Below are 563,671 nucleotides of genomic sequence, written 5' to 3'. Positions count from 1 at the left end.
GGTTTCTGTATGACTTCCACCACCGCAAAATATTCCACCTTATCTTCTACTGTACAGGACAAATCTCTTGCATTGTCAATTTCATATCTTTTTTCCTGCACTTTATATTATGAAAGATTCCAAATTATTCGTAGTTTAAAAAGATGACATATTCTGGATTATACGGATCAAAATTAAAAAATATATTATAAATTATATAATCTAAAAATATATTTTAAATAAATAATTTAATATATATTTCTAGATCCAAAATCATATAATTTGAAAATATATAATTATTACACAATTCATAAAAAAAATTGTATTTCTAAATTGTGTTATGTAAGAATATAATTATATATATTTTTAATCTTTTGAACATTTATATTTATAAAGACAAAAGCTTTCACTTACAATTTTTTTATTTAGCATTTCATTTTTTTATAATAAATAATAAAAATAAAAAACTGTAAATAAATTAGAAATTTAGAAAATATATGAGTTTTTTAGACAGAACAAAAATCAATTCACAGCCAAACTTGAAGAACAAGTTTTCTTTGTTTTGTTATCGGTTTTGAATAAAAAGTCATTTATGCCTTTATCGATATTTAGGACAATTTCATAAACTCGATGTAGTTATTTTTATTTATTTTTTTTAAAAATTCAATACGTAAAATTGGAATTTGATTTTATTCTTAATTTTGATACAATTTACTTATTAAATTTTAAAAATAAATAAATATAGTATTCCTATCGCAATTGCGTTAATTTTTTTTGCCCGTGTGAAATGATGTTTTAAGTTGGTGTTTGAATTGATTATACTTTTTGACACGTTAAGATTCAAATGTAATCTTAGAACACAAATTAATATTATTGTATTAAGATGACTATATTTATTTAACTTTTAAATTTGAGGACTAAATTTTTTTAAAGGATATGATATAAATGAATTCCAATTTCGAGTTTAAGGTTACATGGTCCAAACATATTTAACTTTGTATTTTAAGTTATGTAATCTAAAAATTTTGAATATATTTCTTATCTAAAAATTTATTTTAAATTTTGTAATTTAAAATATAATTATCTAAACATATAAGTTAAAATATATTTAAAAAAATATAATTTAGATCGTATAATTTGAAATAGTTTTAAATTTCACATTAAAAAAAAAGGAAATGTGGATATTTCATTATTTTAGTGAGTTAAGTTTTTTTTTAACCATTCATGTACAAAAGCCAATTAATTAATTCCATGAACTAAAAGAATCATAGACAGAAATAAATGCATTAGGGCTTCTACTATAGAAGTTACTCAATTAACGAATTTAGCAAATAACTAACACAGGACAATTTTAGTCACTTTCTGAAAATTTAGGAGTGAAATTAAAAAAATGAAAACTTTATGCATTATATATGTAAATTCTATAAATGATATTCCGTGTTTGGGTTTCTTAATCCTTCCTTAGTATTTTTTATTAAAAAAAATATCAACGGTTTTAGAATTTAATATGTCATTATTTATTTTGCTTGAACTATGAACAGGTTTCTCTTAAACATTCATTCCTGAAAAAAAAAAAAAAAGGACACCTTCTCTGCGAGCTAACCAGGATTCTTTCTCAGGTCAAAGTTTCAAAATATGGAGCTGGTGTATCTGTCACCCTACAGAATGTTGACTTTCTTCATTTGTTTTCTGGGTGGTTTACTTATTCAAGCTCAGCACCAAGCAGGTTTGATAAAGGATAACATGACATTATATCATTTTTCTTTTGTCTAATATTAAGAACTTCATTATATCATAATGTAGCAAAATTTTAGCTGAAGTCTCAAGTCTCACTATTCAAAAGCATATTTTTGTGTTATAGAATTCATCAGCATAGATTGCGGAGCTCCTGCAGATGTATGTACTTATTATCTGTGAAGAATCAACACATATTCTTCCGCAATAGATGAGACAAGATTTAAACATACTTAAAAAAGGCTAAATTGTTTGTTTTGTAGTGACTTATCGAATAATAGCTTAAACGACGAGGTTCCTGATTTTTTGTCCCAGTTACAACACTTGAAGATCTTGTAAGTTTTACTTGGTCAATTAATTGAAATAACCGTACATCAGAAAAGAGAAAATGATTATTTATTCATATTTTCCTGTTTTGGCAGAAACTTGGAGAAGAATAACCTCTCCGGTTCAATTCCCTCAGCACTGGTTGAAAAATCTAAGGAAGGTTCTCTCACCCTAAGGTATATGAATCTTACTAAAAATACTCAAATTCATAATGTAGTTGCTTATAGTAATGACGATTATTAATTGATTATATTTTAGGGAGCATTACGGACATGTTTGAAAGAGAGTCTATTCCCAGTTATTAAATTTGTATTTAACTTATGGAAGATGATAGTTTAACAAAAAAAAATTGACAAACTTTTGACAAGTTACCTTTTTAAGTAAAAAAAGCATTACTATCATTACTTTATTTCTAACCTTTGTATTTTTGCATAGTGTACTATTTATATTTGTCTACATAGTCTACATTTTGTAAGTTTTGATTGTTTACTATTTATATTTTGTTTGCAGTCTAACATTTGTATCTTTAAAGAATCTACTATTTATATTTAGGTTTAATTAGTCGGATAATCACTAGTGCAGAAATTGATTTTTACCTCGCCTTATATGTCTCGGTTGTCCAGGAACCGAAGCATATAATGACGCGGTGGCATTTTTGCAATTTCAGACAACTTTTATGCCTCGGTTCAACCTAATCCGAAGCAAAAGAGAGATATATGCTTCGGTTCGCCAAAAACCGGTGCCAAAGGAGGCTCATATGCTTCGGTTACACAGACCCGAAGCCAAAACCCCACTAGCTATTACCTCTTTGGCCTCGGGTGAGTATGAATCGGTGCCAAATAGGGCTATATGCCTCGGTTCAATTAATAACCGAGGCCATATGGTTTAATTAGGGCACCAAATTCGCGAGCCCCCTATCCGCAACAGTACCTTTTCTCTTCTCCCTCTGGCATGGCTGTTCCATGGCTCGTTGACGCTCTTGTTGCATGTTGCTCTCGCTGCTGCAATGGAGGTGTTGGTCGCAGTTGCAGATCTGTGCAACGTTGAGGATCGTTCGAATCTGGCTCGCGTGCAGGCAGTGGATCTGTGTTTGCTCTCGCTGCTGCAATGGAGGTGTTGGTCGCAGTTGCAGATCTGCACAGCGTTGAGGATCGTTCGAATCTGGCTCGTGTGCGGTTGCAGGTCCAGACAGTGTTGTTACTGTTGCGGAACACAGGCTGCTGTTGCGGTGCCGAAACTCGTGGTCGCGGTGGTGCTGCTGAGCGTGACGCGGTGGCTTCCATGGAGGTTGGCCGTGGTTATGGTTCGTTGCAGGTGGCGCGGTGGCTGACAACGAACATATGCAGATCTAGTTCGCTCATGGCGAGGAAGATGGTGGTGGTCGCTGCGTTTCGTCGGCGATGCGTTACGGAACACTATGGCTTCGGTTCATTTAGAACCGAAGCATAAAAGGAACTTTATGGCTTCGGGTAACGACCGAGGCCAAAAGGGGTGTCTTTAGGTCTCGTCCCAATATGCCTCGGTTCCAGACCCGAGGCAAAATGAGGAAAATAACCGGGGCAAAAAGCCCTTACTGCACTAGTGAATACTCACTTTTGTTTGGATATGTCAGTTTCATACCCACTTTTACAAAGGTGTCAATTGGGTCCTAACTTTGGAAAATATGTCTCAATCAGGTCCCTTTAAGAAAAAAATATTAACGCCATTAATGGTATCGATATTTAAAATGACTTACAAGAGTGAAAGGAACCTAATTGAGACATTTTTTCAAAAGTTGGGATTCGATCGACACATTTTTAAAAGTGAGTACCAAACTGACACATCTGAAGAGAGTGAGTACTATCTGACTAATTAAACATTACATTTATATGCACGATATATCATTTGTAGCTTTATATCGCTTACTCTTCACATTTTTTGTATCGTCTAATGTTTGTATCTTTATTAAGTCTACTCAATAATTTCTATATCGTCCATCATTTTTATTATTAGAGAAACAACTATTATATTTTTCTACATTTTTTACTCAATATTTCATTCAAAATTAAATTTGATTTCTTAATTTTAATTATCTAAATCTTAATATATTATTTAAAATAATTATATATAATACATTTTATTAAAAATATATATAAATAACTTAAATACATTTTTAATATAAAATCAATTAAAATATTATTATTGAATTTTATAAAATAAAATTTATATTAAATTTACTTATATTTTTATAATTTCAAATTAATTTAATAAATATACTGTAATTTTTAATTTTAAAATTCGATATCCCGTGCGTTGCACGGGTAAAAATACTAGTTAGTATACAAATAAACAATGAGAATTGAATAATGGAATTGAAAAGCAGTGTTATTATCGATTTTTGTTAGATTAAATTCATAAAACAATCTATCTTTATTTTACCCTCTTATATACAAAGTGAACCACAATAACGAAGAACTGAACCCAAAGATGTTAGTATTCTGAGTTTGTGAAATGAATAGTTGATGGGACAGAGAAAAATATGTAGATAATAGAGCGTGAAAGTAGTAGTTAGAAAAATGTGTTCTGTAATTGAGATTGAATTAACACTGTTGAAAAATATTATTATGAATCTGTGAACTAAAGGGTCGTAAAAATAATCACTCTAGCCATTTTTATTATTTTATTGCTTTGATAAATTTTCTATTGAAGTTCATCTTTAGAAATTCTGACTCACAATACTTTTTGTTTAAACTCAAGAAAAGTAATGAGAAAACATTAAGACACAGAGGATCGTAATAGCTTTTGATATATGAGTTAATATGCTATATATAAGATACTAATAATAAGTTAAAATTAATTAGTTATTATAATTTCCATTAAATTTTATTATTTATTTATTATTTCCTCACTGATTAGATAATAGATAAAGATGCATTTTTTCCTAAAAGGTAAAAGTACATTGTATTTATGATTTTTTAAAAATTTATAATCTCTTTGAAATTATTATAAATATACAAAATCATTTCAAATCTTATAATTTCCTATTTTATAAAAATTTTAAAATCAAATTCACAAAATCTTATTCATAAAAGTTTTTTTAATTTATTTTTAAAGAACTAGAAAGGTAAGAATGTTTAACTTTTTTTATCTACTACTAGTAATTCAATATGTATTTTCTTTTATAAGCAATAACACATATATTAAGATAAGACAATTGAGTTATCTTAATCCATTTAAAACAAAGAAAAAGTAGTGCTACAACTTTTCTAGTAGAATAGATCACAATCATCACAAACTAAATATAGACAAAGACAAAGATTATAACGATATATACACCCAAAACAAAAAGATCCTTTAGGGCTATGATTTGAATTTATATTTGAAAAATATTCCCTTAGTATCATTTGTCCCACAAAAGAAAAAATTAGAAAAAATACACAAAGATAATGCAAAGAGCTAATTCCACTAGACTTTTGATGTAAATCAAACCAAGGGCTACAAACAATAGTGAGTGTGGAGTCTAAAAACCATGAATACCAAAGTGTATACACGATATAGTGATAAGTTTCCTTTGAATCTCCTTATTATTTTCTCCACACAAATAGGAAATTTAAACAGTGATAAATAATATAACGGGATGATGGATAAAACACATGTTATTAAGGTTACCCTACCTACAAAAGATAAATACTTTCTTTTCCATAATGCAAGCCTTTAGCATTTTTTTATCATATCTTGTCAAAATTCTATTCTTTTATGATTTTCCCCACCAGCATACCTAAAAGGATGCAGATGGGTCTATAAGGTAAATTATAACGCAAGTGGTGAAGTGGAACGCTACAAAACAAGGCTTGTAGTCCAGGGCTACACTCAACTAGAGGGCATTGATTGTTTGGATACTTTTTCCCATGTAGCAAAGTTAACCACCATCAGATTCCTCCTTGCCATTCCCTTTGCATAAAATTGGCAATTGAAGTAGTTGGACGTGAACAACGCTTTCCTCCATGGAGAGTTAGATGGAGAAGTTTATATGCTTCCTCCACTAGGATGTGCTGATATAAAGAATGAGCAAGTCTGCAAATTGAAGAAGTCCCTATATGGCTTGAAGCAAGCCAACAAGCAATGGTTTGCCAAAATCTCACCACAACCTAAATTTTCTAGTTTTTCTCAATCTGCATATGATCATTCCTTGTTTACAAAGATATTTGAGACTAGCATCACTGTCCTACTAATCTACATTGATGATATTATACTTGTAGGAAATCATCTCCCTGACATTGAGCAAATATGCAGTTTTTAGATGTCATCTTCAAGGTAATTTGGGAAATCTGAAGTATTTTCTCGATCTGGAGATTGCTAGATCAAGAGAGGGAATACATGTTTCACAAAGAAAATATGCCTTAAACGTCTTGTTTGAGAGTGACCTTCTTGCCTCAAAAGCTTATGCTATCCTATTACCAAAGACACTTAAAAGTACGTTTGAATATGGAACTCATCTTATCACTCCATATCAAAGACCGATAGGATGTCTTCTCTACCTTACGAACCCCGTATCAAGCTCCTATAGAAGAACACCTCACACACTACAAGACTAATAATTGGTAGGTAAATAATTAATTATTTTTATATCTGTATGTAAAATTGGTAGATAAATATTTTTGACTTATTTACGAGAAAATCCGTATATAAATCAATATTTTATAACTGTATGTAAAATTCGTAGATAATGACAAATTTATCCACGGATTCAAATCCGTATATAATTATTGGTAGATAAATTACAGTTTTCTTGTAATGAAAGTTGTCAACCGTGTGCTTCATTACATTAAGGATGCACCATGGACATGGTCTCTTCTTTCCCAGCAACTCAAGTCTACAAATAAAGGGTTTCTTTTTCCGAAGTCAAACATCTCTCCTTAAACGGAAAGTATTTTTCAGAAATTTTAATGATGTGTGAGAAGAAATTTAATGAGGTAGAGAAAGAATTGTCTAAGCTAGAATTAAAGTAAAATAATTTATTCCCAACAAAAAGGATCTATATCATATTATTTAAAAAGGTGTAAATTCATAAAAATTGAAGGAAACATTGTATCAAAGCAATAGTATTACGACAATAATATTTAGGACGTCGAATAATATCCTCTAAACCAATAGATACCGTTGATACAACGGTATCCTTTTTAAAATTTTCCTTTTATAAACTATTTATTTTAAATTACAAATAATTCCTTTTTAATAAAACTACTATGTTCAAAAATTCAAAATTATTAACCAGCCGTGTAATTAGGTGCCAACTTTTTTACAAGTATTAATTTAAAAAAAAAATACAGAAAAGTGAAATATTTTTTTGAAAAAAAAAACTAAAATTAGTTTATATTCAAATTAAAAATAAATTTTGAGAAGTAATATAATTTTTAACAAATTATAGTTTATCAATTAATAAATTTTAGTTTAAAAAAATGTAATTTTTCTTTATCATTTACAATATTTATGAAACTAATTTGTATAAACTAGTAACAAATTTCACCTCAGCTTCTGAACGTACAATCACTAGATGAATATTGACATTACTTGTAAAATCGGATATAACATTTTCAATGTAGTTCTCCTTTCGTTGACTGGCACAAAATATCGATGGAATCCCTGTGTTAAATGGTTATCATTTTATAAAATTAAATAATTAGTGGATTTTATACAATAATTTTCAAATTAAAATAATATTTCTAAATTAAATTTTATATATATATATATATATATATATATATATATATATATAAGGTTATTAAAATTTATTCTGTTCTTATTACATGTGTGCTATACATGACCATCACTTATGTGTAAATAAAGGATATACAAACATTATGTCAGACCAATAATACTAATATCTCTTCTCATTATCCGAAAAAAATAAAAAATAAAAAAACTGTAGATTCAGAACCATTGAGAAACCGATATTATCCAAAAAAAATATATTTTAATTTATCTTTTTTGACCTATTTTTAACTCAGTATTATAATCACCATTAGATCATCTATTTAGATTATTTTTAGTGATGTGATATGATGATTTAATAGCGATCGAAATAATGAATTAAAAATGAATCAAAAAAGTGGATTAAAGTATCATTGTCCATTATCCAATCCATTAATTGACGTGAGTGGTACAACAGAAGCTAAAGCACAATTTCGCGGAGTCAACGGTCATTGTGTTTTGTCTCTTTGCAATTATTATTTCTTCTGACTTAGTCAGTCCATAATAGTCAACCTCTGCTTCTTAGTATAAGGAACCAATTGTTAAGTAATATTATTAATTATGCTAAATATATAGGTTAGTTTTGATGGATGGTAAGTAAGTGCAGTATCCTTAGAACACCAGAAATTCAGATCACATCACTGTACTGCATAGGTATTATCATATTTCCTCTTTCTCTCTTCCTTCTTCTTCATTTCCTCTTTGTTGTTGGCCAAATCTTCATCTCTACATTTTTTTCATGCTGATCTTCATTCTTTAACTGTAATAAAAACACATAAAGATTTAACAGCTATAGGCTTTCCACCCACATATTTTCTCAAGCACTGTTTTGGATAGGGGTGATTTACTGTTTAAGATGATTTATGGGTATGGTGTATGTTCTATTTACTTAATATGAAATTATTGTCAAAAAAGTTTGCAAAGAACCCTTTAACAGTAACATAAAAAAACTATTTGTAGAAGTACAGGATACCTATTTGTAAAAGTAGCAGTACCTAATTAATTACCTATGATCTCAGTCTCCTATTTCACTTTCTGCTTCTTTGTTTAAACAGTGGGTTTATGACTCTAAACCTGCATGCATGTATATTATTCATCCCTCTTTCTTTCATTAATTTTCTTTTACAATATCTTATTTTCATGGTCTAGGAATAATATTCAGATTAATAGGTGCTTTAAACTGGAGAACTTAAATTAAAAATCTCTTTTATATGATTAGTGCATGACAATTAACTTTAGTATAAAATGTAATTATAAAAATAACTTTATGTTGAGTTTGATAATTATTTTAACTAAACATAAACTTTAAAATATGTTATATATATATATATATATATATATATATATTATTACGAATGAATCTATTTTACTAAAATAGGTAAGTATAATTTGTTTTGATTTAGTGCAAAAGAAGTACAAAAAAAAAATATTAACAATTAATGTAAATGATTTAACTCAAATGTGTTAGAAAAAGTCTTTTATAAAAAAAATGATTTTTTTTAATATTAATTAGGATAGTATTAAAATTTTAGGTGTTTATTCAAATGACAATAAAATTTAAGATCAATTACAGCAAAATTAAAATTCAAAGTGTTTATTATTGGTCTCTTTTAGGAAGTTGATTCTGTTGGTGCTGCTATTATTTGTCTGCATATACCAGACTATGTATGCTCAATCATGGCGCAGTTTTTGTGCTACTATTCAGCCTTTTATTCTAATTGTTTTTTTTTTTATAAATAATTTACGTTTTTGTCATTAAAAAATTTAATCCATTTTATTTCAATTTACACCTTGAATTCAGTAGTACTACTATTATTTTTTATGCAGATTTAAACACGGAAAGAGAAATTCAAGCTAAAAAGTGTTTGTAATTATCTCCACGTTGAACGTTGACTACATAAAGTCAACATATTAAATGTGGATGAGTTTCTACGTTGCTTCTTTAGCTGTCCTACTTGTTCAAGCTCATGCTCAACCAGGTTCGTTAAACAAACCATTTGTTTTGTCAAACAACTTCACTATATCATTATTTACTTTAATATAAGACTCGAATCTAATCATGTATTTTATTTTTTTATTTTTAACAAATGTAAAACTTAAACTTATACCGATTCCTAACAATATCATAACACATTCTTAAATACTACAACGAATTACACTTAAATCATTATTCAAAATTATATAAATCATCAATGTATCTCGATGACTTTAAATAATTGTCATTTTCGAAACATTAGTATTAAATCTGTTTGACAAAAAATTAATAGTTGAAACATCGTAAACATATCGGAAGTCATGTTTTTCTCTTTCTCTTTTCTATTGATTGATTAAAATAACCAATTTTTCTTTCGTTTTCATCTTTTTCTTTCATCTCATGCTTATGTTGAAACTGGAGTCTAAAAAATTATTAAATGGAACACTATCGCGGTCCTGTGGATATTGGTTATGATTATCTTCTACATGATACATAATTGTTATATTTTAGAAAGATAAATGGGTGATTGATGTGAATAAATTAATTGAAGAATAAAATAAAAATTTAATTAATTGTGTTTTTAATTGATGAGAGGTTTCTTGTTTAATTATTAAAAACTGATTTAGTTTCTAAATATATAAAAAACACTCAATTCTATCATGTTGTTAAGTCTCATAAAACTGTTTTATCATTAAAATATAATTTTAATAACTAATTTGATACTAATTCAAAAACTATTTTACCATGAAACTAGAATATAATTTGTGTTTTTTTTTTTGTCATAAGTCTCAATAAATTGTTTTTAATATCTCTCATATTCTTGAACTAGAACTACTCGTTTACCAAAAGATTATAAATAAGGGTAGGATATATTGCATTGCAGGCAGCAATATGACAGAGAAAGAGAGCACAACTGCATTGAACTGTCAAGCAGTAATATTTAATTGTCTATAAAATTTGTAGCAACTTTAACAGTAATAAATGCAATTTTATGTTTTAGGATTCATCAGTATAGATTGCGGAGCTAAAGCAGGTGTGAACTATAATGATTCATTATTTGGCATAAATTACGTTTCGGATGCAGAGTTCATAAATACTGGTATGAGAGGGATAATAGCAACCGAAGTGATCAGAAGATACAGTAATCAACGACAACTGCGGAGGCTCCGAAGCTTCCCGGAAGGAAAAAGGAACTGCTACAAAATAAGCGTCACAAGAGACTACAAGTATCTCATCCGCACTACTTTTGTGTATGGAAATTATGATGGCCTAAATAGGTCACCACAGTTTGATCTTCTTCTGGGACATAACTTGTGGGTTACAGTGACTATATACAACGCATCCATTGAGCAATCCAATGAGATCATACATGTACCTTCACTGGATTATGTACAAATCTGTCTGGTTGACACAGGCAATGGCACACCATTTATAACAGCCATAGGATTGAGGCCTTTGAATAATCATACGTATGTCACTCAATATGGATCACTGGAACTTTACCAGCGCTGCGATTTGGGTTCAAACACAGTCAACAGGTGAAATCATAGTTAAGGATTAAATGTGTTGCCTTATAAGATTGATTGATTGATTATTGGATTTATTCTGATTTTCTCACAGGTACCCGGTTGATGTTTTTGATCGTTACTGGCTCACCACCTGTAACTGGGGCGAAAATTGGAAACAACTAAGTGCCTCCATTCCTGATAATGGTTCTTTAGCGCAGAACTATTATCAACCGGGAGCTACTATCATGAGCACCGCAGTTACACCAGAAAATGATAGTGCTCCCTTGGTAATAAGGTGGGAGCCAGAACATGGAACTGACCAATTCTATGTCTACATGTACTTCATGGAACTGTTCCCCACGAATCCGACAAGACAATTCAACATCATGAGCAACGCTGAACCATGGTTTTCAGATTTATCTCCAAAGTACAATGAAATGATTACTGTATATTCGATGTCAGCCATCAGCGGGAAAGTAATTAATTTTTCACTGGAGAGGACAAAAAATTCTACCCTGCCTCCCATCATCAGTGTCATTGAAATTTACAGAGTAATAGACTTACAGAAACCAGAGACATTCCAAGGAGATGGTAAGCCATGAAAATATCGTATCTTAAATCCATTTCTTTGTATACGTTGTTGTACGTGATCTTAACCACCTTTTACAATTTTTTTGTTATCATTTCAAACGTAGTTGATGCGATTACAAGTATTAAGTCATTTTATGGAGTGAAAAGAGATTGGGAAGGTGATCCATGCGCCCCTGCAGCCTACTTATGGGATGGTCTCAACTGTACTTACGACAATGAATCCCCAAGAATCACGACCCTGTAAGTTATGCTTGCCAAATTATTATTATAGCTCTATAAAACTAAGATGATTTCGTATATAACTGTTCATCGAGCAAAACAGGAATTTATCTTCAAGTGGATTGTCAGGAAAGATACACCCTTCTATCTCAAACCTCACCATGTTGGAGAACCTGTGAGTTTTTTCTTCTTCTTTATTTCACCCGACACAAAAATCTCGTTTTAAATCTTTCCGTTGTTTCCGTATGTCCTTATTATTTGTGAAGAATTGACACATCTTTTGCCACAAAAATGAATCAAGATTTAAACATACTTGAAAAGGCTAAATTATTTTTGTTTTGTAGGGATTTATCTAACAATAACTTAAATGGTGAAGTTCCTGATTTTCTGTCTGAGTTACAATACTTGAAGATCTTGTAAGTTACTTATTTAAGCACGAAATTCTTAATAATTTAAAATGAGTTGGAATTCTTAAAAATAGAAGTAAATAAAATAAATAATATAAATATAAATATAAAGACTCAAAAATTTATGATACACTAATATTTAATATAGATTGATGTTAAATTTCTTCCATGTAATCCTCAAAGAACCTAAACAAAAACTACTAGTCATTAAGTGTGTTGGGAAAAAGAAAAGGATTATTTATTTATTTTCCCGTGATTTGGCAGAAACTTGGAGAAGAATAACCTCTTTGGTTCAATTCCATTGGCACTTGTTGAAAAATCTAAGGAAGGTTCTCTCACCCTTAGGTACATGAATCTTTCTAAAAATACTCAAATTCATATTGTGGTTGCTTATAGTAATGACGATTATTAATTGATTATATTTTAGACAGCATTAAATGACGTGTTTGAAAGAGTGACTATGCCGAGTTATTTGTATTTAACTTATCTAATGATACAGGTCTTTGTTTAAGTAGTCAAGAGAACATATAGAAAAAAATAATCTATAATTTGTTTTTAACTTGTTTTTAAGAATATATAGATGATAACTCTGAAATATTCCACAGCTTGTTTAAAATGTGTTTAACGGTCATTCTTCTATCATAGAAAAACTTTTATGTTTTTATTTAAATTTGACATTAGAAACTTAATTAATTCTAATTATATTACATTCATCGGCGAATCTTAATGAAAATTGAGAAATGCCTTGATATATATAATTTATTTGAGACTTCTAATTATATAATTTATCTATTTTTAAATTTTAGTACATTTTATATATTTGGTAAAAAACAAAATTTGTATCAATGCAAAAATTGAGACTTCCAAAATATTTGTGCAAAATCCTTCATTGATTACATAATTTAAGAAAATTGAACTACTAAAGATAAATAATACAATGAACTCAATAATCTGTTGAAAGTCTTAAATAAAATAAACTTTTTAAACTCGCTCATTGATGAAACCAAAAACTTATATATGGATCAAATCCAACCTTTAAAAAAACACCTGGATTAAACAACCTTTTATCAGAGGCAGACTTGACATGAGTAATTTTCACTCAACTTGCAAGGTTGCTTAAACATTGAACATAAATCTTCTGTGATTTCCATGCAGTTTGGGTCAAAATCCATATGTCTGTGAACATGGTCAATGCATCGAGAAGAGAAAGAACATTGTTATGCCTTTAGTAGCATCAATATGCGGGGTTTTGATCCTTCTGGTGGCTGTGGCAGCTATATTGTGGATCCTTAAGAAGAGAAAATCGAAAGGTGGGCTACAATGATAAAAGTTTGGTATTTTTTTTTTTGTTTTTGAAAATTTGCCAAACAAATTCAATCTTAAATGCTAGTTTCCAAACTATTTTACAATAATATCTAACAGCTTGGATGGTAGAAAAGGATCAAAATGAGATCTCTCCACTGTACACAGAACAAGATGATTCTTTACAGCAGTTTAAAAAACAAATATTTTCATACTCTGACGTCAGTAAATTTACCAACAATTTCGGGACAATTGTTGGTAAAGGAGGCTTTGGAACAGTTTTTCTGGGCTATATTTTTGACACTCCAATTGCTGTCAAAATGCTTTCCCCTTCATCATGTCGTGGTTATGAACAATTTCAAGCAGAGGTATGTTATTAATCGCTTTGTACTTTGCACTTGGTTTTTGAGCTAAGTAGTAAGTATATGGCTAAACATGGTTGTGGTTTTGACTTTCAGGTTAAACTTCTAATGAGAGTTCATCATAAAAATCTGACTTCCCTTATTGGTTATTGTAATGAAGGAACCAATAAGAGTCTCATATATGAGTACATGGCTAATGGGAACTTAGAGGAACATCTCTCTGGTTAGTTCCAAATAAAATGAGATTCTTGTTAAAAATCTTGCAAATCAATTTTCTTGTTAGTTTTGTATTCCAAAATTCTGGATATGGAAATTTTCATATTGCCCAACTGTACGAGTCGTATGACTGAGTTCTAGTAAACAAAAATTAACACGTATAGCAAGCTACTGAACTTGTTCTTGCAGGTAAGCACAGTAAATCAAAATTCTTGAGCTGGGAAGACAGACTTCGTATAGCAGTGGACGCAGCCTTAGGTAAGGAAGTAAACTTCAAATTCTGCTTTTGACAGTTTTGTTAACTTCCCTTTTACTCTCGTAGTGTGTTTTCCATAAATCTATCATAGGATTAGAGTATCTGCAAAATGGTTGCAAGCCCCCTATCATACACAGGGATGTAAAATCATCAAACATCTTGTTGAATGAACATTTCCAAGCGAAATTATCTGATTTTGGTCTATCCAAAATTCTCCCAGCTGATGGGATATCACATGTGTCAACTGTTATCGCTGGTACTCCTGGTTATCTGGACCCTGAGTAAGTACTCGAGTTACTGTGTCCATCCATTAATTTCTAGGAAAATATGAGATTTTGAGATATCCCCACATACACCGGCAGAAAATAAATTGGGTTAATTTCATGATTTGTGTTGCATTGCAGCTATTGCACATCCAATAGATTAACAGAGAAAAGTGATGTTTATAGCTTCGGAGTGGTTCTTTTGGAAATAATCACAGGTCAGAAAGTAATAGCAAGGAATGAAGAAAGGGGTCACATAAAGGAGTGGGTTAGATCCCTGGTTGCATTAGGGGATATCATGGCCATTGTTGACTCAAGGTTTGAAGGAGATTTTGACATTAACTCAGCCTGGAAAGCCGTGGAAATAGCAATGGCTTGTGTCTCTCTGAGTCCCAAAGAAAGGCCAATAATCAGTGTGATAGTGTTTGAACTTAAGGAGATTTTAGCAACCGAATTAGCTCGAATAAAACATAACAGTTGTGCAAATTCCATGTAAATCTGAACACCAACTCATTCCTCATGCCAGGTAAAATACCTTGTTGAGGTGTGTTCGATGATGGAAAAGAGTTAGTGATATGAATGAGCCAACGCTCACAAGAACTTTTACTCTCTTCCTACCTTGTCGCAGAGATATTTGTATAAATGCTTCTTCATTCACTCCCTTGTTTTGAATCTATGTTTTTTAGTACCTAATAATGGATTTGAAAAAAACCAGTGTCATTATTATTTTCCTTTTTTCTTAGATAGTTTGATAAAATAAGTTATCTTTCATACTTCAAAAACTGCTGTATTTGTTTATTTTTCTTTATATTAGATTTTGATCTTTTTACCAAGCAAAAATTTCAAATTTACAAACCTACCTCGTGACTGCTTTGGTAAGATAATGCTGTGTAAAGAATTCAGGCAACTCTAAACAAGAATGTCTAAGCCTAATTATGAAGTCGAACTCGTGGTAGTTTTGTTACCGAAAATTATACTATGATTCTCATTCTTTATTCTCTTACATGACTTAATGTAGGTCATTGATTCTTTCAAAAAAAATAATGATACATTAATCAATTATTCATATTAATCCATATCAAAAAATAAAAGATAAAAGTAAAAAACAAAAGTCATAATATGATCGCCTTTTGTCACCCTCTCATGAATTCAACATGCCATAAAAAGGGATTGGTAACTTCTTTGTAAATGTAGTCGCCACGACTCTCCACTTAGTTTGCATTGAATCATGTTGTTTAATTGCAAAAGTATGTCATAATTTAATATCAAACACAAAAGTGAGTATGTATAATTTGCCCACAGATTCATTTTAAGAAGATAATATTTTATTTATTATAATTAATTATTATACTATCAATAGCAAAGCAAATCCTAAAATTAGATCTTTAATCTATATAAGGGTGGCAGTCAAAGCATAATTTAACTTCAAATTTATTAATTTAAATAAAAATTTATATAAATGAGTGAGCAATATATTTAATTTCGATCACAGATAAAAGAATAGTGCTTCTACATACAATTTTACCTTTTTTTATCTTTTGATGAAGTCTTGCAGTTGTATAACCAACGTAACGTGGCACGAGAAATTATATATAAAATGATTAGTGAAGTTCTGTTTATAATTACGATTTAGTAAATTCATAACTTTACTTGATAAGAAAAGAAATTAAATTAAGTCGTAACTACTTCTTTATCAAAATTTAAAAAAAAAATAAAATCATGATTGATATTATGAATTTTTGAAGCAGTGTTTTTAAATATGACTTATTTCAATTTACGTAATTTAAAAAAAATTAAAGTTTTAAAATAATTTTCATTGTAAATTTTAATTTAAATAAACGAGTTGACAATTGATCCATCGGTTTCTACTAGGTCTCCGCGTTCTGGACATCTATCACTCTCTCCCACCGAAGAAAAAATCATGGGAAAGTGTGAAAACAAATATGCTGTTGTTTCAAATCTAGTACTTCCCTTTCTTTCGTATTTCAAACACGCGCTAAGAATAATATATAAGAACCAGAATTTGAATTCGCGCAATGGAAAAGGACGCAGTGGTTTACATGAACCGGCGTGAACCGTGGAACCCAAACTATAAACTATAACATGCAACCGCAACCGCAACCACAACCATGGAGTCAATAGTCATCGTCGTTTTCTGTTGTTTCAATGTTTCTGACCTTGTCACTTCATAATAGTCAACCCTGTGTTACACTGTATTATGCTAAATATATAGCTTTAATGGATTCTAAGTGTAGTAGCCTTGGAACACAAGAAATTCAAATCACATCACTGCACTGCATAGGTACCGTATTTCTTCTTTCTCTCTTCCTTTTTCTTCATACATGCAAGTTTATTGTTGGCCAAATCTTCGTCTCTACATTTTTTTTTCATGCTCTAGTCATAATCCCTCACTCTTTTAACTGTAAAATAAAAACATATATATAAAACTTTAATAATAGTTCTAGACTTTCCACTCACATTTGAGATACGGAAGGACAGACTTCGTGTAGCAGTGGATGCAGCCTTAGGTTAGAAAGTAAAATTCAGATTGTGATTTTTTGTTAATTCCCTTTTACCTTCTTAACACGTTTGCCGCCGAAATTATAAATGTAATATCAGGATTGGAATATCTGCAAAATGGTTGCAAGCCTCCTATAATCCACAGAGATGTAAAATCTACGAATATCTTGTTGGATGAACATTTCCAAGCAAAGTTATCTGATTTCGGTCTATCCAACGTTGTCCCGGATGATGGGAGATCTCATGTGTCAACTGTTATTGCTGGTACTCTTGGTTATCTGGACCCTCAGTAAGTACTTAATTATTGCCCTTTCCATCATTTTCTAGGAAAATATAGTGAAATTGTGTACCTGAATATTTGAGTTATCATCACAAAATCCGCAGAGTAAATAATTTGTGTTTCATGACTTGTCTTGCAGCTACCACTCTTCCAATAGATTAACGCAGAAAAGTGATGTTTATAGCTTTGGAGTTGTTCTTTTGGAAATAATCACGAATCAAGCAGTAATGGCAGGGAATGAAGAAACGGGTCACATAAGTGAACGAGTTAACTCCATGATATCAAGAGGGGATATCAGGGCCATAGTTGATCCAAGCTTAGAAGGAAATTTTGACATAAACTCAGCATGGAAAGCCGTAGAAATAGCAATGGCTTGTGTTTCTCCAAATCCTAATGAAAGGCCAACGATGAGTGTGGTAGTGATTGAACTACAGGAGGCTTTAGCGACGGAATTAGGTAGAACAAACCATGCTAGTGGTGCTGATTCCATGTATTCAGTTGCATCGCTCAGTGTGGAGGTAGACACAGAATTCATGCCCTTGGCCAGGTGAAAGTTTACTAAAATAACAATAGAAAACGTTGTAAGAAGGGAAAGTGATGTTGTACAAGAAGTTGGTTATTTATGTGCTTTACTTTGATCACTTTTCTCAATCTGTGTTGTTTCGGAATGGTGATATTAGTAATGCAGAATGCGTCAGTATACAAATAAAAAATGAGAATTAAAAAGCATTATTATTACCAATTTTTGTTGGATTAAATTTATTGAACAATCTATCTTTGTTTTACCCTCTTATATGCAAAGTGAACCCACAAGAACGAAGAAATGAACCCAATGTAAATGAAGAAATGGTCACAAAAATAAATTGGTCAGTTTGTCAGATGTTAAGGGAACTTTGAGAAAACATCAATTCTAGCCTTTTTATTATTTTATTGCTTTGATAAATTTTATATTGAAGTTTATCTTTAAAAAAGAAAAATAGTTTTTGTTTGTTTAAATTCATGAAAAGTAATGAGAAAATATTAAGACACAGAGTTATATAGCTTTTGATATCTGCGGAAATATGTTGTGTAAGATAGTAATAACAAATTAAAATTAAGTAGTTATTATAATTTACATTAAATCTTATTATTTTTTATTTATTTTTCTCATTGATTAGATTGCTGATTTGGAATTTCTTATTAATGTAATTTTACTTAGAGATAACGGATGATTGAATGTGTATCCTCTTCATTCGATGTTTAATATTTTATTTGCTAGAGACATGTATAAAAAATAATAAAATTAATTATTATTTTTAATAACGTAGTTTCAGGTATCCATTATAGATTACACATAATTTACCTTAATATTAGTACTGACTGTCACTAAAATATACTTTGATTCACATATTTATTACCAAATAAGATAGAGATAAAGATGCAATTCTTTACCTTGTATTTATGATATTTTTAAATGTATAATTTCTTTGAAATTATTATAAATCTACAAAATCATTTCGAATCTTATAATTTCATATTTCATTAATATTTTAAAATCCACTTCACAAAATCTTAATCATAAAAAATGTTTAAATTTCGTTTTTATCTGCAGTATACTAATTCAATATGTATGTTTGACCGTGTAATGCAAGTTGAGGTTCTTTCACGATTAGAGAACCATTCTTCTTCACTCTGTTCTAAGGTTTTTGTTCGTCTCTTTTGACTTTCAAAAAAATATCTCTGAAATTCTATTTTTTATTTTTCTTTGGGATGTAACTATCTTACGAACATCCTAATATTTTTTTTTCTCTCTTTCCTTGCAAAATATGTTTTTGATGATGAAAATATTATAGATGCATGATAATTATAATAATAAAAAAAAGGTTAAAATACTCCGATGGTCCTCGTTTTGGTTCAAAAATCTCAAATTGGTCCTCGAATTTTAATTGATCTTAATTTCGTCCTCATTTTTGTAAATGTGTTTTAAATCAACCCAGTCGTTAACGGTGTCAAAATTATTAACGTTAACTTCATTTTAATTATCTGACGTGGCTTTATTCATTATATTGAGGACTGAAAAATTGGTACGTGGACCCTGATAATTAAAATAAGCACCGTCCTTGAAATCCTAAATTACTGAATTAGGGATTGAAATCGGGTGCTGAAGGATCGCGACTGCGAGGGCGACTCCCACTGCGTCAATGCCGTGAACGTCGACAAAAGTGAGATTCAGCGTCGTCGAAGGTGAGGTTGAACATTTCAGAGGTCGATTTTCGAGCTTTAGTGTCGTTGATCGTAGTCGTTCTTGAGTGTCACACCGTGAAGGTGAGTATGACTTCATCCTTTTCACCGCAATAGCAAACAGGTATTAAATCGAACCTCCTCACCGCACCTCCATGAGAAGAAACACTGGAATTTTTCATCTCCCAACCATTGCAAGTGCAGGACGAGCAAGAATGAGAGGGAGACATTACCAATCTTATCAAATCAGAATGCACGAGACAACTTCACCTCACCCTTTTCAAACCCTAAGTTTCAAATGTTATGAACATAAACTCTTTTTAAAAGAGAAACCAAGAATACATGTGCCAAAACAACTGAATGACACGTCAGAATACACAAAACAGTCACATCATCAGGAATAAACGCCGTTTGTCAACTGATAACGGAGAGGGTTGATTTAAAACACATTTACAAAAATGAGGACGAAATTGAGATCAATTAAAATTCGAAGACCAATTTGAGATTTTTGAATCAAAATGAAGACTATCGAAGTATTTTAACCTAAAAAAAATAATAACAATTTTGAGGATTCTTTCTATTTAGAATATCACCAAATATGAATTTTAACTTAAATATACTAAATTAATTTTAAATATCAAAGACAAATACATTTATGACACAAACCGACTCAAACAACAACATTTTAAAGATGATATTTATATATAATATTTGATTTTTTGAAGCACATGAAAACATATACGGTAGGTATTATAGTAAGAAAATCCCAACAATCATTAAGAAGAACTAAAATAATAAATTACAAACATGAAGATGGCGAAACCAACAATTAAAATTTAAAATGTTCTCCAATAAAGTTCAATAGTACTTTAAATTGTAAACTGTAAAATTGGAAATTAAAACGTGAATCATAAATAAGAAGCTTAATTTATAAAATATTAAACAAACCGAGAATGGTCCTATAATACATTGTTACACATCTCCTTCGTCAATATTTAGTTTTCCTTAGGTACCTTATAGCATTAACTTCTGCCATTAATTTCTGCTTCACATAGCAACTGTTAGAGATTATTGACGGAGTCGCCATAATAAATGAGGAAAAGATAAGGTCCCTGAGTGGTTGTGGATCACAAACATTAAACACCATATCTTTCTTTTTCAGGTTCATATGGAGAAAGAACCATAACATCAGCATCTGGAGTTGGAAAAGAAGCCACCAAGAAGAAGCTGAACCCGAATCCATCATGCTTCTCGACACAAGGAGGACCACACATCGGTAACTTAATTTTATACCTGTTATTGCTTAACTTTGTTCATTATATTTCTTAATTTAACTTTAATCCTATACTGCTGATGATGTTAAGATTTTAACTAATGTTTTTAGAATTATATGTTAAATAAAGTTGAATTATTTCAGTTCGTTAAAGATAAACATTTTTCCTATATTTATGTTCAAATTTGCCTTCTGGATCATTTGAAGTATTTATTTATTTATTCCGTAACTTAATTTTTTGTGTTAATTTGGTCTTTTATGTATTTTTACTACAAAATTTGGTCTCTTTCTCACTTCTTAAGCCCCTATAAGATAATAAATTGATGACTACAGGAAAATATATGTTTGATATTGACTTAAAGTCGACATTAACAAAAGTAAAAACCAGTACTAGTTACCTAAATAATGTCAGTTTAGGTCGGAAATGTGTATAACTATAAATAGAAAAAAATAATTGCGGCATATGAAGTGGATGCGTGTGGTCGGAGAAGATGATGAAAATAGTGTCGAAGAAAGAGATCTCTATGAGAAGATTTAAGAGTATGAATAAGAGAAATATTTTGAGAAGATTTATACAGAAAATGTAAGAAAAATTGTGAATAAGAATATTTCTCATCTTCAATTTTGCATAAATAAATTAAAAAAAAATTAATTTCTCTTTATTTTACTAAAATGCTTAGATTCATAATATATAAAGTAAGTTGATTTATTTAATATTAATTTAAATAAATATAAATACTAAAATTAAATAACATTAATATCAATTTGACCGATATTAACCTTATTTATTTTAATTAGTATTGGAATAACATAAATACTTTTATATTTTAAAAATAGTTAGCATTGGCTAAACAATGTTAATTCAACATTAATACAAATATTAATTTATTAAAAAAAATTATATATTTTAATTATTTTTAAATTAATTTTTTTGTTGCTTTAGAGTCTGATTATGCAAATTGTCTTCACGTCAAACGTTATTGACTCTATTAGGTTAAAATTAAACGGATTATAATGTTAAGATGACTCTGTCAGCTACGACTTAATTAATCGTATATTAATACCAATATTTATTTATTATAAAAAGTAAAAAATAATCTTATGTATTTTTTTAAATTTAAAAAAAAAAAGTCTTTTACATCACGATGAGGTTTAAGTTGTCTCACAATAATATTTAGAAGCTAATTTGATATTTTATTGTATTCTTATTTTATCAACTTTGTATCAACACGACAGAGATGGTATATTAGTCAAAAGGAAAATTGAAATCTTTTAGTACTAAAAAACGAAACAGAGGATCACTTTGGTGTCATAGAGATACCACAAAATAGTGAAGCTTTTAAAAGTCAAGAAACAAAACTGAAGTAAAAAGAAAATAATTGACAATAACATTATATTTTAGGCATGAAATTACTTTAATTGGTATGAATTTAGTAATATTTGTATTATGCAGGTGCATGCATCGGTAATGTCAGTTGAGGAGCAGTGACAAGAATTTCAAACTTGTAAGTAAGCAAATGGATGTGCTGGCAATTCTGCAAGGAAGAATGAACTCTAACACGATATTATACATTAAACATATAGAATGAGATCAAAAGAATTAAGGAGCTAAACAGTGTTTGCAATTACCTACGTTGCCAAAGCACATTTCATTTTCTAGTCAAAGTGGCAACATGGCATTCAAACATTTGGCGCCCTACGCAATGTCGATGAGTTTCTTCGTTATTTTTCTAGGTTGTCTACTTGTTCAAGCCCAGGATCAATCAGGTTTGATGAAGCAAAAACATGATCTGCATCAGTTAAATCATTTTTTGAGGTCTATGATCTTCATTACATAGTTAATTATCTGATTTTGCATGCATGTTTTTTTCATGTTTTAGGATTTATCAGCATAGATTGCGGAGCTCCAGCAGACACGGACTACACTGAGCCAAAAACAGGCATAAATTACACATCAGATGCCAATTTCATAGACACGGGTGAAAGTGGGACAATAATACCTGAAACCATCAACACTGTCTACCAACGACAGATGATGAATGTGAGAAGCTTCCCCAAAGGAAAAAGGAACTGCTACAAAATAAGCATCACAAGAGGTTCCACTTATCTCATCCGCACCAATTTTTTGTATGGAAATTATGATAAGCTGAATAAGGCACCAAAGTTTGATATTCATCTCGGGGTTAACCGCTGGTATACAGTGACTATAGACAATGCATCCACTCCTCAAGTCAATGAGATCATACATGTACCTTCACTGGATTATCTGCATATCTGTCTGGTTAACACTGGCCATGGCACACCCTTTATATCAGCTATAGAAATAAGGACTTTGAAAAATGCTACTTACGCCCCTGAATTTGGATCATTGGAATATTACAACCGGTGGGATTTAGGTTCAAAGGACAGCTACAGGTAAAGTCATACTTTGTTTGGATGAAATCTATAACACACTGAGTGATTCTATTGGATTTATTTGATTTCCTCGCAGGTACAATGTTGATGTTTATGACCGTTTCTGGTATAACTATGGCGACAACAAGGATTGGAAACAAATAAATGCTTCTATTGCTGCTGATTCTTTTGATCAGAATGATTACAGACCGCCAGGAATTGTCATGAGTACCGCAGTTACACCAGTAAATGCGAGTGCCCCATTGGTAATAAGCTGGGAGCCACAAAATCCAACTGAACAATACTATGTTTACATGCACTTCTTCGAGATCGAAGTGCTAGGGAAGAATCAGACAAGAGAATTCAACATCACCCAGAATGGAAGGCCATGGTATCAAAATTTGTCTCCGTTGCCCCAGAGTATCAACACTATATATAGCAGAGCAGGCATCAGTGGGGAAAAAATTGAATATTCACTTGAGAAAGCCAAGAGTTCAAGCCTTCCTCCCATCTTAAATGCCATTGAAATTTACAGAGTGATAAACTTCCAGCAGACAGATACACACCAAGGAGATGGTATGCTAAGAAAAAAATTTGATTTTTATATGACATCCATTTAGTAATCTAAACTATTTCTTACAATTTTTCAATTTGCATCTGAAAATCAAAAAAGTTGATGCGATTGCAAGCATCAAGTCAGTTTATGGAGTGAAAAGAGATTGGCAAGGTGATCCATGCGCCCCTGTAGCCTACTTGTGGGATGGTCTCAATTGTAGTTATCTAGGCAATAAGAACCCAAGAATCACAACTTTGTAAGTGGTGCTTCTCATATCAATATTACAGCTTCGTATATATAGATAACTCTTAAAATAACGTGTGGCTCTATTGGTTTTAAAAAACAGGAATTTATCTTCAAGTGAATTGTCCGGAACAATAGATCCTACGATTTCAAATCTCATCATGTTGGAGCAGTTGTGAGTTTCTCCATTTTACAGAGTTCAATAGATCTTGGTTCTTTCTGTTATGTTGCATGTTATGTTATGTTTTCTGATTTAACCATACTTAAGTAACAGATGATTATTTGTTTTCCAGGGATTTATCCAACAATAACTTATACGGCCAAGTTCCTGATTTTCTATCTAGATTACAACACTTGAAGATGATGTAAGTTACTTCTTTCTTTATTTACTAGAACAAGAGTGTGATCTCCTGATCGGAGAAAAAGAAAAGGATGATATAGCTCTCCTATTTTGGCAGAAACTTTGAGAACAACAACCTCACTGGTTCAATTCCCGAGGCACTAGTTAAAAAATCTAAGGAAGGTTTCCTGTCACTAAGGTGTGGATAAATTCTCATATTCAGAATCTGGTTATCAATCACTTTTATTCTTGTCCAATATACTTGTTATTTTGTTTTTACACCATTGGTTCAAGGGTCACAACGATTTTTGCCCCTCCCTACTCCTCTGTGTAGACCTTAATAACGACCATGACCAGTAACAAGAATTGAATTGGAGTTCTTCAAGTTAATTGTTTCACTTGTTTAGTATTGGTGTTGTTCGTGCTATTTCCTAGACAGTGGATGTACTCATCGAATAACAAACAAACTGAATTGAAGTATCACTAAAAGTATTGATGGTTTGTAAGATTTAGTGAGAATTAAAACATAAACCTTTCATGACTGAACATCCATTTTAGGGTGGGCCAAAATCCATATCTATGTGAATCCGGTCAATGCAACAAGAAGAGGAAGGAAAAGAAGAATATTGTTATTCCCTTATTATCAACCGTTTGTGGGGTTTTGATCCTTCTGATGACTGTGGCAGCTGTATTGTGGACTCTTGAAAGGAGAAAACCCAAAGGTGAGACTACTATAATTACACTCAAAATTTTAATTGAAAAATTGCCAAAGATATTCAATCTTGACCTATTAAAGTTTTCAAAAACTGTTGAACAGCTTCGACCGTAGATCAACGTGAGATCACAGAACAAGATGATTCATTACATCAACTCAAAAAACAGATATATTCATACTCTGATGTAGTTAGAATCACCAACGAATTCAGTACAATTGTTGGTAAAGGTGGGTTTGGAACAGTTTATCTGGGTTATATTGGTGACACTCCCGTGGCAGTGAAAATGCTGTCTCCATCTTCAGTTCATGGTTATCGACAGTTTCAAGCAGAAGTAGGTTATTTATAATTTTTCAACAGGTTTATGAGGTGAAGAATAACAATATACTGGTAAATTTGTCTGTGGCTTTGATTTCCAGGTTAAAATTCTAATGAGGGTTCATCATACAAATCTAACCTCCCTTGTTGGATACTGTAATGACGGAGATTATAAGGGTCTCATATATGAGTACATGGCTAACGGAGACTTAAAACAACATCTTTCTGGTTAGTTCCCCAATTAAACTAATTTCTTGTTAAAATTGTGCGCAGATCAATTTACAAAGTAGTTTTGGGTTCTGAAACGCTGGATATGAAAATTAGTCAATTAAAATGAACAAGTGTAGAAAGTTACAGAACTTGTTTTCTCCAGGTAAACACGGCAAATCAAAATTCTTGAGCTGGGAAGACAGGCTTCGTATAGCAGTGGATGCAGCTCTAGGTGAGGAAGTAAACTTGAAATCATGTGTTTTGTCAAATTGTGAACTCCCTTTTTCCCCTCTCAAAATGTTTACAATGAATCTAATATCAGGATTGGAGTATCTTCAAACTGGTTGCAAGCCTCCTATAATCCACAGAGACATAAAATCTACAAACATCTTGTTGGATGAAAAGTTCCAAGCAAAATTATCAGATTTTGGTCTATCCAAAATTATCCCAATTGATGGGGGAACTCATGTGTCAACTGTTGTTGCTGGTACTCCCGGTTATCTAGACCCTGAGTAAGTACTTCAATTATAGTGATTGTTTATATTTGAACTATGACCACAAACTCTGGCAGTGGCAGAAAATGAATTGGGTTACATGATTTGTGTTGCAGGTACTACATATCCAATAGATTAACTCAGAAAAGTGATGTTTATAGCTTTGGAGTTGTACTTTTGGAAATCATCACTTATCAGCCAGTAATAGCAATGAATGAAGAAAGGAGTCACATCACTGAACGGGTGAGATCACTGATCGAAAAAGGGGATATCAAGGCGATTGTTGACTCAAGGTTAGAAGGAGATTTTGACATTAATTCAGCTTGGAAAGTCGTAGAAATAGCAATGGCATGTGTTTCTTTTAATCCTAGTGAAAGGCCAATGGTGAGGATGATAGTGAGTGAACTAAGGGAGACTTTAGCAACAGAATTAGCTCGAACACAACTCATTGATGCCCATCTTACAACAGATTCTATTGAACCGATGGCCATGAATCTGGACACTGAATTCACTCCTCTGGCGAGGTAAATATAAGGGAAATCAAATAATGTGATACGAGGAAGTGATCTTAAGAACTTGGTCAAGAGGGTCTTTCATTTGCTGCTTCACCTGTTTTCATTTCCATGGATGATGATTTCTGTTTCTACCCTATAACGTAATTCCATCATTCTTCTTAAGGACAATGATACTATGACTCCCATTTTTTTACTTTCATCTTTTATTCTTTAACGTGGCTTAGTGTGAGTCATTGGTTAATGTACCATTATCTTCTCCTTCAAAAGAATCAATAGTTCACACTAAGCCACGTCATGGAATAAAAGATGGGAGTCAAAAAAATGAGAGTGAAAGTATAATTTTCCTTTTCTTATTCTTCAATGTCTATTCAACTCGAGGATAAATGAATTTTAGTTGAGATTTTTAATGTAATTTTTTTTTTCTTTTATATTTCTCCAATTGTACTTTAATTACATACAATTTCTAAAACTGAATCACATTTTTTTAAACAATTTTGTATTCTTTTTTTACAGCAGAAATCACTGATAAGAATTTCTAAGCAGCCTAACGTTGTATGTATATATTCCGAATTTGTTGTAAATGTGATAGCTCTAGTTCAATTATTATATATTTCATTCTTAGACAAAGAATACGATCTTAATGTTTTTTTTTTCTCTTTCAGATAACAACGTTGTGAAACCATTCTTAACGTTATTTCTTTTTGTTTTTCTTTCATATATGACAACGTCAGAAAATTGTAATGAGTTGTGAAACCAGAAAAATAATAACGAGCAAATTTTAGAAAAATAAAAAAGAAATAAACTTCAATTTTATAAGTGAATAGTTGATTGTGGTACAAAATGATTCTCTGGGATTAATATACAAAAGAGTAAATGTAAATCTACATCAAATAAATATTATCATTCATTTTCCCTAATTGAGTAATTCTAAAACCAATTTTCCCGAAAAATAAGGCTTATTATAAATCCAATCTAACTAGAGAGGACAAACATAAAATAAGATTTTAAAGTATCTAAAAAAAGTCTTAATTTTTGACAAAATAAAAGCTAATTATTATAATCCCATGACCTTTTCCACTGCACCGTAGTCTTAAGACTAGGAAATTAATTTTTTTCCACTTGTTAATTTTGTGTATTTATAGACATCATCCATTATTATTATATGAGATTGCTTCCAACCAAGAGTACCTTTATACAATATCAAGTTTATCAGTAAGAGCTTTCAAAATCCGATATCTAGATTTTCGGATTTCTTAGATAATTCCCTTGTACACATCACAGATATTAATTAGTATTATGAGATTGTTAATTATGTAGTTCTTTAACCTATCCGTAAAGCTGATGAAAAACCGTACGTACTTTAACAAGTCAACTATGTTACTGACATATACACTAATATTATTCCATTACAATATCAGTGAAGTCTAGTTAATAATTGTTTTCATTAAATATTGAACTCTAAGAATGATTCAACTATTCACAGTTAGCACTTTTGTATATATGCACCATATCTACTTCAAACCCAGAAAGCATAAGGTAGTGAAAAATGGGAATGTCATCGAGTTTCCTAGTTACTTTTGTAGGACTTCTCATTCTCATTCCAGCTAAGGGCCAACCAGGTTTGTTAACAAATTAAAACATGCATTTTCATCATCATCATTATTATTTTATAAAAGTTTTGCTGAAGTCTCAAGTGCCATGCATATTTTGCATGTTTATGCTTTAGGATTCATCAGCATAGATTGTGGAGCTCAAGCAGGTGTGAACTACACTGAGCCATCACTAGCCATAAATTACGTTTCGGATGCAGATTTCATAAATACCGGTGTGAGTGGAACAATAACATCTGAAGAGATCAGCAGACACAGTCAACGACAACTGTGGAGGCTACGAAGTTTCCCAGAAGGAAAAAGGAACTGCTACAAAATAAGCGTCACAAGAGGCTCTAAGTATCTCATACGCACTGTTTTTCTGTATGGAAATTATGATGGCCGAAATATATCACCACAGTTTGATCTTCTTCTGGGACCTAACCACTGGGATACAGTCACTATATACAATGCTTCCATTGGCCAATCCAAAGAGATCATACATGTACCTTCACTGGATTATGTACAAATCTGTCTGGTTAACACAGGAAATGGTACACCATTTATAACAGCCATAGAATTCAGGACTTTGAAAAATGATACATACGTCACTCAATTTGGATCACTGGAACTTTACAATCACCTGCGTTGCGATTTGGGTTCAGACAGAGGCCACAGGTGAAATCATACTTATGGATTAAATCTTTTTCAACATTAAAAGATTGATTGATTGTATTGTACTTTTCTGATTCTCTCACAGGTACTGGTCTGATGCTTATGATCGTTTCTGGTTTACCTGTAACTTCAACGAAGATTGGACACGGATAAATGCTTCGATTCCTGGTGATTCTTTTAGTGGGAAAGATGTTTACGAACCGGGAGCTACTATCATGAGCACCGCTGTTGCACCGGCAAATGATAGTGCTCCGTTGGTAATAAGCTGGCAGCCAAAAGATGAAACTGAGCTATTCTATGTGTACATGCACTTCACGGAGATTCAAGTGCTAACCACCAATCAGACAAGACAATTCAACATCAGGAGGAACGGTGATTTCTATTTTTCTCCACGCTACCATGTTGTCGATACCATATATACGACGTCAGCCATCAGTGGAAAAGTAATTAAGTATTCACTGGAGAGAACCGAAAATTCAACCCTGCCTCCCATCATTAGTGCCATTGAAATTTACAGAGTAATCGACTTACAGAAACCACAAACATTACAAGGAGATGGTAAGCCACCGAAACTACAATATTTTAAATCCATTCTTTTGTTTACGTTATTGTGCATGATCTTAACTACCTTTTACAACTTTTTACAATTTTTTTGTTATCATGTCAAACATAGTTGATGCGATTACTACCATCAAGTCAGTTTATGGAGTTAATAGAGATTGGCAAGGTGATCCATGCGCCCCTTTAGCCTATTTGTGGGATGCCCTCAATTGTTCTTATCACGAAAATGATTCTCCAAGAATCACAGCTTTGTAAGTCTTGATTATCAAATGTCATATAGTTATTATCTTTATTCATGGCAAAAATAATAAGACAGAGTGATGGAACGCTACTGTTCATAACTCTTGCTTACGCAAAACAGGAATTTATCTTCAAGTGGATTGTATGGAAAGATTGATCCTTCAATTTCAAATCTCACCATGCTGGAGAAATTGTGAGTTTATCTGTTTCACCTGATCAAATGAATCATGAGACCAGAAAATGAAAATCATATTTTATATCCTTTTATTCTTTCATACGTGCACTTATATGCTAAGAAATCTTACACTACATGTCTCAAGACATACTTAATAGAGAAAGTTATTTGGTTTCCAGGGATTTATCAAACAATAGCTTAAACGGTGAAATTCCTGATTTTCTGTCACAACTACGACACTTGAAGATCTTGTAAGTTCCTTCATCGGCTGTTCCTGTGGTCCTCTGTATCAAAATATAGAAATTTTACTGTATTTCCAATTTTTTTGGCAGAAACTTAGAGAAGAATAACCTCTCCGGAATAATTCCCTCGGCACTTCTTAGAGGTTCCCTCTCACTAAGGTATTCATCTTATTGGGAATTCCTAAGTTTGAAATATGTCTTTTAAATAAATCATCTTTACCCCACCATTTGTAGTCATTCATCACAACACAACTGCTATTTATTTCATCGGATCATGGATTACACCAAATTACACGAATTGAAGTATCTAAAGAAAATTCTCATGACTTGTACGACTTACTTGGAGTTGAAATATAAACCTACTGTGAATTTATCGCAGTGTGGACCAAAATCCATATCTATGTGAACCTGATCAATGCAATAAGAAGAAAAACAAGAAAAACAATAGCATTGTTACACCCTTGGTAGCATCTGTTGGCGGGGTTTTCATTCTTCTGGCCGTAGTGGCAGCTATATTTTGGACCGCTAAAAGAAGAAAAGCGAAAGGTGATTCTACAATCGTTAATATTCGTTATTTTTATCGATAATTTTCCAGACAAATTCAACCGTGTCCTGTTAGTTTTTTAAAAAACTGGTGTATGACATTCAACAGCTTTGACGGTAGAAAACGATCAGAGTGAGAAATCACTGCAATACACTGAACAAAATGATTCATCACTGCAATTCCAGAAACAAATATATTCGTACTCCGATATCATTAAAATCACCAACAATTTCACTACAATAGTTGGTAAAGGAGGATTTGGAACAGTTTATCTTGGCTATATCGCAGACACTCCAGTTGCAGTGAAAATGCTTTCCCCATCCTCTGTTCGTGGTTATCAACAATTTCAAGCAGAGGTAAAGCTTTGTAATCACATTACACTAAGTTCCTGAGCGCAGCAATTAGTATACTAAGTTAAAACATTGCTGACATTTTGATTTGCAGGTTAAACTTCTTATGAGAGTTCATCACAAAAATTTGACCTCCCTTGTTGGTTACTGTAACGAAGGAACCAATAAGGGTCTCGTATACGAGTACATGGCTAATGGAAATTTACAAGAACATCTCTCTGGTTTGCTCCTTAAAAAAGCTTATTTTCTTGTCTAAAGTCTGTGCAATAAATTTCCAAACTTTTTTGGTTTTCTGAAACCGTGGATATGGATATTTCCTTATTGGACAATTGTACTAGTCATATCACTAACCTTAGTGAACCAAAAATATGTAGAGAAAGTTATAGAACTTGATTATGCAGGTAAACGAAGCAAAAGAAATTTCTTCAGCTGGGAAAAGAGACTTCGTATAGCAGTGGATGCAGCTTCAGGTAAGAAAGCAGAATAATATTCTTTTCTTAATTCTTCATTCCTCTCTAAATATATAATTTTGGCCTCAGGATTGGAGTATCTGCAAAATGGTTGTAAACCACCAATATTCCACAGAGACGTAAAATCTACAAACATATTGTTGAATGAACAGCTCCAAGCAAAATTATCTGATTTTGGTCTATCCAAAATTATCCTAGCAGATGGGGGAACTCATGTATCAACTGTTATTGCTGGTACTCCTGGTTACCTAGATCCTGAGTGAGTCCTGTTCCTGTCCATTATTTTAAAATATAGTAATTCTATCTGAATGTTTATGTTCAAAAACTTCTGACGAGTTACATTCTGTCTTACAGATACTACCTAACCAATAGATTAACAGAAAAGAGCGACGTTTATAGCTTTGGTGTTGTGCTTTTAGAGATAATCACAAGTCAACCAGTGATAGCGAAGAATCAAGAAAGAACCCACATAAGTGAATGGGTTAGGTCCTTGATTGCGAAAGGTGATATCAATGCCATTGTTGACTCAAGGTTAGAAGGAGACTTGGACAGTAACTCAGTTTGGAAGGCTGTAGAAATAGCAATGGCATGTGTATCTCCAAATCCCAACAGAAGGCCAATCATAAGTGTGGTAGTGAATGAACTGAAGGAGTCTTTATCAATGGAAATAGCTCGAATTGAAGATAGAAGTACTCATACAAGTGATTCAATTACACATGTCACCATGAATCTGAATACAGAATCTCTTCCCCAGGCCAGGTAATCGGTTGCTCAAAGTGAGATGACTATAGTCATATTGTAACGTATCACTTGAGATTGTTTGAAGATGAACATTGGTAAGATTGGTTGGGGAGTGAAACGGAATTGCAAATAGAGAAAAATAAATAAAAAATTAGGAATGAATTTCAATGTATACCTATTTGACACTGGTGTTACTTTTGCTTATGTTCTAATTTCCATTAATGTAGTTTTAAAAGTTAGTTTTTTCAAGATTAAACATAGCCTTCAATCAAAAAATCTTAAGTTACCATCAAAGTAATGTACTAATGTAAAGGTAATCAATAAAGTATAGTCATAATAAGGTTTTCAAATGGTTTTCTAGTTTAATCAAATACGCAAGAGTTCATAGAACTATTCAAACATCTTTCTTTCATGCTGTAAATAAAAGTTTATCACAAATTAAAACCAACTTTGAACTAAATTGCAGAGTCCTCTAAGAAGGACTCTTCCAAAAATAGGCGTATGCCACTTAGCGAGACAAACACACGGTATTCTTTAGTAAAAGGCGAAAGAATAGTTCGCTATGTGTTTAACTCATGGCTCCGTGAGACTACATTGAGGAGCATTTCAATATTATATCATGATCCTAGATCTGTTCATACATTAATACAGTCGATGTGGACTTCAGTCACACAAGTTAACTTGGTCATGATATAACTTAATTTTATTTGATTTTTTATTGTGTTTTAATCTGCATTTAACATAAAATTGTAATTAGATCTCTACTCTGTTATTGAGTTTGGATTTATTTTTTCTATTTCTATTATTTTAAAATAATTAAAAATCCATTTAAAAGAGTTATAAAACTTTTTCTATAAAAATACTACTGAATATTTTATTAAGAAAATTTATCAAACAGATAAACATGTTGTAATTTTATTTTATTTTATTTTTTGCATAATTTTGATATTTAGAAATTTTAAATTTTCTCATAAATAATTATTATATGTTTCTCGGTTTCTATTGTGATAAAATAATTAAATACCATTTTGAATTATATAGAAAAATTATCTTAACTATTATATATCTTCAATTTCTATTGTTATAAAATTAGACATCCTTTTATGTGAAAACTACTTCATTCACATTTAACTCTATATTAAAGTGCACACAATTAAAAATGGTCTACAGAAAACTTAATTGATAACTTTAACCATTATCTAGACATATCTTAACTTTGCTTGATTATTGTAAATTACAAATGTATAAAAATTCAAACTAAAATTTATAGAGCTTTACCCCGAAGGGAGCCCTTCCAGAAATTCTCGAAGGCCCAGGGTAAACCCAGGCCCAAGAGGGGGTTTGGAAATAGTTTTCAACCAGCAATAGACGCGCCTCGGTTAGAACCTCACTAGCTGCGTCATTGCCCCAAGCGCAAAGATACTTTACACAGCTGTCTGACTAGTTATTTATTAGCATTTCTCAGTCTCAACAAATATTCATTTCCCATGTGGGACTTAGCAAATCAGCCAGTGGGTTGCAAGACCATTTTCAACTGAAATGACAAAGCATATCCTCTTACCATTACTTGTCATAATAGGATTTGAAGTTGATAATACCAAGTTATAGAAAAACATGAACTTCAAATGAATTAGTCTATTCATGTTACAATTAAATAACAGAAATTTGATACCCTGAGTCACTAAAGTAAAATTCAAACATAAAACTCTCACAAAGTGATCTTAGTTTTGAAATGCAGGTTATTTCTTTTGTACAAATTTCAGTTTTGTTATAATACTTTTACTGTTGCACTCTGCTGCTATATTGGAAGGTTCCTTTCAGGTTTTGGATTTCCAACCTGAACATGTTTCTGCATTACAAATTTTGAAAACATGTTCCGAAATAATGAAGGATAAAATAAACCATAATGGGAAGAAAGATCATTTAAAAAAGCTATAGAGACACGGATTAATAATTATTATGGAAATAAAGGAAGCAAAAGCCTTGGAGTTAACAGATATTCAGGTTTGAAGAGTGTTTGCCGAAGGAGATGAGTAGGGAAGGAACACTTCCTCTTGCAATGTAAGAATGAGATCAAGCAACATAAAGTGATTAAACACATTATTATAAATTTAAATGAGTTTATAATTTTGTATTTAATAGAAATGAGAATAGTGAACTTTTAAGATTTTAAATCATTAGTAATATTAGGTTTTTTGCATCAACAATTCATTTGAATTCTCTTGTTATTTTTAGGAAATCATAAATTTCAACAAGTATACTGACAACAATTTGAATCCTCTGTTATTTTACAACGAATAAACTTTTAAATTGGTCATTCCAAATCATGTCATAACCTTAGTTTTCCAAATTTGTGCCTACTGATATTGTTCCACAGATAACTAAAGATCATTAATCGTTTTCTTCAAATATATAAAGTAAATCCATGATTATCTTTAATTATACAGGAGCTATAATATGACATAAAACACGTAAAATATTGTTACGATAGTTGAGTATTACTTTGATAATGATTTAATTTTTTTAAAGGCTTAATTTGTTGACTAAAATCTTAAAAGATTAATATGATGAGGCATATAATTTTAGAGAGCAGGGTTTACTTTTCTTGTTCTTGACATATTTTTAAAACTAACATCCTTAAGACTGGGTAAGAACGAGGAAGACAAGTATATATAATTGGATTTTTTTTTCCTTTATATGTGACAATTTATTCATATTAAAGGAAGATAGTTGTCTTATTCCCAAGACTTTTTCTGCACTGTGTCGTACGAACAAGGAAATTCTATAGAAGTGTCTGTTTCAGTGAGCCATGTATAAATTGCATCAGATCCTGGCATTATTCAAAGTAGTGTTCTCTCAGCAAATAGGATTATTATAACTCAAACAAAAACCAAGTTTCAAAAGCCTTCCATCATTCTGATACAGACATAGACATCTTGTAGTTAATTTAATACTGGTTAAGATCCATCGATTGGTCATAAGTTTTTAACTAGTTTATTTCCATTGACTAAATATATTGATTAATTGAACCGTGAATATCGTACAATTTCATTGATGCACACGCAAGTGTATGAGAGACAAGTGATGTGAACATGACAGGAATTTCAAAGTAATCGAGGGGATGATCCTACTGCACTAGCTGCAAGTACAGATGGAAAGGGACAAAATTTTTAAGAAATTCAAAACCTTCGTGTTGACATTGACCACGTCGCCAAAACACAAATCTTTATGTGGTATAAGTCGGAAAAGGGTGATCACTATTCTACTTCAGAGACAGAGGGTGATAAGAAATGGGAACGTTGAGGTGTTTCCTTGTTGGTTTTGTTGGAGGTCTACTTCTTGCTGTTCTGATTCAAGCTCAGGATCAATCAGGTTTGATAAAAAAAATTAAAACTTTGAACATTTTTCAGTGCACCATTATTTGATAGAAAGAAAATTAGCTTATAAGACTAAATGTCCTCGCATTCAGGATTCATCAGCATAGATTGTGGAGCTCCTGAAGATGTGAGCTATACTGAGTCCAAAACTGGCATAAACTATACTTCAGACGCAAATTTGATCAATACTGGTGTGAGTAAGTCAATAGAATCTGATCTCAGAGGAAAGTATCAACGACAGATGTGGACTGTGAGAAGCTTCCCCGAAGGAAAAAGGAACTGCTACAAAATAAACATCACAAGAGGCTCTAAGTATCTGATCAGGGTTAGTTTTTTGTACGGAAATTATGATGATTTAAATAAGACTCCAGAGTTTGATATTCATCTGGGGGCTAACCGGTGGGGTACAGTGAACATAAACAATGGATCAAATGAAGTGGACATGGAGATCATACATATACCTTCACAAGATTATGTACAAATCTGTCTGGTTGACACAGGCCATGGAACACCATTTATATCAGCCATAGAATTCAGAACTTTGCCTAATAATATTTACGTCACTGAATCCGGATCATTGGAAACTTACATCCGGTGGGATATAGGTTCAAACATAGGCTACAGGTGAACTCTACTTTTTGGATTAAACTTTTTCATTACAAGACTCACTGATTTTACTGGACTAGTTTCCATTTTCTCGCAGGTACGACTACGATGTTTATGATCGTTACTGGAGATACGGCAACATAAATAATTGGACGCAATTAAATGTTTCGATTTCTGCTGATGCTTTAGACCAGAACGTGTACAAACCGCCAGCTATTGTTATGAGCACTGCAGTTACACCAGCAAATGTTAGTGCTCCATTGGTGATAAGCTGGAGGCCAGCTGATCCAACTGAACAGTTCTATGTTTACTTGTACTTCATGGAGATTCAAGAGTTGGCGACGAATCAGACAAGAGAATTCAACATCGTGGAAAATGGTAAACAGAGGTTTTCAAAGTTTTCACCAAGGAATCTTCTTGTCACCACTTTATATAGCTCCTCAGCCTCCAGTGGCAAAGAAATTATATATTCTCTTCAAAAAACCCAAAACTCAACCCTGCCTCCCATCATCAATGCCCTTGAAATTTACAGAGTAATAGATTTCCCGCAATCAGATACGTTCGAAGGAGACGGTATGACCAAAAAATATTATCTTCATATTGTTCTTAACTACCCTTTACCATTTATTTGGATTACCCTGCTCTGTGCATGATCTTAATCACCCTTTACTCTTTTATGCATTAATAAAAAACAAAGATGATGCTATTACAACCATCAAATCAGTTTATGGGGTGACAAGAAATTGGCAAGGTGATCCATGTGCCCCTGTAGATTACTTGTGGGATGGTTTGAATTGTAGTTATAGCAAAAACGAGTCTCCAAGAATCACTACTTTGTAAGTTATGCTTCTCAAATTAATACTATATATAGTAGTTTTATGGATCTGAGATGGTATCGTATATAACTGTTTGATCTGCAAAACAGGAATTTATCTTCAAGTGGGTTGTCAGGAAAGATAGATCCTTCAATCTCAAACTTCACCATGTTGGAAAAGTTGTGAGTCTTTTTTTTCCCTCCTGATTCAATAAATGATGAGACTAGAAAAAACCTCTGTATTTTACGAGTAAATACTATATACATGATCAGAGTAAAAATTGTTTAAACCAAGAAAATCATAAACAGTGAGTTAAGTTAACTTGATTAATTTTTTCAGTAACTATTTTAAAAGCTATATCTCAGTATTGATTTTTGACTGGTTTATAGTATGATTTATTTTAACATATATAAATTAAACTCTTTAAATCTTTTCATTATTTCTGCTGTGTACGTACATGTCCAGATGTCTTCTTACGTGTGTCAAATTTTAGACTTTTTAAAAGAAGGCATGTTTTTGTTTTCAGGGATCTATCAAACAATAGCTTAAACGGTGAAATTCCTGATTTTCTGTCTAACTTACAACATTTAAAGATATTGTAAGTTGCTTCATCACTTACTGGAACAACTTTTGATTACTCTATATTAGAAAATAGAAAAGGATATTATAGTTTCCCTGTTTTGGCAGAAACTTGAAGAAGAATAACCTCTCTGGTTTAATTCCCTCAGCACTTGTTGAGAAATCTAAGGGAGGTTCTTTGTCACTAAGGTAAGGATGTTATTTGAAAATTCTCAAATTCATAATATCATTGTTTATGGTGATGATTATCAATTGGTTTCATTATTTGAAAATTCTCAAATTCATAATATCATTCTTTACCCATGTCCAATATTTTGTTTTTATCTTTTAGTCAAACTTATTATAACTTGAAAATCAAGTATGAGTTCTATTTTAAAAGTAAAAGTAAGAAAGTGGAACAATATATAGGTAAGAAGACTCAAACTCATCACGGGTTTTGGGTTGCAGGTGATGTGAATCCTTAATTTGGTTGACGTTCTCATTGTCCATAGAGCCAATGATTACTCTTGAGACGGAGATTGTTAGGAATCTAAGCCCTAGTCTAAGTTAACATTTCATTGTCACTCTGTATATCTCATTTTTCCTTCATCAGATCATATATTTCTCCAAATTATACCCCATTATGACCTATCAAAACAAGAAGAATTGAATCCAAATCAGTTTTAAGTTAGTTCTTACCTCTCATGTTGACGGTATCACCTGTGCTTTTCCTTAGTTTTACTGAGAGTTAAAACATAAACCTTCTGTGTTTTCCATGCTAGTGTGGATCAAAATCTCTGTGAATCTGGTCAATGCAACGAGCAGGACAAAGAGAGTGGAAAGAAAAAGAACATTGTTGCACCCTTAGTAGCATCAGTTAGTGGGGTTGTGCTCCTTCTCTTTGTCGTGGCAGCTATATTATGGACGCTTAAAAGGAGAAAAATGAAAGGTGATGCTACAAAGATATTTTTATTGATAATTTGTCAAACAGATTCAGTCGTAACCTGTTAGTTTACGAAACTGTTGCATGATATTTAACAGCGTTGATAGTAGAAAAGGATCAAAGTCAGATCTCACCACAAAACACAGAACAAGATGATTTATTAATACCATTCAAAAAACAAATTTATTCGTACTCCGACATCGTTAAAATAACCAACAATTTCAATACAACTCTCGGTAGAGGAGGATTTGGAACTGTTTATCATGGTCATATCGAAGACACTCCAGTTGCAGTGAAAATGCTTTCCTCATCATCTGTCCAGGGTTTTCAACAATTTCAGGCAGAGGCAAGTTTCTCTATCACTTTGCACTTGTATTTTTCTCTCAAAAGTAAAAATATATGGTTAAACATGGTTGAGATTTTGATGTACAGGTTAAACTTCTAATGAGAGTTCATCACAAAAATTTAACCTCCCTTGTTGGTTATTGTAATGAAGAAACCAATAAGGGTCTCATATATGAGTACATGGCTAATGGAAACTTACAAGAACATCTCTCTGGTTAGTTCCTACACAAAATTGTGCAAATAAATTTATAACCTAGTTTTGTATTCTGAAACCATGAATATGAATATTTCCTTAAGAGACAAGTGTATCGAGTCAACAGAAAACAACCCAGAGAAAAAGGTATTTAACTTGTTTTTGCAGGTAACCACAGCAAAGCAAAATTCTTCACCTGGGAAGAAAGACTCCGTGTAGCAGTTGATGCAGCCTTAGGTCAGAAAGTAAATTTCAATCTGTTTTGTAAACTGCCCCTTTTCCCCTCACAATCTGTTTGCCTTAAATCTAATCTCAGGTTTGGAGTATCTGCACAATGGTTGCAGGCCGTCCATAATCCACAGAGACATAAAATCTACAAACATATTGTTGAATGAACACTTCCAAGCAAAGTTAGCTGATTTTGGTCTGTCCAAAATTATTCCAACTGAAGGGGGAACTCACGTGTCAACTGTTGTTGCTGGTACTCCTGGTTATCTGGACCCTGAGTGAGTTCTTCAATTACATTTTCCTCTTCCTCTTCATCATTTTCTGGGAAAAAAATATTACTCATGTGGATGTTTGTGTCAAGAAAATCTGACAGAAAATAAATTGAGTTGCATTTTATTCTTGTCATGCAGGTACTTCATAACAAACAGATTGACAGAAAAGAGTGATGTTTATAGTTTTGGTGTTGTTCTTTTGGAGATAATCACAAATCAAGCAGTGATAATGAGGGGTGAAGACAGTATTCACATAAGTGACTGGGTGAGATCGTTGGTCGTGAAAGGTGATATGAAGGCCATTGTTGACTCAAGGCTAGAAGGAGATTATGATACCAATTCAGTTTGGAAAGCAGTAGAAATAGCAACAGCATGTGTGTCTTCAAATATGAACAGAAGGCCCGTCACAAGCGAGATAGTGATTGAACTGAAGGAGTCTTTATCAATGGAAGTAGCTAGAACAAAATATAGAGGTAACCATTCAACAGATTTAGGGGTGACCTTGAATATGAATACAGAATTTATTCCTCAAGCTAGGTAAACGCTTCACCAAAATAAGATGTCTACAATCATATAGACAGGTCTATATGACTAAGGTAAGTGGTTTTCCTCTTTCAATGTCGAACCCACAATTGAGATTCACCTCACAGAAGTTCTCAAAATGTGTTTTGAATTTAATGTATAATCTATAAATTATCGCAAATTCAAAGTAATGTTGCACAATTTCTGAATACTCCTATAATTTGAGTGATGTACTTGTTTAAATGTATTAATTGTCTTCCTTGTGACTGTATTTGGGATTGGTGACTGATATATTGATTGTGCAAATAGAACAAAATAAATAATAAGGAACTTATATAAGGTGATATGTCTACTGTATGTAAGTAAAAATTAAAATAAGATTTGAATTCATTTATATATTATAAATTTATTTATTTTTAGTCCTAAATTATAAATATTTCATTTACCTTAGTAATCATTTTCCATATAACCATATTCATTTTAACCCGATTTGAAGTGGAAATAATGCAAGTCATCCTAGTCAGTCTGAAAATTTATAAAATATGTTGAATAAAAAAATTATCTAAGTTGTTCAATCCACACTTAAATTGCTCTAAACTATAGATTTCTGAATCATCTTATGTTTACAAGTCCTTAATTAAGTTTTAAGCATTTAATTGTATTTTCTACTCGATCTTTCAAGTACTGTCATTTTATTTCATTCTAAATACTATTGCGGTTGTTTCTTTTTTTTGTCTTCAACTACTTGATTAATTCGGTCTTTCAGTTCCCATAAACGAGTTAATCAATAAATCAGAAGAAAGAAATAAGTGAGTTGACCAACAAGTTAAAAATAGAAATAAATAGCATATCAACTCCTTTACACCATCCAATTAAAGAAAAATCAATCAAACGGTAAAAAAAACACAATTCATAAAATATTTAATATAATTTTAATTAAAAATACTTAAAGTTATCATTATTTACAATATCTAAATTTATCAAGTACTTAAACTTTAATTAATTATAAAATGAAAATTATTAAAACATATATATTTTAATTTATATGTAATTTTATTTTAAAATATTATATATTTTTTTTAAACAGTTCATGTCAATCTATCTAGCAAGAGATCTAAATATCATGACTCATTTTATAAAGAGTTCAAATTTTTTATTGGTCTTTTTAATATAGTTTGAAATGTTAAAATTAGTGGTAATTAATGTATTATAAAAATACAGTAAAAAAATAACTAAAAAAACGAGTCGAAAATTCGAATTCTTTTATTGTAAGACGGTGTTGGTTAGGACCTAAATTTTTTAAGTTGTGGAAACTACTTGGCAAAGCTAATTAAATAGCTAAACTTTTCGAAGTGATCCTTCTGGTCAAGCTCAACAACTTTGCCACGTCTACCAGTCAACATCAAAACCCATTTTTCAATTTTTTTTTTTTTTTTAAAATACTATACCATGATTCAACTGAGAAATCACTAGCAAAACCTTTTCATCGTAAAGATGCCTGCAATAAAAGATGGTAAAGACAAGTGCCTATTCCCATTCTTGGTGTAACAATCAAAATTTGTCTGCAAAAAATATCAATTCAAGTTCTTTCTTTCATTACAATAATAATTAAGCAAAGAAATGCGTACATACTACTTGGAGTATTCAACTCGGTGGCTTCTAATATTAAATCAGCAGATAGACTTGACTTCAACATAACTCTTAGAGACATTCAAATGAAAATCCTCACTGAATGATCAAGCTTAATCACTGTTAATGACTTCTTATCACAACATTACTCAATCTCGTGTAGGCGCTTTCTGTTTACTTTACACAGTGTAAAGTCCTGGTCGTCAGGAACCCGATCTGATAGTCGAAAATAGATAGAACATTCAAACATCGATCTAATTGTTAGGTCTATAACGAGGGTTTTATGGGGGAGATACAACACCAATTAAGGCAATGGGACCACGAGTACTAGACACGCTTACGGTTTTAACCACTATTTTTCTTAACGGGACATGCTTACTGTTTTAACCATCGGATCTGATACCACTTCTTAGGTGTAAAGAGGGGATTTCATTGGGGAGAACAAACACCAGTAAGACTTTAGCTCAACCACATAAGGCATTGACAACACTCTAAATCCAAAATCTTAAGACAATGAGTTTATGGATCTTTATCCTTATATAGTGCTCTACTTTCTCATTTCTAGCTAATGTAGAACTTAGACTCACACTTGAATTCGTAACACTAATCTTATAATCAGTTTTGATTTCATTAACAGATGTTATGGTATAGAAGACCGAATATTTAGTTATTATCTTTATAATATTAGTGTTGGTTGTTGTTCTTTATAACAAATACTGTTAATTATTCGATAGGTGGTTATCTTTGTTTTCTCCGGGATGAGACGAGACTCATAATTGAATTATTTCCGACACTTAACATCCTTAAGAGTTAGTAAGCACCGGCCTTAGTAAGCACCGGGAAGACAAGTAGATATAATTGGATTTTATTTTACCTTACAAGTGACAATTTATTTCATATTAAAGAAAGATAGTTGTCACATTCCCACAACTTTTTCTGCACTGTTTCGTTGTACTTAATGGTCAAATGTAAATCTTAGCAAAGTGAGACATGTATAAATTGCATCAGATCCTGGCATTATTCGGAGTAGTGTTCTCTCAGCAAATAGGATTATTATAACTCAAACACAAACCAGGATTCAAAAGCCTTCCATCATTCTAATAAATGTAAGTTTTTATACCACAAACATAGACATCTTCTAGATAATTTGATACTGGTTGAGATCCATGGATTGGTTATAAGTTTTTAATTAGTGTATTTCCACTGACTAAATATATTGACTGATACTGATTGAACCGTGAATATAGTACAATTTCATTGATGCAAACGCAAGTGCATGAGAGACAAGTGATGATGAACATGACAGGAATTTCAAAGTAATCAAGGGGATCATGCTACTGCACTAGCTGCAATTACTAGGAAAGGGACAAAAGTTTTAAGAAATTGAAAACCGGAAGACTACCTTCATGTTGACATTGACCACGTCGCCAAAACACACATATTTTTGTGGTATAAGTTGGGAAAGGACGATCGCTATTCTACTTCACATTGCTGAGGGTGATAAGAGATGGGAACGTTGAGGTGTTTGCTTGTTGGAGGTCTAGTTCTTGCCATTCTGATTCAAGCTCAGGACCAATCAGGTTTGATATATAACAAACTAAAACTTCAACTTTCAGTGCACCTTTATTTGGTAAAAAAAAAAAAAATAGCTTAACCCTAAATGTCCCACGCAGGATTCATCAGCATAGATTGTGGAGCTCGTGAAGATGTGACTTATACTGAGTCGAGTACTGGCATAAATTATACTTCAGATGCAAATTTCATAAATACTGGTGTGAGTAAGTCAATAGCATCTGAGTTCAAAGAAAAGTATCAACGACAGATGTGGACTGTGAGAAGCTTCCCGGAAGGAAAAAGGAACTGCTACAAAATAAACATCATGAGAAACTCTAAGTACCTTATCCGGACTAGTTATTTGTACGGAAATTATGATGGGCTGAATAAGACACCACAGTTTGATACTCATCTTGGGACTAACTGGTGGCATACAGTGACTCTATCTGATGCATCCATTGAGCAATCCAATGAGATCATACATGTGCCTTCACTGGATTATGTACAGATCTGTCTGGTTGACACGGGCCATGGAACACCATTTATATCTGCCATAGAATTCAGAACTTTGCCAAATGATATTTATGTCACTCAATTTGGCTCATTGGGAACTTATGATCGGTGGGATTTAGGTTCAAACGAAGGCTACAGGTAAACTCTACTTTTTGGATTAAACTTTTTCATTGATTATATTGGACTAATTTCGTTTTCACGCAGGTACAAGGACGATGTTTATGATCGTTACTGGCGTTATGGCAACAACAATAATTTGACACAATTAAATGTTTCGATTTCTGCTGATGCTTTAGTCCAGAGCGTATATGAACCGCCAGCTATTGTGATGAGCACTGCAGTTACACCACCAAACGTTAGTGCTCCATTGTTAATACAGTGGGAGCCCGATGATCCAACTGACCAATTCTATGTTTACTTGTACTTCATGGAGATTCAAGAGTTAGCCACCAATCAGACAAGAGAATTCAACATCGTGGCAAATGGTGAACTGTGGTATTCAAACTGTTCACCAAAGAATCTTTCTGTCACCACTATATATGGCTCGTTAGCCTCCAGTGGGAAAGAGATTACATATTCTCTTGAAAAAACCCAAAACTCAACCCTGCCTCCCATCATCAACGCCATTGAAATTTACAAAGTAATAGATTTCCCGCAATCAGATACATTCCAAGGAGATGGTTAGTCACGAAACTATCGTATTTTGAATCCATTTCTTTTGTATACGTTCTTGTACTTGATCTGAACCACCTTTTACAATTTTTTTGTTATCATTTCAAACGTAGTTGATGCGATTACTACCATCAAGTCAATTTATGGAGTGAAAAGAGATTGGCAAGGTGATCCATGCGCCCCTTTAGCCTATTTGTGGGATGCTCTCAATTGTTCTTATCACGGAAATGATTCTCCAAGAATCACAACTTTGTAAGTCCTGATTATCAAATCATATATAATTATTATTTAATTACAGCAAATGGATAATATATATAATAGGAATTATTTGACCATTTTATTATTATGGTAAATATGAAATAAATAATTATAACAATATAAAATGATAATCAAACAATTTGATGGATAAATATTTGTATAGAATTAATTTAGTTTTAGATATCTTGTAAATTTGGATTTTTTTTTTTAATTGAATCTCTAATGATAATTTCTGTTTTATTGAATGATCAATTTCTTTTAATATTTTCTATTTACTGTGCCTTTCTATTTATACCAACCAATAAAACTGTATAATTGTTACTTCTATCTTCTTAACTCGAACTCACACAATTAATATATTTCTTGTCTTATCTCTTCAAACTTATCGGTCAATTCATTTTTATAGAGAGTTTACATATGAGTTGAAAAAAAGTAAAAATAAAAAATAAATAAATAAATAAATCTGAGTTGATTGCATCAAATGATTTTAGTAAAATCTAACTTTTGTGTCTCAAAACAAAATAATAATAATAATAATAATAATAATAATAATAAGAGATTGTATCAAGTATATGTATAAAAAATAATACTAAAAAATAAAAAATATGAGTTCATTACGTCAAATGATTTTAGTAAAATCTAATTTTTGTGTCTCAATATATATATATATAATAATAATAAGATATAGTGTCAAGTGTATGTAAAAAAAATCTGAATTGATTGCGTTAAATGATTTTAGTAAAATCTATTTTTTTTTGTTTCTAAACAAAAAATTATATAATAATAATAATAATAATAATAATAATAATAAGAAGAAGAAGAAGAAGAGATAGGGTCAAGTATATGTATATAGATTTTAGTGTCAAAATAACAGTGTTTTAAGACAAAACTAAATGTTAACTTATCTTATTAATGGAAAAAAATAAAAGAAAAAGACACAGTAGTCAGACATAATTTAAAAAAGTATTTTAAGCATTCAATAAAACAAAAGAAAAATGTATGATAAACTTAATTAAAAATATCTTAACTTATATATTATTTCAAACTTGAGTGATGGAATGCTACTGTTCATATGCAAAACAGGAATTTATCTTCAAGTGGATTGTATGGAAAGATTGACCGTTCAATTTCAAATCTCACCATGCTGGAGAAATTGTGAGTTTATCTGTTTCACCTGGTCAAATGAATCATGAGACCAGAAAATGAAAATCATATTTTATATCCTTTTATTCTTTCATACGTGCACTTATATACTAAGAAATCTTACACTACATACTTAAAAGAGGAAGTTATTTGGTTTCCAGGGATTTATCAAACAATAGCTTAAACGGTGAAATTCCTGATTTTCTGTCACAACTACGACACTTGAAGATCTTGTAAGTTCCTTCATCGGCTGTTCCTGTGGTCCTCTGTATCAAAATATAGAAATTTTACTGTATTTCCAATTTTTTTTGGCAGAAACTTAGAGAAGAATAACCTCTCCGGTATAATTCCCTCGGCACTTCGTAGAGGTTCCCTCTCACTAAGGTATGTGATCTAAGTTTCGAATCGAATACAATTGACAAATAGGGCGTGGCATAATTTACTAAACTATACTAAACTATAATTAATTGTACTATATTAAACTAAAATATACTAAACTATTCATAATAATTAATTGAACTGTATTATAAAATAGTTCATTTTAAGAAACTAAACTTATGTTAAGTTAAGTTTTGAACTATAGTAGACTGAAAGAGCAAAATATCTTAAATAAAATATTGATATTAGGATAAGAATTGGACTTATGTGTTTTATATCTTACGTTCTATTCTTTCTCTTTCATATTAAAATATTTATTTTATTTTGTCTTAATTTTTTTCTTTACTCTTTCTTTGAGAAAAATATAAAATATTTATAATTAATTTATTAAAAAAAATTATAAATTAATTCAAAATCTTATTTTATTTTGAATGAATTTTACTATGTAATGTTATTTTTATGTTATGATTTTACAGAAGTTATTTTTAAAAATTAAATTTTGTGACAGCTAACATTTTTATAATTTTTTATTTATATTCTTAAATATTAAAATTAGTATAATAAATATAAATATTGGTACTAACGTATTTTTTATTTTAAAATCTTAAGTAATATTATTTTTTAGTTTTAAAATATTTATTATGTGGCGTCAACTTTTTTAAAGAGAATTTACTTTAAAAAATTCTTCAAAAATATAAAAAGTTATTGATTCGTTGCTTCACAAAATATATTTTAGAACTTCATAAAATTTCTAGAACATTTTTCACACAAATATTAATGAATACAAATGTTAAAAAAATATTAATTTTGAGAATTTTCTAAAATATATCCTTTTAAAAAATTTGACGCAACATAATAAACATTGTAAAACTAAAAAGTAATATTACATAAGATTTTAAAATATAAAAATGTTAATACCGATATTTATATTTATTATATTAATTTTAATATTTTAATTACATTTTAAGTTACAGAATACTTTAATATAAATAAAAAAATTATAAAAATGTTAATTGGTGTATTGAAATATGATGCATATTTCAAGTATTATTTCCTAAGCACTTTCAAATTATAAACTTTAAATTATTATTGTGTAGTACAATCATATGTAATTAGTGCAATTCGATTCAAAATAGTGTAATTCAGTTCAAAAATAGTGCAATTCAGTTCAAAATCAATACAATCCGGTTCAAAAATAGTACAATTCATTTCAAAAATAGTGAAATTTATTCAAAATCAGTGTAATTCGGTTCAAAAATAGTGTAGTTAAGTTAAAAATTAGTGCAGTTTAGTTCAAAAATAGTGCAATTCAGTTCTGACGTAGTAGAGTTCATAAAATAGTTCAGTTTATAACAGTTATAGTGCAGTGCAGTTTAGTTTATTTTTAAGAATAACAGTTCAGTTCATCTGAACTGTTTTTCAGTTCAGGGCAGTTCATGCGAACAGTTTTTCAGTTCAGGGCAGTTCATGCGAACAACTTTTTAGTTTAGTACAATTTTTGGTAGTGCAGTGCAGTTTGGTTTATTTTGCCTAACCCTAATGACAAAGCTGTATACCGTATAAGATAAAGACTCATGTAATTATCTTAATTTATATATATATATATATATATATATATATATATATATATATATATATATAACCTCTTCTTAACAAACCCTCTCAGAAATAAACCCATCAGAGACTATGACATAGAATTGAATCTTGAACCCTTTTTAGTTACATGTTAAATTAGGGTGTTTTACCACCTATGACTTTAGATAGCCAGTTGTTGATTCCACTGAATATCTCGGCACAAGTTACAATATATAGAAAATTCTTCTGACTTGTACGACTTACTGTGAGTTGCAATATAGACTTACTGTTGATTTATCGCAGTGTGGACCAAAACCCATATCTATGTGAACCTGATCAATGCAACAAGAAAAACAGTAGCATTGTTACACCCTTGGTAGCATCTATTGGCGGGGTTTTCATTCTTCTGGTAGTAGTGGTAGCTATATTGTGGACCGTTAAAAGGAGAAAAGCGAAAGGTGATTCTACAATCGTTAATATTCGTTATTTTTATCCCTAATTTTCCAGACAAATTCAACCATGTCCTGTTAGCTTTTTAAAAAACTGGTGCATGACGTTCAACAGCTTTGATGGTAGAAAAGGATCAGAGTGAGGAACCACTGCAATACACTGAACAAAATGATTCATCACTGCAATTCCAAAAACAAATATATTCGTATTCTGATATCATTAAAATCACCAACAATTTCACTACAATAATTGGTAAAGGAGGATTTGGAACCGTTTATCTTGGCTATATCGAAGACACTCCAGTTGCAGTGAAAATGCTTTCCTCATCTTCTGTTCGTGGTTATCAACAATTTCAAACAGAGGTAACGCTCTTTAATCACATTCCACTAAGTTCCTGAGTGCAGCAATAAATATACAAAGTTAAAGCATAGTTGACATTTTGATTTACAGGTTAAACTTCTTATGAGAGTTCATCACAAAAATTTGACCTCCCTTGTTGGTTATTGTAACGAAGGAACCAATAAGGGTCTCGTATACGAGTACATGGCTAATGGAAATTTACAAGAACATCTCTCTGGTTTGTACCCCAAAAATACTTAATTTCTTGTTTAAAATCTGTGCAATAAATTTCCAAACTTGTTTTGTTTTCTGAAACGGTGGATATGGATGTTTCCTTGTTGGACAATTGTACAGTCATATGACTAACCTTTAGTGAACCAAAAGTATGTACAGAAAGTTATAGAACTTGATTGTGCAGGTACCCGAAGCAAAAGAAATTTCTTCAGCTGGGAAAAGAGACTTCGTACAGCAGTGGATGCAGCCTCAGGTAAGAAAGTACACCAAGAATATTTTTTTCTTAATTCTTCATTCCTCTCTGAATATACTTTTACCCACAGGATTGGAGTATCTGCAAAATGGTTGTAAGCCACCAATATTCCACAGAGACATCAAATCTACAAACATATTGTTGAATGAACAGCTCCAAGCAAAGTTATCTGATTTTGGTCTATCCAAAAGTATTCTAACAGATGGGGGAACTCATGTGTCAACTGTTATTGCTGGTACTCCTGGTTATCTAGACCCTGAGTGAGTCCATCAATTATACTGTCCTGTTTCTATCCATTATTTTCCTGGAAAATATAGTAATTCTATGCGAATGTTTATGTTCACAAATTTCTGACAGAAAATAAATTGAGTTGGATTCTGTCTTACAGATACTACCAAACCAATAGATTAACAGAGAAGAGCGACGTTTATAGCTTTGGTGTTGTGCTTTTAGAGATAATCACAAGTCAACCAGCGATAATGAAGGAAAAAACCCACATAAGTGAATGGGTTAGGTCCTTGATTGCAAAAGGTGATATCAATGCCATTGTCGACTCAGGGTTGGAAGGGGACTTTGACAGTAACTCAGTTTGGAAAGCGGTCGAAATAGCAATGGCATGTTTATCTCCAAATCCCAACAGAAGGCCAATCATAAGTGTGGTAGTGAATGAACTGAAGGAGTCTTTATCAATGGAATTTGATCGAACTGATAATAAAAGTACTCATACAAGTGATTCAGTTGAACATGTCACCATGAATCTGAATACAGAATCTCTTCCCCAGGCCAGGTAAACGGTTCCCCAAAGTAAGATGACTATGGTCATAGTGTACCGCACCACTTGAAATTGTTTCAAGACGAACATTGCTAGGGTTGCTTGGTGAGTGAAATGGAATTGCAAATAGAAGAAAAAAATAAATAATCAGCAATGCATTTCTATGTATACCTATTTCATCATTGGTGTTATATTTGCTTGTGTTTTTATTCAGATGAATTTAGCTTCTTATGTTAGTGTTTTTAACTGTGATGTACAAATATTTCAATTTGGATCACGTATTCGTGTTTAATATATATGTGTACTTTATCAATATTTATCAATAAAGTATTTAATATATGGAGTCCTCATAAACTACAAAAATATCTTTGAATAATTATCAATTTTAGTGACAAAAAAAACAATTTGTCATTGTAGTTACCAATTTAGGTACAAATTTATAAACTAAACATTATTAGTAACTAAAATAGTTCAAAAAAGTTATAATTAGTCTCTAAATTAATAACTAAAATATTTTCTATTATAAATTGGTTTTTAAATTAACCACTAACTTTAACTACCAATTAACTATCAAGGTTTTAATTTGGATTCACATAATAACAATCATATAAATGTCTTTAAAAATTGTTATATATTTTTCAATATTCATATATCACGTACCAAGAATCATATACTTATTATGTTTTTAACAATTATTGTATTGTACACTCTTCAATATTGTATCTCGTACGCATTGCATTGGCCTATATCACGTACCAACAATCATATATTTATTATATTTTTTAAATTTGTTATACACTCTTCAATATTCATATATCACATATCGTATCATAATTATATCGTATCATAATTCATTGGCCTAACACATCGATACACATGTGCATATATATATATATATATATATATATATATATATATATATATATATATATATATATATATATATTGCAATCAAAGTAATACACTCAGGAAACATGTAGAGGTAGAAGAAGCTCTGAGTATACATTTTTTATAATTGAATCAGGGATAGTCATTATAAGATTTTCAAATAGTTTTGTAGTTTAATCAAATAAACAAGATTCCATAGAACTCTTCAAACATCTTTCATTAATGGTGTAAACATACCTGACTACTGTTTGATAATTGAATTGTCAAAATGCAGAGTCCCCCAAAAGGTTTCAAAATAAGAATTCTGAAACACCCTTTTGGATTTTCAACCAAAACTTGTTTCGGCATTACATGACATTTCTGTATAATTCCCTTTATCAATAATTTTTTACATCCTTTCATCCATTTCTGTTTTGAAAAAAAAAAATTGTCAAAATCGTGTGCTTTTCCTTTATCGTCGATATTCATATTTTATAAATAACAAACTGTCAATGAGGGTTTTGATATCCACGTCATTAAACTGGGAAATCACTAGCAAATACGGTCATCATAAAAGGACGTGAGTGAAAAAATAAATAAATAAATACACAACAGATAAATCATTATTGCTATGAGAAAGTCCTCGAAAAAACTAAGAAAATTTATCCAAATTAGTTTAGAAGCAAACTACCTATAAGGAAGTAGAATGTAGTTAATAATTAATATTAATCTCCATTATGTGGTTATATTTAATTATACAAGGGCTAAAATATTGTTGGGTTATATATTCTTTCATATGATGTGGTTATATATGGGATATGATTATGACATTGAGAGATTGTAGGTTCATATGGTTATATAACATTAGTTTTATCCATTTGACACCATTTTTACATCAAAACATTAAGGCAACGGTGTTATGAATCTTTATTTTTATATAGTGTTTAATTTTGTTTATTCTATCAAATGTGAGACTTTGACTCACATTTAGATTATTTTCAACAAATATGACATAAAAGAATAAAATGTACTTACGATTTTTGAGTAATACTTTGGCTTTTAAAGGTTTAATTTGTTGATAAACTCTCAATGAACCAATGTAGTGAAAGTGATGAATTAGATTTTCAATAAATTAATTTATTGACTAAAATCTTGAAGTGATGAATTAGATTTTCAATAAATTAATTTGTTGACTAAAATCTTGAAAGATTAATATGATGAAAAATATATTTTTTTATAGCAGGGTTTACTTTTCTTATTTTTTACATTATCAATAGGATTAGCATCCTTAAGACTCAGTAAACACGAGGAAGACACGTATATATTCCTCTGTACTGAATGTGAATGTGATTGGCTGATTAGTTAAGATGTGTGAAAATTTATTAATAATACCGATGAAAACACATAAAAATATGTGTGATCATGATAAAAATTATTATTATTATTATTATTATTATTTTTAGTCAGTCGGTTGGCATATTATTATTAGATTATATACGAGAAAAAAATATTGCTCGACATGTTTTAAAGCGATTTCCAGTTTATTACAATGTCATTTAAGATGTTTTCACATTTTGAAAAGGAGGTATTCCTCCTGTCTATATTTGAGATGATCATTCTTATGAATAAGAACCTAATTTGGCCTATTTAATAATTTTAATTTGAAATACTAAACTTTTAAAGTATTATGTTATTGATAACTGTCACAATGACTTGTTTTAATTGAATTTTTTTAATTTGTATTTATATTATGAAGATATTTGATGTTGGAATTTTGAAAAAAAAAATTAAGGGACCTATTTTACAATTTTGTGATCACCCCGAAATAAAAGAAAAAAAAAACGCAAATCGTTTGAGGAATTATAAGTTTCCAATCTTATCACTTCTACGATTTGGTTCAGTTGCGAATGAATTAACAGTCATAAAAGTAAATAATGACTTGGTCTCACCCTAAGAGAATAGTGACTTGCCCTAAAAAATAAATCAATATTGACTTGGTATATGTCTTCATTTTTTAAATCAAAGATACCTTCCAATTGACACTTAAAATTTCATTAGCATTTTTTTATCAGTTCATTCAGCATTATGGAAGGAAGTGTCCATGCTTAGAAATGTCAGTTACGAAATATCTCAGCATGAGGATCATAAAACACTGTATTGGCATTATTCTAAGCATTGTTCTCTCAGCATATAGGATTTTTATAAGGCAATTGGCTGAAAGCAATATTAATTGGGTTTCAAAAGCCTTCCAACATTCTAACAAATGTAAATCTTTATACCACAAACATAGACATTTTCTTCTTAATTCAACACTCGTTGGGATCCATCAATTGCTATGTTTTTAATTAGTTTACTTCCATTTATATATACATTGATTCATTTTCCAGTGAATGTAATACGATTTTATTTATGCACACCAAGTGCATGACAAATGATGAATATGACAGGAATTTCAAATTAATCAAGTGGGTGATCCTACAGCACTGGATGCAAGTAAGAATGGAAAGGGACAAAAGTTTAAAGAAATTCAAAACTGTTAAGATTACCTTCAAGTTGACATTGACCACCTCGCCAAAACATGGTATAAGTCGGAAAAGGATGATCACTATTCTACTTCAGAGACAGAGGGTGATAAGAAATGGGAACGTTGAGGTGTTTCCTTGTTGGTTTTGTTGGAGTTCTACTTCTTGCCGTTCTAATTCAAGCTCAGGACCAATCAGGTTTGATAGCAAATTAAAACTTGAACTTCATTGCACCATTATTTGACAAAAAAGAAAATCTGAAGCTTCATTGCACCATTTTTATGTTTCAGGATTCATCAGCATAGACTGTGGAGCTCCTGCATATGAGAACTATATTGAGTCCCAAACGGGCATAAATTATACTTCAGATGCAAGTTTAATAAACACTGGTGTGAGTATGTCAGTAGAATCTGATCTCCAAGGAGAGTATCAAAAACAGATGCTGACTCTCAGAAGCTTCCCGGAAGGAAAAAGGAACTGCTACAAAATAGACATCACAAGAGGCTCTAAGTATCTGATCAGGGCTGGTTTTTTGTACGGGAATTATGATGGGCTGAATAAGATACCAAAGTTTGATATTCATGTCGGGGCTAACCGATGGGGTACAGTCAACATAAACAATGGATCATATGAAGTGGACATGGAGATCATACATATACCTTCACAAGATTATTTACAAATCTGTCTGGTTGACACGGGCCATGGAACACCATTTATATCAACCCTAGAATTCAGAACTTTGACAAATGATATTTATGTCACTAAATCTGGATCATTGGAAAATTACGAACGGTGGGATTTAGGTTCAAACGAAGGCTACAGGTAAACTCTACTTTTTGGATTAAACTTTTTCATTGATTATGTTGGATTAATTTCGTTTTCACGCAGGTACAAGGACGATGTTTATGATCGTTACTGGGATTATGGCAACATCAATAATTGGACACAATTAAGTGTTTCGATTTCTGCTGATGCTTTAGTCCAGAACGACTACAAACCGCCAGCTATTGTGATGAGCACTGCAGTTACACCACCAAACGTTAGTGCTCCATTGGTAATACAGTGGGAGCCCGATGATCCAACTGACCAATTCTATGTTTACTTGTACTTCATGGAGATTCAAGAGTTAGCCACCAATCAGACAAGGGAATTCAACATCGTGGCAAATGGTGAACTGTGGTATTCAAACTGTTCACCAAAGAATCTTCTTGTCACCACTTTATATAGCATGTCAGCCTCCAGTGGGAAAGAAATTATATTTTCTCTGGAAAAAACCAAAGACTCAACCCTGCCTCCCATCATCAACGCCATTGAAATTTACAAAGTAATAGATTTCCCGCAATCAGATACGTTCAAAGGAGACGGTATGCCACGAAAATATAATCTTCATATTATTCTTAACTACTGGGTGCATGATCTTAACTACCCTTTACTTCTTTATGCATTAAAAAAACAAAGATGATGCCATTACAACCATCAAATCAATTTATGGGGTGAAAAGAGATTGGCAAGGTGATCCATGTGCCCCAGTAGATTACTTGTGGGATGGTTTGAATTGTAGTTATATCAAAAACGAGTCTCCAAGAATCACTACTTTGTAAGTTATTCTGCTCAAATTAATACTGTGGATAGTAGTTGTATGTATCTGAGATGATGATATCATATACAACTGATGGATCTGCAAAACAGGAATCTATCTTCGAGTGGATTGTCAGGAAAGATAGACCCTTCAATCTCAAACCTCACCATGTTGGAGATTTTGTGAGTGTTTTTTTTTTTCACCTGATCCAATAAATGATGACACTAGAACAAACCTCTGTATTTTACGAGTAAATACTATATACGTGATCGAGTAAAAAAAAATCATAAATAGTGAGTAAATTAAATTTATAAGTATTTTAAACGCTATATCTCAGTATTCATATTTGACTGGTTTATAGTATAATTTATTTTAACAGATATAAATTAAACTCTTTAGATCTTTTCATTATTTCTGCTGTGTACGTACATGTCAAGATGTCTTTGGTTACGTTTGTCAAAAATTTGACTTTCTAAAAGGAGAGATGTTTTTTTTGTTTTCAGGGATTTATCAAACAATAGCTTAAACGGTGAAATTCCTGATTTTCTGTCTCACTTACAACATTTAAAGATATTGTAAGTTGCTTCGTCAGTTACAGGAACAACTTTTGGTTCCTCTATTCCAGAAAATAGAAAAGGATATTATAGTTTCCCTGTTTTGGCAGAAACCTGGAGAAGAATAACCTCTCTGGTTCAATTCCCTCAGCACTTGTTGACAAATCTAAGGGAGGTTCTTTGTCACTAAGGTAAGGATGTTAGTGAAAATTCTCAAACTCATAATATCATCTATCACAACGAGAAGAATTGAATCCGAATCAGTTTTAAGTTAGTTCTTACCTCTCATGTTAACGAAAGGTGTCACCTTTACTTTTCCTTAGTTTTACTGAGAGTTAAAACATAAACCTTCTGTGTTTTCCATGCTAGTGTGGATCCAAATCTCTGTGAATCTGGTCAATGCAACGAGCAGGACAAAGAGAGTGGAAAGAAAAAGAACATTGTTACACCCTTGGTAGCATCTGTTAGTGGGGTTGTGCTCCTTCTCGTTGTCGTGGCAGCTATATTATGGACTCTTAAAAGAAGAAAATTGAAAGGTGATGCCTACAAAGATATTTTTATTGATGATTTATCAAAGCGATTTAATCGTAACCTGTTAGTTTTCGAAACTGTTGCATCATGATATTTAACAGCTTTGATAGTAGAAAAGGATCAAAGTCAGATCGCACCACAACACACAGAACAAGATGATTTATTACTACCATTCAGGAAACAAATTTATTCGTACTCCGACATCCTTAAAATCACCAACAATTTCAATACAACTCTCGGTAGAGGAGGATTTGGAACTGTTTATCTTGGCCATATTGATGACACTCCTGTTGCAGTGAAAATGCTTTCCTCATCGTCTGTCAAGGGCTTTCAACAATTTCAGGCAGAAGCAAGTTTCTCTATCACTTTACACCTGGACTTTTATCACAGAAATAAAAATATATGGTTAAACATGGTTTAGATTTTGATATACAGGTTAAACTTCTAATGAGAGTTCATCACAAAAATTTAACCTCCCTTGTTGGTTATTGTAATGAAGAAACCAATAAGGGTCTCATATACGAGTACATGGCCAATGGAAACTTACAAGAACATCTCTCTGGTTAGTTCCCATATGAATCTCTAAACTAGTTTTGTATTCTGAAACCATGAATATGAGTATTTCCTCAGGAGACAAGTGTATTGATCGAGTCATAAGTTAACAGAAAGCAACAACTTGTTTTTGCAGGTAACCGCAGCAAAGCAAAATTCTTCACCTGGGAAGAAAGACTTCGTATAGCAGTGGATGCAGCCTTAGGTCAGAAATTAAACTTCAATTTATGTGTTTTGATAGTTTTGTTATAACTTTCCTTTTCCCCTCGCAATATTATGCCTTAAATTTAATCTCAGGTTTGGAGTATCTGCACAATGGTTGCAAGCCATCCATAATCCACAGAGACATAAAATCTACAAACATATTGCTGAATGAACACTTCCAAGCAAAGTTAGCAGATTTTGGTCTGTCCAAAATTATTCCAACTGAAGGGGGAACTCACGTGTCAACTGTTGTTGCCGGTACTCCTGGTTATCTGGACCCTGAGTGAGTTCTTCAATTACATTGTCCTGTTCCTCTTTATCATTTTCTGGGAAAAAAATATTACTCATGTGGATGTTTGTGTCGAGAAAATCTGACAGAAAATAAATTGAGTTGCATTTTATTCTTGTCATGCAGGTACTTCACAACAAACAGATTGACAGAAAAGAGTGATGTTTATAGTTTTGGTGTTGTTCTTTTGGAGATAATCACAAATCAAGCAGTGATAACGAGGGGTGCAGAAAGTATTCACATAAGTGAGTGGGTGAGATCGTTGGTTGTGAAAGGGGATATGAAGGCCATTGTTGACTCAAGGCTAGAAGGAGATTATGATACCAATTCAGTTTGGAAAGCAGTAGAAATAGCAACAGCATGTGTGTCTCCAAATATGAACAGAAGGCCTGTCACAAGTGAGATGGTGATTGAACTGAAGGAGTCTTTATCAATGGAAGTAGCTAGAACAAAATATAGAGGTAACCATTCATCAGATTCAGGGGTGACCTTGAATCTGAACACAGAATTTATTCCTCAAGCCAGGTAAAACGCTTCACCAGAATAAGATGGCTACAATCTTGTAGCAAGGTCTATATGACTATGCTAAGTGGTTTTTCTCTTTCAATTCCAAACCCACTATTGAAACCTCACGTCGCACAAGTTCTGAATATTTGCTTTGATTTTAAATGTATAATAATGTACAAAATATCGCAAACTTATTGTTGCACAATTTCTGAATACTCCTTTAATTTGAGTGATGTACTTCTTGTCTTCCTTTGTAAATGTATTTAGTATTGGTGATTGATATTGATTGTGCAAATAGAACAAGATAAATAATAAAGAACACATGCTTCTTTATCCATAATATTTGGTATAATTTCTTTTTATCAATAATTAGTGGAAACGCCCGTGCGCAATGTGTGTTCTTTGATTAATCAGTTATTTGAATTCACTTTATGTACTATAAAATCATTTTATTTTTAGTCCTAAACTATAAATATTTCTTTTACCTTAGTATAATCCTTTTCCATATAACCATATTCATTTTCAACGATTTTGAACTAGAAATGCAAGTTAGTCAGTTCGAAAATTTATAAAATATGTTAAATAAAAAAGTTATCTAACTTGTTCAATCCACATTTAAATGAAATTAAATTGGTCTAATCTATAGATTTGTAAATCATCTTACTTATAAGTCCTTAATTAAGTTTTAAGCATTTCACTGTATTTTCTATTCAATCTTTCGAGTACTCTGTCATTTGATTTCATTCTCAATACTGTTGTGGTTTTTACTCTTTTTTTTTTTTTTGTCTTCAACTACTTGATTCATTCGTCTTTTATTTTCCAAAAACGAGTTAATCAATAAACCAGAAAAAAAAAATCAAAGAAGAAATAAATTAGTTGACCACGAGTTAAAAATACGTAGAAGTAACAAGAATGTCAACTCCTTTACGTCATCCAATTAAAGAAAAATCAACCAAACGGTAAGATTTAAAAAAAAATAACACTCAATAGATAAAATATTTAATATAAATTAAATTAAAAATACCTTAAGTTATCATTATTTAAAATATCTAAATTTGTCAAGTACTTAAAATTTAATTAATTAGAAAATGAAAATATTTAATTAAAATTCATATTTTAAAAATTTATATTTAATTTCTTTTTTTTAAAACAATTCAGGTCAATGGATATACCAGGGAGATCTAAAAAGCATGACTCATTTATAACGGGAGTTGAGTTAGGACACGTATATATATATATATATATATATATATATATATATATATATATATATATATATATATATATATATATATATATATATATATATATATATGTATATATATATATATATATTTTAAGTTGTGGAAACTACTTGGCAAAGCTAAATAGCTAAACTTTTTTAGGTGATTCGTCTGGTCAAGCTTGACAACTTTGCCACATCTATCAATCAACATAAAAAACCCATTTTTCCATTTTTTTTTTTTCAAATACATGTTCGACATGATTCAACTGGGAAACCACAACAAAACATGTTCATCGTAAGGATACCTAGAATAACAGATGCTAAAGTCAAACGCCTATCCTTAAAAAATATCAATTCAAGTTCCTTTCCTCCATTATAATAATAATTAAGCACAGAAATTTGTACATGCTACGTGAACTATTCAACTCGGTGGCTTCTAATATTCAACCGGCAGGGAAACTTGACTTCAACACAACCCTTGCACACATTCAAATGAAAATCATCATCGAATGATCAAGCTTCATCACTGTTCACGACTTCTTCTCACAACATTCTTCAATCTCGTGAAGGTGTTTTCAGCTTTAAACAGTTTAGAAATGAAACGGTACTTTCTACTTCTGATTTTTCAACTCTCTTTAATTCTTCCTATCATTGTTCGTGCTCAGAGTCAATCAGGTTCGATAGTTTCATCTCATTATCCTGAATCCTACAACTACTCAATGTTCTTGGAACTTAAAAACTTCCACCTTTCACAGGATTCATCAGCATTGACTGCGGACTTGTGGATGAACCAAGCTACACAGATGAAACTACAGAAATCTATTACTCTTCTGATATCAACTTCACAGACGGTGGTGTAAGCCACAGCATATCATCTACATATAAGGCTTCCCTTGAAAAACAGTTCTGGAATGTTAGAAGCTTCCCCGTTGGAACCAGGCACTGCTATACCCTGGTTTCTCAAGGAAGTGGCAAGAAATATTTAGTGAGGGCAAGGTTTGCATATGGAAGTTACGATGGAAAAGACTCTCTTCCCGAATTTGACATCTATCTGGGAGACAATTGGTGGGGATCAGTGGTGTTTGAGGATGCATCCAGTGTAGTCACCAAGGAAATCATTTATGCTGCTTCCTCAGATTATGTTCATGTCTGTTTATTCAACACTGGAAAGGGTACACCTTTTATTTCAGTTTTAGAGGTTAGAATTCTTAACAGTGATGCCTACCTAGTCAACTATGTGGAGCTCTTGGCAAGGTTTGATGTAGGCTTACAAGATGGTGAAATAGTCAGGTGAGCAATGTGGGAACATGACATGATTTTCGTTTTTATTTTCTTTTAATGTTGTAATGTTCTGATGTTTTGTCCCTCTTTTTCTGTTTCCAAAGATTTCCGGATGATGTCTATGATAGAATATGGACACCTTATAACTCAAATGACTGGAAACAGATACATACCCTCCTTACCCTAGACCATGGTGCTACTTCATATAACTTTTTACCATTGCCACCCTCCATTGTCATGGGAACTGCAGCAATTCCAGCAAATGACACGGACAATATAGAGTTCCACTTCCTTCCCAAGCATAATTCTTCCACACTTTATGCGTACATGTTTTTTGCAGAAATCCAGAAGCTTGAGGCAAACCAAATAAGAGAGTTCAACATTTTTGTAAATGGGAGCATTTTAAATATTGATCCAATCAATCCTGTGTACCTGCAGAGTGGGTATAATATAGCTATAAGTGAAAATTCGTTGGAACTTTCGATTAATAAAACTAGTAGATCAACTCTTCCACCTCTTCTCAACGCCATTGAGATATATATGGCAAGAAACTTCTCACAATCAGAAACAAATCAGAAAGATGGTATGTTCTTAGACACGTTGATTTTGTTTTCTGATATCACCTTATTGTATTCATATGAACTACTCTTATTATTACTCATTACTATATTTTCTACCTGACCTACTTATATTCATGATAATAGTTGATGGTATCATAAATGTCAAGTCAATGTATAGAATCAAGAGAAACTGGCAAGGAGATCCTTGTACGCCTCTGGCTTACTTGTGGGAAGGTCTTAACTGCAGCTATGCTGAATCTGGTTCGGCAAAGATTGTATCCTTGTAAGCTTGGCGTGAAGAAGTATACATTGACTGATGCAGTACTTTTAGCTTCAAATTCACGCTTATATCTTCAATTATATTAACAAAATCTTACAACATGATTTTAGGAACTTATCTTCCAGTGGTTTAATTGGTAATATAGCTTTTGGCATATCCAATCTGCAGTACATAGAGTATTTGTGAGTCACTGAATCTACCTCATACAAATAGCAAGTTATGTAGTTGATGACAGCTTTGAGTGTAAGAATTTTTTTTCTATTTTAGGGATTTGTCAAACAACAACTTGACCGGGGCCGTGCCTGAATTCCTTCATCAACTACGCTTCTTAAGAGTTCTGTAAGTTAACTATATTGATCAAGCTTTCCTTGCTGAATTTGATTTTTTAATTAAATTTGTTGCTATAACTGTTCAGAAACCTAGAAAACAATCAGCTATCAGGAACAATTCCAACGCAACTCATTGCACTTTCCCAGAACGGTTCACTTGAATCCTAGTATGTTCTGTTTCAGAAATCAGTTTTGGATAATGCTCTGCCTCTCTGTTTTCACTTCGTTCGCCATGAGTTACTCATTATTAATCTCAATTTTTTTTACAACAGTATGTGGAATTTCTTATTACGTTGGTTTACCATTGGTGAGACAATTCCCCTAACATGTTCATTTTTTAAATTGTAAGTGCAGTTTTGGTGGAAATCCAAATCTTTGTACAACAGGCTCATGCAATAAGAATGGGAACAGGGTTGTAGTTCCACTGGTTGCATCGCTGGGAGGAGCTTTTCTGATACTAATAATAGCAGTGATTTCTTTCTGCATACACAAAAAGAGACAACTAGGTACAATGTTGTCTTTATATTCTAATTGGAGTGTTGGTACCAAAGAATCCAATAGTTTGGGTCGTTCTTCAAAATAAAAGTGGGAAGGTTTTTCACATTGTCGTTCTTAAGTTGATTTCTAATTGTTTAATAGTATAAAAAGGACAATGAATGAAAATGAAAGTTGATTCCTACATTGTAAATTTTCGATTGCACTTTTTTATTTTGTAGACTAGTGTACAACAATTAGCAGATATTTGCATGGACTTTGACAGTGTTTCTTTTTTCCCACGGTTTCAGCTCAGCTGAGAAAACAGATGGCCTATTCAAGAATAAAAGAGGAACTAGAGTCTAATAAACAAGAATTCACCTATGCTGAAGTCCTGACAATGACCAAAAATTTTGAAAGAGTTGTAGGGAAAGGAGGATTTGCAACAGTCTACCATGGCCGGATAGATGATACTGAGGTAGCTGTCAAAATGCTCTCTCCTTCATCCCAAGGGTATCTGCAATTTAAGGCAGAGGTAGTATGGCTGACTTCAAATATGATCATAATTATATATATACACACACTCGTTAATGATATTTTGTTTATGGTAATTGAATAGATTATTGCTTTTTGATTTACAGGCCAAATTTGTTGCTGTAGTTCATCATAAATTTTTAACTTCTCTAATAGGATATTGTGATGATAGCGAGCATATGGCTCTCATCTATGAGTATATGGCTAATGGAGACTTGTCAAAACATTTATCAGGTATTTTTTAAGGTCAATTTACTCCATTTAATTTTATATCTCCCTGTATAACAATTTAGGACGGTTGCATAATGTGTTCAAGTTTGCATCCACATTTGCTAGATCAAAAAGGTACTGGTAGAAAGTAAAGGCTTCTGATTCTGTAGGTGTCTTAGTTATCTGCATAAAAACTCTAAACAGTGAATGAATGCTAATAAAATATAACAAACCATTCAAGTCAAATCAGATACATTTAAACGAAGCATAAAAGTGAGTCAAAGATCTGGTGTATGTACTGGAAAATAATTCTTTTATATCATTCTGTGTCAAAACCCGATGCCTTTTCTTTTCTTTTTTTTCCCTGATTTGAAACTCATGCATTCCTTTGTGGATTCAAAAAAATGTAGGCAAAAGCAAAAATATATTGAGTTGGAACCAACGACTTCAAATTGCAGTAGATACTGCAGAAGGTAAGTATGGAAAGAATCCTTTTGCCCCTCCCCTCTTTCTTTAGAGTGAGAGTTTTATGCAACAAAAATGTAAGTTGAAACTTTAACTGTAGGATTGGAGTATTTGCATCATGGCTGCAATGCGCCAATTGTTCACAGAGATGTTAAGACTAAAAACATCTTGCTGAATGAAAAATTGAGGGGTAAACTAGGTGATTTTGGGTTGTCAAAGATCTATCCTGATGAAAGTGACACCCATATGATCACAGGGGTAGCCGGAACCCTTGGATATCTTGATCCAGAGTAAGTTATTGTTTTGACTCAAACCCTTAAAAGTCAAGAGTCTTAAGACAACATTTCATTTAAATTGGGTCGTAAATTTCTATTCATCAGGTACAATAGATCAAACAGGTTGAAGGCAAAAAGTGATGTTTTCAGTTTTGGAGTAGTTCTGCTTGAGATAATTACAGGTCAACCTGCTATAAGCAAATCTGAAGAGAAAATTCACATAATTCAATGGGTTGATTCTGTGCTACTTGAAAAGGAGATCAAAGATATTGTAGATTCAAGATTGCAGGGAGAATTTGACATTGATTCTGTGAAGAAGGTCTTAGACACTGCAATGGCTTGTGTAGCACCCATTTCTATTAATAGGCCAACCATGAGTCATGTAGTTCAGGAACTGAAACAATGTTTGTCAAACAAGATGATTCTTCCCTTTGACTCTGGAAATCTTAAGAGTTCATCCAACAACTCAATCACTGTCTCCTTTGATGGAATTAGTGGTGAGAGCTCTCTAGTGAGATAGTGAATTTGGAAAAGTTTTGGTGTAAATGTACAAGTTTATTATTATCAGTGTGACAAAAATTACACTAAACCAATTAGAAATAATCATTATTATGATTCTTAACTTGATTATTCTAAAAGTAAAAATGTTTAAATGACTGATTTTGAACATCCAACATTATCTCAGACCTAGGTAATCAATATTTGGTACTTGAAATCATTTGTAATTTATTTTTTAAAGTTATCTATGGATAAAAATTTGTCAATGATTGTTATGTCCAACTTTTTAAAGGTTTCTTTTGCATCTTTTTCAAGTACAAATGAACTTAATTAATTAAGGAAAGAGACAAAACAGTAAGGAAATTTTCTTATGGACAACATTTTTTCTACTTAATTTTATCTACAAAATTTTATTTGGATTATTTTACTAGTTATTTTGTCGTAATTCTGTAGCATGCTAAATATGTATTATTTTGCTAATAATTTTCTTACATTGCAGAAATTCTAACTTAAGTAAATTTTTTAACATTTGTATCACGTTATGGAGCAAATAAACCATTTTTCAGAAAGAGGCAAGAACTTAGAAATTTTCTGCTTTACTTAATCTTTAAATATGTTATTTGAAATAATTTATAATTTATCTACTCTTAATTTTGTAACTCGCGTAATCTTTATAGTTATTTTGTTAATAATCTTTTATTTTGAATCACGTTTATGTAATTTTTTAGGTCCCTTTTGTATCATATTCTGCAACTCATAGATTTTGTATTTTCCAATAATTTTTTTACTTCGAACTCCTTTTGAAATTATCTAGCATTATGACCATTATTGAAAGATCCACTCTCTTTTACTTTCTGAATAATTTGTTATCATACTGGTCAGGATGACGTGTTTGTTGGTTAGAGGTATGAATGACAATGGAATGATGTTGGAACGGTTTCTCGCCCCCATCTCAATCGGCTAAACTAGTATTCCCGTGTTCTATCTATCAATTAATTAATTTTTTACAAAATAAAAATAAAAGTTATGATAAAGAAAACATACATTATCAGATATTTAATATAAAAGTAATATATCTTTATTTTTTCATCAAATATTTTAAAAAAATATAATTATATAAATTTTAAAGTAAAGAACCAAATAATAATTAAGAAAAAGTAAAAAATTATATAAAATATTAAACGTTACACATAAATGAAATTTCATGACAACCAAAATATTTATTAACTTTATCAATGAAACAAAATACTTTCAAAATATTATAAGAAAAACAAATATGCAAGTTTAAAAATATTTCAGATGTATTTGTACTTTCTTTTCCAAATTGTAATGAAATTTTTTTTGTATACACTAATAAAAATTATACTACACCATTTAAACAAAATGGCATAGAAGGAAAAAAATTAAACATATATTATTTTGAATTTAGACATGGATATTTTATTTTTTGAACTTCAATAATAAACAAAATTTATGACAATGACATCAAATAATTATATTATAGAAAAAAGAAAGTTTTTATATAATTATAGTTGGTAAAATTATATTTATGAGAATGAATTAGAAAATAAAATTATATTAAAAAACTTAAAAACATAATTCTATATTATGAAAATGAACAACAAAAAAATAAAAAAGAAGTGAAAATAATCAAATATGTGTTATATAAACTATTTAACACAATATTGAACTAAATTGTACAATGAACAAAATTATATAATTAAGGATGTGATAAATTAGAAAATAATTTAGAGATTTGAGAAAATTCTTTAGATATCAAATTAGTTGAACTATTGACAAATAATGAAAATCATTTTAGTAAAACAAAATTTGTTCAAATGAAATATAAAGCAATGCTCAACTAAGAAATAATTTATATATATATTTATTGAATTGATAAAATAATATGTCTTAAAAAGTTTTGTGTTGCTTAGGATAAACTAGGGAACTTGTTTCTCTTTGAAGAAGAAAGAGATAATGTGACAGCTTTTGGTTAATCAAATTTGAGAGCGGAGGATTATCATGCGTGACAACTCCTGATTGAACAATTTTTTTAGTGTTAGGATGAGTTTGTTCTAGTTGAGATTTATGCACAAATACAGACAATAATTAATATTGATGGAAGGTGTATAAAAATTATACATAGACACTCTCGTCTTTGTGTATCTTTGTTTTTAACTTAGTGTTAGGAGGGTGATTCTTGAGGGTAAAAGAGAATAATATGTTTTATTGATGATGATTTTTCCCGACAATAACTTAACTTAGAATTTGTAGTATTTTATTGATACTTTTTTTCTAATATTTAAAAAAATTAACTAATATTTTATTGATATTTTTCCTACTACTTTAAAAAAAAAATTATTCTACCTTGTTTAGCTTTGCTTTGTATCATATAAGTAAATGAACTAAATAGCGAGAAAAAAAAGCTAGGACTCTCGTGACATCAAGCCATGTTTATATTTTTTTCATGTCGCTATTTTTTTTATGTTTCCAATTTTACATAAACAAGATGAATTCTATAATGTTTCTTATTATATAATGGACTATATAGGTTTGTGTTTCACACCTTGATCTTAAATATAGTTTTTGAAGTTATTAACTTTAGAGTTTCGAGCACTGATCTCTAAAGAAGAGATAGGAGTTTGCTAGAAATATATAACATCTATTTGTGTCTATATATAAAGGTAGAAACATTAGATTTTAGAGAATAGAAAAAATGAATGGAAGTTTTATATGTTAAACTTGAGAGTGAAAGAAGTAGTGGTAGATGATGTAGAGTTTTATACTTGGTGATGATGAATGGTGAACAAAAAGTGGGAATAATTCTAAAGCATGACAGACGAAAGGCCGAAAGGGTTTCATTGCCACATGCAGATACAGTAGCATTGCAAACAGGCATGTGCTTCGCCAAGATATTCGAGCCAAATTAAAATAATCCTTTTTCACAAAACCCACATCATGTTTCGTTGTAGCCGTCGTTATCATATTCATCATCATTAACAATATCATTAGTTACACTAATATTTAAGACCTTCTTCGGAACTTTTGAATAAGACACACGGGTTTCCTTTTATCTGTTGTTCATGACAAACACCCCTGCCAAAAAAGAAGAATATACACGTGCTCACCAATGAGTTTAGAGTGATTTTCAAGAGCACGCTTTGGGTTGAATCAAGGAGACAGGACCACTGACTCACTTCACTACTCTTGAGAGAATGTCTCTAACATTTGTTTATTCATAACCTTGAAGATCTCCAACAAAAGAAAACTACTTTTAAGTACATGGATTGCATTAAACTATTTTAAAACCAATCACTTTCTAGCCCTTCATCTTAATCATGGCTGTTATAATTGCTACACTTTTCTGTAAGCTAAAAGGTTGTGTAATTCGCTTCTTTTACTTTCACTACTTTTACTATAACCATCTTTCCTTCGTAAAAGTAAAATTTAATGCCGTGGAAGCATTCAAAGCATACCTTAATTCACTCACTCTAGCATGCCCATAATTTATACAAATTGCAGTGATTGATGAAGAAAAACCAGGACATGATTGACTACTTATGAACAAAATTGAAGTTTTGGCTATGCTAATCAAAGTCATGAATGAAATACAATTAGAGGTTATATATGGGTTCTCAGACCCCTTTTTTTCTACATATTTTGTCTTCTCTTCCACGATAATAATCATTTCCGATGACCCTTGGAATGTTGGATGTGGGTGTTGGTGCTAGGGTTTTGGACGGGGAAATGTGTTTGTAATGGAAAAGAAGGGTTGAAAGAGAAGGCTATGTTAGGAGGAGAATTCATGGTGTCAAGCTTGTTACCTAAATTTTCTAGTGCTTTGACTTGTGCTCTGAGAAACTTGAGGTAGTTTGCAGCTTCATCAAGCATTGATGCAGTGTCCATCTTGCTTCCACCAGGCACAATCTTCTGCAAAACCCTAATCCTCTCACTTATTCTCTCCCTTCTTTCTCTGGCAGCCACAGTCTGTGGATCAGTTGATATCCTAACATTCTTCCTTTTTGGCTTTTCCACCACTTCCAATCCCAAGTTCACCGGTCGAAAAGCTGCAGCCCTATATATCATCTCCTTCATTTGTGCTATGGCCTCTGGATCAGGTTCTTCAAAGGAAGGTGACACAGATGAATTTGGCTGCTGGAAGTTGATATTTGATGAACCAGGATGATGCCTGTCCCATCTGGGTCTCTTGGACTTTGGTGAAGTCTCTGAGATAAGCCTGAAACCACCTTCGCTGGCAAAAGAACTCTGAGCAACGCTGAAGCATGAATTGCTCCCTTTTCTGCAAATAACTTCAGAATCTATAACTCTTCCTTGACTGATATATTGATCAGAGAAGCTTTGAGACGCTGTTTCATCCAGCTCATTCACCGATGGATACCTCATGTCACTGTTTCTGGCATTGGAAGCATTGCTCTCAGATTCACCAGAGGAGACTGCACTGCCATAACTGAAGTTACACAAGTTTCTGCAGTCAGATAAAATCATCATGGAAATCCCATCGTCTTCGAGAGACGTGTCTGTGTTGCCATTCTTAGTCGCTGAAAGCAAGCAATCAAGTGACTCGAGAGAGCAGGTACCCTTGACGTTTTGCGTGCCGCTGATAAGGTGGTGTTGCTGGTGGGCCATGTTGAAATCTGCTACATAATTGGTAGTTTGGTTCATGGAAAGGGACGGGCATGATTGGGATGTTAAAGCTTCTCCCCAACTGGCTCCAGCTGCTCCTGATTTCACTGCCATGGTTGCTGTTCTTTGTGACAGATTCATATTCGGCAAAATACTCATTATCTCGGAAGTGGATGGGTGAACCATCTCCCTCGCTTTTTCAGAACTGGGATATGGATAACCTGTTTGATTGAGAACACTTGAACAAAGGTGTGGCATGGAATGGTGATACTCTCCTTCAAGATCTTGAGATTGACTGCTCCATAACATCGGTATGTTACCAACAAGTTGTGATGAGGAATCCCAACTTAGACCGTCCATAGATGATTGATTACTTGACAACAATCACTGATGAACTGAATCTAAAAGAGATCCAATTGACAGTTGAAAGACAAAGTGACCCTTCTTAATTACCTATATATCATGTTGAAGACATATATCAGAAATAACATAGGCCCAAATTAACGTATACCATGTCTCAAACAGGACTGTCTACATGTGTGAAAAACTAAAAAATATATGTTAAGGTACAAATGTAATTGTAGTGTTAAAGGGCTTACCAATGCCAGATCTAGCTGTTTCCACAACAAGAAAACGAAAGCAAGAGCCAAAGGGATGAGAAGAATCCTTGCTTGGGTCAGGAACTGAACTGAACAGAAGAGGATGTATCAGTTTGCGTGCAATCTGGTAGTAGTAGCATTAGCTGCCTTGTTCAACTGAGTAGGATGAAGATTGTGATAAAGGGAAAGAAAACAACCAAAGGTTATATGTCAGATGGGGCAACTGAATTTTATGTACTGTTTCATTATGAACAGTAACACAGTGACTTTAAGTTTAGTTCAGTTTTGTGCTTCAAAACATTGACCAGATACGTTTAAAAGAACAAAAAGCGAGAGAATAAACATTGTACCTTCAGATGCCATGGAATACAAGTACTGATGATGCAGTGTGTTTGTTGAATGGAAGCTTATATAGATAGATTGGAAGAACAAAAGGTATAAGCTTTTAGAATAAAAGTGTTGGAACTTGAGCAATTATGTCAGGAAATTCTACAATAAATAGGCATGGATCATGTATTATGAGAAAAAAGGAGAGGGTATATAATATGCTTTGACAGTTTTTGAGCAGTACAATGGTTTTTGGAAAAGATAAGGCTAATGGGTGTGTAAGACTCTATTTTTGCAGAGACGGGAACATGAAAATTTTGAATCTCAGCTGATTGAATATTTTAATATCTTTTTGTATTCTTTTTAAGTGGGGAAAGCTCTGACCTCTTTTTGGTTGCTTATGGATATTCCATGCGCACTGTAAAGTTGCAGTGAAAGTGAGAGCACCTATTCCAGCATCACTCTCTTTTTCCAAAGATTGTTGTTAATCATAGTTTTAATCATAGCCTTGTGATGTTTCTAACTTTCTACTATCGTAATTGTTTAAGTGGGAGTGGTAAATTGTTTGAGGAATCTACTGATTATATCAGAACCACAGTACTGATGTGTAAGATTCAACTTTCTGCAGTTTGAAATGCTCCACCTTGAAAACTTAGTGACCTGTATTAATCAAATGAGTGAGTTTTACTTGCATATTAATATTATATATAAAATGCCTCTCTGCTTTTTATGCATGTTATAGCTGTATTAAGTACAGGGAACTCAGTTTCATCTTCTTTAATCTCTTGACTACATAAACAACAGTTGAAAGTGTAATACAGGAGCAACCCAATTTAAAATACTGTAAATTTTTTTGGTATATAACCGCTTATTAAAAGTGGGGATGAGAAAATGGTTTGGGAATAGTATTATTCTCTTAAGGGAATAGTGGAAGAGGAAAAGTGGTGGCAGAGTAGCAGAGGGTGAAATTAGGAGAAAGAGAAAGTTGGTTGGTATGGCAAAATGTGTGTCTGGTCAGGTTTTGTGGTTATGTCTGAACTTTAAAAGAGTTGAGTTGGTTTGATTTCATTGCATTGCTCCCATGGAGACAACGAAGGAGGGCTCTCACTTCTCATGAGCTCCTCACATGCACCCCATCATTACACCTCATTCAATGGCTTCTCAACTCTCTTCTTTCACCGTCCACTACAGTACAAATACTATGCTCACTCAAATTTCATCCCAAATTAAATTATCATGCAATTTGTTGGTAATCTTAGGTCAACTAAAAATAATAAAATTCACACTATATAAAAGTAAAAAATAAAGAACCATAAATATATGATCTTAAGATTTTAGATTAAAAATAATATCAATCTCTTATAATATCAATCTCTTATATGTAAGTTAGACTTATATTTCATCGATGTTATATTTCTCTAATAAATTTCTCTCTTAAAAAATCCAACATGCATCTCTTGTTAATTTCTAAACTTTAAAATAGTAATATTTTGTCTGGATTATGGTTTCAAGCATCAATATTTTGTGACGAATTGTACTGGGGCTTTAATATGTTACTGAAATTGTACTTCTTTATTATCTTGTTTCCATTCATGAACCTAAAAATGAAAACTTTTTAAAAGAAAATTAAAGTCGGTTACTTAAGAGCAATAAAGGCTTTTTACTTTTACATTAATAAGTCATCAAAATGTGTAAAGAAATAAAAAAAGTTTAAGGGCCAAAGAGGAATTATAGTGTAATATTTTTTCTAAAATTTACGTAAATAAGTTATGTTTGGAACAACATCTTCATAAAAAACGTTATTTTAAAACATGCCTTTTTTTAATGTTAAAATCTTATCTAAGCCGTACTTACCAGTTTAAATGTATTTTATTTAGAAGTCATTGTTTAAAAACCTAACTTCTTCAGATTATTATATTTTAATTTTTGGATGAAGACGAGTTTATAAATAGAACTTTAGTGATTCTTTTTAGTGTATACGGAATCGTGTTTATAAAAATTCAATTTTAAGCTTCTTTTTAGAATTAAGATAAATCCGTATTTGTAAGTATGATTTTAATACAAATTAAAAAATATTAAGTATGACTTCAACATGTTATTCTAAATTGCTTTTGAATGACGTGAAATGATGTGAATTGTTTAAATTATTACTGTTAAATATCTTGTTTATTTATTTATTAATATATTGTTTAATCTCATAACTCAGATTAGTTTCATAAATAGTTTTATTTGAGAATAATTTAGTTTTTAAAATTTAAATTAGCATAAGTTGGTTCAATTTTTTAAATAATTCAATCTTTTATACAATTCAGTATAATTTAGTTTAATTCAAATATATTTAATTAGAAGCAGTGATGTCTTCTTTCAAATGTGACTTACTTACTTTTAAAGCCCATGTGAAATTAAGGTGCTTATATATATTTAAAATTTGTTAAAATTATTGACGATATTGAATAGTAAATTAAATAGGTGTTAAAACTTAACCTTGTAGAGGAATTGTAGGTGGATACGAAGTGTGAAGGTATCTACCATTCATCCCACTTCACTCAAATGTCATTTTCACCTTCTTATCTATTTCATCTACTCTTGTTTTTTCTCTCCCATTTATAATAAAGTTTCACTTCAATATTTTGGCTTTATCTTCCATTTAATACCACCTCTTTTATTTTTATATATAACATTTTTAAACATCAACATCATAATGTACATCTTATTATAAGAAAAAAGAATTACAATTTCACATAAGAGATCCTAAAATTAAGGTCTTGAAAAAAAAAAAAACAAGATTCCAGGTAAAACACTAGATAATAAGAATAAAAAAAAATTCTGACTTGTTAATGTATATTTTTGCCAACAGTCATATAAAAAAGTAATAAAAGTGTAAGTCTTATAGAATTTTTACTTTTGAAATAAAAATTGTAAAACAAATTCTCAAAAGTAGCGTAGCATAGTTATATCTCTTGTATCTTGACTAAACTTCATACTAGTTGTTATGTTCATAAAACTTATATTAAGATTAGAGTCTTTTTTGCAGAAAAAACAATCTTAATAAAAATAGATCGTGACACCTAATAGCTTGAAACCTATTATATAACACCACTGAAATTTTATTTTATTTTTTTCATTCCATGCTTATACATTGATGGTAATTTCTTCCATAAGTAAAAACGGAAAACAGAGTTTCAACTATGAAGTGTGACTGGAGAAAGGCCCGTTCATTTTCAATTTAGTGGGCCCCACTGTGGGCCTGCACTGAGCATATGCCTGCCCAGCCCAAGAATATAGGATGGTAGCTGTTAGTTTATCGGCTCGGCTCAATAACTAGCTGCTTACCGTCTTCATTTTAGAATTTTATTTTGAAAAATTATATTATGATTTTCAATTTTTTATTTTTTATTTAACGTTATGTAATGTGAATAATTAATATTTAAAAATATATATAATAATAATATATTAATTAATAATTTATATTAAACCACGTTATATAATAAATAATAAAAATTAAAAATTAGAAAAATGATAATCATAATCTAATTCACCAACGATTTTATTAGCATGACCACTTTTCATTGGTTCACAGCTCAGCCACAACAAATCATTAAATATTTTTTTATTACCATTTATTCACGTACTGGCACAATATTTATACATTTAAATTTTATAGTTTGCCAATATATATATATATATATATATATATATATATATATATATATATATATATATATATATATATATATATATATATATATATATATATATATATATCTATAGAAAGGATAAAGGTCTTATTGTCACTTACAATAATTGGTAGATTAAAAGGATAATTTTGGTATTAGAAGTAGTACCAAAATTTATTAAAGAAACTAAACTTAGCTATATATTTTACAACTCAATTATTATTATTTACATACTTTATTATTTATGTTATTTATTTCTCTTATTTTATAAAAAAAAAATATTTCCATACATCTTTTTCTAAATTACTAATGAGGCAATGACGTTTTAAAGAGGAAAAAAAAATATTATTTTGTTATTGATTTTTAAGAAAACTAATTTTGATCTTATATTTAATATTTTTCATCACACTACGTCATTTTTATCTGACATTTAAAACTTCCATAAGGTATATAAAAATTATAAAGTTGATGATAAAACGTGAGAAAAGTTAAAAAATAAAATTTACAAAAATAAAAGCTACTGATTGATAAAATTTTAATTACATATTCCAATGAAATTAGTCTATTTAGTTCTTTAATCAATATTTTTAAAACATTAATTGTCATTTGTCAAATTATAACATTTTAAAATCACTTAGTAATGTGTAGTGAAACGAAAAAAAAAACAAGAAGGGAGTTGTATCATCATATTATGACATGGGTGGTACCAAGCCATTTGATCCAACGACCATCCATACTTAGCATTATTATCATATTTTATACAATTTTCAATATACATATTTATTCATTTATTTATTTATTTTATTATTATTATTATTATTATTATTATTATTATTATTATTATGTTTTCATCAATAAATGAAAATAGAAGGATTAACCGTGCGCATGAAACACACATTTAAGCTTTTTTAATCTGTGTATTTAATAAATTATAAAATTTAAGTTCTAATTCTACAACAAATGTTTAGTTTTATTTCATCTTTATTATTAGATTATTTTGTTAATTGATGTTTGACGTATTCTTACATTTTTTTATTAATTTCTCAACTTGTTTTTTCATTTTATTATATATCAATACATATTAAAAAAAATAAAGATATATCACTCTTCAATAATTTACATTATATAACAGGCGTTTCAATTTAATAAAAGAACCGGTAAATATTTTATTATATGCCAATACTTACAATACATACAAAAAGAGAATAAAGATATATCATTCTTCAATAATTTAGATTATATAACAGATATTCCATTTAATAAAAAATCAGTAAATAGTAAAATCGAAGAAGATAACATTATAATATTACATATTTAGATCAAAAAACTATTTATTAAACATTAAATTGAAAAAAAAAATTAGATCCTCCAAACAAAAATTAATCTTAATAATAAGAAAACTTGAATTTATTTATGTCAATCATTTAGGTAAAGTTTAACCTACTTATTATATATTGACAAGTTATTTGCTCCCTCAAGTTTCAATGAAATTTAGAATTAGTCTCTCTCAAAACTTTTGATCAATTTAGTTCTTTATCTTTAAAAATACGTGAATTTAGTCATTTTAACCAAACTTTGTTAAGTTTATCTGACGTTTTAAACGCATTTCATGATAGTATTTGAATTGTTTACATTGTTTGACACATTTTTGCTTTAATGTTAATTCAAATATTATCATAAAATGCGTTTAAAATATCAAATAAAGTTAACAAAATTTGGTAAGAATGACTAAATCCACGTATTTCTAAAAATGAAAGACTAAATTGGTATAAAATTTCAAAAAAGACTAAAAACATATTTAACCCTTTATTTTATCTTCCATCTCTTTTCCACTTTTTTTTTTCTTGTCTTTCTCTTCGTATAAGAAACATTAATTTGTCACTTTCTCTCCTTTCCCATTAGTTTCAAAACAAGTTATTGCATAAGGATGGAAAGTTTAGAGAAAAAGTGAGATAAGCATGGAGCAATGATTTAAAGGAAAGAGTTTTATGTAAAGTGCAGGTTCTATATATGGTTGAGTCAAATTCAAATTAATTAAAGCATTGAATAAAGATGGGATAGATGAATGATACAATACAATGCACTATGCACACTTTTAATATACTATTCCATAATAAACTTTTTCAAACCTTCAGTTCTAGAAAGTACACAAATGATATTATAATTTAAGAGACCTAACCCAGAAGAATGGTCATTTAATATACAAAAGTCTCCTCAATCAGTTTATTTTCTTTTAACAAAATATTAGAATTTTAACACTTGTGTTGTACTTGACACACTTATTATATAAAGAAAATGTCTTTTTTTTATATAACTTCTCTTTTAATACAGAAACTTAAATCTAATTTAATTTATAAAAATAATTTGTAAAATAGAGTTTGTATCTACTTATTTAATATCAATAACTACCATTTTATAATAGTAAAATAATTGTAAACAAAAAATAATTTTTTTATGGAAGTAAAAACTTAGGAAATATTGTAAAGTGACACAACTTCATCTAATAATTAACCTTTGCAAACAAACACGGAAAGAAATAGAAAAAATAAGGGATATATATATATATATATATATATATATATATATATATATATATATATATATATATATATATATATATATATATATATATATATATATATATATATATATGGAAAAATATATTTCAACAATTAAATTTTAATAATTTTTTCTTACTATTTATATTAATATTTATTAATTAATTTAAAATTTTAAAAATAAAAAAATGAAAAATTACTTAAAAAATATCAATAATTAATAAAAAATAATTGTCAAAATTTAGTGTACATTTTTTGATATATATGAAGACAAACAAGAGACACATGTAGCAGTCTTCACCGAGCTCTGAATAATGTTAACTGAGGTGTCCCATTGCCAGCTCCATCGTACATATATCCTTCCTTCTCTGCAACATCACTCACCATGTGTTCTATAACAACACTTTTTCAGTACTTTTTAACCGCCATTTGTTTCTATATGTATTTATCACCGATTCATTTTTACGTAACTCCTATATTTCATCATGTTAAAGTTAATAAAAGAAAACATCATAATATTACAATCTCTAGTATACTTATGCTAGATTTACCCAGAAGATTCAACATTAATTATAGTAGACCTAAAGACATTATCTTGAATCCAGAATTTGAAGAGAACGAGTGTAGAATTATTTGTATATATATTGATAAGGTAGAGAAATGAAAGAAAGATGTCGGCGAAAGATGAGATGGGAAAAGGGAAAGGATTAAGATCAATGGTGAGTTGTCGTGGTCGTAAAAAAGCTTCTCAACCTCTCTTTTATGGCAGCGAGTGAGTGTTTTTTAATCCATGCATGCACATAGAAGGGGTTTGTCACATTCAATGGCTTTAGCTCAACAACCAAATAAAATGAAAGACCCTACAATGAGGAAGATGATGATGTTGACCCCCACGTGCACACCACACCAGGCCCCACACAATCATCCCTGTCCTTTTCCCTTCTTCCTTCTTTAACTTCAAATGTTACCATCCTTCTTCTAACTTTTACTGCACCTATTTTTATCTCCACCTTCATAAATGTTACTTCAACTCTATTTTTTTTTTTTTTTTACATTGTTTCCATTTTTTCTTCTTCTTAAAAATAAAAGAATGGTAGAATCATTTTAAGAAACTCGATTTGAAAATTGAAGTTCGTCCAAATTTATAGTACCACAGAATAGAAAGTATGCTTGATTGGAGGAAATGATTACATTGCTTCAACTTCTGTGTATCTCGCTGTCGTCTACAAGAGTAGACGTAAGAAACTCTTAGTTTCAACAAATTTGAACTTCAATATTAACATTAATTACAATCTAAAACTGCAAAAGTGAATCAAAATTCAAATAATACGAGGGAAAATTTTCTTAATTATATTAGAAAGATTAATTAATCCAGTTAGACAAACTCCTGTAATATTCCATCCACCCAAAAATATTCTATCCACGGTTTTAGTAACATTTTTTCTTTTCATTCCATGGACCTGTTACTCCCACGTATCATTATCCAATAAAAAACCCGATCCCTGTTAATTAACAATTACAACTCTTATTTATTTGTTGAAGTACATCTCCACTATTTTATTTAATTTTATAATAAAGACAATTTTACAGCAGCTTTAGAGGAGTCAAACAACACTTAGAATACAATCAAACCACACATATTAGAATCCCCCTTGTCTCATCGCTCATCATTTATTTGCAAAGTATTCGGACCCATTCTAACTGATCCAACACAATTTGAATATAATATTTTTAAATTCATATCTGACTATTTACACTTTTGAATTTATCAGATTTGGATTATCCAGATTTCAGATTGTTTGGATATACGGTGGATAAGGTATATTGAACAAAAGATACAATGCAACTACGCAAAACGGCGACTAACAATTAAGATTCACAAACTTTTCTTTTTATATCTATAATAATGTAAACACTAAACTAATTTCGGGTCGGGTCAAATACTCCGAGAACTGTAATCCACTTTCTGTATCCGACTATCCCTTTCCATTTATTCAATTTTATTCCTTCAATACTACACACTAATCCAACCCAAACCACCTTTAAGTGTCATATTGTTTTTAGATTCCTCGGATTCGATCAGTTGAATTTTTTTGCTCAAGCCTAACCCCATTAATGCCAATATCTGTAGTGAGATAGCATCTGTAACGTAACTTTTAAACCAAGCTGGTCAATTGTCCGTACTTTAAAATTATTGACATGAGTGTGTCACGGGGAGAAAACAATATCGTGTTTCGCACCGTTTAAAGCCCTAGCTTTGTTTATGAATGTTACAGAGTAGAGTTTGAATAAATTACCATAGTCCCTGTTTCTGTGCCCATGTCTTTTAATGAAAATACCAGTCAGTGGGGCTTTCAGTTTCACCATGTTGTACCGAAGTTTCATCTGAAATACAGGCCAGACAAATCAAGTAAATGTCAAGATAGATTGCAATTTATTGCCATTAAGAACAATCAATTACAGACAAGTACAACAACTAGTCTATCAAAGGGGTGCGTGCTTCCTTTGTTTGCTGTGGCAACATTTTGGCCATCAGCAGTCCAGAACACAAATGATGACCATAGGCCACAGGTCATCAAATCTTTGCCTCAGTTCTAAATCAGGAACTCAACGTCAAGGATCAATACAAAAATGGAAACATTTGAACAATATCTATAACCATTTTCTCTGATAAACTTCTATAATAAGGGGAGTATTGTGAAAGATGCAAGTCTTGTTTAAAGTACAAAATTATGTTTGTACCAGCAAGATTTATTGCCTGCTTTCAGTTTAAACAGTACCCTTTGATCCTACAGAAAAACAGACCTAGAGTAACAGTACAAATACAAAAGTTTTATTCCACCGGGTAAGGTAAGCTACATGAATTACACAATGCCATTGATTTTGGTTTAAGGCTAAATCCTCAAAGACATTATTCACCAAGATCTCTCTCTTAATAGCTTCTTCCAATACCATTCTCCCCACCCCCGATTTCATTAAGACTGGTAAAGTACAAATACAGCATCCAAAATTACTTGAAAACAAATGCCAATCAATACCACCTTTTTTCCTTATACAGCCACAACAATAGCACTTAGTCTTCTTCCTAATATAAATTAAAAAAAAATGATATATTTATACACCAAGTGAACACTGTTCACACATCCAGCGAAACATCTAATATTTCAAGATGGACTTGCACTTCCACCTCAAGTATGCAAGGATCTGACAATTGTAGCATATGATCAATCTCATGATGGACTTGTCGGATCACGTGAAGTGGGATCAACACTCAACGGTAATCCACATTTGGATGCTGCTAAGCATGAATCCAATCTTTTGGAACCTCTGCATAAATACTAATGTATGAGAAACTTTTGTAGGGTTGCAACAGTGTAGTCCTTGCTTGTTTTCCAATGCTATAACCATTCAAAATTAATTTTTGGTCGGCAAAGCATTAATGTAATAGTGTCACACCTTGCAGCATAAATGTACGAGTTTTCCTATCTATCGCCTTGAAGATCAAACCTTGATTTGTATATTGTATTAAGCTGGTAATTTCCTGAAAGTCACGCAAGAAACAGATAAATAAAGGAGCAAACAAGTAAACAAACAACAGTACAACTGTAAAGAAAAAGAATTTGAATTGGTACGCATTGCCCATAACTCAAAACTTAAGTCATACCATCTGTGGCCAATTATGCATTGCGAAAATTCATTAACAGGCAATGTTACAGAGATAACCTATAACTTGACCGCATTGATAGTTAGATGCAGCCATTTAATAAACTCTCGAGAACAGGGTAACCATACTGTACGCTAAATAGAAGAGAATATGAGATTGATAATTTTTCCAGCAGTTTCTTATAGCCATGAGCCCATGGATGCAATTCAGTTAATCCAGCAGAGCGGCATAAATCCAGAGTCCAGTCATCCATTGAATTCTAAATTTTACAGTCATTTTCTTTAAGAAATAGTAATTACAAATGGCATCTATAGTAATTACAAATAGAATCTATAGGCTTATTTGTTAGCCTTTTGCAAAATCTAGACCATAAGAATTAATGATTTAGATATTCCAAAAAAAATCCAAGATGTAAACTCCCAAATAGTCCCAAATGTAGCAGAGAAAATAAAATAGTGCTCAACCTTGATATGGAAGTTTTAATTGATCATAGATTACTGAAGCTCCAGAAGGCAAACACACTCAATATGAGGTGTGTGTGGGAACATGTCAACTGGCTGTAGGCTTATCAGCTTGTAACATCCTTCTATATTCTGTTCGGCCTACACAAAAACTTCAACAGCTCAAATAATTGAATCTCAAAGCACAAGAACATAAAATAAAATAACACATACCACGCCATGACAAAGAAAATCAAGATCACGTGCACATGTGGCAGGATTACATGACACATACACTATGCGAGGTGCCTTAAGATTAAGCAGGAATTTAATCAACTTCATGTGCATTCCTGGACGATTGGGATCTGCATTTTGTTTACACATGTGAGAATGCATTGGTATACAGAAAAACACAGTCAATCTTGTCAATTATAATTTTCAGTCTATCGGAAGAAAATTTCCTGACTGTATATTGATGTCTTGATCAGGCATTTAAAAATACCAATATAAATTAGCACATCTCCGTCCATACAAAATGTCAATAGAAGCAAGTTCACCTCAATTGTATACAAATCGGTACAAAGATTTAATGAAATGAAAGTAATGAGAAAAACACGGTGAGTAACTGGCAAATCAAATAAGTAGAAGGATATCGACATACATATTTCTGGTTAAGACTGTATTCAAGTAAACAGCTTTCAGCAGAACAGGCAAAAGAAAGAGTAGGAATAAAGAAACTTAGAAATAGCATTGAAACCTGAAATGACGATATCAGGTTTAGGAAAATTCTTCCCAAAATTTTCATCAATTTTATTGAGATCTCCCTGGATAAATGTTGCATTTTGTATGCCATTTATCTTGGCATTAAGACAAGCATCTGCGATGGCTTGAGGAACTACTTCATAGCCATAAACATGCCTTACCCTGATATAGATTGGAAGACAAAAAATTAATCTCATTGTTTCACATTTTATCCTAAAATACTGAACACAAGATCAAGACAAAAGTTTACCTTCTTGCAAGCGTCAGACCTATGGTGCCTGTTCCACAAAACAGGTCAAGGACTATTTCTGAGCCATCACCCTTGACACCAGCACAATCTTCTATAAGCTTATATAAAACCTCTGCCTAGAAAGGAAAACAAAAAAGATTATTTTCTTGCCAGATGACCAGATAAAGAGAATGCCAATTTTTTGGGATTACTGCCAACCTGATAAGTGTTTGTTTGAAAGAAAGAGTTTGCTGATATTTGGAATGTAAGGCCTCTTAAGGTCTCTCTGATGCTAGATTTCCCATACAAAGTATATTCTTCCTCTCCAACCGATGTGTTACCGACAGAAGTATTTACATTATTCATGACACTAACCTAGCATTCATGTAAAGAAGTTTTAATGGTATTAAAAGCAATAAATACATGCAATTTGGAATCAAGTTAGCAAGGCCATCTCCATGTGACAATTTTCCAAAAAGTTCTATACGACTGTTGGCTTTAAAATATTGACTAAAAATTGCATTGCAAACTGCTAGAGATGTAATTTAAAAACCATTCATATGTCTTCAACGAAACAGCTTAACCTTTTGGGATATTTGGTTCATGACACTAACAAAACCTTTATGACCGTCAACCAAGTGGTCTAGAGTTCAATCCTTTGTCATCACTATTCTTCTAACAAAAATTGAATTTCTGCACAATCAGTTAGTGCATCAGGTCTGTCTACTATCCATGCTTCAAGCTCAACAGACTCTTGAATGAAAGAGATGTTAGAAAATTAAGCTTGTCAAAAAAATTCCAGAAGTTTGCCCATACAACTTAAATGGTAATGCATATATTTCATTCCGGAGAAAAACATTGAGTGAGGTGCCCCATTGATGCAATATATATGTGTTTGAGACTAAGGAAAGGTACAAATCAGTAAAAAGGAGTACAGCCTATGACCCTTCTAAATACAGCAAAAAACAACTTTATAGTTGTATACAACTGTTTTAACAATTAAGTTAAAGAGATTTCTAACCCGTCCCCCTTTTGTTGCTTCTTTCAAAGCAAGTTTAAGTGTCACCCCCTCACCTTTATAATAGGATAATTACAGGGTCTACTCCCTGGATATACCACTAAAAATTAATGTAGCAAGTAGGGACATATCAACTTAACAATAATTGCTAAGGAAGGACCACAAACTTCCCCAAAAGCTTAAGTTGTTAGGTTGAACCACTAGGTAGCTTTATGTAATTTACACACCCCCTCATGTTATACATGCTAGAAGCATGGAGAATGCACAAATCCCATTTTCCCTTGTTTATAAAATCCATAATAAAAAATTCAAGCTGTAGCACAGACCAAACTCTAGACCTTTCGATCAAATAGGCTTACCATGTGAAAACCAACTATTGCAAAAAGCTTAAGTTGATAGGTGGAAGTACTATCTTCAACAGAAAGAAAAAAAAAAATTCCATTACGTATTTCAAGAGATTGGACAGTTAAGGAAGAGAAGCACATTCATAAGAAAAAAAATATATATAAAGTGACTACGAACCACTTCAGGAAATGCAGAAGCTTTATCAACAAGGAACTTCAACAGGTCTGGCTTGTAGGAAGAGCTCACAAAGTTGACCATAACTTCAGGCTGACCAGTTGTGATATCCCTGGAACAAAGATCATATAATAATAATAAAAAAAAAAGGTATCCTTCAAATTCAAGATATAAGAATGTATTGAAGGTACAAGAACAAGTGTAATTCACGTGAAAAAATGACTATGAACACTCTTTAACTCTTAAGTATACACCTGGCTATGCACAGCATCAAATTTTGCAACCAAGTTGTTCAGTGTGCTGCAAAAAGAAATAAATTGCTATTCCATCCCTTCAAATTGCTATTTCCAACAAATCCATTCATACATACCCATGGACTAGTTTTTAGGAAAATTGTTATAGTTAACCTGTCACACTAGAGTATAGTCACAACAACTACAGTATCCATGAGTACCTAAAACAATTAAGTCAGGAATCACAACATTTAACTTATATACCTTCCCGTTCTCAGCATCAAATGCTTAAGAAATCCCTTGTGTGAATGAACATTATATGGAGAAAAACCAAGTTGTGGATCTCTCCAACATTCTTGGATGGCTGCAAGTACCTGTTCAGACAACAATTATATCTAGCAAAACCACTGCACTGGATAAAGCAGCAAAAGTAAGGACAAGAAAGGAAGCACAAGGCAGTGAAACAAGACAATGGAACTCATCATAATATCAGTGCTCCTCATTATCAATTTTCACGCAAGTTCCTTTCAGTTAGGTGCACATCTCATCAAAGATAATCAAAAGCTTCAAATGGCTGAAAACTATCAAGCACACCCTCCAACACACAGATACACATCTAACTTTCTCATGGGGTATAATTATCATAATGATCAAAAATAGTTTTATCTTAGTGGCTCAGGGTTTTGTAAGCAAACCAAATTTCTATTTCTACTATAAATGGGATTCCCTGAACTCGGATTTTTTTACCTCGTTTGCTTATGAGATTTTAACGTTTAAAGACGTCAAATCTAGATAAAAGAACAGCATTAGATTGGCTCCTTAGGCAATCTATACGGTTCAAAATATATTAAAAAAAAAAAGAACTACATACACACTATACAAGCTTACAATTGTAAATAAAGCATAACACTGAATACCTTATTAGCAGGATGAGATTGCAATAAGCACTTGTCAACATTTAGAATTTTATCAAAAAAACCCGGAGCATGCAATCCCAGCGCAAAATTCTCATTTTCATTATCAGCATCATCAACACGTCGTTCATGCAGTGATTCTCTAGGCAGCCATCTTTGGGGACCAAAGGAGAATTCCATCTGCACACGCAAGCATGTAAAACACACAACACAAGTCATTTACTCACCAGAGGCCGATATCTGGTTAAAAAAGAACTAGCACCAACCTTATTCCTATAATGAAACTGGATATCACAAGCTACAATAGGCTTCATAACGCCGTGCAACTGAACCAGTTCGCGCGAAAACCTTCCCACGTGAATCAACAAGTCACGGACCTGCTCCTCCTTGGCTCTGAGCTGAGCCTCGTAGGACAAGTTCTGCGTCTTGCAGCCTCCACAATACGGAGCGTAAACACAAGGAGCATCCACAATATCGCGTGGAGGAGTTATGGTCTTCACCTTAGTTACCTGTGTTGTGTTAATTAAATCGAAAAAGGAAAAGGAATAGAAACCAAAGAGAAGAGAAGAGGTAGCTACCTCGGCGTAATTTCCCTTTTTGCGAGTGACGCGGCCAATGAAGTGTTCTCCGGGAAGGGCGCGGTCACACATGACAACGAAGCCGGTTTCGGTGACCTTGCAGAGGCCCTTGCCTTTGAAGGCGAGGGACTCGCACACGAGTTCAAGGGTTTGGCCACGCTTCGGGAAGAACGAATTAGGTTTGGGAATGGGTGGTTTGGGGTCGACGTCCTCAGCGAGAGAACAAGAGAGAGTAGACAGAGAAGAAGCATAGCCACAAGGTCGAAACCTTCGAATATGCAGTGGCAGAGCGTTGGTTAAGTTTGAAATGCTCGCCATTTCGCCGCTGGTTCCACCCTTCACGCTGCACCGACCAAGCACTGTGCGACGGAATGTTGAGTTTCGCGGCGGACACGTTATAACTATTTCATCAACAAGGTTGGAGTTGTAGATAAACCTGCACCTGTTTCTTAACAGTGTTCTTTTTTCCCATAAAAAAAAAAAAAATCACTTTTTTAAAAAAAAAAAAGTAAACCCTTAAAATATCTGTATATTTGTTTTAGTTTTTGAAATAATAAAAAAAAAAACTAAAGTTTTCAACCGCTTCTTGTAAAGTTTGATGTTTTTTGTAATTATAAACCAACATAAATTAGTTTCTTCTTCGATTAAAATATCTACACACTAATTATAACTTTTATGTTAGAATCACTTTCATATCATGGCCACTCGTCTCACCAAGGGGTAATCATTCTCATATTTTTACCAATTTTACTTCTTGTCCTTTACACAATACCTACAAGGTCTTGGAACCAATGCACTCTCTCATTGGATACAAAAATTTACTTGAACACAAGGTAGTTACAAATATTGTTCCCGCCATACATTAATTGAAATGTTAATTCAACTGAAGTAAAAATCTAGTTTTAAATTTGCTATTATTATTTAATATATGTGTTGAGCAATTCCATTTAATATCAACTAGTTTTAAGAAAATTTAACGTGATGCTGGAGTTTATAATTTATTTTGATTAATCAACTTTTCATGCAGGAAAGTAAGAAGTTTGGATTCTCTGCTGATTTTTTTCTGTTGTTCTTATATTGTGTTTTCAAAATATATTGATGACCATTAATTTTAAAATTTTTAAATATATTAAAATTATCTTTAAAATACCAAAACAGTGTGTTTTTAATATTTAGTAAAGAACAACATAAAAAACTCAGCAGAGAAATCGAACTCGAGTGGTGGAAAAGTCACACATTTTCTATCTCAATTCTTAGGACTTTTATATGTAATTCAAAGCTCTAGACTCTAGGAATTGACAACTCACCTTTTTTCAAAAACCAGTTGTCTCCATATCCAGGACATTGAATCTAAACCACATCTCATACCAGTAGCAGATGCTTGAATGAGTTTGAAATTGCAGAAAATATCAAATTAAAGTTGCCTCTTCTATCCAATTTGATTTACCCCTTTGATCAGCAGGGTCAATGATTACAATGTAGAAGCTCTATGGAATTATTCAATTTGAATAGGATACATTTACAGCAAAGGATGTGTAAAACCAATGCCCCAGTACCTCGAGATTGCACCAATAAATAACCCAACATCATGGCTTGCAATGAACTGTGCTATAATTCATCGTGATGTTTTCCCTCCACTACTGGTACTTCTTGATTCAATTTAAGAAGGTAGGTAGTAGCTAATGATGCATGAAGTGCAGCTCCATAAGGAAGTGCATCTTCATTGATTTTGTAATATGGTGAGTGTGGTAACTCAAGACGCTCAACAGAGGCATCCTCCATTCCAAGGAGGAAGAAGTAACCTGGAAAAACCTCTTGGTAGAATGCAAAGTCCTCAGATCCCATCAATGGTTGCAAGTCCTTAACTTTATTGGCACCAATTAAACTCCCAGCAACACTTTGAAAGAACTCATGCAAGTCACCATTGTTCACTGTTGGGGGGAAGAAGGGTTTCTCTTCATCAAGAAAGTTCACCGTTGCATTGCATCTCTGCACAGCAGCTTGCCCGGTGATAACCTAAATGAATGACTCAGGTTTAGCAACTAATAGAATTTCAGTGGAAACTACAAGGGTAAAAAAATCCTTTCTTGGTTGCAACAAAGGCCAAGTCATTAGTTTCACTTCAAATGTACAAATGAATTTATTCTTCACAACAAACCTGCTCAATCCGATGTCTCAGTTGCATGAAGCTTTCTCTTGAAAAGGCTCGGAAGGTGCCACCAATTGTGACAGAGTCTGGAATAACATTGAAAGCACCACCTCCTTGAAATTTTCCTACAGTCAGAACCTGTGGAGATATTCTTTATGTTAAGAAGACACAGAAGACTGGTCCATAAACAATGAATTCTTTCTGGAAACAAGGCCTTCATTATATTCAATAAACAGTCACACAAATGATACTGTAGTATGTTTCTCATTATATATAAGTTGTCAGAATTGCTGTTTTCTGATAGCATATCGTTGCCAAAGACCCTCAAAAACACAAAAGCTTTCAATGCTTCATATAATGATGAAAGGCATAAGGTCTCAATTCTCAAATTAAGAAACAAAAAGGTGGGACTAATACTTCCAAATAATGTGTAGATAACAAAAGAGAATGAATGAAAGAAAACAAGGGAAGCTAGCAATTTTACTTTCCCTTAGTTCTTTCCCATGCCCACACAGTGTGTATGTGAGAAAATACAAGACAGAATGGCCATTCTTGTAGTCATGGCTTCAAAATATGGCACAAAATGAAAACTCTTGAACAACAATAAATGGAATCAGATTGAAATGAAATAAGGGTACCTGGGAGTCCAGAGGATTGGCCTCACGAGATACAATATGTTGTAAGCTAACAATCACATTGGAAGCTGCTAATATTGGGTCTATAGAGTGCTGAGGGATAGCTGCATGACCTCCCCTGCCATTTATTGTTGCTTCAAAGAAACCACTTCCTGCAAAGATAGGACCTGCCCTGGCAGCCACTTCACCAATAGGAAAGGTAGGTGTAATATGTAATCCAAATATGGCAGATATATTTTCCAATACTCCAGCATCTAAAATTTTCCTAGCCCCTGCACCTCCTTCTTCTGCTGGTTGAAAAACAAGAACAACAGTTCCCTGTGGAGACAAAGTAAGGAATGCTATCAATTATTCATAAAAGAACTAAAACAATAAAACAGAACTGAGAACAGAAAGTGGTAAGTTCAAGTATCTGTCTTGGAATAGTCTTTTCCTTTTCCATTTCTTTTGCAGCATTCTTCTAGGCATGTTATGTCTTTAATACAAAAGTTGCATGCCAGGAGATAATAAGAGTATTGAAAGTTCGTTACATAGAAAGTTTGCATAATGAGAAATCATAATTGCCAACAATTTGCCAATGTCAGAAACAGATGTCATGTTTGACTTTGACACGATTACAACAACAAAAAAAGGCAGAAAAGTTTTAAACAGCAAAAGCACATAGCAATCAGAAGAGTCACAATCTTTAGTGAAAAGGTAAGGAATCTAAAACAACTGTTGGTATTTCAAATAGGTAGTTACTTGGAATACGTGCATAACAAAGCATAACTATTCAATCAAAAAGAGATGGGAGTTAGTACTGCATTTTTGTGTTATTATCCAACCAATCCTATATTTAATTATTTACTTCTTCATCTTTTGAAAATTTATTCTATCAATTTTCATTAAAGCTTTGAAATGTTTTGCTTTTCTCTTGAAGAATAACTAATCATTTAGAGGAGTCACATCTCATATTCTTGACAAGCTGGTAAAACTGGAAGCAGTGCAAGTGTCTCCCCACTGAAAAACTATTTGAAGAGCAATACTTCTACAAAACATATAAACTATCAGTGGATCAACGCCTCAAGAAAAAGTCAAAAACCATACTCGAATCTCATTTTCATGCTTTTTTAGGATCTTTGCCGCACCGAGAAGCATGGCGACATGAGCATCATGACCACAAGCATGCATCTTTCCAGGTACTTTACTCTTGTGCTCCCACTCCACCAATTCCTAAGGTTGAGGAAAGTAAAAAAAAAAAAAAAATCAACGAAATATACACCAAACAGTGTAGCAACTGGAAATACAACCCATAAATTGGAAAAGGGTATAAGTATTAACAATGAAAAAATTGATTAATAAATCAAACTCAGATGGATAGATTCCATAACAAGTATATTAATAATTGAAAAGCTCGAAACCTGATACAATTAGAAGAACATGGTAAGAACAAATGAAAAAAAATATATATATATATATATAGAAATCATGTATACCTGCATAGGAAGAGCATCCATATCAGCTCTTAATGCTACAAAAGGAGGAAGGCCAGTCCCTATGAAGCCAATAACACCAGTGACTGCAACTGGGTATTTATATGAGATGCCCAATTTATCCAATTCCACTCTTATCAGTTCACTGGTCTCAAATTCCTCATAACCCAGTTCTGGGTTCTCGTGAATCTTCCTTCTAATACCCACCATCCAATCAAAAAGCTGAGGATCCTTCGCTAAATCTAGGAACTTGGTGGTGGAGATTGCATTTGAGCTGAAGGAGGATTCTGCGAAGATGGGTGTTACTAAAAGGAGATGAAAAGCGATGAACAAGTTGACCCTGCTCAAGAAAAAAACCATGGCTACTTTGAACTCAGAGGTGGGTCTGGGAAGGAACAGTGAACAAGATCAACCAACAAAAAAATACTCCAGTCACCAAACTATGCAGTTCTTGTTCTTACTTATTGTGTTACACATGATTGATATAACATTTATTTTTGCCATTTTTCTAGAATTTTGGTTTGGACTTTTTTTCTAAAATTACTTTATTTTATTTGCACCGTTGAATTTTTTTTACCTGTACAAATTGTCAATAATAATAATAATAATTATTATTATTATTATTATTATTGATCAGAATATTTTTCTATTTATAGCATCTTATTTGAAACATGGATAAGAAATCACATAGTTGTGGCGTTGACATTGAAAACTTGCCTAATAATGAGATTAAATACTCTAAGAAACAATAATTTTTTTCATCGCCCGACAACATTTTTCGATACTTTAAAGCAAAACAATGTTGATTTGGACTATTTCTTGAATATTTGATTTTATTTGAAAGTTTAGTTAAAATAAATCCTTTTTATAGGAAATAAAATAAATATTTTTATAGGGGTTAAAAAAATTAACAGAAAATTAAATTAATTTGTTTCATAGATATTTTTTCTTTCTCAACCATTGTTGTTTGAGAAAATTTATAATTTATAATTTTAACCTTCAATTGTTTTCTATATTTATTTTGAGAATCTCAATTATCTATGTTTGATAAATGTCATGTTTATAATTTATCTTCTCAGTCACATCTTGGATAAAGTAATTAATAAAATATATAAACTAGTTGTAATAGAAAAAAGGTGTTCTCTAAAATTAAAATTATTAATGTTTGAGATAAATTTTGTTGGCCTCTACAATTATTGTTAATTACAAAATATGACTTAAAAAAACATTAAATTTAAAATTTCATGTCTAACACCAATATCATTAACTTTTTTAAATTATTTAAACAAAAATATTTCGAAAATAGTATAATGTTTTACCTTGTGATAAAAAAAATATATTAAAATGTATGGTGTGGACGGTGACAAGGAATATATAGAAAATAAAAAACGTGTGGATTTGAACATGCGGCTTGTAACGTCCAATCAAAGCTGGTGCGTAGGTCACATCACAGCACGTGACAATTTTCATTTATGTCTCACATCACACTTTCCCCGTTTTTTATGATATATATTAATTTTATATACTCCTAATACAAACAAATGTTAATTTATTTGGAAGCAAAATAGAATATGAAATTAAGTAATGTCACAATACAAAACTCTGAAAGTAAGAAACAATTCGAAAGTTACCTTGGCTGTCATTTTTAGATGTAGAAAAAGACGTGAGTTTATTATTATCAATTAGGTTAAGCACTTTATTTTGGTGAACTAAATAGTCTTATAGTAAAGAAAACAGAGAACCATATGATTACTTTCAGTTTAATTTCTGTAAACTATTTCACTAGTTTGTATCTTTCTAATGTTTTCTAAAAATCTCTATAATTAACTAGTTTTTGTGTTAATATAATTAATAAAGTAAATATATTCATTTAAATAAAAAATAACTCGAGTAACTAACTAAATCATGAAAAGATAAAAATTTGAAATATTTTTGTATCCGTCCTTCTTTAGAAATTTCATGTGTGCGTTTCTTTTTTTAGCATACTTAAGGTAGTAAAATATTATTTTGAATTGTACATTTCATTTTTTTTTCTCATCAACCTATCCAGAATTATTTAAATACTTCTTTTGTAATTTATAATATTATTTTACTAGTATTTCGAAACTATCATTTCATGTAATCATATTTCAAAATATATTCCAAAATATGTGTAATTTAATAGTTTATAAGTTTTTTAAAATAAAATTCTTTTAAATGTATCAAAGATTTTGAAAGGTATTTTTTTTTTCATCGAACATATTTATGGAATGCAGAATAAAAGTAGGGGTGTAGGAAGAAATTCTCCACACTTCATTCCTTCAATTCTCTTTCTGTTTGGATATCTTCGACCCATTTTCGTATGGGGCCCATGAAAGGCCCAATAGATAAGCAGACACAACTTCGTCTTTGTTTGCTGTTGTTTTGTTCTCTGTTCATTGGGTTTTCTTGCTGCACCCCCAAATTTTTCATTGATTTTCATTTTGCCCGCTCCTAATACATTATATATCAAACAAATGAATAAAACTTTCGTCTTCTTCCTCCCCTGAAATTGAAACCCTGTTTGCTTTGAAATTGAAGAACCAAGCATCCGTTGTCGTCATATATGCTTTGGTGGTGAACTAATTCAACAAACATGGTGGTGGATAGAGGAACCGGATTACATAATCCAGAGTAAGGTTTTTGTTCTTCGGAATGGACACTCCGGTTTGAGTCACTAGATCAAGGAGAACAAACCGGATTACCTAATCTGGAAGAAATTGTACTATGAAATTCATTCAGATTGTCACTCTTTCTTCTTTTATTGTTGAATCAAAAGGGTACAGTGGATGACTAGGAAATTAATTAACATATCTCAAAGTTTATCATTTGAAACGAACGATTAGATATGTGCTTATCATTTGTTTAGTATAATTCATTAGATATGCCTTGTTGGTTCTGGATCATTTCTCTACTTGCCAGTGCATGCATGCTTCTATAGCTATCAATCCTTTCTTTGAAGAACTAGCTTCCACTCCACAATCAAGATTGTGCATGCAGATGAGGTTAACATAAGTTATGTGTATAACCTATGCCCATGGGTTCTGCTACGCTGTTGCTGTTAATGTAAAACGGTCTAGTCTACATACGACACCAAATCTCTAGAATATACAAAAATCTATTTCAATGTGTGCCTATGATTTGAAGAACGTGACATGCTATCTAATATCCATAATCATGCAAAGGTGGGTCATGTAAATAAAATTATTTCCTGTTTATAATTTTTGGATTCCAAACCAAAATTTTAGGTGATCTGGCTACATTTTATATCAACAAGCATAGTGTCACTAGATGTTATTTGTACTCTTTGAATGTTCAAATCTTATGCATGATTGCAGAGTATCACTTATGTTCATAGTTCTCTTGACCATCCTTAGTTATATTCTACTGCTATATGCACAGTTTTTATTCTGTCTAAGTTGCCTCCAAATTGGGATATAAAGCCATGCAAGCCTTTGTTTTTTTATGAGCAAGGAGGATCCGGTCTATAAAACTGTTTTGAGGAAAAAAACAAAAAGGTTGTAGAGTCTCAACGGGAAGAAGAGCAAGAAAACTACTTAAGTCACAACTTGGCAAGGTCTAATCAGTAAAAAAAATTGAAAATAAAATCCTTTATAGTGTTCAACAAACATAGCTTAGAAATGTTCTGGTTGTAACCCACCTCTAATGCCAAGCCTAACCTCATGCCGAGATTAAGCATGAGAAAATGTATTTGTTTCAAGCAGATAACGGGCGAGTTAGGTTTAACACATTTTCAGCACAAGCATACAGAACCACCTCCATCACACGCCGTATGCAGACCAAACCCAAGTCGTTATTCCAGAAGGCAGTGAAAAGACAAATACAAGCATTGTATAAACGTATTAAGTATTCACACGATGAGACTAACAAAAGAGAAGTCATAATACCCCCTCAAAAGTAAATACCACATAACAACCGAATTCGGATTAATATACAGAAAACATATAGCATTGCATATTCGGCGATGGAAAAGGATAGTGATAGTGATGATGATGGTGATGATACGACAGTATTAATTGATTAATTAATTACGTTAACCTCTAGCCTTGAGTTCGGCGAGGCGGCGAGACAAGTCGTCCTCGTCGACCTTGTCGGCTTCCTTGGTCGGAACGGCGTGAGCAGCGGGCTGAGGGAGGCCGACAGAGACCTCGAGACCGTAGTCGTCGGCGACCTGCTGCATGAGGCTGTTGACCTCTCCTTCGGGAGTGGAGAGAGAGGTTGATCCGGCCATGGCGCTCTCCATGAACTCCGCCTGGACCTCCATGTTCACGAACTGCTTCTCGAACTGGTCCATCGTCTCCGACATCTTCTGCAGGTTCCCCGTAGCCAGCGATGACTCCAGCGATTTCACGATGTTTCCCATCGACTTGCTGATCGTCGCCATCTTCGCCTGCGTGTCAAGCCGCGCCACCACGGCGTCGAGGCGTGAGGCCAGGCGGAGGTAATTCATCTGCTCCGTGCGCTTCCGGATGGCGTTTTCCGCGTAGATCCGCGCGCCGTCCATGTTGCCTTTCTCGATCGCCTTCTTCACCTTGAGCTTCTCTGCCTTCTCCTCCTTCTCGCACTTGCGCGATTGACGCTGTAGCGACTTCGACGTGAATTTCAACTCCATGATCTGGTTCATCAGCTTCTCCGTGTTCCCCATCGTCACCGCTTTGCTTAGCTTAGGGTTTTTCGATTCCCAAAATTCAGAAAGAGAAATAGGAGAGGAATGGAATTTCGAATTTTGAGTTGAATTTAGAAGAGACCTTTCTTTCTCACGTTACTCTTTATGGCTTTTTCTTTTATTTGTGAAGTAATTGATTGGGTTGGGCTCCTTCCACGAAAGTACTCTCTCCGCGTTACCCTTCTCACACGGCCCAAACTCTGTAGCTATTATTAATATTCAAAACTTGTAAGCATCAAAATTATTTATGTAACCAATTTGTTTGTATTATTGATCATACGAAAAAAATAAATGAACAAAATTATATTATTAATAATTATAATTAATTTGATATCTGCACCCATCTTCATTACATTGTAAACTAGACTAATTGACGTTGGTTGTTACTTGGACCAATGATAAATTATTCATTTTTATAATTATTATTATCTTGCAGGAGTTTCTGGTATAGCTTAAAGTCAGTTTTAATTAATATTATTCTATATAAAGTCAGTTTTGTATGTATGATACTAATTGTTATGTCTGGAAACATGCTATTTGTATGAAATTTGAAGATAGTGCTCATGGCAACAAAGCTCATCACGATGCAACTTATAATTACTTCTGTACCATATCTAGTCGGTTCCGCTAGCATACCAACACATATCATTTTTGACCGACAACTTCTATCGGACAAGGCTGGGAGACTGGTGTACCACACCTAGCCTGACTCAACCAAATAAGTAAACAATGCATGTACCAGAGGCAGCCAAGCACTCAACCTAGGCCAAGCCAGCCTAACTTATATCGGTTCTAACCTATACATATCGTCAAGGAAGGTAGCCGGCCTAGGCCGGCTACTCCAGCAAACCCGGTAAGATTAAAGCCCGGGCCGGCAACTCCAATAAACTTAGTGAAATAGAAGCCCCCGCGTCCAATAGGTCTTAAGGGCCTAGATTAGGGCCCAGGCCCACTCATAGCCCAAGCTAGAGCCCAAGTCAAGGTCCGACCCATGAGGTGATCAGACATCATTAATGCTCTATAAATACGCGTGGACCCCATTAATTAAAGGTACGCATTCGTTAATCACTGATTTGACTCTCTGAGAGCTTTGACTTGCTTGAGTTTCGGAGACTCTTCTGCAGGTAACCCCTCCTGGGTTCAAGCTGACATGTATCAACCGGGAAGAGGCCAACTGAAGAGATAGCAGACTATAGAGTAAAGTGACACTTGTGTCTAACTTATCTCATTTGTTCTCTTCAGGAACAACCTCTATGTTCATTTTTTTTTAACAAATTATTTTTAATTAATATAATATTAATTGACAACAACTAACCATGTTCTTTCTCATTAAACTTTATAAACTCTCGTGCATTATGCACCTGAGCTATGAACTAACTTAACACGTTTACAAATATGATAGTGCAACTGAAAATTTGCCGATTTTAAATAATAAATAATGAAAATAAATTTCAACTTAATTAAACAAATAAACTTGACCAAATTTTTAAGTTGAAATAAATAAAGTTACTGACAACGTGATTGATATGGACAAAATAGCAGAAAAAGAAACACATGATTAGAAAAATATGAAAAAATGTGAATTTGGCCTATTTGGCTTAAGAATGGCAACGGATCGGGTGAGACACGGATAGTGCCTACCTGTAATCTGACTCGTCAAAGAAAAATCTGTTCGTTACCAGTCCATTTACTTACTAGGTATCCGTTCAAAAATATTCGTGATTATCTTTAAAATCCGCGGGTACTTGTGGATACCTGATACCCACAAATATTTAAAAAAAAACATTTTATAAATTGTTTAATATAGAATTACAAAAATAAAATATTAAATTAAATTAAATTTGACTTAATAAAATATACTACTCATTTTAATTTTAATTAAATTTAACTTAATAAAATGTAAATTAAATTTTATTTTTATTTTTTTTGCAGGTAACGGATACCTGCGAGTACGGATAGTATGATATTCGTACTTGACCCGTTTATAAGCGGGTATTAAAATACCCGCTACTCGGTACCCGCGAATAATAAATACCTACAGAGAAAATTCTAAAATAATAAACTTTGAACAATAATAAATGTTTGAGGTAAAATGAATAATCCATCATCTATAGTACTATATTTTAATTTCCTGACAAAATACTTGATAAATTAATTTAGTATGTTCATTCATGAAACTAGCATACACATTTATTAAATACGCGTGATATTATATATGTATTTTTAAATACGCATGATATTATATATGTAGGTGATGATAATATAATATTTTTTAATTAATATATAAAAATAAATTACATTTATTAAAAATAAGATGAAATATATCAAAAAAAATGAGAAAATAATACCGATAAATACAAAGAAAAAAGAGAAGAAATAGACAATTTTTTTAAAAAAACTTACAAAAGTAACAATTAGTTTTAAAAATTTTATAAATAATTATATTTTAAAAGATCAAATTAGTATTTTAAAATGTGGATAAAGAAAAAAAATTTATATTTTAAATATCAAATTTGTATATTTTTTTTTTGTTATAGATAAAACAATACATTTTAAAATATTTTTTTTCCTATTTTCAAGCTTACTAGTTATGTTGAAACATAATATTTTTTTAACAATAACATTAACATTTATAGTTATTAATCACACAATTATTATTCTGGAATCATAGGAAGTAATTGATGAACAGTTGCCATAATCAATTGCCTCCCACCTCAATGTTGTCACGAACGACCATATAATTAAACATTATATAGATAATAGCTACTTAAAAAATATTATAAATACCTTTCATTTAATTGTTTTCTAACTTCATCCTTTTATACGTACTCGTTATTCAGCTGTTCTTGGACAACTATGGAAGAAATGGCTTGTTTGACCAGTTCTCTATGTTCATCATTGTTCAATATTTAAAAGTGTCGCAACCCGATATCTAGTTGACAGTTTTATGTTTAAAGAACAATGTCTTCTTGCAGTTATACATAGTTCCGCTTTCCTGTACAAATGATATAACATGAACATCAATCCTTCAAAATTAAATTTCAACAAAATTTCAACCCATGTAGAAAAGCTATAGCATAGAATTTCCGGATGTATGTTGAAAAACACAATAACGGGCTCTCCAGACAAAACACAAAAATCTAGAACTGAGTTCTAAAACACAAACTACAAAAGGATGGTAGAAATGTAAAATGTAAATTTAACACTTCGAAATTCACTTCCTGCCAACGACCCTCACAGCCTGTCGGTTTCTCTTCTTCACTCCAGACTTTGCAACTTTCAGGCTCCTATTGACAGCGCTCAACCTTGCCAAAGCTGCCTTTTTCAGATCAGGTCTGTAGTAATTATCCCCTACCTACAACGCAAACCATAGAGTAGATAAAATTAGCTGAGTTGTTCCAATGAAATAACGAGAAATGATTCCAAAAGAAAGACTCTATTATCAATGGCATTACTTTTTCCATGAAATAACTTCTAAATGATAATAAAGCTCAGAAGCCAAGCGTAACAAGTAAATTTCATTGAAGGAACCCAACTACGGATTACTTCTTACATGTTAGAGGCTCATCACCGCTGCGTAAAAATCACTCATGGCAGATATTTAAAAGATGTCCATTATAAAACTTGACGCACCAAAAACATTTTTTCAACAGACATATTTCTCAAACCAACGCAGTAATTTCATATAAGGATAAAGGAGGACATATTTCAAACAAACAGACATATTATGTCACACAAATTCAACTTGTGTTACATTGAAATGCCTTAAAAATGTAATGTTAGTACCACAGACAGCCCCTAAACATGATAGAAAAGCTGCCTTTAACAACTGACAAAAGACCAAACATCAATACAACTATTGGTGAATCAAACAATTAAAGTGTCTAAGAACACCTGAACGATAAAAGCTCAGAAGCCAAGCGTAACAAGTAAATTTCATTGAAGAACCACAAATAGGGATTTCTTCTTATATGTTAAAGGCTCATCACTGCTGCCAAAAAAAACTAGTTTACGTTTGCCGTTCAAATGGCTTACACTTAAAACTTGATGAACAAAACAACATTGCATTCAGTTGTGTTTCTAATCGAATAATTTCATTCAATACACAAATGTGAGAAAAATGTACAAAAATCCCATTTACGTGTGTCAACATGCCTTTTAAGTCTAACAAGCAATCAACAACAACCATTAATAATCATGGTAAACAATATATATTTCACTAACATTAAATCAAACATGGTAATGTCCGATACACTAAACTATTTTGCAATTCAACTGAAGCAAAGTAATTACTTTAACATAAAGACAATCCAATCACAATGCCCACCTGGTGGCGAGTCATACATAGGTAAGAAAAAAAAACAGCTAAACAAGTACACAACGTTGTCATATGTAGAGAAAGGCAATAAAAAATATCAACATTTTCTCTCCATCGATATCAAATATAAATGCAGCTACCACATAAAACAAAAATTTTCAAATAGGAATGATATCTCCTGTCTAGAACTATACACCATTTACACCATGCCATCGAAAAGAAATAGGGAAAACACCCCAAAAAACACAGATGGACAGATTTAGTTCGCTCCCATATTACCTGATTTTGCACTGCCTTCGCCATTCTTCGGAACTCCTTTTTCATGACGGACTTGTGAAGCAAAGAAGCAGGCTTATTTTGTTTCTTTGTTTTAGTTGTGGCCAGTAGCACAGATTGGTCTTTACCAGCAGGCTGAATAGTGACAGTTTTCTTGTTCGCCAAACCTAAGATAAATTCACAAACAAAAATTGATTACCCACATTCATCTGGCCTCCAAAAAAAACGTGTAAGAACGTAATCAAAGCTTAAAAACTCGACAACAACTAAAACCTATAAATCAACAACACATTTTAAATAAAATTCACTTCACTAACAGGATGATTACCAGAGTATTTGAAAGTGTTAAGGTTGTAGAGATTGTTGGGCTCTCTGCTGAACTGCAAGCTCTGAGTGCCCCTTCCGAACTCTTTCACCAAGAAAGAGTTGTTCTTCTTCACGATCTCCCAAATCAATTGTCCTGGAACTGTCGTCATTTTTCTTGTTCTACTCCTACTTTCTCACCTGATACGCACCACACAAGATCGAAATTCAAATCACGAGAACCTTCGCTCGTGGTGCAGGAGAACTGAAGAAGAAAAGAAATGTTTTCTTAGTTTCGCAATTTATAGCGAGTAAAATAGAAAACCCTAATTCAACGCCTTCGAATGGACCCAATCTGATTGCTTATTGTTAATGGGCTTCAACCCAAATGTATAGACACCCACCTATAAAAGCCCAAATGTATAGACAAACAAATCGGCCAAAGCCCAAATTTATAGACACCCACCCGCAAAAGATTCCATCGCTGAGAATAAAAAACACACGCATTTTTAAGGGGAAATTAATTGAATTAATTAACAAATCTGATGAAAATAAATAACGTATATTATTTTAGTACTTCTATATTTTGAGTTAAAGTCTACTTAGGCATGAATTAATTTGAAAAAAGGTGATTCAGGATACTTAAAACTAAAGTTTTATTTTATATACAAGTTAATATTAGTTTTATAAAAGAATTATTTATTTTTTTCTTAAGAAGAAATTATGCACATGATTTAGAAAATTCTTTAATTTATATTTCAATAAAACTATATCGTAACTAAAACACATCTTCTCTTCTTCGATCCTAGAAACTTGAGAATTGTGCATGTTTCAAAAAACATAAGACACTAATCCAACCCTACAAACTATTAACAACTAGCATGAATTATTATGATAATTCTCCAAATTTTCTACCAGTACGCAACCTTTAACCTAAAAATTGAGACCAAAAACCAACGCTAGAAAGAGGTAAATATATATCCACAGGAACAAGTACACATCTCACTCACAATCAACAAAAAAAAAAAATAGCCATATCTTAAATACTTTTTGTCTAAGTCGCTTTCCGCAAAAAATCTCATTTCAAGTTTAACATGGGAGAGATGAGCATAAAAATATATAAAATCTATACGCAGTTTTGTAAGTACTTTCAATAATATTCTCTTACTAGAATTGGGATTTCAGTTACATTAAAGTCAGCTTAAAACACAAATCTACTTTAAAATAAAAGATCAACACTGATAACACTCTACGAGTTTCACTGCATCCATGTTTGGACTTGGTCAAACTGAACAAGAGTGGGTCCACAATAGTTCCCTTTGAAGTCAATTTAAGACGACCACACAACAATTAGAAGCTACACTGTGATGCTTTCTTTCATGCCACAATACATATCTAGAACCAACACTAACATATCTAACATTTTTGTGGTAGAGATCCATTTTCAGAAGCTAAATTTGCAAGAATGTGGATGCAAAGTGGAAACCCAATGGCCAAGTTGAAAACTCAAATAAATAAAAAAATGTGCATTAATGGTTTTTTCCTTTCAGCCTCGTCAACCCTCCATTGAAAAGTTATATAATTATATATTATTGTGCAGTTCTGGGTCTTCAACCAGATTCAACGAAATCAACCTCCATTACCAAACAGCCATAGGTTTTCCAAGAAGCTATTATTAAAAACAGCATACAATAAATTGCGCATGTAAAATACACAGATACAGTAAATAAATTAGAATCTCCAAGCCATGGCATTGGCAACACTTCTACGTGATGAGACTAAAAACAATCTCACTACAACAACATTCATATCTCCCTCCATGCTCAGCCCTAAGAAAATACCTGTTTTCTTTCTCTCTTCCATCATTGGTAAAAGTGAAGAACACCACCATCCACAAACATAAAAATCCAACACAAAAGAAACTAAAAAAGCGATCCTGTTGCAGTGGCTTACTCGTTTGTGATCCTCCATTGCACGATATATATATGATATACCAACATCCTAAAGGCTTAAACTTAAGCTACTGATATATATAAATCTTTTCACAACATGTCTGAATATACACATACATATATATATCATATATCAGAATATTCATAAATTTTCATAGGTAGACCCAGGAGTGAAAATTGCGAGATTAGACCACCCATTAGGACCATTCCAACAGCTTGAATCACCATTTTGCATACTCAGAAAACTTGCTGCATTCCCATTCCTTTCAATCTGCAGCACAGGGTTCCGACCAGAACCCGGATCCGCAAGGTGACCCGAACTAACATTCTCCCCAAATTCTTCCATTTGCACAGCTTTTAGATTCGCCCCACTTGATTTCAGACCCTCCAAGAGATTCCCCAGATGAGCACCTGATGCCAAAAACGAACCGAAATTCCCACCACCACCACCAACAACCGGGTTAGGGCAAACACGAGTCGGGTCGGGTTCTGGAGCAGGTGACGGGGAAGCGCGTTTGGTGTTGGTGGATGAGGATGATCGTTTAGCGTTCTTTCTGCTTCCACCCCCGACGGGGATGTTTCTCAAAGCACCTCCTTTGGTCCAATACCTTCTGCAATTCTTGCAAAAATGGCGAGGCTGCGAGAGGTTGTAGTTGTTGTAGTAACAAAACTTGGTGTTGACGGAATCACAACGCGGACACTTAAGCTGCTCTTGTTCGGGAAAGTGGGGTTTCAAGGGCTGGAACAACGCCGGATCCTGCATTCTCCTGTTCCAAAAAGGACTTCACTTTCGAAGAAGCACCTATTGTTTAAGATCGCAAAAGAAGTAGAAAGAAGACAAAAAGGTGGGATTTTTGGTTTCCGTGGAACAAGAGAACCGACCAAAATCCGAATAAATGAAGGTGAAGGAAGAAACAACCTTTTGTATGCAGAAGCGAACGAAATGAAATCCAGAAAAGTTGTTGTGTGTTTGAAGATAAAGAAAAGAAAAGAAAAGCTCAAAGGGACAGAAAGTTACAGGGGTGTGATGGATGAGTGGAAAAGGCAGAGAGATTGATTGGTGATTGAGCTTGGAAGTTGGCTTGTGGAGGGAGGAAAGTGGCTGAAAAAATAGCAGAAAGCTAACAAGATTCGAGAAATTAGGGAAAGTAAGGATATTTATTTTACTTCATTAAGTGGTGAGTTTTGAAATGGTTGATGAAGATGATATAAGTTATGAGATATGAGATGACCAAACGTGAATGTGACGCGTGAATGATAACTACCTCTCACTCCGCAGCCTTCAGATAGAAAGGGAAAGTGCATCGTCTCTTCTCTTCTGCACACTGCTCCAAAGATTGCCTTCAGCTTCTGATATATTCCCGAATCCACTTAACCAAACTTAACTAACAAGTTAAATAACAACTTTTTCTTTTTACACTCTCATGTTTTCTTCTTCTTTTTCACACAAGGGAAAAGAAAATCCTATCAGTAAAAACCGTGTGCTTTAGGTGTAAGATCCCTGTCATCAATGACAAATCATACTTAGAAAAATACACAAATGACTTATTGTGAATAACTACCCTTGTGTCGTTGGTCAATAAGTTCAAAACCAACGGACAACAAACAATAAATTTTAGTTGATTTGATTCAACATCTGGTACCAAAACTGTACATATAATCAAAAAAAAAGGTACAACGATGATGTAATAATAAAAAAAAAAAACTGGTAAAGAGACAAACAAGAATATTGAGAGAGGGAATTAACCGTAACAACATATATTCCCTGTGGTTATAAACTAATAAACATGTGACTATCGAATCAACACGGTCTTCTTTTTTCCTTCTGAATGTTTGCGATGTTGGAAACTCCTCTGTTAACTTAATTATCAGATTAATAGAATATCATACAAAATGACCTCATCACTGTTTTGTTTTACTTTGTTTTATTAGAAATAATAATAAAACATATATATATTTTAAGAAAGGGACACGACCGACATAGGTCGAAGCTTGATGAGTTGGGTTCGGTGAGCCAAGCCAGGCGAGTGGGTTAGAGCCGCCGGCAACTGTGGCCCAGTGAGTCCACGACAGGCTTGCGCGTGAACAAAGCAAGAGCCCACACATCATGATGTGGTTTTCATCAGCGGATCTGGACCGTTGGATCACACAGATGGGAGTGGGAACGGGTTTTTGCGTTGAGTTATCGGCACCCCAACATAGCCACGACCAATGTCACCCGCGACACGTGTAAGATCACCATAAGTGGCACACGCACTAGAGGTAAGTGGAGGTGCTGTAGTGGTAAGGATATAGTGGTAAATTTGGTGTTGGGAAATGCTAAAGTAACACGCGGGTGAGACGTGGAAGAAGGTGGGTCCCAGGGTTTTGTAGTCCCATTGGATGTTTTGACTGGGGTGGTGACTGTGACGTGGAGGGTGAGGCTAAGGAGGCATGTGGGTCCTACAGGTGTAACGAATTATTTGGACGGCCATGATTTGATATGGTTGATGGATTAGAATTGAAGAGAGGCACCGTCCTCGTGCGCACACCGCATAGTTGAATGATTAAGCGGGTCCCATTTACAACTAAATCGGTGAATGGATTTAAAACTTATTAGAAGACCTCATTTTACTTTGCCAAGTATTAGTTTAATGATTGCGAGAGTAAAGAAATTTTGGAAAATAAACCAAACTTAAAAGATTCTATTACTCTCTATAATACAAGTTAAGAGAGAAATCATGTTGTGGGTGTAAATTCACAAGTTTTCAACATCGTGATAGATAAACAATAGAAGCACACAGAGTCAAAATAATAGAAATAAAAAAAAATGTATTGTCTAGGTTGACCAAAGCTAAGAAAGAAATAATAATAATAATTAATATACTTTTGATTTCATAAAATAAATAGATTTTAAATTCAATTTCTTTTAAGATATTTTTGATCATTGAGTAATAAGTTGTCGTTAAATAGAAATTAACAAATTAAGTAATTTTAATAACACTTTTATAATGATTAAAATCTCTAGTGAATTCTTGAGAAAGTATAGTAATGTACAGTAATATATATAGGGTTAAGTATGTTTTTAGTCCTAAAACCTAAATTTAAATTTGGAATTCGTTCTTGTTCGAAACTTTAATATATTTTGGTTCCTAAACTTTAAAAATGAATGAATATAATCATTTTTACTCAATTACGTTAACTTTTTTTGAAGTGTCAAACATATTTCTCAGTAGATATTGAACCAAAAATGGGTCAAACAGTGTAAAAAACTCCAATATTAATATAAAAAGTGTTTGACACGTCAAAAAACAGTTAACATAATTGGGTTAAAAAGACTATATTCATTCATTTTTAAAGTTTAGGGACCAAAGTGTAACGAAGTTTCAGACAGAGACGAATTCCAATTTTAAGTCAAAGTTCAGAGACTTAAAACATACTTAACTCTCATATATATATATAAAACTTAATCTCTGAATTTTATATTATATTTCGGTGAAAATCTGTGTTAGATTTCTTAAATAAGAAAAATTACAATTATATAGTACTTTTTATTTAATATTTTAATATATTTGAGTATTTTAATTAAATGTTTATTAAAAGATTGTCTCTCATATATTTAAAAAAAAAAAAATCAATTAAACTTATTGGATTAATGAAAATAATATATCTTAAAAAATCTCATATCACTAAAATAAGTAAGTATTTATATATTGGACTTAAAGTTATTATGTTTATAGGCCTCATTCAAAAAACTTTAAATTTATATTTTTGTATACTAATACTTTTGTAGTAGAGTGTTGTAAGATTTTGTTTAAATTTTTATTTTGAAAAGTATGAATATAACTGGGATAAAATGACATGAAGAGTAATCTATGTGTTATAAAAATTTTCACATAAGTTATTTCATGGTTATAATGAGACGATGGTTATATATATTTTTTCTTTGATTTTGGAGTTTTAAGGATATATTTGTGCGTTAATTATTTTTATTTTATATTTTTTATGTTGATGAGTGAATTTTAAGTTTAATTCATCATCGCACAATCGATTTATAACACATCCCCTCACGTCTTGGTGTATACATATCAAATTTAGAATTAGACATTTATGAATGGTTCGATAATAACCCAATAGGGTGGAACAACATGTTTAACAAACTTTTTCACAAGAGATAATGCAATAGGCCGAACAAATATCAAATATGGTTAAGATATGCCCCTTTGATATCATGATAAAAAGTAAAATTCAAGTTTAACTCATCATCACAAAACCGATTTATAAAGAAATTCTCTTAATCAACACAACCGGTCGACGTCTAATGTGATTCGAGACATTTTTCAATTTTAACTAATTGACATCGATCTATTCTATACAAACTTCAAAACTCAATCATTGGCTAATAATTTATAATTTACATTTTTTTTATCATTTTATAACTTTATATACTAAATTTATGGATTACTATAATTTTTGTGAACTATGTTGGTTGTTGACTTTAGATATAACGTTATTATACTTGTTTTTAAATTTATTATATTATAAAATGATGTCAATTTTAAAAATAACATTTTAACAAAGATAGTAGGATACAACTTAGTAAGATCGAGTAATATCGGTTCCTTCAATTTTATCGTCAAATCTATCGTTTTCAATGTTTTTTCTGTACGAACAAAATCAATGATCAATATCTTTTTTTGTGAGTAAAAATATTTTGTTGTTTTAAATATTATTTGCTTACGTAAGAAACTCACGCAGGTTATATTATAATTTGTAAAAGATAGACTCTAATAATTTTGCATTAGAAATAAATATTAAAATCATGTTTAACTTGCATATTGTTTTAGTTTTTAAAATTATTAATCAATTTTAGTGTAACTTTTATAAAATAATTATATATATATATATATATATATATATATATATATATATATATATATATAAAGATAACGTTTTTACTATAATGTTAAAATTAGACAAATATTCTCTTCTCTCTAATATTTATCTAAAGTTTTTCTTACGAGTAAACTTAAATAATTTTAAAGATTTTAAATGAATTAACGTGTTTATAGATCATTATAAGATTGATTTAATAATAAGTTGAAAGGAGGGTAAAAGTGGTTATTAACACAACTTTTTTCATATATAGAAAATATAAAAATAATTTGATCAATTTAGATGAAAAGATAAAAAAATTGTGATAAACTTCTTTACTAACAAAATATTATATAAAAACAGTATTTATATAAATAAAATATTAAAATAATAGGAGGAATTAGTAAATATTTCATAATTTGAATTGGATTTTCAAAAATTGTCCTTGCACATACACATAGGATATGGTCAAGGAGAGTGGGTGCTAGTGTTGGAGTACCATGGTCCTGTCATGTCGGTGTCTCTTTCCCGTGCAACACGCCACCAAAACATCATCGTCCAAACCAAACCAAACACCCATTTTCCAGTCCTATTTACCTACACCTACACCTACACACTCATTTCCTATTCCAATTATAAAACTCTACCAATATCACAACCCCACTCACATTTTCATGTCATGAATGCATCCAAATAAATCACATCATCATGTATCAAGTCAACGCAAGTTGACTGGTCGCCATCTACTCCTGACTCCCATGACATTTCTTTCCATCATCTACACGTTTCTTCTTAGTAAAAATCTTCTTTTTTTCCACAGACAAGGAAGAAGAGATGATTGCAAAATTGAAAGTGATGTGATTCCGAAAAAATGAAAACAAGTTAGATATTTAAGTTAGAGAAAACTATGACTGCAAGTGAGTATACTATTAAGTACGATGAAGTTTTGTCTCAAATTGTTTCTTCCATTTGAAGTTACTACGTATAAAAGCACATCTACTCGGAAATAAAACCTATAAGAAATGAAAACACCACCTTCCATTCAAAATACATTACTGAGAGAATTATGAATATTGTTGTTCCTGAGATTCTCCGTTATATATTACAGCAAACACATTTCTTAATCCATTCAGCCAACACGCAACACCTCAGTATGCTCAATTCCAATTGAATTTTAAATGTGTATTTGCCTTGAAGCTTCTTCAAATATTGTGCACACACAAATAGCAACAAGTAAAAGAGAGTTGTTCATAATTTAAAATAAGCAACCTAAATCTCCACCACGGATTTCACAAATTATTATGCTTGCCATGTTGACATGACTTTGTTAATTTCATACATCAAATTATCAAGAATAAAAACATAACGTGTAAAACTGGATCGAAGCCTTATGCTATGCTGTTTTCAAGAATGAAGCTAATGGTTGTCTTGTATGGTACTCTAATAGTGCAGTTCTATTTAAACATGGTACCCGGTGAATGTAAATCCTCGGCCAACAATCTCACCTCCCCAAAACCATGCAAAACATTCTAGTCCAAACAAAGCAGCAAAACCAACACTCTCCCTGCTTAGGTCCTTCCAGTTCTTCACCGTGTTCTTTGCATGATCCAATTCCTTCCAGAATGAATTGTAACGAAGAGGAATGCTGCAGAAATAAGCAAAAAGTTCAATATCTGAAAGAACCAAAGTACATACCATCTGTGATCGTAGTTCAATCCAACATCCTGAAAGGTAGGTCCTGTTGTGTTGGCTTTACATTTTTGGAAAACTTCTGTTTTTCAAAATCACGCTGCTAATGGATTAACATGCTTAATATTAGTAAGGGAAATGAAATTGTGAAATAGAAGGTTATTATTTCCAACTTCTTATTTTATTTTGACAGTTTTGAAGATTGAGGACAGTTGAAATTAGAAGAAACATTTTAACAAAATGAGCAAACAGAACATAAAATTAGTTTATCACACAATGACAAAATTGCAACGTTCACAACAAAATGAAGCATAATTGTTGTGTGAGTACAGAGCAGTTAACAGGACCGAGAAAGTGAAAAAGCAAGAACCTGGCAAGGCGAGTATAAAACAACTGTTTCGCCAATGATTGGCATTTTTCAACGGTGGGTGGATCCTGGATGTAGTGTTTGTTCTGTTCCATCAATAACTTGTAGTAGGAAGCTCCATTTCTTGCCACTATTTGTGAGGCCTCGTTCACCTTTGATTGTAACTGAGGAATCTTTGATGCCATGGATTTCCTGTACAATGTATCAATATCAATGTTGTTGACAAAGGTGGAACATATATTGAAATCTCATAATTAGATTCTTCTAAAACATCCATTTATGAAGAACATAAAAGAAATTAATTTCAATACGTTCTTGAAGTGATTACAAGGATATTTGAAATTTTATCAAGATTTTAAATTAGATCTTGATAGTGAAGCGAACGATTTCTTGAGTTCTAAAAAGACAATATTAAACAAGAATGTCTACAGGTACATTATGCAAACACCTTTCAAACATCATAGGAAAAAGCAGCCATATTGCACCTACCTACGTTGTATGGTTAAAAGTGTAGATTTGTGTTAGAGAAGTTCTAGGTTGTGAAATTGGAAATCATGGAGGACTCATAATATCAGTGGTTAAAGACGGAATGACCTCTGTTTGGTGATAACGTAGAATTACGAAGACATATAGGGATCTTCATCAAAAGACAAAAGTAAAGAACTACGAATAAAAAATGCGATAGCAGAACATAAAGAGGAGAAGAACATTATCATTGGAACATTGGTTTTGGTTAGTACCAGAAAAGGGTAGTTTGTTGAGAATTGATACGAGGAAAATGGAGAATGCAGCCTCCACTCAGCGATTACCGTTTCCACCCACTATGTCGCCTTCTACTCCTCTGTACTTTAACTGCTCTCGCTCATTATATATTACAGTAAAAATACATCCCAAGCGTGAATTTACATTTTTATTATATATATATATATATATATATATATAATATTTCATAATTTTATTATATTTTAATAATTAATTAAAAAAAAGAAAAATAATACAACTTCATATATATGATGATTTTGTAAAAATAATATTATTTATTCAATCATTTATTTTATTATTGAAAATATAAATAAATTATTTTTTATCTATTAAAGATAATATTTTTTAATAAATTTTTTTTCTAATAAATAACAATACGCAGATACATAACTTAAAAAATAAACAATAAAGTAATATGTAGAGGGACATAAGATTGCACTAATCACTTAAGTATTGTATTAAAATTATTAAAAGAAAAAAATTATTTTAATATTTTTTTTAAAATGTGAACTTCTTCATCTTGTTCTTAAATTTTAACAGAACCGAAATTATCTTTAGTATTTATGTCAAAATGTTCCTTGAAAGAAATTGTCAGAAAAGGATTGGAACTGAAGCCATCATTAATTACATTTAGTCGCAGAAAAAGTATATTCAAGAGTGTTCAATTCAACAGGTTGAAGCTATGAAAATGTCGTTAAAACATGCACTCTCAGAATCACTTCCGCTTTCTATATCAATTACTCTGCAAAGTTAAGCTCATGATGTACTTTAGATCAACTTTAAAGTATATATGCTTTCACCTTTTTCATTTTTACGCCTCACATTTCTTGCATTCACGGAACTATATCCACCTTAGATACGCAGCATTTCTTATACGCTTGAGAAAAAACAATATTACATACTTGTAGTTGTAGATTCGATGCACGTGAACTTGAAGTTTTGAAAATGAAATTCATACAAAATTTGGGGCTTATCCTACATTGCAGCCTAAAGTTATTATTACCTCTCAACAGAAGAAAAAGGGATTAACAGATACTGCTACTACTACTGCTACTACAGAAAAATTAGACTTTGAAGCATGTCAAATGAAATTCCAACACAATTAATCAATAAAAAAATGATGCACTGCAGGTTTCAACTGCTCCATCCCAGAGATATATATCTGGGCAAAAAGGAAAAGAAAAACTACATTTTTAATCTGAATCCTAGTGGCAGATATTGAACATCCTTTAGTATCTGTTGTAGGAGAGCTACAATCACATTTTCTTCTTCACTTGCAAGCCAAACACAATTTGAAACATTGGTTGCACCTTCTCTTTCAGAAGAAGATACAGAAATAGAGGGAAAGAATAGTAGGGTTGTTGAAAGGAGGAAGAGAGAAGAGGAAAAAAAAAAAGAAGAGAAAGAGAGAGAGAGAGATAGATGCTGGCCATCCATTAACAAAATAAGGTCTCCTGCATGACGAGGAATTTGGAAACAGCCACTTCTGGATCTTTTTCTGAAAGCTCTCTGAAGGGCACTTGTAGTGTGAGTTAATAATGTATATGTAGCCTCCAAACCAGTGTGGTTGGTTGGTTGGTAAGATGGGAAAAGAAGCAGCCTTCTCCACAGCAATGTGACCATGCAGATACATGTTCTTGTCTTCAATCATCTCTCTTTACGCATAGTACATGTACAAGCTATTTGCAGCAGCACAAGCAATTGAATTCTCAGTGGGATGCCATGCTAAGTGCAGCAACTTTGTTGTGAAGTCAAAAGAACTCCCATTAGCATCCACACCAGGAGCTTCTGCACCTGTTCAACAGTATCAGATGTTGGAACTTGTGATGTGCTATGTTTATTTAGTATAAACCAACCAATACTTATGGAATCTTTGCTCAAGAATCTGTGTAGGGCAAATGACATAGAAAACTGACCTCGCCTTACAACACGTGTTAAACTATTTCCCAGTGATCTAGAAGGCCTTGAAGGGGTTGGAACTTGTCGTCTGAAGGAACGTGAAAGTTAATATAATGCTACAGCAATCCCTAACTAATATTATAGTTGATGTGTCATAAAATTACCTCATTGGGTTTTTACTGGCTTCTAGGGTTGTCGCCTCAGCACTTCCAGCGGCACAACCAAACACACGGAAGAGATTGCTGCCATCAAGTGAAAAAAATTGTAAGAAGCACGATAAACAATTCCAGTGGCGATTGAAGTATGGATTAGGTTTGTATAAGAGACCTGTAAGAACCAGTGGCTACACGCAATCCATCACCACTCAGACAACACTCGAACTTGTCAAAAATTGAATCATTTTCATATAAATCACAAAGCTGGCATGTTCACACAAAAGTATAGCTAGTTATAACTCAATAACGCAGCAGAATTGCAGAAAGAAATTCCGGGTTTATCATTACTCAAAACAGAGTAATCTAACCTTGGGTCTTAAATACTCGTGCACTTGGAAAGTTGCAACGGGCCCCGAATCCATATTAATGTCCCATAACTGACAAAACAACAAGCATAAATCCTCCATAGTAAGAAATGAAAATATTGGTCTCTTAATCTACACAATTGAATTCGAAAGGAACAGAGATCAAAATGAATAATCTATATTCTGCATTTACTAGAAGTGAAGGTTTATCTCCATCTCAATTTCCCATCCATTTGAATGAGCTTTTTCTGCCCTTTACATGGATACTTCTGTCCGTTTTATGCTTTTTTGTGCTTCCATTTGGTCAAATTTCCGTTTTGGTGATGATTATGTATGCATATGCGTAGATAGTTGAATTCGGATTGCATGCGGTATAAGTAAAAAGGTTATTTATGAAGAATTTGTGTGAATATGTTTATTTATTTTTCTTTAGTTTATTTTATTTGTATGATTTAATAACTTTTGTACATGGATTTGGTGTATATTTAACATAAATATGAGGTCAAACTCCAGTCAAAATCGTTTAAATAAAAGATGCTAGCTTAACTCAAATAGATGTTGAATCTTTGGCAAATAAGTTCATCAATTATCAATTTGGCAATTTTCGCCTTCAGATTTTGAAAAGCATTTCAACAGCAATATATTTTTTATATTTGTCTCCACTTATCATTAGCTAGAAATTAAGTTTCCAAAATATTCATATTTTTTAGCATAAATTAGATATTGACATGTTTTAAAGTTAAAGGAGTTTGACTACCAAAATTAAAGTCAAAAGGTATAGTTCCAAGAGTTTACGAAAGGTTTAACAGAATATTTTGAAACTAGAAAGTTTCAAACCTTTAAAGTCATGTAATCACGACTAAGTATGTATCTTCCATCCTTCCCAAATTTTATGTCTGATATAGAAGCAATAATCTCTGTGAAAAATGATCTTGACCCAGGGGCTTCCTGTTCCTCAAATCTGCACCGAATGGCCAAGGGTATTGGTATTGTTTATTAGAGAATTTACCAGGTAAAAATACATAAATTCATGCATATAGCTTCAGAAATATCCTGGATCAATGTCCAGATCAAGAAGGAGAAATAGATGACATTGCCAGAAATTTTACCTATTGTATTGATATTTGTTAAAAACTGAGCCTAATATTGTCGGCAACCAGCAACAAAAAGAATTTAAACAAGATGTACTTACAGTTTGGAATGAGAATCACATAATGCTGATTGTCTCAAGTCAACAAGTCGGATTGAACCCTTTGAACTGCTATATGCCAACATATTACAATGTGTAGGGTGAAATTCTGCTGATGTTATAACCTCTGCAATATTAACATCTAGGGTCAAGGCTCCACCAAACCAATACTTGAGTCGGATAAAAAATAGAAGCATGCTATACTTCTTTCATGTTTGCCCTAAAACCCATGAATGACCAATCACTACTTTCACAGAATTCAAACAGACACCAAAAAAACCTTAAAACCTCATCAATCACTTGCGAATCTCCTCTCACTATGAAGCACCCAGCCAACCTTCAACAACTTCCTTTTACACTTGACTCACTACAGAACCAGGATTCTGATATGTTAAATTCTAATCCTTGCCGTGCACTACATCAAACAAAGTGAGACTAGAAAGATTTACACAAGCAAAAGGTTCTCAAGGGATGTATAATTTTGAGTTTGACCTGGCAATTTTTGACTATTTTTCCCAACTTTAGATTGAGTCTAGATGGGGATGTGCAAGCCACACCAGCCCTAAGTTTAGACAATACCTAATCCGAACTGCAAATTTTTAAGAATAAGTCATCAGACTAGATTGGATTAATATACAGGGTAGGCCATGACCCATGAACACCTACCATCAGTCAACTACAACTTATACATTGTAGTTATTTCTTTAAGTATATAAATTGATTAATTTTAATGTATTACCAAGTTAAAATAATGTTTACACTAAAGGATAATTTTTTTGTCAATCTTACCTGTCAGATCTTCCATATTTGCAGGCTTTACATCAACAATATTAAAACTTTGAGAGCTAATTTCCAGGTTCCAAAGGTTTATTCGCAAATCATCAGCAGATATGAAAGTTTCGCCATCACTAGAAGATATGAGCAACATAAGACCATCCAAATTTGATCAGTATCTAGAAAACTACATAAACTAAAAGTACAAAAGGAGCACAAAATCATGCACACATAAAGCAATATCCAGAAAGAATATGTGTGATCCTTTCTAGAAACATCGCAACAGTAATAGAAACAAAAACTAATGAAAGCATGATTGACACTGAATAGCTTCTAATTATAATTTGGATCCTGAGGTTTCAATTTCAACCAAAATTTGCTAGACCACAGCAAAAAACAGTACAAGTTAAGAAAACTAAAATTACCTGTTATTTGAAATAGAATTGATATGATAATCATGAGCATGTGCATACACTCTACGACATCGAGCAACTAGGCTGCTTTCATGGCTACTTACCTACATATTTTACAACACGAGTTAGTACTACAAATTATCATATGAGCAACTGTCGAAGTTTGAAAAAGAATGAAATTGAATCACTTCCAAATTTTTCTTCTCTTTCAAAGTATCAAGGTCACTGTACATAATAAAAAAATGAAACAAAATGGGAAATAATAAAAAAAAAATCTCTCTATTTCTCTTTTCACTTCTTCCACTGCTTTCTTTTCTTTGTGAAGGGTACTGTGCAGGACAGCTAAAACTTCCTAAAGCAGTCGGAGTCAATATGCTATAAGTAGCTTTCTAAAAAGAGTTAGGTGAAGGAGCTTTTAGAGAAAAAAAGAAAGAAAGAAAACTAGCTTCTCATCTCATTCTCCCTGTCCCTGCTCTTCCTCTCACTACCGACTCTCTTATTTCTCTCACAGGCTGCCTCCTTTAAGCGAAAAAAGGAGAAAACAACCCAAAATGCTTCTACTTTACTTCATAGCTCTAATTTCGAGTTTAACTTTGAAGTATTTTTAAGCAATAAAAAGAAAGAAACAAATTTGAATCAAATATATGCACCAATATGGTTTCAATTATTTAAATAGAAATTTTTCAATGTTATATTATATCCTAAAATGGGTTAAGCAAACCTTAATCCGCGTCATGATTAATATATGTTTCAAGTACCAAGTCTTGCATGTTCAACCTATTTTTTCTAGGCTGTTTTAACTTCAAAACAATAATGGCATTCATATTTGAAGAAGGAAAAGCAAGAAACGCAGAGTTTTGACCCTTTCATGTTTATCTAATAATCTTTTTGGTTGTTTATAGTAAAAGTCATATCATAGAAAACTTTACCCTGACGAACAAAAACAGAAAAAGAATTGCAAGTGAAAGGGTTGGATACAACTACCATGGGTAATCTCAGTGAAGGTATGCCTCCTGGTGGAAATGAAAAGTCATTGCTTATATAATTGTAAGATCTATCCGGAGATCCTCCATTTGCAAGATATGGCCTAGAGCTACTTGAATTGCTTGAACTAGCAATACATCCATTCCCCATTGATTTTGAAAGGTCAATATTCATCTCAGAAATTTTTTTGACCTTCTTTTCTTGAACCTGTTTGACTCTCAGATGAGGAAAAGTACAAATGAGTGAGTACAGGATGATGGATAGATCAAAATATTTATAGGAAAAATGTGCAAATATGAATGCAACAACATTCATTTTGTATACATGCATGCTCCCTTGAAAGTCATTCCTCTACATGCAAAGTTATAATGTTAATTTAATCAAATACAAAAAGTTATTGGTCTCATAGAAATACTGTTCAGCCCTAAAACCACGATAGTAGGGTTATGTTAGGCCTCTTATAAGTAAATATTATAAGACGAGTCAGGATTTAGGCTTTTCAGTAGGACTGAATGTTTCTATACTAAAGAAGGCGCTCTCCAACAAATCCTCAACTCTACCACCTATGTTATCAGAAGAGATGGAATTGAAGGTAACACCAGCTGCTGTGAAAGCAGTGCATAACATTGCTCACGATACTGCTGAAGTGCTTCTTCAGTGGCTGACCTGCCAGAATTCAAAGCCACTTGGTAACCAGTGAAAGCCATCATGAAGCAATTTCCTTCTTTTCACCTTGAGGACAAGGTGACTCTTTTGGGTAGGAGTATTGTAAGGCCCCTTATAAGTAAATATTATACAAGAGACAGGATTTAAGCTTTTTAGTAGGACTGAATTTTTTTAGCAGTTATTAATAAGCTTAAATGCCTCTAAGCATTTATTGGCAGAATAAAAAATAGGAGAGAAGAGGAGGACGAGGGACATTTTTTTCTTCGGAAGGAAACCTCTGTACTCAAACAATATCACTCAGTTCCAGTGTAATTTGTAATTCCATATCCGTACAATTGAATAAAATTCAGTCCTTATTCTCATACTAGTTAGTGTCTATAAGGTTACCACCATACTGAAGATTGTTTGCATATAAGTCATATAATTCATAATACACATTAGCAAAGGTTAGAAATTTCAGGGAAAAATTGAAGACATATTCCAATTTCAAAGTTCTTAATTAATTTTCATGACTCATCATAGTAACAAGCTAAACGCACAAGGCAATAACAATATAACTCAAGAAATCATATAAGTTGAAGCATAAGGCTTAAAGTCAACTCAATACAAAAAAAAGGTGAACAACACTGACACAGGACAGAGGCATACCAAAGCCAAGACCTGTGAGAGATGAAAGGACTTGTGTGACAACAGAGTTGAGCCATAGATCACATACAGGAAAGAACAACGAGACAAGACAAGGCTAGGCTGGAATTATGCGGTATGCAGTAGGGCGAAGGGATGTGACAAAACAGAGAAATCTAGAGGGTATTTGCACGAAATAGCAAAGGATTTTCAAACCCTCTGCTCCTATAACAAGGAGAGAGAAATCATGAAATAACCCTTGAAACAAGGTTAATGGAAGGTTTTAAGCCCTTATTCACAGCTGCAGCCATAAATCACCAAGATTTCTGTTACATTAGTGGGTGAGAGAGCTGCAGAGAAAAATACAACACAACAAATTTGTGCACTGACCATGACAGACTGATTGTGATACTACAGCATGCTATTAATAAGTACACCTTAAAATGTAATTGGTAACTTCAGAAGGCTAAGCCTTGCCAATTGAATCCAATTAGAAAGATACATGAGCTCAAGCATTAATATATCTCCGGAAACAAAGAAACGGTCAACATTTGAAGCAAGTGACCAAAAGTTAGTACCTCCAACATAAAACCTTGTGCACATTTTGTCAATGAATTGATAAATGACAGCACTAAGCATACCTTCCAAAATTTGATCGTTTTATCATTTGTAGAGAGAAGGAAGAGGGCCCCATTAGCTGTTAGGCACCATCTGATTTTGTTGATCTTTTCTTCAATTTCCAAACTCTTAAGATAGTCAAACTGCAACGAACATCATACAAAATAATAATTATTGACACTTCTAAGCCATAGAATGTTAGAGCAACATTAGCAGGATAATGATGATTACCTCAGGTTCGTGGCTCTGAAACTCTGTTTTGTAACGGAACTCAGGATGCCTACCAATAGAATAGTCCATCCTCTCCAAATCCCTTCTTGATGCACCATGCTGCATGTTTCAGCATGCATACATATTACAAATTACAAATACTAAATGCGTAACATGGAATCTGTCAAAACAAAGTTTAGCTTTTTTTCTCCTTAAGTAAAAGGGAAAAACACTTGCAGAAGATAAAGTCAGTCTTACATCTTTTGTATCTGTTCTCTCAAAGAGAACCACCCGACCACCCCGATCACCAGTAGCAAGGTGATCACCAGACTTGTCAAATTCAATAGCAGAAATTATGTCCACTGTAGAAAGAAAAAAAGGCCAATAGTCATGAAACCTTCACATTACCCTGCAACAGAAGTTAATTCCTATACAAAAACATCAACCAAATTCCTCTTTTGCAACCATTAGGACACACAGTCAATCCCACTCTCTCCTCCCCTTGAAAGCACCAAATTCCTTATCCAAAATAATTCCTTCATATAACACTACATATCTGACTAACACCTCGCCAATATCTTCATTTACTTATCACTTTTTGTTTGAATAGAAAATAAGGTTTCCTCATATTGCCACAAACACATAATTTTGTACTGTGAGCTAAGCATTCAACTCAAGAGACCCGAACTCAGCAAACCCAGCCAAAACAAAATTTTCTTTAACATTGTCAAAGGCCGGTATTAAGACCAGCCCAGCAGTCAATCTTCAACACCACTAGCCAAACTACGCAACACCAAGATCTAACCCATCATACTTGAACAGACTCACACATTGATTGATAAACTGAAGCAACCAATCCTCCACAACAGAAGTGGCTACAGCACATACAACACCCAAACCAAACAAAACCCACAATCAGACCAAGATTAAAACACTGTCCCAAAAGCTAAAACAAGCATTACTCGACAAAACAAACAAAGGAGTAATGAACCACGATCCGAAACGGATCGAATCAAACCCTAATCCCAAACCAAGAATTGGATCCGACAGAGAGACAAAAAGCATGGCCTTCTTTTCATGCAGAAATAGGAGGTACGACAATTACCTTCCTGAACCTCTTCCCCTGCCGTGCGTTCGCCGAAGACCTGCGAGAATTTCCAGTCCAGAGGATGCGGTGGACCCGCCGGAGCTGGCACGACCTCATCGCCTCCGTTCATTTGTCCCGAAATCAACGGTCACCGAACACGCGACTGAATCGGCCAATCCTATGAGTGCATCAAAGATCGCTTCCTGGGTTTTCACAAGATCATATGTTCACAAAGACCCGTCTAAAAAAGAAATAAAATTTCTTTTCTCTTCTCTTTGGGTTCCCAGTTGAACCATTGGAACACAAAAAAGACCAAAATTTTTCTCTCTCCTGCACCCCTTCTCTACCTAAGTTATTCTCTCTCTACAAGGACAAATTTGGAATTTTCTGTATTAAAATATTATTCAGCAAACTGTTCTTTGGCTTTGGAGATGAGAAAAAGAAAAACAAAACAACATAAACATAGTCACACGTACACACTAACTCACTTGTGTTTAGTTCTCTCTCGATGATAAGGTTGTGCTTGTTTTTTTACATACTGTTAAAAAAATATTTATCATATTAAATTTTCCCTTGTCTCACTGTGATATGATATCCTCATTTCTTGTGACACATCCCAAGTGGAAAACCTACTCCCATTGGACTGTGATAGTCGACGAGTGTACACATGTGTGGTCGGACTGTGTGGTACAGTCAGGTGAGATTAAGATTATTGTTTAAGATGATTCAATTCAACTTGGTTAATTAATTCAGGATTTGTTTGGGTTGTTGGATTAAACAAATGTCAATGACTTCAATGTCCTTGCATTTTTATTTCTTAATTGTTTTTATCACTAGAGCACTACCCTATTATAAAGGAACAAGAGTTTTGAAAAATATTTTAAATAGTACAAAAATATAAATAAAAAAAAACTTGGGTCCTGGATAATACCATTGTGTTGCATGTTGTGACAATGGTGAACAGAAAATACACACATGCAATGAAAACAATAGTGTGTGATGATACCTTGTGCTTCCACAACTTTGTTTCCATTCTAAACTTGGGTGTGCACAATAACTTGATTTTGACACGGAAATGGAAGTTTACTCATACAGACACGACATTTTTACTCAACTGTTTGGAGTTTTGTTCTCAAATGATGTTAGTGTTTTGTATAAAAGGTACTAGGTATGCATATTTCACCGCTCATTCTCTTGTTTTCTTTTTGGTATAAAATTCAAGTGTTTTGTCAATCTTTGAAACTTTATCTACCAAACAAAGACCTTTCAAACTTAATAATTAAGTAAAATTGGACTAGCAAGTTCTTAAAAAAGGAAAACAATAAATATTTTTACTCTAACTAATTTAATCTTATGAGTTGATGTAGTAATTAATATTTCTTAAACAATTTGAAAAGTGAGAAATTGGTAAAAGGAATGGTATTTTCTGAGTGAGGTGGTGTTCATGATTATTGAAGTTGAGGCTTGAAATTGACATGTCACCATGATGCAGGGGAAGAAGACATTTTCTTTTGTGTTGTGTTTCACAACAAAAGATTATTGGTGTTGATCCAGAAAAATTGAAAAAATGAGGTTTGGAACAAATAGTGAGGTTAGGTACAACCATGTGCAGAGAAAGTCCATGAATAAACAATTATTATATTAAATTGCAAAATATCTCATCCTTTATCTAAATCTTTCAAACAAAAACTGTTAACAACATAATTTATAATATTGTCTCTTAAACATATTTTATTATTATTGACTAAATTTTATTAAGGGTTAAATATGTTTTTGTCCCTCAAGTTTAAGCGAAATTTGGGTTTAGTCCCTCATCAAAACTTTTGACCAATTTAGTCCTTCATCTTCCAAAATGCGTGAATTTAGTCCTTTTAACCAAATTTTGTTAAGTTTATATTACATTTCAAGCGCATTTCATGATAGTATTTAAATTATTTATATTGTTTGACACATTTTTACTTCAATGTTAACTTAAATACTATCATGAAATGCGCTCGAAACGTCAGATAAACTTAACAAAATTTGGTTAAAAGGACTAAATTCACGCATTTTGAAAGATGAAAGACTAAATTGGTCAAAAGTTTTGATGGGGGACTAATTCCAAATTTCGCTGAAACTTGAGGGACCAAAAACATATTTAACCTTTTATTAAAAGGGTTTTTTTTTTTAATCTTATTTCTTATGCAACGATTTTATTTTATTTTATTTCAAATGAACAATTAGAAAATTATGTTGGAAAAATGTTAGAAATGCATATGAATAATGAGTCGCTAATTGAAATAAACCATGCTTTTGACGTTTTAAATTAAAATTAGAAACCTAAAAGCAATAGTATAAAATAATGACTCTCATGTTATATAACTCATATTTTCTGTATTTGTTAGAAGATGCTGATATAATATAAAAACAAATCTTGAATTGAAGAATATGACTTTTAAGAAAAAAAAATGTATTTTAATGTCAATGCACTGATTAATTAATTTTTAAAATTTTAAAAGATTGAATAACAAATAAAAATGTAAACATTGTAAAACCTTTAGATTAAATATATGAAATTAAAACTTATAATAATGTCTTTAAATCATCTAAATGCTTGAAATTCAAGTAAAATGAAAACAAATTTTATCTAAGGACATATTATTATTGTTGGTGGTATAACTTTCACATTAAAACAACTGTTAATTACTGAGATTATAGGAGATGAGAACTAAGCTTAATAATGCATCAGTGAGTGACCTAGTTTTTATTGTGGAGATAAAGTGATGTAAGATTTTGTTTCTGAAGTATTTTAGATTCCAAGCTTTTGATTCCAAAGCTTTAGAATTTATTGCAATGTTCATCTGGGTTAGGAAGGAATAAAGGAAGTATGAATATGTGAATAGATAAGGGATAAATGATAGGGTTCATTTGAGATTGGGTTAAATCTAAGAGTATCAGAATAAAAAGATGTTTCATTGGATTAGGTTAGATTTATGTAGGTTTTTATTAGATTTAATTAGACTTAACATATACATTGGTTTTAATCAATTTAGTTATTTGATTCATAATATTTTTAAAATTTTTTTTTAAATATTTTAATTCCATAAAATAAATAATAACTATATTGTTATTTTTATTAATATTATTATTATTTAATAATTTAGTTCAATTATATTTTAGATTTGATGTACAAATTCATACCACTTATTTTTATTAGACAATTCAAATATTATCCTTTCATTATAAAACACACGTTTGAAATATAAATAAATCTAATACAATCTCATTAAAATAATTAAATACATATATTTCTAAAATTAAGGATAAAATTAAATAAAAAAATTTAATAATAAATTAATTTCAATTTTCGTTAAAAATTATAAAAAACAAATTTCGACACTTGATATTTTGTTTTGTTGCATGTAAAATGTTTATGGAAAAATTTGGTACATTAATATATTTGTATTGTTTAACTTCAATGATTTACTGTGTATAGATAAAAAGAGAAGAAAAATTACTCTCTATATTTGGATTTAGTGAAAGTAGTAAGTGAGATGGAAGGTGTAAAATGCCTAGGGGTTAGGGAAAGTTTCCCTTTTGCAAAAATGGTAAGAAAAAGTTAATTTTACGCAATTATTTCTGTACTTCGTAGAATTTCATGATATTCTTTTACAACTTTTATATGTGAATGAATTCATAAAATTTAAAATATTGCAGAAATAATGTAAAACCTATATAGTTCATAACAATATAATGGATTAGAGCATAAAGTAATATATTAGAACCCATAGTACAAAACAATTAGAACTAATTTTTCAATTTATGTTTGTAAATTGTGTTATATTAATGAAAGTGTGCACATACTAATTAATTTTAGACCAATTCAATTAATCAATTAAATATTAATAAATTGTTAATTTTCTTCTAATCTTTTTGTCATATCTGATTCTACTTTACCTGTACTTTCCTGTCCTGCTAATTGTGTTATGGGTAAAGTTCTTAGTTTGTTAAGCAATAAATTGTCTTTTTCTTATTCAATTTATATTCTTTAATTTGTTATTTCGTTAAAATCAGATAACTATATTTTCCTTATATATCTCTTTTTTATTTTGTCCTTATCATAGTAATGGTAACCAAATATCTGAACTTTAATTGCTTCATTACTCACACTGTATATCTTCATATCCACTCAGATATATTTGATGCCTGAAAATTCGGAAGGTCCTCATTAATTCAATCATGAAATTCTTTTAGAATCATCAAAAATTCTACAAAATACCAATCATTTGCTTTTAATTACTTTCCTTCAATAACTACAAAACAATCTCCTTCTCTTGTCTCCAACAACTCTAGCAACATTTTCAATACCAACAATTAATCAAACTTCACTAATATATATATATATATATATATATATATATATATATATATATATATATATATATATATATTCTGCACTATAAAAAAGTTATCATTTCAAGTACTTTATATGACAAATAAAATTTGATGCTGAAATTATAATATAACTTCTGTATACAAATAAAAAATATATTTTACATGGTTTTCATAAAATATAAAAAATAAAGTAAATATATAGTTTAAAAGCAAAATAAATTTAAAAATAAAAAATAAAAAATATATTTGTTAAATAATGTAATGCTTAGTGAAGTTACAGTAAGTTATTTGTTTCCCTCAGCTCTATTTTTATATTTTAATATATAATACATATGTCCCACACCGACACACATGAATCTCATAAATAATCTTAAAATTGATAAAGAACACCACGCCTTGAAAAATAAATAAAAAATTGAATGTTGACCCATGTTATTACATACAGGGATGATGTGAAAAATCAAATTTTTTGTATTACTTTTTATTTCCAGAAAAAACAATTTTAAATTTTAAATTTTTCTGCTTATCTATCTGGTAGTTTTACTGTTAAATTTGAGTTGAGAGTTAAAAAGAGAGTTGTTAGAAGGAGAATCTAAATTTAATTCAAATTGAATTAATCTCTGATGAATTAAAATTTTCAATTGAGTTTTTCTGTGCATGGAGCATGCAAGTTGAGTGTAGATGTGTGAGAATACACTATACAAAAATATATACTTCTAAATTAGGTATGTAAAGTTTCATTTTTACCATGTTTTAACAGAATTTAAGTAACAATAAAGCATATATAATAAATTAGAAATGTATTATGTTTAGAAAAGATAAAGAAATAAAATGAATGAGTATAAGAGATAATATAAAGAAGATGGTTGGAGTTGATTGATGGTTTTTATGTGATGAGCATGTGAAGGGAAAATGGTGATATTCGTGTTGTCCAATATTTAATGTTATCTGATAGAAAGAATATATTACGTGTGTGTATGTAGAGACTTGTAGCAAAGAACAAAGAGTGATGAGACTCAGAATTTTTTACTAAACACACGTCATTCACCCAAACACTAAACGCCAAAACATTCAGCCCAAGAATGAGGCATCATGTGTGTACTGTCCATTATTCTTATCAAAAGTGCTGTTTCACCTACAACATCATGCTCTATTATATCTTCTTTTTAATATATATATATATATATATATATATATATATATATTAATAGATTGTAGTTATTATGTCTAGGCGTTGATTTTATGTGTAAACTGGTGGCATATAATCCAAATCCACATATGTTTCATAAAAAGTGTAAAATTTTTATAATTTTTTTGAGAAAGCACATAATTCATAATCCAATTAAATAGATATTTGTTCGTATTAATCATCAAAGAAGAAAAAACAAAAAAAATTACACAGAGTATTTGTGTAGACCGAATTAAGAATAAAATATAATTTTATTTTGTCAAAATAAAGAATCATAGCAAATTTAGAAATGTTACAATTCCAAAAATTAATACAATCTCTCTTATTCAGTATTCAAGAAGTATTTTCAATAACAATACCGTATACATTCTTAATATCATGCTAAATTGACGACAATTTAAATAATACGTATTTGTGATGTATAGACTTAAAAAATTGAACACGTACAAGTTAAGTTCAAGTCATTGTGACGATTCTAAAATAAACATAACAGATAAACTTTATTTTTCATCTAAATAACAGTCCACAAACTATCATTAATCTTAGAACCGCACAAAATAGACTATTTAATGGTAAACAATTCAAGTTTATGTATATCTCGAATTCAAACCAAATTTTGAGTATTCATTATTCTACCTCAGAAACAAACTTAAAAGGTCTTTTATAAAACTCAAAATCATAAGACCACAAGTCACCAATTATCGAATTTGTTAATTGAATTCTTCCTATATTATACAAAAGATCTCTCTTTAAAATAACAAACTTACAAATCTTATTAATCAAAATGAAAAAAATTGCGTTTTAGAAGTCTTCACGTAAATAGACACATCAAATTACAAGATATTCAATCTTATATATAAAAAAACTAGAAATAATTTAATAAATTTTATTTTTAATATTTAAAATAAAACTCGTGTGGTGAATTAAACTCTCACTTTATATACTTAATCCTAAGATTATATTAATTTTTTATATAACTCGTAAGTCCTCACTTTAATTCAACATGAAACTTAATTATCTTAAAAATTATTTAAAATTAAGTAAGAACATTATTGTGAAATAGTATTGCTAGATGCGATGATAGCAACACAGAACCTAAAGAAACAACTTTTTTTACAAAATACTAATCTTATTAATTCAGCCTTAATACTAAAAAGCCAAAGAAATTTAAACAAATAGAACTAATATTTTATTATGAAGGCAAGAAACTGAAAAACTGATTACAATAATTTAAAAAGATTGACTCACTATGATATGATATAAATATATATATATATATATATATATATATATATATATATATATATATATATATATATATATATATATATATATATATATATATATATATATGGCCACATACATAGTCCAAAGACAAGATTGAAAAACATGTAGTGTATAATATAAAGATAATTAGAGAATAAAGAAAAGTACCTATATATGTTCTGTAGCTTAATAGGTTAGTGTCTAATTTGCAAAACAACAAAGAAACAGTGGAATACAATACAAAAGAACAATATCTAAATGTTGATGATGTTTTCTAATGTGATGAGATCCAAGTGTAGATGCACATGATGATTTCACAATTCAGCAACTACACAAAACAATGAACCACAAAAAAATAAATTAAAATAGCAAAAGAAAGCCACACCAGAAATATTCTTTTAGCCAACACAGTGGATTTCATATCTGGCCAACTTCAGCATTTAATTCCCCACAAATATTCCCTTTCATTTCATCATGTGATCACATATGTCACATGACTTTAACCTATATACCACACCATCTTTTCTTAGCCCTTCGATTGTTTGACCAATCAAATCTTCATCCCATCCAATGCCTGTAATTGAACTTCGGGAATAACAGCAAATGTTCCATGAAAATGTGTACCTTTTTGGGTTCCTTAGGCTTTACGTTCACTATAAATACCCTTTAATTTTCAAGATTGGATCGAAGCAAGACACGATTTTGAGAGAAGTTTTAGACACCCAATAGGAATCTGATTCTATTTGTTCTTCTGGGATTTTTCCATTTTGTCTTGCACACTAATTTTGTTACTACAATGGCTGAAATTGTTGTGGTTTTTGACTTTGACAAAACCATTGTCGACTGTGACAGTGATAACTGGGTTGTTGATGAGTTGGGTTTCAGTGTTCTGTTCAATCGTCTCCTTCCTACCATGCCTTGGAACACTCTCATGGTAAGCTTTTCATTTCATTTTTATTAAAAATGGATTCAATTATTCGATAGTTTCGTATTCTATTTATTCTTTTTTCTTTTCAAGAAAAAACATCCTCAGACACATTGTCACACTCTTGTAGACACATTTTTCTCTTATTAGTAGAGATGTTTTAAACCTATAAAATTACACACACCTCGTTTTGGCTTTAACAGGATAAGATGATGATGGAGCTTCATTCCAATGGAAAAACCATTGATGACATTGTGCAAGTTCTTCAGAGGATTCCTATACACCCCAGAATAATCCCTGCCATTAAAGCAGCTCATGCTCTAGGGTGTGTTATGTATCACTTTTCTTAAATTTTTTTCTTTGGTTTTCCTATAATGTAGTAATAATATTATGGTGTTTACTTTTGAAAGTAATTTGTATTGTGTGGTAACATACGTGATTTTCAGGTGTGATTTGAGGATTGTGAGTGATGCAAACACGTTCTTCATCGAGACAATTTTAGAACACTTAAAAATAAGGGAATGCTTCTCAGATATAAGCTCTAATCCAAGTTATATTAACGAAGATGGAAGACTGCAAATTTTGCCTTACCATGACTTCAACAAGCTTCCCCATGGATGCACTTTGTGCCCTCCCAACATGTGTAAGGTCTATATTCTTCAAACCCTTTGCTTATAATAATGATAACAGTACATAAAAAACTAGGGTTAAATATGTTTTTTGGAAACTAGGGTTAAATATGTTTTTAGTCTCTCAAATTTTAGTAAATTTTGAAATTAGCTCATCTTTGAAACTTTGTACCAATTTAGAAATGCGTGGATTTAGTCCTTCTTACCAAATTTTGTTAAGTTTATTTGACATTTTAAACACATTTTATGATAATATTTGAGTTAACATTAAAGCGAAAATGTGTCAAATGGTGTAAACAATTCAAATACTATCATAAGATGCACTTGAAACGTCAAACAAACTTAACAAAATTTGGTTAAAAAGACAAAATTCATGTATTTTTAAAGATGAATGACTAAATTGGTCAAAAGTTTTTAAGAGAGACTAATTTCAAATCTCACTAAAACTTAAGGGACCAAAAATATATTTAATCCAAAAAACTATCACTTAATAGATTGTAGTTATCGAGAGATGACGGTTCTATATAAATATACATGAGATATTGGTCTTACACATGTAACACATTTGACATCACTTTTAACCTAAAACCTTAAGATAATGAGATTATGTATCTTTCATCTTATATAGTGTTTAATTTTGTCTTCTCTGTTAAATGTAAAATTTTGACTTACATTTGGACTATTCGATAATTATAAAATTTTCTCTCTTGCAGGGCAAAATCATAGAGAAAATCCAAGAATCATTAGGAGAAAAGAAGAGATTGATCTATCTTGGGGATGGTAGTGGAGACTATTGCCCAAGCTTGAGGCTGAAAGAACAAGATTTTGTGATGCCAAGAAAGAATTTTCCTGTGTGGGAATTGATATGCAAAGACCCTTTACTCATTAAAGCTGAAATTCATGAATGGAGCAATGGAGAAGAGCTTGAGCGAATTTCTTTGAGGCTAATCAACAAAATTTGTTCTGGAGAGAGTGCTGAGTTCATTTCGTCCAATTGCAAACTGCATTTTATGTGCGTGCTTGGTTCCGATTAAAATTCACGTTATTGATAATTTTTTGTGTCAATTTCGTTGTTCGTCTTCATTTGACGTGCATCAAACACAGTTATCTGTGTTTTTGCTCAACTTCTGTCAGTTAACAAATAATAACAGTTTAATGTCTGTGGAAATCTGACATATTTAAACTCCATTAGAAATATTTAAGATATTATATTAGATTAATAATACAATAGTACGGTTTAAAAATAAAATAATGATTTTGAATAAAACAGTAATATTTTAAAATTAATTAAAAACTAAATTGTAAATATTTCAAAATGTATTTTTATCAATAAAATTAAATTTGATATAAACTTATATTTAGACATGTACATTTTCTCAACATTTAACAAATAATTTTATCAAGCATTTATGGTTGAATAAATTACGTGCACAATTTTCACATACCAACTATAGTTTTTTAACTAACTTCGAAATATGTTTTACAAAACACAAGCTTTAGAATTAAAATAAGTTTACGAAGACATTTCGTAGAAAAAAAAAAGTTTATCACGAATGTGAAAATAAGAAAATATACAGCTTAATTGAGTTTCACCTTATTTGATTTTATGAATATTTTGAGAGTATATTAGTGCATAATTAATTATTTCGACCCGCATTGAAGATAAAAACTAAATAATAATCCACTTAATTATGTCAAATTGAATATGGGGTGAAGTGTACTATAGTGAATTGTGACTATAATTTTTCCTTTGCAGGGTCTAATATCCCCTGAAGAAAAAGCAAGAAATTCATATCTATTTTGGAGATAGGAGTGGAATTACTGTTAAAGTTTTTGAGGCTGAAAAAGAAAGACTTTGTGAGCCCAAAAAAGAAATTGACATGTAAACGGCCCTTAACAATTACTTCCTGCACCGTACCGTGTCTGCACCCATATTTTTTAAATTTATTTTCTGAAACACAATAAATAATTCCGAATTTTTTCTTCCAGAAAGCAAACATATATTCTTCTTCTATGTAAAATATTTTTCGGAAGCGATAGGGTGAGAGAAGGGTGAGAGAAGAAATTTGATGGGTGGAGGAAGTAATTGATAAGGCCTGGGCTTGTTAAAGCCCAAAGAAGAATCTTAATAAGACTAATTAGACGGTGTTTAAATGCTTTAAGCTTCTTTTGAAGTTCTAAGATTGGATTCAAGTTCGCGTTAGGAATCCAAGTGTGAGTCTATGTTTAAATTGGTTAAAAATAAGAGAGTAGAGCATTATATAAGAATAAAGATCCATAAACTCCATTATCTTAAGGTTTTGGGTTGAAAGTGGTGTGAATACCTTATGTGGTTAAACTTAAGTCTCATTAATGTTTATTCTCTCCAGTGAAATGTGTTTCCTTAAGAAGGACTCCATTGTCTTAAGGTTTTGGGTTGAAAGTAATATCAATACCTTATGTGGTTAAACTTAAGTCTCATTAATGTTTATTCTCCCCAGTGAAATGTGTTTCTTTAAGAAGGACGGCAATACAAAAGGAATCTAAGTGTGAGTCTAAATCCCACATTGACTAAAAATAAGAAATACTTGCACATTTTTTCTGATATTAATGTTTGTGTTGAGGATTTTACATCAAATAATAAATAAAAAAATGTACAAAATAATAACAATTTTAATCCAATGTAAATTCGTAAGATTCCTCGGAATAAGAAAGATTCCATCTATCATGCATGCTTACGTGCGAGCTAGCATTTTCTTTGCCTATAAAAAACACTAAATTTGTTAGTCTACACAACACATTCACAGAAAGTATTAACCTACAAAAAGATAAGCTTTTGCACATTTAATGGCTGGGATTGTGGTGGTTTTCGACTTCGACTCAACAATCATCGAGTGTGATAGTGATAATTGGGTTCTTGATGAGTTTGGTCTAACTGAAAAGTTCTATGAGCTTCTTCCTAACACGCTTTGGAACCCTCTCATGGTTTTCTCTAACTTTCTCCCTTTTCTTGCTTAATTCTGTCGTAATTTCTTTCCTGATAGCAAAATAAATAACTTTTGTTTAATTGTCCTAAAATTTCACAGGATAAAATGATGTATGAACTTCATTCACAAGGAAAAACCATTGAAGACATTGTACAAGTTTTAAACAGGACTCCAATTCATCCCCGCATTGTCCTAGCCATAGAAGCAGCACATTCCTTTGGGTACATATACATAATATAACATGCTTTTGAATATTAATTTCAACAAAAAACTCAACATAGTAAAACATCATGGTCATGAAATTTCTCTATCATAAAATGGTTAACCTAACCAACATGTGGATTTTCTTTTCCTCGATAAATAATGATGCTAACACCTAAGATGGCATTACTGTTATGTTCAGGTGTGAGTTGAAGATTGTGAGCGATGCAAATACTTTCTTTATTGAAACAATTCTGAAGCATCATGGGGTTTGGAATTGCTTCTCTGAGATCACTGCAAACCCTAGCTATGTTAATGAAGAAGGGAGACTCATAATTTGCCCCTACCATGATTATGTCAAATCTTCTCATGGATGTAATCTCTGTCCACCAAACATGTGCAAGGCAAACTCCAACTCTTTCTTTATTTATGAGACTCATTATTATTCTAAGTGACATCGATTGTCCCGTGACAGAAGTTAAGCGGACGGATCACAATCAAATAAATCGTAGTAATAAAAAATTATTTATAAAATAACACATAAAATTATAAAAGAAAGTTCTCAAAATTTAATAATAAAAAAAATATTATACTAATACTATTAAACACACGTCAGGTTACATCTTTCTGGTGTATGTCATAATGCCAAAATCCAAGGGATCCCAACAACATAAAGCCAAAACTATGCCATGTAATAAGACACTATCTAGAGCAGTGTCTTTAAAAACAATCTTTGACCAAAAACTACTGACTAAACTTTTCTAATATTACTTGCACAGGTTCAACTTTTCGAACCATTATTGATTAACACTTTCCCAAATGTTACACAGGGATTGGTGATGGAAAGGATCCAAAAATCTGTCGATGCTGCATCAGAGAAGAAGTACATTTATGTTGGAGATGGAAATGGAGACTTCTGCCCTAGTTTGAAGCTGAAAGATAAGGACTTTTTGATGCCCAGAAGGAATTTTCCATTGTTTGATTTAGTGTCCAAAAACTCTAATCACATAAAACCAGAGGTGCATGCATGGAGAAATGGGGAAGAACTTTATGATGTTATGCTTCATATTATGAACAAAGCAATTGGTGAAGGAAAGAACAGTGTTAGTAGTTGTACTTCAACAAGATCAATTGATTGCAAGTTAGGGTCAATTTCAATTGATGTTCATAATAACCCTTTACCTTCAGCACTTCCAGTTCCTCCATAACTAGCAATTAGGATCGATCAATCTCAAAATTATTATATTTCTTGTGTCGTGTCTTCTGTGTTTCTACTTTATTTTGCTGTCAGTTCTCTGCTTTTGCAGAAAGTGTATGAGGCTTCAGCCTCCTCCTATTATTATTGATAAAAAGATCATGAATAAAGTATACTTTATTAACTAACCATTGTGTAAGCACTGATTAAATGATTGTGTTTAGTGTTGTAGAAAAAAATTTGTTTTGTAAATTTATTTAACAAATTTGTTATCATGATCAATCTTTCCTATACATATATAGTATTAGATTTACAAAAATTTAATTAATAAATATCGTTCTGAATTTCTTAATCTGTATCGGAAGACAAATAAATGATATTTAGATATCATCTTTCTGTTTGTTTTCATTCTTAGTAATTAATATCAAAATTACACTTTGGAAAAAAGAACAAGAGTAACAACGTATTATATATCACTTTTATGACAAATTGTCCACTTTATCTTTCTATTTATTTGTTTAATTTAATATGGTCTATTCTTCAATTAAAAATTCAATTTGATTCTGTTATTTTTATAATCCCACTGTTATTATTACTCTTTTCACTAATTGATATGACCGCACTATTTAATTCGAATATGTATCGGTTTTATACTTCGGAAATATTAATGTGCTACGACCAATTAAATGAAAATGACAATATTAACATAATCTTTAAAGTTAAATAAGTTCTTATTATTGAAGTAGAGAAATATTAATTAATATCTTTTTTATTTAAATTAATTTTTTAAAAATATTTTAATTTTAGATATATATTTTAATTTTAGAAATTAGTTATTATTTTAGATTAAGAGTAAAATATTTTAAATGTTTTATATTTGATATTTTGTTATATTTTGTTCCATAGGATATATCAATAAAATAAAAAATATGAGATAAAGGTTGGGAGTAAAAGACTCTTTTATTTCAAATATAATTTTTTCGTTCATAATGTTTGAATATAAAATTTTATTTACGTTACAACTTATATAATGGTGAGAAATAGTGAAAGCAATTTTTTTGTTTTAAACATCTGAAGAATAAAGTTCAAATTAAAAATATTTAGTTTTATAAAGTAGATGATAAATAATAAAACAAATCTTTTTTTAAGCTTATATATCATTGTCCCACTAAACTACCAAAACTATTTTCCACTTTTTCTTTCTCAACCAAACATACCATAAAAGAAAAAGAATGTCCATATTTCTTAGACCAATGATATTAGTTTTTTTTTTCTTCAATATTTCAATAGTTTAACTTAGAGAAATAAATGAGAATAGTGAATGCTCACCAAACATATATAGAATCCATACTTTTTCAAAATTTCTGTTGATTGAGACAAGTAAACAAGATTTTCTATGAGCAGTGAAGTCAAGGAAGACTGTGGTCAAATTTCAATTAAAATATTCAATATCTTATTTTCCTTCACCATCACCATGCCTTTCCATCATCATTCATTTGTCATCTTCTATGCTTTCCAAGAAAAAAATAATGAATTTGGTAGAGTTGTTTAAAGTAGATCTACAATTGAATCAAGAAAAGCTATATATATGTGTTTCAAATATGTGTATCACATAATTTTCTTACTGTGCCATGCACTAAAACTCCTTTTTCTTTTCAATGCTGTCATTGTTGGATCTCACCACACACCACCTACATAACAAATCACTAATCAACAAAAGTGCAACCTGATAGATTTATAAAGGAGTTTCACTGCGAAAATACAATATTAATGAGATTTGAGTCCAATCATATAAGGTATTGACACCACCCTCAACCCAAAACATGTTTGTGGATCTTTATTCTGATATAGTGTTCTACTTTCTCATTTTTAACCAATGTGAGACTTAGACTTATACTTTGATATCTAACATAACTTATGTTCCTTGTATTTTTTTTTTCAAATTCTTAATTTTCTCTCTCTCAATTTTCTATACTTTTCCTTATTATTAAAAAAAAAAAACAAATCATGCATCTCGGTAGTTGTTTTATACATTAATTTTCTTAATAAAAAAATGTGTATTGTTGATATCTTCCATCTGTTTTAAAATGCTTCCAAAAAGAGGATACATGTTTCTCCTTTTATGGTCCAAATCTTTGAAATGTACCTTGTTTATGAGTGAGTTCGTCTAAGAGGTTTGTGATATTATATTTGTTTCGAAAGCTTATTCTAAAATGTATTTTATGTGTTCCAAAAACTTGTTTCAGAAATCTTGTTCTAAAAATCTCCCTTTAGAAATCCTATTATACAAATCATGTACCAGAAGATTTTCAGAAGAAGTAATCCCAAAGTCACCTCTACAAAGGGTAAAATGAACATTTTAGAAATTACAAAGGTATAGTTAGAAATCATGAGGGTGCATGAAGGACAGTTTTAGAGGCCTAACAAAGCCCAAAAGGGTATAGAAGTTTCAAGTGGAGTTGGGTTGGTCTCATTTAATTGCATTAAAATTGGGCCTCTGATTGATGTACCGAACTTGAAGCCCAGTAGTTTTGTAATTTCAGAAATCTCATGGAGGCGATGCTACGTATTATGTTTTTAAATAGCGGGAGAAGTGCATTTAGATATTAGAATGCACTTTAGTTCTTTGCTCAATGGCCAGTTTAAGATGGATCCTTAAAAGAAGCATTTAAAAACACGCTTTTCACTCTCCTTTTTTTTTTCTCTGAGCCTGTCCTTTAATGCTTTAACCAAAATCGAGAAAGTAAGAAAACAGATTTATGTTAAGGCTGAATCAAGTAATTTACTACTAAAACTCCAAAAACATGAATAGCTTTTATTGGAGAGTCAAAACAATCATATAACACGAATCACTGCAACCAAAATTTGGTGGAAAAGAAAGGGGAACAATCTACCTGTTTAAAGGGACATTAATCGATGTATTCCGTTGCATAGGTTTCGATATAAAACATGAAGTTGAGTATTCTGTAAGTATAAAGATTCACAAATTTATTCTTTTAAGCTTTTAGATTAGAATCTCTGTTTTAATTTCTTATTTAGGTAGACTCGGGTTTCACCGGTATTATTTCTTTCTTTGTTGTTAGAAGTCTTATATCGACTAGAGAAAAAGACAATTTTATAATATATAAATGAGGTGCAAACCTCACCTTATAAATCGATTTTGTGAGTTGAGTTGGACTTAAAGCCCATCTCTAACATGGTATTAGAGTCTATCTTAACAAACTTTCCTGAACATTATGTTCCATTGCTATCGGAACATCCACTTACTTGTATCCCACATGTTGAAATTAGGTTTAAAGTCCATTTCTAACATTCGTGGTTAATTCTTCCCTGGACAAAGACCCATAAGTTCAGAACAATATTTTTGTCCTAGTACCATAGTGCAAGGCAAATTCATGCAGTACAACACATAATAATAGGGGAATGAGGTGGAAAACATGAAGTTGATATGATGAAAACCAGAGAGAAGGACAGGGAAAAAAGTTGAAGCCAAAAAATAGAAACCGAGGAAATGGAATCAGAATATTTTGTTAATAATCATAAACAGACAAGTTGGGTTGTCTATACTCGTTTTGCAGTGTGGTAAAAGGCAGCCAAAATGTTGAATGTTGATGTTCATGGCCACAATTATGACATGGTTGTTCTGAGTTCCAATTTTACGTGGAATCATTAACTACAGAACGGTGACAGACACAAAGCAATATATGCAATGGTGGTAGCAATAAAGAGCCTCCAGTGGGGGCTAACCTAGCCTTCTCATCTTTTCATAGAACAAGAAAAAACATGGGGATGTACCTTATGCACCTTGCATGCTATCAATTCCATGTGGGCACAAATTCCAACTGGCCCACCCATCATGCCTTGCATTATTCACCCTGTCAACTATTTTACCACAAACTGTTAAGTCCTTTAACCGTTTAATTTACCGTATATAAGTGGATATAAATCTTATCTTACAAGTCGATTCAGTTAAGTTTAAAGTCTACTTTTTCGATCCAAAATAATTCCTGAAGTGCCTATTACAGTTGTAGGGTCAATGTATTTGCATGTGAGTGTTTAGGCAGTTCTGCTTCACTGTTCTGTGCCCCTACCTTTTCCTTCCTCTGACCTCTTCAAAGCATTGACTAATTCAGAAAAAAGCATAATACTATAATATGCACCAGTGTGGAATGTTTTAACCAAATAGTAATCACTTATTAGGCATCAAATGAACCATGAATCATTTTGTAAACTTGTCAATTTAACTGAAAATTCATTCTCCACCGATAAAAACTGTAATAAACTTCTTAGAAGTGGACTTTAAACCTAACTCAACCTCACAGTACCAGTTTGTAAGTTAAGGTTTTCACCTCATTTATATAAATGTTGAACAGAACTAAAAATTAGTTCATTTGAAGGAAACCGAACTATGAACACATTTCCTATTCACTTCAAAATTTCTAAGAGGAGTTTTATGATTGCTCTTTATGAAGAATCAAAGTGGTAATTACTTCCTGATTAGACTGAAAAACTACTTTATGAAACAGGTGATGGAGTGATGCAGATATAGAATGCAAACTATGAAAATGAGTTTACACAGATGGAGCCATTCGTGCAGTGGTGTCTCCCCAGCACACAAGTGCCAGAATCTAGCATGAGATAAGAAAAAGAAAAGATGCATAGTACATGTAGGGCACATTACAGAGGACATGAAAATGATCTTAATTATGAAGATTTGCTTATCCCACTGCCCTACCAGTTCACCTAACATGTTCCCTCATCCCTCATAAAAGCTCCTAATTTGTCATGTAATCAGTGTTCTTACTTGTGTGCTAAAAACTATGCTCGTAATCAAGCCACAATAAGTGTTCAATCAATCATTATAAAAAGTGTCTACAGTGGAAATTTTGCAGTATGAACTTCGTTTCTGCATACTTCCCTAAACTAACCACTCAATGGTGAAGGCCCACATGTGCATCAAATTGAAATTAATAGAAATAATTAGAGGAGGGGAGAAGATTCATCTTAATTGAACAATCCATGTTCATATCATTACCTTTTCTTATTTGTCTATCATTCATAGCTATGTTAAATGACAGACCAATAAAATAAGGTATAAATATTGTTGAATAAATATATATATATATATAATTTATTTTGTATTTATTTTTTTACTCAAATAAATCTTAATATATTTTAAATAAAATTTAGTCCATTAACATAGTTTAAAAGGTCTTTGTATAAAAATTTGGGTTATTTTTTGTCTTAGAACCCTTCCAGTGGTACTATTCAGATTTTGACATTTGCTACCTTCTAACAATTTGAAATGTGATATTTTTCAAATTCTAATTTAAAAAAGAAAATAATAATCTGACTCTATTTAAAAGATATTAGAACTTAATTGAATCATAAAAAAAATATAAAAACATCTTAAAAATATATTTATAATGTTTGTAAACAAATGTTAATCTTTATACACTGTTTTAATAGGACAAATTTTGTTTGATATTTAAAAAATTAAATACAGTTTTGATTTTCCTATTTTGTTGAATCTATAGATTTGGTTGATGAGAAACATTTGGTCCCATTTTAAGAAAAATGTAATTTTTTCCATTCTTTTTTTGAATTGGTTATTTATGAGAAAGAGATTGAAACAGAAAACGATTGTGTTTGGTTTGAAGGTGAGAAATTAAAAGTAGGAACAGAATAGCTGCGAAAACATAAATGCAAGAACAGTAAAAGAAGATGGAGTTCCCAGGTTGTGCCCATCCATCAATTACATGTCTGCACAAAACAGAAAACAGAAAACAGTGAGTGGTAAGCAATGCAATGCCAAACAACACTAAGCATTCAATGACCCTTTCAACCTTCTAAATCCCCACTTGCCTCACACATTTTAAAAAATTTGTATTCTTTGCTTGATTTTTTGGTACTGCTATGATTCATAATAAATTAATTATCATTAATTTTGGCATTTAAAAATATATTAAAAAATTTAATGCTCGGCAGAAAATAATATAAAAAAAATCAATTAATAATTTGGACTTCATTTTAAACCATTCACCATTTATGGATCTTACCATTCACGACAATGATATTTTGATTCACTTTTTTTAATTTAATTTTAGCCCATCATTTTTATCACCTTTTAATTATTTATTTTAATTTTTTTAAGTAATGTGATGATATAAAAAAAAATAGAAGTGATGAGTTAAAAACGAATGGGTTAAATATATTTTTGGTCTCTCAAGTTTCAGTGAATTTTGGAATTAGTCCCTCTTCAAAATACCAATTTAGTCCTTCATCTTTATAAATGTGTGAATTTAATCCTTCTTATCAAATTTTGTTAAGTTTATTTGACATTTTAATTGCATTTTATGATAATACTTAAGTTAACATTAAAGCGAAAATGTGTCAAACGGTGTAAACAATTCAAATACTAGCATGAAATGCGTTTGAAACGTCAGATAAACTTAACAAAATTTGGTAAGAATGACTAAATTGATACAAGATGAAGGACTAAATTGGTATCAAGTTTCGAAGAGAGACTAATTCCAAAATTCACTGAGACTTGAGGAACCAAAAACATATTTAACCCAAAACGAATAAAACAAAATGAGTTAAAATATCATTATCCTTTTATTTAACATTTATCATGACTTTCATCCGGATATTAATTTCATTCATGTTATTCTAACCACTACTTTTCTCTCCCAAAACATTCATTCTGTGTCAATTGTTATTATAAAGGATAAGCATTTTATATGGTCTAATTTAATTATAATTTTAAGGTGTATATAACAATATTTTTTTTTTTAGATGGGATCAAAGTTAAGGACAAAATAATTTAACTAAAGAAATAAATAATTTTAAACTTTTAACTATAAAAAATATAATAACTAAGGGATGGTTGTTTAGTACTTGAGTCAATCAAATCATGTATCAAACTGATAATTAAATGATAGATAAAAGAAATTAAAATTTGATTATATATGGCATTGATAATAAAGATCAATCTAGGATAACTTATTAGTTATGAATTTGCATCTTAATGTGAGATGTAAAATTATAGGATGTCTCTGTTTTTATCTATTGTATTTATGAATATTTTAGGCAATAATTTAGATCGTGTTTTAGTATTTTCAATAATATTACATCGTTTGAGTCGATTTTAATATATTTTTTCTTTAACTTTATATGAAACATATGTCTTTTAAGGGTTAAAATCATAACAAAAATTTCATTTTCTAAATTATCTCATATAAAATATTGATTTTAACAATGTTAACGAATTTGAGGTGAAAATAAGTTGATGTATTTTTATGACAACTTGTACGATAAACCATAAAAAAATATATAAAGAAGTTTTTAAAATTTATCTATAATATTATTTTATATAATTAGACAATTATACAAAAGTTAGGTGGATCAAATTGAACTTATACCATCTTAAGATTTATGTAAAGTATAATAAAAAAATTACATTAATCAGTTTGATTTTTAGTTTTTTAGTCTACATCTTATAAAAGTTTCCAACAAAGAAATCATTTTAAGTATACTGCGTGAAAATACTAACTTTTATATCTAGTACGGTGTTTCATTACCTAAAAAAACTCATATTTCTTGTCAATGTTGTTTTGAAAATCTTTTTATAGAAAATACTTGCAAATTTTGTTGTAAAATTTTTTTTGAAAGAAATTGTTACCAATTTTCTTGCGAAATATTTTGTATAAAATACTTTTTGCAACAAATTTTGTAGGAAATACTTTCAAATTTTATAATTTTGTAAGAAATGATTACATGCGAAGGAATTACCTGTCAATTAAAATTATTAAAAAAAATGACAGAAATTTTTTTTCTTGCAAATTCTTTTAACAAATTTGCAAGAAAAATCTCATATAATATAAGAATTTTTAGTAGTGTTTGTTTTTTAGAGGAGATATGTAGTGTTCGAGTAAAATTCAATTATATTTATTTTCATTAACTGTTATTTAACAATGGAATATATTTACAAATATATTTATATATTTTTACTGCTAAGATTTAGTTTTGATACGATCACACAACTTTCCTTCTCTACTTAGTCTTATAATACAGTATTAAAAATTTATTTTATGTTTTCTTTAAAATAGATAAATAGAGTAAAAGTAAAAAAGAAATAAGTCAAGGAAAAGTAAAAGATGAGAAAATAAACTTTAATAAATAATTTATCAAGTAAAAATGAATGAAAAATATAGAAATAGATTATAAATATTTTGTGAAGTTGTATAATTTCATTGATTTCTTAGGAAATTTATTATTTATAAATAGTATTTTTTTTATAAAAATAACTTAATGAAGTGTATGTTTTTTTTTAGGTTCTTTTAACCTTTGAAGAATACCGAGTTTTCTTTTTGAGTCTTTTGTTAAACGAGTTCAATTTGTTACTTTTTTGTTTTTTTTAATATATATAGTATAAAAGTCTATGGGCTAGAAATTTGAACAGTTGATAACTAATAAAATAAACGACTTCATTTAATGCTACTGGTCATGTGTATTAGGCTATCTGGATTATTCATTTATATATATATATATATATATATATATATATATATAACATAATTTTTTCAATTGGTATATTTTATAATATTTAATATTTTTTTATCTGTGTATAGTGTATTGTACCTGAGTACAAATAAATAATATCTTATAAGTCAACAAACACCATTTGTAAAATATTTTCGCAAGATCTCTAATATAACTTCATCATATAAATTTTGGATGTCCATTGTTCAGCTGTATCCAGCCTTTGTTCCTCATTTATTTAACAGAAAATTTGACAAATATTTTTAATGTAAATTTTTCATGTGTCAACACATTGTCCATTTGAGTTTATTCACTTTGATATTTGAAATTTTGGTTTTAGTACATTTTTAGATCAAAATAGTTTTCTTGTTTTAAATATTATACGCTTGTGGTTCAAAGAAATTTCCACGATTTTCAAATCTTTTGTTCAGTTTTTCCATCGTCAGAAAAATCAATTTGAAAAAGCATAAAAAGAATTTGTTTGATAACGATATTGAAAATGTAAATGATGAATTATGTAAACACTTGTTTCACAATGGTATGATGTATATGAATTAAGATGTGTAAACACTCCACAACAAAATATAGAACTGTAGAAAAGGAAGATTTTTCATCTTTTAGAGTAGTAAATCATACTTCTTCCCTATGTCTATTTTTATATCCTATGCCACATACTTCATCAACATGTTACCCTTTATTTTTCTTTTTTTCTATAAGTCTTTCTTGTTGAGTCTTTGAATTTTTATATGTAATTCTAGAAAATAAAATTAGATATTAGAGTTCTTAAAAAAAAAATATATATATATATATATATATATTATCTTACAATAAAAAAGTATAAATGTTTGGATGTTTAAAAAAAAACTAATTCTTGACAAATAATATCAAAGAATGAAACAACCCATTTTGACAATAGAGCAAAATAAGTTATTTGACTCGGAAGTTGAGATTCCTAAAAGATAAAGATAATGACGAAGAGATAAATATCATTGGGAATTTAACTATTGCATTAAGAAAAGATGTTAAATATATATATATATATATATATATATATATATTTTATAAATTTCTTCGATACACATCAAAGTTTCATGATTACAATTAATACTCTGAAAAACAAACATAAGACTCAAGTCTTGAAAGAAACTTATTGTGAAAATTTGTTAACAAATTGAACGATGATAAGATTTAGGGTACAAACATGATATTTACAATAAAATGTGAAAAAATAAAATAAAAATGGGACAATAAGAAAATACAAAGTCAAAGAGATACACACCCAAATTTATAGAATCTATAAGGAGACATTTGATCATAAATATCTCTTAAGTTGTTTTTGCTTTGACAACTCATTTTGGAAGTTGTTTTTGCTTTGACAACTCATTTTGGTCAAGACTTATACCATTTAGATGTAAATAATGTCTTTCTTCATGGGATTTTAGAAGAATAAATGTAGACGAAGATTCTTCAAGAATTTGAAATTCTATTGGAAAGTTATGTCTTTCAAAGAAAGTTTTATCTGGTTCCAAGATAGTTTTGGTTTAGACTCTCATTCTCTTACTTGGATCTAGTTGTAATAAAAAGATGAAATATTTCAAAGTTAATATTTCTACAAATTTGTGGTATGAAATCAAATCAACCACAAATTTATTAAAATATGTACATGAATTTCCTCTAGGATTTGAAACTTTAAGGTATGTTTTTCAAATAAAGTTGATTATGGTCTTGAGCAATCTCCAAGATGGTTTTAGGTTAGAGTGTCATTCTCTTTCTTGAATTTGGTAGTAATCAAATGATGAAAATATTCAAAATTGATATGTTTCTACAAAATTGTGATAGGAAAGCAATCAACATAAATTTATTCATAATCGAGTATGATATGATACAATCAAATATAATATAATATTGATGGGTCTTTTTGAGAGATGATCAATAGAGAGAATGAATAATACCAATGAAACTTGAGGCAAAATCATATAAGGAATTGATATTATCTCTAATTCAACCAACAATCTTAAGGTAAAAAATTTATAAGTTTTCTATCTTATATGCAGGTCAACTTTATCATATTTAATCAATACGAAATTTAGACTCACACTTGAATTTTCGACAAACATTAATAGAGGTATTGTATATACAATATTTGCTCTATATCACATAATAGGCACTTCACTAAGGGGCCTTCGACACGATACAAGTTGATTTTCAATTGAATATTCACCAAAGTCTCACATCGATTAATATGAATAAGAGAATAGAAAAAATATTATAAAAATAAATGATTGATTTTAAAGAAATTTCCACAACTCAATATGTTTTTTTTTTTGGGTATAGGGAGTTTAGGTGCCATTGATGCATATTTGTTTAGAAAGATGTATAATGTAAATTTAGGATTATATATATTTTTGGTCTCTTTAACTTTTAGTGAAAATTGAAATTCGTCCATTTTTGAAACTTTAAACCAATTTAGTCTTTCATTTTTTTAAAATGTATGGATCTAGTCATTTTAAACAATTTTTGTTAAGTTTATTTGATGTTTCAAATACATTTTTCAGCCAACATTGAAACGAAAATGTGTCAAACAGTATAATCAACTCAAACACTGTCTTCAAATGCGTTTGAAAAGTTGAATAAACTTAGCAAAATTCGATTAAAATGATTAAATTTACGTATTAATAAGATTGATGACTAAATTGGATCAAAATTTAAAGACTAATTCTAATTTTCAGTGTAAAAGTTAAGATATGAAAGTTCAGGAACAAGAAACATATTTATATCTTAATTTTTTTTAATATACACATAAATTTGTTTTTTACTTAAAGTTTAATTTCTTAATCCATGATTTGTAATGAAATGTTTGTGCAATAGTTTTATATTCAATAATGCCAAAAATACAGTTCATATCTTCGTAACGTTTTGTTTTGTGCAATAGTTTTACCCGTTACTTACTTTTTCCTACGCAACACAGAAAGGTCTTGGTTTTCAATCCCATTCTCGAAGTGGTGTATAAAACAGAAGAAGCAACAGTGCCACTTTCAATTGCTTCCTGCAGTGTTTCTTAATATTTGATCATCTCACCAAATAATGCAAGAAAATAGAGTTAGAAACTTTGCTGGTTTGAAAAGTACGTAACGATGAGGAAGTCAGAACACAGCGTGAAATTAAAGCAGAAGTGAGAAGAAGACGATGAGGTTGGAATGGACGGAAAACGTTACTCATCGGGAAGTGATTCGAGGGTGACAGCGGTGCTGAATAGACGGGGATTGGTAACGGCTAGTGGGTCCCTCGGTGAGCGTTTGTTTTGTGGTACCAAAAAAACCACAACCACTGATGACCGAACAACTGTTCTGGTTCCTACGATATGTGTGTTGGTTGTTCTGTTTTTGGGTTTTAAAAATGGGAAGAAGGAGAAGAAAGAGTGACTCACATTTATTGATTTTATGACAACCTTCCAAAAGTTGAATTGGGATTAGAGATAGTAGATTACTACAAGGGACAATTTTTTATTGTTTCTTGTTATGCACCACACTGTCTTTTCTTCATGCATCTTCATGCAGTGCAGTCAATGCTTTCACAATTTAATGCCACCACCATCTTTCTTTTCCCTCAACATTTTCAACTTTTTCTGTTTTGTATTTTTTGTTCACAAGATTCTGTTCTTCATGAACCAACAAATACATCAACAATAACACTACACTATACAACAATTTTGTTTAGCAGTACATTATTGTTATTTTATTACAAATAATTAAATAAAGACACCAAAATCACAGATAGAAGTTCTGTGATTCTGAAAAAAATGATGATGAGGCTAATGAGTGTTGTCCCCTATCTTGTAACTGTTGAAATGAATAGAAGCAGCAGAAGAAAGCATAATATGTGCAGTATTGTTATTAGAAGCACAACTAATAGAGTATAATAATAGGTCATATCAATTAGGTTTGCATTATTATTTTGCTAGAATTAGTACAAGCATTTATGTAAACAAACTCCTATTTTGATTTTAGTTTTTTTTTTTATAAATTTAACTTTTGCATTTCATAATTTTATACTTTTGTTTTTTCTATTTTAGAATTTAATATATAATCTTTTATCATTTAGGAAACTTGTTTTTAACCTTTGACAGGTATTTTTATAGAGACAAGTGTAAATTTCTTTATTATATATTTTTTTTCTATTTTAAAGCACTTATGTTTTCTTCATCTTGTATTCATCATTTTCACCGTGATAACAATTACATGGTTAAATAAATCAAATCATGCAATTTGTTTGTCATTTTTTTATTTTTAAAATCATTTTTAAATGATTATCTTATTAAGAAAGAGGAAATAAGGACAACAAAACTCAAATTTTACAAATAAACTTTTTCATTCTTTCTTTATAATTTAGAGAAAAATAATTTGTAACATTTATTATTATGTATAATCTAAAATATTTTAGTAGAAGAACAATTAAGACCGAATTAATAGAGTGTTGTATAAATGAACATTTTATTTCAAATAAAATTTTCCATTAGAGAAAAATAAATAAAATTAATTTCAATATTTTTAAAAACATAAAAGTATTGAATTTAACTTCTGTGTATTATTAATATATATATTTTTTATAATATAACTTATAAAATAATTTTTCATAGAAAACTTACAAAATGGTTATTGTAAAAAAAAATGATAAATATGTATATAATCATAATGTATAATTAAACCATAATATCTTTTGTATACAATGAGTAAGTGTATTATTTGATATTTTCCTTAATTTACATAAATTGCAATATAATTTAGACTTGTTAGATGTGCTTTCATTTGAATTTTTCACTTGTCTATATTTCATGTTCAATTATTATATAACATAAATATGATTTATTTATTTTAAACTAAATGTTAAAAAGATTAAGAGATGAAATTTTTTTTAAATGTTTTATGAAGACTAAGTCTAACACTTTTTATGACTTTTAAGAAAAGTATTTCAATTTTTATTTAAATGAAATAATATTATATGGACTAAAGCTAATATTTATTAATTTTACAATTGACTAAAACTATATTTTTGCTTCCACCAACAAAGCAGTATTTGCTATCACTTTTTACAAAGAAAAACAAAAAAAGGTTATGTCAAGAAAAAGGACAAAGTACATTGTTCTTTAAGTATAAAACAGGATACCAATATATTATTTGCATATTTTAGAGTACAAAATTCTCTTTAAATTATGAAGGCAAAAATGAATCCAAGAAATTTAAAAAAACTTAATAGATACGTATTTAAATTTAAACAATATACAAATATTACATATAAATAAACTTTTCTGCAATAAATCAACATAACTTATTTATTTATGTTTTTAAATATTAAATATATGTTAAGCAGTTGATTAAGCTAAACATCTATAGCAATCCCAGAGTGAATGAGTAAAAAAAAAAAAAAGAAATTAAATATTAGTACTAACTTTATTACAGATAAGATTTTTAAATCTTTGTATCAAGCAATCCCCCTAAAGTTGTTTCTAATTAAGTCACAAGATTCATCAATTTTATTCCTAAATATCTATTTTGTGCCTATTACATTGATTCTTCCTGCACAGAAATAATTTCAAAAATATCTTTATCTATTATTATCTTTATTTTTTTTACTTTCTTTTATTATCTTTTACCTTTTCTTTTCTTAATATTTTTACATTTTAGTTATCACTCTTATAATATGTAATCTTATTTTAATACAATGTTGTGTTCACGTATTATTAGATATATAATATTTTCATTTTATAATTAATTTATCCTACCTTCATAGAAACATATTATTTATGATAATATAATTCAGGTTTATATATAAATAAATAAATTAATTAAAAAAAAAAACCATTTCAGAAATGATCACAGTTGACAAGTCGGACACACACACATGTAGACGGCGATTTACAGCTTAGCTTTCTCTGCTCTGCACAAAATCTGAATTTCTCTCTCTGCATTCAAAGTATGTCATGTCCCATATGTGTGTGCATTTCATCTTCTACACCAAATTGCAACAACGGTTGCACTTCATAGTAATAAATTACCCTCACAATTTTTTGAAACCATACTTAATACTACATTTCTGTCTCAGTTTTCGCCATCTCTCTTCATTCCTCAAACCAACAAATTCCATCTCTTCTCTTCTTCTTTTTGCCAAAGCCATTTTTCCACTCTTTTCATTCTCGGAGACTTGAAAACCTTTTATCTTTTGGGTTTTCCAACTGTGGCTAGTTTCATGTTTTCTTTTCATTCTTGTGGATTCTTTTACCACCCAAATGTAAGAGAAGATTGTGGCAAAGTAAGCAAGAAACCTTAATGACAAAGCTTTGGGTTTTTTTCTAACTTTTTTGAACAGTAGTAAAAGGGGTCAAAATTTCGTCATTCTTTATCTTTTTTAGTTTCTGCGAACAATAGTTTGAGCGAGCTCGATCATCCCGACACCTCTTTCTTTTGGTTAATGCTTGGTTGTGAGGATATTGTTTTATTTGGTTAGGTTTTGATTTTGATTTTTTATCCTGTTATTTTTATATTCATGACTTCTTATTGCTAAGGAACCATTCTGAGGTTTAACTGTATCAATTTTCTTTGAAAATTTTCAGGTTCTGATGATAACGATCTTATGACAAGCATAAACAGCAAAGTGTATGTTATTATTTGTTTTGGTTGCTGTTGTTTTATTTTGTTATTTTATGCAGGATGTTCATTGTCCTGAGGATTGACATGGTATATACTAACATGATACAATAGTGGAGAAAAAGAAAGTTTTGGATCTTCTTGAGAGATCTCTCTTATTGTTTTCTACTTGGATCGTCAGTGATATTTTTTATATTCCTAAGCTATCAAAAGGTTGCTAGTGATTACTTATCTGTATGTCTCACACTGGCATGCCTTTTTTTTTTTTTTCTTCTTTAGACTCTGCATTATTGATGCTATTATTATCACTATTTCCAACTTCTAAAGTTGATTCCTATGTCACTGTGCAGGGTAAAAATTGATACTGAGCTTTCAGTGACCCGGAGAACTAGAAGACGTCTCGACCTTTAGTCATATCAAATAGTGATTCAAACTCTTGATATATGAAGGACATGCCACTATTTATGTAGTGGAATCTTTTCGCAGGGTTCCTCTGGAGGATCATCAAAAGCAAAGCCAACTAGTTGAAGCCAAATGTTTTGACTTGTGAAGAATAATTTGAAAACTCCACACACAGCTAGTGTATGCAACTGTTCTCGTGTAATGGATTGTCTCTTAGCCTTCCCGTGCAGTGCTTTTAACCCTGTAGAATTTCTGAAACTTGAGATTCACAGTACGGTAAATTTGGGGATGCAACGTCTTGCTTTCTGAGCCAAAAAGGTATCTGATCCGATTCTTGGCAGATTTGATTCTATTTTGGTAACATGGATTTGATAAAAAAAGTTTACTTGCCAATCTGTAACACTAAAGATTTGAGTTCTGGTTAAAAGAGTCTTGTCAGTGATTGTTCTGTCACTGCTTGGAAGCATGTTGCATTGTGGTTATATATGATAATCCTGGTAGAGCTTGAGCACGACAGAAAAAGCTAGTGATATTGAACATGCTCATGTGTTTCATCCCTTTGTTGTTTAAAATGTAGGAACATCTGGGTTTGAAGGTTATTGAGTGACATCTGTTGAGCAAGACAGTTTTTGTGGGATTGCTGGCCCTGATGAGTCGAGAACAGCAGAAGCGAGGGAAGCAAGAAATATGTTCTGATGGAGCTGAAAAGGTCATTGTTGCCGTTAAGGCATCAAAGGAAATTCCAAAGACTGCTCTTGTTTGGTCCCTGACTCATGTTGTGCAACCTGGCGATTGCATTACATTGCTAGTGGTTGTACCTTCACAGAGTTCGGGTAATGAAATTTTTGCCATGATTTCTTTATCTATTTGCTCTTTGTCAGACATTATTTATTGCGGTGTGATCGTTATGGTTGCCTTATGGTTGCCTATTTTGGCAAGCGAATAACATATTAGTTGGGTTCCAAGGATATGTCATCCCCTTTTTTATATGGATTGTTTTGTTTTGAATAAGAATTATGAACAAATGGATAGCAGTTTGACATGTAATATAAACCCTTGTATGATAATTTTGTTCACTTTCTTGCTTGTGGTGGATGACTATAGTTATGTACTATTGCTGTATCTGGTGTGTGTCTCTTATTTCAGCTTAAATTCTTGATGCATGCAAGAACCTTTACTCTCTTATTTTTTTTTTTTGTTGGTCATTTGAACCTGCACTCTTCCTTTACTCTGCGTACCTAACTATTTTTCTGCTCATATGTAGGCAGAAGATTATGGGGTTTTCCAAGATTTGCTGGTGATTGTGCCAGTGGTCATAAGAAATCTTCTTCAGGATCATCAAGTTCGGAACAGAAGTGTGATATCACTGACTCTTGCTCTCAAATGATCCTTCAGCTACATGATGTCTATGATCCTAACAAGGTTAGGGGCCTTGATGTAAGAATTTTCATATTGAATGTTGCGTCTATACGCCAACCTAACAGTTATTCAACAGATAAATGTGAAGATTAAAATTGTTTCTGGATCACCATGTGGAGCAGTGGCTGCGGAAGCCAAGAAAGCCCAAGCCAATTGGGTCGTTTTAGACAAGTAATTTTCTATTTCCCCCACCTAAAGGCCCAGACTTGATGAGCTCTTAATTTCTGGTTTCACTATTTTATTGATGTGATTATAATTCAGCATGAATTGGTGGTATTTTCAATTTTGCTTTGTGCAGACAGCTCAGGCATGAAGAAAAACAATGTATGGAAGAGCTGCAATGCAACATTGTGGTTATGAAGCGTTCACAGCCTAAGGTACTCCGCTTGAATTTGGTTGGAACAAAAAAGAAGGATCTTGAAGAATTATGTTCACTACCTTCTGAACAAGATCCGATGCTTGGAAAACAAACTAAGAACAAGAATGATTCTTTAAATTCCTTAAAAGGTCCAGTTGTCACTCCATCTAGCAGCCCTGAGCTAGGGACACCGTTCACTGCAACTGAAGCTGGTACTTCATCGGTTTCAAGCTCTGATCAAGGAACTTCACCATTTTTCATCTCTGAGATAAACATTGAGTCAAAAAAAGAGGAAACTATAAAAGAAAATCCAGAACTTGATGATTCTATATCAGACACAGACAGTGAAAGCTTATCCACTTCTTCAGCAAGCTTGAGATTCCAGCCATGGATCACCGATTTACTTCTGCATCAACGATCTTCTCAACCTAAGGAAGAAAGAACAGAGAGATCTTATAATAGGAATCAATTGTCTACTACTAGAGCTTTGCTAGAAAAGTTCTCCAGACTTGATAGAGAAGCTGAAATTGAAATCTCAACCTATAAGACTGACTTGGATTTCAGTGGGAATGTACGAGAAGCAATAGCGCTATCTAGAAATACTCCGCCTGGTCCACCTCCCTTGTGTTCAATTTGTCAACATAAGGCTCCTGTTTTTGGAAAACCTCCAAGATGGTTCACCTATGCTGAATTGGAGCTTGCCACTGGTGGATTTTCACAAGCCAATTTCTTGGCAGAAGGAGGATTTGGATCTGTTCACAGAGGTGTTCTACCAGATGGACAAGTTGTTGCTGTGAAGCAACATAAATTGGCCAGTTCTCAGGGTGATCTTGAATTCTGCTCGGAGGTAGAAGTCCTGAGCTGTGCTCAGCACCGAAACGTTGTTATGTTGATTGGTTTCTGTATAGAGGATAAGAGAAGGCTATTGGTTTATGAGTACATATGCAATGGATCATTGGATTCTCATTTATATGGTAATTTCTTTTGCTTTCAGACCAAGTTATGCTATGGCAAGGCCATGTTTTTGAACTTCATTAACATGCATATTCACGTTTTCTGTGAAAGGTCTTGGTTCTACGCTACTTGAAAAGTTATGCATCATCTAATATGGGAATTTGGTTTGATGTGGTAGATTCATTTTTGTAAAGCTAATGAGATTCAAGGCTTTGTACTCCTATATGAAACTTGGTTTCATACATATTTTAGCTAGCATGCATTTATGCTTTTGGTTGGAGTTGGACTTGTCTTGTTCTTGAAGACTAGTAATGCAGAATATGTAAATATTTTATCATTTTCACATTCAATACAGTGATTGCAATCATGTAGTATAGGTTGCATTTTACTGATACCGGCTTGATTTGTTATCTGGATAACTGGACATTACTTGGAACTCTAGCAGGGAGACAACGAAAACCATTAGAATGGTCTGCCCGGCAAAAAGTTGCTGTTGGAGCTGCCCGAGGGTTGCGATATCTTCATGAAGAGTGCAGAGTGGGTTGCATTATCCACCGTGACATGCGGCCCAACAACATTCTTATCACTCATGATTTTGAACCTCTGGTATGGGTTGGGTGTCACCTGCCTTGTTCTCTGCAGTCAGCAGTTTTATAGTTTACATGTGAAAAGCACCACTTCATATCTTTCTTTCAAAAAGTTTTTCAGTTAATTAATTTGTGTTAAATTATTCCAGGTTGGTGATTTTGGACTAGCGAGGTGGCAACCCGATGGTGACACAGGAGTGGAAACTAGAGTAATTGGAACATTTGGGTATGCACTGTATTAATCCTTGTTTAGTTTCATTGTCTTGTTATTCTGCACAATATCAACAATTCAACTAAGTTTTGTTGGTGCAATGCAGGTATTTGGCTCCTGAATATGCTCAAAGCGGCCAAATTACTGAAAAGGCTGATGTTTATTCATTTGGTGTGGTGTTAGTGGAACTTGTTACAGGGCGAAAGGCTGTGGATCTCAATAGGCCAAAGGGACAGCAGTGTCTTACTGAGTGGGTAAGTCAAATGATATTAATATCTAATTTATTATGATTTTAATTGTGGCAATGGTATCATTTATGTGAGCATTCGATATTTAAACAGGCACGACCACTATTAGAAGAATATGCCATTGAGGAACTGATTGATCCAAGGTTGGGAAGTCACTATTCGGAACATGAGGTCTATTGCATGCTGCATGCTGCCTCATTGTGCATAAGGAGAGATCCTTATTCTAGACCTCGCATGTCACAGGTAAGAAAAATTGAACAAATTTTTGTTTTTTGTCATGTTTTCTAATGAGGGGACTACATTACATACACATTTCCCAACCTAAAACTTTATTTAAGAAGTTATGGGCTTAAAGGTTATAATCCAACTGTCAATTGGGGACTTGAAGGGAATTCCTCGTGTGCTGCTGAACTGAGCGTTAACTTTTATGAATTCACTCCTGATGGTTCTTTTATTGTGAGAACCAAGAATAGCACTGACTTCCAATGTGCTAAACACTAACTTTATGCATTGATTTTACGCCACTTTTGGTTTCCCCCACTGATCTTGATGGCATTCTTGTCTTGTTTGTTTAAGGTTCTGCGAATACTGGATGGTGACACGGTTATGGACCCAAATTATGTTTCAACTCCCAGTTATGATGTGGGAAACCGGAGTGGTTGATTTTGCTTTTTTTGACCAGAAAGGTAAAGCTAAGACAGCGCCACTACAAATGGGGTCCCCCTTTTGTAAGAGTCACTGAAAGCTTTCTGTGGGAAGCTGAGCACAAGCCTTTGCCTATTGGGAAAGCAACAAGTCTGTCTAAGTGGACAGACATGTGAAGAAACTACAGTTAAAACAGTTCACGATGAAGAATGCTGTCTTGTTATGCTAAGCCGTAGTATTTGCAATTTGTAGGTAGTTATGTTTAAATTTCTCTGCAATTTAACCTAATGTTGCATATGTGTATAGTAGTAGTTCTAAAGTAGGTTAAGGTATTATAGAAGCTTTTGAAATTCTCCTATGAAACTTTTAAATGGATGGAAAAGTTTTTGATATTGTTGGTTCAAATCTCTCCCCAATGCATGTGTTTTCATAAGCTTTGTGTTTTAAGAAACAAACAAACTTGGGCTAGGGCTGAGGCTGGTTGTTTCAAGTGGCAACAGAAAAAGGTAGTGTGGTGGCTTTATTTGAAGTATGAAAAGCTGAGGTGTCATTATATGGAACATGTGAAACAAAGAAAACCTGGTTGGCTGATGATGACAGAAGGGTGAGACTGAGAGGTTGAACGTGATCAAGTGGCATGTCAAATGTTTGTTTCTGGTTTGTGTTTTGGCTTCTTGTTACAAAGGATTGCATGTTGTATTAAATCAACACTGGTACAAGTTTACAGAATCCAGAGGTATCTGTTCATCAAGTACGTGCAAACTAATGATGGTATCATTATTGCTTTGTCTTTTCTCTCTTTTTTGGTAAATCTATTAGGATTAGTTCTCGTCTATCTTTCTGCGAAGAACTTGTCACAGAGAGCCATGGATTTGAGAGCAGATTCAATCAATCATAATTATCCATACAAATATAATTCCTTCAATCTCAGAAGAATTTGAAGTAATTCTAATGCATCAACTATTGTATGCAAATTTAATAAGAATTAAAATTTGTTTCGAATTCTTAACTATAATATTAGGAAAAGTCAGAAGTGATTTTAATCACGGGTGAAAATATATGGGTTATGTCAATCTCTATCTATTTTTTTAATAGCAATAGATAATGGAATTATTATCATTATAATTATAAAAATAAAAATAAATAATTTTTATATTTTTACTGTACATAATTACTTTGATTTAATAAAATGGTTAAATTTAGAAAAATAGTTAAATAAAAAATAATCATTAAAAGGTAAAATTGATAAATAATTATTTTAATTTAAAAAGTTAAGTTTTAAAGGATAAAAATGAAAAAAATGAATTTAGACATAAAAAAGAAAAAGTTATATAATAGTATAAATAAAAAATATACAGTATATCTAACCTTTTTTTTTTGTAAAAAGTGTTTAATTTTGTAGTAATAAAATTGGATTGAGACTGAAATATTAGTTTAATTGAATGTTAAATTAAAAGTATACCAAATCAGGATTTGATTTGTGATATTTGGTTTGGGGTGACTGCTCCACTTGCTGCCTACCCAGTAGCACGGTGCGTCTTGACTCAAAGCAGTGGTTGCAGCTTCTTCTTTGGTGGTGTTAGGGTTTTGGAGTAGCCGTTTACACCATCGAAATTTTCGTGTACCTATGTACGACAAAATGTTGTGATTCTTCTATCGACTCCTCTCGCTAACAGGCAAAATACAAGTCGTTTCATCGTATCTGCGTCACACCAAACCTAGCTGTGCATGCGTTTTGATTTACCATTTGATATGGACGCCGAAGCGGACTCAAGTCAAAACCCTACTCCAAGGTCAAACTGCTGCGCTTCACTTTTAATCTTTCTTTTGTTTTTGTTTGTTCCATCATGGTTGATTACCGTATTGCGTTGATCAGAAAGTCGAACCTTGTAATGAAAGAATTTAGAAGGATTTTAAAATCAAATCCAAATTTATTGTGTTTTTAAATTAGTTATTACTGCATTTTGTTCTCTGTTGTTTTTTAGAAGATTCTCTTGTGTGAACGAATATTCTGGTTAGTTTTTAATCGGTTTGTGGGGACTCTAATGTGTATCTGATATATATAATTGCCTGAGTTTTCTATTTACAGTGACTAATTAGTATCTGCAATATAGTGATTGAGGAAATGTTCCGTGCTTCTGAGTAGAATAATATATATTGAACCAGTGCACTAAGTTTTTTTTATTCCTCTGGTATAACTGTTCTTTTGCTAGTTTGTTTGAAGAATAGCTGGTTTCTTCCTACAGACACAAATGTTCGGCATGCTATAAACAATTCAAGAAGAAAGAGCATCTAATTGAGCACATGAAAACCTCGAACCATTCCGTCCATCAGCCTGCGTGTGGAGTCTGTCAAAAACACTGCAAATCTTTTGAGTCTCTGAGGGAACATCTTACTGGTAAGTCATTTGTGCATTCAATCTGTGCTGTCGACACTGTTTATTGCTTCCATGTTTTATGCTCATTGTTTATATTTTCTTGTTCCTTTTTTAACTATGATTTAGGTCCTTTGCCAAAAGGAGTTTGTTCAAAGACTTTCTCTCAACGGGGCTGTCAACTTTGCTTGGTACTATTTGATAGTCCCGGGTCTCTCATTGCTCACAGACAAACATGTCGCTTGTCTGCTCCTACTCGTCTTGTAAGTTGATAATTGACAACCTTGAGCATTTATAAAATGAATAGGTTTCTTGTATAATTTGTTATCTATTGGGATTGAGATTAGGAAGTTTATGTTATGTCTGGAACTGTTGCAGGGAACTAAAGATCTGACCTACATAGATTCCCAATTTGACTGTCAAGATTCTTCTGATGAAAACCATGCTGGCAGGGGCACTGGAGGAACAGTTGCAATGGACTGTGAAATGGTTGGTGGTGGAAGTGATGGTTCTCTGGAACTTTGTGCAAGAGTATGTTTGGTTGATGAAGATGAGAACTTAATCTTTCATACATATGTAAGACCTTTAATGACTGTTACTAATTACAGGTACTTTTAATTTGCTTCTTTGTTTTCTTTTCTTTTACAAATTACGTTTTTTAGGTTTGATAGGGAGAAGGAAATGTAAAGGAGGGAGATAGGATAGAAATATCAATGTTTCACTATTTTTTTGGGAGCAGAAATAGGGACGAGGAAGTCTTTCGTATGGGACCCTTCTCTCAAATTGGCATGAAATAGGGGGGAGAGATCATGTCTATTTTTCATTTTTTTTTTCGGACTTTCTTGAAAAGTTAACTAACGTTTTTATGACAAAAAAATATAAATAATAAATAATAAATAATTTAATGTTGAGAATAATAGAGATAAATATATATTTTTTGGATTAAATTAGTACAAGGATATTTCATATAATTTATTTACTTTTCATTCTCTGTTTCAATCATCTAAACAAATGAGGCAAATTTCTCCACTTCTCTTATTTTTATCAACCCAAACAAACAACATATTTTTCAACTACATTTATCTTTATTTCTATCCTTCATATTTCTTTATTCATTTCTATTCCCAAAATCGCATTATTCTCAATGAAAATTGAGAAAGGGAAAAGAGTGTAGGGGTTGATTTTATTTCCATATTTTCAGATATGATATAACTGGGTTGACAGAAGAACATCTCAGAAATGCGATGCCCCTTTATGAAGTTCGAGAAAAGGTATTGAAAATACTATACAATGGAGAATCCATTGGCAAAGTTCGACTAAATGGTGGAAGGGCCAAGCTTCTTGTGGGGCATGACTTAGCACACGATTTAGATTGCTTGAACATGAATTATCCTGATCATATGCTAAGGTAGATTCTTCTTGAGTAACTTAAATTGTGCTAAATCTTGCTCGGCAGAATTATTCTTGACCACACTCTTGCACTAATTTTTCCACTTTAAGGATTTATCATGATGATGAACTAAACAATTGTTAGAAATCCCTGAATTTCTTCTGTTTTTCTCCTTTTTATTATCATCTTATATAAGGTATTATGCTAAACATGTTTCCAGACTTAAAAGATCTATCTATTCAGAACCTTTTTTCATTATTATATTGGATCATGCCCAGATTGATGGAAATATCTCCTTGAATGTACTGTTTGTTGTTCGAGAGCAGATCTTTGTAATTATTGCACTCATCTTTTGCCTATGCTTTTATGTTGCATTGAAGAGACACTGCAAAGTACCGTCCGTTGATGAAGACAAACTTGGTCAGCCATTCGCTCAAGTATCTCACCCGAACATATCTTGGGCAAGTTAATTCTTAACTCAAATCTTTTTCTGTTTGAAACTTCTTCTTCCAGCTTATAGTTTTCCTTGTATTTTAAAAGTCAAATTACAATTGTTCAATGGCTATCATTTCAATTTGCCCAGGATCATTGTAGATTCTATGAATGATACTTCTTTCTATACTAAAACAAAATGAAATTGGTGATCAACATTTTTTTATGTTGAGTACGACTAAACTAATTTTGAAGGACGTATTCATGTTGATTGTCAAATATAAAATGTTATAAACTAAAACAAGTTTAGTTATAAGGTTTTATTTTTTTGTGGTTTTTACTCTTCACATTTCGGTACCAAATTTTAAATCCAAACATCCTATCCTGAATCAATGAGACAACAGTGGTGGTGGTGGTGGTCTGACGGTGCTAACGAGGGAAATTGTGACGACAGTGGTAAACTGGTGGCAATTAGGAGGTGGTGGGTGATAGTTCTAGTGATGACAGTTTACATGGATGGTTGAGGAGGGATGCGAGATACTGAATAGCTTGTTCTTCATTTCTTTATACTAAAAGCCATCATAAAGCAAAACCTTATTTTTAAAGGCAGATAAAAGTATTTCAAAACCAACTAAAAATCAATTCAGCTCCATTTTAGTCAAATGAATTTTGTTTTGAATTTTTATTTGAAAGTCCAAATTTAAATACTTACCTGTTTAATCTTAAAATTACGATAGTTAACTGATGACAATAATTTTCTATTGTTTTTGCTTTACAGTTATGATATCCAATCCGGCACTCATGACCCGTATGAAGATTGTATTTCTGTGATGAGACTATACAAAAGAATTCGAGCTCAAATTCATCCAGAGGAAGAAGAAGACCATGGAACATCGACTCCGAGTAACAGGATTGTTGGCATGCCTGATTGCTGGAGATCCAAGGAACTTGACAACCTCACTCCAGATCAACTCTATGCCATGTCAAGATCGGATTACAAGTGTTGGTGCTTGGATTTGAGGTCAAAATTGCCAACCTGAATTTATTTCATCATTAAATTTGTCCGCAGCATCATATCATAATGCTTATTTCTTCAGAAACTATGGGAATGGGCTGCTAAAATATTTTGCAGTGATATTTTCAGTGCATATCTTTCTAACGCATCGTGTGATGCTCGGGACAAGAAAACTGTTGAGAAAAAGATAGGTGGTTATGATGCTTTTGTGAATATCTAACTTTTGGTTCAAACCAAATAAAGGCGACCTTTTTTAGAATCAAGACTTTCCTACCTTTCTCATCATAATAAAGGCTACCGACACAAACGTAAACTGATTTAAGGCTTGTTCTAGATCCAATTTCAACGGAGCCACTTAGATCTAAGTTGCTGATTGGTACAAAGAGTTTTCATTTTCAAATATAAACATGTTAAGTTACTATTTAGTTTCCTTTCAAGAAATATATTTTCTTTCTTTACGACGGGAAAATTATTTACTTGGTATTAATGGGAAAGCTTCATTCCTGAGTATGAAGGTGAACAATGTTTTATCCTTGTCTATTCCTTTGGTAGAAGAACCTTCAGCTTGAAAAACAAGGGTCTCCATTTATTTAGGTATTTTCAACTTGTGATTATTAAAATCTGAAATTATATCAAGCGGATTGATAGGTTATATTTTTTCATATATGGTTTATAGTCATGGTCATGGCATAGTTATGGTCATTGAGAGATTGTGGTTCTATATGGTTATATAACATTAGTCTTACACATATAAGACCTTAGACACCACTTTTACACCAAAACCTTAAGGCAATGTTGTTATGGGCCTTTATTCTTATATAGTGTTTAACTTTGTCTTTTCTATCCAATGTGGGACTTTGACTCACACTTGGACTATTCCCAACATCTCCCCTCAAGGGTGAGTCCCTTATTTTTTTTTCTTTTTCATATGGTATATTTCCCTTCAGGTATGAGTGACCCCTTTGGTTATGGTTATGCGGTCAGTCACATCGATGACCCCTTTTTGACCCCTTTGGTTATGGTTATGCGGTCAGTCACATCGGTGACCCCTTTTTGTTTATGGTGGTGGTTATGCGGTCAGTCACTCCGAACCATCGGCTCTGATACCACTGATAGGTTATATTTTTTCATATATGGTTTATAGTCATGGTCATGGCATAGTTATGGTCATTGAGAGATTGTGGTTCTATATGGTTATATAACATTAGTCTTACACATATAAGACCTTAGACACCACTTTTACACCAAAACCTTAAGGCAATGTTGTTATGGGCCTTTATTCTTATATAGTGTTTAACTTTGTCTTTTCTATCCAATGTGGTATTTTCAACTTGTGATTATTAAAATCTGAAATTATATCAAGCGGATATCTTTGTCAATTGCAACATAAAATCTCTCGACCGTCTATTTGATTTAATATGAGAGCAATTTTTACTGTATATTTAAAATATACTATAAATTATAAATTTTAGTTACATGTTTGTTATGTAATGTACATAGGTCAAAATATACATATCTTACGATAAATTGTAGATTAAGTAAGCTGCTTTTAATTTTGAACAAAGTTCTAATTTTCTTTTGTAAACGATATAAATAATATTTAATACGATAAAATTTAATGATATAAAAAAAAGGGAAAATAATGGTTTTTGTAATAATAATAATAATAATAATATCATAAAATATAAGTAATAAATGATAACGATTATTATAATAGAAATTACCATCATTGTCAATGATGTATGCATAATTGGTAAACCAAAATAGTGACAGCTGTAACAATAACAATAGTGACACCTATAATAAAAGTGGCGATAACTATGTAAGAAAACGGTGATAACAAAAATAACGATAATGCTTTTAATGGAATGGAGGTATAAGAGTAAGAGAAAAGTAAATTATTCTCTCCCATTACTTTTATAAAAAAAATCTTTCAGTGAAAAATATTATACACTATAAATTAAGTTATACAACAGAATAAGGAAAATCATATTCTATTCGCGTACCAAAAATAATGTAGGTATCATTATTATTATATAAAATAAATTTTTAACAACTAAATTTTAATAATTTTATTTAATAATCAAAATGTCATCTTTAAAATAATCTTCAATTTATAATTTTAAATTAATTAAAAAGATAACAACTCAAATTATAAGAAAATATTATTAATCGTCAACGTATCATTTTTCATATTATTATATATCATGATCATGATTTAAATGACATAGAATGCCGGCATTGGTTAAGTTCGTTCCTCACATGGCACACGTGCTAACTCAAAAGGTTTCGATCTATTTCGTTGAATATATAAAATGTTCAGTAAAAGATCAATTACTATATTAAGACTGATGAAAGTACTAAAATCATACTCACCAGCTGAATCGCGCATTTAAAATAAAGAAAATTCTAAAGACAAATGTAATCACTGATTATGCCCCAAAACTTTAGTTAATAAATTGTAATCACAGAAAGTCTGAAATTATTGCCATTGATTACTGATTCCAACTTGTCAACTGGGTAACCCAAATGCACAAAAAAAAATAAAAATGGGAACTTTGTGATTGTTCCTCTTGCCGACATGTCAATTAGTTATATGTCTCAATTTCAAGTAACGAACTAACCCTCTTCTCACAGAAGCAAGAATGAGATATCACAGAAAAAAAAAGGATAAAATTTATAATTCAACTAAATTAAACGTAAGCAATGAATTTCATTCAGTTCAGTTCATCCATAGCACCCAACATCTTTAGCTTCACAAATTCCAAACCTCCCATTCAAAAAGGGCAACAAAAAAAAAAAAGCATAAAACTGAAAGAGAAGGAAGAAGCTGAACAGAACCTAAAATTATTTACTGAATTGACCAAATAAAAAAATTCAGAGAAGAGAAAAACACGAAGCGGAAGGAGAAGATTGGGGATCAAGAAAGAGGAGCACCGGGATGAGGAGGAGGAACGAAGCGGGCAGTGGCCTCTTCTTCGTCGTAGAACAGATCATCGGTTCTTCTGAAGGCGGCGTGCGCCACCACCAAGACGGCTCCGATGAGGAGCGCCAACAGGATGTTAGGGACAGCGCCGGTGAGGAGGAGGAGGGCGATGGTCAGCACCGCCATGACGATGAGCACGACGCGGTCGCTGATCATCCGGCCGAAGACGACGAGCGGCTCGTCGCGGAGGAAGTAAAGGAAGAGCCACGCCGCCACGAGCACCACGAACACGATCAGCGATATTGGATGCCAGAGGAGACTGAGGAAGAGCACGATGAGCACCACGATGGCGTAGTTCATCTGGAAGTAGCCGACGTTCTCCCGCACGCGCCTCACGGCGTCGGAGAAACCTGCCGGAAGGGCGAAGGAGTGGAAGTCGAACATGACCTTCCATGGTCGGCGCGTGGCAAGCCCTTCCTTGACCCGCTGCTTGGCGCGTGAGATGAACTCGAGGTTGGTGGAAGGTGAAGAGGAAGTTGGGATTGTGCCGTAGTTGGTCATCGTTGCTGAAATGAAACACTTCTTTCTTTCTTTCCTTCCTTCCTTGGGTTTTCACGAACAAAGCAAAGATAAACACTCTTACATTATTAATAAAGACGCCAATAAAATAAAATTTTTATTTTTTATTATTACTATTATTCTTATAAATTAATGCATTATTTTAATTGTAACGTGCCTCAGGGTTTGTCTTCATTTCTGGGGCACCTTCTCATTACAAATGCATTTCAAAATTAACCAAATTTGTTTCTTAGTTTCACTTTTCAATCGGTAACAATCTAAAACACAATTTTTTAAATCATTTTTTTACAAATTTGTCGTGTTGTGGATTGAATAGTGTTTGCTTTTTCGTCTTTATGGTCTCTATTTTGAACTCATAGGTATATATAATCTGGATAAACCTAGATTGAACTCAACAAAAGGAACTATTATATTTTTTTTTTATTAGTAATTTCCACATTCGCAAAATTTTTTCTATAATAATGGAAGCAAAGATAATTAACTAGGTCATCTATATAACTAATGAATGCATATTCTTTTTCAACTGAAAGTGTTGAATTGAGGTTATTTTCAGTAAGATATTGGTTCATACAGAGTTAATTCTATGATTATGTTTAAGAGAAGTGATATTATGGGTTATATTTATTTTTCCATACATGAATTATAATTATAGTCATTGAAAAATTGTAATTTTATATAATTATATGACATTAATTTTATGGATATAAGACATTTGATATTATTTTTACATTAAAAATCTCAAAATAATAATATTATAAACTTTTTAACTTTATTTATTATATCTAATACGAGACTTTTCCCTTATAATTTCACTGTTTCCAACACATATTTAGTACAAAATTGTTTAAGTTCAAAAAACACCAATTCATTAGTGGTAATTTGTTAGTTGGTAAACAAGTTAAATAATGATAATAATAAATAAACGAAGTAACATAAATAAAGCCTGATCATTTGTGCATTAGATTTTATGTGCATTAGATTTTATGCAAAAATTTTGTAAGAAACTCAAATTCTATTTAACTATTTATCACGGGAAGCAATAGAAAGAAAAAAACTATATTTTTTTGTTACTTTTGGTGTAAAACTATTACACTCACAATTAATTAAATGTTAAGTCTGACTTTAAGATAGTGATTATAAAACAACTATATTCTCATTATAAGTAAAAATTATTCGCACACAATAAATATTTTGTGAGTTTTAATGGGATCTAGTTTTAAAAAAATATTGAGTGTATATATTTAAAAGTATACAGTTTAAATCAACGATTAAATAATTAATAATTAAATTTAACGACCCATTTTAAAATCACATAGTTTTAGTTTGGGATGAAGTACTAAAACTTTTTTTTTTAAATATAAATATTAAAAGTAAGGACTACACATATAAATTAATATAATTAATATATTTTTTAAAAAAATTAATATACTTTTTATATATTTGACACCTTAAAAAATTTATATTCATTTTGAATCCCAAATATATATTTTTCTGAAGATTCATCATTAAAAAAAACAAATAAGATTGGGTCATTCAAATGACATTTTCAAGTGTTAATTTTATTATTTAACTTGGTTATTTATGAAATTAAGTGATATTATGGATTGATTGATGTCAGATAAACTGATCTTCATTTAAAATAAATGCTTATAAATGATGAATATATGATATATATTAACAAATATATCTTACCTTCTTTGAGTTTTTAAAATATATAGATTATAATTTTGGATGGTGAGAAATTAAAAAAAATTATTCATATAAAACATACAAAAGTATATAGGACGAATGTTTTAAACTTATCTTGACCTATCAAAACTTAGATGGGTAATGGAAAGACTTGATATAAGTTAAATGTTAGTCTTTCACAAAACATACTTCATACACAACTTTCAAAATATATCAATACAATTTTTTAGTATAGTTTTTTTTTTTTTTACGTAGATCCTTGATTTTTTTTTAAGTTTAAATCTATTTATTGAAATATGTCATGACTTGATTTATGAACTGAAATTATTGTGTAGATTCTCGATTGCTTGTCTTTTTATTTTTTATTTATGTAAAACATGTTGCAATTATACTTTATATATAAATATATGAGTTAGGACCTGAAAGTAAAAGAGAATAGTATAAAAGTTTATTTTTAATATTTTTGGATGAATAATTATATGTTCGTTATATTATTCTTATTGAATAACTTTTAGTTTTACAAACTTGTATTCATTACTAGTTTTGTGTATGAATTTTATTTAAGTAATGGTATTACAATTGTTTTTGGTAACAACTTTCTAATTAAAACCTTATTGAAAGTGATATATATTGTGGGTTGTGATAGAATTGTAATATATAGATGTTAACAAATAAAATTACGACATGAAATAGTTGGATAAGCATTATATATTCATATTTATATTGCTATTGCTATCTAATGAAACGTGTCTATGCATCTAGTTATTTGACTTTTATCATAAAAGAATAACTTTTTTTTCACTCGACCTAATCCTATTCCGTGAATATGTAACTTATAATATATTTATGTTATTTTTTATGAAGTAGAAAGGGAACGATGCTACCCATAGATTAAATATATATTCCGATAGAGAGATATTAGGTACAGGAATGATTGGTTATTACACACTTTATTTATTTATAATATTAAATACAGGTTCTATTTTAAGTTTAACAATTCACTCTAATTAAACAAATTCTTTTTTTAAACACTGGACAAGACCACTAACATTCAAACATTTACTCATCTATTTCTATCATCTTTATTCATTTTCCGATTTTCCTTTTTATTGCACTATTAATTCAAATAATGTATTAAAATTTCTGACTTTATGAATAAAATTGTTAATTTGGTCCAGCTCGATTTAGTGTTCTTTCACGTAGATTTGAGTTTAAAAAGTTCACAAGAAAAAAAAAATCTTCCATTAAAGAAGTTAAGAAAGGTCAAAAACTTCACAAAAATTCGCCGGATCGAATTGAATAGATTTTTCTAGTCGCATTTTTTTTTCGCGGTATTTGTTCTTTATCGGTCTCACACCAGTATTTAGTTTTTGATGGAATTTACCGTCCGATTGAAATTGTATTCCCAAACAACCCGACTCGCCGACAATGTTTCGTGATGCGTCAGGATCCGGACACAACGGTGCTCTTATCTTCTTTGGCGCCCCCTCTTAAGAGACTTGGACTCGGTCCGCTACTGAAGACGCTTTTCCAAAATACTAAAAATGATCGATTCTCATTATGATCGAATTGAAATGTCTGAATCGTCAGAAATGTCTGGATCGTAAAAAATGTCTGGATCATCAGTCCCGATCGTCAATCCGGATCAGAACTTTTTTTTACCCTTAATTTAAGAATCTCCTATGAAGACTGACCATGAGACATTGCCCAGATTAACCGCTCTATTTACGAATGAAGTCAGTATACTATTGTAAACTGGGAATGAGGTTTATGTATATAATTTAATGTGCAACTAACTTAAAGCATTGGACACTAAAAGAAGGGACATATGGGTTGTGTGGATGAGAGACCAGACCACATTACATTGAACTAACCAACGTTGGAGGGACGGCAAAGTAACCAATTACCAAAGGCCACGTGTCCAAATGGTCCCTCGAGAAGAACGTTCTCAAACATATCTTTCCTTTTTCTTCCAGAAAAGGAAGAGAGTTCGTCAAACACAACTTTTTTTTTTCTTTTGCTTCAATGATCAATTCTTCATCATTCATCCATCATCTAACCTTTTTCCTCCTTTGCTTCGCTGTCCAGATACTAACTCATAAACCTTTTACCAGTTTGATCGGTCCAAATTATCTAAATTAGTCAAAGCTTGAAAAACCTAAAATACGTTACAATTTTAAAACATAAAATAGTTGTATTAAAGTCTTTTTCATTAAAGATAAAACTGATATATATTGTTAGGAATAATCTAAGTACGAGTCAAAAGTCTCACATCAAATAAAATAATAAAATAGACAAAGTTAAATATTATGTAAGAAAAAAAACTCATAACATCATTACCTTCGAGTTAAAATGATGTCAAATGTTTTATATATATATATATATATATATATATATATATAATACCAATGTCATATAACCATATAAAATCACAATCTCCCAATGTCTATAACCATAATCTTATAAGGTTAACCCATTATACTAATTAGATATTCGATACTATCAGTTTGACACGAGTATTTAATGATATAATCAATATATTTACTTCCTCAAAATCACTTCATGCCGGCCATTTAGATAAAAACTAAAATAGAAAAAGGATGACGAATATTATATTTTTTCATATCCGATGAACGTGTAAATGGAGTGAATATATTATCTAATAAAATATTGACATCGTGGTTTAGGGGTATGAATATATAGTATAATTTCGCAATTGGATCTTTGCATGATCGGTAACAACTAAAGACAGATGTCAGAATAGGTTTAAAATTTTGGAAATGAAAATAGGTTCTTCATCTTTTATATAAGTTTGGTTTTTTCTAATAACTTATTAATTATTTTGAAGAAAATCATAACCTAAAGTCATATTCACCTATGTTTCTTGCACTCCTCTTCCATTAACAGATTCAAACTAACAATCATTCATGGCACAAGTTCTTATGCTTCTGTGGCCATGGAAGCTTGCTTTATTTCTGAAACTAATTCCCTAATAATGAAGCACATGACGAATATGGTAGCACAATGATGAACAACCCTAACATAACTTTTCAGACTTGCCTGTTCAATGCTTAAAGAAACAGACATCATGTTATTCAAACTTTAAGGATTTGTGCTTCGTGTTTTTCCTTTTTTTTCCTTTTTTTTTTCTGTATATTCATATAGTTATATGTGTCTCTATCTGTCAGGTTTTTAAAGAGGGTATTAACGGGAAGAACAAACACCAATAAAACTTGAATCAAATCACATAAGACATTGACACTACTCTCAATTCAAAACCTTAAGACAATGATTTTTTGGGTCTTTATCTTTATATAATATTTTACTTTCTTCTTTTTCTTATTTTTAGTTATTGTGAAACTTAAACTCACATTTGAATTCATAATATTATATTATTATATGTGGCTGGCTAACATTTTTAGGAGTTAAATAATAATTTTTTATAATTATTCATATGAGAAAAAATTACAAAGAACTATAGGACAAAAATTTTGTATATCTTTTATAATTAAAATAGTGAAACATGTGATTAACAATTCAATGGCAAAGAAACAACCATAATGATTAATAGATAGATACTTCAACTTTAATGAGAATCAAACAATAAATACTTTTAATAAATTGACTACGTAATATTTAAAATAAAATTAATAGGACGCAATCTTTATAACAAACTAAGATTGTAGTTATGCATGGCTACATAATAACACGGCTACAAAACAACAACAAAATTACCAGTCTTGCAAAATCAAACTATTTTTTGTTTGATGAGATTTGAATCCCATTCCCTTAATTTCCTAAAGAAATAAATCTTAATTACCATTATATTATGATTCTTAATAATAAATTTTTAAAATTACTAATGTTAGTCTTCCTGGGACTATTTTGTTCCTTTATATTAATTGCAAGAGTTAGTTACTGATTATAAAGTTTTATATAATAAATAATTTTTTTTTCACAACAATAATAAAAGTTTGAGCAATTGATCCCGTTATGTTCATGTTAATTTAAACTCTTTTTATGAATTATATAGATATTTTAGTATAAGAAAGATTAGAAAACATAATTTTAATATTTGAAAAAAAAATTTGATAAAAAGGTCTTAAGGTAAGACTTTTTTTAAGTTTTTTGTTTTTTTCAAATCTCTTTCTAAAGTATATAGAGAGAGACACAGAGATAGGACCACTTGAAAAATCTAAAAAACACATGTGCATTAAAAAACTGAATCACATGATCTTAGTGCAAAGCATATTGCATGTGACTTGGTTCATTAGAAGAGATAACCAAAATGGAAATCCATTATTATTTGAAATAATTGTTCCATTAAATTTTGATGAGTAATGGTACTTTATTACCTATTTTTATCATTATATATTACTTATATGCTAGAATATATATATATATATATATATATATATATATATATATATATATATATAATTAATAATTAGGAAAATTTACAAGAAAGCATCATTATTTAGAATTACAGTTTGATGGAGTTAAATTTCGTAATTTTATTTGAAAGTTCTTAACTGTAGCATATATCTTAATCCGCATGTACAATACAAAATGGTCTATTTAGTTGATTGGATAACATTAACTTGTAATGTTACTCGCTTTTTATGATTGTATCTGATAGAAAAAGAATGTTTAATGTTTAACATGCGAACTTTGATGAGAATCTTTGAAGCATTCCTCGTATATGTGTAACGAGAATATACGAAATACTCGACCAGTGTTTGAAGTTGGTCTCAGTCTGGCCGAAAATTTGTGATTTTGGTTTAAGAAACTTGAGCTTCAAGCAAAAATTTGTGTTTTGGATAGAACAGACGTGACGGTTGGCTGTGACTATACGTTTAATTATGCATAATTCCACAAGTTTTCCCTAACTTGCATCCCTTCAACAGTTCAATTACATTTTAAGGTTCCCTTTGCTTCTTCCTCTGCAACACCAACCTCTCTATATATATGCATATATGAAATATGTCTTTGGTAACAGTTGCAACTTTATCTTCATTCCCTCAAAAGTCAAAAAAACCCAGTTACTAATTTTCTATCTCTAGTTAACATTGACGGTTAAATCAATGGAGGAAATGTCTAAGTTCCTCATCCATGGAACAATTGAAGCTACCATCTTCAATGCCACACCTTACTCACCTTTGTTTCCCTTCAATGTAAGCTCCACATAACTTCAATATTATGCAGCAACATAGTTGCACATGTTAATGTTAGCTTAATTTTCTATTTTTTTTTGTTTCTTCAGTGTGTACATACAAAAGGAAAGCCTGCATATGTGTCCATTAGGATAGGAAAACAGAAGGTGGCGAGAACGACACAAGAACGTGAACGTGTGTGGAACCAAACCTTTCAGATTCAGTGTGCTCATCCAGAAGATTCAACTATCACCATTACGCTGAAGACATCATGCTTCATTTTGGGGAAATTCCACATGCAGGCCAAGCGGTTGAAGGAAGAGAGTTTGATCAATGGAGTATTCCCTCTCCTCATGGAAAATGGAAAACCAAATCCACAACTAAAGTTAAGATTTATGTTGTGGTTCAAGCCAGCAGAAATGGAACCAAGTTGGAGAAAGATACTAAGCAATGGGGAGTTTCAAGGGCTTAGGGATGCTACTTTCCCTCAAAGGTCCAACTGCGAGGTTAAACTCTATCATGATGCTCACCATTCATCTACCTTCAACCCTCCTTTTGACCTTTGTGGCGCTCCAATGAAGCTGTGGGAAGATGTCTATAAAGCCATTGAAGGTGCAAAATACTTGATTTATATTGCAGGCTGGTCTTTAAATCCCAAGATGGTTCTGGTAAATATGATCTCATTTCACTTTCTTATTGTTCTAGTAAAATGTATCTAGCTAATGGAATATAGATTTAGTTTTGAAGAATTTATCCACACTTGGATTCCTAACACTAAGTTGATATGCATTTTTGAGTAGCTAATGGTGTGGTTCTTGAGCAGGTTAGAGATCCTCAAACAGAAATCCCTCATGCTAGGGAGATAAATCTGGGTGAGTTATTGAAGAAGAAAGCAGAAGAAGGAGTGGCTGTGAGGGTTATGATTTGGGATGACGAAACATCTTTGCCTTTGATTAAGAACAAAGGTGTGATGAACACTCATGATGAGGAAGCTTTTGCATACTTCAAACACACTAAGGTAATATGCAGAAAGTGTCCCAGGTTACACCACAAGTTCCCCACACTCTTTGCTCACCATCAGAAGACCATAACTGTGGACACCAGAACACCCTGCTCTGTTCATGCCAGAGAAATTATGAGCTTTTTGGGTGGTTTAGATTTGTGTGGTGGCCGCTATGACACAGAAAAACACTCACTGTTTCAGACACTTGCTGAGGAATCCGATTACCATGACTTCTACCAAACAAACATTGCAAAAGCTAGCCTCAAGAAAGGAGGACCAAGAGAGCCTTGGCATGATGCTCATGCTTGTGTTATTGGTGAGGCTGCATGGGATGTGTTAAGCAATTTTGAGCAAAGATGGACAAAGCAGTGCGATCCTTCTCTTCTAGTTCCTGCCACCACTTTAGAAAATCTCATTCCCACATACTCAAACACTCCAACAGAAAGGAATTGGAAAGTCCAAGTATATAGGTCAATTGACCATGTATCTGCTAGCCAGTTGTTTAGAAGGTTAACTGTGGAGAGAAGCATCCAAGAAGCTTATGTTGAAGCTATTAGGCGTGCTGATAGGTTTGTATACATTGAAAACCAGTATTTTGTTGGAGGGTGTCACTTGTGGCAAGAAGATAGGCACAGTGGATGCAGCAATCTGATTCCGGTTGAGATTGCACTCAAGGTGGTTAGTAAGATCAAAGCAAGAGAGAGGTTTGCAGTGTACATAGTCATACCAATGTGGCCAGAAGGAGTGCCTGAAAGTGAACCAGTTCAAGATATACTTCACTGGACCAGAGAAACAATGACAATGATGTATCGGTTGATTGGAGAAGCAATAACAGAAAGTGGAGAACCAGGGCATCCAAGAGATTACTTGAATTTCTTCTGCCTTGCAAATAGGGAAAAGAAGGAAAAGGAGGAGTTTCTTCCACCACTTTCTCCTCATCCTGCAACACAATACTGGAATGCACAAAAGAATAGGAGGTTCCCCATTTATGTTCACTCAAAGGTGATGATAGGTATGATTGTATTGCAACTGTGATAATCATTTTATTTCAGAACTGTGCAAGTGAATTTGTTAAAATAACTTATTCTTCAATCAAAAAAATTGAATTGGACTATCTTAGAATTGTGGTGTAGGTTATCTAACATTTTCTGTTGTTGCTTCTGGCACCAGTGGACGACATATACATACTAATAGGATCAGCCAATGTGAACCAACGATCCATGGATGGAGAAAGGGACACTGAGATTGCCATAGGGGCATACCAGTTTGAAGATGGAGTTGATCACCTCATAAACCGTGGTGATATTCATGCCTACAGAATGTCACTGTGGTATGAGCACACAGGAAGTGCTGAGGAACTGTTCTTAGAGCCAGAAAGTTTGGCATGTGTGCAGAGAATGAGGTCAATAGGGGATGACATGTGGGAAATGTACAGCAGTGAAGAAATTGTGGACATGGAAGGTGTGCACCTTGTAAGGTACCCTGTGAAAATAACTCAAGAAGGGTATGTGGAGGACCCAGATGATGGTGGTGATCATTTTCCTGATACAAAATCTCCTGTGAGGGGGAAGAGATCAAAATTCTTAAACCCTGTCTTTACCACTTAAGTTAACCATACAACTCTCACACGGACACAGACTAGACTGACCATTCTTTTGCTTATCTTTTTCACACTGAAATAAGTGTTCTTATTTATACATAAGAAGCTGAAAGCTGTTGACAATAAAAGTTGTAAGGAATGTTTAACTTCGCCATGTATCTAAAAATTTTATGCACAGTTAACACTACAATGTGTCGCACGAGACTGCGAATATAATAACCTTGTTCCAATAGTTGTCAGCATAAATGTATGCAAGTCATCTTGAGACTTTTCTGCTGTAAGTATTAATAGAAGTAAGCAACAAATAATTACATATAAACTCTAGAGTTTGGTAAAACTAATTCATGTAAATAAGTGATTAGAGAAGAAGAAAGTTGAGGCCTTATACATGTCAAAAGTTTGAACAGATAAGCTAACTGTATCACCATAGTTCAAGTTTTCTATGAAAATGCTCACCCTTTAGCCACTTTACTAATCAATAATTAGGATATCCTGCTTTACTTTGTAAAGTGTAATCATTTTGGAGAAGTAAAATTTTTATTTCCACATTACTACCTTTCTAATGAAAATTTATCTACTTGCTGAATGAAGAGAGTTTGAAGAAATCCCGCACAATAACAAAAGGAAAAGGGATGACTTCATACTAAATCACGCGACCAGTTCATGTTAAACTGAACCTCCTCTGAGGTGGTAATACGGTTCAATGTTTTCTTCAAATCTTTGCCTCTGATTGTCTCTGGCTTTTCAGTTTCAGACTGGCTTTGAATCTGAACATCAACACTCTTTAAGTAATGTCTCCAGCATCTGAACTTAGGTTCATCTTTACAGCAGGATGGATTTTCTTCTCTGTTAAGTAATTCATGACACAAGAACTGCAAGTTCATAATAATAAAAAACTCAGTAACATCAAAAGCTAACTACAACTGTATTCTGCATAACTCTGTGTATAGGTGACCACAATTTCTTCTAACTAAAAGGGATGTCAGGATATTCTAAACACATTTTAGTTGGTGACTATTTTTTCTCAATATTTTACTCCTTCTGTTTATTTCAAAATATGAAATTGATTCTTATATTACCTCCATGAATTCCCAATTTGAGGGAAGTGCTTTTACACGTAGAACACTAGGATGACAGTTGCAAAGTGAACCATCTAAAAGGAGTTGGAAAGCAAATGATGGTGTTGAGAATTTGATAAACCATGTAAGACATTTTACTTTAGGTGGTGGAGAAGTAACCTCCATTTGTTATACTTGTCCTGGCCACAGAATCTCCTGTGCTTTGAAGAACTGGTAGAAGAGAAAATTTAGTACCAGCAATTTGGAACAAAGAATATAAACACTCAAACAGATTTAACATCATGAACTAAACTAACAGCCTTGTTAATCATGAAAATTTAATGTCATGAATAGGATTTGAGAATTCTGTATAAGTAAAATCATACCCCTCTATAAATATAAATTAAATGCAGTGTTGGTTGGTTGAACATCTCAATGCAACTCCTGGCTGCAACATCCAAACCAGGGCAACCTCCAAGAATTAGCTTCAGTGTGACTATTGGCTTCAGAAGAGATGTCACACCATGGAAAGATGGAATAACATAACCATCATAATCAAGCTGCTCAAGTTTTGGAGCATCAACCTCAACATCCAGTGGAATTTCAGAACCCTCGTTTGACAAGGACATAGTTCTAAGATTAGAACAAGCAACCTTTACCCTAGCACATGAGGTGAAACACAGTTTCAAAGTCTTCAACATGGCATGTTCAAAAGCAATTTTTTTTGATCCGAAGTTGACACCCCCTGTGAAACTTTCAGAAAAAAACCCTTCAATTGATCCATACAACTTTAAGATGAGAGTACTAAGATTTGGTGCTCTAATCTCAATCTTGTGCTCAAGTGCTTGCTCAACTTCAACATGACTAAGCCTGGGAAGGTTGCAAATCACAAGGTAGTCCATTTTACTAAGATTTCTGAGAACAACTTTCTCAAGCAAGGGGGAGTAAGATAGAATCTTATGAACCGTATAAGTACAAGTTTGAACACTCACTAAAACCAACTCTGTGAGGCAATTAAAGGATGAATTACCAGTGCAAAATATAGGATCTCCTATGATATGACAACCCTCCACATGCACTGTGAGAAACAATGTTCCCCAAAAGATATCTGGCGGCACATAGTATATCATGTTTGAAAATCTGATTTTTACATGCTTGACATCATTTTGCAGCAGTAAACTGATCCAATCATCTAGACAAGTGGATATTTTGGAGATGTAAAGCATATTATGCGTGTGATGAAATTGTCGTCTTTGTTTGGAAAAATGCATGTTCAATACAAAGCTGTGAATGACTGGATTCTCTTCAGGTGATCCCAGAAAGTTCAGAGAATCTTTAACACAAGGCAAAAAGGTTGGCAAAAGGCTTTGAAGTCCCTGAGTGGTTTCATTGAAGGAAAAATGCACTGTGATGAATGAATTCCATAAGTTAAGCCAATACTTGGAGACAGTGGCCATGACAGCAGCATCAGCAGTTGGTAAGAAGAAAAGTAGGTTATCCAAAATGTGGTCTGGCAACTGTGCTATCATATCAGCATCACTGTCACTGGTATTTGCTTCCTTTTCTTCTCTCATATTTTCTATATCAGAAGAAAGGGTTTGATTTGTAGCACTTTTTGGTAGCAATAAAGCAAATTAATTATCTCAAACTCAGAATATAAAATGTGAACAAAGAGGAAGATGAAACAAAAGAATAAGGTAACATGGATTGGTTCCTCCATTTATGATAATTATTTACCGTTTATAATAACTTGCTATGCTATTTCAACACAGCAGTTGAGGATCTGCGTTGATTCAGGATTCTTTGTAAAAATGAAATCGGGTTCCTGCATTCAAGGGATAATTATGTTGAATGAAGAAGGTGAAGTCAAACTGTTCAGTTATAACCAGATAAAATTGGTGTAGTTTTGTACTGTTTATCTAATATCTATTATAATTTAGTAGTTTCTATTATGTGATAAATTTTCATATTTTTCATACCATTAACCCTAATGTTTATTTAAATAAGTCTATTTTTACTCCAAAAAGGTGTTGGTTCGTAATTATAATAATACGAACAAAATTAGTTTATAACAGAATGAATATGAAAAATTCATGAAAGAATAAAGAAAAAGCTAATTTTGTCTATTTAATCTTTTAACGAGATTTTGTAGTTTGATCTGTTATTCTTTATTATAAATATAAATATATTGAAAATATAATTTTATTAAACGGTAAACCAATCATATGAAATTGTATATGTTTGTTACATAGTAATTAATTTAAAATATATAATATTCCATTTAAAAAAGAAGAAGTTATTTTTCAGTTCTCCATATCAAACCAAAACAATTAGATAAAAAAAAATAAAGTAGTCATTGTTTATCAAGGTATTTTGTTTTATTGAGGTAGTTTGTATACATTGTTGTGAAACTGATTTCTTTTTAACAGTTAGAATTAAAATAAATAAATAAATCTCTTTATAATTAACTTATTTATTTAGCATCTGACTACAATCTTTTTCTCAGAAGTGACTGTAAATCACTTTATGAAAACATTAGTTCATTAAGTGATACAATTTTAATTGAATAATTATTAAATACATATTTTAAGTATCGTACAACATATAATATAACAAACTGATATAAAATTAGAAAATGAAGTAAACTTATAAACAACCTAAAATATCACCTTATTTGTTTTTCGTAAGATAAAAATTATAATAGACGGTTAATTTATACTTGAATAGTATATATAAGCACTTTAAAAATATTTTAGAATTACAAAATAATAATTTGGACTAGTTTTGATTCATGGGCAGACACTAAATCTTATACGCTTTTGGCTGATTTTTTAATTCTTTTTTCTCATACCATGACTACTAATTCTTGGTTCTATCAAGAAAACTAACTAATTTGATGTAGTTTTTGAAAATATCTTAGGTATCAGCTACCTAAGTTTATCTAAGATCTATTATTACATCTCATATTATTCTCAGAAATAATCAGAAATGTTATTCTCAACTACTTTCAAAAGCATTATCATTTAAAATCAATGTTTCAAAACATTTTAAAAAACATTAAATATTACGAGAAACAGGTGATAAAACATAACAAAGACAACCTAAAATAATATAAACAATTACAGAGAAGTCTATTCCAAGTATGATGGCATCTCAATTCCCCAATTTCATTTTATCATAAATAACTTAATTGATAAATGACATGTTGATCCTTCAAAATATAAAAACCATATGATCTGGTTTAAAAAAAATGTTATTACAACCCTGTTCGTTAAGTTCTCCATTTAAATATGTAGTAGAGTATGAGTGAAATATGGTTTATGCAAAGTAAAACTAATCCAATTAAGATTCGCCATTGAACGAGAATGCTAAATATTCTGCAGCTGAAAAGGGATGAAAAAACAATATATGAAACTGATGAATTAGTAGCACAAATACACAATAATAGAGAGAAAAAAAAAACAATTTACAAAGAGTAAATTAGGCACCAAATGGAACATTCAGGCAATATTTTGCAAGACCAAATGGATAATTTAGCCACCACATTTATAAACCTTAAAATAATAAAACCCTAACAAGTAACGGGTACCTAGTTCAATGACAACTAAACCACAATCACACGATCACAAGCAAGTGCATTACAATCAACCATAAATAGCCTCTCATCCCCTGTTGACTAGCTTTGATCATAAGATGAGAACCTAAGACTTTGATCAATGAAAAATGATCCAAGTCGTCCGCAATGTGTAGTAGGTTGGCATTGAAACTATTCTACACATTGCAACATGAATGTCTTTTAATGCAAAAAATCATGAGAACATAAAAGAAAAAGTGTAAAAGAGGCATCCCTGAGAGAGATACCTGAGACATCCCTAAAACATGGTAAGCATCGTCTTAAGCATGGACTCATGATCCATCTAGCAAACTAACATTTGTAAATTTGAGCGAAACCATCCATGCTTACCACGAAAGCTTTCATGCTTTCATTTCCAATCTAATAATACGATGATCCAACCCAACAAAGGCGTGTTAATACCATTATCTCAATCCATCACGACCAGGAAAAATACACCCATCCACCAGTGATAGATGGTTCTTTGTTCCAGATAAGAACTTAAACCGATTTTGCATTTTGAAATAATAAAGAACCTAATGGTGTTTCTTGAAAACAAATATGCATGGGGCTGTCTCAACTTCTCCGTCCCAAACAAGCTTCCCAGCTTTTCATCTGCAACCACAAATAAAAGATTAGGATGAAATAAATGACAAGAAACTCAAATATGTATACAAAGTTCAGTAGCAATAGGGGAAAATATACGAGAGAAGTATAACAAAAGACAAGTGAAAGAACCCAGCTATGTTATATAGAAATAGCAGTATCAGAACAACACAATGTAATCATTATGTATGACAATCGAACAAATCTCAAAAGACTGCTAGCATCCTTTGCTCTGAGAAAGTGTAACCGAAACCTCCAAGGATTCACGAGGCCAATTACTTAAGAACTACCTATAATGAAATGAATGCAGCTATTTATTTATCTAGGTGGAAGCTGATTAATCATATCTACTTATCTCACTAAGGAAGCTGACAGTTCATCTTGTCTCCTTAATACTCTCAGTCAAGCTTATTCCAGAAACTGCAAATTCCAAATCATAATATCGTGTGTTCAAGTCGGCAATTATAACTAAAATATAACCTAAAATAAACTAGTTGAAGCTTATTGCCCTTTAACTAAGTAGTCTTGAAAATTCCAAATTCTGCTAAATACATATGCGAATCTCTAACAGAGAAAAGTAGCAACAGCAACTAGTATGCCCAACCAGCCACTGGAAACAAATGCAATCTATAAGCTGCAAACTCTGAACTTTAGCAATAATGCGCCCCAACTTAACTGGGTGGTCTGGCAATCCAAAAGGAGTTAACAATATTGAATGTTCCTTACGGCTTGTATTAGAAGACTAACAAAAATCAAGATCTATAGGAGCATTGCATATAGAAAATTTTCCACCCTGCAACTTCAGACTGCTCCAGGCATGCAACTAAGTTCTTAACACTTTAAATAGGATACATTGGCAGCTAGCATTGCATTAAATCATTACACTATTATAGAATTAAGTATTAAATTCTTGATCATTACATTTAAACTTCTGGCTAGATGGCATCACTAGAAACAAAATCTGAAGATGATCTGACCCTACTATGCTCTAATTCAGGTGTGCAACAATTAAGTTTCATATTAAGCAGCATACTAAAGCTTACATGATTGTAAGCAGCAGGGTAACAAATAGCATGTTCTAGATTTGTTACATCATTGAGACCGATAAAGAGAAGCAGAATACTTGCCTATGAGCTTTCTGATCAACAGCTGGCCTTCACACATACTGCAGGCTCGAAGCCTTTTCTTCTGATATTCCATGGTGAATACGAGAAGCTTTCATATTGTGGGGGGACCTTGACCAAAGAGATTTCAGCACCTCAACTTGGTATAAATAACAAGAAACTTTGTGATGGTATGTGATAGCAGTTTCTTTCTCTTTCAAAATTTCAATATTTAAGATCGGATAAATTGGATAGCATCCCTCTTAAATCCTAAACCTAGGCAAATTTGTAAACTAACTATTAGCATCTTCTCTTACCTTCATCAACCAATTTCTGGTCCACTTCAAATAAATACTTTGCAAGAACAATACAAACACTATAGCACTACTCTCTTGCTCAGCAAATGTAACAGCTCCATGAACCCAGATTCTCATGTACAATAATACTTTGTAATTGATATCAAATTCCATATAGTATTTGCAACTTAAAGCACCCATGGTCTAACTGAACAATCGACAACAAAAGTCATATCCTATCTTAAGTTTCAGACATTCCCAATTGTGGATAAAGGAGAAAGGTTGTGGTAAACCCTCAGCAGTCCAGGTAAAACTTGTCAAATTCCAAAAGGTCTAAGTGAACAATTCAGGTTTTCTAGAGAAAGACTAAACAGAGTTACAACATATGTCTATATATGTATCTCCATCCACATCTGTTGTATTAGTAGTTTTCCTCAAATCAACAAACTTAAGAGAATGCAAGATTATCTGAAGAGGAAAACACATGTCCCTGCAACACTGTTACAGCCTTACAATGAAAATGTCTCATCATTCATCATTAATACCATCTATGACAAAAGCAACACATTTCACCAGTTACCCTCCATGCCAGCAAAAAGCAGTAGTTATGACCAGAAACTTCGCAAAGAAAGAAAATAAGGAATTAAAAATGCTGCAACACTCCCAAATAAAAATATTATGTGCAGGTACATAAATCGCCTCCAAATGTGAGCACAACCCCCTTCAAAACAAGCAACTTTTCCAGGGAAAGAAACAAAATAAAGTTCACCAGCTTGCAACTTCAACTCCAAGAAAAAGGCATCTTATATACACCTCAAAGTTATTTGCAACACAATCAATTCCAGATGTATATCCCAATAATTTGAGCAGGATGCCAAATTACCAGTTGCAGTGGTACACTGGTTATAGCCAAATGCAATCCACCTTGCACCACCATCTCCAGCACCTAAGGAAGGTTCATCCAATCTTACAAATAGTTACAAACTTAGATCTACCACTTAATCCTAACAAAGGCTTACTATAATCACAAAATAAGAGCAACTTCTCATCTTTTGAACTTGAGTAAACCAAAAAGTATAGCCTAACATAATTTATGCTCCAAATTCCTCTGCATTCAATCAGTCCTCTGACAAAGTAAAATGACTAATTCCAAAATCACAAATCCATAATCCTTGACATGAAATGCACACAGCGATCCCATTCATTCAACACATTGCCCGGATTTCACCAAGGAGCACAAGGGACAACAATTGAAAGTAGAAATAAAATAACCAAATAGTCTTCTAATAATTCTAGCTTGACAAACCCCTCATTTTTTAACTTCAGCCCGCATTATCCATCACAAGAGAGATAGAAAATCTCAACCTTACACTGCTTCATTCCAGCTCATGGTCAACACAAAAAATATTTTTACCCAAAATAAGAAGTACTATTAACAATACCAACCAAAAACATAATTGAAACAAGAAATATGTATCAATCGAAAATAGATAAAGGGAGAAATCCGTCATATTGAATTTTAAACATAGAGATACTGCAGTAATGTTTTTTCTAAGAAAAAGTAAACCAACACTAAAACCTACACATGCCAGTTTAGGATTAAATATATCCAGCGTTCTTGATAAAATGACCATTGGTGTTGCATGCATACACAGTAGGACATCAAACTCAATCTCCGCCATCCAGCTAACAGAAAAGGCAAAGCGATGGCAAGCCTTTCTTCATCTTCAACAGTAATTACTTGAATTTCAACGTCGATTCATGCGAGGCTTCTCATGTCCCTTTCTTGTAGCAGCACTCGCACCATACAGAGGACCTTTCTCTGCAGAACCCTAAATAGCATAACATGAAAAGTTAACACATTACCCATCTGGAAATTAAAGAGTGCTTAATCTAAAATCATTAAGGAAAGCACATACCAAGTGAACACCATATCCATCTGTATACGGAGCTGGAAAACCGTCTGGACTACCAAATTTTGTTCCATATTGACCACCTTCATAAATGAAACAAACATAAAAAATAATATGGATAAAAGAACGATGATAAAATCTGTGAAAATTAGAACTATGTGGTTCGAGCTGGCTTTTCAACGATCAATGAAATCAGCTTTGAGCCATGATGCATAGACACTTCAAGATTGGTGGTCTATCATATTTATCAATCCTAGATAGAAACATGCAGTGGTCAACCCCAATATTGTTATAGTAGGCAATAGGCTGGCTGGATGGACACTACTCTGATGTGTCTGTTGTACATTTGACAATACATACATGTAAATGATTAAAAAAATTATAAACTTTTTGAAACGTCATACCTGACATACCAGCACCCCAATGTCTTCCATCAGAACTAGCAAGCTCAGCTCGCAATTTCTCAACTTCCCGGGCCATGGAAACCAAATTTTTTTCCATGGACTGCCTCTGTTCCATGAACTCTATGTTTGCCTTCTTTTCATAATCCACCATGGTTCTGTGAAACAAAAATGAAACAGTTATTAGTTTAAGCAACATATGTGGAGATACCTATCACAGGAGCTTGACAATAGAGAATGAAAACTCTGGCAGCAGTTGAGGCACACACCTGGCTCGCACTAGCTCTTGGTGCAGGCCATCCATCTCAGCTCTCATCATAGGAATCTGTTGATTATCTGCTTGTAACCTTGCAACATCTTGTGTGAGTGTCTGAACCTTCCCTGTCAGCTCTTGTTTGAGATTATTAAGTTTCTGAACTTCAGCCCGCAGTTGCATTACTTCATTCTTCAGGGGCTCATTTGCCCTAAGGTCAGCCTCCATTTTCATGCCTTTCTCAACAAGATCCCTCGAATGCGCCTCGTGCTCAGCGCGAATGTCACCAATTGCGAGATTCATGCGATGAAGCTCCTCCTTCGCCGCCGCAAGGTCTCGCTGCAACGCCATGCGGTCATCAATCAACCTCCTGTTGTCTGCCACCAACCTCCGCATCTCAGCATGCTGAAACTCAAGTTCCTCTTCCAGCACAGCCGGATGAGGCGGAATAGGCGGGGGCCGCGGCATCGGAGGCCCGCGAGCATAAGGCCCATCCGGCGGATACCCCCTTCTGCCATTCATGGGTTCTCTGTGAACACGGTGTCTTGATGCCATGTTAAAAGACCTAAAACGATAGAAGCAGAAAAAATTGCAATTACAGTTACAAATTAAACTGCAAACATTTTTATATTCTGAGAATCGCAACGAATATTATAATTACAAGATGAAAAGGCTAAAGAAAAGAACAGTTAAAGAAATTTTAACAAGAAGAGCGAAAAATAAGAATTCAATGGATGCATAGAGTGAATATATGGTTGAGAAAGAAGAAAAACCTTGTGAAAAGAAAAGAGGGGAAAGGGTCTTCTCCGATGGAACAAAGAACGCCAATCGCAAAACCCAACAAAGCAACCACAGTCCAACAAATATAGAGGATCGATCAATTTGGCCTCTTACGGCGTCGTTACATCACCAACATTTAAATTCCTTTTTCTATATAAATAAATAAATAAGTAAATAGCATTTGTTATGTTTTATCTACTTTTATTTCTCCTTCAATAGTTTGTATCATTGTTTTAAACTCTATGTGTAAGATAATCCTCTTCTTTTTTTTTAACAACTTTTTTTATATTTATTTATTTATAAATTATTTGTTAATTTTTTTTCTTTGAATTCTTTTAATATAAGGTAAGTTATTGTTATTATTACATATATTTGCGTTTTTACTCGTAAGATACATCTTATTATTTGTATGAGTTGTATTATTATTTTATCTTTTTGGTAATGATAGATAATAATTATTTTTTATATTGTATTTCTTATTTGTACCATTGTATTATTTATAATATTATTATTTACTTTTTATTTTAACACTATATTTAAATACAATGGAAGGGATAGACAATACTTTTATAATATTTATTTTAAATTTGATTGAAAAATATTTAAAGACGTATTCTAAGATAAATAGTAGAATACATAACACAAAAAGTATAATAAGTAAAAGTAAAAATGTATAATTAGAAGAATTTCTTCAGCAACAAAAAGAAAATTAACATCTGTGTTAGTATCTCATTATAAATATACCGGTTACTATTTGCATATGGTCTTATAAAAAAAAATTGAACGGATTTGAGCTATAAAAAGTCAATTTCTAGCTTTTATCTACTTTTTCATAATTCAGTAAATTTTATCAAACATATAGTTAGTTCAACTTATAAAAAAAACATGAATTTTAGATCACTAAATCGTAATTCTTTTTTTTTTTCTACTAGAAACTGATTTTGAATAAAAACTTATTTTTACTGTCCATTTTACTTATGGACAAAAAAAACAAGGGGTTTGAACAGCGAAGGGAGTGCCAATAGCAAAAGGGGGTGTCAATAGCAAACCCCTATGTAGAAATATCAACAACAGCATCAGTTGAAGGTGAATGTGAGTTGCCACAATGGAGACTCTGTTATCTTTGTCATCTTTATCTTCTCCTCTGAAATTCGCAGTGAGAGCTTCATGGGACACCAAACAGAGACTCCCTTACAACCCCAACGCACCCAGAAAGCTTAAGAAGAACACTGTTCCCATTCCCACTCCTATTTCCCCTGCACCAATAATTCGGAAGAGGGACCAATACATTTCTGATCTTCTCAAGCGCGCCACTCCTCTCCCCACTATAGGTATTTGCGTCCTTAATTCTTCCTCCTCTGTACTGCCAATTGTCTTTAATTTCTATGCTCCAAAGTAATCGTATACATATTTGCAATATTTGCAGCGCATGTGGAAGAAGAGCAAGACGAAAGTTATCTGGGATATGAGAAATGGCTGCCAAGTCCACCGAAAGTGGTGAAGCCTCGATCCGTGTTTAACGCCGCTACTCTGGCTTACATCGGTGATTGCATATACGAGGTCTGTTTTGGTGGTCTGTTTTGGTGCTTATCTTTAGTAGCTTACACGCTCCAAATTTCGTGCGCTGTTTTTTGGATAACTAGTTTATGACTGTCTGAAAGAGTAAAGAATAAATTCTGTTAAGGATTTACTATTACAGCACATATGAGCTTTGCTTAACCACTTGAAGTTTGAGCTCGGTATTCTTTTAGCCCTCTGTTTTTGAATTTCCCTATTGATCAAATGAGCAATTATCCTCAAGGAAATTGGTCTTTGAGTACTAGCCATGAGGTCGTGCCAAAGTTATGCAAGCACTGTTTAACATTGATGATATGCAATCGTCAGAGCATGGTTTTAAATTGTGGTCCACAACTGCAAATTCAGCTGCATCAACTGCATTTTCCTGCAGCTTCCCACAATATCAATAATTTAAAACCATGGTATAAGTAATTTTGCTTGTGTGTTGTTAAGCGGCAACGACAAAGTCTGAATGTGCTTTCTGGACTAAAAGGGAAACCTGACAATTTTGAATTTGACTACTTTGATGAAATGCAGAGTTGATTACAATATGGATAAACTATGCATTAAAAATACAGTATCTGGTCAAGTATTAAATTTGTTACCCAGAAAATTTTGGTTACCAAGCACAAGAGAATAAGTCTAAAAATCTATTATAATTTTTTAATTTTTTGATGAAAAAGTATAAAGTGTCATCCACTATGCAATCGCACACAGTCAATAAACTTGCCTAGTTCATATTATCAATTGTATTTATTAAAATTCTTACCATTCTTGTGTTTTTAGAACTTCCAGATATCTTATTCAGTGAAATTCTTACAATTCTTATACTTGAAACATGCAGCTATACGCTCGTAGGCACTTTTTATTTCCTCCCCTAAGTATTGAAGAATACAATGTTCGGGTTATGGCAGTTGTGCGTTGTGAGGCTCAGGTATATTTTCTTTCCTTACTGTTTATTTTATCTTCATGTACCATGTATTCAATGGAATTAGATAAGTAACATGCTAAATCTTGAAGAATAGTATTTTGGATGAGCATATAATTTTTCCATTATTCTTCTTCTTCTTTGTAATCTATAAATCTTTCAGACTTTATTGTCACCTAATTGAGGGTTAGGAATTTATTTATGTACTTTTCTAGTTGATCTACTGTTATAGACTTGTAGATCTTTCTGTTTTGAATAAGGTTATACTTTATTTCTTTCTCAATTTTCGTTCACGGTTTCTCTGCAAATAGTTACATAGCTTTACATGCATCTGGGATTTGCTCCATACAGTGTTAAGCTGTACAAAGTAAATCATGGACCATGATAATGAGATATAATTTAAATAGCAGACATAATAGAGTGCAATTCAAGGAGGGAACATAAGAAGTTCACTAAGGTGGCGTTTGGCCCAACTTTTTCGTAGGTTAAAAGTACTTTAAAGTTAAGCATAAGACTTAAAATAAGAGCTTTATTTTTAAAGTTAAAGTTTTTGGGTAATTCTATGATTTTTAAGCTTATAAGTTACTTTTTAGTTAAAATTCTTCTGTAATATGTTCTTGGATATTAGTATTTGAAACAAAGAAGGAAAAGGAGAAATAGCAACCATGCTGCTAAAACTAGTTTTTGTCTTAAAAAATCTGTGTTTTTCAAGGTTTCCTTAAATAATATGGGTCAGCACTACTGAATTTTTGTTATAAAATCATGAGCTTAACACTTTTTCCTCCTACTCTTGTTTGAAAACTTCAGAAACTTTTCTCCCAGGGCTGAATTTGTTGAATGAGTTTTTTTCATTGTTAGAATTACATGTCTTAGTTGCCATTGCAAGTGTTTTATTTGTTGCTACAGATGGGCGGTGATGTCCTTGGATTTGATTGATTGTTACTAATGAATTAAAATGTGTTTCTAATCTAATTACAGCATATATATTAAACTGTTTATGGATTCTGCATTCCAGGATGCATTGCTGCAGAAACTTCTCGAAAGTAGCTTCTTATCAGATCAGGAGAGGTTAGAATATGTTACTTTTAGGTCTCAATGGCGACTCTTTTACAATAGTGGTTAATAAAGACCTCCGTTACAAAATAAAATGCCCTGAAAATTAATTGATATGAAAATATTATTCTGTTATCTCAATTACTAATGGAATCTCTTTAATTTATAGAAGAAAACGCTAATTAATTGAAATAAGATAATACTACATAACATGTCATTATCTAAGAAATTGATATGAATATCGGAAATGTAGTATTACTTATGATGCATTTGTGCATAAAACTATTGCATCAAATATTGTATAAACCACATTACACGTGTTGGTGCATTTTGTAGCCATTTTAGCACATTGCTTTATAAATGTTTTGGCATGCTTCAAACTTTGAAGTCATTTAGACATTTCACTACTGTTTTTGGTATAGAACCGAAAATTTCCACCAAAGGATTGCATCCTTGTTTAGTACAAAGCTATATTCTGGTTTTCACCGGACAGATCTACATCCATGATCCTTAGTTTAAATGTCAGGAGTCCAAATAATACTGCTTTGAATCATAAAAACTCATTTCACAGATTCTACTATTTCCTATGGGGTCTATCTTGAGGTTCTGGAACTCGGATCTTTGTTAAAAAATAAGAAAAAGAAAAATCTGGTTTGGGTAGCTTTAGATCAAATTTATGTTCTAAATTTGAGACTATATTTAGATTTAACATTTCAGTCTGTCTCGTGGTTTGTACATGGTGATGATTGGATGGAACCATTGTGGTGATGGAGCCAATAGACAGTAAACATTTCAAAAAAGGAAAGAAGAAAAAGGAACTGACTTGCAATTATTCTAATGTAGTGCTGGTTTAATACAGGATTGATTATACATTCCCAGCATGATAGGAATGGACAGATCTTGGTAAATCTGTTAATTTTTGTTTTGGCTATGGTTTTTAATGATCTTTATTGCAGGGATGTTCTTCGATGGGGGAAAAACATAGTTTCCAGCAAAACTAAGACCAAAAAACGTGCTGGTACAGCTGTGTATAGCAGAGCATCTTCACTAGAAACATTAGTCAGTGCCTTCAAACTATGGATTTTCTCTTCTGTTGATATAAATCTTGCACAAAATGGCTATCTGATTCTTGAGAACCTCCTTTATATATTTCTTTAACTCTAAAATGGTGATGCAATTGTAACATGCTAATTTGCTGAGATTACTATTCATTTGTAATTAAAAATCAGAGTATTTTATAAGAATAATCTGAAACAAGTTATTTCCTATAATTTGAAACTTGTTTTCAGCCTGTTCTCTGACACGGACATTGAACTAGGTTGGTTATCTGTATTTGACAAATGTGAATCGCTTGGAAAAGCTAATGCTAGAGTTGGGATTCTCAGTTGACTCTTCAGAGACTTTGAATATTGAAGAAATAATAGTAAGTTTCATGCATCCACTCCCGCTTGCTATTATTTTTCTCATTTAATTTCTGCTTTTCCCAGTTGAAATTTGATAGAAACCGACTCTAATATCGCATTAAACTGGAATTAACCAAGAAACCACAGAAACTGACATTTGAAAGAAACATAAAAAAAGCGATTGGTATTTTTGGATGTTTGACCTCTTGTTGACTAAGCCAAATCTTTATGCACACAGTTCATGAACTGGTTTTCCTGCTACTTGCTACCAGATTGTTCTACGTGATAGGACATGGGAAGGAATTAATATTACTATGTTGTAGCAATATATTGTATAATGCATCACTAAAATACATATTTAGCATACATGGAATACATGGGCAATCAAGAGATTTATGAGATTTTTTAGAGAGCATCAAAAGGGTGGCAAAGGGGACACTTCGGCCTTTTTTATGGTGGGTCAACAACAGGACTAGCTAAGACCTCTGGTCTACCCCACAAGAGAACCCAAGCCCACCAGTTTTTATTTTATTTTATTTTTGAATATATATATATATATATATATATATATATATATATATAAACTTAATCATGTAAATATTTTTTAAGTCTTTAATCGATTCATTAATATTTCTAATTATAAAAGGAAAAGATTACTACATTTGCTTTTAACTCAATTCATAAGTGGTAATGATTTTAAATTACAATACTATTATATCTTTAAAAAAAACACATAACACAAAAAATTAATTCTTTAAATTATTTTTCATTTTCATTTTAATTATAAAATCGGGTGGTGGGTCGGGCCCACTTGCCCTTGCTAGGCATCAATAGGATATTTCAAACAAGGGTATTATTTTTTTTGCATTTGTTGAACAACATATCCAACTAATACAGGCAACTCTTTCTTGTTGCTCTTATGTAGTAGGCTTGAACATTGATCATTCATGATGTTGCCTCTCTCTGTCAAGTGTTGGCAAACACGTGGTATTCTGTTCTTGTTTAGGTTGCTGATAATTGCCTTTTCTTTCCTCTTCTAGGCAGATGAATTGAACAATAGATGAATATGATCTTCAGACAATCTTCCTTAGGAGCTAGCAAAACAACTTCTGAAGATTTTGTTGAATCACTGTACTCATCTTCAAAACATATATGACTTCCTCTTTTTACTTTGGCGGGAGATGCTGTATCACAACCACATTCCAACAGCATATCTTTCTGTGCTATATAGATCAGATCAGAAGCCTCTAAGCTCCTTTATAACAGTATTTATGTTGAACAAAGGTTGTGGCACCATATTTTGCTGGCAATTTATCTTTTTTCAAAGGGGTCCAGTCAGAAGAAGGAAGTAATACAGCGAAACATTTGGTTCAGTGTGGTAGATCTCTGTTAGGGTTAGCAAATTTTGCTCCAATTTAGTTGAGTTGGTAGGTTCATATGTGAATTCAATTATTAGAATACCAAAGACGTGAGACCAATGCATCACTTGTACTATTATTACTTTGGAATTATTACCTCTACTAGTCTTTTATCTACTTCGCAGAAAATCAGTTAACTAAATCTATTACATTTATTAACAATTTATCTACCTCACTTTTACTATACTCTTGAAATTATTAGAGTTTGAATTTCTATCCTCTTTTCATTTAATTAATTAAAGCATTTTCCATAGTTAGAATATTTTTGTGAAGGACAATTAATGCAAACGATAATTTGGATGAACCTTTTAGAAAGGATCGTGGCAAACTTTTCAGTGTGTTCTTTTTTTCGTGGGTATTATTCAGATAAAAAGTTCTATGAATTGTGTGATTGCACCTTGCGTAAATAAACACCAAAAGAAAAAGTGACATTATATGTGTTCCTAAAAACTATCCTTCCAAATTAAAATCACTTTATTAAATAAGTTATTGTTTTCTTATTATTTTTACAATTTATCATATTTAATATCCACCTGAGACTCTGGTTATACTAGTATCATGTTTGGATATGCTCTAGACACAAATTTAACGTAATTTTTTACGCCCAAATCAGTTCTATCCTCTATAATTATAGCAATTGGATGTAAACAAATGCGACAAATTTACGAACACAAGCAACAAGAATTGAGTACCACATAATTGAATGTGTAATTAAAATTAAGATGATTATTTTAAAAAATAATATAATACTTAAAATTGGATGTGTAAAACTCTGTCCAAGAAGAAAAATGTGTGACATAGATAATGGATAAGGTGAGTGGATAATGACTAAAATTAACAGAGGTTATGAAGGTTATCATTCTGAAACTGTATATTTATGAGTGCTCATAATTTTCCTCCTCCACATGCCAAGGAGGTCCTTATTAAAAGTCTTCAATAGACTTAAAACCTAAGCCACCAAGTTGTGTTGGTCGCAAACTTGGTCCCACTTAACCAAATTCAATCTTTTATTCTTTATTAAAAAAAATTTGTGTTATTTTCTCCTGAACAGTAAAAAAAATAGGATTAAATATATTTTTGATCTTTTAACTTTCAGTGAATTTTGTAATTAGTCTATTTCGAAATTTTGAACCAATTTAGTCATTCATTTTTCGAACTACGTGAATTTAGTCCTTTTAATCAAATTTTGTTAAGTTTATTTGATATTTCAAGCGTGTTTCATAATAGTATTTGATTTAACAATAAAGCAAAAATGTGTCAAAAAGTATAAACAACTCAAATACAATTATGAAATGCATACGAAACATCAAATAAATATAACAAAATTTGATTAAAAAAACTAAATCCACGTATTTTGAAAGATGAATGACTAAATTGGTCCAAAATTTTGAAATAAACTAATTTCAAAATTTACTGAAAAATAAGGGATCAAAAATATATTTAATCCTTAAAAATACAATATATTAATATTTTAAATATCTTTAATATATTTTAATACTTTAAAATTAATGATTATCAGTTAATTTTGAAGGCACAAGATGCACAAAAAAAAAATAATCTGTGAATCCAAATTCTCTCTCGAGTTCACATAAAGTACCTTTGCAATCTTAGTTGTTTTACATTACACTCTTACCTCAAGAAAATTAATGCAATTTGTATATAGAGAAGCTGAGTGAAACACTGTGCAGCATCATTATCACATAAAGAGAATGCTCTTTTACCTTTTCATAAGCAATTGCAGAATTTGTTTTCTTTTATAGGATGGTCCCAGTTGTACAACTTGGCCAACGCTATCCTCATGCACAATTTTGTGTGGTTAATTGAACTTGAACATTTGGTTCATTGAGTCAGTGACTATGACGAATGACATTTAGCTAAAAATGTACAGTGTTTAGAAGAACAGGTTGGTCCCAAATCAACATGAGTCATAGGAAAAGAACAAGTTGCTTATTGAGTTTTCCATAAGTGGTTTCTTTGGCCCAGAACTTCAAAACCTTTTAAGAACATAACATTTAGCATATAATATTCTGACACAATTGTTGAACCAAAAATGCAAGTATTATGCCAACTAAATATGATACAGTCAAACATCTTGGTTCCTGACAGACATAACAAAAGTGGCCTGAAGATTTGAACTAGTACATGATGTTCAGGTTATAGATAAGGATTATTTATGGGAAACAAGTCTCAATCATGAGGATTAACCAGGCCAAGTTCCTTATGCTCTTTAAGTACACAACTTTTCTTTCACAAACCATAAATTTAAACAGGTCAGGTATATATGTACATAACGAGTCATGACAGCTAGATAAATATGATGAAAAGAATAGGATAAGTTCGATGTCATATTCTTGAGTATGTTTCATATGTATGATTCCTAGAAAATTATGTTTAAATAAGTTTTTACTTCTTAAACTTTTACGAAAAATTTGAATTCATTCGTATCTTATTGATATATTTTTATTTTTAAACATTAAAATAATGGATATAGTCATTTCAATCCAATTATATTAAATTTTTTTATGTGTCAAATATTTTTCATATCAAATTTTTGAGTTGTTACATATCGATACATCAATAAAATTTAGCATAATTAGACAAAATTGTTATATTCATTTATTTTTAAAATTTAACGAACAAAATATATTAAAAATTTTGATAAAAATAAATTATAATTTTAGGTAAAAATTTATGAAGTAAAAACATATTTAAACTTTATAATAATTATAAATTAGAGTAACTTATTTAAAAAGTTTGTTTATGAGGGACAAAAGAAATAGTGGTTGATGAGGATAGAGATACTTGATACTCTTCGCAATCTAGCGAAATTTGATGATTATGATAATATTGTGTTTCTATAATTAAATATCTACCGACATATTATCCAAAAATAAACATCCACGATGCACCGATTAAACAGTGCTTGCTTTTTAGCTTTAGGAGAGTGAGACAACAGAAAGTCAAATTGTCTTAGCGTTAGGAAAACTCATGACATCTACCACCCCAACAACACTTCACAATAAACTAAAAATAGAAAAACCAGAAAAGTGATTGTTTTTGCTTTGAAATTTCAGTCAAATGAATAGATCATTGCAAAGCCAGCACCATGATCTCTATCCCAATTTTAAATTTTGAAAAGTAAATCACATGCATGCTCAAACTTTAAAATAAACGTAGGTAGTGCGAGAGAGAAATGCACGATAGACACGTTTCAACTAAAAAGAAACCCCTTACACAATTTTTGTATTTCTATTTGTATGTTGTTATTTCTTGTTCCTGAATTTACTTTATATGGTATTAATTGTTTTGTAATAAAGATCAGATTGGTCGAATCATAATTGTAAAACGTTTAAACTGTTATATTCTTAAATATAAATAGAAAGAGTTACATATCAACTATTAACTAAAATTTTTGATCCGGTAGTAAACGCTTAATCTTAACTCTCCTTATTTGTCTTTTGCCTTTTATTTAGCATGTTCTATCGTTCTCTTTATATGATAAAAGCTTAGAATGAATTTGTTTGAGGAATTAAAAATAGACCGAAAATCAAATTCACACATGGAAAAAATGTTAAAGAATTGTTATTGTTAGTGACCCTTGATCATGTGTCCCACAGTGGTGCACTTTTTGGACCCACACATTAAAGTAACCACATGTGGTGTTGTACTAAGCATTGGGTCCTAACATCAAATCCAGTGGCTAAGAATGGTGAGTGGGAGAACAACAATGCCACCACAGAATGTATGTGGCAAGCTCATCCTTTTTGATATACCTTCCTATGATTGTGGATGTGTATAGTTTCCTCATATATTACATCAAAATTTTAAATTAGATAAAAGAGATAAAATTAAATATTATATAAAAATAAAAATTTATAATTTTATTGTCTTTCAATTTTAAATTAAAAGTGATATCAAATATTTTATATGGACAAAATTAATATTATATATATCTATGATCACAATTTTTTAATAATCACAACTCAAGTATAAAAAAAAATATATAATCCAAAAACCTTGTCCCAAACCATTTTTGTCTTTGCCAACACTTAATACAACACTGTTCCTATGGATTCGATAATGTCTCTGCATATTCTGCTTATGTGTCATTCTCATCCTTTTCTGCCCTAAATTTTTCATCCCTTCAGATAAGTACTACAAGTCTTCGCATTCCCTTTGTGTTTTCAACATAGGTAACATTTTCACTTTTTTATTGACATAACCTAAACATCAGCAAAGTATATACTATGATGTTGTGTACTAAGTAAACTGATAAAAAAAAAAGTTACACGTGCCCAGTTTAGTAATTAATTGAAAATGTGAAAATAGCTTATTGCTTTTATTTTATCTCTATATAAAATCTTCTAAAAGAAACGAAATGTTGATGAGTTTTTTTGGTAGCCTTGATTTTGAATTTTCAAACAAGGTACAACTTCTATTGAAAGACCACATAGAGTAGATCATAGAATAGAACAGAATTAAGTAAGTTGAAATTGATAAAGTCCAAATAAAAGAAATAATGGGCCATAGGTAATGGCCCATCGGGGACCATATACTCCAACAGTAATTTTTGTTGATGAGTGCGTAAATGCAAACAAAAATAATGTAAAAATGTAAATATATGGGGAAAAATATTTAAATGATAGTCCAGTTCTTTAAAAAAAATAAAAAATGATTTTAGGGATTTAAAAGAAAAATACACTAGAAACAAACCATCAATAAACATTTTTTGCACGTATCTTTATTAAACTTCCAAATTATCGTGAAAAATAATATTATTACCTATTAATGTTATGCGAAAGTAGTGGCTTAAATATAATAAACATTTACATAATTTATTTTTAGTATAATAAAAAAAATTTAGTTTATAGTGATTTTGTTTAAACTTTATTGATAATTATATAGATATATAATTGAATACAAATTTGATTACTATTTATTATTACATCTATTTACTAAAAATTAATATTAATATGTATTTAATTTGAAAGAAGTGTTTGTTAATTGTTGTAAATTTAAAATTTTAATATAATTTCTGAAATTAATTATGTAAAATAAATTGATATTCATTTAATTATTGTTTTACAGTTGGAAATGATTGATTTATATAAGATTTATTATAACTCTTAAAATTAACTGGATATCGGAATTAATCATAAAATAAGTGAATGCAATTAAATTAGACACAGTGAGTGTGTTTATTGGTTGGGTCTACTCAATTGGTTATTGATAAAATTTGAATTTTTTATTAAATTTTTTATTGTGTTTCTATAATATATTGATTATTATTAATTTTGATGTTTTAAAATATATTAAAAAAATATTTAAAATATTAATACAATGTATTTTTAAAGCTCAATAGAAAATAAAAAAGCAATAAAAAATCTGGACTTGTTGTTGATCACAATGTAGTATATAATTGACTCATTGTCGGAGAAAAGATTGTGGTGAGTTTATAAATGTGATGAGATGAATATAGGCATTACATTAATTTAGGGTTTGTGGTTGAAATAGAATATATTAGCTGGCTTTGTGTTAGCTTCCAATAAATGGTATCGTTGGTCATAAAAAGTAAGGGCAAATGGCCCAAAATTGGGTCCATGTGTCCTTTAGAACCTAAATAAATAGATCACAGCTATCACCAACTACTGCATAGCAAGTGATTAGGGTATCTTTCATCTCAAAAACTTCACTTCCATAGCCATTATCTCACTCCTTACTCTAACAACCCCACATTATTGCCTCTCAAATGTGTTTGTAGGGTTCAAAAATCAATACATTAACTAATAAATAACTTTTTGTATCAAAGTCCTACAAGTAAGACGATCTACATAATAAAACAACTATGTTAGTAATGTAATTTTCAGAATTTCAAAAATGTAGTGAGTGTGAATAAGAAAAATCCTACCTTCACGTATATAATAGATAAAGTTTATTTATATTTCACAAAGTGTAACTTTTGTCACAAATTTGACGTGATTTCACATATTTTCCATTTTTTTATTTTGATAAAATGACAAGTCATCGATGAATTGTGAGATAATTCATGATTCTTATTACATGCGATAAATTTTAAATTTATTCAAACTAAATTATTTTTATGCTCGTAATGTTCATCGACAAAAATTATTTACGAATAAGTGTAGTAATACATGAAAAAATGAATTATTGTAATTGTTTTTATATTATTTTAAAAAAACTTAAAAAATGGAAACTGTCTTGTATAAATTTAAGACAGTATTTATCCGTGTATTATATATCTATTGTCTGTGTTGTTTATGTTATACTAAAAGCAAACAGTTTATATATAACTTCCATTTTATATATTTTAATTTGTATATCTATAATATATATTATAATATATATATAAAGAGATACTTTTTGTTGTGTTGACATTTTTTTTTATATAACTTTTTTTTTTCTAAAATAATATTAGAGGGAGAGAGTGACTTTCTTTCCTATGATAAAAACAATATCTTAAATATTGGTTGTAGAAAAATAACAAAAACCCATTAAATGTAAAAAAATCATAGCTTTACTTTTACTTGAAAAGGGTGAAAAGGAAAACAACAAATTCCATCTATTTACTCATGGTCGTTTAAGAAAAAATGTATTTATAAATACATATAAAAAATAAAAATTTCAATCAACAAAATCATTCATCAAAATTATATGATATTAAATATTATGTAGTTTTTTTTATCTTCTATAATTTCCATTGAATTCAATCTTATCACTTTCTCAAAAACATTGCTAATTTAATTAAATACAATATTTTACTTAATGTTTAATTTTTATTAAATACATCAATATATCTTTATAAAAAACAAAATCAAACTATTTAGAAATTCAATTAAACACACATCTTATGCTATTAACAAAAGTTTGATGCTTGGAGTTGACGTTGTTTATGTTTCACTTTCACATCTATTTGCCTTCACCACAAAGACAGTGTCCCACTACATAACACATCTTTTAAGTGCTTTTGGTGATATTTGTTTAAACAATGTCCTTCAAAATGTATTTCACTTATAAATTTTGTGTTTGGATGAGTGTATAGTGGAATTGATTTTTTCAAATCGATTTGAATTAATGGAGAAACCAGAAATAGTTATTTCTTCTAAATATAAATTTACCATCTTAAATTTTATTTTTAAAATTTTCTAAATAATTTATCAATATGATTTTGATTATCAAAATTAATTTTGAATATCTCCGACGTTAAACATGCACTAAAATTATACCTCTATAACAAAATTCAGCAATTTAAATTATACATTTGGTTATGGTGATGATTAATTACACAGTTTCACAACATCTAGATTTGCATCTGGGATTTTCCGACACAAATCCACTGCATATTTTCTGACAGAAGATGAGTTTGGGTAATTGTGAATAATAGAAATTTTAATTTATTCTGCAATGGTTCCCAATACCTTCCAATCCAAGCAAAACTTATCCAAATTTCTGTTGCACCGTCTTTAAAACAATTATATATATATATATATATATATATATATATATATATATATATATATTTTGTTCGTTAATCAGTTATAAATTACACACTATCTCTTTGTGTTGTTTTGTTTTCATGTATTTTATTTATGGCCTTTAACATAGAGAGAAAATACAAGGTTGTTTTTCATTTTCAATTTAAAAAAAAAACTAATTTGAAAATAAAAACAAAATAAAAGTATATTAACGTGGGATAAAGAAGCAAACCTAACACGTGCTAATTATTAGTGCGGTGAACATAAGTGGGCGGAGAAATAATTAGTCAGTGCTGTTAAAAAAGTAATAATTAAAAAGCCTGTAAATAATTTTATGCTCATCTCACTCCCATTATTAAAGTTGTATCTTAATATTTCTTTGTGATTATTCCATTTCAATTATACTTACTTTAAAAAATAGTTGTCATTAAACGGTTAAAATAACTAACTAATCATCCTATAAAACACACATCACTAGGATTTGGGGGAGAGACATGAAAGAAGAATCGAATAAAAAGGAAAATTAATGACACATCAAAATAGATAATTGTAATTTGGAAAAAAATAATATTTTTAAATAATTAATTTCTATAGTTGATATTGGAATAGTCAGAAATAGTTTAAATATAAGTTAAAAGTCTTATATTGGATATAATTGATAAAGTTAAACACTATATAAAAATAAAGACACATAACATCATTGCAGGTTTTGGAGTTAAAAATGATATTATGTCTTGTACATGTATGTATAATACAAATATCATATACACAATTTTATAACCATTGGTTCTGATACCACTTGTTAGGTTTTATGAGACTTGAGTCTAATCACATAAGACATTGACACTACTCTCAATCCAAAACCTTAAAGCGATGGATTTATGGGTCTTGATCTTATGGTGCTTTACTTTCTCATATATGATAAATGTGAGACTTAAACTCATACTTGATTCCTAACATATAATTCGGAATAAATGACCGCATAATCACAACCAAAAGGGGTCATTCATGTGTGAAACCTAATTATTTATATAAAATCTCATTAAAACATAGTGATATTATTAAAGACATATCTAAATTTTGTGTAAATTAAATTAAAATCAAGGTTAACTTGACGCAGTGGACGTCACGATGATCGGAGGCGCGTGGGAAAGAAGCTAAGTGGAACAGAAAACATATGACAGAAAATATGAACCGACCAGAATGGGATTGGCTGGGGAATCTTTCACCTTGTCGCAAAAAGAAAGTGGTAACTAAAATCTGGTTTTGGGGCAACTTGCTTCTTACTACCCAAACGCGCTTTTAATTTTAGTTCCATCTCTTCGATAAATATTCCACTACATCGAATAAATTACGGAGATTATTATTATTAATTATTAAGGGGCGGAAAAGGCAAGAGAAAATGAAAGGTGAAAAACAAAAAAAAAAGATTGGTTCAAGCTTAGGTCCGAGTCAGGTGTGCGTAAGGACAAGTATGTGGGTCCCAAAGTTCACTCAAGTGGGTCCCACTCTTGCTCCAAATCCAACCAGTTCACTGCTGAACTCAGCCTTTAAAAGCAGTACCTCCATTTCGTACCAAAAAACATCTTCAAATTAAAGTCACAGAGAAAATTGTAACTATATTTTATGCAAAGTTCCAGCCTCAGTTATTTTAATTATTTTATTCTGATCATCATTTTGCAAAAAGGAAAGGAATAACAATAATAAGGGAGAGAGAGTGAGAGAGAGAAAGAAGGGAACCAAAGCCACCAAAGCCACTTCCTAGTTACTTCCCTCTGTGGGCTTAGAATAGAATAACCAGTAGCATCAAGGTGAATCATGGTGATGTGCTTCAAGCTCATAATGTGGAACGTGGTGCTTCTTCTTGTTTGTTCTCTCATTGCTTCTGCTCAGGCCTCAGTGTCGTATGACTCAAAGGCTATCACCATTAATGGCCAGAGAAGGATCCTCATTTCTGGATCCATTCATTACCCAAGGAGCACCCCTGAGGTATTGTTTTGTTACTAATGTTGTTGTTACTCTCAAATGTGCTTCGGGGTCCTCATATTTTCTTCTTTTTCTCAAATGGGTGCCTTAAAGTTTCTCCCTTTTTGCATTTTTAACTCGTGGGGTTTCTTTGTTTTCAGATGTGGCCAGATCTTATTCAGAAGGCCAAGGAGGGAGGGTTGGATGTGATTCAGACTTACGTTTTCTGGAATGGGCACGAGCCTTCACCTGGCAAGGTAACTCAAAGTACTAAATAATGGCTCTGGTTTTTCTTTCTTGCATTGCTTGGACACTGCCCGGTTAGTATGTGAATTGTGGAATAATCAATGTTGTTGCTTTCTTGATTGCCGCAGTATTATTTTGAGGGGAACTATGATCTGGTGAAGTTCATAAAGCTGGTGCAGCAAGCAGGCCTTTATGTTAATCTCAGGATTGGTCCTTATGTGTGTGCTGAGTGGAACTTTGGGTAGTGTAACTTGTTCGTTGCAGAAACTTTGGTGCCTCTGAAATTAGAAATGTCTTAACAGATTTCTTTTGATTGGTTTTCAGGGGTTTCCCCGTTTGGCTAAAGTACATTCCAGGAATCAGCTTCAGAACAGACAATGAACCTTTTAAGGTTAGATTCCAATTTCCTTCATCCTTAAGAATCGGTAAATCTTCTCAATCTTTTCTTTTTCACTGTGAGTACCTTCTAATAACTACTTGTTTTTTGCACTGCTACAATAAAGAATCAAATGCAAAAATTTACCACGAAGATTGTTGATTTGATGAAAGCGGAGAGGTTATACGAGTCTCAGGGAGGTCCAATAATTATGTCACAGGTAGGAAAAAATATGCTGCTAGTGATCTACTTAATCGAATCACTTGCTTAAAATTGCATTGTATATGTTATATTTTAGATAGTGATTAACTTTTCATTCCTTGACTAGAGTGGAGATGTGTACTAAGACTGTTATCTTTACTACTGTGTCTTTGTACAGATTGAAAATGAATATGGACCTGTAGAGTATGAAATTGGTGCTGCGGGTAAATCTTATACTAATTGGGCAGCAGAGATGGCTATGGGACTTGGTACTGGTGTTCCATGGATCATGTGCAAGCAGGATGATACTCCTGATCCTCTTGTAAGTTTAGATGAACTGTATTTTGTGAGAAAATGTTTTTATCTTGTGTAGACTCGTCTCTCTACTGTCTTTTTCCTGGGAGGGATACTAGACAGGGTCATGTTTGAAACTTCATTTTTCTGTTCTTGGTGTTTTCCTTTATGCCTCCGAGCATTCAACTTCTAATCTCAAATAAAAATGTTTCCCAGATTAACACTTGCAATGGCTTCTACTGTGATTATTTCTCTCCAAATAAGGCTTACAAGCCAAAGATGTGGACAGAAGCTTGGACTGGCTGGTATTGGTGCCTTTGTTTCTTATTTTTTTGGTCTCCATTAGAATAAGAAACATTCAAGCTAGATACATTGCATGATTATTCAATCCCTCTATTCCTCTTTTATGCTTGCAGGTTTACGGAGTTTGGAGGTCCAGTTCCTCATCGACCTGCTGAAGACTTGGCATTTTCAGTGGCAAGGTTTCTACAGAAAGGAGGATCATTTGTAAACTATTACATGGTAACTTCTTTATATATTGATTCTGATGTATTTGCTCACCCCTTTTAAATTTTCAGCTAAGTACTTTTGTTTTGTTCCTTTCAGTATCATGGGGGAACAAACTTTGGTCGAACTGCTGGTGGTCCCTTTATTGCAACAAGCTATGATTATGATGCACCACTTGATGAATATGGTAAGCGCAGAGGATTCAAAATACCTGATATGACTTATAAGTACTGATGATATAATATATTTTTTCCGCTTTTTATGTAGGACCTACAGGGAATAAATATCAAAATATAATATAGAAACCTCTTTTGTTCCTTAATTTTGTGAGGCATAACAAATTAGAACATGGCTGCTGTTCCTTTAATGTTATCCAAATATCCAAAGCAATTTATTCTGATTTTGTTTGTTCCCCTGTGCAGGATTGCTCAGGCAACCAAAGTGGGGTCATCTGAAGGATTTACACAGAGCAATAAAAATGTGTGAACCAGCCTTAGTATCAGGAGATCCTACTGTAACAAATATTGGAAACTATCAAGAGGTAAAATTGATTCTGTGATGTGAGAAGAGATTTATCAATTCTATATAAAATGCTTTATAGCATGACTGAATTTCTATATTTCATCCTTAATGTCTAGGCTCATGTGTTTAAAGCAAAGTCAGGAGCTTGTGCTGCATTCCTTGCAAACTATAACCCAAAATCTTATGCAAAAGTGGCCTTTGGAAGTATGCATTACAACTTGCCTCCTTGGTCTATAAGCATTCTTCCTGACTGCAAGCACACTATTTATAACACTGCAAGGGTGAGAAAAAGGAAAAACATTTATTTCAGTAGATTAAGTATGATATCTGTAATTTGCAATGAAGATTTTTGATACACAAGAGCTTGGCCAAGCACATGTGGTTGAGAGGATTTAGTAACCTTTTGTATTCTGTTATTGTTTTGCCTGCAAATATGCTTTTTAATTTTCTGAAAACTATCATATGTGAAAGGGAAAGAAGAAAAAAAATTAGATTTTTCTAAATTTTTAAGTGTAGATTTCAGCCAAAATAAAAATTCAAAAATATTTGTACAGGTTGGTTCTCAGAGTGCCCAGATGAAGATGACTGGTGTTCCTATTCATGGTGGACTCTCTTGGCTATCATTCAATGAAGAAACTACTACTACTGAGGATAGTTCCTTCACCATGACTGGCCTGTTAGAGCAATTAAATACAACAAGAGATTTATCTGACTACTTGTGGTACTCTACAGAGTGAGTGATACAAGTCTGCACTCTGCTTCAATTTTTTTTTAAATCGTTGGTTAGAACACAATTGATAAATCTTATTATCTATTTTGTTTTTCCCACATCTTATTCTTGCCTTGCTTCTGTTTTTCTAGTGTTGTGCTTGATTCCAGAGAAGGGTTTCTGACAAACGGAAAGGATCCTATTCTTACTGTGTTTTCTGCTGGGCATGCTCTGCATGTTTTTATAAATGGTCAACTATCAGGTGAGGAGCATAATGTGATGGCCTAAAAATTTCAGCATTACTTAATTCACATCAACAAGAATTGTTTCAGCTATCTGCCTTATCTTTTCTAAGTATCTTCCAAGAGGAAGAAGTAGCAACTCTTTAAAAATAGTTACTGTATGCTTTTGAGGGTTCAATAAATTAGAACATTGCATGGAAACAATGTTGGAATCAAGGTTTCGTTGAGTAATTTACCCTGTGCTTGGAATGAAGCAGCATATATCTAGTTGTCTTTGAACCTTTCTTTTTCAGAATAGTTTAATTTCACCATTTTACATTGTAAGTTAATAGTTGTTCAGTAGCTTTCTAATTGAGCCTATTATCCTTTTGATCAGGAACTTCATATGGAAGCTTAGAATTCCCTAAACTAACATTTAGTCAAGGAGTGAAGCTAAGAGCTGGTGTTAACAAGATCTCTCTTCTGAGTGTTGCAGTTGGACTCCCGGTTCGCGCTCTCTCTCTCTCTCTCTCACACACACACACGCACACACAATAGATATTGTAGATGCACCCTTGCACGCCACACTAAGCTGATTTTTTCAGTATCATCAAATGTGGAGTATGATCATGACTATATTTAACATGCAGAATGTTGGACCTCATTTTGAAACATGGAATGCTGGTGTTCTTGGACCAATATCATTAAGTGGTCTCAACGAAGGGAGAAGGGACTTGTCTTGGCAGAAATGGTCTTACAAGGTTCTTTCTCAAACTGTCACCACGCTTACTCTTGATTTTGCTTGAAGCTGATCTAACTGTGTATTTTGTTTAGGTTGGTCTTAAAGGTGAAACCTTGAGTCTCCACTCTCTTAGTGGAAGTTCCTCAGTGGAGTGGATCGAGGAATCTTTATTTTCTAGCAGACAGCCTTTGACTTGGTACAAAGTGAGTAATATATCACAAGACATCTGCAACATTTGGGCTGCACTTTCACTTGTTAGAGTATCTTGAAAATATCTCATTACACTATTACCATATCCATGACTCTATAAGAATATTTTAGAGTATATCAAATCAATTAGTCTCTATCGTCTCTATACTTGTTTTCTCCTAAAGGAACAATCTTTTTTAATATTGTTACAGACAAGTTTCGATGCACCAGCTGGGACTGCACCGTTGGCTTTAGACATGGACAGCATGGGAAAAGGTCAAGTGTGGTTAAATGGACAGAATCTTGGTCGCTACTGGCCTGCTTATAAAGCTTCTGGTACCTGTGATTATTGTGACTATGCTGGAACTTATAATGAGAATAAATGCAGAAGCAACTGTGGCGAGGCCTCTCAAAGATGGTAAGTGAGAAATATATAACATGCTCTCAAGTTCTGTGTAATGCTGATGATAAACCAATCACTGGTGGTTAATTTCAGGTATCATGTTCCTCAGTCATGGCTAAAACCTACAGGAAATTTATTGGTTGTGTTTGAAGAGCTTGGTGGAGATCCCAATGGAATCTTTTTGGTTAGAAGGGATATAGATAGTGTGTGTGCTGATATTTATGAGTGGCAGCCTAACCTTATAAGCTATCAGATGCAAGTTGCTGGAAAACCACCAGTGAGACCAAAAGTTCATTTATCATGTAGTCCTGGACAGAAAATCTCATCCATCAAATTTGCCAGTTTTGGTACTCCACTGGGTTCTTGTGGAAACTTCCATGAAGGAAGTTGCCATGCTCACAAGTCTTATGATGCATTTGAAAGGGTATTGCCTTCTGCTTTCTCTCTTTTGGAATGCTTTCTGTTGGAAACCCCACATCTTAACCTTATACTGAGTTAGGCTTAAAATCTATTTCTTAACATTTTCGTTCTGAGTTTTTTGCTGCTAGTCAAATAATTGATTTATGATATGATCATGGTGTTATTGTTACATGGTTGGTTCATTTAAAGGATAACTTTGTTGTTGCAGAATTGTGTTGGACAAAACTGGTGCACAGTAACGGTGTCACCTGAAAATTTTGGAGGAGATCCTTGTCCAAATGTCATGAAGAAACTCTCAGTGGAAGCTATTTGTTCCTGATAATTTTTAACCTCGGATATAAAAGGATCAAGATTAAACTCTTCAGATTGATTTTTTCTCCACTATTCTATACAAGTCTTTTGGGTCAACCAAAGTCTACACTTCTGAATTGTGATCACCACAAGCATTATTAATTTGGCTTTACCAAGGTGAAGTTGCAGAAAACACAACACACCGTGTGGTTGAAAGCCTGCAAAGATTTCTGAGATGATTATGGACATGTGTATATATACTTGTATGTTATACAGAGGTGAAAGGTGAAAGATTTTCTCTGCACACGATGACACGAAACTGATTGAGTCCATGTGCTAGTGTTTTAGACTTTTAGTGTGGAAGCCTCTTGCTTCCTGTAATATTATTTGTCCACTGTAATCTGCATCCATTTAGTTTCTTTTTTTCTGTAAGAAACTTTCTAAACACATCAAATTCAGTTATTTTGATTTCCTTATTACTTGTCTTTTGTGGCTTTTGGTTTCTACCTTATACTTGTTTTGAGCTTCATATGACCATATTCATTCTACCAAGGGAAATCATGCATACCATGTAGGGGTGACAAAACGGGTTGGGCCTGACAGGCATTGGGCTCAGCCCGTCACCTGTGTTAAAAGAAACGGGTTGGGTTATAGATTTTAACCCGTCAATCTGTTTTGGTCATGTCCAGTCCGTCAACTTGACGAATCAAAGTACGGCCAGTCCGTCTTGATTCGTTGGTCCGTTTTAAAAAAATAAAATAAAAATAATTAAAAATATTAATTTTTTTTATTATATTTTTTTAATATGTAAATATATAATAGTATTATAATTTAAATCATTAATATCTATAAATTAAATATATAATAGTATTATATATACATATTTAAAATATATAATATAAAAATTAATTTTTTTAATTTTATTTTTTTAAAATGGGCCAACGGGTCAGGATGGACTGATTCGTACTTTGATCTGTCAAGTTGATATACTGGACGAGACGGACAAAACGAGTAGACAGGTTAAAATCTTCAATCTAACCCATTCTTTTTAATATGGGCTCACGGGCTAGTCCATTTTGTCACCCAAAATCTTCAACTGCTATCAATACACTACATATTGTCAATTGAATGTATCTTATAAATTAATCACATCCATGCTATCTCACCTTATTATTAAATATTTAGTGTGTTATCTCTAATTTATGGAGTGGAAGATAAGATAATATTTTTAAAGAGAATGCAAAGTGTCAAAGGAGAAGTTTGGAATATTGTTGCTTTCTATTGAATGATTCTGTTCTATTACAAATGCACGCACGGAACACGGATTTTTTTTTCTTTGGGGACCATGTTATTCGAATTCAAATCAACTAAAGTTTTTTTTTTTTAATTAACAAAATTAAGTTTTTAAACTATAACATGATTATACATTTAAATTTTGAATTCAAAGTTTCAAATTAGATTAGAATATTCTATCATGAATTGATTTACGTGCTTTTATAGTAGTACTTGGTAACACTTACAATCACTGAATGAGAGGAGAAGATAATTATGATAACTGACTTAATATGCATAATTGTTGACTAAGTATTATTAAATAAGAAATTAAATTAGTAATAAATGATTATATTCAACATCTTATTACCTTAAATATTTACCAGTCAAGATGCTGTGTCTTGTTTCCAATCTTAAGTTGCCACCTGCGTCACAAACAAAATCTGGAAACTCAAAATTAACATTCTAATATTCTTCTATACCTAACTTCAGGACAATTATATTTATAATATTTGTGAACTGTGTCCTTTTCTTAATAAGAAGTTTCAACCTTCGTTTTTTTTTTCATCCATTATATTAATAGCAATGCTTTATAATATCAGTTTTTTTATGTACTTTTCTACTTAAAAGGACTTCACTGCATGAGTGCTTTATCAGGCAATTATGCAAGTAAAGTCTTCAAAAATATATTATAATTTTATCTAAATTTGATTTTATTTATTATAAACACAACATAATTTCTTGCCATTCAGCAGACAGTTTTCTGATTTTTTTTTCTTTTTCTAATTTTCTATGCATAATAATCACTTACAATTTTCACTATATATTTATTAGTGCAAAGTAGATCTATTGAACTCAAATAACATGATGTCATTTATTTAAATGTAACTGAATTAAAATATGTTAAACAAAGTATAAAATGGAATTTCACAAAAAAGGAAGAGGGAAGAGTAAAGAGAAGATTGAAATAGCCAGAAACAGAGGAAACAGAATATTATCTCTTTTTTCATTCACTTTGTTTTCTCACTCTTCTCTCTCTCTCTCTGCATTTTCATGGAGCCTCCACCTTCGTATTCGTATTCTCCATTCTCATTCTCTGTTGAGTGCCACCCACAAATACAAATGCACGATCCTATTCTTTTCTTCCTCTTCTTCGCATCCCTCTCTTCCTTTCTCTTTCTATCTTTCTCTCTCTTCAAACGTTTCTCCAAAAAGCAACACCACACTGCGCAAGTTCCAACCTTGTTGCCACCCCAACATGCCCCCAAGAAGAAGAAGAGGAAGCCTAAGAAGAAGAGAACCGATTGCCAAACCCAAGTTGAAGAGAATCCCGATTCGAATTCGGACTCGGGGCTCCGACTTGAATCCGCGTCCTACTACCCGTTCACGTCTTCCAGCAGCTTTATGCAGAGAAAGATCAAACAGCAGTACGATGAACTCGTCAAATGCAACCACTTGAAGAAACTGACACTGCCGCAGGTTTTTCTGTCTTAAATTTTCATTTTATGTTTAGTTCTTATACGTTTTTTGTTTAGTTCATTTTGTGTCTTAATTTCGTACATTTTCTTTAATTGATAGAAATCTGTTGTTTTTAAATAAAGGGGAAGAAGGGTCGCTGGTAACCTTAACCACCAGCTTAGTGTTTTTTGTTTATGTCTGAGATTGTTAATTTTGTTTACTTCTTCCTCCTGAACTGCATAATGTCTTGTAGTCTATAAAAAATGGAAATGAGGGTTTGCATTTTACATCTGGGAGTGGAATTTATGTGTTACTGAGGGGGGTAATTTCTATAGATTGATGAAATCATGCAATTAATATCTTGGTAGTTTTGAAATAATTTGAATAGAACTAGTTAATGTAATTCGAGAATATATATACTCTCACCTTTGAACATATCTGGGTGGTTTTGGATGAGCTGTTTTTGGAAATATATAGAAATTTGTTTAGAAAGAAGCTTACTATAAACGTAGTGCAATTGAATAAATAACATCCATTCAATGTACATGTATGATATAATGATAATGATAATAATACTGTCTATCTCTACAACATGACTTAGCCAAACGATTTTGTGGATGTGAAATTCTTAAGGCTTAACTCCTATGTTGACAGCAAAGTGCACTTTCTTTGGTAATTTCCATTTTGTGTTTCACATTAAGAGGTTGTTGCTTTTGTTTTAAGGATCATGAATGGTCTTTTCTTTTCTATGATGCTTACGCACTTCAACCTGTTATTGTTCATTGCCATTCTCATTCAAAGATACAAGTGTCAAATTTTTTGTTATGTTAACACCTTAAAACTTTAATTCTTATCCTATGTAATGCAGGTTGTACATTTTGCTAACAGTCTGGTTGATGCTAGAAATGAACTACAGCACAAGTATGTCAAAATTTATTATAGAGCACTTTATGTTTTCTTTTGTTTTTTGTTCCCCTCTTCCCCTGCACATGCAAGTGTACTTATGGAAACTTATTTGGCACTGGAACTTTCTGTGTTAAAAATATGCTAGCATGACATTTGTGACCTTTTTATTTGTTTTGGAGATTTCAGCGGAAGGAATTAGCTAGGACTTAGTTGACTGAAAGGGATTAGATTCATGTAGGAAGAGGGGTCATTCTGCATTTTTAGCATTTAGGAATAGAGAAAGTGCTCAACTGTGAGAGGGTAAAACCCCCCGGAGGGAAGATCTTTTTCCATGTTTTGCTTGTTTAAAATTAGAAATAAAAGGTTTTAGTTTCTTTTCACTATTTCCTTATTCTGGGTCTAACACCAAAATTTTGTATGCTGTATTGTTCTGATTCTTTCACATTCTCCTTTTTCAACAGAGCTGATGTAATTCAACGTAAATTTGTAATAACGAAGGCTTTACTATGTAAGGCAGATAGATCTTCTTTTGATCGCCTTCATCAACAGGTTGGTTAGATTATAGTATGTTGTTAAGGAAACTTTTATGTCATCAAGCTAAACTTGCAGACACATTTGACCATCTAATTCTATTTCAGATATACAAGCTGGAATTAGAGCAAAAACGTTTAGAAGAGGATGCATTTGTTTATAACTCACTTCAACAACAGCTTAAACTCTCACCAGCATACCAAAAGGTTTTTTATTTATTTGAGGCCTTTATACGAGTATTGATGAACATCTTCTCTTTGTATTTATTGCAACAATTTCTGGAGTTACACTGTGAAACACTTCTTGTTCAAACGGATGTTGGATTTCTTCTAGCTTGCTTTTCATCAGTTCATGAAAAACTTCATGTATGATATGTTTCTTACTGTTTAAACCTTTTTATGAAGATGCTTGAACTTGGAGCTTGCATGGAAAAGGAAAAGGCAACTGGACTGGGAGAGAACAGAGATGATGATTTTGCTGACATTTCTTTTGAAGAATTATTAGCACGGGAGAAGAAAGATTCGTATTGGTTAGTTTCATTTTGCTCTTTCTCCCTTGCATTTTTTCTTGGAAGGTTTGGCTTCAAGTCACCAATTACCACTTTTCTTGGTTTGCGCAGGCAAAAAAATGGGAAATCAAGATTATGCTCAAGCTGATAAATATTTAGTTTGGCTAACTGTAATCTACTGAGTTAGTTAGTATGTATATCCAATACCTGTAGTAGTGTACTGTCACAGGAATGTTCTTTTTGGTTATTTACCTGTGGCATTTTTGGTTGTTAATGGAATATAGATGATACAACTTTGAGTTTGTTTTAGGAATTTATGAATGGAAACCATTTATATTGAAATTAATGAGGCATATAAGATGGGACATGATTTTTGTGCATAACAAAGTGATCAATCATACCAATTTACAAACTGTAGTTTCTGCAATTGGTTTCTGTTTAACTTGAGCAAAAATCCATTTTCTTCTTTTTGTAACTATAACATTTATCTCATGAACTGGTGAATTGATTTATAAAAGGAACAAAATACATACTCCATAAGTTATACTAATTACTGAACACAGTGGATGATTTTATATGGAATATAACTTTTATCTAAGGGTGTAACTATAATAATATGTCTTATAAACTCAGATTGATTTCTGAAAGGATCAAATTACACTACAAAATATTCAGACTATCCAAAAAAAATGTATATAGACTGTATGTGTTAACTATCTAACCATTAAATTACAAAATTTATAATTATTTATCATCTTAATTATGTTAGATTTTAAGAAAATTAAATAATTACAAATATATAATTAAGTAATGCTTATTTTAGACATTACTTATAATAGCACGCATTGAACAATAATAAAAATAGTCAAATACTTCACATTTTAATAAATTTTAAAAAATATATATAATTGGTCGATTTTTATCAATAGGGATGAAACATCAAAAATTATAAAATTTTGCATATATAAGTATGTGTTGAGTTTATATATTTTCTAACTCAATTTGTTTTTAATTATAAAACTTTAAAACCCAGCTACTAAACATTTTTTAGAGCTAAACTACACAAACCAAAATAATACATTTATCAAATGCTAGGCTGTTTCTTCCAACATCTTCCTCCACCCTGTAATATCCATAAACTCTAAATTACCCTCATTAAAATTATAATAAAAGAATAAAAAAGAAAATCTCTGCACCTCTTTTATGTTCACACCTTCATCTCCACTCTTCCACCCTCAATAAACTCTGCATCCTCATTTTCATCTGCACCCCATCTCCACTCTTCCAACCTAAATAAATTCTGTTTTTTCCATTCCTTTTTAATAAAATCCACCTCAAACATTGAGTGAGTGATGGAGGCAGCTAACGTATGAGGAGAGCCTCCACTATAAATGGCTTCCGGAATATAAAACACGGATTAAAAAATTATGAAGCTACAAGATTCGGGAAAGTATATTTTTAAATGCATGTATAATTTGAGTGAGGGATAATTTGATATTAGCGAGCTACACCAGAAATAATTTTTATTTTTTTATTATGATTTTAGTGAGGGATAATTTGAGGTTTATAAGTTTTATGGGGTGCAGGAAGAAAAAAAAAAGTCCAGGAAACAACACATTTAAAGAGGGTCAAGTTCAACTTGCTTCCCCGACAATTGCTTCCCACACCTGAAATGCTTGAAATGACAAATAACTTCATGGATTTTGAAATTTAACCCTAATTTTTTATCTTTCATCTTATGTTGGTGGTGGCTTGTTTGTTGCCTTGTTTGAGATCATTCTGACACATATGAAGCACCAGAAAGAAGGGTTTGCGGTAGAGATTGTATTCATGACGACTAGGTAAGAAATCTTTTTTGCTTTCGGGAAATAGTAATTCGAAACTTAACTGGAATGAGAAATCCAGAATAAGTATAAATGTGGAAAAAGCAATCCTAAAACACTTTCAGAAACCCACCACCCCTATTACGAGACCAATTTTCCTAGACACAAATTCAACATAACTATTACAGAATTACTTTTCCCGATATGATGTGGAATTTCCATTCCAAAACTCTACTCAACTACTTTTGAAATGTTCTTCTGGAGTGTTACATTACTCTTTCGAAAATGCAATTTGCACCTCAGCTTCGACATTTTACTTTCCAACTATGCTCAAAGAAGAACATATTCCATACCCCAGTAACTATCACAACCACTGTTTGTCCAAGAAGGAGACCAGTTTCAGTTAAGCTTCCAAGGGTAAAATTGGAATTCCAAAAACTAAGGGTGTGCAGGTTCAAAGTGATGTGGTGCAAGACGCAATTGCCTGCTTCCACGTGTAACTAAACATAAAAGTCTACCTGAAATTTATTGCAACGGGCATTCAAATTATATCAGATAAGTTTCTTCAATCAAAACTATAATTTATTTTAAAAATTCATACAAAAGTTAGTAGTTAATATTAAAGACCAAATACTAATTACTGAACTAAAAGACCAATTTTGATTCAAGAACATGAAATGCAGGAACTGAAACTAAATTTCATTCTCAATCATATACTTTCTATTCCAAGCAAAAGATGCAGATCGTGTTTTACGAAATGTCACGAGTTACATCCAAAAATATGAGATCTGAACTTATCCAGCTCAGTGAGCACCTCCTCCTCTGGTCGATATATGAGATCCATCATCCGCCATATCTGTATCATAAAATGTTAGCAAAAAGACAATAGAATGATCAAAACATTTCACATAATATCAGAAAATACTTTCATATCTCCGGCATTTTACAACTTTTTCACATAATAACAAAACCAAGAAATTCATAACAGTCAGAAACTCGTTACTTTATAAAAGTAAAACAAAGGAGTATAATAAGGTTTATTGTTCCAGTCTGTGATGACGAGAAATCATTTTAACCTAAGGATAAAATAAACTAGTGTTTACCTGTAAGGTGCCACCGCCACCACTACTTTCACAATCATCAGAGACACTAACAATTGTCCACGGATCACATGCACTCCAGTGGAAGTCAACAACCTTGTCCCTGAATGCACAAACACGCCGTATTAAACACTATTCTTGATAAAATCCGTCATTGGTGTGCAGGTTGGTACGTGATAAGGGTACGGGTATTTACTCCATAACCAGTTATATATTACATCACAGCAAATTACAAGAAATGAATGCACGCAACCACTTCATATCATACCTATGCCCAGCATGTCGAAAGAATAAACCAGAGGGGGTATTTGGTGATTTTGAACCAGCAGAATCAGTTGTTTTACCAACCTAAAAGTAACAAAAACAATCATGCAATATAAGAAAAAAATCTGACATCAATGAGATAAATCAAACAATTACAATTGGCGATAAAATGGCTATAAGCTAGCCAATCAAATCTCATCCTCATAATTTAGAAAATAAATTTTCATGATTGTAGGACCAGCCCTGCTGTACAATAAAAAATAGATAGGCAAGAAAGATTCTTTCGAATATTATTGACAAGCAGCCTTTGGATCTCTTCTATTTCCTGGAAGGACTCAAACAATTCATTGATAAAAAATAACAATAAGGTTTCTGAATTCAGGTTTTTCAGTAGCTCTGGCACTCAAAATTTTTTTTGAAGTCCATAAGATCCATATTGATTAGTATTGTATATACAATTCACATTTCATAAAAAAGGGAGGCATGATACAAAAAGGTCTGACTTTAAATTGAGTTTAAACCTTTTCATAGTCCCAGATATTTAAAATACCATCTTCAGCAGCACTACCAAATACAGATGACTTGTCAGGACTCCACTGAAACAGAAGAAAAATGTAGGTTAACAAGCACAAGATTAAAATGTCCATAACTGACTTGCAAATTAGAACTTCAATTAAATTATACAAGGTGGAATCTCCAGCTACCTGTACACAGAGGACTGCTGCATCATGACCTTTAAATTTATAAACAGGCGATCCAACTCCACTACTTTTAAGCTTTCGACGATCAAACATGTGGACTGTATTATCCGCAGAACTGAATCCAAAGAAACAAAACTCAGAACAAGGATTCAAATAAAGAAAAATCAGTACTTTTCTTTATCAGCAAGAAAAGCACCTAAATTTTAACCTTTAAGTTAAATCTATAAGCATGAAGAACTTAAAAAGGCTGCTTCAAATAAAGAAAAATCAGTACTTTTCTTTATCAGCAAGAAAAATCAGAACTTAATTCACATTAATTCAAATGGTGTAAGGGGATACCCAGTTAGTATAAAATTTGAGTCATGAGGACTCCAATCAACACAATGAAGATCTGCATTATGTGCTTTGTCAACCTGCATAAAAAGATAACCATGGGACAAAAGGAGGAAAATGTAAGCATGTTCAAATCTACATTACAAACGTTTCATGATAGTAATTGAAAGAAAAAGGCAAATATCAAACCCAAATGAGATTTATGAGAACCTAAATTTTAAAATATACCGAAAATTCAAATGGTAAGAAAACCTCAAATAAAAACATAAGTTGTACTGATGTCAATTTCTTCTTGGAAGAAATATTAATAATAGTAACAAAAAAATTCTCTGCATTTGGACCACTAAAGAGTAAGTTCATATTCAAAAGCCACTCCTAAACTCCTTATGCAATTCAAATTTGACAAGTGATAGGATGCTTATGATTATTAAAATGTGAGTTTAGATTTAAACTCACTAAAACAATAGACTCGTATAACATATTAGAATGTGGCTTCAAGATTAACTTAATCCTATAAATATGACTTGTAAGGGGGGGTTACATTCCATTTATATACTCTATTTTGGTCATATCACTCGTCTATGTGTCACCATCACCTCCTCCATTAAGATTGCAATTTAGACAAGCCCCAAAGATTGTAATTTGGGTGGGTTAGGAGTAACTACAATTAAGGTGACTATTCAACAATGATCATCCGAAACTAAGAATATCTCTTTTAACTTCTTGAAGTATTTCAGCAATTAACACTTGGTTTTTGAAACATGAAGAAAACAGCAATAATGCAGATGAACTGAAGAATTAAACCTTGACAACTGGAGCAGATCCAACTCGTGCATCCCAGAGTATAAGACGAGAATCATCACCAACACTACAGAACTCCTGTGCACTACAATTCACAGTCACAAAAAGGTACAAGATGCATGTCAAAATAACAATGAAACAGCAAAGGAGAAAATGATATGGAAATCAGCAAGTCAATCCATTAATATTGGACTTATATCCAAATCAAAGTTTGAAATTGAAATATTACTGTTCGATTTTTTATCAACTTACAACTCAAGTCTACCCTTCAGTATAACAAACTGAATTTCATTAAGATAAATTCTATCATAACAAAATAAGTTAACAAAAAATTAAAATGTCCAAAATTATTATTCCTGCAACACAATAAGTAACTGGCAAACAAATAAACTACAGCAAATACATACCTCATGATAAGATATTTTACCAAAATTAAATCATAAATAATTCAGATTTAGCTAAACAGAAACTGGCACAAGTATGATAAAAGCAAGAAAAAACTACCTTGATGGGCAAAATTGCACATCTTCAACAGTGTCCGTATGACCCTGGTAGATGCCCCTTGGTCCAATAGTAGGGCTTTCTGTAGCTTTTGCATTATTTCCCCCACTTTTAGAGCCCTGTTTAACAGTGGGTGCTTCTTCAACAGCTAAAGTTGAAATATGATCATGAACACTCCATAAAACCACACATTTGTCCTTCCCTACCATAGTGGATTCAAACAAAATTAACAAAAATCCAATGTCCATAAGAAGTAAATAATCTAAAAAGGGTAAGGACAATACCATTTGCTTTATGCGGGGAGGAAATAACAGATAAAGTTTATATAGTAGGAGCAACATAACAACCCGACAAGATTACAGCCAATAATAAGCATGTGTTTGTGGTTTTATATTTGGTAACTGCAAATTTTAGGATAATGTTTTTTTCTCAGATTCCAAAAACCTAATGCTAGGGAAAGAAATTTACTCCAGGCAAAATAAACATCTTTCATGGTGAGAAGGCAATAAAAAAGACTACAACCTCCAGAAAGTACAAAGGGCTCAGATGGGCACATAGCCAAAGCAAATTCAGCATTATCCTTATGGCCAGTTAATACCTGAAAAAAGGTATAGCTTATATTTCAGGTGCCTGACTCATGAATAAAGGTGTGGAAGAACCAAATTATTTTAAAAGAATGTATGAAAACAAACCAGGTCAGGACGAGAAGTGGCAGCCCCCAGAACAGCATTTCGATTTGGCTGAGCTTCAACATCCCATATAAATACCTGTTTTACGATATAGAAAATTATAATTCAGTTATCAAACTTCGACAAGTTCATTAACCACAAAGTTTAGGATAAAATTAATGGTATTTTAATTTAACAGAGAAAAGGAAACATAAAAAAGTCATCTAACCTCAGGACTATCTGTGTGAGTAGCTACTATCTGACTTTTTTGTGGAAATTCCCTGATTCTATTTACCTGAAAAAAAATAAGTAAACCAATGTTGAAGTAAATTATAAATAAACTTCGTCGATTATATTAACAAGGTTTAAAAAAGTGTGCTTTAGGAACAGCAGAACAGTTTAGTATAATAGTCGTAGTTTACCAATCACCAGATTGAATAGTGACCACAGCAGAACTAAAGTGGTGCTATGTATTGATTCCCAAAAGCTCTCCAAACAAAAGCATTTGGGCCTTTTGGGATTTCAATTATCAAAAATGAAAGCTACAGCTGTAATAGTAGTGGAAATGATAAAGAAGGCTGGGGTTTAGAAGATGATGATTTACGATAAGTTATTCCTAATCTTGGAAACTTGTATTTGATTTTTATGGTATTTACTTATCTGGTTTTGTTCAAGACGCGTATGATTTTACTGTTAATTATGAATGTCATTAAATGTCAATTACTTTTGTAATTTGAAGAATTTATACGCATATACGATATAATCAATATTAACAAAATTTCTCTACCAAGAAAACATAAACAAAATTAAAAATGTAAACATGATACCAATAACATGGTGATCCAAGAAGAATATATGATATAAACAATATAAAAAATATTCAAAAATGCGATTTTGAGGCTGACTGTCATCAGTAAGCGCCTCTAGTTAGGATTTAAAATAGTGTTTATAAGTGGCTAAGCCTGATCGGTAACAAGGCATTTATGAGTGCATAAATACACGTCAAAGACGAAATTAGACCTAAACCAAAAGTATGGCTCCCATAAGCCAGAAACAACCATACCTCGCCAGGATGTAGTATAGTTTTGAACTTTTTTACAAAAGGAGACCGTGATTCTTCGTTAAACTGAAAGATAAAACCAAAAAAAAATGGCACATTAGGAAGAAATCAAAAACGTAATCATTAATTAACTTAAGTGTAAATGGAATGACAACATGAAGCTGACCTGAGAGATGTGCTCAGCAGCAGCAACCCTGGGTTTAACAACCTCGCAGTTGGCTATAACGAGAGTGTTGGGAACACTTCCGTCAGTCTGAGAAGAACAAAAGACGAAGCAATAATGCACACAATAGAAAAACGTTGAAATGGAAAATGTACAAGCAAAGGAAATGGAATAAAGAAAACCTGCTCAGAGAGATAGAGACGGTGACGGTTCTTGTAGGTTGCTTGTTCCAGTTGAGGACCCCATCTGCAATGAATTGGAAGCGCATAATTGATTAAAATTGATTTGGAAAATGGAAAACCCTAAACAGAGAGAGAGAAAAAAAAAAAACCTGCAAGAAAGAGAAGGCCAAACGAGGTTGTGGTTGGCAAGCCAATCGTAGAGAACGGGAACAAGAGACTTCCACTGCGTGTACCTCTCTTCCACTTTCTCTTTCTCTTTCTCCTTCTCCTTCATCTCCGTTTCAATCTCTGCAGTGGTTTTCGAGAGAAAACAGAAAGACACAGTTTTGTTTGGTTTCTAATGCTTTCGAGTTCCCGCCTTTTTCCCTTTTTCTCTCTTGTATTCACTGAAATTTGTACTTCCACTCACTCTTTCTAATGCCATTTCTCTAAATTTTTATTCTCCCGATTTTATTTTATATAAAAAAATAATAATATAAATAATTTTCATTAGCAATCCCGAGAAAAATGTGTTTTAATTTTTAGACAGTATTTCAGTTATGACATCATCGAGAGAAAGAAAAGAAAAACATATATTATTAAAAAATGAAACATGTCACCAATTTTATTTTATTTAATGTTTTGGTAAAAAATATTTTAAAAGTATTAAATAATCTCGTAATTAATTATGAATTTGATTAGCTATTGCAATTATATTCCTTAAAACTAGCCCACAACACACTATTGAAAAAACAAGATAATATCATACTTTTATCCAATAATTTTTCATCACATTTAAATCAATAAAAAATGGTAGGTATACGTTATTACTAAAAAAAATGTATATTTTTTACTTTTTGAAAATTTTTACATAGAAAATAGATACCAATTTTTTTATAAATAATAAATATAATATTAATTATATTATTTTCTAAAAAAAAGGTGCAATCACATACTAGTTATATTTCTTACAACTAACCCACCACAATACACTGTTGAAAGAAAAAAAAATAAAAAATCTAAAAAAAAAAACTAGTTAATTACATTAAATGTCATGTTACTTATATTCTAATACTGAGAATAGTGAAACAAAAAATAATTACTCATACAAAAAGTAATGCAACTCATGGAAAAAAAACATTATAATGGCATGACCAAAATTAAAATATTAATTGAAATTAGGATATTTAAGATAAGAATTAAATGAACTAAAAATAGTTAAAATTTATTATGATTAAGAAAAATATATTTTTATATTGTTTATAAATAATAATGGAAAGAGTAACTATTTTCTTTTACAGTCAACATTGAAAAAATACAGGTAGGATTAACTTTGTTTACTTAACGAACATAAATGGATGAAAATAATAATAATAATAATATGTAGTTATAGAGGTAGGAGAAGAATATAATAAAAATGGAGTTTTTGACATTCTTTAGTCAAAAAAATAATTTTGATATTTAATATGTTTTATTATTATTTTCAATTTTTATTACATTAAAAGGCTGAAGAAGACTCTCTCACCAATTAGGGAAAACTTAGATATTTGTCTCATAAGTTATGTTATATTATATAATGTAATGGATTCAAAAGAAGTTGAAAGTGGCAAGAATAAAAGAAGAAGGGTTATTCTAACACAACTTTTTCCAAATTTAAAGATGCATAAAATAGGAAAGATAGTAAACAATTGTCCACACAAGAATTTTTTCAAGAAAAAGGGGAAAATGTTTGACACCGTTAAACAGAACAAAAATCTCTGTGTTGTGTTGTATGGCGGAAACAAGAAGACGAAAATGCATTAGGCAGAGACAGTTTGAAGATAGTTTATAAGAACAAAAGCCAAATTGTAAATGATTTTGTAAGATGAGAGATTGCCCTTTCTCTTAACTTTTCCCCTTCTTCAAACCCAATCCCGATTCATGCAAATGGGTACGTCTCTTACATGCATTTCCTGAAATATACTTATCAAAGCCTTTTAGTACAATTTCAACGAAATAGAAACGATGCCTGCAGCTATAACTGATAACAATGTTTTCATCTGATTTTTTTTTTTAATACTTCTCAGTTTTAGTAAATTGTTATTCCTTAATGTTGATTTGATTTAATCCGTAGCATGTTTTGAACGGCGACATTATTAATCTTGAAAGTATGTTTATTATTCAGACCATTGTTGTTCCACTCAGCTTATTGATGGAGATGGTACAATCAATGTTGCCGGAATCGAAAACTTCATGAAAGAAGTTAAGTTAGGTGAATGTGGGCTTTCCTATGCCGTAGTTTCTATAATGGGTCCTCAAAGTAGTGGTATGTTTTATATTCTTCGTTATCTTAAGCATATATACATTATAATAGACGAAGAGGTGATGAATTCCATTCCTAGCGAAGCCATTTTTACAATTGTCTTGTGTTGTTTGAACAGGCAAGAGTACACTCTTAAATTCTTTGTTTAATACCAACTTCAGAGAGATGGATGCATTTAAAGGAAGGCATGTTGTTACAACTCTCATCTATCTCTTAGACCTTGCCCATTTAGCAAGGTGGAAAACTGATACATATCACGTGCTTGTTTTCAGGTCTCAAACAACCAAAGGAATTTGGATGGCTAAATGTGTTGGCATAGAGCCTTGTACACTTGTGATGGATTTGGAGGGTACAGATGGAAGAGAGCGTGGAGAGGTGTTTTCTCCACCTTAACTTACTTTGATCATTGTGGTCATGGTCCAGAGTCTGTTGCCTTTTGTCATTTGCATTTTCATTTTATATCATTAACTTCATTGCACAGACGTCGATGTGTTTGTTGCTCCAGTGAAACATAGTTCGCCATACCTTTTTTTATTATAATTTACAGTACTCTTAATTTTTTTTGGCCATGTTAAATGAGAGGATTCAATTAGCTCTCAGATTTATTACATTTATGCATGTTAGAAAGTTGACTATTCTAGACCACTGGGTCTGCATTTCCTTAGGAAAAAATAGGACAAGGAGAGATTATACTTCTGCCTTTGGTTGTTTCTCCATTATACTGAAATTGTCTTTCCCTCAGGATGACACTGCATTTGAAAAGCAGAGTGCTTTATTTGCTTTGGCCATTTCTGATATAGTGCTAATAAACATGTGAGTTCTTTCTGGCCTCTTCTTCCTTGGACATATTTATTACAGACTTGTACAAGAAAATTTCAAGTCTGTGTAGTTGCTGTCTTTTTTTAATGTCCTTTAGGTTATATCTTCTTCCTTTGTGCAACTGATTTTTCCTCCTCTTTAATATTTGTAAAGGTGGTGCCATGACATTGGCCGCGAACAAGCTGCAAATAAGCCTCTTTTAAAAACTGTGTTTCAGGTATCATTCAACAGCCGATTAACTGCAGGCAGCATTTTGCAATCTTACGAGTTGTTATTGTTATTTATCTAATTGGATGCTTGTATTTGCTTTCAGGTCATGATGAGATTGTTTAGTCCACGCAAAACAACATTGCTGTTTGTCATACGTGACAAGACAAAGGTGTCAAAGCAAAAAGCTACACCTTGTTTTGCTAATTTTAAATATTTTCTAGTCTTTCATGTTTTTTCTTGTCTGTATATCTTTATTTACTACGTGGTTAACCTTTTCCTTTCATAGACACCGCTTGAAAATTTAGAGCCTGTTTTGCGAGAAGATATTCAGAAGGTAATTCAGTCATGTCACTTTTTTATATGATGTTATCATAGAGGTATCCAACTTTTTTGTTCACCTTGATTTCTGTACTTTTTACTTGACAGATATGGGACTCTGTTCCTAAACCAGAGGCCCATAAGGAAACCCCATTAAGTGATTTTTTCATTGTAAGATCATCATCCGTTTTGAATCAGTAAACTTTACTAATGATGTTCGCTTATGCATAGGAGAATTGTATTGGACTTTTATAGTAATTCTTTGCACTTGGATACCAATGACCAGGTTGAAGTTGTTGCTCTTTCTAGTTTCGAAGAAAAGGAAGAACAATTTAAGGAACAGGTGTGAATTGTGCACTAGCTTCCTTCTGATTTACATGTTGGTATTGAATGACTAGATACCAGCATGTGTCTGATGTGGCTCACTGTGTATATGCATAGATTTGTATTAGTTTAGCTTTCATAGTGTAAAACAAAGTTAATCAATTTGCTTATGCTATTATTGATTAGTTTTAAATGTAGGTTGCCAACTTGAGGAAACGATTCCAGCATTCTATCGCTCCCGGTGGCCTTGCAGGGGATCGACGTGGAGTGGTTCCTGCTTCTGGCTTTTCTTTTAGTGCTCAGGAAATCTGGAAAATCATTAAGGAGAATAAGGATCTCGACCTTCCCGCACACAAGGTAGATAAGCAGAGGTTATGGTGCCACTGTTTTTGTTTTACATGTATGTCGATTTTCTTAATTATATATGATCCAACCACTTGTAGGTCATGGTTGCTACTGTTCGATGTGAAGAAATTGCTAATGAGAAATATGACCTTTTTGTTTCAAATAAGGTATTTACATTTCTTTTTGTATAGTTGTCCAACACTTGACAATCGTAAGTACTAATGTCATGGAAATTACTTTATAATGACTACTCAGGACTGGTGTGAGTTGAAAGAGGCTGTGCAATCTGGCCCTATTTCTGGTTTTGGGAAAAATCTCAATTCAATCCTTACCACTTGTCTTTCAGAGTGAGTATGGTCCAATTTTATGACATTTTTTATGGCTCGTTTATTGACTTCCATGCAAATGCCATATTATAAACTCTCTGCTAAATCCTAGGGCTCTAAACTATTTCTGTTTGGAAATATTAGAGTCTTTGCCTTGTTGTTTAATTGAATCCTTGCTTTTTTGTAAGTTGTCCTTTGTGATTGGGTTGATTATGAATTCAAATTCTGAAACAACCTCTTTCCATACGCAAGAGAAATGCTGCAAACAACAACCCTCTTTCGTACTTTCTTGAAGTGAGAAACCCTTTGGTTCTGGGATACATATTATTATTACTTAGAAGTAGATATTAATTACAAAGAATTAAGACGGCAAGAGATCTTCATTTAAACAAGAAAAAGAAACTTTGAGAACGTGAACTGATGTAATGAGCGAGGAGTGATTTTTATTGCCCAAGGTGGTCGAAGGAGGATGAATATTCACTTCATGGTCTTTTTGTTTCTTACCTCACAGCTTTATACATTCAATGACAGTTTTATTGCTATGATGTTACACGGTAACTTAAAAAATAAAATGCAGTTTAAGATGAAAGCCACAAACAAGAATGAAGAGAAGTACCAGAGATAAAGAAAAATAATGAATATATTATTGGTGAATGAAATGCGAACAGAAAAGAAGAGATTCCTCTTGTGTTGGTCTTTCCTTTAAAAATGGCTTCCCTTTCTACAACTGAACTACTCTTAAATCCCCAAAGGTAGAAATTCAGGATGAATCTCGTTCAACTATTAAAGCTGAGAGCCCTACTACTAGAAACACCTAACAACTCTAACTACTTTTTAACTATTTCTTTAGCTTCCAGGAACCTGTCATGCATGTTGAAACATTATATGAAAATGACTTGATTTTGATTGAAGGTAAATTGAGATTTTTTTTTTTTTTTTAACTCTAGATATGATGCTGAAGCCAATTATTTTGACGAAGGTGTCAGAACGGCAAAGCAAAAGCAACTTCAAGAAAAACTGTTGCAAGTAATTCTTCTTAAGTTCATTCTTGCACAATCATGTTTTTTTTTTTTTATCTTTAATTTCATGTAAAAATAAATGAAATAGCGATAAAACAACGAGAAACCAAAATTAATGATATTGAAATAAGACTGACTAATTAAGATATTGGACTGTTGGTCATGTTTATTTTTCTTAGATGTTTTCGGAGAGTAGTCATAAGTCTTAGATCTACAGTGCTGCTATATTTCGCTTAATGCCTTTTCAATTGGTTAGCTTGCCCAACCAGCATTCCAAACTGCGCTGGGACATGTAAGGTCCATAGTTTTTGATAAGTTCAAGGAAGCATTTGACAAGGCTTTGAATGGAGGGCAAGGGTTTTCTTCTGCTGCTAATAGGTGCGTAGAGTCTTGTATGGCTAAGTTTGACGAAGGATGTGCAGGTATTGAGTCTTATATGCCTCAATATGATGAAGGATGTCAGTGAATTACAATTTGACACCAAAATGTTATTCTTGCAGATGTTGTCATTGAAATAGCCGACTGGGATACATCTAAAGTGAGGGAGAAGCTACGGCGTGATGTTGATGCACATGTCTTATCTGTCCGTGCATCTAAGATATCAGAACTAGTTTCATCATATGAGGTACATGTCAAACATTGTTCATTCATGCTTTATATTGAAAGAATTTTATCTCGTGTTGGGCCAAATAGACCAATGGTTGAAATCTTGTAGGTGGCCATTTGAAATTAGAACTAAAAAAGAGTTTCCACTACAGTTATCGGGGAGAAAAAAAGGGCAAATTGATGGTTTCATACAATGTATTTTGTCATTATTTTGCCAATTAATAATGGACAGTCAAAGTTTATGTCAAGTTTTTTTCTTAGTGATACTTGCTAGAAGTTTGCTGTGTTTATATAGGAGAGTGGCTAACTTCCTAGGAAATTTGCTGATAGTAGTACGCTTGCAGGAACAACTGAAGGAGGCATTATCTGCACCTGTTGAAACTCTATTGGATGGAGCTAATAGTGATACTTGGCCATCGATAAGGAAACTTCTTAAACGTGAGACTCTAGCAGCTGTTTCTGGGTTCTCTTTGGAACTTGACAGATATGATATGGATGAAGAAACAAAAAATAGCATGATTGTGACTTTAGAGGATTATGCAAAGGGTGTGATAGAAGCCAGGGCTAGGGAAGAGGCTGGCAGAGTTCTAATCCGTATGAAGGACAGGTATAAACTTCATGCTAAGTTGACTTATTAAGTTCTACATTATTAGAGGCACTTATCTTTAAATTCAATGCAGGTTTATGACATTGTTTAGTCATGATTCTGATTCAATGCCTCGTATTTGGACGGGTAATGAAGATATTCGAGCCATCACAAAGTCTTCCCGCTCTTCAGTATGATATATAATTAAGATTCACATATTGTTACCCGAGTTTCTATTGCATTTGAGATTGAGATACCCTTTTAACCAAATTTATTCATTTACAGTGCTTGAAGTTGCTGTCTGTAATGGCTGTAATTCGTTTGGCTGATGCTGATGATATTTATGATATAGAGAAAACATTAACAGTCGCATTGACAGATTCATCAAGCGATGCTGGTAAAGAGAAGAGCATCACGACACTCGATCCACTGGCTTCAAGCACTTGGGAGCAGGTGCAATTTTGTTCTTGCTACATTATATTTGACAAATGATAGATCAGAAATGCAATCTATGAAGATAATAAACAGGTATATCTCTTCTCCTGATCTGGTATCAGGGTGAGAACAGAACTAGGGGAGCCTGAGTTTTTGGAAATAACAGAAAGTGAGAAGGCGGGCTAGTACAAACTGGATCAGAAATTTAGCTGTAATCGAAAGGTTGCACGGAACTATTGAACTGTATCACTCCTAGGGATGTCAAAAAATTCCGTACTCGCGGGTATCCGCGAATAAAACCCGCAACGGATAGGAAATGGATATTAAAAATGGATATCCGCTACCCGTGGGTATGGGTATTTTTGATACCCGCATGTTAACGGGGCGGGTACGGGTATCATAGTATCCGTACCCGTGGATACCCGTACCCGCTAAACTTTAATTCAGAAAAATTATTACCGCACAAATGAGTCAAAACATTATGAGTCTTCATTATATTAGTAAAAACTTTAATTCAGAAAAATTATATATATATATATATATATATATATATATATATATATATATATTAGTAAAAACATTATGAGTCTTCATTCAATAATGGTAGTCAGATTCTTACCCCACAAATGAGTAAATTACTTCCATATACTGTGGAGGCATTGATGTGTCTCTAAGATTGGTTATGGACCAACATGGAAGGTAATGAAATTAACACTTTTACTTAGATATCTTAATTAAGTGATTGTTAGAAATTTTTATTGAACTCCTTATGTTTTAAGGCTCTTCTAGATTAAAATTGGACAACATGAAACTTTATACAATGTTGTAAGAGGTGGACATTGATGAAGTTAGTAATTTCTTTAATATTTTATTCAAAAATAAACTACAATATAAATTGGTAGTGATTTTTTATTTGTTTATTTTTCAATAATCAATTGGAGAAAGGGAACTTGTTGATCCAAACAATAATTATGGTTAAATAATTATTTTTTTAAATATTTTTGTAAATACCCGCGGATACCCGTGGATACCCGCGGATATGAAAAAAATAGACGGGTACTCGCATAACGGATACCCGACGGATATGGATACAGGTACGGGACGAATATTTATTCAACGGGTAGGGTACGGGAGAACTACTACCCGTACCCTATCCGCCCCGTTGACATCCCTAGTCACTCCTCACTTGAGGGATTCTGACAATCCCCTCTATACAACAATCTATAACACACCACGAACATTACCTTTTCCATCATTTCTTCCAATTTCTTGAGTCTAGTTTGCAAGTTGAACCAAGTTTCTTGCATATCTTGGTCCCAGCTGCACTGAGTCCAATCTTACCTCCATTCTTGTAAATACTAGGCACCATTGGCACCTTTTTATCCTATGTGATTGTGTGTGCGCAGCTCCTGGACAGAACTCAATATCACTTGGGTTTCAGAGGAAGCGGCAAACAAAATACAAGAATAATATAAATTTTACTTAAGATATAGAATAAACAAATACCGAGGTAGTTTGGGAGACCCGACGCCATCCCCGCAACAACTTCAAAATTCTGTCTGTTAATTCTTCCCCTCTCAATTTATAACCTCCCAATAAATGATTAACTGGACTAATTTGTTAGTTATTGGTTATCTATTTCGGTATTCATTTGCAAAGACAGTCTCCTCCTCCCAATAATTTCCTCATATTCTTCACTTCCTTACACTTATTTCTCTGCACTTCTGTATTCAAATAATCAGCAGGACTTATGTGTGATCCTCATCCCTTGCCTCACATAAAAGTCTTAGAATTTGGGCTTAGACTTAACTCCACAAAACCACTTTGTGAAGTGAAAGTTGTCCTAAACTTATAAGGACTACAACAGTCATATCTCTATTAAGATAGTTTCTGATATTATCTTTGGATTTGCTCTTAAAGTTTAATATTACATGGTCCTTCATTCCTAACATAAATAAAATATATAGAAAATTACTTAGTGCTTTCTTCTGAATTGCTTAGTGTGTATTTTAGGCTAAAGAATGTTGGTGTTTAGATATCTTGCACGTTCTCATGATTTGGGAATATTTTCTATCCTTGTGACTGATCATTTGTTGTGTTTTAATTTTCTTTGAAGGTCCCATCCACTAAAACATTGATCACACCTGTCCAGTGCAAATCATTGTGGAGGCAATTCAAGATAGAGACAGAATATACTGTGTCTCAGGCCATTGCTGCACAGGCATGATATTCTCTCCATTCTTTTTATGACTTTCAAGGTTCTTCTATTCATAGGAAAAATATTAAATAAAAATTATTTGAAATATAAATGCTATTAATTTATTTTAATTAATATCCGTGTGTAAAGGTTACATTGTTGCTTGCAAACCAGGGGACATAATTGGTTTGATAAAAATTATGATGAATATTATGGTACCATATTGTTTAGTTACTGATCAAACGTTTTACTAACATATTGATGATGAAATTTCTTTTTAATTTCAGGAAGCAAACAATCGTAGCAACAATTGGTTACCTCCACCATGGGCAATTGTTGCTTTGCTTATTCTTGGATTTAATGAATTTATGACAGTTTTAAGGTGGATGCTAATTTTACCTACCTGATATCTTTCTAACTTCTTCCTTTGAAAGAAAATAAGGCTCCGTTTTTATTCGCTCTTAATCTCCATCTATCTTCTCTGTTTGCATGTACCCTAATTAAACTCACTGAAATAACCATTAGGTTGAGCCCCATAAGGAGGTCAAAAGACCAGTTTATCTCATAACAAACTAACTAGAACATCCTTAAAATTCTCTTACTGCTTTCTAACCATGTGATCAATCAACAACATATATTGCAATCTGCCAAAGGGCTGTGCCCTCCTTACTTGTCCCAAAACCTCGGGAATGGCATGTTTGGAACTGCTGCTAACTTGCTAGATACATTTAGCATCCATAAAATACAAAAAAGAGCTTACGATATTGTTATTTATACTGCCTTGTATTTATGAAGCTACCGGTACTCATTAACGACAAATTGTAAAGGGGTGACTGCACCCACACAAAGAGAAGTGTACCCGAATAAACTCCATAATTTGTGTTTTACATCAACTATTAAATGGGCATTTTCAAAAACATAAGAATGTTCAAACCTACAGAAATTTCTTGACTTTTATCCAACTATTTACTTTAATTGGTTTCACCCAAGTTTGCTTCTCTGTATGGCAGAAATCCCTTGTATATAGGTGTCATCTTTGTTGGCTATCTTCTCTTGAAAGCCCTATGGGTGCAGCTTGACGTTGCGGGAGAATTTCAAAATGGAGCTGTGAGTATCTCTTATGATTTGTTGTTCATTCTTAGATTTTTTATAGTTGTTAGTTCTTTCTATCCTGTTTATTAAGTTTACTTCTGAGCTGTGACAATTAGTATCTAGTTCAGCTAACGAGCCGTTACCTACTATATTGGGTTCAGCTGTTGGAGTAATTTCAGGGAAGGTGTAATTGACCTTCACGAAAGATTTTAAACGATACATTTTACTGGATATAAAATATTGTCTTGATTTTTTTCATGTAAGATATGTAACATTTCTGGGCTTCCCCTGATATTGGTTTCAGAAAAGAGGTTAATCAACCCATTGGACATGACCGTACATGCTGGATTACTTGCATTTATCAATTAAATATAGCATTAAAACAAACTGAAACTTGCAAACCAATACCTTGTAAAAAACAGACCCCATCTAATGTTTACATACTCCTGCAAGGGTTTCCTGAAACAAGTTCCAGACTACAGTATTCTTGCACTAATCAAAATTATGTATAAGTAACACATGTGGTTTGCCATATGATTTCATTCTCTTGTGTTTCGCACTTCTACCAAACCCGGTGCAATAGATACAGTAGAGCATGTATGTACCATAGTAGCTTGTGTTTTACAGGATGTGTTTAGTATCCTAATGTTCCCTTTTTCTTTCAGCTTCCAGGACTCATCTCCTTGTCTAGCAAGTTTGTTCCAATTATCATGAACCTTATGAGAAAACTAGCAGAGGAGGCACAGAATGCTGCAGCCGATGACCATAGTGGAAATTCATCAAAACGCTATGAGAGGCCTGTTCCTTCTGGTAGAGTTACATCATCGAGTTCTTCTTCTCGTGTGACTTCTATGGGTAATAGAACTGACTCATCCGAGTATATCAGTCAATTAAAAGAAGAGTAGGTAAAGGTAGTTATCTAACTGAAAAGCAAACTATTCTGTTGAAGGGTGGTAGGGTCTTGCAGGGTTTTTTCTTGTTCGCAGATTTATGACTTGTGATCATTTTTAAAGACATTGAAAGGTATGATGCAAGTCTTCCAGTTAGGTTCTTTAGTTAATATGGGAAGTTAGGTTGTGATTTTTTTATACTAGCAGTGCATTCAATCTTGTGTGTAAGAGTTGAATGTGGTCTGAGTGTATCTTTCTGAAAGTTTAAATGTTGGAGTCGTGTGTTTATATTAGATTTTTAAGATTTTGACTGATGCAACTGTATGTAAGATTATGTTTGCTGCCAAATTGGTTATCATGCAATACGATGTTTAAAGTAGAAACTGCTTACTTCTATCATCTTATTTGGCTTTGGCATACCAAGCACGGTTTTGTATACTGTGTAGTTAACAAGTACGCGTTCGAAAAATTGAACTGTAATTTGTGAACATGTCTACGCTATAATACTTGGATAAGGTACAAAATAACTTTTTGAATACTCAAATTGTTTATGTTCATTTTTAACAAATTGATATTTCAACGATCCATTGGTTACTTGATAGTTTACTAGACATAGAACTTGCGAATGGTTGATAGTTTACTAATTTTGCAACCTTCTTTTAGTTTGATACATTTGATCGGATTTTAAAAAGAATTTGAAAGCATAATTTTGTTATTAGAGTTTGAAAGTGAAGAGTAACTTGATTAATAATAGTTTGTTTAGAAAAAATTCTTTCGCAAGTTATTTTTGGAAGATAAAAAAGTACGACAGCAAAAATTAAATAAATTTATATACAAATTAAAAATAAAAATTTAGAAAATTATACCAAATAATTTAATTAAATAATATGTAAATCAACTTTTTATGTAAAAAAAATTATGGAAATGTTTGTCTACACGTCTAAATAGAAATATTAAAAAAAAATACTTTTAAATTACTGCCATGACATAAAAAGAGTGATGGATCATACTCCATAAATGTATCAACTTAGACGAAACTCAACAATACACATTACTAGGAAATGTCTTCTGGATTTTTTTTTTAATCTTAATTGGTATGTTTAATAGTACTTTTAATAATTAAAAATTACTTTCCCAACTCTTAAATTTTCATTTTATTTTCAAATACTTGAGATTTTACCATATGATTTGAGATATATGAAATAATTTGAAAGAATTGGTGAAACTTTAATATACTTTGGAAACATTTATGAGAAGTGAGGATAGGGATTTCAAGGAACAAAAATCTTAAGATTTTATGATTTAGATTTTAAGTGGAAGATAAAATGAACATTTACATTGAAGATATGACTTAATTCTAATAATTGAAGTAATGAAATCAAGTATTTTGTTTGAAATCGTTGAAAAATCATTCAAAACAATAACATAAAGATATCATGTAAATGTTCATTCTGTGAGACCACTTTGATTTGTCTCTGAATTATGGAAAGTGACAGAAAACATACCCTTCTATGCACAAATAAATTTCCAGCCTCAATTTTCATTTTATATTGAAACAAAAAAAGAAAACATAAACAGGAGAGAAAGTTGCGTTTTACAGATACAAGAAAAAACCAGAGAATCATTTATATTACACCAACTCAGATGCTTCTTCAGAATCAGACAATGGTAACAGGGTGCAGAAGCCAAGCATGTGACCGTTTAGGCATACATAATACTCGACACAATCTTCATAGGAACCCAACCTGCAACTAGCACTTTGAGGAATCATATTGGCTTGCAGCATGTTCCACAACTTTGCTTTACAATAAGGACACACTTCTGTTGGATGGAACTTGGCACTTCTCTTGATAAGCATTTTCTTCACCTTTGAAGCTGAAAATGACTTAAAAACTCCTCGGAAGAACCCTATGTCCCCCTCTTCACCTTGGTCCAGATGCTCGCAAGGATCAGATACATACAAAACATCAGTTCTGCATTGTGGTAAGAGAAAACTCCTTCCAGATGTTCTAGAAAACCGTGTCTGATAAACAAAATGACCAGGGATGTGAATGTTGGTGAACAAACCACCTTTCTTGCTTCCTGCACAGTAGATAAGCAACTTCCCTAGGGCTCTCCAGTTCCCATCAACACTGTGACTGCCACTAGACTGCAGATCAAGCATCATTTTTGGAGCTCTTGTTCGACAAAACTCTTTCCACAGAACTCGCTTCGCAAAATCATCGAACCATTTGCATGCACATGACAGTGTAGCAATTAGCTTTGGATTCCAATTCAAGTGATAAAATACTAAGAATATCACATCTTCAGTTAAATGCCCTTTGGTGCATTGGCAGCTAGATGAATGTATGCATCGGTACTGCTTTGCGAGGATCATTCTCTTCACCTGCCCAAACTGGAAGGAAAATCACAAGTTTATGGCAACCCTTTTGTTGGAATACTAACTTTATGCAGAGTAATAATTTCAAAGGGGTTAATATGGTTTTAGTTTCTAATTTTTTACGCAAATTTGAAATTTGTCTTCATCCCAAACTATGATATATTTTGGTTTCCAAACATTAGAAATAAATAGATATAGTCATTTCAATTTAATGACGTTCACTTTTTGGGCTTGTTAAATAGTGTTCCAAACTGGCATTTCAGTTGAAATGCGTCAAAATGGTGTAAACAACTCAAACACCATACTAAAACACGTTTGATACATAATAAAATTTAACACAGTTAGGTTATGATGACTATATCCATTCATTTTTTAAGTGTGCTCACCAAAATGTATCAAAGTTTGGGACAGAGAAATTTCAATTTTATGTCCAAAGTTCAAGACTAAAAACATATTTAATCAATTTCAAAATTATAAATCTGAAGCATATGCCAATGCCATACAAGAATCAAGAATTCATCTGTTCAGGTTGATCACTAAAGTACTCAAAGAAAAAGAACATATAAATACTTCTCCTCCTTCCCTTGAACAGGTATTGTATGTCACAGACTTCCACAGTACTATTACTTCACCCACTCACTACTCCACAATTCATAAAACACCATATTGTTCTCGCGATTCTAACCACAATTGGAGCAATATATACACATTCTGCTGCATTACCACAAATCATATCAGGCAACTATGCTTATGAACGCTAGTAAAGGTTCAGTAGGGGGGTCATACCATTACCTACGCATAAACACAATTTTCACTTCCTAACAGTGACATTGCAATTGTGAATTGTAAAACAGATTTTAGATAGACAAAATTATCGGGCACCCCCATAGAATGCAGGGTACCCCCAATTCGATATTTAACAGAATCCGCAGTCAATATGAGAAATTTACAACGACCCTCGACTCAGGAATCGGCAAAAGAAATGGAGAATAAATGGATTATTGATTGGGGCAGGAAATTCGAAATTTTTCTACTGACCTTAGCCTCAGCTTATTTGATCCGTGACCACCAAACCCTAGAGAAATCCAACTGCGCATGCAAATGAAAAGCTGAATTGAAGGGTTGTGGAAGCATGAGCACGCAATTGCAACTTGAGCTTGCTTTTGCTTCAATGGAGGGGCAATTTAGTCCATAAAAGCAGAGAATACTTTGAGGTAGCTGTCTGAAAAGAAAAAACGTGGTAGAAGAAAGAACACTTTGGTTGGATTTATTTTATGTGTTCGTGACATGTTCCTTCAATGCAACATTTTCACATATTTTATGGATGAATTCAATTCAATCCAGGTTACATTTTAGTTTTTTATTTTGGTTCAAATTATTGTACTCTAAGAAAATATTTTAAAATAGTTATTATTTATTATACAATTTATTAATATTCAATGTTTTATATATAGTGATACAGGAACCGTACTGGTAAGGTTACGAGTTAATGGTGTTTTTAATCTCTAGAAAATTATCAGATTCTTTGTTTTAATTTCTAACCTTTGAAATATTAACTTTAGTTTTTTTTTTTTTTTTACTTTTTGAAATATCTAAAGTTGGGTAAATATTTCTGTCTAGAACCTTGATTTTTAAATTTAAAGATTTTAATTATAATGTTATGTTGATATGTTTTGATTACAAAAGTAATATAATATATTCAATTTGGTAGACTTTAGCTTAAAGATGAAAGCAAAAGGATACTTTTTGTGTATTATTATTTAATCGATAAACGGAGCAATTTATCAGCAAATTTTTAAGGATCTAATAAGAAGATTTAGAAAAATAAAACTCAATAAATATGTTTATTGATGCAAAACAAAAGCAACGATCAGACCATGGGAATTTGTTTGGATATGTCATCAAGTTCAATATAGTTTATAAACAAAGTATATGTATGCAAAATATATGAATGAACATAACAAAGTGAATTGTATTTTTTAATCATAATGTTAGAAAGTTATCTTTTTAACCAAATCATGTTGTGTTGGTAATTGTGAAACCATTGAAACCAATATTGACAAAATGTTGGAAAATGAGACATAGAATGAAGAATAAATAAAATAATAAATGTATTATGTGTCAAAGTATCATGTTACTTGATTGCTTTTAATTGTTCAATTCCTTCTTTCTTTTCATTTTGATAGGTATGATTTTTTTTTTAAAATTGTGGATGAATAAAAAATATTTTAAATCGTATGATTAAAAAATATATTGTAAATTGTGCAACTCAAATTCAATAACGTATTTTGAATTGTATAATTTACAAAATATTTAAAATTATGCAATCTAAGAGTGTATTACACTATGTACAATATGAAAATGTTTTTCAAATAATTATATTTTCGTATTGCGTGATCCAAATTGCAATCATGGGGTGCAAAACCCAATTGTGTGTGGCTCAATGTATTAGAAGAAGCTCTTGATACATAAGCAAACTCAATAACTTTTGGACCGAGTACTTCACATATGGGCTCGTACCACTGTTAAGTTGTCTCACTACAGAAATTTGAGCATTTCTTTCTGCACCCCTTTTTCTTCCTGCACCCCTTAAGTCATGAAATCCCGTATATCACCTTCTTCTTAATGTTATTATTAAAAAAAATTAATTTTTTTTATTTTTGCTTTCTTATCTTCTTGTCCAATATATATATATATATATATATATATATATATATATATATATATATATATATATATATATATATATATATATATATATATATGTATATTCCTTTCCCAATCATCTCGCATACAGATTAATTGTCAATGGATATTTTGAGCAAGGAAAAAGGTTATTTGACACCATTTGACGACTATTTGACAATTTTTTTGGGTAAAATAGTCTTCATAAAATTTAATTTTTATAATTTTAGAAGGAAGAGAAAGTGAATAGTAATGAAGAATTGTGTCAAATGGTAGTAAAAAAGATAGTGGTGTCAAAATACCTTCGAATAATATACTGTCCTGTATGTAAATGTATTGTCCACTAATTTTTAAAATAGGTATTTAAGTTACATTAGTCATTCACAACAATTTTTTTTTTTACTAACTTCAACTATTAAAATAATAAAATTTGACTTTTTTTAGACAAAATTTCAGATATTTTATAAAAAATTAAAATTGTATCGATTCATATCATTTATGAATTGAGATCAAAGTTAAAAATAATTTAAATATAGTTTATTTTTTAAATAATATCTTAAATACAATATCTAATCTTAATGATATCATTTGTTCGAACTTAAGATAACATATTTGATAATGCATATGCAATAGTATGTGTGTACGTGCATATTTGTTGTTTTGTGTTTGAAGCCTCAGTGGTATTTATGTTGAATTTGTGCAAGGAACGTGAATATCATAAATTTCATTAGACATGAATTATTATTACTCAGGCTCAAATGCGTGTTGCGTTAAGGGTTGCACTGCAAATGAATAAAAACAGCACATTCACAAATCTTTGCAAAGACGTTTAATTTTTCACAGTTATAAAGGTGACAAGGATATGATGACATATGATATGTGCACTGTTACCTCCCAAATCAAATCAATTACTAAGTTTTGACCAAAAAAGATTAAAGTGATCAAAATAAAATTCCCATATATTTTTGGCTCAACAAAGAAGTTCTATAAGAATATTCATCATATTTTGTTTGCTAAATATGGATGGGAACAAACAAGTATAATAATACGGAATAAGTAACTAAAACAGGTATATATAATATAATTTTTTATTTAATATATGTTGATAGTTAGAATTCTCAAAATAAGTCGATCTAGTTCACATAAATGGACTCATTACATATTAAAATAAAAATGACTTGATTCGATCTAATTTACTTTTTTCTAAGACATAAATTTTTTACTCAATCTATTGAGTTGATCAATTTATTTTTAATAGTAAAAAATAAAATGTTTACATGTTTCATCAAACATTACACTATAATTGAAATTTAAGTATTAATATACGTAAAATAATAAACAAATAAATTAAACATTCAATCAAATAATATTTAAAAAATATTATATTGTCAACCTACTGTTAAATAATTATAATAAATAATTTATGAAAAGATAATAATATATTGTTGTGACTGAATTACGAGTAGGGATGGCAACGGGACGGGAACGAGTTTTACTATCTCATACTCATCCCAATTCCCACCGGGTAATGGATATAATCTCGTACACATACCCGTACCTATTTTCTTATTACTTTAATATTAATTTTAATTAATTTTTATAAAATAATAAAAAATTACGGTAAAGAAAACATAATATTATCAAATATTTAATATTAGGACTATGCTTGTTTCTTCGATATCAAATACTTTGAAATAAATTATAATTGTTTACATTTTAAATTAGAATACCAAATAACATTTAATGAGAACCAAAATATTTATTAAATTTGCAAACATTAATGAAACCTAATTGATAAATTTTAAAAATATTTAAAAAAATATATATAAAAGGAAAAAAATTCAAATTAAAATATATTTTAAATGTTTGTTTACTTCAATTTTTTTAAATTATAATGAATCTGTTTTTTATACACTAATAAAAGTTATAATACATCACTTGATCAAAATGATGTAAAGAACAAATAATAAACATAATAATAAAATTTTAACATAGATCGTGTATCTTTTGAACCACAATATATGTTGGATGGTGGTAAGAAAATATTCATGGCAATTACATTAAATTTTTATATTGTAGTAAATAAAAATTATTTATACAATTATAGCGAAAAAAATTAAAGTATGATTGTAATGAGTTATAAAATAAAAAATAATTAAATAAAATTTATCGAAATAGTATTTTACATGATGAAAATAAAAAAAATATATTAAAAAATTAACAAATGTGTGTCTTATAAACAATTTGGAGACTATTGAAAGAAATCACACAAAAGAAAACAAATATATAATTAAGGGTATGATAAGATGAGAAATATCTTAGAGATCTAAGCAAACTTTTCAAATATCAACATATATACTCAATGGTTGATCAAAAAATGACGCAAAGAACAAATAATAAACATAATAAAATTTTATCATAGATCTTGTATCTTTTAAACTTCAATATGGTGATAAAAAAAATTAATGGCAATTACGTTAAATTTTTAATTTTTAGTAAATAAAAATTATTTATACAATTATAGTGAAAAAAATTAAAGTATGATTGTAATGAGTTAGAAAATAAAAAATAATTAGATAAAATTTATCGAAATAGTATTCTACATAATGAAAATAAACAAAAATAAAAATATTAAAAGGTTAACAAATGTGTGTCTTATAAACAATTTGGAGACTATGGGAAGAAATTGCGCAAATAAAAACAAATGTATAATTAAGGGTATGATAAGACGAAAAATATCTCAGACATCTAAGAAAACTTTTCAAATATCAACTTATATACTCAATGATTAAGAAATAACAAAAATTGTTTTAACGAAACAAAAAAGTTCTTCAAATGAAACAAAAATTAATAATAATAAATATTTTTTTATATTATTTAGTAAATGAAATGTTTTTGCTATTAAACACTTAAATTAAGAGTATTAATCATTTTCATGTGAAAGAAAAATACACAATAAATAAAAATATTAAAAAATAATATAAATATTCAAATGTTAGACATATTTTTTTTTTAACTGATATACACCATTTTAACATAATTACATAAAGGTTATGATAAGATAAAAAATATATTGGAGATGCGAATAAGTTTCATGACAAACTAAATATTTAGAAGAAATAAAAAATAGAAAGAATATATATATATATATATATATATGATTACTTAATTAATTGTGAATATTTTAATAATTTAAATGAGGATGAAGATATGGCGGGGACGGGTATTATAGCGGAGATATATTCATCTCATTCCCATCCCCATACCCAATCGAAAAAATCGGAGATTCCCATACCCAGTCAATGCAGAAATTCCCGTTAAAATGAAAACGAGTTCGGATAATACCCACGTAAACAAATTTATTTATCATCTCTAATAGTCATCCTCTTTTTAATTTAACCTCGTTCATTTACATATTAAATAGGTGGCTCCGATTTAAACTAAGTTGACTCCGATTTAAACGGAATTCGTGCATATTAAATAAGTCAAATCAATTTGACTGATGTTTAAAATGATATATTTTTTTCTCACCGATCAATTAAAACTTACTTTTACATCTTTATATACGTAGGGTGCACAACATAAATAATTTGAAAGTAGGTTTATAAATCATGTGGGGTATAACTGCAATACAACCTTTGGATGTCTTTTATCGGCAATATTGTTACCGTCATACGTGGGAAGAAGATGTCATGTCCTTGAATTTATTGAAGGAAGATCATAAAATACAAAGGAAGCCGTATGTGTACGAATAAATAACTAATTATTATTTTTTTATTTGGTTAGTGGTTATCGTATAAACATGTATGGAAAAATATTTTTAAATTTGGAAAAGGAAATACAATTTTTTCATTTTTCATATATTATAGTTTTTTTTTTATTTATTTTGGATCGATTTTAACTCAAAATTGTAAAAATGAGTTCGTTAATTTATTGTTCTCCAAATTGATACTTTTTCGAAGCCCTTATCCTTATAATATAAACCGAGCAAAAGACATGTACATACAAGCAAAAATAGAGTGACTAAGAAAACAAACATGTAGTAAAATCGGTAATTTCGCTGCGACAAATGTAAATACAAACAAGGAGTAATAGAAAATGTTATTCAGCAACTTCTCAAATCCGATATCTAAAACAAACGTGATTGTTTTTTAAACATTGTTTGTCCATGTTTATGTCATATTATACGATGTTGAACATGAAAACAGAAAAATACCAACACGCGACCAAAATAAAAAAAAAATTGAAAAATAAAATCATCATTAGGAAGACGATTTCATTTTTTACATTAATAAAAATCGATTTTTTATGACATAACTTTATTTTTAAAAATAAAAAATAAAAACTGGTTGGGTGAAAGACAACTTCACCTGTCTTTGACCCTATTTTGTAAAAAAAAATAAAAAATTAACAAATCCACTTTTATAAATTTAAATTAAAATCGATCCTAAAATATAAAAACAACCTACGTACCTTAATTATTTATAAATCGTTATAAACTATCTTCCTAACAACTCAGTTGAGTTCCGATTACACAACAAAAATCTTTCTTATCTATTATAAATATATAACTGTTAAAGAAAATACCGTCTATTTTTCAGACACCCTAAAAGAAAATCTCTATTTTTTTTTTCATTTTAAGAAACTTGTTAAACTTCTAACTCCAATATTTTTTATTTTTTTATCTCAGAAGAAGTAGAGGCTAAATATAGAAATGTGACAGACATGATAACATACTTAATTTACATATCTGAGAAGAGGTCGTGGGTGGCATAATTCTACTTTGATTCAACTACTTTCCTAGTAATAACTCCTACTTTTTCTTTTTTTGTATTTCAACTTTTCATGTCTACTTGCGTGTAGCATGTGCAAGTTAATAATTCTCAACATCAATTTGAACCAATGTATTCAAATCCTAGTGTTTAGATAAATGGAACTAATGCACCATGCAAATATGTTGTTGTGTGGATCAGAAACATAACTCCACACCCATGTTTTCAGATGAATTCACATTTCTCTTCATCTAGAAAAAAGTAAACATACACAAGCCAATGATTATTTGGTGTTCCAACTTATATGACTAAAGCACACACAGAACGTGGGTAAAGAAGAAGCAATGAAAATGGATTCATAAAGACGAAAAAAAATATTATAAACCCAACAAATAACAAATACACTCTGATATTTGTCTAAACAAATTCTATAGGAGATATTGATGATTAATTGTATCAACAAAATCAACCATATATAAAGGAATGATTATTATATATATTTGTATTTATTAATGATGTACATGAGTTGGACACAGTTGGGCAACTTGTAGGAGAGTTTTGTAGTGTCTAATTTTCCTCCTGTCTTTTAATTTTTGCATAATTGTTGGTACGATAAATACTATGTAAGTGTTTGGTGAAACATAACAAATAATTCAAATTTGTGTCTGGTTGCATGCAGCAGCTGCAGTGTATTTGACTTTCAGTTTAGAAGTTCAAAACTAAATTTATTTTGTATTGAAAATCACAAATGTTTAACAAATTTTTATTCTGTTTCATTTAATTTCAAACATAAATTATTTTTAAAGCAAAATAATAAAATTTATCCATTCATCAGATTTTAATGTTTGTTCGACCAAACTTAATTTTTCTAACTCGATCCAAATACACGGGTAATGATTTGGTTTGTATGTATAATAAGAGTGTATGTACGATTCTGCAGTACTGAGATTATTGATCTACTTATTTGTGATTAAATGCTTTTAATACCTAATACAGCTAAATCAATTTCGTGATTAATTATATGAAACGCTAGAAGTAGATAAGCTAAAATAATGGGTCATTAATAGTTGTTCTTGGGCTCCTTTGTCTTGATGTATTACCAGTCAACCGATAAACAGAACCACCAATAACACAGGCAATGATCACCCAAATAAATTTTTCTATTCAGAGTATGCGCGGGAGACACATTTTGGAGGAAAAAAAACCAAGGTTCAGATATATGCTTTTTATTTCTAAATTTATTAAATCACTAATATTTTAACGCAAATCTTTAAATTCAGATTCTGATCTGTCAATTTCCATCTTTAAGACAACCACATAAAATTATTATATATTGAAAATTTATTTACATTTGACATGTGCGGTGATAATTATACACCAACACTGAACGTCTACACTTGATTGTTTCTATGTAAGGAACATTAAAAGAAAAAATTGAGAAAGATTTTTAAGATTAAATTTACATTCATTTATATACCATAAATTAGTTTTATCATATCAAATGAATTTTTAATTCTAATGTTAAAAATTAAACTTGAATTTTACAAAATTAATTTACAAGATTGGGATTTACATCATTTACATAACAATGTAAATTTCCATTGTCTTTATTGTCGTGAGACTTCCAACATTGAATTGGTGGATTTTATGATTGTAATAAAGTAAAATTAAAGGAGCAATGAAAAGAAAAGAAGAGCATGAATGGAGAGAGAGAATTTTGATATATTTGGTAGAATATTAAATATGGAGCTTTATTGGTGGTGCCGGTGAGTGAGCTGGCTTGTTATAAAAGTGGTGGATAAGTTTGCAGAGGTAGCCAAATCCAACGGTCAGATTCTTCCCAAAACCTTCACCTTCATTTCTTCATTAAATGCCTTCTTCAGATGCTGTTTCACCCTTTCTCAACAAGCACGGGAGACTTACATTCATTACCATTAACTGCTATCTTTCATCTTTTATTTCATTCTTATTCACTTCTTTCTAAACCTAAATTTCACCACTTTATTACTATAATGTTTTTCTTTCGGTTAAAAATTATACTATTAAATAATAGATAATCAAGTTTAGAATTTAAGATCAGGGTTTAGAGTTTTGATGTTTTTTATATTTAATAACTTGTTTTTCTTAATATTTTAGTTTTCAATATATCACAAACGGATTTGATTCATAAAACATTAGTTAACATTCTCTTAAAAATATGTGTGTTTACTCAAAGAACAGAGTAGTGGGGACATTTGAGAATATTTATATGATGCACATGCACACAGAAGAGAAGGCCAACCAGAGACAGCCACTTAGAGGTTGAAGAAGCTGCTTTTCTGAGACTCCAATGGCGTCCATTGGTGCACTCAAATTCTTGCTTTACTTACTTCCATGTCTCCTCATCCATCTACCTCATTCTCAAGGTTTATTCCATATCTAATCATTTGCTCTACTTTCTAAACTTTTTATTCACATTCTTACATTCACACAAACCAATCTCAAACACAATGATTCTGGTATTTCACTATAGATGATAGACAACAATGTTCTGTAATATACAATAAGACAACCTTTTACCTTCACTCTCCTTGTTGTTATGGTTGCAGGTAAGCGGAATTGGAACGGTGAGTACCCATTTATCAGGAGAGGGAGTTCAATGGAGTCTTGGGACAATGGTGGTTATGACTATATAATAGTGGGAGGTGGCACTGCAGGGTGTCCATTGGCTGCAACTCTGTCTCAGAAATTCAAAGTTCTGGTGCTGGAAAGAGGAGGAGTCCCTTTCAACAACCCCAATGTGTCATTCCTGCAAAACTTTCACATAGCTTTGGCAGACACTTCACCAACTTCGGCTTCTCAGTACTTCATTTCAACCGATGGAGTCTTGAATGCAAGAGGAAGGGTTCTGGGAGGTGGCAGCTCCATTAACGCTGGCTTCTACACCCGAGCAAACCCTAGGTAACACCAACCTTTATCCTCTACGTAAATTCAAACAAAAACTAAATTGCCCTGCTAAAAGAAATAATCCTATATACTAAGACTTCCATTTTTTTACTTTCATTCTTTCAAACATAAAAATAGTAATATATTAATTAATGATTTACACTAAATCACGTCATAGAATAAAAGATGAGAGTTAAAAATAGGAGTCATGCCCATTTAATTCCGTAGGTAACACCCATTTTTATTCTCCTGATAGATCAATTCAAACAAAAAATAAATTGACATGCTAACTTACGTAGATTATTGATAATATTCGTACTAATGCTTTAAGCTTCCATGAATGAAATAACATTGATGAGATTTGTCTAATACTCATTATTTTCTATAATGTGACATTGTTTTAGTATTATTATTATTACTAGTTTTCTGTTCCAACAATCAAGTACAGCATTTTAAATCCAATTATGTGTTTACGTGCAAACATAATTTTATTCAAAACTTCAATAATGTGTGTGTGTTTTTTTCTCCCTTCTCTCCCATTATCGTTATTAGTTGTTGATTATTGTTTCCCAAAGAAATTGTGTGTGTGTGGGGTTAACATTATGTACACCACCACCCACCCAAAAACAAAGGTACACACCTATATATTTGATTAAACAATGGACCAAGGTGAAAGCGAATGCCATTGATCTACTCCCCCAAAGCAGACCATGGCATTCAATCCAAATTTACCCACTGAATTTTTATTTAAAACTTGTATCTCAAAAACTTACTTTTGAGTTAAATTTAAATTTCTTAACCTAATAACACAATGACCATAAGGGTATATTTAGTATAACCTATTTCTAAAAAAAAAAAATACTTCTTTTAGAGAAATTAGGTTAATTGGTATATCTTAAATGGGTTTGAGGATTTTATGGGGTCTAACAGAATGACGATGATATATAAAAGACTGCGTCTAATTTGACAAAATTCCAAGTTGATGAATTAAATGCCGTTGTATGTACCTTGGTAGCTCTATTTTATGCAATGTAAGTTGTTAGGTGAGAGTGTCAGATCTTAAGAAAAGGAAGGGAAGAAAAGAGACCACACACAAAACAGACATTGAATATATTGTGGGGTAGTTTTATGTTTTGGTAAAAATCATTAAGGATGCATGTTGGATCCCTGTTCCTGGGAATAGTCATTGAATTCACATGTTGCAAAATCACAATTACACTCATTCATTTCAATTTTTATTTATTAGTGTTGCTATTTGATGCTTACATGGACCCGTCAATGTTATTCAACATCCACGGAGAAAAAGTGACAAATATATATATACTCAAATCCACTTTTATATGGTCCACAAAATTTTAATGGTAGATCGGGTTTTTCAAATTTTTAAAAAATTAAGCAATTTTATTTTATGTTATTGTTAACATATTATTAACTTTTTAATATGTAAATCAAAATACTATTGTTTAATTTTATAAAATTTTAGAATTAAATATGAAATTAAAATTTATCAGGGATAAAAGTTGTATATATGTAAAATTATAAGAACAAAAATTAATATGGTATTTCTATGATATATAAATGTTATGTAGCATTAGTCATAATTCGGAAATATTATGTGCATTTTTTTGGTTATTTACCGCTTTGAAAATTCAAAGAATTTTTCTTATTACATAAAATTTAATAAATATTTTAAAATAATTTAACCTTTAATGTTGAGAAAAAATTGGGTAAAAAATTTAAAAGTTTTAAAAATATATAGTTAACTTTATTTAGTATAAATATTTTGATATAATTTATTTATTCCTATTTTATCTTCTCCTTTTTGTCTATATCCATCTAAATAAAATACTTTTTAATTCCATTTTCTTTTCTTTTTATTCTTTTTATTTTCCACTCATATTTTTTTATCCTTAATTTACTTATGATCCAAACAAATCGTTGGAGACTAGTTAAGAAAATTAAACAATTCTTTTAATAAATACATAATCAATTTTTATATTTTTTAAAAACAATTTAAAGCAATAATGATATAAATGTTTTCCCTTCATTTTAGTATAATGTATATTGTTTAGAAAGATTAACAGAATCTCAAATTCTAAAATCATTTATGACATCAATCAAATTATGTCAACGAACCACTAAAAAATGTTTATTAAAAACAAATACTAAAACAACACTTATTTCAGAATGAATAAAATAATCACACTATTATTTTGAAGGATAATAATACATTTGACAAAAAACAATTTTGTTTTACAATTTAAAATGTCATCTTTTAATTAATTTAAAAATATTAAAAAATAAGAAAATAAAAAGTAAAAAAAACACTTAAAAAATACGCATCAAATTATAAGAAAAATTTATCAAAATTTAATTTTTAAAAAATCATTTTTCTATTTTGAAATTTACCCATTTTTTTTCACTCATTTTAAACAGGGTACGTATATATATATATTTTTTTCAACATTAATAATTTTCAGGATATTTAATTAATAATAAAATGTGCTTGAAAGACTATGATAAATTATCTGAAACAAGAAAAGACATGGTACATAGATAGTTTGTAGTATGAAACATGTTTTTTGTTTTCTGAAGATTTTGAAAACTAAATTGCAGATTCATAAGAAAGGTGGGGTGGGATACACAGCTGGTGAACGAGTCTTATCCATGGGTGGAGAAGCAGGTTGTTCATCGTCCAAAGTTTTCACATTGGCAGAGAGCAGTTAGAGACGGCCTTCTAGATGCTGGTGTCTCACCCTTTAATGGATTCACCTATGATCACAAGTACGGAACCAAAGTTGGCGGAACCATTTTTGACAGATTTGGCCGCCGCCACACCGCCGCTGAATTGCTTGCTTCTGCAAATCCTCAGAAACTCACTGTCCTCGTCCATGCCACTGTCCAAAAGATTGTTTTTGACACCACAGGTACGATGAACATGTAACAAACAAACACTTCTAACGATGTTTTGTTTCTTAAAATCACTGTCTCATGACTGAAAATGAAAATGGTGATGCAGGAACAAAACCAAAAGCCATTGGGGTTATCTTCAAGGATGAAAATGGAAAACAGCATCAGGCATTTCTGGGGAGTGGGAGACAGAGTGAAGTGATTGTGTCGAGTGGGGCAATCGGCACTCCTCAATTGCTACTTCTCAGTGGAATCGGCCCCAGAGAAGAGCTTCAGAAATTCAACATCCCTGTAGTGCTTGAAAATGAATTTGTTGGTAAAGGCATGGCCGATAACCCCATGAACACAATCTTTGTCCCTTCAAAGAGACCGGTTCAGCAGTCACTCATAGAAACTGTAGGTATAACCAATCTGGGTGTGTACATTGAGACCAGTTGTGGCTTTAGCCAGTCCAAAGACAGCATTCACTGCCACCATGGTATCTTGTCCGCAGAGGTATGCACTTTATTCGCTAAATTTGGTTACATAATTACTGATAATGTTAGAAACTTAGAGCGTGTTATTGGAAATGATGCAATTACTTTTGGAAAAAAAAAAAACAGATTGGGCAGCTATCCACAATCCCACCAAAGCAAAGATCACGAGAAGCTGTTGAGGCTTTTGTGAAGAGCAAGAAAGATATACCGATAGAAGCATTCAGGGGAGGGTTCATACTGTCAAAAGTTGCGAATCCTTGGTCAACAGGTGAACTGAGGTTGATAAACACTAACGTGGAGGACAACCCTGCAGTTACCTTCAACTATTTCAGCCACCCTTATGATCTCAAGCGCTGCGTGGAGGGTATTCGCTTGGCGATAAAGGTTGTGCAGTCGCAGCACGTGACAAACTACACCATGTGCGACAAAGAAAGCGCAGAGAAAATGTTGAACATCACTGTGCAGGCAAATATCAACCTCATACCCAAACATGCGAATGACACAAAGTCGCTGGAACAGTTTTGTAGAGACTCTGTGATCACTATTTGGCACTACCATGGTGGGTGCCATGTGGGGAAAGTAGTAGACTCTGAGTATAAGGTTCTTGGTGTTGATAGACTCCGTGTGGTTGATGGCTCCACGTTTACTGAGTCGCCAGGAACCAATCCTCAAGCCACTGTGATGATGATGGGCAGGTATGTAAATACAGAACATTGCACAGAATGATGTACATTTTTTTAATTAACTTTAATAATATGTTTGTATTTGTAACAGGTACATGGGACTGAAGATTCTAAGGGACAGGTTGGGGAAATTGGGTGGTGTTTAAGGATGAGTCTCGAGTGTGTAGTATGAAATTGTCTCACGAAAAATGAGAAAAAGGTTGTAATTTGAAGACAAAAAGTACTATTAGTAGTAGTATCCTTTAGGGCTGGAAATGGATGTATTTTGTTTGTTTATTGTCAGTGAAGAGTGGTTATCAAATTATGAAGTTAGATTTGAGTTTTCTGAAAAAAAAAAGTTATTGCAACTCCTCAAGGCCGGTTTAAACTCGAGTCATTTTTTAAAACTTGAAATTGTAAGAACCAATTTTTGGTGTCGTGATGAAGCGTGAAGAAAATTAGACACGGTGTAACGATTTAGACCAAGGCTATTATATTATATGTATTCTTTTAGTAGTTTATCAGTCATCTAACATGTATTTTATTGAGCAGAAGTTTCCTCATGCAAACTTTCTATGAACAACATAGTGTATTTTGAATGTAATAAAACATGATTAACTAATTTATGTATAAAATCAATATATATGACTGGAAAAACTTTTTCACTCAATGAATAGACATGTTAACAGAAGTGTTCAGTGGAAGAAACATGAATTTATTAATGAACAAATTGTTTTAAGAAATATTCAAATACAGTTATATTAAGAATAACTATTTCAAATATATATATATATATATATATATATATATATATCAGTAATGTAGTTCTCAGAGACCAACTAAGAATTAACTGGTAAAAAATACAACTCTGATTTGTTAGTGTTCTTTAATATTGGAAAGACATTCAAATATCTTGAACAACAATTAATTGGGATTGGACAAGTAGCAAAAACTTAGAAAGAAGAAAACGAAAATGAAAGGAATGGAGAAATGCTCCTATCTGTTGTTGGAGTCACTGGCCACATTAGCCTCTGCATACTAAAGTCCCACATCAAATATGACAATTGATGGGAACAACAGAAGTTCCTATAAAATAAGTTGTCAGATGATGTCACAAACCATCTTTGCGCTTGGGGCAATGACGCAGCTAGTGAGGTTCTAACCGAGGCGCGTCTATTGCTGGTTGAAAACTATTTCCAAACCCCCTCTTGGGCCTGGGTTTACTCTGGGCCTTCGAGAATTTCTGGAAGGGCTCCCTTAGGGGTAAAGCCCAATAAATTTTAGTTCAATGTTATAATGTTCTAAACAATTTTAAAGTTTGAGTATTATGTGATATGACAGTGAGGGTAAAATTTTCAATTTTAGTTTGAAGTTTAATATATATAATTTTAAAATGTTGAAATAACACTAATAATTTTCTAGCTTCTACAAAGGAACAGTTCTCACGAAAGGATCTTTAACTTTATAACAAAGTTAAAATTACAATAAAAATTATGCAAAACAAATCTATAACATTTGCTTGACAATTATTTTTTTTGTAAGATAAATTTTTATATAGAGAATGTTTGATGACTCTTTCAAAATCCTGTTTATTTATTTTATAACAATAGAAACTGAAAAACATATAACAATTATTTGAGACAATTTAAAATTACTAAATAAAAATTTAATAGAAACTGAAAAATAAATCCAAACTCAATAACAGAGTTTGATATTTAATTAAAGTTTTATATTAAAGGCAGATAAAAACACAAAATGATATTAAATAAAAAATCAATTATGAACAAGTTAACATGTCTGACGGAGGTCCACATCGACTGTGTTAATGTATGAACAGATATAAGATGGTTATATAATATTGGAATACTCCTACTGTGTCACTCACGGAGCCATGAGTTAAACACATAGCGAACTATTCTTTCGCCTTTTACTAAAGAATACCGTGTGTTTGTCTCGCTAAGTGGCATACGCCTATTTTTGGAAGAGACCTCTTTCGAGGGCTCTGCAATTTCAGTTCAAATTCTACTAAGTTATTGAGATGCTTCTCAATGTGTTGAATCATTCATGATAAATGGTCAACTGTATGTGTTGAATCATCCATGAAGAGTGGTTAATGTAATTCTAATAGTATTTTTAATCATCCATCAATTGATTTTTGAAAAGATCTATGCTATATTGTCTAATTAATTTTATTAGAAAGTCATTTGTTATAATTTTATATGGTAGGTTTAGATCATCAATCGAAACAGAAAGCCCATAGTCCACAAGAATTTCTTGGAATGAAGACATTTGCTAAAACTACTCCTAGTCGTTAAATTTGATACCAAGCGATAAATTAGATATCTACATAAACAAAATTTTAAGTGAAAATTGATAATCAGGTTCTCTCTTCCAATGCAGTTTACATACAAATACAACATATAATTAGCTTCATCTTAGGTAGAGTTGAAATAACATTATATAATTGATTAATTTTAATAATTTTGGTTACAGAAACTCAAAATGTATAAGATATAAATGTCACATAACTCTTTTATACTACAGAAGATGTGAGATCATGTTTGCTCAAAGAGAATTTGATATATTTATTAATAACATTTTTTACATAGGTTAACACATTATAACAGAAGTTAATGCGTTAATGAGAAGTAACAAGAGAGAGGAAAGAATTTCAAAAATACCAGACAACCTTTAAGGCAGTTACAAGTTATTATACATATAAAAAAAACACCTCTCTATTGAGGAAGAAAAGAATTTCAAAAATACCAGACAATCTTTAATACAGTTACTATGTGTTTTAATAGAAACTGAAAATTTTAATCCAAACTCAATAATAGGTAGAGATCTAATGAAAATTTTATATAACAGGGATAACCAAGTTAGCATTTCTGACCAAAGTCCACATCGACTGTGTTAATGTAGGAATAGATCAATGATCATAATATAATATGAAAATGTTCTCCAATAGTTCCTCACGGAGCCATGAGCTAAACACAAAGCGAACTATTCTTTCGCCTTTTACTAAAGAATACCGTGTGTTTGTCTCGCTAAATGGTATACCCTTATTTTTGAAAGAGCCCTCTCTAGAGGGCTCTGCAACTTTAGTTCAAATTTAGTTTTATTGGTTATTGAAATTTTTGTGGAATGCAGGTTATTTCTTTTGTCCGAATTCCAGTTATGTTAAAATACTTTTTGTTCAATTCTTGTGGGCTGAGCTTTTTGCTGTTATGTTTACTCTAACCCTACTATATCCGTATAATTAGTGACTACTATAATCCTCTTTATTCTAATATCCCAAATATTCAAATAAGAGGTTATTGGATTTGAAGTCCTGTGTGTCTGCCTGTCACATGGATCTTCAAATGCTGATAAACTAATCCTCTATCTGCACCAACTACAATCTTCATCTGGACATCCAATCAAGTGGTTTGGTTTTTCTGTCAGCACCTAGGAACAACTTACAGCATTAAAAAGCCAGACTTGTGAATTGGCTTCCAAAAGTGTTGATGTCTTTCATCATCAGTGTCTTTTGCTTACCATGTAAGTGTAGTCTATTCTGCATACATTATTGTTTCAGAACTGAAGGATGCTTAAAAATTTCTAGAAAGTAAAGGTACTTCTTAGCATTTAACAACTATCAGTCAAGTATTTCAAACAATAAGTTAGATTTAGATGTACAAAGTCTATATAAATACCACTAGTCACTACTCACGTACAACTGTAATCCTTTTGAAAAAGCAAATAACAGAACAATATAATCAAACATTCCTCAATATAATACAAATTAGATTGAAAATAGATATTTATAGTTGAAACTGACATTGCAGAACACTCCCGACAGGGGTACTCTTTATAAAAAGAAGTGTATGTCATTTAAAAGTTTTCTTATTTAGAAGACGAAAGAATATTTCGCGGTGTTAGTCACATGACTCCACATGAAACATTTATGAAAATCCTTTCGTTTTATGATGCAAGCAGTTCACTTGCCTATAGAATCCCATTTCATGTGAGTGCATGAACCGCATTTAAAGAGAAAATGTCAGGAAACTCCATGGAATAGAAAGAAGGCTCTAAAATGACATTAATATAGAAAGAAGAGCAAAATATTCATTCCAAATTATTAAAAAATAAAATAAAACCTCGCTTATTTTTAAGACAACTATAAACATATTAAACCCACTCCAAAACAGGACGTAAAGATAATGGACTCTATGCATTATGGAAAAATATATTAATATCTAGCCAAAATTTTCTGGGTAACTCAAATTCAGAGTGTCATTGTCCAGTAGTTCATGAAATAAGTCATGGCAAAATATAATATCTACCCTATTGGCTCCCAGATTGCAACAAGAGTAATAATGAGTGATTATAAACAATAAACAAATTCTTGACAAAACTATAGATTATAATTTTCACTCGCCATGTGAAGGGCCAATTCTTCAAGGATCACATAAACTTCATCCAGACTCAAATGAACTGAATTCCCTGCTGAAAACATGTAAACTTTCTTTCGCACCTCAATCCAACTCTGACCGGGTACTTTTTTAAGACCTTTTGTTCTTGCCGACACCCTCACTCTTGCGAAGTCATCCCACCTTCCATTTGCAGCGTATATATGGGACAGCAGCATGATACTCCCTGTTATTTTTGACTTCAGGGTTAGAATTTGCGATGCTGTTTCTTCTGCAATGTTCACGTCTCTATACATTCTACATGAGTTTAAAAGGGCTCCCCAAATATACTCATTAGGTTCAATAGGCATGTTTCGAACAATATCAGTTGCTTCCTTCAAAAGTCCAGCACGACCAAGGAGGTCAACCATGCATGCATAATGCTCTACATTAGGTTCAATGCTAAACTTTCTGGCCATCTGATAAAAAATGTTACGACCAGCGGCAACAAGTCCAGCATGACTGCAAGCAGATAGAATAGCCACAAAAGTGATGTTGTCTGGCTTCATTCCTGCTCTAATCATCTCATCAAAACTTCTTAAAGCATTCTCACCAAGCCCATGCATTCCATAACCCCCAATTAAGGAGTTCCACGAAATTAAATCTCTACCCTTAATACTATCAAACACTATATGTCCTTCATTGAAGTTCCCACACTTCATATACATGTTAATCAGACCATTTCCTACTAATATATTGTCACCCACCAAATTCCTAATGGCATAACCATGGAGCTCCCTGCCAACGTTCAATGCAGCTAACTCTGCACAAACTGATAAAACGCAGGAAATTGTCACACAATTTGCCATTACTTTGGAAAGCTGCATTTGCCTAAAAAGTTCCAGTGACTTCTCACCAAGCCCCTTAGAAGCAAAGCCACCGATCACCGCACTCCAACTTATAACATTAGGCCTCACTGGGGATTGACCATCTGTACATGACTTCTCCATCTGCAAAAATGTTGCATAGGCCTCCTCACACAATCCAGCTTCAGCATATGCCGATATCAAAGCATTCCAACTGACTAGGCTCTTGTTCTTTATATCCAAAAACACCCTTTGTGCATCCCCCAAATTTTGGTGCTTCCCATATGTACCTATCAGAGCATTTTTCACAAACAAATAATCTTCATATCCACCTTTAACAACAAGCCCATGGATTTCTTTTCCCCAGTCAACTTGAAACACAGTAGCACACACAGGCAACATCACGGCCAATGCTTCAGCACTGATGTCAATTATCCTTGTCCTCGTCCTCATCAACTTAAACAACTCAACAGTTTCGTCATAAAGCCCACATCTAGCATGGCTTGACAAGAGGGAGGTCCACGTCACCGAATTCGGCTGCAAACCTTCCAACTCCATCCTCTTAAAAATCGCAGAAGCACCAAGAGAATCACAGTTGAAAGCATAACCCGAAACCATAGTATTCCACGAGACTAGGCTTCTAACAGACATTCCATCGAACAGTTGGCGAGCATCCTCCATTCGCCCGTGCTTCCCATACATACCCACGAGTTCATTGACGACATGAAGGTGATTCCGAAACCCCAGCTGCAAAGCATGACAATGGACAATCCTGCAGAGACCAGAGACAGCCAGAGACGAGCAGGCCCGTATTATCAAGGGAAGAGTAAAGCCGTCGGGCAAAATGCCAAGGTTTCGCATTTCAAGATAAAGTTGAAGCGCGTGTTGATGGTAGCCATGAGAGACATTGGCTCTGATAATGGAATTCCACAAAAGAAGATGATGAAGTCCCTCAACTGGGATTGCAGCAAACACTTTGCGAGCGTCTGAGAGAAAGCCAAAGCGGGAGTAAGCGGCTATGAGGCTGGCGGCCAAGAAGGGTACGCGATGCGCAGCGGTGAGAAGCAATTGGGAGTGAAGCTGGCGAGCTTGATGCAGAGTGAGGCAACGCTGGAAAAAGACATGGAGGGAATCAACAAGTTCATGTGTGTGGGTAACGTAGAAAGAGTGCGTGTGTATGTGGGAGATTGAAGGAGAGACCACAAAAATGGATTGGAATGGTGACAAGAGAGAACGGAAACACTTTGAAACTGCATTCGGCATCAAGCTTTTCAACCATCTTAGTTTCCCGTGTAACAGACACACAACCAGGTTTTTGTACACATGGTTGGGGTTAAATCAAAGAAACCATTTCCCAAAATAACAAAAACATTTATAAAACTTGACAACTAGGGATGACATGACATGACAAAGTACCTGTTCGAGTTACGTTCAAAAGAGTGGGAAAGAAAAAGTTTTACAAACAGTCACAGAACCAAAATTTCTGCATATACAAATACTGCAGCTATGCATTTCTACTACATGGTTCATGGCTGCGATATGTAGTCATTAACGTCCACTTAAAACGTCTGAAAAACATTAATGTTATCCAAAATATTTCATTTCAAACTTAAAACTTATAAATTGAATAGAGTGTACAGAGACTAGGAAAAAAAATATCTGAAACTGTAAAAAAATGAGGGATTTAGGCTCTCATTCTACAGGATGAGAGATGCTGTAGAAAACTCTTCCCGTGTTATCTTTTCACCACATTTAGTCCCTTAGTAAATCTCCTGTCATCCTGGGTCATGAAATAATTTATATACTCAAACTTCTTCGTCTTTATCAGTCTCTCTTAATCCAAAATTTGATGTTGTGAAAAATATACATGCCATTGCTATGAAAGAAACCTTTTGTTAATCAGTGACTTAAAAAAATTTTCCTCTGACTTGGATAAGTAGCAGAGACTTAAAAAAACAGGAGGAATGCTGCTATCAATCACTGGAATGGTGGGTAAAATCATCAAGTTGAAAATGATCTAGCAACTCATTGGAACATTGGTTAAGTCCCACATAGGAAATAATTGGTTGTTGAGACTGACAAAAGCTAATAAATAATTTGTGAGATGATGTTGCAAAGTATCTTTGCGCTTGGGGCAATGACGCAGCTAGTGAGGTTCTAACCGAGGCGCGTCTATTGCTGGTTGAAAACTATTTCCAAACCCCCTCTTGGGCCTGGGTTTACCCTGGGCCTTCGAGAATTTCTGGAAGGGCTCCCTCAGGGGTAAAGTTCTGTAAATTTTAGTTCAAAGATTTATACATTTCTCGTAATACTTGAGTTATGTTGTGAGATAATACTACATGGATTTTGAAGTTATTGTTTAGTTCAAGAATTTTGTGGGATATACCAATATAGTAGAGTCTTATTTGTAATAATTCTGTTAAATTTCAAATTGAGTAAATGGGAATAAAGTAGTTTTCAGGATGAATTAATAGAAGTTTTATAAGAATAGAAACTGAAAATATATAGCAATTATTTGTGAGAAATTTATAGCATGCTTGTCTGATAATTTTCTTTTTATAAACTTTTTTATATCAAATGTTTCATGACTTTTTGAAAATGGTGTTTAATTGATTTAAAATAATAAAAACTGAAAAAAATGTAACAATTATTTGAGAAAATTTAAAATTACAAAATATTAAAAAATTATGCAAAAAAAAAAACTTATGACATGTTTCTTTGTTTGATAAATTTTCTTTATAAAATATTCAGTAGTATTTTTATAAAAAATGTTTTATCATATCAAAAAGGATGTTTATTATTTTATAACAATAGAAGCTGAAAAGAATTTATCCAAAGTCAATAACAGAGTAGAAATCTAATTAAAATTTGATATTAAATTCATATTAAAACACAAAAATGATATTAAATAATAAAATTGAATTATACATGACCAAGTTAACATGTCTGATAGAAGGTTTGAAGTCCACATCGACTGTGTTAGTGTATGAACAGATATAGGATCGCTATATAATATTGAAATGCTCTTCTTTGATATCTCACGGAGCCATGAGTTAAACACAAAGCGAACTATTCTTTTGCCTTTTACTAAAGAATACCGATTATTTGGTATGTTGAGACCATGAATTGAAGATTTTTGAAGACCTTATAATCATCAGCAGCAGCTACAAGGTGAAGACAGTAGTGTGTTGTAAGCTGAAGCAGGCTGTGGTTGTCCATCCAACCAAACTAACTCTGATTTGTTCAGATTCCTAATAAATCTTTTATATCACTATTAATAATTAAATAAATAACTATTAAAAAATTAAAAATAAGCACTGAGGGGAGGGTGAGACATTAAAACATCTTTTAAGAAGTTTGTCTACTTAGAGGAAACAGCAAGAATAGAGTTAATACAAAATCAATGAAATGATATTTTCAATCTCTTCAGAAAATTTCTAATTTAATTGTGCCACTTCAATTGCATCCTCTTTGGAAAAATTATAAACATTACAGACAGTCTATTAGGACCTCCGTGAAAGAACTGTTGGCCTTTTCTTGTAGTATGATCACAAAACTTGTTTATGCAATGCCACTCGATGTTTATGCATCCTTCATATTTTTGTCTGAGGTGATTGTATTTCAATACTGTCCAACACTTCATTTAATTAGATTGCTCACAAATTTAGTTCAAAAGTTTAATTATTTGCTTTTTTGTCCTCGTTGTAGAGGACATTTCAACTTGAGTTATGGTAAATGTCACAACTAATAAAATCATGCAGTTGCTTTGTTACCATACATTTGAGTCAAATATAGATGTCTGAGATATCAATTATTACTCACCCTCACCCACAACTTGTAGAACTTTTAGTGAAAGCAGTTTTCATGCCAGACGTGAATAACATTGTTCACAACTCTGGCATCTGGTTTACTATGAAAAAATAAAATCACATAAAGAAAGAATTCTGAAAAGAGAAAAAGTTGGTATTAATAAAATACAAACTAAAGAAAAAATTTCAATAAAGACATCATCATAAACACAAGAACAGGTACTAAGATAAGACTAATATTGCATTGCTAAAGCTGAAAGACATGAAACCTAATAAAAATCTTCCAATAAATACTTCATTTAGGAAATATATATAAAAATCTTCCAATAAATACTTCATTTAGGAAATATATATAGTAATCATTGAAAATTCAACTAATATTGCAGAGCCTTTTATCAAGACTCTTCCAAAAATAAACGTATGCCACTTGTAGTGACAAACACACGGTATTCTTTAGTAAAAGGCGAAAGAATAGTTCGCTTTGTGCTTATCACATGGCTCCGTGAATATAAATGTAGCAGTCTCTTCTTATTATAGTATGATCATCACATTGACTTTACAATACCACTCGATGTGGGTTTAATCAGAAATGAGAATTTGGACAATGCACCTATCCTGGTTCAATACAGGAGTCTATGAAGTAAGTGTTTTTAAATACTGTGCGCATGTTTCATTTAACTAAATTGCTCACAAATTTAGTCACTGAGATTTGAGACAGTAGTATTTTCCTATCACTTTTCTGAGTTCTCGCTGAATTTGTTGAATTATTTTTGTGGTATTTAGAATTTCTATTTTTCTATGATGTACTTATAGATAATATTAAAGGTAGAGAACACATATTTTGTACATACAATACAGCCAAAAATCCATACATAGTGGGCAATATTGAGCAATAGATGTCCCTGCTTAACTTCTTGAAGTATTGTTTTGTCAAATTTTACTATAGTGATTCCTGTTTTGAAAAGCAAAAATGTTTTTGAATTAGTAAGTAACGATGACCAAATTTGCATTGTCATTAGAATTTGCTTTGTGAAAGTTTAATGGTACTCTTGACACAATTTAGTTGAATTTTCATGCCCCCTCTATACAAATAACCCCAATGACTCAAATTCTTGCACCATATGAACATTACTTATGATGACAATAGTGCTACCTTGATTCTCAACCAGGTTCTGTTGCACTCTGAAAGCCCACTGTCTCACCTGGAACACCGGTTATAAGACCAATTACAGGGTCATCTTTTTTCTTCAAACTCACTGCATACCAATGTCAAGGCCTGAACAACTTCACCCATAAAAGGACGCTGAGTGACTTCTGATTGCACGCACATTGATGCAATTGCTGCAACCTTTACAATGGTATCAATGGAAACACTATCCTTCATAATGGGGTCTATGATCTTCTGCAAACCCTCCTTACTTGTAAGAAGTGGACGAGCCCAAGCAACAAGGTTTTCTTGTCCTGGTGGCTGCGACAAATCCACAGGCTTTCTTCCACTTAGCAGCTCAAGGAGCACAACTCCATAGCTGTAAACATCACTTTTGACAAGAAGATGTCCTGTCATTGCATATTCAGGAGCTACGTAGCTTCAAAACAAGATGCCAATGAGACAAAATCAGTTTTCATCCGTAACAAATGAAATGAGTTCATTGCAATCATCAACACAAAAGGTGTAGGAAGAGATTGTTACCCAAATGTACCAATAACATGAGTTGAAACGGGCTTGTTTCCCTCGTTCAATGTTGTTCTAGCCAAGCCAAAATCTGAAACTTTGGGTACAAAATCGTATTCCAATAAGATGTTGCTGGATTTGAAGTCTCTGTGTATGACACATGGATTACAATCTTCATGCAGATAGGTTAATCCTCTAGCTGCACCAAGTGCAATCTTCATCCGGGCATTCCAATCTAGTGGTTCGGTTTCTTTGTCCATACCTAGCCACAAGTTAGAGTATTCAAAAATCAGGCTCTTAAGAATTGGCTTTCAAAAGTGTTGATGACTTTCATCATCATTTCAGTGACTTAGCCTACCATGTAAGTGGGATTCCACGCTGCCATTAGGAACAAGCTCATACACTAAGCAGCGAGTGTGTTTCTCTGTGCATATACCAATCAGTTTAACTAAATTCCTATGGTGCAAGCAGCTAAGCATCTCTGACTCTGCAAAGAATTCATGGTCACCATGCTGGTCATCCCTTTTGAGAATCTTCACAGCCACCTCTCTGCCATCATTTAAGTCACCCTTGTAAACAAGACCGAAGCCACCTTCTCCTAGTATGCTTGAAGAATTGAAGTTATTTGTTGCTTTCTCGATTTCGTTCAAAGAAAATATTTTAGCTGATCCTGCATAGATTATTGTTCCAGAACCGAAGGACATTGATCTAGAACCTGGCATGCTCGCATAAGTCAATGACCTAACACTGGCAGTACCTGCTTTGAACATATATTCATAATGAATTCCACTGTTTACTACTTGAACATGGAGACACTCAAGTAAATAGCTAAGATCAAGATTTTTCAAGCACAATATCTGAATAAATCCCAGAATACAAAAGACTATATTAGCATCGTAACCAGAAAAGCTGAAACTAACACTTCAAACTTCATGAAGTAAGTTGTCCATGAAATTAAGTCTTCAAAAATTACCGAAAAGTAAAGGTAGTCCTCACTTGCTTTTAAGTTACCTGATCGCATTGAAGAGGATGAAATTTTGGCATCTGGTATATGTCCAGGTTCAAGAGTGCTGGAACCACACTTCAAGAGAAAAATCCATGCAAGTCCAATGAATAGAAGGAAGGCGGTAAAAGATGAAAGGATGATCATAATAAGCATTCTTCCACCACTCCCTTCTTTTTGCTTCCTTGAGACATCTACTCCTAAAGGTTTTATTATTGTTCCATTGTTGTCGTGACCAGGGTATGGTTCAACATCTATACCGTAAACATTTGAAGGTGGAGACGGTGGAAGACCTGAATATGTTATCAAAAAAGGATAAATGAAATCAAATATACTACATTTATTGACTTCATACAATACAAACACAAAAATGGTCTTAAAAACATTTTGTTAATGTATAACCTGGATAATGAACATAGAGCACTTCATAGGAACCGAAGGTAGAATCATCATTGAGAATCTCTCTCTGCCAGAATTTCTTATATATTAAAAGAGCTGTTGTATCATCAAATTTCACTCCTTGGGGCACCAAGTTTATGAGAACAGTAGTTTTCTCGAGCTGCTGAGTAGTTGCATCGGCACCCACAATGCGTACTTGATTACGGTTCAGCAAAACACTAGCTGCAATTTCTTTGGCCAGCTTTGAAACCGAAGGAAAAAACTTGTATATTGCAACGCTGATGCGAAGTTTAACTTGGAGTGGCCAAACACAACCACAAGGTGATCCAGGAAGTGTATATGTCAAGGGCTCAGAGCATGTCAGTGACATACAATCTAAAAATCAATCACGAATGAGATCAATACACATATATTGCATAACTTGGGTGCGAACATTGAAGAGAAGGAATCAATAATACCTTTGTTAGGCGGTGGAGATGGTAGAACAAAAGCATATGCTGCTGGTGGAGTCCTTGTCTTCTTCATTGATGAACCTAGAGGTGAAATTCTAGGTGAAGTATACGGTACTGATGGTGATGGACAGAGCAAGACACAAACAATGAGGTGCTAACTCTAATTAGCAATCAAGGTAGACAGCACATAAAAAATAGAAGTAAGAGAAATGACCGAAATGAATGTTTATTACCATTCAAGTGGTGTGATAGAACTATTGGTGCTGGTGCTGGTGCATTTACAGGTGAAGAGAATGAATGTTGTGATTTGATGACAGGAGGAGGACCTAGATTTTTCAAGAGAAGTTTGCAGAAGAAATGTAGTTAATTTTGAGGTGTTGAAGGCAATAAATGTTGAAATTGTGCATTAACTTTATTTGTCAGATAATCAAACCTTGATGAGTATGGGGATTGATTGAAAAGGTTGGTCCAGGAGCTTGGTTGCTGAACTTTCTTCTGGAATGGTGATGCTTGTGGCGTGGAATTGGAGAGTCCATAGAACTGTGCATCCATTTTCTTTTGGGGAATGGTTGGGAAGGTGGAAGTGTAGTACCAGCAGGAACTGTAGTAGGTGACTCTGTGGGTGGAAATGCAATGCTTGAAGGGCTTCGGATTCTCGAATGGTGCAAATAGCTTGCTACAGAACACGTTTTTTTACAAAGCGTGAAGATGAGAAAAAGAGAAAAGGGTGAAACTAAGACAAAGCTCATTTAAAAATTTACAATCTCAGAGAGAATCAACATGAAAACAAAACCCATAGTAGCGGATACTATGAACATCCAAATATGCAGTCCAGTTCCTCAAACAAACAAACACCCCATAAATGTGAACCACATTTCATGTTCAACAATAATTTATGAGCTTCTCAAATGGATCATACATGCAACAATATAAAGGAACTCATCAAAACATCTAAATCAAGCTCATACCAGCATATTCATGAAGATGGGGTGTACATGTAACAAAATGTAGCTTAATTAGCAGGAAAATGAGCTGCAATCCCATTCTGAAGATCTTTCACCGACAACCCAAGGAGGGGTGAAATTGAAGTGTATTAGTTTGGAGTTAGCAGCAGCAGCATATACGCTGAAGCTAGCGCAGTAAGAGACAAGGTACTATGAAAAAGACTAAAATATAAGGAAACCGACAGTGGTAACCAAATTAATAGGAAAAAAAATGGCAAGAGAATGGTTGAGGAAGGAGACACGCATGCTTCCTATTTTCATAATTAATGACTGGGAAATGACAGTTTTATTGTTCTTCAGAATAACTGAGCAGTGAAAAAATCATGACAGTACAATCCTAAGCAGAGAATAACTTCTATGTAAGAGGGTTGGTGGGGTTGGAATTGTGTTAGTGTGCTTTGATTTTAAGAGAAGGAAGAGGCAAAGTACTGAATGATATCAACATTCAATTAGGAGACACTCCTTGAATTAACTGCATTAACTGTGTGAATTGCATGTGCATTGTTTGAATAAATTTGATATTGGTTAAACATGTTTTTTATCTTTAAATAATTATTAAAATTATATTTTTATTTTAAATTAAATTATAAATATTTCATTTTATAAAAATTATATAAAATCTCCTCTCCAACAAATACACCAGAATCTGTTGGTGGAAGTGATGAAGAACTTGATTTTTTCATGAATAGGATATCGAGAAAAAAAAAAAACTTTTTAAAGAATCTTAGCTTTCTTATTGGTCGATCTTTGACTCAAGTTAGTCAAGATTCATGTCTTTGAAATACCCAACACTTTTATTGCGACCAGTTATGAGGTTAGATAGGAATTTAATTCACAAATCAAAATTATTTTAAATTTGTATTAAATTTGTAAGCTAAAAGTATTATTCATTTGATTTGATAGTGTTAAAGCTAAGTACATGTACTTGTGATTGCTAATCAAGTTTTCTCGAATTGATGATATTTACAAAATTAATAGATGTTTCCTATCAATAATATAGTTTTAAAAACATATATAAAAAATTATTCATTAACCAATTTAATCGACTATCTGATTGATTTAGACCTCATTAAAATCAAGTTTCCAATTTATTGATCAAAGATGGAAACAAAATTGAACAAAAAATAGTGGTAAAAAATAAGTTAAGGTAATACTCTATAAGATAAATCTTAAGTAATGATTAATTTAGGTAGTTAAAAATATATTTGAGATCAATTTAAAAATCAATTTTTTAATTAAAAAATAATTTTTTATGTAACAAAAAGTTCGGTAATTATAATATTAATAATCAATTCAATTTATAATAAAAACTATTTTAATTTTTAATAATTTTTAATTTATAAATTAATATTTAAATTGATCAAGACTAATTATTTTTAGTTACTAAAACTTATTATTATTTCAGAACTTTTTTATAATAATATTTAAAAACAATATTTCTATTTTCAAAAACATTCTTTATGTAAATAAATAATTGGTTTTAAGGTCCATAAATTGTTACCATGTATGCACCTATGTATTATAACCTTTAATATCTTGTAAAACACGTAATATAAACATTTTATGGTGATTTATAAATTCATCCAACTTGATTTATAAACATTTTATGTATTATAACCTTTAATATATTTGCTTGTGCATCGATGACACATTAATAATAAATGGTATTTCTAGACTTGAAAGTAAAGGTAAAATAATAAACAAGAGAACCATAGTTATTTCATATACTTTGCTCTCCTTAAAACCTTTCCATCTACATAACTTAATAAATAAATAAGTTACCAAAATAGGTATATTTATTTTTGGGGACACTTGTGATTTTGTTTCTTTGATTGAAATTGGTCAAATGTCTAATATAGTTTCTTAATATCATAATTTCATAAAAATAGGTATAAATAAATTACTTTATGAAGTTTAGTCACTATTCAAAATTATTATGAAATTATATTCATTAATCAACTGATTGACTGGTCGAATTTTAAGGATTTCATCTTAGATACAGAATAAATTGTGTTTGAAGGAGAATATTCAGCTTAGTATTATAAATAATTTTGTATATATAGGATCCGTTATTTTATTAATTTCAATTAAGAATTGATATTTGTTTAATTATTATACTAATTGTTTGATTAAGTTGTTAATTTGATAAAGTCTTTAATTAAGATTGGAGACATGTCATTATCATAGAAACTACGATAATGTAAAAGAAGATTTTATAATTTTATTTTAGATTAATGTTATTGATTATAGTATTTAATGTAAATAAGATAATTGATTATAAAATAGAAAAATTGAATCTGATAAAATCATTTGTTTTCTGAGAGGAATATTATGAATATAAATAATATAAATGTAAATTAGTTGAAATGTTCAACGCAAAGAAAGCTGAATTTAGTAAATGCTGTTTCAAGTGCTAAACACTAACCATAACAAATCAAATAATCTGTAAAATATATGAAGAGATATGATGGGTTATATATTCTTTCATATATTTTGGTTATAGATGGGTTATGGTTATAGTCATTGAGGTCAATCACTCCGAACTATCGACTCTGATACCATTGATGAGTTATATTTTTTCACATGTTTTGGTTATATATGGGTTATGGTTATAGTCATTAAGAAATTGTGGTTTCATATGATTATATGATATTAGTCTTACACATATAAAGTATTTGATCATACTTTTATCCCAAAACTTTAAGACATTGTGTTATGGATCTTTATTCTTATATAGTGTTTAACTTTATTTATTCTATTCAATATGAGATTTTAACTCACATTTGGACTATTTCCAACACCATTTTATAATTAGTTTTATCCTATTAGTCTTGGAAAGTCTTTCTTCGGTTGATAGAAAATAATGTAGATAAATAAAATAAATAAATCTTTGGAAACACAATAATTTTCTCTCATTGAAAAACACAAAATTTTAAGGTTGTTTATGGTCATTTTGTTTTACTCGTCAAAAAATTTATACAAGAGATTGGTCTCAGCATTCATAAACATAAAAACTTCATATTATGCAGGAAATTTTTAAAATTTAATAACAAACATCGATATGAATTTCAATTTTTCTTTTAAATTTTAGTCTTGTATTCCTAAAAATAAATTTCTTATTCCATTATAACACAGTTAAACACTGCTTTCTCTTTTTTTTTCCCACTTAACAAAATACAGTAGTTACTTTTGTGAATGAATAACATGTAAGTAAATACATAACTAATAGAAAAAAAAATTAAAAAGAGAAAAAGTTTTTCCATGCTTCAATAATCATTTGACAACTTACTTTAAAAATAATAAAAATATTAAAAAAATAAAATAATTTTTTTGTATTGGTTAAAAGACTTGTGCAAGATATATATATATATATATATATATATATATATATATATATATATATATATATATATATATATATATATATATATATATATATATATATACACTGATTTGGTAGGTGCTTCGAAATGCGTTATAAAATTTAATATCTAACCTTCACTCACCTTCTACCCTCTGTCCTAGCTACCAAAAAATAAAATATTAATAAATGATCACTTGTGTCGGTGAAGTTGCCGTAAGTTTAAATGCTCTGCTTTTACAACACACACAGAAGGTAGTGCGAAATCAGTAGATTAAATCTTAAATACAAACAAATTAATATTCACTTAATACAATATATCACACATAAATCACTAAATTTCAGTAATATAACACGTAAAATATGAACTTAAAAACTAAACTATATATTGTCTGGAGTGAGTAAGATATTCTCATATTCAATACCAATGCATTCAGCATAACACAACAGAGATATACAAATTTACAAATAGTAAATCATACAAGAATATAGTATTATATTTATTTTAGAATCAAATTTCTAACTTTCCCGTACAATTTATTTTTCTAAAGTTTTGTTTAATTTCTGACACATATTCCTCAACAAGCACATCCTAAAAATTTCTTTTAGAAATGTACTTGATGACGTGAGGTATGGGTAGTGACGGACGGAAATAAACCTAAAAACACATAATATTAAGAATCATTATAGAAACTGATCGATACTATTTTGGTGCGGAATCAGACGATCTCAAGAATCCTCTATGTCGAACTTCCTCTTGTTTCTTTCTGGACTTCTCCTGGATCTCCCTATCGTCTGCACTCCGGGGGTGGGGGTACCTGCAGGCACTCCGACGCTCAAGTCAGAAAGTGATTGATATGAGGTGTAATTGATTAGTGAGAAAAGTGTATCTTTACCTGTTCACTAGGCTTTAATTTATACTAATTTCTTAATGGACCTGTTATCATTATTTGTGGGCCGTTCGTATTCGAGGATCAATTCTTTCCCTTTCCGACTGAGGTTACACGCATCGGTTCTTTCCTTATTGGCTGAGATTGTTCTTCTGTGTCTTTGTTAAAGATCAGCTCTTTCCATCTGAGTTTTGTCCGTCTGTACTTTTGTCAAAGATCAACTCTTTCCTTTTTGGGATTTGGCCGTCTGTACTTTTCAAATATCAACTCCTTCCTTTTTTGGGGTTTTGCCGTCTGTACTTCTCAAATATCAACTCCTTCTTTTTTTGGGGTTTGGTCGTCTGTACTTCTCAAATATCAACTCCTTCCTTTTTTGGGATTTTGCCGTCTGTACTTCTCAAATATCAACTCCTTCCTTTTTTGGGGTTTTGCCGTCTGTACTTCTCAAATATCAACTCCTTCCTTTTTTTGGGGTTTTGCCGTCTATACTTCTCAAATATCAACTCCTTCCTTTTTTTGGGGTTTGCCCGTCTGTACTTCGCCAAATATCAACTCCTTCCTTTTTTGGGGTTTTGTTGTCTGTACTTCTCAAATATCAACTCCTTCCTTTTTGGCTGAGATTGTGCGCTGCTCCTCTGTACCTCTGTGCCATAATCACATGTTCCATCTGCCACTTCCTTGGACCGGGATGTACTCGGCCAAAACATCACACTTATTGGGCCCTCTGTGTTATGTTGGAGAAAAGGTGAAAAGCAAGTATCCCAGTGACTGAGCCACAACGAATGTGCCTCATACTTAGGCCGGAATGATCCCGACCATTTCTATCTTATTGAGCCGGGATGTACCCGGCCATACACCAACAGAAACAAAAGCAGAATGTGCAACATATATTCATAAAAATGTGGTCACTTTTCTTTCATAATGTTTCTACCACCACAATGAAAATATGCATTTTCAGTAATAAAAGAAATCTTTAATTTGGGATTCTCCTTTCCATGAATATTCCAGCTGGAGCTAAACAACAACCTTAATATCTAAAACTACATTAAAAACGGGATTAGGTGGCTACTCAAACTTTAATACAACAAAACTAATGTCATTTCTCAGGGACAAATTGTCTCGGACTTTCTAGTGCTCTTCGATTAATTCTTTGTTTCCATTTTTTTGGGATTTTATTTACAAAGGTCTAATCCCTAGTTGCAAGATAACATGTGCAAAAGAATAAATAAAAGGGGATGAATCAATTTACAAATTGTGTGAATGATTATATAAAATACGTGATTTATGATTAGGTATCCATGATTGGTAACTTGAAGATCAGGGAAATCGTGGCCGTGTGATCATTGCATAAAGACGATAACGCAGAGGTGGCACACAGAGAATTAAAGCAATGAAGTCAGTTTCATAATGAACATCGTTTTTCGCACGTTGGAAGAGAGTCTAGAATGTATTAGTAAAATCTCACATCACATATACCCTAATACTCAAACCTCCACTTTCACTACGGCCGCGTTGCTTCCACTCCCCTACACTACACCCAACATTTTATCTTCCTTGCAATTAATACTATTTAATTATCAAGATTAAAGCTCTTAAATAATTGCCAAAATAATTAAAAGAAAAAGTAACGAGTATGTATGCATATTAGTGATTTAATTGATTGGGTGGTGGTGGTGGGTGAGTAATACGAAAAAGAAAATAGTTGTCTAGAACTTAATCGTAAATGTGTCTTTAATTTCTTTGGTCAAATCCCAATCAAAATTTTAATTAGGTAGGAGAAAAACAAGTTGACCTTAAGTATGATGGTGACGCTAACTACTAATAAAGGAGATTTAGAAATTAAGAGCATTTTGTTAGTTGCTGCATTTGTACGCGCCGAATGTGAAAGAGAAGAAGAGCTGGATCCAGCTAAAGGGTGTGTGGTTAGAACGTTACCATCTCTCTCTTCTTACCCCCACCTTCTCCAACTTCTAATCACTGTTTAATCCTTATTTATCCCTAAACAACCTCCTAATAACACATTAAACATTAAACCCTCTCTCCCACTCTCACTTTTCATACTGCTCTACCACCACCTTCTCCTCTCTCTAGTCAACAAAGCCAAAAGGAAAAAAAAAAAAAAAAAAACCATCTTTTTTTCCTCATTCTCTTCTTCTTAAAACATCCTTCTCTTTTCATTTCACCGACAACAACGTTAGTTAAACGAAAGACACCAACACCATCGCCATGACAGACAGAGTGTACCCTTCGGCAAAGCCCGCCGCAGCCGCCACTGCCAACCCCGCTTTCCCGGCGACGAAAGCACAACTCTACGGTGCCACCCGCCCCACCTACCGCCCGCAGCCTCACCACCGGCGGCGGAGCAAGCGCCGGTGCTGCTGCACCTTCTTCTTCTGGCTGATCCTCACCGTGCTCGTCCTACTCCTCCTGATCGGCATCGCCGGCACTGCGTTCTACCTGCTCTACCGCCCCCACCGCCCTACCTTCACCGTGACCTCGCTGAAACTCTCGTACCTGAACCTCACCGCCTCCTCCACCCTTAACTCCCGCTTCGACGTCACAGTCTCCGCCACCAATCCCAACAAGAAGATCCTCTTCGCCTACGACCCCACCTCCATCGCTATACTCTCCGGCGACGTCGACGTCGGCGATGGCACCGTCCCCGCCTTCCTGCACGGCAAGAAGAACACCACGCTCATCAAAACCTCCATTGTGAGCACCGGCAGCGCGCTCCAGAGCGACGACGCGTCGCGGTTGAAGTCCAGCATGAAGAACAAGAACGGGCTGCCACTGACGGTGAATTTGGAAACGAAAGTGAAGGCGAAAACGGGAAAATTGAAAACCCCGAAGGTCGGAATCAGAGTCTCCTGCGACGGAATCAGAGTGAATCTTCCCTCCGGCAAGAAACCGGCGACGGCGTCCACTTCGCACGCCAAGTGCAACGTGGATGTTAGGTTCAAGATCTGGAAGTGGACGATTTGATCTGCATGTACACAAAACACAACAACAGAGGTGTGTACTGTGTTAATTGTCTTAATTGTTTTTTTTTTTCTTTTTTCTTTTTGGTTTTAATTTTATTTTGGTATATTTTTGGAGAATTTGTTCATATTCATAAATTACTTGAATGCGTGTAATGGCAACGGGGTTTCAGTCGGTGACTGACAGTTGTTAGCATGTTGAATGTATACTACCACTATTTTTTTTTTCTACACAGATTTGCATTTTTCTATTATTTTAACCTGTTCTATTTATTATTTTATTATTTACAATATGGCACCGGTTGCAATTATTGTAAAATATTTGTAGGTTACTCGCACACGTTATTGTTTAATCTGGCTAATCATTCAGTAGAAAAGATGAGCATGAGTGTCCACACCTTTTGGTTCTTTTTGCTTTTTAAATTTTATTTATTTTCAAAGGAGGGTGTTTTTTTGCATGGCTTGCACCACCGACAGAGACAAAAATAATTTAAATTGTGAAGAGTGTGACCTAAAATAAAGAAGATTAGTTCAAAATGAGTAAACTAGGTAGGAAAAAAATAGGTCTAAGAATAGACAGAAAAGGACCAAGTAACCATATTTTTACTAGTTTGTACTATACACTATTTTTGATTAGTTGAAAATATTTATTGGTTGGAATTTGGAGTGTAGTGTAGCAGAAGCATTAAGGGTTTGTTGTGGTAGTAGTTAGAGGGATTAAGTTAAGTTATGATGAAGCTTATCTCTTTCAAAATCAGCAACCAATGGTGGCAGTGACCACTTCGTCAAATTCTGCAATTTTTTTTAAGAAAAATAATTTTTAGACTATTAAATTTTTACAATTTTTTTAATAATCTTAAGTGTTATTTTTAATTAGTTTTTATTTTTTTTATTTTTTTTTAATATTTCAAAATCACTGATATTTAATTTTATAAAAAAAAATTGTCAATGTTTAGTAGTTAAATTTTTTTTTTTCTTCTATCTTGCTCTCTTAGAAACCTTTTACTCTTTTCTTCAATTATTGAGTTATTGAGTTTCCTTCTTTTCCTTTTCCTAAATAGGGACCACTTTCTAAATTGTTACAAATGTCTTTTAAATAATAGTCACAAAATTCTTTACGTATGATCTTTCAACAAACACATGTGTACAATAATAGAAATATGATTCACAACTATTAAAGAAATAGGGTAAATAGAAATGAAGAGGGAGAATATGGGAGTAAAGTAGAAATTAAGGGTTTGATTAAAAGAATATATGAGTGGAAATAAATTAAATATAATAACATGGTGTTTTGATATACCTAAGAGCCTAAAATGAATTTATACTCTAAAGTGATCCTAATTATCATATATGAACTTGAGATTCAATAATTTTAAAATTAATTATCTTTTAAACTGCGATTTATTTATAGTCCACAAAATTGTTAACCTTTTATGAGAATGAATTTATTTTTAATTTATCAAGACACACTATTTTAGTGGGATTGATTTTATATTATTGTGAAAATTAAACCAAACCTCTTTAGTATAACGGATTAAGACAGTGTTCCTATTTATTTATTATGAAATCACATTGTAGAGTTTAAAAGATACAAGTAACATAAAATTTAAATTAGAATTGATTTTCTAAGAGAAAGACTTTCAATTGAATTGAATGGGTGCATAAATTATTTTGAGTACGTTTAATTTGTATGAATGGAAATGCATTGACGTGATACCTTTTTAATTATTTTTGGAGGCTCTAATTTCCTGTGAAACAAAAATCAAATCCAGTAAATGCAATAAATCTCAAACATAATACTTCATTTTCATGCATTTCTTTACTTACATGGATAATAAATATTTCTGCATGAGAACCACATTTAGAAAATAATTGTTTGATAATTGTTTTTGCAACGTTATTAATATGATTGAAATATTGAAATTTTCAACAACCGTAAAACTTTTTGAAATGAAAATTAATTGCTATGGTAGGATAAAAAGAACTATTTCCATGAAATTAATATTTTATAATTTAATCAAACCCAATTCATTTTACGAGACTCAAGAATCGCAATTTTTAAATTTACGTGAAGAGGATTAAAATGCCCTCTCAAGTAAATTTCGTAAGAGTTTCACAGAAAGAAAAGAATAGCTCGAAAAGGAACTCTTATAAATATTAGTTATGAGAAAACAAGATATTCAAAATCAGAGATTTAGATAGTAAAATTTTATAATTTTAAATCATGTTTAGGAAGTATATTCTAAATATAATCGTAACATAATAGTATCATAAAATTGTATAAATTTACTTTTCGTAAAAGTGTTTTTATTGAAAATGTCATCGTCTTATAAAATAATGAATTTTGTTTAACTTAAATTTAGACCTAACTAAAAGTTAAAAAATTGTATTTTTACATGTGTAATTATCACATTTCATCTAATTATAAATTAATATAATTATGATTAAAATTCATAAAGAATTAATACAAAATTACAACACTACTTAACTAAAAATTAATATTATTATTCATTTTCTGTCACTAATTTTGAACACATATCAAATATTTATTTTTAAATTTTCTTCCCTTAGAATCCCCTATATTATTATTTAAAATTTAAAAGTTAAAACTGGATTAATTTTTACTCACTCAAGTTCAATAATTATTTTATTATAAAATAAACATGAGTTACTTTGTGCTAACAAAATAAAAAGAAAAACTGAGATAATTATTTTTCCTTCTCTCTATTAAATTTAATTCATCTCATATAAATCATTCAATTTAAACCAAAAACTAAAATCTCTTCTGTAAAGTACATTAATCAGAACATTATCTTGATTAAATATTGACAAAAGATTAATTTTATTTTTCATGAATGCATGTTTGGTAATATCCACAATATACAATTATATGAATCTTCATGCTCCTAAGCATAATCTCGCATAATCTCAATTTGAAAGACTTAGTTGAGACATCTGTAAATTGATAGTGAATGTTAATAATTCCTAGCTTGAAATGAAGACTTTGTAATTCTAGAGGAGAACCAGTGAAAACTTAATCGGAGTAAGATCGACCTTTTCGAAGAGAATTCAAATATTAATATATTCATACTGCTCATAAAAAAACTTAATTGGTTACTGGTCAGAGAACTGAAAAAGACTAAAAATTTTAGAAAAAGTAAATGAGTAATTGAAGCTCACATATTGCAGAAACAAATTGTGAAAGAACATAGTGAGTATAGATTAAAAGTAGAAGGGATATAAATAACATTGTTGAGTTAAAGAAGAGAAGAAAATTTGACAACACCGGAGTGCTTTCTAATGGAGAGTTTAACGAAAATAAGATGAAGGGCATGAAAAGAATGGAGGCATTTGGAAAAGAATGACACATGAACCATTGCCCCAGATCAGTAATCCGAGGAATGAATAGAAGAGCTACAAAAGTTACAACTCAAAATTGTGAAGTGCTGTGAATAGAGTGGGCTTGGTGAGAATGTTTTAAGAATTTCTGATGGGATGATTATGAGACAGACAAGGACACAGTAGAAGCAGGATCACAATTTCTAACCTGAGGTGAAAAAAACAACAGGGAGCTTGGTGATGCAGATGGATTGAGGTGAGAAAGAAAGTACACACATTTTCAGCTGGGAGGTCTGGATGAAGTTTATGCCAAAATTAACTATCATTATCATACAAAGGATTGCCAAATTAACCAAAACGACAAAGTATACAGAACTAAAGGAACCACATACTACAATTGCTGGGCTCAAGGAAATGCCCGTGTCTGTAATCAGGTAAAGGCCAAAAATTGCTCATTCTCTATGTACAAGAGGCCAACATCAAAACAACAGTCTCGAAAGGGTAAAAGGATTTTCCTCTTCCTGAAACATTCGCTTAACAAGTATAATTAAAGAAAGATGACGAAGCACTAAACCACATCTCTGAATCTTGCTTCACGAAAGCACCACCTCCAACAAGTCAGAATTCAAACTCTCCTGTCGCCTGCAGATGTATGACAATTCAATAGATTACATTGGAAAAATAGAAAATAACATTACATGTCCTCCTTCAACAGTGACAAACCTTGTTGAAGAGAATGTCCTTATTATTTATGTGCATGATGCCATCCTTTAGTGTGCATTTCCACCTGCTCTTGGTACGTGTCACCTAAATTTTGAGCAAGATAGACCATATTAAAGAATAATTTATCCAACCCTGAACCACACTACCTACAAATTATTACAATCCCATGACATCCAGTTCAGAGTGTAGGAAAGTTGTTACCTTATCAAACTGGGCCAAAACCAGATGATGTGTATTTTGGTCATCTCCTTGTTCCATGTCATCCAATTCGTCATCATCTTCTTCATTTAATGGAGGCTCATCATCGTCGTCGTCCTCATCATTTCCCACCTCATTCTGAGCCAAGAGAGCAGGGGTGCTAACTGGCACTTCTAATAATTAATAAAGGAAAAGTAATCAGCAGATGTGACGTACAAAATATATAATGATAAGCCATAAAAATTTTCCACATAATCGACTTACCAGGAGGAGCTGGTGTATTAGAAATATTGTAGTCATCATTGAACACTTCGTAGTTGTATATCTGCCAAAGGATGATACAGACGAAGATTATGGAACGGGAGACATGGAGGAGGGAAGTGCCAAATGAAGCATAATGCAATTTAAACACTAAAAATAGTAACTGCAGAGTTTGGTGGAATTTTCTAGTCCAATTTTGTTCTCCTTTGACTATACATTAGTCCATCCAATCATTTGAAGTTTTCAAGTTCCATAAGTTGCATTAAGTTAGCAACTAAAAATCAATCCCCGAAACTAAATAAGCAACTAATTCATGTTCTAAATTACAAACATGTTAGTATATTACAAAATCCATCTTGAATTTAAAATCAACCATTTCAATATAGTTCCTTGGAATTATTACTCTGTCCAATTTTGAACAAGAGAAGATGTAGCTCATTAACAAACACTAATGTAAATGGGAGAACTTAAAACTGTGTTGTTTCGCACTATGCAATAATTACGGAAATAGTTTTGCATCAATAGAATAGCTCAAGTAATTAATAAGAGCTCATCAAATATAAATAAAGTGCCTATTGAAACCTTAACATTGAATGTGGTATGTGGTTATTAATTGCAAAAATAGAAAGCCCGGCTATCTACATACCAAGAACTAAAAGAGAGATGGTATGTCTTTTTTCACAAAATTATAAGGGCAACAAAAGATTAGAACAAGTAAAAAAAGTAAATGCATCTCTTGGTGTGGAGGGAAAGAACAAAATCATGAGTGTAAGAAGGAGAAGGGACAAATATCACTACTCACATTTGGAGTAGAAAGCTCATCATCGTAAGGAATTGGTCCATCAAGTTGAGGAATTCTAGTAGTCAACCTCTCAACATCCGCTTGCATTTTCCCTTTGGAAATAGTGTGATGTGAATTAATGGAGATGTCCCCTCCATTTACCTAATTGATAGATATCCAAGAGTTCAGTAACTGAACAATTTTTCCATCAACCAAACAAGTAAATGAAATTAACTGACAGATAATTCGCTTCCTTGTGCGTGGTTAAAAAAACAATATATATTCAGTACAAGAATGGAACAGGCAAGAAGCTAGGAATTTAAAATTCTCAATAGAGCTATCTGAAGAAAATGTCTATTCTGCATTATTACTTTCATATTGAGAGTTGAGATCACAGTAAAACAAGTCTGAAAAATAAAAAATTTGAGGACAATTTTTATGAGGCTTTTAAAGTTGGTAAATACCACAATATTATCAAACAGCCCCAGGTGGACAGGTGGTAACTGAATCCACTCAACCTAGAATATTAGACAATTGCACGCAAAATCATAACCCACGTTCTTGAAGAGCTGAATAATTTGGTTTCACAATAAAATGCCCCAAAAATTATAAAACTGTGAGACCAAAAATAAGATATCAAATTTCCAAAAAAATACTGTCTCATGAATAGTTTTACTGCGAGAGAGAGAGAGAGAGAGAGAGAGAGACTACTTGAATCATTATGCTATCTTTCGAAATTATTACAAAGGAAAATTTCTTTCTACAAGCCAGAGTGATACAGGACGCAAGAAAATCAATTATAACTATAATTGAAGACCCTAACAAAGAAAAATACTGTAGAGACTAGACTGACCATACTCTAGTGCTTGTAGCAAAATGCACAAGAAAGAGGTACAAGCAGGAAATAAATAGAGAATAGGGAAACAAAAATAACAAGTAGAAAGATTGCCTAAAAATAAACAGCAGGAAGAAACAGCAAGGAGAAACACTATCATTGTGGAAAGTGAATCCTTGGTAGAAATAAACTGAACAAAAAAGGAATGTCACTCTAAGGATTTCATTTTGGCGTAAAACTGTGGAAATTGGACCTTCATAGTTTTGATGTAATTTGAATCATTATTCATTTGTTTTCATGGTACTGTCACAACACAGACATTTGTTTGAAAACCCTTCAGAGATATCCTCATAATCTATGCATTTTTCAAAATTGACAGATGCAACGTAGGTAGCTACAGCAAGGGTTGCCCTCTCCATCAGTAATCACTCAGTCTTATGCCAACAATTGGCAAACCCAATTTGGGAAAAGAAGGGGAAAGGAAAGCACCTCAAATCAGGGGTGGCAAGATGTACTTTTACCATCCCCCATGTCCCATCTTGTCTCAACCCCTCCTCCTAAAGAAGGGAACAGGAAAGAGAAGTGCGAAAACCAACAAACTAATTATAAGCTAGTATATCCTCGCTCCCATTAGGTAAAAAATATAGTTTACAATGAAACCAAAAATAACAAAGGCAGTAATTTAAACCATTAACATCACTAAAGCACAGCTTACAAACTGCATACAAATATCCTGCTGATATAAATGATGCCGACCAATAGAGAAACAAGTACCTCAATTTCAAAAACTCCAAGTGCAGCATCCCCAGCTCCATCTTGTTGAGGTATATATCCGCCAGCATTATATTGAGAAGTCAAATCATTGCGCTTACGCTTCCCTGACGACATTGTAAAGAAATCCTACAATTTTTTAAAGCATGAGTATCGTGACATTCCAGACAAAATTACCTACAACGTGTTTTGCAACAATAGTAACACAATTAGCTGGCTTTATAAAATAACTCGACCAAGATGAGATCTCTTTGAATTTTGACAACAGACAAAGCATTCTTCTATCAGACCTAACTGACTTGCTTACCTGTGTCAGAGGTTGATTAGAAGTTCCTCTGTCTGCCTCTTCCCGCCCTTCCACATAAGCTACAGTAATACAAACCATTTTACTGCAAAGCATTACATTAAACACTTTATCCTGAATATAAAAGACACTCACCAACATTGACATCAAGTGAGGGCCTCGGGTTCATCCAAGGAGAAGGAGGTTGCTGTAGAAGTTTACAAAGTCAACATTAATGTACACCTTAAAAAAAGTCCATGCAAATTATTTAAACAGAATAGTTAAACCACTGAATAATAGCTAAAGATTAAAAGAATAGCATAAATTGATAATGGCATTTGAGAAACTTAAACAAAAAGTTATAAATAACACTATAGCAGTGAGGGCGACCCGGGGCAAATACAAAGTCAAAATAGTAGTTCATTTCCAAATAATGGCTACAATTGCGTCCAAAAAGGAGCATGATTTTGAATACCTTTTTTTCCTCAACAGAATAACTTTTGGTGTCTTTAAAGGGGCAAAGTTGACATACTCCTTTACGAATTTAAAAAATTCCTATTTTTATGTAGTTTCCCACATAGTACCACCATATAAAGTTACATTGCATCACACTCGCCAGCCACTGCTGTGAAGCCTGTTGCAGAGATGTTAATTGTAGTGGCTGTAGCAGCACAAATTTTTCAGTGATATCACAATCATCTCTACCAGTATTCTCCTCATGATGGAATGGTGTCATTTGATGCTTAGCCCGGAGAATATCAGAATTCCACCCCCATTTTCATTTAATCATATCAGAAACCCTATTCCCACCTATCTTGCACGTCCCATTCACTTAGTGAGTGTTTAATCCCACACTAACTTGAGACATAGCTAATGTAGTCCTTATTAAACTTGGGTATATTCATCAGCTTGCAAGTTCCCTCCCTTTCTTCTCGATCAAACCAGTTCCTCCCTCCTTAGTCTTTCCTTACTCCTTCCTTCCTCACTCTCCCTCTTTCTATCATAACAAGTGAACCTCTAATGTCCACTCCTGCACATGACAGGGTGTTATTGGGCTACAGCAGTTGTCTACACTCAAAATGTCCAGTTTTGGGTGTGATGGGAAGTGTTTAGATCCCATATCAACAAGAGATATGACCAATGTAAGACTTAGGTAGTTTCTTAACTTACAAGTCCAACCAGTTTTGTGGGATAAGACCAAATTATAAGTTAGGAACCTAAACCATCTCTCCAAGAAGACGCCCACCTTTCTTCATCAAGATTGTTGACATTACAAAGCATTTTCCAGCCACTTACCTGAAAAGGTCGTTTATGTTCCAGTCAACTCCTGTACCATAAAACATTGTCTATCCTTCCTTCTTTCACTGCTACCAAAGTTTGTAATGCATCCTTTACTTCCTGTTCATGAGGTCCCTAGTCCTTAGTTCTTCTAAGATCTAACTTTTATTTTTTTATTATTCTAACTAGGCATTGATGCCTTCCCCCATTGATCAACAGTGATGATTTCATCCATATGCCCCCATGATATTCTTTAGTTTTAGTTTTTTATTAAAAAAAGGTTAACATGTGAGTTTTTGTAGCATAATTTATGTAATGTGTATAAACTTCAAACAACAGCTATAGCACTTTCAAGGCCAGCCACTTTCCACTGCAATTTATGATTGACTATTATGATTTCCCAAACTTCTACTGTCCATCACCCATACTGTTTGACTAAACCAACCTATCTCTGGTGGTATTTCTGGTGACACCCTCCACTCATTTCTGTACTCTGAACCCTCTACCGATGTTATTTTCTGTAACATCCACCCATGTTTCTTTTGTGACTTGTATTTGAAATATGATGTCTTTTAAACCGTTTCATTTCCTTGACTTTAATTGTTATTTACTGAGTTTGCTAAGTTATTAAATTTGATTATTAGAATGGTGGTCATGCGCTACGTTGCTATAGTGTTTTTAGGTGTGTGCAATTGTTTGAGATATATAACTGGGAGCAAATGAAAAAAGGTAATTTGACAATTATATTGAAAATTACTTTTATGATATATCATGAGGCCAGCTAGCAAAATGAGCTTTACCATATAAGTCGCAGGTCTTCCTCCTTTTACATCAGCATTTCCTCCTGTATCATTTCCGGGAGTGGAGTAATCACTTGGTCCAGTAGGAATGTTATAATTTGAGTTATCCCCAGTTCCCGGCAGAGGGGTTTGAATTGGCGTTTGCAACGGCGTCTGCACATATCAACAATCCAATAATTTTAACTGATGACAAAACATTAAAAGGAGACATCACTGGTTGAACTTATAACTACGACGTGGACCAAAACTCACAGGGGGAAAAAGCATCTCAGCAGTAGGAGTCTCATACTCCTCGGTACCCTCATACGGCATGTTAAGATCATGAACCGGAGTAATAGGACCACCGGGAGTTGGCTTAGCAGCAGTTGACCTTTCTATGGGACCCAGCACAGCACCTGCCTGCATCATCTTTGACTCCCACATCTACACAAATTACAAACAAAAGAAGAAGACGAACATATTTAACACCGCCAATTCAAGTAATATTGAAGAAAAAAAAAACCCATAAAAAACAATCGATCGGATCCAGACCATTCAAACCCTAAATGATCGAACTAGTCCAGGAAGAAGAAAAAAAAATCTTCCAGACTGAATCAATACACGTTCGAACTATGTGTATAAACATCAAATACTCCGATTTATTTATTCAAACATAGGAATTGAAAGTAAATCGTGGACATATATAAGAGGTGGAGATGATAATTAATTACAGCTTGAAGCTCCTTGAGAACTTCCTCCCCAGGGCCTCCGTTGTTGACGAACTCGTCACGAACCTTGACCATGACATCCTCGATTACATCGATGTAAACCTGGCTGGTGGTGGAAGCCGCCATGACGAATGTTAGTTTGAGTAGAATCGCGAGTGTCTCCGACAATTCTCCCTTGAGGAGCGATTTGAAGGAAAGTTCAGTGGAGAAGATGGAGAGGAACCATGGAAAATTGTAAGCTAGGGTTTGTGATGAGGGTGGAGAGTGAGAGCTGAGTGGAACGGCGAAGAGAGAGAAGTGGCGGACGAGAAGGAGAGAATAAAGAGAACAATATAAATAGGTTCGCATCCGATTTTAAACACCGTGACACGTGTCAGTATCTCCTTCTTCTTTATCTTTCTATTCCATTTCTCAGACACTGCATCACCACCTTCTACCATTTCTTAGACAAACTGCACATACTCACCTTTGCTATTACAGAATATTTTTTAAATGTATTATCTATAATGTAAAAAATATTTAATAAATTTCTTATCAAATTTGAGAAACAAAAATAATTCTTTGAAAGAAAAAATTAATTTGTAAATCGTGACTACAGAAAAGTGTTTTTTTATCAAAATATAAACACAGCTTTTGATATTGCATTACAGTGATGATAAATAAACTGAAATTGAAATTGTGTATATTTATATTCATATATATCTTTAAAACATGTATATAATTTTTTTTTTCTAACAGTGTATGAGATAGAATGGGAAATTTTATTATTCTAATAAATATTGTGAAAAAGAAAATAACATACCATATTATTGTTTTTATATATATCGAAAAATGATGAGTTTTCAGAAGATACATACAATTATGATAAATTAATTATTTTTTTAATAACACTGCATTTATATAATAATGTATTTATAGAAAGATAACAAGTGTAATAAAAATAGAAGCTGACAAGTTAATGAAGATAAATAAGTTTACTATTGAACAAAGTAATAAGACTTAAAACTACAAAAAAAAAAAGTAACAAATTAATTTATTCAAATCAAGATAATTGTTTTGTCATTCTTACGTTTCAGAGGTTGATGTTTCTTGACTTTGATGATGAAATTTTTAGGCGACAACCATATATTTTTTACACTAATAATGTAATTATGCATTTTATTACCATTATTCATCATGTTAGGAGGAAAAATCAAGAGAGAAATTTATAGAGAATCATGAGAGGAAACTAAAAGCTGAACTTCTTCCTCTTAATATGGTTTCGATGTGAAATCACAAATTGCATAAATTGAGTAAAAATTTGTGGAAAACAAATTAGAATGTGTATGATGGAACCCACGTGAGAAAATATAAAATGAAAAATAAAACTTTTCAATTTTTTTACTTAAAAATTTTCATACATTATCATTTAGACTTTTCAATTTTTAATTTATCTAATTTATCGATATAAATATTTTAATTTATAACTATTTAACTAATTCATTATTTCTCCAAATTGTTAGTTTGAAGAATCAAACCTTTCATTCTCTCCAAACTAATAATTAAGTTATCTTATTACTATCATTTTCAATTAACTTAATTTAGTCTTATCTTTTATGTCTTCCATTCCTTTTAATATAATCACTAAATCATATTATCACTCCCCTTATTTATTAATTTAATTCACTCTCATCTTTTGTCGTATTTGTTTATGTATGAACTAGTGTGAGAGTCAATTTGCAAATGAGTTTGATGTTTGTTTTAGATGATGTTAACATATTTAAGGACGGTGATATCAATTGCTTCCACATGCGTAGAAAATTGTGAGCATATAATATTCATGTCACCGATACTTCAACTTGGATCACGTCTTTGTGTATGAAACGTATCCGTATCTAATACTTTAAGATACCTTATAGATATTTATCAATGAAATATCTAATTTACAAAATCTCAGTACAGTACAAGAAAATATTTGAATAATGATCAATTTTAGTAACAAAAAAATTAGTCATTATATAGTGACCAATTTAAGTATTAGTTTAAAAACTAAAAATCATTGGCAACTAAAATAGTTCCAAAAAATTATAATTAGTCTCTAAATTGATAATTAAAATAATTTATATTATGAATTGATTTCTAAATTAGTCAATAATATTAGTTACCACGATTTTGACTACCAAAATAATTGATTTTTAAATTAATCACTAACATTAGCTATCAAAGTTTTAACTATCAAAATAATTAATTTATAAATTAGTCTCTAACATATTTTTGGTTACCAAAATTGGTTATTATTTAAGAGTTTTCCTACAATGATACTTTTATGATGACAATAATTTATGTTTTTTATGCTGATAACTTCAGCACATATAGTTTTAATTTGGATTAACACAATAACAATAATATATTTATTATGTTTTTAAGAATTATTGTATTCATTTTTTAATATTCTGTGTATTACGTATCGTGTCTTATTACTTTCAAAATAAATATATTAACGTATCAAATACATGTCATATCTAATACACATATTGTATCCGTGCATCATAGAGAACAAAAGACAAAAGTAACCCCTTTTAGTTGTTTTGAGCACAACACATCCCTCGAAGGACTAGATGTTCGGGCTCCAAGGCGTTTTTTTTTGTGCACGCAATGTGATGTTTTATTATGATATTGTACCATGGTATAATAATGTGATATTCTCATTTTACATACCACATCATTTTATAATAACTCTACTAATAAAAAGTTTATTACTTTGGCTACGAGTACAATGTTAACAATATACAAATTATTATTTGAAAAAAATGTAATTAAATTTGTTTTCCTACGATTCCCAACTAATTTTAATTTTATCTTTTCAATTTTAACTCTATTTTTAATCAGAAATATGACTTTCCATTTAAGTTTTATATTATTTTCACTATTTATTTTAACTTTATGCCACATTTGTGATCAGTTAGAATATCAATCATTTAATTTATCTATTAAAATATTTTTTTAATCTATTACGATCATCAAATTATACATAATTTTCACAAATTTTTATCTCAAAATTACTCAAATCACACAATTTATCACTTAATATAAACAGTAACACAATCATCTCTTTATCTCTTCAAATCCACTCTTGAAATCAAACATACCATATATTTTTAAAAACGTAATAAAGTTACACTTCTCTAACAACCAATATAAAAAAATTAAAATAAAATCTTCTCACCCTCTATATATAAAACATACTCTTAAAGAAGAAAGGTCTTTATTACTCTTCGCTAACAACCAATATCAAAATCTCTTTCTTCTCGCCCTCTATATATAAAACATACTCTTAGAAAAAAGAAAGATCCACCACGTCAATGAACCTAACGATTTTTTTTTTCAATACTTAAGCATTTTTTGAGCTATAAGTTTCATTTTTAGAAAGTAATTAAATTACTAATTCATTCCTCAATGGACCATTATGGCTTGGCACCTACATTCCTGATGTGAATTTATTTGGTTAACCAGTTACATTTTAAAAGGTAATTAAATCATTAATATATCTCTATATATAGATATATGTGGACATCATTCATTTTCTATATACCTTATAAGTATAACATCTTTCATTTAACTTGCTCTTTTGTGAAAACAGTGTCACTCCATAATAGAATTGAACCCTAAGAAGAGGTGATTGACATGGCTCCTTGATTGTTGCCGAGTGTTAATATAATACAATGATATGATAATATATTCAATTAGCATGGGCATAATCTGGGAATACGAGGCTCCTATTACCCTTCCAAATGCAGTAGCTCCTCGAGATTTCATATGTCTTCACTGCAAATGCAAGCCAAATATGAAGTTAATGAAATCGATATATGAAGAGTTTTAAGAAAATGGAACTCTGGGACAACAGAAGAACACAACTTATGTCCAAACTGAAACATCAAACTATATTCAACAATAGCTTAAAAACGCCAGTGAGCATTTAAATCAAACAAAACAAGTAAATCTAAGTTCCACATTAACCGCAACCGAGAAAGTAGGGCATTATATAAGAATAAAGACTCATAAATTCATTGCCTTAAAGTTTTGGGTTGAGAGTGGTGTCAATTCCTTATATGGTTGGACTCAGATCTCATTGGTGGGTGTTGTATCTCCCCAATGATACCCCTCCTATAAAACGGAAGACTAATAAGCAGGAAGACTAATCAGCAGCTCGGTAGTTTTCCCCCTTCATCTTCCTATCTTCCCTTCAATTGAAGACTCTGCAAGATTGCTTCCGCTACCATAAAGAGGACACATGCCGCATTCTTTTATTTTTACAAAGCATTTTAGCTCTCTCATAATTGATTTGATATCTCGCCACGTAAAGTCGTGATCGTACGGACTGATCTCAAAAGTGAAGCTGCGAGCATCACAGATTCTGAGGCTCATGCCGCTTGCCTTTAAGGACTCCAAGTTAAACTTCCACATGAATGTGTGGTTTTTATCAACAACTCTGTCTTTACCATTCCATTTGAAATAGTTGTTTAGCACATCATTATTTGGAATAATATGTGTGCCATCATCATCAGATTTAAATTTTAGGCTGTAACGAAAAGAACCACTTCTACCTTCAATATCATTCGTATCTGACAGTCCAAAAACCACACACAAAGCGAAACCAACGAGCCTATCATCGCTGCAGAAACTTAAATCTTTATTTATAGTCAGCGAACGTCCCTTGCCACGAAAAGGGAACCAATGAGGAACAGCACTCCCTGGAAAACAGAAGAACACTGACCTGTATGCATCGTCGCTCATCCTGAGCCTTGCATCCTCCTCAATGTTAGCACGAGCACCTGAATCCAGTTGTCGGGCATTGGTGAAATGAAATTTGAAGACACCCTCTTTCGAATTTGAGATGTTTGGAACAACAGAACTTGACATCACTCTTCTAATGGATGGGCAGTCCAATGCCACGAGGTGTTTGAGAAATGATGGAATCTGAGGGATGCATTCAAGACTTTTGCATTAAATCAAGCGATTTCAAGCTTAAAAGATGAGCAATGCTCTCAGGAAGGTTAACGATTCCGGTCTCACTCAGTGACAGTTCAATTAATGACGTCAAGCGACCGATGTGTGTTGGGATTTCTGTTAATTTGGCACACCCCGAACAATGAAGGCTAGAGAGAAGTTTTAGATTAACAATGGAATTTGGAAGTGACTCGAGATCAGTGCATTTTTTGAGGTGCAGGGATCGAAGGTTGACCAAATTGTCAAATGAGGAAGGCAAATCTTTGATAGCCGTTTCTGTTAGGTTAATGTGAGCAAAACTGTGTGCGGGCTCCGTGATCTCTGGAAAGGTCATCAGCGTAAAACAACCACAAAAATCAAGTTTCCTCAAATTCAATTTGAAAATGCTGCTTGGAAAAGTTTGAAGTGATACGCAGTATGTAAGGTCTAACTTGCATAGTCTGGTGAGGCTTCCAATGGAAGATGGAATAATCTCAAGATTCCAGCAATTGTGCAAACTCAGTTCTTGAAGCCCTACCAAACGCCACAAGGACGAAGGTAATGCCTGTATGGCTGTGCCGTCTAAGATGAGCACCCGTAGATCTTCCATCGTGTCCTCAATCTCGGGGAATGTTTCCAATTTTGAGCAATCACTGAGACAAAGTTGCTTGAGGAATTTCATCTCAGAAAGATTAAATGGAAAGCTTGTAAGGGAAAAACAGTTCGAGAGATCTAAGCAACAGAGCTTCTTGAGACTCTGAAAGTTTAAGGGCACACCTTCTTTAAGTTTTCTCCACACTTCATCACATCGTAAGTACACATCATTATTCGCCAGTTCTTTTTCTTCTTCCTCATATCTGTCAAAAGTAATTGAGAAAATTTCACTGGAAGGGAAGCCTGAGAGACGATCAAGTCGAGATAGTTTAAACTCATCAGAGAATACTGATAAAGTTGGACGTTGACGCATCAGTTTCAGGAAAATGGATGTTGGAGTGATTAAGGATGATGATGGAGAACAATATAATTGGGTTTGAGCGGTTGAAAACAATTCAATCTTGCCACACTGGGAAAGAGAAATGAATCCTGGTGATCTAGATAGAATATTACCGGGAATATTTACACTCCTCAGATCCGAACAATTATCTAAACATAAACAACAGAGCTCGCTAAGGAATGTCGAAGAGTAAACTTCCTTCAACTTTTCACAGTGGCTGAGAATTATTTCTTCAATATTTGGTGACAGAGAAAGGTCTGGTATTCTAGTAAGCTTCCAAGAACCACCAAGGTTGAGCCTTTTCAACTTCGGTAAATTCTGTCATAAAACAGGAAATGAATCAGTTAAAAAGAAAAACTAAAATAGAGTTGTAAGCCAATTTTAGCTATGTTTCTTCTGTAAACTCTTAGTTACATTGTCTTATTGTGAACTAACACAATTATGATGGCTACAAATTTTGTAGTTATACTAAAAATTCACAAAATTTAACATGTTTTTGTTCCCTACCTAAAATGACATCTGAATGTGTGAATATGTCAAAAGTTACGATCATATCTCTTATAAAGTAAGCATGTACAATGCCATGCTTGTAGAATTTGTTTTTATCTTTAAAAGTCTAAAAACAAAAAGAACATAGATAACGTGAAAAACCTGATCTCCTTCCCAAAGTTGTTCAAGATGACAGTTTGGCATTTCGAGTCTCACTAGATTTTGTGCGCAAAAGTTCGGTGGTAAAGATCTTTGAGGGAAACCGTTCAAATAAAGAATCATTAAAGTGTTTGGTAGACTTACAAGAGATGATGCAAGAGACATTTCTGATTTGAGTCCACAACAAGAATAACACAACATAAGCATCCTAAGATTGTCCATCTTTTTGAAAGTTTCTCCATGTACTACAACGTTTTCTATTTTCCTCATATCCAGTAAGATACATTGAATTACATCTGACCCCTGAAAGTAAATCAATGTAATTGGAACATTAATAAACATGAAATATTGCAGGATGTTTAATAAGAGCTAAGTGGTTTGCAATTGAGTAACAACAAAATATACCTTCTCTCTTAAAACCCCACAAATTTCCTCAGAATTCAACAATCGGCTGCGTTTTCCAGGATGCTGAGGACACTCTTTACGAACAATTTCTTGACCCATTTCTTGTATTAGATCGTGCATCACAATTTTACCTTCCAAGACAGAAATTAGGCACCTATCTTTGAGAATATCCATTCCAATCTTAGAAGAGAAACCACAGTCATCTAGCATTTCTGCTACCACACTCTCCTCATGTCCCCTATAAAAGCAAGCTATGTCAAGAAATATATTCTTCTGCTCCTCGTCAAGTCCATCATAACTTAATTTTAATACATTAAAAATTTCAAGATGTTGGCACTTTTCCAACTTTTGCAACTGACTTTCCCATGCTTCTCTCGTTCTGCCATAAAGCAATGAGCCCAAAATCTGAAGAGCTAACGGAATCCCTTTTGCGTACATCAACACCTCCACTGCCAAGTCCATGTACGTTATTTCTTGTGAAGGTTTTTGTTTAAAAGCATGTAAACTAAAAAGTTTTAGAGAATCAAGAAAATTCAACTCCTTAACTTCGTAGATGTCATCAGCTCCAACATTCTTAAGGACTTGTCTGTCTCTACTAGTCATAATGATTCTACTGCCCTGCCCAAAGCTATCACGTCCTCCCATTAATTTTCTAAGTTGAGCTGAATCGGTAACATCATCAAGAATGAGGAGAACCTTTGTCCGTTTGAGTCTTTCATTGTAATATGATAAATGAGGGGATGGTGCTTCCTTTAGAAGCTCTGACATATATTTGAGTCTGATGTTGTCTATTCCATCTCTTTCTATTTTTTCTTGAACGTCTAAAACAAGGCTGCTGGAATCAAATTCCAATGTCAATCTTTGATATATTTGATCAGAAATTGTAGTTTTTCCTATTCCTCCCATGCCAAAAATTCCTATGATTCGAATATCCGGTGAGTCAAGATGCATCAAGGACTGAATTCTTTCAGTATGTTTTTCAATGCCGATGATTCCTTGATCATAACTAATGGAATAACGATCCAATTTTTTCAGAATATCTTCCACAATTCCTTCAACAAGTGTGTTTTCTGACCTGCAAATAATTTGGAAAACAAAGTTTTAGTATTCAAGCAAACAAGCTAAACTAAACTAAAGAAAAATTCGAAGTCAACAAAAGTGAACATCTTGAAGAGATGTTTAAGCAAGTATATGAAATTATCTTCATATATTAGCTTGGTTGGTTAGTGAAATGGTCGAAAAAGTTCTACCGTAACTACTTGTGACTTTTGATACTGGAAAACAGACTTGTACAAAGTTAAACTATAACAAAGTGATATGATCAAATCCATGACCGACCAAGAGAAAGGAAAAAAAGAAAAAAAAAAGAGAAAAACTTAAACTATGATGAGATCAACACAATTTTAGTAAATGAAATGATATTCTGATTATCTGAAAAGTGCATTATAGAGAAATATAATGACCTGATAACGTTTGAATCCCAGCCCGAGAGCATCCTTCCATCCTTGAACTTTTTCCATGTCGTCCTTAAACCGCTGTTCATGCTCTTCGAATACTTCTTTGTATTACATCTCTTCCATATCTGTTCTTGCAATCCAGTATTTTAGTCAGTTCATTCAAGCACCATGTCGAGGATGCATAGTTTTCGGAGAAAACGAGGACATAGATCTTTGATTCTTCTATTGCAATTTGAAGTGCAGGTGAAATTTCTTCGCCCCTTTGTAGTCTGTAATCGATGTATGCTTCAATGTTCTTCCTTTTCAGCGCTGCATAAAGGTGACTAATGAAGTTATCACACGTGTCTTCCCCTCTGAAGCTCAGAAACACATCATGCCTAGTGGGAGAAGTAGACACAGGAAATGATGAAGAACTCTCTGCCATTGGAATCAATTTTCACTCCTTCTCTGCAAGAAACTCATGGGGCCTCTTTGATTATAAAAACTTTATACAATCAATTAGAAACGAAAATATATACTTCTACCAAGTCTACTCTGTTGGAAAAAAATATTGAATTTTCTCAAAATATATCTTTCAAGTTCTGGTCAGAAACGTCAAAAGAAAATAAATCGTTATTCTTGCATCACAACAACTAAGTTAAAGAAAAGAATTGGGTCAATTGAAGATTCGACATTTGTAGAAACAATGGCGAGCTTCTTTTTGGCCCCCATTTTTATTAATAAAAAAAAACATATCAATAATTTTTTTTTTATTTTATGTATTTGAAAATTAATTTAATATTTTTTGTATTGAAATATTTTAATCGAACAAATTTTACTATTTAGAATTGTTGGTTAAATACAAGATTTATAATAATTTTAAAAGTTCAAACAAACAAATTATTTTTCTTATGATTTTTGCTTATAATAATTTCAAAACTACAATTCTATCATAATACGAAAAGAATAATACCTAAACAAATAGCTCAATCATTTAACTTATTCGATTCTTTATTTTTTAAATAGGACTAACCAGATAAATATTATACTGAAAAATTATTTTAAATCTTGTTTTCTAAAAAGAAAATATGTATATTAATAAAAATTTAAAATAAAGATTATTTTTTTAAAAAATGATAAAAGTAAATCTAAGATGAAAATAAAATAAATCCAACTCCTCTTCACATATTTATAAGCATAATAATAATAATAATCCAATTATAGTAGAACAACCATTTCTTAAAATTTTACGAGAAGTTTAATATTAATTATCTATATCATAATAACAAAAGTAATAAAATATGGAAAGAAATATAAATTAGAAAAAGCTAATTTAAAATATGATTTATATTAAATATCATTTTTATAAAAAAAAACATCCAAATAGATTTAAATGCTAAATTATGTAAATTTATTATATTAATATAACTATTAAATAAATAATTTTGATTATAATATTTGATTCTCTAAAACTTTTGGTCAATATCCGTTTTTGTGTAGAAAGATTAAATTTATATTCATTTTTTTTGTAATAATTACAAAATATTAAAATAATAGTTAAAATAAAAAATAGTATTAGAAATTATATAGAAGTTATAGAAAAAATTAATATAAATCAGTTATAAAAGTAAATATTTTTATTAAATTTTACACTATTATAATTAAAAAACATTGTTTTTTTATAAAAATCAATTAATAAAATACATTGTAATTAAAATTAATTTGAAAAAAATTAAGTAAAATTTGCATCAACTTAATATTTTAATAATATTTAGTACACCACTAACGAAATCACTATTATCAAACTTTCCAAAATAATAATAAAAAAGACTTAAATTTTCTAAAATAATCAAATGTTCTAAAATAAGAACCAAAATAAAAATTAAAGAACCAAATTAATATTAAAATGGAAGAAAGAAAATTTAACAAATTTTTATTACAACTTAATAAATAATGAAACTTATTCATTTTTTTCGTTAATTACAACTTAATATTACATTATTTACTTTATTTTTATCAAATTTTAGGGAGATATTATGATGCCTAACATGAAATTTTATTTTAAATAATAAAATGACATTTAATACGTTTGATTTTAATTTAGAATTACACAAAAATAATAATTGTTAACCTATTATTTTCAAAATTGATATTTATCTTCAAAATTAACAAATAACATATCAGTATCAGATTATATCGTATCTAAATCCTAGGTCATTTATCTTTTCTAGAATTTAGATAAAATATTCCAAATTATTTATTGATTATTTATTTTATATAATATAGTTATTTTTTTCACTCAAAATTATTTATTTGATCCATTCTATATTCTATGTTATTTTTGTTATTAAATTAATTTAAAAATTAAATCATTTATTATAAATTAAGTTGAATTATTTATTTTAGACAATAAATAACTTTTTAATTAAAAATCATTATTTGATCTTTAAACTTAACACATTACAACATATGTAGCCTCTACAAAAAATACTTACTAATAATTTAAACTAATAATTTAAATAATACATACAAGATTTTAATAGTTTTATTATTATTTATTACTTCAATTATTATGACTCTAATTCAAAATATAATATATAGAAAGTCTTTAAAAAAATTATCATTAAACTAAATATTAAATATAAATAAAAAATACTCGTACAAATCACTAGTTTTAACACATCAAATGTGATATAAGTTCCATGTATTTGGCGGTACAAAGTCTAACAGCTAGATTTGAAAGATTTCACAAAGACAGTATAGAAACAATAAGAACAGAACAAAAAAACACCATCACAAGACCTTATCCATGAAAACAGTCGATGAGATAGTCTGGACGTGCTAAAAAAGAATGAACACAAACAGTTCAACACCCAAATCAAATCAAATAATGAACTACATTTAAATGCAAATAAATGTCTGTCATTAAAAATAAAGGGATAAAAAAAATGTAAGGGTTGCAAACCTAAAGCAATAGTAAATAAAGGCGAATAAATACAAGACCGGCGAAGAGTGGAAAAAGCAAATTTGAGAAAACAAAATACAGTTTCCAATAGAATTCAAATTGCTAATTAGCACTACTAAAATGAAAAGAATGACTCCAGTAAAAATTTAGCCACAAACCATAGTGACAAAAGACCACAAATCAATCCAGTGGTCATGATCGCCTGCTAAGACCGCTCCAGCATAAATTTGTTAATGCCTAAGAAAATAAAAATCAAACTAGCAAGTTCAGCCAAACACAAATTAATGAAAAAGAAAAAAAAAATAATTTAAGAGTAAAAGAAGAACTAAACCGAGGAATCTTCTGCCACCCTTACTGCAACCCTACACACACCTCTATAAATAACAATAGAAGAAATCTATAACTGATATTTAAGAATATAAAAACGAAAGACAAACAATAGATCAATTTAGGAATTAAAAACTAAGGGAAAAAGCTGATAACATGGTCCAAGAGAGCGCTCATAACAACCTCAAAGAGATGCACAATACTAAACCAAAATAATCCAAACACCAAACACTGCTGCAGAGAAACAATTCACAATTAACAATTCAAGTTAAGAAAAATCAAATAATAGAAAGGAAACTCATCGACAAGCCAGGATACCCCAACTGTTATAAGCTTGAGCTATAAATCTTCAACCACCAAAAGAGATCTCAGACTCCAGGACTTGCTGAAAAGGTGTAAACACAAATACCAACAAACAACAATTTGACAGTACATCAAACAGCTAGAGTCACAAATAAATGTATAACAAAATGTAAAGGAATGAACATAATAACAGATCAAACAGCTAGATTTAATAGTTTTCACAAACCAAAAGAAAAAGTATAGAAAAACTATACAAAACTAAAAAAAAAAACATCACCCCTTAACACGATCAATGAAATAAATGATGAAACATGCTCCAAACACCACTGCAAAAAAAAAATGGCAAATTAAGTATCCATATTTTCTGATAAAATCCCAAGAAATCAAAAGACGGAACTAAAAAGAAATCAAGTTATCCTGAATCATTGACCGATCAAAACATGATTGTAATCCCCAAACAATCTCAATCTCAAAAGTCTGGACGTGCTAGAAGGAAAGAACAAACAGTTCAACACCTAGAAGAAATACAATAAACCAAATAAAGAACTACAATCAAATTCAAATAGATATCCATCATTATAAATAAAAGAAATAACAAAATCTATAGCTTCGGAGGGGATCTCGTGCTAAAGTTTCCACATCCATTGGTTGTCGAAGTTAAATAAAAATAGAGGAAACACTTCAAAGAAATTATGTTATCTTCAATTGCCTTTCATGTTTAATCTCCAACTTCATGTAGATCGTTATGCTCAAACATATCCTATTCCAAAAGGATATCATATTAAAATCGGAAATACTTGTATAGATGATATAAAAAAATACCAAGAAGTGGCTCCATATCACAGAACAACTTGAGAAATTAAATAATAGAAAGGAAACTCATATCCTAAGCCATAGTCGTACTAAACTTCGCAGTCCAAGGAATCTACTGCCTCTGTTTCCACAATCCCACCCCACACATCTCTGTAAAGAACAAGAATTCCAGACAGCTATGACTGGTAGTACAAGACAAGACGATAAATTTAAGAATTAAAAATCAAGTATTGAACAATAGACAAATTTAAAAATTTTACAACCATGGGTAAATCGCTCAATGCTCATAACAAACTCCATAACAAACAGTAATATGTTTGGCGATCAAGTCAAGGGAAATAATAGAACAATAGAATGATCAAGTCAAGAAAAATTAAATGACAAAAAGAAACTCATCGAGAAGGCAGGATATCGTAAACCGCAGTCGTTTCAAACTTGAGCTCTAAATCCTCAATCGCCAAAAAAACATCTCAAACTCCAGGACTTGCTGAAAATGAATGAATACAAATACCAGCATACACGACTTTGATAGGCATCCGACATCAAAACCAGTGACAAAAACAAATAAGAAAATGTAAGGGTAACAAAGCCTAATACATTGCATGACTCCAAAACCACAACTCCATTGTTTGTCTTCTCTGTAAAGCCAAAAACAAAAGGATAGTTAGCAGACGCCCTTTCTACTTTAATCTCCAACTTCATATCCTATTCCAAAAAGATAGTTAGACGCCCTTCCTAGTTAAGAAAAAGGATATCAAATTATAGCCAAAAATATTAATATAGACCATATAAAAGTACCGCCAGACAGCAATTCGATCCTAATGTTAGTTGATCAATAAAAGGAAACACATCATCCCTCAACATGCTCGATGAGATAAATCATGAAACATACACCAAACACAGCTGCAACGAAACAAATGAAAATTGAGTAATCATGTTTGCTGATCAAATACCAAGAAATAAAAAATATAAGAAAATGAAAAGAAATTGGGTTATCCTAGATCGTTGTCAATCAACAAAATGGGGTTTTTAACCTCAACCTTAGAGGATCTCGTGCTGAAGTTTCCCCCACAAACAACAATTCACTGCTTCTCTTCTCTGTGAGATGTAGTGAGAATAATACAAGACCGACAATAAGTGGAAACAGAAAGCAAATTTGAGAAAACAAAATCCAGATTAAAAGAGAATACAAATAATCCTAGGCCCACCACGACGAAAATTAAAGGAATGACTCCAAGATTTGTCTTTTCAACTTAGCCACACCCTAAATATAACAGTTCGAGGAATCTCGTGCCATTGTTGCCACAATCCTATCCCACACATCTCTGTAAAGAACATTAAAAGAAGTCTATAACTGGTAATAGAAAGGGGATACATTTAAGATTATAAAAACGAAGTATAGAACAATAACAATAGATCAATTTATGAATTAAAAAACCAGGCACCACTAAACGAAAATAATTCAAACACCAGGCACCAATAACATGATCGCCCTTAACATGTTCCACGAGATGCTCGACACTAAACGAAAATAATTCAAACACCAGGCACCACTGCAGAGAAACAATTCACAATTCAACACGTATATTTGGTGATCAAGTCAAGAGAAATTAAATTATAGAAAGGAAAACCGTAGAGATGTCAGGATATCCTAAACCACTAAATCCTCAACCGCCAAAAGAAATGTCATAGACTCCAAGATTTGCTGAAAAGGAATGAAAAGGTAAACAACAAACAGCCAATCACGAATAAATGAATAAAAAAAATGTAAAGTTAACAACCTACACTTCACACGACCTCCTAAGAAGTCGATAACCACTCTTGATAAGAGGAAAGTATAGGACGATGATGACTTTCCAAAATTCAATAATTCAAAACCAATGGATTAAACTCATAACAGGGCTCGATGCATTGCCCACAATTAATCCAATCACCACTGCAGATAAACAAATCACTCATGTTCGGTTATCAATACCAGAGAAATTAAATAATAGAAAGGAAACTCGAAGAAATTAGGAACCAAGTTATTGTGAGCCGAAATAGACATCATACAGCAAGTCACAAGTAAACGAATAAGAAAAATGTAAGGTAACAAAACCTAATACTTCACGCGACCTCCTACACCACACACCCCTTGCTTGTCATCCCTGTACAGCCAAAAACTTTACGAAGTCGATAACCACTCTTAATAAGAGGAAAGTATAGAAAGGTGATGACTTTACAAATTCAATAATTCAAAACCAATGAATAAAGTCATAACAGGGCTCGATGCAATGCCCACAATTAATCTAATCACCACTGCACATAAACAAATCACAGTTCAATTCTCATGTTTGCATATCAATACCAGAGAAATTAAATAATAGAAAGGAAACCTGAAGAAACTAGCTACTAATTTATGTTGAGTCGTTGGCCGTTCTGAACAATTATGATGTTCATTTCGATGTTCATTTCATCACTGGGAAAAAAAAAATTCTGAGACCCAGGCAAGCAGCTAAAAAGGTGAAAAAGAATTTACGGAAAATAAATCATTTAAACACCATCAAATAAATGAATTTTCACTAATTCTAGAGATCTTCACTCCGACAAAACCAAATTGAAACAGATATCCATCATTATAAATAACCACATCAGAATATGCAAGGATGACAGAACCTAAACTTCAGAGGATCTAGTACTAAAGTACCAACGTCCAATGCTTGTTTTGGATGTAAAGACCAAAAACTTAAGAAAAGTTGAAGGCTCGATTGACATACAGGTCATTAGCCAAACAAGCTGCAGGAAAACAAATCAAAACTCAATCTAAATGTTCGGTGATCAAGTGAAGAGAAGTTAAATATAAGGACAAAAATTAGGTTATCTTGGGCAGTTAAATAATAGTAGAGGAAACACTAGGGAGAAATTTAAGTTATAACCAGCCGCCCTTTCTAGTTTTCACATCCTATTCTGATAAGATAAATCATGAAACATACTCCAAACACCGTGCAAAGAAGAAAATGACAATTGTTGTCTGCAATGTTGTCTGATCAAAATGGCAAGAAATCAAATACAAGGAAATAAAAACAAATCAGTTTATCATGAATTGTTGTCTGATCAAAATGGGATTTTTAATCCTCAACCGAACTTAGAGTCTCGATGTGTTAAAAAGGAATGAACACAAACAGTTCAACACCTAAAATAGAACACAAATTATCCTAGGCCCACCACTACTAAAATGAAATGAAGGACTCCAAGATCTGCCTTTTCAATTTAACCGCACCCAAAAGATAACAGTTCAAGAACCCTGTGCCGCTGTTGCCACAATCCTATCCCACACATATCTGTAAAGAACAATACAAAAAATATATAACTGGTAGTAGAAGGTGATAAATTTAAGAATACAAAAACAAAGTATAGAACAATCATCAATTTAGGAACTAAAAACCAAGGGTGACATGATCGCCCATAACATGCTTCATGAGCATTGTATTATTTTCGTATCCTCAACAGTTAATGTGCTGAAAAGGAATGAACATAATCACAACAGATCAAACAGCTAGATTTGATAGCTTTCACCAATAAAAAGAAAAAGTATAGACATCAAGACAACTCAAAACAAATCACCCCTTAACAAGATCGATGAGATAAATGATGAAACATACTGCGAACACAGCTGAAAAAAAAAACAATGAAAATTAAGTATCTATATTTGCTGATCAAATCTCAAGAAATCAAGAGGGAACTAAGAAGAAATCAGACTATCCTGAATCATTGACCGATCAAAACATGGTTTTAATCCTCAAACAATCTCAAGTCTCACGTGCAAAACGGAAAGAACACAAGCAGTTCCACACCTAGAAGAAATCAAATAAATCAAATAAAGAACTACATTCAAATTCAAATAGATATCCGTCATATAAACGCATAAGAAACAATTGTCACAAAACCTAAAGCTTCAGAGGGGATCGCGTGCAAAAGTTTCCACATTCATTGCCTGTCTTGGATGTAAAGACCAAGAAGAAGAATTAAAGAAAAGATGAAGGCTCGAATCGAATAAGTTAAATAAAAGTAGAGGAAACACTTCAAAGAAATTATGTTATCTCCAACAATTTCCTTTCATGTTTAATCTCCAACTTCATATAGATCGTTATGCTCAACATATCATATTCCAAAAGGATTAAAAGGATATCATATTAAAATCAGAATCACAGAACAAGTTTGTTGTCTCAAATCACTCCAACTACACAAGATTGAAACCACTCCTGATATGGAAATAATAAGGAAACAGAACAATAATTCAAAATTCAATCAAGAAAAGAGAAATTAAATAATAGAAAGGAAACTCATCGAGAAGGCAGAGAATATCTTAAACCACTGTCGTTCTAAGCCCAAGCTCCAAATCCCCAATCCCCGAAAGAGTAGAGAAGAACTAAGAACACTATCGCTCACAACATACTCATAACAAACTCCATGAAAAGCACAACAGTAAACGAAAATACCCACTGCATCGAAACAATTAAAAATTCAACCCATATGTTAGGCGATCAAGTCAAGAGAAAGAAAAATTAAATAAAAGAAAGGAAACTCATCGAGAAGGCAGGGTATCCCAAACCGCAGCCGTTTCAAACTTGAGCTCAAAATCCTCAATTACCAAAAAACATCTCATAGACTCCGGGACTTGCTGAAAAGGAATGAACACAAATACCAGCATACACGACTTTGATAAGTGCATAAGACATCAAACAGCCAATCACGAAAGAATAAAGAAATGTAAGGGTAACAAGACCTAATACTTCACATGACCTCCAAACATCCATTGCTTGTCCTCTCTGTAAAGCCAAACACTGTAAGACGGTGATAATAGCTAGGGAGAAATTTAAGTTAGCAGACGCCCTTTCTAGTTTAATCTCCAACTTCATATCCTATTCCAAAAGGACAGTTAGACGCCCTCTCTAGTTAAGCAAAAGGATATCACATTGTCGGAAATACAAATATAGACCATATAAAAAAGTACCGAAAGTTATTCTCCAGATAACAATACAATCTTAATGTTAGTTGTTCAACAAAAGGAAACATCATTCACACCCAATGAGATAAATCACGAAACATACTCCAAAGACAACTGCAAAGAAACAAATGACAAGTGATCATGTTTGATGATCAAATTCCGAAAATTCAAATATAAGAAAATAAAAAGACATCACGTTATCTTGAATCGTTGTCTGATAAAAGTGGGATTTTTAACCTCAATGTGCTAAAAAGGAAGGAACACAAACAGAAAATTCAGATTACTAGATAATACATAACCGACAATAAGTGGAAACAGAAAGCAAATTTCAGAAAAGAAAATTCAGATTACTAGATAATACAAATAATCCAAGGCCCACCACTACTAAAATGAAAGGAATGACTCCAAGATCTGTCTTTTCAACTTAGCCACAACCTAAAGATAACAGTTCGAGGAATCTCGTGCCATTGTTGCCCCAATCCTATCCCACACAAATCTGTACAGAACAATACAAGAAGTATATAACTAGTAACAGAAAGGAATAGATTTAAGACAATAAAAACGAAGTACACAAAAATAACAAAAGATCAATTTAGGAATTAAAAACCCAGTGGGACATGATCGCCCAAAACATGCTCCATGAGATACTCTACAATCCAAACACCAGACACCACTGCAGGGAAACAATTCAGAATTCAACACGTATATCACGTGATCAAGTCAATAGAAATTAAATTATAGTAAGGAAAACCCTTAGAGAAGTAAGGATATCCTAAACCGTAGCCGATCAAAATGGAACTTTTAAACTCATCCGAACTCTGGCGAGGTGCTAAAAACGAACAAACACAAACAGTTCAATACCAAGAAGAAATCAAATAAAGAACTACATTCAAATTCAAATAGATATTCTTCATTTTAAATAAAGACATCAGGGAATGTAAGGGTGAAAAAACCTAAAGCTTTCAAGGATCTCGTGCTGAGGTTTCCACCACCAACAACAAATTCATTGCTTCTCTTCTTCTCTGTGAGATGAAGTGCAAACACTAATACATAACAAACAATAAGAGGAAACAAAAAGCAAATTTCAGAAAAAAAAAATTCAGATTAATAAACAGTACAAATAATCTAGGACCAACAATACTAAAATGAAAGGAATGACTCCACGATCTGTCTTCTCAACTTAGCCACACCCTAAAGATAACAGTTCGAGGAATCTCGTGCCATTGTTGCCCCAATCCTATCCCACACAACTCTGTACAGAACAATACAAGAAGTATATAACTAGTAATAGAAAGGAATAGATTTAAGACAATAAAAACGAAGTACACAACAATAACAAAAGATCAATTAGGAATTAAAAACCCAGTGGGAAATGATCGCCCATAACATGCTCCATGAGATGCTCTAGAATCCAAACACCAGACACCACTGCAGGGAAACAATTCACAATTCAACACGTATATCTGGTGATCAAGTCAATAGAAATTAAATTATAGTGAGGAAAACCGTAGAGAAGTAACGATATCCTAAACCGTAGCCGATCAAAATGGGACTTTTAACCTCATCCGAACTCTGGCGAGGTGCTAAAAAGGATCAATCACAAACAGTTCAACACCAAGAAGAAATCAAATAAAGAACTAAATTCAAATTCAAATAGATATCATTCATCTTAAATAAACACATCAGGGAATGTAAGGGTGAAAAAACCTAAAGCTTTAGAGGATCTCGTGCTGAGGTTTCCGCCACCAACAACAAATTCATTGCTTCTCTTCTTCTGTGAGATGAAGTGCTAACACTAATACATAACCGACAATAAGAGGAAACAAAAAGCAAATTTCAGAAAAGAAAATTCAGATTAATAAACAGTACAAATAATCCTAGGCCCACCACTACTAAAATGAAAGGAATGACTCCAAGTTCTGTCATTTCAACTTAGCCACACCCTAAAGATAACAGTTCGAGGAATCTCGTGCCATTGTTGCCCTAATCCTATCCCACACATCTCTGTAAAGAACAATACAAGAAGCATATCACTAGTGATAGAAGGCAATAGATTTAAGACTATAAAAACGAAGTACACAACAAAAACAAAAGATCAATTTAGGAAATAAAAACCCATGGGACATGATCGCCCATAACATGCTCCATGAGATGCTCTACAATCCAAACACCAGATACCACTGCAGGGAAACAATTCACAATTCAACACGTATATCACGTGATCAAGTCAATAGAAATTAAATTATAGTAAGGAAAACCGTAGAGAAGTAACGATATCCTAAACCGTAGCCGATCAAAATGGGACTTTTAACCTCATCCGAACTCTAGCGAGGTGCTAAAAAGGAACATAAACAAACAGTTCAACACCAAGAAGAAATCAAATAAAGAACTACATTCAAATTCAAATAGATATCCTTCATCTTAAATAAACACATCAGGAAATGTAAGGGTGACAAAACCTAAAGCTTTAGAGGATCTCGTGCTGAGGTTTCCACCAAAAACAACAAATTCATTCCTTCTCTTCTTCTCTGTGAGATGAAGTGCTAACACTAATACATAACCGATAATAAGAGGAAACAAAAAGCAAATTTCAGAATAGAAAATTCAGATTAATAAACAGTACAAATAATCCTAGGCCCACCAATACTAAAATGAAAGGAATGACTCCAAGATCTGTCTTTTCAACTTAGCCACACCCTAAAGACAAATGTTCGAGGAATCTCGTGCCATTGTTGCCCCAATCCTATCCCACACATCTCTGTAAAGAACAATACAAGAAGTATATAACTAGTAATAGAAGGTAATAGATTTAAGACTATAAAAACGAAGTACACAAAAGATCAATATAGGAATTAAAAAACCAGTGGGACATGATCGCCCATAACATGCTCCATGAGATGCTCTACAATCCAAACACCAGACACCACTGCAGGAAAAAATTCACAGTTCACCACGTATATCTGGTGATCAAGTCAATAGAAATTGAATTATAGTGACGAAAACCGTAGAGAAGTAATCCTAAACCGTAGCCGATCAAAATGAGATTTTTAACCTCATCCGAACTCTGGCGAGGTGCCAAAAAGGAACAAACACAAAAAGTTCAACACCAAGAAGAAATCAAATAAAGAACTACATTCAAATTCAAATAGATGAAACCGTAGCCGATCAAAATGGGATTTTTAACCACATCCGAACTCTGGCGAGGTGCTAAAAACGAACGAACACAAACAGTTCAACACCAAGAAGAAATCAAATAAAGAACTACATTCAAATTCAAATAGATATTCTTCATCTTAAATAAACACATCAGGGAATGTAAGGGTGAAAAAACCTAAAGCTTTCAAGGATCTCGTGCTGAGGTTTCCACCACCAACAACAAATTCATTGCTTCTCTTCTTCTCTGTGAGATGAAGTGCAAACACTAATACATAACAAACAATAAGAGGAAACAAAAAGCAAATTTCAGAAAAAAAAAAAATCAGATTGATAAACAGTAAAAATAATCCTAGGCCCACCAATACTAAAATGAAAGGAATGACTCCAAGATCGGTCTTCTCAACTTAGCCGCACCCTAAAGATAACAGTCGAGGAATCTCGTGCCATTGTTGCCCCAATCCTATCCCACACAACTCTGTACAGAACAATACAAGAAGTATATAACTAGTAATAGAAAGGAATAGATTTACGAAAATAAAAACGAAGTACACAACAATAGCAAAAGATCAATTTAGGAATTAAAGAAATTAAATAAAGAACTACATTTAAATTCAAATATATTTCCTTCATCAATCACCCATAACATGGCTACGCTCCATTGTGCTCGACACCAAACGAAAATAATCAAAACACCAAACACTGCTGCAGAGAAACAACTCAAAATTCAACATGTATATTTGGTGATGAAGTCAAGGGAAATTGAATTATAGAAACGAAAATCATATAGAGAAGTCAGGATATCCTAAACCGTAGCCACTCTAAACTTGACCACTAAATCCTCAACCGCCAAAAGAGATTTTATTTACTCCAGGATTTGCTGAAAAGGAATGAATACAAATGCCAATAAACACCAATTTTATAGGCATCAGGCATCAAACAGGATGTCAAAAATAAACGAATAAGAAAATGCAAAGGTATGAAAACCTAATACTTCACACGATCTCCTACACCACACATCCCTTGCCTGTCATCCCTGTACAGCCAAAAATTTTAAGAAGACGATTACCACTCTTAATAAAAGGAAGTATAGAAACGTGACGACTTCACAAATTCAATAATTCAAAACCAATACATAAACTCATAACAAGGATAGATGCAATGCGCACAACTATCCAATCACCACTGCAGATAAACAAATCATTGTTCAATTCTCATGTTCGGTTATCAATACATGATAAATTAAATAATAGAAAGGAGACTCGGAAGAAGAAATTAGGTACTGAGCTATGCTGAGTATGCTGAGTCGTTTGCCGTCCTGAACCATTATGATTTTCATTTCATCAATGGGCAAAAAGAATTTCAGAAAACCAGCATGCAGCTGAAAAGTTGAAAAGGAATTTACGGAAAAGGTTCAAAACTCGCCACCATCAAATAAAGAATCATATTCAGAATTGGCGTAAATGAATTCCCTACTAATTCACGAGATCTTCAATCAAAACCACATTCAAACAGATATCCATCAAAATAAACACAACAGAATATGTAAGAATAAACATATCAAAATACGTAAGGGTGACAAAACTTCAGAATATCGATTGCTTGTAAAAGTTGAAGGCTCGATTGACATACTGGTCATTACACAAACCAACTGCAGGGAAACAAATCACAACTCAATCTAAATGTTCGGTGATCAACTGCAGGGAAGTTAAATATAAGTAGAGGAAAGAAATTAGGTTATCTTGGGCAGTTAAACAATAGTAGAAGCAGACGCCATTTCTAGTTTAATCTCCAACTTCATATCTATTCCAAAAGGATTGTTAAGAAAAAAGATATCAAATTAAAGTCGAAAATACTAATAGAGGCCATATAAAAAAGTACCAGACTTATTCTCCAGATAACAAATTAATCCTAATGTTAGTTGATCAATAAAAGGAAACACCATCACGAGGAGATATCATCCTCAACATGCTCGATGAGATAATCTTGAAACATGCTCCAAACACCGCTGCAAAGAAGCGAATGACAATTGAGTGATCATGTTTGGTGATCAAATCACAAGAAATCAAATAGAAGTAAATAAAAATAAATCAGGTTATCCTGAATCGTTGCCCAATCAAGACGAGATTTTTAATCCTCAACCGAACGTAGAGTCTGGATATGCTAAAGAGGAATGGACACAAACAGTTCAACACCTAGAAGAAATCAAATAAAGAACTACATTCAAATTCAAATAGGTATCCTTCATCATAAATATAGCCATCAGTAAATGTAAGGGTGACAAAACCTAAAGCTTTAGGAGATCTCGTGTCGAAGTTTCGACATACATTGCTTGTCTTGGATGTAAAGATAAGAAATTAAAGAAAAGACGAACACTCGATTGAGATACACTGCTTCGACCACCAACAACAAATTCACTGCTTCCCTTCCCTATGAGATGAAGTTGTGACACTAGTACAAGAAAAAGTGGAAACAGAAGCAAATTTGAGAAAACAAAATCCAGAATAAGAGAACACGAATAACCCTAGGGCCACCACTACTAAAATGAAAGGAAGGACTCCAAGATCAGTGTTTTCATTTTAACCACACCCTAAAGATAACAGTTCAAGAATCTCGTGCCATTGTTGCCACAATCCTATCCCACACATCCCTGGAAAGAACAATACAAGAAATCCTGGAAAGAACAATACAAGAAATAATAGAAGGTGATCAATTTAAGAATATAAAAACAAAGTATAGAACAATGATCAATTTAAGAATTAAAAACCAAGGGGGACATGATCTCTCATAAAATGCTCCATGAATGCTCCATGAGATGCTCGACACTTAACGAAAATAATCCAAACACCAAACACCAAACACCGCTGCAGAGAAATAGTTCACTGTTCAACACGTATATTTGGTGATCGAGAAATTAAATTATAGAAAGGGAAATTGTAGAGAAGTAAGATATCCGAAACCGTAGCCGTTCTAAACTTGAGCACCACATCCTCAATCGCCAAAAGAGATGTCATAAACTTCAGAACTTCTTGAAAAGGAATGATCACAAATACTAACAAACAACAATTCTATAGACCTTCAATGGACAAAAGCACATTCATCGATCCCAAACATCACATAATAACCCTACACAAAAACTTGATCAAGAAGGATCAAGAAGCACATCAATCACCGAAACAAAACCGAATCACTGAAGAAATACCGAGAAAATCGAATCACCGAATCACTGAAGAAATACCAAGAAAATCGAATCACCGAAACAATACCAAAAGAATCGAATCGACCAAGCAATACCAAGGAAATTCAAATGCCAAATCCATATGACGAATACAAGAAACCAAAACCTAAGATGGCATGAGAGGAACACTAAGCCAAGGCGGTATATATAGGACGAGAAGGTCAACATTGACGGCAGAGATTAAGCGGTGGGTGGAAATTTTGACGGTGATGATGCAATTAAAATATTAAAATTGAAGATACTTATATTATCTTTTAGGGTCAACTAACTTCTAATGCTGACACGCGCTAACAGCTTCTCATCATAATTGACTGATAAACAGCTGTAATTTACATTTTAGTTATTACTTTGTGATATTTAATTTTTTTAAAGTATTGTTTTATTTTATCAAGAGATAATTCCTAAATTTTTCCAGTCAAGATAATTAAAATATTAATTTTTAAATAAGTTAAAATATTTATAGTAAAATATGTCAGACAATATTGCCAAAAAATTTAAAATCATAAAAGTATATGGAATGTGTTGGTTATGCTAATATTTTTATAATGAATGTGAAATCTCTTTAAATTGATTATTTTATTAAAATGAAATTTAAATATTTAATAACAGAGTATTTCAAAATTTATAAGAGATTTATTTATTAATGTATTATTGTGTTTGATTTTTTAGGTTCAAATAGTTATGTTAAGTTGTTCTTGAACCTACAAACGATATATAGACTTTAGTAATCACTGTATATTATTTGAAAAATAATTTCATTTATTTATAAAAAAATATAATAGTTAATTTTATAAGAAAAAATATTTTTTTTTAAAAAAAAAAGTAGAGTTAGAATTTTTTTTTTTAATTTCATCTTTTCTTTAACTGATTTGACCCTAAATCATTTTATTAGAATATTTATAGAACTAAAACATATTTAACTTTAAAAGAAAATAAAAGTATAAACACAATAATAAGCAAATGTGTATTAACTTTTTTAATAATAGAAGATAATTAAATTATAATTAAAAAATAATAATTTTTGTAGATAGTTTTTATTTTTTTCACAAATATTTATTTTAATTCAAAAGGTTTTTAAATTTAAAGAGAACAATTAAATTTAAAATTAAAGAATAAAAATAAGAAACAATTACTTGATAAAAAGTAAACTTGGAAAACAAATGTAAACCAAAAAATCTCTTGATATAATAATATAGAGAGTATAAATAATATATATTTATTATTCGTATATAATCTTTTTATATTTGTAACTAACATCTTGTAAGGCCCACTATATTTTCCACCTTTTATTTTAAAGGTTGCCCCCAAGCTATTGGGCCTAAGGGCTGGCCCAAAGGGGAAAGGAGACCCTAAGTCTGCCCTCATCCTTTCATTTCTCTTACTCTACAGATTTCGCAGCTGTTAAATTCTCTCTCTTTCGCAACAGGAAGCTCTGTTAGGGTTTGATCCCAGCTCTTGGGCAAGATAGCTCTAAGCTCAGCTATGTTCCATGTAAGTTAATCTCGAGCTCATACTTCTCACTGGGCATCCTTTTCTTTTGATGATCACAGTAGGGACTTTGTAGTAATCTCGTTCCTATTTTGTTCCCCTTCGTTTCCAACCCCTTGGCTTACTCTTAGGACTGTGGTGCTCTCTGTGTGCGTGTCGGAACTTCCCGCTAGCTCCTTTCCAGGTAAGGGAAGCTAGAGTTTACGATTTACTTATGTTTTTCGCATGTTTTCTGAGTTTAAGTTATATTCTTGAGGTGTGCTCGTGATTTGATTGTTTGATATTGGTAAAAATGTGGTTTCGGTGTGGTTTCTGTGTTTTGCACGAGAGAATAGTGATGAGCACTGGTTTTCTCGCCCAAGCGAGTCTGCCTCGCCTAGGCGAGATTAGCATAGGCTTGCCCAGGACCTGTTGCTGCTCGAACGGTCGCTTAGACGACGAGTTTTTATTTTTAGCGAGGAGTGGTCTCGCCTAGGCGAGAAGGGACTCGCCTGAGCGAGACCTCGCAGAGTCCGCTGCTCCCCTGCTCGAGTCCTCACCTAGGCGAGACGGGGCTCGCCTAAGCGAGAGGACCTCCCTCGCCTGAACGGGACCTGTTAGCCTAAGCGAGACTGGGGGGTAAGTTTTTATGCTATTGTTGAATGGTGGACTGATGTGTGATTGCTTATCTGATCTAAATGCTTTACTATGAGGGTTGAGGGATGATGCCATGATTGATATATGAGGTTGTGGTGGGAATGGCATGTTGTTTTGTGTTGTATGAATTGGAAAGCATGAGTTGCATGATGGGATTGTTATGCATGATGTTAGTATTATGGGAACTTCTGATTCGTTGGTGAAACATGTACAATGTGTGAGTATGGCGTAATTCCATGACTCTTGTAGTGAGAGCTCATGGTGGTGCCTCATCTGTTGGACGTAATCCCATGGAACCTCCTAACGAGAGTCCCTGGTGGTGCCTCACCTATTGGACTTAATTCCATGAACCTCATGATGAGAGTTCATGGTGGTGCCTCAACATAAGGACGTAATTCCACGCGAGTATCGTGGTGGTGCCTCAAGGCCAGAACGTAATTCCACGAAGGTGACGTGGTGGTGCCTCTTTTAAGGGTATAATTTCGTGAAGGCCTCGCGGTGACGCCTCACTACTAGGACATAATTCCCTTACCACGTGGTGGTGCCTCATTATGCGTATCCGGATAGTCAAGTCTTGAGAGTCTTATATGATGTTGGTAATCCATGTGTGAATGTCTGTTATTCATGTTTGACTTTGAGATTGCATGTTGACTATTGTGACATAAGATTTTTGTACTCTAGCTTACCCTGTTTGCGTGTTTGGTTGTCTTGTATATGGTTCTTCTCCTATTGAGATGATAATCGATTTTATTGATGTGAGCACATGGGAGAACCCCTAGCAGTGGTAATGATAGGAATGCTACAGCTTGATGGACTGGACGAGTATTGGGCCCACTTTGGGGCCCATCGCTGAAGAATTTATTTGTTATGCTTTCTTGTTTGTACCAGACTTATTACTATTAGTTCGCTAGTATTTTATGTTTTGGGCCGTGTGGGGCCTCTTTTATGTTTATGGCTATGTAAGGGTACGGAGTACTTCATATCTCCAAATCTTCGTACCCTTTGGATATTGTGTACGTGACATTTTTATTAAATGGGTTTTATCTATTTATTTGGGACGTTACACATTTGTTTTCATCTAGAGTTTGTTTTTATCATATTTAAAAGGACAGCTAATTAAAATATTATTTAAAAATTATATATATATATATAAAGTCACATTGAGAGATAATACACTAGTAATAATTTATGAAGGGTTTGTTAATACTATAAGGAATTCTTTAAATAAAAAATTAATTTTAAAAATAAAAAATAGTTAGTTACAATATATTAAGTACGGATATTGATTTTGAGAGTTTGATGAGAATTAATTGGATGCATACTTAATTAGGATGCGGACTTATGAAATTTTAATAGTCATATTACAATATGAAATATTAGGGGGTCATATAATTACAATATAAAATATTGTGAGTTTTGAAAACTCTTAGAGATTGTAAAAATATGAGAGATATAAGATATATGATAGATATAAGAGATATGTTGCAAGAGGAACTTATTATTTTATTTTATTTTATTCGTATATACTTTCTTTTTCGATCTATCTATACAATATATATATATATATATATATATATATATATATATATATAGTATATAATAAAATGTAACAAAATTTAAAGTTAAATGACTTCACGTCATTTTTTTTGAAAATAAAATTACAAAATTATTGATCCGATAATTTTTTATTTCTAAATGTGAATTTAGACGGAGTGCAAACTTAAGTGAATGTTTACTGTAATATAGTAAAAAAAATAGATATCAATTAATAAACTAAAAAATTTTGATATATAAAATATCCTTTATCATAAATACAAATTATCAAGGTTTTGTGGCTACCTAAGAAATTAATGTATGTAATTAAGGTTATAAACCAATTTAAAGTGTAATTCATAGTCAAATTATAATTTTGTTTTATTTATAATACAAAATATTTTAAATATAAAAAATTTCAATTTATAAATTGATTCTAAATTACAGTTATTATTTATTTGTCTATAAAATTGTTGTCATTTATCAATTTTAACGGTCTCATCTAATAAAACATTAATCTAATAAAATTGATATTAATATAATAAAATTGATATACATTTTATGTATGTACTTTGTGTGGATTTAGTCAACAATTAAGTTCCATACGTTAGCTACGAATTCACTTTTTGTGATGGATTCATGGGGTATATTGATGTAATGGCCAAATAATTTCTATTTAGCATCAAAATAATAATCAATTATTTGTCGTTCAAATTCCTCACTAATATGTAGGGATGGCAACGGGGCGGGGCGGGGACGGGTTTCGCTATCCCATACCCATCCCCGCATAAAAAATTCATCCCCATCCCCATACTCAAACCCAACGGGTATCAAACTTTTTTCCCATCCCCATCCCCACCGGGTAACGGATATAATCTCGTACCCATACCCGTACCCGTGTTCTAACTACTTCAATATTAATTTTTATAAAAGAAAAAAAATTACGGTAAAAAAAACATAATATTATGAAATATTCAATATTAGGAGGATTTTCTTCGATGCCAAATACCTTAAAATAAATTATAATTGTTTACATTTTATATTAGAATTACCAAATAAAATTTCATGTGAACCAAAACATTTGTTAAATTTGCAAACTACAACATTGATGAACTTAGTTGATAAAATTAAAAAATATTTCAAAAAAATATAAAAGGAAAACAAATATTTAAATTAAAATATATTTTAAATGTTTGTTTACTTCAATTTTTTAAATTCTAATGAATATCTTTTTTATACACTAATAAAAGTTATAATATATCACTTGATCAAAATGACACAAAGAATAAATAATAAACATAATAATAAAAGGAAAACAAATATTCAAATTAAAATATATTTTAAATGTTTGTTTACTTCAATTTTTTAAATTATAATGAATCTCTTTTTTATACACTAATAAAAGTTATAATACATCACTTGATCAAAATGACACAAAGAACAAATAATAAACATAATAATAAAATTTTGACATAGATTTTGTATCTTTTGAACTTCAATATATGTTGGATAGTGACAAAAAAATATTCATAGCAATTACATTAAATTTTTATATTGTAGTAAATAAAAGTTATTTATACAATTAAAGTGGAAAAAATTACAGTATGATTAATAGTGAGTTATAAAATAACAAATAATTAGATAGAATATATCGAAATATTATTCTACATGATGAAAATAAACAATAAATAAAAATATTAAAAGACTAACAAATGTGTGTTTTAGAAATAATTTGAGAGACTATCGAAAGAAATCGCACAAAGGAAATCAAATGTATAATTAAGGTATGATAAAATGAAAAATACCTTACAGAACTAATTATTAAATTATGTTTGAAGTGGTTAAAATTAAATAGAAATATCATTAGTGACCAAAAAATTTGTCATTAAATTACATATAAATTAGTAATTAAATTGGTCACTAAATCAAGTACAGATTCGATCATTGAATCGGTCACTAATTTAGTCATTGATTCAGACAATAAATCAACTACTACCACCAATGACGAAAAATAGTGACTGATATGGGTTACTGACTAAATCAGTCACCATTTCATGTTTTTCTTGTAGTGAATTATCATATACTATTCCTAAATATCATTATATATATATATATATATATATATATATATATATATATATATATATATAATTTTAACCACTTCAAACAGAATTTAAAGTGAAAAAATTACATTATGATTAATAATGAGTTATAAAATAAAAAATAATTAGATAGAATATATCGAAATATTATTCTACATGATGAAAATAAAAAAAATAAATAAAAATATTAAAAAACTAACAAATGTGTGTTTTAGAAATAATTTGAGAGACTATCGAAAAAAATCACACAAAGGAAATCAAATGTATAACTAAGGTATGATAAGACAAAAAATATCTTAGAGAATTAAGAAAACTTTTCAAATATTAACATATAATTAATGGTTGAAAAATAACGAAAATTATTTTAATGAAACAAAAGAGTTCTTCAAATTAAACAAAAATTAATAATAATAATAAGTAAAGAATTTTTTTTATATTATCTTAAATTGAGAGTATAAACATTCTCATGTGAAAGAAAAATTTATAATAAATAAAAATATTAAAAAATAATATAAATATTCAAATGTGAGGCATAATTTTTTTTTAATTAACATACATCATTTTAACATAATTACATAAAGATTATGATAAGATAAAAAATATATTGGAGATGAGAATGAGTTTCATGACAAATGAAATAATTAAAAGAAATAAAAAATAAAATATATATATATATATATATATATATATATATATATATATATATATATATATATATATATATATATATATATATATATATATAGGGGTTACTTGATTAATTGTGAATATTTTAATAATTTAAACGAGAATGGAGATATGGCGGGGACGAGTATTATGGCGGGTATATGTACATCCCCATACCCATCCCCATACCCAACTGAAAAAGTCGGGGATTCCCCATACCCATACCCATACCCAGTCAATGCGGGGATTCCCCGTCAAAACGGGGACGGGTTCGGGCAATACCCACGGGGACGGGTTTATTTGCCATCTCTAAATATGAGATAGAGTAGTTATAAAAATACATTATACTTTAATGTTTTACTAACTAATACAAATAATAATGTAAATTTGTAAATTCGTGATTTCTTATTTTTGTAGTATGTAAATTGAAATGATATATAATGATAATTAGTGAAGACTATATTTATTGTTTGTGGGTTGTTTTGTTATTTTAAAATTTTTTAGAAGTTTGAAATATAGTTGTTATGTTACTGTATTTTTGTTTGGAAATTTTGAAACTTATTAGAATTAAATAAAATTTACAAAGTTATATGGAAAAAATGAATAGAGAGATTATTGTAAGATGACACACGCCGTTGAAATTTAATTAAATTATAGTGAAAATGATAATATTAAAAACATTTACATTAATTAAATTATAGTGAAAATAATAATATTAAAAAAATTTACAAAGTGGTGTCATACGAATATTATGAACTATATTGATATTTATGAAAGTATGAGAGCTGTCAAAATGGGTTGGAACCCGCGAGTCAATCTGGCTCACCACGGGTTCAGGTTGGGTTGGACGTGGACTGAATTTTTTTTACAAATTTCAATACGGGTTGATTTTTGACCCGACTCATCCAGGTTGAACTCGTGCCCGCAGATAAAAGGGTCACACACGTGTTTTTAATTTTTTTATTAAGTTGGACTTTACATTTGAGTCATGTTAGGTTGTTTTTTATCCAACATATAAATAATTTGTATTTTTATTTATTATGGTTCGTATTTGGATTGTATTAAAGTTTATTTAGATTTTAATTAGAATTACAATTTAGTTTTAATTGAAAAACAAAATTAAAAAATAATTTTTTTTAATTAAGTGAATCCGTGAGCCAACCCGTGGTGGACTGAGCCGGATTCAAATTTTTTTGTCTCGCTAAAAAGTGAACCGGGTTAGGTTGACTCACTAAATTATCAACCCGTAGTGGGTTGAGCCGGATTTGACCGAATTATCTGTTTTGACAGCTCTAAAGAATACGGTATATATAAATTTCCAAATACACCAGTGAACGAGAAATGTGAAATGATTACTTTGAATTAATATATTAATTAGTTGAGTAAAATTAATTACGTATATCTATTTGTTGTTCCAATAACCACCGAATTAACAACTATTTTTTTTTTATTTATTTACTAACATTCGTAAAATTACTTTAAAAATTATAACGTAAACGTCTCGTGCAATTATATCTAATCTAAAAGAGACATAAAAAACCTAAAATATCGAACATAAAAAGTCATTTCTATGTTAGTAAATAGACCATAGTAACCATGAAGATAAAGAAACAAAATTTATAAAAAACAAGATATTTAGAATAACAATACTACTTTAATCATATACTATGAATAATGTGGTGATATATGTTAAGATATGTCATAAATAATGTTGTCAAATGTCATGAATAATGTAATGAGATTAGGAATATTTTAAGAATGTTGTGAAATATGGTTGTATTGTAATAAAAGTTATCAATAATTGTTTTGAAAAAAAAATTAAGTGAATGTGCATGAAGATTGAAGATTGATTTTAGAAGTTTTATGTAGAAGTAAATTAAATTGGTTACAAGTAGGGGAATATTAATCTTTTAGGAAACTTTGTACCATCTTGATAATAAATTGATATTAAATCTATAACTATTATAAATGATACTCAATTTTATAACCGTTTGATTTTACTCTTTAACTACTATTTATGAGTAAAAAAGAGGTTTTTCCTAATACCTTATTTGACTTTAATTTATATCAGAAAATGAAGGTTGAGTTTTGTAAATTTGGTTTTATGGAAAAAATATAGCATTTGTTTCGGGTGTAGGACTTAGCACCTATCTCAAAACATTTAATCTGTCTCTACTCTTCATTTGTTACAATTTTTACTTTCCTGTTCGGTTGTCTGAATGATCGAAGTATCCACTTACTTTGAGATCCTATTTATAGTGTTTGGCATGGACATGTAATTAGAATTTTCTTAATCACGACTCAATTACCTTTAAACTTTACTGATTTATATTACTTTAATTTACAATAATTTTAGTACAGCCCAGGTCGTGAAGTTCCTAAAATCACTTAGGAGAAATGATCGATCAACAATCCACATAATTGTTCATCTATAATTGCGGCCTTCTGGCGCTTATTTTTTTGCCGCCTGAACGAGATTAGGCTAGGGATGTCCATTCACGTGATTCAAAGTGATAGAAAAAGGAGATTGGCTGTATATTGAAGCATATGTGATTAATCACATGCATGCACGGAGAACTCAACGCAACACTTTCTTTTTCTCTAACACTCACAGGAAAAGCGCTTTCAATCACTCACTTTCTTCCCCATTAATTCCTCCACCACTTCATGCAACGATGCACCATTCATTCATTCATTTTCATTCTCCATGGCACTCAAAGAACCACCCAAAAGGCTCCAATACCCACTCGACTCTTCCTCCTACAAGCTCCTCAACGAGATCGGCGCCGGCGTCAGCGCCGTCGTCTACAAAGCCATCTGCATCCCCATGAACTCCGCCGCCGTCGCAATCAAATCCATAGACCTCGACCGTTCCCGCCCCGACTTGGACGACGTTCGCCGCGAGGCCAAAACCCTGTCCCTCCTTTCCCACCCTAACATCCTCAAAGCACACTGCTCCTTCACCGTCGACCGCCGCCTCTGGGTGGTCATGCCCTTCATGGCCGCAGGATCTCTCCAATCCATCATCTCTCACTCCCACCCCAACGGCTTAACCGAGCCCTGCATCGCGGTGGTCCTCCGAGACACCCTCAACGCCCTCTCCTACCTCCACGGCCAGGGCCACCTCCACCGTGACATAAAAGCCGGCAACATCCTCGTCGACACCAACGGACAGGTAAAGCTCGCGGATTTCGGCGTGTCGGCTTCCATCTACGAGTCCTCCACGTGTTCCTCCTCTCTCAAGTTCACCGATGTTGCAGGCACGCCGTATTGGATGGCTCCGGAGGTGATTCACTCGCACACAGGGTACAGTTTCAAGGCTGATATATGGTCCTTCGGGATAACCGCTTTGGAGCTGGCGCATGGAAGACCTCCTCTCTCTCACCTTCCACCTTCGAAGTCCATGATGCTCAAAATCACGAAGCGGTTTCGGTTCTCCGATTTGGACAAGTATAGAAAGGGGAACGGGAACAAGTTCTCGAAGGCGTTCAAGGACATGGTGGCTTCTTGTCTGGACCAAGATCCTTCGAAAAGACCCACTGCTGATAAGTTGCTGAAACACCCTTTTTTTAAAAACTGCAAAGGAACTGATTTTCTGGTGAAGAACGTGCTTTTAGGGTTGCCCAGTGTGGAGAAGAGGTACAAGGAGAGCAAGGTGAATGAACATGATGATGATGGTGGTGATGATGAAGATGAAGACCCCTCCATGCAGGTGAAGGAGAGAAGGATAAGTGGGTGGAACTTCAACCAAGACGGGTTGGAGCTTGATCCTGTGTTTCCAAACGATGATGCAGGGGCTAAAGAGGGTGAGGTTGGAAGTGTTATGAGAAAAATGGAGGAGCATGTTAATGTTGTTGGAAGTGAAGGTGGTGTGAAGAAGAAGGAGAAGATGTTGGCGACTCTGAATGTGCTGAAAGGGAGCTTGGAGCAAGAGCTGTTGGAAGTGAAGTTTCTGGTGAATATGATAAGAGGAGAAGAGGAGAGTGATCATCATCATGATCAAACGGCTGCTGCTGCTCATCATGATCATGATCAAGATCATGGTGAGGAGAAGGAGATTTCTAGGCTGAGGGTTGCATTGGAGAATGAGAGGAAGAAGAACTTGCAGTTGGAGTTGCAGCTCCACACCTGCAAGCTTCAACTTTCTTCTCCTCTCAATATTTCCAACTAAAATCTTATCAACTCAAACACTGCATTCTCCATGCTTTTATATCTAAACTTATGTTCAAGTTCTGGTGTTGTGCACACTCATTCACTTCTTATTTTGTTCTTAGAAATAGGTATTATTCCTGTTTCTTTAAACCATTCACCTTGTTTATTATATGAATAAGAAAAAAATATCAAGTGAATTATAACCACTTTTACTGTTTTAAGAAAATTAAAATATTAATATTTTGAATTGTCGTATGGTTATATTTTTTGTGGTTATTGTCATTCAATATTAAGATAAAAATGAAATAACTGAAACTATGGTATTATGAAAAAGTTGTAAACTATGTCTCAAATTTTACCTATCACCTATCACCCTATATATTCTTCCATAACATCATTGCTTTGCTCATTACTTCTCCAACTATGAATGGACCAGACAGTACTTCACAACAAGTGAGACATAATTTTGTAATAATAAAATTACATGATAAATAAATATGAGTGGTGACAAAGATTCACATCGTTTTATCACGAGTCACCGTTCATCGTCTAACATTTACACGCCGCCACCAACACCCTTAACACGCATGAAAACAACGCTATCAGCAGCAGCCCTAACGCCGCCACGCCGCCCTGGTTTCATGGACCGCTTCCCCCTCCTCCGGATTCAGCAGCAGCTTCTCGTAACATTGGTCACCATTCCCCTTCCGATTTGAATCGGATCCGGTTCAGAACGACGCCGATTCCTCTCTGACTATGAACCCAAACGAGTGCTGACAAATTACGATTAGGGTACGTGATAATTAATATTTAAAGATTAATAAAAGAATCACCATGTGTGTAGCAGGTAGCAGCGGGCAACATTCTGTTGGCTGCAAGACACATATGTTATGCGGTATAGTTCATTCACATCAAGAAACTGAACAGCCTTAGAACACAAGAAGAAGATATAGAGATGAAGGACTTTTGAGAGACCCAAGAAAGTATTTGTTTCTTGTTGAAAGAAAGAAAGAAAAATATACCTGTCAGAAGAAATGGATTTAGAAGAATCTAAAATAAATAACACTATGGACTTATTATACACAGAACACCTAGACTTGCATCATCCAAATCATTGGATTCTCGAGACCAAGATCATACCCGCAGCCATCAGGGATCTCGATATTGGCTGGTGGTGTCATCCTGCGGCGGCAACCACGGAAAGAAATGTACTAAGTTGTCGATGTCGGACACGCTCATATCTTCTTGCAATGCATAGTAATTAAAAGACGAGTTGTGATTAAAGCACGGATCTTTGGGTTGTTCTTGCTGTTGAAGCTGCAAGGGATCATTTCCAAGTTGTTGTGGGTGAAGCTGTGACGGATCTTTTGATTCTTGAAGTGACATTTGTGGAAGATAAGGGTCGTAGGAGGAGGAGGAAGGTGGTGGTGGTGGTGGTTGTGGTGTGGCAGTGGAATGAAGAAGTTGTGCTCTGAAGAAGGCAAGGTGTTGAAGGAGAAATTGGAGTTCGGATTCAGCAGAGACGATGAGGGATTGCAAGTGAAGAATGAAGCTTAAGCAGCCTCCAACAGGGTTTCTGGCTCTCATATCAGACTCATAGATAATGGTGTTGATGGCTGAGTTTCTGTTAACAGGGTCAAGAGGCTTGATCATGTTGATGATTTTGCCAACTCCGAAAAGCCTGTGAGCGTGAAGGAACTGTTTTTGGCGATAATGAGGAAAGAAAGGTGCGAGAATGCAGGTGGGTCCGCATTTCCTGCGTTGGTACTTACAAGCAGCACAAGCCTGTGTGGTGCTCCTTGAGGAACTCGTGCCACCTTCCATGGTTTCTGCAAATTTTAAGCCGAAATGAGAGCCTTTAATTTCTCACTTCTTCTTCTTTATATATCTCATTTATCTCAACAGATTCTGTTATGCCAAAAGATATTTTTGGATCATCAAATTAATAACTCTTTTTTTTTCTTAATAATTACTCTTAATTATAATTCTTCATTACTTACTCATTAGTCATATGTTTTAATTGAGTCATTTTTATACCATAAAGGTGAAATAATGTAGTTCTTTTTCTTGTAAAATGTTCAAGTTTTAATACCTTAAAAGATTATATATTTTTAGTCCCTTTATCTTTAAAATCCATTAAATTTGATTGAATAGTATTTTATAAAGGAAAGACAATGTTTAAATAGCATTTGAAAGATTAAAGGTAGTGTTTTTTAAAAATCAAAGAGAAAAAAGGATACTTTTTTAAAGAAGCTAAAGATAAATTTTACATAGAGAAAGTTATATTTCATGTGTTACAATTAGTATGTTGTAAACTACACATACATATAGATGTTCTGTGGTTGCTGATGTGACTGTCTACATATAAGATTCACCTTGAATTTAATATCCTATGGTTTACAAAATTAATTGGATCAATTCATAGGTAGTTATATTAAAAAAACTGAATTATTTTGTAAATAAAAACTGAATCTGGGCTGTTTTTTTAGTTTAATTTTTAAACAGTGTAGTTTTCCTAACTAAAATATTTAAATTGGAATGTAAGTTACAAAAATAAAATATATATTTTAAATGTATCTATATATCAATATATCAATGATAATTTAGATTTTGAGATAATTTGGTTATAGTTAAATTCAGTTTATTTAGATATTAAACGGTTTAATTCAGTTCACTTAAACAATTATATTGTGTTATTCAGTTTAATCCTTCAACCATTTAGGTATCTTACTCATCCAATAATATCCAGTTCAATTTCCTCCTTTCACATGTGGTTCATTCTCAACAGGTAATGGTTATTTTTATATAAGTAAAATTTATAATAAGTAAATATATTATATTAGAATTGAATTTTACAATAATTAAATTTTATTAGTTATATATAACTTACATTTTAGATTTATGATGAATAATTTACATAAAATCAAACTTAACTTTTAATAATATCTATCATAACAGAATAATTAACTATTGATTTATTTTAAAAAAATCTGTTATAATTATCATGATTAATAAGTGCTAAGCGGGAAGAAAATTTATTATTTATTAAAATAAAAAACTACTCGTGTTCTAAACAATAAAACAGAAACCAAGTTGAGGGAGAGAAAGAATAAAATAGAAAATAGCTTAAAGGCCTAAAACAATTTTAACTACCAATAACCTCATAAAAATATTGAAATTTAATTTCGAAAGTGTTAGAAAAGTGTGTTGAAAAAGATAAACGATCAAAAGTAACAATTACACATTTAAAGATACAAGAACGATATTGTGAGATATATAACCAAAGCAGTGAAAGCTATGTCTAAGAAGTATAAATATTGATTTATATAATATAAGAATAAAAATGAAAACTCATAAAGTTTTCTTCAATAACTTTTACACTTCAAAAGAGATTATTAATATTTATCTCTTGACTGAATTTACTCTGCAAGAGGGAAACTACTGAGACAATGTGAGAATACAACAGTGTTTCAAACACATTATTAAATGCTATGGTTTAGTTACTTTAATGTAAATAAATTTAAGTGTAGTGCTAAATTAATTTTGGTTACTCAATCATAGCTATTAATTAGGAGTCAATGGTTAATGTTTCAATAGTTATATAATCTATCATATTATATTTGCAGTAATTTAAAATCAAATTGAAGGTAAGAAATTCTAATGAACTCCAACTTCTTAAAGTATTTTCAACAGTCATACATTTTTTGAGATGTTATTAAAGCTGATGAAGGCTCTTCCCACTTGAGCCACATGTGAAATCTGGCTCATTCACTGTGTGTACCACAAGTTCAGGATCTGGAGATTCCAGCTCAAGTATTACCTGCACATTATTGGTTGAGGAGAATGTAATCAAATTTAAATGTGATTCTCTTAAGTGAATATAACTTTTTTTTGAGATAAATGACAATATTAATAGTTGGAAGAACCATGTGCTTAGAGTTGTAACATCTCCAATAGAAACATTTATGAGTAGAGAGTTACATTTACCTTAGCAAATTTACATCACATAAAACAAATATAGGTGTTAGAGTCAAATTTAAGCTATTTCGGGAACATACCAAAAAGTTGTCTCCTTGCTTTAGGATTGGTGCAGGAACGTAGAGATTGCATTGTGGTCCTCTCAACTATCAAAGAACCAAAGCAAAAACATCATTGTTAGAGAATTTAATTCTCCCTTCTAAAATCTTGTAAAATTATAGTTGTTTTAACAATTCCGTTTTTCCAAAACTAAAGATGTTTTACAAATCCAGGATAACATCATTTGTAATATTTTTTTTAGTTATACCCCTATCTATATCTATCTACTAATGCATTGAATTTCAAAAAACTGCTACATATAATAGTGGACTTTCTTTAATGGATGTGCCAAAGTTTAAAACAATTGTAGTTTTGGAACGTAAAAAATGTTAATTATGCAACATAATCACAATTATAATTTATTTAAGAGGAATAGAATACTATTTTACTTTACCGGCCAGTATCTTCCTATATTAAAGTCATTAACAAACACAATTCCTTTCCCCCAATTGCTGAGTGATATAAACGTATCCATGACCTGATTTGATTTATCAATTGAGAAGTGCCCAGAATAAAATGCTGGTTCTTTGGAAGTATTCTCTGCAGGAAAAGAAACTCATTGGTTAATACTAAATATCAACGATTTCTAATACCATGAAAGTGATGACTGAGAAAATTACGAGATACAAATGAGCATTAATGATAGAAAAAGGCATCTCTCCATACACCCAGAATGTATTTCAGTACATACCATGCTTATAAATAAACTTTTTTCTGGATGATATTATTTCACTGAATGCAGAGTAGGAAGCCTGGGTGATTGGATTGTAGGTTGACATTTCATTCAGGTTGTGTAAAGGAATAGGAAACATTTTCCACCCTTTTACTTTTTCCTCGTCCAGATAAACTGAAGACAGAATTCCCTGTAGAAGTTGTGTCAAACATCAACCAATTACCATCAAACATTTAGAGCATCAGCTTCAGATGACATATACCTTTCTATCAAACATGTAAGCCCCATAATTTACACGACCCATGTTTTCAACCTACAAAATGCAGAAGAAAATATTTGAATAATTCCCATAACATGTTATAAGCTGAAGGAAACTGCTCAGAAGTTGAGGCATCTTGATTTATCACAATCAGGGATAACAAACTATACAACTAAAGTAAGAAGTTAACCAATAAATAATGTATCAATTCAGCAACTAACTTCTAATATTGACTATTAGGCTAATTCAAATGGCTCACTTTACAAGTAGAAATTAAGAAATACATAATTACTTAGGTATTTAAGCCCCCTGAATTTAGAGTAAATATAATTACGGTCCATCAAATTAAAAAAAACAAAAATCATTTTTTAGATTCTTGAAGTAGAAATATGTGATCTTAATCCCTACACATTAAAGTTGAACAACTAAAATGACTTTTTTAAAAAAAACTGTTTTACGTCTCAAATTTAGTGTTTAAAAACTAAAATCATTTTTTACAAATTTGAGAGACTAAATATACTATCTTTTTAATTTAGAGAGCGAAAACATGATTCACTCCAAATTTTAGAGACTAAAAACATAATAAATCTTACATTATTCATCAAGTAAATATAGTTTGGTTCCTCGAAATAATTGAAATGGTAATTTTTTTTAACAAAATATATTTTATTTAACGTGTAAAAAAATTGAAGTACTAAAACCAACATTTTTAACAATTATTTACGTTAACTTCTTTGATTAGCGTAAAGCAAAAGGTGTAATGGACTTGTGGTTCTCTTTAAGTACTACTGAAACCAAAAGTTCAAGTCGTCAATAAATATTTAAACTATCCTTGATATTTAAATTCTCTGGTACTCTCTTATTATCTCCACAATGGAGGACGAAGACCAAATCATGAATTCCCACAAAGCAAAATAATCAAAACTGATATTTGCTTAGTCCACGACATAAGCCCATGAACTAAAAATCTGCCAAAATTATTTTTCTTACAAAATAATATAAGAATACATACCAGAATAAATAAGTTGATGTTAGAATGGCATTTAACACCAGGGAGACTTAGTTTGTTATTTAACCACCTTTCAATAGTTCCAACGTAAGTTGGCCTAGCACCATTTTCTTCAGAAGGGCATGAAATAAATACTTGAGCTCTGTCATGTAACTGCATATTATTGTATTAGAGAAGCTATATTGATGAGACATTATTGTAAACTTTCTAGCTATGGGTAATAGAAATAAGACGATAGTGTCAAAAGAAAGGAGCTACAAAACAAAATGAGAACTAACGAAGGAATTAAAATAGCACCTTTGGTATGAACAAAATTCTTCCACCTCTCTTCGCTCGGTATTCAGTGATATACAATACAAAACCAAACAACTGAACGCAAAGGTTAATATTAAATAGAACAGTTTAGGAATTTAGGAATCTTTCACCGTTATGAAAAGAAAAACATACCTGGCCCACGTACTCCATTGGCATTGGAGTTTCAGATTCAAACACATTAGTGGAATTGGTGAAATCAAACGTGTCAAATAAAAAAGCCTTTCTTTGTAAGTGAATTGGTCCATATCTTGCCTTTTCATTATTAGAGGGAACAGATGGAAGAGGTACTGAGCTATATCTGGCTATAACCCTTCGAATAGCTGAAACATATGCAAGCACAAATTTAAAATTTTGCTTGGATGATTACAGTGAAAGTAACAGAGTTTAACAAATAATAACAAAACGAGAAGGGGAAGAATTATAGTTTGGATCATTTAGAAGACATTCTTCAACTGCATATAGGATATTTTATGCCAGTACAGAAGTAATTAAATTATTAAACATTATAGATTGTAAAGTTCCATTCATAATATGTGAGAGGGTGATGGTGAGAAAGTATAACTTTCTTGAAACCTGCTTTTGTCGAATGTGTTTTATGCAGAATGTTTTGTTTCTCTAACGAACACAAACTGCAACAAAATCATATTTCTTTTACCTATAAAACAGGAGTAATCTCTTAATTCTGGAAGCCCAAGTTACAGAGGGTTTGATTTTGAAACCTCGACTAAGTTCATAACAATATAGTAAACATGAAAAAGCATAAAACATAGAAAGACATAATTAGATATTAAAAGGTAGAATTTGGATGTATTTAGGATATCCAGACAGTGTCATTTAGGCTCACTTTCTATTTGACTTTCTTCCACAGCATGACAGAGTGCTTTTAGGCTAAAGATTTGCAAAATAGTAGACATTTTGAAAACTAAATGTACAACAGAGTATTGATAGCTTGAAAATGAGTGAGAAACATTACATCCATACCATTGAATTTTGAATTGTCAACGTCACCAGATTCCCTAATTGGTGCATCCTGGATATGTGATAGTCAGTCCAGTTTGCATATGACAGTTCACTATGGAAGGTGCAACATAAGGGTTAAAAGGTTTCTAACGTAATCATAAGAAGTGAGATCAGGTTTGTAGTCAGCCTCATCTACACCAGTATTGGCTCCACTATAAAATCCAAAGTTAGTCCCACCATGTGCCATCTGAAAATTAGAAAACCCAAACCACGAGGATTATTCAGAATGTGATTTTCGAACGGTAGAAAGGTAGAGATTGAGACATACATAGAGGACTGCAGAACCATTTTTTCGCAAAATTTTTTCTAGCGCAGCTGCTGTAGAATCAGCATCTGTCATGGCAATCTTCTCTCCCCAGTGTGTAAGCCACCCAGTGTAAAACTCGCTGATATGATAAGCACTTTGAGTATTTAGCATTTGATATAAAAAAATAATACTTCATAGGAGTACACTTACGCTGACAAAGGTGGTGATTTTCCTGGGGCATTGAACTCCTTTTGTAACTTGAATATAGGCCAAGGATCATCACCAGTACTGAAATCAACAGCTACAGAAACACACACACACACACACACACACACACACACACACACACACACACACACACACACACACACACACACACACACACACACACACACATATATATATATATATATATATATATATATATATATATATATATATAATATCAGTCAATAACAAATTAATAAGGATAAGAAAATAAGGTTGTAGTTCACTCAAACACAGGCACACAAATCTGTCATGGATGTAGCATGTCAAATAATTTGAGACTTTTCCTTATTCACATATCTTTACACAGAGGGAGGGAGGGAGAGAGAGGGCAGTGAACACGTTTGTAAAACCTTAAATTAACATTAATAATGACAAATTTTCACCTGAAAAGACAGCATCCCCACGAATAGATCCTTTCTCAAGATTTTCCCTAACGCCTCCATCTGTAGTGTATCTGAAAACAGTGAATATAACGAAAAAGATTACCAAAAAGGGAGATCGAACTCAAACTAGCCATGACATTGCCTTGTTCCATTATTGGTTTAAATTTTGGATTTCTAGGGGCGTTCTTGAACATTATAAATAGAAGTTCAAAATTTGAAATTCAACTTCTTGTTTACCCAATCCTTCTTTGTTGATAAACAAATCAATACTTTTTTTTTCTGAAAAATATACCACTATAGCAAATTATCTTACTTGCCTCGAAACAGTATAGAGACCACTCAAAAATGTGTATAGAAAAGAGAACTTTAGCTGTCACCATATGATTGGTTCTACAAAAAACTGTTTACCATCATTTTTCATTCCCTGTACAAATTATAATATGTCTAGACAGGAATTCCTACGAGACTGTAAACTAATTTTGGTAAAGTTAATTATGAAGATGCAACAAAATTAAAAATTGCATATTTCTGAGATACAGAACTCGCCATAAGGAGAGCAAGACACGCATGAAATCTCGGAGGTTATGTTTGAAAAAGTGAGATTAAGTGAAGAAAACGAAATAATAACTAGGAACATTCATGATGTCTAAAATTATCGATTTAATTGTTTGACTGGAAACTAGTAGTCGTGTCCGTTACTAACTAATCATTTACACTCAATAGTTAAAACAAATTGGATTATTTGGGGTTGCCTGACTTCTTTTTGTCCTGACTTAGCTTCTTCCACTTCATCCTCCTCTTTCAGTACATTCTCTCTCCTTTTTTCCAATTGTTCCATTTCTTTATCACTATCTTGTTTTCGTTTTTCTTCACATTGAAATTTAGGCAGTTAAATTACTGAGACTGAATGATACAAAGAAAGATAGTGGAGAATTAAAAGTCATGGTCTAACTCTTAAGATGACCCTAGTCCTACAAACCAACATCTTTTACTATAGCATCTAGATATCATATTACAGAAAGATACTCCAGCTTAAGAACAATAAAGTGAGAGGGTTAAAAAACATAACCCTTACAAAATAACATCATGGCCAAGACGATCTCTAGCCAGGGTGACCAGGTGATGGAGATATGCTTTGTCATCTCCATAAGAACCAAACTCATTTTCAATCTGTCAAATGATGTCACATTAGTTAATATAATTCTCCTTTCATAAGATAAGTGGTCAACATCAAAATAGAAGAAATGCACAAATCTTGAAAAATATTCAGTAATTGTGACATTAAGTCCAATCTTAATGGAGAAATTTAAGCATTCAGGGATTCACATGAGTAAAGAGGAATACTTGCATAGTAAGACAAATTACTTTCCACTACATGTTAGCAAACCAAACATAATTTAAGTTTTAGAGAGAACAAATAGGAAAAGAAATGGTAAAAATAATAGGATTTTTCTTTTTTTTTTTAATCTTACAACATTACTGACATTATTGGGCCAGGGTCAGGCTTGTACCAATCAAGTTTTGTGTACAACATCATTATACTAATGACCTAAAATGATTAGTATAGGGTTTCAGTAAATTGTCTATAACACATATCATATCAATAATTCAGAATATCTCTTTTCATTCTCCATCATACTCCTATAACTTGAAGAAGCAAATGATGCCATTTTAACACCTTAAGCACATAAAGTTTTTTGTTTTTGAAGTCAGAACATAAAACTTCAACATATTTTATGTTTTATAAACATCTGGAAAAATAATGTTAATCAGGTAAATACACTCAATAAATTCTACCCAAAGAACATACCTGAACCATTATTATAGGGCCTCCATTGTCATATAGGAGAGGAACAAGCTTTGGAAGCAGATTACCCCACCATCTTTCAACCTTAAATTTCAAACTATAATAAGTCCAGACTTCAATAAAAGTAATGTATAAACTTGGACAAAAACATACAACAAATGCTTTCATGGACATAGACATCCTTTCCAAAATCACATTACTTAGATTCACAATCTAGAGCTGTTTACAAAATGCTACGAGGTCAATAATCATAATTGTTTAACATGCTCCATTTGAAGCCACAAAAAAGTTCAACTTTTCCCTTTTAGAAATAACAAATAGATGGTTTAATTGAGTATAGCCTGACATCAAAGCACTAAAGGATTTCTCCAACAAGGCTGACTCTGGTATCAATGAGAGATAAAATATAGCTTGACAACATCTACACTTGTATATCGTTCAATAACTTCCTAAATGATACCAACATTCTTTAACTGTCACAAGCAGATTGAGCTCAATTCAAATCTCGAGGTTGCATGTTACCATAATCTTAATTTAACTTTAAGATGATGCAACAGAAACAAGGCATGCAGGCCTAAGAAGCCAGATCTCAGAAGAGGTAACAACAATCTGAAAACCTCGAGGTTCCTTTACTGAAACACTTTGGTATCAAACAAGGGGTTTCAACCCATTATAGTAGACATGATTGAGATTTTGAGCCCAAGAATCATAAGGATGATGCTGAAATGATCAAGACAACATAACTGTAGTTCATGTAACATTTTTTTATTCCCACATATATAAGAGAATACTGCATTCAAATTCTTCTTCGAAAGTCAGGATTCTCACGCAAACAAAACAGAAATTGTCAAGACTAAAAGAACTTACATGTTTAAGTGGAGAGGAAAGAACATCGAAACATGAGAGAGAATATCTAATAAAATATGAATAAACTATAAAACACCAGGAGACATGTTGAGCTGTGTTTCCAAAATTGAAAAACATTATTGGAAAGCAGAAAAACAGAAAGGCATATAAGAGATAGAATTATAGAATAAAAGACATAAAAAATACAACTCTAGCCATAAGATTACTGAGTACAAAGAAGTTAGTTGCATGAAAGACCAACATTATAATAAATATATAAAGAAAAACATACCAGTTGAAGATAAGTAGGATCAGATGATCTTGGTTTGGGTGTTGGGTTTATGGAATAGAACCAACCTGGGAAACCGCCCCAATCCCACTCTGAAACAAATCAACAGTAACTCATCATTTGGAATTCTTGTTCACCATTTTAAACAAAATATCAACATCAATGGAGATTCCAGGTGGGGATTAAATATACTGTATAAAAGAGGAAATAAGATATCTATAGATAAGACAACATTCTAGAAAAATGTCAAAGTTAGTGCACAACGTACAAAAGCCAAACATTATTTTCCTTCTCTATATCATTTGTAAAGAATAAGAAATGGAAATAATTGTGACAAAAGATGACAATGGCCAGCCATAGAACATTGGATTGGCAACAGAGAACACATGTTGCGTTCTCTTGTCATACTACAAAGGAAAAAAAGAAAATTTGCCATTATGGATTGGTATAATAACTTTGACAGGTCTCTCAGATTTGAAAATCATAACAGCAAATTATTAAAGTTTATAATTGATAGATGATCCTGCATATAAGCAGGATGAAGTAAAGCAATCAAATGAATTTCAGATCTGTAATCTAACATAGTTATAATAATATTCCATGTAATCTTGTATGTGGCATCTGAATAGATTAAATCAGGGAGGAGATCTAAAACTATCATGGAACTTGCATGATATGGGTTTTACAATTCTGCTATTTTGTTGAAAGAGATACAACATAAGTGAGTACAGCCCAAAAATTATATTCTTCGCTAAAGGAATATATGAGAATCAGCATATTATGTTTTGGTAATCTAGACAAACTTGAAGTTCATTGATAAATTGAGTAAACAGGCATTTAAGTTGTAAGATATCAGTAGGATTACAGGACTTGTGTGTTTTATGGTCATACACATATGGATCTATTTATAATCATATCATATATACAGGATAATTGAGGTAATAAAAAAAAATCCCTACATATATTCTAAATACATCTCATATCCTGATTTACATTCAACCTAATTAGATCATATCTTCAAGATTCCCCCTCAAGCTAGAACATATATGCAAAATCTGTCATGTTTGCCGCATATATGAGCAATATGAAACCCCTTGAGAGATTTTGTCAGCATATCTGCTAGCCAGGAGCTAACAAATTCATTAGTGATTTCTCCTGGGAGAACTTTCATTCTCACAAGATGACAATATATGACTGAATTAGATACAATATGAAGAGCAGCTTGATCATCGCAAATAAGCTCACCATCCTAAATGTCCCCAAATTGGAGCTGCTGAAGGAGTAGTTGTAGCCAAGTAATTTCCCTTGTAGCTACTTCCATGGCACAATATTTGACTTCAATACTAGATATTGCAACTGCATTATGTTTCTTGCTCCTCCATTGGATTAAATTTACCTCCAAAGATGGATATCGTTGGTTGTCATTGGATGTATATAGTGAAGGTTGGACCAGATGGTGCTATAGATCATTTCAAAACTCGTTTGGTGGTTGATGGTTATACTCAGATCTTTGGTCTTGATTACGAGTTATTGTTTGGCAGCAGGAAGCATTAGCGGTACTATTCATCATGAAGAACAGAAACTGGGCGAGAAGAAAAAAGGGGCGAATTGAACCCTACCCTAATACCGTGTAGGATCACAGGAATGGTGTGTTATGAGCATACACAGAGATCTATTTATAATTATATGTACAAGATAATTTAGGTAACAAAATATAATAAAATATCTGCATATCTACTAAATACATCTTGTATCCCCATTTACATTCAACCTAATGAGATCATATCTTTAACAATGAAATCATATCTTCAACAATGCAATATCCAACCTGCACATATGTATGGTCCAGGTCGAATCATCACAAGCAGATCAAGTTTGTGACATAGGTTGAGGAATGCTTCAATGTTTGCAAAACCCTCAAAAACAAACTTTCCAGGAGCTGGTTCGTGCAGATTCCAAGGAACATATGTCTGAATTGTGTTCAAGCCCAATGCCTTGGCTTTTAACAGTCTATCTTCCCAGTACTGCCAATTAGAAAGAAAACAACATCACCATATAAAAGCATTTAACTTGAACAAAACAAAATGCTTATCAGTTATCATGTCTCAGAGAATAATTAGGCTAATTAATTTATCAATCTCTGTTATCCTTATGAGGAAGATAACAAGAGAGCATGATAGCTCACTCCATTTTCTTGTTTCGCTGATCATAAAATACCAAGACAAAAAAAAAAAACAAAACAAATTTAAAGAGGAAGAAGCAATAACATTTCCATTGACTGAAACACAATCATGATGTGCAGTGGGTGTTCAGCCAGGGAGTTGCTGAAAATCCCTCTCCCTCTCTCTAAACTAAGAGATGTCAGGAAGAAATGTACTACCTCCGGATGCACTCGAAAATAATGCACATCACCACCGATGATCTGAAACGGTTCACCGTCTCTCCAGAACCTATCACTGGCGATCTCAAACTTTCTGTTAACCTGATTACCAACAATCACAGCTAGTAATTAAGGTAGAAAATAACAACCAAACTATAGTAGTGCAAGTTATCTTGAAGAATTGAAGACAGTACTTATATCATAACATTTTCCCTATTTTCAATAAAAAAATTGGCTACAATTAGAAACTCTTTCACTAACAGGTTACTATCAGCACAGTCCAATATCACCGGCTCTACTAACACTTCAATCTTAGTAATTTACCATTTGCCAAAGAGCTAGCTCATGCAATTGTGTAACCAGTTGAGAATATTGAGCTGCAGAAAAAAGTAATATAAGAGAGAGAGAGAGAGAGAGAGAGAGAAGGAGTACAAAAACTTACTGTATTGCGATGAGAACGGTGAGGAGAGTGAGAGTGGAAAGAAGGAAGAGGAGCGAAAACAGGGAGAAAAGCACAGAAAAGCATGAAAGAGACGAAGATGAAGAAAATTGTAGCTTTGGAGCTTCTCTTCGCCATGGCCACCAATTTGGATGCTGCACCGCTACTCTTCTTCGATCGGATTCTCATTCACCTCACTCGCTTCAAACACACTTCAATATTACTCTGTTGTTAAAGCGAATCAAGTCAATGACATGTTTTCATTTTACGTATAAATTATTTTGATCTTTTTTTTTTTAAATTAAGAAAAAAAAATTAACGCCCTTAACAAAATTTGTTATAAAAAATAATGAGATAAGATGAGTTAACTAAGAAAATTGAATAATTCCTTTGACCAACATGTTTGACACTTATCCCACATGTCGTAAATAAGAGAAGAAAAAATAAGAAAAAAAAAAAACGAAACTAAAATTTATTTTGATCATTACAAATTGAAAATCAGTTTTAATAATAAGTTTCAAAAATGATTTCGTGTGAAAATAAATCTTTTAAAATTTATATTATCCAAGAAAAACGTCGTTGTTTATGTCACCTTTATATGAAATTTCTCCTAACAAACAGAAGATTAAGTTTTTAAAAAGTTAAAATCTAAAAAATATGTTAGTTCCTTGTATTGTGAGAAAGGAAGTATAATTTTTTATCAAAAAAGACACTCGTTTTTAATAACACGATATTTTTTAAACGTAGTTATCTTTAAGATATATCAATAAAAAAACTCAAAATCAATTCTTTAAAATCAAGTTAATTCAAAATCAAATTTTCAAAACCGAACGTACGTTTAGCAGCTAGTGTTACAAAATATTGACAAAAGTCCAGAGATCTTTTTTTTTTTTTCCTTTTGGGCCAAAGTCCAAGGAGTCAATACCATGGACCTGAACCCATTACCTCGGTTCACATTTATGATTTAATTTGGTGAGATAGAAATAACACAAACTAGTATAAGAAACAGTAAGAAAATATTTATTATCTGGTACAATAAAACTTGATTTAAAATAGACTAAATCCTACTAGTACTTTTATTTTATTTTTATCATTTTAATTAATTTTTATCCTTTTTTAATTTGTTTATTTTTATTATTTTTCACTCAAATATTTATTATTTTACTTATAGATGACAACAGGTTGGATCGACTACAAATAGAGTCTACCTGCAATTCAACTCGCAAAAAAAATAATCATTCACAACCTGCATATTTACTTGTCATGTACCCATTTAAAAAATATCGGCGGATTTAAAAAAAATCCGCGAATACTTGTGGATTGTATGTTCACAAATATTTAAAAAATATATATATTATATAAAAATTTCAAATAAAATTATAAAAAAATTAATATAATATAATATAAATTAAAATTTAATTTTAGTTAAATAAAATATAATTTTAATTTTAATTTTAATTAAATTTAACTTAATAAAATAAAAATTAAATTTTAATTTTAATTTTTTATAAGTAAAAGTCACAAATAATAAATATCTATGAATATTAACTAAATTTCATCTATATATACATACGTGGATATTTTTGTCATCTTTATTTACGCATTCCTATTTACACATTTTTATTTCCATCTAATTTATATCTCACCACAACTGAACAAGCCTTTATTGTAAAAATAAATGAGACTCAAACAACCCTTAATTAACACAACAACCTCCCGTATAATTAACAAATATTTTATAACCCATGACTCATATCAATTTTTTCAAATATTTCAAACCATTTTTACTAGGGTTTTATATTATATAACTGATAATTTAAATGTAGGTCTAAGTCTTGTAAAAAATAAAAATGATAAAGTTAACAAATATACAAAAAAAAATATATTCATAATTCTAACTCATTGTTTCAATTTTTTAGATTAAAAGTTCTACCAATATATTTATATATTATATTGATGTATCTTTTAATATCTAATTTTTATATTTTTTTATTAAAATTAAATTGTGAGTCTAAATTTCCTAAAAATAAAAAAGTTAAGTAAGATATAAGATAAAAAATTATAAATTTTGAGAATAAAACGATGTCAATCTTTTAAATTAATTAAAGTCAGTGTAGTATATTTTTAATAATTTTTACCTCTAAAGATCTATCGGTGATCACTTCAATATAGAAGAAAGTTGCTCTACCATAAAAAAAAATATTATATATATATATATATATATATATATATATATATATATATATATAATTTGTTAAAAATGGACTTTAAGTTTAACTCAATCCTACAAAAGGATTGTATCCACTTATATAAGTTGGCTAGGATAGGCTCTAAATTAACTATGATATCATGTTAGAAGTAGACTTTAAGCCTAATTCAAATCCACAAAACTGGTTTATAAGGTGAGAATTAGGGGTGGCAATGCAGGTCGGCCCGGCCCTCATAAGGCCCGCACAACGCGGGCTGCCCCGCCCTGTCCCGCCCTGCATACTTTATACGGATTGAAAAAGCTGGCCTGCCCCGCATACTCCTTGGCCGCGCAGGCCCACGGGCCGACCCATTTTTTTTTAACTTTTTTTAAACTTTTTAAAATTGTTTTCTAAATTGTTTTTTATTTTTATGATAAAACTTTCAATGTTTAAAAATTGGAAAACTATAACAAGTTCACAAAATTAAGTAAAGATTTTAGAGAATTAGATGATAAATTGATAATTCACATAATACTTTGTCTTTTCCAGTTATACAAGAATTTGAAATGTTAATGCAAAAGTTCATAAAAAAAGTAATTAATATACATAAGTGCAAATTTTTATTTCTTTTAGTTTTATATGGGTTTGCAGGCTGGCCCATGCGGGTCTCTGCGGGCCTGCGGACTCACTACCCTAGCCTGCTTCGCGTTTTTTTCAAGGGCCTGCGAGTCAGTCCGACAGGCCAGGTCCTAATTGCCACGTCTAATAAGAATTGCACCCACTTATATATTGTGAATTGACATTATCTTTAATTGATGTGAGACTTTCAACAAATTTTGAAGTAGACATTAATTTTTGAAAGGAAAATTTTTGAAGTGGAAATAAGATAGATAATTGAAGGTTGCATTATTAATAAGAAAAGTGAGTCAAAGAGAAAAGGTGAGTGTGGGGGGAAGCATCTTTACAACGACAAGTCAACCGGGATGCTCAGCATTACAATACAGAGACAACAAACAAAAACACTTTTGAAACTACCAACCAATTTTTCATATTCCAATTTAGACTGCAGACAAAAAGAAACCCCAATAACATCAAAAACCAATGTAACATATAACAGTACTCTTTATTCGCCCACTCTGCTTTCTGCTCTCATACCTGTTACTGTTACCTGCTGCGTTTCCCTCTCCCTTTCCCTTTACGTTCTTCACCACCTTTTCTGTCTCTTTCACTCTCACAATTTTCACATACCTAAACATGCAATATTCTTATTTTTCCTCCACGTAAACAATTCTTCTCACCTCACTCATCATGTCACTTCACACATTCCCAAGCTCATATATGCATAACAAACATTCTCACATTTCAAGGATTCCCACGTTGCACGGACATTAATTATTTTGTGACAAAGGTTAAATAGTTCTAATCACAATTCAAGTTGACGTTTAGGTAAGAATGTCAGAGCGGTTAAGGCCGCTGGTTTGTTAATCAAAGGACAGGTTGGGTTGAAATTTTTAACTCATCAATTTATTATAACTTGACTTATTTAATCCGTCAGTTTAGCGGACTAAAATGGATCATTCTGTCCTAGCCTGGTCTGCTAACTTTTTTTTTTAATTTTTTAAATTGTTTTTATGTTTAAAATTTAAAGTAATTAAAAAAAATATTTTTTACATTATATATATATATATATATATATATATGTAAAAGATTTATAAACAAAAATTTTAAAAAAATTTTAAAAAAATTTTAAAAAAATATAAAAATGGGGGAGCCGCCTTCTCGTCATAAGACGGGTTGCATATTCAACCCGTTTATTTGTGGTGGACTAGTCCGACCCGATCTATTTTTTGACGAACCACAAAGACTGGGTCAAAACAGATTACACTGACCCGTTTTGTCACTCCTACTCCTACTCCTACGTTTAAATTCTTACACTTTCAAGTAAAAAGATTTGTGTCGAGAATTATAGTTTTTAATTAATAATAAATATGTATTCATAACAATTAGTATCGGATAACAATTAGTATCGAAGTTAAAAGCAAAAATTACGAGTTGAATTTCGAAGAAAAGTTGCAATCCAAGTATCGGATTCCTGAATCACCAATGATACAACTTTTTAATCTAATTTAGATTTTATTTTTCAATATGATGTAATATAAAAGTAATTCAAATAAAAGTAACAAAATTATATATCATATTAAAGAAAATAATGTAAACTATTTAAGAATGTTGAAATGTTGAAATGAATTCTGAATGTAAAATCTGTACTATTTTCCAAAATTATATTTATAATATTTAGAACTAAAGTAGTTTAATTAATTAGGGATATTTTATTATAACTAAAATAAAGTAGTTATTACAGAGAGAGACAATGAAATTTTAAAATTAGTTTTATAGAGAGAGTATAGATTAATAAAAAAACAGACTGAACTATTAATAACACTTTTGTTTTATGTATACACTGATAGATGAGGAAGATATTACACTTTTATGGTAACAATTTTTTGTATCCGTAACTTTTATATGATTATAACTTTATTAATACCACTTTTACTACCTATTTTTTATGTTATCAATTTTTATGTCATTTTTTTTATAGTATGACTGCAATAATATTTCGCTAGCGTATTTATTTCAAAATATATGCAGTTTTAGCTTTTAAAAATACTAAATTAATTTATGCTCTTAGCTCATAAAATGCAAATTTTCATTCATAATTTATTTAATATTTAATGAAAAAAATATTGTGTTAGTTACATCTCATAAAAAAGATGTATTTATTTTCAAAAATAAGAATAGTTTAATGAAATATTTAAGAAACATATTTTTCTTTACGAAAAAATACTATAAATTATTTCTATCAATACTTAATTAATAAAACATAATTTTACATTTTTATTTTGAAATTCCCAATTACTCGCGTTAACTTAATGTCCGTGCACTGTATATAACTCGGAACCAAACGACCAATACACTTTAAATTACAATTAAATGTTTTTGTGTGACTATCTATTGTAATTTAAATTTAAAGTTAAAGTTCTTATTAAAATCAAATTAAGATAATTGAATTCCAATTGATTATATTGGCATCAAACTCTATTTTTTTTTTTTAATTTTAGGATTTAGGGGATTAAATATATTACATGTTTTAATAATATATTTTATTATTTTGATGTAATACAAAATTTGACCGTTTTGATTATTGATATTAAGATTCATTGTTAAGTTTATCACCTAAAGACAACCATCCTAAAATTTTGAATTGAAAATATGATAAAATTAAAATTTTACAAGAATCATTTATATATTTTATATAGTTTTCTTATAAATTAATATGTTTAACTTTTGTGATATTTTTGAAATATTGGGTCATTTACACACACAAAAAAAAAAATGTTTAAAGAGACTTATGAGAGGGAAAATCTCACATAATATACAATGTCTTTTAATTACCTCATTTTATTCTGTAAATTCAGAATTCATTTTTCCGAAAGTTGAATTTTGAACTTTGATTAATTGAAAAACTGAATGTTGATCTGAATTTTTATTTTCTCTTCATTTAAAAATAAATAAAAAGAGACTTATGAGAGGGAAAAGTTGTCTGTAAAAGATAACACACTTTAAATTCTGTTTTCATGAAAAAAAATTGTTATCTATATATAAATTATAAACAAAGGAAACAATATACTAGGGAAAAAATGTTGGAAAAAATAAAAGAGAAAGGTCCTATATTTTATATTGGTAAAAGAAAAATACATGAAATTGAGAAGTCTGTATACCAAATTATTAAATTATTAAATTAGTAAGTGATTTTAAGTACAGCTCAATTTTATAAAATTGATATTTTAATTATATATAACAAATTGACTTTATATTTAACTGAGACGTGAAACTTTGAACAAAAATCTTAATTAAAAAATAAAACAATGAAATAAATGTACCACAAACAGTAGTAAAATATTTAAAACGATATCTAAATGAAGCTAACATATATATTGCAGACATCATAGTCACAAATATGGTCCTCATAAAAAAAGAATCCAATGCTTTTTAAAATCCCAATATTTGCACCTTATTATACCCATCCCCTCTATCGTATATCCACCAATGCCACTTTATACTCAACACATCCTTACGTCCCCATAACCGAATATCGATCTTCCTCCCATCACAATCTCTCACCATCTACACCTCTCATCTTTATAGTACGTTTGGATACAAGTAATTTCTTTTTTTTAAGGAATTTAAATTTATTTATAATAAATTTTTATATTTGGATAAATAAATTAAAAAACATTTAAAATACAAGCATTTTCTTTTAAATATTTCAATTAGTAAAAATTCAAATATCTTCAAAATAGGTTGAATTTAAAATTCTTCTCACTCAACCTCGTACTTTGGACTCTCTGGTAGAGTTGTCAATTTGACCCAGTTCATAGGCTTGACCTTGACCCACGTGAGCTTGGGTCAAAAAATCTCATAGGGCCAAAAAGTCCCACATTAAAGAAGCCCACAAGGCCGGACCAACAACCTAGACGGACGGGTCGAGTCGACAAAACTTGACGGGCATGACCGGTCTGTATGGGTAGTTGGGCTAATTAGGCCTGTCTGAATCGTCAGGCTAGCCCGACCCGTCTGGATCGTTGAGTCAGACCGTTCCTATGGGATCGTTGGGTCGGCCTGGTCCATCTGGATCGTCGAGCCGTTTCCAAATTTATCATGAACTCAAAACATAATTAAGCCTAAAATAAAAATTGTTAACATGAAATTTTATCACACAAAAAATTGAATTGTTTTATCCAAATAAGAAATTGAAATGTAAGATATTTTAATTTCTTTATCTAAACAAGTTATTTGGAAAATGTAGAAAACTTAATTACAAGCAATTCAAATACAATACATTTCAATTGCTCGACATTGTTTAAATGTTTCATCCAAACACAAGATTAGTGTTCCTTTATACAATTCATATCAACAATATTAAATGTGATTGCAACAAGATCTTTAGAGAAGGGTTACCAATTAAACTTGATCTCAACTTATAAAAAGGATTTACATTACATTTAAAAATCTAAGATAATGAGTTTATCCATCTTCTCTTCTATATTATATATCGTTCAATTTTCTTATTTTTATTTAATAGAAAATTTAGACTCACACTTAAACTTTACAATACCATATTATTTGCGGCAATGTGTTTTTTTTTTTTTTTGATAGTTAACATTTCCAGGTTACCATATTTTTTAACGGTCAAATAAACACCAATTTAATTGACTTAAGAAAAGTTGAGTTTTCTTTTTTTCCACTAATTAAGTTAGGAGCAAATGATGAAAGAAAAAGCCTAATGATTAAGATTTGGTAGCAGTGAAGATAAAAAAGGTTAATATAATTAAGATTTAAGACAAAGTGGTAGGTAGGATACATTGTAAAGATGCAAAACCATCATGAAAACATTTCATTACTTCATTATTACCAAACCAGATGGCGTAACAGTGATCAATGACCAATAGTTTCTGCTGATTTTATTTCATATAACACCACAGAGTGCATGTTTTTGAAAAATGGTCACGTTAAGTGTTAACTAATTACAGAAAGTGAAAATTTTCAGATGAAACAGGTTCGAACATGTATCAAAATATCAGTTTTATTACATCATTTAAAAACGTAATTTTACCTTCAAAGCAACCATTTTTTTATTCTTAAAACCACACACGAGAAGGATGGGCATAAACACATTTTGGCAATTAACGTTTATCATTCTTAATGTTTTGTCTGGTTTCTTTAGTTCTGTAAAGCTGCGTGAACAACAAAATAAAAAACAAAAAATATGCAAAGAGAGCGTGTGATAAGGACTCATCGTGTTATTCTTATCACAACAAACATACTTCAACTTGAATCCAATGCCAAGAAAGCACAAAAGACAAATAAATTGTCAGAAAAAATATAAAGCTATATCTAAGTACATGATTAAAAAAAAGTACCACCCCATTCTAAAAGTAGAAATTTTAAAAAGATGAATAGCTCCATCACAAATTCTATTTACTAATCTCGTGTTTCACTTAATTTTCAAAATTAAGAAAGAAGGAAAAGATAAAAGATTAATCTTTACTCTATGTATTTTATTTAGCATACTATATATATGTTTCACAATCTTCAAGTTATTATTATTTAGTTAAATGATTATAATCACTCTTTATATCTTCTAGTTTCTTTCACTTTTAAATTAGCAAACCCTTCATAAAACACATAAAAAAACAATTTTTTATTCACTTCACATATCTAATACATGGCATGTATATTTCTTGTTTACTTTTAAATATTTTATATATACTTTAATTGAAATATATACTCGGTGACTTAAGAAACATTGTTGCATCTATTTAGCTGCATTTATTGTTTAATGTTTATATCATAATCAATTTTATAACTATATTTTATGTATATCTTATTTAACAATAGTTAAAATGAACTAAACATAACTAAACATTTTCCCTATAATATATCATTCTTTGGTTTTGGTACTCATAAAAATTATTTATTTTAAAATTATCATTGTAAAATTACTGATTTGGTTTGTTATTTTACTTCAGTCATTTTTCATTTTTCCGTGTTTGTCCTACATGATATTTCAGTAATTTCCTTTCGGCATCTGCCATTTCTTTTAGATGAACAAATATTACACATTTAAAATGAAAAATAAATATTAGAAGGAATAAAAGATAAAAAAAAAGTAAAGTTTTTGACAACGGTATTTGAAAATAAAAATATTTTTACTAGGTCCACAGCAGAAAGGTGTGATAGTATTATACATAGAGACAAAAATCAAAATATATTTAGATTCGCCTAGGATTATTTTTATTTTATTTTATTTTTTGTCTAGCTAAGTTGTCAGAAACTAGCATTCAAACAATAATTAATAATCGATAACTGATCTACAAAAAAATCAATGACATTATGAAAATTAATTAACTGCATTAAAACTAAATAATATAAATATAATGTCATATATATTTGTAAAATGTAGCTACATAAATATTGAGATTCTGGAAGGTCACACTCCCTTTGGGAAGATTGAGAATATATATGATAAACAAAAGCAAAATTAAATGTATATTATATATTATAATGAAATAAAGAAAAAGGAAAATGCAGATATATGTTTGTAAAAACATATGGAGCTAACCTTGCCAAGGGTTTTGGGTTTGGTTATGTTGGGAGTTCATGCAGTTTCCCATGCCAGCGATGTTGAGAAAATCAGTGTGAGAGAGGGGTCGAAGACCCAAGAAATCTCTGGTCATGGCCTCATTGTAATTTCCTCCGCCGGCGGCACCACCACCGGCACGGTCATCAGCGGCGGTTGTTTTGGTGACAGCAGCATTGAAAGGGTCCTCAAAAGAAGTCCCTTCAAAAGGGGAAGAGAAAGAGTTGATAACATGGTGAAGGAGTGATGAAGAAACACCAACGCCAACACCAACACCAGAAGCAGGAACAGCTTTATTCCCGAAAGGTACCAAGCCATGGGGAGTGGTGGTGTTGGAAGTGGGGGTCATCTGGTCGTCACGTGAGGACAAATTCAAAGAGTCAGCAGACACGTGAGCCTGTTGGTGGGTCCTAATCATGGAGCCAGTTTTGGTCATGGTAGCTCCCATTTGGGCTGCTTTCTGCAGCAACGCTGTGGCTGACATGTGAGGAGGGGAAGGTGCTGTTGGGTAGGGAGGGAAAGTGGGACCACTTCCACCACCACCACCACCTCTAGGGTTAGGGTTTTCATGGAGACCGCTCACATGATCCTGCTGAGAGAAGAACGAGGAGGAGGAGGAGGAGAGATCAACGGTGGAGGGTGGTTGTCCAAGCCATGGGGGCATGAAACCTTGTTGCTCTTTCTTCAATGGGAAATTGTTACCACCATGGATGATATCTTGATGATGATGAGAGGATGAAGGGATGACTACTCCTACTCCCGCTGCAGGTGTTGTTGGAGTTGAAGCTGAGTTGCTGGGAATGCCTATGGCAATGTCCATGCCTGTCACAGATCTTGCACTCTCCTCTGCTAATGCATCACAGAAGGCTCTGTGGGTTATGAAACTGTCCCTCCTGATTGTCATAAACAAATACAACCAAACCCATGTCACTAAAGCACAAATTTTCAACCTTTCTCTTTTCCCAACGCCTAAAAGACATATACATACACACTCCATGTTTCTTAGGCACCTGGCTGCCACATTCAAATATTCTCTCTCACAAGGGTGGTGTAGTTATAGTTAGGTATATACCTATATATATAGTATACAACTTTTGTTTATTGTGTCATCTTCTTCATTGTAAGAACGTGTTGTAAAAAGTTGAAGAAATGTGGTGGAATTTTGAGTCAACCTCGGATTCATATGCTTCATAAATGAATGATGTAAAGTGAAGTGAAGCCATATATATATATAGAGAGAGGTGATGGGTTTAGGTTAGTTACCTTGAGAAGAGAGTTCCACAGTCACATCTGTACTCTCTTGTGCCACAGGTCTTTGAGTGAGCTTTCCAGTCTGATTGAACAGCATACTTCTTGGAGCACTTGTCGCATTTCCACTTCTTCTCGCCGTGCTTTCTGCAGAAGTGCTTCTTGATGCCAGTTAGGTCCCCCAGGGCCCTTGAAGGGTCGTGGTGGACGCAACTTGCTTCTGGGCACACATAAACCTTCTTCCTTATCTCCTTGCTCGTTCTCTGCTTCAGCTTCCATGGTAAATTGTGCCCTCTTCTGTGAAGTTGCAGATTCTGATCTCTTTGAAACCCTTTGTTGCAGATCTCACAGATGAACCTGTTTGTGGCCAAGAGAGTCTTTGGAGACAACGCCACAACTTCAGCCTCCGGGTCTGAATAAACAATTAACAAAATCCAAACACCAACCCAATTCAGATAAACAAGACAAGGACATACAACAAACAAACCAAAACCAAAACAAACTTTGGAAGTTTATAAAAAGAAGAAAAAAAAAACCTGGGTTGCCTGGAAGGTTTCTCTTTTTCTTTGGTGGAGCCTGGGTTTGAGTTGGTGGGCTAGCAAAGTATTGCTGCGAGTAATCAGAACCAATTTCGGTTCTGTTGCCTGAAGAAGCACTAGCTTCACCGGATGCAGAAGTCAAATTAGACATGGTTTTTGGAACATCAAATCAAATCCTTCATCGTCTTTTCTCATATTTGGACCTTTTTGAATTGTCACCAGCCATAGCTAGATCTGAGTTTTTCTTATGTTACTACTCTTGCTACCTTCTGGGATCGATCAAATGACACCTAAAACAGACAAGGAAAAGGCTGGAACTGGACTAGTGAGAAACGAACAGAACAAAGAGGCAAAATTGACACATATATATGGCCCCAACAAAGAAAAAAAATAGTATCAGTGAGAGAAAAATGAAAATTGAGAGAGTTTCTCTACATCTGTGAAGTGAAGCAAATACTATAAACTTAATTCATGGTTTCTCAAACTTGTTTGGCACCAACCCAAGAGACAATTCTTGTTTTTTGTTTTATATATACATACAAAGAAAATCCAGTGATATCCACACTATAATAATATGAACAAACAAAAAAAAAAAAGTATAGAACCAGCTACTCAAAGCTCAAAATCAGAGAGAGGGAGAGAGAGAGAGAGGAAGATGAGAAGAAGTAGTATCTCCCCTCTATGTCTGAGGCAGTGAAAAACAATACCAGAAACCACATACCAAGGAGAACCCTATGGCTAACTCTGACGTTGCGCTTTTCTGTCTTTTCCTCTGTTCTCTTTCTCAAACACCAGAAAAATCTTTTCCTTCTTTATTGTTTATAATATATGCTGCCTTTAATCAAGCTCAATTATTTTTTGCTACAAAGCTTTGTTTATACACAGTTCCCTCTCACTCCCCTTTCCCTTATATCGTAAAGTAAGCAGAAAAAAGGGGGTGGAAAAGCAAACCACGTAAAAAGAGAGTATCATTTGTATATGCAGATAGATAAATAGATAGATATAGTTGATATAGTTGTATACCACAGGCACTTAGAGAGAGAGAAGAACAGAGAAAGAGAATGACAGAAAGAGAGAGAGAGAGAGAGAAGTTCCCTTGTTGTGTTACTCAACATCATTGCAAGTGGACCCTCCTTGCTTTCTAAATTTTACAGTGACACACATGATTGATTCATTGATTAAATTCCAACCAGCATGGCTAAAAGCTTCTGAGTTCTGCCCTTAATTCTTTTTCTATTCTTCTCTCCCACACTTCCTCCCATCATCACTGTAACTATTGCTGCCCATAAAAAAAAAAAAAAAAAAGCTCAAATTTTCCGACATTTTTTGCATGGTTACACTCAAGAATTTTAACTGGTGTGTGAAGAGACACACATATATGATCCACATAGACAAAGATGCCTAACGTACCGAAATCCATAGCGTCCCCCCCTTATCTCAATCTCTGCATCTTCTTCATATGTGTTCCAATACAATCCTTTGTCGGCCTTGTCTTTTTCATTTCGTGATGGTCTTTATCAGTATTAAGATAAACTATTAATGCTGCAACAAATAGTACACACCTTCAACTCTCCCACCCTCTTAGTTAGGTAACATAAAATTTTACTCAATCAATTTTCAGACTAACCACGCTTGCAATAACTTATACCATTAACATGTTTGAGTTTCTTCTCCTCTCACTTATACAACATTATGAGTTTCATCCTCAGTTCAAACGACTTCTGCTAACGTCGTCATGCTCAAGTTGATTCCAAAATCAATAATAGAAAATGAACCATCACTCTAAATGAAACTCCTTGCTTCCATGTGTTCATAATCTGTTGTGTATTGACTCCTTGACCGGAATTAATTTTGTTCTGTTAGTTTTCTATTCCTGCATTGGAAGAAGAATTTTCAATGATTGAATATTGGACTTTTTACTTTGAAGTCTTGTGGTTTAGATGAAAAAAATAAATAAAGTGAAGTTAGCTTGGAATAGGACACTTCCACTGTCTATCACAAATAGATCTGGCATCTGACAAACACTATAAATATAAAATTAAAGAATTTGCAAATAATGCAAATATTCAACTTTAAGAGTCTTGTTGACGTATGTCTGGTTTGGTTCTCCGGCTTGATTATGTAATTAACATAAATGTTTTTAAATATATTACAATTTCATTTATATATAAAAATATAGTTAGGAATTAAAGTGTGAGTCTAAGTCTTACATCGATTAGAAATGAGAAAGTATAACATTATATAAGGATAAAGACCCACCCATAAACTCATTGTTTTGAAGTTTTAGGTTGAGAATGATTTCAATAACTTATATGGTTGAGTTTAGATTTCATTGATGTTGTGTCTTTGAGGTATAATTCCCTCTAAATATTGTTATTTTTACAACAGAAAATCCATATGAATATCAAACTCATAAATTTATTTTATATTAAAAGCGATAAATTTATTACTTTAAAATTTTATAATTTACGTATATCGTTCTTATTGTATTATTTTTACGATAATTCTCCCTCCAGAGACAAGTCTTACGGTGGATATGTTGGTACAGCAAAACTACATTGTTTTATTATGTTTGTTCAGCTTTCAATGAGGTTGTCTTGTGTGCACCACGTATTAACTTTAAAAAATTAGCAATAGAAAATTATTTTCTTTTGTCATTATCTTGTTTTATTGTTTTATTGTTCCATGATTAAATGGGATCTTGCACGACCAAGACACAATGTGCACTCCCAGCTCATTTGTGTCATTAAAATAATATTTCCCAATAAAAAAAAGTGAATGAAGGTGAATGTAACATCATTCAACTCCTACATAAACTATTGTGATAAAATCATTTTACTTATTAAATTAAGTGAAATGTAACTGCCGTTTTATTTACGTACAAGTAAAATACCAAGAAAATGATGTTATAGTATTGATTGGTTGGTTTGAAGAAAAATGGGAAATATTTCGAGATAAACTAAAACATTCAAAGTGATATAAAATATAGTTTTATCATCTTACTTGTAACTTGTTTCAACATAATCCGTTGTCTTTAATTTAAATCTTGAGTATATTACAGATGAAAAGATTTGTTACATTATAATAATTTTATATATTTCAACTTGACAAAGGAAAAATAGTTTTCTTTTAGTAAAAAGTTATCTTTGAATAAAAAAAATAACGAAAAAACTGCCCTCCCACTAAAAAAGTAATGAAAAATAATAAATTAGTAAGAGATATGAATGAACATATACAAAAATATATAAACAGAAATGATATCACAGATTGGCTTACCCTTTTAACTTGACAGTGAAAGGAAAACCAGTTTTTTAATTTTTAATTTTTTTATCAGTAAAGAGGTTTCTTTCAATTAACTACTGGCATGTTGAAGATTTTGAAAGTGAAAAAAATATTTTGACTCCGAAGGATAGAAGAAGTGATGAAGGAAAAGAATGAAGCAGTCAAAATGTGTTTATTCTGATTCCTTAATTTTGCCTTTCCAAGAATGTGAGGTTACGAACAGAAGTTATGGAAACAAAGGAAAGTTGGTTGGAAAGGTGGAGGTGCTGGTGGTTTGCTACGATTCATCATTTTGTGGTAGTTTGGTTTATAAATATGTTTAGCTTTGAAAGTTAGGTTTTGAAGAGAAAGACAAACATGCACTTCCAAAATATTTTTTTAGAAAGTATAGTTTTTTAGACAAGGAGGATCAATTCAAGTGTATGGTCAAAAATTCCACCTTGGTTGAAATGAGTGAGGTGTTACAAGTTGCACAATTAGTCTCTAGCTAAAGTAAGTTGAGTTATATCAATCACATAATTATTGAGAAAGATCGTGACATGTGGTATTAATTGTCTTTTTAAGTGATCAAGTCACAATATGTAATAATGCAAAGACTTCTCCTTTCTCTTAAAAATTTAGAAGACTACAAAAATTTCGTTTATTAGTGACGTCTAATAATTTGTCAGTGAACTTTGATTTACAAATGAAGTAAAATGAGTTTGTAAAATTGTTGAAAAGTTTCGTTAACATCACAATTATCGACAAATATTTTATTACCGGTGAATATATGTTATTATCGACGGTAGTGATCATCAATGATATACAATTTTTTTATAATAAAAGTCAATTGTATCTTTTCATAAAAGATTCATAGTCATATGTATTTTTTAGATAAATATGACATAATAAGACTACAAATGAATCTACTTATCAAATTAATTGCATATATCAAGTCAAACCCAGACACATTTAAATATATGAGACTTCCAACCAACTATTTAGATAGAGTTTCATCGGTCATCATTCTTCCTTCATCATAGACAATTTCATTCCTAACACTGTTTGATTATTTATTGTGTTACCATTCTTCATTCCAAACCTTTTGTGCACATATTTCTTTGAAAGATGAAAATTTTATTTAGACAATGTCTAAATTCTATTATAAGAAAATGTTTCATCTTTTTCATGTCAAACATGTCAACGTCCAAGACTTGAATTTTTAAACTTGTCACACATGATTTTATTATTACATATGTAAAGATAAAACCATCCACAAAAAGAGTGACATAAATTGTTAGATTGTGCAAATTAAATAAGTCAAGTCACAATCAAATCGTGACACTTAAATTATTGTGTTTTTAAATAAATAGAGTTATATTAGCAAAAGTTTTAGGTTTTAAAGTTTTTGATCCAATAATTGATATTAATAATCATGGTTGTCAATTTGTTGGAAGTCTCACATCGACTAGAGAAAAGGTCATTTCATTATATAAGTGGAGTGCAAACCTTACTTACATATTGTGTTATGCTTAAAGCTCAATTCTAACAGAATTCTATTTATGAAAAGTTGTTGAGAGAAAAATTTAGGGGTGATCATGGATTGGATTTTTAATGATCCAATCCACATTCATTTTGGATCCAAATAATTGGATTAATTTTCGATCCAAATTCATTTTTTCAGAAAAAGTAAATTGAATTTTTTAAAAATCCAGATCCAAATATTTAGATCAAGTTTAAATCCAGATCTAAATATTTGGATCAAGTTCAAAATTCAAAATTCATTTTTCATAAAATAAATTCAAATTAATTTTTTTAAAACTTGTGTCCATAGGGCTAACACCATAGAATTTGACAGATTTTTAGTCGGGGCCAACGAGGCCAAATTTCAGCATGGGATGAACTTGAATGACTTTCGAACGAATTTCGGTTGGGGACGACGTGATCAAATTTGGGCTAAGGTCGACTTGACAAAATTTCAGTCGAGATCGACTTGACTGGATTCGATTGAATTTCGGCCAGGGCCGATTTTGCCTAATACGACCAAATTTTGACCAGAGTCGACTTGGCCAAATATGGCCACATTTGGGCCAAGGCCTGATCAGTCAAATTTCGGTCATGGTTGACTCCACTAAATTTGTCGATCGAGACTGACTTGACTGAATATGGCAAATTTTCGATCACAACCGACTAAGTTGAATATAGTCAAATCTCGTTCGGGACTTACTCGACCGAATACGGCTAAATTTGGGTCATGACCAACTTGATTGAATTTGGTCAAGTTTAGGTCAGGAACGACTCGCCTAAATATGACCAATTTTCGGTCGCGATCAACTCAGTCGAATACGACCAAATTCAGGTTAGGACCAACTCAGTCAAATTTTGGTTGAGGCCAACACGACCGAATTTTGACCAGAGCCGACTCGACTGAATTCGACTGAATTTTATTCGTGGCCAACTCAGTTGAATACGACCAAATTTCGATCGTGACCGACTCATTTGAATACGGCCAAATTTAATCCTAGGCCGTTTCAGTCGAATACGACCAAATTTGGGCCATGGCCGACTCGGTCAAATCTTAATCGAGGCCAACTCGATTGAATTCGAACGAATTTTGACTGGAGCCAATTAGGCTAAATACAGCCAAATTTTGGTCGCGGTTGTGTTGGTCGAATACGGTCAAATTTTGTCTGGGTCGACTCAGCCCAATGGAGTCAAATTTCGGTCGGGGTGAACTCAATCGAATACTTTCAAATTTTGTCTAGAACCAACTGGGTCAAATGGGACCGACTTGACAGAATTTGGCCTAATTCGGCCAAATTTTGTATAGGATCACGCCAACTCAATCAAATACGACTAAATTTGGGCTAGTCCGTCTCAACCTTTAGCCTAACCTAACAAAAAATATAAAGTGAAAATTTGGATTGGATATTTTGGATTATCCATTTTGAAAATCTAGATTTCGAGAATGAATATCAAATCCATAAAATATATAAAATGTAGATTAGATTGATATCCAGATCCAATAAAATGGATTTTAAATGGATTGAATTTTTAATTGAATGACTATTAAATGGATTGGATCATAGAAAAAATGGATTGGATCATAAAAATTTGATTTTATGCCCACCCTTAAAAAAATGATACTTGAGGAACTTAATAATTTTTTGTTTAATAATTTTAGAAAAGAAATAAAAGTTATTAATCCAATATTTTGGGATGTGGAATTGAAGAGCAAAATTGTGTTACTTTTTTATTGGAGTTAGAGATGGAGGTATGTTTACACAGTTGGATTATATATATAGTGTTAAAGTATTTCCTAAAGAACTCCATTATACAACTCTATCAATATTATTAGGCAATATATTAAACAAATTATAAATTTGTAGAAAAAAATATTTAAAGTTTTAAAAAAGTTAGATTCTTTTGGATGTAAATTACCATAATATTTGGATCGTTTATCAAACAAACAATATGAGTAAAATTGATCCATGATATTTAAAAAAAAAATTATATATCCATTTTAGGTATATTATACAAAATAATCAATAACCCATGTTTTTGAAAAACTTAAAAAAAGAATAAAAAAGCATGAATGCCTAGTATAATTACATCAATCCTACATCTTGCAATAAATTTAATTTAAATGTCAAATTGACGTGGATCATCATCTCATGAATAGTTGGGTTATCACTATATGGGGCTAGGTAAGGTTTTTCCTTCATGCACCTTTGTAATTTATATGTGTACTTTTATAATTTCTAAAATGATTATTTCACTTTTTTTATTTTATATAAAAGTTACTTTTGGTTGTTATATTATGATTTTAGAAAATAGATTTCAAGAATATATACGATACAAAAGTTTTTTAAACACATTACATCTATTTTGAAATGCTATCCCAAATGATGGTTTTTTTTTTTTCTGGAACAAATTTTTTCTCTTCTTCTTTTTGTTGTTCTACGTTGGAATGGCAACTTGACGTGATCCAATGAAGAACGGTATCTAGTACGGGGTTTCTTCCTGTACCCCCAATATTTTTTCTGCATTCCCAAAGTTTTCTTGCCTTCCAATTTTACCCTTTAAAAAAAATCAAAATAAAAAACTGAATTAAGTAAAAGCAATAATTAAGTAATTATGAAGTTCTGAAGTTGGTAGCTGCTACCTGCATTGCATACGTCAAATGAGAGAGTGAATTTTAAAAAATTAAATACTGAAGTCAAATGGTTAAAGGCCAATTTTGGTATTTAGAAAATGTTTGGAGGTGCAGGAAGAAAACCCCATTAGTTGGGTGCAGAAAGAAAGCCTTGGACTAGAGAGGCGTATGTCCAAAACGTTGGCCCAATCCAAAGTATATGAAGTTGGAATCGACCAAGTTGATAATATAGTTGTATTTCTAAATTATAATCCAGCGTGTTAATTTTATTTTATTTTTCTTTCAATTACTGGTTTTAATTTTCATAGTTTTTTATTTTTTTCCCTGCACTCAATACCTTTTTTTTTTTTTTGTAAATCCTGCATCTCCAATGAGTATTATATTCTTATTATATAAAAATTTACTAAGTAGAAATATTAAAAAAAAAATATTGGAGTAAGGGGAGAGTAAATGAATAAATCGTAAATTAAGAAAGTAAGAATGTACCGGCAGTCATCTTATTATTAATTAATTAACCTATTTTGAATTACCGGTAAATAAAAAAGAAAAAAATAATAATTATCAGTAAGTAAATAATTTCTGATTATTTTTAAATTATTCAAATTTAAAGCGATGTATAGTTTTCTGTGTTAAAAATAATATAAAACCTTCTCATATTAGTTATTTTCTTCCAAATAATTTGTATCCATTCAATAAATACCCGGTAGAATATTTTAATTTTATGTGTTTTATTATTTTAGATATAGTTTTATAAAGCATAAAACTAAGACATTTAATATGGTGAACTAAATTAACCAATTTCTAATAGCGCTGTTGTCAAAACTATAACATATATCAATTGTTAAAATTGGATTTAAAAAAAGAAAAATAGTTTTCTCTGAATAAACCCATTTCAAAAACAAATTTATTTAGTAAATTTATTCCCAATTTAATTCTTAGATTGAACTTGTTTAGTGTTTATGTGGAGAATTTAGTCTCCCAGAAATTTAATTAACAACGTGTAACACTCTCACACCTTTTTTTTTCTTAATTTACAACTTTTTTTTTATATAAAAAAAAAACGAAGTCAAAATCTAGCGTCGAAGTAGGAATGTTGAAAATTCTGTTTTTGAAAATTGACTAAAGAAAAAAGAGAAAATAAAAATTAGTGATACGGAGATAAAATTATTAGGAAGAATTTTTTTAGATGGGTGAAGTTTAAGAATAAAATCTACAGCATACACTGGTAATTATGTTGAGAAAATTAGTATCATCATGAAAAATGTTCAATTTTTTTATTTTTTTTACTGCATATAGGGTTTAGGATGGTAAATTTATGTTGACTAAAGAATAGTTTTTTTACTGAATGTACGAAAAAATGGTAATATAATTGGGTGGTAAATGATTAGCAAAACGAAATTAAAGTACTATAAATGTGAGTCTAAAAGCACTCCGTTTCAAAAAATTACAAATTAAAGGTCAAAATAATAAATGGTGTAATTAGTTACAAATTCTTTTTCAAAATTCTGTCTCTTAATTCCTTTAGTCTATGCACAAGGTGGGCACTACTTTAACTTTTCAATCCCACCGAAGAAGAAAGAAAAATAAAAGTAAAAATAAAGAAAAATGATTAAATTTTATGCATATTCAACCTGATTATAGTCGAGAGTAGAGTAAGAATGAAAAAATAAAAATACTCTTATAGATGAGTATTGCAAATAAAATTCATGGTGAATAATTAATACTTACGTATATTTATTATAAGTGGGTAACAAGTATTTTAATATCTGTTTATAACTGGAATAGATTCAGTTATCATATTATCATTCATATATATATATATATATATATATATATAAATATATAAATATATATATATATATATATATATATATATATATATATATATATATATATATATATATATATACGATACTCATAAAAATTAAAATTAAAATTATATTTTATAGATTTAAATTTAAATAAAATTTATTTTTTATTTTATTTTATTTTATTATATTTAATTTATGTTTATTTTAATTTTTTTATTTTATTTAAAATTTATTTAAAAAAATTATATATTTTTTAAAATATTCGCAGGTATTCAAGGATATTTTTATAAATTTTTAAAAAATTTGCACCAATTTTACAAACAGATATTACATAAATAACGGATAAATATTTTTGTTGTGAATCGAGTCGTAAATATGCACTATTCGTATCTTATCTGACTCGTTTTCTTTCTTAACCAACCTAAAAAAAAGTATAAGGGTGTGTTCTTTTGTCTTTTTAGACAAAGAAAGATTATGAATGTAATTACTAAATTTTCCATAGGGTAGGTAGATTAAATTATGAAAATGACAATTACCTAAATTAATTTGGAAATTATCATGTATTTAACATTAGTTAATTGCTAGCTTGGTCTAGACTAAATTGATTGACGTGCTATACATTAATTACGACTTAAACGTATTCATGCACTCCAAAGTCAAGGTTTAAAATGATCGACATTAAAAACTGAAATATTTTATTGTTACTGATTTCAATTTTGTTTTGGAAAAATTATTTGTTGAAAGTAACTGATAAACATAGAATAATTTAAATAGGTATATTAATTTTAAACTTTTGTAAAAAAATATTTTTGAATTAGTTATTTTCATTTCAAATAATATATATAATATTTAGAACTTTCTTTAAAAGTTTTTAAAATAAGGTTTTCTTATAATCAAATATGTAATTTATCAAGAAAACAATTATAAAAATATCAACGACTAAGCTAGAATTTTTAAAAAGCTTGGAAGTGTTAATATATCAAATTCCTAAATATATTATATTCGCATCCCATCTATTTATTATTAGACGCAACCAAATTCATTTATTAAAGATCTATTAGAAATTAAATGTAACGATTTATTAAAAATTAAGTATCTATTGTCAAACTTTTTATCAATTATAATTTTATATCACATATAATTGACTCTATTTCAAAAATCTCCTTCAACTCTCTTCACTTGATATTTTCCATTGCATGAGTTCAATATAAATAGAGTTAAAATAATTTTCTTTAGAATCACAATTTCCTTTTGAGGAAATATTCCTTTTCTCAAAATCACTATGTTCATTACACAATAACATGTTTTCAGATTTTGAATTAAAAAAAGAGAGTAATTTTCTCATAAATATAGAGAAAAGTTAGAGAAATTAAAAAAAAAAGAATATTTATAAAGAGATGATGATTTTCTTAAAATAAATTTTAAATGATTTTTTTTATTTTATAAATTTTTTGTTTAAGTAATCAAATATTCATATTTTATTTTTGAAACAATTTACTAAATTCTTATTTATTATATTAATATTTTTTTAATTAAATTTAATGTAAAGTAAGATATTATGCTGTTAAGTAGACATCTTATCTTTGTTATAATAATGAATCAAACGGTTAGAAAAGTTCAATAATAGTAAGAAGAAAAAAAAAATACTATCTTCTATATTATCAATATCAATGTCTCAATTTTAATATAAAGATATTAAAATAAATATTGTAAATAGTATAATGGTTGAATAAATAATGTATTATGAAAATATCAAAAAGGACTATCATTATGAATATCATATATGATAAAAAATAATTATATGAAAATAATAAAATTTTACACAGTGGAATAATTAATGTGAACAATTCCGTTGGTTATTATATACAATTAGGTCCTTTAAATTTAATGGCGTGTGATGAATATAAAACCATAAAAAAAAAGTAATACTAAGAACGTGGTTCAAAAATAACACTTTTATGTATCTCATTATTACCACGCTTTTTTTTCTCTCTTTTTTTTTCTATTTTTTCGTACTTTCATTCAAGGTTGATGGTTACTTTTTCCATGTTTTTCATTTTTTAAAATAATATTTTATGAAATTATTAATATTTATTTTACTGGTATATTCGTGTTTTATGACTAATGTAAAGGTGCATCAATGAAAACTTTTTAACTTGGTCAACAAAAATGAAAAGCAATAGTGAGAGAGAATTTACAACTTTATTTAAAAAAAAATAGTAATTAAAACATGGTTTGCAACGTTTACATTAAACAACAAAAAGAAAAAGGAAAATGAAGAACACTCCCTTTCACGTGGTTTCAATTTCCAAATTAAACAAATTAAAATCGCTAAACATGATTATTAATAAATAATTATTGTTTAGATAAACAATTGAAAAAATTATCAACACGAGGATGGAAAAAGGAGATATTCTGTCTCCAAATCTGTCCCTACATTCATTAATAATTTTTTAATTATTATACTCTATAAAAAATATAATAACGAGTTAAATCAGGTTTTAAAATTAATAAAATATAAGGTACCAGACCAAAATTCTATATTTTATCGAATGAAATGGATTTAATATCTTTTTCCAACCTCCAAATTTTAAAAAATTCATAGTAGTTCCCAAAGTTTATGCTCACATATTATTTTAAAAAATAATTTATTGTAGCTTCTGTCTTTTATTTTCAAAATTCACGCATTTTGCTGATAAAGTATAATTAAACCTTTAGAAATTAGTAGTGTTGAGAACCATATTCAAACCATTTACCCATTACTTTCTCATGCCACCAAGATTACTAGGTTTGCATGGTTTAATGAATAAAAATATGATTAAAATGAAAACATATAATAATAGTTTTATTATACTTTTACTATTTTTCATACAATAAGTATAAATATGCCTTTGAAAGAAATATAGTGATAGAAAATAATTTTTATAAGTTAAATAAGTCAAAATGATCGAGCGATTTGGTGGTTTAAAAATAAAAGAGATAAAAAAAAAAATCAAATTGCACTTCAAAGATTATTACTCAATTTCAGGTAAATTGCAGGTAGGTAATAAGGATTTCAATAAATAATGAAAGTGAAAAGATCAAAATGTAAAAAATTAGGAATAAATATGGCTTTAGTCAATAAAAATTTGAGTTAAGATCGAAATTCATTTTTGTTTAAAACTTTAATACATTTTAGTTATTAAATTTAAAAAATAAATGAATATAGTTCTTTTAATCTAATTAGGTTAATTTTTTTTAGGTGTCCATTACATTCATTTTAAAATTTAAGAACTAAAATATATCTAAGTTTCGGACAAAAACGAATTTTAATTTTAGATAAAAATTCACATACTAAACACCCTGCTTAACCCAAAAAAAACTACCAAACTACCAAATTTTTTGCTGAACTTTAAAAGTTAGGAAAAATTTAATAAAGTTTTAACATTTTCCTATGTCTTACTTAAAAAATAAAAAAGTAACGAAAGATTAACTTTTACACATTTGATATTAAATTAATTTCTATTTTTAATTCAATACAGGTAGATGTAAAAAATGACTTTAAACCCATGAGACAAGTAAGTAATTACAATGTTGTTTAATAATCATTTAAATAATTTAGAAGTTTAATTTTTTTAAAGATTAAATATTTCAAATTTTAACTACTATATTTATAATGATATTTTAAGAAATAAACAATCAAATTGTTATAAAATAATTAAGTTAATCTATTTTTATTATATAACAATAAATACATAAAATAATTCAGAAGAACAAAATATTTTTAAGGACGTCAATTCATTCAAGTCACCGATTTAAGAGGATCTAACTGAATTACAAAATTCATGTCTTAACAAAAAAATAATTGAGTTTATTTAGTTTATTTTCAGCTCAACTCGTGAATTAATATATGTGAATGATCAACTTACTTTCCAACTTCTAAATAAGTATTTTGTTTAGAAAAAATTTGTAAAATAAGAAACAACAATCACAAATTAATTTCTTGATTTAAAAAAAGTATTTTTGACAAGTTGTCATATAGATTCACGAGATATTTAATAGCAATAAAACTTAGACTAAGTTAAACGATATATATATATATATATATATATATATATATATATATATATATATATATATTTATTATATATACATAAAATAATTTTATAAACTCTAATTAAAAATTGTTTAACTTTCTCATTTGTATTTAAGACACATTTAGATTAGAGATTTTTTGGTTAAACTCCAAGCATAAATAAATTTATAATTGTTTAAACAAAAATGAACTAACCTACTCCACTAGTTTGTAAAGGTGAATTTGATCTAAATTTTGAGCGAAGGCTTTACTTTTGAAGGAATTTGAATGCAATCACGAGAAACGAAATATGAATGTTGAAATGGATATAGATGGATTGAAGAAAAACTTCAAAGTTATGGTCCAAACAAAAAGTAGGCAACCAAATCAGTTTGTCTAGCTATTGTAGATAAGCACAGCATCATTCTGAGGTGGACATCCTCAATTCCCCACAGTTTTAGGTAATGTCAAAAGTGATTAAGCACGAGCAATTGATGAAAAAAAAGAAGATTCAAATTATCCTCATCAGGTTTAAATATACAACCCAGTTGAATTTCATGTGTTCCTATCCCTTTTAATCCTACGATAGGTGCAAACCATGTTTTCTGGATAAGTTACATTTTTTTTCAAGTTGCTGGATTATCATTAAATATCACGAACAAAAATGTTTAAAATAATATGGATCGAAATCCGTGAGTCAATTCGGTTTACCATGGGTTCGGTCAGGTTGGGTTGAAAATATTTTATAAATTTCAATACGGATTGATTTTTGATCCTATCCACCTAGAATCTGGCTTACCCGGATTGAATTCGTGGTGAGTCGGATTGACTCACCAACCCACAAATAAAGAGTTACATAAATATTTTTTGTTAAGTTGAACTTTACATTTGGGTTTGGTTGTTGTTTTTAGCCAACATATACAATTTGTATTTTTGTGATTTTGGTTTGGATTTGGATTATATTAAAGTTTGTTTAGATTTTAATTAAAATTAGAATTTAGTTTTAATTGAAAAAAATAAAAAATTATATTCTTTTTAATTAAGTGAGTTTGTGAACGAATCCATTTAACCCACCAACCTGTAGTAGATTGGGTCATGTTCAAATTTTTTCGGCTCGCTAATAAGTGAGTCAGATTGGATTAACTCACTAAATGATTAACCAGCAATGGATCGAATCGGATGAGACCAGATTATCCATTTTGACGACTCTACTCATCGCAATAATATTGCCACTGTAAAAAAATATCATTTTAACTAGATGGGCTGATTAAGATTGATAACATTCCAAATAATTAAATATACAAATGAAAAAAATCATCATATATACATACGTATAAAAAAAATCAAAACTATATTTAGTGGTAAATCTTTAATAAAGAATTATTATTTACAAGATCTCACACTAAAATGAAAAATAAGATAATTTATGTGAAGAGTGAGTTATTTAAAATTAACTCTCACAACCTCCAAAATATTAAAAAATGTTCGTATTTTATTTTTTTCTCATATTATACAAAAATTCAGTATGATCTAAAAGATATATTTAAGAACTTGAGGTGACATATACCATTAAAGTAAAATTTAAGGATAATATTTTTCTCTCTTTTTTTTTATTTGAAGAAAAAAACATTTCATATAATTTTTTTATCCTTTTGTTTTTCTCTTTTTTTATATTATTTTCATTCGTTTAATTTGTTTCGTCGGTGAAATGATTATTAATTTAAAAACAATAAAATAGACGTGAGCAAGTTGCGAACTAACTCTCGGGAGTCAATAGAAAGAAAAGTAACAGTGTAATTGTATTTTATTGACTCTCTGAATCTAACGACACAGAACAGAATCATACTCTTCAATGGAAATGGATATAAAAAAACTGCACCTTCTTTTAGTTGACTTGCAGCATTAATTTACTACCAATAAACCTAAAAATCAAGACACTTTTTTTCCTAGAAATGCTTCTCTCTGACGTGATCTTTGAAATTTCTTTCCAAATATTTATTTAGAAAACTACACATTTCTTTGATTCCTGTCATATCCCATTTGCAATAATTTCAACAATAGCCAGCAGATTTTTCCAACCAAATAGGAACCAGATGATGATGCAGTTCAGTTCAAAAGTCTTTCTGACTCGTTTTCAGTTTATTTTATCTGTGTTCATAAAGGATAATATATAGTTTTGTACAACTGTCAATGTTTTGTTTGAAGACCATACATTTTTAAAAGTCAAACTGCAACACTGTTTACCAAATTGCAGAAGATCCGAATCTATATAAGTAGATACACGAGGCACAAGTTCCCCGCATCTCACTTCACCATGGCCATCTCTGCAATTTTCTTCTCTGCTATAATCTTTCTCGTCTATGGCAATGGTGTTCTTCCCACTGAAGCCACCCACCATGTTTACAGAAATCTTCAAACTCTTTCTTCTCATGATCACTCCTCTGATCATCAACCTTACAGAACTGCTTATCATTTTCAACCTCCCAAGAATTGGATAAATGGTACAGTATAATCCTACACCATGAAACAGTCTTAAATACTCTTATGGTGAATGTTTTACATATATATATATATATATATATATATATATATATATATCTAACTATACTTTTCATTTTGCTTCTCCTTTTTTTGTCATTTGATGCTATGCTGGGGATATTCTGCAGATCCTAATGGTTAGTTTTATTCTTTCTGTCACACCTTTGTTTATATGTATAAAACATGCATGATGTTTTTTGTTGGCTAAAGATATGTGGGTTTTTGTGCAGCACCAATGAGGTACAAAGGACTTTACCATCTGTTCTATCAATACAATCCAAAAGGTGCTGTTTGGGGAAACATAGTGTGGGCCCACTCAGTATCAAAGGATCTTGTTAATTGGACTCCACTAGATCATGCAATCTACCCTTCTCAGCAGTCTGATATCAACGGTTGTTGGTCAGGCTCAGCAACTACCCTTCCTGGGGGCAAACCAGCCATTTTATACACAGGAATTGACCCTAACAATCACCAAGTTCAAAACTTGGCCATACCCAAAAACTTCTCTGACCCTTTTCTCAGGGAATGGGTTAAGTCACCCAAGAATCCTCTAATGGCTCCAACTCAAGCTAACCAGATAAATTCTAGCTCCTTCAGGGACCCCACCACTGCTTGGAAAGGCAAAGATGGGTACTGGAGGGTGCTGATTGGAAGCAAAGTACACAGAAGGGGCATGGCAATTTTGTACAAAAGCAAAAACTTTGTGAATTGGGTCCAAGCAGAACACCCTCTTCATTCATCAGAAGGCACTGGAATGTGGGAGTGCCCTGATTTCTACCCAGTTCTGAATAAGAGTCCATTGACTACAGGCCTTGACACTTCGGTGAATGGTGATCATGTTAGGCATGTTCTCAAGGTTAGCTTGGATGATACCAAACATGATCATTATCTGATTGGGAGTTATGACTCTGCCAAGGATATCTTCACTCCGGATAGCGGATTTGAGAGTACCAAACCCGTTTTAAGACACGACTATGGAAAATATTATGCCTCGAAAACCATTTTTGAAGATGGAAAGAACAGAAGGGTCTTGTTCGGTTGGGTTAACGAATCCTCAAGTGTTGCTGATGATATCGAGAAAGGATGGTCCGGAATCCATGTAAGTTGGACTCAGTTTCTTCGTTTGTTATCATATTTTTAAACTAGATTCTATGGTTAACTAGATTGGTTTATTGATCCAAATATTTGAATATATATATTTGCAGACTATTCCAAGGACCATTTGGCTTCATAAATCGGGGAAACAGTTGGTGCAATGGCCGGTTGTTGAAATCGAAAGCTTGCGTGTGAAACCTGTTCACTGGCCCTCCAGAGTGGTCAATGGTGGTGAAACTATTCAAGTGACTGGTGTTACTGCAGCACAGGTATTTTTTACTACATGTTAGAACAATCTTTTCAGACAAATATACTATTACTGTATCTGCTGAAATATCTTAATTATCTTGCCTTTATATTGGTCCAAATCCATGCCTATAATACGCGAGAGTGATACGTAAGTCGCATTCTGGTTACTATAGCAGAATAAAGGCAAAATTACTGATAATATAGATGAACAGTTAAGATTATCATGTGTATGAAAGTGGGTGTTCTAACTGGTTATTTTATGGCAGGCTGATGTTGAAATTTCATTTGAAGTAAATGAGTTTGGAAAGGCCGAAGTATTGGACCATTTGGAAGATCCTCAAATTCTGTGTGGTCGAAAGGGTGCAATCGTAAAAGGTGGTTTGGGACCCTTTGGTTTGTTAGTTTTTGCTTCTCGTGGCTTGCAAGAGTACACAGCAGTGTTCTTTAGAATATTTAGATACCAAAATAAAAATTTGGTTCTCATGTGCAGCGACCAAAGCAGGTTTGTCCTTGTCCTCTGTCGCTTTCCATGTGCAATTTTTTTCTCTCTTTTATATCAAACTTTGTTACTTGTCAAACTTGAGATACTCCAAAACCTCTCTCTCTTATTTAATACTTTGACAGGTCTTCCTTGAATAACGATAACGACAAGACAACCTATGGAACTTTTGTGGACGTGGACCCTCTTCGCGAGAAGCTCTCTCTAAGAACTTTGGTAAGTCGATGATGTAATATTTCCTTTCAGGAAACCATACACACAAAGTTATTGTGAAAAGCAAGTTTGTGGGTTAGATTTTCTTCAATCATAAGAGCAAATGATTCATGTGTTGGTTGTTGAGATTTGAAACAGTAAACTAACTGAGATTTATTTTTCACATTCACAGATTGATCACTCGGTGGTAGAAAGTTTCGAAGGAGAAGGAAGGGCATGCATCACAGCAAGAGTGTATCCCACGATAGCAATCAATGAGAAGGCACAGTTATATGCTTTCAACAATGGAACTGCCTCTGTCAAGATCACAAAGTTGAGTGCTTGGAGCATGAAGAAGGCAAAAATCAACTAGAAAGTGTGTTTATAACAGTTCTATATTCCATTCAAAAGTCAATTCATTTCGTACGAGGAACTTTCACTTAAACAGGAACTAGAAAGTGTGTTTTTAAAACAAACACACATGACCCAGTAGGAAATTCAAAATCATCGTTTAATATCTGTGTTATTTTATCAGTGTTTGCGGTTTCATTACTGTACTATATAACAAATACTGTGTTCTTAGTCTCTTACAGTATTTAACAAGAATGATATAGAAAAAAAAAATGTATTGTGTTTACAAACACACCCTACATGTCTATTAAGTACTCCTTTTATTTTTAATATTTATATATATCAACTTTTAAGTCATGACTGTAACATAAAGTTGGTTTAGTAGGAAAAATAACGAGAAAGAGAGATCAAAGAAACTAGTTTATTTACAAGTTGTAATTGTGGATAAAAAAGCTTTCAATTACATGATTTAACAAATACATGTCTTTTAATCATGTGCTGTCTAAATAATCAAATTAAGGAAAGCACTTTAACATAAGCAGAAATATAATTGAAATAATATGAAGGTGGAAAATAGAAAAAACTGTGGGAGAGAAAATTATGCACAAACCCTTTTGTAATACAATTATTTATTATAATAAAAAAGATTAAATTCTTTTTAAGAATATATGAAATCAAATCTAAATGAATATTTTCTTACGCCAACTAAAAAAATATTTTCAATAACTAACCAAAATAGATTTTTAATAATAAAAAAATATTTTTCTTTTGAAACACTGAAAAAATCACTTTAGTTATTCAAGTATTATTTGTATTTGTGTCTAAAAATTTTATAAACTAATTTCAAATAAAATAAAATACAATTATCTTAACTAGGAAACTTATCAGTAAAATGTAAAGATAAATAGGTTTTTCGTTCGATTGATTTCTTCGTTATTTTTTGTGTGCTGGATGGTTTATAAAATAAAAAAACGATAAGTCAACTAAAAATCATTTCGCATTAGTTTAATGAAAAATATAAAAATAAAATAACATCGAAATGTTATTTTGGTTTTTTCTTAAAAATAGAGAAAGTAAAGTAAATGTCATTGTTTTCAAGAAATTTGATATTTTCAAAACATATTATGAAATACTCACTTTTTGTGTGTATTTTGAACGCTAAAAAGTCATAAAATATATTATTTTCATTTTTGACTATTTTTTCTAAATAATTTAATTAATAATACTATTTTATTAATATTTAGAGTGAAATTAAAAAAAGAAGATAATTAATATTTATATAAAAATATTAGAAGTTGAACAAGACTGATTATGATTTTTGAGTTTTGTTAAAAGTTCTCAAGGAGGAAATAATAGGGAAATCCAAGTAGCGAAAATGACCGAAATAACCCCAACATATCTACAGTATTTATACACAGCAAAACAACAATCTGCACTTTACACCAACAAAACAGTGTTATATCACAAAACAGTAATGTGGTTCAAGAATGAAGCAGAATATGTCCAAATTATGTTCCTTTTCATAGCATCACCTTCTTCATCTTTATCTATATCACAAATCAAAAAAATCTGCGTCTGTACACTCCCCCTTGAACCATGACACAGCCTGAGGAATGATTTGGTCCCGAATCACACAACTGCAGTTCCACACATGAACGAAATGAATCTCAATAACACAAAAATGCTAACATAAATATCAACATTTTCTTCCACAGGAGTAGAATAAGAAATATCATTCAAGTGACTTACCCTAACTCATAATCCTTCTGGATCTCTTCAATCTATCCAAGAAAGCATCAAAAAAGCAATGGTCAATAAACATCATCTGATAACTTTCCATTAGATAATAGATAGTTAAAATCAGAGACTTACAGGTGCATCATCCTCATCATCCTCATCCTGGACAAGGGGAGGATTGAAAAAGTTGAAGAAACTTTCGCATTTTTCTGTGTTTGTGAGGGGCTTATTATCGATATCACTGCTTGATCTTTTCCTTGGCATCATCTGAAGAACCTTAACTGTCAGGCACTTTCCTGGAAGCCACTCAATCTCCGTCCTACAATGTTTAAATATTAAAAATATATCTGCAGCAAATGAAAACATAGATATAAACAAACACTTGCAAATTGACAAATATTTCTTACCCTTCGGCTTTTACTGACACAGACCCAACCTTGTCAACCATATATGTTTTTTCTAGCACAGAGTTTCTGAAATAAGGATTAGCAGAAAAGAAAAACCCCAGCTTGAAGGCTTTAGAATCCTCAAGTCTACACTTTATATCTTCAAGATATTGGAGGGCCCCCTCATCATCTTCAGTTATCTAACAAAAGGGAAAAGAAAAATACATAATTAACCTACAATCTTTTCAACAAATGGAAACTGTAGAATATATATGAACATAATTTCCCTTACCAGTTCAGCCAGTTTCTCATTGGCCTTCATAGCAGTTAACCAGAATTTAGGTATTCCTTTCTCTGAATTCTCTGAATTAAAAGGGTAATTCAGATACCATGAGGAGAAAATGCACAAGGCTACTATGGTAAACAAAAGTAAACAACTTTACCCTCCGTGACTTGGTCTGCTTCATCTGTATCTTCTACGTCTTTGATACCATTCACAATCTCATACCTCTGTAATGAACAAAAGGGTGAGTGATTCTGTCAGTAAGATCATGATTCCATCAAATCCATAGAAAGAACAAGTCCTCCTCTTTTAGCACAAAATCTCATAAATCAACAAGATATCTTACGAGCAACACACATACTTTGTTGAAAATTGGCTCATAAAGCTTCTCGTATTTAGCCATCAACTGTGATCGCTCCTCAAAAAACTCAGCCTGCACCGCTTCAAATTCTTTCTGCATATTCAAACAAAATCAGAATTCAGAACTTCACTTCTGTGTCCCTTCTCAATATAAATTGAAATTCCTAATATGAAGAGGAATTGAATATAAGCAAAGAGGTACATTATCTAAAACTAAAACGACTGGTGCAATTCTATCTAAAACAAAGGCACAAACAACTGAATAGATGACAAAAACATCAAACCTGAAGTTCTTCGAGAAATTCCACACGTTTCGCAACTTTTGGCGAGACAGACTGCTCAGGCGAGAGCTGGGGATTGTCCTGTACAAAGAGTGTCAACTGAATTATAGCTAAATCCCTGATTTATTTCTCGTAATTCTTCATTTCAACAGATTTAAACAGTTATAAACTAGTCATGTATTAGGCAAAGTTTTCATGTATATACAAAGCTTGCTTGTATAAAGTTAAAGATTCTTATCAAAAACTGGTCATATTAACACAAAAAATTAGCACACAAAAAGAAGAGGAAAACACATTGAGAGATCAGAATATTAACATGTCTGTGATTATCGTTTTGAATTCATAATAGTTTTTTTTTTCTTACACTAGAAAACATGTTCAGCCTCCCAGATGTGAAAAAAGGTAACTGTTTTAGTAAAGTAATCGAGTTTCTTTTCCATCGTCAAAAAGGGCAATTGTAGACAAATTTTCTTTTATCATTCAAAGAAAACTATTTGAAAGAAATTATTTGACAGAAATAGTTATGTAAAAAGATAGCTTCTTTCTTTCTTTCTTCCTTTCTTTCTTTCTTCTTAATTACCTTCACAAATTCTTGCTCAACTACGACATAAGAACAACACCAAAAAGCTTAAGTTGATAAAGGTTTATGTATTATCATACAGATCAAGAAAAAGGGTGAGAGAAGACAAAAGATTTCAAGAAACATTAGTTAAAAACTTGACGTGGGTAAATTTTTTAAATGCATTATACATTTCACACAGTATTATAGATACAAGAATACATGTAAAACTTACGCTCATTGTATCAGTACTTTCATCATCAGGAGTAAGAACTGCATACAAATTCAAAAGTTCAGAAATTTACGTTCCAACAACAGAAAAAAGAGAATCAGACAGTTATATGTAAGAGAAAGAAGAGGGTGGAATTCAAGATACCGTCGGAGTGAGAAGGAGAATGGGAGCCATCGGACATGGTGAAGGAATGAGTGTTAGAGAAAACTGGAAAGAAAGAAGAGAGAAAGAACCAAAACAATGAATATTTTGTAAAATCTCTGTATATATAGCCTTTTCTTTTGTTTGCAAGCGGTTAAGCAAAAGTGTTTTTTGTCTCTTGTAATGAGTTCAAAGAACGTGCTGTGGAAGTTGGACTTAGATTCTGGTTTAAATTAGAAAATTTAGTTACAAAACAGTTAAAGTAGTTGAAAGTAAGTAGTAACAGCTAATATTTTCGTTATACCAATCTATTAAATTATAAAGCCTCTATAATCCTATTCGTTAAAACAGCTTATAAACACGTGATAAAAATAACATGTAATAAATGTTTTATTGAAAAAAAAATTAATATAGCTTCGACAATATTTATAGTTAAACTTATCTTCATATTATAATGTAAAATATTCATAGACTCTATTTTGATTTAATTTGAATAAACGACTCTATTTTTGTCCAGTGAGTATAAAATTATCCTCTCATTAGACAATTTTTTTGATTGGGATAACACCTTTCACAAATATACAATTAAGATTTCAAGCAACTATAGTTTTTTTTTAGTCCATTTAATTGCAGTCATGTAATGTCTAGATAATCAAATTAAGGAAAACACTTTAACACAAGCAGAAATATAATTGAAATAATATGAATGTAATAACACTTCATATTAATAGAAAAAACGGTTGGAGAGAAAATTATGCACAAACCCTTTTGTAATACAATTATTTATTATAATAACAAAAGTTTTTAAAAATATTTAAGAATATATGAAATCAAATCTAAAAGCTAAGTTAAACTGAATATCTTCTTATGCCAACTAAGAAAGTATTTTCAATAACTAATCAAAAATAGATTTTTAATAATAAAAATGATTCTTTTTTGAAACAATGAAAAAATTATTTAATTTATTCAAATGTTATATATTGTATTGGTGTCTACGAATTTTATAAGCTAATTATTTCAAATAAAAAAAATACAATTATCCCAACTAGGAAAAGGTGAGAGAAGAAACTTATCAGTAAAATGTAAAGATAAATATGTTTTAGTTTGATTGATTTCTTCGTTATTTTTTGTGTGCTGGATGGTTTAAAGAAAACGATAAATCAACTAAAAATCACTTCGCATTAGTTTGATCAAAAATATTAAAAAGTAAATAACATATAAATGTTATTTTGGTTTTTCTTCTTAAAAATGGAGTTAGTAAGTAAAGTCTATGTCATTCTTTTCAAGAAATTTGTTATTTTCAAAACATATTATGAAATATTCACTTTTTGTGTGTATTTTAAACGTTAAATATTTACAAAATGTATTATTTTCATTGTTGACTATTTTTTCTAAATAATTTAATTAATAATACTATTATATTAATATTTAGAGTAAAAAAAAAAAAAAGAAGATAATGAATACGTATATAGAAAGATTAGAAGTGAGAAGTAGAATAAGACTGATTATTTATGATATTTGAGTTTTGCTGAGATGTTCTCAGAAAGCAATAATAGGGAAACCAAGTAGCAAAAATGACCAAAATAACCCCCACACATCTACAGTATTTATACACAGCAAAACACCAAGAAAACAGTGTTATGGCTCAAGAATGAAGCAGAATGTGTCCAAATTATGTTCCTTTTCATAGCATCACGTTCTTCATCTTCATCTATATCACAAAACAAAAAGCGTTGTGTCTGTAAAACTCCCCGCGAACCATGACACAGCCTGAGGAATGATTTGGTCCCGAATTACACAACTGCAGTTCCACACATCAACGAAAATGAATCTCAATAACACAAAAATGCTAACATAAATATCAACATTTTCTTCCACAGAACATATCATTCAAAAGTAGAATAAGAAATATCATTCAAGTGACTTACCCTAACTCATAATCCTTCTGGATCTCTTCAATCTATCCAAGAAAGCATCAAAAGCAATGGTCAATAAACATCATTTGATAACTTTCCATTAGATAATATGTAGTTAAAATCAGAGACTTACAGGTACATCATCCTCATCATTATCATCCGCATCATCCTCATCATTATCATCCTCATCGTTATCATTCTCATCATTATCATCCTCATCATCCTCATCATGGACAAGGGGAGGATTGAAAAAGTTGAAGAAACTTTTGCATTTTACAGTGTTTGTGAGGGGTTTATCATTTTTTGATCTATTCCTTCGCATCTTCTGAAGACGAAGAACCTTACTTGTCAGGCACTTTCTTGGACGCCACTCAATCTCCGTCCTACAATGTTTAAATGTTAAAAATATATCTGCAGAAAATGAAGACATAGATATAAACAAGCATTGCAAATTGACAAATATTTCTTACCCTTTGGCTTTTATGAACACGGGTCCAGCCTTGTCAATCGTATATGTTTTTTCTAGCACAGAGTTTTTGAAATAAGGATTACGAGAAAAGAAAAACTCCAGCTTGAAGCCTTTAAAATGGTCAATTCTACAGCTCTTTATATCTTTAAGATATTCGAGGGCCCCCTCGTCATCTTTAGTGATCTAACAAAAGGGAAAAGAAAAGTACAAAATTATCCTACAATCTTTTCAACAAATGGAAACTGTAGAATATATATGAACATAAATTCCCTTACCAGTTCACCCAGTTTCTCATTAGACTTCATAACAGCTAGCCAGAATTTAGGTATTCCTTTCACTGAATTAAAAGGGTAGTTCAGATACCATCAGGAGAAAATGCACAAGGCTACTATGGTAAACAAAAGTAAACAACTTTACCCTCCATGAATTTGTCTGCTTCATCTGTATTTTCTACGTCTTTGATGCCATTCACAATCTCATACCTCTGTAATGAACAAAAGAGTGAGTGATTCTGTCAGTAACATCATTATTTCCATCAAATCCATGAAAGTACAAATCCTCCTCTTTGAGCACAAAATCTCATAAATCAATAAGATATCTTACAAATAACGAGCAACATACATACTTTTTGGTAAAATTCCTCATACAGCTCCTCGTATTTAGCTCGCAACAGTGATTGCTCCACAAAATACTCAGCCTGCAGCTTATCAAATTGTTTCTGCATATTGAAACAAAATCAGAATTCAGAACTTCACTTCTGTGTGCCTTGTCAATATAAAATGAAACTTCTAATATGAAAAGGAAATGGGAGTAGACTTTCTCTTACTACAAATCAATATTAACTAGTGCTACGGATTTTTGGAATTGAATATAACCAAAGAGGTGCATTATCTAAAACTAAAACAACTGGTGCAATTCTATCTAAAACAAAGGCACAAAACATTGAACAAGTGTCTCCAATTTCTTTTGGTGGTTCGAGTAGATAGACACTTCCACCACTTCAATTCTTGACATCACAACTGAGTAGATGACAAAAACATCAAACCTGAAGTTCTTTGAGATATTCTACACGTTTCAAGACATTTGGAAATAATAGGTCCATGAAGGTCCTCAGAAACTCCCGAAATGAAAGCTGGGAATCGTCCTGTACAAAGAGTGTCAACTGGATTATAGCTAAATCCCTGATTTATTTCTTGTAACTTCGTCACTTCAACAGATTTAAACAGTTATAAACTAGTCATGTAGTAGGGAAAGTTTTCATGTATAGCTATAGACAAGACTTGCTAGTATAAAGTTAAAGATTCTTATTGACAAATGGTCATATTAACACAGAAATTAGCACACAAAAAGAAGAGGAAAACATCTTGACAGATCAGGATATTAACATGTCTGTGATTATGGTTTTGAAATCATAGTATTGTTTTTACATTTGAAAACATGTTAAGCCTCCCTGATTTGAATAAAAACGTAACTATTTTAGTAAAGTAATCGAGTAGACGAAGTTTCTTTTATCATTCAAAGAAAACTATTCGAAAAGAAATTATTTGAGAGAAACAGTTATGTAAAAAGATAGCTTCTTTCTTTCTTTCTTTCTTCTGAATAATTACCTTCACAATTCTTGCTCAACTACGAAATAAGAACAACACAAAAAAGATAAAGTTGATAAAGGTTTATACATTATCATATAGATCAAGAAAAAGGGCGAGCCAAGACAAAAGATTTTAAGAAACATTAGTTAAAAACTTGACGTGGGTAAATTTTTTTAAATGCATTATACTTTTCACACAGTATTATAGATATAAGAATACATCATCCAAAGTCCTTAGTACAATTTCCTGTAGATATTGAATCCCGCAAGAATTACATGGTAAAACTTACGTTCGTTGTATCAGTACGATCATCATCAGGAGCAGGAACTGCACACAAATTCAAAAGTTCATAAATTTACGTTCCAACAACAACAGAAAAAAGAGAGTAGAATAAACAGACAGTTATAAGAGAAGGAAGAGGGTGGAAAGAATTTCAAGATACCGCCGGAGTGAGGAAGAGAATTGGAGCTATCTGACATGGTGAAGGAATGAGTGTTAGGGAAAACTGCAAAGAAAGAAGAAAGAACGAACCAAAACAATGAATGTTTTCTAAAATCTCTGTATATATAGCATTTTCTTTTGTTTGCAAGTGGTTAAGCAGTGGGAAAGAAAAGTGTTTTTTTGGCTCTTGTAATGAGTTCACAGAACGTGCTGTGGAAGTTGGCCTTCAAATTAGGACTTAGATTTTGGTTTAAGTTAGAAAATTTAGTTACAAAACAGTTAAACTAGTTAAAGTAGTTGAAAGTTGGTACTAACAGCTAATATTTTTGTTATACCGATTTATTAAATTATAAAACCTCAATAATCCTATTCTTTATAACAGCTTATAAACATAACACGTGATAAAAATAACATGTTTTTTATAATAAATGTTCTATTAAAAAAATTAATATAACTTTTAGACAATATTTATAGTTAAACATATCTTCATATTATAATATAAATCATTCATAGATCTATACAAGTTGGATCTTGATTTAATTTGAATAAAAGTCTCTATTTTTGTCCAGAGAGTAAAATTATCCTCTCATTTTACAATTTTGATTGGGATAACACCTCTCACAAATATACATACAAGATTTCAAGTAACTGTAGATTTTTTTAGTCCATTTATCAAAAGAATGTGATTTTTTTTTTTCATGGAAATGCATTACAAAAATCATTTTTAAAATAATTATATGAACTCTTGTTAAGAATAATCTTAATATACTCTCTGTTTTATTTCAATTATCCTTTTAATCTCATAATATCAATCACATGGTCTTCAAAATTAAGTGAAAAAAAAAATAACATTCCATTTAAAACAAGTTCCAATAATATTGAAGTATTCCATTAATTATCATAAGAAGGTGGTGTTTATTTCTTCTTCCCTCGTCTTCTCTCCATGCTCACTTAATGGAGGACATGAAACCTGAGAATGAAGAAATTAATTCTTTTGTAAATATTAAAAAAATCAATAAAGTCAAATAACAATACAAATCAGTTTTTTTTTTTATTTGTTTATATTACAATATGAAGGAAGTAAGGAACTAAATATCTGCATTGATTGAAGACATATTTTGCAGTGAATCAAGTCTTATTAAACTAAGGTAGGTGAAGTTTGAAGTGCAGGTTATACAGGGTTCTTATATTGTTTTCAACTTTATGTCTTGCACCATTTTAAAGTGAATGAAACCTACTTTTATACACACAGATAACAAATATATATATATGTATGTATGTATACTAGCACACATATTACTTGGCCACTACATTTTAATCTCAGTGAGAAGTTGGAGTGCTATGTGTTAAGAGATTTATTGAGACAATTTTAACAAAAAAATTTAGATCATTGGAAATATTCAAATATATATCATACATTTGGGGAATGAATTTAAATGGACAAGCCTCACAATGAAAGTCTATACTTGATTCAATTTGCCTAACTTACTACACTTTTGAACTTCAACATGTTGAAAAGTCACTTGGTTTCTGAGTGCTGAAATTTGGATTTTAATGCTTCAATGACAGCTGAAAAGTCCTGATCACTAAGGCCATGGGATTTTGCAACTTTATATAACTCATTAGCAGCTGCTGCAATAGGAGTGGGTTGGGAAACAGACTCTGCTAACCCCAGGGCTAGTCTTAGATCCTGTCACCATTAATTTTGGATGAGAGAGCAAAAATATAAATCATCAAGTCTCAAAGTTATGAACAGGAATTTCAACATTCACACACCTTCTGCTGATGCTTTAGGGGGAATGCAGTTGGGTAAAGTGACTGTATCATGGATGGACCTTTGGTTGAGTACATTGGAGCACTAATGGCACCCTGTGAAACTACCTGCAAAATTGCCATTGCATAGAGGCTCAACAGTTTTTTTAAGTACTCATGACAGTACTTCCTTATAAACAACAATGAAGATGAACCTTAACATCAAAGGAAGACAGATTCTGGGCAAATAGTTCTCCTAGGATTAGGAATAAACTGGTAGAAATATTGTGAACTTCAGAAGAAAAAAATCAACAAAAGTCTTACTTTGTCTTTTGAGAAAAAGAAAATTGTGTAGTCATCTAAATACCTGCACTAGTACATCAGGATCAAGGCCAACTTTCTCGCTGAGGAGTAAGCCTTCAGAAAAGGATGCCATCATACTATTTAGATCATTGGAAAATGTAGAAAGAAATAGTGTCACTTAATCATTAGTACAAAAGGATGAGTAACAGAAAAAGCACCAAATAAATTGCAAAAGACCTGCCCATGATCATATTAACAACGAGTTTCATTGCAGCTCCATTTCCAACATTGCCAAGATAAAATTTAGACTGCATAGAAGTGTAAAACATACATGAATTTATTATTTGTTCTGCCAGAAAGATTAGAGAACTTTATTTACATGAAAAATTAGATGTGTATACTTTCCCCATGATGTCCAAGAGAGAACCAACTGTATCATAGAGATTTTTGTCCCCTGAAACATATTATATACATGCCTCAGATTCTGTAAGTGTTCAATACTCTGGTGTGAATAGAGTCTGATTCACAATGGTATGCAGTGTTAATTATGCAAATGAGAGCTATAAAGGAAAACAAAAAAACTTTAGAATGTGACCTGTTTATAAATTTATAGTTTTAAATATCTGCAGCTACCTTGTATTGCACTAGGTGTTACAACTTACATGTCACATCTCAGCCTGAATTTTCTTCTTGTGAAAAAGTAAATATCTCTTCAACAACAATTTTCCCATGCCAAATTGAATTAATTTATTAGAAGTTGAATAGTAATATTCACCTGCTGTAAGAAATATCAATTGCCCATCTTCTGCTGGCTTTTTTGAACCTGAAACTGGAGCCTGTGGGTAAAAATAAATGGCATTGTAGGTGTTACAATACAACTTACAAAATCTTTTATCTAACTATTCAACTAAAGCAAGCAACGCATTCAAACATATCCCAGTTACATAGCACCCTGAATGTGCCATAGATAATAGGTACAGATTAAAAACTATGAAAAAACTGCACCTCCAAAAATAATGCTCCAGTGGATTTTATGCGCTCACTAATCAATTTAGAAGTGTCCCCATCAACAGTTGAAACATCCACGTATCTGAATGAAAATAGATAAGGTATTATTAACCAAAAGATTAAGATCTATCTCTCATTTTTGTCATTTTAAATAAGTAAACAACTAAACAGGTATACTGTGAACCAAGATATGCAATGTCTTGATCACTATGGAATATGGTTAGTCTATAATCAAACTAGGGATAAAAAAATTTCAATGAAAAGATTAAGGAATGAGGGGGGTCAAAGAGGGGGGAATAGTTGTATGCAGTGCAGAAAAGAGTCAATATTGATTTTAAATGCCATTATCTGTCAAATGGAAGCAATATACAATAAACAAATTAAAATTGAGTTTGAATATATCACCCTTTCCCTGGACCAATTCCATTCACAGCTCCATGCTTCCCACAAGCAACATCCAACTGATGTGAAACAGAGTTAACCAACTTAGACACTATAATCTAATCCCTAAAAAACTACAGCAAATTATACGCACTGCACTTTGAGGATCAGCAAGCATGGCAAAGGTGACATCGCAAGATGCTGCTACTTCCTCAGGAGAGGGTTTATATCTGCAGAAAGCAAATACACAAGCTCTCAAACACACATCGAATTTTTAAATTTAGTTCTTCTCTTTATGAGTCTTTTAAAAAAAATGCAAGTGCCATCCACAGGCCACAGAAACACAAGTACGTCATTACAATCCTGTATCTGAAAATGAAAGAACTCACTTTGCTCCAAGGCTGATTAAAGGGTCACACTTGCTCTTGGTCCTATTCCAAACAGTGAGATCAATCCTACAACAAGAAGGAATGCCGATTAATTAAAAATGCAAAACAATCAAGGAAAGGGATGAAGGGTGAAGAACAACTCAGAAATAAAAAACTGCATTGAAAAAGTAGCATACCCAGCTTTAAGGAGATTATGAGCCATTGGGGAGCCCATGATTCCGATGCCCAGAAAACCAACCCGCGACGGTGGCTCCGTTACTGAAACAGTATGAGTAGGGACACTAGAAATTGAAAGGGAAAACGATGATAATAAAACACTTACTAGCTTGAGCTCTCGGCGAAACATACGATGAAATGGGAGCAGAGAAGCGCTTCATGATCATCATGGATGCAAGGTTCAAGTGATGGGGAATAGAAGAACAAAACGTGGAACACATCAACATACGCAGAGACTGCACTTTATCCCACACCACACCCAACACCTGTGCTCACTCTCAACACTACCACTATAGATAAGAGGGAGGGCCAGTTATTGTTCCTTTTTCCCTTTTACCCTCTCTCTCTTCACTCTTTTACATGATTTTTCAAAATTAGTTTTTTGAAATAATTTCATCCTTTAATAAATGCATGATTTTGGTCGGAAAAAAATTATTATTTTGAGGAAAATTACAAGAAAAGATTGATACTTTGTTGAAAAATAAACGAATATCGACCCATTTATATTTCTACATGACTAAAACTGATTCATTGTGGAATGAGAAAGTGTATACCATGTTGTAAGTTGTAATTATAGATAAAAGATTACTAATTTCATTTCATCCTTACACATTACAATTTAATTTTGATAAATATATCTCCATTTGATTTGTTGAAAAATGATTAGTTGAGACAAAGGAAATGGAGGGTATACATGGAATTTTCTAATGGTAGCTGTTATGTGTTTGATTTTGGACTGTTCACTGAAAGCATAAAGAAAAGGAGGGATTTTTATGGGCTGAAGAAAATCAAAGCATGGAGGTGGAAGTAGAGGGTGAAGATGGTTCCAAATTGGCACTGGTAAATGATGAAAAAACTGTGTTTGGACGAGGTTGTGGATTCAGCACCCACGACCGGACAGTTTCTCGTCGCCACGTGTGTTTCAAACTCCACCGTTCAGACTCAGACGTTGCTGATGATAATGCTAGGGTTTCGTTCGAAGTGATGGGGAAGAACCCCTTTTGGGTGTACGACGGAGAAACGCTTCGGTTCTTCAGAAAGTTTGAGAAGGGTCACTTGCAACCCGGAGACCGTTTCTGTTTCTCTCCCAACGCACCTCTCTGGTACTCTTTCACTCTCAGCAACAAGCAACCTCTTCCTCAGCTTAACCTTGACGAAATCAACATTTCGGAAATCGATCCCGTCAAAGGTATCACTGCCTTTCCTTGTCCTTAACATCCTCTTTCAATTTTTGTTGCTTTCGGGCTCGATTTCCCATGTGAATTTGGTTGTTGCTTGTGCTGAAAGGTTTATACTTTTTTTCGGTGGAAGGTTGTGTAATGTCCTGTGTCACTCTCCTAAGCATTCTTCTGAATACAACGAGTTTTGTTGGTTGAAATTTTTTAAAGAAAACATCTTTTTTTAATGAATCTCTAATTTTCACTAAATTTTATTGGAAACTAAACTTCTACGATGTTGTGATTTTGAAAAAAATGCAGAGTTTGGTTTTCTTGTGATGGGGCACGAGTTTGACAACTATCCTAAGGGGATGATTCGGAATGCGAAGAATTGGGAGTGGTTCCTTGAGGAACCTAGAAAGGATAGCGAAGATGAGGAAGATGATAGTGAGAAGAAGAGGAGGAGAATGAGGGGAAAACGAAAACTGGGTAAGGTAAATGAAGATGATGAATGGACTGGTGAAAGTGAAGATGATAAGGGCGTTGTTGTCAGTATGCAGAAAAAGAAGTTGCCCAGGTACTCCACAAGGTTAAAAGATAGGAAAGGAGGTAACAAAGATACCACCAAAGCTAGTAAAAATTCTAAAGGAAAGAAAACAACAACCGATGAAGAAGAAGAAGAAGAAGAAGATGAAGATGATGAAGATGATGAGACACTGAGTGGGTTCATTGTTGTTGATGAAGCTGATGATGATGATAAGGAGGAGGAAGATGAAGAAGAAGAGGAAGAGTTTGATGATGATGATGATGATTAAAGCCAAGAGTTTCAAACACTGCAATTGGAGCCTTGTAGAAGACACTGATTATTGCCAAATTCAACACCAACGCTCAAGCAAAAGGTGGAAGTGGGTATCAAAAGCAATCAGAACGTGACTGAACCAGATTCATGTATGATGCAGATTACAAGTACATGTCCAAAAGCTGTAAGAAGGATTAAGAACATTTGGATCACAGGTTTAGTTTTGAACACACATTTTCTCTTCAGCAGTGGGGTTTTCTTGGATTTTCTTTCTTTTTCTGTTTCAGTATATTGAAATTGTAGTGATATTGGTCAAAGCACAATTACTTAACCTTTGTGAAGTTACTTCAATCTGTGATGAGAAGTTGAAGAAAAGTGCACCCTTTGAGTTTAGTGTACTATAGAATTGTACCTGTTTTGTTATTTAAGAGAATCAGAACTCATCTATGGGGTTATCCATTAACTAATTTTCAGTTGTTTTTATACTGGTAATGATATTTTAGTGGGTTTAATTTAATGGTAGACTCACTTAACTACTTAAAAAGTCACACGTCAAAATAAAATTAAAAAAATAAACATATAAACACACATTTATAGTAAAATTAAATATATCATGTGTTGAAAATTAATTAAGCAAGTTGTTTAATATATAATTAAATACAGCGGTTATCACAGGTACATGTTTCTTACTACTTGTCTTTACCCTATTAATAGGGTATTGAAAAACTATTTATAGTGAATTTTATTATAAAAACTAAATATTGATAAAATAATCTCTCTAAAATTTATATTAACATCATAAAAAAAATTGTGTAAATAAAGGCAAATACTTCTTATTAATTTCTGTAATGTTGTTGTAATTATATATAAAAGCACTTATAATTCTCTATCAAAATAAAAAGTAACCATAACAAAGCATGTATAAAAATAAATGTTTTACTAACTATTATGATTATAAGTAAACATAATTCAAATATTTTATTATGGGTATTTTTTTTAAAAATTATGTAAAGTAAAAAATTGGTTAACAAGGGAAAAAAAGTGAAAAAGAAAATATATATATATATATATATATATATATATATATATATATATATATATATATATATATATATATATATATATATATATATATATATATATATATATATATATATATATATATATATATCTACATCCATGTGTTGCATAAGAAAACACTTGTCTTACATGCAGTTATTTGAACAGACAACATTTCCTAAAATAAAAAATAAAAAAATGGTAAAGTGTATTAGTTTGGAAATTTAAATAAATTGACCCAAATTTTAAGTGGCAGAATTAAAAGTTGTTTTATATATTTTTGCACCTTTTTAGTTTTACCAGGGCTTTTAGTGTGGAATTTTGTGTCAGGTGCAGTGGGTAAGGGAAAGCTAGAGGTTTCTGAACAGTTCAATTTCTAGGGTTTTTCACTCTGCTTTTCTTCATTTTTCAACAATCTGCGTTGTGCCATAGCATGTGCGATTATTCATCTTCTGAAATTGCACTATTTTGGGTTTAGTAGAAGGGTTAGAGAGTAATTCAACGCTGAAATTTTTTTCAATGGAGTATTATCCTTCTCAGCATGGCTTGCAATTCGAATCTGAACCTGGCGCCTACCACGGTGATGCCAATGATGAGCTCGCAAAACCCTCCCCCAATCCTCGTGATTCGTCTTCAGGGTTAGTTACTTCTGTAGTGGGTGGTGGTACATGTGTTTTTCTGGAGAAAGGGGCTTTGCAGCGTTAGTTTTTTTCTTGCATGTTCTTCGCGCCACCCTTTTTCCCAATTACACTTCTTTCGTGGGTATTTTGACGATTTGGTTTTTTCTTTTTGTGTTAGGAAACTTTTCGTTGGGGGCATTTCATGGGAGACTTCTCAAGGTATTCTCACTTCTTCTCCATAAATTAAATTTAATATTTTCCTTTTGGAGTAGAAAATTTATACGAAGGGATTTTTGTTTTCTCGTCCATGCATGCCTGTTCTTAAATTATTCAATGAAAAGAATCGGAGGAGCACTTCTGATCTACTACTTTATTTGTCACTCATTCATTCCATTCTTGCTGCATGCTTGGGTGTTTTGTTGCCTAGTTTTCGTTTTTTGAAACTACAGGCCTCAAAAACTACCGTGCTCACACTTTTTGGGTCCTATCTATGTCCTGAATTCCAATTCCGTCTTCTGCAAAAACCGTCTGGGCCAGCCGCGAGTCGCTGGTCCAGTGGGCTGGTGGGGACCCATGGCTGGACCAAGAACAAGACTTCACAAACTCAAACACAACTAACAATTTGTTTTGTGAGACTTATGGTTAAATTGTTTTATCTATTCCTAGTTTAAAATTATTGCGCCAAACACTATCTGTTATGTCTAAGATATATTCTGAAGTTATTTTTTATTGCCTCTGAATCTTCCTTTTTGATATACATTATGATTCTTGATTAAAAAAAATTACCTTGACAACTAAAGCATACACATGCACGAGTCACAGTCTTGTTATCAGTTGAAAAATACTACCTGGGTTAGGTGAGGGAAATGAGTTTTCGACAGGGCTTCCTGTTGTGCAGCTATAGTGCCAGAAGTTGCCACAATAATGGCCGCTATTACTGCTTCGGTGGCTGAAAAATGCTCTGCTTTGCAAATCTTTTAGCTGCCTAAGACAGTAAGGCGCCACACACACATCCCTTCACTGCTATACCAGACCTACAGAGTGCTATCGGTATTAGTTCAATTATTAGAAAAGGCCATTTGTGTCCATACTGTTTGTAGCCTGTTTGGTAGTTTTCAGCCCTTCTCAGTTTTTTTTGAACATTAATTTCTGGTGCTGATTGTTCTATTATGGTGATTTTATAGGGACTTTTGAAGAGAGTCTGAAGTACCGATTAAGAGTACTTAGTTGAACCTGAATATGGCCCTGATCTTATTTATCTTGTTCGTTGAATATATTTTATAGGTTGTTATCTGATGCAAAATGTTATTAAGCATTACAATTATAATGTGGATCAGAATGTTTTTGTAGAGTTTTTCCCCTCATCCTTGATTTATGCCATGCATGCAACTCAAGCACAGTTTGTTTGATACAAAAGACTGTATGTTATTATGTTAATTCATTCATTCTCTGTTTACTTGTTATTTACGTGTCCCTCCTATTGGAGTGAAGAATACTGTTCGAAAATAGAGGATGGTTGAACCTATATTCCTTTATGTATATATTATCTCATTCTAGCATGTGTTTTCTTTTTGTTTGTCAGAATCATTTTTTAATTACTTCAGCAAATATGGAGAAGTAACAGATTCAGTAATAATGACAAATAAACTTTCTGGAAGGCCACGTGGCTTTGGCTTTGTAACATTTGCCGATTCAGCTGTAGCAGATGAAGTTTTGGCCCATGAACATACCATTGATGGCAGAGTGGTAACTTCTTGTTTCGAACATGTTGGCTCAAACATTGTAGCAGTGCACATCCTTGCCCCTGATGACAAATTCAATTTTGTTTGATCAGGTTGAAGTGAAGAGGACAGTCCCTAGGGAGGACATGGAAGGAATTGGAGTACTAAAAACAAAGAAGATATTTGTAGGGGGAATACCCCAACTTTTCACTGACGGTATAGTGAACCAGATGCCCTTACTCTTCTAGGTTATATGGGAATTTGTGTGTTCTGTCTTCTGACTACTGGATTGTGTACGTTGTAGATGAGTTGAGGGTATACTTTTCACCTTATGGCGATGTTGTTGACTGCCAAATTATGTTAGATCACAACACTGGGCGATCTAGAGGCTTTGGATTTGTAACTTTTGACAACGAAGATTCAGTCGAAAAGGTATTTTCAGCGGGAAAAATACATGAAATTGGAGGCAAGCAGGTTAGTGAAACTATTGAAGTTACAATAGGATATTCTTATTGTGCTGCACATAACCTGATATTATTTTTTTCTTTTGGATACCCTTTTCTGACTATAAATATAGGTTGAAATTAAGAGAGCTGAGCCGAAAAGATCTGGAGTTGATCACATCAGTACCTCACGAAAGTCATATGGTGGTTTTAGCAATGGAATGGATGGATATGGTGGGAATAGCTCTAGAAATCGTAATCATGGAAAAAGAGGTGGACAGTATACAGATCCTGGAATGAACGGCGCATATGGCTATTTTGAGGGAAGCTTTGGCGGAAGTGCTGCCACTGTTTATGGTGGTTATTGTGGATATGGTTATGGCTTTGGATATGGTGGACCGATGTATTGCTATGGCGGCTATGGACTCAATTCTTATGGTAATCCTGGGGTTTATGGTGGCGGCACTATTTCCCATGGAGATGGTAATGCATATGGAAGAAACGGTAATTTCAACCGCAACAGTGGCTATGATGGTGGGAAAGGAGCTGAGAAGGACGATGGTCCTACAACTGGAAGGTACCATCCTTACTGGAAATGAATTTTGCTATCAAGACAGAGTCGGCAGACCGTACAATGCTCCAAAAGGTATGGCTGCGACAGCAGTAGCACCCTCCAGGTTTGATGCAGATATAATTCATTCAGATGAGAAGTTGGGAAACAAAAGGTATATATGTTATTGTATCTAATGGATTTTGCAAAACTTTCTTGGAGTTTCTTTGATAAGGACTAGGCTGATTTCTAGAAGCGTCATATATGAAAGATCCCTAGATGCTGGTAAAAATTAACTACCAGAAGCAAAAATCACACACACAAACACTTAGATTTCTCGCTACAAATATGTTAAGAATCAGGTTTATTCAAAATCCCCTCGGTGGAAATGGGTATACTAGCTGAACATCGTTGGTTCTAACTAGGTTTAAAGGGACTTTGTTTGATATGACATAATTTAGGAGTAAACTTATATTTTTGTACATGTTTGAAATGCTTTTTTGAACTTTTTCTATATTCTGGTTGAAATTTTTGCCCTTTTTTACATCCACAACCAGTTCTTTACTTATCTCTTGTAACATTTGTATCCATATTTTATTAACGGGGCCCCGTCTACTACACGGTTTATGGATGTAACAAATGAAGTGTTAAATTATATTATATTATATTAAATAATAATCGAACGCAGTGATATATAGTGATAAGATAGGAGCTAGAGAATAACAAATGAATGTTTGCATTTAATGAGATTCACAATTTGTCTACAAGTACTTTTCAATTCTTATGCACACCCTGCTCCACTGACTGAATGGAAAGAGTCAATTCTTCAGACGCAAATACGGCGCCGTTGTACTAAGCTTGTAAGCTTGTGTTCTTTACCACTACCAACATTTAATTATATTTTGCATCTGAGTGGAAGCTAAAGATTTAAGGATTTTATGCAAAAGAAAATTGATAAAGGAAGCTTAATTGTAATGATTAATGAAATTGAAGCATTGCATAGTTAAGAGTACAAATTTTTATATTCAAAGTTAACTAGTAAAAGATTTCAAATATCATTGTACCTGACAATCAAGAATTAAAAGTGCTATGATTTATGCTCTTAGCGTATTTAATTAAATTCTTAAATTTAAGTAAAAAATTGTCGAAAAGTGAAAATATCAAGTGAATCATAGTGGTAAGATTGAAAATGTAATTAAGCCACTTTTTTTGTTCCACTTATCTAGCATCCAACGTCGATTAGCGCCTCTGTCCCACTTCGATTGTGAATTGTTTCATCACAAACCAAAAAAAAAAATATTGTAGTGAAAAGATTTAAAACTTTTATTACAAAATAGATTATTTGATTGTGAAAATTTTATCAGTTTAATAGTGTATACTTTTATGGTTGAATGGTTATTTAAGATAAATAAAACCTCTTCAGTGTTTTTAAAAGAACAACAGAACTAAAGAATGAAAAAAAAAAAAAATCAGAGTTTAGTACGTTAACTGTCTAGATACTAAAAAGTCTAGAATGAACATAAAAGAAACTCCAGCGCATGCAAAAATCATTTTAGAAGGGTTCTTGTCAAATGTTCTCTTGCTGTAGTCCAGGCTTGACTCAGTGTCTGCAATATCAGAAATTTACAATCATCAGATTGAAGATCAAAGCAATATGTTGGTCTTAACCTAAAATTTGTCCATCAAAATTGATTTTTCAGTAACAAAATTAACTTTACGGAAAAAAGTGTTAAATAATAGCCTTCAAAAGTAAGTTTAGTATGAGGACTAAATGAAACAACCCTGGGTCTGTAATGTAAAAACAGTATGTGCGAGAAAGAAAAGAGAAAGAGTGTTGCATTACCTGCTCAGTCAGGGGGGATTCGGCATCCATGCTATGGGAGGTCACTTTTTCAGCAATAAGCGGTCCATTTGTTTCTAGTATCATCCTTCAAGGAAGAAAACCTCTAGAAAATAAATAAAATAGTTGCAGTATCAAAAAAGAAATGTGACTAATAACATATGCATACCCTCCATCCACAATCTCATCAAGGCATAAAAGTATAAGATCCAAGTTTTCAAGCGCCTCTCTTTTGTCAACATTGTTCCTGTAAATGACATAAGAAATAATAGGAGAGAAGACAGAAGCATGATGAGTAAAATGCATCTGTATATAAAATCTAGATAAAAAAAGAAAATCCAATCTAAAATACCTTAAGAGAAGCGTGATTGCATCAAAGAAACCCTGAAGAACTGAAGCTAAAATGATCTCATTTTCATCATCCCCGCCAGTGACAAAGAAATGGAGATCTTGTACAAATTTGTAAATAATGACATTGCTGTCGAGTAATGTGATCTCAGCTAAAGATGATGTGAAACGACATACCCCCGTTACCAAAAAAACAGGATAAACACGAGTAAAGACTTCCACTTGGTGGTAAATGACAATATAAAATAATGATCAAAAGAAATCTCTTAAAGCCACACTCGAAAGAATAACCAATATTTTATATATCTCAAAGTTCACTGACAAATTGTTCAGTCCAACATTCTGACAAAGTTCGTTCTTTAGTTCAATGATAACAACAAATACCAGTACAAATAGTTTTGGCTATAGAGAATACTGATGTTGGATGCATGTTGATATGCCCAAAAGGAAAAGAGGAAAAATCAAGTCTTAAGAAATCACTTTTGAAACTGAAAGTAAGAAAGACTAACCATGATCCAAAAATATTACATAAACAAACAACACACTTTAACATATCTATCTGCGTAACATATAACCTGCAATACCTACGATATGCCAGTATCCTAGCATCGCATTTAAAATCATGACTTGGTTTTGTGATGAGTGTTTGTGAAACTCTGATGCTTACCTTCTGTTCGAGCATTTGTCTTAACTGTCTTACTGAACACAAACTTCTCAAAAGCAATCTTTGAGCTGTTAGTTGGCCAGTCATCAGAAAAATACCTGACTGCCACACGCTTTCCCTCTGAATCGAGAAGAAGAATATTCTTTATCAACGGACATGAGGCCTACAGATAAAATGTACCCACAACTCATGAAAGGAGAGTTAACACTATTATATAATACGTGCAGCCCATACCTTACTCAAATCAGATTTCATCATTTTTTTATCACGTCATTCCATTCATTAAGGAAGATACGCACTTTTTTTGTTTTGTTTTCAATAATCGTTCTCATTCATTGTCCGATACTAGTTCTCAATGGAATGAATGCTGGTAACAATAATAATTGATATACAGAGTACTCATTATCCCCGAGAATCCAATTAAGCCTTGCAGTATTCAATTGTGACTAAACAAGAGAAAAACGAATCTCATTCTTATTTAATCCATTCTGTCAGTACTGTTTCCACTTTTGCAGGTACAGATTCATGAATTGATGCTATGTTGGTAAAGTTTACGAGATAATAGCACTGAATAATATGAATCTGAAACTGAAACAAGCACAAAACCTCGAATCCCAATATACATCATTTTCAATTTCTAAATCTCTTTCGGATTCATATAACTAAATGGAAAACGAAAAAAAGAAAACAAGAGATATCGAATATTGGTTCAACCTTCACGAATCCATAGAAATAAATAATGTGAAATAGTTGATACTGTTAAGTATCAGTAATTTTCTGGAATTGCATTGTGATTAAGAATAGTATGAAATGAAAAACAGAGAAACTTGCCTGGGTAGCCATTTCGGAGAAACAGAGTCAGTTACAAAATGCGGGACTATGAGTGTGACATATAATTCAGATTTGATTTGAGATACAAACTTGCTAAACAAAAATATTGGTAATATTATAATCTATAATAACTAAAAAAAGTTGATATAGTGTTTATATATATATATATATATATATATATAGTTTAAATTTAAATTAATGTACACACAAACCCTGAAAAATAAAAATAAAAATGTTACGAACAAATTGATTTATTTTTCAGGCCAACAATTAAGTTTATTAAATCAAAAGGAAACTAAATAAACTTTAAAGGCAATAGTGTTAATAATTAATTGCCATATTTTTGAACATGAAAGTTAACCCACTTCAAAGACTTGTTTGAGTATTTATTAAAGAAATTTATTTATCAACTTCCTCGTAAATACTTTCAAAACAAAAATAATAATAAAGTTTTTAATTTCAATTTTTTTGTTCTTATTTTTTAGACGCAACTCTTAAAAATATCCACCCAAACCCAAACATCCCCAAAAGTATTTTTTTTTTTAAGAATATTTGATAAAAAAGATCGGTCTGTACATTGAATAAGTTATAATTAAGATGTGCTGTAAATAATGGTGGCTCCACGCTACATTAATAAACAATAAATATGAAGGTGAGAGAGAAGTAGGAGATCATTGATTATATTTATATATGAACCAGAAGTATATTCATATTGAATGGGTATGAACAAGAAGAACAAACAACAAGCACATATATAATATTCATCAGGGACTGTAGAGTGAAGGACCACATTTGCATTTCCAACTCTCTGGCTCATAATTTGAGTACTGCAAACCCAAATTACTGTTTCTGCTGCTGGTGCTGGGAACTTGAACAGCTTCACATGGAGTGCAACCATAACACTTATGCTCACAACTCGGTGGAACTGACCCTATTTTCCTCATTCCTATGTTGTATGTTTTTTTCATAGTATCTGACATAACTTCCTTGTCCATTAGACCCTTTATCAAAGGAAAAAAAAAAAAAACACATTAGTACTAGGAAGTCTGAAACTATATGCAAAACAGTATTCTTTTTTGCAGCAATTCAAAATCTTTGAGACAACTACTTAACATGTTAACTCTAGGATACCAGAAATCAGCATCCATCTATGTAACTCGAAAATGGAAGAAGGGTGACATGATATACCTTTTCTGAGTCTGCAGTATTCTGTGGTGAAGAAGACGTTGGTCCTGGTGCCTCTTTGGGGCCTGATGGAGCATACACAACAACATAGTACAACAAGAATGTAATAGTTAGTTGTCAAAGAACACTGTTCACATTTGAAAAGATCTACATGGACTGAGAAAAGTTGAATATCATGAAGATATAATTGCTGATCATGATTAGCACGTAATGTTAACAAGTCAAACATAAAAACAGTGTGTAGTTTAACTAATAACCTGCATTGGACATGGTATGAGAAGGAGGAAAGGATCTTCTTGCTGCAGATTCCCAACTGGTTATTTGTAGAGCTAGCAGAAGAAAACAGCATAATGTTACTTTCATTTTTGTATTTTCAAAACAGCAAATGATGAATGTGATGATGATGATGATGATGATGATTATGATCTTGGTTCTCCCTTCACAACAAGAGGCAAGAATTGTGAAATATAAGAAGGGGAGAAAGGGTAGCTAAGAATTGTAATTCCCAAAAAGATGAGAGATTTTGCTTGAGAAGCAAGTGATTTTGCTTGTTTTGACACTTGAGTAGGTGCTCTAAGACTAGTCTATCTTTGTTACAATGAATCTTAAAGTAATGCAGAATATATGGTGATGTAGTAGTACAGAATGACAGCACCCATTTTGGGTCTGAAAACACCTGCAACACTCTCATAATTTTTCTGATATTTCGTATTAAAATAATGATTTTGATATCTAGACTGCAGAGCCATTGTCTTTTAGTGATGCTTTAATTTCATGGCCATATACGGAAGAAAGAAATCGATGGCAGGGTGACAGTTATTATGCATATAAAGGTGGAGCAGAAGAAAAAATAAATATAATATACTTCACTGTACCAGTAGTATTTATTGACTTAGTTAAATGGATATATTAATATAATATATTATTACTCTGCTTAGAGTCAACTTTGCAGGAGTTAGTTGTTGGGAAACAGACAAATATCTTCATCAAGATCCAAAATTTGGACCATTTCTTTAGAAGACATTAAATTTGGGTGTCCCTCACATCTTCTGCTGCCTATTTTTTCACATAACAGGTTGTAGTTTGAATGTCTTTGGTTATGAATGTCTTTGGTGTTGAATGTCTTTAGTTTTGAATCTGAATAAGGAAACATTTGAAAAGTCTACAATTTATTCTGATTCAATTCAGGAGTATTATGAATAAGTGGATCATTTCACTAATTAATTTATATATATAATGTAAAGTTAAGTTATGTATTATTTAAAATTTTAAAATTAAATGACATTTTACATTATAGTTTTTAAAATAAATATATGAATGTTCAAAACATTAAATTTTAGATGTTTAACTCAAATTTATATAAATATTTTTTTAATATATTATTGACTATTCAATAATTATATTTTAAAACTTTGTGTTTCGTAATTTTTAAACCGTTAACAATGTAATTCTTACTTAATCTAAAAGTAAACCACATATTAAGGTTAACCCGAACTTATCTATTTCAAAAGAAATAGCAAAAAGTATAAGATAGAAAAGATAACAAAAGATACACATAGTTTGAGATTTTCTTTTTAGCTTTTTGATTTCTCATTCTCCGATACATATTTTATAATGTTTATAGTAAATCGAATTGTTATGTGTTTTATTCAATCACGAGATTTTATTTCCTTCTTTATTAGTTACTTAATAAAATATATTTTCCTTAATTATTTTTATCATCCATTTTGAAATCACTATTAAGTATAATGAAATGTTTAGGCTTATTTACTACTTATGAAAATGAACATTAACTATATATATTGCATGATTAACTTGGAAATGTTCTAAATATAAAGGTTAATGACATGAATGTCTCATCTATAAACCATAACTCTTAATATATTTATATTTGAAACTCCAAGTGTATTATATTCTCTATATATAAATGTATTAACTTTGAATCTCTAACCAAAAAAATAAGCCAAAAATGGTAGAAAAGAGTTGAAAAAACAATAACAGAATAAAATAACAATATATACTACTTAATTAGAATAGTGATGGACTATTGAACTGAGAATATAAAGTAATTAGAACCTAAAAATAAAGTGAAGTGAAAAATGGGTTCAAAATCCATCAAATTGTTCAATAGTCAATTAAAATTAAATAAAAAACGGTGCTGGCGAATAGTCTAAGATCTTTCGGAAAAATGATATTTTTTGCTTTGACATTATTTTAAAAATTTTAATTTTAAAATTATATAATATCATGTAATTTAGTCACTAAGAAAAATAGACATATATTCCATAAGAATTATGTAATTCTTTTACAAATAAATATTTTTTCTTGTAGAATTTGTTTTTCCTATCTCATAACAATGTTCACATTTTTTTTTTCTTTACCATGGAGATAATATTAATACACACATACTGAACATTATAAATTATGTTAAAAATGACTACAACTCTAATTATACAAAATACTTTTAAAATTATGTATACTCCTCATAATTATTCATCGTAATATATTAAGTTTTAATATATTATTAAATTAATTATTTACTCTTGTTTATATAAAGCAATGTATTTTCTCATGTTTTCAGCATCATTCATTTTATTTATATGCAAAACTTTAAACTTTCCATCTCCATTTCCATCAATGGAACCATTGGTCTTAAACTTCCAAATCAGAGACTCCCACTTGACAGAACAACAATGAAAGCTTTTAAAAATTATTTTATTCATGGAATATCTTTTATAATAATTTTTAACAGCATGATACTTTTCTATCACTTCATCCTCATGATTTTTTTTTTATATAAAAAAAAAATGTATATTACCCCATCTTTTAGCATATCTGAATGCAACACGCTAATCCATTTTTCTAAACTTGTGACATCAATTGTCACCGCAATGCACCTATGATTTGTGCATTGCGTGTTGTTGTTAATCACAGATATTCCATTACGCAGAGGGTCATTGATGTCACTGCGACCACTTTTAAGAAGGAAGAGCCATTTTTTTTCATCTGAGTCTCAGACACAAACACCAATTGGTCAACTTGTCCTTCTCTTAAACCACATGAAATAGATGGAACAATTTAATAACCTTAATTACATCAAATTAAAAATTGGAACCATGATAAACCAATCTGTTTCTGCTGCTATAAATGTAACTACATGGGAACACCATGAGCCACAGCCAGAGTGTTCCATTTGGTGACATTCATAGAAACAGTTACCGGTGTATCCTCTGTGCTGTCACTGTACTTCTTCTCGCCATAAACATAATCGAGGTACCTTCTACCTTCTTCTACTAGCTTTTAGGTAGCTATGTTAGAACATTATCTATTCTTAATTTATACAAGGATTTTGTTGATATGGAAAGAAAAAAAAAAATTGTTTCTAAACAAAAATCCCATGTATTAGTAATGGTATTAACCATTATTAACAAAAGAGAATCCTTGGAACTTGTAATAATGGATTGAAGAACATTTTGCATTTCCTTTTAGCCTTCTATCTATATATAAATATGTATTTATTAAAAGCATGCACAAATGACACATACATTGTGTTAGGTTTTTTTTAAGAAAAGGGATTTCATCGGAGAGATCGAGCTGATTTTAACTATCAGTTCTAATACTACTGTATGTGGAGAAAGGGTTTCATTTGACCGATGAAACCTGAGTTTAACTACATAAGGCATAGACGTCACTCTCAACCCAAAATCTTAAGACAATGGGTTTATGGGTCTTGATCCTTATATGATGCTCCACTTTCTCATTTCTAGTTAACGTGGAACTTAGACTCAAACTTGAATTTCGTAAATCAAGATGTTAATTTGGACCGGTTTTTGTTTTTGAAATATAAGCCAAAATTTATAGCCTTGACTCATTCTCTTTCTTTCAATTCTCCGCGTGAAGCCAAACTTTTCCTTTTTCACTTCTGCTTCCAAGACGTACAAAACCATGTACGGTACGGTATACTTTTTTTGGTTACATATATGGTATAAATATACACATGTAAGACACCTATTATTCTACTATTCTTCATTATCGTATACGTATACAGTATATTGTATGAATATTGAATGAACCCATTCAAACACCTCGTGGGTTCAGCAAGTCGCAACATCTTTTTTTTTTTTCTATTTTTTATTTACTATTCAAACTAACTCAATTTTATGGGACCATAAAGTTATACATAATGTTTTCTCTTAATTTTCTATTCAAACAGAACCGAATTTTCAATTGTCCACATTTGTCTATGACATACTTTGCGAAATTGAATCTGTCTAATGAATGAATCTTCCAAACTTGTGCAGTATATAAGACTCTGTGAAACGCCATTTCAAAGGCTACACTCTGCTGCATACATGAAACTATAAACAACCTCACTTTTTAATACCAGGTGAGTCATTTCTCGTTCTTCTGTTTATGTATATGATTTTGCTATGTGTACTTATATAGCTATCCCATGCATTATCAATATTCACGTATAAGTATCTTGAACAAGTTGTTGCATTGAGTGTGTCACTGCTAATAATTAACATGAATATACTGGAAAATGTAAAGCACAGTGTTGCAGATTTTTGCATAGGAATGGGAATATTTGCGGTAAACAAGGAAGGAGAAGTCACAGTGAGCTTCAAGAACGAGATAAACTTGAATGATTTCTTTAAGCCTGATCAGATAGCTGATGCAACTGCTGAAAAATCTACGAGTTTGAAGAGAAGGAAGGTTGGAAATCTGAAGCTCCAAACCGCATTCTCGTTCAGATATTTGTTCAGCAAACAAAAACCAGAACAAATGTTTTCTCCAAAGTCCTATGATCAGCTTGAACTAGCAGCAATTAAGGTTCAGAAAGTCTACAAGAGTTACAGGATCAGAAGAATTCTGGCTGATTGTGCAGTTGTTTGCGAGGAGCTGTGGTTTGCTCAATATCCAACTCTATTATATTCTTCTCATTTTGAGCTAATATTTGCATTTAATGCTACAAAATACCACTTCTTGCAAAAACTATGCAGTTTTAGCCTCTTCTAAGGATTAAAGAACTGTTTTAGTTAAAAATAGAGATTAAGATGAGTACATTTTTAAAAAGAACAGTGAACTTTAAAAACTACTGTTCTAAGTTTTTTTTTTCTCTGGTTCAGGTGGAAGGATTCGGTGATTAATGCTAACAGGTGTTCTATATCCCATTTTGACTCTGATAAATCAGAAACAGCTATTTCAAAATGGGCAAAGGCTAGGATGATGGCTGCTAAGGTATTTTTTAATTTTAGAAGCCATAAACTTTAATCTTTTGACTAAGGAATATCTTTCTATGTACTTTGCTTCGATATTTGGGCCCATATTAGTCTTCTTTGAACCATTTTCATTGTGATGTACTTAACATAATTTGACCAGGACCAGAGAGACGTATTCAAAGTTTACCATCTCTTTTAAAAAAATTTCCTTTAGGATCTTGTTGAATTTAATGACAACCACTATACTTTTTTCTTTGTTCTGTTGTTAGGTGGGAAAAGGTTTGTCCAAAGATGATAAGGCACAGAAATTAGCACTAAGATACTGGCTTGAAGCTGTAAGCTCATCCGTCTACATCTTGACTAAAACATAAATTCATTTTTTCTAAATATAACAGTTTTTCCTTTGTTTTGTCATTATCCTCTTAGAATCCAAAGAAGCCAATTAATCAAGGCTATGATTTCATATATTTTTCAGATTGATCCCCGTCATCGATATGGTCACAACCTTCACTTTTACTATGAAGTCTGGTTTCGTAGCCAGAGCGATCAGCCTTTTTTCTACTGGTAAATTGTTAACAGTGGAATGCTAAATGCCTTAGTCTGAAAAAAATTGAATCCTTTTCTTTTTCTGATTTCTTAACTGTATCTTGGTGAACGAAGGTTGGATGTTGGAGATGGCAAAAAAGTGGATCTAAAAGCATGTCCTAGAGAGAACTTGCAGAACCAGTGCATAAAGTACCTTGGACCTGTAAGTTGTTTCACTAAATACCATACACAATTTCACGTATGATAACACTTGTACTAATTCTATAATAATGCAACAATGGCATCTTGTTACGTGACATTGATACTGGTGAATTGCTGAATTCACCTATGATGACTTTGTATTAAAGGTTTCAACGTTGTTCCTTGAATTATGCAGAAAGAAAGGGAAGCATATGAAGTGATTGTAGAGAATGGGAGGCTTGTTTATAGAGAGAGCAAGAACCTTGTACACACTACCGAGGAATCCAAGTGGATCTTTGTTCTTAGCTTATCTAGAATTTTGTATGTTGGGCAGAAGAACAAAGGCCATTTTCAGCACTCCAGTTTTCTGGCTGGTGGTGCAACCATTGCATCTGGAAGATTGGTTGTTGACCATGGAATTCTTCAAGTATGCTGCAAAAATCTGTTTTATTTCACAGAAAGAAATTGAAGAATGGTTCTTATTTTAAGAATGTGATATAACTAAAAGTTTTAATCTTACAGTTATATACGAATGCCAAAATCAAAAGTTCAAAACTTTAATCTTATTTTCAGTTTTTACAATCATGTTAGTTCTAAATTGATCTTCATCTTACATCTTACGCAGGCTATATGGCCATACAGTGGTCACTACCGTCCAACAGAGAAAAATTTCATGGAATTCATCAGCTTCTTGGAGGAACACAAAGTGGATATGACAAATGTAAAGGTGAATTAAACACTATAAAAGCATGTTACCCCTATAATAGAAGCATGAATTTGGCGAAGCATTTTGTAATAATTTGATGGTGGTTGTCTGGTGCAGAAAGATGCAGTGGATGAAGATGTTCTTCCACCTTGTGAAGCTGGCAATGATGAGAAGCTGGGGTTTGAGTACATGGAAGGCAATGTGAGTGGCAGTGACTCTTCCACTGCTAATAATAATAAAGGTAAAGAAAAAGTGGAAGAAGAAGGTTCAGTAGCTGAGAACAAGCCAATGTCAAGCAAATGGAGTACTGGAGTAGGTCCTAGGATTGGTTGTGTGAGAGAATATCCAACAAAATTCCAAGTTCAAGCACTTGAACAGCTCAATCTTTCACCCAGAGTGAACCAGGGAACATTTGCAGGAAAAGCACCAATTCCTTCTCCAAGACCAAGAACTAAACATATGTCACCTAAGCTTGTGAACATGGGACTTCCTAGCCCAATGCTACATGGACATTGTTGAAGTGCATGCATGCATGGTGGACACTTGTTTAGTTTTTGTATTAAAATTTGGAACATTAGTACATATTACAATATTATATATAAAGGTCACAAAGGAGCTAACCCAACACCTTTTTTGTTTTCATTTGGGTGAGTTAGTTTCTGTTGAATTATTTTTTGCCCTACCCGTTTATCCGTTAGTAGTAAGGGTTAGGTTAATAGTCCATTCTTGTGTAAGTCAGATCACATTTGCAAATACAGCTATTTTTTTATCATCTCTTGATGTGGATTCGATCATTGTTAGAGTATTAGCTTCATTCTGTTTTCTATCTTCTTTACGTTATTATGTCAGAGTAGTTTGTGAGGAGAAATGTGTTCTTATCAGCAATGAAAACACGAAATGATCATGGCTCTCAAAACAAAGAACAAAGAGAAATGTGTTCTTAACACTCTTCCTTGTCCAGCTTCTATTGATCCTCTGTACAAAATTTGGAAATAATGCAACAAGATTATGTGGATGGATACTGCTTCCAACATTTGTCATGATTTTTTTGGAACTATTTTCTCATGTTGACAAGTTTTGTATCGCTAATCTGCAATAAGAACTTCAAAATTGCAAGCAAGGTGACTCAACAATGTCTTACAAGTGTTTTGAAAGAACTTTCTCCGTATATTACAGTTCTTGTTCTTCTCCATTTAACTTTAGTTTAATCTTGAAGATTAAAACAAACAGATGATTATGTTATAAAGTTTCTTTGCAACATTATTATATTACTGATACACTCCGAAGTGACCATATTTTGAAAACTACAGCAAGTATATCACAATACTTCGAAATCCGATTAAGGTAGAACCAAATTTAAGAACTCATCAGATCTCAAAATCTGATTTAGTAATTTACTTAATTTCAAGATGTGATTAAGAAGAAACTTCTCAATTGTGAAATTCAATTAAAAAACTTACCAAACTTTGGAATCCAGTTAAAGAACTTATGAGATCTCAAAATCTGATTTAGATAGTTATGGAATTTTGAAAAAGAAAAAGAAATATATATATATATATATATATATATATATATATATATATAAATTTTTTAGTTAATTTTTTAATACTTTGTTCTTTTATTAGTTTTTTATTTTTTAATTTATTTTAAAAGGTTATATAGAAAATATAAAAAAAATTAAAAAGAATATATATATATATATATATATATAATTTAATTTTGCTTCTATTTTTTTTTAGTTTTTTTATTTTATTTTTAATACCTTATTATTTTGATATATTTTTTTAATTTTATTTATTTTTTAACTTTTGTTTAATACGTTATATAAAAATAGAATTAAAATAACATAATTAATTTATTAATTAATTAATTTTTAAATATAATAAATTTAAGTATTTTTAATTAAATTTTATATTTTTATGAAAACAAAGTAAAATAAGATAAATCTCTATCACAATGTTCGGTTGAGATAAAAGTTAAATTTTAATTAAAAAGTGCAAAAGTTTTGATTATTATATAAATAAAAGTAATTTAATAAATATTAAATAAAAATATTTAAATCTATTAATGATTTGAGGTAGTTTTATTTGTTTTTTTAAGAAAAAAACTTTATTTTTACCTGAATTACATTGAATTTTGTATATTCTCCGAATTTTTAAATTGTATTTGATTTTTTTTAAATATTAAGAAAACAATAAATTCAGTTCATTTAAATAAAATATTCACTTAATTTAAACAATCAATTATGATGAGGATTACAAAGTCAGCATACAGTACCAGGTTTAAAATATTCATTTTTTTAAGATGTTATTCTAATGCTTTAAAATCTATTTTAATAAGGTACTGAGATTTCGTGTTATTCAATATCGAGTTTCTTGGTTATGAAGAGTTTTCTGAAAAATCCATGCCCATTAAAGATAAAATAAAATTATAGTTAGCCTTAAATCTTGTTTTCTTAATATTAAAAAATAGGTTAAAATACTTTTTTTTTTTCAATTTTCATCAAGTTTTGTCAAATAAGTCCTAATTTTAGTTTTGTGTTCAAATAAGTCTCAATTTTTGTCAATTTTATTCAATTAGGTTCTTTTTTGCTAACACCATTAAAATCATTAATGACAATGAACAGTGAAGGTCACGTGTCACTTTGTGATTTTTTTAATTTTTTGAACCATATTAATAAAATTAATTGTAACTCACATATAATAATTTGATATATAACTTTAATAGATGTGTATAAGATAATATTTCTTTTACTTTTTAAACTAGAATAATTATTTTATGAAACAATTCAATTTATATTAAAGTTAAGTCAATTTTTTTATCTAAAAATTTTACACATACTTTATATCTACTATTTTATCCTTCCATTTCACTCTTTATTTTACAAATACAAAAATTAAGTTTTCTTAATAACCAAAATATATTTTCAACTAGTACAAGTGTTTCAACTTATAAATGCTAACTCTTAGATCGATTCATTGTAACACTATTTTTTATTTGAGTGTTATTATTATGATTTGAGAGGGTTTTTTTTCTGTCATATCTTTCAATATTTGACTTGACAGTTATAAAAGGGAAAGTGTTGTTTGATATAGTTTCTCAAATTATTTGGTGCCAATTAGAAAATTAAGAAGTGAGAATAATAAATATTTGGTGTCATATCTTTTTATACACATTGATCTTGAGTTCATGATTTTTTTTAAGAAATTTACCTTGTAAATTGTTGAATATTTTATCTTCTTTTTCACACAAATAGTTTTAGTTTCTTATTATAAGTAATTAAAAATTATTTTAAGATAATCAACAATGAAAAATAATTGATTATACACGTATGTCATTAAAAAAACCGAACTAATTGGACCATTCCTAGAACTAGTTATTCAAGAAATCTGTTAAGAAAAAAGAGTGTGGGCCTTGTTATATTGGGCCTTATTCTAATGGGCTGGGTAGGTGTGCGGTTATGTCAAGAATCCGCGGATAGCTAGTGACAAGTGTCAAATCGGAGCGTGCGTGGGAAATGAAGAAAAAGGTGAGTTTTGATTTTTAAGTAGGAGGCTCTAGTTACCGTTATGATTTGATTTCATGATCTTTTTCTTCCACCAACACACATTCAAATTTCAAAACTTTCTTCTCTCTCAACCTTGCCTTAATTAACCCAACAACACTCTCTCTTACACACAGCTAAAACCCCAAAATTCTCTCTTTCGCAGTGCTCCGCAGCAGAAACTAAACTTCTCATACCCTTCGGCAAAAACGGTTACTTTTCTCCAATGGGTGCTTCGGGAAAGTGGTTCAAGTCACTCATTCCTTTTCGAAAGACCTCAACTTCAACAACTGATCAAGTAAGTGGAGTAACCTACTATTTTTGTATGTGTTTCAGTTTGGTGTTTTTGCTGTTGTTCACTGAGTATGGGTAATGTAATGTAATGTAATGTGTAATAATCAGGAGAAGGGTGGTGAAAACAAGAGCAAGAAGAAATGGAAGCTATGGAGAGCTTCTTCAGAAGGGTCCACCGTCAAGAAAGGTGGTGAAACTGCTGTACCTGATTCTTCCTTTACTTATGCAGTGGCTGTGATGGTTCCCAAAGATTTCAAGCTCATCAAGCAGGAATGGGCTGCCATCCGCATTCAGGCTGTGTTTCGAGCCTTCTTGGTAACTTTCACCCTCATGGATGCATTAACCTACAATCTAAGCTTGTTAGTTATGTTCTGAGTTCATGATTTCTAACATATCTTGAATTAGACCCTGGTTTATGATAGATGTGACCCTGAATTTTGAATCTCCAATTTAGGATAAAGAAGAATTAAGATTTAGAACTTGGGAATTGGAACCTCCGGATCTTGCACGTGCAAGATCCACCAATAGATCGAAATAAATAAGAAAAGGAATGCATGTGTTTTTATGATTTCAAATAAGTTCAGAGCGATTCTAAGCTCAACCCAAGTGAAAAGGAATTTTAACATTCCTGGTCAGCTTTTTTAGTGTCTCTAATGAGTTGGAAATTATGAATGTGTCTATTGTGCTTGAGTCATTCTCTTCTTACCTTTGTTTTATTTTATTTTTCATGTCGACCTTTACTCTGTTGACACGTTTTGCAGGCTAAACGAGCTTTGAGGGCCCTGAAGGCAGTGGTAAGGCTGCAAGCTATTTTTCGAGGCAGGTTAGTCAGAAAGCAAGCAGCCGTCACTCTGAGGTGTATGCAGGCTCTTGTTAGAGTTCAGGCACATGTGAGGGCAAGGAATGTGAGGAATTCTCCTGAAGGGAAAGCCGTGCAGAAATTACTTGATGAGTATCGCAACCTAGCTGATCCTTTTAAGCAAATTGAGGTTAATGATTTGCTTCATAATTATGTAACATTCTCTAATCATGATTTTGAGTTAATATATTAGGAGATGCTAACATGTAGCGTTGTTTCTGTTATTGTTATCAGCATGGATGGTGTGACATTCCTGGAACCATGGATGAAGTTAAAGCAAAGCTAAGAATGAGACAAGAAGGAGCTATCAAGAGGGATAGAGCGATGGCATACTCTCTGTCCACACAGGTAATGAAGTTGGGAAGATTTGCTTTGAAATAAGCTTGTTGCTTTGGTAAGATTTTAGTAGCTAACAACTCAAGAAATTCATGTGGTTCAAATTTAATTTTGCTTGCATGTAGCAGTCAAGACTGGTTGCCAGTCCAAATGCCAATAAGTTATTGACTCCTCTGAAGCAGCACAACCTAAGCAACAAGAGCTTAGGATGTAGCTTGTTAGAACGCTGGATGGAGGCCAAGCCTTGGGAGAGTCCAAATTACAGGAAGAGTGAAGACATTGTTCCTGCTTTTCAAATAAGAAAGAATGGTGTGACATCCAGGATTTCAGCAGTTAAACCTCTAATAACTAGCCAATCCACTCCTTCATCTTCGGCAATAAGCTCTGAATACATGTGTGATGATAGTCCTGTGTCAACTTCTTATACAGCTGGATCTCCATCTTTTCCGTCCACCAATACTGTTCTAATGGAAGCAGCAGAGGAAAGAGAGGTTCATCAACCAAGCTACATGAATTTGACTGAATCAACCAAGGCTAAACTGAAAACTAGCAGGAGTTCTTCCCAGAATTCAAAGAGTCTAGCGATGGAGGAGTGTGTGTCTCACAGCACAACCACAGGTTTGATGAATGGAGATTTTAGAAGCAGTTCTAATTCTGACCCTTCAGTTAACGTATGGAAGGATTCTTGTGCAACACCTCTGAGAGCAAGTTATCAAAAACGACAAATTCGGATATGAGTTTCTGTAACAGTGGCAACAGCTTGTTGTCCATTGCCACTTTGACTGATCGAGATGAACATGAACATGCGTGCAAGTTAGGATAAAGGGCTAATTGACCGTGTAGATAACATAGGTGGTTTTGTTTTTTGTGTGAAGAATGAAATAGCAACAAACTAGTACACTATTTTAATCTGTATGGTGTTTACATACTAATATAAGCATAAGTGGCTTCTCTGTGTGAATTATATAACTCTGTAGCTTAATATGAAGACAGTATTATTCACCTTTTTGAAACTATCAATGCAGTATTTTAGCTTCCCACAATTTAGTGAAGTCTTAGACCAGTGCTCCTTTATCTATATACTATGGAATTAACAACTTCCCTCCTTCATGAATTTGAATGTTTTTGCCCCAAATAATAAATAAGAACAATAATATGTTACAGCCTGTAATATTGTCAGTTGCAGGCTTGGTTGCTGGGCTTCAATTGGGATCAATACCCATCTTAACATACTACATGTTTTCGTTGCTGGGCTTCAATGGGAAAAAAAAAACTATTAACTAATTAAATCTAAACTTAATATTTTTGTTTTTTCAAAATAAGCCAATTTAAACACATTTGCTATCTTGAGTAGCAGTCTTGCAATAATACTGTGCTGCTGGTCAGTGTGTCCTATTCTGCATTACTACAAATTAACATTTGACAGTGTCATTCATTGGTAGTCTGATACAGTGACATCTAATCAATTTTATATGATATCCAATTAGGTATCATTAAACTTTTTACAAATAAAAAAAAAATTAAATGTCACATAAAGATTAATCAAAAGTTAAAGTTATTATAATCTGTACTAATCTACACATGAAATTCAATAAAGTACTACTGTTTTTTTATAAATTTGAAAATGTAAATGTCACATAAAGATTCATTTGAGAGGTGGGACCATTTTGAAGGTGTAGTCTTAAACTATGTAATAAATTTTCAATAAACCACTTAATCATTTCACTTTGTTATTTAATATCTTCAACTGAATCTATCATAAATAGTTCTTTTATTAGTTGTGGACCAAAATAAAAATCATGTTTGTTTTTTTCTGCACCAGTAAACTCCATGGTCGACCCAAAACAGCAGAGCAGTAACTGTCAATACGATGGGAAGGATGCAAAAAGCATCAATTCAAGATTAGAGAAGTGTAAGTAAGCTTTATTTGACAAAGCTTATCTCCACTTAAGCAACAAGAATAATATAATAGCTAGTTAAATCACGTGGTCCAATTCATAATATGTAATGATGCAACATGCAGTATGGTCCAGTTCCAGTCAATCATGCAAGGACCACAGTTATTACCGTCACAATTGAAGCATCTCTGCATAATTTAACTGCTAAAAAAGAATGGTAAAACAGACACAAACAACGTTAATGAAACATTTTGAGTGGCAAAGAGACCAAACAATGGAACGGTTCAAAGGTGAATTCAGAGAGTATTAGTTTGACTTGTGTACATTGCATGGTGTACGTGCACAAGACGAGGCTGTTGTTTGTTATAGTTATAGGGTTTCCACGTGAGAATATGCGCTAACAAAGGCAAGAAATCAGGATGCTACCAAAAGTTGTAAAAAAAATTTGAATGTCATTTGATGGGATTCTCAAGTGAGGGAAAGAAAAAGTGTGTGACGCTTTCTTCAATTTGGAGTAAATGTGCAAGCTTCCTTTCATGGGGGATTGCCATGAATAGAAGGAAGACGAAGTGGGGGCAGTGGGTCCTTGTAGGAGGCCTATTTTCTTGGATATCCCTTTTTCTGTAGGGCATTTCTAGTCTTGTTTCCTTGCTTTATGAAGAATATAACCTCTGTTCTCTTTTTCTTTCTTTTTTTCCCATTATTTGCACTGGCCATACTCATCAATACTAATGTGGCCCTTCACTTTCAATTATTGATTGACTCATCAAAATTCAAATTCAAGCATCTTCTGTCTTCATTTTAATCACAGTTAGAGTTATGAGTTGAATATCATATCATATAATATCAGTTTAGTTTTTCTGATAATACACATACATAGCAAACAGTTTATGCAAGAAAATTGTAGTTTTTGTGATAGTGTGTGTGGTTATTTATTTACCATAGCATGGTGGCAAAAGAGATTTGAAGATAACTTTAGGTGAGGCCTATGCAACTTTTCTTTATTTAGATTCTCGTTGTATCTGAAGGGACAATGCATCTTGATTTCTTTCCTTGTATGAGGAAAATTCCCCACCCTCTCGAGAGGGGGAAAAGCAAGAAAAAGAGGAGGAAACTAGCATTTGACTGAAAATGACCCTTACCAAAACCAATCTGAGATCAATAGAGGACAAAAAATTACATGCCATTCTTTCATGTACTTGTTTTGATATCTCTGTGAATGAGGAAAAAAAACAAAATACTCTGACAGCAAGAGTCCTTTGATGGCTCAACAAATAAAGCAAAGAGCCCAGTAGTATTAAATGTTGCATGTGCAGCAATTAATTAGGAATCTTGTTTTAACTACCTCTTTCTTCCATCATAAGCTTGCCAAGCTCCTACTTTTTTCTCCCACAAGCAACAAATTATAAGAACTCCGTGCTGTCTGTTTCACAGCAACTAAGAAACTTGTTCTTCGCTTTTCTTTTACTACAAATGGAACTCTTCAAAGGGCTAGCCCCACTTGTAATTAATATCACCCTCAACCCTCAATCCATAATTCATTGTGTTTTCTCTTCAAACTTCAAAAACACTGCGTAACAATTTGGATCCACTTCTAACTAACACAAACAGAATTTGTGGAAAAAACTGATACTCTATGTATCTCTTACAAAAACATAATCTTGCTGTCATCAATGTACACGACAAAACTCTGAAACTATTTAACCGGCCTGTTTATAATCATTAGGATTATGTTTTTAGTAATTGAGTAACATCTGATAACTTGTTTTTCGGAATTCTAATTGGGATTTTAATGCAGTATCCAACATCTCAGACATAAAAACTGAAGAAAAAAACTTTGTTACTTTGACAGTACACATGTTTATATGCAGATCAGAATAACAAAACCTGGAAGGACATGAAATGGTCAAACAGAATGAGTATGCAACAATAATAGCCAAACAAAGACATGGAAACAAGGTTGCCTTTAGTTTATGGTTCATGTTTTTGCCACGCACATTACATTCGTGAAACACTCGTGTTCCTTTAACCTAGATCATTGAAAAATAAGTATGTATTTATATATATGTATGCAGCAAACAAGTAACACCCAGTTTACACACAGCAGAAAACAAAAACCAGAGGAGTAAATTAAATAATATGAATTATGAGAAGGTGCAGATATAATAATTTAGGGCATCCGATCCAGAAAAGATCTAAGATGAGGCAATTATTTTTACATGGAATCCCTGAACAGGATGAAAAAAAAGAAACATACTTTTTGTGCAGATGCTTTTGGTGGCCATCGATCAAAATGAAATGAAATGCGTACACAAAGTGGCCGGCAATTATATTCTTCAACTTGTCCCCATTGCCTTCTTTCCAGTGCTACCATTTTTCTGGATACAAATCACACTCACATTTTCTTACCATTCTTTTCTTTATTCTTTATCCATTCTTAATTACATCAAATCTATGTCAAATTTTAACTTGTTAAAGTAACTATCACACTTTTATACAAAAGATAATTGAATATTCTGTTCCTTTTATTTTAGAAAACAGGAATCACAATGTCCAAGCTCTTAAATTAAACATATTAAATAAGTGTCTTTGATTCATGTGTCATCTTTTTTCCTTTCCACCCTGAAAATATATATATGTTTATATTTGCTAGAATATTATAAAAATATGTTTCATTTCCAAAATGCTCATGCTTCACATTTTTTTTTTCATCAAATTGGATGACTATTTAATGTATTTTCTTAGGAATAAAAGTTATCATCTATTATAATTTTTTTTAATTTCTAAATTAAATAAATATTATATATATATATATGACATATCACATTGGATATTTCTAATTGCAAAATAAAAAGTATTAATTTTTTTTAAAACATTTATTACAATAAACAATTTTTTCTTTTATATTTTGTTTCTTGAAAGCGTGTTTGAAGTAACTGATTAGCATTTCACGTGAAAATGTTTAGTGAATAAGCATTTTATGACTGGTAAATAAGAAGCGTTAATATGTATATATATACACACAAATATCTCATTTATTATAGTTCTTGATGATTAAAATTTATTTAAAATTGTAGATTATTAGTAAAACAATGTTGATAAAAAGCAAAATTCACAAATTTTATGATTTTTTTTTAATAACTCAGAAAGTGTGATGCAATAAATTACAAACTTCTTGTTACTTAAAAAATTGGTAAAAATTATAGGAATTGCTAAAGAGTTATCTGTAAAGATGTTTGTTAATTAAAGATTTAAAACTAAATTAGGTAGAAAAGTAAAACGTTTTTCAGGAAATGGTAAAGAATGCATTGGAATGCGAAGGGAGAAAAAGAGACAGACAAAATCTCATCACAGATCCAGTAAGAATAACATAATCAGTAACAATTTTAATATAAATGATAATACAAAAGTTTAAAATATTAGGTTTATAGAATTTGAATGTAACATTAATTACCCAATCCTAATATCTATTGTGTTTTTTAAATTAAAATTCTCCTGATTAATATTAGTGAGATGTATATATTTACAAATATTTAAAAGAGACAGAAAAAGTAACACACGAGTAATTTCTAAACGAAAATTTACTGAATTCCAGTGAATTATATATGTGTCATTTTCTATTTACATGTACATAAAATTTTGCTTTAATATAGTTGATTTACGCATCTTTTTAAAACTTTTCATAAGGTCTCCAAAATAAAAATAATAATAATAACAATAATGTAGTTCTTAAATTTTTACAATTTCATAATTGAATCCTCGAAGTTAGTTTATGACAGTTTGAAATTGTTAGAAAAATAATCAATACTCTAAGAACTGAACTATAAAAGGTATTAAAGATTAAGGATTGAATTAAAAATAATAATTTGGAAATTTGATTAAAAAGTTACTAATTATTTAAAAAGATAGTCATGCATTAGATCTAAAGTTGAACTAAATTATAAAAATTGTTAAAAGTCTGTGTTATTTACTTAAATTATACATGAACATGAATTCAAATATTTAAAGTATAGTTTGCTTTAATAAAAAAATAACTTTATGATAAGCTCAAATCCCCATAAGCACAAAGAGAAGAATATAACTGGACCCTTCTAGATATAAAGAAAAAGTATTGGCTATGAATCCCCAATGCAACATTTCATTTCCTCTCCCATTTTACTTTCTTTTTTATATTTCGATCTGCGTTAAAATATGTATAATTTGTAGAATTTAAATATAATTTACCTTCTAATAGCATCATATTTATTGATATTAATTTACTAACAAATTCACAATTATTTTTTTTAAAATATGATCTATACAACAATTTATACTATTATTTTTACGGTTTTTCTCTCTTATTATTATTAAAACTATTATTGTTATTATTATTTTATCACAATGAAGAAAAATAAACAAAAAAAAATGTATAAATTATTGTACGTGTATTACTTCTCTTCTTTCATGTAAAATAACATTTGAAATGTTTTATTATGATAATTGTCATAAAAAAATTGTAAAAAGAATTTTGCGATTAAAAATAATTTTAAGGACGCGCAATTATAATAATTAAGTGTGTAGCTAGAGTATCATACACACACAAAAACACACACACACACATATATATATATATATATACGACCAACTTTTTAAAAAGATTTTCTTTTTCTGATAAAGAACAACAATGATAATACATTATAATATATATCATAAATAGATTTTTAAGGATGTATAGATGTTTTTACAACTGTTTTTTCTTATTTTTATCCTTTTCATTATAGTACTCCTTATATAAGTTTTCTAACATAAGTTGTGAAACAACATCATATCCAAAATTTAGGTAGAGATAATTCTAATCTCTAAAATAATAATTGAGTGCTTTATTTAAAAAATTATAATTTATTTTGTATTACATTGATATGAAATGTATTATATATATATATATATATATATATATATATATATATATATATAATTGTGTCTTAAAAACATTTGTTTATGTTATCCTTAACTTTATATATCTATTCTATTATTTACATATCTTCATATAGTATACTCTATTATTAATCATAGATGACGTAGAATAACTTGAAATTTATTGTTATATAGTTGTTTTTTCTCTTTGAATTGAGAATCTTTTCTTTGTTTGAGTAAAACAAAATTAAATTTTTACTTTTAGATTTAAAAATGTTTTTCATCTCTTCTTTCATTTTTCTTTTTTGTTTCGTCATAATAAATCATGTGCGCAGGAGGAAAGATTCAATTATCTGTAAGATGAATTTTCAATAAATATACTAAAAAATATATAAATTAATTTTTCAGAGAAAAAAAAAAGAAAACACAATTAGCAGAAAACCTCTTTTTCTAATTATTAGAATTTTTAAACTTTTGTGTTCTAAAAATGAAAGATCATTGCGAGGGAATCTAGGTCTCTAAGGACAAATATTAGCCATGAATTATGGTCGTGGTTGTGGTCAATAAGCAAAAGGGTTGCGTTGTGGATTAGAAAAAGTTATTGTTTGGACAAACTAATTAATTACATATACGCTTCATGGATCATTTATAATAATAAAAAAATCAATTAAAGTTTTTGACTATGTTCATTTTGAACATTTTATTTTCATAAATATTTATAAAAAAAAGTAATAACTAGTATTTTTTTATAAACTGAAATTAATGTTAATCATAAATCTTATATTAATTATTAGTTTTCCTAAAAACTATTTATAATTGATAAAAAAAAAATCAGTTCTGAAGTTTGTTCTATTTATAGAAAATGTTGATTGAAAAGAAGTTTTTATTATGTTTTTTCTTGGTCCTTTGAGATGGTAATTAATTGATATAGTTTGAAAGTTTCGTAAAAGTAAAGACTTGAATGAATCTTGTTGTTAAAGACATGAGGCATATCACAAATATGGAAGGATTTGTACATTATAATGTCACTTTTGAATTAAACTTGGTTAGTCTGAATATGAATAAGAATGATTAATCATCATTACTTAAGCATTTATTCACCCAACTAGTCAAGCATATGCCTTATATGGCTTTGAATGGGTACACCCATCTTTATCACTCAACAAAAATAAATTATCACAATATAGTTACTTGAGTAGATTAACTTTCATTTGATAAAACTATTATTCATATGCTTTTTCAAGATTATTTATTTTTACAAGATGTTCTTATAAAATTTATTTTTTTTCCAATTTCGCTTGTGTCTAAGTTTTTAGGTCCAATGGTGTGTTATTCATCTTTTTTATCGAGATGTATAAGATATTGAAAAAATTCCTAACACTCAAGTTATCAATATTCGATAAATAAAGAAAAAAAGTAATAATCAATGTTTATTCGGTAAACAAGGACTCTTTTATAATATTTATTTGGATTGTTACATAAAATGTATTAGGTTTAAAAAGAAAGTTTTATTGGAAATATACAATATCAATAAGACTTGATTTTTCTAATCATACAAGACATTGACACCACTCTCAACCCAAAACCTTAAAATAATGAGTTTATGGGTCTTCATCTTTATAGGATTCTAATTTCTCATTTTTACCCAAAGTGGAATTTAGCATCTATTAATCCTTGATTAAGTTAAACTTGTATTATTTTAATGCAATAATTTTATTTTAAGAAGTAATTTTATATTATGACGTCGGTTGTTTATACATAAGTTGAAAATCATTGCAGGTTATTATCTGTGATTTTCTTTAATTTCTTGTAGTATTTATATTTATTAGCTTTGATGGATTCATCATCACGATAGGACCACTTAATTTGTACTGTATATATCGATGTAAATTCTCTATTATATATTTTTACAAATAATTAGTTTAATTATATATAACATTTATGTTATAAGAATATTTTAGTATATGGTATATGGAAGCTCATATATTTCATGAAAAAGGAACACGTGATGATTAAGTAATCCAGCAAATAATTACTACCTTTGACCGCGTTTGGTGGCAATTTTGCAAAGTTCATAGACACTTGCACAGATTCCCCAAACATTTTCCTAACAAACATCAACACTCGTTTTGTTACATAAACTAATGACAATGTTAAAATCTCAAACACTTAACCTCGCAATGCATGGATATACGGTTATGAATAGATGTGAGTTTAAGTCTTACATTGATTAAAAATGAGAAAACAGAGCGTTATATAAGAATAAAGACTCATAAACACGTTGTCTTAAAATTTTAGATCGAATGTGGTGTCAATATCTAATATGATTGAACTCAGATTTTATTTATGTGTGTATCTTTCCCGTGGAACCCTCACAATAAAACCTAACACATACATTATTAAATTAATTTACAAATACATAATCAAAACAAAAAGGCAAACACCGACGTTTATATATAATAGTAGAAATTTTGAGAAAAGAACATTGTCGATGTAAAACCAGCTCACAAACTTTAGTTTGGTCTGATAGCTGGTTCGTGAAATTACACATACTTTCTGGTTTTTCAACGTAAAAATCTCTTTTTTTTTTCTATCATCATGGCCCTTAATCATCTCTGTTGTTGATTAGATTCTCAAATATACACATGGCGCTGAAAAACAAAAGCTTTATGAATAAGACTGAAATAATAATTATGCATAGCTAAACATAATCTGTAAAATGTGTTGTGGAGGGCCAAGTTGCTGGAAGTGCATGCACAAACTTTTGCACTCACATTAAAATATTCATTTCATCATAAATAGGCCACCTTTAAATTTCATGCTTTTCATTCTAAATCTTTCACAACTTTATATACATGCATGCAGAATTAATTAATTATATATATTCAACAATAAAACTGACATATATGTCTGTTATACAAGCTAGTTTTTCTCACACAATTACCCAAGTTTGAATTTTGATTTTCTTTTTCACACTTTGTGGTTGTTGAAGTCCAATGATTGAAAAAGTGGAACCCTAAGAAGTGAATTCACCATTGCAATTATGCATAGTTACCGCTCTCAAAGGAACAAAAAGGGAAAAAACTGAGAGGTAATTAACTAATCAATCTAGAACATAAAGCAATTGAGATGCAAGTGTGACCAACCAACCCAGTTGAAAATAATAATTTTCTTGATCTGATAACAGGGTGGGCCCCACCACCCTGCATGTGTGCCACGTGTACAATCCAGCCCATCCCAGAGTGAGCTAACAAGGATCCATTATAAGGCCTACAATTGTTGCAGTCTCACACTGCACATTTTAGCCCTTTGCCACAAACCCTAACTGGGCCACAATGGTACTGCTTCTCTCATTAAATTCACCACCTCACTGTACTCACCACACCTTCACCATATCATCCATTTTCTGTTCACTCTTCTCTCACCACCATTCCTTTCACTTTTCCATATAACAACCTCTTCAAACCTAGGGCTTACCCTACTACCTACTACCTACTACTACTTCCCTTCTTTCTTCTTCTCCCTTTACCCTAATCTTTCATATCTTATTCAAATTCAAACATAACACCAAAACTCATCTTTCTCTTTACCCTACTACCACTGCTTTTAATCAATCCATCTCACTCTCAGGAATAACATTCACAAACAAAAACATGGGGCATCACTCTTGCTGCAACAAGCAGAAGGTCAAAAGGGGACTATGGTCTCCTGAAGAAGATGAAAAACTCATCAACTACATCACAACCTATGGCCACGGTTGCTGGAGTTCAGTTCCAAAACTTGCAGGTAATTCATTTTATTCATCATATTTCTTCATTCTATATATGCTTAATGATTTTCTCAAGTGCGGGCCTGCAGAGGTGTGGAAAGAGCTGCAGATTGAGATGGATAAACTATCTGAGACCTGATTTGAAACGGGGAAGCTTTTCTCCTCAAGAAGCAGCACTCATTATAGAACTTCATAGTATCCTTGGCAACAGGTTTGTTTTTTGTTTTTTGTTTTTTGTTTTCCCCGTTAATTGCTGTTTTTGATGATGATCAAAGGGAACATTATTATATGAAAAAGTTAGGTTTGTTCACTTTTCTTAGCAAGAGGGCATTGTTTTGGACAGGTGGGCTCAGATAGCGAAGCACCTACCTGGAAGAACAGATAATGAGGTGAAGAACTTTTGGAATTCAAGCATAAAGAAGAAGCTGCTTTCTCATGATGTTGTTCCTTCTTTAGCCACATTTTCTGATATTCACGGTCTTGCCAATGCTTCCATGGAAAGTTTCTTCCCTTTATCTGACAACACTATCCTAAACTCCCATCATCACTTAGACCACCTATACCTTCCCATCATCCCAACCCCAACAATCCTACAAGCCTTTGATCATCTCAACAATGATATCAAGATTGACATAAACAATTATCATAACAACAATAATAATAATCATCATCATAATTCCAATTTCCTACATTTTCAGAATCCAATGCCAGAAACAGTGCCACCATCATCCAACAACAACATTATTCCATCTTTGTTTGAATTAGATACATGGTCCTCCTTCGGGTGCGTACCCTTTCATCTTAATCCAAATCAACAAAGTCAAACAATGATCACCAAAACTGCTGATACCACCACCCCACACTTAATTCTTGAGAAACTCATCAATCCAAGTACATGGCAGCACCAAGCTGTGGAACCGACCGTTGATAATCTTGTTCCAAAAGTGTGTGAGAGCGTCGAGGATTATGTCTGCAGCATTCCGTTTTCTTCTTCTGCTGCCAATTCACAACATCATCAACACGAGGATGCTGTCGCCTGCTACACACCAGGTATTTGTCCACAAGATCAAATTGCAGTACCCAATCAAGTGGAGTACATTGATGCCATCATCATGTCATCGTTGCCATCCTCAACAACATCATCTTCATCAGTATCACTCTATCAAGCAGACAAATAGCCACACACAAAAAAGAAAAAAGAAAAACTTGTCATTCCTTCAAGTTGCTGTCATCATCATAAGCATTAATTATATAATAGGTTAATTTTATGTGTATATAATTGAGTAGTGGGAGTCTTGTGATGAGGTGAATTAATTGCATGCATTTAATTTTGTCTTGAATTTTGGAATAAGAGGGTAAGTAGATCTTCTATTGGCAAACCTCTGAGCCATGCTAGTTCTGGTTCTCTTCCATTAAACGATGTTTGCTGAGGTTCCATAAATACATGTAGGTTCTTTCACATGTTTGTCCACTAAAAGTACGTGTCCATGTATGATTTTTATTTCTCTTGTGAAGTGCTGAATGTTGTATAACAATCATATGCATAGTTGTGCACTTTAAGTTGACTCATTGCCCTTTGTTTTCCTCTCTCTCTCTCTCTCTCTCTCTCTCTCTCTGTGACGACGTAGCAAAGACAAAAAACCGTACAAACACCATAGTCAACTTGTTGGCACTTGAGGCCAAAGTGCCCTTACATGTGACCTAGCTAGGCTAGGATGTTCTGGTTGTTATATGACATACCATGTTCTGATGTGATCGCTTAAACAAGAAACAACCAATATGAACTCATAAATATCAGAACAATATACGAGCTAATTGTATTCAAGAGAACAATTTCATAACTCTGGATCATATCGACATAGACTTTTTTATGCATCTTCCACAAGTTTTCTTTAACTTTAGCTATAGAAACAAACTCTATTATCTTCAATTAAAGAAAGAAAGAAAAAAAAAAGAGTCCTTTTTGCTTTTGCATGGTGCCGTAGATATATATTTAAGGGACCATCCTATCTTGTGTCTTGACATTTTCATTCCCGGAGAAATTTTGATCTTGCTTATACTTTGGTTAAAGTTTTAGAAAATAGAATATAAAGAACAAAACGTCACTTCCAATCCTTTGAAAAACGAAACAAGGGTGACGAGAGAAATAGAAGATTGATTAAGTGAACGTTTATATCTACATCTATATCAGTATATACACACAGAGACAAGAATTTTATCAGGTAAAATTTAAACTCTCACTACTACTATAATAAGAAATAATAAGAATTATAAGAGTAAATTAATATACATATTAATAAATACGTGATTGATGTCCAGATTAAGGTAAAATTAGTGATCACAACTATTTGAAAAAGTCATTTACACGTAACAAGACTCAGGTTTGTTGTTAAAGAAGTTTATTTGATCAATATATATATGGTTTTATATTTCAAATATATTTTTCAACAGAAAAGTTAACATACGGGCTATTCAATTTTATTTAATGATGAAAAATTTTAAAAATTATTTAAAGAGATTAAATAATCACGTTAAAAGATATCATGATGATTCAATATATCTTTCTAACTTTTTCATATATATACATTATTAAGAACCGTACATCAGGAGATTATTACATCATGTCCCATTTTCCATCCTCGTTTTATTAAATATTAGACAAAAAAGTAAAACTTGTTTTTCCCATGTCGTGTGAAACACATGTTTATCAAGTGATAAGATGTTTAATATATTACAGCTCATAGTTGCAAGTAAAGCAAAATTAAGCAGAAATTGTTGTGTGTAAATTATGTATACAAATTAATTATATTTCTCCAAGAACTGTACAATTTCTTGTTCCCCAACTCCAACTTTCCATATATTTGTTTCATTGTGTTCTACTTTTCATTCTTCCATCTTTCGATTAATTAGTGTGTAAAAAACAAAGTTTTATACTTATCATTAGAATTCGTGAAAGATGACTTGGATTAATTGATATATCTTTTAGCATACTCCAGTTAAAATAGTTGTCAAGTAAGAGAAAAGTTATAGCCAGTTAAAAAGGAGATATATTCCTTTATTGAATCATCATCATGTTTTGAAGAAGCAAAAAAGAATATTTCATTCTAAGCTGATCTTATTTGAATTGGTTTTCTGATATTAAAAAACCAAAACGAATTTTGAGTTGCAGAAACACAAACCTTGAATAACCAAAATGGAACTGTAAATTATAATGTTACTGATATTACTTGCATTCAAACACAAACCAGTTATTTATCAGTGTCTTGCCCTAATAGTTTAATGTTTCTTCTTTCTCTCTCTCAGAATTGCTATTGAACTCGTTGTCAATTTTTTCTGTCACGTTCCTTAACATTTGCTTTCTTCACTTAAAATATTAAGCCAATCATATTAGACAGTTTAAAGTATAGAAGGCACTGTTCAGAGACAAAAAGGGACTTTTGACTTATAATTTGTATAATTTATATAGAAGTTATGTTTAAGACGTCTAACATAAAACACGTTCATTACATCATTACGCAAAACAAAAAAAAAATGTGAATGAAACCAATCAGAATATCTATGATTCATTGAGTGATTTTTCAGTTTGGAGTTCAGAACAACAGTATTCACACATAATTGTAAAGTGTAAACACAACAATGACAAAAAGGGAATGCATAAACAAATTTACGAAGAAAAACTTGAGTTCTCTTATTCTGAACCTCAGTAAAATTACAAGAAATAAGGTTAAAACATGTTGGGAGAGAGAGAGAGAGAGAGAGAGATGATAAAGTTCCAAACTGAGAATGGTTGCAAGATTCCATTGGTCGTGTTGTTGGTTCATAGCCATTTGCTGTCTTTCTCTTACATATGTTGTCCCTGTTTTCCACTTCCTTTTCTTGTGTTTGCCGCTACCTAAGCACAGTGAACACAGTAAAACATGTTTTCTGTCCACGGTAACAACCCAAATATATCTAGGTCTGGTTTTTCTTGTCTTGCAGTTACCTTATTCTTCAAAGTGGAGATTCATATTTAAATTAAACATGAGTTTGAACTAACATTTGTGTCTTATGTTTTTTAATTTAATCGTATTTCTGGGTGTGTGTTCGTGTCATATCTGTATCGTGTCCGTGTCCGTATCTACGAAGAGAATGAGTAAAAAAGGTGGTTAATAAAGCAAAGGGGGTTGGAAAAATGAAGGGGAAAGCATGATTGTGGTGAGATATGGAATCTTCTGAAAGAATCTAAGTTAGGGGGACAAAGGTGGTTTCAATCATGGAATGATTGTAGCATACCTACCCGTTTGCCTTTTTCTTCTTCTCTCTGGATGAGCATGAATTTGCAAATTGCAATAGAAAAAGAACAACACTCAGAAAGTTCCTTTCTCTTGTTCATCACAGTCGGCACCGCGTTTCTTCAATAATTTGAAGGTCCCATAACCATGGAAGTGGACTCGTTGCTCCATTCTGACACAAAGGGTGGGCCTTCTTTTTCACTCTAATCAATTTTTTTCATGGCTCAGAATCTTACAAAGTGTTCTTTCTTATGGCCCAACACTCCTCGCCATCATTTCATTTTATTAATCTCGGACCCTTTTTCTTCGCAGGAATTCAGCAACAAAGTCAGGCCAGAAAATTATAAAATTAAAGCCTGCGTTTTTCACTCTTCTAACCTACCCCTTTTTCCCCTCATTTTCTTCTCTTATTATGCTTCTTCACTTACCTTTTCCATTGCACAACTCTTATGACAAGACAATTATGTTCTTTTCAGATTCCTTATTAGTTTATATTAATTTGTATTCTATTGGAGATGTGAATCTGCACCTCGTGATCACCCATGTCCATAAAGTAAGCAGCATGTGTCCCATTTTGCATTTTACACCCATTCATCCATCTTATCAATCAAAACTGAAAATTTAACCATTCTCCTTTCAATGTTTAGTGATCACAGATTTTATTCATTTGCCTTTTGAAAAACTCAGATCTTGGAGTGAAACTTGGTTAAGATCCTCAACAATTGATTCAGTTTTAATATATGAAGAAGAGAAAAAAAAAATCGAATTAACGGTGAAATTACGAATTACATGGAGTGCAGTTGTTATTCTAAATTCCAGCAGATCCATTTTCAGACAAAGTGAAAGTGATGCAACTGCTCCCTGCACCCCCACCAATTTCTTCCTGCACTCCGTTCTCTTCAAAGTGATGTACACATCAATTCTTGGGCATGGAGTGGGTCTAAAGCCCAGATTATCAAACTACTGATCTACTACCACTTGATGATAGGTTGGGTTGGGCTGAAATATTTCCCATTTTATTAAAAATAAATAATTTTTTTTTTATAAATTTGCAGCCTTTGCACTTTGTTTCCGATAATTATTCTTCTAATTCTGATTCTGAATAAAATAAATAAATTGTAAATTGTTTTCTGTTTATCGTTTGTTGATATTCGTTAAGGGATGACTTGTTCGTTAAACGACTCGTCAGTGATTAAGTAAAGCTGATATTCTGTATTCTTATTTTATATTTTTTTCTCCCAAAAAATTGATATTTTGTTTTTTATCCTCGATAAATCCTTTCTCATTTTAGTCTCCTAAAAAGTATTGCTATTTTCGTCCATGTTATTTATTGACGTTTTTTAAATGATAAATTATTTTTTTAGTGGCTGAAGAGAAGTGATATATGTATGCAAAGAATGATGTTCCATTTTATTAAAGTTGTCATTTTTTTTTTCTTTCATATGTCCTACTTGTTGGTGAAACTAAAAGGAAGAATTCCAACAAGAAATTATACCTTTTAATTTTCATCTTTTTGGATTTCACCTTTAAATTAGGGAACCTAAAAGAAATAGGAATACAAATTCTAATTAAAATGAAATGGTATTGATTCTATCACATTGAATAATTTTTTTCTTTAAAAAAAATGCACATGTCCTCATACTGAACCTCTTACATACTAACTTAATGAATCATCCCCCCTTAAGAGATGTCAATAAACAATAAAAACTAAAACAGAATAAAAAAAATTGACAGCAGACAAGAATAAGAAAAAATAATTGAGAATCAATGTAAAAAGCTATTGACACCAAAACAGGGGGAAAAATATCGTATCATTCCTGCTTAACGAAGTATCACTTAACAAATATAAACAAACTGAAAGACCAAACTAAAAATATTTTTTATTAAAAGCAAGAAGAAGAAAAAAAAAAAAAACAGTTCGAGCAAACAACATAACCTTTCCAACAAACATTCAATGAAATGTAATAATTTGTGAAGTAATAAAATTAGGATATAATTCAGTAATTATGCGATGATTAGATCGCGGCGAGAGGAATTTAAATATCACATCATAGATTCGAATCTTGTTGTGAGAACTAAACCAAAAATAGTAATGGTGGTTAGTTCGGCTTCAACAATTTTGGACCAAGTTGTTCGTTAATTGGTTTTGCGAGAAATGGTCCAAACAAAAAAAAAAATGTGTAGTTTTTTCGTTGTTTTTTTTTCTCCGAGTTTGTATTTGTAATTTTTTGTCATTTTGTACTTTGAAATTACCTTGAATTGTTGAATGCAGCGGACATTAATTTCCATGACGCCTCTGTCGGTGTTACAATGCATTAGGGAGTCCAGCCTGCCACCAAACCTCACTGCTTTCACGTTTCACTTATTGCTATCAACGCCATAGATAAAGCTTGTTCACAACAAATGAAGAAGCTATATTCTTTTTCAAAAACAATCACAGATGTTTGAACGTGTTACATTTTCTAAAGACCGCGATAGTGCAAACTAACTTTTAAGTGTATTTTCATCAGACAAAATTTTAACTATCTTCAAACAAAAACAATCGGAAAATTACAGCTGCTTCAGTGTTTTTGCTCGCAATGGATGTTACAAACAGACGAACGGGCATTTTTCTAAAATATGCCCAAGAAATTACAAGAAGCATTTGCTTCAAAATCAGAAAGAACTTAGTGACCAAAGGAACTGAAACAATGAAGAGGGAAACAAAAGTGTAAAAAGAAAAAAAATAGTACAGGTGGAAATCCACTATTGAATTGGTGTGACTACCGCTTCTGCTCCATCTTTGCTTTGATTAAGAAAAAAAAGAATCATCATAAATCTCAAATTTACACAATCATACTAAATTTATTGTCCATCAAGAACCACGGTAGAAACCCAATCAGAACATGCCACTTGAATATCAGATTCAATATGAGGAGAAAGAAATAGCGGAGTCACTGCAACCTGTTCATGCAGATCACATGCAAATAATCAATCAGAACGAGGGAAATCGGTCGGCCCCGAAGATACCAGCATAGTGGCATGCACCGATAAGGGAAATGAGTACACTAAATAAAAGAAACTAATATTAACTGAAAAGGCAATAATTCATTGCTCCAACTTACATATCCATTTTCAAGTGCTCTGTAATCAAGATCTTCGTCTCCTTCTTCCTGCTCCTTGTCCAAAAACTGAAGATACAAGAAGAGTATAGCTAAGTTCTCTTCTACGAAAAATTAAAAATATTCAATTGGAATACATATATCCATAAATATAAACAAATGCAAAGGAAATTAGAAACCCGAATCATGTCACCAAACTGCAGGCGGTGTCACAAGAAATATGTAGTGGATGAACCCGTGATTAAAATAAACCTATTAAAACTACACGCCACAGAAAAACGTTCTTTTTATGATAATCTCCTCGGCATATTGTTATCTTCAAAATCATAATCATGACACAAACGTATTAGCTAAAATATAAACAGGATTTTTGCAGGGTGACAGAAAAAACTGTAATAAGAGTTGCTTATTCCTCATATTTACCTCTAGTCTGAAGTACTTCTTCACCTTGTTGGGATCAGATTTTCCTGCAGCTCCAGTTGATTCAATAATCTCCAAATTCTTCTTTTGCGTGGCCAATCGACGAGCTGCGCCCTGAGGTTGATAAAAGAGCAAGATTGGAGAACCATCGCTATTTGAATAGAAGCATTAAAATCACTTTGGACTACTGAGAACATAAAGGCATGATATGATAAGTATGTAGGACACCTACAGCAGCAGAGGCATCTCGACCAAGCTGTGCAAACTGAAGACCAAGGCCACCTTGATTGGCCATGAAATGACCGGTTGGATAGCGGCTACTGGAAACCGCTAGCCAGTTCAGAGTGGATCTCCGCATACTTTGCTTGGTCAATTTGAAGCCCTATCAAAAGAATGATTAAATTACATCCATGTAAGCAAAAAGAAAGACATAAGTATGTAACATTTCAAATCATTAGAATCTAATCAGCCAGGAATGTTATCATGCACACTAAACTTTGCACAACATACCCGCATTTGCATAACGGAGCAAAACATTCAAAAAAATTGATCAATAATACATAATAAATTTTGCTTACCTTGTTATTCAAAGGAGATGTTGGAATTTCTATATTCAAAAAACAGCTTTTGGGAAAAGTTCCCTTTTCAACATCCTTAATAGCCGCATTTACTAATGGTAAACAGACTGATACAGCATCCTTGAAATCGTTTTCTTGGCTTTCGTCCTTCTTCCTACAACCAGACACAATATCAATTCATAATGCCCAGTACAAAAGCACCAAATGTACAGAATCATGAAATTACCAATTTAACGATATCGATAACGCCGATACACCCCATAACAACGCCTCCCTGGCTCCAGCAACAACCCCCGAATATAACCTGGGAATTTTTATTGCACGAGATAAACACGGGTTAATACATAAAGACTTTAAAGTTCCTAGATCGTGTACAGACTTAGATCTACATGTTCATCTCTAACCATCAAATGAAACAACATACATGTGATGACCAGAGTTCGATCCCCGGTTAATCCCACTGACAACCTGAAAATTAAAACCACATTATCATCGACAAATCCTGAGTCCTTCATTATGAGAACAATGAATCACGCGCACAACTGATAATTTCCAGCGACACTAACCAGCGTAGGCTTTGACCACGAAAACAACGCTCCAGATAACGCCAGCGAAACACAATCCGCGGGAGTTCCTGAATTATATAAACAATTCAATTCCATCAAGCGTATAACTGCATCGATATGATTATCATTACTACTCCAAACAAGAAAGCTGCACTTAGACAATACCAGAAATCTCAAAACCGGTGGCGCCACTAACTTTGGCAGAAGCGGCTTCAACGGTTTCTCGGAGGGTTACGGAGTGTCCCGAAGCCGATTTGTCCCTACGCAACGGTTTGACAAAGTACAAAATTACAAAGAGAGAAGCGGAAAACGTGGTAGAAAAGTGCATTCAATTTACGTTACAGACTCACGATTGAGGAACGCAGACGTGGACATTGTAGAGGCCTTGTTGAACGAGAGCCTGAACGAGGTGCGTGAGGCCAGGCGAATCGACGCCATCGCTGTTGGTGACCAACACAGTAGGCTTTGACTCGTCGAATTCAACAGGCTCCACGGTCTCCGTGGATTTTTCCTCCTCCGCATTGGCGTTCGAATTGGATTCGCCTTTGCGGCTGAGAAGCACCTCTTGAAGATTCGAAACAAGTCCCGGTGGCATCATCTTGCAACGACGTCGTTGCGAACGGATTCGGTCGCAGAGAGAAAGAAGATTGAAAAAGAAAAACCCTAACGAGAAGAAGAAGAAGAAGAAAGAAAAGAGGAGGAGAAAAAGGTGGAGCAACAAAGCGCTGAAAATGAAGAAAGAAAAGTGAGTGAAATTGGAATGATAAGTGATGAATGATATATTAGACCGCTTCAAACGCCCTTTAAAATAAGAGGGTAATGAAACAGCTTCCTAAATTTTTCAATTTTAATTTCAATTATAGATGTGGAGATCTGATTAGTTATTTATGTCTTTCCTTTTTTTTTGTTTTTGTTTTTTTCGTGGATAAATTCAAAATGGAATAATTACATTCACAAAAAATCAACTTCATGATGTCAATCTTCCACTTTAATAATGCAAACTTGTTTGGATAAATGTTATGTTTTGTTTAAGGACTGAATCAATCAAAAACTTTTATATTTGTGGTTGAAAATTAAATATAAATTATTCGAGAAATTTCAGAATCTAGAATTATAGTGAATATTTCGTTTGTTTTTTATTTGATTAATGAATCTATTAAAGTTAACAAAAGCTTGCCCTGTTTTTTAATTGCTTTTTATTGAAAAAACGCGTTTGTAACTTTCAACAACAAAAAAAAAAAGTTTTGAAAGAGTGGGAATCTTGATTGAAGTAATGAAATTAATTTGGGAAAGTCCACAACTACAAGCTACTGCTCCGGGTAACAGACTTTACAAGCTTTCAATGCGTCACACTTTTTCTTTGGAATGATCCCAAATGGCTCATGCCACTTCAAAGTTTTGAATAGTGGGGGCAATGAGGCAAAAAGATGACAATTTTAAAATTATATCAAAATAATATACAACTAGATAAGTTTTTTTACATTCACTCAAGTTTGAGAAAAGAAGAAAAACTTATTTAAAAATTATAATTATACATTATTTGTTAGGTTTACAAAGAATGAGGTTTCATTGAGATAATCAATAAGACCTTAGCTCAATTACATAAATTATTGACACCACTCTCAACCCAAAACCTTAAAACAATAGGTTTATGGGTCTTTATCCTTATACAGTGCTCTACTTTCTCATTTCTAGCTTCAACCACATTGGTACACTTCCCCTCCAGCGGAAACATTCCCAATTACGAGTATTTTTTTTTGTCTTTTCTGTATCGTCATTCTTCTTAACAGGACACGCTTACATAAAATCTTTGCAAAAAAGACTTTCGATACAAGAACTATATTACACTCACACTCATCTGAGTCGAAGTTTTTTTTTAACCATCAATTTTGATACCATTTTTTAGATTTATCGAGGGGTTTCACTTATTTAAAAATTATAATTATACATGATTTTGTTTCAATATTCAAATCTATAACTTAACTAATAAATTATATTTATCTCAACCTCAATTATGTCTCTTTTACCTTGAGCACTGCATGTCCTATATTATAGGAGAAAAAGAGTATTAGAATTATAAATGTAAATTTAAGTTGACACAAATTTAAATGGAAAGGTTGAATAACGTAGCAGGTCTAGATACATGTAATCCACTAAAATGCAAAATCATGTTTTATTAATAAGAATTTAGCGTCTATGTCGTGTAGCCAACAATCAGTATAATGACACGAAGATGCAACCAATTTTTTTAATTAGTGCTTATCCGATCTGAATCTGAATATCTTAATTATTATTTTTTTGTGGTGCTTAAAACTTTGTTTACCAAACATAATTAAATCCAATTGCTCAGAGAATAATAAATATTCTTCATGGTATTCTTTGGACGTGTAGATCATGTTAGATTGCCAGAATAAAAAATATGTTTAAACAACACTTTGAAAACATGTTAATAATAATTAAATCTTTGATAGGGTTTATTTCTTTAGAAATGTTATTAAAATAAATAAATTTATGTTTTTTTAATCTTCTTATTTAATAATTTTTTTCTAAACACATCCTTATATACTTATCCAACGAGTTTTTTTTTTTTAATTATTTATTTCATTAACACTTAATTTCAAATTTAAACAAGAGTATCAATTTCTGGAGAGATTCGCCCACGATATGTGCAGAGTTTAAGGGTCTTTCTTCCTGTACCCTCCTTTTTTTCTTCCTGCACCCCATAAATGTTGTAATTCCCAAACTACTCCTATTAAAAAATAAATGTTTTGTAATACATTGTACTACAAGCCTATTATGTACTAATTTTTTTATCAACTTTTAAGATTGGAATATAAAGTTGGTTTAGTAAGAAAAATAAAGAGAAAGGGAGATAAAAGAAAAAAAAAAAAAAAACTAGCCTATTTATAACTTATATTTGTGGATAAAACCTTTTAATTGCATGATTTAACAAATATTTGTCTTTTAATTGCAGTCATGTGCTGTCTAGATAATCAAATTAAGAATTTCTAAACCCTAAATCCGACATTAAACTTCTCACAAAAATGTTACCGTTTTTACGTGAACTTTTACTACCCAGATATGTGATTTTGTGTTGGTGAATTTTACTCAATGATATTTTCTTATTCACTAATTTTTTATTAAGTTAAAAAAACTTGATATACCACATAAAATTTCTTCGAAATTTAATTTCCTCAAATTAAAAAACTCATTAAGAAACCACCATTAAGAATCCTCTTACAGCTAATATGACAGATTTTTAATACTCTGACACTATCGTTAATATGACAGAGTAAAAGATAACAAAACAGTACGATGAATTTATTATAATGGTCACAGAAAAAATTTTCTAACAGTAAGCAAAATCACCTACCTATCATCAATTTATCAAATAGTCCTAAAGATCTTGATACTGGTAGGTAACTGGTGTGACATATTGTAATTCCAAGATGCAGTAATAATATACTAAAGCCAAGTTTACTTTAGCTTTCAACACCAATGCAAAAACTTAGTGACACATAAACCAGAGAGCCAAAGCTAAAACTTGTTACATTGAAGCAAGAATTACCAAGTTAAATAATACTTACATAAAAGGACAATTAAACATGTTACAGAGATAATTTAAGCACTGTCACATGGTGCTGTCTGCAGTGCAGTGCAGTGCCCCATGTCTGAGCTATCCCTGACCCTTTCTTTTCCTAGCTCTACTTCTCAAAGCAGACACACGGGCCATGTTCTCAGTCTCCTGGAATTAAAAAAAAAAAAAAACCAACTCAGTTTCCGAAAAGAGACATTTGAGAAACAACAAACAATGGCATGGATCATAATAACTCACCCTTGTTACGATCATATGTTTCAGCCCAGCAACTAGCTCAAACAAATACTCATAAGCAGCCTTGTGTGGCTCCTGCAAAAGGAACCTTTACTTTAGTTTAGCCCTAACCATGTGATCAGAGTCTAGATTTTCTACTGGATTTTTTGGTGTTGTCCTATGCTAAGAATTATGTTTGAAGACCATTCATGTTTGAAGACAGAAATAACACAGAAAAATTCAGCAGAGAATCCAAATTCGTGTTAACACACATATTGTTGGTATATCATAAATGACACACTCTACCTGTATGTTTGGAGGCAGGGGTAACCCTTCCACCAATGATGATGCCCTTGGAACCTCCACAACTTGAGTACCACCTGATCCATCAGGAAGCTCGACACTCCAACATGGGGCATTGTATATACCTAATGCCCCAAAGTCAAACTCGGGTCTCATCCCTTCTGGATAAAATCTTTCAGAAGCAGAAAGGGTAGAGGTTGAAGCCTGTGCATTCATGTCAGCACAGAAGTAAGCTGATTCAGTGTTTCTACCTCTAGCCAGCAATATGACATAATGATTATGAGAAAATGTTTCGGCATCTCAAGTCTTGACACATGAAATAGTTATAGAGACACATAATAAATGGAGCTTCAAGTGATAAAAATTAGCATGGTTGGCTGCACATGTTTACTTCCCATATATTTTCTTAACTCCAACACCAGAATACTACTTATCCATATTGACACAAAAGAACTTAATTCAGGCTGATAAGGGCACAGACACATAAAATTCACATTCAATTTCAATCTCACCTTTCAAACACAAAGGTTTAGTAGGTAAGCATTCTAACTCACGTGGGAAGAATCCATTTTATCCAGTGATACAAGAAAATACAAAGTATTATAAATAATACCACTTTAAATGTCAACAAACCTGAGACTAAATAATTGAATAAATGACTCTTGCTAACACAATGTACAATTTAGAACATAAAGCTTGATAATAACTGCCCAAAGGAAAAATTATGTGAAATATGTGAAGCACAACATTGTCTACATCTATTAGAATTTCCATTGTTCTTACATGCAATTATACTCATTCATCTTATAGTTATCACATGAAAAGGAAAGCCGAGGAGCACTTCTTGGAAAATCTATTTGCTAACATACACTTTGAGAAGAGTCTAGTTTACTCGAATCAATGTTATTAGCACCAAAATCAACATAGGGATCCACCTGAGAAGCAAGAAATAAAAAAGTCAGTAAATAAGAAAAACACTTCAATAATTTTCTGATCTATAATTAGCATGAAATGAATATATTCTAAGCAGAAAAACATTTAAAGTAACAATCCTCACATAAATTAAATTATTTTAGTGTATAAATTCTGCTTATAACCACAATTTTCCAGATTGATTACTTAGATTTTGTTTTTTAAATCTTCTCCAAATTCAATACAAATCTCATTTTCTTGAGGCTATCCCCACTTTGTATTTGATTCACTATCCCTCAGTAGAAAAGAAAACAAGTCATTCAGATTCTGTACCATTGGTCTTTCTGTCCCTTTGAACGAGTGAAAGGAAGGACTAGCAAAATCAGGTGACTTCAATACGGCATATGCCCCCTTATTGTTACATCTCCTTTTACCAAACTGCAGCATAAAATAGCTTTTAGGAGATATAATGTTTAGGATGCTGCGGATTTCATAGGGTTAGAACTGTCTGAAAGTGTTAAAATCACTGTCTGTATAACAATTCTTGTTTGCAGAGTTACTAGTGAAATCAGAAATGTACACCACATGTCACTAAACTCCAACATCAGTAATGATATCTCATACATTAACTAAACTATCAGACGTAAAAAACAAAATATATCACTAAAATTCAACTTAATAAATTAATTACAAAACATAATGTTAGTCCCGTGCTTGCAACGAGCAGAATAAATAGATTTAAATCCAACATAACAAACCTATGAATTAAATAATTTACCAACTTCTAAAACCAATACTTCCATTCTCCGAGATATGTCAAAATATACTAATAGAAAATATACAGAGATTTGAGAAGTTGAAACAACACAAATCATAGTGATTTAAATGACCTTTGTTAAAGTCATGGTGTTTGGAACATTATTTAGATAACAATTATATATAGGTATAGTCGTAAATGAAAATTAAAACCAGTAATAAATTAATAATATTGATAAAAAATGCTACTTGTGTATGCAAATTCAAACCTTTGGATAGTCTGGAGCACTAAAAAGTGTACAAAGTTTTCCCGATTCTCCATCATGATCTATGCTGTATCCTCTCAGCATATCCCCAAGATCATCATCTTTACCAGCTCTTGAATCAGGTTCGTCATGTGATCTGATAATCAGCTATGCAGAAAAAATAATATTTACTAAGAGTAATATTATTTAGTAATAAGACAAATAATAGTTTACACTGATTCCTTTTTACAAATCTAAGCATGCAATGCAATCCATTTTGTGCTATGACAGGTATCATTGATGACAATATGTTATAATAGTTCCAAAAATATAACACTAAGCTCAAGCGTGGTATTTTAGTGATTGCATTCCCGATAATTAAAGTCGAAAAAATCACGATATAAACAGGATCATTACTCCCTGGTATAAGGCAATTCTTGAAAACAAAAATGAGGAACTAGCACACCAAATGTGTACAAATAAAAAAAAAAACATGAATAATTCAATTTCCTTGCTGGAACAAATGATTATAATGTTTTTATTCAGTTAACAAATAAATTTCCTGAACATAGGAATATAAAAAAAATAAGAAAAGAAGGCAGACTATGCTTAAACAGAGTAAGTAAAAGAGAAAAGTGGTGTTTTACATCAAACAACAAAGAAAATAAGCATTCAGTATTATAGTCAAATTATCATTTTGAATGTTATTACCTTTAAATTGTGGTTCTTTAGAAATGCCTCAGTGCAATCAGGACCCCACCATAAACCTAACTTTTGACCTGTACTATCCCTCAGACCATACCTGTTTGATGGTCTTGACCAGAGAACGTCACTCAACAATATGTTAGGACCTTCATAAGGACAATCTACACAGGATCTTTTAACTTTATATAACTCAGCTAAAGAGCCAAGATCCACTCTATGTGCTTTATTCCGTTTTAGTCTCTGTGAAGGGGCTGCATGTATGCTACGGAAAAGTCCTCCATGAGTAGTATAAACACAGTTGGCAATAACTGAAGCTAATGGAAGCTCCTTGAAACACTCTAGGAATTTATTGTAGACATCATCACCTTGATCACCATATTTGGCCCACACCTCCTTCTTAAAACCATATCTCGCAGTGCAATATCTCGATTCATGATTTCCGCGAAGTAGAAATACTCTGTGAGGCATCAATACCTGAATATGCAATAACAGCCTTTACATACTAATAAATACTCAGTGTGTAATATATACGTAAGTATTCTATTTGCCCATCATAACAGTTATTAGGACATACAAATATTTCTAAACAATATCTTCTGGGACCTTTTTTCTCCTCCTGGTGGAATACACCAAGGCAACAACCGCCAACAAAATCATGAAGGATCTCAGCATATAATAAGTTTTGCAGCCATCACCTTACCTTCCAAGCCAGTAAGACCAAAAATACTTCAATTCCCCAAGCTCCTTTATCTACATAATTTCCATTGAAAACGTAAATCTGGTTCTCAGAGGGCACTCCTTCATGCTTGAAAAGAAACATTAAATCATGAATCTGCCCGTGAATATCGCCAACTACAATTACTCTTGAATCTTCTCCTTGGCAATTGATCTCCACACAGTTTGGTTCTTTACACAAAATACTGCAAGCAGCACCTGTCAATTTGTCCACCAAAAGGGTGGGCACAACATGACAGAATTCAGATGGCAGCATCTTCTGTGAAGCATGCTCAAGGATGACCATCACATCCTGAACCCACTCTATGGTGACGCAATCATTAGGCGGCCACATAAGAAATTGCTCAAAGCATGGTAACAAAGATTCCTGTATTTCATCCATCCCATTATCAAACCTTAAAACGTGTTCTACATCCAGCATCTCATCTTCGTTAGTCATGCTCTGTGCCCCGTCTATTAGGGCATCCCCATTGCAAATCTTTGCTGATTCAACCACCGGACTATCTTGCATTCCTTCATCCACAAAGCCAACCTGTAAAACTGATCAATGTACCTTAAACAGAAATCTTAAGTCCAGACAAAAATGAAACAAATTAAAACATAAGAAAACAGCAAGCAGAATTAACCCCTTAACCCCTTACTTCTTCGGCAAGCAAGTTAGGCCTAGCTATTGCAACTTGAGGTTGTTTATCAATAACCCCATGAGCAATTTCTTTCATCCTCGTCACTAAATGCATCCTTTGGTCATCCAAACCTTCAAAAGAGATCCTACTTAATATCTGAATGATATCCCTGGATGCACACACCTGCAAACTGCATCAAGTCAGTCAAGAGAGAGACAAACATCAACATTGACATAGTCCATGACGAATTAACTCTCAAACTCAAAGGTATCATTGTGAACCATTTTCTCAATGCTGTAGCGCAGGGCAGTGATGACATCACTCCTAGTCACCTGCAAATATCATCCAATTTATGAGGGTAATGTTCAGCAGGACAAAGATAAACGTGTAAAAGAACACACTTGTAATAGCAGCCGCTAAATTTCTCATTGTAGTACCTTTCTATCTCGGTCATCAACAACCCCACGTGCTATTTCTCTCATCATCACTAAAGAATGCACTTGCTGGTCATCCAAGTTTGCCAGAGACATTGAATTTATTCCTTCCAAAATCTTCTGACACCCACTCTTAATTCTCTCTTTCTGGTGGTCCATGATAAGAGCCGGCAATCTCGAAGAGAGAACTACATTAACTGACACATGTAACGAAGACAATACCCCAGATGAATATTTTCACTCAAACCAACGCGAAGATAGTTAGACAATAGAAAGGTGAGAACTTTAAAAGTTCAATGAAGACCAAATATGAGGAATGAAGTGGTAAATCAGGTTAAGCATAACCTCACTCCTGGTAGAACCTTTCTTCCTTCACTTTAGCAGGTACTTCTGCTTTTGTTCTATAACAAATGTTCTTCAAATTGAAAATTTGAATGCCCCCGATTTGGGTATCGCAGCGAGCGGAACTTCAAAGTCTTCTCCTTTATCCTGGGCAAGCGATGTACGTTCCCCCAAAGAAAGAAAATTAGGGTTTGCTTCTGGTGATTCACTGATTCTAATGCTTATGGATCAATGGAAATTGATAATGCAACAAAAAAAAAGGCAGAAGTTATATTATTAATTATTATTTGTGATAAATGTTTCTTTCCAATTCTATTTTATCTTTGTAATTGGGATATATTTGTGATCAAATGATACTTAAGTAATATCAATTTATTTGTGTGAACAATTCTTAATAATGTATTTATGTAATTTGTTAAATGCTTTTAAGTTTTAATCCCTTTGTACTCCAACTGTCACGCACTACAAAAGAATTTTTCTCAACATTTTTTTATAATACATCCATAAACATTAATATATTTTGATGACTCTCTTCTCTTCCATTTCACATGACCATATTAATGCATTGAGTTCAATGTTTTTTAGTTTATATAAATCTCACTATTGTTCACATTAGTTTTAAGAGATGTTAATTTTGGTTCTTATAAATTGTAAGACATTTTAAAATGGATTTAATTATATTATTATTTAGTGATAACATAAATGTAAAATGATGGATGATATATTATTTAAAAGTGATGATTGCTATAACATAATATATCTTTTTATATACATTACTCATGAACAATGAGTGATGAAAACTAAATTTTGTAAGGACTTAAAACATACTTGAAAAACTAGAGTTGTTTTTGTTAAACATTATTCATAATAAGTTTCTATACATTTACTTAAATATTGAAAAATATATGTTTTTTTATTTATGTAAATACTAAGAAGATGACAATATGTTTGGGAAATATTTTTTACATGTATGTTAGAGGAATGAAGTTGGTCCCTTTTATTATACTTGCTATTAAAAATTATTATATTAACTTGGGATAGGCTGAGTAAAACTAATATTTTTTTTTCTATCACATAATAAAATGAGCAAATTATTTATAAAATAAATTAACATATTTTGACAATTATAATATTTATAAAATAATAATTTAATGCGATCTTGTTGTGTAGCTTATGTTTCGATATTAGTTAGATTTCATAGTTTTTATGTAAATGAAAATTTAAATGCAAACATTTTTATATGTTGAATTAGCAAGAAAATTTAATGCGATCTGGAATGCTGAATTAAATCCAATCTCGTGTATAATAGTAATAGACAAAAAAAATTACATGGAGGTGTAATTAAAATTAAGAAGGTGCAGAAAAAAACTTCCTTATTATAACCCATTTGTTTCTATGAGTTAGCCCAATAGTGAATTCCAGTTTTTCATGTATTATTATCAGATGATTCTGAATAATCTACGAATTTGTAATTATTAATAAAAAGAATTTTTTTCATAACCCCTTAACAATCATGGTAATCATATTTTTTTACTATACGTAATTTATTATCAATTTTATTTTTATTAATACAAATTATTTAATTATTTATCTTTTTTAAGTTTGCAAATGCCTTTTAACATTCAATTGATTATTCAGAATAAAAATATATATTTGTATTAATATTGTAAAAAAACGAGTGAAATCATTCCCTAATCCACTCTTGGTTCTCCCCAGAGGGAAATTAAAAACCTAATTAAGATACGTTCAACATGAACACAAACTAGGTTTATTAGGGTTTGATTGTGTATTTAGTAATGGTGAATGATTGAATTCAACAGGTACAATAACATATTTGATCACTGTTGCAGGTGCCACCGAGTAAACCTTCTCCGATCTTGCATAGATAGTCACACTGTTGGCTCCCAACTGGTTCAATGCATCCTTCTGGGAACAGAACACTTCGTCTCTCACATTTTTCACCCTCCACCACCATCATTTCTTCTGCAACAAAACCCTAATCAGATCCATATTCAGTAACAGACTTTCAATTTTTTTCTCTTAAAACAAATAAAGACTCATCATGTCTCGTTCTCAAAAGTAAATAAATAAAGAAACTTTAAAATAAAAAATATAGTTTTTTCACTATATTCAATATTTTTTGTATAACTAAAGTTCTTAGAAAAATAAAAACGATGAAAATAGTTCAAGTGAGTTAAAAGTCACACATTGGATATAACAGACAAAATTAAATACTATATAAAAATAAAAACTCATAATACCATTTTCTTCAAATTTTGGGGTAAAATTGGTGTCAAATGTCTTTTATGTATAATACTAATGTCATATATATATATAATGACTACAATCCTATAACTCATATGAAAAATATATATAATTTATCAGTAATATCAGAGTTGATGGTTCACCGCATAACCATAACCAAAAAGGATTATCATACACCTGAAGGGAAATATATTATACCATATGAGAAAAATAAATACTCATAATACCATTGCCTCAAGATTTTGGAGTAAAAGTGGTGTTAAATATCTTATATATACAAGACTAATATCATATAATCATATGAAACTACAATCTCTCAATATCTATAAACATAACTCATAATATATATATATATATATATATATATATATATATATATATATATATATATATATATAAACCCAACAAAAACAATGGAACATAACATCACATAACATCATTCTATAGACGTACGAGAAACTAAGAGAACAATAATGAAGCATAACCCAAAACGTGTCTTCCTCTTCATTGACCTTGTTATTCTTTGTCCCCTGAAATCGTTTAATTGACTTTGTCTCAAAGTGATGATCAATCCCAACGCAAACGCAACTTTCTATTTATAAACCTACTGTTGGATGAGTATTCCCTACGATTTCGATTGTGTTTTTTTTTAATGATATCACAAAGCAATACGTTATTTAAGGGTGGAGATTGAACATTCAAGTTTTAAAAATTATTTTTTAAAGTAGATTAATTAGTCCGTGTATATGTTTGATTTTAATATTTAGAAATAGCTTTTTACCACCATAAAACTGAGAAAGTGAACAAATTATATATTTTAGAAACATTTCAACATCAATTCGTCGATTTGAAATTACGAGAAAAATTAAATTTAACGAGAAGTTCAGAAACTAAAACATATTTTTTCCTTTTTCTAAGTCATGATTTGTTTTTTATTATTGTCATATTAAAGTAAAGAAAGCCATGATCTTAGATAGTGAGGCTTTTGAGTAGGTTTTAATTTTTTTCCTTTTAGTTTTTAATAATTTGCTTTATGCGTTTGATATGTATCAAGCAATAGGGGAACATTTATAAAATATAAAGGAAAGGACACACCAAAGTTTCATGATGTGTAAAAAAAGGTAATTGAAAAAAGAAAATAAATAAATAGACGTTTTAGTAAAATGAGCATTGATAGGAAATTTCTTACATTTAAGTAAGAGACATTTATTTTTAAACACAAAACTTTTGTAGAGTAAAATTTGAGAAGCTTCTAATTTTGAAATAGAAATCGGATAAAAACATAAAAAAGGAAAAAAAAATACTTAAAATGAGGAAAGAAATATGTTGGACAATGTTGATAGAGATTGAAGGATCAAAATCTCAAAAAAAAATAAAATCCATCTACTAATTTTCTTTATTTCCTTATATTTTTGAAAATTCATTTACTAAAAAAATCCATTTATTTTACATGTTTTTACCACTTGTTGGGAAAATTTTGAATTTTTTTGAATTGTTATCTTGTACTAATTAGATATTTTAATGTTTAAATTCTTTTTTATTTTGTGTCTTTTTCATTTTGTATGTCGTTTTCATCTATGCTTGTTATAAAACTATGACTAACGATTTTAAAATTGCTTTAGATTTTTATCGAGTCTAACATTTTCTTTAAGTTGACGTGCCTTTAAATTTACAAAACAAAAAATAAATTAATAATAAACTATTTTTAAATTAATTACATGTTAACGTTATTTTTACTAAATTTAAATGAAAATTCATATAGCATAAAAGATTTTGTACTAAAATTATATATTTTTTATTGTGTAAAAACTAAAGTTAAATATGTTTTAACTTCTAAATTTTAATACGAAATTGTAATTTGTTTGTATCCAAAATTTTGACATATTTTGATTCCTAATTTAAAAAAAAATTTCATTGGATAGTCTTCTTTATCTGATGTTTTCTTAATATATCTTTATGACCGATACTTAAATTAAAATGTGTCAAATTGTGTAAACAATTCAAACTATAATTTCATGTTTTATAATACATTAATATTCATTCATTTTAAAAGTTTAAAGATCAAATTATATTAAAATTTCAGATAAAAATAAATTCTAATTTTGTGTTAAGATTTAGGAATTAAAATATATTTAACCCTAAAAATTACGTAGAACAATTCTCCTTAAAAACAGATTATTTACAAGAAAAAAAAAAACTATATTAAAGAAAAGTAGCGATATATAAGTGTGAAAGGAAAATTAGCAATGGAAAACCAATTTATAAATTCTGCCGGCCTTCTTTTTTATTTTGCCGCCTCGGTTAGATGTTTAATTATTCTCATTATGTTTACGCGGTTAAGATAAAAATATAGTTATATTAAAGTAATACAAAAATTACCCTGTTAATAGAATGGGTTATGTATAAAATAAAACTGATCGAGGTCCAAAAGCCAAAAGTGTTTCTGAGCTTTTGGGGATAGGAAGAGTTAAAATAAAACTGTTTATTGGTTTTGTTTATTTGTTTAGTACGTCATAATCATTTTAATGTATTTAATCAAAAAATGTTAAAAATTTATTGATATTTTTAAGTTGAGTCAACAAATCAAATTTATAGGTTGAATTTACGGGTTGAAATTATAGGTTGTGAATAGAAATTGTGATTTATAAATCGAATTGATTTATGGATTTTATGAGTTTAGTTCCAAAATTGAATTTTCGTATTTAGTTTACGGTTTGAGTGTACGAGTCTAGTGATGTGTTTATGATTCAGATTTGTTAGAGACAAATTTTCCAATAATATGATTTTTTTTTTACAATAACTTGAGTTTAAATTTTATATATTCTGGATAATATTATATATGATTGTTTAATTAAAAGTTAATTCCAATATCATGTTTAAAATAGTTAATGTAAAGTTAATGACTTTGTCACGTGTATAAATAGTGAACAACGCATAAATTGACATAGTTCAAATAACAAATTTTCCTTTACATCACCGCCATAAAATTTGAAGAAGTACGTAAAAAGACCAAAAATAAAGTTTACCTAATCCATCTAAGCGGAACATTAATTCAAACTAAAGTTTACCTAATATATCTAGAATTTATTTTTGTATTTGCAAATTTTGTGTTATTCTCTATTTTTTTTAATTGACTTATAGAAAAATGCGCATAATTTATAATTAAATATTTAAATAATTTGTTTAAGTTTTAAATGTTATGTTTAATTTTACAAAATAATTACTTTATCATTAATTATTTTAATTTTAATTCATACTTCTTTTTTATTGAATTTTGATTAAATATATTTTAATAATTTATTATATTAATTAATTAATTTAATTTTTCTATACATAAATCAAATAAAGTACAATTTTTTTACTGTTTCTTGCAAGTGACACAATTACACTTTTCATTTTTTTTTTCTTTCACTCTTTATCAAGTCCGTTTTTCGTCCAAATGGAACATAAAAATACACATCATTACTAGTATTTATGATGAACATACAAAATTTCATATAATTAATATTTATTTTGTTTTTTACCTTCTTATGTTGCTGTTATCATTAATATTTTGATTAAAATACTCCCTTGGTCTATGTTTTTGTTAAAAAATCTCAAATAGGTTCTAAGATTTTTTTTTTTGAAATTTGTAAGAAGACACTGTATTGATATACTAATAATAAATTTTGTTATTGTTAAGAAGTGGGTTAAAACTTGACTCAATCCAGCAAAACTATAATTGTAATTCATCTCAAATGAATAGTCTGTTAACGATACGATAGCAAGTGGAACAAAATGTCAAATAAATCTCGTTAGGATATGTTTTAATCTGACTATGATACCATGTAAATAAGTGAAGTTTAAGTATAACTAAACTCTACAAAACAAACTTGTAAAATGAGATTTACACATAAGTTATATATTATAAAATTGTGTTATCTCTGTATGTGAGACTTTCGACCATTGTAAGAACTATGTGATAAAATTATTCTCTCTTTTTTTCTTTAATGTTGAAATGAAAAACTCTACTAGTTTGGGTAAATTTGAAAAGCATAAAATGATCTAAAACACAAGTAAAATACTAATAAGTTGGTACAAAATTGTATTTGTAACTCATTTACTATTAGTGGTATGTTAATGGTTTGACAGTGAATGTGGATGGAATAAAATGTCTAATTAATCTGGTTAAAATATGTTTTAACCTGATAATGATATCATGTAAAGAAATAAAGTTTGAATCAAACTCAATTTCACATATTTATAAGGTGAGATTTGCACTCCCGTTATATACTATGAAATTGTATTATTTTTAGTCGATATAAGACTTCAAACCATTATAAAAATTATGTGATAAAATTATTATTTTTTCTTTAATATTGAAATGAAAAACTCTATTAGTTTCGGTAAATTTCAAAACGCTAAATTGATCTAAAATGCAAGTAAAATACTAATAAGTTGGAACATAATAGATACACGGAATGCATGAATGGTTGGTTTTTGTTGGCAATAAAGGTCAAAGTTGGTGTCGGAATGTTTAAAGCACGATCACATGGTAATGTGATGGAGTTGAGAATTTTGTGTGTTTTTGAGACCATTTATTTGGCATAACAATTTGGTTGATGAATAGATTTAGTAGATGAATCTTCAACCACATAATCCCATGACCATAATTAATGTACTGCATGTTCTCTCCTGCACTGCCACCACGTACCAATCACTAAACATTTATAATTTGCTAGTCAAATTCCAATCTAAATTAATATATTTTTATTTTTATATAATATTTTTGAATTTTATGTTTATAAGAAAGATTTAATTTTGTATATTTTAATTTTATTTCAAATTTTTTGAAATTATATTATTAGATCGTCCATCTAATTTTAAATAAGAGTTTGAAATTTTATTACAATTTTGTTTCTCAAAGTCATTCAGAGAATAAGATATATTTAAATTGTTTTCAAATTCAGTTTGTTTTTAATGTTCAAATTTCAATTTGATTTAATAATATTGTTAAAGCAATTAAAATATTTTTTTAAAGTCATAATTTCATTATAATTTCATCTTTGAAACAGGTTTTAAAAAATTTTAAAAAGGTTAAATATGTGTTTGGCTTACAAATTTGAGTAAAATTTGGAATTAGTTATTGAAAACCTTGAACCAATTTAGTTCATTGTCTTTAAATGTGTGGATTTAATCATTTAAATCAAATTTTGTAAGTTTATTTTATGTTTCAAACACATTTAATTATAATATTTTAGTTTGTTTACAATGTTTGACTCATGTTCCCTTTTACCGGCTAACATTGAAGCAAACACGAGTCAAACAGAGTAAATCAACTAAAATATTATAATTAAATGTGTTTGAAACGTCAAATAAACTTAATAAAATTTGATTAAAAAAACTAAATTCATGCATTTACAGAATTTAGAAACTAAATTGATTCAAGATTACAAAAATAGACTAATTTCAATTTTTACTAAAAGTCAGACAACCAAAAACATATTCAACCTTAAAAAAAAATATAATTAAACTATCCTTAATTATAAATCATAAAAGATATAAGATTTATGAACACTAGAACACTTTTTCTTTTATGTATATTATTAAAACAAATTTATTTGAACAAAATCCAATTAGTTATTATTTAAAGCTTACTAGTATGAGTGAGTATTTCTTTTTATTGGTTTGTTTGATTAGCTAATTAAATTGATTGTAAAAGGGATAGTTGACTTGAAAGAAGAAAAGTCAACATTTGAAAAATCATATGTACAGAGAGACTTTTACATTAAAATGAGTGAAAGTTGATGATGAAGACAAAATTGTAAAAGGTTGATAAAGTGAATGCCTAAAAAATTGTGTAAGAGTGTTATTTAAAGGCAAGTGGGTTGAGATCTGAACGAGTGTAGTCTTTGAGCAAACTTTAACATTGAATTTTAAGTGACTTTTTTCGAAGCAAGGTTTTATCACATTTTTAGAAGAGAATGGAAATAAAAAAGTTTAAAAATTGTTTCTGATTAAATTTTATACAAAGAAATTATAAATGCCTTTATTACAAACCAGAGAGAATTCAGGTGTTAATGTGTTTGTGTATCTAATTTTCTAATATCTACAGTATATTAAATTGTGAGTTGTATATTATATCCACGTTTTTAAATATATATATATATATATATATATAATGTATTATATTGTGAGTTGCTAATATTTATAATTTATCTATAATATATTATGTTATGAGAGATAGTCTTTGTGTTTTTGTATTTTTTAAATATCTACAATATATTAATATATAATTCATACAAAATTTAAAGAAGTATCAATAAAAATGATAAATATTAAGAATATAAATATTCCGACTCATCATATAATATGTTATAGATATTTTAAAAATGACAAATATTAAGAATTGTATTTAGGTGTAAATAAATATTAAGAATTGTATATATGTATAGATAATGATGATAAATTCTTTTGCAGAACTTAATTACAATTAATAAGTGAAGAAAATGGTAAATTAAAATATAATTTTAAAACTATTTTTATAAAAAAATATTTCAGTGGCTAATTTATTATTAAGAATAAGATGTCATGTTCAAAGTAATATAGAATATCTAGATGAAATAAAAACATTAAGAATAGTAAAAAATATTTAGTCGTAGAAACTACAAATATAATGAAGAAAAAAAAATAATAAAAGTGAAATGTGTGACTGTTTTATTATAAAATTTTTAAAATAACAGTTATAATTACTCTTAAAATTTTAGTTAATAATACTTATATTATAAAAAGTAAAATAGAAATATGAATTATGTATTCGAAAAGGAGAAAAAATTCTCTTTATACATACTAGTTTAAACATAGACATTATATTACAGATATGTTTACATTTTCAAAATATTTGTACTGTATTATAATAAGTTAATAAAATATGTGAATTGATTAAGTTAAGCTACACGAAAATATATTGAGTAGTAAGAAGTTGTATAGGAAAGAAAACAAAGATGAAAGAAACATGTTATAATTTTATACAAAATATCTCAAAATAAAAATATTTCAAATCAGTTATTACTTCTAAAAAATTAGTTAACAATTATATTTTTAAAAATATCAATTAATAATTATATTATTAAAAATCAAATAAGAAATTTATATAAAAAAGTCTCTTTATATATAAAAGTATAGTTTTATATATAGATTATTTAATTTTGAAAACTCATAAACCTCATAAAACAAAAAGAAACTGTGAATTTTTTTTTCTTTCCCTAAATATATGTTAATTTTCCAAAATTATTATATTACATATTTTTAAATAACGGATACACTATTGTTACAATAACATATAACTAAATTCATATTTTTAATTTTGTTAATGGTTAGTTTCTATTGAATGAATATTAGTTGCAGGAAAAAAAAAGAAAAAACATATGAATATTTGTCGTCATTTGTACAGTTATAAAATTTACAACCAAACCGTTTTTCTATAATACATCAAAGAAACCTTATTGATACAAGAGAAAACACATGTAATACAGTGTATGTGTTTGCAGTTAGAAATTTGAGTTAAAATAAATAAAAATTACATAACTAATTTTAAAATAATTATTAAATATAAAATTTGGAAAATAATTTTTTTCAAAAATAATAGTTATAAACAAAAGAGAAAATTTTAAAATAACAAATAAAGGAAAAATATTTATAAAATAATTAATTTTAAAAATAATAATTAAGAATAAAATTGAAATATTAAAATATAAATAAAAATATTATTGTTATTGATATTTTAACTCTCTTTTGTCTTTTTCATTTCTTAATCAAGTACACCTATGCGATATTTATTTGCTTTACATAAAATTATGCGAACTATTTAATGAAAAAATTACCGAGAATATTTATTTAATGGCTATACGTTTATACTAATAATTAAAGTATACATATAAATATTAAAATTTGTAGTTTTGAAAATGTTAAAATATTAGTTAATAAAATAAATTTAAGAAATTGTTATGATTATTTTACTAAATACCACTCGTTAAATAAATTTAATAAATTAATTATGGAATATAAAATACTTATAATTTTCTATATTGGTGAGTAATATTTTAGGAGTATTAAAACAACATTTAAAATCTGAAAAGTGTCGATATATACTACCGTATACACATGTGTTATCGTGCTTGTGTGTATAATTTTTTAAATATAAATAATAATATGTTGTTAGTAGGTGATAATAGTTTAATATTTTTAAGATAATATATAAAATAATTTTATATTTATTAAAAATAAAATGAAATGAATAGAGAATTATTGATGAATAAAAAAGAAAAAAAAAGATAATGAATTTTATAAAAAATAAGTAAAAATAACTTATTAATTTTAAAATATTTAATAAATAATTATATTATAAAGGAGTTATATTAAAAATATGTACACAAACAAGAAAATTCACTTATTATAGATTAAAAAGAGCTAAACGAAAAATCCAAAATCAAAATAATCATTGCAATAATAGTTTCAAATTACAATCATCTGAAGTCTATATTATAACTTCAAATGATAAAGTTATAAAAAAATTAAATAAGAAAAAACTAGTTTTAAGAATAACTTACAAAACTAGTTAAGAAATTAAATGTTAATTAACAAAAGGTAAAATATTTAAGGAAATTATTTGTTAACACGTACACACACACATATATATATATATATATATATATATATATATATATATATATATATATATATATATATATATATATAATTTAAGGGTTATCGCAAAGATTTAAAAGTATTGTAAACAATATTTTCACAGTTTACAAAATACAATTTAAAGTGCATAAATTAAATTAATTAAAAATCTAACCCATTATCTTTTAATTTTTCTCCTACCTTACAAAATGTTAACTTTCAAAGAATTATTTTCACCAAAAAATATCTAACTCATAGTCTTTCATAATATCTCAACCACTATTTCCAAGTATTAATCACAATTAAGTGTGAGTTAATTTCTCTCAATGTTAACTTTTCAAGAATTATTCCGAAGAAGAGTTACCAAAAGTTTAACTTGCTCATAAAAATATAATTAAACAATAACATGTATCGTTACAATAACTAGCAAATTTATTTTTTATCCTCAAATGCAATAACATAATTTTACCCATGCAACAAAAGTAATAGAGAACTTGAAATGAGAGAAAAAAAAATTCTTCAATATTATAATTAAATAGAGTTGATCATATATATATATATATATATATATATATATATATTGTGCTGTAATTATTGGTCTTGGGAAATGATAAATAACTATTTTCAAATATTTAAAATAATTAAAAAGAATAACACTTTAGAAAGAAAATTATATTAAGTAATAAATAATAAATAAATATTTAATTTTATATATCCTTTATAAGTCAAAATAACAATCCCATGGAAAACTGATGTATGTTTTTTCTTTTTTAAAGTAGCATTTTAGGTTGGGCATGGATTAAGAAAAGAAGACTTAGTCAATAAGGTGTCATATAAGCTTTTTTAGAAAAAAACTTTATTTTGTATGAAAAGCGTTTCACACATTTTCTTTTAAGAAAAAACATAATTCCAAAAGTTAAACCGAGTATTGTTAATATTTTGTATATTTTGAATAAAACCTAATTAATTATATACAGGAATTAGGATTGAAACCTATGCCTAATCAATCTTCTAGGAAGTTTCATTACAATTGACAGTTTCAACGTGTGGTTTGTCCTATGTTATATAAAAGTGAATAAATTTATGCTGTAGTGTAGTAGCCCTACCTACTTTTTAAAACCCAAACATATTCCTCCACGTGGCACATGTGGGCCCACAAATAGAAACCCAAAAATCCTATACCCTGTTACTGACAAACCCATTATTAGGTGCCTCTGAATCCGATATTAGGACCTGCCACATCGGAAAGTGGGGTCCACCTTGTATTTTCTTAAATTTACTATAAAATATTTTTTTTTCTATAGTACAAAAATACCTTTATTAGGCCATTTGGCACTTCACGATGAAACCCATGTTCCACGCAAGAAACCGTGTCGATCCTCTCACAAAATTTGGAGAATTTTCTTTTTGATTTATGAAAGTCAAGAAGAAGAAAGTGGAAGGTATGAAATTATGAAAAAGAAGAAAAAAACCAGAAATTTGTTTGGACTTGTTGTGAGGAAGGAAAGTGACAGAGTGAGTGACACGCTCTTTCTCTCACTCTCTCTCCAGCTTCTTCCTCTGAAAGAATAAAATAATAATTAATATATTTATATTTTTTTTTCTAATTTATAGCAGTAGTAGTACTTCTCTTTATTGCTCTCTTCACTGTATTTATTTTATCCTAAAGTTTTTTCATTCAATTTGAACACAAGCACTCTTCTTCTCTCTCTCTCTCTCTCTCTCTCTCTCTCTCTCTCTCTCTCTCTCTTTCATGGGGTAAAAAAAATACCGATGCAATTACTCTTGTCAGAACCTTCAAGACACAATCACAATAACCAGCTTCTATCTATCTATGTATCTATCTGTTGCTGTCATTACTTTGTTTTGTTTTCTTCTGTTACAGCCTCTGCCGTCTTCCGCTGTATGGAGAAGCTACTGCCGTGTGGTGCGTTTTTTTTTTTCTTTTTCTAAATGTGTTTTTTTTTTGTGCGGAATGCAGTTTCTTCGAAATCTTCGTCTATTTGTTCTCATGTCAATTCATTATTCCTTTTTTCAATTTCGAGGGGTTTTGGTTTTTGTTCCTATGTGATCTTTATTTCTAGCTAAATATTTCTTTCTCCGCTCCTCTTTTTGTTTCGCCAAGGCAAAATTTCAAACGAATAGTAGTCCTGGTAAGACCTTCCTTTCAGTTCTTGTGAATTCTTGAGATGGGCGCCTTTGCATTAGCTTCTCAATTTTGTTTCGACCAATTTCTCAGACCTCACTGAGCCGTCACAAGATCTCTCTTCAGCTTTGGTTTATTTTGTTTCCTCTTAACTGTCGGATTGTATTTTTGAAATTTCTGATGTATGGATGCGGGAGGGATTTTAATGTTTGCTCTTTTGTTTCGATTTAGTGGTTTTAGGTTTCACGCATGAATTTAGGTTTTTTTTTCGAGGGTTGTTTTGCTGAATTGGTAGCTGTCTTTATGTTCCGTGATGTGCATCAATCAAATTATCATCACGTTTATTTGAAGTGGTTAATAGTTTTGTTTGTGTGTATATTTTGTCAGGTTTCGGAAAAACAAAATTGGGGATAAGGGGGGAGGTTTAATTGGTCCCTGGAGGGTAGAAGAAAATTTAGGTTTTGCTGTCACTGGTTATGTGTCAGCTATAAACTACCTTTGAGCTGAAATCTGGGTGGAATGGCGCGGGGGAGGATCAGGGCAAGGCTCCGTAGGAGGAGCCAACTTTACACATTTGGTTGCCTGAAGCCAACTACCACTGAAGAGTTGCCCTATCCACTTCAAGGTCCTGGCTACTCGCGAACAGTTTTCTGCAACCAGCCTCAACTCCATGAAAAGAATTCCCTATTTTATTGCAAGAATGATATATCAACCACCAAGTACAATGTCATAACGTTTCTACCTAAGGCATTGTTTGAACAGTTTCGAAGGGTTGCTAACATATACTTTCTTTTGGCTGCTTGCCTTTCGGCTTCTCCAATTTCACCTTTCAGCCCACTGAGCATGATTGCTCCTCTGGCCTTTGTTGTGGGACTCAGTATGGTGAAGGAGGCATTGGAGGATTCTCGCAGGTTCTTTCAGGATGTCAAAGTTAATCGACGGAAAGTTTGTCTCCATATAGGCAATGGGACTTTTGGCCTAAGATCGTGGCAGAAGATTGTGGTTGGGGATGTGGTCAAAGTAGAAAAAGATCAATTTTTTCCAGCCGACTTGCTTCTCTTGGCGTCAAGTTATGAGGATGGAATATGCTATGTGGAGACAATGAATTTAGATGGAGAGACCAACTTGAAGGTGAAGAGATCTTTGGAGGCTACCTTGTTTCTGGATAACGACGAGGCTTTTAAGGATTTCTCTGCAACAATATTTTGTGAAGATCCAAATCCCAATCTTTACACTTTTATTGGGAACTTTGAGCATGAAAATCAGGTTTATCCTCTTGATCCTAGTCAAATTCTCCTCAGAGATTCGAAGCTTAGGAACACTGATCATGTTTATGGAGTGGTCATTTTCACTGGACATGACAGCAAAGTCATGCAGAATTCTACAAAATCCCCTTCAAAGAGAAGCACAATAGAAAAGAAGATGGACTATATCATATATACACTTTTCACTGTCCTTATATTGATATCTTTTATTAGTTCAATAGGATTTGTTGCAAAGACCAAATACCAAGCCCCAACTTGGTGGTATTTACGGCCTGACAATATTGAATATCAGTTTGATCCTGGGAAAATCGGATTGGCTGGGATGAGCCATCTGATTACTGCACTCATTCTCTATGGATATTTGATTCCTATCTCGCTCTATGTTTCAATTGAGGTTGTCAAGGTATTACAGGCAACCTTCATTGACCAAGACATTCAAATGTATGATGATGAAACTGGAACTCCAGCTGAAGCACGGACATCAAATTTGAATGAAGAGTTGGGTCAGGTAGATACCATCCTCTCTGATAAAACTGGCACTTTAACTTGCAACCAGATGGACTTTTTGAAGTGCTCCATTGCCGGTACTGCATATGGTGTTCGTTCCAGTGAGGTTGAACTTGCTGCAGCAAAGCAGATGGCTTCTGATCTTGAGGAGCCGGACATGGATATGTCTAATTTTTCCATTCCTAAGGAGAGTAAAGTGCCATGGGAAAATATTACTGTAGATGAAGAATCTGAACTGGGGATTGTTGCTAATTCCAAGAATGATGAAGATCAAGATCAAAGGACTTCCATAAAGGGATTTGGTTTCGAAGATGATCGCCTTATGAATGGTAACTGGATGAAAGAACCAAATGCCAATGTCCTTTTACTGTTTTTCCGGATATTAGCAATTTGTCATACGGCCATCCCTGAACTAAATGAGGAGACTGACATTTGTACTTATGAGGCCGAGTCACCTGATGAAGGGGCTTTTCTAGTAGCAGCCAGAGAATTTGGTTTTGAATTTTATAGGAGAACTCAATCAAGTGTTGTCATCCGCGAAAGATTTTCTGCCTCAGGACAATTGGTTCAAAGGTGAGATGGTTGTTCACAACAAACTCTACCACGCTTATCCTTTTCCTGTTTTCTTTATGAGAAGGGTGCTGTTCTGACATTTGCTTTTAAATTATTTCTTTTGTGATGTCATAATTCTTACTTTTTATTTGTATGCTTATTTATTTTGGTGTTTTGTTTGAGTTATACAGAGAATATAAAATTTTGAATCTGCTGGACTTTACTAGCAAAAGGAAGCGCATGTCAGTGATTGTGCGTGACGAGGAGGGAAACATCATTCTTTTTTGCAAAGGAGCTGACAGGTTAGCATATTCATGTGTTTTTTGTCTTTAATATTGTCGGCTCAGCTGAACTGATGGTGTTAATGATCAAGTATGACCTTCTATCAGTTTCCACAATGGAATAATTAAAATCCTTTTCATGATTGGAGTTTATATTCTACGAGCATACTATGTAATCACAACAACTCTTTGCTTCCAGAAAAAGTTTGTTGTGAAAATACGCATATGCTGTCTTAGTATAGATACTTTTGATTTCCCTGTGTAAGCTTCGCATCCATTACTTTCTTGCTTGATTGTGCAGCATCATATTTGATCGACTGTCTAAGAATGGAAAAATGTATTTGGACGCTACTACTAGACATTTGAATGAATATGGAGAAGCTGGCTTGAGAACACTAGCCTTGGCCTATAGAGAGCTTGACGACCAAGAGTACTCTGATTGGAATAACAAGTTTCAGAAGGCCAAAACAGCTGTTGGAGCTGACAGAGAGGCAATGCTTGATCAGGTTTCAGATGTTATGGAAAGAGAGTTGATACTTGTTGGCGCTACTGCTGTAGAGGATAAACTACAGAAAGGGGTAGGTTGTTTCGTTATTTATACAGTCAAAATAAAATATCTTCTTGCTTCGCTCTTTGCCTCAACATTTTGTTCTCATCAGGTGCCTCAATGCATTGACAAACTTGCTCAAGCTGGTCTAAAGATCTGGGTATTGACTGGGGATAAGATGGAAACTGCAATCAACATTGGGTCTGTCCTCTGCAAATTATTTAACCACATAACACCATCCCATTTTTGTTCTGAATTTATTTGTCAAGTTACTTGAAAATGCTTGTGTAATTGAATTTTGTGAAACTTCTGTTTCTGTTCTCTGCAGATTTGCTTGTAGTTTACTTCGACAGGGCATGAGGCAAATCTGTATCACAATGAATTCAGAAACCAATGATTCGAAAGAGGTAGTTTTTTCATTGAGATAGTAGAGAAACTCACTAATAGACATGAGTTTCATCTGATATTAGGCCTGGCTCTTGTAACCCCTCAGGTCATCAAAGGTAACATCTTGAATCAAATCACCAATGCCTCGCAAATGATAAAGCTAGAAAAGGATCCACATGCTGCATTTGCATTAATTATTGATGGGAAAACTCTAACGTATGCTTTAGAAGATGATGTCAAACTCCAATTTTTGGGACTGGCTGTCGGCTGTGCGTCTGTTATTTGTTGTCGTGTGTCTCCAAAGCAAAAAGCACTAGTAAGAACTTTTTCCTTTTTCATCGATTCCTTTGTAAGATCTACTCTAATAGTTTATACTGCATCTCAATAATGGATCACTATAAATGATGCTACTGTCAATAATTCGAGTGAAAAAACATTGACAACTGTATGCATATATGTTGATGTTATATGGGAAAGATCGGGTATGGAGTTCTGTTGTGAAATATTGTTACTTAAATGCTTCTGTAGGTAGATTTTATCTTAATCTAATTTAATCTCAATCTCTTTATCAAGTGTACGAGTATAATTATAAAATGTATACTGCTTTGTTGTGTTCTAATCCCTTATTCCTTTGGAGTCAGGTTACAAGGCTAGTGAAAGAAGGAACTGGGAAGACCACTTTGGCCATTGGTGATGGTGCAAATGATGTTGGCATGATTCAAGAAGCTGACATTGGTGTTGGAATCAGTGGGGTTGAAGGTATGCAGGTAAGTGTCCAGCTCTTTTATGCATGACTATGCGTGCTAAATTATATCTGCGCATGATGTATTCTAACATACTCTTTTAGGGTGCAACACTATATGATTAATTTTCACAATATAAATCAAATTTTGGTTTTGTATACCTTTGGTGGTATTTTAGAAAATGACTGCGGTTAGGAATATTGGGAGCCTGTGATGTTTGTGTTTTAGAATTCTTCATGTTGGACTCGGGTTACGATCTTTTGTCAAGCCTTTTCAATGACTTTATTGTTGTTAGCGCTGACCAAGGGGGCGAAGCTTTTTGCTTTGGATGGAATATATTGAGCTTCCTTGTTTTATCTTAAACTACCAGATGAGGATCATTCAGTCTGAATTTATCGAAGAGTAAACATTTTCATTGTGCTCAACACTATTTTCCAACCTATCAGCTTCATTCCCTGAATGTTAACAATGTTTTCAGCGTACTAGTTAATGTTAATTTTTTTTTACAGTAATTAATATTTTTTTAGTCTAACTTATAGTTTTTGCTATGAAATATGAATATGGACTTCATGGAATTGTCAGCCGAGCAATATTTAAATTTAGCAAATTTGTGTGCTTCCGTTCATGTGAAATAATGCAAAATCTCACCTTGCTGACTACTTTTCATATTTACAATTTTACATCATCAACTGTGAAGAATAATTTGGTTAAAATCTACAATTGGTCTAGAACATTCGTACTTCAGATAAAGAAAAAACAGATGTGTGTTCCTTTTCTGTTTGGAAGCATATGCCATTTGTTGAAGTTGTGGAACTCAAGCTTTCAAATTCTTTTCAGGCAGTAATGGCTAGTGACTTTTCTATTGCCCAATTCCGGTTTTTGGAGCGGCTTCTGGTAGTCCATGGACACTGGTGTTACAAGAGAATTGCACAAATGGTAATTGATATATTTATCTTGAATCTTGATCATTATTCTCATATCTTCAATGTCTTTGATGTCAAATTCACTGTTATCCTGTGCATGATAGAGATAAATTGAATCTTTAACATGTTGTTTCTGTTTTGAACTGACTCGTATATTTCCCTTCTAAAGTGATTCGTTATTTTTACCAGATATGCTATTTCTTCTACAAAAATATAGCATTTGGCCTCACCATTTTCTATTTTGAGGCCTTTACGGGCTTCTCTGGACAATCGGTTTATGATGACTGGTACATGATATTGTTCAATGTTGTTCTTACATCATTGCCTGTCATTTCTCTTGGAGTTTTTGAACAAGATGTTCCATCAGAAGTTTGCTTACAGGTTTGTTCCGTTGAAACGCCTTCAATGTAGTCTGTACTTTTGTCCGTGTTTGGATGAATCTAACCTATGATGTGCCATCGCTCATTGCAGTTTCCTGCACTGTATCAGCAAGGACCCAAAAACTTGTTCTTTGACTGGTATAGAATCTTGGGATGGATGGGGAATGGTCTTTATTCCTCCCTCGTCATCTTCTTCCTTGTCATTATCATCTTCTATGACCAAGCATTCCGTGCCAATGGCCAGGTCGCAGACATGGCTGCTGTTGGTACCACAATGTTCACTTGCATCATCTGGACTGTGAATTGCCAGATTGCACTGACAATGAGCCATTTCACATGGATCCAACACCTCTTTGTCTGGGGCAGCATAACCACTTGGTACCTCTTTCTCTTGTTATATGGCATGCTTCCACCAAAATATTGCAAATCTGCCTACAAAATATTGGTGGAGGTTCTTGCTCCTGCTCCTATTTATTGGACAACAACCCTATTAGTAACAATCACATGCGTTCTTCCTTATCTCGCCCACATATCCTTGCAAAGATGTTCTCATCCCATGGATCATCACATTATCCAAGAAATCAAGTACTACAAGAAGGACATTGAAGATCAACACATGTGGACGAGGGAGCGGTCTAAAGCAAGGCAAGAAACGAAGATTGGATTCACGGCAAGAGTGGAAGCAAAGATTAGGTATTTTAGAAGTAAATTGCAGAAGAAGCAGCAGCAGTCTTCAGTGGGCTCTTCAGTGGGCTCTTTGTCTCCATTATGACAATTACAAACACAGTTTATTAGTTTTCACACCTTTTAGGAGTTGCATTTTTTAATTTTTTTAGCTCTAGTCTCATTTAAATTCTTTTCGTGCTTATGTGTATGGGTGAATTAAAGCCCCTTGCATTAAGAAAAAAAAAAGTGAGCTGTTGTATGTAACATATTTAAGTAGAAGAGCTCACCAAGCTAGTAAGTTCTGAATGATCAAAGTGTATTTCTTGCGTAGCAGATGGTTATATATAATTCAAATGATGTTGCCAAGTTGTGCTAAACAGTTTTACGGTATACCTGGTTTCGAAGTTAAAAAAATATATTATTGCATTTTTTTTTAATGAAAAAGGACTTATGTTTCAATGCAAATATGTGGTTCAGATTAATTTTATTCACACATCTTAATCACATTCAGTGACTCAACTAATTTGATCAAAAATAAATTTTACTGATATTTCAATTCTATTCAGTAGTTCAAAATTAATTTTTGCTAGTAAAAATTCTTGCTGACTGATGAGTGAGTTTCTTAAACACATCTTTTAAACTCCATTAAAGCACTTGTATAGAAGTAGAAGTTGAGAAGGATCGTAAATCTGAAATAAGAAAGTCACAGCAAGGGATGGAAATGGAAAGATGAGAGAAACAAGAGGGTAAGGAAACGACAAAAATGGTTATAATCAGCTCAATACAAATTGTCTTAGAACTTTTTCTCTTTTGTATCTGTCACCTGTCAGAACTATTTTGGATACGGCAGCACTTATCTATCTGTACTTGACAACTACGGCTATCGATATCTTTCACTTAATACAAAATATGAGATAAAAATATCTCCTCCTTTTGCTTCGTTGTTATGAAATCAATTTTCCTATCCCCCTCCCATGAGGGTATGGGTTTATTTTTGTTTACTGTGATTGCAAATTTATATTATTAGCTAATTAAATATTTTAAAATAATTATTACATAAATGTATAATTTATAATTAAACAATAATACAAAAACTTTTAATTACCAATAACCGTAAACTAACTTGTTAAAATATCAACATACAATCTCGATCTAAGTGGTAACCTAACCTTCTTTTCAAGAAATATTTAGATTTTAGTGTTGTGTATAAATTTTTTTTCTTAATTTTCCTGTGTAGAAAAAGAATGCAAATCATGAAAAGAATATTATTTTTTAAATATACCTTCTTAATTAAGCTGAATATGGTGTTTGAAGATGGAGGGTTCGTGAGTGTGTTTGACAAGTTATTTTTACAGTAAAAAGAAGGTATAATTACTGATTTAGTTCCTTAAATTTTTTATTTTATTCAATTTGATTCTTTAATTATTGGTTTATTCAGTTTAGTCTTCCAATCATGTAAAAATATTCAATGTGGTCATCTCTGTTAAGTTGGAGTTAATAGGTGTCTTGTGGACACGTGTCAAACCATATTTTTTTTTAGTTTTAATTTTTTAATTATTTTTTCTAAAAAATTTATAAACAGTCATGTGTAGGTTACCGTCGTGCCACATGACAATTTATGATATTGACACGTGGTAGTGATAATTGTTATTTTTAATCTAGTCATCTATTTAAATTTTTGGTTCAATTTAGTAACCCTATTTTTTAAAATAATTCAATTTTGTCCTCTCCAATCTGATACTAAATTATTAGATAACCTTAATTACAACTTATATATATATATGTTACAATAATTGTTTTGAATATATATATATCAAATAACTCTACCTAAATATTCAAATTATTTTATTTTTTTACATTTTTACTTGTAATTTCTTATACTTAAAATGTTGTACACTTGTAAAAAATAAAATATTTAGGTGTAGTGATTTGATGTATAAATTAAAAAAATATATTTTAACATGTATATATAAATTATAATTAAGCTTATTTACTAATTTTGTCTCAAATTATAAAGGATAAAATTGGATCGTTTTAAAAAATAGGGATACTAAATTCAACCAAATATTTAAATAGATGACTAAATTGAAAACAATTATTACCACTGCATGTCACGACTATAAACTGCCACGTGACACGATGGTAACCTGACACGTGGCAGTTTATAAATTAAAAAAAATTGAAAATTTCACCTACGTGTACTTTACGAACACGGTGTTAATTCTAACTTAATGAAGAAAATCAAATTGAACATTTTTAAATAATTGGAAAACTAAATTGAACAAACCAATAATAAAGGAATCAAATTATAATAAACCTAACAATTAGGAGACTAAATTAATAATTATACCTAAAAAGAATTGATTGTGATAAAATTTTCCATTGAATTAATTAATCAAAATTGAAATAAATCAAGTTATTAACAAAGCTAGCAAAATTTTCTCATCACCAACATAATGATAAAAACATACTCAAGCATTTCATATAATCTTATTGGTTTAATGAAAATAAGTTTGTTTAGAATATAAATCAATTTTAGTACTTTTTATTTATTAATTTTACTCTAATTGCTTTTATTTTTCCTTTTGTTATATCTACTAATTTACTTGAAATTATTTTGTTCCTTTTTTTTTTCATTTTAGAAGTTATTTCGTAGGGATGACAATTAGGGTCTGGCCTGCGGGCCCGGCCCGCAAGCCCGCATAAAATTAAAAGAAAAAAAAATTTGCACTTGTGTATATTGATTACTTCTTTTATGGACTCTTGCATTAACATTTCAAATTCTTGTACAACTGGAAAAGACAAGTGTATTATGTAATTTTTAATGTGCTAAAATTTAAAGAATACATTGTGTATGTCATAGTATGAATATGATGAAAATGTTGAATTATCAATTTATCATCTAATTCCCCAAAGTCTTTATTTAATTTTGTGAACTTCTTAAAGTTTCTCAATTTTTAAATATTTAAAGTTTTATCATACAAAATAAAAAATTAAATAAAAAAAAATATTTTTTTTTTAAAAAAGCGGACCGACCTGCTAGCCTGCGGGCCAAGGAGTATGCGGAGCGGGCCAGTATTTTCAGCCCACATAAAGTATGCGGGGCGGGGCGGATCAGCCCGCGTTGTGCGGGCCTTATGCAGGGCCGGGCCGGCCCGTATTGCCACCCCTACTTTCGTCTATCTTTTATCGTATACTTAATTTAAATATAAAATTATTATATATATGAATGGAAATAAATATTTTTTTAGAAAAGGAAAAGACCACATTAGCAGCAGTGAATTGGTCTTAGAACTCAGAAAATTTGTTTGAATGAAAAGCGCTAAGAGTAGAGAGAGAAAGTCTTATTTCCATTTTTACCCTCACCTTTTCCTGATTTCGCATTTATGTCCTCTTCTGCCTTCAGTTTCTCTGCTACGTCCTTTCTCAGTTATCAATTTCTAGGGTTTAATTTACCACCCAAGGGTTTCGCTTTCATGCAATGGAACGTTTGGTTGGAAACAAGTTCCGTCTTGGCCACAAGCTTGGTAGCGGAGCCTCTGGCGAGATCTATCTCGGTTTGTTCTCTTTCTTCCACGCTTTTAATGTATGGTTATTTACTTTCAATTATTCATTCATTGATTTTTCTTTCAGGTGTTAATATACAGACAGATGAAGAGGTTGCAGTTAAGCTCGTGAGTACTACTACTATGACTTACTCTAATTCACAAACTGTTGACTTCTACTTTTAATGTTTGCTAATCCGAAACACAGTTTGCATGAATCGGTAAACGTCGCTCTAGTTCTTTTAGGTGTGGTTGGTTGTTTATAATCTTTTGTTGGGAAATTGTAAACGGTTGTATATATGCTATGAAGTGTCGTGTAGTGTAATGTGTGAGAAACAGTGTGCTGTTGGACGATGTTTTAATTGATTTAATTTTTATGGATGAAGTAGCGTGGCCAGAGGTGCCAAAAGGTGTGCCGTAAGTCTGTTTCTTGAGGAATTTGTCTCTTGTGCCTTAGTTTCCCAACTCCATGGGACGTCTGGCCATATATTTAATGCAGCTTATCCTCTGTCATTGGTGGTATTGATGATAGTTGACTTTTTTGAAGAACTGCGTTGACTGTTGAGGATTAGAGATATGTTTTATGAAATGTTTCTTTTCCATTTCTTTTTGCCTTTTAATTCAGGAAAGTGCCAAAGCCAAGCATCCTCAAACTCTGCATGAGTTAAAGTTTTATAAAATAGTGCAAGGAAGAAGTAATGTCCTTTCTTACTGAATTTCTATCCTTCCTATCTCTATTCCTACTTGTAGAATCTGTATTACTCAGCTTAAATGTTTTTGGTTCACTATCTTTATTTGACAGCTGGGATCCCAAAGGTGAGATGGTTTGGCATCGAAGGAGACTACAATGTCCTTGTGATGGAATTACTGGGCCCTAGTCTCGAGGATTTATTCAATTTCTGTAACCGGAAATTGTCCCTCAAAACTGTTCTCATGCTTGCTGATCAGATGGTGGGATGTCTTGCATTGTGTAGATACTCTTCTAATTTACGTTTACATTTTGTTTTAAGTGGGGCAATCTCGAACTGTTTGCAGATAAATCGAGTTGAACTTGTTCATTCCAGATCATTTTTACATAGGGACCTCAAGCCAGGCAACTTCCTAATGGGTTTGGGGAGGCGTGCAAATCAGGTACTGGTTTGATGCCTGCTTTTCCAATCATTTTATTTTTGTCCCTTTATGTCATCTCTTAAACTTGGATGCATCCTTCTAAAATTTACCTCTTTTATAGGTTTATATCATTGACTTTGGCCTTGCTAAGAAATATAGAGACAACTACCGACATATTCCTTACAGGTATTTTGTTTCATTTTCACTTTTTTTTTATTTTGTGTGCTTGTGATGTGATCCCAACAAGGCTTATAGCTTGGGTCAACGCCTAGGCCCAAATCATGCTTAAGGCCCAATACATGGTCCACATGCACCTTCAAGCCCAAGTCCATCAAAAGGTCCAATAACAAGGAGCATGCTCAAAAAGATCCAATTAGACTTCATTCAAGATGGCCCAAACCCACATGGGCTTCTCATACTCTTCACATGGGTCAAAGAAGATGTGAAGATTTGAAGAGGTGTCTCAAAGAGCAATAGAATAGCAATTTAGGCTTTGCTTTCTAGAATAATAAGTCAAACAATGAGTAGTTTAATTGATAAAATTGAGCTTGACTAAGCCCAATAGGAGATTTGGCCATGAGCTATCAAAAGAGTCAAGGTGGACTATATGGAAATCTAACACTTCTTCCTACACCTCATGGATCCAAAACATCCAAGGGTTAGGAATGCTTCCTCCTTTTCCAAGGCATCATCCAATGGCCAAGATCAAGCCTCCTTCTCCAAGCTTGATCTAAGGGCCAAGATCAAGGCCCACTCCATCCAAAGGCTCTCCTTTCTCATTTGTAAATGGCTTCATATAAAAGCCAAAATTTCACTCATTTGTAGACACTCTTGAAATTTTATGCAATAGATGCAACTTGAGTTGAGAGCACTCCTCCCTCTATTGCCTTTGAGAGTCACCACTTTCTAGAGATTTCCTCTCTCTATCTCTAGCCACCTTCCTTAGGCCAGCATAGATTAGGAAATCCTATCACCTCTTTCACCTTCCATTGCTTGCAAGTGCCTTCCAACTTGCCTCCATTCCTTCATCCATTTCCGCTACACATGGAGCTCTTCATGCACCTTTGGAGCTCCACCAGCTTGTAGCAAAGCTAAAACTAATTTATTTTTTAAGAACTAGGATAGTGTATCTGAAAACTGTTGTATCGTTATTTAAGGACACCGACTTTTTAGAGAGAGGGTTTCCTAATAAAACAGTGGTGGGGGAAGTAGGTGGTACCTCTGGTTTGTTACTTATGCAGCTGTGAAGTATTCTAATTGTGGCAAGATATGAAGCTAGTTTATTTTCACTAGATCCTTGAGTTGTAGAATAATATTGATAAATCTGTTAACTACCAAAGTAGATGTGTGATATGGAATTGCTTGAAAACTTTGATGTACCTGCTGTTGAAAGTTCTACGGTTAACTGGACAAGTTAACTGAGAGGTCCTACATTGTGGGTTATATGAAAATTATTGGGTGCAAGTGTTAAAGTATAGAGTTAACACAGACAATCAATCCGATTTAAAGTCTTTCGTTTCCAATTGTATGTTATATTTACTATTTTTTTATTTTATTTGTGGACATATGTTTCAATAATTAGTGCATGGAATTGCTATTGTCACTCATAAAATATCTTTAGGTAGATTCGCAATGGTGATTTTGTATTATTCTTTGTTTTATTTTATTTATTATTTATATGGATGTCTGTGCAGTACTTCCAAGTTATTATTTTAAAATAGTAGTTGAATTTTGTAGGGTTTTCTGATTGTCACTTGCTTGTAATCTGTGCAGAGAGAATAAGAATTTGATTGGAACGGCTAGATACGCTAGTATGAAAGCTCATCTTGGAATTTGTACGTACTCAATGAATCTCTTTATTAAACTCCCTTGTCATTGTATTTACTGTTAATTGATTCTGAAGTTTGGGTTACCCTTTTTTTCTTTATTAGAGCAAAGCCGTAGGGACGACTTGGAATCACTTGGATTTGTTCTTATGTATTTTTTGAGAGGACGGTAGTTGTTCATGGTCCTTTGTTTATTGTTTTTTTTTATCACTTTTAATTTATTTTTTTACTTAGTATTTCTACAGTCTCCCGTGGCAGGGACTGAAAGCGGGTACTACGAAACTGGAGAAAATCAGTGAGAAGAAAGTTGGTACTTCTATTGAGGTGAGAAAAACTGTGAATAAAATAGTGTGTCAGTACATATTATCTATGTGGCCCTTGATCATGACAAAATGTGGCTTGCTTCTTTGTTAGTCTTTGTGTCATGGCTACCCGTCCGAGTTTGCTTCATACTTCCATTACTGTCGGTCACTGCGATTCGATGACAAACCAGATTATGCTTATTTGAAAAGGCTTTTCAGTGACCTTTTCATTCGTGAAGGTTTGAACTATTCAGTTTTGCAAGTATTATTTCACTTTTGGATGTGGTGTAGTCTTTAATAACTAGATGGTAATGTTTTAACATGTAATTTTTGTGTTTGGTTGGTGTTCCCTTCTTGTTAAAGGATTCCAATTTGATGATGTCTTTGATTGGACCAATTTGAACTATCAGCAATCTCAAATTGCCTCACCTGCTGCTCGTGCTATTGTAAGTGATGGTTTGCTGTACAGTTGCATTAGGTTTGATATTTGCTTTTGATATTAAATTATCTTACTTCTAGTAACATTTTCAGGGTTCTGCTGCTGGACCAAGTTCTGCGGTGCCACCAGCTGTTGTAAATGCTGATAGACACACTGGTGAAGCTACAGTTCCAAGTGAATCAAATGGATCTAAAGATGTTACGGTTAGTATATCTATTTATGGAATGGTGACCAAAAGCCACGGTTGGTTTTCCCGATATGTTAAATTGTGTATGCTGTGTGCAGTTGTGTAGTTCTAATATGTTCCGGCCAAGTTGTGATGCAACTATGGGCAATGAGAGCGAGCCCTCTCATCCTCTCACCATGGATGCTCAAAGAAGTTCTATCATGTCATTTGAGCACAGCCAAATATCCTCTGCCAGAAATACATCGAACATGAAGAATTTTGAGTCAACTATTCGAGGTCTTGAGACCCTGAATTTCAACGACGAGAGGTTACAGTATTAACAGGTATCAGCTACCCATTATCGATCACCTATCTTAATAAATTTAAAGGTCCCTTAATCTTTAGTATATAGAGATTTGTAGAACCAATTTTAATGAAATTGTTTTTCAATAATTGGATGTGCTTCACAGGAATAATTAAATTAGTCACATTTTATGTTCATGTCTTTTTCATTGAAATGGCGATAATTAATTCTGTCATTTTTAAACAAATAGCTCTTATTTCTTTGACCGTTTATTGGCCAAGAAAAGTTTATTAAGGAACAAATTTAAGTTATCCAATTTATATTTATTAATTATTCCAATACTATAAAATGTATTTAACATTTTTAAAATTTAGAATATTAAACACGTAAGTTTTTACTTAAACCAATTTTACTTTTTACTTCTGTTTATATCATCTACTACTTTTAAAATTTGCTGTGTTTAAAAAAATATCACTAAAAATCAGGGAAGTATTAATACTATTTGTTCTAAAACAAATATTCAATGCTTAAGTAATTTAGACATATATTTTCCCATTTTTCGTATCGATATTTTAGCCAATAATTTTTTTTATAATAGTAATAATTGATATAATAACATTTAAAAAATTGTATGCATTGCCATAAATAATAAATAATAAATAATTTAAAATTGATGAGTTGTTAATTTATATGGGACTTGACTCAATGATGGCATGTCATAAACAATTTTCTGTAATGATTAATACATGAAATTGCGACTCTTAAGTTAAATTAACTATTTATGTTAGTAGATAATTACATTATTTATTCAATAGGTCAAGAAATTGGTTTGAGATTTTGTAGTTTTATCGGGGTTGAACTGAAGTCAAATCAGTATTAATGAAATTAGTATAATAATTAAATAACATGTATAAAGTATAATATCATAACTCTATGATGCAAAATATTAAAGAAAAATTTAATTTATAGGTTTTTAAATTTTAAAAAATAAAATAGAATAAGGTATTGTACTTACTTCAAGATTTTTAATAATATTTATCTATGCTTAATAACAATAATTATTTTATATGTAGAATAAAAATAAAATAACAGGTACTTTAAAGCTAAGTTCTTACACACATAAGTGTTTACATTTATCTATTTTGTATTCATTACATCACTATATAGTTTTAATCATCTTTAAAATATAATTTATGATAATTTAAATTCTTTAAATTTAAATGAACAAATAATGTTTTAAAATGCAGACTTTTAATAAATGTAGGTATATGTTTTAAAACTCATATTTTTAAGCATAGTTCAAATTTATAACATATATTTCAAGTCTCGTGTATATGTTTTCTAATCAGTCATTATTCAAGTGTTTTATCCTCTCTTTAGTAGTGACAAAAAAGAAATAAATTGATAAAATAAAAGATGACATTAAACGTGTTTGATAAAAAATAGAGAAAAAGATAAAAAAGAAGAAAAGATAAGTAAAATATATAAGAAACAATACAATAAATTTCATTAATTTTAAACTATTTTCCTTCTTTATTCTCTTCAACAAAAGATTCAAATTTATTTTCATCTTCATATCATCTTCCATTCTCCAAGCAACTTTCAACATAATTTTAATAAACATCAATTCAATACAACAAAGAATCTATCAATAATTTAAATGGGATTTGGGTCTAATCCAACAGCAACTGTGTTGCGATAGTGATTCTTTTTTAAATTAACAGAAAAAGGGGGCATAAATTATTTGTAATAGACCACTGATAATTAATTTTAGATCAATTAACCCTAACTTGAATAAAAAAATACATTTACCTTTAAATTTAAAAAATTAACATCATAATGCATTACAAATTAAATAAATCACTCCCTTAAAAGAAGTTCACTTTTAAAATGTGCTTTTACAAATTTCAAGAATCAATTAAAAATGTCCTGTATTCTCTCTCTAATAATATAGATACATTATGGGCCTGATATCTTTATTATCTTTCGTTTTATCATTATTTTTTTGGCCATATTATATTTTGTTTTCATCTTCCACTAATTAGGAAAAAATGTCAAAAGATAAAAGAATAATCACTTTTACAGGTACAATTTTGTTGGAATCCTTTACATTTTAAGTAAAATTGGTCACAGTGTGGCAACTATTCAAGATTTTTTGTATGGTTAGTTGATGAACCATTGAAAGAGATTTGTGACATTGTTTAGAGCTTTATTTCAAACCAACTCTGTATACACAAAGTCATTGAGGTTTGCAAGATTGGTAATGAAGAAGAAAACTTTCTCTCTGGTTTGAATTTAGCTATGACAAAAGAACAGAAACAGAACATTATTTGAAACAGAACAGAAACAGAACAGAAACAGAGTGATTCTGTCATAGAGCTTTCATTTATTTTGTTCTTGACACGCATAATCATAATTAAAATACAAACAAGCCAATCAAAATCTACTTCAAAACCAGTATATTCATCTTAAAATGTGATCTGATAACTAGGAAATTCAGCAGTAGTAATGGAATTTCATACAAAAGGGAGTTAAACTTCTGAACCAGAAACACAATCTTGTTCGAATAGGATTGAAACATTTACTGAGAAAAAAAAAAAAAACAAAGTAACTCTGATTACAGAAAAGAAAACATGAAGAAGGGAGAATAAAACATGATTCACCACCATCCATAGAGAGCTTGAGTGTAAGTGTGCTTGATCCACCTGAAACTCTTTCTGAGAGAGCCTTTCATTTTGCCCTCTGCTGCATATATTTTATAGCCTGCAACTCTCTTCTTCCTCTGCAACTCAGGATCATTGAAGCTCCAACTTTTTGATGGTTTAGAAGCTACCCTTTTCACTTTCTTCACCTTAATCTCCTTAGCAGTGGTGGCAGAAGAAGCATTATTGGCACTGTGACACCTCAGATCTTGCATGGTTGTTGGGGCCACCTTGCCTCCACAGTTGCTTTCTCTCTGAACCCTTTCATCTCTGCATGACTTGGATCTGAACTCCATCATCATGCCAACCACAGTGCCCCAAGCAAGAGTAATATGAAAGAACAAGGAACAAATTAAAGGGTTTGTGGCTTTGCTCTTTTGTAGCTGTATGTTAGCATAGTTTAATTCTCTTCCTCTGATTTGCGTGAAAAGAATTTTGATTCATACGGATACGGATAAAATTTAAAATTTAAGTGTGATTCTAAATTTTAAATTTACCTAAAAGAAGTGAATCAGAGCCTTATATTTAATTGAAATAAAAATAAGTCAAAAATAAATAAAATTTTCTTTTTTTGAAATTTTTATCGATATCAATCCATGTATAAATTGATTTTATGTATCATTGATATTTTCTTTACCAAGAAATAATTTTGGAAAATTCATCAAATTTGGAATAGATCACAGTGTTGATCTTTTTAAGTTATAGTAAGTTATATTTTTTAGAAAAAAAATTGTGATGTTAAATTGAAAAGTCTTTACTTAATTTATATAATTTGTATAGTAATGTTGAAAATATAAGATTAATTTCACATTTCATTGTGTTATTGGTGTTGTTTCTATCAAATAATTCTATCCAATAATTTCTTTAAAAGGCTTGTCAAATTTAGAATAAATCATGGGGTTGGTCTTTTTACACCAAAGTTGTTTCTTTTTAGAAAAAAAAATATTATGATATTAAATTGAAAAGTTTCTTTAATTTATATAATAAAATCTTTTTGAATTGGGTCAGTAGAAGATGACATGTTGTTTTCATTAATGAAAATTAGTAGGGTAAGGTGGGACTCATCCAACCCTCTTTGCAGAGCAGAATTTCATGATGCCATCGGATACCTTTCACACGTGCATGTGTTCAAATTAACAGTTTAATTAGTTTTTTTTATGTCTTTGGATGAATATCAAAAATATACTAGATTGATACTTTAAATATTTTTTTAATATATTTTTAATTTTTAAAATTATTTTGAAGACAACAGAGAAATCACACAAAAACAAATCGGCGAAAAATTCAAATTCATCCGACCAATGGAGCATAAAATAACATTTTTTATTACCACTCATTTTTATAAAGATTAAATGAACATTTTTTTTTCTATTCTACCACACAATATTTAAATAATGAAATAACATTTTTATTACGACTACTTATGCTTTATTTATCCGTCATTTTCCAAATAGACTTAGTAATTAGTGGCTGGGTGATAATAAATTTAGATTATTGAGAAAGATGGATAACATATAATACTTTTTAGACTTTTATTTGTACATAACGTAATATATAAAGGCTTTCTCAAGTACAAAAAAAAAATGAATAAAATACATTTAAGATGTTCCATTTTGTTGGTCTTCAAGCTATTAAGTATGAAAAAAAAGTAAAGCATTTTTCTTTTTAGTTTTTGAAGAAATAAGTATAAAATATTTGAAAATAAAAAATATTCTAAAACAAAAAACTCTAAATGAAATTATTATAGCCAGCAAAGGTAATTATTATGTACCTCCCAAGTTCCAATATTTTGTCCTCTTTAATTGCATGAAGCATTTGGAAAGTTGCTCTCACAATTTTGTACAAACTTGACTTTAAAGTTTTGGCCGAAAGTGCAGTGTGAAATGAATTGATTATGATTAATTATGATGATAAGTGTGTTAGTACAATTAAAGTAATCATGTTCAATCTAATTGCTAGTGTTCCACTAAAACAAGTACTTGATCAGGGGTTAGCATGTATCTTTCACTCTCAACAACACTTTAATTATCAAGTATTCAAAACGATTCATTTTAACACTGTAGTCTTTGAATAATGCATAACAATATTATGCATGCAACACTTTGCGTGTAAAATAGTTTGTAATTATTTTAGTGTCGCTTTTTTCTTCTCGCAATCATAAAGCCAAATATTTTAGTTAATTTGAAGTTTTTTACGGTAGAAATACCTTGTGTGGTGCTGAACTTGGATGGAAAATTTGTATTCATTTATGTTCCAAATTTGATATCCAAATTTAAAAAGAAATAAAAATAATAATCTTATCAAATTTGTTTGGGAGGTGTTAATTTTTAACTTGAGACTCTGTTCTGGGAAATTTTTTGTTAAAAAAATAAGTGTGCGGTTTTCTAAAATAGTGGGTAAGTATTCACTCAGAGTATATTATTAACTATTAGTGACTAAAAATAACTATGTTTAATTTTCAAAAAAAAATAATTAATGAGTAGGTGTGAAACTTATGGGATTACAGTTTTTCAGGGAATAATAAAATTGTATTGACCCTTCTTTTTCTAGCAAGTCACTGCTTTTCACTGAAAATTAACTTAGCATAATAATTTTTTTCTTCAAAAATACAAAACAAAATGATACATCAAATTATATGTCTATTTTCAACATGCGTCAAGAGATTTATTTTAGATTTGATACGTTTAGCAGTTAAAAAATCATCTCTAGTCTTCATTTTTATCCAATGTCACGGCTTGCAAGTTATTTGAAATAATTATTATAAAAAAATTAAAAACTATTTTACAATGTTAATGCATTACATTTTTTCTCTCTTTTTTATCATCATAATTATTATACCACACTTATCTGAATGGGAAAAGGCACACTCAATCCACCGACTGCATGCTTTAGAAAGAATTAAAATGAAATAATATAACCCTTTAGAGTCAAAAAGAAAAGGACATATGTTGCTTCAAGAAAACGCGATTTGGAGCCTTTAGTGATAGGTCATGATTGGACGGATGACTATAATTTCTTGACCAAAATATCTTTTACGAAATTTCACTTAAAAATTTACAAAATTCCACACTTTGGTTTGGATGAAATATATTTTAGCATTTGCAGAATTTCGTAATTCACACAAGAAGAGGTTAAGGCATTATTCAGAAATAAGATACATACCACAATTAAAAGAGAAATGGCTTTGAGCAACCTACTAAAATAAGCAAATAAACAATTTTAATAGAATCCATTATAAATAAAGTAAGGCGTCATTGAACTCTAACCGGTAAAAATTGAAAAAGAAAAGAAAGACACAAAATAATAATTGTCAAAAAGTAATAGCTCTGATGACTTAACAGAGAATAAAAATTAACCCATCAGAGCAGATCAGCAACATTTGAGGGCAACTCCTCTACAGTGACATTGTAGAACTTCTGAATATCAGATAGCATTCTGGCATCTTCCAGTGTCACAAAGTTTATGGCAACACCCTTTCTTCCAAAACGCCCACTTCGTCCTATGCGGTGAAGATAATTTTCAGGTTGGGTAGGCAGATCATAGTTTATAACCAAAGACACTTGTTGTACATCTATACCACGAGCCAAGAGGTCAGTGGTGATTAGAACTCGAGAAGAGCCAGAGCGAAATTCACGCATAATGATATCACGAGTGTTTTGGTCCATGTCTCCATGAGTCGCAGAGACTGTGTGATCATTGCTTCGCATCTTGTCAGTGAGCCAGTCCACCTTGCGCCTTGTGTTCACAAAGATGACACTCTGGGTGATAGCTAAAGTCTCATAAAGGTCGCATAATGTCTCCAGTTTCCATTCTTCCTTGTCAACATTCACATAAAACTGCTTGATACCCTCCAGGGTCAATTCATCACGCTTTACCAGGATTCTCACTGGCCTATTCATGAACTTTCTTGTAATTTCCAGGGCCTCCGGTGGCATTGTAGCAGAGAACACGCCAACTTGAATTTGACCCGGCAGTAGCTGGAAGATGTCATAGATCTGCATTTCATGCACCAAAATGAAAACTGTTAACTATTTAACTCAAGGTGAGTTCATTTTAGCACAAATGTAGGTGACTGTTTTATATAAAGAGAAATATTACAAAACAAAAATCAGTAATATGCACGATACAATGGAAAACAAACCACTGGAAAACCAACAAACCTGGTCCTTGAAACCACGTGAAAGCATTTCATCAGCCTCGTCCAAAACAAACATCTTTATGTGATCAGGACGGAGAGATTGTCTGCGCAGCATGTCAAACACACGCCCAGGAGTGCCAACAACAGTATGTACACCAGCTTGGAGAATGCGCTGATCCTCACGGACACTGGTTCCACCAACACAAGCATGAACCTTGACGCCAAGATAATCACCGAGAGCTCGCATAACCTTTTCAATCTGCTGTGCAAGCTCCCTTGTTGGTGCCAAAACCAAAGCCTGGCACTGAACCAATCCATAATCTAGTTGCTGCAAAATTCCAGAACAGAATGTAGCTGTCTTTCCAGTTCCAGACTGAGCCTGCTGAATCACGTCCAGACCCTTGCAGAAAGGAACAATCCCCCTTTGCTGTATCGCAGAAGGCCTCTCAAAACCTATAGAACAAGAATAAAAGATTTCACATCAACCTGTGCAACAGCTAACTGCATATAACATTTGCTTTTGTTCTTAATAAAGGATATATATCATATAGTTGATACCTGCAGATCCACTTTGTAATCTTCTACGAAATAGTTTGAAATGGAAACATGTGTAAATTCAGAAAACAATAATTCGAAGCATATGTCATCCAAAAAATAATGGCCAAATGCCCCTATATTGCTACATTACTTGATACTATAAACTTCCCAACATCAGGGGGGCCAGGGATAGGTCAAATAGTAGGCATCCTCGTTTTGAAAAGGTCAATTCCACGTCTAGATCCTACAACTCCATGTTAATGGTGACAACACAAACCACTGCACCAAGACTCCCCTTAAAATAAATCTTAAAACTTTTAAGCTTCAAAGAGAAACTTCAGTAAATTAAATAAATGATAATTTAAATTGTTTAGCTAAAATATAATTACAATTGTAAGAAGTTCCAGATACGTCGATTGCAAGATAATGACTGAAACAGTATAACTCCAACAGGGTATCCATTGCAGAGAACAATGTTTAAATCCGTTAATAAAAGCAGTTAGTCTACATCTTTAAAATTGCTGAGTAGCTGACACAGCTACACTCACTGACATACAGGCTTTGTATTTTAAACACAATCTTTGTTTTCAGTGCATTCTGTAAAAGGCCAATTCAGCAGGCCTCAAAAAGTGACTTTTAGAGTATCGATTCATTAGAAAAGGAATCTATTAACCAGCATCAAGAGTGACTAAAAGAGGGCACACCTAGTATTTCTCAAGCATTAAATAAGCACCAGAGAAAACAAACTAAAATATCATTTGACATACCATAAGCATATATGCCTCTCAGAAGATTTTCTTGTAAACCCATTGCATCAAAACTATCATAGACTTCATCATATGAGGTGAAAAACTCTTCTCCATCGGCAGAAAGCCTGTAATTAGTTTTCAAAACAATAATTAAAATCACAGAAAACTGCAAGAAAAAATAAGTCAAGCGTCACACGCAATGAAAAATATGAAGTGCAATAACTTACAACTCATTCATCTTAGTATCATAATGCCGAGTATCAAATTGAGTACCCTCTGGAGCCAATCCTGCCATCACTGCAAAACAGAAACTTCAGTAAAAATTAAAAAGATACGTGTACATAAGAAGACCTAACAAATCCAAAACCATAACAAAAATTAATTCGCAATAAATCATCGCGAGACAACGCTAGTGAAAGAGCACGAAGGGGCTCTTGGCTATGATAAATCTTTTTCTTTTCGCATGATGCCAGATAAGAAAACAAATTCAAAACCACCAATAAATAAAATAAAAACATACATTAAACTGATAAAAATTCAGAGCACTACTCTAATCTGTGTCAAAACAGAAAATAAAAAAGAGCACCACCCATTAAAAGCCGATGATGATTAAAAAATTGAGTTCGAACTAACCATCAAACAAATAACAATAACATAAGACCTAAAATCGAATGAAAAGCTTTGCGAAGAAAGCAATCAGATCAAGCGCATGTTCAAAACATAATAAGGAGAGTGATACGAAAACAGAAGAAAATAAAATAAAAGGCGATTTATGAAAATGATGAACTTTGGTGAAGATAGAGAGAAGTTAGGGTTACCTGATGTTGTTGGAATAGAGAGAAAGAGAAAAGCGAAGTATGGGAAGCGAAAAGAGGAATTAGGGTTTCCCAAACTCCTCGGATCTGCGCCGTGGAGTTGAAGGGAAGAGAAAGGAGAATGAATAGAATAGAAGGAATGTGTTCAGTTTAGGTTTTGTTATGTAATTACTTCTACTTTTTTTTTTCTACTATTCTATTCTACCTAGTTTTTCGTTACATCACCCAAAACAATAGTGTGAAAATAAATATTATTATTTTAATAATAAATAATATACGTTTTATTATATATAAATCTTATTTCATAAGTTAGTATCGTAACAGTTGTCCAGTTTTATTATATATAAATCTTCACCTAGAGATACTTTTTTATTATATATAATTTCTATTTCAATTTTATTCTTTAAATACAATTATTAACTGGTTTTTCCAAGAAATATAATCATTAATTGATTTGTTAGATGTACTTAATACTTTAAATTATTTTATACAAAACTGTCACAAATTTTCTTATATTTTTTTTTTTATATTTGTAATTTTCGCTATTACCATATTTATAATAATGTATAAAGAAATTCTTTCTATTATATCTACATTTTAAAATATTAATTTTACGTTATAAAATATAATTAATTATTAATTTTTTTTTAAATTGATTGATATTTTTATAATTTTTTTTTATTTATTAACAATTATTTTCTTATTTTTTATATATTTTACTTTATTTTTAATAAATATAATTTTATTTTATATATTAACTTAATATCATTATATTATTTTTTATATATTTTACTTTATTTTTAATAAATATAATTTTATTTTATATATTAACTTAATTTCATTATATTATTATGGTCTAATATCATACATATTTAACAGTGCTTGTATGCTAGTTTTATATAAATTGTTACAATTTTCTTTTCTCTTTCTTATTGTTTATATATTTATAACTTTTACCGTTAACATTTATATATTTTATACTTGTTATTATTTATTATTTTTGTCTTATATATTAACTTAATTAATTTATATATATTATTAACTTATAATATATTCTAAATTTTTAAAAAATACAGAATATATATACAACTCAATTAATATTCAAAAGTGAATTTGGAGTGGTAGAGAATAATCAATATTATTTTTCAAATTATTATTTATAACTAAGCAACAACAAACATTTGTATTACAAAACTATTGCTATTATGAAAAATAAAATAAAATAATACTTTTATTAGCTTTACCATATTAGATTAGATTATGGTAAATTAATTAGAGATTTCCATATTGCAAGACCCCTCTTTTCTTCCAAAAACAGCACCAAACTCACCTCATTTCTTTTTATCCTCCTTCTCTGCATACTCAGCTCTCCCTCTGTTTTCCCTCTTTCTGACCTCATCAACCTTGATTCTTGATCAGGTCCCGAAGAAGAAGCCACGCCTGAGCCTTCTGCTGCCTCCATTCACGGTCTCTCTTCTCCTAGGTTCAGTTGAGGAATTCAGCTCCCTTCTCCTAGGTTGCCTCCACTCAAACCTTAACTCAAGAATAGGTAAGGGAAGCTGACCTTTAACTCAAATTTTGTAGGAGGTGTGTTCTTGAGTGATATAATTGCTTGATTTTGTGTTTAATTGATGCTTGGACGTGTTTGGGTGTGATTTTGAGCATGAGATGATCTTGGGCGAGGATGCATGCGTGGAACAGATGAGGAATCCTGGTATTTTCGCCTAGGCGATCAGCTCTCGCCTGAGCGAAAATATCAGAGGATCACCTCTGCCACTGCACGAATTCTCGCCTAGGCGAGCTGGAGTCGCCTGAGCGAGATAACTTCTCGTCTAGGCGAGCCAGTTTCGCCTGAGCGAGAGTTCGCCCAGGATTTTTTTATTTGCCACTGTATGATGTCTCGCCTAGGCGAGGTCGACTCGCCTAAGCGAGATGGACTCTCTAGCTTAGGCGAGATCCTCTAGCCTAAGCGAGATTCCCTGCAGAAGTTTGGTTTTTCCCACTGTTTTGATTTCTTGATGCTTGATTGGTTGCTTTAAGATGATAATGGTTGATAATGTATGAGATCTTTATGCATGTTAAACTGTATGCAGAAATTGAGTGTGAACTTGATGTGAATGGAAGTATGTTAGAGTTAGGATTTCAAGGGAAATCCTAAGGAATGTGGTTTAGTAAGTGTAAGGGCATGAGGACTCAGATTGGTGATATCCTGACGCTTCCAGTAACCATTAAGACTCAAGTAGAGTACAATGGATTACGTCGGGGGAAGTAGCAGGAGGTCCTGGTCTATGAAACCGATCCATCATAGAGGTGATGGGATTTACCTTGAGAGTGGTTGGGTGAATACCCATTGTGCCTAAAACTCTGCAGAGTTTAGGAACCATCTCAGGTGCAAGTCACCAAGAGCTCCAATGCCACTTACACAATCTGGATATCGAGTCTAGAGTGGTGTGTGGTATTATATTTGGAATCAGCTGGATGATTTTGATAGACTGTTTAATGAATCCTGTTTTTCTGCATTAACATAAATTAAATTGCATGGTTACTCCTCATTCAAGTTAGCTTACCCTTCTAGTTTTTGTGGCGTGTTTGTGTTTGTCTTCTACTTTGCAATGATCGCCTCGATTGGATGGCGTGAGCAGATAATCGTGCAGGTGAGGATACACCCTCAGGGACGTGAGATGATTGCACTAGACGTACCAGTAGCATATGTGACCTTTTTTTTCTTTTGCTTAGCTGATCAGATGTTTTGTAACCTCTTAGTAATGTATGCGCGGTAGGCGTTGATCCGTATATGTATGGTTCATTTTGGGGATGACTGTATTATGTTATACGGGCCTATGTCATTATCTGCTTCTGAACTATTAAAATTTGAATGTTTTGTTTTAATAGTTTTAAAAACTATCAAAAACGGGATGTTACACATATTCTCTTTTATGTTTTATGTGTGTAGTTTCTTTAATTAAAAACCAACAAAACGAATAATAGCTCGAATTTTAATATATATATATATATATATATATATATATTTATTTATTTATTTTGTATACTAAAAATGACATTGAATCAATAAAACCGTTCCAATTTGATGACAATTTTTTTTTATTCATATAAATGTAAATAAATGTAAGTTCTATCATTAGAAATTGAGATGAGAGATATACCGTAAGCGAATCAATTAATTAAGTGATTATATTTGCTTCGATCATACTTTTATTACTTTAATAATAATAACAGAAATAATAATTAAAGTATATTAATATAAGTATAATCGTACTTGTGTATGTGTTTTTTAAATATAAATAAATTAATGATGACAATATTACAATGTTATTTAGTTAATACATAAAATAATTTTATATTTATTAAAATTAAAATAAAATAAATGAAAAATATATGAAAAAATAAGATGGTTTATGAATAGAAAAAAAAAGACAAAATAGATAATTTTATAAAAATATATTAAAATAATTGTTAAATTTTAAAAATTTAATAAATAATTAGATAATAAAAAATAAAATGAAAATTATGAAACGTGGTTATAAAAGAGAAAATCTATTTATATAGTTATAGATGTGCTTATATATAAGATATATAGTATAAATAATAGTAATTAATGAAATAAATGAAATTAATAATAATAAAAAAATATAGTATAAACGAAAGCATCAATGATCACTTTTTTTCCTTTTTCGTGATTTTAATAATTTATAGATTTCTGGAAATTTGTGATTTATATCAAAATTATAATTTTAGATCGGTATATTTATATATTTTAATTTATTAACTATTTTTTTATGACATAATAAAGTAATATAATAGGTTTAATGGAAACAAAACAAAGGAGATAAAATATGTGAAATCTTAGATAATTTTATTTTAAGAGTAAGAATGATTGAGATCATATCTGATGAAATAAGTCGTGAAAATATATTACTTAGGAAATGGTTTCCCATTAACCATTATTTTTTATCAAAATTTTCTAAATACAACATCTGTTTGGGGAAGGTGCTTGAAGAAAAGTTGGTCCATGGGGACCTTTTAGGGGCAAAGAAACAATGAAATTAAAGGTTTAAGGACTGCAACGTTAAGAAAAGAAAATAAACGTTGATGTTGATTTTACTGAGAAACACCATTGATGTCAGGAAACAAACCTCACCACTGATGGAAGAAATGGAGGAGAGTGGCATCTTGCAGTGAAAGATGAAGTGATTTTAGGTTTTTTTGTTAATTTTTTTAGTAATGGCAACGAGGTCATTTAAACAAAGATATGGGTGCAGGAAAAAAAACATGAGTGCAAGAAGAAGCACCATGAAGAAACCCATAAATGTGACCCAAATGCATTTAGGTCCACTTGGTTATAGTTTTTTCTTCATCCATTCTCATACTTTCTAGTTGCACTCCCATAAATTTAAAATGACTATTTCAGAACAGGCTTTCCGACTTTTTAATCTAGAACATGATTTTGAGAACAAAATTTGCAGAAAAGATTTTCCCTGACGTCCGGTCTGATTCACTGGTGGTCAGGTTCAGTATATTAGCGGTCTGTTTCGGTTTACTAGATTTTCGGTTTGGTTCATTGACTTTTAATTCGATCCACTAACGATCTGATTCGGTCCACTCACGATTTGGTTCTGGTCATTGATGGTCTGGTTCGATTCACTGAATATCCGGTCTTGTTAGTTGAGGGTCCGGACTTGTACGTGGATGCTCTGGTCTTGTTTGTGGACGATCCCTTACTATTCGCAAAATGTTTGATCCCATTCACTAACGATTTGGTCCGGTTTGCCCATGGTTTGACATGGTCCAATCTTGATCATTGGCGGTTTGGTTCGGTCCTATTCATCGACTGTCTGGTCCAGTCTGGTTTGATGATGATCCAGTCCAGTTTAAGGATAGGCCACTTCGTTTTGCCACCGGTTCGGTTCACTAGTGGTTTGGTTCGATTCACCAACGGTCATGTCCGGTTCACTAGCGATCCGATTCGGTTCACTAATGATCTAGTCCGATTCATTGGTAGTCTGGTCCAATCACTAGTGGTCCAGTCCGGTTCACTGGTGGTATGGTTTGATTGACTTACGGTCTGATACAGTTCATTTACGGTCCAATATGGTTCAAATATGGTGCAATCTGGTTCACTAACAGTCTGGTCCAGTTCACTAAAGATCTAGTCCGGTTCATTGATGGTTTGGTCAAGTTCATTGACGGTCTGGTCCGATTCACTTGTGGTCTGATGGCGGTCCAATTCGGTTCAGTGGCAGTCCAGTCCAGTCTGATTCCCTTATGGTCAAGTTCGATTCACTTATGGTTTGATACAGTTCACTTATGGTGCAGTCTGGTTCACTGATGGGTCGGTCCAATTCACTGACGGTTCGATCTGATTCACTGACGGTTCGATCCGGTTCACTAACAATCTGGTTTGGTTTACTAACAATCCGGTCCATTGACGATCCAGTCCGGTTCACTAGTGGTCTGATTTGGTCCATTGGCGTTCCGATCCGATTCACTTATGGTCCAGTCCGGTTCATGTGCATTCTAGTCTGATTCACTAACCTTTTGGTTTAGTCCACTGATGATCTATTCTAATTCACTGGCAGTCCAGTCCCGTCACTAGCGATTCGATACGGTTCACTTACAGTTCGGTCCAGTTCACTTAAGATCTAGTCTAATTCACTTATGGTCCAGTCCAGTTCACTGACGATCCAATCTAGTTTATCGACAATCCAGTCCAATTTGTCGCTAGTCCGTTTCGTCACCAATCCAATCCGATTCACTAACAATTCGGTCCGTTTTTCGCTAAAAATCTTTTCTCCAAATCTTATAAAAGAATCCAATTAATATTGAAATTTAGTCTAAAGCATTCATCTTGAAATTTAAACCCCAAATAAACTTTGCACCTGTAGAATTAAAGAGTCATACACAATTAATTTGAACCAACTTGTTGTAACATTTAAAAAAAAAAAAAACTATAAAGTTATTTTTTTTATAGTTTTCAAAATTGATTTCTTTAATTTAATCAAAAGTTTAGTATATGAATTTTTTATTTTCATTTTCCTGGAAGATTTTAAATTGAACTAAAAATATAACCGAACGTGGCACATGGCATTATTGAGAGAAGTGGTGTTGAATTCAGTTCCTCTTTCTTAAAATAATCGGTGAATACATGGCATTTTGCATTTGCTGTCTTTCTTGCATGAACTCGCTTCGACACCTCACAACACAATCCTTTTCAAATTTATCTTCTTCACGGATATTATTATGCAACAACTCGTAAGTGTTTTTTGTCGTGACTTTTGTAATTTGATCTTCACAAAATTAATACTCTATTTTCAACTAATTTTTTCTTGAAAAATATATTAAACTACTGAAATACCAAGAACGAGTATGAGAAAATGTTATGATTTTTTAAGACAATTTTTTAGTTTCTTTAATTACCTTACATGAACAATGTTTTCTCCCTTTATTTATGCAATTTGCAGTTCCAATTTCTATGTTGTCAGGGACTGTGCAGAGACTCCACCGCCATCGAAATTGCAGAAAACTTGTCTCTGAGAACGACAATTATCAGTTCAATTTTCATTACGAGTGCAAGTTCATATATTTTTTTTCCTAGGATAAGCTTGTTACAAAAATGCTCACCAAATATATATACGAGTAACTTTATGAACTATTTTTTATACTATTAAAATTTATAATAAGAGAAAATAATTGTGATTAATGCAAGAAATCTTCCTTTTAAATAGGAAAAAAATTGATAATATTAAAAATATAAATAACTGTTTTATCCTTTAAATTTTGTATTACGAAAAAAATATAATAAGGAAAAATACCACACAATAGTGAATTTGCTCTCCAGACAGACAGGTGTTAAGTGATTTGGGGCAAGTGGCTCTAAAGGGAAGTGTATGAGTATCCGAAGGGTAGGTGTCATCATTATAACATCTCTATCACTCATACTCATGCATGCTCGAGGTTCAATATTAAAAGCAAATATTAATTACACAACTTTCTCATAACTATTTATTGAAATATTAATGAATGATTCCAATACTATATTACTCACTACTTCAAATAAAGGGTTAACTATTTTTTATCTCTTTTATCTTTAATTTTCGTTAAATTTTGAAATGTTGAATTAATTTAATTATTTATTTTTTAAAATATATGAATTTAATTATTTTAATTAAATTTTGTTAGGTTTAGTTGATTTTTCGTACACATTTCAGAATTGTATTTAAGTTGTGTTTGACATATTTTTATTTTAATGTTAAGTCAAATACTATTATGAAATAAATTTAACAAAAATTGATTAAAAAAGACTAAATTTATAAATTTTAAAAAATAAAAATTAAATTAATTTAAAATTTTAAAATTAACTAATTTTAAAATTTACTTAAAGAAAAAGCATATTTAACTTTAAATAAAACGAATGATTAATTATGAACCTAATTTTTTAGATAATTTATTAAATTGAAAAGTCATTATTGCACTGTTTTGGTTAAAGATTAAAGTAGATTTTATTAAATCTGTAAAATGTGTCAGTTAACGTTTGAAGTGAGTTTTAAATGTTTGTTCATTGCATGCAGTTCTTGGTTCTCAGTGTTCCTCCTTATAAATACCACCCTCACCCGTTTCCTTTCAGCATCGCTTGATCTTTACCTAGTCCTCCCCAAAAGAAAAAGTGATACATAGTTTTGGTGAGTTCCAAAGATGTTTTCGGGTGTGTCTGGTCTGATCAACAGGGGGCACAAGATAAAAGGGACAGTGGTGTTGATGCGAAAGAATGTGTTGGACGTGAACAGCGTAACCAGTGTTGGGGGCGTTATTGGTCAAGGTCTCGACCTTCTTGGTTCCTCAGTCGATAATCTCACTTCCTTCTTGGGTCGATCCGTTTCTCTCCAACTCATCAGTGCCACCAAACCAGATGGTTCGTTTCTTCTTCTTCTCGTTCTTGTTCTTGTTCTTGTTCTTGTTTTCACTTCATATATATCAGTATATTTTTTTCTTGTATATCTTTAATGGAGTCCAAGAAAAGTGAAACGAAAAAACGGTGATTTTGGTTTCTTTTCTTTTTGGTCAGCCAACGGAAAGGGGAAGCTTGGAAAGGCTACCTTTTTGGAAGGTATCATCACTTCACTGCCAACTTTGGGAGCAGGCCAATCTGCATTCAAGATTCACTTTGACTGGGACGATGAGATGGGAATTCCTGGAGCATTTTACATCAAGAATTTCATGCAGACTGAGTTCTTTCTTGTGAGTTTGACTCTTGAAGACGTTCCAAACCATGGAAGCCTCCACTTTCTTTGCAACTCGTGGATATACAATGCCAAACACTTCAAAAATGATCGCATCTTCTTTGTCAACCAGGTCAAGTTATCAGTTTTAAGTTCTCAATAACTTTTCATGAAAAGATGAAGCTAACAATTTTATATATATTGCAGACATATCTTCCAAGTGAAACACCAGCTCCTCTGGTGAAGTACAGAGAAGACGAGTTAGTTAATTTGAGAGGAGATGGAACAGGAGAACGTAAAGAGTGGGAGAGGATCTATGACTATGATCTCTACAATGATTTAGGTGATCCAGATAAGGGTGAAAATCATGCGCGTCCTGTTCTTGGAGGCTCTGACACCTTGCCTTATCCTCGTAGGGGAAGAACTGGTAGAAGACCAACAAGGAAAGGTTTGGCTTCTATTTCTACACTTGATCATGCTGTAATAATGATCCTTAATATTTATGTTTTGCCGCTGATAAATTCTGGATTTTGATGAAACAGATCCAAAAAGTGAGAGTAGGAGCTCTGATATTTATCTGCCAAGGGATGAAGCTTTTGGACACTTGAAATCATCAGACTTTCTGACTTATGGGCTGAAATCCGTATCTCAGAATCTTCTTCCAGCATTGGAATCTACTTTTGATTTGAATTTCACACCCAATGAGTTTGATAGCTTTGATGATGTTCATAGCCTCTATTCAGGTGGAATTAAGCTGCCAACAGATGTAATTAGCAAGATAAGTCCATTACCCGTGCTCAAGGAAATCTTGAGAACTGATGGTGAACAGGCCCTTAAGTTTCCTCCTCCTAAAGTGATTCAAGGTATCTCTCATATTATATACTTGTATCTAAAATGGATCCGAAATGAATCTCTGAGTTACTCATATCTCACAATAGTTCTTTGTTATGACTTGAGCAGTGAGTAGGTCTGCATGGATGACTGATGAAGAATTTGCAAGAGAAATGCTTGCCGGTGTAAATCCAAACATGATTCGTGTTCTTCAGGTAAGCCTAATCAAGATTTTGTCATCATGAAAAATACAGCAAACTAAAAGGTTAGATTTTCTTAGTTTCTTATAATTATTCTATATTTACCATTGCAGGATTTCCCTCCACGAAGCAAGCTAGATAGCCAAGTCTACGGTGATCATACCAGTCAAATCACCAAAGAACACCTGGAGTGTAACTTAGAAGGGATCACTGTGGATGAGGTACATAATCGATATGGTATAAAATTGTGTTTCTAATTAAAGTTTAATTGATGGTTTTTTGAATGATATAACGAGCACACTATATTTGGTTAAAAAGGCAATTCAAAGCAAGAGACTGTTCATACTCGATCATCATGACTCGATCATGCCATATTTAAGGCGAATAAATGCAACATCCTCAAAGGCTTATGCTACCAGAACCATCCTTTTCCTGAAAAACGACCGAACTTTAAGGCCACTTGCCATAGAACTGAGTTTGCCACATCCTGGGGATGATAAATCAGGTGTTGTTAGTCAAGTTATTCTGCCTGCAGATGAAGGTGTTGAAAGTTCTATCTGGCTTCTGGCAAAGGCCTATGTAATAGTGAATGACTCCAGCTATCATCAACTAGTCAGCCACTGGTATAAATTTTCTCACCAAAATCACATAAAAACAATTCAATCCATATAGAATGATTATTAACATCTTTTCATGAATTATACAATAGGTTAAACACGCATGCAGTTATTGAGCCATTCGTGATAGCAACAAACAGGCATCTCAGTGTTGTTCATCCTATTTACAAACTCCTGCATCCTCACTATCGTGACACCATGAACATAAACTCCCTTGCTCGGGGATCTCTGGTCAACGACGGTGGAATTATAGAGAAAACCTTTTTATGGGGAAGGTATTCTATGGAAATGTCTGCTACCATTTACAAGGATTGGGTTTTCACAGATCAAGCATTGCCAGCTGATCTTATAAAAAGGTGATTCATTTTCATCCTGGTCTGGTTTATTGCTAACAAAAGCTGACAATTTAACATAATTAACCTCATGTTGTTATCTGTAAACTGTGATATAGAGGAATAGCAACTGAGGATCCAGAGTGCCCTCATGGTCTTCGTCTCATCATAGAGGACTACCCTTATGCTGTTGATGGACTTGAGATATGGGATGCTATCAAGACATGGGTTCACGAATATGTTTTCTTGTACTACAAATCAGATGACACACTCAGAGAAGACCCTGAGCTCCGAGCTTGGTGGAAGGAACTGGTAGAGGTGGGTCATGGTGACAAGAAGAACGAGCCATGGTGGCCGAAGATGCAGAGTCGTGAAGAGCTGGTTGAGGTTTGCACTATTGTGGTATGGACTGCTTCAGCACTTCATGCAGCTGTTAATTTTGGACAATACCCTTATGGAGGGTTAATCTTGAACCGTCCAACTCTGAGTAGGCGATTAATGCCTGAGAATGGTTCTGCTGAGTATGAGGAGCTGAAGAAGAGCCCTCAGAAGGCTCTGTTGAGGACTATCACACCGAAGTTTCAGACCCTTATTGATCTTTCTGTGATAGAAATCTTGTCAAGGCATGCTTCTGATGAGGTCTATCTGGGGGAGAGGGACAATCCAAATTGGACTTCTGACACAAGGGCCTTGGAGGCATTCAAAAGGTTTGGGAAGAAGCTCTCGGAAATTGAGAAGAAACTCTCGGAGAGAAACCATGATGAGAAACTGAGAAACCGCCATGGACCAGTTGAGATGCCTTATACTCTGCTCTTCCCTTCCAGTGATGAAGGGTTAACTTTCAGAGGAATTCCCAACAGCATCTCCATCTGAAGAGAAGGAATCTGAATCCTTCTTCCACCTCTGCATGTGGAAACCAAACCTACTTACTGTGTTGTTTAATAAAGTGTTTCGTGTTCGACCTTAATAAAAGCAAATGTGCTTGTAGAGTGTTTTCGAACAATAAAGCCAGAGTTACTGCTTCTTGCAGTATGGGTGGCTACTCTTGTAATCTGGAACAGAAGTAAAAGATGGGTTTCACAAAATCCATGATGTTTGGACTTCAAAGTTTGATGCATTAAGTGAATGTTCAAATTTTGCATAAGAAAGGTAAAATTAACAAAAAATTAAGGGGCATTCCGAGAATCGAACTCGGAACCTCTCACACCCAAAGCGAGAATCATACCACTAGACCAAATGCCCAGAGCTGATTATAGCTTTCCAAGACCGGAACTCGAGACTCAATATTTTATTTTCTTTATTATTTTGTTCAGGCTTTGCTTCTCGGTGGTAGGGATGACAACGGGGCGGGGGCGGGGGCGGGACGGGTTTCGCTATCCCATACCCATCTCCGCATAAAAAATTCATCCTCATCCCCATACCCAAATCCAACGGGTATCAAATTTTTTTCCCATCCCCATCCTCACTGGATAACGGGTATAATCTCGTACCCGTACCCGTGTTCTAACTACTTCAATATTAATTTTTATAAAAGAAAAAAAATTACAGTAAAGAAAACATAATATTATGAAATATTCAATATTAGGAGGATTTTCTTCGATGCCAAATACCTTAAAATAAATTATAATTGTTTACATTTTATATTAGAATACCAAATAAAATTTCATGTGAACCAAAACATTTATTAAATTTACAAACTACAACATTGATGAACTTAGTTGGTAAAATTAAAAAATATTTCAAAAAAATATAAAAGGAAAACAAATATTCAAATTAAAATATATTTTAAATGTTTGTTTACTTCAATTTTTTAAATTCTAATGAATCTATTTTTTATACACTAATAAAAGTTATAATATATCACTTGATCAAAATGACACAAAGAACAAATAATAAACATAATAATAAAAGGAAAACAAATATTTAAATTAAAATATATTTTAAATGTTTGTTTACTTCAATTTTTTAAATTATAATGAATCTCTTTTTTATACACTAATAAAAGTTATAATACATCACTTGATCAAAATGACACAAAGAACAAATAATAAACATAATAATAAAATTTTGACATAGATTTTGTATCTTTTGAACTTCAATATATGTTGGATAGTGACAAAAAAATATTCATAGCAATTACATTAAATTTTTATATTGTAGTAAATAAAAGTTATTTATACAATTAAAGTGAAAAAAATTACAGTATGATTAATAGTGAGTTATAAAATAACAAATAATTAGATAGAATATATCGAAATATTATTATACATGATGAAAATAAACAATAAATAAAAATATTAAAAAACTAACAAATGTGTGTTTTAGAAATAATTTGAGAGATTATCGAAAGAAATCGTACAAAGGAAATCAAATGTATAATTAAGGTATGATAAAATGAAAAATACCTTCGAGAACTAATTATTAAATTATGTTTGAAGTGGTTAAAATTAAATAGAAATATCATTAGTGACCAAAAAATTAGTCATTAAATTACAAATAAATTAGTAATTAAATTGGTCACTAAATCAAGTACCGATTCGATCATTGAATCGGTCACTAATTTAGTCATTGATTCAAACAATAAATCAACTACTACCACCAATGACGAAAAATAGTGACTGATATGGGTTACTGACTAAATCAGTCACCATTTCATGTTTTTCTTGTAGTGAATTATCATATACTATTCCTAAATATCATTATATATATATATATATATATATATATATATATATATATATATATATATATATATATATATATATATATATATAATTTTAACCACTTCAAACAGAATTTAAAGTGAAAAAATTATATTATGATTAATAATAAGTTATAAAATAAAAAATAATTAGATAGAATATATCAAAATATTATTCTACATGATGAAAATAAAAACAATAAATAAAAATATTAAAAAACTAACAAATGTGTGTTTTAGAAATAATTTGAGAGACTATCGAAAAAAAACAAATCAAATGTATAACTAAGGTATAATAAGACGAAAAATATCTTAGAGAATTAAGAAAACTTTTCAAATATCAACATATATACTTAATGGTTGAAAAATAACGAAAATTATTTTAATGAAACAAAAGAGTTCTTCAAATTAAACAAAAATTAATAATAATAATAAGTAAATAATTTTTTTTATATTACCCTAAATTGAGAGTATAAACATTCTCATGTGAAAGCAAAATTTATAATAAATAAAAATATTAAAAAATAATATAAATATTCAAATGTGAGGCATAAGTTTTTTTTAATTAACATACATCATTTTAACATAATTACATAAAGGTTATGATAAGATAAAAAATATATTGGAGATGAGAATGAGTTTCATGACAAATGAAATAATTAAAAGAAATAAAAAATAGAAAAAAAAAAAATATATATATATATATATATATGTATATATATATAGGGGTTACTTGATTAATTGTGAATATTTTAATAATTTAAACGAGAATGGAGATATGACGGGGACGGGTATTATGGCGGGTATATGTACATCCCCATACCCATCCCCATACCTAACTGAAAAAGTCGGGGATTCCCCATACCCATACCCATACCCAGTCAATGCGGGGATTCCCCGTCAAAACGGGGACGGGTTCGGACAATACCGACGGGGACGAGTTTATTTGCCATCTCTACTCGGTGGGAGTTAGTTGATCTAGGTTAACCAGCACGGGCCCATTTCAATTGCTTTATCCTCGCGTAAATGTATTTTTATTTATTTTTTGTTTGGGTAGTTCATCATGATACAATTTTGCATTCTCACATTAATCATCATAACTAGAAAAAAAATAAAAAATACAAAGGTTATAATTAGTATGGCCATATTTTTTATGATAAAGGAAAAAATTGACATAATTAAGAAAAATAGCTATACATTTTTTTTATCTATAGTTATCATAATGATTATTACAGTAAAAAAACATTTACCATAATATTGGAAATGCAATCTTAATAGAAAAAACTAAAAAATGGATGGAATAAGATAAATGTCCATTTAATTTTTCCTCACATACAGAATTTTATAATTTAAGAAAAGTTCAAATATACTAAGTTTGACATGTTCTCCGTTCATATTGTTTATACAATATTATATTTCAATATCGGAATTTAAATTTATTAATTTTTAATTTTATCGTTAGGATATATTTCTTAATTATTATTAAATATCAAAATATAAAATATCAAAATTATTACCCGATAATAATAATGATGTTAAAAATCGTGATTAGAATAACCGTGACATAGATATTTCTTTATTTAATTTGCTTTTATATTTAGCTGTTTTATTTTTATATTCAATTATTTTAGTTGTTGAATATTTAAGCATAAATTATCAATATTTATGTCTAAAAATTTAATACAAACTTTAAATATCTATCTTCTTGTTTGTATTGTCATATTTTATATTTGTTAAGTAGTCATTTATCTTGGGATGTATTAATAAGAATACAAAAGAAAAGATTATTTTCTGATTTGCATCACAATAGAATTATAAGAACACGAAATAAGATTATTTTCCGGTTTGCAATATGATAGATTTTTTTTTTTATTATTATTATTATGCAAACACAACTTTCACTATATTAATAACATATACAAGTACATTTAGTAACTTGAAATACATATTTAAACATAGACCAGTGATGAAGGAATTATATTCCATCTATATCACATTTATTTTCCTTATTTAAAAGCTGGAAATTTCACCACCACCATCCAAACCTTAGATAGAGATACTGTTGGGTATTCCTCTGAAGGTCAATCCCTCCTCACTAGAAGGAAAGAGTAGAGTGTAAGGCATTTTAGCTGGCCCTGTGCGGTTTCTCAATGTCTCATCATTGTTCTTCTGCACAAGCTTTTGTTCGATCTCTGCAAGCTTCTTCCCGAACCTCTTAAAGGCCTCCAATGGCCCAGCATCAGAAGTCCAAAAGTCACCACCATCTCTCTCTCCAAGGTAGAACTCATCAGATGCATGCCTTGACAATATCTCTATAACTGTAAGGTCAATCAGGGTCTCTTTCTTCGCAGTTATAGTTCTCAAAAACTCCTTCTCCGGATTCTTAGCCAGCGCATCATACGCAGCAGAACCTTTCTCAGGCATGAATCTTCTGCTAATAGTTGGCCTGTTCAGGATCAAACCACCATATGGATATTGTCCGAAGTTCACAGCTGCATGAAGGGCTGAAGAAATCCAAATGAGGGTGGTGGAGACTTCAACCAACTCTCCACGTGTTTGCATCTTTGGCCACCATGCCTTATCTTTCAAATCACCATGACCCACCTGAACAAGTTCTTTCCACCACGCTTGGAGTTCAGGGTCCTTTTGAAGTGCCTCATCTGATTTGTAGTAGAATGCAACATACTCTTCCACCCAGGATTTGATGGCATCCCATATCTCCAACCCATCAGAAGCATAAGGATAATCCTCAATCAAAAGCTTAACACCGTGTGGAGCAGATGGATCTTTAACTGCAACTCCTCTGACCACCCAAATAACATTCATTAGCATCACAATTATATAAATCCTGAGACCTTCTTTTGCAGAAGATACAATACTAACTTTTTGAAATCCTGTAAAAGATTACTCACCTCTTGACAAGATCATTGGGTAGTGCTTGATCAACGAAAGACCAGTCCTTGTAAATCACAGCAGACATTTCCAGAGAGTACCTACCCCATAAGAATGTTTTCTCTATAATACCATCTGCGTTGACCAAGGACTTGCGGGCAAGTGAATTAATGTTCATGGTGTCACGGTAGTGAGGGAACAGGAGTTTGTAAACAGGGTGAACCACACTCAATTGCCTGTTTGTTGCTATGACGAAAGGCTCAACGACTGCATGAGTGCTTAGCCTGTCATCCATGTTATTATGTGAATGTCATTTTATTCATAAATACATTAACAAAATTAACTGCATGGATCTCATTGTGATTTGAAAATATCATACCAATGGCTAACGATTTGATGGTAGCACGAATCATTCACAACAACATAAGCCTTTGCCAGTAACCAAATGTAAGCTTCAACTCCCTCGTATTGAGGCACATAAACTTCACTGAGAGGACCAAACTCGTCACCCTGTCCATGTGGCTTACTTAACTCAATGGCCAATGGTGTCAATGTCCCGTCATCTTTCAAGAAAAATATGGTTCTTGTAGCATAAGTCTGTGTGGTAGATGAATTGATCTTCCTCAGATATGGGATCAGATAGTCATGGTGATCTAAGATGAACAACTTATTGTTCTCGATAGCCTGTTCAACCAAGTATAATTAATTAATTTCTATTCACCAGATTCAAATAAAGAAAATTAGAAACCAAACATACACAAAGCAATTGCAGAAACAATTGGATACTCATATCATCATTACCTGCTCAACAGTGAGTCCGCCTAATTGAGGCTCCAAATGCTCTTTAGTTATTATAGAGGTATGATCACCAAAGGCTTGAGTGTCTAGCTTGCTACGTGGTGGGAATTCCTAGAACAAATTTAACACCCAATGAGTAATCTCAAATTTGTCAGGAAAATCCAACCTTTTTGGTTACATGTAGCTTTTAACCAATCAACTTTGAAATTAAGCTTACCTTAAGAATCTTAATGACATTAGGATTGACTCCAGCAATGGTTTCTCTTGCAAATTCAGCATCAGTCATCCATGCAGACTTATCCACTGCATCAAATAAGAATAGTTCAAAAGTCCATCCACGTGATTGAATGTTGAATGAAAAATAGGAGTACGTTGCTAATAAAGATGTGATTTTTCTTCTTATTCAACACGTGCAACATACCTTGCATGACTTTAGGTGGTGGATACTTGAGGAACTGTTCACCATCAGATCGAAAAATTTCCTTGACAATTGGTATAGGAGCGTATTTGCTGAGAAAGCTGGTAGGCAATGTAACTCCACCGTCATAGAGCTTGTGCACTTCAGCGAAACTATCAAACTCAAGGCTCAAAATATTTCCATCGAACGCATCGGTCAACACTGGTAACACATCTTGGGACACAGATTTCAATGCATAAGCAAGAAAATCGGATGACTTCAAGTGACCAAATGCTTCATCTCTTGGAAGGTAAACAAAGTCACTGGGCTTCTCACTGGCAGGATCTGTTAAGCCAAACACATTATATATGTTAACATCCTAGGAGAGTAATTGCTGTAATGAAAGAACACCCTTAACCCATCAAGTTATGCCAAAGCAAAAAGCATGAAAAGTGTATATATTAGAATAGAAATGAATAAGTGGATAACCTTTTCTGGTTTTGCCTCTTCCAGTTCTTCCTCTACGAGGGTATGGTAAGACAGAACCTCCAAGAACAGGGCGAGCATAGGCGTCACTTTTATCTGGGTTGCCCAAGTCATTGTAGACATCATAATCATAAATCCTATCATATTCCTGTCGTTCTCCAGTTCCATCGCCTCTTACAACCTTCAATTCATCTTCTCTGTACTTCACAAGTGGGGCTGGTGTGTCGCCAGGAAGATACGTCTGCATTATTGTATGATCAATAACTTAGTTTTTTTTTTATCTATGTGGTGTCTTAAAGATGAAAAACAAGAAGAAAGAATTATATGAAGTAGCTTACGTTGTTGGCAAAGAAAATGCGAGGTGTTTTGTATTTAGTATTATTGTAAACCCAGGAGTTGCATACGAAGTGAATGGTTCCGTGGTTAGGAATGTCTTCAAGAGTGAAAGACTTGAGGTAGAACTCATTCGTCATGAAGTTCTTAATGTAAAATGCTCCAGGAATTCCGAAGTCACTGTCCCATTCAATGTTAACATCGTATGCTTCTTCTCTCGCACCCAAGGTTGGCAGAGATATCTGCCCCCTTAACTTTGTAGCAGTTCCAACTTTTCCTTTTCCTTGTCCTATCAAATTTCACACAAAATTTAACATTTTCGAATTCATTCTCACATCAATCTTACAACAAAAATTACAAAACCAAATAAATATACTTATACTTTATTGTACGTGGCATGTATCTATATCCTTCGGCCAATAAAAGTATTCAATCGTTTTAACATAATTATCTTAACAATGCGATCATCCAGCATTATTAAATGAAAGTTCAAAAGATGTTAAGGAAGTTGTTGTTTAGAGTGTGTGAGAAGATATAGAAAAGAAGAAGAAGTGAAGTAAGTAGTTACCATCAGCCTTGGTGGAACTGATGAGCTGAATGGAGATGGAGGTAGCGAAAGCTGTAGCAGCGTCGAGTAAACTTCCGGCGAAATCCAAGGCGCTGTCAATAACGTTGGTAGGGTTGAGGATGCTGTTGATGTCCAACACATTCTTTCGCATAAGCACCACAGTACCCTTAATCTTCTGCTTATTGTTTCCGAATATCCCTCCGATTAGCGACATCTTTTCAACTTCTTCTTTTTTTCAACCAAACACTCTTCTTCTGATTAATATGAACAACACAACCAAATACTCCTTCCTATTTATACACATCCACGTCCAACTCTCTAACATACCAAAACATGTGTTTCATTTTTTAGTCTTTTCCCCATTCAAATCATGATTAAGCCATGTGGCGGACCTAACCACCATATCATAAACCAGTTTAACATTATTAATTGTTCTTTTATCTTTTCCCAACTCGACTCTATTACTCTTAATATTATACTAATTAATCAATCTCCTCGTTAATCTACAATACTGTTCGCTTTTATTCCGTCTATGTAGAAAGATAATCCCAAAAGGACCATCATTACCGGTGGGAATCATTTCTACCCTTACACAACTTGCTGTTCAAGATTTTTTTTTTTTTTTTTAAGTCCAATCTAATCGAAAAATATTTTAATATCAATTCAGATTGGATCTTCTATTTTTCTTTTTACTCAAAATCTCGATGCAAATCAATAACTATTATTAACTTATGCACAAATTTTAACAAAGATTATTTGCTGTCAATTATTGATCAGTTTTAATAGTATTTTGTTTGTACACAAGCTGATAACCAGTTTTATGTGTTATATCATACATGGTTTAGGCTATAACTGGATAAGGTGTATTGATAATAGTTTATCTTTGCTGTAATTTTGTATTGAGGCACGTGTTTTATTATAACTATTTCAAGTTATTTATTATCTTATTATAATTACGTGTAGACTATTTTGGTCATATATGTATGCCTATTAAAATATTTTGGTAATTTTTGTGAACTTTTAATATGATTTTTTTCTTAATTTATTGAAGGAGTTATTGGTAAGATAAAATATTATTTTGTTTCGCGACATCTAATAGTTTCACATTATTTACGAATCAAGGTCAAAGACAATTTAAAAACATCTTACTTTTCAATTTTTTGAGAAATTTTTTAAAGATAAGATCATGTTAAAAATCTAATTTCTAAAACTGACAATACATGGAATGTGATGATTGACCCTAAACTCTAAACCATGATAGAATATTATTTCAACGGACTTGAAATTTGAACAATATTTATTTTTATAATTTCAAATCTTAAATTTTATGTATTATATTTGATATTCTAGTATATCCCAAAGGAAGGGAGCTATTAGAAGATTTATCTCTTAACCTTACATATGTTGCAAATAGTTTATTAATCTTTTAAAAAGAAAAATAGAAAATAAGACTTATAGACTAGTTCTCTTATATATATTTTTTTTTAATTTTTTTAACTTATTTACACTATAATTCTAATTGATAAAAAAATATGTTTATTTGATTTAGAATTATTTTTAAATAAATTTATTCAAACATGTATATTATATTTAATTAAACTATCAAAATTATACACTTAATGAAAATTTAAGAAATCAAACCTTTTTTATTTAATAGTAGTAAACTTTAATTTTTCAATAACGAAAAATCTTATTTGTGTTGATATCCACGTCTATCTTTTTCAATCCGATTAAGAAAATTAAGCAACTAATTTCAAAAAGAATTATAATTTTATCCTCTCATTAGATTAGATGTTGATGAAGATGTCTAGCTTTCAATTTAATTAGGAAAATTCAACTGATTTCAAAGAATTATAGTCTATTGTTTCATTTAGGATTGACCTAGATCTAAGCTGAATGGATAACAATTGAGGAGATCCAAAGGTTGAGGAAGTTCAACCAATTTAGGAAACTATAAAGAAGAAGAAAGACTTGATTAATTACTTTCCTAAATAAATTATTTTATTAATTTTTCGACCGTAATAAATCATAGTATAAATTTTCAAAGTCCGATACTTTTAAAGTATCAAATTTATGATATTTTTATTTTTAAAATAATTGTAATAACGCACATATATTGAGTTAGTTAGGCTTTAATTTAATTAACAATATATTTCAAAGTATGTGAGTTAGTTTTAGATTTTATTAGAGTAATAATTGGTTTAAGTTGATAAATAGAAAAGGAAGTGAGCTTAATTAGTGACTCAAAGATGTGTAAATAATGAATATGTTTCTTTTTATTACAACACACAAATTTCTTCCCTCTTCATATTGGAAATTAAAACACACACAAAAGAAATTTTTATTTCTAATTCTTATCATTCTATCTTTGTTGAGTTGAGAATCTTTCTGAAACATCATTTGTTTCCGTATAACATGTGATTATCACAATTAAAAAATAGATAAATGATTTTTAACAACTTTATTTTATACCATAAAGTAACATCTTCTAAGTAACTTCTCATTTTTCTATTTTTTCATTTATTTATATTCCAAAACCATTTAGAAGATGACATATTAGATTATAAGAGAGAGTCGTCAAAATATCATTCTCCTAAAAAATAACACAACAAATACATGGGATAAGAAAATAGACCACTTTTATTCTTAACTATTTTCTAGATCCATATAATTTGTTTCTTTATTCTTAAATTTTAATATTTTCTTCTACAAGTCCCCATGCATATCTAGGTTGTTCAATGAAAAATGATTTTTGTGTAATGGTGTCTTTAAAATTTTGAGGATGTCAAATGTATACTAAAATTGGAAAGTATTGTCTTTATTTGCGATGGGTTTGAAGTTATTTGCGATGTATCTAATATAGCTTAGATTAGGATTCTTGAAGTGATCCCCTCTTTTTCTTTGACCTCTATTTTCATTAAGATACAAGGTAAAGAAAAATAACTATATTTCTAACTAGGTGTTGAATTATGATTTGTATGTAAAATTTATGAATCAAATTATATAATTTCATTGAAATATTTAAATTGGATTTTTTTTCTATTGACGTTGATGAATTATGATTTAATTGCGATCATTGTATAAGATTTATTCTTCAACTTTTGCAATGGATGAATCGGAAGTGGAGTATGTTATATGATATGACATGACATAAATGGATTTGCTAAGGTGGATTGATGCTATATGCTTAAATTTTAGTTAAGGACATGTTAAATAAAGTTGTTTCAAAAATGATTTTAATAAGTTCAAATTTAATCATTAAAAAAATTTCAAATTATCAGTGAAATTTTATCGATAAAAAAGATGTCAATGAATATATGTTCTAATTTATAATATCATCTTTCTTTACTCTCTCCTAATGAATAGTTTCAAAATTATGACACTCTAAAATAATGTTTTTTTTTCAATATATATATATATATATATATATATATATATATATATATATATATATATATATATATATATATATATATATATATAATGGTATAATACTTTTATTTTGTTTTTAATGATTCCTTGTATATACTACAAAGTTTCAATACAAGACACGTGCGAAAGAAAGCATATTCAAAACAAGACATACAAAATAAAAAATAAAAAGATATATTTTATGTATATAATTAAATTATAGTATTTTGCTTTTACATTTTTTTATTAGTTATAATGTAAAATTATATTAAAATTAAATGACATAATAAAAATAATGTGGAAGATCAATCGTGACTAATACATCTCTTGTATGGTCTTGCAAGAATTTGGATTTTCTACTGGTTTTTCTATCTTATTTTTCTGTTGTGTCTTCAAAATACACTGGTGGTTCATTAATTTTAAAAATTTAAAATATATTAAAGTTATCTTTAAAATATCAAAACAATGTGTTTTTTAATACTTAGCAGAAGACCGCACAAAAAAAATTCAGTAGAAAAATCATACTCCTTTTAAAATTTTTGATTTTCTTTATCTCTATTTTAGGTTTCTCTCAATTTATGAATATGATATATATTAAAGAATGGTGTATGAATAAGATACTCATCATCAATATTACATCCCGTTATTATAATAATAATTATATTTATTACAACATCTTATCATCATTACTGATTCTAAGCACTCATATCTTTAGTTATTAATTCTAACATCATGACTATTAATAGTTTCGTCATTATTACTGCCTTTAATACGATTTATCATTATTATGTTACTATCGTAATGCTTAGTTTTGTCTTATTTAATTATTCTCTTATCGTATTTGTATATGTTAATCAAGAACCCAATTCAAATTACTTTGGAATGAATAAGAAAATTGTGAATCTGGAATTGAGTCCTTTACAATGTTCATGAGTTAAGTACTATTAATAGGTTGGCGTTTAATTAAATATAAGGTCCACCATGTGGCATGATCATATATGGAAAACATCTCCCGTATGAATGAGCAAAAGCATTAATTTCTTAAATTATTATTTTAATTATATTATATAATTGACAAATTATTAGTTCTAAATTAAAATTTTATAAATAAACTAATTCATGAAAGTAAGAGTATTTAATTAAATATTTATTAAGTGCTTCGGATTATATATGTTTTGATATTCAACCTTTAGAAGTTATATTAAATATGCGTTTGGATTGCAGTTAGAAAAATTAAATTTAGTTAACTAAAGCTAAAAATTTCATTTAATGAAAAAAAAAATATAATTTTGTTTTAAAAGCAGTCCACACTTAGAATTAATAAAACAGAATAAAAATTTGTCAAATATTATTTGCGATTCTCGATATAAAGTAAATTTATGTTTGAACTCTTAAACTCAAAACTAAACACACACTAAAAGGTTAAATATACGTATTTATATAAAAGTTTTTCCCTCTCTTATGACCTCTGATCTTTTTTTTGACTGGTTTTGCCCTTCTTCATGTATTTCTTTTAGCATGATTTATCTTGAAGGTTGATCAATGGAGTAATTTACCAAAAATAATTTAAGAAGCATAGAGACCTACAATTATTCACTAGTACAAAAATACATATTTTCTGTTAATGATTTTTTGAAAATTTTATTTTTTTATTTGGAAAATATTTGTAAATTTTATTATGAATAATGATTAATTTCGTTAAAAATATTTACAAATTTTATAATTTTAAAAAATTATTTATTAAAGAATTATTTGATAATTAAAAATTAAAAAATATATAAAAGTTATTCTTTCTTTCGAATTTTATAAAAAAATTATAAGAAAAATCTTATAAAATATAAAATATCCTAGTGATTCCTTTCTATAATTTTAGTAAAACAACGTTAGGGGCGTTAATTGAATTTTATTATTGTTTTAATTAAAAGACAAAATATGCTTTTTGATTTTCCTAAAAGATGAATATATCTATACATATGAAAACAGAACCAGATATATTAAATATGATTTTTCATTATTTATGAATATTAAAAATTATTGTATTTAATAATTTATTAGGGGTAAAGTGGTTATACATATATGGTGACACAGCGCAAGGTGTCTGTTTGGGTGTGACTTTACTTTACGTGGCTCACCGTCAATGAATTCTGTACCTGCCACCCATTATTAATATTATTTCTCACCATGGATAATTCAAAGATTTAAAACGTTTAAACAAATATAAAATTTAATCCTTAATTTTTAAATGATAAATTAATATTATCATTGCGAACTCTCCTAAACATATTTTATAATAACTACTACAATAATTTGAAGATGATCTCTTATAAAATTGTTAGTATCGACGTTGAGTTGTCAATGATATTACTACTACTATTTAATTATTATTATTATATATCTCACGTGGTGTTTACATCTGATTTTAAAATATCTTAGAAAATAGGCTGAAAGCATCGACGTCGAGATTAAAAAATAGAGATAAAAACACAGTGGACTTGTAAGCTTTTTGTGGGCCCACCATTTATCCTTTTTTTCTAATCACGTTTTATTTTATTTTTAAGTATATATATCAATCGTTCATTTAAGAAGTTGATTTGGTAAAACATTTTTTTAATAAAAATAAAAACAAGTTTTAAATAGTTTGGGTTAAATATATTTTTAGTTCTTGTATTTTAGTGAATTTTAAAATTAATTTCTTTTTAAAATTTTATATCAATTTAATTTGTTATCTTTAGAAATATATAAATTAGTCTTTCTTATCAAATTTTGTTAAGTTTATTTGACATTTTAAACGTATTTTATGATAATATTTAATTTAACATTGAAGCAAAAATGTGTCAAACGGTGTAAACAATTCAAATACTATCATGAAATGCGCTTGAAACATCAAATAAACTTAATAAAATTTGGTGGTTAAAAGAACTAAATTTATGTATTTTTAAATATGAATGATCAAACGATTTGAAGAGAAACTAATTACAAATTTCACTCAAAACTTGAAGGACTAAAGACATATTTAACTTAATACATTTTTTTATCTTTAACTTTTAGTAAAAATTATAATTAGTTATTTTTGAAAATCTTGAATCAATTTAGTCTATCTTCTTTAGAAATGTATGAATTTATTCTTTAAAACAAATCTTTTTAAGTTTACTTGGTTTAAACTACTTAAAATATTATAATGAAATATAAATCCACACATTTATAATCAGAGACTAAATTAATTTAAAATTAAAAAAAAATTCTAATTTTTAGTAAAAATTAAAAAACTAAAAACATATTTAATCTGAAAGTAAACCAATAATATATATTAAAAGTGTAAAAAAAAGTATATCGATGTCTTCAATCGTTCACCCATGTTTTACTTTAAGAAATAAAATATAATTTTTTATTATAAGAACTTTTATATTCAAAAGATTAATGAATTCAAATAAATTGAATACTAAAATAATATATTTTTTGTTATTGTTAATGGTGATGTTAAGCTACATATCCATACATAAATGATTCAGATTCTTTAATAATGGATGAGTCCAACACATTGTTGCGTAGACATGGCGAATAAAATATTATGAAGTGAGTTAGTTTGAAAATTGTGATTGGTGAAGAAGAAACATGACAGTGAAGGTGCGTGCAACGACAAAGTAGAAGGTACCTATTGAGAAATTAGGGATAAAGTACAATAATAAACCTAACACGTGTTACGCTGTCAATGGGAGACCATTGCAAAAAGACAACTATGGACCCATCACGTGATGTTCTTATTATCATATTGCTTGTCAAAACTCGTGACATTCGTGTCTATATTTTATTATATTGTTACCACCAAACATATTATATTATTATTATATTCACCCTCGTGCTCCATGCTTAATTTTTATTTATTTATTTATTCACCGTTATTCTATTATTTAGTTATATAAACTTCGTCCGTATCAACAAATATTTTCTATAATTCTTGTGTCACATACACTACACTTTTATTATTTAATAAGGATTATATGTATACATAAGAGACTAAGAAGTAATAAAATACACTAATTAACGTATTTATTGTATTTTTTACGTAGGAAGGGAGGGATACTATATTGACATCTCTTAAAACAATGCAATTTCGTTTATATTTAAATATGAAACAAAGAATATTGTATTTTTTTTAATTTTGTTGAAGATAAAAATATAATATGTTAAGAGTGATCAATTAAGTCATAAGATGGAAAGTACGGTTAAATTTTAAAAAGATTTTTTCATAATAATTATCGGTAGGACAGAGGTGTGACAAATTGTGGATGAGAAGTTATTATATAAATAAAAAATATACTTTACACTTTTTTAAACAAAAATATTTATTTCACAGGTCATTATGATAACATATTTAAATAAAAAATAATAATTAAAATACTATTTTATGAAATTGTTGAATAGATTTATTTCTTTTTATTATTAACATCAAGTTCATATATATATATATATATATATATATTTTTTTTTTTCTTTTCTTCTAGAATATTGAAATCGCAACTTTAAATCTAATATGTATTCAAATAAAGCATGCCGAATTTGCTTTACGGATGCATTCACATCCATAATTCTTAACTTTGTCGACATTCATTTACTTTTACCTTTCAAAAGGCACGGATTCATATTTTCTAAAACATTTTATTTTTACTCATCTAGTATTAATTTATATTATATTTATTATATACTAGTGAATATATATATATATATATATATATATATATATATATATACTTTTTTATTATAATACAAATTTTATTAAATTATCAAATACTTTTCATAAAAATGTAACTATAAAAATAAATATTTTTTTTATTTTATAAATGATTGTTTTATTATGAGTAATTATTTGAATTTAAAAAAATAATCATTAAAAAGATAAAAATAAAAAAATATTTTTGAAGTTTTTTTTTTTAAATTAAAATAATAGTTACTAAAGAAATAAAATTGAAAGAAGATTGTGTATATCAAGACAAATCTGTTTATTAACATTATAAATGATATTAAAATGTATTTGACTTCTTTATCATATTATATATATATATATATATATATATATATATATATATATATATAAAATTTTAACTTCAATTTCTTTTTCAAAATAAAGAATAAGAAATTGGTGTTAATATATATATGTGATAATAAAATTCTATATTGTGTTTTGTTTTTAACTTTTTATATTATGTTAATCTGGTTTTTATTAATGTTTGAGTTTTTTAACCAATGTGTTAATTTATTGGCATTAAAAATATGTATGCTTTATAAAAAAAGAATAAATTTTTAAAATAAAGTATCAAAATAAGATATTAAAACGTAATATGATAAAATAAATAAAATGAAGTTAAATAATTAAAATATTAATGGTATTATATAGAAGAAAGCAAATATACGACTGTTGTGAGATGCTGCTTTTTTGTTGTTTTAGTGAAACACCGTAGATAGAAAGTGTTTATTTAATAAAGGTTTTTTACCTTTTAATTCATATACTAATATATAAAAGTGTATATATATATATATATATATATAACCTTTATATTTAAATAATATTTTTTAATTAAAATAATTATTTCATTAAATTTAATTTTGAAATAAGTTTTTTAACTTAACTATTTTTTATTTAACTGTTTTTTTAAATTTAATTATTTTTAATCTAAAATAATTATCTATAATAAAAACTTAATTATAAAATAAATAAAAATTATTTACTACAAAGTTATAATATATATATATATATATAATTGTAGTAAGAGTAATTTTATTATTTTTTATTATTATAAAAAAAATTAAACGACACATGATTACATTTTACTGGTACATATAAAATAATTTTTTACTGAAAATAAATTTTAAATACCAATTTTTAAATATATATATATATATATATATATATATAATTGTACTTAAAAATTAAAAAATAATTTATCATATAAAATTATTTTAATTCTTAAGAACTTCTTCTGAGAATTCTAAAATTCAATTTACAATTAAATGTATACAAATTTCTTTCATATCAAGTATGTTTTCTGTCTTTATACTTTTATTGTCTTCTCACTCAACAATAAATGATAAAATGCAACTGAAAAAGATTTAATAATTCATTCTTACTATAAAATGTCAATAAAAGTAGCATTTTTTTAGAATAAAAACTTTGTAATAAAATAGAAATATTTCCTCGCATTATCAAAATAAAAATATTTTGTATTAAAATAGTAATATTCGTATTAAAATTTGATGATCCAAATTAAATCCTTCAATCGATTTGATTATAATTTGATTTAGTTTGTCACATAAAAAAAATCGTTTATTTGATTTTTGTTGACATCCATATGTGTTCGATTTGATTTTATCCTAACATTAATTATTAAAATATTATTTAATTTATTAAAAACATTTAAAACAACACGTATAATCAATATTATTATTTTTTATATTTATTTTTTTATTCAATTATTATTTAATATTTTTATTATTATAACTAGCGAACACACATATGTATCCGTATTTTTTAATTTTTATAAGATCAATAATATTTATTTTTAGAACATATATAATAAATTTTAAAATAGTTGTTAAATAAAATAACTGTTAAAGAAAAGTTTTTAGAATAATGTTCAAAATAAAAAAATTTAAAAAAATGGTTAAAAAAATAATTATAAAATAAATAATTTTTAAAATAATAATTAAGCGTAAAATTGAAAAATAAAAAATGGACATGAAAAGAAGAATCCTCTTTATATATTGTTATATATTTATTTCTTAATATTTGATCTAGTAAAAATGAAATATATAGTGTTGATGTTAAATACTTAATAATATTTAAAAAATATATTTAATATATATTTAGAAAAAATAAAATAAAAAAATAATATATGCATTTTTTAACATAAATGAAAATATGATAAAAAAAAATTTCAAAATATATGAATAGAAATTTATAATCAACCTCCCACATCCTATTTTCAATTTATGTTTACATTTGATATTTTTCGTTGTAAATGTATGTAATAAGAAGAAACCATTTGCTTTGAATACTTTTTTAAAAGACGCACGTTTTTCTGCTGCATTTAAGATGTGTGTATTATTTGACTAATAATTAAAATGTTATTTTGAAAAGAGAGTTTTTTCTTTAATGGATGGTCTTTTCGCATAGTATTATTATAGTTAACTAATATAGTAGAGAGGATATTACAAAAATTATATTAAAGTTATTAAAAATATTATAAATAAATATAATTAGAAAAATATAAGTTTTATTATGTCATTATTGTGTAATAAAAATACTTCATACCTTTTTTTAAATTAGAAAATAAAAATATTTTAATTTTTATTCAAAAATTCTAATTACAATTATACGATATAAACTCCCTTTATTTATGTGACTAGATTTTTCAGAAAATAGGAACTAAAAAAATAGTTAAAAAAATAGTTAATGTCCGATGAAACAACATATATCAACCAAAAATTCGTAATCGGATATTTGTGTATAAAATTTATAATGGATAAAAAAATAATATTTGTGGATAATGAATATTAATATTTTTTATATTTGCATATAAATAAGGTAGGTTTGAATATCATAGAAATATCGTATATGTAAGTATATGTAAGTACTTTATTAATTATATTCTAATTTAAATTAAAAAATAATAAAATATTAATATATTAATTTTAAATATTTATCGATTAATTTAAGAATATAATTATTATTTCTTTTGTAAAGTGTTATTTAATATTATTTAAATGATTATTTAATTTTTATTTAAATTTTGTGAATGTTATATATTATATTTTATTTAAATTTATGGTTAAAATATGATAATATAAATATTTTAATTTTTTTTAATATCTGAAAATACCGTAATATTAAATATGAGTATCCCCGTAACAAATGCCACATAGATATAAATATGAATTAAAAATGAATATTTATTGAGTAGATATATAAAATAAAAAATAACTACTACCACCGATATCCTATTTGCCGATTGATATCCTCAGATGAAGCGAACGGAGTTCGGTTCCTGTAACAGTGTAAAGACAAACACAGGAAGACGAAGCATATATTAAATGCAGTGTCAAAGGGTTGTGGTCAAAAAGTAAAATAAAATATATAACATGAAGAATATAAAAACTATTTAATAATGTGAAGTATTAAAATAATCACTTGAAAACATACGGGTACTGTACTTGGTGATCAGTAAAGAAAAACCTGTTACTTGGTTAGATTTCATAGCTGAGGTTGTTGTCTATAAATAGGAGCATGGTGGTTGCTGTTGTCCACACCGAGAAGAAGAAGAGGAAGAAGAGTAGTGTTTGTTGAAAGTAAGAATCAAAGAAAATGTTGGGAATCCTGGGAGGCAACAAGGGTCACAAGATAAAGGGAAGTTTGGTGATTATGCGAAAGAATGTGTTGGATATCAACAGCCTCACAAGCGTTAAGGGTGTCGTCGGAACAGGAATCAACATCATCGGTGGTGTGGTTGATACTGTCACTGCTTTTGCTTCTCACATCTCCATTCAGCTCATTAGTGCAACTAAAGCTGATGGTAATAATCACTTCTTTGAATTAGGCAATTGCTTTGTTTTAAAGAGTTTAAATCTGTTTTACTATTATTTTATGTCTTAACAATGATTAGTGAAGGATACACAAAGTAGATTAAATTTTGTGTGTATGTGACATGATAGGACATGGGAATGGAAAGGTTGGAAAGTCTACAAATTTGAGAGGACAAGTATCATTGCCAACCTTGGGAGCCGGAGAAGATGCATATGATGTTCATTTTGAATGGGACAGTGATTTTGGAATTCCTGGTGCATTTTACATTAAAAACTTCATGCAAGTTGAGTTTTATCTCAAGTCCTTAACACTCGAGGACATTCCCAATCATGGAACCATTCACTTTGTATGTAACTCGTGGGTTTACAATTCCAAAGTCTACAAAACTGATCGCATTTTCTTTGCCAACAACGTAAGCTACTTCATATGACTGTTTCTTGTTCTTCATCGTTAAAACACGGCATGGACTAAAAAAACTAAGTCATTAATTTTATAACAATGCAGACATATCTTCCTGGTGAGACACCAGCACCACTTGTGAAGTACAGAGAAGAAGAATTGAAGAATGTAAGAGGGGATGGAACTGGAGAACGACAGGAATGGGACAGGATTTATGACTATGATGTCTACAATGACTTGGGCAACCCAGATAAAGGTGAAGCCTACGCTCGCCCTGTTCTTGGAGGTTCTACCTTACCTTACCCTCGTAGAGGAAGAACTGGAAGAGGCAAAACTAGAAAAGGTTACCCACTTTATTCATTTTTTTTTTTGTTGTTGTTGTAATGCATATATTCTTCATGTTTTTGTTTGTCACTCTCCTAGGATGTTAACATATGTAATATGTGTTTGTCTTAACAGATCCTAACAGTGAGAAAACCAGCGACTTTGTTTACCTTCCAAGAGATGAAGCGTTTGGTCACTTGAAGTCATCCGATTTTCTGACTTATGGATTGAAATCTGTAGCCCAAGATGTGTTGCCTGTATTGACTGATGCCTTTGATGGAAATGTTTTGAGCCTTGAGTTTGATAATTTCGCTGAAGTGCGCAAGCTTTATGAAGGTGGAATTACATTGCCCACAAACTTTCTTAGCAAGATCTCTCCTCTACCTGTCATTAAGGAAATTCTTCGAACGGATGGTGAACAGTTTCTTAAGTATCCACCACCTAAAGTCATGCAAGGTATGCTACATACTTTCATTATGCACAAAAGTTTCATCAGTGTATTCCTATTTTTTATTCAACATTCAGTCACTTGAATTGCTCTTATTTGGCATATAGTGGATAAGTCTGCATGGATGACCGATGAGGAATTTGCAAGGGAAACCATTGCTGGTGTTAATCCTAACGTGATTAAGATTCTTGAGGTAAGCTTAATTTCAAAGTTGATTGGTAACAAACTACATGCAGCTAAAAAGTTTGCTTTTCAAATTAAGATTGTTGACCTCATCCACCACATGTTAAATTGTCCCAGGAGTTTCCACCACAAAGCAAGCTAGATACTCAAGCCTATGGTGATCATACTTCCATAATAACAAAAGAACATTTGGAGCCTAAGTTAGGTGGGCTCACTGTTGAGCAGGTAATGATACGAGCATCAAGTTTCAAATTAAAATGATGTCACTGCTATGTTCTTGCAATCATTTCATAACTACTCTTGTTCTTTCATTTTTTTTTTTCCTCTAATGTCATTCGATTGACCAACAATCAAATTAAACAGGCTATTCATGGCAAGAAGTTGTTCATTTTGGATCACCATGACTATCTCATTCCATATTTGAGGAGAATAAATCAAACCACCACAAAGACTTATGCCACAAGAACCATATTTTTCTTGAAAAGCGATGGAACTTTGACACCATTAGCCATTGAGTTGAGTAAGCCGCATCCTCAAGGCGACAACCATGGTCCTGTTAGTGAAGTCTATGTTCCTGTGTACGAGGGTGTTGAAGCTTACATTTGGCTACTGGCAAAGGCTTATGTCGTTGTGAATGACTCGTGCTACCATCAACTTGTTAGCCACTGGTATGATATTGTTAACTCTCGCAATGAGATTCATGCAATTAAACTTGTCAATGCATCTACGTATGAATGATTAATGCTTTATAACTTGAATGGCAGGCTAAACACTCATGCAGTTGTTGAACCATTCGTCATAGCAACAAACAGGCAACTGAGTGTGGTTCACCCTGTTTACAAACTCTTGTTTCCTCACTACCGTGACACCATGAACATCAATTCACTTGCCCGCAAGGCCTTGGTCAATGCAGATGGTATTATAGAGAAAACGTTCTTATGGGGTAGATACGCTTTGGAACTATCTGCTGTGATATATAAGGATTGGTCTCTCCACGATCAAGCATTACCTAATGATCTACTCAAGAGGTAAGTAATTTAGTAAAACATGTATTACTTCAAAATTCGACAATCTAAATTCATATAACTCTGTGCAGAGGAGTTGCAGTTAAGGATTCATCTGCTCCCCACGGTGTTAAGCTTTTGATTGAGGATTATCCTTATGCTTCTGATGGGTTGGAGATATGGGATGCCATAAAGTCATGGGTGGAAGAGTATGTTGCATTCTACTACAAATCAGATGAGGCACTTCAAAAGGACCCTGAACTCCAAGCTTGGTGGAAAGAACTTGTTCAGGTGGGTCATGGTGATTTGAAAGATAAGGCATGGTGGCCAAAGATGCATACTCGTGAAGATTTGGTTGAAGTCTCTACTACCCTGATATGGATAGCTTCAGCTCTTCATGCAGCTGTTAACTTCGGACAATATCCATATGGTGGTTTAATCCTTAACCGACCAACTATTAGCAGAAGATTCATGCCTGAAAAAGGGTCTGCTGAGTATGTTGCATTGGGTAAGAACCCTGAGAAGGAGTTTTTGAGAACTATTACTGGAAAGAAAGAGACCCTGATTGACCTTACAATCATAGAAATCTTGTCAAGGCACACATCTGATGAGTTCTACCTGGGAGAGAGAGATGGTGGTGACTATTGGACTTCTGATGCTGGGCCATTGGAGGCCTTTAAGAGGTTTGGGAAGAAACTTGCAGAGATTGAACAAAAGCTTGTACAGAAGAACAACAATGAGTCTCTGAGAAACCGCACTGGACCCGCTAAAATGCCTTATACTCTGCTCTATCCTTCAAGTGAGGAAGGCTTAACTTTCAGAGGAATTCCCAACAGTATCTCCATCTGAGGCTCTATGGTTTCTGCAGGATTGCGTTTGTTTTCAATAAATGCCAAATAGAAGAAATTTGATTTCTTCGTCACTTGTGTATGGCTAAGTTATGTATCTCCACTGCTTGAAAGTTCTCGTGTGTTTGTTATTAATGAAGAATTTGTGTTTGTACTTTGTATGATTGTGAGAATATAATAAAATAAAGGGTTAAATATCTTAATTTTGTTATCTTATTTAAAACGAATTTTGAAATTAGTTCATTTTAAAATTTTGAACCAATTTAGTCTTTCATCTTTTGAATTACGTGAATTTAGTCATTTTAATTAAATTTTGGTAGGTTTATTTGATGTTTTGTACGCATTTCAATATTGTATTTGAGTTATTTATACTGTTTGACACATATTTACTTTAATTTCGTACACATTTCAAAAAATTAAAGAATAAATTGATCCAAAATTTTAAAATAAACCGATTTCGAGATTCATAAAAAGTTAAAAAAAGAAAATCATATTTAAGCCTAAAATAGAATCAGGTACCGTGCTTAAATCTACTTGCATTACAAAATGCATATCTTAATCGGAAGGTTAATAACTAGATTCTTAATTTTTGTATTACGGAGTAGATGTTAATATGTGAAGTTTTTTTTTTTCACTTATCCTTTTTATACTTTTTACAAAGTCTTTGTTCACTCCTTTCATGTTGTTTATCAAAAATATATTTTTTACATTCACTCTATAATAACCCTACGAATTAATATTTTACTTTAGTATAATATAATATCTTATTATAAAGAATGTATATTGAATGTTATCAAAATACCATCACTTTTTTTAGTAAAAATATTAATTTATAAAGTTGTCGAGTGAGTATAGAAAAGAGGACACTCTTCTTTACACAGAATTGAAAGAAGGGATGAATATGTTGCCATAATGGTTATGATTGGGAAGGCATAACATTCTTCTTTCTAACTTTTGCATAAAAAAATGAAGAGTTTTTTTTTTTTGTATTGAAATATAAAGTTACGCAATTTTAACTAGACATACATCATCACATGATTGCAATTTTTTTTTTCACCTTCAAATAAAATCATTTAACATTTAATATAGATAAAATAGCTCTTTTATCTTATAATTGTGATTTCTTTAATTCTATCCACACACACAAACTATTAAATTTTGTATATAACATGTAAATAACAATAAAGTGGTAGTTTAAAAAGTTATAGAATTTTAATAGAATGACACGTTAATATTACTATTGAGATTTTCATATTAGAAACAAATCTATTGTAGTGTTAATTAATTAAAAATAACAATAATTATAATATATATATATATATATATATATATATTAAAAAATTATTATTTGAAAGAATCTTCTAAGAATAACAAAAGAGGAAATAAATAAGAAGTAGAGTTCATAAATATCTTTTCATTTCATGAAACATGTCGTGAAAAAAAATTAAGAATAAATGAAAACTTGACTTATAAATTGATGAAATAAAAAATATCACAGGTGATATTAATTATCCTATGGTAGAGGTTAAGTGAGTTATTATCGAATCGTGACGGGTACTTGGATTGTTATATACATTCTTAAGTAAGAAGAGTTAGATTCGGACTAATAGCTAGAGTTTTTGGCCTAATGGTAAGCGATGATCATAACAAAAGAGAACAAAAGAGAAACTAAAAGAAGATTAAAGAATAATCTGAGGTAAAATTAAATATTTTTTTATGTTAATCTTAATAAATGTATCTATGTTTTATTAAATTTTTATTTATTTAAGTTATATATCATTTTATTTTCTTCTATTGATTTTTAATTATTATCATTTCTATTTATTTGTACTTGTATTATTTTATTATTTTTATTTTTATTTAATTTATTTTCCATTATGCACATTTTTTATTTATTTATATTTATATTATTTAATTGATCTTCTTTATTTGTTTATATTTGTGTCATTAAATTAATGTTTAGTTAAGTAGTTATCCATTTTATTTATTTGAATGAATTTATTTATACATACTGATACTATTTATTTATTTATAATTATGTTATTTAATTTATTTCTAGTTTTATATTTAGTTTATTAATTTATAATTAAATTATTTAATTTATTTCTAAGAAGTAGAGTTAAAGATTATCTCTTCATTTTATGATGGTAATACCATGAAAAAAATTTAAGAATAAATTAAAACTTGACTTATAAATTAATAAAATAAAAAATAAACTAAATGGAAGTGTAAGAATAGTGTGGGGTGAAATATGTTTTTTTTTATATTAATCTTTAAAAATTTATCTATGTTTTACTAAATTTTTATTTATTTTGAGTTATATATTATTTTATTTATTTTCATTGATTTTCAATTATTATTGTTTTTATTTATTTATGTTTGTATTATTTTATTTAATTTATCTTCATTTATATATATGTTATGTTTATTTTATTTATATTTATATTATTTAATTGATCTTCTTTATTTTTTTATACTTGTATCATTAAATTAATATTTAGTTGGGCACTTATCCATTTTATTTATTTGAATGAATTTATTTATACATACCGATAGTGATGATATTGTTTATTTATTTATAATTATGTTATTTAATTTATTTCTATTTCTATACTATTTCTTTTATTAGTTTAAAATTAAATTATTTAATTTATTTATAGTTACATATTTATATTTTTTTATTAAATTTATTATTATTTTATTTTATTTATCTCTAGTTAGATATAAAATTTATGTAATTAATTTATATTTCTTTTCTTTATTTGTATGTAATATTTTGAGTCATAGTTATTTATTTAAACTTCTTATTTAGATTCTTATTTTATTATTTTGTTATTTTAAAAATAAATTTTTTATAAATTGAATAAATACATATTAAATAAATAAATAAAAAGTTAATGCTTTTTTATGCAATAAACTTCAATAAAAGGAAGTTGCTTATATTATTATTTTTATACTTTTTGTATATATTTTGATGGTACATAGATTATTAGTTAAGGAAGATAAGAAAAATTTTAATAGTCATTACATTATGTAATTCTTGAAAATATCCAAAAATATATTAATTGAAAAAAAGACTTAGATCGGTTACAACGAGTTGAGATCAAATTAATGTATAACTTTATACATGTTTTTGTTCAAAAAATCACAATTTGGTACAATATGAGATAAAATATATAAACGAAGGTGAGATGTAAGAAAATATTCACCAAGTAGATGAATATTCTTAATAGCATTATGTATTGGAATATTCATAACACAAACCTAAGACTAAGGATCTATGTTTATGATAAAAGGATAACGAGTCTTATAGTTGTATGTCAATACTAAATCTTGTATTTTATGATAAGTTTATTAAAATTGATATTTAAAATTTAACTTCATTCATTTTGTATTAATTTTTTTATTTGGACATGTTACACGAATAGGAGAATAACATGTTCCATAAAAATTGTTTGCGAGAATGTCGAATCATAAATAACTTATATTAATATCTTCAGAAAATATTAAATATATAGATTATCTTATATTCATCGTAAAACTCTTATAATAATGTACAATATATATATGTTTTTATAATATATTAATGATTACAAAATATTAGTGTTTATATATATATATATATATAATATGATATTATGATTATTGTTTCTTTATAAAACAATAAGGGTTAAATATGTTTTTGGTTCCTCAAGTTTCAGTGAATTTTGGAATTAGTCCCTCTTCGAAACTTTATACCAATTTAGTCTTTCATCTTTAGAAATGTGTGAATTTAGTCCTTCTTACCAATTTTTGTTAAGTTTATTTGATATTTTAAACACATTTTATGATAATATTTGAGTTAATATTGAAGCGAAAATGTGTCAAATGTTATAAATAATTCAAATATTATCATAAAATGTGTTTAAAATATCAAATAAACTTAACAAAAATTGGTAAGAAAGACTAAATCCACACATTTCTAAATATGAAAGACTAAATTGATATAAAGTTTCGAAGATGGACTAATTCTAAATTTCACTAAAACTTGAGGTACCAAAAACATATTTAACCCAAAAATTAATTCACAAAAAAAAATTAATTTTAAATAAATAATATTATTCATATCCGTACTTTAGATATTGTATATACTATTTATTTATAGATTGCATCTTTAATCAATTTGGATTTTTATTTTTATTTTCTGATTCAACTAATGCTAATATAATAATTAAAGGGAATATAAGGTAAAAGGAGATTATGTATATACCATTTCTTAATATTAATGAATTGGCGGTGAGAAATTATATCAAATGAATTTTATTTTAATTACGATTTTTAGCCATCCATCAAATTAAATAGATGAAGTTAATCTTATTTCGTTTATATTTTGCAAATGAATGGATTTACGTGTAGAAATGGATGGAAAAGATGTATTTGTCACCGTCGACCATAGTAAACAGATTTTTCCTAAACATTTTAAAAAATGATAAGAATTTTTTTATAAATTAAAATTAATTTATACATAAGCTAGTTAATAAATGTTATTTTTGTATATTTACTTTATTTTTTAATTTTAATTTATACATAAGTTAGTTTTATTTTATGAAAAAATCATTTAATTTTTTTCTCCTATATAAAATGTTATTACAAAATTTGTCCGATCATGCCCAAATTCATGTTGAGGAAGTATATATATCAAAACTCAGTTCATAGATCATTAAATTGTATAGTAAAATTCAACTGACTAAATGATTTAATTAGACTCGTTTATTTAGACAAAGTCACCTGTCTAGAATGTCTGTCATTTATCCATACTTTAAAATTTGATTAAATAAAATTTAGTTAAAATAATAATTTAAGAAAACTAATACTAAATGTTTTAAACATGAGTGAAAATATACTTATCACTCCTTTTAAAGGATAGATTAGAATAATATAAAATAATATTAAAATAGAGTCAGTAAAAATTTACCAAAATACTTTAATAGTCATACGTAGATGACCAAAATACTACATGTAATAAGATAATAAAACACGTGCTCAATACAAAATTATAAAAGAACATAAACTATTACTAATTCACCTTATCCAGTTTATAGCCGATCAATAATTGACAGCATTAATCATTATTAAAATTTGTGCATAAGTTAATAATATAATTATTGATCATTATCGATTTTGAGTAAAACAATTTAGAAGATCCAATTGATATCAAAATATTTTTCCATTAGATGGGATTTTTTTTTTTTAAATGTGGTTAAAATCCCAAAGAGCAACTTGTGTAATAGAGGGTATAGAAATGATTTCCAATGATGGTACTTTTGATATCATTTCTAGAATTATTTTTAGAAGATCACATGAAAGATTTAATATTAATGAGCATGAATTGAATCACATAAAATATTAATATCATTCTTAATCCAAAATTTTAAGTCAATAAATTTATGGGTCTTTATTATTATATAATGTTCTACTTTTTCATTTTTAATATCAATGTGCTCATACTTAGATTCTTAACCATCTTTCCTTCAAGAATGAGTCCCTTCAACCATATTGATACGCTACTCCTCCAACAAAAGCATTCTCAACTAGGGAGTACTATATTTTGCAAACTTAGATTAATTAGTATAATATTAAGATTAATAGATTGCAGTTGGGAAAAGATAAAGAATATATAATTAATAAGGTTATAAACTGGTTTATGCTAGTGGTTACGCCGGCCACAGGACTTAATCGTGATTTAAATGGGGAAAAGAATAAAAAATGAAACACATGTTTCGGTACGTCAGAGAGTTGGAGGTGGATGTGTATAAATAGGAAGGAGTGTTTGGTTGTGTTGTTCATATTAATCAGAAGAAGAGTGTTTGGTTGAAAAAAGAAAAGTTGAAAGATGTCGTTGGTAAGAGGATTTTTCGGAAACGATAAGCAAACGATTAAGGGTACAGTGGTCCTTATGCGAAAGAATGTGTTGGACATCAACACCATTCTTGACCCTTCAAGCTTCGTTGATAACATCTTCGATTTCGCCGGAAGTTTACTCGACGCTGCTACAGCTTTCGCCACCTCCATCTCCATTCAGCTCATCAGTTCCACCAAGGCTGATGGTAACACTGCTTTCAATAAATTCATTTTAATTTCATCCATGTTTAAGCGTAATTTATTACCTTCACTGCTGAATCTGAAGCTATTTCATATTTTTGAATGTATATTCACTTACTTTCTCACACCGTACATCAATAATGTATGTTTATAATATAATAATTTCTCTTCATTGAAAAAATGCCTTCTTGTAATAGTAACCAAACTTATTTTAGTGATGTATTATGTCATGAAAATGATTTCTTAACTTGTGTTGGCGAATCTCACGATATATATCAATATAATACATGTTATATTTTTAAATGCGTAATAATTTATCTCTGATTAGGTAAATGCTTTTTCAAACAAAAATAAGTAATACTTTTTATTATGTCTATTATGTCATGAAAACGATCGAATACTTTTGTTGGCCTAAGGATATTGATACATGCCACGTACAATAAAGTATAAGTATATTTTCTAGTGATGAATAAATTGAATAAGAATATTAATTTGGTTTTGTAATTTTTGTTGTGAGATCGGTGTGGGAATGAATTTGAAAATGTTAAATTTTGTGTGAAATTTGATAGGACAAGGGAAAGGAAAAGTTGGAACAGCTACAAAGTTAAGGGGGCAGATATCTCTGCCAACCTTGGGAGCGAGTGAAGAAGCATACGATGTTAACATTGAATGGGACAGTGACTTCGGAATTCCTGGAGCATTTTACATTAAGAACTTCATGACGAATGAGTTCTACCTCAAATCTTTCACTCTTGAAGACATTCCTAACCAGGGAACCATTCACTTCGTATGCAACTCCTGGGTTTACAATAATAATAAATACAAAACACCTCGCATTTTCTTTGCCAACAACGTAAGCTACTTCATTTAATTCTTTCTTGTTGTTCATCTTTAAGACACCACATAGATAAAAAAAAACTAAAGTTATTGATCATACAATAATGCAGACGTATCTTCCTGGCGACACACCAGCCCCACTTGTGAAGTACAGAGAAGATGAATTGAAGGTTGTAAGAGGCGATGGAACTGGAGAACGACAGGAATATGATAGGATTTATGATTATGATGTCTACAATGACTTGGGCAACCCAGATAAAGGTGACGCCTATGCTCGCCCTGTTCTTGGAGGTTCTGTCTTACCTTACCCTCGTAGAGGAAGAACTGGAAGAGGCAAAACCAGAAAAGGTTACCCACTTATTCATTTATGTTCTAATATATATACTTTTCATGCTTTTTGTTTTGGCATAACTTGATGGGTTAAGGGTGTTCCTTCATTACAACAATCACTCTCCTAGGATGTTAACATATGTAATATGTGTTTGTCTTAACAGATCCTAACAGTGAGAAGCCCAGTGACTTTGTTTACCTTCCAAGAGATGAAGCATTTGGTCACTTGAAGTCATCCGATTTTCTTGCTTATGCATTGAAATCTGTGTCCCAAGATGTGTTACCAGTGTTGACCGATGCGTTCGATGGAAATATTTTGAGCCTTGAGTTTGATAGTTTCGCTGAAGTGCACAAGCTCTATGACGGTGGAGTTACATTGCCTACCAGCTTTCTCAGCAAATACGCTCCTATACCAATTGTCAAGGAAATTTTTCGATCTGATGGTGAACAGTTCCTCAAGTATCCACCACCTAAAGTCATGCAAGGTATGTTGCACGTGTTGAATAAGAAGAAAAATCACATCTTTATTAGCAACGTACTCCTATTTTTCATTCAACATTCAATCACGTGGATGGACTTTTGAACTATTCTTATTTGATGCAGTGGATAAGTCTGCATGGATGACTGATGCTGAATTTGCAAGAGAAACCATTGCTGGAGTCAATCCTAATGTCATTAAGATTCTTAAGGTAAGCTTAATTTCAAAGTTGATTGGTTAAAAGCTACATGTAACCAAAAAGGTTGGATTTTCCTGACAAATTTGAGATTACTCATTGGGTGTTAAATTTGTTCTAGGAATTCCCACCACGTAGCAAGCTAGACACTCAAGCCTTTGGTGATCATACCTCTATAATAACTAAAGAGCATTTGGAGCCTCAATTAGGCGGACTCACTGTTGAGCAGGTAATGATGATATGAGTATCCAATTGTTTCTGCAATTGCTTTGTGTATGTTTGGTTTCTAATTTTCTTTATTTGAATCTGGTGAATAGAAATTAATTAATTATACTTGGTTGAACAGGCTATCGAGAACAATAAGTTGTTCATCTTAGATCACCATGACTATCTGATCCCATATCTGAGGAAGATCAATTCATCTACCACACAGACTTATGCTACAAGAACCATATTTTTCTTGAAAGATGACGGGACATTGACACCATTGGCCATTGAGTTAAGTAAGCCACATGGACAGGGTGACGAGTTTGGTCCTCTCAGTGAAGTTTATGTGCCTCAATACGAGGGAGTTGAAGCTTACATTTGGTTACTGGCAAAGGCTTATGTTGTTGTGAATGATTCGTGCTACCATCAAATCGTTAGCCATTGGTATGATATTTTCAAATCACAATGAGATCCATGCAGTTAATTTTGTTAATGTATTTATGAATAAAATGACATTCACATAATAACATGGATGACAGGCTAAGCACTCATGCAGTCGTTGAGCCTTTCGTCATAGCAACAAACAGGCAATTGAGTGTGGTTCACCCTGTTTACAAACTCCTGTTCCCTCACTACCGTGACACCATGAACATTAATTCACTTGCCCGCAAGTCCTTGGTCAACGCAGATGGTATTATAGAGAAAACATTCTTATGGGGTAGGTACTCTCTGGAAATGTCTGCTGTGATTTACAAGGACTGGTCTTTCGTTGATCAAGCACTACCCAATGATCTTGTCAAGAGGTGAGTAATCTTTTACAGGATTTCAAAAAGTTAGTATTGTATCTTCTGCAAAAGAAGGTCTCAGGATTTATATAATTGTGATGCTAATGAATGTTATTTGGGTGGTCAGAGGAGTTGCAGTTAAAGATCCATCTGCTCCACACGGTGTTAAGCTTTTGATTGAGGATTATCCTTATGCTTCTGATGGGTTGGAGATATGGGATGCCATCAAATCCTGGGTGGAAGAGTATGTTGCATTCTACTACAAATCAGATGAGGCACTTCAAAAGGACCCTGAACTCCAAGCGTGGTGGAAAGAACTTGTTCAGGTGGGTCATGGTGATTTGAAAGATAAGGCATGGTGGCCAAAGATGCAAACACGTGGAGAGTTGGTTGAAGTCTCCACCACCCTCATTTGGATTTCTTCAGCCCTTCATGCAGCTGTGAACTTCGGACAATATCCATATGGTGGTTTGATCCTGAACAGGCCAACTATTAGCAGAAGATTCATGCCTGAGAAAGGTTCTGCTGCGTATGATGCGCTGGCTAAGAATCCGGAGAAGGAGTTTTTGAGAACTATAACTGCGAAGAAAGAGACCCTGATTGACCTTACAGTTATAGAGATATTGTCAAGGCATGCATCTGATGAGTTCTACCTTGGAGAGAGAGATGGTGGTGACTTTTGGACTTCTGATGCTGGGCCATTGGAGGCCTTTAAGAGGTTCGGGAAGAAGCTTGCAGAGATCGAACAAAAGCTTGTGCAGAAGAACAATGATGAGACATTGAGAAACCGCACAGGGCCAGCTAAAATGCCTTACACTCTTCTCTTTCCTTCCAGCGAGGAGGGATTGACCTTCAGAGGAATACCTAACAGTATCTCTATCTAAGGGTTCTATGGTTGTTGAGCTTCCCTAGTTTTAAATAAATGTGAAATAGAGGAAATCTATTTCCTTCATCACTGTTTTATGTTTAACTATGTATTTCGAGTTCCTACTTGTATTTGTTATTAATAATGAAATTTGTGTTTCCATGATTCTATTGTGATGCAAACCAGAAAAGAAACTTATTTCGTATTCTTAGAAACCATTCGTCAGGTTCAAGTCCTACCATTAACAATATAACAATGCAAACAAAAAGCTACCCTCCGACACACATACTTTTGTGTGTTATACTGACATCTGTGTTACTTTTCATAAACCCATATTTTATTTTCTAATTTAATCTAATATAATAAAATACAATTTTAATTATTTTAAAAGTTATTCTTATATTTATCTTCATTTGTGTTTAATAGTAGTCATTTATATTTCTTATATGCTTTTTGTATTCTATATGTCAGTATGATAAAAAAGATTACTGATAACATCAACTTTTGTGCTACGCAATCTGCAAAAGGTATATTACAAATTCTGACAGAAACTAAACACAAACTAACAATACTCGGTACTGCCATTATTTTCAAACAAAAACCAGATTAAGTGCTGAATTTCAACATTCAAACACACAAGCAACACAAGATTATTAAAACATTCGACAAGATGCAAGGTTTATTGGATCTCTAGCCTTGCATCTTCTTTTATTGGAAGGAAGTACAACACAAAAACTAAAGTGAAACCACAGGCTGACTCAGATGGAAATGCTATTAGGAATTCCCCTGAAGGTCAACCCTTCCCCACTGGTAGGATGAAGTAAAGTGTATGGCAATTCAACTGGTCCAAATCGGTTTCTCAGTTTCTCATCTTTGTTCTTGCTTCCAAGTTTTTCTTCAATATCCTTCAGTTTGTTCCCAAACTTTTGAAAGGCTTGCAACGCTTTGGAATCAGAGGTCCAATGTGGGTTTTCCCTTTGGCCAAGGTAAACCTCATCAGAGGCATGCCTTGACAATATCTCTATCACAGAAAGATCAATCATAGTCTGAAACTTTGATGTAATTGTTCTCAAATAGGCCTTTTGATGACTCTTCACCATTTCTTCATATTCTGGTGTGCCTTTCTCAGGAAGCAACCTTCTACTAGAAGTTGGACGGTTCAGAATGAAACCTCCATAAGGGTATTGACCAAAATTAACAGCTGCATGGAGGGCTGAACCAGTCCATATGATAATGGTGCAGATTTGAACAAGCTCCTCAAGTGTCTGCAACTTAGGCCACCATGCTTCGTCTTTCAAATCAGCATGTCCTTTCTCCACAGCCTCTTTCCACCAATGTTGGAGTTCAGAATCAGATATGACATCATCATCTTTTGCATAGTACACTGACACATACTCTTGAACCCATGACTTAATCACAGCCCATATCTCTAGTCCATCAACAGCATAAGGGTAGTCTTCTATCAAGAGACGAAGTCCATGTGGGGCTGATGAATCCTCAACTGCCACTCCTCTGAACCAATCAAAATATGTACTTTCATTACATGCATCATTATATTTTGCAACAAAATATAAACCATTAGTTTTACTACTTTGGATCTTAGATATTTACTAACCTCTTGATAAGTTCTGCAGGCAGTGCTTGATCAGTGAAAACCCAATGCTTATAAACCGCTGAAGACATCTCCACAGAATACTTTGAGGGCAAAAAGGATTTCTCTATGATGCCATCAGCATTGATTAGAGACTGTCTGGCAAGTGCATTGATGTTCATGGTGTCACGATAATGAGGAGTTAGAAGCTTATAAATTGGATGAAGCGCACTAAGGTGCCTGTGTGTTGCTATGATGAATGGCTCAATCACTGCATGAGTATTTAACCTGTAACAGAATAAACATTTCATTCTTTACTTAGTATAATATATCTCATATTGAGAGATATCAGAGATTGAATTGTGGAATGCAATGAAAAGCTTTTGTACCAATGGCTCATGAGTTGATGATAGCAAGAATCATTTACAACTACATAAGCTTTGGCTAGCAGCCAAATTGTACTTTCAACGCCTTCTTTTGCAGGTAAAATTACTTGGCTGACAGCACCTGATTGGTCCCCAGAAGGATGTGGCAAACTCAATTCGATGGCCACTGGCTTCAGAGTTCCATTTTCTTTCAAGAAAAGGATAGTTCTTGTGGCATAAGCTTTGGCATAAGTCTGATTTATCCTCCGAATATATGGCATGAAGATATCATGGTAATCTAACACAAATAACCTCTTATTTGCAAGAGCCTGTTCCACAGATTAAAGTCATTTAAATCAGAACAAACGTGTTTTTTTACTTTATAAGTGGAAAATTAGTACAAAAGTATGTTTACCTCGTCCACTGTGCTTCCCTCTAGATCAAGCACCTCTGCTGTTATCTTACTGTGTTGATCACCATAGGTTGCAGGATCCAGATTGCTTTTTGGAGGAAACTCCTGCCATTCATTATAAAGAAAATATCACAAGAAAAAACAAGTTTTTAATATATTTGGACATCAAATTTGGTCTGTTAATTTGTTTTAGAAACAAGTATTTGATGAACTCACTTTAAGACCACGAATTACGTTGGGATTTACCCCCGCAATCATCTCTCTTGCAAATTCTTCATCGGTCATCCATGCTGACTTACTCACTGCCCAATAAACATGTAAAATCTCTGTCAAAATGGAACCATAAATTTCGTCCAAAACATAAGTTTTGCATTTGTTTGTGATGTCAAGTATGTGTGTTTATCAGACCTTGAATGACGTGAGGTGTTGGAAACTTGAGAACTTGTTCACCATCGGTACGAAAGAGTTCTTTGATCACTGGTAAGGGGCTAATTGTGCTAATTACTTCTGTGGGAAGCTTAATTCCACCTTCACAGAGGTCACGCACATCTTGGAAGCTATTAAACTCATTCGGGGTCAAGTTCAAAGTGAACACAGATTCGAACGCTGGTAAGACATACTGAGATAAAGATTTTATCCCATATGCAAGAAAATCCGAAGATTTCAAGTGACCAAAGTTTTCATCTCTTGGAACATAAACTTCGCCTGGCTTCTCACAACTCGAATCTGTTCAGTTCAAATTCATCAGTAAACAACAGTATATTAAAAACTAAATCGTCTGAAAAAACAAACATAATATAACAACGTTATAACATCACAAAAAACATAAAAGACTAACCTTTCCTTGTTGGGTATCGACCAGTTCTTCCCCTACGAGGGTAGGGATGAGTGGAAGAGCCTCCAAGAGTAGGACGAGCAAAATTTTCATTGAGATCTGGATTACCCAAATCATTGTACACATCATAATCATAGATCCTCTCGTGTTCTTTGCGTTCTCCTGTTCCATCTCCTCTTAAGTTCTTCAATTCTTCTTCTCTATAATGCACAAGCGGTGCTGGTGTCTCACTTGGAACATAAGTCTACGTTACAACATTAAACCAGTTTTATAATTCTTAATTAGTGTGAAATTAACCAAAGAATTTCCAATGTAAATAAATAGCTACATACATTGTTGGCAAAGAATATGCGTAAGGCTTTTTTGTAAAGGGTGTTGTTGTAAATCCATGAGTTGCAAACAAAGCGAATGGTTCCATGGTTTGGAACGTCTTCAAGAGTCAAACTCTTGAGGTAAAACTCAACTTGCATGAAATTCTTGATGTAAAATGCACCAGGGATTCCCATGCTTTCGTCCCATTCAAAATGAACATAGAATGCAGACTCTCCTGCTCCCAAAGTTGGTAACGAAGTAATGATCCCTTCAATGAACGTGTCCTTACCAACTTTTCCTTTTCCACTTTCTGCAACACATAACACAATATCAACTCACCAAATCAATAAAAAGTGATATACAGTTGTAATAGATGATGATGGAAAAAATAGAAAGGAAGAAGAAATTGTTTAACCATCAGATTTAGTGGCACTGATGAGCTGAAGAGCAACACTTCGGCCTAAGAAAGCAGTGAGGCCATCAACTGTTGAACCAATAACGTTGAGACCAGTTCCAATGACTCCACTAACGTTTCCTTTGGTGAGATCAGCGACAGAGTTGAAGTCCAAAACATTCTTGCGCATCAACACCACTGTCCCTTTGATCTTGTTCTGACGATGCACTCCTGGGTTCAGGATTCCTGAGACTCCTGGAACTCCTGGAACCTGAAACATCTTTTCCAAACCTACCAACAACACTGTTTTTCTTTCCCAGAATGAGAAAAAGAGGAAAATCTGTGTCTGCTGTGAGCAAACCAACCAACCTATCTCTGCTATTTATAGCTAGCTATTCTTAATTGTGTGGATGATTACTCATTGTAGTAACATGTTAATGAAGCAATTTGTTGAAGTTTGGGAATAATCGTAGGTAAGGATGTGGAGTCCTGAAAATGCAAGGTGTCACATAGAATTCATGCAGAAAGGACAAAAGGGTTGAATGAACAGAGAGTGTAAATGATTGTGCATGTGGTTGGTTTGACGTGAAGTGCATGTGTCAATTCGGAACGCTTTCGAAAGGTGACACATCCCAAATGAATTTAGGGTCGTGATACACGAATACCCTTATAAAATTATATTTTTATATTAAAATATAAAATAATTTAAGATGAGTTAACTGGAAAAGTAAAAAATATTAATTTTTAATTGGTCTTGGAAGAAAGAGTGTATTAAAATTAAGAGATCATTCAAAATTTTAAATTCCATGAATTTAAAGCAATATAACTATGTTTATTTTTTTTATTAGTTTAGTGTTTAGTTTTAAAACAAATCTCTATCTAATTGTTTATTTTATTTTTTGATATAAGTGAGGTAAATTTGTTCAGAAATTATGAAAAAAAAAAATTATTATTATTATTATTATCTTGTACAAAGTTCTTGGAATAACGTAACTTGCACTGCTTCTTAGTTCCTGTGACAATAAATTGATTTTGATTTTAACTTTAAACTCTTAAGCTTTAGTTCATGACCAAGCTAAGTTAAATAAATTTTCATATTTGATTAATTATATTAAAATTTGTGTTTTGAGTTTTTTAATATCTTTTGTGGCTAACTTAATGGATATGTTATTCTGGTTTTTAAATATCACTTTCAAATTAACCCTGTTTACAAGTTAATTTTGATTGCATTTTTACAAATATTTTATTTGCGAATATCGCTGGTGTAGAAACATGAAAAAGTAGCAGAAATTTCAATTATTTTTACTTAATTTTATATATAAGAGAGTTGTGAAAATAGTGTTAAGAGTGGAGTTATTAAAATATTCCTAATAAGAATTGCTCGTAGAATTTTTTATCATTAAAAATATATAACTTTAATATAGATTACACATAATGTTTTTATTGATAAACCATCTTTTCGCAACCTGTCTTAATGACGATCTTAATTAAGATGAAAGGGGTTAGATTTATTTATTTAATTTGTTATGTATGAAAAATTGATAATATATTTACTTAATTAATGATTATTTTAAAAGTTATGAAGGTGCATTTAGAAATTATAGCGATGGAGAAAGAAAAAGCCTTTTATAATTTTCTTTGTCTTTGTTTATTTTTGAAGGCCACTTAGATGAGAATAGCCCAACAAGTACTCTTGCATCATTATTTTTTTAACTTCATCACATGTAATTTAGCTCAGGATCAATTGGAGCATAATGGTTAAAAATCTTTAGTAGTTAAGAAACTCAAATGCAATTTAATTCTAGTAAGTGTAAACTTAAAAAATAATAATAATCATTTTTTTATATTCAATTATGTTTTAAAATAAATTACAGAAGATTTGTTGAATTTTGAATAGAAAATTATTTTTATTTTGAAGGAATTATTTTTGTAAAAAAAATCTTGAATTAGAAAAATGAGGTAGGTGTGTTAAATAAGATCTTTCTAATAATAAATCTATATATAAATAATTAGGTGTAAACTTGAATCAATTTTATAGAATTAAATTATATTTAAAATTTACTTTTTATCATGATATTCTTATCATGATGTTTAAGTGTCGGTTTACTCTTAAAATTCCTTTTATTATTAACAAAAATAAATTTAGACACTGAATTTAATGATTATCATTATGAATGAGATGAATTAATTTATTTATATATATATATATATATATATATATATATATATATATATATATATATATATATATATATATATATATATATATATATATATAACCTCATCCATTTACGAAATATAGATCAAAATAAACATAAAAAACTCGGAGCAAGTTATAAAATGAATCTGACTAAACAAAATTAAATAATCTCTTTTTAACACGTGAAACTTATTTCCCAGGTGTAAAATCTTTAAAGTATTCATATATTATAATTTTAGATAATTTAAATATCCATTTTAAAGTGTGTAATAATTTAAAAAATATCTTTTAAATTTCATAATGCAAAAACATATTTTAAATTTTATAATCCAAAATATAATTTAAAAAATATATTAGTAAATTACGCAATCTTTAAACATTACACACTTTATTATATATTGTCGAAATTTATAATTTGAAAATACATTCTAAACTATAATCCAAAATGTAATCTTAGATTATGTAATTAAACTATATTTTCATATGAGTTAATTTTAAAATTAATTTTAAAATTAGGTAATTTAGAATATATTTTTAGATTATCAATTAAAAAAATATTTCAAATTAATAATTTAAAAATGATTATATAATTCAAAATACATATCTTAATTATTCAATGAAACAATTTCAAATATGAAAATGTATTATGTTATATTAAAAATAAATATTATATTCCTTAACACATACAAATATGTAAATAAGATAATGAAATAAAATATCAATCCCATCACTTATTTAAGTGAAAAATTAAATGAAAAAAATTCAATTAAAAATAAAAAATTATGACATTTAATAAACCAATAAAATTTATTAAGACTCAATAAAAATTACATAAGTTTATTGTAGATTTAAAAATAAATTAAACCTATAAATTTTAAAACACATAAAAATTCTACAACAAAAAAATCTAACTGGGACTTATCCGAAGACTCCATGAAGTTCATGAAAAAACCATGGAAGTCAAAAAAGAAATAGCCCGGAAAATATAACACTATGTAGATTTAATTTGTAGATTTGGCGTTAGAAAATCAAACAGATCGCGAGCAAAATTGGGTGACCCAAGTGGAGCGAAAATCTTCACACTGTGATGGGTCGTTGTCCCAACAAAAACAGAAAAGCATAGTTGGCAATTATACGGCCTTAGTTTCTTCATATTGTTTTCTTCCATTCAGACAACCCAAAATATTTAACTTCAGTTTAGTTCTACGGACAACAATACCAAACAATCTTATTCCAAATTAATTTTGTCCTATTTTCTTTCTGGGACAAATGGAATGCATTGAAGGACCACAGGAACAAAACCACAGCTTACCAATACCATTTCACCATGTTATGTGTAAAACACTACTGGAAGGAGAAAGCATCAAAGCCTTTTCCCACTGAGAGGGATTAGCACGACCTATTAGACTGTAATAATAATAAACTGAGTGTGAAAGCTTAAAAATAAACTATAAACTTCAGAATAATCAACCACAGTAGGGCTTAATTTATTAACGAAAAGAAGAATGACTGCATAAACACCCTCCTCCGCCTCTTATTTTCATTCACTGAGTACAAATATACTTTTGGGAGTTCAAAATCTCTAAGGCCAGTTAAAATGGTATTTTTATGTATGACAAAAAACAGCAACATTGGACTTAAACTTTAAACCTAGAAAGTTAGAATACCATGAAACTACCTAAACCACAACACGACTAGGATGACCCTAGATAATTTCCTCGTTAAGACTTCTCTATTATGTTGGAGAAACCAAATATCACAATCTATTAGAAAGGATACATAGGAAACTAGAGTTGCACAAAATACAACATTGAAGGAAAAAAGAAGAGGGCAAATCCCTCGGTGCTAATTGGCAATATATATCCCTTCTATAGAAAACCAACACAATCATATGCTCGGAAACTTTTCTTCAGTCAATTCTAGCCCTAAACAACACCTAGCAAGACAAGCAAGAAACAATAATGGGTGGTAATTTGTACACAGAAAAGCTATGAATATATTTATTGCTTTGATTTGAACAAAAGAATTAATAGCATCAAATAAGAGGTAAGAGATTGGGGCAGTTAATGGTGTCCTAGCTTATTTATGAGCTTATTATCATCACAAGTGTAAGGCTAAATTACCAAATTCGAAGTTCTTACATGACAAGATCAGGCTTCACAATATTTGTCAATGAAAGCTAAACTACAAGGATGGAAAGAAAAAAAAGCATCGCATCTACTGCCAACTGAATTCCGTCAAAACACTAATTACTTTGACATACATTCTTTTAACGGGAAAGAGTTTCTAGCAGACACTAACAGTGGTTTATCAATGAAATACCTCCCTCGGATAATATTTAGTCAAACCAGAGCATATGTTTTGTTAACTCGTATGGAGCACAACCGTCTCCCTTTCAGCTAAAATTATTAGCCTAATAAATGGCATAATACTCATCGACAATACACTATTAACTATAACAAAATGATGTAAATAAAGATGGAACACAACACACTTGCTAGTTTCCTTATACCAAACTTATACCTGAATTTACCAGGTGATACATACTTTATGCTAAACCTTGGTACCCAATTTAGTGCTCCAATATCACAGATCTTAGTATAGTTAAAATGTATATCCCTGAATTCATTAATCATAAGAACACAAGCATGACGCCGGATTCTTTCAGCACAAATATTAACTAACCATTACTTCTATCAAATCATCTACCACAAAATCTTGTTGTGACACCGATTACAAAATTATCCATTTGCACCCACTGACAGAGGAACGATATTTTGATACTATATATCCAGCATTAAAGCCGTCCCAATTATTCATGCATGATGATTCGACAAATTACATTAGAAAGGTTAGCTATTATCAAGCTGAAAAAAATATGCATAACGGTAAAACCAATTGTTTGCAACGGCTAAAACTGCCACATGCTGGTATAACAATGCTTATACCCCCAACAATCGCTCAAAATTGATAGTAACCCCAATAAAGGAAGAAGAAAAATTAAGTGCTCACAAAATGTGTCGTTCTCATATAGGCACGTAGCGTTTCAATGCCTGCTTCGCGGTGACAGCAACTCCAACCACGACGCCGCCAACGGCCCCCGCCACCGCCGCAGACCGCACCCCTCTCGCGGCACGATACAACGCGCCAGTGCCGAGTCCCGCCGCGACACTGTTCCAGACGTCGTCGGTGTCCCTCGCCGCCTCGATCCCACTCTCGATGCCGGCGTATAGCAGGCCAATGACGCCGAGGCGGTTGCCCCAGGATCGCCCGGCATGACCGGAGGAGTTGAGGACGCGGTTGATGCGAAGCTTGGCGGTGTCACCGGACTCAAAGGACTTTACGCCTTCGACGAGGCCGGAGGCGGCACCGCCGACGGCGCCGGCGAGGTAGCCACATCCTGTGTAGAAGGTGAGGTTCTCGCCCCAGGATCGACGCTTGCGGCGAGCCTCCTCGACGAAGAGATACTCGGGGGAGGTTGGGAGCTGGTAGAGGTTGCGAATGGGGACTTCAAGGTCCTTGTAAGGATTATAGAGACGCGTTGGTGTCTTCGGATCCGATTCTGAATCTCGATCAGGGGTCTGGTACGCCATTGGAGAGGCTTCCAGACGGTGGAGGTTAGGGTTAGGGTTTGGGTTTCAGAGAGAAAGGAACAAACCAGAGAGTCGCAGATGAACGAACGACGCTGTTTAGAGAGTTATGATTTGGCTTATGGCGGCGGGTTATAGACCCGGTCCGGTCCGGTTAGATTTTTATTTCCGGATCGAACCGGAAATGCGAAACTTCTTGCTCGCCAAGTTTTTTCTATTCTTGACGTTGTACGTGGCAACTTTTTATTCTTTTCTCTTTTCTTAAACGAAAATAAATTGAAAAGAAACAAATTTGAATTAAAAGAAAAGTGAAGGAGGGTGGGTTTGAGCTCTTTCTTTTTATATTTTTCATCTTTCTTTAATTAAAAGAAAAAATGTACTGTCCTTGCCTTTTTTTTTCTCTTTATTTTCTAAAAGTGTTTTTAGTATATGGAATCAGAAAAAAAAAATAAAAACAAAAATATGAATACACTTTAAATTACAAATTTATATAAAACTTTCTACCTCGATGATACTTAAAACCATAGTAAAAATAAACTTTTAATTACTTTTTCCCACAACTAACCTAGAAAATCTTTTGAAAATTTTCAAAAGTCAGACATGAATATACACATCTAAATTAGATAGGGCTTAATATCGTAAAATTACACCTCCATTAGAAATATTTCAAGTATGATTAAATACGGATAAACATATAAATAATATTCAAAATTTTAAATTGATATGAAAACGAGAATAATTATGTAATTATATACGTTTTCGTCGTTCTCATATCTACTCGATCTATAATTCAACTTTAAAAAAATATTTATATACTATAAATTTATTAAATCTTTAGTTGATATCATATCTTCAACAATATATAATGTTGATTGTAATTACATACACTATATTGTTTAAAAAAATATTATGTTTCAAGTGAAAAAATAATAATATTTTTTAAAAGTTTTATTGTAAATAAATATAAGACTACAAATATTTTCATTACTTAACAATTTAATATTAGAATGATTTAAGGTAATAATTTCATTTTAACAATACATGCATTTCCAATATAAATTAGATTATAGAATAGTTTTCTATTTGTTAAATATGCAAACATATATAATATATGTGATTAATTGATCTAAATAAATCACTGATTTTAACTACTAAATCGATAATCGAATTTGGTTATCAATCACGGATTTCAATCACTATACATCGGTGACCAAGACAATAATAACTGAAACGAATTAATTACTAAATCGGTCATTGCTTTGAGCAATGATGCTTTTATTTATTTAGTTACCAGAATTTTAATCATTTTTTAATGTTTTTCATGTTCTCATTATGGTGTTATTTTTCTGTTTCCATATTAGGATCGTTGATCATTTGCTTCCTGAATGAGTAATGATACATTGACACCCCATTTTTACCACTTCCATGATCACCTGACGTGCCAGCAGTATTTGGGTTTTATTTTTTTATTTTTGAACAGAAAAATGAAATTGGCATTCAGAGACAACATTTCCTGCACAAGCGCGTGTTGTCACAGCCTTCTCCCACTCCTCACTCCAGCGCAAACGTTAACATTTTTTGGTTTTTGAAAACTCTCCACCGCGCTCCACTGCTTCTCCACTCTCCCCAAATCTCGCAGTTCCTTTCCCCAGTTCGTCGAAAGCTCCCAGTTCCGCACCACACAGACACGAAGCCGATGCCCCACAACCATCGTCCCGCACACCCACACACCTCTGGAACCCTTCCCGCACCACACACAGTTCTGCTCCACGACTTCAAATCCCTTACCGCTCCACAAATCCCCTCCCGCACCCGAACCCCTTCCGGCGTCATTGTTCTCACCACAAAACCCCTGTGTGCGAGAAACCCTAACCCGAGAAACCGCAGCTTTCTTCTTCGTTTGTCAATCCCCGAATCCCTGTCCACAATCCCAAATCCCCAATTTCATAACCTAACCTAAATTTTGCCCCAATTTCAACGGTCACCACCGCTGCTCCCACCGGTGAGGCTCACCTGCCATCTTCCCGAGAATTTTGAGTTGACCTTTTTGGAATTTATCATGCGACCCAGTGAAATCTAAGCTCTAACCCAGGATAGACTTTTTGGACAAATTACTTGTAGGGTATTTTTAATAAAATAATAATCCCAGGGCATTGGTGGACCCCAGTTTGTTTCCCCCTTTGATGGCAGACAATATTTTATTTCTTTTACTCAGTGCAAATGTTATAAGTGAACCCCAAACATTGTTGGACCTTTTCGGAATTTATCATGCGACCCAGTGAAATCTAAGCTGTAACCCAGGATAGACTTTTTGGACAAATTACTTGTAGGGTATTTTTAATAAAATAATAATCCCAGGGCATTGGTGGACCCCAGTTTCTTTTCCCCTTTGATGGCAGACAATATTTTATTTCTTTTACTCAGTGCATATGTTATAAGTGAACCCCAAACATTGGTGGACCTTTTTGGAATTTATCATGCGACCCAGTCAAATATAAACTGTAACCCAGGATAGACTTTTTGGACAAATTACTTGTAGGGTTCTTTTAATAAAATAATAATCCCAGGGCATTGGTGGACCCCAGTTTCTTTTCCCCTTTGATGGCAGACAATATTTAATTTCTTTTACTCATTGCATATGTTATAAGTGAACCCCAAACATTGGTGGACCTTTTTGGAATTTATCATGCCACCCAGTGAAATATAAGTTGTAACTCATGATAGACTTTTTGGACAAATTACTTGTAGGGTTCTTTTAATAAAATAATAATCCCAGGGCATTGGTTGACCCCAGTTTGTTTCCCCCTTTGATGGCAGACAATATTTAATTTCTTTTACTCATTGCATATGTTATAACTGAACCCCAAACATTGGTGGACCTTTTTGGAATTTATCATGCCACCCAGTGAAATATAAATTGTAACCCAGGATAGACTTTTCGGACACACACATTGTAACAGATTAATATAGTTTGAGTGGAGCAGCATTTGTCACACAATTGTATACTGAAATGAAGACAAACAAATGAATTTGTCATTCAGTACGACCCTGTCATTACCAATAACAAAAAATATAATTTTGTAAACAACATTCTTCATATATAAGGTCATAAAAAACTTGTAATTCAAAATATTGGACACAATAATAATTCCAAACTAAATTCTCTCGGGAAGATGGCAGGTGAGCCTCACCGGTGGGAGCAGCGGTGGTGACCGTTGAAATTGGGGCAAAATTTAGGTTAGGTTATGAAATTGGGGATTTGGGATTGTGGACAGGGATTCGGGGATTGACAAACGAAGAAGAAAGCTGCGGTTTCTCGGGTTAGGGTTTCTCGCACACAGGGGTTTTGTGGTGAGAACAATGACGCCGGAAGGGGTTCGGGTGCAGGAGGGGATTTGTGGAGCGGTAAGGGATTTGAAGTCGTGGAGCAGAACTGTGTGTGGTGCGGGAAGGGTTCCAGAGGTGTGTGGGTGTGCGGGACGATGGTTGTGGGGCGCCGGCTTCGTGTCTGTGTGGTGCGGAACTGGGAGCTTTCGACGAACTGGGGAAAGGAACTGCGAGATTTGGGGAGAGTGGAGAAGCAGTGGAGCGCGGTGGAGAGTTTTCAAAAACCAAAAAATGTTAACGTTTGCGCTGGAGTGAGGAGTGGGAGAAGGCTGTGACAACACGCGCTTGTACAGGAAATGTTGTCTCTGAATGCCAATTTCATTTTTCTGTTCAAAAATAAAAAAATAAAACCCAAATGCTGCTGCCACGTCAGGTGGTCAAGGAAGTGGTAAAAATGGGGTGTCAATGTATCATTACTCTATACAAAATCATACACAAATTTACATGACATGGAAAGCTTTACACCATGATTTTGTCTCTGGGAAATGTTATGTCATCAGTCACTAACTTATTTGTGAGATCCTAAATTTCTTAGCCGAATCAACTCCGGCAAAATGACAGAAGCAAGATCTGGTCTATCTCGTCTTCTCATCTCACAACACTTCAAAGCCAACCTCGCATACGACAAAGTCTCCTCAACAGGCCAATCCATCACATTCGGATCAAGAACCTCTGAAAATCTACCCTTTTCTATAGCCTCTTGAACCAAGTGACCCACACCCATAGGACTCTTTCCAGTTATAATCTGCAACAGCATCACACCCAGTGAATAAATGTCTGATTTAACTCCCAATAGCCCTGTTTGCTGATACTCTGGATCAATGTAGCAAAATGTACCAGCTGCAGTTGTTTTATGGTACTGAGTGGTTTTGTTGGGTATTGCAGGTGGAACAAGCCTTGCCAAACCCACATCAGTGATCTTGCTACCATAGTCACAGTCCAACAAAATATTCGCTGGTTTCAGGTCTCGGTGCACAATAGGCTCAGGCTTTGTCTGATGAAGGAAAAGAAGACCTGTCGCAATTTCTGATGCTATTCTGAATCTCACTTTCCATGGAATCGCTGGTGTGTTATCTTTCTGGAAGAGACGATCTTCTAAACTTCCATTTTCCATGTACTCATACACAAGGCATCCATACTCCGGACATGCACCCAGAAGTGTAACCATGTTTGAATGTCTTATTTTGCTCAAAACAACAACCTTGTACCAATTTCAGAACAAATAATTAGTTATTTGTCAACTCAAATGTTGGGAAAAGAAAAGACATGGCTACCTCTTGTTGGAACTGCTTCTCCCCTTGGGTTATGTCTGGTCTGAGAGCCTTCACAGCAACATCGATGTCATCAAGCACCCCTTTGAAAACGGGTCCGTACGAACCTTCACCAATTTTGAGGGCATTGTCGAAGTAATTAGTTGCTACTTCAATTTCTTTAATGTTGTATCTCTTAAATGGAACTTTGTTGGGTGCAATTTCGTTTGATGGTTTATTCATCTCTTCTTCTTTTTCATGCATAACTTTTGTTTCGATTTGCTTTCCCTTTTTACTTTCCATTGCTTCCCGTTCTTCATCAAGTGGCTTTGGAGAAGCAGTCTCTGCATTGTTCTTGTGTGGTGTTATTGGAGATACCCAATCGTTGTTTGATCTATGCCAAAATTTAATATGGAGTGATCTTCTGTTTATACAATACAAAACATGTAACAACTTTTAGCAAGCACAGAAACATGTTCAAATAATTTGGAGTTCATTGTTACATCGATAATGTTCAGTAAAATGATATCCAGCCACGTAGTTTTAAAAATAAACAAGAAAAAATATTTAACTATTTTAATTCTAACTCTTATAATAAAGTCATTAGCTAAACATATTCAAAATCACTTTTTCTAATATATGCCACCAATCTCATAACTATCATGGAGAAGTCCTGAAAAACCATGAGATAATTCATCAACATTTTCTTCTTCTCCCATCAAATTATCAACATTTTGTGTTCACACCTGTTTAAATCTTTGGACCGAAAACTTTCCTTGATGGCTTTTAGAGATTTTGATGGTGCGATACTACTATTGTGATGAGAATGAGGTCGAATATTCTGCACTTTTCTTTTTGATATGATATGCACCATGCAAGATTGTGGCAAACATCTTACTAAGCTTGTAGGCACATCTACATCTTTAAATTTCCTGCACAATATAATTAGCAAGACAATTTGTTCAAAGAGATAAACCAGAAAATTCACAAACAAGTAAATTGTGCAGTCATTACTGATTTCTGCAGAAACTTCTGCATTGCTGAGAAGAATTTGTATGTGAGAGAGTAAGAGAACAATGACCTTAGAAGAGCGTTGGAGCGAGAAGCACCAACAACAACATTGTTGATAGAGTTCTGAGTTATGTAATTAGTAAGCGCTTTTACTACGTCAGTGTCTTGCAGAACTAACTCTTTAACTGCGATCTGATATATTCAATGTTCATAATCAAAAACTGATATATCATATAAATATCTACAGTCATATATTGGAAATAAGGATTTTGAAAGAGCTTCAAACTTAGTAATGAAACTAAAATAATTTCAGCACCCCTTTTCGAGCACAGAATCCTCGAAAGGGAAGAAAAATGTGTTGCAATTCTTCTTCTGTTGGTGGACGACCTTGCTTAGGGGAAACCTCCAAATCATCTGCACAAACCAAAGAAAAAAACTTGAAAAAAATCCATGCATGATAAATTACCAAAAATGATGCTATTTCTTGTTACAGGTTTGAAGCATTTACTGTGATGTAAGTTCTTAGTTGTGACGTGAAGGAGGGTGCAGGGAGAGTTGTTCTTGAAGAGATGTTCCACAGCCCATTTGACAGCGTGTTGGCTGTTCTGATCGGTATCAATGGCGATCAAGGTAGATTCTTCTTCTGCTGCATTTGAACCCATAACCAAGAACAACAACGTTGGTTTCACAAAAATCTAAGACTGCAATAACCAATGTGGTTGTTGTTATGTCATTCATTCATTCATGTCTGAGGGGTTTTGAACCTTTTTCTTATATTTTTAGCAGGAATGCACGTTGTATCTTAAATGTAAATCCAACTTTAGCGTATTTACAATCAGGAGAAGATATGTTGACAGCATTAAACAAAGAAGAAACAAATTGTTATTTGATTATCATCAGACAACTTTTATTGAAATAAAGTAATCTTAACAAAACATTATAACTTTTTGTATTTTTAAATATAAAAGGTAAAAAGTAATGTCAGTTAAAAAAAAAAAATTGTTGTCAGTCAAAGTATAACAAAATACAACAATTTTTTCACAACTTGTTAATATTTTAATTATATTTCTTTTATACTTGATTATTTTAGTTTTATATTCAAAGTCAATTTTAACTATTAATGGAAGGATTCTTTCTTATACGCTGCTTTCCTTTTTCTTGGAGAAAAAGCAAGTAAAAAAACTATGAAACTTAACCGTTTAATTTTCACTCTTATATATTGTCATAAAAATTCATCAACTATATATACTATTACATGTTTTATTTTAGAATGAGAGAAATGTATTTTTTCCGTAAACTATTTTTCCTTAAAAAAACATGTAGTAAACAATAATTTGACATTAAATACAAATAAATTATCTAACCATAATAATTCATAATTTACCATTAATTAAGTGCAAAAATTAATAAACACTATATGAAGTTGTTTTAATTTTTTTTAGCAGTCTCAAATTTATAATCATGTAAATAATTTATGCACCAACATTAATTAAATAACTACATTTTAAAAATTATGCATTGTAGTTAAATTCATGTTTTAAATATAAAGGAAAATTCGAAGAATGTTCCTTGTACCTAGGGTCATAAACCAAAAGATAAAGTCAAATAATATGTCTAGAAAACATGCTTTGCACAAAACGTAACAAAGGCGAAATAATTAAACATGCTTCATTCTTATTAGACTATGGTGGTTCCTTTTAACGTAATTAATAAACAACAAAAAACACAAGCTGTCCATTACACAACACGCTTTTCTTTAACATTATACAAGGAATCAAATCATGTTTTTTTTTTTTACGAAGAAATATAAGTAATCTCTAGTTTTTAATATTTATTGATTTTATTTAGTGAAATTCGTATGTAAATCTTACTAAATAGAGGATATATAAGCCTTGATTATATTGATAATGTTTCTGCTTTTTTGACGTTTTATATTAATCCATGCATTTTTTTTAACTGAGAATCAAACCATTTTTTTATTTAATTATAAAAAAAATGATAATAACATAATTTATTAATCCTCTTCATCTTTTTCGTTACTTATCATCGTCATTTTTATGTTTAGGCAATTACGTGACTCAAAATTTTTAAGACATTTTGGTGATCTCAAGGGAAAAGCACGGCCAGCATCATCTTAGTGTATGCTACAACATACGTAATGTTCTTTTGCAAGTAAACTATCAAATTAATCTTAAAAATTAATATTATAAAATATTCAACTCAAAATTATGAACCAATTATCAACCAAATTTAGTACATAAAATATCATAAATTTCTAAGAACTAATGAATACTTTCTGAAATGCCAGCCAAATTGAAGGATAAAAATGAAAGTCAATATTTTCTATATTATTGAAGATAAAAACTCATAAATACTCGTAATTTGAAGTATAGTGTGTTGTCTTTAAAAAAAATCATAACTAATTTAACTTATTTTAATGTCTTTATGGAAGCCATGTTCACAAGAAACACCAAGAGGTCCAATAGTAATAGCAAAATCTAGAAAGTTGTGGGAAAAACAAAGTTTAAAGAAAACATATGCAGTTAACTTGCAATGATATTATTATAAACTTGATGCAGAAGCAACGTGATTACGTGATATGGCATGAATTGAGTTAGTCCATTTTAATAGTCTTCGAGCATAAAATAAAAATACTAATATTTTTTGGCCTTAAAATTTGACCAATTCGAAATGAGCATGGAGAATTATTTACACCATTTTTTATTTGGCTGTACTATTCCCCAATACACTGAATTGCAAATAGTTTCTTATACATAACTATGAAATTGCATTATTTCACTAAATTCATATAATAAAATATGTCAAAAAATAAAATAAAATAATTAATATTATAATAATAAATAATAAAAATAATAACCACGTATTTACGTGTATATATATAAGCGAACAAAGAACACAAAAGCATTGTCAAACCAAATGGAAGCGGAAGAAGAAGAAGAAACGCCACCAAACTTCTGGACGGAGAACGGTGGCCACCGCCGCCTCCGGCGATCTTACTCGCTGTTTCTGAGCTCCGGTGCAGCTCTGATATGCGTTCTGGTGATTGCACTTGCATTCACGTTGGTCATAATTCCCACCATCTTTTCCACGTTGCAGGCTTTCCCCTACCATCTTTTCAAACCCAATTCCGTGAAGAAGAGTTGGGACTCCCTCAACTTCGTGCTTATCCTCTTCGCCATTCTCTGCGCCTTCCTCAGCCGGAACAACGCCGACGAAACTTTCTCCGACACGTCATACCAGTACGAGAAACCAAACCCTACAACGACGCCACAGTGGTACGAGGAAACAGATCGCACGTCCTACAAATCGTATAACAGGCTCAGGAGTTTCAACTCCTACCCGGATCTCCGCCGAGAGTCGCCGTGGCTAGCCTCCGACGAACGGTGGCGGTTTTATGATGATACACACGTTAACGGTTATTGTAGATTTGACTTGGAAGAAGAGAGCGTCAAGAACATAGAAGTGGTAGATAAAGAGGTTCCGCTGCTACCGGCGTCTCCACCACCAGTTCCGGCGGAGGAGGGGAGTGGGGAAAGTGAGAATAAGGGAACAAGTTCAACAACTGAAGAGTTGTTGACTTCTTCGAAGGGAAAGAAGAAGAAGAAGAAACAAAGACAAGGAAGCTTTGAAAATCTTGAGCATATTCGAAATTCTGAATCTCATTCACATCCTCGAGTTTCCTCAGTTTTTCATAATATGTTTTCTTCTAAGAAAAGCAAGAGGAAGAAACTTGAGTCTGCTTCATCATCGCATGTTTCATTATCCAAAACCGAACCAGTTCGTGGGAGTGTGGCCAGTTCACTTAAATCAAATAAGAAAGAGACTTTCTTGAAGGAAAATGTGGCTGTTACTGGTATGGAGTCACGTTTGATCCCTATACCTCCGCCGCCGCCGCCGCCGTTCAAGATGCCGGCGTGGAAGTTCCGGGTGCAGGGTGACTTTGTTAGAATAAACAGCATTAGAAGCTGGAGTAGTGGTTCCCCAGATTTAGAAGATGAAGTTGTGGAGTCACCAAGAAGTGAAAATGGTGGAGAACCTGCAATCTTATTGTTCTATGATCCTAACCCTGATGATGTTGATACCAAAGCTGATACTTTTATTGAAAGGTTCAGAACTGGTTTGAAAGGTGGACCCAGTTGAATTTTTAAGGTGTAAAATTGATCGATGCTATGTCTTTATTCTTTGATTAGTTTATGTTTTTGCTTTCTTTCTGAGAATTGTTATGAAGTGATGTTTTTTGTTTTAGCATTTTTTAATGTATATAACACCTGAGATGTTTAGTTTTGCATAGCATATGCTTAACACTTCCTTTGATAACATCACTTGCTATGATTGGTTTAACACAGAGTTATAATAAGACAATGTTCCTTTGAAAAAGCAATGTCTCTTTCTTAGGAGTGGAACTAATTGAGTAAAATGCTGAATCCTTCTTTGTATTTTCTTGATTATTCATCATCCTTACAGCTATGCCAAACATTCTTGTTTAAGCTTTGTGCAGTTTCTTCAAAACATAGAGTAGTCTCGGGTAAGTTGAGTGTGATACAAGGAAGTATTTTACTCAATCTTACACGAAAAGTTCTATCTAATTTTCATTTTGAAAAGATATAGAAACACCACTTGCTTTTTTGTATTTGATATTTACTTGTAATGAGTCTATGGTTGGGGAAAAAAGCAGAAAACTTTCCATTTTAAAAGGGAATTATACTGGTTGTTGTAAGATGAACTTCATGAAGTTTAAAAAGAAAAAGGAAAAAATAAAACGGGGGACTGTAATTTTCTGTTTATAATACTTGAAATCGTGTTTTCTTGGGACTTTTTTACCATTTTGGTATAATTTTATTATGAACTATAAGAATAGTTCAAGTTTAAAAAAAATTAAGTCTGAACAAATCCTATCAAGTTGATATGCCTTTAAAATGAAGAAATTATACCTGAAACGATTTCATTGAGAATGAATTGAAGTCATGACATTACGAAAGGAATTGAAGTTGTTCATGTTGTGATGATTTTAGTTTTATAAAGAAACGAATTGAAATTATTACAAAATTGAAATCGTTGTAATATAACATGACTTCAGCTCATTTCATAAAACAGTTGAAATTGTCTCAAGTTTTGATGACTTCAACTTTTTCATAGAAATTATCACAGCTTAGTAGAACTTTAGTTCATTTGTAGCGAAGTTACTTCAACATGACACAATTCCTTCATTTTAAAGTTGTACTAAGTTGGACCGTCTTACTCAAGTTTATATATAAACTTTAATCTAATAGCATTTTTAAAAAAGATATCTTTGTAAGTATTTTAATTTAAGATATTATTTTTATTAAAATAAGTTAATATGTGTTAAGAATTAAGCTTGAAACAATTGAGAATAGACATAAAAAATTTAAACATTATATTAAAATGAAGATCTATAAATTCAATTTCTTAAAATTTTGAGTTCAAAGTGATATAAATGACTTCCGAAGGTTCGATTTTATCTCATTGTTATATTAAGTCTCTCCAATGAACCTTTCAAAATATCATTAATATGAAAAGAAAGAAAAAAAACTTTTTAAAATAAGTTGTGTATTTTCTTATAAGATATAGTTATTTACAAATAAAAAATAATAATATTCTAATAAAAAAAACTAAATATAAACAAAGATGTAATTCGTCTAGTTTTCTTATTATTGAAGCATAGTTATACATAAGTTACTTAAATATAATGTGAAATAAAATAGTCAAACTCTTTCAATATAGGATATTTAAAACAAATATCTTAAATTGTATATATGAAGCATATATCAATGACCTAATAATTTGAATTAATTATTAAGGCGATCTCTCTTTATATATATATATATATATATATATATATATATATATATATATATATATATATATATATATATATATATATATATATATATATATATTACATCGACGGATGTAACTTTAATTCAACGATTAACAGTTTTATGCAAAAATAAATTTTATCAATTCAACCGTTAAATTATAATTTGACATCTTCCTGATTATTTATATTAAATATGATTAAAAGTAATCAAATAATTCATCTTTTAGCATATCTTAAAAGATATATACTATGTCAATTTTATCTATATAAATTAAGCTTTAAATAATTTTATGTTAATACTTTTCTAAAAATATGTTTTAACACACTCTGTTGTTAATTTATTATGAAATTTAATTACAATATAATTGACATGTTAAGATAATGTAGTGTGTAAATAAATATTAAATAGCATGATGAGATGATGGATACATTCGCCAGAACAAGTCTCCCAGTGAGAAGTGTTTTACTCGAATCTTATACCGGAATTTGTGTTCAGTTTCCTCTTCAAAAAGTTATAGACTCCAAGTCAAGATTTTCTATTACATTTTTCTTTATGCTGTTCTTTATCGAAAAAGTTTTAAGAGTTAAGAGTGGAGTTCAAGTCTAATTTTTAAATCTAATCCGATCCTAAAAAAAGTATGCATAACAAAGTTTACGCGATACATTGAATCTAGACTTTCTCACAGAAGACTAACGTAATACTACTATTTATAGATGTTACAGGGGCAAGTGACACGCTACATTCAACGCACTTTTTCTTTTTTCCATCCTCCACCATAAAACCCATGAGCCTCAAATTATATTTCATTCAAATCATAATAAAAACGTAAAATTTGGAAAGATATTTCTATATCCGAAAATATATTTCAAAATAAACAACTCAAAATATATTTTTATTTTTTACACCGTTTGAAATAGTGTTGTGAAAAATATTATCCATTTCAAAAAATAAAAATATATTTTAAAGTAAATATTTTGGAATGTATTTATAGAATTGAAAATATTTTCTGAAATATATAATCGAAAATGTATAAATAAATGTTTTCCGGATTATGTATTTGAAAAGTACTTTTTAATATCTGAAAATTCATTCTGAAATATATTAAAAAAAGTTGTATTTGGAAAGTATTTCTATATCTGAAAATATATTTAGAAACGTTCATTCTTAAAATATATCAAAAAAAGGAGTAAGAGTAAATTTTATCTTCCAGAACATTGAATTCAGAAGAATATATGTATAATTTTATCATCCTCTCTATCTTTTTCTCCAATGCGCTCTTTATTGACCATTCTATTTCTCAATTTCCTCGGTTAAGAAGAATGGAGGATGAGGAAGATGATGGTGTGTGTGAGTGGTAATAGAGATATTAAGAACGGTGGTGATGGAGAGGTTGAAGAAAGAAGATGAAGATGCTACAAGGTGGAGATATGGAAGGGGATGGAAGAAAACGTTGCTTCTTACATCCAATCAAATTTCTCCCTCCACCACAAGAAAAAAAAGAAAAAACTTTCGAAACCCTAATAGAAAGGGATGATTGCTTTCCGAAAAAAAAAATAAAATTCAGAATTGTTTATTGTGATCGTTTGTAGAATCAAGGCGTTCATAATAACTTGTGCAAGTTGTACTAAAAACATGCAATAATTCCAATTCTACAAACAAGAACTTCAACTCAAATGCAAATTTGCAAGGGCCATTTTTTCTGTTTTGATTTCAGTGGGACAATAGAAGAAACTACAGTGCCACAATGAAAGGCAGAGGGAAGAGAAGATATCCAATCCAACACACCACATTTCATTCAACTTTTCTAATAAAGCAAATACAGTTGAAGGCGTTTAAAAGTCAAATTTCATACTATAAAATATTATACTAAATGACTAAGGAAAACTCATCTTTAGAAGAAAGCGTAAGATGAAGTATCTAAATTGACTACCATTTCAATATAACATGTATGCTTAGTCCAACAATGCAGCCCCTTCCAACAATTTCTTCTCTCATTGAACAGTGACTTCCCATTACCCAACATAGCTTGATGCCAATAACATATCATGAAAGAAAAATGTTCTAATTATATCATTTGGGATTATTTTCTTTGAGGAGATGGCTTCTAAGAAGACAACAATACGCATTCCTCCTCGTACCAATTACCAATTCATTTTTCTACGATGACTCAACCAAGAAAAATCTACAACAAAAACCCTAACATGCCAGAAAGCATAATAATAAAGCAAATTATTACAACACTCAGACCTATAGAAAAAGACAATTCAGTAGTGCCTAAAAGTAAACAAATAGTAATGAGTAAGCAAAACTTGGAAAACCTACCTAATGAGCCTTACTCTGCAAATACGTCTTCAAAACATCCATAACAGACCCAAAATCAGCCTTCACTTCCTTGGGTGGGTTAGCATAGGTGCAAGCCATGTCCTTGATGTTCTTAGAATGGTAATCAATCTTGGACTGAGTGAACTTCAAGCCATGAGCAGTGCTAACAACCACAGTCCTATCAGTGGCTTTGATAACCCCACTGTTCTTGAGCTTGAACAATGCCGTCAAAGCAACCCCAGTGTGGGGGCAGATAAACATGCCGGTTTTATCCGCCTTCGCCGTGGCATCCATCAGCTCCTCCTCCGTCGCCTCCTCCACAATCCCATCACAACTCTTAATGGCATGAACAGCTCTATCAATGGAAACAGGGTCACCAATCTGAATGGCAGAGGCAAAGGTGGTGGTGGGTATCACAGGCTTAAACTCCTTCCACCCAGACTTAAAGTACCGATACAAAGGATCTGCATTTGCAGCCTGAGCACAAACAAGCCTTGGGATCTTGTCCACAAGTCCAAGCTCTTGGCACATCTTAAACCCTTTGTAAAAGGCATAAATGTTGCCGAGATTGCCACCAGGAACAATCACCCAATCAGGAACCTGCCAATCAAACTGTTGCAGAATCTCAATGGCAGCAGTTTTCTGCCCCTCGAGCCTCAAACTGTTGAGGGAGTTCGCCAAATAGATGGGTAACTCAGCAGTGACTTCTCGAATCAACTGCATGCAGCCATCGAAATCAGTGTCGATGCTCAACACAAAGGCGCCATTGGCAATGGGCTGAACAAGCTGCGCAAGAGAGATTCTATTAGAAGGCAAAAAGACGATGGAAGGAATCCCTGCGGAAGCGCAATACGCGGACAGCGCTGCAGAGGTGTCGCCGGTGGAAGCGCAACCGACACCGACGATGGGGCGGTTCATTTTCCTCAGGCGATTGACCTGGCTTACGAGAACGGTCATGCCGAGATCCTTGAAACTCCCGGTGTGGCTTATTCCGCAGTGTTTGACCCACAAGTCGTTCATGCCGAGAAACTTTTTGCCGAAACGCTCGGCCCAGAAGAGGTTGGAGTTTCCCTCGAAGGCGGAGATGATGTCGTCGTCGTGGATCTCGGGGAGGACCCACTCCTTCTTGCTCCAGACGCCGGAGCCGTAGGGCCAGGTGGTCTTGCCGACGCGGGAGTCGAAGAGGTTGCGCCAGTACTCGCCGTCGAAGCGCTTGAGGGCGGCCATGTCGTGCTGGACGTCGAGGAGGCCGCCGGACTGGGACCGGTACACGATCTCATCGAGGGAGTAGGACTCCGACGAGGAGGGGTCGGCGTTGAAGGGCACGTACTTGGCGGAGAAGAGGTGGTGGTCGTGCGGCGCATTCACGCGCCGGGCCTCGTCGCGGATGTTCTCATCCGCGGGGCGGCGCTGCTTGGCGGCGGCGGGTGGGTTGTTCTGAGTGTTGAGGGACTGGGCTCGGATAACGAAGTGGGCCGGGGGCTTGGGAGAGGCCCGATTAGAGTTTTGGAGAGGGAAAGGGAGAGACTGAAAGAGAGATGCGGAAGCCATGGATTGAGTGTTCAATTTGGAGTGAGATTCGACCAATGCGTCTCCTTTTATATTACTCCTTCCGCACCCACCCTTTAGATCTATTTACATAATAAATAATACTATTTCATTACAAAATAATATTTAATTTTATCTTATTGTAATAATTATTCACCTCTATTTTCTTTTTTTTTAATTAAAATACTTTTTTTTTCATACACAATCTTTTTTTAACAAATAAATTATTAAGTTGACCAATGGTATACATAAAAAATTTCACTTAAAATACTTAATACTTATTAAATCAATTTTTACCAAGCAAAATTATCTTCTCGTTAATTTATTTTTCTTCCTTTCATTGACATATGAGATTCAAATGTACAAATACAATTTCATAACATGAACACATATGTTAATTTTATTCATTAATTTATTTTTCTTCCTCTCATTCACAAGAAAAAACTATCTTAATGTATGTTAATTGTATTGATAGAATATCTCATAGGGGTGTAGGTATGAGAAGGAGAAAAGATATTTTTCTCACATGAAACAATAACATTGGAAACTTGGATAAAGACTAGATTTTGAGAAACTAAATCTTGTAATAAGAGAACATTTTATTCATTCATCCTACTAAGATATATATATTACTTGTAGTGATGCTGAACGAGGAAAAAGAGAACTCAAACTCTTTAAAGTATATTATATGATTAATAGGTTATAATGTTGGGAGTCAATAAACCACTAATCGTGTTTTAACACATAAGTGAGAGAAGATTTCTTTCCTTTCCATATCTTCCACCAATTTGCCTGTTATTAAGGATTCCTCTACTAAAGAGACAAACAAAAAGTCAATAAAGTTAACATTAACAGCCCATTAAAGATTATAAATTTTATTTAGAATTTTGTAAGGTGAACTTCTAATTGTAGTAGTTTTCATCTTTTTTACGAAATTATACAAGAAAGTTAACACCTACACACACAATTTTTATGTAACACTTAACCTATTTGGTTTTATATAAATTTAAAGTTATGTATACAAACTAATTAGCACAAACAAAATGAAGATTTTTTAGTAAATTTAAGTCTAAATAATTTAAAAAAAATATATAATATTATTGTTTTTTTTTATTTCAAACTGATTAGTTGAAATACATTTCATTTCAATTAATATTCAAACTTAATCATATTTTATTAAAAAAAAATTGGATAAATTTTATTTCACTAAGTTTCAGTTTTCTAGTTCTATTTACTATTTTTGAAAGTTTATTTCCAAAACAAAATCTCATAAATAATTTATTTCACCTTAAAACAGACGTTATCTATTTAATCGTGGGAGCAGTGGAGCTATCAACTTCTTGGTGGGAGAGAGTACCATTAATAAAGAATATGAGTTGTTTCCAGCATTTAGCAAATGTCATTGTACGCCAGAAGAATCTTCAACGTTGAATCAACTTGTCCTGGAGATCATTCACTCAGTAGTACCTGTTCATGGACATTGCTTTAATAAAATTCTGGCTTCATATGATGAGAAGCACCATACTTCTAAAAGTTGCTCTTCCCCTCAGAAAATCTAAAGAACTGAAAATTAAGATGTTAAAATGCCATCCATTCATTTGGTGCAAATGTTGTACCACTTCAATTTCCTTAATATTTAAGGTGGCCAGGAGATTAAGGTTTCAACCCAACGTGAATCCATAGCTAGGGCTAGGCTTAGGGAAAGACACAACTTTCCCCAGACAACCAACACAAGACAAAAAAAATCTACTTGTGTCAAACAGAAAAACTATCCATCAACTACATCTAGAAAGAAAAACATATTAACCAGAGTAGTAAAGGCTCGAACAAAGTTTGTCCGTGACAGAAACTTCATTAGCGAGCTCTCTTGTTACTGCACGATGGACACTTGTATTGCTTGATGTGCTCTGCCCTAGCAGGGGTGATCTTCACGCATTTGCCATGGAACCACTTCTCGCAGATGTCACAGCAAATCCAGAACTCATCAGTCCCATAATTCTCACCACATGCCCCACACAAGGTCTCTCCGTGTTCATCTTCCTCTTGCTCTTCTGCTCCTTCATCCTCATCTTTTGGTTGTAACAATGCCTTTGACTGTCTGCCCTGGGTTTCGGAAACCCGCTGTTCCACCAGCCAACAATTACATAAGAACACAAATTAAGTAAAGGAGAACCACAAACAAGATGACATTAGCCATACAGGTCAGATACTCTCAAACTCCTCCCACATATATTTGCAAGAACATGTATACAGAACCCAGTGACTGCTCCTCCATTAACACTCATTGACGCACTTTAAGAACATGAGATGCCGCTATCAATAAATGTCCATATTCTAATGTTCTTATACACTGAATTAAAAAGATAACAACGGAAAAGCATGATATAACATATTAGGATCCCTCATGATCTTTTTATCTCACCATCCCTCTGTAGTATTTATCCTACTCCATTTTTCATTCAAATGCAAGGCTAAGGATAAGGTTTTTTTCTTAACAAATTGTAAGTGTAACACCTCAGTCTTTTAAAACAGATAATGCTTGAATGGAAAGTTATAACAAGTTATACGGTTTTTGGTGACAGGGTCTAGAATAAGGAAGAACTCTTTTACTTCTTGATTCAAACAATTGTTTCCCTTTTCGCTAATTAAACTAACTTGCTTTTCTATTCTTCCTTTTTTCTTTTTCAATTCAGTGCCAGCCAGTTTAAATCATTACAGTTAATACTAAACGTTTGCACCTTGAAATGGCTAAGCAAGGAACTGAAATGTAAGCTGTAACAACCCTTATTTGTAGCCTTTTTTATGTTTATCCTAATGTTTCTATTCTAGGTCTCAATATAATTTTCATCTTAGCACATGGACCATGTCAAACCAATTCTCTATTTTTTCCATTTGAAAAAAAAAAAAATCGCTTACGAATCAATGTCAGTGGTAAAATTTATAAACACTTTCCTCTCTTAAGTCACCGAGATATTTTATTTTTTAAGGACAGACTTCACAGAAGCATTAAGCTTCAAAACACAATATCTTGAAACAGTTATCAACTTTAGCAATGTTATATTAAAAGACCTGAGAGCATAATGGACTTAAAGTCAGAACCAAGAGTATGAAAGAATTAAAAACTGAAAGATGAAAAACAATCCCACAATCCATAGCTTCGCATACTTTACGTTAAGGGTTATATATTAGAGTTACCATGATACTAAACTCCTAAAACTTAGGATAATACTTCCCAAGATGTTATGTATTGGTTATAATATTTAATGCACATGTAATACATTCTTAATCCTTTACCAAGGGGCCTTAACTTCAGAGAGGTTTCTATAATTCTATAAACAGTCTACACCTGAAAATATCCTGATTTTTTTTCCCATCACAGCTTGGAGAGATAGGTATTTATGAGCAAACTGTATTTACATGTCATGTCTAGGTTTGAGGAGAAAAATATTGTTTACCACTTTAGAGTTAGGCTTAGATTTGTTTCCACTGTTGTTCGAAACTGAAGACTTCTCTTTAACTGGCTTCTTTGCTCCACCACCAGTAACAACTTCAAATATTGTTGGTAGTTCATTGATCATACTGAATAGTCGTTTCCTACGTAACAAATGCCAAAATCACGAGTAGATCGATGCATGAGGAAACATATACAGATTACCAACTATCAAGAACAAATACACAGCCTACTAAGTGATGACAGAAAGAACATTCACTTAGGTGCCAGATAGGAAGTCCACTACGGTATTCCATTCACATGAAACTAATATAAAAGCTCTACTACTTTTTCTCCTTGCACCATCTTAAGATAAGTCAGTAAACAGTAGTCATAACACTGTTATTCCTCTCTCTCTCTCTCTCTCTCTCTCTCTCTCTCTCTTCCTCTTCAACATGTTTTTTCTCAAACAAAAAGGCAAAATGTGTTAGTATATTCTTCAACATCTTTGCCCTTGTCCATGGTGAGCAACTGCTTCTACAATAACTAGTCAGCAACAAAATTATAAATCAACCGATATAAAAACAGTGATGCAGCCAAATAACTATTAAAAGGAGAAGAATGTTCATATTGAACAAGAGGTAAAGTTTTACTCAGCAAGGAGGGTGGTGAAAGAAAAAACATAAGTTAAAAAATCCCACACGAACTTGACTGAACCAAGGTGATAAATCAGAAAAGTTTGGACTAAATTGCTTCCTTAGTTCCTTTATTTTCAACCTCATCTCGAACCAAATCCTTTACAAGTTGACATGAGATATGAGTTATGCTCCGAGTAAGATATACCTGTCAGTTTTATCAAATCCAAATCTGGCTCCAAAATAAAAGGCAAGGGCAAGCAACCATGTATCACTGTGAACGGCAACTAAAGATAGCCAGTCTTTTTCCTGCATGCCATCCCTAGCAAAGTTAATGCCCAGGACAGGCTCAGGAAGCTCTGGAGGAACTTCTTCAACAGGTAAATTTACTTCCCACTGCTCACTGGGTAATGCATATAAGCACAAATTCTCCTTCTCTGAAAAAATAAAACAAAGGATATATAAATAAACTCATACACAGATAAACTAGCTACAAAGGAAAGAAATTTCATATGGATAAAACGACTGGTAATTCTACCTTTACAGCATACTTTTATTTGAAGCTAGAATAACTCCATAACATCTTTACTCCCGAAAAAAATTTACTGCCAAGAGGTTTTTAAGAAGTATCAAGCATTTCATGTCATCCTAGCTCTGCAGCTAAGGTAATAATACAATAATATCTCTAGGGGAGAATGATGCTTGGGATTGCAAAATAGTGCATTCCCCTCATCTATGTAACTTTGTAAGGTCGTAACCAATCACAAACCGTATGGGGAAAGCCAGAACCATACCAAACCTAGTGACCTACTGTCATTCCACAAGTGTCTATCATATACCCAAAGTCTACGCAATATATTTTAATCATAGAAGGAAATATGTACCGCAATATAATTTACAGCTACATGAGCTGATGATTACAAAGAAGGCAATTCAACAAAAAAACAGAAAAAGTGGGCGTCCGAAGCTTACAGTCAGATGATAGAGAATAGTAAATTGTCACCGTCAATTGAAATAAATACATGACCAAGTCACCACAAAGATAAAAAACTACCATATTGAATTAACATCCCTTTATAGCAAGAGCCTCGAGATGGGTACGGTGAAAATCAAACACTAGACCAAGAAAAACAGTCATGCTCGAATATCGAGCTGATTTCAGTGCATGTACTAGAAAAGCAAGAGCATCAGGAAAACTCAAGAGCCGGTAACTGCAAACCGCTAGAAAAACAATTCAAACCTAAAATCAGGGTAACTAACCAGGATCACATTGGCTGTAGAAATCTTCAACATCTGCAACAGCACAAACAGGCCAAAAATATTAAACGAGTACGATAAAAAAAAAATTCAAAAACCTTCAAACAATTGAAACATAAAATTTTAAAAAAATTAAAACAAAGATCAAAACCCGTTACGTGCGACTCATCAAACTGAAATCCCCTGAAGGTATAGAAATGCAAAAAAAGAAAAAAAAACAAAAAAAGGATTCCATTCATTCAATACAACAAACCGAATGTCGTAACGGAACAGTAACCGGTCGCAGGTTAACATGTCATTCACAACCGAAATGACATAAATAAAGAAACCGCTACAGTAGATCAGTGAACAATCCCCTGCCATGATTCGTGATTTATGACTATTATTATTATTTTTCTGGTTACATAACTCATTAACCCATCATGAAAAAAAAGAGAAAGGAATAGGTATTTGCGAAGAACAGTGGTGGATAATTAATTTAACGGTGCATGGAATTGAAAATTGAAAAACACATTAGTTACGTTACCGGTGGTGAGGGCTTTGATGATGCCTGCTCTTCGTCCCTTGAAATCCTCGAATATGTCTTCCACGGAGCGACTTCGCGCTTCCATTCTCAGAGAACGTGAAAACGAGGTCGTTTAGGGTCTCACCACACTGCACAAACGCAACTTTGTTTCACAACAAAATTCAGAGATAGAAGAGAAGAGAGAATAAACGAAACGCAGTCGCAGGGTATTATGGTATGTGCTGCGTTTGAGTATAGTGTAGTGAAATTTATTTCATTTGCATGATGAACAATGAATCCTCCTCCTTCCATTCTCTGTGATCGCGTCCACTGCAATTAAATTACAACCTCACCGCTTCCACGCATATCAATCGTCGATCTTGATCTCGATTTTGATTTCACTTTGATTTCGATTTACTTTTTCCATATTTTATTCCGTACATTATATATGCAATGATTCAATCGTGTGGGACCCACCGGTCACGCAATTTGCATCCGTCCTTCTTTTTCTACTGTCGTCTTATCTTAATAAATATATCGATAAATATTTTGAAAAATGTCTTCTTTAAATGATAATTTTAAAAAATATTTTCTAAGGATAAAAGAATTAAATAAATGCACAGGTTAGTTAGAATGTAATAATAAGTTTAACATACAATTTTTTTTATCTTTAAAACTTCGAATTTCGTCGAAATATATGTTAAATTTATCCCCGTTTCTGCGGTTTTATCCAAGTTTCTAAATTTAATATTTGTTTACATTTTAATATTTTTCATGTACGTATGTCAGTTTTATAAGATGCTCGTAACCAGGACAAAAATGGTGATTTGCCTTATTTTTCTGTAGTCCGAATATTTTAGAAGAGAAGAGAAAGAGACCAAAAATCTCATTGTCTTCATAACATTCCAAATATTTTCACACCCATATTACATTATTCTTTTATTTTTAATCAAATTTTATTAAATTTATTTGATATTTTAAATACGTTTCATAATAATATTTGACTTAACATTAAAATAAAAATATACCAAATAGAATAAACAACTCAAATACAATTATAAAATGCGTACAAAATATCAAAAAAACCTAACAAAATTTGATTAAAATGACTAAATCCGTATTTTGAGAGATGGAGGACTAAATTAGTCCAAAATTTTAAAATGAACTAATTCCAAAATTGAGTAAAAATTAAAAGTTAAGGGATAAAAACATATTTAACTTTTTTTTTATAATTATTTTATCTATGTATAAGTGTAATATGGTATAAAAAAAAAACTTTTTTTTCTCCTATTAATAGTTGGAATGCTATTATTAAGATCTTCGTAGGAAGCAAAAGTTGTTCTGTGTTTACTTTTATAACACCTTCCATACGGAAACTGAAATGGTGACTACTGTTCCAATAAACAACATTATCCACCCAAATATCTATGGTAAGGAAAATGATTGGCCTATAGAAAATATCGCAATGTGTCAATGGTTTCAGAATTGGTATCAGAAACCAAACATCAGAAGCCACGTAAACGAATTCCAACGAGACATGTTGCAGCATAGAAAAACACTGTTATTGACAAATCAGTTTGAAACAACTTTAACAGGTCCATGTCAATGTCGAGGAAAATCAAAACACACAATAATAAACAGCAACAACGTAATGAATATGAGCCAAGGATGACTTCCCAATGGTGAATCCAAGAACAACCCAGTTTAGTCATTCACATGTAGACAAAAAGAGGGTGCTGAGTGGTGCCACCACCACCCTTATCAGATGTATAATTCTGCATATTTCTTGCACCACTGTTAGATGCATATGTTGCATTATCACCATCTCTGTAGTTTTCTATTTGATGCATGTTCGATTCTGCAGTATTTCCATGTTTACGAGTTGATTGTTGAAGCTTTTTAGTGTTGAGAAAGCGTCCACCAGCACCTCTTGCTCTCTTCACTGCATGTAGATGGCGAGACTCGTGAAGATAAGGCTGCATGCATAGCAACAGTGTTATTATAGTTTGGTTTAGCAGAAATTGTAGAGAAAAAAACATAGACATGTTTATTACTTTTCGATACTTGATGGGTTTGTTTTGTACTTCAAGTTTTGCTCGATAGAGTCTTCTTCTCAGAATAGCATGGTACTGCTTTGAATTCACGTATATGGGTTCTTCTTTAACGTCCAATTGCAGAGGAATTCGAATAGGAGCAGTTTCTTCCACTGTCTGAACATTAGGAATCTCATCAGTGTTTGATCTTCATGCTACAAGCTTCATGGTTTTGTTGTGCAAGGTAATTAATTAAATAACTTAGAGAAAAAACGGTAAGAAACATGGCTCTGAAAAGAGGATGCAGAGAAATATAGGTGAAACTGTGAATTTTAGTATCAGGAAAGTTTATCACATGATCTCATCTCCAAAGGCCAACAAGAATATTCTTGTAGAGATTGCGTCTTCAAATGTTTATAAAAGCTATAATAAAGAAAACCTTGGTGTTCAAGACAAGACATAAATTCCCCACCATGAATAATAATTTTGATAAATAATGCAAAGAGGAGAATAAACGAGATGCAAAGGAAAGCTGAGGAACTTTTTAAACAGACAGATACTCCACAGACCAACTTTAACCTTTATCAGCAATGAGAATATGCCATGCTGGTGAATTATTCGCAGCACAACAAACCTTAAAAATAATTAAACCACGGATTACTGCTGAAAAGAATCTAAGGTTGTAAGAAATTGAAAAAAACAGCGGATATATAGCGTTGAACTCTTGAATGTTCCGTTTAGAAGAACCACATAAAGTTACAAACAGGATTTTCCACAGCAACATTTAACATTTAACATTCATATGAAATTTTGTTTAGTCAGAATTCAGACCTAAATAAGAGGAACCTGCATATCACGTTAGTAGTAATGAAAATAGATGAATAATGTCTACTGAAGTGTATCTATATTGAGAAGTACCAAAGTATACCTACGATACCATAGTGAATTTTAAGTCTAACTCAACTTTACAAAACCGGTTTGTAAAATAAAGCCTTAAGCATCACATATTTACTCTAAATTGGTCTTATCTTTAGTCGATAAAGTGTTTTAATATAATTTGTACCAAAGTACTAATTACCTTGGATTGTGGACCATATGAAGAAGACATAAGATTGCTATAGCCTGGATCAGCATAGTGAGCCTGAAACACAAATTTTAGGAAAACATATGCATATATCTTCCATCCACAAGAACTTGAGAATATATCTACTTACAAGTGTTTGGCTTTGATCCAGTAGTGGAGGAGGGAAGGTGAAATCCTGATTCTGCATAAATGACCTGATGACACATCCCTCGGTTGTGCCAAGTGTTGAACCAATAGAACTATGCTGAACAGACATTTCAACTATTATGCAAAGAGCAGAGAAAATACTCATCAATATGGTATATGAAGTAGCATGCCAGGGAATTTGACAAGAATTTTCTGATGCCGAATAAGCCATTTTGGAAGAAATCTTCTATCATGTGTGGATAAAACTTTTATCCAATATCCAATGCTGAGTGAGGATTTAATGCAACATAGGATCACATCACAGTCATATACCTTTGGTGCTCCATTTCATTTCGTTTACAAAACAGTATACTGCTATGCTACAGTTTCAATTACAGAAAGAAATGACAGAACCACAGATGATAAGTACAAGAAGCATTCAGAATTGTACAAACAGACAGGGTTTAAATCCAATTACCGGTAGAAGATTGACCCGAATGAATCGAAGATGAATCCTGTTCTTGGAATTGAAAGCTCAATGTTTTGCTCCTGTGGCATTGTTGTGGCAGAAAATCCACTTCTAAGCTCAAACTTCTGGATTCTGAAGTCCCCCATGATGAACAATTCATTGTTTTCTGACCTCTTGGAACAATATTCCCTTGACTTTGAAAAAGAAAACAAAAAGATAAATAGAATTGAGAAATCATCTATCTAAGATTTGTTCCATCATCCTAAACTTCAAAAACTACCCTTTTAATGATTCAAGGCATGTCATGAAATTGCAAATGAAAGAAGAAAGAAAGCAAAGTGGAAAAGGAAAAAAACAAGGAAGAAGAGAGAGAAAGACCTTGGAAGTTGGATGAATTTGGAGAGGAATCAGAGACTGAGTCACACATCACACTTGAATGAGTGCATCATTGTTTTAGTCTTTTTGGTCTCTTGGCTTTAGTGCTAAGAAATTGTTGACCCTTAAAGTGGCTTATACAAAGTCTTAAAAACAGTGACTCTGTTGCATTAACACACACCAACTGCACTCATCTGCTACCATGTTAAAGAGAAGAAAAAAAAAACATTTTTCAAAATGAGAATCTAAGTTTCAAAATATCTATGAATTAAAAATGATTTATGGTGATGCATTCCATTTTTGTCGTTTTGCTGTCCCTACTGATATTCCTTGTTGTCTGGTTTTAAAAAAATGAAATAAGAATTTTGTAATGGAGCATGGCATCGCACTCTCTCATTATCATGCTTCCTGCTGCTTATCATATGCTTTTCTTATTACATCTTCAATGCCTCCAAATTTTCAACCTCAGTTCTGTGCTGCCAAACCCCATTAATGTACTTTCTTTGTCATTTCTTCTGCTTATTTAATTCTTGCAAGTTAATAATTACACAGCTTAATTTATATTAAATCTGCAGAAGACAACTATTTTCTTTCATTAACTCACCGAAAGAAGAGCACTATTATTTCAGTATTACATTCAAAAACCACTTAATATATTAAGGTAATGAACAAATGATATGGCCAAGAGAGGTAGAAAAAGGAAGAAGAATGTCATTGTACAAATGATTATGTGAGTTGTTGTATGAATAATTTCTTATATTATTAACTAATTAATTAAAAATCGTACAATTAGTGTTTTTTATATAATTCAAATGCATAATAAATAGATTTTTGCATTTAATACATACATCGTCGCCACAACTAATAATAAAATTCTCATCTCAAATATCTCTCAAACTATTGTCATTTTATTCTTATCAATATATTTATTCTTTTAATTGCATATATATTTTGCCTTATTCTTTTCAAAATAAAACTTAGAGATAAAATTGGAAAGATAATAACAACTAGTTTAGAATTACATTTCTCAAAGGAAGGAGGGAAAAGACAACAGCTTTAAGAATTTATAATTAAAAGAGAACGAAATTGGGAGTGTCTCCAAATTATTTATTCTGAACTTAAGTTAAAACAAATAAGCTATGTTAATTCATATGAATAAAATCTCTTCGATAATTATAATTAGATTTATAATAAATAATTTAACTTGTGAAATATTGACAGTTTGTGCAACGTTAATAAATAATTTAGCCACACTATATTTTGTGATAAAAAATTAGTTGAATTTTCCAATATTTTCTTATTTAAAAGATAGTTGAATATTCTTCACAGTAGATTTGGAAACATGTCACTAAACGAGACTGCGCTAAACAAACAGTTTCTTTTCTAACAAAATTGGGTTACATTATTTATTGAGAACTACGCTTTATCCATAAATTGAAATTACTATTACATAATTCGGACTTCTATTCTTCGAAAGCATGCGCTACAGAGCTATTAGAATAATCAATTAACAGATTCTGCCTCATTACCATTAAATTAAGTGCTATCTTTTTTTTCTGCAAAACTAAGCTTCCACTACTACTATCCACAAAATGCCGATTTGTTAAAAACAATTTTGAATTACTGAATAATTTGCCAAGGCACACCCTTTGTTTGACCAAAAAAATCCTAATAGAGTTTCCAACCAGAACAGAGTATACGTTTTTGACAATAGTAGTGACTATCTTCCAGTGATTTGTTTACCCTTGATTATCAGGTTTATGAGACACATTAATGTTAAAAATGGCACGAGCATTAAATCGATAAAATAAAGAAATTTACCATTACAGCAACTAAAATGGCAGTTGAGGTTAAAAGAAGTAAGCTTTGAATTTAAAGAGGGAGAAAAAAGGATGGGAAAGGTGAATCTGAGATAATCTATTACACAACCAAAGCCTGAGAAACCCCAAAAGATGTATATGCATGGGTTAAAACAAGGTCATAAAATTATATCCCAGAATTAGCAAACTTGGCAAATATCATAACATATGCCTTTAGAGATTTCGCATCAGCTGCAGATATCCTCGTTTAAAACTTAGCAGGACAACCACTTTGTTTATTCTTTTCAAGCAAGGGTTTGACTTGCCAACAAGAATGCTAATAGCCAAGTCGTCAATAGTCCCGTCCCTTGTATGGCATTTCCTGTAAATATTTATTTCAGAAGATCGAGTTCTAAGAACATTAATAAGCAGATAAAGTTTCCTCAAAAGTGTATATATAGGACTACAGATAAGATTGCTCAAATTCAGTTTGATATGTTCCACCAAGGTACGTGTCAAAGAAGAATATCCAACAAGCATCATGACACATCAAGGTGGAGCATCAACCATGTATAAAGTTATTGAAATAGATAGTTTTATATTTTATCTGCCCATAGTGTTCAAGACATGAGCAATATCAATTAAATACCAATTTTAAAAAAAAAAATTAAGCACGAGGGTTCTTACGGGCAGGTAACTCGGCATGTATAAAGCTTGCCTAGGATGACCAAGGAGCTGTCCATACTGAAATCAGATTATAATAAGCAATTGCCCTGAAGCACCAATATTTACGGAACAGTCAACAGAGGGATAATGCGTGTAATCTTATACCTGTGGTGCATTCGGATGAAAATATGCTTGAGACGGCATTGGTGCTACCTGAGGATTATAGACCATAGGTTGTGGACCCGCAAAAGTAGGTCCAATCTGCAAGACATGTGCAAAACAATCAAGTTTATTAACAGAACCAAGGCTGGGAGGCGATTATTAAGCCATGCCCAACAATTCTGCATAACTTCTTTTGCAAACTATTTTACGCAATCAGCAAAATGAAATCTTTATCCTCAAATAGATTAACTAACTAGCAAAAATTTAAAACACCATAAGATTGGATACCCAAACTGAAAATTATAACCTGCAATAACGTGCGACTAGGATATGCAATAAACCTTAGAGAAGTAAATTCACTCCCTAATTATGCACTTCTATATATTCAATAAATGCACACCAAATGACTTACTCCAATACCCATGGGCATGCCTGGCATACTTGGTACAGTAGTTACATTAGTTGGAAAATAGAAGGAACCATCGGACACTGGAGTGGGAGGCCGAGCAGGTGATGGAATAAAACTCTTTGCATTAGGGTTAAGCTTGAATTCCTTACAACATGAAAGGGCAAACTCAGACATGTGACAGTAACATAAAAGACTAGAACCAGATTGCGGGAAAAAAATATTCTGTCAAAAAGTCAGGCTTGAACTTCCATACCTTTGCATTGGGATTCAGAGTTGATTTTTCAGAAGACAGTGAACCAACTGATGAGCTTGGAGATAAGCCAGGACCAGAAGATGCTGCAGGGACTCCAACTGAATCTGACACATATGGGGTCCCACGTGAATTTACAGATTTTGTTTCCCCATTAACCTTGCCAGTTGCTGAACCCTCAACTAAATCTCCATGTGATCCCATCTTTTCATGAGCTTTTAATGAAGTATGAATTGAAGGGGCATAGGAGCTAGCATTAGGAGATAATACCCCTTTATCAGAGCCATCCTTCTTCAAGTAGAGTGGTCCCTGTGAATCTGCGCCACAATTTGCCAAAGATTAGAGGAATACATGTTTTATGAAAGAAGCAGCCACCAAATTGAAATGTAGGTTAGCTGCCATTCAGAAGCACTTATGAAGAGTAATAACAGAAAGCTTCAGCACTTCCTTTACAATAGACAGAATAATCAATAATATGAAAATGGTTGCTTCATTTGCATCATTTCAGGCACAACATCTTAAATCCACAAAATTTAAGAAAGCTAAGAAAAGGATTTCACAGACCCTCAGATTTTGACAGTTGAACATCCTCAGCTTGCTGCATCAATTGAAGAAAAAAAAGACTTTGAGTGTTAGAACTAATATCTCTCTCATGAGATGTTTTCCTAGACACAAGTTTAAGAGATAATGCACAAACTTCAACTCACAATCACACTTGCTTCCTTGGTAGTATCATTGTCTCCATGTTGATTACTAATTGAGTTCTCCAGAATCCTGTACATTTTGCATATTAAAAATCACGATAACGAAGAATTTAATTCTTTTTCAAGTTCAAAATTGATGTATAAAAAACAGAACAAAGAAAGAATGTATATACAGAAGAGAAAAGGGTAACAAACACCTGCTTTCCCCATCCACTGATGAATAGCTCATGGCAGGGAGTTCAGATGCTAACTGCTTAGCATGATCATAAGAACCAGAGCGGCTTAAATCCACACTAGTACTTGACTGAGATGATTGCGTGTGATCCTGCACACATAATTAACAAGTACTAAGGTGAGTTTAGAAAGTAAAATAATTACTTCATAAGAGGAGGGAGAGACAAGGACAAAAACTCCAAAAAAGGAATAGTTTCATATCAACATTTTTCCCCAACAAGACTCAGCTGCATCAATCAGAGGTTCATGTTGTACCAATTTCGTAAGCATAACAAGACTCGGGATTGATAGGACATGTTCAAACAGAACTTAGTGACAAATGTGTCATTTAAAATAATAGTCATGTACCAGAATCTTCACGAATATTTTCTAGGCAAGTAGGAGACAGCAAGCCATTGTCTTGAACACACGTTTGGTACAGCTCATTTTCAAGAAATAATCATTTATTTTTGCAAACATTTTGAGAGAGCTTCTATTGAAATAAGCAATTACCTTTATAGAATTGCCGAACCAAAGATTTTCAGAATGCAAGAAAACCTAAAAGAAACTATTTACTTAAAATAAGGTACACACATAAAATATGGTAGTTCTAACAATTTACACCTTGGGATCTGATTTAGCCTTACAAAACTGGGTTCTATGGTGACAACAACCAAAGTCTTACATAGGAATGACATTGGTGATATCTATAATCTATATGAAAACTTAACAGCAGTATTTAATCAGACAAAAAAAAGGACAAGCCAGTAAATGTGACAATGAAAAACGATTAAGAATTACGTAATAGTAGAGTATGAATAATTAAATATAATTCAGGTGATACCACAGAGGAATTTGCCAATGCTCGAGCTCCATCATTTCCTTTCCCACCACTTATTTCACTAGACCTCTTAACAACCGAACCAAATACACCACCAAAAGTATCAGAACTGCGCGTTTCAAACAGTACATCCTCATCAAATCCACTGTCATCAGCACGTTTACCCCTATAAACTGAAGAGAATCTAGTTTCTTCGTCAATATCAAAGTCTTCATGCAAGTGAAAGCCTCTTTCCTGTTAAGAAAATTTATGTAGGTCGTTGAATTCAATTAGTCAATTAAATAAAAAACAGCAGAAATTTACAAGCAGCAATGAAAATAAAGAACGATAAGTATTGAAACCATGCTAACCTCCGCAAGATGAAGATCTTGGGTTTCCTCACCCTCAATTTCTCTTGCTATTCTTAAAGCTTGCTTTTCCAATTCTCTTGTCTGAGGCCCTTTTTCAAGCTTTGTTGTGTAAAGTTCCTCGTTGAATGTACTTTTTACACCAAACAATGCCTCATTTGTTTCAAATTGATCCCATCCTCTTAAAAATACAAAAAAAAAAATCATTAATTCTGTGCAAATTTTGAAATTAGTAAATTAAAGATAAAAATACGTGTATAAATTATAATCATGGTATTTTAGTTAACTTCCTATACTCACTCCAGCCTCTTTTAATCATTAAGGATATAGCACAAAAAATCCTATTTCCTTTTTCTACATCAAGAACATAATCTCAATCAATTGTGTGCCAATGATCTTTTAATAATTCCTTTGGCAACATTTGTTAGCTTCCATAAATGATTATGGACTGAAAGCTCAAAACTATACTTGAAGCAACACAAGAAAACAAATAGAATACCTATAAACCCTCAATCTTTATTAAAATCAGATTCATAACAAAGGGTTTAGATTATTATAGAAAGCAAGGTGAATGGACCCTAACCAGAAATATGGTTCTAGAAGTCATCAAGAAAAATACAGGAAGTACATGTCAATACCTATAAGGAGGTTTTATTTCGTCTCCAGTATTTATTCTTTCGACATACCCAATATGAAGTGTTGATAATAAAAGGAGAAGTGTTGTCAATGAAATTTGGAGAAAGATATCACTCTAAAATCTACTACTTACAGCTGGACACTTGTAAAGAAATTTCTTATTGTATACTGAAAAGATGGTGTACTAATGAAGGCAACTAACAGTCCGAATGGGTGTCAAAGTGTCAAGAAAAACTGATATTTATTCTGTTCACAAAATTATTTTATAAAAAACAAGCAACCTATTCCAATGGCCATCAAATATGTTTTCCAGTTCTGGGCATTGTGGATCATCTTCATCAGGTACCCAGGGTTTTAATTCTCTCCCTGGCTCAACATGACGAGATTGAGATATCAATGAATCAACCATGATTTCCTGATGCATATCATGGTGAGATTCATTAGGTAAACCATCCCAGGCAATAGCAACATCCTGCCATGATTGAAACACGAATAGTATTATCAGCGAAGAAATCAACAATGTGTTAAAAGCTACTTCTCCTAATCTAAATTCTCCAAAATCATTGCTGAGCATACAGCATTCCAACAAAAACCTTAGCTTAGTAACTACCACATTCCAAATAGTTGAAAAGTAGGAAACCTGTGCTGTAACTTGGACAAGTTCTTTGGCAGGTATAATTAAAATCTTCAGAGAGGGCTTGCTGACGAATTCTGCACCAGATTTCTGTCCTCGTGACGAACCATCTTTTGTTAAGCGAGCCATTTTCAAAATGATTCCTACAATATGATCATTTTATAAAATTAATTATGAAAACAGCAGCAGAAGCTTATTCAGATAGAGGTCTAGAAGAAGCTAGTGAAATCCCAGTTGAGCAATAACTCTTAAAACAAAGTCTTATTAAAATAAGACAAAACCAAACAGAAATAACAAAATATTCTAAAAAGCATAATTTCCCTAAATAGCATGCTTATCGATTTTGCTACAGGGAGCTGTGAAACAATATAAGACAATAGTCTTCACAATACAACCAAAATCAATAAAATTGGGGAGAAATGTGTTTTTACTCCTATACTTTAAGTAAAAATTGGTTTTTGTCCTTATACTTCTAAATTGATGAAATCAATTCTTCAACTACTTAAAAGATGTTATTTTTGTACCTCCACTATGTGATTTTGTCACCAACAAAATTAGTTGGGAGGGACCAAAAATCTATTTTCAGAAGTTAAAGGATAGATTTCATCAATTAGAAATTATAAATACTAAAACCAAGTTTAACTGAAAGTACAGAGACTAAAACACGTTTTTCCAATAAAAAATACAACAGAACATACCAAAATCTTTTTCTGCACTTGTTGCATGAAAGACTCCAGAATACGTGGATCCATTTTTCAAATGGACTTCCACCTGGTGCCCAATAAGACATGTTGTTACATATACTAATCGATCATGTGAAGGACTCTCGTAATTGCCACCTTTACTGCCAGTCACCGCACCTTTGACAACAAACAAAAAATATCAACATTCTGAATGCAGCAACAAATAAATAATAATACATTACACAGCTCCAAATTTTACCTGTATTTGTTAATCTGCTGGCATTTAATTTGCCAGACAGGATTTTATTCTCAGATTTAATTGTCCCTTCTCTTTCAGTTTTTCGGCGGCCGTATCCATTGGAGGATTTGGGCTGCCCAGGTTGTTGTAGATTCATCCTCACTTACAGCCCCTGCCCCTCTAATCTGGAAATTATAACAAAAGAAAAAATAAATATATATTCGTAAGACCAAAAAGAAAACCCAAAGGTCTTACATAAGATTTCAAGGAAAAATTTATGAAATCCAACTGATTTTCTAAAATAACATTACAGAAGAGGAACTGCTGCTGATGGTAATAGCACTATAGTTATGTCAAGTTCACAAAGCTATTTGGTGGCCATTGGATAAATCATGAAAATACAAATTTTCAAGTGATTGACTGTAATGAACAAGTCTATTTCTAGAATATAATGCAACTAGGACAGCAATTTTTTTGGCTATTATAGTTGAATTATGCCTCATTCAAAATGAACACACTTCTAACAATGCATATGCAAGTTGATAAAATAAAATCAACATTTCAAAGATAATTTTGTGGGCAAATTTTTAAACACTAAACCTAATTTTTGCTGAATAACTAAAAATTGTTCAAATGGTGACCGTGAACATGGTATAGGTACGGTATAAAAGTTAATGGTATAGTATGACACATGTTAAAGAATAAACAGAAAAAAAAAATCTGACACACTGGAAAAGTAGAGAATCGGGTGGAAAGTATACATTTTCGTACAAGTGACTGTAATTGTAATCACAAAATAGTATTCGAAGGGACTTAAACTACACAATTAAAAAAATAAAATTACTCCTAATAAATTTGTAGCGTCAAAAGGTTAAAAGAAAACTTCAAAAATTCAGGCACGAGATTGACGAGAAAAAAATACTTCCCACAAAAACGACTGTAACTGCTATTTCCAAGAAGCATTTAAAGAGCACTATACATTATACACACTATAAAAACAAAGAAATTACCCGCATAGCAGCAAACAAGCCTAGGTCAATGAGAAACTCGTGGTTTGTGGGGGGAATTTTTACCCAGGTACCTCCTATTCTTCCCCCGCCCCCTCTTCCCCGTTCCAATCACAACCAAAGTACTAATCATATTTGTCTACCCTCACTCCTTGATAAATCAGAAACACACATTGGCAAAGATTCTACGAGGACTTGCAGATTGGGAACGTCCATATCTCTGATCCGAACTCCCGAAGCATACAAATTATTTGGCATCCACTCCCTACATTGCCAACTTACTTGAAGTTCTTTTTCTCTCAGAAATAAACATTTACCGAAAATTTCAGTATTCCAAACCCTAGAAGCAAGAGAAAAATCAGAAACTGAAGTACCGCGATTTTACACTAGGCCATATGGAAACCTACCCTAGAGCACAATGATTGGCAGTTGAAGTTCGAACTCGAGATTCGTGCGGCGTAAACTATAGCTAGTCCTATTTACAGTTCCCCAGGCGGAGATAAATCTTTCGTTGTGGTCCTCCTAGGGAAACTGCGGTTTCTCCTAAGGTGGAAACCCTAATTTACGAGCTGTTTTAAGAGGATCCAAGCATGCATAGAAATAAATAGCAAGCAGAGAGGTATTGGAAAGAGAAACGGAAAGAGGAAGAAGGCAAGAAGGAATTGGAAACGAAGTAACGCACCTGCAAGAGGTTGATCAGAACCTAACTGACGGATTCCGGCAGAGGTTGAAAAGAGGAGCTAAAGAAGGAAGTTTGTGTCGGTTAGGGATTGATTGCGGCGATTGAGGGGCTGCTTCGGTGGGAGGGCGCGGTGGCCGGACGAGGCGACGGAGAGAGAGAGAGAGAGAGAGACGGCGGAGGAGTTCGGTTTGGTTAGGTTCTCTCGGCGTGATCGAGAGAGAGAGAGTGGTTTTTGAGATTTTGAAGGGAGGTGCGAAGCGAGAGCGCAACGAAGCAGAAACACCCAAAAGACAATCAAGAAATTATCGGCTGCGGTTGGGAGTATCGTGGGCCTTTTTCTCGTATCGTATGGTTCAATTACATGTATTTATGTCCTCCAAAAACTTATTCACCGTATCTAATCTTAATAGATACAATTCAAAAAAGAAAAATCTCACATTACTGTGATTTACTTACCCGTTTAATCTATTTAATATTATTTTGTTCGCAAATAGATATTTAATGAATCCATGCATGCAAAAGGCAAGGATTTAATTCTATTTTTGTACGATATTTTATTAATATTTATTAAATAAAATATTTAATTTACAAAATAAGTCAGTAATAATTTATAATTTTTTATCTTATAATTTTAACGTGTGTGATTTTAATCTTGATTCACACGAAAAACAATTTTATATTTATTATATTTACAAAAATTATTTGTATATCTTTTTAATATATATCACGTATCTTTGATTTTTTAAAATAAATATATAAATATATCGATATATATCTTATAATTTTAATGTGTGTGATTTTAGTTTTGATTAAAAAACATAATCTTATATTTATTATATTTATAAAAATTATTTATATATTTTTGTAATATATATATATATATATATATATATATATATATATATATTTTTATTTTTTAAATAAATATATAAATATATTGGATATATATTCGATATATATCTAATTTGTGTATTATAGACTAAACTAATAAAAATAGTTAAACATTATTAATTTCTCTTAAAAATAATATGTTAACTTTAATAAGTAAAAATATCATAAACTTAAAGTAGGGATGACAAAATGGGTCAGGTCCGATGGGCCAGCCCGTCAGCCCGACTGAAAAAATATGGACCGGACCAAAAATTTTAGCCCACCAATTCATGACAGCCCGGCCCGTCAAGCCCGCTGGCCCGTCGGGCCAGCCCATGGGCCAAAACGGGCCAGCCCGGGCCGTATAAGTTAATGAATAAAAAAAATAACACGTGCAGTGTAGCAGGAGGTGGGTGGAGTGTTTAATTTTTTTGAAGTCTCTACTCTACTCTGGCACTGCCAGACTTATTCCTTCATTCCTCTCACACTCTCTTCTCCTCCTCCTCCACCACCCGCGTTTTGGGAAACCAGAAGAGAGCACCCTCGTTTCTCCTCCACCCACGTCGCTGGCCAAGAAACACGAAGGCAGAGTGCAGGCCATTCACGGCGTCTCCTTTCTCCTCCACCGTGACATCCACCACGTCGCTGGCAGGGGCAGCAGCGCCACCATCGGACTGCGATTGACGAACGATTTCGACCGCCACGACCACCACGAACACAGGTTTGTTTGTAATTTGCGTTCTGGTTCCCTTTTCTTTCAATTTGTAACCTAAATTTATGATTTTCGTAACCCTAAAATTGGTGTCCTGTAATTGGAAGTTATGGTGTATGTGTGGTTGTTGTTCCTGTAACGGGCAGTACATCATAGAAGGCCTCTCCTCCGGCTTCATGTTCGTGCTCGGCGGCATCGGCATCATTCTCCTTGATCTCGCGCTCGATCGCAACCGCGCGAAGTCCGTCAAGGTCTCCTACGCCTCCGCCGGCGTCTCCTCCGTCGTCCTCGCCTACGTTATGAGTATGCTATTCATCCGCATTAAGATCCCCGCCTATCTCAGATGAACTCGTGCGCTTTAAGTCATTTGTAGTTTCACTTTTGATGAGGTTTCGTTTTCGCGGTTTCTAGGGTTGATGAAAGTACATTGGATATAGTAATTGGATCTGATTTGGTGTTATTTATATGGAATGTACTTTTTGGAGTAATTGGATCTGATTTGGTGTTAATTCGTTTTGTGATTGAGTGTCCTGCATTCTTCTAGCTCCAATTACTTAGAACAATAGTGGCTTGTGTTGTTGACCGCTACAAACCCACATAGGCCTCCCTTGTACCAAGTAAAAATTCCCTTCACCCCTTTCTCTGTAACACTATGCTACCGGGGTTTGATGATGGGGAGATTTCAGAAGATGGTCCTATTGATTTGGAGGGTTTAGATGCTTCTGCAGCACATGTTGCCAAACAAATTATACAACCTCTCATCCATAATTAATGCTTCTGTTTTTTTTTATGTAACTGTTTGCACTTTGGTAATGCTCCACGCCTAAAGTACTCTAATTCAGACTTGTTATTGATGTTGCAACAGTGTCTTGATGACTTGCAGAGAGCAAAATGTCATTTATATATATTGTAGGGTTGTTTGTTTTGTAATCAGTTATATTATATACTGCAGGGTTGTTTTTGTTGCAATAATTTTGTTGAAATCTGATTTTGGACTGAAAATGTAACATATGGAAAAAAGCCCGCGGGCCAGCCCGCCAGCTTGCGGGCCGGGTTCAAAAGTGTAACCCGTTTCACCCTTGCGGGCCGGCCCGGCCCGGCCCGTATAAATCGGGCCAAAATCGGGCCGGGTCAAAACGGGCCGGACTGGCCCGTTTTGACATCCCTAACTAGCTATAGTTTACGCCGCACGAATCTCGAGTTCGAACTTCAACTGCCAATCATTGTGCTCTAGGGTAGGTTTCCATATGGCCTAGTGTAAAATCGCGGTACTTCAGTTTCTGATTTTTCTCTTGCTTCTAGGGTTTGGAATACTGAAATTTTCGGTAAATGTTTATTTCTGAGAGAAAAAGAACTTCAAGTAAGTTGGCAATGTAGGGAGTGGATGCCAAATAATTTGTATGCTTCGGGAGTTCGGATCAGAGATATGGACGTTCCCAATCTGCAAGTCCTCGTAGAATCTTTGCCAATGTGTGTTTCTGATTTATAAAGGAGTGAGGGTAGACAAATATGATTAGTACTTTGGTTGTGATTGGAACGGGGAAGAGGGGGCGGGGGAAGAATAGGAGGTACCTGGGTAAAAATTCCCCCCACAAACCACGAGTTTCTCATTGACCTAGGCTTGTTTGCTGCTATGCGGGTAATTTCTTTGTTTTTATAGTGTGTATAATGTATAGTGCTCTTTAAATGCTTCTTGGAAATAGCAGTTACAGTCGTTTTTGTGGGAAGTATTTTTTTCTCGTCAATCTCGTGCCTGAATTTTTGAAGTTTTCTTTTAACCTTTTGACGCTACAAATTTATTAGGAGTAATTTTATTTTTTTAATTGTGTAGTTTAAGTCCCTTCGAATACCTCCTTATATTGAAAATGATTTTGAGAGTCTCTGAGAGGGTTGCGCTATGGGGTTCTGAGCGGCGGTTCTCATCGTCAAATTTGAATTACAACAGACCGGTGACGGTATGCGGCCTCCGTTCAGGCTACAAAGCGCGGCGGCGCACAAGGATACTCTCCAAAGAAAGCATTCAAGTCATTCACGCGCTTAAACTCGCCAAATCCCCGGACCACGTTCTCGACGCCAAACTCTCACGCCTTTTGAAACCCGACGCCTTAAACCTGTTCGACGAATTGCTAAGACAAAACGAACTCAGTTTATCCCTCAAGGCAATTCACACTGTCTCTTTCATTTTCAATGATGATGACTTTTTTTTTAATCTAATTTTTTTAATTCAATTTATACCGTAGGTTTTCCACTTCATTCGCGAGGAGGTGGGGCATGATACGCTGCTGCAACTCTACGCCGACATGATTCTGTTGCTCGGAAGAAACATGAAAATCGACATGGCGGAGGAGCTCTTCTCTCAAGTTTCGGAGAAGGGATTGAAACCGGACACAAGGATGTGCGGTGAGATGATTGGGGCGTATTTGCAAGCTGGGATGACGGAGAAGGCGATGGAAATATACGGGTCCATGAAGGAATGGGGTTGTTCCCCCGATAAGTTCATTTTCACTGTACTCATCACAAATTTAGAAAGAAACGAACAACAGCAACATCAACAACTGGTGGAGTCTCTCAAACAAGACTGTTTTCACTATGTGGAGTTTCCTGATAAATTCCTTCAACAACTTCAACAAGATAAAGTAAGATTATACATACGGACATCATTCGTGAGCATATATATATATATATATATATATATATATATATTTTATGAATAATAATTATTATTATTATGTGTTTTCTTTTGTGTTCAGCCCAGAAAGAGACGTGTGGATCTTGTATGAAATTTTGCAGCTTCTGCTTCAGGGTGGTGTTGTTGGCTCTTGTTTACACAAAATTGAACTTGAATTGAAATCTTAGGTTATAGTGATCAGTATATGCTCTTGGCATGTAAAAACATTAGTAGTAGACTTGTACCTCATAAATATGATGATGTTTTCACGTGTTATAAGTAGTGCTTGTGATATTGATTTGAAAGTTGGAGTTTTCTATTTGGAGAATAACGTTTATATACAGTAATATTAGGGTGTGGGGCAACGAAAATACAAACAATCCTGTTGAAACAAACTTGTATTTAAACACTTCTCCTTTTATCATTGTATTACAAATCTGATTACTGTGTGGATTCCTTTTTTTTTTTTTTGAATGAGGTCCAATTCCATAATATAATTGAATTTGAAAACCATATGCTATGATTTCTACCAAGAAATGGCAAGGAACTATGATCATCTGCTGACATTACTAGAATATGCATATATAAAAAAATTAATACAATAAAAAGCCTTTCTCTCTCTCTTCTGATTATTTTGTCTCTCCTTTACAAGATATTACAAGGCAAAATACAGGAAAAAATTGGTTAAAAAAATTAGTTCATCTCACACTAAAGGGGAAAAAGATGGGATGTGAAGTGAGGAAAGAACCAGAAAACTGAGTGACTAAATACAGAAAAATCACAACTGCTTCCTTGATCAGTTAGCTAAATGGCTGGGACAACTGTTGAACATGCTGTGCCACATAAACGCACGAGAAAGTACCATCTCCAGCTCCTGGTGCGTCCAATTCTTTGTTGGAAGGTGTTGAAGGAACATAACCAATTCTTGGAAATCAAGCCTCTGGAGCTGCTCTGACCACTGATAAAACAGTCATAGAGATTAGACCATGTTCATTCTCTACAACACATAATCAATATTACTGATAAAACAGATAATATACGTTTATTCTAAAACGGCTATGGTAGAAATGGTGACAGAAATAGAAAACATAAACAACCTAATAAACCGTACTTGCGAAAAGCATAACCAGAATGTGTGCTTTGAAGTGAAAGCAGAAACCAGAGAATACATTTATTTAACTAGCATCTAAAACGTAAGATTATACTATATTATAACAGTAAGAAAACATAATAGATCACAATTGTGTTTCTGCTTAAAAGAGGAGCAAGAGATTTCTAAAATAACACAATCATCTCTAAAAAGGGATTTCTAACAGCATAAAAGTGGTGCAAGAGACAAGTGTACTCTGTCAAAAAAAAAAATGAAAATCATAATTACCATTACCTACTGCAATGTACAAGAGGGAAATGGACCAACAAATACTACCCCTCGGTTTCTTCGCTACAGGATGAAATTTAATTCAAATAAGTTGTATTGGTGAAAAGGCCAAAGTATGCTGACTCACCGTTAGAAGAAAACTGGCAAATATATACACAAGGAAGTCTGGTAAGGCATCTCCTTCAGCTAGATACGTGTCCCAAAGACGTGTGACCAAATGGAAGGGTACCTAATTGCATAAATCAGAAATCAGAGTCAACAAAAGCATAAAATTATGCCTATTTTTTTGTAGTTTAGAATTTCTCTACTGACTAAATGTACCAGTTCTTGAGGCTTGATGTGCAGCCAATTTATAAAATATGCATGCACTTCTTCTTGGGAAAAGACTATCGTACTTTATGAGAAAAAAAAAAAGGAGTTGAAAGCAAACCTCTCGAATTAGAAGACAGTTGAACCAGCGGAAAGCAAATTGAAGAAACTCCAGTCCTTGCTCCTCCATATGGCTTGAAACAGGATCTGGTGGAACTCAAAATTCAGTATCGGATTCAATTTGAGATATTCGAATCATAATATACTCCACATTTCAAATGTCAGTTATCTTTTTAAAGAAATTTTGTTTCATTTTATTAGTCAGTTCAAAAAACCAAGTCATTATTTACTCATTTTGCTTTATCTTTCAATTTTATTCTTATTTTCTCTCGGTATAACTGCAAAGTGAAACAAGAGAGAGCATTAACATAGAGTGACAGGATAATTAGTCAAATGTGGTTATATTTTTCTAAACATTCAAAAGTGGAGTCTTTAAGTTCATGCAATTATTACTTGAAGAAAAAACAGCAGTCCTGAGAAAAGGTTACCGTCAATCCTCCTGACCAATTCCTTCAACTTAAAAACAAGCCTTTGAATTCCTGGTTGAGCAAATGTATAATGGTCTTGCATGCCATCAAGCAACTTTGACAAACACCAATAGCAGTCGGCCTCTACATTAGAGATTTGATCCGAAGATAAACCAGACATTGACCAATTATCTATGGCCCCTTCTAGGTATTCTGATAGGAAAACAACTAAAAATGGCGTGACAAGGTCATTTATCCCCTGAACATATCCACTTGCAGGATGCCGGATGGCCCTGGAAGACAATCAGGAAACCAAATAAGTAAAAAAAAAAAAAAAAAAGCTTCTAACAATAGCATACTTAGTGAGAAAAAAAATCAGTTCAACAAGGATAATCCAGAAGAAAAAGAGTTCCAGAGTATTTATCAGGGTAAAGATGACTACCTATCCAATTGACAACTGAGTGATGCACTTAAAATGGGAAAGCTAGATCACAAAGGTTTACTGTGGTTCTATCATTTTTTTTTCCTATTTTCTTTTCTCAGGCTATTGATCTAAACTACTATTAATACAATATCATAGCAGTTATTCTAAGTATGTTCCGAAAGTGCAATAAATATGCATCATAAGGTAGTTTGGACCATTTTTTTCTGGTTTCCAATGCTGAAACCATTTGAAGAACAGAATCTACTCACAGTCTCCATCAAGGTTATCATTTTATAAGATAAATGGAAACAAATATATGATCCATCCAAAAGTGAATGAAGTTAATTCATTATGTATATCACAACCACAAGTTTATCGAGCTTCCTTAACTATGGCACATAATAATAAATTATTCATGTCATTTGCTAACCTATGGAATAATATCATCTGTTACTAGTGTAAAAAAAAAAGATTGAGTACAGAATCTGAAAAAATAGAAGCAGAAAGACCCATTCTAATTTAGTGTTTGGACCAACTTATTTTCGGATTCTCTTCCAAACAAACTAGTTTTAGGAGCTTGTGACTGTACTTCTCCTTTTCCTACTTTATTTCAAATCCCAAAATGAACACACTATACAAGATATTTAAAACTTCAAAAAATTATAGAATTATAAATTCCCAAACATTTTAAATTTAAAGCTCTTATTTTCAATTTTCAGTTTGTAGTAGCTTTTAAGCTCAAATAAAGTGAAAGCTTAGAGCCTTTTTACACCTCAAAAAAATTTACAACAAAGAACACTAGCTCAAAATGAAACCAGACATATAGAAACAAGATATCAGTAGTATCTAACCATGTGTAAAGAATACGCTCCAATGATTTTTGAACTTGCTCTTGCTGAAAGAATGACACTTCAGGTACAGTTCTCGGACAATCAACAGCAATCTAACAATCATAAAAATGAAGAACCTTATTTTTTGCCACTAATCCAATTAGGAATATGATATAATCAAGAATACCTGGCGAAGCATATTGATCTCATCATCCGAGCGTTCTGCATCAGGAATATCATAATACTGAGAAATATAGTCAAGATACTCAAGGCGCTTTCTTCTCAAAACTCCTTCCCTTCTATCTGAATTAGTTGGTGCATATCCCTGGACTCCGAAGTTCATCATTAAATTTTTAATAAGAAAAGAAAGTATCCATAGAAAACACGCAACTAATCTATGTAATTTTTAACAAGAAAACATCATAGGGTAAATACTCAATTTTTTTTGTGTAGCCTTGTTTATAGTTTATATATGCAGCACCTACATCACTATGAAAGAACTTACCCTCAATGATTTTATTTCTATAAAAAAGAATCACATATCGCCAAAATAAAATAAGAATATACATATCCATATAAAGTATAATCTAAACTCCAAAGTACAACTGATAACTGTCATGAAAGTACATGCTTGAGTAAGATAAATGGCTTACGATCACAGAGCTTACCAAGAGAAGTCTCCACACTGTAGGACGCATGTAATCTGGAACACCACTCCAAGATAATTCACGCAATTTCTCTACAGGATAGATGAGGAAGAAATATAAGCTCTGCATCATTGGTTCATTGCTGAAAAATAGAAAAGTAATTGGATATTCTTAATTCTCAATACGGTTTTGGCAGTTAAGAAGCCGAGGGTGGTTTCCAATTGAGGCCTTTACTATGTGGGGTTGATAGAACTGCGTGTTAAGAACTGAAAATACAAGACTATATCTTGAAAATCTTCATTGCTTTACTCCAATTCTGCACCTACCAATGTAGTAGGTATAGAATACTTGCACGCTGTCCTCAATGCATCATGCTCTCAGTTCAATTTTCCAGTAATTTTTAGCTCCAGAGGGTTTCTTATCCTCGTCACTTTGTGTTTCTCCTCTTTCTCAAAAAGATGTTTTATAAAAAAAACTTGGATGCTTGACATATTTACAACATTTTGGGGGCATCAACAAAGGGGTAGAAGGTATATGAACTACGCACATTGTCTTGCAAAACTATTTTGAACCTTACCATTAAAAAATCATACAAGCAAAGGCAACTGTGTCATGAGTGTGGTAATATGGGAACACGGATGTGCTAAATATGACACTTCCACCAGAATATAAAGGAGCAATGAGAAGCAGTCATTGCTGATATAAAAAAAAATGGAAATGAAGAGATTATAATACCTAATGCAACCATCGTCCCAGAAAGCACCTTAGTGAACTTTAATATCCTAGCAGAATCTGTAGCTCTAGCACCGAATGAAGATTTCTGTACTTCTTCGGACGGGCTCTGTACATTGGATGCTGATACTTTCAACTTATTGTCATTGAGAGAACCAAATGATTTCCTTGAACTCTGAGCTTGCTTCTGTGTTAAGAATAGAGGTTTCACTTGATGAATTGCTACCCATCACGAAAATTAGAGATATGTATGTGAGTACAATATACAACTATGACACATGAATGTACTAAAATCACCTCTATTCTCTCAGATGTGAGGCCACTTGTTCCAGTTTCACTGTATGAGAAGCTCCTTGTATAAGTTGGTGAGGATAAGCTTGAGTAATCTGGAGAACTAACCCTCTGGCTCAATAATATTTTACCAGGAATGTTACGACCCTTGAGTAACCTTCACAAAGGAAGAATATAAAATTATAAATTCCCATCAATTGTATATGGTATATTTAATTTGATTGTATATGGTATACAATCCATACAAAACGAAAAGAAGCTACCCAATTTGATTGAACGGATCACAATCAAATCAAAATGGGGTGGTTACACCAGACGCACATAAACCATTCCTAAGTACGGTGTATTAGAATTTCACCCATCGAAAATTCGTGATCCTTATGCCAAAAAGATTCAAAATTTCTAATGGGTTTTCTAAATCAAACGGAAGAAAACATTAGGAAGTAAAGATCAGCAAATCGGGCAGCCAAATTCTGGAGATCGTGAGTTCTTGATAGAAAATTATGAGGAAAAATTAAAAGCAACTACTAAGTAGAGAGAAGAAAGGAGGATAGGTACCCTTGAACATTTCTGAGGGTCTGGTTAAATCGGGAATCTGGGATTCCCACGGCAGCGTCTTTGCTGCGTTCGGCTTTGTTGTTGTTGTTGTCGTCGTCGTTCTTCATGGTTGATCTCTCAGAATGGAATCCGTGTTTTGTTTTGCTTGATAGTTATTAGTGACACTTTGATATCTTTTGAGAGCTAGTGAGTGACTATACTGAATCTGTGCGTGCAAGCAACATCATGGTTCATGAATCAATGCTTCCCAAAATTCTCTTTTTTCTTTTCTTTTGGTACTAATCCATAATCATGTTTTTTTCTTCGTTTTTCCTCTTCGCTAATCAACACTCACTTCATACACGTGTGCGCGAGAGAAGAGAACAGAGATCCACAACTTGAATCTGGCAATTCTCTATGTAAATTTCAGATTGAATCATACAAATACTCAATATCATTTTCTGACAGATCTTTTAATACACGGTTTGGTTTTATACTAAAATGTTTGAAAACTACAAAAAAAAATGCTTATATACTGCAACAGAACAGTTGTTAATCAACTCCTCTTGCTGAAGAAGTGTTAGAAATATATATCTCAACGTATTTTTCTTAAAAATTATGAATAAAAACATATCCAAAAGTATAATAATAAAATTTTAATGAGATTCATTACATGAAGTGGAATCCATAATTTTTGCAATTTTTTTAAATAACTTGAGCCCATAAAAGTGTTTTTTTCTTATTAACGTTTCCTCCGTTCACTTCGCAGCCAAAATGAAGAAAATTAAGTTTAAAGTGGGATAGAGTACGGAGTTAGAAGTCTAATGAATTTTGCTTTACGCCCTCATGATTTTATACTTTACTCCCTTTATTTATTGGTAGCAAAAACTTGAATAAAATATTATTGTATGTGAAAGGTAATTTAAAGTGTATATATTAAAGTTATTTAAATTTAAACACTTTAAAAAAATTATAAAATAATTTTCACTACAAAATTTAACACATATTTTATAATATATCATTTTTCAATCACAGAAAATAGTTATTTCGATTGTAAATTTTATTTTTTTTCATCTTTAAATTTAATTCATTTATTAGAAGTCTTTAATCCAAAATAATAGTCCGAGTTTTAGTATAGTTAAGGATTACACGTTCTGAACGATGAATTCTAAATTGTATAACATAAAAAAAAAATTGAATTATACAATGAGAAATTTTAATGGAAGGATTGGACCAAAACTTAAGTTAGATTGGACCAATTTTAACGGAAGGATTTAATTGAATCCATTATAAAATAAACGATTAAATCCAATAACAATTCATTAAAGAATGAACATTATGCATTATCTTCTTAAAAGTGTCAGTACAATATATTCAAGTATACTTTTTAAAAACACTTTTTTATTAAATAAAAATATATTGATACCTTCAAAATCATAAATGGGAATCTTTAATATGAAGTAAAACCCATTCATTTTAGTATTTTTCTAAAAAACGAACAATAAAAATGTCTTCAGTAATGTGATGTTAACGTTTGCCTCGCTACAGTGCCTAACGTTAGGCATCAATGAGTTCGCACAAAGGCGACCGAAATTTGGGATATGTTGAGTTATTTAATTGCAACTATTACAATAAAAGAAAGAACCAAATCCAACAAAAAAAACTTAATGAAGAATCAAAATTATGCATCATATAACCATTCGTATTAAAACTGCAATTAAACCAAAAATTTAACAATAGACTTTATTACTCATACCGATGTATGGCACATCCATACGTAAAGCAAATCTGAAGTCACGCTACAACTACACGAAAAGGAGCGTACTTGAATGGCCCCACAAAATCTTAACAAGGTTATAATACAAAATAATACATATAAGGGAGCAAATATAAGCATCCTGCAGATTCAGAAAACACTTACAAGGTATAATGCAGGGTTGGTATCTTATTTAAGATCCCCTTCCAGTAAAATCAAGACCAACGCAAACAAACAGAACAGGAAACTGAGCTTAAAATCTGGGATATACACGACTTTGCAGCTTCAGTATCTTCTTGTGGAATGCTTTTGTCTCATCTTTTCAATGTATTTGGACGATCTCTTTTAGCAGAAAAAATTCAACATATCATTGAGGGGAGTCATTTCCCCAAACATTGTCCCATGAACCACCACTTGGAGCAGCCTTTGGTGCCTCAATGTAATTTACATCTCCAGAAGAATTGTATGGTCCAGGCAGCCGCTGTCCATTTGGACCTGGTGGGTGAACCTTCTTGGACTTACTTCTAATTCCAAGCAAGCGCAACACAAATCTAGCTAGCTCTCCATACAATAAACCGGAGCGATCAAACAGCTGCATTAGAGATCAAGAAATCATCTTAAATTAAACTACGCTCATAACACAAGAAAATAAAGTGTTATATAATATAGAATGTGTTCCCAGATTTAGCATTGTGCTGCAGACAAATGGGTTCAACAAATGCAATGAAAATGTTACATTATATACCCAACTGGCTTACTGCTACATTAAACTAAATATTACACAAGGTAGAGCGCTTCCTGAGGAAATAACAGCCGTTAATCGGTGTGCTTGGACAAGATTACTTAGTTACTTATAAAAACTGAGTCTTTAGAAAAGCTGGTAAGGACTTCAAATTGGTTTTGCCGGAATAGGTTATTATTCATCATGCGAGACCAAAAAGACCTAAAATTTTGTATGAAAGAGAATGCATCATTTGTATAACCTTTCTCGTAATTTGACAGTAGTATATCTCATTGTTAATATCCAAAGGAGAACAATTCCACCAATCAGTTTTTTAGACAACTTTATGTAAAAAAAACAAAATCATTGTACAGGAGATCCTCCCCAAAGATAAAATTCCAAAGCAATTAAAAACATATCTGACCTTCCTTTTTCACTGGAATATCATTCTTCCAAAGTTCCAACAGCCATAGAAGCTGGGCATACAATTAGCAAATAGACAAAATTACGTAAAATGAAAAGACAATGACGAATAAAAAAACCTGGAGAAGTGCAGTCATGAACAGATGGAAAGCCTGTGTGTTCTGGTCTATGAGTATTGATATTCGACCAAAAAAATTAACCACACCTTGCATCTGTCAATAGAAGAAATGAATTCAACAAATGCCAAAAATAAAAGTTTTAAATAACATATAACATATAACAAAATCATATCCATATTTATATATGTACCTAAATATAATATTCCTATGCTGCTTATGATAACCAGGCACTTTAACTAATAGAAATTTGACTAGAGACCAATAATTCCCAGCTACAAAGTATTAGCAGAATGTTTGGAATCAGTTATTTTCTTCAGAAGCTTTGTCATAAATTGGTTAAAATTAGCAAATATTTCTTCAAAAAATTAACTCAATTAAACAAACACTGATATTACCCTTATTATCATACCGTATTGTCTCACTTGGCTCATAGGCACTCTAACTAATAACAAGATTGAAACATAAGATTTGAATTCTTTTAGCACAACGGCATGCAAACAAAAAAAATGAATGGGTCAACCAACAAACAATCACAAACATGAAGTTGCCAGTGGTAAAGAATTAAATATGACTTAACAGACAAACTAATCTAGCAAACCAAATCGGGAGAAACAATGACCATTCTTCATTTTCATCAATCACCCCTATGGAAGAAAAACTAAACTAACCAAAGTATCATATCACTCACCACACGTAGGACAGAAATCCAAAATCCAGGTGGGGATGGAGGGCCACCAAATGGATTGTTGGGATCTTGATCTCCATAAGGTCCACCACCCATGCCATAACCACCCATTGGACCTCCAAAGCCACTGTTATACATTCCCCCTCCATACATCCCGGACGACCCATACATGCCACCACCATATCCTCCCCTGTACATACTGTTACCACCATAAAGTCCCCCACCATAAGAAGATCCATACATTCCTCCTCCTAGTCCACCATAAGAGGATCCATACATCCCAGTTCCATATCCAGAATTATAATTCATTGTAGAACCATATCCTGCATATTACAATAACAAAATTAACAAGGTTCGTTAAAATACACAAGCAGAGAGAAAAGTTCACATCACGAAACATTTTTCAACAAGGAAGAAGAAACCACCTCCATATGTGCTATTTCCATAATTCTGCTCCCACGGCCTTGTGGGCACGGGCCTCCCAAGAGAATTCCTGTTAACAGCTGCAGTCCTATCAGAAGCAGAAACAATTTCCCCAGGTTTCGCAGTTCCTGAAGCCTCAACTACATCACTCGTATTGCCAGCTGACGGGGGTTTAAAAGGCGCTGGGCCAGACGAGGAACCTGCTTGTTCCCAGGGTTTTGGCGGAGGACCATTTGCTGCCACAAAAAATTTACACACAGCCAAAATATCATAAAATTTTCAGATATCAAAGTGCAGTTCGTAAGAATTTCCAGCGCCATACTTCGTATATATCAATAACAAGAAGCCCTTTTGAGAAAGGTGAGCAAAGGTGAACTTAAGCTGTTTCAAACAATTAGAAACACAAAAATAAAAACTAGCAAGTTGGGAAAATAAATTAGAATATAATCAAAGCATGATTCGATTCCAGTCTGAGGCCAACAGAAAGCATACTCGTTTTCAGAATATTCAGAGTACACATGCTTCAATTTATATAGAAAAAAAGCGGTTGATGAAAATCAATGATATAACAGATCGAAGGAAGGAACAAAAGGGAGGTATTGTTATTTACGTGGAATGCGTAGGATTTTAGGGTTTGGAGAAAACGGAGAACATGGCGATGAAGGAAATAAAAAAAAAAAAAAAGTGTGGGACGTAAAATTGAGCGAGGAAAACGAACCTGAGGGTTGTGGGTTAGGTTCCATGGGAATTGCAGAGAGAAGGCATATAAAGAAGAAGATTGTGTATGCAGAGGTTCAGTTCTTGGCACCAAAGCCAAGCGATTCGGGTGGCTTTCGCCTTACAATTACACGGCGAAGAAGGGGGCGGGTTTTGTTTCGCAGCACCTTCTTTATTTCTTTCATCTTCTATTTTTTTCTATTCTATATTCTGAGGTGGGACCCAACTCCTTCACCTATGTAAAGCATTTCTCCATCTCATCTCATCCAAATCTCAATCAAATGTTTTTTTTTTTCTTTTTTAATTCACAGATAAATTTTCATTCTATTACAAGATTTAATAATTTTTTTAAAATAAAGTTAAAATAACTATTATTATTGGTATAAAAAAATGATAGGCAATTTGCGATATATTATGTTATTAAAAATTGAAATCAATTTGTAATGTCAGATGTTTTTAAAATTTGTCTACTATTAATTCTAGTACTCGAATAGTTTGATTCTATTTCTTTAATTTCAAGATTATGATTAAAGATTCAGGATTAAGTAGAAGTCAGAATATAAAATATGTGTAAGAGGCATTTAAACTCAATACAAGTTAGTATTTGAATACGGTATGTCAATGTTCATTCACATGGAAGAATGATTTTATATAGTATACTTACTGATAGAGAGACAATGTTAATCAAATCGTTCAGATAGAAAACCATATTTTCCAAAGCCAATGCAGAATTGTCGCTCCCAACTACAACAAATTCCTTATCACTTAAAAAGAAAGAAAATAGTTCAAGAGATTTGATTAAAAAATTTGGTAAAATCAGATCATAAAATAATGTGTCTGTTATGCTATTTTCACATATATTTTTATATTTTATTTATCTATTTATCAATTATTAGTTTTATTTTATTTCTTTTCGATCAAACAATTGTTGTATTAACTCATCTTCCATATTTTTTTAGATAATAATTTGAATAAAATACTCTTTATATCATTAAATTATTTTAATGGTTTATAATAATCTAAAAAAAACGTACTAAATTGTTTCAAAATATAGGTTTAACTATACATTTGGTCCCTATTTTTGTTGATTTTATTCAATTTGATTCCTATTTTCGTTTTATATTCAATTAGGTCCTCATTTTTGTCAAATTGTGGTCAATTTGGTCTTTTTTACTAACGGTGTTTAAATAGTTAAAGTTTTTGAACAATACATGTCACGTGTTAGCTCCTGGTTTTTTTGAATTTTTATTTTTTATTTTTTAATTTCAAAAAAAATGTCCACGTGTTAAGTCACAATTGTGTCACGTGTCAGTTTCTGGTAGTATTTTTTTTTTGTTCAATTTAGTCCCTATATTCGTTATTTTTGTTCAATTCAGTCCCTATATTCGTTATTTTTGTTTAATTTAGTCCCAGATTTTGTTAAAATAAAACTATTTGATTTTTAAAATTGACATTATTATTACTTATTTTTTAAATTTAATTATAAATTATAATATTTAATTATTAATTGAATATAATTTTTAGATTCAATTGTTAAATAGAATATAATTATTTAAATATAATTAAAATATAATTATTAAAATTTTAAAAATATATATTAACATTTGTAAAATTTACATTTCAATTTAAAATATTTAATATTTTTATTGCATTTTAGATATTAAATCCTAAAATATTTTATATGTAAATGTTAATTTTACAAATATTAGTTTATTTTTATAAAATATTTTTATATATCAATTTTAAAAATATTTTAGAATATAAATATTAGAAAAAAAATTAATAATTATACTCTTATAATATTTTAAATAATTATATTCTATTTAGAAATTAAATATAAGAATTTATTCTATTTATAATTAAATTTAATAATTTATAATTGAATTTAAAAAATAATAAATTTAAAGGTTAATTTTAGAAAAGACATTAATATAATTTGTATAAAAGATATTAAATTTAGTGTCAATTTGAAAAGAACAAAATTGATTTATTTTAATAAAAATTTGGACTAAATTGAACAAAAATAACGAATATAGAGACTAAATTGAACAAAAAAAATAATACTACCACAAACTGACACGTGGCACTAGCATTGACACGTGGCACAATTGTGACTTGACACGTGGATCATTTTTTTGAAATTAAAAAAATTTAAAAAAAAATTTAAAAAAATTTAAAAAAAATTTAAAAAATTTTTAAAAAAAAATCAAAAAAACCAAAAGCTGACACGTGGCATGTACTGTTCAAAAACGTTAACTATTTAAACACGTTAGTGAAAAGGACCAAATTGACCATAATTTGACGAAAATGAAGACCTGATTAAACGTAAAACGAAAATAGAGACCAAATTAAATAAAATCAACAAAAATATTGATCAAATTTATATTTAAGCCTTAAAAATATATATATACATTCTGCCCACTGCCCAAACGCATTAACCCACTTTACTTCTCTCACACTCACAACCCAACCCACCCACAACGGGCCAATCTCGAAATTTCGAGGAGTTAAACGGGCCATATACTTTTGGACTTAATCCATAAAGCGGGACCCATTTTAGTGAAAAATATGAATGTCATTTAATCACTTCTGACGAAAATAGATAGAGAAATTTTTAACCTAGGGTTTGGTTTATAAACCCGAAAGAAGAGATTTTGAAATTCTAGTGCGAGAGCAAAATCCACTGGCCAAGATCGAGGTTTACCAATTCTTGTGAGTTTATTGATTCCTGTCTTGTTTCTGATCCTGATTGCTTGAGTTTTCGAGTTGATTTCTGTGTTGAATGTTGAGTTGAACCTTGAACATTCTGTTTTGGCTTGGCTTTCTGACATTGTCATGCTGATTGTCATGTCCATAAATTCATGTTGATTGTCATGTTGATTGTCATGTTGATCTTTGAAGCTGACTTGCAAACTTAAGATATTTTTTTTTAGAGCTACATCACCATTTCTTTGATTGAGGCATCCCTACCAATGTTTGATGTTGGGGAGATTGTTGCAGCAGTGACCTTGATGACTTGCGTTGCAGAGAGCAAAACGTCATTTATATGTCTTTTTCATTTTTTCAATCTATTTGAACTTTGATGGACTATTGTATTAATTTGATGGACTATTGTATTAATGCAGTATAGTCGCTAGTGGTGGTACATTTATATATTGTAGTAAGGTTGTTTGTTTTGTGATCAGTTTTATTATACATTGCAGGATTGTTTTTGTTGTCATATTTGAAATCTGATTTTGGGCTAAAAGTTTAACATAGATGAAAAAGCCCGCGGGTCGGGCTCAAAAGTTCATCCCATTTAACCATTTTGGGTCAGTCCGGCCCGATCCTTATAAAACGGACCAAAATCAGGTCGGACTGACCCGTTTTCACATTCCTAAATGCACTGGGTTATATTTGTGGGTTATATTTGATTCACAGCGCTGCCTTGATTATGCCTTCATTTGAAATTGCAAACTATTTCATATTGGATGGTGTCTGCTGATTATTACTGTGTCTGCTGATTATTACTGTGTCTGCTGATTATTACTGTACTGCTGAGTCTTGTTTCATTGTTGAGTTGTGAATTGTAGCAGATCAGTGCCACTTAGCTCTTGTAACAAGAGTCCATGATTCACTTATATGCAGAACAGAACAGTGTTGTGTTATTGTGTTATGTATTCTTATATTTTCATTTAATTAATTTTTGTTTTAATTATTTTTGATTGCTGTTTTATTAGGTTTTGTCATGTCAGGCGACCAACCTCAACCTCCTCCCCCGTTCCATGTAGATTTTGCTATCCATCAAACGGAAAGTTGTTCGGGAACTATTAGGTGGGATAGAGCACTTACGTAAAAGTGCACATTTGCGGGATCAAGAATATACTGAGCTACAACAACATTATAACGCCCCGCAGAGAATTCAGGAAATTCAGAAGAGAAGGGATAGGAAATTCAGAAGAGAAGGATGACATTCAAAGAGAAATAAATAATCTTCGGAATGAATTTCTGCACGTGATCTCTTCCCACATTATCTTGCCGAGTAACCAACCATAATAAATCACTCTCAGACAAACTTTCAACGAGTGCTAACGATATAGTTTTTGTGACAAAAGTTGCTGAATAAATCACTCAGAATGAAACAATAGTTACTTTTGCTTTGGCACACCAGTTTATAAAAAAACAATATTATAATCTGAGCAGAAGTAAGGTCATATAATATTCTAAATAATGTATCAGTAGTAAGGATATATATTTGAAACAATTACATTATCTAACTTTATACCTGCAACATACTTATACTTATGTATACATTATACTTATTTTAGTTGTATTCATTTATCTAACGATAGAAAACATTTTCAAAACACTTTTTTCTTTCTCTTCTCTATTGTAAATAAGTACAAATGATATTTTAAAAATTATTTATTAACATTAATATCTTTTACGACATACTTACAGAAGTTTATTTTTTAAGTGTGAATATTTTGAACATTTTAATATTAATTCCTTTCTATTTTAAAAATAAATGTATAACAATAAATTTTTAATATTAATATCATTATTAAAAATTGTGAGAGAAGTTAATAAACATTCAAGTTTAAAATATAAATATTAGATGGTATAAAAAAATGTAAATAGTAAACAATTTAAAATTACAAAAATAGATTTGTTTAATAGTAAAGTTGTCATGTTTTAGCACAAATTCATCTTTTAAACTCTTATTTATAAACTTTACTTTGAAATAACAAATTATAAATAACTTAATAAGTAATTTTGTTTCAAAATACAATTGCATTAAATACAGTAAATATTTATTTTTAATTTAATAACGATGTCATTATTCAATTATTTATTTATTCGTCTTTATCATTTGAAGTCCGAAAAGATGCAATCACCAAATCTACAATAACTTTTATAATCGCCTTGGGGCGATACTGAATTAGTAGTCGTTGTAGCCACGTAACTTGGATTTGTCCTCTTTTATCCATACAACCATACTTTAGCTATATTATGTCATTGAGAATCAATCTATCCAGATACTGTCTATTTACAATTACAGAGTGCGATCACAGCATTGCAGAACTGTTTACCTCAGTCCTGATTACTGCCACTACCACTACAAATTTCTATTCTGCTGCTATGTGTTCGATCGATATGTACAGAACTATGAATTTAACACGCAATACTTCCAATGAACCGCACCTTTCTATCTTCCAAAAAGATATTCAGAAATGATAATTTGACAATGCACTACGTTTGGATAATTGAAGCTTTTCACTTGGCGTAGGTGGCTTGTGGCTAACATTCAAACTCCTCAAGATGCAGAACCTTTAGAAGATTCCGAAAAACTAACATCATCTTGTCAAAGTGAGACTTTAATTTTCACATTGAAGTCGCCAACCACATCTATGAGCTGCCTCCCAAGTAGCTATTACTACTGCCAGAACTGCTTAAAATGGAAGGCAAATCACGGACAAGAAACCTGACGCTGCATGTACCAATATCATCCAATATGTCTAGACACTCTTGCAAATCAGCATCATTCACCAACATCACCCATTCCTCTTCATCATCTAGATATTTCAGCTGGAATGACCCAGTTTGTAGTTTGAATCTTGCTGCAACTTCTTCATATAACCTGAAACAACCAGCAGATCGATCGAACTTGAATCGAACGGTGTCTTCTCTATAGATAGCTTTGACAATTAGTTTTGACCCACTATCAACGATGGTTGACTTAACTTTGGACTGATTCTGGTTCTTGAAGCTCTGAGAACCTGATGAAATGCTATGCATCATTGAACCAGAGTCATTAGATGAGTCTGTCAAGCTTGAGGAACTGGGGTGGTTAGGTTCAACAACCCCAGCATCCCCATCTACACCAATGTCCATCTCCTTACCAATCAAGGAATTTGAACTCTGACCAAGAATACTGCATTTAAAGTTTTCTACTCTCAAACCACTCTTGTTCCGAGTCCATTTATCTTGTTCTTTTGCAAGAACAGAGCCCAAACAAGCTTGCTCAGGACAATTCTGCACCTTGGTGCAAAGGCTTTCCATTTCGCATGACCCATCGTCAATTGCCACTGATTTTGAATCTTCACAACAGCCAACGGAAAAAGCATTGGTTTTCTTCAATTTTTCCTCCATCTTAAATGAAAAATTCTCAACTTCATTACAAGGTGCAGATGGTACCGGGACTGCTTCTTGTGTAATAGGTGCAGGGTCTTTTATAATACTTTTCTCAGGAAACAGAAGACTTTTATGTGCATCAGTTTCCTGGATGATTGACCCTCTTGCCACGAATGCCCCCATAGAGGGATCAAACTTCAACCCTCCCTCCACTCCTCGGACAGAGTCGAGCACAGTCTGTATCTTCTTCAGTGATCGATTCACTTTATTAATCTTGCGGGACGGCCACCTTGAGATTCCATGTTGCCTACATATCCTTTTCAGAGTTGTCGGGCAAACTGGTCAAAGGAGAAATATTTGCCAATAAAAAATTGTTTCAATTAACAAGAATTTCCTTTCAGAAATACTGAACATCTCTTATGGACGACGAAATGGTACTCTTTATTTAAGATAGAACAGTTGTATCACATATCAAGTAAAATTGTTACTAACGAGGAAGCTAAGATACTGCAATTACCACTCTTTAAACAACCCTCTTGTATCATTCAATATAATACGAACAATTGAGTTCTTCAAATAAAAGGTGCCACATATGCAATCAGCACCATTTAAACAACTCCGTCATAAGATACATGGTGAAATGCATTCATTGTTTTCCACACTAAATAGTAACTGAAGAAAAAAAATAAAATTCATAATAGCTTTCAGAAGGTATACAGCCCAAAATGATGGTTAAGATCGACCCATATAACCCAAAAAGTGCAAATCTGATAAAAAATCTAACACCAGTCATCTTAATCTAAAATAAATAAGCCAGTTCAATGAATATACGGAAATTAGTATAAATAATGTTGAAATCTAACCACCGATGTTTTTTGCAGCATCCTTCAGACTACCAGAAAAGTATTGTTGGAGAACACTCAAGGTAACATTCTTCTCTGATGTACTTCTATTTTTCTGGACCTGTCTTTTTGCTCCATTTCTTCCCTACACGACAAAAAAGATGTCTCAAGGAAATATTAAAAACTGTTACATCACTCATAACTTAAAAAGTTGATGCATAAACTATATCAAGTTTGCTCTCAATTAGCAGACAACTTTGTCACATAAAAAGAAAGAAATATAACGAGCATTCAGTGTTTCTCCAGTGATCTACTCCACAGTTCATAATCACTTGCAGTAGATTTGTCCATAAATGGAGCAGCAATTTCACATTTAATTCTGCCACTATATCAATATAATAATAAATTATTAACATCTAATCTTGTGCAATCTTCCTGGTTAAGAATTATCAGAAATTTATGAAGATTAAGAACTTTAAAAAAGTTTATTATATACATTAGGTAGCCATTCATTTCACGAGGAAAATTATTCGCAAACTTGGACATCAAGAAGAACTATTACAAAAAAATTTGCAAGATAATAAAATATATTTATTCCGTCCAAAAAATAGCATGTGTACCTGAATAGCAGAAGGCTCAATTTCATTGTCTCCAGCGTTAGTTGCTGTCAATGACATCTTTGGGACAGAATGATAGTCACCATTTATTAATGGTACTCCAGAGTTCTGACGTGACAAAGGAGAAAAATAGGGGGCATTTTTCTTTTCAAATCCTTCTTGTGAACTTTCTATTCTTGATGATTCAGCATCTGACACAGTCCTCAAACTACTACAAATTCTCTGCATGGTACCTGAGAGGTTGTCTAATAAAAGTTGCTGCTCTGAACCCCCAGTCATGTTAACAGGCAGAAAGAATTCCAATATGTAATCATCATGATTGGTATAAGTACTCCTTAGCCTAATTGCAACTGCAGCATTCAAATTATACTTGCGTGCATGATGGACAAGTGGATATTCACTAATATCATATGCCTTCACATCAGGACAAAAGAAAGGATGATTTGATCGAAGAGCTTTCCCAGCTATACCTTTCCCTTCCTCAATATGATGTTCTGTGCATGCACGGACAAATCCTGCCAGTGCTCTATCAGTTATATAGCAAGCAGATTCTTCAAGGCAGAGTATGCTTTTTCTACTAATAGTTGAATGGCACCCTTTAATTCGTATCCTTGTAGCTTCACCTCTTGATCCCTCAGTGTAACAACAGGGAAGCCATGTAAGTGCCAGCGGTAATCTATGTGCATGACAGACAGAACGTAACACATCAACTATCTCAGTCAATGTAGCCTTTTTGTTGTTTGAAAGACACTGCAGAAGAAGAAATAATATTGCAGGTGAAAAATACAGATAAAACCACATCTCAATTAAGGTGGGCCAGGTGGGGTAATATCAATAGGCAAAATAAATAAACAAATTCACAAAAATACCTGGGGAAGACATCGAAGAGGCTTGGCAGTGCTTAAATTTACATTCTGCAAAAAATCATTATAAATACATTATCATTACTGCCTGCAACTATAGTATAATGTTCAAATTCATAAAAGTGTAAATAGTCATTCGGTACAAAAAGTATCGACATATTTCACTTTAAGTACGGTGAGAAAAAAAAAATTACAGTGTTAGTATAAAAACTTTAATTCCATTAGTTTTATTTGAACTCCGTTGATGGTTAAGGTAAATAAAAATGTGTTTGGTCTCTAGTAATTGTTATGTGAAAATTAACGTTAACATGCAATTAAACTTGAAGGAACCACCTAAGGATATTTCAATTTACAAAGCGAAAGGCAAAGGTTCCTTCGATGTTAATTACATATAAATGTTAGTTTTCCCTTTAATAAAGGCACATGACAATTAATAAAGACCAAACGCACGTTCAATCACCTTAACGATCAAAGGAGTTGAAACAAAATTAACGGAATTAAAGTTGTTGTACTAAGACTGATATTTTTTCCTTATTACACTAAAAATGAAATATGTCAATACTTGTACTGAACTAACTATTTACTCTTCATAAAATATAGAAAAAAAGGTTACATTTGGTAAGAATTTGAAGAGTTCATGCATAGAAAAAAAGGGTTACTTTTCTAACTGATTGAAGAGCAGCTCCTTAAATGTGAAAAACAAGTCAAATTATACAATGGAGGGTTGAATTGTGTATTAAAACATTTGGAAATATTCGCAATGAATTGTTTGATGAAAGCTCAGTCAGATGCAAGATTTTGAGCTGACAAACAATAAGTCAAAGACCTTCAAAAACTTAGTCTATAAAATCTCTCATTCTTTAGCTTACTTTTAATAACATGCAAAGTAAACTAGTTCATAGAAAGAAAGATTTACTCTTGGTATTATACTGGTTCATAAGTAAAAGTAGACTAATATGTCAGTATGTTGTTTTGTGGTTATGACTTGTTAATTATGACGAATTGTGTTGTATATCCTTTCATGCTTTGAATTAGTTTAAATTGAGTGTGTTGTGGCTTCATCTTTTTGGAGCCTTGAATTAGTTTGCTCGCAATGTGATTGACTACTTGCGTTATTGCTTCAACTAGGTAGGACAAATTGTGTTTAGTTCTATTATCAAAATATACTTATTGTTTGACAATTTCATTATTTCAAAACATTGAACCAACTTAATTTAACATGAGAATTCTTCATTGGGTTGGGTCATGGATTTATCCAAACCCAACCAACCTAACCCAACTTAACTTGTACATACCCCTAAAAGCATTCTACTTCCACGTATATTTGTAACAGAGGAGTAACAAATAAAGCGCAAGGAAAATTCTGAATTTTATGGTGAAGGACACCAGGTAAACTATCATCAAACTCATTATGAAATGTAGTGAGACAGACAAAAAAGTGCAGAAAGGCAAGTAATATTGGAAAAAGAAAAAGATACCTGGAGTGCACGGGAAACAATTTCAAATTCTCTGTTGAAATCTGGCTTTTCCTTTGTAGTCACAATTTCCAGTACAGCACAACATAGAAATTCCGAGTGCAAATCAAAAATGGGAAATGCAATTGATCCACGAACATGGTGATTAATTGCATGCTCGAACCTTAGGTACTCATTCATACTGTAATAACCAACATTTGACGTCCACTCATGAACTTTGGAGGTAAATACACGACCAGGAAGTCCTAGGAAACAACCAGATTTTCCTTCTGCAGAAAATGTAAATGTCCTGGACACTTCACGGTACCCTGCAAGCATTTGATCTAGCAAATAAGGTTGTTCACTCGTGCTTAAGATGAATTGGTCACCATCCTTTATGGGTACCCAAACTTGTGCCAATATTCCCCCTCCAGCTGATTCCTTAAAGAAGGACAAAGCCCTCAGCATTCTCTCATCAAGTGATAAAGCAGGTGGCCTGGACATTATATAATTTCCTGCATCAGAGTTGTTCAGATGTTGAGAAGAGTCATTAATTTTTAACTTAGAATTCAACTTATTTGCTTCATTTTCATCATTTAAGAAACCAAGAAGGGTGTCCACTTGCTGACAGGCAACTTTCTCCCCATAAATGCGGGGGCTTTCCATATCGTTGTCATTTCTGCCAGCTCCTGACATATAGCATTGCCCATTGTTCTGTTGGACTAGGTTGAATCCATCAGGCAATGAATAGGGTAATGAAGCAAATGACGGAAGCTCATTAGCCAAAATCTGATCAGATATGGATGGGCTGTTGCACAAACCAGCATAAGTATCAAAGTTCATGAGCTCTGAGAAGCTATTGGGCATATCCTCTGATATTGAATTGCTCATTCTGCCATCTAATGATGTTGATCCCACCAACTGAGTTCCCGAAGATTGCCAATCCCCAATTTCTCTTTCCTTGGAGGAAAAGGGGTATTCCATACTTGGTTTGGAAATCAAACTTCCTGAAAAATTTAACCAATGCTAGAGTTCCTCTGTGTAAAAATTTGCATGAGACGCCGCTTCCATATTCACCAGCACTCTCGAAGTCTGTAAGTTGTCCACTTAAATTAGCTAGCTTATCAATCAAGCAAATTAACATCAGAAAAAAAAAAACCAAAAAATAAAATTTTCACATCGATAATTAGAATCCTACAACATCACAACAGCAGATTTTTGAGAATGGTAAGTTGGAAGCCCATGCCCAAGCCAGGATATGCAACTGCTCTAAAAACATTTAAAATAACAAAATAAAACTTCAGTTCTTTAAACAAAACAAAAAACAAAAAAACTGCATAGGAAAAATATTAGAAATCCAATATCAGTATGCATATGCATACTTCGTATTTCCTGATTGCATTTCGTTGAGCTGATTTAAAGTCCTTTTACAATCTCGATATATGTTAAATATTAATTATTAATCTAACGCCATCATATCCATCTCTCTAACTCATTTTCTACAGTCTTCACACTATAGAGAATCCGGATCCATAAACAACAACTTAAAGGCCGAGGTTCCCATACCTCAAAGCTACGCATCCAAACCCCAAAGAGAATTCCAATCCACAAAAAGCCACAACACAACTGGAACTAGATATAGAGGAGAAAATACATTTCAAACATACACCTTAAAAACAACAAGCCATTAAGAAACCCACAAAGTTAACTCAATAACAAGGAACTTAGTTAGGGTTCCCAAAACCTGAATGTTGAGGAATAAAACGGCGTAAAGTACAAGGGACCTAGAATTTCGAAAATCTTGTCAACGACCGGCAAATTGTGAGGGACTCCAATCCTCGTTATTATGTGTGAACTGTTAACATAGTTTAAAAAAAAAAATTGAGGTAGACGACAATTTTGACAAAGCAATTGAGGATTTCTAACACGTGAACCCTAGAAATGGGTTTGGTGAGAGTGGCAGCGAGTCTAACCGACCTTAAAATCCTCGACCATGACGAAATCCCTGCTCATAGAATTCAACAAAACAGGGGCAACTCAGCTCTGAAGTTGACGCAGTGAGAATTTAAAATTCTGGAAATGGAAATAATTTAGAGAAAAAAAAAACGAAAGTATTGCTGAAAAGAAAAGAACGAGAAAGTTGTAGCTGAAAACTGAATTCGTTGGACGGAAGAATCAGAGAGAAGGTTTTGGTTTGGGTTGCTAAAAGCGGAAAGACGGTTTTCATAGCCGTTTTCACCTTTGTACGGCGTTCTTAACTATGTGAACTCACTCGTCTCTTCCGTTTTAGATCTCAATTTTTTTATATAAATTAATTAAATATCTCCCATTGATTCACTTTCCTTCAAGAATCTCGCTGTTTAGTTTATAATTATAAATAAATAAAAGAAACTTGCTCTACGGTTCCTACGTAGTAAAATATTATTGCAGTCAATTCAATTGAATTCGATATCTTGTAACTCAATATTAATTTTTATTTCGTCAATTGAAATTATATTATGCAAAAAAAGAAAATATTACTAATGGTATAATAGTATGCATAAGTTATAGTAATTATTTTCACTTCATGGCTAAATAGATTATGGCATCAAAGTTCAACGCAACAATTACTTTTAATTTAATGAAATTTATTAAAGTACTTACATTGTAAGAACGTGGTTGATAGAAATTGGAATCTTAATAATACCTTTTTTTTCTAGAGACAGAAATGAAACATTGTTTTGACGTTTCTAATTATGGCAATAAGGCGCTTTAAGTCAACTTCTAACAATGTAAACCAAATATCTGCTCAAAGTATTTTAATTGTATATATTATATTAGTAATGTGTAATTATTGCCTAATTTCACTATTCATCACTAAATCCACCTTATGATTTGATAGTTTTATTTATGCAAATTATTTACCTTTTCTTCTCTAAATTTATCTTTGCTCTGTTGGGTATTATACCGCAATATTTATTTTTTACTCATTATATGCTGTAATATATACGCACGTCAAGTATTTATTTATGTTTCTGAATATACCTCGCGAAAACAGATTGGTAATTATTAAAGTATAAAAAAAATCGTGTTTTTTAGAATTTTGCTTTTTGAGTTTTCTTAAAATACTATTTGTTTTATATATTGGGTGAAATAAAGCCTTTTTTTTAAATACAATTATATTTTACACATATGATAATATTTCTATCTACATGAATTTTAAGAGTTATTGCACGCTCAAGTCAAGATTATAAAAAAGATATTGAATAGTCAATTGGAATATGTATGGTTTATTCTTTAGAGATGAATTTTAGTTTATGATATACTAAAATATAAATAGTGTTATAATCATTCAAAACTAATATATAGAAAATAAGTTATAGCTGTGTAAGTAAATTATATTATTTTAATAACAATACAATATTACACAAATTACTAATTAAAAAATATCTATATGCAACTTTTAATTTTTTCATTAGAAATTGTGTTTAAGTGTAATCCATCTCACATAACTCATATCAATCGAAACATGTATATTTTACTGGAAACTAAAAAAATCTCATTAAAACAGGTTATAATACTATATTTAAAAATTAGTTTAAGTTTAGGTATAATTCATTCTTGTAAAACTAATTTGTAAAATCATGACTTTGTCCATTTAAAATTGTAATGTTATATATAAATATTGTCTATGCTAATTCTTTAAAGAGTTCAAGGAAAGATCCTTGGAAAATTCCATATATAGGTAGAGTTGAATGATAATTATGAGTGATGTTATAATAATGCTTACAAAATGTTTTTAT

General features: G+C 31.7%; 67 protein-coding genes, 4 long non-coding RNA genes, 11 other non-coding genes and 5 pseudogenes across 146 annotated transcripts; 40 read left to right on the top strand and 47 right to left on the bottom strand.

The window, feature by feature from the left end:
* The first annotated feature begins 8,334 nt into the window (after positions 1–8,334).
* LOC114185310 (LRR receptor-like serine/threonine-protein kinase IOS1) lies at positions 8,335–18,315 on the top strand. 5 transcript variants are annotated; one of them, XM_085673720.1, is made up of 14 exons: positions 8,338–8,424; positions 9,598–9,749; positions 10,746–11,283; positions 11,366–11,844; positions 11,949–12,084; positions 12,167–12,238; positions 12,408–12,479; positions 12,735–12,815; positions 13,626–13,780; positions 13,893–14,140; positions 14,231–14,357; positions 14,540–14,608; positions 17,489–17,678; positions 17,809–18,315. In XM_085673720.1, the coding sequence occupies exons 2-14, from the start codon at positions 9,686–9,688 to the stop codon at positions 18,218–18,220; spliced, it is 2,643 nt and encodes an 880-aa protein (XP_085529846.1). In that variant the 5' UTR covers positions 8,338–8,424; positions 9,598–9,685; the 3' UTR covers positions 18,221–18,315. The 5 variants fall into 5 exon arrangements, with proteins under 5 accessions (XP_085529842.1, XP_085529846.1, XP_085529844.1 ...); XM_085673718.1 differs by lacking the exons at positions 17,489–17,678; positions 17,809–18,315 and adding exons at positions 14,698–14,887; positions 15,011–15,526 and having other exon boundaries at positions 10,830–11,283; XM_085673716.1 differs by lacking the exons at positions 9,598–9,749; positions 17,489–17,678; positions 17,809–18,315 and adding exons at positions 14,698–14,887; positions 15,011–15,526 and having other exon boundaries at positions 8,335–8,424.
* A 2,604-nt stretch (positions 18,316–20,919) lies between these two features.
* Positions 20,920–27,377, top strand: LOC114185770 (putative leucine-rich repeat receptor-like protein kinase At2g19210). Of its 3 annotated transcripts, none has more exons than XM_085672883.1 (14): positions 20,920–21,165; positions 22,616–22,667; positions 22,747–22,929; positions 23,043–23,577; positions 23,654–24,132; positions 24,230–24,368; positions 24,459–24,530; positions 24,649–24,720; positions 24,814–24,894; positions 25,254–25,417; positions 25,513–25,742; positions 25,828–25,954; positions 26,100–26,448; positions 26,547–27,377. In XM_085672883.1, exons 3-14 carry the CDS (start codon positions 22,836–22,838, stop codon positions 26,956–26,958), a joined length of 2,754 nt encoding a protein of 917 aa, XP_085529009.1. In that variant the 5' UTR covers positions 20,920–21,165; positions 22,616–22,667; positions 22,747–22,835; the 3' UTR covers positions 26,959–27,377. The 3 variants fall into 3 exon arrangements, with proteins under 3 accessions (XP_085529009.1, XP_027929476.2, XP_027929477.2); XM_028073676.2 differs by having other exon boundaries at positions 20,923–21,165; positions 22,616–22,929; positions 26,100–26,168; positions 26,259–26,448; XM_028073675.2 differs by having other exon boundaries at positions 22,616–22,929.
* Positions 27,378–28,426: 1,049 nt separating this feature from the next.
* On the top strand, positions 28,427–32,704 carry LOC114184790 (LRR receptor-like serine/threonine-protein kinase IOS1). Its single transcript, XM_028072098.2, has 13 exons — positions 28,427–28,564; positions 28,672–29,212; positions 29,295–29,767; positions 29,883–30,021; positions 30,132–30,203; positions 30,365–30,436; positions 30,518–30,586; positions 30,807–30,973; positions 31,080–31,327; positions 31,416–31,542; positions 31,723–31,791; positions 31,861–32,050; positions 32,146–32,704. Exons 1-13 carry the CDS (start codon positions 28,492–28,494, stop codon positions 32,552–32,554), a joined length of 2,649 nt encoding a protein of 882 aa, XP_027927899.2. The 5' UTR covers positions 28,427–28,491; the 3' UTR covers positions 32,555–32,704.
* A 292-nt stretch (positions 32,705–32,996) lies between these two features.
* LOC114186412 (U5 spliceosomal RNA) lies at positions 32,997–33,113 on the bottom strand. The gene has a single exon (XR_003605069.2). It is a non-coding gene; the product is annotated as a U5 spliceosomal RNA (small nuclear RNA).
* A 689-nt stretch (positions 33,114–33,802) lies between these two features.
* LOC114186402 (U4 spliceosomal RNA) lies at positions 33,803–33,953 on the bottom strand. Its single transcript, XR_003605061.2, has one exon. It is a non-coding gene; the product is annotated as a U4 spliceosomal RNA (small nuclear RNA).
* Positions 33,954–35,750: 1,797 nt separating this feature from the next.
* On the top strand, positions 35,751–40,662 carry LOC114185771 (LRR receptor-like serine/threonine-protein kinase IOS1). The gene is made up of 13 exons (XM_028073677.2): positions 35,751–35,904; positions 36,002–36,533; positions 36,613–37,088; positions 37,213–37,351; positions 37,441–37,512; positions 37,857–37,928; positions 38,018–38,098; positions 38,671–38,837; positions 38,930–39,177; positions 39,264–39,390; positions 39,538–39,606; positions 39,686–39,875; positions 40,008–40,662. The coding sequence occupies exons 1-13, from the start codon at positions 35,823–35,825 to the stop codon at positions 40,408–40,410; spliced, it is 2,658 nt and encodes an 885-aa protein (XP_027929478.2). The 5' UTR covers positions 35,751–35,822; the 3' UTR covers positions 40,411–40,662.
* Positions 40,663–43,404: 2,742 nt separating this feature from the next.
* On the top strand, positions 43,405–50,497 carry LOC114184789 (LRR receptor-like serine/threonine-protein kinase IOS1). Its single transcript, XM_085673208.1, has 13 exons — positions 43,405–43,600; positions 43,694–44,225; positions 44,292–44,767; positions 44,873–45,011; positions 46,101–46,172; positions 46,322–46,393; positions 46,476–46,544; positions 48,417–48,571; positions 48,678–48,925; positions 49,014–49,140; positions 49,321–49,389; positions 49,460–49,649; positions 49,778–50,497. Exons 1-13 carry the CDS (start codon positions 43,528–43,530, stop codon positions 50,178–50,180), a joined length of 2,625 nt encoding a protein of 874 aa, XP_085529334.1. The 5' UTR covers positions 43,405–43,527; the 3' UTR covers positions 50,181–50,497.
* Positions 50,498–53,583: 3,086 nt separating this feature from the next.
* Positions 53,584–58,176, top strand: LOC114183623 (LRR receptor-like serine/threonine-protein kinase IOS1). The gene is made up of 13 exons (XM_028070706.2): positions 53,584–53,748; positions 53,841–54,372; positions 54,439–54,914; positions 55,009–55,147; positions 55,240–55,311; positions 55,633–55,704; positions 55,794–55,874; positions 56,053–56,219; positions 56,316–56,563; positions 56,650–56,776; positions 56,903–56,971; positions 57,064–57,253; positions 57,386–58,176. The coding sequence occupies exons 1-13, from the start codon at positions 53,667–53,669 to the stop codon at positions 57,786–57,788; spliced, it is 2,658 nt and encodes an 885-aa protein (XP_027926507.2). The 5' UTR covers positions 53,584–53,666; the 3' UTR covers positions 57,789–58,176.
* Positions 58,177–59,243: 1,067 nt separating this feature from the next.
* On the top strand, positions 59,244–64,080 carry LOC114183820 (putative LRR receptor-like serine/threonine-protein kinase At1g05700). The gene is made up of 13 exons (XM_028070971.2): positions 59,244–59,666; positions 59,747–60,281; positions 60,377–60,855; positions 60,977–61,115; positions 61,223–61,294; positions 61,380–61,451; positions 61,528–61,608; positions 61,796–61,947; positions 62,227–62,450; positions 62,557–62,683; positions 63,070–63,132; positions 63,225–63,414; positions 63,505–64,080. The coding sequence occupies exons 1-13, from the start codon at positions 59,501–59,503 to the stop codon at positions 63,917–63,919; spliced, it is 2,715 nt and encodes a 904-aa protein (XP_027926772.1). The 5' UTR covers positions 59,244–59,500; the 3' UTR covers positions 63,920–64,080.
* Positions 64,081–67,166: 3,086 nt separating this feature from the next.
* LOC114184698 (transcription factor bHLH87) lies at positions 67,167–69,754 on the bottom strand. Its single transcript, XM_028072011.2, has 3 exons — positions 69,491–69,754; positions 69,141–69,296; positions 67,167–68,994 (listed from the first exon to the last, which is right to left on the bottom strand). Exon 3 carries the CDS (start codon positions 68,899–68,901, stop codon positions 67,582–67,584), a length of 1,320 nt encoding a protein of 439 aa, XP_027927812.1. The 5' UTR covers positions 68,902–68,994; positions 69,141–69,296; positions 69,491–69,754; the 3' UTR covers positions 67,167–67,581.
* Positions 69,755–78,513: 8,759 nt separating this feature from the next.
* LOC114183834 (RNA methyltransferase family protein) lies at positions 78,514–85,507 on the bottom strand. Of its 2 annotated transcripts, XR_003604521.2 has the most exons (13): positions 85,367–85,507; positions 84,060–84,519; positions 83,748–83,990; positions 83,485–83,661; positions 82,832–82,941; positions 82,338–82,446; positions 81,017–81,172; positions 80,819–80,934; positions 80,564–80,730; positions 80,041–80,171; positions 79,831–79,968; positions 79,159–79,243; positions 78,514–79,029 (listed from the first exon to the last, which is right to left on the bottom strand). XR_003604521.2 is itself a non-coding variant. In XM_028070989.2 (12 exons), the coding sequence occupies exons 1-11, from the start codon at positions 85,423–85,425 to the stop codon at positions 79,861–79,863; spliced, it is 1,836 nt and encodes a 611-aa protein (XP_027926790.1). In that variant the 5' UTR covers positions 85,426–85,507; the 3' UTR covers positions 78,514–79,243; positions 79,831–79,860. The 2 variants fall into 2 exon arrangements, 1 of the variants encoding a protein (XP_027926790.1); XM_028070989.2 differs by having other exon boundaries at positions 78,514–79,243.
* Positions 85,446–88,770, bottom strand: LOC114183835 (IAA-amino acid hydrolase ILR1-like 4). Its single transcript, XM_028070990.2, has 5 exons — positions 88,319–88,770; positions 87,930–88,055; positions 86,847–87,161; positions 86,218–86,346; positions 85,446–86,075 (listed from the first exon to the last, which is right to left on the bottom strand). Exons 1-5 carry the CDS (start codon positions 88,673–88,675, stop codon positions 85,668–85,670), a joined length of 1,335 nt encoding a protein of 444 aa, XP_027926791.1. The 5' UTR covers positions 88,676–88,770; the 3' UTR covers positions 85,446–85,667.
* Positions 88,771–92,163: 3,393 nt separating this feature from the next.
* Positions 92,164–93,123, bottom strand: LOC114185693 (ESCRT-related protein CHMP1B). Its single transcript, XM_028073565.2, has one exon. The coding sequence runs from the start codon at positions 92,997–92,999 to the stop codon at positions 92,388–92,390; it is 612 nt and encodes a 203-aa protein (XP_027929366.1). The 5' UTR covers positions 93,000–93,123; the 3' UTR covers positions 92,164–92,387.
* A 2,906-nt stretch (positions 93,124–96,029) lies between these two features.
* On the bottom strand, positions 96,030–98,260 carry LOC114183856 (large ribosomal subunit protein eL28y-like). The gene is made up of 3 exons (XM_028071016.1): positions 97,943–98,260; positions 97,618–97,781; positions 96,030–96,375 (listed from the first exon to the last, which is right to left on the bottom strand). The coding sequence occupies exons 1-3, from the start codon at positions 98,088–98,090 to the stop codon at positions 96,235–96,237; spliced, it is 453 nt and encodes a 150-aa protein (XP_027926817.1). The 5' UTR covers positions 98,091–98,260; the 3' UTR covers positions 96,030–96,234.
* LOC114186368 (small nucleolar RNA R24) lies at positions 96,507–96,597 on the bottom strand. Its single transcript, XR_003605028.1, has one exon. It is a non-coding gene; the product is annotated as a small nucleolar RNA R24 (small nucleolar RNA).
* LOC114186367 (small nucleolar RNA R24) lies at positions 96,925–97,015 on the bottom strand. The gene has a single exon (XR_003605027.1). It is a non-coding gene; the product is annotated as a small nucleolar RNA R24 (small nucleolar RNA).
* A 1,314-nt stretch (positions 98,261–99,574) lies between the features above and the next one.
* On the bottom strand, positions 99,575–101,159 carry LOC114183855 (uncharacterized). Of its 2 annotated transcripts, none has more exons than XM_028071015.2 (2): positions 101,135–101,159; positions 99,575–100,636 (listed from the first exon to the last, which is right to left on the bottom strand). In XM_028071015.2, exon 2 carries the CDS (start codon positions 100,630–100,632, stop codon positions 100,012–100,014), a length of 621 nt encoding a protein of 206 aa, XP_027926816.1. In that variant the 5' UTR covers positions 100,633–100,636; positions 101,135–101,159; the 3' UTR covers positions 99,575–100,011. The 2 variants fall into 2 exon arrangements, with proteins under 2 accessions (XP_027926816.1, XP_085529706.1); XM_085673580.1 differs by lacking the exon at positions 101,135–101,159 and adding an exon at positions 100,789–101,128.
* A 4,725-nt stretch (positions 101,160–105,884) lies between these two features.
* Positions 105,885–107,643, bottom strand: LOC114184976 (uncharacterized). 2 transcript variants are annotated; one of them, XM_028072422.2, is made up of 3 exons: positions 107,520–107,643; positions 106,783–106,971; positions 105,885–106,368 (listed from the first exon to the last, which is right to left on the bottom strand). In XM_028072422.2, exons 2-3 carry the CDS (start codon positions 106,962–106,964, stop codon positions 106,182–106,184), a joined length of 369 nt encoding a protein of 122 aa, XP_027928223.1. In that variant the 5' UTR covers positions 106,965–106,971; positions 107,520–107,643; the 3' UTR covers positions 105,885–106,181. The 2 variants fall into 2 exon arrangements, with proteins under 2 accessions (XP_027928223.1, XP_085529774.1); XM_085673648.1 differs by lacking the exon at positions 107,520–107,643 and adding an exon at positions 107,269–107,414.
* On the top strand, positions 106,243–106,972 carry LOC146886548 (uncharacterized). The gene is made up of 2 exons (XR_014995234.1): positions 106,243–106,454; positions 106,606–106,972. It is a non-coding gene; the product is annotated as an uncharacterized LOC146886548 (long non-coding RNA).
* A 977-nt stretch (positions 107,644–108,620) lies between the features above and the next one.
* LOC114184975 (serine/threonine protein phosphatase 2A 55 kDa regulatory subunit B beta isoform-like) lies at positions 108,621–116,900 on the bottom strand. 2 transcript variants are annotated; one of them, XM_028072421.2, is made up of 14 exons: positions 116,544–116,900; positions 115,697–115,800; positions 115,460–115,558; positions 115,252–115,371; positions 113,321–113,527; positions 112,349–112,440; positions 111,939–112,057; positions 111,153–111,276; positions 110,798–110,921; positions 109,964–110,032; positions 109,768–109,859; positions 109,605–109,682; positions 109,458–109,528; positions 108,621–109,335 (listed from the first exon to the last, which is right to left on the bottom strand). In XM_028072421.2, exons 1-14 carry the CDS (start codon positions 116,653–116,655, stop codon positions 109,199–109,201), a joined length of 1,548 nt encoding a protein of 515 aa, XP_027928222.1. In that variant the 5' UTR covers positions 116,656–116,900; the 3' UTR covers positions 108,621–109,198. The 2 variants fall into 2 exon arrangements, with proteins under 2 accessions (XP_027928222.1, XP_027928221.1); XM_028072420.2 differs by having other exon boundaries at positions 113,318–113,527; positions 116,544–116,899.
* Positions 116,901–124,043: 7,143 nt separating this feature from the next.
* Positions 124,044–126,076, top strand: LOC114185818 (inorganic pyrophosphatase 2-like). The gene is made up of 4 exons (XM_028073745.2): positions 124,044–124,288; positions 124,483–124,604; positions 124,726–124,927; positions 125,622–126,076. Exons 1-4 carry the CDS (start codon positions 124,151–124,153, stop codon positions 125,940–125,942), a joined length of 783 nt encoding a protein of 260 aa, XP_027929546.1. The 5' UTR covers positions 124,044–124,150; the 3' UTR covers positions 125,943–126,076.
* A 1,658-nt stretch (positions 126,077–127,734) lies between these two features.
* LOC114183043 (inorganic pyrophosphatase 2-like) lies at positions 127,735–129,354 on the top strand. Its single transcript, XM_028069875.2, has 4 exons — positions 127,735–127,872; positions 127,974–128,095; positions 128,278–128,479; positions 128,906–129,354. The coding sequence occupies exons 1-4, from the start codon at positions 127,735–127,737 to the stop codon at positions 129,281–129,283; spliced, it is 840 nt and encodes a 279-aa protein (XP_027925676.1). The 3' UTR covers positions 129,284–129,354.
* Positions 129,355–143,679: 14,325 nt separating this feature from the next.
* Positions 143,680–149,684, top strand: LOC114183920 (inactive protein kinase SELMODRAFT_444075-like). 5 transcript variants are annotated; one of them, XM_028071102.2, is made up of 12 exons: positions 143,680–143,784; positions 144,422–144,464; positions 144,806–145,175; positions 145,435–145,690; positions 146,122–146,279; positions 146,353–146,447; positions 146,575–147,608; positions 148,031–148,194; positions 148,325–148,401; positions 148,493–148,640; positions 148,728–148,877; positions 149,211–149,684. In XM_028071102.2, exons 4-12 carry the CDS (start codon positions 145,507–145,509, stop codon positions 149,295–149,297), a joined length of 2,097 nt encoding a protein of 698 aa, XP_027926903.1. In that variant the 5' UTR covers positions 143,680–143,784; positions 144,422–144,464; positions 144,806–145,175; positions 145,435–145,506; the 3' UTR covers positions 149,298–149,684. The 5 variants fall into 5 exon arrangements, with proteins under 5 accessions (XP_027926903.1, XP_027926904.1, XP_027926901.1 ...); XM_028071103.2 differs by having other exon boundaries at positions 143,759–143,854; XM_028071100.2 differs by lacking the exon at positions 143,680–143,784 and adding an exon at positions 143,793–144,120.
* Positions 149,685–150,744: 1,060 nt separating this feature from the next.
* Positions 150,745–154,749, top strand: LOC114183921 (RNA exonuclease 4-like). 2 transcript variants are annotated; one of them, XM_028071106.2, is made up of 7 exons: positions 150,745–151,072; positions 151,526–151,677; positions 151,783–151,916; positions 152,032–152,261; positions 152,855–153,061; positions 153,424–153,504; positions 154,254–154,749. In XM_028071106.2, the coding sequence occupies exons 1-7, from the start codon at positions 151,008–151,010 to the stop codon at positions 154,513–154,515; spliced, it is 1,131 nt and encodes a 376-aa protein (XP_027926907.1). In that variant the 5' UTR covers positions 150,745–151,007; the 3' UTR covers positions 154,516–154,749. The 2 variants fall into 2 exon arrangements, with proteins under 2 accessions (XP_027926907.1, XP_085529393.1); XM_085673267.1 differs by having other exon boundaries at positions 151,493–151,677.
* A 2,434-nt stretch (positions 154,750–157,183) lies between these two features.
* LOC114183649 (PRA1 family protein F3-like) lies at positions 157,184–158,059 on the bottom strand. The gene has a single exon (XM_028070731.2). It carries the CDS (start codon positions 157,975–157,977, stop codon positions 157,411–157,413), a length of 567 nt encoding a protein of 188 aa, XP_027926532.1. The 5' UTR covers positions 157,978–158,059; the 3' UTR covers positions 157,184–157,410.
* A 6,542-nt stretch (positions 158,060–164,601) lies between these two features.
* On the top strand, positions 164,602–167,630 carry LOC114183970 (phospholipase D alpha 4-like). Of its 2 annotated transcripts, none has more exons than XM_085673075.1 (4): positions 164,602–164,858; positions 164,948–165,505; positions 165,661–166,842; positions 167,011–167,299. In XM_085673075.1, the coding sequence occupies exons 1-4, from the start codon at positions 164,769–164,771 to the stop codon at positions 167,029–167,031; spliced, it is 1,851 nt and encodes a 616-aa protein (XP_085529201.1). In that variant the 5' UTR covers positions 164,602–164,768; the 3' UTR covers positions 167,032–167,299. The 2 variants fall into 2 exon arrangements, with proteins under 2 accessions (XP_085529201.1, XP_027926990.1); XM_028071189.2 differs by having other exon boundaries at positions 164,636–164,858; positions 165,661–166,852; positions 167,011–167,630.
* Positions 167,631–167,822: 192 nt separating this feature from the next.
* On the bottom strand, positions 167,823–170,570 carry LOC114183971 (F-box/FBD/LRR-repeat protein At1g13570-like). Its single transcript, XM_028071190.2, has 3 exons — positions 168,885–170,570; positions 168,520–168,729; positions 167,823–168,312 (listed from the first exon to the last, which is right to left on the bottom strand). Exons 1-2 carry the CDS (start codon positions 170,070–170,072, stop codon positions 168,688–168,690), a joined length of 1,230 nt encoding a protein of 409 aa, XP_027926991.1. The 5' UTR covers positions 170,073–170,570; the 3' UTR covers positions 167,823–168,312; positions 168,520–168,687.
* Positions 170,571–172,008: 1,438 nt separating this feature from the next.
* On the bottom strand, positions 172,009–177,590 carry LOC114183346 (DNA double-strand break repair protein). 2 transcript variants are annotated; one of them, XR_003604345.2, is made up of 6 exons: positions 177,457–177,590; positions 176,700–177,248; positions 176,434–176,588; positions 176,036–176,112; positions 175,700–175,948; positions 172,009–172,726 (listed from the first exon to the last, which is right to left on the bottom strand). XR_003604345.2 is itself a non-coding variant. In XM_028070348.2 (5 exons), the coding sequence occupies exons 2-5, from the start codon at positions 177,236–177,238 to the stop codon at positions 175,865–175,867; spliced, it is 855 nt and encodes a 284-aa protein (XP_027926149.1). In that variant the 5' UTR covers positions 177,239–177,248; positions 177,457–177,590; the 3' UTR covers positions 175,604–175,864. The 2 variants fall into 2 exon arrangements, 1 of the variants encoding a protein (XP_027926149.1); XM_028070348.2 differs by lacking the exon at positions 172,009–172,726 and having other exon boundaries at positions 175,604–175,948.
* Positions 177,591–178,540: 950 nt separating this feature from the next.
* Positions 178,541–183,939, top strand: LOC114183347 (uncharacterized). Its single transcript, XM_028070349.2, has 7 exons — positions 178,541–178,794; positions 178,890–179,023; positions 179,865–179,954; positions 180,964–181,016; positions 181,958–182,060; positions 182,320–182,424; positions 183,445–183,939. Exons 1-7 carry the CDS (start codon positions 178,569–178,571, stop codon positions 183,466–183,468), a joined length of 735 nt encoding a protein of 244 aa, XP_027926150.1. The 5' UTR covers positions 178,541–178,568; the 3' UTR covers positions 183,469–183,939.
* Positions 183,940–192,908: 8,969 nt separating this feature from the next.
* On the top strand, positions 192,909–198,880 carry LOC114185810 (beta-galactosidase 1-like). The gene is made up of 19 exons (XM_028073733.2): positions 192,909–193,304; positions 193,442–193,537; positions 193,655–193,767; positions 193,851–193,917; positions 194,030–194,122; positions 194,282–194,425; positions 194,614–194,702; positions 194,814–194,919; positions 195,004–195,091; positions 195,327–195,445; positions 195,543–195,707; positions 195,981–196,159; positions 196,288–196,397; positions 196,754–196,863; positions 197,007–197,117; positions 197,191–197,301; positions 197,500–197,705; positions 197,784–198,114; positions 198,319–198,880. The coding sequence occupies exons 1-19, from the start codon at positions 193,134–193,136 to the stop codon at positions 198,427–198,429; spliced, it is 2,520 nt and encodes an 839-aa protein (XP_027929534.1). The 5' UTR covers positions 192,909–193,133; the 3' UTR covers positions 198,430–198,880.
* Positions 198,881–200,646: 1,766 nt separating this feature from the next.
* Positions 200,647–203,422, top strand: LOC114183952 (CA-responsive protein). Its single transcript, XM_028071159.2, has 6 exons — positions 200,647–201,152; positions 202,000–202,052; positions 202,499–202,586; positions 202,676–202,774; positions 202,973–203,097; positions 203,188–203,422. Exons 1-6 carry the CDS (start codon positions 200,727–200,729, stop codon positions 203,222–203,224), a joined length of 828 nt encoding a protein of 275 aa, XP_027926960.1. The 5' UTR covers positions 200,647–200,726; the 3' UTR covers positions 203,225–203,422.
* Positions 203,423–205,445: 2,023 nt separating this feature from the next.
* LOC114183328 (WD-40 repeat-containing protein MSI4-like) lies at positions 205,446–211,064 on the bottom strand. Its single transcript, XM_028070305.2, has 15 exons — positions 210,822–211,064; positions 210,673–210,736; positions 210,494–210,580; positions 210,331–210,393; positions 209,497–209,562; positions 209,292–209,366; positions 209,122–209,197; positions 208,603–208,801; positions 208,102–208,183; positions 207,304–207,377; positions 206,968–207,079; positions 206,785–206,859; positions 206,268–206,347; positions 206,003–206,102; positions 205,446–205,755 (listed from the first exon to the last, which is right to left on the bottom strand). The coding sequence occupies exons 1-15, from the start codon at positions 210,944–210,946 to the stop codon at positions 205,660–205,662; spliced, it is 1,374 nt and encodes a 457-aa protein (XP_027926106.1). The 5' UTR covers positions 210,947–211,064; the 3' UTR covers positions 205,446–205,659.
* A 1,296-nt stretch (positions 211,065–212,360) lies between these two features.
* LOC114183329 (protein ROOT HAIR DEFECTIVE 3-like) lies at positions 212,361–222,503 on the top strand. Its single transcript, XM_028070306.2, has 23 exons — positions 212,361–212,581; positions 212,816–212,956; positions 213,072–213,138; positions 213,226–213,328; positions 213,696–213,766; positions 213,926–213,989; positions 214,086–214,151; positions 214,269–214,316; positions 214,409–214,471; positions 214,587–214,643; positions 214,823–214,981; positions 215,068–215,136; positions 215,225–215,316; positions 216,243–216,321; positions 216,571–216,736; positions 216,815–216,939; positions 217,265–217,527; positions 217,601–217,697; positions 217,792–217,959; positions 220,058–220,162; positions 220,426–220,520; positions 221,149–221,245; positions 221,896–222,503. Exons 1-23 carry the CDS (start codon positions 212,572–212,574, stop codon positions 222,133–222,135), a joined length of 2,445 nt encoding a protein of 814 aa, XP_027926107.1. The 5' UTR covers positions 212,361–212,571; the 3' UTR covers positions 222,136–222,503.
* Positions 222,504–223,644: 1,141 nt separating this feature from the next.
* LOC114183549 (EID1-like F-box protein 2 pseudogene) lies at positions 223,645–225,772 on the bottom strand (annotated as a pseudogene). Its single transcript, XR_014995012.1, has 2 exons — positions 225,539–225,772; positions 223,645–224,515 (listed from the first exon to the last, which is right to left on the bottom strand). The product of XR_014995012.1 is annotated as an EID1-like F-box protein 2 pseudogene (transcript).
* An 8,431-nt stretch (positions 225,773–234,203) lies between these two features.
* LOC114184292 (protein HOTHEAD) lies at positions 234,204–239,306 on the top strand. The gene is made up of 6 exons (XM_028071583.2): positions 234,204–234,362; positions 234,546–234,897; positions 237,499–237,809; positions 237,902–238,287; positions 238,395–238,963; positions 239,043–239,306. The coding sequence occupies exons 1-6, from the start codon at positions 234,287–234,289 to the stop codon at positions 239,095–239,097; spliced, it is 1,749 nt and encodes a 582-aa protein (XP_027927384.1). The 5' UTR covers positions 234,204–234,286; the 3' UTR covers positions 239,098–239,306.
* A 744-nt stretch (positions 239,307–240,050) lies between these two features.
* Positions 240,051–240,201, top strand: LOC114186400 (U4 spliceosomal RNA). The gene has a single exon (XR_003605059.1). It is a non-coding gene; the product is annotated as a U4 spliceosomal RNA (small nuclear RNA).
* Positions 240,202–240,817: 616 nt separating this feature from the next.
* LOC114186409 (U5 spliceosomal RNA) lies at positions 240,818–240,934 on the top strand. Its single transcript, XR_003605067.1, has one exon. It is a non-coding gene; the product is annotated as a U5 spliceosomal RNA (small nuclear RNA).
* Positions 240,935–241,908: 974 nt separating this feature from the next.
* On the top strand, positions 241,909–242,025 carry LOC114186411 (U5 spliceosomal RNA). Its single transcript, XR_003605068.2, has one exon. It is a non-coding gene; the product is annotated as a U5 spliceosomal RNA (small nuclear RNA).
* Positions 242,026–243,036: 1,011 nt separating this feature from the next.
* On the bottom strand, positions 243,037–245,934 carry LOC114183939 (Pentatricopeptide repeat (PPR-like) superfamily protein). The gene has a single exon (XM_028071138.2). It carries the CDS (start codon positions 245,448–245,450, stop codon positions 243,327–243,329), a length of 2,124 nt encoding a protein of 707 aa, XP_027926939.1. The 5' UTR covers positions 245,451–245,934; the 3' UTR covers positions 243,037–243,326.
* A 372-nt stretch (positions 245,935–246,306) lies between these two features.
* On the top strand, positions 246,307–246,457 carry LOC114186401 (U4 spliceosomal RNA). Its single transcript, XR_003605060.1, has one exon. It is a non-coding gene; the product is annotated as a U4 spliceosomal RNA (small nuclear RNA).
* A 775-nt stretch (positions 246,458–247,232) lies between these two features.
* On the top strand, positions 247,233–247,348 carry LOC114186418 (U5 spliceosomal RNA). The gene has a single exon (XR_003605075.1). It is a non-coding gene; the product is annotated as a U5 spliceosomal RNA (small nuclear RNA).
* Positions 247,349–248,380: 1,032 nt separating this feature from the next.
* Positions 248,381–248,496, bottom strand: LOC114186408 (U5 spliceosomal RNA). The gene has a single exon (XR_003605066.1). It is a non-coding gene; the product is annotated as a U5 spliceosomal RNA (small nuclear RNA).
* A 489-nt stretch (positions 248,497–248,985) lies between these two features.
* On the bottom strand, positions 248,986–252,715 carry LOC114184221 (receptor-like serine/threonine-protein kinase ALE2). 2 transcript variants are annotated; one of them, XM_028071501.2, is made up of 9 exons: positions 252,491–252,715; positions 251,956–252,198; positions 251,756–251,848; positions 251,529–251,636; positions 251,074–251,445; positions 250,680–250,964; positions 250,027–250,428; positions 249,687–249,930; positions 248,986–249,582 (listed from the first exon to the last, which is right to left on the bottom strand). In XM_028071501.2, exons 1-9 carry the CDS (start codon positions 252,564–252,566, stop codon positions 249,231–249,233), a joined length of 2,175 nt encoding a protein of 724 aa, XP_027927302.1. In that variant the 5' UTR covers positions 252,567–252,715; the 3' UTR covers positions 248,986–249,230. The 2 variants fall into 2 exon arrangements, with proteins under 2 accessions (XP_027927302.1, XP_027927303.1); XM_028071502.2 differs by having other exon boundaries at positions 250,027–250,425; positions 252,491–252,712.
* A 5,954-nt stretch (positions 252,716–258,669) lies between these two features.
* On the top strand, positions 258,670–260,009 carry LOC114182988 (Late embryogenesis abundant (LEA) hydroxyproline-rich glycoprotein family). The gene has a single exon (XM_028069802.2). The coding sequence runs from the start codon at positions 259,004–259,006 to the stop codon at positions 259,757–259,759; it is 756 nt and encodes a 251-aa protein (XP_027925603.1). The 5' UTR covers positions 258,670–259,003; the 3' UTR covers positions 259,760–260,009.
* Positions 260,010–263,397: 3,388 nt separating this feature from the next.
* On the bottom strand, positions 263,398–270,094 carry LOC114185654 (transcription initiation factor IIA large subunit-like). Its single transcript, XM_028073514.2, has 11 exons — positions 269,735–270,094; positions 269,277–269,447; positions 269,025–269,177; positions 267,103–267,154; positions 266,971–267,029; positions 266,667–266,792; positions 265,079–265,219; positions 264,280–264,340; positions 264,019–264,188; positions 263,818–263,901; positions 263,398–263,736 (listed from the first exon to the last, which is right to left on the bottom strand). Exons 1-11 carry the CDS (start codon positions 270,077–270,079, stop codon positions 263,713–263,715), a joined length of 1,386 nt encoding a protein of 461 aa, XP_027929315.2. The 5' UTR covers positions 270,080–270,094; the 3' UTR covers positions 263,398–263,712.
* Positions 270,095–273,241: 3,147 nt separating this feature from the next.
* LOC114185189 (TMV resistance protein N-like) lies at positions 273,242–279,095 on the bottom strand (annotated as a pseudogene). Its single transcript, XR_014995386.1, has 4 exons — positions 278,207–279,095; positions 276,744–277,818; positions 276,342–276,641; positions 273,242–276,008 (listed from the first exon to the last, which is right to left on the bottom strand). The product of XR_014995386.1 is annotated as a TMV resistance protein N-like (transcript).
* Positions 279,096–280,851: 1,756 nt separating this feature from the next.
* Positions 280,852–294,074, bottom strand: LOC114183438 (uncharacterized). 15 transcript variants are annotated; one of them, XR_003604370.2, is made up of 4 exons: positions 291,715–294,074; positions 291,539–291,607; positions 291,334–291,429; positions 280,852–291,205 (listed from the first exon to the last, which is right to left on the bottom strand). It is a non-coding gene; the product is annotated as an uncharacterized LOC114183438 (long non-coding RNA). The 15 variants fall into 15 exon arrangements; XR_014995330.1 differs by having other exon boundaries at positions 280,852–291,432; positions 291,715–291,763; positions 292,360–294,074; XR_014995329.1 differs by having other exon boundaries at positions 280,852–291,607; positions 291,715–291,763; positions 292,360–292,424; positions 292,609–294,074.
* An 8,989-nt stretch (positions 294,075–303,063) lies between these two features.
* Positions 303,064–304,748, top strand: LOC114184314 (Protein kinase superfamily protein). The gene has a single exon (XM_028071615.2). The coding sequence runs from the start codon at positions 303,098–303,100 to the stop codon at positions 304,559–304,561; it is 1,464 nt and encodes a 487-aa protein (XP_027927416.1). The 5' UTR covers positions 303,064–303,097; the 3' UTR covers positions 304,562–304,748.
* Positions 304,749–304,876: 128 nt separating this feature from the next.
* LOC114184788 (LOB domain-containing protein 27-like) lies at positions 304,877–306,391 on the bottom strand. Of its 3 annotated transcripts, none has more exons than XR_014995018.1 (2): positions 305,376–306,391; positions 304,877–305,296 (listed from the first exon to the last, which is right to left on the bottom strand). XR_014995018.1 is itself a non-coding variant. In XM_028072096.2 (2 exons), exon 1 carries the CDS (start codon positions 306,364–306,366, stop codon positions 305,692–305,694), a length of 675 nt encoding a protein of 224 aa, XP_027927897.1. In that variant the 5' UTR covers positions 306,367–306,391; the 3' UTR covers positions 304,877–305,564; positions 305,683–305,691. The 3 variants fall into 3 exon arrangements, 2 of the variants coding, with proteins under 2 accessions (XP_027927897.1, XP_085529306.1); XM_028072096.2 differs by having other exon boundaries at positions 304,877–305,564; positions 305,683–306,391; XM_085673180.1 differs by having other exon boundaries at positions 304,877–305,315; positions 305,683–306,391.
* Positions 306,392–308,124: 1,733 nt separating this feature from the next.
* On the bottom strand, positions 308,125–318,812 carry BGAL17 (beta-galactosidase 17). Of its 2 annotated transcripts, XM_028072787.2 has the most exons (20): positions 318,560–318,794; positions 318,442–318,494; positions 318,118–318,219; positions 317,566–317,761; positions 315,741–315,829; positions 314,606–314,686; positions 313,871–313,965; positions 312,796–312,866; positions 312,353–312,443; positions 312,164–312,281; positions 311,987–312,082; positions 311,857–311,905; positions 311,008–311,195; positions 310,858–310,929; positions 310,564–310,713; positions 309,555–309,605; positions 309,311–309,482; positions 309,014–309,159; positions 308,601–308,666; positions 308,125–308,362 (listed from the first exon to the last, which is right to left on the bottom strand). In XM_028072787.2, exons 2-20 carry the CDS (start codon positions 318,442–318,444, stop codon positions 308,258–308,260), a joined length of 1,941 nt encoding a protein of 646 aa, XP_027928588.1. In that variant the 5' UTR covers positions 318,445–318,494; positions 318,560–318,794; the 3' UTR covers positions 308,125–308,257. The 2 variants fall into 2 exon arrangements, with proteins under 2 accessions (XP_027928588.1, XP_027928587.1); XM_028072786.2 differs by lacking the exon at positions 318,442–318,494 and having other exon boundaries at positions 318,560–318,812.
* Positions 318,813–327,692: 8,880 nt separating this feature from the next.
* Positions 327,693–330,790, bottom strand: LOC114185187 (protein indeterminate-domain 7-like). The gene is made up of 3 exons (XM_028072763.2): positions 329,731–330,790; positions 329,210–329,606; positions 327,693–328,839 (listed from the first exon to the last, which is right to left on the bottom strand). The coding sequence occupies exons 1-3, from the start codon at positions 329,882–329,884 to the stop codon at positions 327,924–327,926; spliced, it is 1,467 nt and encodes a 488-aa protein (XP_027928564.2). The 5' UTR covers positions 329,885–330,790; the 3' UTR covers positions 327,693–327,923.
* Positions 330,791–345,167: 14,377 nt separating this feature from the next.
* Positions 345,168–348,231, top strand: LOC114183695 (beta-fructofuranosidase, cell wall isozyme-like). Of its 2 annotated transcripts, none has more exons than XM_028070808.2 (6): positions 345,168–345,516; positions 345,784–346,652; positions 346,759–346,917; positions 347,164–347,399; positions 347,522–347,612; positions 347,782–348,231. In XM_028070808.2, the coding sequence occupies exons 1-6, from the start codon at positions 345,330–345,332 to the stop codon at positions 347,959–347,961; spliced, it is 1,722 nt and encodes a 573-aa protein (XP_027926609.1). In that variant the 5' UTR covers positions 345,168–345,329; the 3' UTR covers positions 347,962–348,231. The 2 variants fall into 2 exon arrangements, with proteins under 2 accessions (XP_027926609.1, XP_085529199.1); XM_085673073.1 differs by lacking the exon at positions 345,168–345,516 and adding an exon at positions 345,539–345,690.
* Positions 348,232–349,335: 1,104 nt separating this feature from the next.
* LOC114184787 (nucleosome assembly protein 1;2-like) lies at positions 349,336–351,958 on the bottom strand. The gene is made up of 10 exons (XM_085673503.1): positions 351,922–351,958; positions 351,781–351,818; positions 350,990–351,067; positions 350,707–350,799; positions 350,498–350,572; positions 350,355–350,423; positions 350,084–350,262; positions 349,812–349,995; positions 349,689–349,720; positions 349,336–349,576 (listed from the first exon to the last, which is right to left on the bottom strand). Exons 1-10 carry the CDS (start codon positions 351,956–351,958, stop codon positions 349,492–349,494), a joined length of 870 nt encoding a protein of 289 aa, XP_085529629.1. The 3' UTR covers positions 349,336–349,491.
* Positions 351,959–353,402: 1,444 nt separating this feature from the next.
* On the bottom strand, positions 353,403–356,824 carry LOC114185467 (nucleosome assembly protein 1;2-like). The gene is made up of 10 exons (XM_028073202.2): positions 356,335–356,824; positions 356,182–356,219; positions 355,349–355,447; positions 354,929–355,021; positions 354,721–354,787; positions 354,579–354,640; positions 354,305–354,486; positions 353,968–354,217; positions 353,847–353,878; positions 353,403–353,719 (listed from the first exon to the last, which is right to left on the bottom strand). The coding sequence occupies exons 1-10, from the start codon at positions 356,369–356,371 to the stop codon at positions 353,635–353,637; spliced, it is 945 nt and encodes a 314-aa protein (XP_027929003.1). The 5' UTR covers positions 356,372–356,824; the 3' UTR covers positions 353,403–353,634.
* Positions 356,825–357,088: 264 nt separating this feature from the next.
* Positions 357,089–360,736, bottom strand: GLYR2 (glyoxylate reductase 2). Of its 2 annotated transcripts, XM_028073201.2 has the most exons (13): positions 360,489–360,736; positions 360,343–360,424; positions 360,167–360,232; positions 359,932–360,007; positions 359,802–359,857; positions 359,394–359,478; positions 359,164–359,224; positions 358,790–358,842; positions 358,626–358,696; positions 358,453–358,525; positions 358,110–358,214; positions 357,823–358,023; positions 357,089–357,303 (listed from the first exon to the last, which is right to left on the bottom strand). In XM_028073201.2, exons 1-12 carry the CDS (start codon positions 360,607–360,609, stop codon positions 357,853–357,855), a joined length of 1,020 nt encoding a protein of 339 aa, XP_027929002.1. In that variant the 5' UTR covers positions 360,610–360,736; the 3' UTR covers positions 357,089–357,303; positions 357,823–357,852. The 2 variants fall into 2 exon arrangements, with proteins under 2 accessions (XP_027929002.1, XP_027929001.1); XM_028073200.2 differs by lacking the exon at positions 357,089–357,303 and having other exon boundaries at positions 357,701–358,023.
* A 346-nt stretch (positions 360,737–361,082) lies between these two features.
* LOC114185469 (SMAD/FHA domain-containing protein) lies at positions 361,083–362,821 on the top strand. Its single transcript, XM_028073203.2, has 2 exons — positions 361,083–361,571; positions 361,861–362,821. Exons 1-2 carry the CDS (start codon positions 361,178–361,180, stop codon positions 362,352–362,354), a joined length of 888 nt encoding a protein of 295 aa, XP_027929004.1. The 5' UTR covers positions 361,083–361,177; the 3' UTR covers positions 362,355–362,821.
* Positions 362,822–363,694: 873 nt separating this feature from the next.
* On the top strand, positions 363,695–367,213 carry LOC114185305 (RNA-binding (RRM/RBD/RNP motifs) family protein). The gene is made up of 6 exons (XM_028072962.2): positions 363,695–364,035; positions 364,196–364,236; positions 365,600–365,763; positions 365,852–365,954; positions 366,043–366,212; positions 366,316–367,213. The coding sequence occupies exons 1-6, from the start codon at positions 363,917–363,919 to the stop codon at positions 366,778–366,780; spliced, it is 1,062 nt and encodes a 353-aa protein (XP_027928763.1). The 5' UTR covers positions 363,695–363,916; the 3' UTR covers positions 366,781–367,213.
* Positions 367,214–367,656: 443 nt separating this feature from the next.
* Positions 367,657–370,426, bottom strand: LOC114184786 (coatomer subunit zeta-2-like). The gene is made up of 6 exons (XM_028072094.2): positions 370,415–370,426; positions 369,587–369,746; positions 368,924–369,071; positions 368,741–368,818; positions 368,575–368,659; positions 367,657–368,338 (listed from the first exon to the last, which is right to left on the bottom strand). Exons 1-6 carry the CDS (start codon positions 370,424–370,426, stop codon positions 368,279–368,281), a joined length of 543 nt encoding a protein of 180 aa, XP_027927895.1. The 3' UTR covers positions 367,657–368,278.
* A 641-nt stretch (positions 370,427–371,067) lies between these two features.
* LOC114183231 (uncharacterized) lies at positions 371,068–372,208 on the bottom strand. The gene is made up of 3 exons (XM_028070166.2): positions 371,857–372,208; positions 371,603–371,664; positions 371,068–371,415 (listed from the first exon to the last, which is right to left on the bottom strand). The coding sequence occupies exons 1-3, from the start codon at positions 371,960–371,962 to the stop codon at positions 371,179–371,181; spliced, it is 405 nt and encodes a 134-aa protein (XP_027925967.1). The 5' UTR covers positions 371,963–372,208; the 3' UTR covers positions 371,068–371,178.
* A 3,954-nt stretch (positions 372,209–376,162) lies between these two features.
* LOC114182945 (IQ domain-containing protein IQM4-like) lies at positions 376,163–379,081 on the top strand. Its single transcript, XM_085674055.1, has 8 exons — positions 376,163–376,530; positions 376,729–376,840; positions 377,091–377,156; positions 377,297–377,385; positions 377,482–377,569; positions 377,744–377,974; positions 378,173–378,274; positions 378,371–379,081. The coding sequence occupies exons 1-8, from the start codon at positions 376,178–376,180 to the stop codon at positions 378,770–378,772; spliced, it is 1,443 nt and encodes a 480-aa protein (XP_085530181.1). The 5' UTR covers positions 376,163–376,177; the 3' UTR covers positions 378,773–379,081.
* Positions 379,082–381,837: 2,756 nt separating this feature from the next.
* LOC114183819 (protein IQ-DOMAIN 6-like) lies at positions 381,838–384,299 on the top strand. Of its 2 annotated transcripts, none has more exons than XM_028070970.2 (5): positions 381,838–382,095; positions 382,200–382,406; positions 382,853–383,080; positions 383,185–383,298; positions 383,415–384,299. In XM_028070970.2, the coding sequence occupies exons 1-5, from the start codon at positions 382,024–382,026 to the stop codon at positions 384,021–384,023; spliced, it is 1,230 nt and encodes a 409-aa protein (XP_027926771.1). In that variant the 5' UTR covers positions 381,838–382,023; the 3' UTR covers positions 384,024–384,299. The 2 variants fall into 2 exon arrangements, with proteins under 2 accessions (XP_027926771.1, XP_027926770.1); XM_028070969.2 differs by having other exon boundaries at positions 383,412–384,299.
* Positions 384,300–393,382: 9,083 nt separating this feature from the next.
* Positions 393,383–395,411, top strand: LOC114184180 (uncharacterized; annotated as a pseudogene). Its single transcript, XR_014994981.1, has 2 exons — positions 393,383–394,057; positions 394,190–395,411. The product of XR_014994981.1 is annotated as an uncharacterized LOC114184180 (transcript).
* Positions 395,412–398,055: 2,644 nt separating this feature from the next.
* LOC146886547 (uncharacterized) lies at positions 398,056–399,252 on the top strand. The gene is made up of 2 exons (XR_014994982.1): positions 398,056–398,301; positions 398,430–399,252. It is a non-coding gene; the product is annotated as an uncharacterized LOC146886547 (long non-coding RNA).
* Positions 399,253–400,613: 1,361 nt separating this feature from the next.
* LOC114183311 (uncharacterized) lies at positions 400,614–403,591 on the bottom strand. 2 transcript variants are annotated; one of them, XM_028070285.2, is made up of 10 exons: positions 403,133–403,591; positions 402,948–403,042; positions 402,783–402,850; positions 402,641–402,684; positions 402,443–402,520; positions 402,217–402,370; positions 401,871–402,020; positions 401,642–401,752; positions 401,222–401,287; positions 400,614–401,060 (listed from the first exon to the last, which is right to left on the bottom strand). In XM_028070285.2, the coding sequence occupies exons 1-10, from the start codon at positions 403,378–403,380 to the stop codon at positions 400,962–400,964; spliced, it is 1,113 nt and encodes a 370-aa protein (XP_027926086.1). In that variant the 5' UTR covers positions 403,381–403,591; the 3' UTR covers positions 400,614–400,961. The 2 variants fall into 2 exon arrangements, with proteins under 2 accessions (XP_027926086.1, XP_085529200.1); XM_085673074.1 differs by having other exon boundaries at positions 403,129–403,260.
* Positions 403,592–406,195: 2,604 nt separating this feature from the next.
* On the bottom strand, positions 406,196–411,890 carry LOC114185171 (serine/threonine-protein phosphatase 7-like). 4 transcript variants are annotated; one of them, XM_028072738.2, is made up of 12 exons: positions 411,652–411,887; positions 411,310–411,503; positions 411,154–411,204; positions 410,891–411,055; positions 410,215–410,781; positions 409,521–409,988; positions 408,834–408,977; positions 408,142–408,246; positions 407,766–407,831; positions 406,900–407,100; positions 406,618–406,689; positions 406,196–406,527 (listed from the first exon to the last, which is right to left on the bottom strand). In XM_028072738.2, exons 2-12 carry the CDS (start codon positions 411,463–411,465, stop codon positions 406,459–406,461), a joined length of 2,064 nt encoding a protein of 687 aa, XP_027928539.1. In that variant the 5' UTR covers positions 411,466–411,503; positions 411,652–411,887; the 3' UTR covers positions 406,196–406,458. The 4 variants fall into 4 exon arrangements, 3 of the variants coding, with proteins under 3 accessions (XP_027928539.1, XP_027928540.1, XP_027928541.1); XM_028072739.2 differs by lacking the exon at positions 411,652–411,887 and having other exon boundaries at positions 410,891–411,062; XR_003604756.2 differs by lacking the exon at positions 406,196–406,527 and having other exon boundaries at positions 406,612–406,689; positions 407,680–407,831; positions 411,652–411,890.
* Positions 411,891–424,239: 12,349 nt separating this feature from the next.
* Positions 424,240–431,351, top strand: LOC114185980 (putative phospholipid-transporting ATPase 4). 2 transcript variants are annotated; one of them, XM_028073970.2, is made up of 11 exons: positions 424,240–424,504; positions 425,111–427,068; positions 427,239–427,349; positions 427,630–427,906; positions 427,988–428,076; positions 428,204–428,282; positions 428,369–428,578; positions 428,904–429,029; positions 429,843–429,941; positions 430,118–430,309; positions 430,400–431,351. In XM_028073970.2, exons 2-11 carry the CDS (start codon positions 425,243–425,245, stop codon positions 431,078–431,080), a joined length of 3,690 nt encoding a protein of 1,229 aa, XP_027929771.1. In that variant the 5' UTR covers positions 424,240–424,504; positions 425,111–425,242; the 3' UTR covers positions 431,081–431,351. The 2 variants fall into 2 exon arrangements, with proteins under 2 accessions (XP_027929771.1, XP_027929772.1); XM_028073971.2 differs by lacking the exon at positions 424,240–424,504 and adding an exon at positions 424,541–424,730.
* A 2,912-nt stretch (positions 431,352–434,263) lies between these two features.
* Positions 434,264–438,863, top strand: LOC114183838 (casein kinase 1-like protein 2; annotated as a pseudogene). The gene is made up of 13 exons (XR_014995357.1): positions 434,264–434,531; positions 434,608–434,648; positions 435,145–435,214; positions 435,322–435,470; positions 435,555–435,650; positions 435,751–435,815; positions 437,403–437,464; positions 437,561–437,624; positions 437,701–437,779; positions 437,870–437,996; positions 438,121–438,203; positions 438,289–438,399; positions 438,482–438,863. The product of XR_014995357.1 is annotated as a casein kinase 1-like protein 2 (transcript).
* A 2,146-nt stretch (positions 438,864–441,009) lies between these two features.
* On the bottom strand, positions 441,010–441,828 carry LOC114184088 (uncharacterized). The gene has a single exon (XM_028071327.2). The coding sequence runs from the start codon at positions 441,668–441,670 to the stop codon at positions 441,326–441,328; it is 345 nt and encodes a 114-aa protein (XP_027927128.1). The 5' UTR covers positions 441,671–441,828; the 3' UTR covers positions 441,010–441,325.
* A 2,742-nt stretch (positions 441,829–444,570) lies between these two features.
* LOC114185293 (eukaryotic initiation factor 4A-10-like) lies at positions 444,571–447,790 on the bottom strand. Its single transcript, XM_028072948.2, has 5 exons — positions 447,611–447,790; positions 447,020–447,089; positions 446,811–446,917; positions 445,529–445,959; positions 444,571–445,363 (listed from the first exon to the last, which is right to left on the bottom strand). Exons 2-5 carry the CDS (start codon positions 447,085–447,087, stop codon positions 444,728–444,730), a joined length of 1,242 nt encoding a protein of 413 aa, XP_027928749.1. The 5' UTR covers positions 447,088–447,089; positions 447,611–447,790; the 3' UTR covers positions 444,571–444,727.
* Positions 447,791–455,225: 7,435 nt separating this feature from the next.
* LOC114185546 (seed linoleate 9S-lipoxygenase-3) lies at positions 455,226–458,928 on the top strand. Its single transcript, XM_028073340.2, has 9 exons — positions 455,226–455,534; positions 455,688–455,974; positions 456,049–456,289; positions 456,384–456,704; positions 456,802–456,887; positions 456,986–457,093; positions 457,191–457,495; positions 457,582–457,845; positions 457,941–458,928. The coding sequence occupies exons 1-9, from the start codon at positions 455,318–455,320 to the stop codon at positions 458,692–458,694; spliced, it is 2,583 nt and encodes an 860-aa protein (XP_027929141.1). The 5' UTR covers positions 455,226–455,317; the 3' UTR covers positions 458,695–458,928.
* Positions 458,929–458,991: 63 nt separating this feature from the next.
* TRNAP-UGG (transfer RNA proline (anticodon UGG)) lies at positions 458,992–459,063 on the bottom strand. The gene has a single exon. It is a non-coding gene; the product is annotated as a tRNA-Pro (tRNA).
* A 3,292-nt stretch (positions 459,064–462,355) lies between these two features.
* LOC114184430 (linoleate 9S-lipoxygenase-like) lies at positions 462,356–466,295 on the bottom strand. Its single transcript, XM_085673035.1, has 9 exons — positions 465,997–466,295; positions 465,434–465,717; positions 465,099–465,336; positions 464,634–464,954; positions 464,430–464,515; positions 464,216–464,323; positions 463,794–464,098; positions 463,435–463,698; positions 462,356–463,325 (listed from the first exon to the last, which is right to left on the bottom strand). Exons 1-9 carry the CDS (start codon positions 466,208–466,210, stop codon positions 462,569–462,571), a joined length of 2,577 nt encoding a protein of 858 aa, XP_085529161.1. The 5' UTR covers positions 466,211–466,295; the 3' UTR covers positions 462,356–462,568.
* An 11,395-nt stretch (positions 466,296–477,690) lies between these two features.
* Positions 477,691–481,391, top strand: LOC114185686 (linoleate 9S-lipoxygenase). The gene is made up of 9 exons (XM_028073557.2): positions 477,691–477,971; positions 478,111–478,394; positions 478,487–478,724; positions 478,841–479,161; positions 479,261–479,346; positions 479,454–479,561; positions 479,700–480,004; positions 480,101–480,364; positions 480,433–481,391. The coding sequence occupies exons 1-9, from the start codon at positions 477,764–477,766 to the stop codon at positions 481,187–481,189; spliced, it is 2,571 nt and encodes an 856-aa protein (XP_027929358.1). The 5' UTR covers positions 477,691–477,763; the 3' UTR covers positions 481,190–481,391.
* A 5,578-nt stretch (positions 481,392–486,969) lies between these two features.
* LOC114184324 (linoleate 9S-lipoxygenase-like) lies at positions 486,970–491,135 on the top strand. The gene is made up of 9 exons (XM_028071633.2): positions 486,970–487,274; positions 487,839–488,122; positions 488,217–488,454; positions 488,601–488,921; positions 489,040–489,125; positions 489,232–489,339; positions 489,457–489,761; positions 489,857–490,120; positions 490,230–491,135. Exons 1-9 carry the CDS (start codon positions 487,061–487,063, stop codon positions 490,984–490,986), a joined length of 2,577 nt encoding a protein of 858 aa, XP_027927434.1. The 5' UTR covers positions 486,970–487,060; the 3' UTR covers positions 490,987–491,135.
* Positions 491,136–491,519: 384 nt separating this feature from the next.
* Positions 491,520–495,255, bottom strand: LOC114183038 (seed linoleate 9S-lipoxygenase-2). The gene is made up of 9 exons (XM_028069872.2): positions 494,898–495,255; positions 494,503–494,792; positions 494,174–494,414; positions 493,744–494,061; positions 493,552–493,637; positions 493,339–493,440; positions 492,948–493,252; positions 492,583–492,846; positions 491,520–492,479 (listed from the first exon to the last, which is right to left on the bottom strand). Exons 1-9 carry the CDS (start codon positions 495,154–495,156, stop codon positions 491,726–491,728), a joined length of 2,619 nt encoding a protein of 872 aa, XP_027925673.1. The 5' UTR covers positions 495,157–495,255; the 3' UTR covers positions 491,520–491,725.
* Positions 495,256–499,835: 4,580 nt separating this feature from the next.
* Positions 499,836–500,788, bottom strand: LOC114183434 (mitochondrial import inner membrane translocase subunit TIM23-2 pseudogene; annotated as a pseudogene). The gene has a single exon (XR_014994987.1). The product of XR_014994987.1 is annotated as a mitochondrial import inner membrane translocase subunit TIM23-2 pseudogene (transcript).
* Positions 500,789–504,539: 3,751 nt separating this feature from the next.
* LOC114184784 (U-box domain-containing protein 34-like) lies at positions 504,540–507,061 on the bottom strand. Its single transcript, XM_085673502.1, has 7 exons — positions 506,823–507,061; positions 506,631–506,728; positions 506,385–506,506; positions 506,050–506,235; positions 505,917–505,935; positions 505,328–505,756; positions 504,540–505,254 (listed from the first exon to the last, which is right to left on the bottom strand). The coding sequence occupies exons 1-7, from the start codon at positions 506,974–506,976 to the stop codon at positions 504,562–504,564; spliced, it is 1,701 nt and encodes a 566-aa protein (XP_085529628.1). The 5' UTR covers positions 506,977–507,061; the 3' UTR covers positions 504,540–504,561.
* Positions 507,062–509,236: 2,175 nt separating this feature from the next.
* LOC114185789 (uncharacterized) lies at positions 509,237–510,623 on the top strand. The gene has a single exon (XM_028073704.2). It carries the CDS (start codon positions 509,252–509,254, stop codon positions 510,473–510,475), a length of 1,224 nt encoding a protein of 407 aa, XP_027929505.1. The 5' UTR covers positions 509,237–509,251; the 3' UTR covers positions 510,476–510,623.
* Positions 510,624–513,945: 3,322 nt separating this feature from the next.
* Positions 513,946–516,080, bottom strand: LOC114185272 (threonine synthase, chloroplastic-like). The gene has a single exon (XM_028072903.2). It carries the CDS (start codon positions 516,046–516,048, stop codon positions 514,498–514,500), a length of 1,551 nt encoding a protein of 516 aa, XP_027928704.1. The 5' UTR covers positions 516,049–516,080; the 3' UTR covers positions 513,946–514,497.
* A 1,535-nt stretch (positions 516,081–517,615) lies between these two features.
* LOC114185338 (PHD finger protein ALFIN-LIKE 5-like) lies at positions 517,616–522,185 on the bottom strand. The gene is made up of 5 exons (XM_028073006.2): positions 521,894–522,185; positions 521,371–521,403; positions 520,319–520,547; positions 519,501–519,639; positions 517,616–518,166 (listed from the first exon to the last, which is right to left on the bottom strand). Exons 1-5 carry the CDS (start codon positions 521,976–521,978, stop codon positions 517,900–517,902), a joined length of 753 nt encoding a protein of 250 aa, XP_027928807.1. The 5' UTR covers positions 521,979–522,185; the 3' UTR covers positions 517,616–517,899.
* A 1,227-nt stretch (positions 522,186–523,412) lies between these two features.
* LOC114183912 (nuclear transcription factor Y subunit A-8-like) lies at positions 523,413–526,483 on the bottom strand. The gene is made up of 6 exons (XM_028071092.2): positions 525,963–526,483; positions 525,594–525,778; positions 525,120–525,250; positions 524,984–525,046; positions 523,927–524,082; positions 523,413–523,848 (listed from the first exon to the last, which is right to left on the bottom strand). Exons 2-6 carry the CDS (start codon positions 525,742–525,744, stop codon positions 523,585–523,587), a joined length of 765 nt encoding a protein of 254 aa, XP_027926893.1. The 5' UTR covers positions 525,745–525,778; positions 525,963–526,483; the 3' UTR covers positions 523,413–523,584.
* Positions 526,484–527,753: 1,270 nt separating this feature from the next.
* On the bottom strand, positions 527,754–535,560 carry LOC114184962 (polyadenylate-binding protein-interacting protein 3-like). 5 transcript variants are annotated; one of them, XR_014995333.1, is made up of 15 exons: positions 535,231–535,560; positions 533,563–533,726; positions 533,319–533,480; positions 532,627–532,763; positions 532,268–532,458; positions 531,354–531,531; positions 531,007–531,237; positions 530,147–530,274; positions 529,953–530,019; positions 529,810–529,843; positions 529,250–529,562; positions 528,999–529,142; positions 528,590–528,685; positions 528,446–528,502; positions 527,754–528,140 (listed from the first exon to the last, which is right to left on the bottom strand). XR_014995333.1 is itself a non-coding variant. In XM_028072398.2 (15 exons), exons 2-15 carry the CDS (start codon positions 533,696–533,698, stop codon positions 528,111–528,113), a joined length of 1,902 nt encoding a protein of 633 aa, XP_027928199.1. In that variant the 5' UTR covers positions 533,699–533,726; positions 535,231–535,557; the 3' UTR covers positions 527,754–528,110. The 5 variants fall into 5 exon arrangements, 2 of the variants coding, with proteins under 2 accessions (XP_027928199.1, XP_027928200.1); XR_014995332.1 differs by having other exon boundaries at positions 528,446–528,531; positions 528,999–529,139; positions 529,249–529,562; positions 535,231–535,558; XM_028072398.2 differs by having other exon boundaries at positions 528,999–529,139; positions 529,249–529,562; positions 535,231–535,557.
* Positions 535,561–536,548: 988 nt separating this feature from the next.
* LOC114183192 (pentatricopeptide repeat-containing protein At1g62350-like) lies at positions 536,549–539,759 on the top strand. 2 transcript variants are annotated; one of them, XM_028070119.2, is made up of 5 exons: positions 536,683–536,821; positions 537,765–538,451; positions 538,644–538,971; positions 539,053–539,448; positions 539,563–539,759. In XM_028070119.2, exons 3-5 carry the CDS (start codon positions 538,678–538,680, stop codon positions 539,590–539,592), a joined length of 720 nt encoding a protein of 239 aa, XP_027925920.1. In that variant the 5' UTR covers positions 536,683–536,821; positions 537,765–538,451; positions 538,644–538,677; the 3' UTR covers positions 539,593–539,759. The 2 variants fall into 2 exon arrangements, with proteins under 2 accessions (XP_027925921.1, XP_027925920.1); XM_028070120.2 differs by lacking the exon at positions 537,765–538,451 and having other exon boundaries at positions 536,549–536,821.
* A 258-nt stretch (positions 539,760–540,017) lies between these two features.
* On the bottom strand, positions 540,018–545,657 carry LOC114183191 (uncharacterized). The gene is made up of 10 exons (XM_028070118.2): positions 545,177–545,657; positions 544,625–544,775; positions 544,331–544,514; positions 543,617–543,687; positions 543,136–543,273; positions 542,970–543,061; positions 541,716–541,987; positions 541,289–541,374; positions 540,986–541,087; positions 540,018–540,438 (listed from the first exon to the last, which is right to left on the bottom strand). The coding sequence occupies exons 1-10, from the start codon at positions 545,281–545,283 to the stop codon at positions 540,277–540,279; spliced, it is 1,365 nt and encodes a 454-aa protein (XP_027925919.1). The 5' UTR covers positions 545,284–545,657; the 3' UTR covers positions 540,018–540,276.
* A 1,215-nt stretch (positions 545,658–546,872) lies between these two features.
* LOC114185125 (peroxisomal membrane protein 13-like) lies at positions 546,873–550,197 on the bottom strand. 2 transcript variants are annotated; one of them, XM_028072658.2, is made up of 5 exons: positions 550,001–550,197; positions 549,285–549,518; positions 548,863–549,182; positions 548,175–548,267; positions 546,873–547,503 (listed from the first exon to the last, which is right to left on the bottom strand). In XM_028072658.2, the coding sequence occupies exons 1-5, from the start codon at positions 550,023–550,025 to the stop codon at positions 547,279–547,281; spliced, it is 897 nt and encodes a 298-aa protein (XP_027928459.1). In that variant the 5' UTR covers positions 550,026–550,197; the 3' UTR covers positions 546,873–547,278. The 2 variants fall into 2 exon arrangements, 1 of the variants encoding a protein (XP_027928459.1); XR_003604752.2 differs by having other exon boundaries at positions 547,238–547,503; positions 548,057–548,267.
* Positions 550,198–552,461: 2,264 nt separating this feature from the next.
* On the top strand, positions 552,462–554,174 carry LOC114185718 (uncharacterized). Its single transcript, XR_003604885.2, has 2 exons — positions 552,462–552,711; positions 553,719–554,174. It is a non-coding gene; the product is annotated as an uncharacterized LOC114185718 (long non-coding RNA).
* A 785-nt stretch (positions 554,175–554,959) lies between these two features.
* On the bottom strand, positions 554,960–562,182 carry LOC114185922 (protein NLP8-like). 11 transcript variants are annotated; one of them, XM_028073877.2, is made up of 9 exons: positions 561,867–562,182; positions 561,634–561,744; positions 561,456–561,521; positions 561,088–561,158; positions 559,914–560,981; positions 558,442–558,486; positions 557,576–558,322; positions 556,977–557,100; positions 554,960–556,451 (listed from the first exon to the last, which is right to left on the bottom strand). In XM_028073877.2, the coding sequence occupies exons 5-9, from the start codon at positions 560,871–560,873 to the stop codon at positions 555,388–555,390; spliced, it is 2,940 nt and encodes a 979-aa protein (XP_027929678.1). In that variant the 5' UTR covers positions 560,874–560,981; positions 561,088–561,158; positions 561,456–561,521; positions 561,634–561,744; positions 561,867–562,182; the 3' UTR covers positions 554,960–555,387. The 11 variants fall into 11 exon arrangements, with proteins under 11 accessions (XP_027929678.1, XP_027929683.1, XP_027929682.1 ...); XM_028073882.2 differs by lacking the exon at positions 561,088–561,158; XM_028073881.2 differs by lacking the exon at positions 561,456–561,521.
* Positions 562,183–563,671: the final 1,489 nt, after the last annotated feature.

This window comes from Vigna unguiculata, chromosome 5 (assembly GCF_037176805.1).
Source record: "Vigna unguiculata cultivar grain cowpea cultivar isolate G323 ecotype 2 chromosome 5, ASM3717680v1, whole genome shotgun sequence".
NCBI classification, from domain to species: Eukaryota; Viridiplantae; Streptophyta; class Magnoliopsida; order Fabales; family Fabaceae; genus Vigna; species Vigna unguiculata.
This window is presented reverse-complemented; position numbering and strand designations above follow the sequence as displayed.

Coding starts and splice junctions, on each gene's coding strand:
- LOC114185310 (XM_085673720.1), top strand. CDS start 9,686: ATGTGGATGAGTTTCTACGTTGCTTCTTTAGCTGTCCTACTTGTTCAA. Junction 12,480..12,734: donor TTACAATACTTGAAGATCTT/GTAAGTTACTTA, acceptor GTGATTTGGCAG/AAACTTGGAGAAGAATAACC. Junction 14,141..14,230: donor ATGAACAATTTCAAGCAGAG/GTATGTTATTAA, acceptor TTTGACTTTCAG/GTTAAACTTCTAATGAGAGT.
- LOC114185770 (XM_085672883.1), top strand. CDS start 22,836: ATGGCATTCAAACATTTGGCGCCCTACGCAATGTCGATGAGTTTCTTC. Junction 23,578..23,653: donor GGTTCAAAGGACAGCTACAG/GTAAAGTCATAC, acceptor ATTTCCTCGCAG/GTACAATGTTGATGTTTATG. Junction 24,133..24,229: donor AGATACACACCAAGGAGATG/GTATGCTAAGAA, acceptor AAATCAAAAAAG/TTGATGCGATTGCAAGCATC.
- LOC114184790 (XM_028072098.2), top strand. CDS start 28,492: ATGGGAATGTCATCGAGTTTCCTAGTTACTTTTGTAGGACTTCTCATT. Junction 28,565..28,671: donor TCCAGCTAAGGGCCAACCAG/GTTTGTTAACAA, acceptor TTTATGCTTTAG/GATTCATCAGCATAGATTGT. Junction 29,768..29,882: donor ACAAACATTACAAGGAGATG/GTAAGCCACCGA, acceptor TGTCAAACATAG/TTGATGCGATTACTACCATC.
- LOC114185771 (XM_028073677.2), top strand. CDS start 35,823: ATGGGAACGTTGAGGTGTTTCCTTGTTGGTTTTGTTGGAGGTCTACTT. Junction 35,905..36,001: donor TCAAGCTCAGGATCAATCAG/GTTTGATAAAAA, acceptor CCTCGCATTCAG/GATTCATCAGCATAGATTGT. Junction 37,929..38,017: donor TTACAACATTTAAAGATATT/GTAAGTTGCTTC, acceptor CTGTTTTGGCAG/AAACTTGAAGAAGAATAACC.
- LOC114184789 (XM_085673208.1), top strand. CDS start 43,528: ATGGGAACGTTGAGGTGTTTGCTTGTTGGAGGTCTAGTTCTTGCCATT. Junction 44,226..44,291: donor GGTTCAAACGAAGGCTACAG/GTAAACTCTACT, acceptor GTTTTCACGCAG/GTACAAGGACGATGTTTATG. Junction 48,572..48,677: donor TAAAAGGAGAAAAGCGAAAG/GTGATTCTACAA, acceptor GACGTTCAACAG/CTTTGATGGTAGAAAAGGAT.
- LOC114183623 (XM_028070706.2), top strand. CDS start 53,667: ATGGGAACGTTGAGGTGTTTCCTTGTTGGTTTTGTTGGAGTTCTACTT. Junction 55,705..55,793: donor TTACAACATTTAAAGATATT/GTAAGTTGCTTC, acceptor CTGTTTTGGCAG/AAACCTGGAGAAGAATAACC. Junction 56,564..56,649: donor TTCAACAATTTCAGGCAGAA/GCAAGTTTCTCT, acceptor TTTGATATACAG/GTTAAACTTCTAATGAGAGT.
- LOC114183820 (XM_028070971.2), top strand. CDS start 59,501: ATGATCAAGCTTCATCACTGTTCACGACTTCTTCTCACAACATTCTTC. Junction 60,282..60,376: donor CAAGATGGTGAAATAGTCAG/GTGAGCAATGTG, acceptor CTGTTTCCAAAG/ATTTCCGGATGATGTCTATG. Junction 63,133..63,224: donor TGCAGTAGATACTGCAGAAG/GTAAGTATGGAA, acceptor CTTTAACTGTAG/GATTGGAGTATTTGCATCAT.
- LOC114184698 (XM_028072011.2), bottom strand. CDS start 68,901: ATGGACGGTCTAAGTTGGGATTCCTCATCACAACTTGTTGGTAACATA.
- LOC114183834 (XM_028070989.2), bottom strand. CDS start 85,425: ATGAGATGTGGTTTAGATTCAATGTCCTGGATATGGAGACAACTGGTT. Junction 83,991..84,059: donor AAAAGGGAAATTACGCCGAG/GTAGCTACCTCT, acceptor AACACAACACAG/GTAACTAAGGTGAAGACCAT. Junction 80,935..81,016: donor TTCAAACAAACACTTATCAG/GTTGGCAGTAAT, acceptor TTTCCTTTCTAG/GCAGAGGTTTTATATAAGCT.
- LOC114183835 (XM_028070990.2), bottom strand. CDS start 88,675: ATGGTTTTTTTCTTGAGCAGGGTCAACTTGTTCATCGCTTTTCATCTC. Junction 87,162..87,929: donor AGCATGAAAATGAGATTCGA/GTATGGTTTTTG, acceptor TTGTCTCCACAG/GGAACTGTTGTTCTTGTTTT. Junction 86,347..86,846: donor CCAATCCTCTGGACTCCCAG/GTACCCTTATTT, acceptor ATATCTCCACAG/GTTCTGACTGTAGGAAAATT.
- LOC114185693 (XM_028073565.2), bottom strand. CDS start 92,999: ATGGGGAACACGGAGAAGCTGATGAACCAGATCATGGAGTTGAAATTC.
- LOC114183856 (XM_028071016.1), bottom strand. CDS start 98,090: ATGACGACAGTTCCAGGACAATTGATTTGGGAGATCGTGAAGAAGAAC. Junction 97,782..97,942: donor TAACACTTTCAAATACTCTG/GTAATCATCCTG, acceptor AATTTATCTTAG/GTTTGGCGAACAAGAAAACT. Junction 96,376..97,617: donor CGAAGGCAGTGCAAAATCAG/GTAATATGGGAG, acceptor TTTGCGTTGTAG/GTAGGGGATAATTACTACAG.
- LOC114183855 (XM_028071015.2), bottom strand. CDS start 100,632: ATGCAGGATCCGGCGTTGTTCCAGCCCTTGAAACCCCACTTTCCCGAA.
- LOC114184976 (XM_028072422.2), bottom strand. CDS start 106,964: ATGGCATCAAAGATTCCTCAGTTACAATCAAAGGTGAACGAGGCCTCA. Junction 106,369..106,782: donor TTTTATACTCGCCTTGCCAG/GTTCTTGCTTTT, acceptor TTATTTCTGCAG/CATTCCTCTTCGTTACAATT.
- LOC114184975 (XM_028072420.2), bottom strand. CDS start 116,655: ATGAACGGAGGCGATGAGGTCGTGCCAGCTCCGGCGGGTCCACCGCAT. Junction 110,922..111,152: donor TGTGATTCTCATTCCAAACT/GTAAGTACATCT, acceptor CATTCGGTGCAG/ATTTGAGGAACAGGAAGCCC. Junction 109,683..109,767: donor GTAGCCACTGGTTCTTACAG/GTCTCTTATACA, acceptor ACTTGATGGCAG/CAATCTCTTCCGTGTGTTTG.
- LOC114185818 (XM_028073745.2), top strand. CDS start 124,151: ATGGCTGAAATTGTTGTGGTTTTTGACTTTGACAAAACCATTGTCGAC. Junction 124,605..124,725: donor AAAGCAGCTCATGCTCTAGG/GTGTGTTATGTA, acceptor CGTGATTTTCAG/GTGTGATTTGAGGATTGTGA. Junction 124,928..125,621: donor GCCCTCCCAACATGTGTAAG/GTCTATATTCTT, acceptor TCTCTCTTGCAG/GGCAAAATCATAGAGAAAAT.
- LOC114183043 (XM_028069875.2), top strand. CDS start 127,735: ATGGCTGGGATTGTGGTGGTTTTCGACTTCGACTCAACAATCATCGAG. Junction 128,096..128,277: donor GAAGCAGCACATTCCTTTGG/GTACATATACAT, acceptor TGTTATGTTCAG/GTGTGAGTTGAAGATTGTGA. Junction 128,480..128,905: donor GTCCACCAAACATGTGCAAG/GCAAACTCCAAC, acceptor AATGTTACACAG/GGATTGGTGATGGAAAGGAT.
- LOC114183920 (XM_028071102.2), top strand. CDS start 145,507: ATGAGTCGAGAACAGCAGAAGCGAGGGAAGCAAGAAATATGTTCTGAT. Junction 146,280..146,352: donor ATGTCTATGATCCTAACAAG/GTTAGGGGCCTT, acceptor GTTATTCAACAG/ATAAATGTGAAGATTAAAAT. Junction 148,195..148,324: donor CTCATGATTTTGAACCTCTG/GTATGGGTTGGG, acceptor AAATTATTCCAG/GTTGGTGATTTTGGACTAGC.
- LOC114183921 (XM_028071106.2), top strand. CDS start 151,008: ATGCGTTTTGATTTACCATTTGATATGGACGCCGAAGCGGACTCAAGT. Junction 151,917..152,031: donor TGTCTGCTCCTACTCGTCTT/GTAAGTTGATAA, acceptor GAACTGTTGCAG/GGAACTAAAGATCTGACCTA. Junction 152,262..152,854: donor ATGACTGTTACTAATTACAG/GTACTTTTAATT, acceptor CCATATTTTCAG/ATATGATATAACTGGGTTGA.
- LOC114183649 (XM_028070731.2), bottom strand. CDS start 157,977: ATGACCAACTACGGCACAATCCCAACTTCCTCTTCACCTTCCACCAAC.
- LOC114183970 (XM_028071189.2), top strand. CDS start 164,769: ATGGAGGAAATGTCTAAGTTCCTCATCCATGGAACAATTGAAGCTACC. Junction 164,859..164,947: donor CACCTTTGTTTCCCTTCAAT/GTAAGCTCCACA, acceptor TTGTTTCTTCAG/TGTGTACATACAAAAGGAAA. Junction 165,506..165,660: donor TAAATCCCAAGATGGTTCTG/GTAAATATGATC, acceptor GTTCTTGAGCAG/GTTAGAGATCCTCAAACAGA.
- LOC114183971 (XM_028071190.2), bottom strand. CDS start 170,072: ATGAGAGAAGAAAAGGAAGCAAATACCAGTGACAGTGATGCTGATATG. Junction 168,730..168,884: donor TAATTTATATTTATAGAGGG/GTATGATTTTAC, acceptor CTCTTCTACCAG/TTCTTCAAAGCACAGGAGAT.
- LOC114183346 (XM_028070348.2), bottom strand. CDS start 177,238: ATGGCATCAAGACACCGTGTTCACAGAGAACCCATGAATGGCAGAAGG. Junction 176,589..176,699: donor CAAGAGCTAGTGCGAGCCAG/GTGTGTGCCTCA, acceptor TTTGTTTCACAG/AACCATGGTGGATTATGAAA. Junction 176,113..176,433: donor TTGGGGTGCTGGTATGTCAG/GTATGACGTTTC, acceptor TCATTTATGAAG/GTGGTCAATATGGAACAAAA.
- LOC114183347 (XM_028070349.2), top strand. CDS start 178,569: ATGGAGACTCTGTTATCTTTGTCATCTTTATCTTCTCCTCTGAAATTC. Junction 179,024..179,864: donor TCGGTGATTGCATATACGAG/GTCTGTTTTGGT, acceptor TGAAACATGCAG/CTATACGCTCGTAGGCACTT. Junction 179,955..180,963: donor TTGTGCGTTGTGAGGCTCAG/GTATATTTTCTT, acceptor TCTGCATTCCAG/GATGCATTGCTGCAGAAACT.
- LOC114185810 (XM_028073733.2), top strand. CDS start 193,134: ATGGTGATGTGCTTCAAGCTCATAATGTGGAACGTGGTGCTTCTTCTT. Junction 194,426..194,613: donor ATGATACTCCTGATCCTCTT/GTAAGTTTAGAT, acceptor AATGTTTCCCAG/ATTAACACTTGCAATGGCTT. Junction 198,115..198,318: donor CTTATGATGCATTTGAAAGG/GTATTGCCTTCT, acceptor TTGTTGTTGCAG/AATTGTGTTGGACAAAACTG.
- LOC114183952 (XM_028071159.2), top strand. CDS start 200,727: ATGGAGCCTCCACCTTCGTATTCGTATTCTCCATTCTCATTCTCTGTT. Junction 202,775..202,972: donor TCTCACCAGCATACCAAAAG/GTTTTTTATTTA, acceptor CTTTTTATGAAG/ATGCTTGAACTTGGAGCTTG. Junction 203,098..203,187: donor GAGAAGAAAGATTCGTATTG/GTTAGTTTCATT, acceptor TGGTTTGCGCAG/GCAAAAAAATGGGAAATCAA.
- LOC114183328 (XM_028070305.2), bottom strand. CDS start 210,946: ATGAAGGAGAAGGAGAAAGAGAAAGAGAAAGTGGAAGAGAGGTACACG. Junction 207,080..207,303: donor TCAAATTTTATACTAACTGG/GTATCCCCTTAC, acceptor CTTTGGATTCAG/TTCTGCGGATAATACAGTCC. Junction 206,348..206,784: donor ATATCTGGGACTATGAAAAG/GTTTAAACTCAA, acceptor TGTTACTTTTAG/GTTGGTAAAACAACTGATTC.
- LOC114183329 (XM_028070306.2), top strand. Junction 214,152..214,268: donor TCATACGTGACAAGACAAAG/GTGTCAAAGCAA, acceptor TTCCTTTCATAG/ACACCGCTTGAAAATTTAGA. Junction 217,528..217,600: donor CTAATCCGTATGAAGGACAG/GTATAAACTTCA, acceptor AATTCAATGCAG/GTTTATGACATTGTTTAGTC.
- LOC114184292 (XM_028071583.2), top strand. CDS start 234,287: ATGGCGTCCATTGGTGCACTCAAATTCTTGCTTTACTTACTTCCATGT. Junction 234,363..234,545: donor CCATCTACCTCATTCTCAAG/GTTTATTCCATA, acceptor TTATGGTTGCAG/GTAAGCGGAATTGGAACGGT. Junction 238,964..239,042: donor ACTGTGATGATGATGGGCAG/GTATGTAAATAC, acceptor TATTTGTAACAG/GTACATGGGACTGAAGATTC.
- LOC114183939 (XM_028071138.2), bottom strand. CDS start 245,450: ATGCCGAATGCAGTTTCAAAGTGTTTCCGTTCTCTCTTGTCACCATTC.
- LOC114184221 (XM_028071501.2), bottom strand. CDS start 252,566: ATGGGATTGCAGCTCATTTTCCTGCTAATTAAGCTACATTTTGTTACA. Junction 250,965..251,073: donor GCTCTATGTTCATTATCCAG/GTTATACATTAA, acceptor TAACATATTCAG/GTCTTCCACCGTCTCCACCT. Junction 249,931..250,026: donor CGTGGAATCCCACTTACATG/GTAGGCTAAGTC, acceptor ACTTGTGGCTAG/GTATGGACAAAGAAACCGAA.
- LOC114182988 (XM_028069802.2), top strand. CDS start 259,004: ATGACAGACAGAGTGTACCCTTCGGCAAAGCCCGCCGCAGCCGCCACT.
- LOC114185654 (XM_028073514.2), bottom strand. CDS start 270,079: ATGCGAACCTATTTATATTGTTCTCTTTATTCTCTCCTTCTCGTCCGC. Junction 269,448..269,734: donor TTCTCAAGGAGCTTCAAGCT/GTAATTAATTAT, acceptor TAATTTGTGTAG/ATGTGGGAGTCAAAGATGAT. Junction 263,902..264,018: donor TTTTGGCCCAGTTTGATAAG/GTAACAACTTTC, acceptor CTCAAAATTTAG/GTGACACGTACCAAGAGCAG.
- LOC114184314 (XM_028071615.2), top strand. CDS start 303,098: ATGGCACTCAAAGAACCACCCAAAAGGCTCCAATACCCACTCGACTCT.
- LOC114184788 (XM_028072096.2), bottom strand. CDS start 306,366: ATGGAAGGTGGCACGAGTTCCTCAAGGAGCACCACACAGGCTTGTGCT.
- BGAL17 (XM_028072786.2), bottom strand. CDS start 318,745: ATGAGAATCCGATCGAAGAAGAGTAGCGGTGCAGCATCCAAATTGGTG. Junction 309,160..309,310: donor AAAGTTTATTTATAAGCATG/GTATGTACTGAA, acceptor CTTTTCCTGCAG/AGAATACTTCCAAAGAACCA. Junction 308,363..308,600: donor AGCAAGGAGACAACTTTTTG/GTATGTTCCCGA, acceptor AATAATGTGCAG/GTAATACTTGAGCTGGAATC.
- LOC114185187 (XM_028072763.2), bottom strand. CDS start 329,884: ATGTCTAATTTGACTTCTGCATCCGGTGAAGCTAGTGCTTCTTCAGGC. Junction 329,607..329,730: donor AAACCTTCCAGGCAACCCAG/GTTTTTTTTTTC, acceptor TTGTTTATTCAG/ACCCGGAGGCTGAAGTTGTG. Junction 328,840..329,209: donor TGTGGAACTCTCTTCTCAAG/GTAACTAACCTA, acceptor TATGACAATCAG/GAGGGACAGTTTCATAACCC.
- LOC114183695 (XM_028070808.2), top strand. CDS start 345,330: ATGGCCATCTCTGCAATTTTCTTCTCTGCTATAATCTTTCTCGTCTAT. Junction 346,653..346,758: donor AAGGATGGTCCGGAATCCAT/GTAAGTTGGACT, acceptor ATATATTTGCAG/ACTATTCCAAGGACCATTTG. Junction 347,400..347,521: donor ATGTGCAGCGACCAAAGCAG/GTTTGTCCTTGT, acceptor ATACTTTGACAG/GTCTTCCTTGAATAACGATA.
- LOC114184787 (XM_085673503.1), bottom strand. CDS start 351,958: ATGTCCGATGGCTCCCATTCTCCTTCTCACTCCGACG. Junction 351,819..351,921: donor TTCTCCTTCTCACTCCGACG/GTATCTTGAATT, acceptor ATTTGTATGCAG/TTCTTACTCCTGATGATGAA. Junction 350,424..350,497: donor AAGTCACGGAGGGTAAAGTT/GTTTACTTTTGT, acceptor TTTAATTCAGAG/AATTCAGAGAAAGGAATACC.
- LOC114185467 (XM_028073202.2), bottom strand. CDS start 356,371: ATGTCAGATAGCTCCAATTCTCTTCCTCACTCCGGCG. Junction 355,448..356,181: donor ATCGTACTGATACAACGAAC/GTAAGTTTTACC, acceptor CTCTTTGTACAG/GACGATTCCCAGCTTTCATT. Junction 354,218..354,304: donor GTGTTCATAAAAGCCAAAGG/GTAAGAAATATT, acceptor TAAACATTGTAG/GACGGAGATTGAGTGGCGTC.
- GLYR2 (XM_028073201.2), bottom strand. CDS start 360,609: ATGTTGATGTGTTCCACGTTTTGTTCTTCTATTCCCCATCACTTGAAC. Junction 360,425..360,488: donor TTCGCCGAGAGCTCAAGCTA/GTAAGTGTTTTA, acceptor ATACTGTTTCAG/TAACGGAGCCACCGTCGCGG. Junction 358,526..358,625: donor GTTAATATGATCATGGGCAG/GTCTTTTGCAAT, acceptor TGATCTAAATAG/TATGATGGCATCCTTTTCTG.
- LOC114185469 (XM_028073203.2), top strand. CDS start 361,178: ATGGAGGTGGAAGTAGAGGGTGAAGATGGTTCCAAATTGGCACTGGTA. Junction 361,572..361,860: donor GGAAATCGATCCCGTCAAAG/GTATCACTGCCT, acceptor AAAAAAATGCAG/AGTTTGGTTTTCTTGTGATG.
- LOC114185305 (XM_028072962.2), top strand. CDS start 363,917: ATGGAGTATTATCCTTCTCAGCATGGCTTGCAATTCGAATCTGAACCT. Junction 364,237..365,599: donor TTCATGGGAGACTTCTCAAG/GTATTCTCACTT, acceptor TTTGTTTGTCAG/AATCATTTTTTAATTACTTC. Junction 365,955..366,042: donor ACCCCAACTTTTCACTGACG/GTATAGTGAACC, acceptor TGTACGTTGTAG/ATGAGTTGAGGGTATACTTT.
- LOC114184786 (XM_028072094.2), bottom strand. Junction 368,819..368,923: donor GCAATCACGCTTCTCTTAAG/GTATTTTAGATT, acceptor TGTCATTTACAG/GAACAATGTTGACAAAAGAG. Junction 368,660..368,740: donor GATGAGATTGTGGATGGAGG/GTATGCATATGT, acceptor TCTTCCTTGAAG/GATGATACTAGAAACAAATG.
- LOC114183231 (XM_028070166.2), bottom strand. CDS start 371,962: ATGAAAGTAACATTATGCTGTTTTCTTCTGCTAGCTCTACAAATAACC. Junction 371,665..371,856: donor TCATACCATGTCCAATGCAG/GTTATTAGTTAA, acceptor ATGCTCCATCAG/GCCCCAAAGAGGCACCAGGA. Junction 371,416..371,602: donor ATACTGCAGACTCAGAAAAG/GTATATCATGTC, acceptor CCTTTGATAAAG/GGTCTAATGGACAAGGAAGT.
- LOC114182945 (XM_085674055.1), top strand. CDS start 376,178: ATGGGAATATTTGCGGTAAACAAGGAAGGAGAAGTCACAGTGAGCTTC. Junction 377,157..377,296: donor TAAGATACTGGCTTGAAGCT/GTAAGCTCATCC, acceptor TATATTTTTCAG/ATTGATCCCCGTCATCGATA. Junction 378,275..378,370: donor TGGATATGACAAATGTAAAG/GTGAATTAAACA, acceptor TGTCTGGTGCAG/AAAGATGCAGTGGATGAAGA.
- LOC114183819 (XM_028070969.2), top strand. CDS start 382,024: ATGGGTGCTTCGGGAAAGTGGTTCAAGTCACTCATTCCTTTTCGAAAG. Junction 382,096..382,199: donor CAACTTCAACAACTGATCAA/GTAAGTGGAGTA, acceptor TGTAATAATCAG/GAGAAGGGTGGTGAAAACAA. Junction 382,407..382,852: donor CTGTGTTTCGAGCCTTCTTG/GTAACTTTCACC, acceptor CACGTTTTGCAG/GCTAAACGAGCTTTGAGGGC.
- LOC114183311 (XM_028070285.2), bottom strand. CDS start 403,380: ATGATGCCACCGGGACTTGTTTCGAATCTTCAAGAGGTGCTTCTCAGC. Junction 403,043..403,132: donor CACGTCTGCGTTCCTCAATC/GTGAGTCTGTAA, acceptor ACCGTTGCGTAG/GGACAAATCGGCTTCGGGAC. Junction 402,371..402,442: donor TTATCGATATCGTTAAATTG/GTAATTTCATGA, acceptor GTCTGGTTGTAG/GAAGAAGGACGAAAGCCAAG.
- LOC114185171 (XM_028072738.2), bottom strand. CDS start 411,465: ATGGACCACCAGAAAGAGAGAATTAAGAGTGGGTGTCAGAAGATTTTG. Junction 411,056..411,153: donor GCTACAGCATTGAGAAAATG/GTTCACAATGAT, acceptor TGCAGTTTGCAG/GTGTGTGCATCCAGGGATAT. Junction 406,690..406,899: donor CCCTGCCTCCAAACATACAG/GTAGAGTGTGTC, acceptor TTCCTTTTGCAG/GAGCCACACAAGGCTGCTTA.
- LOC114185980 (XM_028073970.2), top strand. CDS start 425,243: ATGGCGCGGGGGAGGATCAGGGCAAGGCTCCGTAGGAGGAGCCAACTT. Junction 427,350..427,629: donor TTTTGCAAAGGAGCTGACAG/GTTAGCATATTC, acceptor TTGATTGTGCAG/CATCATATTTGATCGACTGT. Junction 427,907..427,987: donor AGGATAAACTACAGAAAGGG/GTAGGTTGTTTC, acceptor TGTTCTCATCAG/GTGCCTCAATGCATTGACAA.
- LOC114184088 (XM_028071327.2), bottom strand. CDS start 441,670: ATGATGATGGAGTTCAGATCCAAGTCATGCAGAGATGAAAGGGTTCAG.
- LOC114185293 (XM_028072948.2), bottom strand. CDS start 447,087: ATGGCAGGATTGGCTCCAGAGGGTACTCAATTTGATACTCGGCATTAT. Junction 445,960..446,810: donor GAGAGGCATATATGCTTATG/GTATGTCAAATG, acceptor CTTGTTCTATAG/GTTTTGAGAGGCCTTCTGCG. Junction 445,364..445,528: donor CACGTGGTTTCAAGGACCAG/GTTTGTTGGTTT, acceptor CATGAAATGCAG/ATCTATGACATCTTCCAGCT.
- LOC114185546 (XM_028073340.2), top strand. CDS start 455,318: ATGTTTTCGGGTGTGTCTGGTCTGATCAACAGGGGGCACAAGATAAAA. Junction 455,975..456,048: donor GCATCTTCTTTGTCAACCAG/GTCAAGTTATCA, acceptor TATATATTGCAG/ACATATCTTCCAAGTGAAAC. Junction 457,094..457,190: donor AAGGGATCACTGTGGATGAG/GTACATAATCGA, acceptor TTGGTTAAAAAG/GCAATTCAAAGCAAGAGACT.
- LOC114184430 (XM_085673035.1), bottom strand. CDS start 466,210: ATGTCGCTAATCGGAGGGATATTCGGAAACAATAAGCAGAAGATTAAG. Junction 465,718..465,996: donor CAGTTCCACCAAGGCTGATG/GTAACTACTTAC, acceptor GAAATTTGATAG/GACAAGGAAAAGGAAAAGTT. Junction 464,955..465,098: donor AAGAGGCAAAACCAGAAAAG/GTTATCCACTTA, acceptor TTGGCTTAACAG/ATCCTGCCAGTGAGAAGCCC.
- LOC114185686 (XM_028073557.2), top strand. CDS start 477,764: ATGTTGGGAATCCTGGGAGGCAACAAGGGTCACAAGATAAAGGGAAGT. Junction 478,725..478,840: donor AAGAGGCAAAACTAGAAAAG/GTTACCCACTTT, acceptor TTGTCTTAACAG/ATCCTAACAGTGAGAAAACC. Junction 480,005..480,100: donor CATCAACTTGTTAGCCACTG/GTATGATATTGT, acceptor CTTGAATGGCAG/GCTAAACACTCATGCAGTTG.
- LOC114184324 (XM_028071633.2), top strand. CDS start 487,061: ATGTCGTTGGTAAGAGGATTTTTCGGAAACGATAAGCAAACGATTAAG. Junction 488,123..488,216: donor GCATTTTCTTTGCCAACAAC/GTAAGCTACTTC, acceptor ACAATAATGCAG/ACGTATCTTCCTGGCGACAC. Junction 488,922..489,039: donor ACCACCTAAAGTCATGCAAG/GTATGTTGCACG, acceptor TATTTGATGCAG/TGGATAAGTCTGCATGGATG.
- LOC114183038 (XM_028069872.2), bottom strand. CDS start 495,156: ATGTTTCAGGTTCCAGGAGTTCCAGGAGTCTCAGGAATCCTGAACCCA. Junction 494,062..494,173: donor TCGATACCCAACAAGGAAAG/GTTAGTCTTTTA, acceptor TGAACTGAACAG/ATTCGAGTTGTGAGAAGCCA. Junction 493,638..493,743: donor AACACCTCACGTCATTCAAG/GTCTGATAAACA, acceptor TTTATTGGGCAG/TGAGTAAGTCAGCATGGATG.
- LOC114184784 (XM_085673502.1), bottom strand. CDS start 506,976: ATGGGTTCAAATGCAGCAGAAGAAGAATCTACCTTGATCGCCATTGAT. Junction 506,507..506,630: donor GATTCTGTGCTCGAAAAGGG/GTGCTGAAATTA, acceptor TGAATATATCAG/ATCGCAGTTAAAGAGTTAGT. Junction 505,255..505,327: donor AGAAGCAGTTCCAACAAGAG/GTAGCCATGTCT, acceptor AATTGGTACAAG/GTTGTTGTTTTGAGCAAAAT.
- LOC114185789 (XM_028073704.2), top strand. CDS start 509,252: ATGGAAGCGGAAGAAGAAGAAGAAACGCCACCAAACTTCTGGACGGAG.
- LOC114185272 (XM_028072903.2), bottom strand. CDS start 516,048: ATGGCTTCCGCATCTCTCTTTCAGTCTCTCCCTTTCCCTCTCCAAAAC.
- LOC114185338 (XM_028073006.2), bottom strand. CDS start 521,978: ATGGAAGCGCGAAGTCGCTCCGTGGAAGACATATTCGAGGATTTCAAG. Junction 519,640..520,318: donor GGATTTGATAAAACTGACAG/GTATATCTTACT, acceptor TTTGTTACGTAG/GAAACGACTATTCAGTATGA. Junction 518,167..519,500: donor CTAAGCCTAACTCTAAAGTG/GTAAACAATATT, acceptor CTGGTGGAACAG/CGGGTTTCCGAAACCCAGGG.
- LOC114183912 (XM_028071092.2), bottom strand. CDS start 525,744: ATGAATTGTTCATCATGGGGGACTTCAGAATCCAGAAGTTTGAGCTTA. Junction 525,047..525,119: donor TGGATCAAAGCCAAACACTT/GTAAGTAGATAT, acceptor TTTGTGTTTCAG/GCTCACTATGCTGATCCAGG. Junction 523,849..523,926: donor AACCCATCAAGTATCGAAAA/GTAATAAACATG, acceptor CTATGCATGCAG/CCTTATCTTCACGAGTCTCG.
- LOC114184962 (XM_028072398.2), bottom strand. CDS start 533,698: ATGAATCTACAACAACCTGGGCAGCCCAAATCCTCCAATGGATACGGC. Junction 530,275..531,006: donor CATTGGCAAATTCCTCTGTG/GTATCACCTGAA, acceptor TTATGTGTGCAG/GATCACACGCAATCATCTCA. Junction 528,141..528,445: donor ACATGCCGAGTTACCTGCCC/GTAAGAACCCTC, acceptor AAATATTTACAG/GAAATGCCATACAAGGGACG.
- LOC114183192 (XM_028070120.2), top strand. CDS start 538,678: ATGATTTTGAGAGTCTCTGAGAGGGTTGCGCTATGGGGTTCTGAGCGG. Junction 538,972..539,052: donor AACTCAGTTTATCCCTCAAG/GCAATTCACACT, acceptor TTTATACCGTAG/GTTTTCCACTTCATTCGCGA. Junction 539,449..539,562: donor AACAACTTCAACAAGATAAA/GTAAGATTATAC, acceptor TTTTGTGTTCAG/CCCAGAAAGAGACGTGTGGA.
- LOC114183191 (XM_028070118.2), bottom strand. CDS start 545,283: ATGAAGAACGACGACGACAACAACAACAACAAAGCCGAACGCAGCAAA. Junction 543,274..543,616: donor CAGTGTGGAGACTTCTCTTG/GTAAGCTCTGTG, acceptor TTCGGAGTCCAG/GGATATGCACCAACTAATTC. Junction 541,375..541,715: donor ATTGGTCAGGAGGATTGACG/GTAACCTTTTCT, acceptor GAGTTCCACCAG/ATCCTGTTTCAAGCCATATG.
- LOC114185125 (XM_028072658.2), bottom strand. CDS start 550,025: ATGGAACCTAACCCACAACCCTCAG. Junction 549,519..550,000: donor ACCTAACCCACAACCCTCAG/GTTCGTTTTCCT, acceptor TTTTTGTGGCAG/CAAATGGTCCTCCGCCAAAA. Junction 548,268..548,862: donor GGATTTCTGTCCTACGTGTG/GTGAGTGATATG, acceptor TTCTATTGACAG/ATGCAAGGTGTGGTTAATTT.
- LOC114185922 (XM_085673629.1), bottom strand. CDS start 560,873: ATGGAATACCCCTTTTCCTCCAAGGAAAGAGAAATTGGGGATTGGCAA. Junction 558,323..558,441: donor CTCTTCGATGTCTTCCCCAG/GTATTTTTGTGA, acceptor CTTCTTCTGCAG/TGTCTTTCAAACAACAAAAA. Junction 556,452..556,976: donor TGCTGCAAAAAACATCGGTG/GTTAGATTTCAA, acceptor TCCTTTGACCAG/TTTGCCCGACAACTCTGAAA.